This window comes from Homo sapiens, chromosome 16 (assembly GCF_000001405.40).
Source record: "Homo sapiens chromosome 16, GRCh38.p14 Primary Assembly".
NCBI classification, from domain to species: domain Eukaryota; kingdom Metazoa; phylum Chordata; class Mammalia; order Primates; family Hominidae; genus Homo; species Homo sapiens.
This window is the reverse complement of record NC_000016.10, coordinates 89,158,607-89,684,496: the sequence shown is the minus strand read 5'-3', so window position 1 is coordinate 89,684,496 and position 525,890 is coordinate 89,158,607. Positions and strand designations below refer to the sequence as shown.

Sequence of the window (525,890 nt, the reverse complement as noted above, 5' to 3'; positions counted from 1 at the left end):
GACCAGGCACAGTGGCTCATGCCTATAATCCCAACACTTTGGGAGGCCGAGGTAGGCAGATCACTTGAGGTCAGGAGTTCGAGACCAGCCTGGCCAACATGGTGAAACCCCGTCTCTACTAAAACTAACAAAATTAGCTGGGTGTGGTGGTGGTTGCCTGTAGTCCCAGGTACTCGGGAGGCTGAGGCAGGAGAATCGCTTGAACCCGGAAGGCGGAGGTTGCAGTGAGCCAAAATCGTGCCACTGCACTCCAGCCTGGGTAACAGAGTGAGACTTTGTGAAAGGAAGGAAGGAAGGGAGGGAGGGAGGAAAATAGAGGGAAGAAGAAAGAAAGAAAACAAAGAGCACGTGGAGAGAACAATCCTAGAAAACTGACGTAGGCTGTGTTCCTCTGAAGTCCATACACAGCAGGCAGGCGTGAAAGTGGTTTATGTATATAAATAGGTACCATTATTCTCTTCTGAGGTTTAAGTTGTCTAGCTTTCGTTCGCAGAGCTTTAAGAAAAGCACGGCTTTGGCCCGGCGCAGTGGCTCATGCCTATAATCCCAGCACTTTGGGAGGCCGAGGCCGGTGGATCATGAGGTCAGGAGTTCGAGACTAGCCTGGCCAACATGGTGAAACGCATCTCTACTAAAAATACAAAAAAATGAGCTGGCCATAGTGGTGCACACCAATAATCCCAGCTACTCGGGAGGCTGAGGCACGAGAATCACTTGAACCCAGGAGGCAGAGGTTGCAGTGAACTGATACCACACCACTGCCCGGGTGACAGAGTGAGACCCTGTCTGAAAAAACAAATAAACAAACAAAAAAAGAGAAAATAATAAAAGTTGAAAAACCTTAGGCAAGGCTAGAATCTAATAACAGGTATACTATAGTTTATTTTGAAACATAATTTTTCTCTCTCTAGTCTCCTATTTTTACCAAAGTGAAATCAGGTAGTACTGATTTGTTTTCAAAATAAGTTTTAGTCTTATTGTACTTGGCCTGGTTATTTGTATAAACTGTAGCAAGAATAAATATTTACCATGTAGGCTTTTTTTTTTTTTTTTTTTTTTGAGACGGAGTCTTGCTCTGTCGCCCAGGCTGGAGTGCAGTGGTGCGACCTCGGCTCACTGCAAGCTCCGCCTCCCAGGTTCACGCCATTCTCCTGCCTTAACCTCCCAAGTAGCTGGGACTACAGACGCCCGCCACCACGCCCGGCTAATTTTTTGTGTATTTTTAGTAGAGACGGGGTTTCACTGTGTTGACAAGGATGGTTGCAATCTCCTGACTTCGTGATCTGCCCGCCTTGGCCTCCCAAAGTGCTGGGATTACAGGCGTGAGCCACCGAGCCCGGCCACAAAAATTGTATCATTGAGAAAATTATGCCAATTGGGGAAGATCTGATGTAGCCAAACCCCCTTTGACCTTTAGCCTTCAAGCTGCCTTCAGTTATTCTTGGGCTAGCTTTGGGAGATGTTTATAGTTTACATGATAATAGCCCCTCCCCAAAACTCAACTGTATTTGTAAAACTAATGAGGGGCCACCAGGCTAGGGAGAGGAGAGGAGCCTGAATTTGGCTAAGATGTAGACATAAACAATTATCAGCCATTATTCCAGAGGTCCTGCAGATAACAATGCTATTGTAACCTAAGATTGGCCTTTTGCAGTACCTCGCAAGGGTTTTTTGCATGTCTGATACCTACGGCTCCAACAGGACCCACTGACTGATGATGGCTCCACCTGGACCTGCCAACTACTCCTGCAGCCCCACCCAGAAGCGGTTCAGCACACGGGAGGATCCTGTCTCACACCCTACGATGGCCCCCCGCCCCCACAACCCATCAGCAGCAAGCACCCACTGCCAAGCTACCCCACCCCTTCCCCCAAACTACCTTTGGAACACCCTAGTCCCCAAATTCTTGGGGAGACTGATTTCAGTAATCATCAAATTCTGGTCTCCCATTCACTTGTCTCTGTGTGAATTAAACCCTTTCTCTATTGCAGTTTCCCTACCTTGATACATGGGCTCCATCTGGGCAAGAAGAATCCACTGGGTGGATACAGTATGAAGCCAGTTTTCCCAAGGGCTTTGATGGGCACTATAGGTCAACTCTGATTCCTTAAAGCCGTCTGTTTATATTTGAAAGCATGCCATTCCAGTCAAAGCCTTGGTAAAATATGCAGTGTCTCTATGTCCTATTACAAGAGAAAACAGATTGTTACTGCACGTGCACACATCATTATATTGACATTAGAATACAAATAGGGGAAGGGAGAGGGAAAAGTTTTTTTTTTTTTTTTAAATAGTGCTCACAGATAGTTCCCAATTTTTGGAGAAATCAGAAAGAAATATGCTACCCAAGCAAAATATAAAAAACAAAAAAGAAAACAGAAATATGTTCCAAATCTTCCTCACAGGAGTGTACTTTACTCAATTGCTAAAAGCTGCAAATAGCTCAAAGTTAAAAAAGTTACCAGCCGGGCACCGTGGCTCACGCCTGTAATCCCAGCACTCTGGGAGGCCGAGGTGGGCGGATCACAAGGTCAGGAGATTGAGACCATCCTGGCTAACACGGTGAAACCCTGTCTCTACTAAAAATACAAAAAATTAGCCGGGCGCGGTGGTGGGCGCCTGTAGTCCCAGCTACTTGGGAGGCTGAAGCAGGAGAATGGTGTGAACCTGGGAGGCGGAGCTTGCAGTGAGCCGAGATGGCGCCACTGCACTCCAGCCTGGGCGACAGAGTGAGATTCTGTCTCAAAAAAAAAAAAAAAAAAGTTTTCTTGGTTCTGAAAGAACAGAAAGAATCAGTAATGTTTTAAGCAAAAACATAAAAAGATTATTTCAGTCTTATATTAGTTTAGTCCATAAAATTAACTCTCATTTTGCCCAATATTGGATGAACAATCCTCATGAATATAGCAGCTCTCAATGAGAGTCTTGGAAGTTTTTTGCTCTATTCCAATGGCACAATCTCAAAAGTGATCAGAAACTTAGATTGAAGAGTACCTCAGAGTTCTATAGCTGATTATAAACTGCTCTGTGAAAGGATAAAAGTAAAACAACAATTGTGGATGACAAAAGTCTTAGAACAGCCACAGTTAAAGACATAATTGAGGCCAGGCACAGTGGCTCATGTGTGCAATCCCAGCACTTTGGGAGACCAAGCAGGGCGGATAACTTGAGGTCAGGAGTTTGAGACCTCCCTGGCTAACATGGCAAAACCCTGTCTTGACCGGGTGCAGTGGCGCACATTTATAATCCCAAAACTTTGGGAGACTGAGGCGGGTGGATCACTTGAGGTCAGGAGTTTGAGACGACCCTGATCAACATGGTGAAACCATGTCTCTACTAAAAAAATGCAAAATTAGCCAGGCATGGTGGTGTACACCTGTAATCCCAGCTACTTGGGAGGCTGAGGCAGAAGAATTGCTTGAACCCAGGAAGTGGAGGTTGCAGTGAGCCAAGATCGCGCCATTGCACTCCAAGCCTGGGCAACAAAAGCAAAACTCTGTCAGGGAAAAAAAAAAAAAAGAAACCCCGTCTCTATTAAAAATACAAAAATTATCTGGCCGTGGTAGCATGCGCCTGCAGTCCAGCTACTCTGGAGGCTGAGGTATGAGAATCGCTTGAACCTGGGAGGCAGAGGTTGCAGTGAGCCAAGACTGTACCACTGCACTCCAGCCTGGGCCACAGAGCAAGACTCTGTCTCAGAAAAAAGAAAAAAAAAAGACATAATTGACAAGCAAATTTGGTTACTTATGTGGCATACAACAATTTTACATAATAATCATAATTACTACTAATACCATATACTAAGATGTATCAGAATCACAGGCATCTCATACAATTTTGGAACACACACTAACAACACATTTATATAAATATAATCCCAAGAAAAACACCATTTCACCTTTAACAATGCTTCCTGTATGATTTCATTATACCAAATAAGCCATATATCTCTTTTTGGACTTCAGGGGACCTAATATCAAAAAATTGCCAGGTGCAGCAGCTCACACCTGTAATCCTAGCACTGTGGGAGGCCCGGAGCGGTGGCTCACGCCTGTAATCCCAACACCTTGGGAGGCCTGGCGCAGTGGCTCACACCTGTAATCCCAGCACTGTGGGAGGCTGAGGCAGGTGACTCACGCCTGTAATCCCAGCACTTTGGGAAGCTGAGGCAGGTGGATCATGAGGTCAGGAGATGGAGACTATCCTGGCTAACACAGTGAAACCCTGTCTCAACTAAAAAATACAAAAAAAAAAAATTAGCTGGGCGTGGTGGCAGGCGCCTGTAGTCCCAGCTACTCAAGAGACTGAGACAGGAGAATGGTATGAACCCGGGAGGCGGAGCTTGCAGTGAGCTGAGATCGTGCCACTGCACTCCAGCCTTGGTGACAGAGCAAGACTCTATCTCAAAAAGAAAAAAATATATAAAAATTAGCCAGGTGTGGTGGCGGGCACCTGTAGTTCCAGCTACTTGGGAGGCTGAAGCAGGAGAATCGCTTGAACCTGGGAGGTGGAGGTTGAAGTGAGCCGAGATTGTGCCACTGCACTCCAGCTGGGGCAACAGAGTGAGACTCCATCAGACACACACACACAAAAATTAATGAGGACTGAAGAAAGAATTTGATTTTGGAAAGTTTGTCAAATATAAAAAGTGTTTTGTTTTGTTTTTGTTTTTATTTGAGACAGAGTCTCGCTCTGTTACCCAGGCTGGAGTGCAGTGCTGCAATCTTGGCTCACTGCAAGCTCTGCCTCCCGGGTTCACGCCATTCTCCTGCCTCAGTCTCCCAAGCAGCTGAGACTACAGGCGCCTGCAACCACGCCCAGCTAATTTTTTGTATTTTCAGTAGAGACAGGGTTTCACCATGTTAGTTAGGATGGTCTTGATTTCCTGACCTCTTGATTTGCCCATCTCAGCCTCCCAAAGTGCTGGGATTACAGGTGTGAGCCACCGTGCCTGGCCTAGAAAAAGTTTTAAAACAGTTGCTATCACTAAATAGGATCACAGGTCATTGTAAAATAAGTCATTCACTTAGCCACAGTGATAACTCACAGATTTCTTTTTTTATTTTCTTTTTTTTTTTCTGTTTTTACCTTTCCTATGGTGCTGAGATAACTCAAAGATTTCAAAAAAAAATGTAGAAACCTTTATTCTTTGAGGGAATTTCTTCTCAAAAGATAAAGACAGCATAAGGCCAATTAAATCTCTCTAAAATTTTATAAACAAATCTATTAAATTGTAATCATCTTGAGCACAAGATATAATTTTCAGGCTGGGTGTGGTGGCTCACGCCTGTAATCCTAGTACTTTGGGAGGCCAAGGCAGGCGGATCACTTGAGGTCAGGAGTTCAAGACCAGCCTGACCAACATGGCAAACCTCATCTTTCCTAAAAATACAAAAAGTAGCCAGGCATGGTAGTGTGCGTCTGTGATCCCAGCTACTTGGGAGGCTGAGCCAGGAGAACTGCTTGAACCTGGGAGGTGGAGGTTGCAGTGAGCCGAGATCACACCACTGCACTTCAGCCTGGGTGACAGAACAAGACTCCATCTAAAAAAAAACAAAAAAAATAAGGCCATAAGGCTGGGTGCGGTGGCTCACACCTGTAATCTCAGCACTTTGGGAGGCCGAGGCAGGTCGATCACCTGAGGTCAGGAGTTCGAGACCAGCCTGGCCAACATGGAGAAACCACGTATCTACCAAAAATACAAAAATTAGCCAGGCATGGTTGTGGGCGCCTGTAATCTCAGCTACTTGGGAGCCTGAGCCAGAAGAATTGCTTGAACCTAGGAGGCAGAGGTTGCAGTGAGCTGAGATCACACCACTGTACTCCAACTTAGGCAACAAGAGCGAAACTCTGCCTCAAAAACAAAAAAGATAATTTCCATAAACATTTTTATAACTTTTTTTTTTTAATTAAAGAGTGGGTTAATGCTCCAAGAAAGCCTTGTTAATCTGACATAGGCCAAAATTGCACCACTGTACTCCAGCCCAGACAACAAAGCGAGACTCCATCTTAAAAAAAAAAAAAAAAAGCTTTTTACAAACTTTATCAAAACTTACACAAACCATTTATGATATACTTGGACTTCCTGTTTTATTCTGAACATCCCTCTTTCCAAAATAACTAGCCATTTTAGAACAAAAATTTACCACACAAGATTCTTTCTCATATGAAATTATTTTCCTTTTAACTTTTCATACTAAAAATATCTCCTTATAACTATCTTTACATCTGTAATTATTTATTTGTTTATTTAAAATAAATTTTTTTTTGAGATGGTGTCTCACTCTGTTGCCCAGGCTGGAGTGCAGTGGCATAGTCTCGGCTCACTGCAAGCTCCGCCTCCCAGATTCATGCCATTCTCACGCCTCAGCCTACTATAAAAATATTTTTTTTAAATTAGCCAGACTGGGCGGATCACAAGGTCAGGAGATCAAGACCATCCTGGCTAACACGGTGAAACCCCATCTCTATTAAAAATACAAAAAATTAGCCAGGCGTGGTGGCAGGTGCCTGTAGTCCCAGCTACTCAGGAGGCTGAGGCAGGAGAATGGCATGAACCCGGGAGGCGGAGCTTGCAGTGAGCCGAGATAGCACCACTGCACTCCAGCCTGGGAGACAGAGCGAGACTCTGTCTCAAAAAAAAAAAAAAAAAAAATTAGCCAGGCGTGGTTGTGGGCACCTATAATCCCAGCTACTTGGGAGGCTGAGGTGGGAGAATAGCTTGAACCTGGGAGGCGGAGACTGCGGTGAGCCAAGATCACGCCATTGCGTTCGAGCTTGGGTGACAGAGTGAACTCTTCTCAAAAAAAAAAAAGAAAAAGGAAAGAAAACTGTGATAGTCTTCATTTAAAGTTATTTCTCTGTTAACCATTTTCTTTTTTTTTTTTTTTCTGAGATGGAGTTTTCTTTTGATCTTTTTGCCCAGGTTGGAGTACAATGGTGTGATCTTGGCTCACTGCAACCTCCGCCTCCTGGGTTCAAGTGATTCTGCTGCCTCAGCCTCCCAAGTAGCTGGGATTACAGGCACCTGCCACCATGCCCAGCTAATTTTTGTATTTTTAGTAGAGACGGGGTTTTACCATGTTGGCCAGGCTGGTCTTGAATTCCTGATCTGAGGTGATCTGCCCACCTCAGACTCCCAAATTGCTGGGATTACAGACGTGAGCCACCATACCTGGCCTAACCATTTTTATAGCCTGTGAATTTTAGGTGTTTACCTAAGTAAGAACCTTATGGTTAAATAAATGTTCCTCTTTTTTTTTTTGCCAGCAACTCAGGATTTATCTCTTTCCATTAAACAATATTAAATGCCTTATTTATCAAGAAATTAGTCAAACATAATTCCCTTTTGTGTTGCAAGCCTTATAACCCTCATGCCAAATTTTGACAACTTACAGTATCTCGTAATGATAAATATTGAACTCCTTTACCAATAAATCTAAACAATAATGTATGTTGACAATTCTGAAGGCATTTCTATTTTATTTTACCAATAATTTTAAAACTAGCTTATTTTTTAAGGATTTACTTAAGTCACATGAACCTGAAAAAGCATTTGGGCTTAAAGTTTCTATTTTTCTGGCCAGGCATGGTGGCTCACACCTGTAATCCCAGCACTTTGGGAGGCTGAGGCGGGGGGATCACAAGGTCAGGAGATCGAGACCATCCTGGCTAACACGGTGAAACGCCGTCTCTACTAAAAATACAAAAAATTAGCCGGGCGTGGTGGCGGGCTCCTGTAGTCCCAGCTACTCGGGAGGCTGAGGCAGGAGAATGGCGTGAGAACACTGGAGGCGGAGCTTGCAGTGAGCCGAGATCGTGCCCCTGCACTCCAGCCTGGGTGATAGAGCAACATTCTGTCTCCAAAAAAAAAAAAAAAAAAAAAAGTTTATATTTTTCTGATACAGTATTTAAGTGCTTTTTTTTCCTTTAACCCAATTAATTAAAACTCTTTTATATATTTTTGGTAGTGAAACATTGTATACATGACTCATAGATACATAGATGCATTCGACACACAGAAGATGCATAAGACCCCTTCTTTTTTTTCTACTATTTTAAACTTACAATTTCTTTCTTTCGATCTTTTTCTTTTTTTTTTTGAGTTGGAGTCTCACTTTGTCACCCAGGCTGGAGTACAGTGGCACAGTCTCAACTCACTGCAACCTCCACCTCTTGGGTTCAAGAGATTCTCCTGCCTCAGCCTCCTGGGTAGCTGGGATTACAGGCACCTGCCACCACGCCCGGCTAATTTTTGTATTTTTTTTTTTTTAAGATGGAGTTTTGCTCTTGTTGCCCAGGCTGGAGTACAATGGCGCAATCTCAGCTCACTGCAACCTCCGCCTCCCAGGTTCAAGCGATTCTCCTGCCTCAGCCTCCCAAGTAGCTGGGATTACAGGTACGTGCCACCACACCCAGCTAATTTTTGTATTTTTAGTAAAGATGGGGTTTCACCATCTTGGCCAGGCTGGTCTCGAACTCCTGACCTCAAGTGATCTGCCCGCCTTGGCCTCCCAATTTGTTGGGATTACAGGCGTGAACCATTGCGCCCGGCCTAAACTTCCAATTTCTTGATAACCTGTTTCATTGTCTTAGGCAATTTTCAGCTTGATAGCCCTAAATTGACATACCAAAGGAAGAACTCTTAGGTGAAAAATCAGATAGCAAAATTTACATCTCAAAATACAGAGGGAGAGTCTGGGTGTGTTAGAGGGACATTAAAAATGAATGTTACCTGTAATCCCAGAACTTTGGGAGGCCGAGGCAGGCAGATCATGAGGTCAGGAGTTCAAGACCAGCCTGACCAACATAGTGAAACCCTGTCTCTATTAAAAATACAAAAATTAGGCTGGGCGCAGTGGCTCACGCCTGTAATCCCAGCACTTTGGGAGGCCGAGGTGGGCGGATCATGTGGTCAGGAGATTGAGACCATCCTGGCTAACACGGTGAAACCCCATCTCTAATAAAAATACAAAAAATTAGCTGGGCGTGGTGGTGGGCGCCTGTAGTCCCATCTACTGGGGAGGCTGAGGCCGGAGAATGGCGTGAACCCGGGAGGTGGAGCTTGCAGTGAGCAGAGATTGCGCTGCTGCACTCCAGCCTGGGCAACAGAGCAAGACTCTGTCTCAAAAAACAAACAAACAAACAAACAAAAAATTAGCCAGGTGTAGTGGCGGGCACCTGTAATCCCAGCTACTCAGGAGGCTGAGGCAGGAGAACACTTGATCCCTGGAGGCGGAGGTTGCAGCGAGCCGAGATCGCACCACTGCACTCCGGCCTGGGCAACAGAGCAAGACTCTGTCTCAAAAAAAAAAAAAAGAATGCCAAGTCAAAGATAAAATTATAGGCTGTGCATGGTGGGGGACTTCAGTGGGGGCGTACCCAACTTTGAGTAGGGGCTGCCCACTTTGGCTCCCCTCTTCACTGAGAACTGTTCTGTTGCTCAACAAAACGTTGTCCTGCTCACCCTCCGGTTGTCTGCATACCTTCATTTTTCTTGGACATGGGAGAAGCATTTGGGACTTGCTGAATCACAGATTCAAAAAGGGGGTGACGGCCAGGCCTGGTGGCTCACACCTGTAATCCCAGCACTTTGGGAGGCTGACGTGAGCGGATCACAAGGTCAAGAGATCAAGACCATCCTGGCCAACATGGTAAAACCCCATCTCTACTGAAAACACAAAAACTGGCTGGGTGTGGTGGCTCATGCCTGTAATCCTAGCACTTTGGGAGGCTGAGGCGGGTGGATCACCTAAGGTCGGGAGTTCAAGATTAGCCTGACCAACATGGAGAAACCCTGTCTCTACTAAAAATACAAAAAATTAGCCGGGCATGGTGGTGCATGCCTGTAATTCCAGCTACTCAGGAGGCTAAGGCAGGAGAATCGCTTGAACCTGGGAGGTGGAGGTTGCAGTGAGCTGCGATCGTGCCATTGTACTCCAGCCTGGGCAACAAGAGAGAAACTCTGTCTCAAAAAAAAAAAAAAAAAAAAAAAAAAAAATTAGCCAGGTGTGGTGGCAGGCACCTGTACTCCCAGCTACTTGGGAGGCTGAGGTAGGAGAATCGCTTGAACCCAGGAGGCGGAGGTTGCAGTGAGCCGAGACTGTGCCACTGCACTCTGGCCTAGTGACAGAGTGAGACTCTGTCTCAAAAAAAAAAAAAGGGGGGGTGACACTGTAACACACCCCCACTCACCAGACCGCAGGCGGGGGGAACAATCGAGCTGTGACACCCTTGGGGCTCTGCCGTTCCTGGCATCTTTGGGCGTTTTGTGCGCCACCACACTCCTCTTGTCCAGACTCCAGTGCTCAAGGCTGAAGCGGGTTGCGGCGTGCGCATGCGCAGTCCAGCCATGGGCTGAGGGCGGATCCCACGGCCGGGCTAGGTGGGCGGGGTACTCCAGGGCCAACCCTGGAGCCCAGGAGACCCGGGTAGGGGCACCACCGGCCACAGAGGCCTCCAGCTAGAGAAGCAGCACCCCAAAAAGTCCTGTGTCAACTATTTTAGTAAAAAAAAATCAGGTAACACAATACAATAGCAAGCAATTTAAGATCTGAGAGGAACGTGTCTGTTTCCACTCTTGGAGTTCCATAAGAAAAACAGAAGTTTCTCCCCAAAAAGGAGTCTGGTGCCTTCTTTTCTACACAGGGGTCTGTATATGTGTATGTGGCATACGGACTTAATTAAGCTACTATGTTGGAATATATCCGATATTAGCTTTTAGTTAAGTTTACTTTTGACCATTAAGCCCTTTTAAAAATCCTCTTGGCTGGGCGTAGTGGCTCACGCCTGTAATCCCAGCAGTTTGGGAGGCCAAGGAGGGTGGATCACAAGATCAGGAGTTCATGACCAGCCTGGTCAAGGTGGTGAAACCCCGTCTCTACTAAAAATGCAAAAATTAGCCAGGTGCGGTGGCAAGTGCCTGTAATCCCAGCTACTTGGGAGGCTGAGGCAGGAGAATGGCTGAACCTGGGCGGCAGAGGTTGCAGTGAGCTGGGATCGCGCCACTGCACTCCAGCCTGGGCGACAGAGCGAGACTCCGTCTCAAAAAAAAAGAAAATCCTTTTAAATCTTTAAATCTCACTACCTTATTTCAGCCGGGACAAACTGCTGATATTTCAAAAGTAACACAAATTTCAAACCAGAAAGGATGTAGGAACCAAACCCGGGCTGTCCTGGTGGAAAAATGGCGGACTCTACCTACCGAACTGCAGCGTGAGGTGACGGCACTTACTCTTCGAGTGTGGCTTGGCTGGAAAAACGTGGCCTCGTTATGCAAATAAAGCCCATCACGTGGTCAAAATCTTTTTTCCCTTTTTCTGGCTTTTTTTCCTTTTTCCCAGCTGTGGGAATTCAGCTAATTCAGAGGCTTGTTTCCCACAACTTGGAAGTTTGCTTCAGATTTGACCAAGTCTAACAGAATTCGTCAAATCCAACGGGAAAAAGACTGAAACAGCAAAAATAGCAAACACAGAAACAAACAAAAAGCAGTTAAGCAAAACAAACAATCCCACAATTTATACACTTACTGAGCATGCTAATAGTAAGAAGTTAAGACCAGCCAGTCGTTAATGTTAGCTTTAGTCATTAAGGAGAACTTCCAAGACAGAACCCCAATTCAGCCACTTACCTAGGAATGGGGCCCAGGCTTTAGACTGCTCTCCCCCATCGTGGAATCAGGAAAAACTCGAGTTGTTTCCGAGCTGAAACTCCAGGGAAGTCTCCTGCTCCCCATCATCACGGAAGCAGGAAAACTCGCCTTCTTTGTTGGAAGCAAGTAAAACACCGGAAAAGGAAAAGGCATTGTGCGCAAAATAAACTTTCGACCTCAACCAAGTTTCGGGAGATCAGAGATTCTCTGGAGGGTGGTAGGGCTCCCGGATCTCAGCAAATTGTCCTACTGTCCTGAGCAATAAAGAAGGCCCAAACTGGTCCTAAGCACCAGGAGGAAACCTGCCAAAGGGCAGGGCCACCTCCACTCTGAGTCCCTGCATGGTGGTCAATTTGTAAGCCAACAAGTATCTGAGACAGGTCTCAGCCACCTTAGAGGTTTATTAGGCCAAGGTTAAGGATGTGCGCGTGAGAGCCAACTCTGTACCTTCCTCCAAAGATGATGTTGAGGGCTTCAGTATTTCAAGGGGAGGAGCTGGAGGGGAAGGAGGGCGGGCGTGGACACATCCTTGAATCCACAAGACAAAAGAAGTCAATGATGTATTTGTCTCGTGCTCAGTAAATTGGCACTTCACCCACTTTTTGATGGAGTGGGTGAAGGATATGAACAGACACTTCTCAAAGGAAGACATTTATGCAGCCTACAGACACATGAAAAAATGCTCATCATCACTGGCCATCAGAGAAATGCAAATCAAAACCACAATGAGATACCATCTCACACCAGTTAGAATGGCGATCATTAAAAAGTCAGGAAACAGGTGCTGGAGAGGATGGGGAGAAATAGGAACACTTTTACACTGTTGGTGGGACTGTAAACTAGTTCAACCACTGTGGAAGACAGTGTGGCGATTCCTCAGGGATCTAGAACTAGAAATACCATTTGACTCAGCCATCCCATTACTGGGTATATACCCAAAGGATTATAAATCATGCTGCTATAAAGACACATGCACACCTATGTTTAATGCGGCACTATTCACAATAGCAAAGACTTAGAACCAACCCAAATGCCCATCAGTGATAGACTGGATTAAGCAAATGTGGCACATATACACCATGGAATACTATGCAGCCATAAAAAAGGATGAGTTCATGTCCTTTGCAGGGACATGGGTGAAGCTGGAAACCATCATTCTCAGCAAACTATCGCAAGTAAAATAAACCAAACACCGCATGTTCTCACTCATAGGTGGGAACTGAACAATGAGAACACTTGGACACAGGAAGGGGAAAATCACACACTGGGGCCTGTCGTGGGGTAGGGGGGAGGGGGGAGGGAAAGCATTAGGAGAAATACCTAATGTAAATGACGAGTTAATGGGTGCAGCACACCAACATGGCGTATGTATGCATATGTAACAAACCTGCACGTTGTGCACATGTACCCTAAAACTTAAAGTATAATAATAAAAAAAAAATTTGGCACTTCACAGAAGGTGAACAGAGTAGCTACCTATGGAGAAACTTTAACTTTTTATTGGTAGCTCTCTGCTTAGGAACAAAAAGGAAGCAGTTTCTTGGGTGACTCATCTTTCAGCTTTTTTTTTTTTTCTTTTGGCAGAGTGAAATTAGGGCCCCAAGTTTTGATTGGCCTTTCACAATTCCTAAGGCTCTGCGTATGTGTGTATATACTACATAGGCCTGTATGGATTAGAAATTGTACGTGTGTGGCAGGGAGCAGGCTCCCTCCCGCTGCCACCTCAGAAGTCTGTGTCCAAGACTCTGGTGGACACCCCTGGCTCCACTGGCCACTGAAGCAAGCCAATGGCAGATCACATGGAAAGCCTGCTGGCCAGACTAGAAACTAACAAAGCTAACACACTGTCACTAAATGCATCAGGCTTCCACACAGGGCAGGGCATTCTCAACACAGGGGGAAAGTCTAGCCTGAGCTGAGGGTTGCTGGAGAGGAGCAGTCACAGGAGATAACTTGTCTCGTGCCATCGTGTTCAGGTCCCTTCCGTGGCCTTCCACAATCAGGAGCCCTCATCTGTGGGCCAGAAAGACAGGACAGCGCTGGCAAGGCCACTTCCAAAGTCTCAGTGCCATGGCTGTCCCATGTGCCCAGCACACATTCCACTTTCTTCTTTGGGGCCTTTTCATAAGCTGACTCAGATTACACTCAAGCTAGGAGCCCTGGGGCCCCGTTCAGTGACTCTGGGCCTCTTTGTTCTGGAACATTACATCTTAACGTTTAGCTCTTAGAATCTGACCTTTTCCTCAAGTTTGGGAGGCATCTTATTCACTATAATTTCCAAGTATTCACATTGTCTCCTTCTGAAACGAAGGGAAGTGTTTTAACTGTGCACCACAAATCACAATGTAAGATGCCACCTGCTGTCCATCACTCTGCAGAGCCAGCCACTTCCAACATGAACATACTAATTTATTCATTTATCAATACCACAAAGCTCGCTCTCTGAGCCAGTCACTCTTGCCTCGACCGAGCTGCTAGCAGCTCTGGGGAAGGCAGGACCAAATGGCAATGGAGAACGGGCTGCGGCTTCTCACAGGGTGGGGCGGGCCTGGTGCACCCTCCCCGAGAGCACTGGAGAAGGGGGTGCAGTTTCTCACAGGGTGGGCAGGCCTGGTGCACCCTCCCCCAGAGCACTGGAGAAGGGGGCTGCAGTTTCTCAAGGCGGGGGCAGGCCTGGTGCACCCTCCCTGAGAGCACGGGAGAAGGGGGCCACGGCTTCTCACAGGGTGGGGCGGGCCTGGTGTACCCTCCCCGAAAGCACTGGAGAAGGGGGCCACGGCTTCTCACAGGGTGGGGTGGCCCTGGTGCACCCTCCCCAAAAGCACTGGAGAAGGGGCCATGGCTTCTCACAGGGTGGGGCGGGCTGGAGAGCACTGGAGAAGGGGGCGGCGGCTTCTTACAGCGTGGGGCAGCCCTGGTGCACCCTCCCCGAGAGCACTGGAGAAGGGGGCGGTGGCTTCTCACAGGGTGGGGCAACCCTGGTGTACCCTCCCCGAGAGCATTGGAGAAGGGGGCTGCAGGTTCTCACAGGGTGGGGTGGGCCTGGTGCACCCTCCCCGAGAGCACTGGAGAAGGGGACTGCAGTTTCTCACGGCGGGGGCAGGCCTGGTGCACCCTCCCTGAGAGCACTGGAGAAGGGGGCCACGGCTTCTCACAAGGTGGGGCGGGCCTGGTGCACCCTCCCCGAAAGCACTGGAGAAGGGGGCTGCAGTTTCTCACAGGGTGGGGTGGGCCTGGTGCAACCTCCCCGAGAGCACTGGAGAAGGGGCCTCGGCTTCTCACAGGGTGAGGCGGCTGTTCCCGAGACGCCTATCGCAGGGAGTAGCGAGTGCCATGCAAAGGTGCTTGTTTATTCTTTGAGATGTGAATTATAGGCGTCTGCTGTACTGGGGTTCCTGTGCCGCCGGTAGGGGCCCCAGTCCTCCGGCTCCCGAATGGTTCTCTGCTGGTCACTCCCGCTGGAACTGCAACTGACTAGCGTCTCATTCGACGCTCGCGTGATGATGATCTGTGGAACGACCACTTTCTTCCTGCTGGACTTTTGCTTTACATCAGGTTTCTCTAGAGGAAAAAACATCCAGGCATTTAGTAGATGTGTGGAAAGCTCCTTCCACGATGCACACACCTCCTGCCATTGGTCAGAGTAAAGGAATTAAGATGTATGGTTAGCAGAAAAAATGGGTGAGTCCAAAAGTGATCAAAACTGTCCATGAACATTACAGGGCTTAAGGGATGTGCAACTCAGCCATGAAGGTTGCTGATGCTGGACACCCTTTTTCAGGGAAGAAAACAGGAGAAACACTTCCACTATCCGTGGCAGGATGGTGTCAGGGCGACCAGCAAAGGAAGGAGGGAGGGCACACGTCCAGGCAGGAACCGCCTCAGAGCTCAAGGTTCAGAGACATCATTTCCACTCCAAAGGTCTCTAATTCTGCTAAAGCCCTCTGTACAGAACTTCATCCATTAGAATGTTCTAGAAATGGACATGTCTGATGTTGCTCACATTTTCTTAAACCTGTTAAGGTTACAAGGAACGCCTGAGACCTGTGAAACTGCTGAGCCTGCCGAGCGTTGCCACGTACAAAGCAAAAGTGCTCCTTCACCGGCTGCTCTCCTGGCTGGCCGGCCGCCCCTTCCTGGAGTGCCACTGCTACAAGCTCGGGCACAGCCGCCCACCCCCTTCGTGGAGTGCCACTGCTACGAGCTCAGACACAGCCGCCCGCCCCCTTCCTGGAGTGCCACTGCTACGAGCTCGGGCACAGCCGCCCGCCCCCTTCCTGGAGTGCCACTGCTACGAGCTAGGGCACAGCTGTTCAGGCTTCTGGGAGAGCAGGATGGAGCTGGCTCTCTCTGCACACATATGTGTGGTCAGGGTTAGAAGACTCAGTCACCTTTTTACAGAAACGTAACTACAGTGGTCATGTTGTTTTACAGCTTTGTGGGGACACTTGGTAGCTCACGAACCTGGATGCGAGGTAGGATGGACTGCTGGCAATGGCAGTGCTGGTTTATTATTAATCTTCTTCTTAGTTTTTGAGACGGAGTCTCGCTCTGTCACCCAGGCTGGAGTGCAGTGGTGTGATCTCGGCTCACTGCAACCTCCACCTCCTGAGTTCAAGTGATTCTCCTGCCTCAGCCTCCTGAGCAACTGGGACTACAGGCTCCTGCCACCACACCTGGGGAATTTTTGTATTATTAGTAGAGACAGGGTTTCTCCATGTTGGCCAGGCTGGTCTTGAACTCCCGACCTCAGGTGATCTACCTGCCTTGGCCTCCCAAAGTGCTGGGATTACAGGCGTGAGCCAATGCGCCCGGCCAACGGTGCTGGCTTTTATCGCGTGCCTGTTCTGAGCCCTAGAACAGTGAATAATGACACACAGCAGCTTCTGCTATAGGTCTCTGACAACCCATATTTCAGACAAAACTGAGGTACAGACAAGCCAAGCCATCTGCCCAAGGCTAGTCAAACAGGGGAGACACAGAGGCCAACTCGACTGCCCAAGGCTAACCAGATGGGGGAGGCAGAGAGGCCAAGTCGCCTGCCTAAGGCTAGTCAGACGGGGTATTCAGGCCTTGGCCTCCCCCTCTGCCTGCAGTGCTGCGTTACATAGCCTCATCTGTGTCAGCTGCCGAATGACCCACAGCTGCACTAAGCACTGAGCGATATCCCTTTTTCTTTTTGAGACAGGATCTTGAAGGTCTGTGGCCCAGGCTGAAATGCTGTGGCATGATCATGGCTCACTGAAGCCTCAACTTCCTGGGCTCAAATGATCCTCCCACTTCAGCCTTCCAAGTAGCTGGGACCACCAGCACGCACCACTGTGGGCGGCAAGTCACCCAGGTGCCGAGGCAAGAGACCGAGGGCACGAGCTGTTCCAGTGTAATAAAATATATAAAATAAGAATAGTTATACTAGATCTAGATCACAGACATGATTATATATGAATATCATTAATTAATTTGTAGCAATTACTCTTTATTCCAATATTATAATAATCCTCGCTCTACAATCATAACCTAGGAAAAACCAGGTCATACAGAGACAGGAGCTGGGGGGACATGGTGAGAAGTGACCAGAAGACAAGAGTGTGAGCCTTTTGTTATGCCCAGACAGGGCCACCAGAGGGCTCCTTGGTCTAGTGGTAACGCCAGCGTCTGGTAGGACGCCCGTTGCCAAGCAGACCATGGTCTAGCAGTAGCGTCAGTGTCAAGGAAAAACACCCACTACTTAGCAGACCAGGAAAGGGAGTCTCCCTTTCCCCAGGGGAGTTTAGAGAAAACTCTGCTCCTCCACCTCTTGTGGAGGGCCTGACATCAGTCAGGCTTGCCCGCAGTTATCCAGAGGCCTAATCGTCTCCCTGTGATGCTGTGCTTCAGTGGTCACGCTCCTAGTCCACCTTCATGTTCCATCCTGTACACCTGGCTCTGCCTTTTAGATAGCAGTAGCAAATTAGTGAAAGTACTAAAAGTCTCTGATATGCTGAAATAACGGCGTAAGCTGTCTCTCTGTCTCCTCTCTCTCTGCCTTGGCTGCCAGGCAGGGAAGGGCCCCCTGTCCAGTGGACACATGACCCACATGACCTCACCTATCATTGGAGATGGCTCACACTCCTAACCCTGCCCCTTTGTCTTGTATCCAATAAATATCAGTGCAGCCTGGCATTTGGGGCCACTACCGGTCTCCACGGCTTGGTGGTAGTGGTCCCCCGGGCCCAGCTGTCTTTTATCTCTTTGCCTTGTGTCTTTATTTCTACGCTCTCTCATCTCCGCACATGGGGAGAAAACCCACCGACCCTGTGGGGCTGGACCCTACACACCACCACACCCACCTAATTTTGAAATTTTTTGTAGAGACACGGTTTTGCCATGTTGCCCAGGCTGGTCTCGAACTCTCAGGCTCAAGTTATTCTCCCACTTCACCCTCCCAAAGCGCTGGGATTACAGCAGCCATGAACCACTGTGCCGGCCATTTTCTTCCATTTTTAGAGAAGGGTCTCACTCTGTAGCCCAGGAAGGAGCGCAGTGGCTATTCGTGGATGTGATCATAGCAAACTACAGTCCTAACCTCCCAGGCCCAAGTGATCCTCGGACCTCACTGAGTAGCTGGAACCACAGATCCCACCTATGGGACCATATATTCCCACATCACCATATCTGGCTTTTTTTTACTCTAACCTACTTGAGTATCAGAGGGCCCGACCCCCTCATGCCTCTGGTTTTCCAGATGTTTCCTACTGCTTTCATTTTTATTCATTTATTTATTTTGAGATGGATTCTCACTCTTGTCGCCCAGGCTGGAGTGCAGTGGCACAATTTTGGCTCACTACAACCTCTACCTCCCAGGTTCAAGTGATTCTCCTGCCCCAGCCTCCCCAAGTAGCTGGCACTACAGGCACCCATCACCACGCCTAGCTAATTTTTGTATTTTTAGTAGAGATGGGCTTTCATCATGTTGGCCAGGCTGGTCTTGAACTCCTGACCTCAAGTGATCCACCTGCCTCGGCCTCCAAAGTGCCGGGATTACAGGCGTGAATCACTACACTTGGCCTCATTTTTATTCTTTAGATGAACCTTTGAATAATCTGCTCATATTCCCAAAAGATCTTTTGTGTTTTGACTTGGTGTTGACTGATTTTACAGAAGTTAACGTATTTACACTATTGAAATTTTCTAGTCTAAAACAAGACTTATTTCATCTTCCTCAAAGTATAGTTTCTTCATTTAGAAATATTAGGCCAGACGCAGTGGCTCACGCCTGTAATCCCAGCACCTTGGGAGGCCGATGCGGGCGGATCACGAGGTCAGGAAATTAAGACCATTCTGGTTAACATAGTGAAACCCCATCTCTACTTAAAAAAAAAAAAAATACAAAAAATTAGCCAGGCGTGGTGGCAGGCACCTGTAGTCCCAGCTATGCGGGAGGCTGAGACAGGAGAATGGCATGAACCCGGGAGGCGGAGCTTGCAGTGAGCAGAGATGCACCATTGCAGTCCAGCCTGGGTGGCGACAGAGCAAGACTCCATCTCAAAAAAAAAAAGAAATATTAATCTTGGGCCAGGTGCGGTGGCTCACGCCTGTAATCCCAGCACCTTGGGAGGCTGAAGCAGGCAGATTGCTTGGCCTCTGGAGTTCGAGACCAGCCTGGGCAACATGACAAAACCGCATCTCTACAAAAACTACAAAAAATAGCTGGGGGTGGTGGCGTGCACTGTGGCCCCAGCTACTCAGGGAGCTGAGGTGGGAGAATCGTTTGAGCCCAGAACGTCAAGAGTGCAATGAGCCAAGATGGTGCCACTGCACTCCAGCCTGGGTGAGACCATCTCAGAAACAAAACAGAAAGAATAAATGTGACTCTTCTCAAGGTTCTTGGTACATATTGTGTGTACTTCTATTGCTGCACAACAAATCACCACCAACTTCAGGGCTGAAACCAGCACATCCACTTATCATCTTACTGCATTCGTCGTCAGGGGTGCAGGTGCAGCGTGGCTGGGACGCAGGCTGAATTCCAGGGGCCGGCTGCACTGCATTCTCATGAGGAGCTGGAGGACCCTCTTCTAAGCCCATTCTGGTTGGAGGCAGAATTTATTCCCGGTTCAAGGAATGAAGTTCCCGTTTTCTCGCTGCCCTAAAAAGCCTCTGACACTTTTACTGTCTGGCTTCCCTGATCAGGTCGGGCCCTAAAGAGCCTCTGACACTTTTACTGTCTGGCTTCCCTGATCAGGTCGGGCCCTAAAGAGCCTCTGACACTTTTACTGTCTGGCTTCCCTGATCAGGTCGGGCCCTAAAGAGCCTCTGACACTTTTACTGTCTGGCTTCCCTGATCAGGTCGGGCCCATCCAGGATCATCTCGCATTTTGATGACGTCAAACTCAATGGATGAGTGAGCTAATCGCAGGAGAGACACACCTCCCTCTTCCTCATTCCACCCACACTCGAGGGGAGGGTTACACATGGCTGTTTCCCAGGGGCAGGGATCGTGTGGGCTGTCTTGAGTCCTGCCACCTTGTTACCAAACCGCCTTCCAGGAAGATGTGTGCCTCCACAGCAACGTGTCCGAGCCCCTGATCCAGAGTCAACTGATATTCTTTGGCCTCTCATAGATGTAAATATTTTTTTGAGCTTATCATTTGTTCTACAATTGTTTATAAGAGTTTGGGGAGAGGTTTAACATTTTAACGCAGTCAAATTCTTCAATATGTGTACTGTCTTTCCTTGCTAGGAAGCATAAATAGGGTCTTACTCTGTCGCCGGGGCTGGAGGGCAGTGGCACGATCTTGGCTCACTGCAGCCCCAACCTCATGGGGTCAAGGGATCCTCCTATCTCAGGCCCCTGATTAGTTGGGGCTACAGGCACACTCCACTACACCCAGCTAATTCTTGTCTTTTTTGTAAAAATCAGGTTTCACCATGTTGCCCAGGCTGGTCTTGAACTTCTGGGCTCAAGTGATCTGCCTGCCTAGGCTTCCCAAAGTTCTGAAATTACAGGCGTGAGCCACTGTGCTTGGCTCCCAAAGCGAACGTTTTATATAACTATAGTACCATTATCGACACGAGGAAATGGACTCCGGTACTATGAGTGTATGTACAGCTACGCCATTTAATCAATCACCACCAAAACCAACAATCCCATCTTCCTCCTGCTGCCCTTCAGACACACCCACTCCCTACCCCAACCCCAAAGCCCTGCCCTTCACAGACCCCCTCACTCCCTACCCCAACGCCAAGGCCCTAGCAATCAACAATCTGTCCTCCCTGTCTATAATTTTGTCATTCAGAGAATGTTACAGAAATGGAATCACGGCCGGGTATGGTGGCTCACGCCTGTAATCCTAGCATTTCAGGAGGCCGAGGCAAGCGGATCACCTGAGATCGGGAGTTTGAGGCAAGCGGATCACCTGAGGTCGGGAGTTTGAGACCAGCCTGACCAACATGGAGAAACCCCATCGCTACTAAAAATACAAAGATTAGCTGGGCATGGTGGCGCATGCCTGTAGTCCCAGCTACTCCGGAGGCCGAGGTAGAATTGCTTGAACCCGGGAGACCAAGGTTGCAGTGAGCCAAGATCGTGCCATTTGCACTCCAGCCTAAAAAAAAAAAAAAAAGAAATGGAATCATACAGCATGTGACCTTCTGGGATTGGCTTTTTTCACTCAGCATGGTATTTTTTAATAGCCAATAGAAGTGTTCCATTTCTCTTCTTTTTCAAAATTTTCTTGCAATTAAGTATACTCTACCTTCATGAAAATGTTACAGGCCGGGCGTGGTGGCTCACACCTGTAACACTGGCACTTTGGGAGGCTGAGGCGGGTGGTTCACAAAGTCAGGAGTTTGAGACCAGCCTGACCAACATGGTGAAACCCCGTCTCTACTAAAAATACAAAAATTACCCAGGCATGGTGGCGCACACCTGTAGTCTCAGCTACTCGGGAGGCTGAGGCAGAAGAATTGCTTGAACCCGGGAGGCGGAAGTCACAATGAGCCAAGATTGTGCCACTGCACTCCAGCCTGGGCAACAGAGCAAGACTCCATCTCAAAACAAACAAACAACAAAACGTCACAAAAGTGTTCAAACAGGCTGGGCGTGGTGGCTCACGCCTGTGATCCCAGCGCTCTGGGAGGCCAGGTGCGGTGGCTCACGCCTGTGATCTCAGCACTTTGGGAGGCCGAGGCGGGTGGATCAGCTGAAGCCAGGAGTTTGAGGCCAGCCTAGCCAACGTGGCGAAACCTCATCTCTACTAAAAATACAAAAAAAATTAGCTGGGCGTCATGGCGGGCGCCTGTAATCCCAGCTACTTGGGAGGCTGAGGCAGGAGAATCACTTGAACTTGGGAGGCGGAGGCTACAGTGAGTTGAGACCCGAGATCATGCCATTGCACTCCAGCCTGGGCAACAAGAAGGAAACTCCATTTCAAAAAAAAAAAAAAGTGTTCAAACACACAAGAAAATAGAATAGTGAATGAGCACCTGCACCTATAGAGCACTCAGCTTCAATCAGTATTTTGTTATCTTGTTCTTTCTTCGTTTTTTTCCTGAGTATCTTTTTTTTTTTTGAGATGGAGTCTCACTCCATTGCCCAGGCTGGAGTGCAGTGGGATGATCGTGGCTCACTGCAACCTCTGCTTCCTGGGTTCCAGCTATTCTCTTGCTTCAGCCTCCAAAGTAGTTGGAATTACAGGTGTGCACCACCACACCCAGCTAATTTTTTTGTATTTTTTGTAGAGACAGGGTTTCACCATGTTGGCCATGCTGGTCTCGAACTCCTGACCTCAAGTGATCCACCCGTCTCGGCCTCCCAAAGTGCTGGGATGACAGCATGAGCCACCATGCCTGGCATTCTGAGTATCTTTAAGGAATTTCAGACATATGATTTTACCCATAAATGTTGCAGTGTATTTATTAGATAGGGATTGTGTTTTAGCGTAACTATAATAGCATTCCCACATCTAAGAAAATTAACACGGACTCATCCTCAAATACCCAATCTGACTGTCTCAGGAGTGACGGAGCCCAGGTCTGAGAAAATTAACACTGACTCATCCTCAGATACCCCATCTGACTGTCTCAGGCGTGACTGAGCCCAGGTCTAGGTCGCTCAGATTTCCTTCTAACATCCCCTCCTTTTTTTTCAAGTTCTTTATTTGTGGTAGAATTTCCAACATTGTGGAATAAGGTGACTGTAAATCTGTGATGTTAGTTCTCTATAATGTTTGTATGTTTGTGAATTTTGTAATGCAAAAATTTAAGCATATACAGAAGTAGTAGGGGTAACAGTATAATACATCTATCTGTATTAGTCCGTTTTCATGCTGCTAATAAAGACATACCAGAGACTGAATAATTTACACAGGAAGAAGGTTTAATGGACTTACAGTTCCACATGGCTGGGGACGCCTCACAATCACGGCGGAAGGTAGGGAGGAGCGAGTCACATCTTACATGGATGGCAGCAGGCAGAGAGAGAGCTTATGCAGGAAACTCCCGTTTTTAAAACCATCGGATCTCGTGACACTCATTCACTATCACGAAAACAGCACAGGAAAGACCTGCCCCCATAATTCAATCACCTCCCACCCAGTTCCTCCCACATGTGGGAATTCAAAATGAGATTTGGGTGAGGACACAGCCAAGCCACATCAATATCCTAACAGCTGCCACAGTGATTAACTTATGGCCAAACTTTCTCCCCATCATGGCCCTTCTGTTCTTCTCACTACTGCTTCATAGTAACTTACCCCAAACCTCAGCAGTTTAAAACGATTTTCTTTTCTCTGGATTTTATGGGTTCAGGACACGTTTGGCAGGACAGGTATCACGTGTGGTTGTCCAGGCAGTTGGAGGCATGTGAAGACTCACTGAGACGTACAGGGAAGCTCTTGGGGCTGGACACTGATGCTGGCTCCCCCTGAGGTGCATGCCCCAAGCTGAGAAGACTCAAGGTTCCAGCCAGAGCCTGGAATCACTAAAGGCTTGTTTGCTCACAGGTCTGGCTCCTGGGCTGGAAGGGCTTAGGGACCAGGACTACTAAACTGCAGTGCTTCCCATGTTCAGATTCAGGTCGAAAACCATTTCCATCACCCTCCAAAGTCCTCTTGTGCTCAGCTGTGGCCGGCTCCCATTTCTGCCCAGCAACCACTCATCTGCTTCTCTCTGTAAATGTGCCTTTTCTGGACATTCCATGGAAAGGGAACTGCAACATGAGTGGTCTTTCCTCTGGCTTGTCTCACTCAGTGTCCCACCTTTGGGACTCCTTCACGGTGTGGCAAGGGAGTCAGCAGCCTGCTCCTCACTGTCGCTCAGCCCGTCACTGCATGGAGAGCGTGCACACTTCATTTTATCTGCTGAAACTCTGTTCTCACTCTTGCTCTGCTGTTTTCCCTTCATGTCCACCTTCCTCCCCCACCCTCTGGTGTGACAGACACTGCTGGGGCCCTTCCAACAGGCGGTCCTCCTTCCCCCACTTCCGTTACTGGCAGAGGTCCTGCCCACTCCCATGCTTCACAGCTCCCTCCAGCCCCTGGTGAATTTGCACCATTGAATGAGTCCTGCAGAGGCTGGGCAGGCGAAGCCTTCCTGGGAAAGGTTTCCTTGCTAATATGAAGCAAGGAGCAATGCCTTTGCAGTAGATGCAGTCCTGCCTGCGTGTGGGGGGCTGTACACTCATCGGGGGCTGTGGACACTGAGAGTGGTCAAGAAGAGACACGCAAAGTCTTTGATGTCACTGTTGTGCTAACAAGCCAACCTGGAAGCTCCACCTCTGACCCTTCATTCGTGAGACATTAAATCCCTGTGTTAAAGCTGCGTTTAGTGAGCTTTTCTGTAACTTTCAGCTAAAAGCACCGTGACAGACAGGTAGCATTTTCCAAACTGCCACCCAAGGGTGATGCTATTCCTGCAGGGTTCCATCCTCCGGTGGGGGGTTGCGCCCTCCTGTGAGGGGTTCCACCCTCCAGTGGGAGGTTCCAAAGTTGGGAATTCAAATCCAAGTCTTTCTTCCAAGTCCAAGGCCCAGAGCCTCCTACTTTCAGCCCTTGATCCTACAAGCGTGTCAGTGTGAAGCAGTCCAGGCCCAGCTCCTCTGCCTAGCAGGCCAGTCATCCCCCTGACATTCTTTCTTGTCTGACCCGAGTGGTTCTCTCCTTATTATTTTTTTTTTTTTCTGAGACAGAGTCTCACTCTGTAGCCCAGGCTGGAGTGCAGTGGTGCGATCTCGCTCACCACTACTTCTGCCTCCCGGGTCCCGGTTCAAGGTTCGAGCAATTCTCCTGCCTCAGCCTCCTGAGTAGCTGGGATTACAGGCACATGCCACCACGCCCAGCTAATTTTTGTATTTTTAGTAGAGACAGGGTTTCACCACGTTGGCCAGGCTGGTCTTGAACTCCTGACCTTAAGTGATCCACACGCCTCGGCCTCCCAAAGTGCTGGGATTACAGGCGTGAGCCACTGCGCCCAGCCGAGTGGTTCATTCTTGTGATGAAACTTAAAACACCTCCTCCTGGCACAGGCCCCCAATCTCCTCGGACGGCAGGCTCTGCGGGTTCTCCCTGCCTGACCCTTCTGCAATTCCTACTGCAAGGCCTTGCTGGCTCCCACTGGGCCACAGCAATGGGTCTCTGACCGGGCCACCTCCCCTGCGAACTGGCTTCCCCTGTTGGTAGGCACAGACCTCATCATGCCGCCCTTGTTTTTTATTTTTAAATATTTATTTTTTGTAGAGACAGGGTCTCACTATGTTGCCCAAGCTGGTCTTGAACTCCTGGGCTCAAAAGATCCTCCTGCCTCGGCCAAATAACTGGGAGGACAGGTGTGAACTACCGCCCCAGGCAGCACCTCCGTTGTTTAAAATATTTAACGCTTCCAGCTCCACGTGGTAAAACTGATGGAAAACTTTGTATTCTAGCTTCTTCCTACTTTTGGGGCCTCATCTTCCCCACACACACCCAAAGGTCTGGCCACACTAGGCTGTTATAAAAGACACCTTTGTCGCACCCAGGTTCTACTCCTCGGTCACCCTCCGCAATGTACTTATCCCCACAGCCCTCGGAGAGCTACAGTCCAGCCTGGGACGGCCTCCCAATGCTCTGTTCCAGTGTGCGGAGGCTCAGGGATTCTCAGTGGCACCAAGATACCCAGCCCTCGAGGAGAACCTCAGGTGAGACACACGCACACTGCCCCAGCCCCTCGACCACCTGGTACGCACTTATCACTCGGGAACTGACCTACATTTTCATTAAACTTATGTTTTCAACTAAGATTTCTGGATATTTACCTCCTACATAAAGTTCCCAAAACAAACCAGTTTCATCTTTACGGCGCGTGCCTGCTACTAGTGTCCATCCGGTAGGGTCTTACAGTAGGCTCCTCACCCCAGCCCCAGATCCTCCAAGCCACTGACCTCGCTTCGCTCCCTCCCGCCGTCTCCTACCTTCCAGCGAAGCTGCCGGCGGCGGGTGCTTGGCTGTCCCGGCCCCCGGGTGGAGGCTGTCCACAGGCTTCTCCGACTCCCTGTCTGCCTGCCTGGCTTCCTGGGAATGCTTCTCCATCAACTTCTCCTTAGATTTTGGAACTGAATAGGTGGATCCCTTCTTTTGCTCCTCACCTGAAATATATGGATCATCCGTTAGACCCGGGACTTACCGAATGCAGGGCAGTGGGTCCCATCGTCTTCAGTCGCCTGCGTGGGTCCAGAATAAGCTGGCTTCAAGTCTCGAGTCTCCGCGTTTCCGTAACCGCCTCAGGCGGGAAACGCGCCGTCCGTGGCGGACTCGGCGGCAGGAACGGTTCGCACCGGGCCGAGCCTGGCGCCTGCGCTCACACCGCCCCGCCCAGCCCAGCCCCGCCCTGGGCCCGCGCCCAGGGGCGGAGACGCGGGGAGCCCAGCGCCTGCGCCTCCTTTACCTTTCCTGGGTTTCTCTTTGCTTTTGGAAAGGCCCATGGGTGAGCCCACCGCCCCCTCCGACGCAAGCCCGGGTCCCCACACCTCCGCGGCCGCGGAGCCGGGAGCGACTCACAAAAGGTCCTCGCGCCAGCGGCGTGCGTCACCATGGCGACCGCGCGCCGCGCAGCCGCGCCCCGCCCCTCTGGCGGGACCGGCCACCATCCTCTCGCGAGAGCATCCCGTGCGACCGGAAGTGGGGCGGCGACCCCGGAAGTCCCCGCCGGGTGCAGCTTGGTCGGTTCGATCGCCGCCGGGACCTGACACCGCCCGGAGTTGGCGTCCCTTCTCCCTCTCCGAGTGCTGCTCCTGTCATTGTGGCCATGGACGGTAAGAGGTCGCGGCCGTCCTCCGGGGACTCGCGCGCGGGGCGGGGCCGCTTCTCCCACTGGCGTGGGCTCCGCCCACCTGGGGCCGCGGGCAGGACTCAGGAGAGCTCGGGCCTCGACCGTCGATCCCCCGGGACCCCATCCCCAGGGCCTCGACCACCGACCTGGGACCCCTTTTCCCGGTCGTCGTCCCCCGATCCCCGACCCGGACCCCATCCCCAGGGCCTCGACCACCGACCTGGGACCCCTTTTCCCGAGCCTCGTCCCCCGATACCCGACCCGGAACCCCTTCCCCAGGGCCTAGACCACCAACCCGGGACCCCTTTTCCCGGGCCTCGACCCTCGATCCCCGACCCGGAACCCCTTCCCCAGGGCCTCTACCACCGACCCGGGACCCCTTCTCCCGGGCCTCGACCCCCGACCACCGACCGGGACCCTTCCCAGGCCCCCGACCCCCAACCCGAGATCCTTTACCCCGGGCCTCGACCCTCGACCCGGGACCCCTCCCCCCAGGCCTCGATCCCCGACCCCCGATTCGGGACCCCTTCCCCGGGGCCTCCATCCCCAAATCTCAACCCGGTATGCCTTCCCCGGGGCCTCGACCTCTGACCCCCAACCATGGACCCGGGACCTAGACTCCCGACCCAGGACCCCTTGCCCAGGGCCTGGACCCCCGACCACCGACCCAGGACCCTTTCCCCCGCCCCTGGCACTCCTCAGCGTCAGGCGCCCTTTCCCGCCAGCTCGGTAGGGGGGACTGTGCGATGCCTGTTCGGCCTTTCGGGACTTGGAATGTCGGGTCAGAGGGCACCAGAAAAAGTGACAGTTGCACCCCCTGCCCCAAACAGCATCACTGCAAATCAGAAGGACTCAGACAGAAAGCGCTCCCTGAGTGCCAGGCCCTGGTCACAGCAGCTCTTTGCGTCCATTCTCCATGTGGGGAAGCAGAGGTTTGAGCAGGAGCCAGCACAAGCGTTTCTGTGCTCAATGGGTCGCCCTAATTCTTACCTTCTACATCTGGGGCTAGCCGGCTGTGTGCTCAGGGATACCAAAGAACAGGAAGAATCTGGCAAAATGAAGTCCTATGTTTGCTGAAACATCGTTGGGCTGGTGTGATGGGCAGGCTTTTAAAAATACTTTTTGAAGGGCTGGGCGCGGTGGCTCACGCCTGTAATCCCAGCACTTTGGGAGGCCGAGGCCGGCGGATCGCAAGGTCAGGAGATCGAGACCATCCTGGCTAACACAGTGAAACCCCATCTCTACTAGAAATACAAAAATATTAGCCAGGCGTGGTGGCGGGTGCCTGTAGTCCCAGCTACTCGGGAGGCTGAGGCAGGAGAATGGCGTGAACCCGGGAGGCGGAGCTTGCAGTGAGCCGAGATCGCGCCACTTCACTCCAGCCTGGGCGACAGAGCGAGACTCCGTCTCAAAAAAAATTCTTTTAGTTAGAAGTGTGAAAAGCTATAGTACCACCGTGTCATCATCATGAAGGAAATGTGTAGAGATTTTCTGCCCTGAGAGAAGATGAAAGATAACATCTACCTCCCGCCACAAAAAATATGCTGGCCAGGCCGGGTGTGGTGGCTCAGGCCTGTAACCCCAGCACTCTGGGAGGCCGGGCGCGGTGGCTCACGGCTGTAATTCCAGCACTTTGGGAGGCCGGATGTGGTGGCTCACGCCTGTAACCCCAACACTTTGGGAGGCCGAGGTTGGTTGATCACCTGAGGTCAGGAGTTTGAGACCAGCCTGGCCAACATGGTGAAACCCCGTCTCTTCTAAAAATACAAAAATTAGCTGGGCCTGGTGGCGTGCACGTGTAATTCTAACTACTTGGGAGGCTGAGACAGGAGAATCGCTTAAACCTGGGAGGCAGAGGTTGCAGTGAGCCAAGATGGTGCCGTTGCACTCTAGCCTGGGTGATAGAGTGAGACTCCGTCTCAAAAAAAAAAAAGAAAAATTGTGGCTTTTCACTCCACAGCTCACTCAACTCTTTTGAGGGGACTTCTCTCAAGCCCATGTCAGATTTCCTCAGAGTCAGATTTTGCCTTAGCTGGGTTTTTGTGCTGCCACACACGGCTGGAAGAGAAAGCTGAGGTGAGGAAAGCTGAGGTGAGGGAAAGCTGAGGTGAGGAAAGCTGAGGTGAGGAGAGCTGAGGTGAGGGAAAGCTGAGGTGAGGGAAAGCTGAGGTGAGGGAAAGCTGAGGTGAGGGAAAGCTGAGATGAGGAGGGCGGTTTGGCCAGCATCCCACAGTGAGTTGGGTGGGACGGCCCGCCTGGCCTGCACTGTGCCATCTGGGTCAGGCTGGCTGTTTTCCAGTCACAGATAACCTTGGCCGTGACCACACCTGAACTGATAGATGACAGGTTGAACTTGGCCTTGACCACGCCTGCACTGACAGGCGATAGATTGAACGATGCCCAGAGCTTTCTGGAACCCCGGGAGATCTCATCTTGGAGCCTTGGTGTGCATTTGTGAACACTCAGTAACCTCATTCTTTTACAGGCTCCATTTCCTCGTTGTGGCTAGTGTGGTAAAGCCCTTTCAGGAATCTGGGGTCAGGGTCGCTCTCCAAATTTAGCAGTTGAATGAATTGAGATCAATCCTACTTTTTAAAAAAAATATTTTTTCTTTTTTTTTTTGAGACGGAGTCTTGCACTGTTGCCCAGGCTGGAGTGCAGTGGCGCAATCTCGGCTCACTGCAAGCTCTGCCTCCCGGGTTCACGCCATTCTCCTGCCTCAGCCTCCTGAGTAGCTGGGACTACAGGCGCCCGCCACCACGCCTGGCTAATTTTTTGTATTTTTTGGTAGAGACGGGCTTTTACCGTGTTAGCCAGGATGGTCTCGATCTCCTGACCTCATGTTCCGCCGGCCTCGGCCTCCCAAAGTGCTGGGATTACAGGCGTGAGCCACCGCACCCGGCAAAAAAATATATATTTTTCTAATAGAGATGAGGTCTGACTATATTCCCTAGGCTGGTCTGGAACTCCTGACCTCAAGTGATCTGCCCGCCTCAGCCTCCCAGAGTGCTGTGATTACAGGCGTGAGCGACTGTACCGCTGGAAATCAGCTCTTTGATGTCTAAGAGTTACCACCTTGCTATTTTTATCCATTTACCTTTGAGGAGAAAGAGTCTGTAAAAAGTAAACTGTCAAGTACTGAACTTTTAAATTGGCCCAGGCTGGCCTCAAACCCTGGCTTTAAGTGATCCACTGGCCTCGGCACCCCCAGAGTGCTGGGATTACAGGTGAACTTTTAAATTGGGAAAGAATCCCAAGGGACATTTGCAAAGTTGCATTAATTATAAACCACCATCTTTTGGATTCTAACCATGGCCAAAAGATGCTGCGTCCATGACCTCTTCTGTCCTCACACTAACCCTTTGAGATTGGCTGGTACCACCCTCATGTTCCCAACAAGGAAACAGGGAGGGAGGGTCTGCATTTGCTGGGCCCTGTGGCTAGCAAGGAGCCAGGGCTGGCACACGAATCTGTCTCGTGCCTCCCCTGTTGGGGGGGGCTCCCCGAAGGCCCCAGGCAGGTGTGGTCTGTGTGTGTGTTCTAGCTCCTGGTGTCTAGAAGGAACCTAGTGAGTCCTGCCTGCCAGAAGTGTAACGTCCCATTCCCAATCCTCAAACCATTAATTCCCTCTTTCTTTGCAGATACCCTGTTCCAGTTGAAGGTATGTACCGAATGGCCGTTCACCCCAGCCCTGTTCTGGTGAGGACAGATAGTATAAGCCACGCTCACTCAGAGCCACAGAAACAGTCGGGCAGATTATATAACAGTTGAGTGACCGCCACACAGGGCTCAGACTGCTGACCAAGGAGGGGATTATTGAGCCACCTTGGTGACATATTAGCTCTTTTCTTATCTGAGGCTAAGTGGAGGCAGATCCTTAGGGTCATCCATGAAAGCCATGAAAGAAATAGTGTTATCTTTTTTTTTTTTTTTTTTTTTTTTGAGACGGCGTCTCACTCCGTCGCCCAGGCTGGAGTGCATTGGCGTGATCTCGGCTCACTGCAACCTCTGCCTCCCGGGTTCAAGCGATTCTCCTGCCTTAGCCTCCTGAGTAGCTGGGACTACAGGCGCCCACCACCATGCCCAGCTAATTTTTTTTTACATTTTTAATAGAGACGGGGTTTCACCACGTTGGCCAGGATGGTCTCGATCTCTTCACCTCGTGATCCGCCTACCTCGGCCTCCTAAAGTGCTGGGATTACAGGCGTGAGCCACTGTGCCTGGCCCGGAGTGTTATCTTAAGAAAGACAACTTGGGGCCAGGCGCGGTGGCTCACGCCTGTAATCCCAGCACTTTGGGAGACCGAGGTGGGGTGGATCACAAGGTCAGGAGATGGAGACCACAGTGAAACCCCATCTCTACTAAAAACACACAAAAAAATTAGCCGGGCGCGGTGGCAGGCACCTGTAGTCCCAGCTACTCAGGAGGCTGAGGCCGGAGAATGGCGTGAACCTGGGAGGCAGAGCTTGCAGTAAGCCAAGATTGTGCCACTGCACTCCAGCCTGGGTGACAGAGACTCCGTCTCAAAAAAAAAAAAAAAAAAAGAAAAGAAAAAAAAAAAAGACAACTTGGGCATTAGGCCTTGGTGTTCCGCTGTGTGGACTCATTCTTTGAGATCATTTGAAGGAGAGCTTTCTGAGTATTCCTCCCACGTGGGGTGGAGGTTGCAGCTTCCGGTAATCCAGGGCAGGTTTCCGTGCATTTCCCTGGGATGTGCTCCTGGCTGCTCATCTGTGGCCAGCTTTATCTTGCCTTGTCGCTGGCTCTGAGCTACTGGGCAGGAGTGATGTGCCGGAGCTACCGTATGCAGCTTTGGGATGTTTTCCCATCACGGTGGGCCTGTCAGTTGCTGTTGGGCACAGAGGGGACCGGCTGAGGCCTGCTTGTGTCCTGCACCCTGTGGTGCTGTGGTGGCCAGGGCTACCTGGTACCAGGGCGTCTGTGGTTCCAGATGGGTTGCCAGAGGCCCTGTTTCCTCGAGGTGCTGGTGGCCAGGGCCACCTGGTACCAGGGCGTCTGTGGTTCCAGATGGGTTGCCAGAGGCCCTGTTTCCTCGAGGTGCTGGTGGCCAGGGCCACCTGGTACCAGGGCGTCTGTGGTTCCAGATGGGTTGCCAGAGGCCCTGTTTCCTCGAGGTGCTGGTGGCCAGGGCTACCTGGTACCAGGGCGTCTGTGGTTCCAGATGGGTTGCCAGAGGCCCTGTTTCCTTGAGGTGCTGGTGGCCAGGGCTACCTGATACCAGGGTGTCTGTGATTCCAGATGGGTTGCCAGAGGCCCTGTTTCCTTGAGGTGCTGGTGGCCAGGGCTACCTGGTACCAGGGCGTCTGTGGTTCCGGGTGGGTTGCCAGAGGTCCTGTGTCCTTGTGGTGTTGCCAGAGGCCCTGTTTCCGTGTGGTGCTGGCAGAGCAGTTAGATCCCCGGAAGCTGCTTGTGCTGCCCAGCAACCTCCTGCATCCACAGCATTCTCTCGAGATAACACTTTCAGGTGTGTTTTTACCTGGAGTTCTGTGTTATGACTTGGGGGTAGCCTGAAATGAGTTTCCTTCAGTCTTTCTTTGACGTTGAAAAGCCATCCATAAGCAGGAGCCGAGATCAGAGTGAGAGGTTTTTGACCCTTCCGCTCTGGAGGAGGCCTTGGGTGAGGCTGTTCACAGAGAAGACAGACACTGGAGAAAACCCAGACAGAGCCTGAGGCAGAGCAGGCAGCTTCCTCCTCCAGCTGGTGCCATCTCTCGCCGCCCAGGATGCACGCCCACAGGCTTCACGCCTTCCCTGCGGTGTGCTGGGCCCAGGCTGGCTGATGGGGGCTTAGGAACCTGTGTGGGCACAGGTGTGGGCACAGGTGTGGGGGTGTGGAGAGCCGGGCCTGGGGGATGGGCTCCGCATGTCTGACCCAGGACATTCCGGCTTCCGCTCAGTTCACGGCGAAGCAGCTGGAGAAGCTGGCCAAGAAGGCGGAGAAGGACTCCAAGGCGGAGCAGGCCAAAGTGAAGAAGGTGAGACCCTGGGGGCTGTGGGGTCATGACTCTCCTGGTTTGTCTTCTGTCCTTTTCTGCCCTTATTTTTGTGTCCTGTTTTGTTTTGATGCCTTTTGGGGAGGGGCAGGGCACTTTCTACATCATGATTTAATCGTCACCTTGAGGTACATATATATATATATTTTGTTTGTTTGTTTGTTTGTTTGTTTGTTTTTTGAGACGGAGTCTTGCTCTGTCGCCCAGGCTGGAGTGCACAGGTGCGATCTCGTCTCACTGCAACCTCCGCCTCCCGGGTTCAAGTGATTCTAGGGCCTTCGCCTCACACGTAGCTGCGATTACAGGCTTGCACCCAGCTAATTTTTTAATTTTTTTGTAGAGATGGGGTTTCGCCATGTTGGCCAGGCCGGTCTCGAACTCTTATCCTCAAGTGACCCACCTGCCTTGGCCTCCAAAAGTGCTGGTATTGCAGGCATGAGCCACTGTGCCCAGCCTAATCCTCACTATGATTTCTGAGCCTCAAAGTATTTGCTTCCCACATAAGACAAACAGGCACTCAGGAAGGGAGGTGCTGTGTGTGGTGCAGCCCAGAATGGTTTCTGTCCCTGCCCTACAGCCCCTGCCAGACCTTCCCAGCCCACTGAGGGCGTCCAGAGCACAGAGATGAGTGCATTGCCTTCATTGTTTTCCTTCTTTGCATTTCCAACATTCTGAACTTGATTTTGCCATCTGCAGGAGGAGGGCTGCTAGCTAGCTGTCTGCCACGATCCTATCTTTTTTTTTTTTGAGATGGAGTCTCGCTGTTGCCCAGGCTGGAGTGCAGAGGTGCGGTCTCGGCTCACTGCAACCTCTGCCTCCTGGGTTCGAGTGATTCTCCTGCCTCAACCTCCTGGGTAGCTGGGATTACAAGCATGCGCCACCACACCTGGCTAATTTTTGTATTTTTAGTAGAGATGGGGTTTCGCCGTGTTGGCCAGGCTGGTGTCAAACTCCTGACCTCAGGTGATCCACCTGCCTCAGCCTCCCAGAGTGCTGGGATTACAGGCATGAGCCACTGGGCCCAGCGGATCCTATCATTTTTAGCTCTCTCCTCCCTACAGAGCTGGTGTCTAGGGCATCAGGGTCTGGGCAGAGTCATGATGCCCCTGCCCCATGGGGTGGGATGGGGCTGGAGGCTTACAGGGGTGCCTCTCCAGGAGGGGTCCCCTCCCCATGATGGACAGGGCAGAAGGAGAGGAGGGATCTAGGCCGGGCGCAGTGATTCACACCTATAATCCCAGCTACTCGGAAGGCTGAGGCGGGAGAATTGCTTGAGCCCAGGAGGTGGAGGTTGCAGTGAGCCGAGATCACACTGCTGCACTCCATCCTGGGCCACAGAGCGAGATTCCATCTCCAAAAAAAGAAAAAAAAGAAAAGAAGGTAGGATCTTGTGCAGCTCTTAAAACTGCGTAATCGGTGAAGTAGGTCCCAGCGTATTGGACTTTGGTAACTCTTCACCCACAGCCAGGCTCCCAGGGAGAATGGAGCTCGGAGAACTGCCTGCCACAGGCTCTGAGTGTCACCCGCTGTGTCCCGTGCCCAGTGGAGTGCTGGAGGGGTGCGGGGGGAAGCAGAAGCCTGCTTGGGGGGCTGGGCTGGGGCCTGGGTGTTTGCATTTTTAGCTCAAACATTTCTGGGGAGAGGCCCGCCCACCGCCTCAACACTGGGCTCCTAGGGCCGGGCGCGGTGGCTCACGCCTGTGATCCCAGCTCTTTGGGAGGCCGAGGCGGGCAGATCACGAGGTCAGGAGATCGAGGCCATCCTGGCTAACACGGTGAAACCCCATCTCTACTAAAAATACAAAAAAATTAGCCAGGCATGGTGGCGGGCGCCTGTAGTCCCAACTACTCGGGAGGCTGAGGCAGGAGAATGGCATGAACCTGGGGGGCGGAGCTTGCGTTGAGTCGAGATCGTGCCACTGCACTCCAGCCTGGGCAACAGAGCAAGACTCCGTCTCAAACAAAACAAAACAAAACAAAACAAAAACTGGGCTCCTAGCAGGGGGCACACACACCACCAAGCTCTTCCAGCTGCTTTCCCCCGCGGGTTTCAGGCCCTTCTGCAGAAAAATGTAGAGTGTGCCCGTGTGTATGCCGAGAACGCCATCCGCAAGAAGAACGAAGGTGTGAACTGGCTTCGGATGGCGTCCCGCGTAGACGCAGTGGCCTCCAAGGTGCAGACAGCTGTGACTATGAAGGGGGTGAGTGCTGGGCCCTGGTGCTGGATGGGTGGCGTTCGCTGGCTGAAGCAGGAATGGGCTCTGCGGTCTGGATCTGGGGCAGCTCAGAGTTGACGGAAGGTGGATCAGCGCGGGGTGGGGAGGTTGAGGGAAGCTGGATCAGCGTGGGGTGGGGAGGTTGAGGGCTGGATCAGCGTGGGGTGGGGAGGTTGAGTTAAGCTGGATCAGCGTGGGGTGGGAAATGCTGGCAGGGACACAGGTGAGGCTGCACCCTGAGCTTGCACTGATGCCCCAGGAAGGACCTCTTGATAAGACTTGGGCTTTTTTTTTTTTAAATATATATTTTTTAGAGACTGTCTTGCTCTGTCACCCAGGCTGGAGTGCAGTGGTGCAGTCACAGCTCACTGCAGCCTCAACCTCCTGGGCTCAAGCAATCCTCCTGCCTCAGCCTCGCAAGTAGCTGAGACCACAGGCATCCACCACCATGCCCGGCTGATCTTTTCATTTTTAAGTAGAGACAGGGTGTCTATGTTGGCCACTCTGGTCTCAACCTCCTGGGCTCAAGCGATCCTCCTGCCTCAGCCTCCCAAGTAGCTGAGACCACAGGCATCCACCACCATGCCCAGCTGATTTTTTTCATTTTTATGTAGAGACAGGGTGTCTATGTTGGCCGCTCTGGTCTCAAACTCCTGGCCTCAAGCAATCTTCCCACCTCGGCCTCCCAAAGTGCTGGAATTATAGGCGTGAACCACTCACTGTCACTGTACCTGGCCAGGCCTCGGTCTTGGCAACTCCCACAAGAGGCAGAGCCTGCATGGCCAGGCTCATCTGCTGGGTCAGGGACGTCACAGCAGAGCCTTGGCTGTTGCAGGCATTTCCTTCACACAGTGCAGGTGGGCCAGGAGGGCACAGCAGTCCTGGAGACCCCACGTCGGCGGCCTTTTCTCCACCGACCCCGCGCTGGGTCCCCACGTCGGCGGCCTTTTCTCCACCGACCCCGCGCTGGGTCTCCACGTCGGCGGCCTTTTCTCCACCGACCCCGCGCTGGGTCTCCACGTCGGCGGCCTTTTCTCCACCGACCCCGCGCTGGGTCTCCACGTCGGCGGCCTTTTCTCCACCGACCCCGCGCTGGGTCTCCACGTCGGCGGCCTTTTCTCCACCGACCCCGCGCTGGGTCTCCACGTCGGCGGCCTTTTCTCCACCGACCCCGCGCTGGGTCTCCACGTCGGCGGCCTTTTCTCCACCGACCCCGCGCTGGGTCCCCACGTCGGCGGCCTTTTCTCCACCGACCCCGCGCTGGGTCCCCACGTCGGCGGCCTTTTCTCCACCGACCCCGCGCTGGGTCCCCACGTCGGCGGCCTTTTCTCCACCGACCCCGCGCTGGGTCCCCACGTCGGCGGCCTTTTCTCCACCGACCCCGCGCTGGGTCCCCACGTCGGCGGCCTTTTCTCCACCGACCCCGCGCTGGGTGTCCACGTCGGCGGCCTTTTCTCCACGGACCCCGCGCTGGGTCTCCACGTCGGCGGCCTTTTCTCCACCGACCCCGCGCTGGGTCCCCACGTCGGCGGCCTTTTCTCCACCGACCCCGCGCTGGGTCTCCACGTCGGCGGCCTTTTCTCCACCGACCCCGCGCTGGGTCCCCACGTCGGCGGCCTTTTCTCCACCGACCCCGCGCTGGGTCCCCACGTCGGCGGCCTTTTCTCCACCGACCCCGCGCTGGGTCCCCACGTCGGCGGCCTTTTCTCCACCGACCCCGCACTGGGTCTCCACGTCGGCGGCCTTTTCTCCACTGACCCCGCACTGGGTCTCCACGTCGGCGGCCTTTTCTCCACTGACCCCGCACTGGGTCTCCATGGCCTTTTCCGTCGAGTTGGTGGTCTTTCCATAGGACCCAGATGATGGCTCAGCCCAGAGTTGGGGTTTTGTGGGTCAGGGTTGGGGTGCCCCAGCTCTCCTGTCAGAGTCCAGGGGACCCGTCCCTGGTGCGTGAGCTCCACTTGCCTTTCATCCTGTTCCCTCCTGCGCTCTCTCCTGTCTCAGGTGACCAAGAATATGGCCCAGGTGACCAAAGCCCTGGACAAGGCCCTGAGCACCATGGACCTGCAGAAGGTCTCCTCAGTGATGGACAGGTTCGAGCAGCAGGTGCAGAACCTGGACGTCCATACATCGGTATGTGGCCCCTACCCTTGGGGCTGTGGCCTGGGGACAAGGAGCGTGTGTGGGCAGCTCATCGGGAGGGGTGGCTCACAGGCTGACGTGCTGTCTCTGCATACCTGTGGTTGCTCCCTGACGTCACCAAGCATCCTCTGTGCTGGGTCCCTGCCAGGACCCTGACAGGTAGGGTGGGCAGGGCGGCGGGGGCCTCCTGCAGGCACCTGGCTCCTTGTGGGGAGGCTCGGATGGCAGACAAGCATGCAGAGGTGTGGAAAGATGTCCACCCGCGGCAGCAGGCATGGCACAGTCAGAGGGTGGGGCTGGGTGGGGGGGCAGGAAAGGCTCCTGGTGGAAGGTGAGACAGAGAGAGTCACTGAGAGAACAGGGCAAGAAGGTGGCTGGCTGTGTGAGGGAACGAAAAGTGCAGTCGTACCCTTGTGAAGCTGAGTGGGGCCCCATGGGCCTGGCCCCACCTGTTGTCCAGAGCATGCCCCTGCCCCCAGGTGATGGAGGACTCCATGAGCTCGGCCACCACCCTGACCACGCCGCAGGAGCAGGTGGACAGCCTCATCATGCAGATCGCCGAGGAGAATGGCCTGGAGGTGCTGGACCAGCTCAGCCAGCTGCCCGAGGGCGCCTCTGCCGTGGGCGAGAGCTCTGTGCGCAGCCAGGAGGACCAGCTGTCACGGAGGTAGGGTCGGTCCCCGAAACGCTGTGTCACCAACCCCACGCTCTGGTGCTGTGGGAAGGGAGAGAGGGTTGTGGGTTAGAGGCTGGAGGAGAGCTTGGGCTGAGGCTCCGACCAGGGAGCCCTGATCTCGACTCAGAGGCCCCAGCTGCAGCCGCCCCCAAGCGAGCCGCCCTGCTGCTGCCCCGTCCTGCTCCGGCTGGCGTGGGGGCTTGAGTGTGTGTCAGGCATGGCGTTTACACACGTCTGCAGTACACTTTAGAATACTGCACCCTTCCTAACAGATCAGGTAAGAGTGGGACAGGGCATGTCTGTTTCCAAGGCCTGTCACTCATGTTATCTCAGGACACTGAGGAGGAAAAGGGTCACCTGTGCTGGGAGCACGTGGTGGTCAGAGGCCCCCTTCCCCTGCCCTGACCCGAGTCCTGTTGTTGGTTTCCAGGTTGGCCGCCTTGAGGAACTAGCCGTGCCCCGCCGGTGTGCACCGCCTCTGCCCCGTGATGTGCTGGAAGGCTCCTGTCCTCTCCCCACCGCGTCTTGCCTTTGTGCTGACCCCGCGGGGCTGCGGCCGGCAGCCACTCTGCGTCTCTCACCTGCCAGGCCTGCGTGGCCTTAGGGTTGTTCCTGTTCTTTTAGGTTGGGCGGTGGGTCTGTGTCCTGGTGTTGAGTTTCTGCAAATTTCTGGGGGTGATTTCTGTGACTCTGGGCCCACAGCGGGGAGGCCAAGAGGGGCCCTGTGGACTTTCACCCAGCACTGTGGGGGCCTTCAGACTCTGGGGCAGCAGACATGCTGCTTCCCATCAGCCAGAGGGGGTCAGGGCTGCCCTGTTGCCAAACAACTCCCTGAGGCCTCTCCGCACCACCTCAGCGGGCAGGAGGTCCCACCATGTGGACAGACATAGCCCAAGGAGGCACCACAGGTCTATGTGTGCTGGGGGATGTCAGGTGCCACCCAACGCTGTCCTGGTGGTATTTACAATGACATCCTCCTCCTCCATCACTCCAGGGGTGGTGTCTCGGCCGCCCCTACCAGCTGGCTGAGCCCCCTGGCCTCCTGCGCTCCCTCACTTCCCTCAGTTCCCAAAGCTGCCCAGTCCATGGGGACAGAACCGTCACTCAGATCCACATTCAAGTGTGCCCACCCTGCAGTCTTCATCCTCACTCAGCTGCTGCCTCTGGAGGTGCCTTTGGCCACATGTGCTGTGCTGTTTGTCTCCTCGACAGGGAGCCTGTCCACCAGCAGGCTGCGGTCCCAGCGGGTGCGTCTGCAGCTCCTCCCCTTGGGCAGCCTGGTTCTCCCGGAGGACCTTTCCTTGGGGCCCTGCTTCATGACGATGCTGCCTGTGTCACCCTCTACCATCTGTAAACAACTGGGTGCCTTCCCCGACCACACCCCAATGCCTTCCCAGCTTGGAAGCCAAGGCAGCTGATGAAGGGAGCTCAGGAGAGCCGTCTTCAGCTGGGCTGGGGTTGGGGCTGCTGTGAGGAAAACCTGCCATTGTGGCCCTGGAGAGTCACCAGCAGCTCTTGGGAAGGACTTGCTGGGAGGCTGAGAGAGGCTTTGGGCACAGCCTGCTGTCTTTTCCATTTCCTAAAGTTTACTTCATTGTCTTGAGGCTTCCAGGTTTTGTTTTTGTTTTTGCCAAAGTAGAAAAGGCAGGTGGTGGGCGGCTGGCAGGGAGTGCGGGTCCCCGCCCCTCTTCAGTCCTGCCCTCCCCTCCTCAGTCCTGCCCACCCCGTGCAGCCCATGCTGAGGCTGCAGTGGTGTCGTGGGTGTTACGTGCAGGAACGTGGAGACCCTGACGTGGGCTCACTGCGTTTGGTTTTCTTTTCAGAACTTGGGAGCCCCCAGGGAGGGGCTAGTGTTGGTAGGTCCTAGACGTGGTTCCCTCCAGCCTCCCCAAAATCAACCCTGGTGTTGAGAGAACGTCCTTCTGTCCATCGTGGGTAACAGCCTTGGGGAGGGTGCAGAGCTCTGCAGAGCCATGGGCCAGGTGGGGCTGCCTCAGTCCTGTCCCCTTGGGCACTGAGGAGAGGGGCCCATTCACCTTTCTCCTAGAATGCTGTTGTAAATAAACAAATGGATCCCTGGAAACTTTCTCAAGCTTTGCTTTGGAGCCTTGGGTGAGCCCCTGGATGTGGCCATCTCCCCCAAGCTGAGGAGGGGTTCCTGGAGTGTTCACTGCTAGGGGCTGGGCAGATGGCTATGCTCATTCTCGGGCCCCATCCAAACCGACAATCTCCCATGTTCAGTTCTCTGCTTACTTTGAAATAATTTAAAACTTGCCTAACAGTTGCACAGTACATGGTCTCTGTGCACCTCGGCCAAACCAGGATGCTTGCTGGGCACCGTGGTCCCCCTGAGCCTCTGGTCTGATGGGCACTGTGGTGCTCCTGACGGTCTCTGGTCTGACGTCCCTGCTGCACGTCCTTGTGCTGCCGCCTCCAATCTGGGAGGGTTCCCCGGTTTTCTTCATGACCTGAATGGTTTGAAACCTGCTGGCTGCTATTTTGCAGAATGCTCCTCAGCTTGGGGGGGTGCGGTTTTCCCACGATGCACTGGGGTCTTCATGACTGCTCGGTGGCAGGGGCGTGGTGTCCCTGTGTCTCGGTGCTGGTGACTTTGTGACCTTCACCACTGGGTGCAGTGGCATCTCCAGGCTTCTCCACTGTGAAGTTAGCATTTTCCCTTTTTATTATTTTTGAGACAGAGTCTTGCTCTGTTGCCCACGCTAGAGTGCAGTGGCACCATCTTGGCTCACTGCAACCTCTGCCTCCCGGTTTCAAGCGATTCTCCTGCCTCAGCCTCCTGAGTAGCTGGGACTACGGGCGCCCACCACCACACCTGGCTATTTTTTCTATTTTTAGTAGAGATGGGGTTTTGCCATGTTGGCCAGGCTGGTCTTGATCTCCTGCCCTCTGGTGATCCCTCTGCCTCAGCCTCCCAAAGTGCTGGGATTACAGGCGTGAGCACCTGTGCCTGGCCGTATTTTCCCTTTTTAATTCATGTGCCTCGTGGGAAGATTGTTGAAGACTGTGCAAACCTCGACCCACTTTGCCCTGAGTGTCAGTGTCCATCGACACAAATGAAATCACTGGTTCTATTGGGATTCTAGGGAGGACCCCTCCCCACTCCATTATTTCTATCAGTCTGGACCTGTTTGTTTATTGCGTGGGCTACAATGGTTGCTGTTGCTGACTTTGTGGCTCAGGTGGTGTCGTCTTGAGGGCATTTAGGTCAGCTTTCCATCCACCCTGGCAGTCTTTGAGCACGGCCTGACTCCCAGCACTGCAGGAGGCTCTGGCTTATCTTGGTCTCTCCCTGCCCCAGCCCTGGAAGCAGCCCTTTCTCCAGGAAGCTCCAATTCCTTCGAGTGGGGAATGGTATTTAGAAAACCAGGATCTGGAGGCTGGGCGTGGTGGCTCACGCCTGTAATCCCAGCACTCCAGGAGGTAAGGCAGGAGGGTCCCTTGAGCTCAGGAGTTGGAGACCAGCTTAGGCAACATAGTGAGACCCCCATCTCTACAAAAAATAAAATCAGCCAGGCATGATGGCATGCCCCTGTGGTCCCAGTCACTTGGGAGGCTGGGAGGTTGAGGCTACAGTGAGTTAGGATGACACCACCGCACGCCAGCCTGGGTGAGAAAGTGAGACCCTGTCTCAAAAAAACCAACCAGAAAACCAAGACCTGGGTACAAACCGTGGGCCTCAGTGCTGTGTGCCGCTGGCCAAGAGGCGTCTGCAGCCGCCATGGTGCACAGTGGTACACCCCTCTGCGTGCCCTGGAGCCACAGGTGCACACCGTTCCGTACGATTCGGTCCAGCCTCCCCTCGTTTGTAGCTTCTCTGAAAATTTGGCTTTGGCACACTGCCTTTCTGCTCATTTGTGCACAAATGAATTTCAGAATTGCCACCCACACTCCTGTGAGGGCCCCTAGCTAAAGAACAGCTCCGGGCCAGTGCAGTGGCTCACGCCTGTAATCCCAGCACTTTGGGAGGCCGAGGCGGGTGGATCACCTGAGGTCGGGAGTTCGAGACCAGCCTGACCAACACGGAGAAACCCCGTCTCTACTAAAAATATAAAATTAGCCAGGCGTGGTGGTGCATGCCTGTAATACCAACTACTCAGGAGGCTGAGGCAGGAGAATCGTTTGAACCCAAGAGTCGGAGGTTGCGGTGAGCTGAGATAGCACCACTCCAGCCTGGGCAACAAGAGTGAAACTGTCTCAAAACAAAAAACAAAAAATGCTCTAAGCACTGCCCCCACCCTTTCACAGTGGCTATTACATGGTAGAGCCACTGTTTTTAATTCCAGTAGTAATTAAGGTGCCGCCATCCTGATAGGTCTTCATTATTTTTTGGGGGTGAAGCGTCACTGTGGATGTGGATGTAGAGTGGGAGGGGTTGCGTCCCTCCCCTCAGCTCCAGCCACAGAGCCAGCCCCGTCGCTCCCTGGCACGCCTCCCACATCCTCACGGTCCACAAAGCTCGGGGGGCTTCCCAGAGAGAGAGGGCCCAGAGGGGTGGAGCTTGGGGTCTGCCTGCACCCCAGGATGGGGGTCTGCACCATGGGGAGGCCCCAGCCCCCTCACCCACCTCCATGTCACCTCTTGCCGGAATTCCCAGCTCTCTAGGGTTGGGTGCGCTCCTTCCCAACCTCCTCTGGAAAGGTCTGTTTCCAGCCTGAGGCTGGAACTCAGGATGCGTGAACAATGACCGGCTCGTGGGAAGGACTCTGGGAAGCAGGTGCATTCCTGGGATGCCAGTTAAGGTGCCGTCTTTCTGGACACTTTGGTGTGAATTTAATGCAGTTAGGATTATTTTCAGACTAGGATTAAAGCTCTTCTCATGAGAAAATACTTGTGGGCGGCAAGCCACCCAGGTGCCAAGGCAAGAGACCGAGGGCGTGAGATGCTCCAGTATAATAAAAAAAAATATAAGAATAGTTATACTAGAAATAGATTATAGATAATATATGTTACTAATCATCAGTTTGTGGCATTACTCTTTATTCCAATATTATAATAATCCTTGCTCTACAATTATAACCTAGGACAAACCAGGCCATACAGAGACAGGAGCTGAAGGGGCACCGTGAGAAGCGACCACAAGATGAGCGTGAGCCCCCGTTACGCCCGGACAGGGCCACTAGAGGGCTCCTTGGTCTAGCGGTCACGTCAGTGCCTGGGGAAGGCACCCGTTACTTAGCAGAGCCGGAAAGGGAATCTCCCTTTCCCCGGGGGCGCGTTAGAAAAGACTCTGCTCCACCATCTCTTGTGGAAGATCTGACATCAGTCAACCCCCCCCCGCAGCCCTCCGGAGGCCTAACCGTCTCCCTGTGATGCTGTGTTTCAGCGGTCACGCTCCCAGTCCGCCTTCATGTTCCACCCAGTACGCCTGGCTCTGCCTTCTAGACAGCAGTAGCAGAATTAGTGAAAGTACTAAAGTCTTTGAAATGCATAGAAGAAATAATGGCGTAAGCTGTCCTCTCTCTCTCTCCGCCTCGGCTGCCAAACAGGGAAGGGCCCCCTGTCCAGTGGACACGTGACTCGCGTGACCTTATCAATCACTGGAGATGGCTCACACTCCTGACCCTGCCCCTTTTGCCTCGTATCCAATAAATAACAGTGCAGCCAGGCATTCGGGGCCACTACCGGTCTCCGCGTCCAGGTGGTAGTGGTCCCCTGGGCCCAGCTGTCTTTTCTTCTCTTTGTCTTGTGTCTTTATTTCTATGATCGCTCGTCTCCGTACACGAGGAGAAAAACCTACAGACCCTGTAGGACCCTACAAATACTGTTAATAAAATTAGGCCTAATACCCTTGCAGCCCACCAGGGACCCCCCGAGTCTCCAATCCCAGACGGAAAACGCCAGGCTGGGAGGGGAACAGACAGGATGATTATTGATAAGTGGATCCTGGATGATCAGCAGCCAGGCTGGGAGGGGAACAGACAGAACGATTATTGATAAGTGCATCCTGGAAGATCAGGACGCGTCCCTTCTGGAGGCTTCAGAGCCGCCTGCAGGGGCTGCTGCTCCATGGAAGGGCATGGACCCCGGAGCCCCCTGCTCCTCGACTCAGGGCCTCCAGCCAAGGCTTGGCTAGTGGGTAGTGAAGCCTCCCAGCAGCTCCCAGGGACCCTGCCTGCACCTCCGATGCTGTGGCCACCTCCACCCAGCCTTCTCCCTGCCAAGTCAGATCTGGAAGTGACCTGGGCCCAGTGGCTTCCCACTTCCTAACGGAAGCTGAGGGAGAACTACAGAGCCTGTGGGGGCTGTGAGGGCAGTCCCCTCACCCCCAGGGCCCTCCAGGGTGGGGCAGCAGCAGCGTGGGGGGTCCTGTCCTGCCCTGTGTGCATCTCAAGACGAACCCTTGGAGGCCCATATGGGAAGGCACTGAGCCCCAAGCTCCACCTAGGAGGACCTGGTGCTGGGCAGCTCACGCCTGGACCACGTCTGTCCCTGTGGTCGGCCTGGTTCTGCTGCCCACAGTGGGAGGGAGCCTGGGGGCCACGCCGATGCAGACCCTGCCTCCCCATTTACCAAAAGAGGCTGGGCTGGGCGCAGCAGCTCACGCCTGTAATCCCAGCACTTTGGGAGGCTGAGTGGGCGGATCACCTGAGGTCGGGGTTGGAAACCAGCCTGGCCAACATGGTGAAACCTCGTCTCTACTAAAATTAGCTGGGTGTGGTGGCGCACATCTGTAATCCCAGCTACTCAGGAGGCCGAGACAGGAGAATTACTTGAACCTGGGAGACGGAGGTTGCAGTGAGCTGAAATCATGCCACTGCACTCCAGCCTGGGTGACGGAGCGAGATTCCATCTCAAAAAAATGCTGGATGAAGAGAGTGGTTCTGCCAGTGCAGGTTCCTGGGCCCTTAGCCATGTTTACAGAATCAGAATGAGCAGGTGCAGGGGGTGTGCGTGCAGGGGTGGGGTTGCTCGTGCAGGGTTGTGGGGTGTGTGCAGGGTGTGGGGTGTGTGTGTGTGCAGAGGTGGGGGTGTGTGTGCAAGGATGAGGGTGTGTGCAGGGGTGGGATGTGAATGTGCAGGGGTGTGCGTGTGCAGGGGTGGGGTGTGCACAGGGTTGTGTGTGTGCAGGGGTGGTGTGTAGGGGTGGGGGTGTGTGCAGGGGTGGGGGTGTGTGCAGGGGTGGGGTGTGTGCAGGGGTGAGGTGTGTGCAGGGGTGGGGTATGTGAGCAGGGATGGGTTGTGTGTGCAGGGGTGGGGTGTGCAGGGGTGGGGTGTGTGCGTGCAGGGGTGGGGGTGTGTGTGCAGGGGTGCGGTGTGTGCGTGCAGGGGTGCGGTGTGTGCGTGCAGGGGTGGGGGTGTGTGCAGGGGTGGGGTGTGTGTGCGTGCAGGGATGGGGTGTGTGTGTGCAAGGATGAGGGTGTGTGCAGGGGTGGGATGTGAATGTGCAGGGGTGGGGGTGTGTGTGTGCAGGAATGGGGTGTGTGTGTGCAGGGGTGCGGTGGGTGTGTGCGTGCAGGGGTGGGGGGTGTGTGCGTGCAGGGGTGCGGTGTGTGTGTGTGTGCAGGGGTGGGGTGTGTGTGTGCAGGGGTGCGGTGTGTGTGTGTGCAGGGGTGGGGTATGTGTGTGTGTGCAGGGGTGCGGTGTGTGTGTGTGTGCAGGGGTGGGGTGTGTGTGTGTGCAGGGGTGGGGTGTGTGTGTGTGTGCAGGGGTGGGGTATGTGTGTGTGTGCAGGGGTGGGGTGTGTGTGTGCAGGGGTGGGGGGTGTGCGTGCAGGGGTGGGGTGTGTGCGTGCAGGGATGGGGTGTGTGTGTGTGCAGGGGTGCGGTGTGTGTGTGTGCAGGGGTGCGGTGTGTGTGTGTGTGTGCAGGGGTGGGGTGTGTGTGTGTGTGCAGGGGTGGGGTGTGTGCACCGGTGCATGGCTGGAGGTGACTACTGGAGCCTAGACTGTCCCTAAAGACGCTCAAGCAGTGTCTCTACAAAGCCCTTTTCACACCTCCTGAGCCCTTCTGGCCTGGACCGAAGACTCGATCCAGGATCACAGGAGTGCCCCACGTCCAACCAGGAGCCATTTTCACAAAACACCCCACCTCCTGAGCCGGATGCCGATGACACGTACCCCAGGATGTGAAGGGGTGTTGCTTTTATTGCGGGCCTACTGTGTGTGTGTCCTGAACTGTCCCCAGGCATCCTGCCCCCCAGGTAAGCCCAGGCGTCCTCTCAGGAGATGCTGGTCCTTGCATGTGGGCAGCAGGGCTCCTGGCATCTGGAGTCCTGGGATGGGCGGGTCTTCCCGGAGCTCCGGGAACCCTAAAGGGGACTCTGGTCTCCCAGGTTTCACAGGAGAGACAGACAGAGGACCAGGGGAGCGAGGGAGGCCAGCAGGAGCCCCCAGTGGCGATGGAGGCTGGAAGCCCCAGAGGAGTAGCCGTAATGGGTCCTGCAGGAGCCACCCAGCTGGTCCAGCGGGATGGGCTCCTCCTCGGGAGCCTGTGTGAGGTTGCTGGCCTGGGGACAGACAGACACGGGTGGGGCAGCCTGCCTGCTGGTGGTGGTGGGGGAGACTCAGGTGGCCACCCCATCCTCACCTGTTCCACAGCCTCGAAGACCCTCAGCAGGTTGTCAGCCAGTGCGCCCTTGACCTCCGCCTCCGTCCAGTTCCTCCTGAGCAGCTCAGCGATCAGGTCTGGATACTTGGAGACGTCCTCCAGCCCCTCAGGGACCCTGTGTTGAGGCCAGGAGAACCTGGGCCCCCACACTAGGACACAGGTCCCTCCTCCAGCCACCTCATCCCTCTGACGAGGCCATGAACCTCCCGGCTCATCCACAGGACAGAGCTCTCAGCCCCTTACCTTGGAACACCATCAAAGTCCCCACCAAAACCCACGGCTCTGGCTCCTGCCACCTCCTTGATGTGATCCAGATGGTCTGTCCAGGGAGCAGCAGGTATGGGTCCCGAGTGAGGCCCTCCCCCTTCGGCCCCCTTGGCCGCTCACACCCCACCTACCGGCCACTTGGGACAGGTTGGCCTTGTTGGTGCAGGAAATGTAATTGTTGTAGAAGTTCACCATCACCAGGCTGTCTGTCTGTTTCTGCACAAGAAGGAAGACAGGGTGAAGCTGAGAGCTGGGAGGGCCTGCCCAGGGAGGCGGGGTGGAGGTCGCCCCCTCGGCCCTCACCACCAGCCTCAGGACGTCGTCAGGCACGTTGCGCCGGCTTGCGCACACGCTGTAGGCCGAGGAGTGGCTGAAGATGACCGGGGCTCTGGACAGCTGCAGGGTGGCCTTCATGGTGGCCACAGACACGTGAGCCAAGTCGATGAGGACCCCCAGACGGTTCAGCTCCTTCACCACACGCTGGGAAGACAGGGCTCCGTCCACCCTCACAGCCCCCAGGGTCGGGGCTGCGGAGGTGGACGGGCTGGACCAGATGTGAGTCATCATCCTTCGTGGCTGGAAGTCCGGGGCCACTCAGGGCTCAGCACCCACCCTGGGGGGATGGCTGCCAGCTCCATTTTACAGACAAGGACACTGAGGTCCCACGTGAGGAGATGCATTGTTCTGGTCACCCTCCAGGGCCTCTGCCTTCTCCTCGGGGGTGACTGGCCGCTCCCACCCCACTCACCTGCCCAAAGGGTGACAAGCCTTGGCTCTGGGGCTCGCTGTCTCCCGTGTCCACCAGCCAGTTGTCAGCCCTGGAGAAGCAAAAGGCAGGTGCCCAAGAGGTGAGCGGTGGTCTCGGCCTCCCATCAGCCCAGCAGGCGAGGCCCGGCCTGGGACTCACAGGCAGAGGGGATGGGCTCTGGAGGGTGGCAGGGAGTGTCTGCCCCCTCCCTCCTGACCACAGCCCGGGGGCCTCCCATGGGGAGTCACGCACCAGGGCGTGTTGCAGCTGTGGGTGAGGGTCAGGTACCGCATGCCCAGCTGATAGAGTGCCCGCAGGACGCCCAAACTGCTGTCAATGGAGTGGCCGCCCTCCACGCCGATCAGGCTGGCCACCTTCCCTTCCCGGAAGGCCTGCCGAATGCCTGCGGGGAGAGTCAGGGTGCAGGGGAGTGGGCACCTGGTATCTGGAGGGTGAGGTGTCCTGACCGGCACCTGCTGCTCAGGATGAGGGCTGGGTGAGAAGACGCAGGACCTGGAGGACCCAGGTCAGGACCCCACCTGCACTGCTGGTGACATACAGGAAGGTCTCCGGGTACATCCGGCACATGCGGTGGACCACGTCCATCTGCTCCAGCGTCCTCCGCACGGCGTCTTTGTTCTGGGTGTCGCAGGGCGTGTACACGGACCAGAACTGTGGGCCGCAGGGGGTGCCAGGAGCTGATGCAGCCAGGTCTCAGCCCACCCCCCGCATGCCTGTGGGAGTCTGGTTTCCCACCCGCTGGGAAGCCCTCCCTCGGCCTGGGCACCGAGGGACCCTGGAGGAACACCACAGGGATGGTCCCACTGTAGCCAGGCCTGAGGTAGGAGACGGGATGACCCCACACAGGGCAAGCACAAGGCAGGGCAGGCGGTACCTGGCCTCCCACAAAGCCGGCCCTCAGCTTGGGGATGTTGGTGTGTGTGCCGGCCAAGGTGGTCAGGTTGGCCCTCTCGTCCTGCAGCCGGTTGTTGAACATATCCAGCAGCTGCCAGGGGAGGTCATTGTGCCTGGAGTTTGCCGGGGAGAGGCCAGGCAGTCAGGGCGGCCACTGGGACCTGGGGGCTTCCGAGCTCCTGGCCTCTGGGCTGCTCTCCCCACTTCCTACTCCTCACGACAGACGCAGGACTGAAGTCTAGGCCGCGGGGGTGACATATCACCGGCCACCTGAACACACCTGTGCAGGCTGCATTTCCCAACTGTGCCCACCCCCAGGGCAGGGAACCCCGAGCCAGGAGCTCAGGGAGCTGGGTAGCCCATCCCTTCCAGGGCCTTTTTCTGTGGAGGAGGCTGGGGGGCAGACACATTGTCTGAGGGTGGGACACAAGGAGCCAAATGACCTCAGTGGACAGGATTGGAGACGTGAGGGGCAAGGGCCTGGGGGTGATACTGTTTCTGAGAGTTTTCAGTTTAAAGATCAAATTGCCTCTTGGGGAATATGGTGGGTGGCTGGGTAATTGGAACGGCCTGACCTTGGGGGGCCTGGGACCCCCATCCTCCTGGGGAGCAGGGTGTCGAGTACAGGCTTTGGGGGCTACCCAGGCCTCTCTGCTGCCTCTGTCCCCAGGGAAGAGCCCTGCACCCAAACTCCAATCAGATCCTTCTAAACTTCCAAAGGACTGAAGTTCTCCAAGGTTTTCCCAGGAGCTGGTGGTGGTGAGGGTAGGAGCTCTCGTGAGGAAAAATGAGAAGGAAGGGGAAAGGAGAAGGAAGGGGAAAGGAGAAGGAAGGGGAAAGGAGAAGGAAGGGAAAGGGAAGGAAGGGGAAAGGAGAAGGAAGGGAAAGGAGAAGGAAGGGAAAGGAGAAGGAAGGGAAAGGAGAAGGAAGGGAAAGGAGAAGGAAGGGAAAGGAGAAGGAAGGGAAAGGAGAAGGAAGGGAAAGGGAAGGAAGGGGAAAGGAGAAGGAAGGGAAAGGAGAAGGAAGGGAAAGGAGAAGGAAGGGAAAGGAGAAGGAAGGGAAAGGAGAAGGAAGGGAAAGGAGAAGGAAGGGAAAGGGAAGGAAGGGGAAAGGGAAGGAAGGGAAAGGAGAAGGAAGGGAAAGGGAAGGAAGGGAAAGGAGAAGGAAGGGAAAGGAGAAGGAAGGGAAAGGAGAAGGAAGGGGAAAGGGAAGGAAGGGGAAAGGAGAAGGAAGGGAAAGGAGAAGGAAGGGAAAGGAGAAGGAAGGGAAAGGAGAAGGAAGGGGAAAGGAGAAGGAAGGGAAAGGGAAGGAAGGGAAAGGGAAGGAAGGGAAAGGAGAAGGAAGGGGAAAGGGAAGGAAGGGGAAAGGGAAGGAAGGGAAAGGGAAGGAAGGGAAAGGAGAAGGAAGGGGAAAGGAGAAGGAAGGGAAAGGAGAAGGAAGGGGAAAGGAGAAGGAAGGGAAAGGAGAAGGAAGGGGAAAGGAGAAGGAAGGGGAACGCAGAGGAAGGGGGAGCTGGGGCTGTCAGAGCTGGTGGCTGAGTGAGGATCCCAGAGGGTCCGAATCCAGCTGCCCAACAGGGCCTGGCAGAGACCAGGAGCAAAGGGAATCCACTGTCGTTAGGAATGCAATTCTCAGGCCAGGCAGGGTGGCTCATGCCTGTAATCCCAGCACTTTGGGAGGCCGAGGTGGGCAGATCACAAGGTCAGGAGATCGAGATCATCCTGGCTAACATGGTGAAACCCCGTCTCTACTAAAAATACAAAAATTAGCCGGGAGTGGTGGCGGGTGCCTGTAGTCCCAGCTACTCAAGAGGCTGAGGCAGGACAATGGCAGGAACCCAGGAGGCAGAGCTTGCAGTGAGCCGAGATCGCACCACTGCACTCCAGCCTGGGCGACAGAGCGAGACTCCCTCCAAAAAAAAAAAAAAAAGAAGAAGAGAAGAGAAAAGAAAAATAGAAATGCAGCTCTAAGGGGCCCAGGGCAGGCTCTAGGCTACGATCTCATCTGTGTTTCAACCAGGCTGTGAGGAGGATGGGAAGGGGCTGAGGCCTGACCCCCGACCCTGGGGAATGCCCAGGGTTCCCCTTCCCCGTCACTGGGTCTGGGGCCTCAGTCTCCTTCCTGTAATGTGGGCTGTGCCCCTGTCTCGGGGGGACTGCCTTGTGAGGGTGTGCGCTGGGATGAGGCCACAGGGGCCCCTCCACTTGCAGTTTCCAGACCCATCCCTGTGCCTCAGTTTCCCCATCTGTAACATGAGGGTGTCTTGGTGCCTTCCTTGGAGGACAGCTCCCTCTGTGTCTCAGTTTCCCCATCTGTAACATGAGGGTGTTTTGGTGCTCTCCTTGAGGACAGCTCCCTCTGTGTCTCAGTTTCCCCATCTGTAACATGAGGGTGTCTTGGTGCTTTCCTTGGAGGGCAGCTGGGAGAGGCAGATGAGTAACTGTTAATCATTTCCAGCTGCGGGCTCTGCTTTCTGTGACCCAGCTCAAATCTATGTGCCCGCAATGAGCTTTTCCAAGGCGAATGCACCCATGGAGCTCCTCAGGGGAAAGAAGGGGAGGGCTCTGCCCTTCCTGGGTCCCAGTCGTTCCTGACCTCCCCTGGGCTAGTGCCCCCAAGCCCAGCCTGGCACGCTTTCCGGCCCCACCCCTGGGCAGATGGGCGGGCGCACGCCTGATGCTGGTGTGAGTCTCTCCCAAAGCTCCTGCGTCAGCGAGGTTGTCCCTGGCCACAGCGAGTCCACATGACAGCCTGGGCTGGCACGGGCCTCTCCCCAGCCCTCGGAGCAGAGTGGGTGGTCAGGACGCACTTGCTGAGGGAACCATGAGCTCCAGCCAGGGACCCTGCCCGGGCAGCAGCCTCATCGCTAGGTGCAACCCTACACTGGGCACTGTCCTGGGTGGGGCTGGGCAGGGCTCCCAGGAGACTTTACTCCTTGGCCTGAGGACGCAGGCGGCCCATCTCAGACATTAGCCTGGGATGGGTAGGGATTCCTAGGACCCCAGGAGCCGCCCTTGGAGGGACAGGCTGCAATGGGGCAGCTCTCTGCTCTCCCCTCCCTCCTCCTCCTGCAGCCCCTCCTTTCTTTTTTCTTTTTGAGACAGGGTCTCACTCTGTTGCCCAGGCTGGAGGGCAGGGGTGCAATCACAGCTCACTGCAGCCCCCAACCTTCTGGGTTCAAGCAGTCCTCCCACCTCGGTCTCCCAAAGTGCTGGGACCACACCTGTGAGCCACTGTGCCCCGCCAGCCCTCTCCACTCTTGCTGGAGAAAACGATGGGAAGGTGGGGCCTCTGGTTTCTCAGTGGGAGGGAGGCCCTGCCTGCCTCATGGCCAGGGCAAATGGCAGTTCTGCTAATCAGACCCACCCTCCTTATCTGTGCAGCTGGGGCAATGCCCTTAGCTGGGATATGGAAGCCGGCGTCCTGCTCCAAGGAGTGCTGGAAAGTGCTGGAAAAGCGGCAAGCACACACTCAGGCAGCTGTTCGTGGGGAGACTGCTGGCTGCCCCCGGGATCCATTCTCCTCCTTTTCCTTTGTGACTTTAAAACCCCCCGTTTTTAGCGGGCACACAGCCATTTGGGTTGAAGATACTTCCTGCCCCTGTGTCGCTGGCGGTGGCCAAGGGATGAAGGTGGGTCCCGTAACAGCTTCTAACAACTGTGACCCCCGGCCGGGCGCGGTGGCTCACGCCTGGAATCCCAGCACTGTGGGAGGCCGAGGCGGGCGGATCACCTGAGGTCAGGAGTTCGAGACCAGCCTGGCCAACATGGTGAAACCCTGTCTCTACTAAAAATACCAAAAAAATTAGCCGGGCTTGGTGGCGGGCGCCTGTAATCCCAGCTACTCAGGAGGCTGAGGCAGGAGAATTGCTTAAATCCAGGAGGCAGAGGTTGCAGCGAGCTGAGATCACGCCACTGCACTCCAGCCTGGGTGACAGGTGACAGAGTGAGACTCTGTCTCAAAACAAAACAAAACAAAAACCTGACCCTGACAGTCACCTGCTGCTTGTCCTTTTTCCCTTCTTTATGTCTCCCTCCTCCCTGCTGGCCAGCATACAGATGTGAGGGCTGAAGCTGGCATGGCCATTTTAAACCATGAGGATGCAGGGACCACCCTCTGCTCCCTTTCTGCAGCTGCCTCTGCTCTCTTAAGTTTTTTTAATTTGAGATGGAGTCTCACTCTGTTGCCCAGGCTGAAGTACAGTGGCCCGATATTGGGTCACTCTAGCCTCCGCCTCCCGAGTTCAAGTGATTCTCCTGCCTCAGCCTCCTGAGTATCTGGGACTACAGGCATGCGCCACCATGCCTGGCTAATTTTTTGTATTTTTAGTAGAGACAGGGTTTCGCCATGTTGGCCAGGCTGGTCTTGAGCTCCTGACCTCAGGTGATCCGCCCGCCTCGGCCTCCCAAAGTGCTGGGATTACAGGCGTGAACTGCCCAGCCTGGACTGTTCCCTGAAGTTCTTATGCGACAAGACATCGGGTTTCCCTGCTTTTTTCACAGTTTTTCCCCAACAAAGCCCAGAGGCATTTTCCAGGTGGAGACACCATGCCAGACACAGGGCGGACTCTCAGTGACCCTCCCACCCCAACGCGGAGCCAGTGTGGACCCTGATCTGAGTCTGGTGCCTGGAAGCAGGAGGCCTCCATGGTGACCCAGTGTCGGGGCACTGGGCCAGGAAGGGGCGGGGAAGAGGGTCGGATTCCCGGGCAGTGGGGATCTCCGCCCTGAGGAGGTCAGGACAGAAGCAGGTGACCCAGGTGCCCCAGCGAGGTCGGGGGTGGGGGCCGGGTGGGCACACAGCGCAGCACAGGCAAGGGCCCAAGTGGCATGGGCCTCCCCCCGGGAGAAGGCAGGCCGGGGGGAGTGGGAAGAGAGCCAAAAAGATGCCGGCTGAGAGGGCCTGTAGGGTGCCACCCGCACCTGCTGCTTTTGGGAGAAGCTGAGGCACAGGGTGAGATTGGGGCGCAGGGCCTCCACGTCCGCAGGCTCAGACCTCACTCTGAGCTTCGGGACCAGGGAGTGTGGCCTTGCCTCCTTCCTGCCCAGTCCCTGCAGACCTTCATCCGCTGAAGTCTTTGGGGGCCCTGAGAGACCCCACAAAGCAGCAGGGGCCAGGAAAGGGCAAGGGCCCGGCACCGTCGCAGAAGCTGAAACTGAGCCCCAACCCAAGGGCACACGAGTCTCACCCCCAGAGAAACTGAGCCCCAAGCCAAGCACACACGAGTCTCACCCCCAGCTCCCCCAGCCCCAACTCCCCAGGCCAAACTCCCCCAGCCCCGGCACCCCCAGCCCCGGCACCCCCAGCCCCGGCTCCCCCAGCCCCGGCACCCCCAGCCCCGGCACCCCCAACCCCGGCTCCCCCAGCCCCGGCACCCCCAGCCCCGGCACCCCCAGCCCTGGCTCCCCCAGCCCCGCTCCCCCAGCCCCGGCTCCCCCAGCCCCGCTCTCCCAGCCCCAGTTCCCAGTCCTGGTTCCCTAAGCACCTGGCTCAGGTGAGCACTCACCCATCAATGACAGGGGAGTCCCTCATGATCCTCTCTGCCTCGTCCCGAAAGAAGTCTGCAGTGCAGACGGCCACAAGGGGCCACAGCCACCATCCGCTCCACATGGTGGGGTCCCCGGGGACCTGTGTGCACTGCTGCCCTGGTGCCTCTGTGCTGGCCTGGCTGGCCCGTGCAGAAGGATGAGCTTCAGGCTGTGAGGAGCCACTCTGCCTGCCAGGAGAGGCACCAGAGGTGTGGGTGGAAGTGATGACAGGTGGCTGCTCTCCTGTTTATAGCTTCCCATGTTCAATAAGTAACCAGCACATTCCCCACCAGGGTGGGTAGGATGGAAGGCCGGACACTCAATGACTGGGCGTTGCTGTCTGGGCTAGGCGGAGGCATAGTAAGAAGCTGGGATCCCAGACCCAGGGGTGGAGCTAGAGCCCAGATGAAAGGACAGCAGGCTGAGAGCAGGCCCAGATGAGTGGTGAGTGGCTGTTGGCTCTAGCTGTGCTACTGTTATTACTACCACCTCCCTCAGGACCCGGGGGCCTAGATCTGCAAGCAAGACAACAGTCATTCAAATAGTGCATTCTCATAAAGCACCCCTTTCCACGTAAAAATCATCTTACGTGACTTGCCATGGGGGATAAACATTAGGGCGTTCCAGGAAGCTGCTGCACAGCCAGGTGTGCCCCTGGCGCCTGCCCTGTTGCTGAGGGGTCCGCACCCCCGGCCTGCAGCCCTCCAGCGTCACAGGGACCCACACTCCAGCTACAGAGCTTCAGGCCAAGCAGCTAGACACGTCCTTAGAACCGGGGCCTCTCTAGGACTCAGCAGAGCACATTCAAGTCGCCCGAGGGCTCCTGGGCACACAGTTCCCAGGTGGTGCCCTGACGGAAGAATCTTAATCCCAGGGCTGGGTGGTGTCTGGGGTTCTGGGGGACAGTGGGCTGAGCACTGGGGCTAAACCAGGCCTGCTGGGAGGAGCAGGAGGGAAAACTGGTCAGAGGCTTCGGGGGGGGGTGGGGGGAGCCCGGCAGGGAAGGAGGATCGCCCCAGCTGGAGGACAGTGGCTCCCTCTCGGCTCACTGCAACCTGCACCTCCTGGGCCCAAGCAACCCTCCTGCCTGAGCCTCCTGAGTAGCTGGGACCACAGGCGTGCACCACCACGTCTGGCTAATTTTTGTATTTTTTGTAGAGATGGGGTCTTCCCCATGTTTCCCAGGCTGGTCTCGAACTCCTGGCCTCAAGCAAACCTGCCTGCTTTGGCCTCTCAAACTGCGGGGATTACAGGCATGAGCCACCATGCCCAGGTCATGATAAATCGTATTTTCATTCAATATTTTAAAAAAATCAGAATTCATGTAAAAAAAATCCATAATGAACAAAGTATAAAACTTTAAAATAGCTGGGCACAGTCATTCACGCCTATAATCCCAGCACTTTGGGAGGCCGAAGCGGATGGATCACTTGAGGTCAGGAGTTCAAGACAAGCCTGGCCAATATGGTGAAACCCTCTCTGTATTAAAAAGACAAAAATTAGCTGGGCATGGTGGTGCGCACCTGTAGTCCCAGCTACTCAGGAGGCTGAGGCAGGAGAATCACTTGAACCCGGGAGGCGGAGGTTGCTGTGAGCCAAGATCATGCCACTGCACTTCAGCCTGGGCAACAGATCAAGACTCCATCTCAGAAAAACAAACAAACAAAACACAAACCGCCCCCCCTCCCCCACAAACCTTTAAAATAAAGACAGGCCCAATATTCTGATTTTTCCTTTTGCCTTCAGCTCCAATACTATCTACACAGCCCTGGACTCTGAGAACATCCATGTTCTGCTTGTCGCTTCAGAGGCAGAAACTGAGTGACAGGAGAGCATTTCCAAGAGCACCACACTCCCTCAGGTGCCACTAAGGAGAGAACTTGAGGCCACTGTATTTGTCCATTTTCACACTGCTATAAAGAAATACCCTTTGGGGGCTGGGCAAGGTGGCTCACACCTGTAATCCCAGCACTGTGGGAGGCTGAGGCGGGCGGATCACCTGAGGTCAGGAGTTCGAGATCAGCCTGGGCAACATGGTGAAACCCCGTCTCTACTAAAAATACAAAAATTAGCCAGGCATGGTGGTGCATGCCTGTAATCCCAGCTACTCGGGAGGCTGAGGCAGGAGAATCGCTTGAATCCGGGAGGTGGAGGATGCCATGAGCTGTGATCGCGCCATTGCACTCCAGCCTGGGCGACAAGAGTAAATCTCTATCTCACAAAAAAAAAAAAAAAAGAAAGAAAAGAAAGAAAGAAAGAAATACCTTTTGTGGCCGGGTGTGGTGGCTCACGCCTGTAATCCCAGCACTGTGGGAGGCCGAGGCGGGTGGATCACCAGGTCAGGAGATCGAGACCATCCTGGCTAACATGGTGAAACCCCGTCTCTACCAAAAATAAAAAAAATTAGCCGGGCATGGTGGCGGGTGCCTGGAGTCCCAGCTACTTGGGAGGCTGAGGCAGGAGAATGGCATGAACCCGGGAGGCAGAGCTTGCAGTGAGCCGAGATTGCACCACTGCACTCCCGCCTGGGCGAAAGAGCGAGACTCCGTCTCAAAAACAAACAAAAATACCCTTTGGGAGGCCAAGGCAGGAGGATCACGAGGTTAGGAGTTTGAGACCAGCCTGACCAACATGGTGAAACCCCTTCTCTACTAAAAATACAAAAATTTACTGGGCATGGTGGCCCTTGCCCGTAATCCCAGCTACTTGGAGGCTTTTGGAGGAGAATCACTTGAACCAGGGAGGCGGAGGTTGCAGTGAGCCGAGATTGCAACACTGTACTCCAGCCTGGGTGGCAGAGCAAGACTCCGTTTCAAAAAAAAAAAAAAAAAAAAAAAAAAAGAAGAAATATCCAAGACTGGGTTCCCCTGCCCTTCCTTTCCCTCTTCTCCCCTCCCCTCCTTCCTCTCTCTCTCTCTGAGACAGAGTCTCAGTAGGTCACCCAGGCTGGAGTGCGGTGGCACAATCTCGGCTCACGGCAACCTCTGCCTCAACTGATTCTCATGCCTCGGCCTCCGGAGTAGCTGGGATTACAGGCGCACACCACACCCAGCTAATTTTTTTTGTATTTTTAGTAGAGACAGGGTTTCATCATGTTGGTCAGGCTGGTCTTGAACTCCTGACCTAAAATAATGTGCCCTCCTCGGCCTCCCACAGTGCTGGGATTACAGGTGTGAGCCACCATGCCTGATCCCACATCTGACTTTTTTTTTTTTTTTTTGAGACGGAGTCTCACTCTATTGCCCAGGCTGGAGTGCAGTGGCGCAACCTCAGCTCACTGCAAGCTCTGCCTCCCGGGTTCATGCCATTCTCCTGCCTCAGTCTCCAGAGAAGCTGGGACTACAGGCGCCCGCCACCACGCCCGGCTAATTTTTTTCTTTTTTTTCTTTTTTTTTAGTAGAGACAAGTTTTCACCGTTTTAGCCAGGATGGTCTCGATCTCCTGACCTCGTGATCCGCCCGCCTCGGCCTCCCAAAGTGTTGGGATTACAGGTGTGAGCCACCATACCTGGCCCCACGTCTGACTAATTTTTTATTTTTACTACAGACAGTTTCACCATGTTGGCCAGGGTGGTCTCAAACTCCTGACCCCAAGTGATCCACCCGCCTCGGCCTCCCAAGCTGTTGGGATTACAGGCATGAGCCACCGCGCCTGGCCAAGACTGGGTAATTTTTAAAGGAAAAAAGCCTTCATTGACTCACAGTTCCACATGGCTGGGGAGGCCTCAGGAAAATTACAATCATGGCCGAAGGCAAAGGGAGGCAAGGCATGTCTTAAATGGCAGCGGGGGAGAGAGTTTGAGGGGGGGACTGCCAAACACTTTTAAAAACCAGATCTTAGGCTGGGTGCGGTGGCGCACGCCACCGCGTGATCCAAGCACTTTGGGAGGCCGAGGCGGGTGGATCACCTGAGGTCCGGAGTTCGAGACCAGCCTGACCAACATGGAGAAACCCCATCTCTACTAATAATACAAAATTAGCCAGGCGCGGTGGCTCATACCTGTAATCCCAGCTACTCGGGAGGCTGAGGCAGGAGAATTGCTTGAACCCGGGAGGTGGAGGTTGCGGGGAGCCAAGATTGTGCCACTGCACTCCAGCCAGCTTGGGCAACAAGAGTGAAACTCCGTCTTAAAAACCACCACCACCAACAAAAACAACAACAAACAGATCTTGTGAGAACTTTCTCGCTACCACGAGAACATGGGGTGAATGGCCCCACGATGCACTCACCTCCAGCGGGTCTCTCCCTTGACAGGTGGGGATTATAATCTGAGATGAGATTTGGGTGGGGACACAGAACCAAACCGCATCACTCAGCTCCACCATTCAGTGCCCAGTGCAACATGAAAATGCGGCACCCTTATTCACACATCGCAAGAATCTCAGGGCCTCTCAGGGCCTCACAGTGGCGGGAGGACGGGGGGCAGGTAGAGGGAGGCACATGTCTTCCGAGCACCAGACCGGGGCCGAAAGCCACGCGTGGACTGCATTTTGCACCGTTTCTGAGGCTCAAAGCCACGGACTTAATTCAACACGAGGGCGTCCTGGGGGTTGGGCAGGGCCCCGTGTCCTGGTAGGCTGTGGGTTCCCCTCTCACGACCACTGTTCAAGGGCAGCGTGGGTGAGCTGGTTCAATTTCTCGGCCTCAGTCTCTTCGTCTGTCAAGTAGAAGTCATGGATGTACCTACTTTACGACAGTCCTGCTGTGAGCACAAAGGTACCAGCCACTCAGATCACCCTCGGATCAAGGTAGTCACCTTACACCTGTCTTTTCCGTGGGGTTTTATAGTTTGTCCCAGAGTTTCCAGTTGCCTTTCTTCTCCTGCCCTACACTGGGTGCCCTTATCTTCCATCTTCCAAGCTCTGGACTCTGCAACCTCCCTCCCTGCCCCCAGAGCCTCCCCTCGTCCAACCTGCTACTCCCAGCCTGGAATGTCAGTGCTCACTTAATGCCTGCACTGAAGGTCTTCCACCTTTGTTTGGTTTATAGTCCTGATAGAGTTTGAATGTTTGTCCAGATCTCACGTGGAAACTGGATCCCAGTTGGGAGGTTTTGTGTCATGGGGACGGGCCCCTCATCAATGGCTTGGTGCAGTTCTGGAGGTAATGAGTTCGTTGGGAAGAGAACTGACGGTTAAAACGAGCCTGGTACCTCCCCCCTCACTCTCTGCCTCCCTCTCTGCACGTGATGCCCTGGGAGCAGGAGAATAGGGTCTGGGGGCAGGGAACTTAGGCCAATTCGTGCTGAATCAAGGAAAAACAGCGAGGCCTGGGGCAGGGAATGGGACGCTAATTTGTGCTGACTTCCTAAAAGAGAAAACACCAAGGTCAGGGGGAGAGAGTCCGAGGCCAAAGCACGCTGAATCCAGGAAAAACTTCAAGGTCTGGGGCAGGGAACCCAGGGCCAATTAACACCAACTTCCAAAAACTACACCCTGAGGAAGAGCCCCACGCCCAGTAGCAAAGGATCAAAGGCTGCTCTCGTACAGCCCCCACCACCATGTCCCAGATGGAAAGGAAAGTGCTGTGGACTGGCTGCGGGCCACCCTTTCATCTGCAGACACCAGTTTACCTCAGCCTTTGATTAGCCACGGACCAAATCTTTCATCCAGATAAGAGGTATAGGAACCATGAAAGGTGCCCTTAAGACCCAGAAAACTGGCCGAGGGGGTGGCTCACACCTGTCATCCCAGCACTTTGGGAGAGTGCGGCGGGTGTATCACCTGAGGCCGGGAGTTCAAGACCAGCCTGGCCAACAAAGAAAAACCCCGTCTCAACTAAAAACACAAAAATTAGCCGGGCGTGGTTGCGGGCGCCTGTCATCCCAGCTACTCCGGAGGCTGAGGCTGGAGAATCGCTTGAACCTGGGAGGCAGAGGTTGCAGTGAGCCGAGATGGCGCCACTGCACTCCAGCCCGGGCGACGGTGTGAGACTCCCTCTCAAAACAAAAAAAAAACAAACCCCAGAAAACTATGTAACAGCGCCCCTCTCACCCCACTCCCGACCTTTCTCGCTTTAATAAATCCCTGCTTTCGCTGCTTTCTTTCCGTGTTTTGTTCGTTACTTTGCACGTTTTGTCCACTTCTTTGTTCAAACGCCGAGGACATGGACTATTACGGTCCAGGCCATCCTTCCAGTGACACCTGCTCCCTCCCCTTCTGCCGTGATGAGAGGTTCCCTGGGGTCCTCACCAAAGGCAGACGCTGGTGCCACGCTTCCCATTCAGCCTCCACAACCATGAGCCAAACCCACCCCTTTTCTCTATAGATGACCCAGCCTCGGGGATTTCTTTGGAGCAATGCAAAGCAGACTAAACCCTATTCCATTAGAGTTGGCCCTGCAACCATTCCCTAGCAGCGGGTCGGCAGGAATTCACTCCCCAGTCCTCCTGTCTGTCTTTATTCTGCCCTCATCAGTAGTTTCTCTGGATGTGCACTTTGGGCGGGAAACCTTTGTCCCTCAGGAGGTGACCGCACCACAGTCCGTCTGTGCATGTGTGGTGGATGGGCCCGGCTGTGTGTGGGCAACCGCTGTTCCCTCCAGGCCTGGAGCTGCCTCTTTCCTCGGAGCGCCACGACTTCTCAGCCACGTGCTTTAGTGTGAGGCTTTTTCACTCCCTGGAGCGTTTCCTCTGCCTCCGGTCCAGGGAATTTCCAGTCGCCCGTATCCCTCTTCTTCCCCTCCTTTCTGAGCTCCGTCTGGCCAGGGTTTCAGGCAGGGGTTGCACTGTCTGAGCTTCCTTTCTGCCTCCTGTCCTGGCTTTCTTCCTGCTTATCCTGTGCACTCCATTTCCTCTGTTTTGTCTCCCAGCACGGTTCTTTCGTGTTTTCTTGGGGGTTGTGCGTCTGGTCTCCGGAGGGCGGTTTCCAAGGTTTGCTGTGTTCTTTTCCGCCCCGCTCCCGTCAGGGAAGCAGATCTGCTTGGACTCAGCTACACTCTGTTCTCTTCTGAGGTTTACCAAACGGAATGCAGACGCGTCTCCCATTGTTCATCTGGACCTTCTGTTGGGTTTGCAGACTTCCCTTGGCAGCGGGCAATCTTTGTCACTACAAATTTCATATTTAAAAATAAAGCAACAGCAAGGTGGGCCGTGCCGTATGTGTGAGCGGGCTCTCGACCCCAGGCTTTGTGTGGGGCGAGCTCCGGAGATGCCCGGTTACCAGGGCCCTTGAAGCCGGAAGGCATGAGCATTTTTTTTTTTTTACGAGATGGGGTTTTGCTATGCTGCCCAGGCTGGACTCCAACTCCCAGGCTCAAGCGATCCTCCCACCTCAGCCTCCCAAGTAGCTGGGTCCACAGCAGCTCCTTTTAAAGCAACTGCCACCACGCCCAGCAGCATTTTTAAAAATAGCTACCTCGATTCTCAAAAACATGTTTAGGGAAGGGCCTCCTGACCTTCCTCTGGCTGTGTGGGGGTTAGGGTGGTGTGTCTGTCTGGGTGGTCCTGGGGCCAGTTCTTCCAATTGGGAACAAACCCCGACCTCAGCGTCTTCCTCACTCCCGGCCCATCGTGCCTGCAACGTCTGAGCTGAGCTCCTCTCTGGCTCCCTGGTCTCTCGCTGGAACACCCTGGAACGTTCCCAGTGAGGCCCCCTAGTCCTCCTCACAGACACACTCTTCCATTCACTTCCTCCTTCCCAGAAATGGGTCGGAATCTTTGCCTGCAGCGGAGACTTTCTATTGTCTGACGAGTGTGTTTTTTTTTTTTTTGAGACAGAGTCTCACTGTGTCACCCAGGCTGGAGTGCAATGGCGCGATCTCGGCTCACTGCAACCTCCGCCTCCTGGGTTCAAGCGATTCTCCTGCCTCAGCCTCCCAAGTAGCTGGGACTACAGGTGCCCGCCACCACGCCCGACTAATTTTTGTATTTTTAGTAGAGACAGGGTTTCACCATGTTGGCCAGGATGGTCTTGAACCCCTGACCTCATGATCCACCCGCCTCGGCCTCCCAAAGTGCTGGGATTACAGGCGTGAGCCACTGCGCCCGGCCCGAGTGCGTTATTCTTTTCTAATTCCTTTCCTCTCACCTTCGTGGACAGGAGCAGGAGGAAATGCTTGTGCCTTACCTCACATCTTGACCCAGAGGGTGCAGCCGGCAGAGTTGCGGTGGGAAAGGTTCAGGGTGTGTTTAATTCTGTTTCTTCCACCGGTTCTGGTTGTGCGTCTTTCATGTCCCCGACTGACCAGGGTCCTTTGTCCTGCCCAGGCCCTCCTGCCTCTCCCCTCCCCTGGCCATAGTGAGGCTTAGGGAGAGAGCTGGGGTTAGTAGTCCTGGCCCCGAAAGTTAATGTTTAGAGAAGCGTTGCTAGGAGACCCCTCGGGGTGGGAGCAGTGCTCTGTGAAGAGTGTGGGCTCCTGCATGAGAGTCCTGGGTCCATCTCCAGAGATGGGTGCACCGAGGCCCCACCCCACACGCTCTCCTCACAGGGTGGTGCTGACTCGGCTCTGTCGAGACGCAGGTGACAGCCTCGACAGTGATGTCTGTGTTTCCACCCAGCTCTGTCTCCCAGAACCACACAGAAGCCCCATCCACAGCCAACATGCAGACGCCACCGTGGCCATTTCGGATGATACCACTTCTGCACAGGCAGCCACAGGCAATGCGGACCTACCCACGCCCCCCACACACAGATCATCGCAGACGAGAACACCTGGGCGCATCGCAAGCCCACACGGTCAGATACGTCCGCGTACCTAGAACAGACATGTGCAGACTTTCCCACGGGATGAGTAAACGCACACTCAGATACCTCCACGTGCACACAGACACACGTGCATGCACAGGTGAGCCGCACACGCGCACCTGCTCACCTGAGCCCTTCCTTGCATGTGCGAGGGACGGGAGCCCACACTCAGCGTGGGGCCCATCTGACCACCCATGGGGCCTGGCACAGAGGCCCCCAAATAAGCCTTGAGAAGGGAACATCGGGAGCCTGCAGCTCCACGGGGAGCCCGGCCCTGTCTCTCTCCGTGGGAGGCCCCGGTGGCTCACAGCAGGCTCAGCAGCCCCGGACTCTCTCTTCTGGCTCCTGACCAGGCTGATGTCTGCACTGGGGGAGTCCACAGGCCCCTCAATCTGCAGGCCCAGCCGTAAGGCCGGCACCCCACTTCTGCCCCCAACGCCTCCCTCCCAGCGTCCAGCCCACCCTGAGGCTGGTGGCTTCCCCACATCCCTCCTCACCCTGCCCAGGCCCCCCACGGTTGCCCCCACCACTCTGATCCCCCACAGCCCACATCTGCACCAGGGCGCGAGCTCTTCCTCCCAGTGAATCCCAGTGAAGCACTTCTCAGGGACTTCCCAACAGGCTCCCAGCTCCCATGAGGTCAGGGCCCCTCAGCCTGGCCTCCCCACCCTTGCTACCCCATCCTCCAGACACAGTCACCCCAGAAGCCACCCTCTCACCCCTGCCTGGAGCTGAGGCCCCCGCCGGTTCCATCCTCTGAGAGCCTCACCCTTCACTGCCCGTGATGGCACGAGCTGAGGCCCCCCACCCGGTTCCATCCTCTGAGACTCTCGCCCTTCACTGCCTGTGATGGTGCTCCATGCTATGCTGTAGATGCCTACTCTCTGAGGTTCTCCCTCGCTGACGGTGGATCACAGGCAGTCAGAGAGGAGAGGGGCTTTCCGCCCTCATTACAGCCCTGGGCCTCAACCTGGCTGCACGCTCCCCAAAACCACAACCCCTGGCTCCCGGCTCCCCGCTCCCCGAGACTCACCATGCGCGGGACAGGGTCCCGAGTACCTCGGCTCAGCCACCCAAGTCCCAGGGAGACAGACCCGCCTCCTGCCTCCCAGGTCACAAGGCTTGGGGGTTGTTTCTGGTGTTCAAGTTCAGTCCTGCCACCCACGGAGCTCTCCAGCTACAGAACAGCCACCTCCTTGAGGGCTCGCACAGTACCCCAGGGAGAGCCGGGCTAAAGCCTCACACATGTCAGCTGGTTCTTGTTTCCGAAGATACGCATGCCCTCAGTGAGGCCTTGAGCATCCGGCCAGCCCAGGGGCTTCTGGGACTCTCGGTCCCAGGCCAGGCAGGAGAGCTTGTGCTGGGTGATCACCCTTTGAGGCCCCCCAGGCAGTAGTGTAGGGTATCTGCCTTAGGTGGCAGCAGGTTGAGAAATGGAGAGGAGGGGGCCTGGGAGCTTGGGCCCAGCCCAACGAGCCCAGAGAGTCTCAAGTGGCCTGGGGGTCCCAGGTCGTGTGTCCCCCCCACTGGCAGACCCCAGCCACCTCCCTGACTCCCTCGGAGGACACTGACCCTGGCCCCGGAGTTGGGACAAACTCCGTCCTCAGTTTCTTTATCTGTAAGTGCGATGGGTTGATCTCCCTCCATCCCCAGCCACAATCGAGGATTGGAATGTCCTCTGGCAAAGCCACACGGGCTTTCGAAATCCAAGGAGGGTCTGCGTGTGGACCGCACTGAGCTGGAGACCAGGCTGGCTTTGGAATTCTGAGGTTGCGGCGGGAGGGGGGCATACTCAGTGGGTTCAAGCAGGCGGGGGGAGGCCAGGCCTATCCCGGACCCCACCCAAGGCAGGGTGGAGACCTAGGGCTGCTGCTGGGCTAGTCACAGGGGCCCTTGGAGTCTGACATTTTCAAGCAGCCAATGATGGGCAGCAGTGGGAGGAACAGTGGGGGCTGCAGAGAGGGGAGGGGACGCAGGGGGCTGCAGAGAGGGGAGTGGGGGGCACAGGGCGCTGCAGGGAGGGGGTGCAGGGGGCTGCAGGGAGGGGAGCAGGGGGCACAGCAGGCTGCAGGGAGGGGGTGAAGGGAGTGCAGGGGGCTGCAGGGAGGGGAGCAGGGGGCAAAAGGGGTGCAGGGAGGGGAGCAGGGGGCTGCAGGGAGCTACAGGGAGGGGAGCAGAGGGAGCAGGGGGCTGCAGGGAGGGGAGCGGGGGGAGCAGGGGGACCAGGGGGCTGCAGGGAGGGGAGCGGGGGGAGCAGGGGGAAAGCGGGCTGCAGAGAGGGGAGCAGGGGGGCAGGGAGCTGCAGGGAGGGGAGCAGGGGGGCAGGGGGCTGCAGGGAGGGGAGCAGGGGGGCAGGGGGCTGCAGGGAGGGGAGCAGGGGGGCAGGGGGCTGCAGGGAGGGGAGCAGGGGGGGCAGGGGGCTGCAGGGAGGGGAGCAGGGGGGGCAGGGGGCTGCAGGGAGGGGAGCGGGGGGGCAGGGAGCTGCAGGGAGGGGAGCGGGGGGGCAGGGGGCTGCAGGGAGGGGAGCGGGGGGGCAGGGAGCTGCAGGGAGGGGAGTGGGGGGGCAGGGGGCTGCAGGGAGGGAGCAGGGAGGGCAGGGGGGCTGCAGGGAGGGGAGCGGGGGGGCAGGGAGCTGCAGGGAGGGGAGCGGGGGGGCAGGGGGCTGCAGGGAGGGGAGCAGGGGGGGCAGGGAGCTGCAGGGAGGGGAGCAGGGGGGCAGGGAGCTGCAGGGAGGGGAGCAGGGGGGGCAGGGGGCTGCAGGGAGGGGAGCAGGGGGGCAGGGAGCTGCAGGGAGGGGAGCGGGGGGGGCAGGGGGCTGCAGGGAGGGGAGCGGGGGGGCAGGGGGGCTGCAGGGAGGGGAGCAGGGGGGCAGGGAGCTGCAGGGAGGGAGCAGGGAGGGCAACCCTCCGGAAGCCAAAGGTAGAGGGTGCTGGTGGGATGTGCGTACGTAAAGAGCAAAATAAAACCAGTTTTGTGCAGGGTTCCTACCGTTCTGGTGAAAATAAAATAAATATTAATCTATAAGTTACAAAATGCGAATTGTGCAACTTTGCCCGGGGAACAGTGCAGCAATCACTTAAGCTCAGGAGTCTGAGACCAGCCGGGGCAACACAAGGAGACCTCGTCTCTACAGACATAAAGAAACTAGCCAGGCTGGTGTGTGCCTGCAGTCACAGTTACTTGGGAAGCTGAGGTGGGAAGGTTGTTGAGCCTCGGAGCTTGAGGCTGCACTCCCACCTGGGCAACATAGTGAGACCCTGTCTCAAAACTAAATGCATAAATAAATAATGTAGGCCAGACCTGGTGGTTTATGCCTGTGATCCCAGCACTTTGGGTGGCCAAGGCGGGAGGATCGCTTGAGGCCAGGAGTTTGAGACCAGCCTGGGAAACATAGGGAGACCCCCATCTCTACAAAAAATATAAAAATTAGCCAAGCGTGGTGGCACACACTTGTGGTCTTGGCTACATAGCAGACCGAGGCAGGAAGATGGCTTGAGTCCAGGAGGTTTAAGCTACAGTGAGCCGTGATCCTACCACTGCACTCCAGCCCGGGTGACAGAGCAAGACCTTGTCAAGATGGATAAACAAACTAATAAATTAATTAAAATAAAAATGTGAATTGTACAATTTTGTTGATTCTGTATGAGTTAAATCCTATTCTATTTGCATTTAAGCCAAGTATTACACAATATGAAGATAAATGGTAAATACATGCTAATAATTTAAAATTTTAATTTTTCTTGACTTAGAATGATGATTTTTTATTTTTATTTTTTTATATTTTTTGAGACTGAGTCTCGCTCTGTCGCCCAGGATGGAGTGCAGGGGCACAATCTCAGCTCACTGCAACCTCCGTCTCCCAGGTTCAAGTGATTCTTGTGCCTCAGCCTCCCGAGTAGCTGGGATTACAGGTGCATGCCACCACACACAGCTAATTTTTGTATTTTTAGTAGAGATGGGGTTTCACCATGTTGGCCAGGCTAGTCTCAAACTCCTGACCTCAAATGATCTGCCCGTCTTGGCCTCCCACAGCGCTGGGATTACAGGTGTGAGCCACTGCGCCCGGCCTCCCAAAGTGCTGGGATTACAGGTGTGAGCCACCGTGCCCAACCTCCCAAAGTGCTGGGATTACAGGTGTGAGCCGCCGCGCCCGGCCTCCCAAAGTGCTGGGATTACAGGTGTGAGCCGCCGCGCCCGGCCTCCCAAAGTGCTGGGATTACAGGTGTGAGCCGCCGCGCCCGGCCGCCTTCCAGCATTTCTGGCACAGACCGGCACAGGTGTGGGCTCCTGTCCTTTGCATGTTGTTGGCTTTCTGTTGACCAGATGGCCTGGAGACCTCCTGGCGTGGATGCTTCCACCTCATTCTCTGTAACATGTGCGCAAGCCTCAGAGCTCATGTTAGCTGAGCAATTCTTCCATGCAGGCACCGTGCTGAGGGAGCTCCTGTGGCCTCGTGAGGCAGGAGCGCTTTTCCCCTCACCTCTCAGGGCCCTGGGCCTTGGTGCCTGCCTACCTCTCCCACCTCCACCCAGCTCAGCCGTGAGTCTTCATGCAGTGTCCTCAGGGCATCACATGAGAGCCCCAAGCACCCCATCTCTCTGCCACTCCCTCTCCCTTGTTCTAGCTCCACCCTGTCTTGATTCCTGGCAATTCTAATAAGAGAGAATTGTCCCCAACCCTGGCCAAGCAATTCCCTGACATGTAATGACCTGTGCTACCCTCACCTTGCTCGGGTGGGGCCAGACCTTCACTGCAGTCCCATCACCCCACCCCTCCCTTCCCCTTCTGCTCCAGGGCCTGCCCAGGACCTCCAGCCTCCCGCCCCATTCTCTGCCAGACTCCATCATCCCCTCTGGAGCCGTCACGCCGCTCGGTAAAACCTGCCCGCTTCCTACCCGCTTCCTGGCCGCTCTCTGCCTGCTTCCCGGCCGCTTCCTGCCCACTTCCTGCCTGCTTCCTGGCCACTTCCTGTCCGCTTCCTGGCCACTTCCTGGCCGCTTTCTGCCTGCTTCCTGCCCACTTCCTGCCTGCTTCCTGGCCGCTTCCTGGTCGCTCTCTGCCTGCTTCCCAGCCACTTCCTGCCAGCGTGCGTTTGCACTGCCCTTCGCGGAGTGTGCTGAGGGGAGAAGGCCCAGCCGTCCCAATCTGCGCTACTTTGAATTCCTGATCACAAACTTCAAGGAACCTCTTTAAGCCACCCGGGAATCCTGCTGCAGGTCCCAGTGCCAGAACCAGAAGCATCTGTGCCATCTGGGAACATTCTGGTGGAGCAATCGCCCTGTCCTCGAGGTCGGCCATACACGCTGGGTCTTCACCACCCCGGGGATGCAGATGCCTCCTGGCGACCCCCTCCTCCATCCAAGGACCCCTCCCGGCACAGCCCCGAGCACACCCGCTGTCTCCCCTCCTTTCCGCCCGTCTGTCCGATCCTCTCACAGCTGGCTGGGCCATACTGCTCTGTGAAACTGTGCCCGGTCAGCCCCGGAGTGGGTGACCCAGGACCCGCTGGCTGTGTCCTTCCAGGGCACAGGTCCCAGCCTCTCCTGTTTCGTCGACACTGGCTACCTGTGTGGGCTTGTCTGTTTCTGGGCTCTGAGCCCTATCCCCACAGCACTGACTCCCCCACCCACCTGAACCCCCAGCCCAGCCCCCGAAGCCCCACGGACCCAGCCTCCTGCTGCGCACCCCAGCTGGAGTTCAGGGAGCATTTTAAATTCACTTTTTGTGTTTTTTTTTTGAGATGAAGTCTTGCTCTGTCACCCAGGCTGGAGTGCAGTGGTGTGATCTCAGCTCACTGAAACCTCTGCCTCCCAGGTTCAAGTAATTCTCCTGCCTGGGGACACGACACGTAGGGGACGCCTGAGCCCTGCGCCTTTGGGCCTCAGTATCTGTGAAATGGGCCTGTGAAAGGGGTGGACACTCAGAGGCCAGGGCGGGCCTTGGTGCTTGGTCTCCCTCCACACAGCCCACTCCTCTCCAATTCACACCCCACCAGCCGGCCAGGACCCCGGGGCCCCCGTGTTGACCGCCTGCCTGGCTGCTGCAGCTCCTGCCCTCTGGTGGCCAAATCCCAACGTGCCTCCGTGGGGCCGGTTCCCGGCTCCAGTTCACCGGGGCCTCGCGGGGTCCTGCAAGGCGGGGTCCTGGGGGCTCACTTCACCCAAGAACCAGCTGCTCCTCCCTCAGGGTGGGCTCTGCCTGTGGGCTCTGAAGACCTGGGAAGGCTGAGCAGGTGCTCGGAGCCACCACTGCTTCCATGGGTGTCCTGCCCTTTAACCCACGCCCTCACCCCTGAGAGCAAGGCTGCTGTTACCCCTGTCTCCTACTCTTGGAAACTGAGGTAGAGAAGACAGGTCCAGCCCCCTGGCTCATGGGAGATGGAGCCAGGATGTACGCACAGGACACAGGTCCAGAGACTCCAGAGCTGCGTGTAGACCAGCACCACTGCCCTGCCAGGCCCGCCTGCCCGCTCTGTACCCAGTGGGAGCTGGGAGCCTCAGCCCGACCTGTGAGGCCACCCCTCAGGGGCGGCTCTGAGAGGCCGCTTTGGGGCTCAGTGTCCGTCCACCGCAGCCTACGTCCCCCTGAAGCTGCAAGCAGGGACTGAGGGACCCTCCCCGTCTGCTCCTGGCCTCCGACTGGAGATTTGTCAAAGCTGACCTTTTGTCGACAAGGAGACTGAGGCCCAGCGGGAGGTATTTTAGAGACACTTCCACGTTTGGAGGCCCTAGATGCCCCCTTCCACCCATGACACCCACTGAGCTTCTCCATGGGGTCAGACGCCAATCAGCAAGAATTCGCCAAGAGATGTGGAGGCTACTAGACCCTCACCATGAAAATAGCTTGGCTGTGTAAGAGCCATTGGCCGAAGTAGGTTCTGCCCTTCGCTAGCCCAGCCGCAGCTCCAGACTCCAACTTCCGCCTGTGCCCAAGGCTTTCTCTCTAGCATGTCCTGTGATAACCCTGAAGCTCCCCGCACCCTACCCGGGGAGAAGATTTTTCTTTTATTTTTTTGGATACGGAGTCTCGCTCTGTCACTCAGGCTGGAGTGCAGTGGCACGATCTCAGCTCACCGCAACCTCCGCCTCCCGGGTTCACGCCATTCTCCTGCTTCAGCCTCCCGAGTAGCTGGGACTACAGGCGCCCGCCACCACGCCCGGCTAATTTTTTGTATTTTTTATTAGAGACGGGGTTTCACCGTGTTAGCCAGGATGGTCTCGATCTCCTGACCTCATGATCTGCCCACCTCGGCCTCCCACAGTGTGGGGATTACAGGCGTGAGCCACCGCGCCCGGCCACAGCTTTGATTTTCATTCAGCAAATCCTTTCCACCTGGAAGGAAATTGTGGGGCCGGACAACAGGCCCTGCTCTTAGCTGGGCGGGAAGGCAGATGACTGCGCAGAGAATTCCAGAACAGAGAGTAAGTCCGGGGACTCGGCGCTCCTCACACAGCCTCTGAGAACTCTTCCTGGAGGAAGGGGTACGTGAGCTGAGTCCCAAGGGTGCCTAGGACCGCACTGGGCGCCACAAGGAAGGAACAGCCGGCACAGTGGACAAGCGGGGTTGTGGGGCCTCTGGAGGGCCTGGCGGGTCCAGACCTCATCCTAGGGACCACGGGGAGGGCCAGTGGGAGGACAGCGGCGGGTCTGAGAGCAGCTCTCCCACCTCCTTGAGTCCCAGGAAGCCGCCGCGTCCCCTGCCCCACACACCTGGCCCCAGTTTCCTAGAATCCCAGGAAGCAGCCGCGTCCCCTGCCCCACACACCTGGCCCCAGTTTCCTAGAATCCCAGGAAGCAGCCGCGTCCCCTGCCCCACACACCTGGTGCCAGCCTCCTAGAATCCCAGGAAGCTGCCTCGTCCCCTGCCCCACACACCTGGTCCCAGCCTCCTAGAATCCCAGGAAGCCGCCCCGTCCCCTGCCGCACACACCTGGCCTCAGCCTCCTAGAATCCCAGGAAGCCGCCGCGTCCCCTGCCCCGCACGCCTGGTCCCAGCTTCCACCCACAGTGGTGCCCTGGGGTCCCCGGGCCTGCACCACCCCAGGTGGGCACCCCAGTACCCTGGCGCACCGACTCCCCAGCCCACTCACCCTGGCCTCTGCGATGCAGACTTGCTCCCTGGCAGGGCCCGGCCTAGGCAGCTCCCACGCCAGGCTCACAGCTGGGCTGGCCCTACCCGGCCACCTGCTGCCCCTCCCAGGCCCCTCCTCAGGAAGGTGAAACTGCCCCATTTCCTGCAGGAACCCTGTGTTCTCTGAAAGTAGAAAGAGGAGGGAAATGGAGGAGGGGAGGGGAAGGTTGGAGAGAAAGGGCCAGGGGTCGGAAGGAAGGGCTGCAGGAGGGAGAGAGGAGGAGGGAGAGAGGAGGAGGGAACTTTGCTCCAGGAGATGGCTCTGCGTCCTGACCTCCCCCAAGGCTAGAAACTTCTCCAGCAGCTTCCTCATTTCCTGAGAGTGCCCTGAGATGTCCTGGCAGTGTTTTTCCCTCATGTGTGGATGTGCCACCTCCCAGCCAGGGGGGTGCGTGCACAGCTGTGCTGTCCAGCTCTGTGATGTCAGATCTTAGAGAATGCTACACATCAGTACACATAAGCCATCTGTGTCCTTTTTCTCATGCATTTTCGTTGTGAAAATACAACATGTATACCAACAAGACATATAGGTGTTGGGAGGGAAACTGAGGCAGGGCTTGCATGATGTCCTTTGGAATGTGTCTAGACTTGCTGGCTCCTTCCTTCTAGCCCTCCTAGGCCCCTATTCCCATTATCTCAAGTAGCAGAACATGCTCCATATAAATGCTAAACCGGCACAGCTGTAATCATGTGCTTAATGCAACGTGGTCTTTTGACCTCCATATTCTCACCATCTGTTTCTTTGTTGCATTACCAATAAATACCGTGGGCTCCCAGAGCTCGGGCTTTTGCAGCCTCCACAATAGCGATGGCCCCCTGGTGTGCCACCTTTCTCTCTCTGTGTTTTTCTGAATCCTTTGACTCCGCCGGACTTTGTCACCCCCACGACCTGGGGTTGGGTCTGATCACCCCAACATATAGGTACTGTACCTTTACACAGAAACTACACAGGTGTTCGTAGCAGGACAATTTAGTATAGCCAAAATGTGGGAAGAGTGCAGATGCCCAACACGGGGACAGATAAATGTGTCTCTTCACGCAGTGGAGTATTACTCAGCCATGAAGAAGAGTGACGTGCTGACACGTGCTATAACATGAAGAACCTCAGAAACATTTCGCTAAGTGGCAGAAGCCAGATAGTCGGGTGTGGTGGTGCGCACCTGTGGTCTCTGCTGTGAGGCTGAGGCAGGAGGAGCGCCTGAGCCTGGGAGACTGAGGTTACAGTGAGCTGCGATCACGCCATTGCACTTCAGCCTGGGCCGCAGAGTGGGAGCCTGTCTCAGAAAAGAAAGAAAGAAGCTAGACTCAAAAGACCACATGTCGTGTGATTCCACTTATATGAAATGTCCAGAATAAGTGACTCCATAGACACAGAAGGTGGATTCATGGTTGTTGAGGCTGTGAAGGAAAGTGGGGAGTGGGTGCTAATGGGAATGGGTTTCTATTTGGGGCAATGACTTTTTTTTTTTTTTTTTTGAGACAGAGTCTTGCTCTGTCGCCCAGGCTGGAGTGCAGTGGCGCGATCTCAGCTCGCTGCAACCTCCACCTCCTGGCTTCACGCCATTCTCCTGCCTCAGCCTCCCGAGTAGCTGGGACTACAGGCGCCCGCCACCACGCCCGGCTAATTTTTTGTATTTCTTTTTTAGTAGAGACGGGGTTTCACCGTGTTAGCCAGGATGGTCTCGATCTCCTGACCTCGTGATCCGCCCGCCTCGGCCTCCCAGTGTGATACCCAACCTTGTTTTAACCTAAGTGACCTTCTCGTAGCAGAGAGAGCGCCGGACAGACTCCATTTTAGTTTCTTCACCTGCAGCCCCCTTCACCTCCCTCCCTTAAGGCTTAACTAGTGTGACTGACTCAAAGCACGTCTGGGAATGCACCTACTGATAAGATACTGAGGCAAGCTGCACCAGCAGCTCCTCGGGACGCGCTCGGTGGATGGCACCCGAAGCCCCTGCATTTATCTCTTTGTGATAGTTTAAGCCCCTGCACCTGGAGCTGTTTATTTTTTGTAACTGCATTTGTAACCAATTAATTTTTTAACTTTTTGCCAGTTCTGCTTCTATAAAAATTGCTTCAGTTAAACTCCCCCCCCCCATTTAGACCACGGTATACAAACAAAGCTAGCCCCTTCCTCAGGGCCGAGAGAATTTTGAGCATTAGCGGCCTCTCGGTCGCAGGCTAATAAAGGACTCCTTAATTTGTCTCAAAGTGTGGTGTTTCTCTATAACTCGCTTGGTTACAACACCAAAGTGCTGGGATTACAGGCGTGAGCCCCTGTGCCCTGCGAGGGCAATGAAAATTTTTAAATTAAAAATCTGGAATTAAATAGTAGTGATGGCTGTGCGACTCTGAATATTCTAAAAACATTCAATTGTGCACACTAAAGGGATGGATTTTATGGTGTGTGAATTGTCTCAATAAAGCTTCTATAAAAATATAAGTACAGTTATCCAGGCACGGTGGCTCATGCCTGTGATCCCAGCACTTTGGGAGGCCGAGGTGGGCGGATCACTTGAAGTCGGGAGTTTGAAACCAGCCTGGGCAACGTGGTGAAACCCCATCTCTACTAAAAATGCAAAATTTAGCCAGACGTGGTGACATGCGCCTGCAGTCCCATCTACTTAGGAAGCTGAGGCAGGAGAAGTGTTTGAACCCAGGAGGTGTAGGTTGCAGTGAGCTGAGATCGTGCCACTGCCCTCCAGCCTTGGCAACAGAGTGAGTCTCTGTCTCAAAATAAACAAATACATAAAAATAAAAAAAATTATGGGCCAGGCACGGTGGCTCACGCCTGTAATACCAGCACTTTGGGAGGCCGAGGCGGGTGGATCACCTAAGGTCAGCAGTTCAAGACCAGCCTGGCCAACATGGTGAAACCCTGTCTCTACTAAAAATACAAAAAATAGCCGGGCGTGGTGACGGGCGCCTGTAGTCCCAGCTACTCGGGAGGCTGAGGCAGGAGAATCGCTTGAACCCAGGAGGTGAAGGTTGCAGTGAGCCGAGATCGTGCCTCTGCACTCCAGCCTGGGCGACAGAGCGAGTCTCCATCTCAAAAAAAAAAAAAAAAAAAGAACCTGAAAATAATGAAAGATCTGATGAGAGTTCATTATAAAAACAACACACAATGAATTCTGGTTGTTTTTGTGACACACGACGTATTAAATAACAACTGAAATCATGAACAGTAACAGAGGCGAACAGATCGGATAACAAGGGCATTGACAAATTTTTAGGACATTTATATAATTTCTGAAATAGCAACATTTTAACTATATAAATATAATGTATGGAAAGTTAAGTGTCTTTTGACAATGCTTCCCATGTAATTGAATATATCAAATAAACTGAATTAGTTTAACATCTCCCTTTTAACAAGGTGGTAGAACAAATCCTTTGAAACTGTCAGTTTCAAAGATTTGACAGTTTCAAAGGATTTGAGTTTTGAGATTTTCCAGGGACCTTCTAGAAAACTTCAAAGTCCGTTTGAGGTCAAGAAGATTTAATTTAGAATTTGATTCTGATTTTGGGAAGTTGGCAAAGATGTCAAAAGATCTGAAAACTTAAATAAAATAGGATCATATGTCATCGTGAAACAATATTTCGTTATCTGTTTAACCAAAGTGACAATAAAGATTTCAAAGGTAAATAAAGGTGATAACATAAGACAATAAACCAACACATGTATAAGAGGGAAAGAGTGTGAACCTCCAGGGCCCATCTGGAGGATAATGGTTAAAAAAAACCATGGGTTGGACACAGTGGCTCACGTCTGTAAGCCCAGCACGTTCCCATTTGTGTTTTGTTTTGTTTTGCTTTTTAAACAGAGTCTCGCCCTGTCACCCAGCCTGGAGTGCAGTGGTGTGATGTCGGCTCACTGCAACCTCCACCTCCTGGGTTCAAGCCGTTCTCTGCCTGAGCCTCCCGAGTAGCTGGGATAATAGGCATGAGCCACCAAACCTGGCTAATTTTTGTATTTTTAGTAGACACGGGGTTTCACCATATTGGCCAGGCTGTGGTTTTTTTTGTTTTTTTGTTTTTTTAAGACGGAGTCTCACTCTGTCGCCCAGGCTGGAGTGCAGTGGCGCCATCTCAGCTCACTGCAAGCTCCGCCTGCCGGGTTCACACCATTCTCTCGCCTCAGCCTCCCGAGTAGCTGGGACTACAGGAGTGAGCCACTGCGCCCGGCCAGCCAGGCCGGTCTTAAACTCTTGACCTCAAGTGATCCGCCCGCCTCGGCCTCCCAAAGTGCTGGGATTACAGGCATGAGTCACTGCGCCCGGCTGCATCTCTGTTTTAAATAAATTTATAAACTAATAAAATAAACATGGCTGGGCAGGTGGCTCACGCCTGTAATCCAGCACTTTGGGAGGCCGAGGCGGATTACATGGGTTGATTACATGAGTTTAGGAGTTCGAGACCAGCCTGGCCAATGTGGAGAAACCCCTTCTCTACTAAAAATATAAAAAGTAGCTGGGCATGGTGGTGGGCGCCTGTAGTCCCAGCTACTCGGGAGGTTGAGGCAGGAGAACGGCTTGAACCTGGGAGGTGGAGGTTGCAGTGAGCTGAGATCGCGTCATTGCACTCCAGCCTCAGTGACAGAGCGAGACTCTGTCCCCGCCACACAAAAAAAACAACAACGAGGCAGCTCCCTATACACTGACGAGCAAGTCTTCAGGATGTTGGCTGCAGGCAGCACTGTAGGGAATGAGGCATTTTGTGTCCGCGGTGTCGCCTAACAAGGTGTGGCTGGGAACACACACAAGGCAGCACCCGGGTGTTAGTGAGGGACGAATAGAGAAGACCCTGTGTGCCCCATGCTACAACCTTCACATCGCTTTGCTCCACATGAGGCTGTTGCTGGATTCACCACTTGGAACACACACATTTAAAAATTATATAAAAATGATGGTTCTAGGATGGCAGAGGCAAGCCTTCTGCGTCTGTACTGAGGACACAGACGAGGTGGATCCACCTCTGGCGCCCACGCCACCCTGAGCCAGCAGCATTTTCCTAACAGGAAACCAGTGTTATCTTTTAGAAATCAAAGACACTCAAGCGTTGCTAATATAACGCCTGCACTTTGGCCTGGCTCTGGATGTACCGGGCTCTGGATTCCTCTGCTTAATTGTCCTAGGAGGGGCCGCATTGTGTTAATGAGTAAACTGAGGCACAATAACTTTTAAAGTGTTCATTTAGCAAACAGCAATTAACGACTCGGGCAGCTCCAAACCAGCAGGTGGCCGTGGAGGCACCAAGTGACTCCAGAGGGAGCCGGGACAGACGGGGCAGACCTGAGACAACGCTTGGTGGGCAAAGGTGGCAGTGGCTGCATTTGGTCGGTTCCCTTGGAGGCCACGCGGCTCCAACTGACCTTCTGAGTTTGTGGGTTCCCCATGTGCAGAGTAACCAACACAGACTGAAACTTTTGGAAAAAAATTCCAGAAAGTTTCAAAAAGCAAAATTGGAATCCGCTGCACATCCATCCTAAAGTGCAGTGCGGGCGTCCCGCTAGCCACGAGCACCTCCGAGCTGAAGACGACGGGACACACACAGAGACAGTTACGTGCAAAGATGACACCAGTTTCTATCAGGGACTTGAGCATCCATGGATTGTATGATCTACTGGGGTCCCGGAACCCATCCCCGCAAACGTCAAGGGCCACTGTGCTGAGACCAGCTCGGCTGTGGAGACCCTAACCCAGCGGCGCTAGAGGAATTAAGACAAAGACACGGGGACAGAGTATAAAGTGGGGATCGGGGGCTGACAGCCTTCAGAGCCGATGGGGATCGGGGGCTGACAGCCTTCAGAGCTGAGAGCCCTGAACAGAGCTTGACCCACACGTTTATTGACAGAAAGCCAGTGATAAGCATTGCTTGTATAGATTATAGATCAGCTAAAAGCATTCCTTATGGGAAACAAATTCTCAGTGAGGAACAGAGAAACAGGCTCCGGCTGATTATCTGCAGCAAAAACATGTTAAGGCACAGGCCGCTCCTGCTATCGGTTGTGGTTTGAGCAGTTTTCCGCTCCGGGTGGGCCAGGTGTTCCTTGCCCTGCTCCAGTAAACCAACAACTTTTAGCAGTGTGTGTGACAGCCATCACGAGCATGTCACATTGCTGCAGAAATGCTGTTTACGGCCATTTCTTGAAGGCCTGTTTAGGCCAGGCTCAGGGTCTCTGTTCCCAACACCACTGTGTACGTATATTGGCTGCTTCTGATGTGTTGAGCCTAAGTCCTATTCTTCTAGCTCAAGTAAAGTTTCAATTATGTTTACGAATCAAACAACATTGAGGTTACTTATGAGGCCTAATTGGTTCTGTCTGTGCAGGATTCTTCAGGCCTGGTGTCCCTTGAGATTTAATAATTCTCACCTCTGGCTGGGCGCAGTGGCTCACGCCTGTAATCCCAGCACTTTGGGAGGCCGAGGCGGGCGGATCACGAGGTCAGGAGATCGAGACCATCCTGGCTAACACGGCGAAACCCCGTCTCTACTAAAAAATAGAAAAAATTAGCCAGGCATGGTGGCAGGCACCTGTAGTCCCAGTTACTCAGGAGGCTGACGCAGGAGAATGGCGTGAACCCGGGAGGCGGAGGTTGCAGTGAGCCGAGATCGCACCACTGCACTCTAGCCTGGGAGACAGAGCGAGACTCTGTCTCAAAAAAATAATAATTTTCACCTCCGCAGGCGTGGTGGCTTACGCCTGTAATCCCAGCACTTTGGGAGGCCGAGGTGGGTGGATCACCTGAAGTTAGGAGTTCAAGACTAGCCTGGCTAACATGGTGAAACCCCATCTCTACTAAAAATGCAAAAAAATTAGCCGGGTGTGGCGGTGTGTGCCCATAATCCCAGCTACTTTTTTTTTTTTTTTTTGAGACGGAGTCCCACTCTTGTTACCCAGGCTGGAGTGCAGTGGCGCGATCTCGGCTCACTGCAACCTCTGCCTCCTGGATTCAAGGATTCTCTGCCTCAGCCTCCCGAGTAGTTGGGATTACAGGCGCCCGCCACCACGCCCAGCTAATTTTTTGTATTTTTAGTAGAGATGGGGTTTCACCATGTTGGCCAGGATGGTCTCAAACTCCTGACCTCAGCTGATCCACCTGCCTCGGCCTCCCACAGTGCTGGGATTACAGGCATGAGCCACTGTGTCCAGCCAATCCCAGCTACTCTTGCTGAGGCAAGAGAATCACCTCCAGCCTGGGAGGTGGAGGTTGCAGTGAGCCGAGATCACACCACTGCACTCCAGCCTGAGTGACAGAGTGGGACTCTGTCTCAAAATAAATAAATAATAATAATTCTCACCTCATCCTGGCAGATGGGTCTCTTTTCTGCCCCTCCTGGAGCAGAGCTGACACCCAGGGCTGGGGGAACAGCCCTGGAGGCATCCCAGATCCTCTCCCCGCCCCCCGGAGCCTTCTGACCCAGGTTAGTCCAATCCCATCCCTCCCCACTCTGGCCTGCCCCTGCCTTGGCCACCACCTGCTCCTGGGCTTCGTGGCACAGATGTTTCCAGAGAGGAGCTTTCTTGGCACGGCCGGTGGAGGTGACGTGGTGGTGAGTGCGGGGACTCGACCTCAGGCACCTGGGCTGTTCTGCCGTCCTCCCTGGAGGCAGGGGAAGGGGAAGGCAAGACAGCATGAGGACTGATGGCAGGGGCTGCCTGGGAATCCAGACCCACCCCTGCCTGCGGGAGCCCCCCCTCACACCAGCCCAGGCCGGGCAGCTGCTACGTGAAGATTGAATGGAGGTTTTTGCCTGGGAGGTGAGGACTGTGGCAGAATCTACCACGGCCGCCCCACCGTGGCTCTGAGGCTTCTGGGAGGGAGACAGGTACTCCCCAAGGGCCCTTCCCACCGGAGGCCCACGCATCCCAGCCACGCCCGTTTGCCACTGAAGAGCAGACTACAGGGACCGTGGGTGGTGCTGGCAGCGGAATCCCACAGCCCCGGGGCCAGCGGGTACTTGCCCAGAGCACCGTCTCTCTCCTGCTGAGGAAAGGCCTTCCCTGGCCAAGGCGGCAGGCAAGGCTGACGAGGGCTGAGGCTGGTCCTGGGAGGGCACCTGAATGTGGGCCTCTGCTAGTATTTAACGGTGGGGATGGCGGAGCTGGTGTCCACCTGCTAGAACCTGCCTGGGCCTCTGGTAGGGCACGTGTGGATAACAGACCCCCCCACGGAGCCCTCCGGCTGCACTCCCTGCCTGCGCCACCCGGCAGGCACTGACCCACAGCAGAGGACGCAGTAGACAGGGACGTGGTCCAGGCCATCACCTGCACCTGCTTGCCAGGGAACATGCGCGCCCAGGAGCCCTGGCAGGACGCACGTAACTTCCAGTCCCAGGACACCGACGTCCACCTGGTGACATTGCCCAAGTCAGGTAAGGTGCGGTGGCTGGGGCGAGGTCTGGGCAGGATGGCTCACACTACACCATCCACACTGCCCCAGCAGGCCTCAGTCCCCCCAGACACTGGGGACTGAACCCCACCACCCGAACCCCCTTGCAGGCACCTGTGCAGCCCATGGGAGCCCAAGGGCTGCCTCTCCGGCCTTGTAACAGAACGGCCTTCCAGACAAGGGAGTACGTCTGCCGTGGTCAATTTCAGGCACCAGTCAACACCTGGGGCCTCCGCAGAGCCTTCATGGTCTCCTTGGCAATGCATCCCACCAACCTGGCCGCCTAGGCCCGACTCCCCAGCCGCAACGTCCTCACCCAGGGCCACCCGCAGCCGCTGCTCCCCACCCCACCCGCTCTTGTGTGTCTGTTGGCCCACAAGTCTGTCTGGACTTTTGTGTGGACACCGATGTGTAGCTGTGTGTCTGCAGGAAGGACGTTAACTGGGTGTGGGGATCATGTAGGGTGTATGTGCACAGAATGGGGGGTCCCGGTGGGGACGTGGGGTTCCACCTATGGCTGTGAAATGGAAACTTTTTCAGCTGTGGCTGCCTGAGGAAGGCCCTGTGTGCCCAACCTGAGGCCCTGGCTTTCACCCACGGGATGAGGAGAACAGTCCCTTCCAGCCCTGGCCTCCAGCCCTCAATGCTCCCCTCCAGCCCCCAGTGCTCCCCTCCAGCCCCCACTGCTCCCCTGCAGCCCCCAGTGCTCCCCTCCAGCCCTCAGTGCTCCCCTCCAAACCCCAGTGCTTCCCTCCAGCCCCCAGTGCTCCCCTCCAGTCCCCAGTGCTTCGCCTCCAGCCCTCAGTGCTCCCCTCCAGCTCTCAATGCTCCCCCTCCAGCCCCTAGTGCTCCCCTCCAACCCCCAATGCTCCCCCTCCAGGCCTCAGTGCTCCCCTCCAACCCCCAGTGCTCCCCTCCAGCGCCCAGTGCTCCCCTCCAACTCCCAGTGCTCCCCTCCAACTCCCAGTGCTCCCCTCCAGCCCCCAGTGCTCCCCTCCAGCCCCCAGTGACCCCCTCCAGCCCCCAGGGCTTCCCCTCCCACCCCCAGTGCTCCCCTCCAGCCCCCAGGGCTCCCCCTCCAGCCCCCAGTGCTTCCCTCCAGCCCCTCCAGTGCTCCCCTCCAGCCCCCAGTGCTTCCCTCCAGCCCCCAGGGCTCCCCTCCAGCCCCCAGGGCTTCCCCTCCAGCCTCCAGTGCTCCCCTCCAGCCCCCAGTGCTTCCCTCCAGCCCCTCCAGTGCTCCCCTCCAACCCCCAGTGCTCCCCTCCAGCCCCCAATGCTCCCCTCCAACCCCCAGTGCTCCCCTCCAGCCCCCAGTGCTCCCCTCCAGCCCCCAGTGCTTCCTGCCAGCCCCCAGTGCTCCCCTCCAACCCTCAGTGCTCCCCTCCAACCCCCACTGCTTCCCTCCAGCCCCCAATGCTCCTCTGCAGCCCAGGGCTTCCCCTCCAGCCTCCAGTGCTCCCCTCCAGCCCCCAGTGCTTCCTCCAGCCCCCAGTGCTCCCCTCCAGCCTCCAGGGCTCCCCTCCAGCCCCCAGGGCTTCCCCTCCAGCCCCAGGGTCCCCTCCAGCCCCCAGGGCTTCCCCTCCAGCCCCCAGTGCTCCCCTCCAGCCCCCAGGGCTTTCCCTCCAGCCCCCAGGGCTCCCCTCCAGCCCCCAGGGCTTCCTCTCCAGCCTCCAGGGCTCCCCTCCAGCCCCCAGGGCTTCCCCTCCAGCCCCCAGTGCTCCCCTCCAGCCCCCAGGGCTTTCCCTCCAGCCCCCAGGGCTCCCCTCCAGCCCCCAGTGCCCCCCTCCAGCCCCCAGTGCCTCCCTCCAGCCCCCAGTGCTTCTCTGCACAGTGGGATGATAATGTACTGTCCTGGTGGAGTAATGGGGCACCAAGACCTTGCACGTCACTTGCTCCACCTGGGGTCTGGATGCTGACTGCCTGGGATGGGGAGGGCTGGCAGTGTGGCCAAGTCCCAGTGCAACTGGGGCTCCTAAAGATGTTTCAGTAAAGCAGTGAGGACCAACACCCCCACTCCAGCCTCTTCCACATGCACAGGGCAACACATCTACACCTGTGCACACGTATGCACCCATACATCCATGCACACACATGCATGCACACACATGCACACATGCATACATGCCTATGCACACACAGAGCAACACAGATACACCCATGCACACATATGCACCCGTGCATCCATGCACCCACACATGCCTATGCACACATGCACGCACACATGCCTAACAGACACACATGTGCTCAGCCAGGACCTAGGGGCTCCAGGCTGAGTGCTGGGAACCCAGGGGCCAGACCCAGCTCGCCACCCTGCCCTGCCTCCCCAGCAGTGCACCTAGGGTTTTTCTGAGGTCGGCCGTCCCGTCAGTGAGATGCACTCACAACAGTCAGCCAGGCGGGGTTGTTGTGGGAACTTAGCTCAGTGAGTACTGGAATACTCAGTACTCCTGGGCTGTGGTGGGTCTTGATGGGGTGAGGGGAGGGAGGCACCAGCTGGACAGGGGTCCTGGGTGGGCTCTGATGGGGGTGGGGCCCCAGTGCAGGGACAGGTGAGGCGTGAGGTGGCAAGGAAGACAGCTTTCGCCCACGGCCCTGCTGTGCCAGGGGCCGGCGGTACTCCTGTCTGACAGCCCTGCCACAGCCCCCGCACCAATTACAAGCACTTAGTCACAACTTCCTGCCTGTACTCGCCTCGGCAGCAGGAGAAAGAACAGCCTGGACGCTGAGCTGCTGCTCTTCCCACTCCCTCCAGCTGCCCCCCCCACCCACCGAGTCAGAGCCCTCATCCGACTCCGCGCATGGGTGGGCAGGGGTTGACCCCGCGTCCTCAGCCTGTGAGGCCCAGGCAGCCGGTGGCCAGCAAGACAGGGTGGGGGATGCTCAGCAGCTGTGATTGGTGGTTCCTGAGAATAAGGAGAAGCCGGCTCCCCTTGTGAAACTGACACCTATTTATCCAGCAGGGGCTCCTGCATCCCTCGTTCATTCCTCACAAGATCCCTGGGAAAGAGGATGTGTCTGTTACCTCCTGCCCTACGACTCATCACGCCCAAACCGAGTGGCTTCGAACAGCAACCGTGGATTAACCCGGGCCACGACCTGGGTCAGGAATCCACACGAGGATTTGCCGTGTGGCTTTGGCTCAGGCCTCTCGTGAGGATGCAGGCAGGGCATCCTGCCCGGGGCTACAGGAGCTGCTGGAGGTGGTGCACTCGCATGGTGGCCCCTGGCACTGGCTGCCAGCCGGGAGCTCAGCTGGGGTGCGGGCGCTTGAGCTTCCTCGCAGCATCGTCAGTTTCCCGGGAGCCACATCTCCTGAGCACGGGAGCAGCGCCCAGCATTCTTACCGTGGGGTGTCAGAATCCACGTGGGGGCCAGGCACAGTGGCTCACGCCTGTAATCCCAGCACTTTGGGAGGCCGAGGTGGGTGGATCACTTGAGGTCAGGACCAGCCTGGCCAACATGGTGAAACCCTGTCTCTACTAAAAATACAAATAAAAATACAAAAATTGGCCGGGTGCGGTGGCTCACGCCTGTAATCCCAGCATTTTGGGAGGCTGAGGCGGGTGGATCACGAGGTCAGGAGATCGAGACCATCCTGGCTAACACGGTGAAACCCTGTTTCTACTAAAAATACAAAAAATTAGCCGGGCATAGTGGCGGGCGCCTGTAGTCCCAGCTACTCGGGAGGCTGAGGCAGGAGAATGGCATGAACCTGGGAGGCGGAGCTTGCAGTGAGCCAAGATCGCACCACTGCACTCCAGCCTGGTCGACAGAGCCAGACTCCGTCTCAAAAAAAAAAAAAAAAATACAAAAATTAGCCAGGTGTGGTGGCACGCGCCTGTAATCCCAGCTACTTGGGAGGCTGAGGCAGGAGAATCACTTGAACCCGGGAGGCGGAGGTTGCAGTGAGCTGAGATCCCACCGCTGCACTCCAGCCCGGGTGACAGAGCGAGACTCCATCTCAAAAACAAACAAAAATAAGCCACATTGGACCGAAGTCTTCCTAGGTTCAAGAAGAAGGAACATAAACCAACTTCCAATGGAAGGGGCTGAGGAGTCTAGAGCCATGTTTCAAAGCTGCTATATCCGCGTGACAGGCAAGGAACAAGGCTCTGACTCACTGAGACTGTGATGGCTTGTCCAGGGTCACACAGCGGGAGCTGGTGTCCAGCTTGACTGAGGCTGTTTCCAAATCTCAAATCCACCCCCGAGGAGGAGCTCCTCCGCCTGCTGCAGGCAGTCCCTGGACTGGGTCCCATGGTGGCCCTTGCTGTGGGGTCCTGGCAGCTACACACTTTCTGCTTCTTATTTGGGAAATAAGTCCACATCCAGGCAGGTCATACCCAGGCTATTCTCAGCAAGGGTCAGGCTCTAATTCGAGGTCAGGAGGGGCTGAAGACTCAGGGAACCCATTGGTCTCACCTGGGGGTCTCCACACCGGCCGGCAGGACCCCTGACTGCCCTGCCCTAGGGGCCCCTCTGGGTTTCAGAGCCGGATGTCACACCCCGGGGAGGAAGATGCCTGACAGGTGGACCTACAGGAACTGCAGAACTAGCATCTCAATTCCTAGGACTCAGCCTGGAGCCTGCAGGTCCCGGCTAAGCACGTGTCCGTGTGGATGTGTTAGGCATGTATGCACATGTCTGTGCATGGATGCGTGGGTGCACGTGTGCGTGCGTGGATGTGTGGGTGCGTGTGGGTGCATGTGTGTGCATGGATGTGTGGGTGCGCGTGTGTGTGCACAGGTGTATACATGTTGCTCTGTGTGTGTGTGCACACCAGCTACACAAAGCTAGCACCTCTGCTTCTGACTGGCTGTGTGACCTTGGGCAGGGCACCTCACTGTGCTGAACCCTGATTTTCTTGTCTGTGAAAAAGGAGCATCTGTCATCCTTTTGGGGCAGGATCCTTGGGTGGCAAATGACAGAAACCCAGTCCCACCTGAGCTAATCAGAAAGGGAGCTCATGGCTCCTCAATGGGAAGTATCGGCTCAGGAGCAGGCCTGACAGGAGCAGGCCTGAGCATGCACCTGCCACCAGCTCTCTGGGTAGTGTCCTTCCCAGGCAGGCCCTGCCCATGTGACCCCGCTAAGTGGTCACTGTCCACAGCTCCTCAAGCCAGGAAGAAACAAGGGGTCCCAGAACTGAGTCTCACGGGCCAGCTTGGGGCACGTCCATCCCTGGAGCAAGCACTGTGGCCAGGAGGCAGCAGCCCCTGCCTGGCCAGGCCTGGATCCTGTGTTCATCCCAGTGACCCACGGGGTTAGGGGGAGAAGTCAAATTATTATTGCGTGCGTCTCTGAGCAACGTTGGGCTGCTTTCTCAGGCTGGGAATTGCTGGCGAAAGTCACATTCTCAGAGCTGAGCTGGCAGACGCCATCCTGTCCCTGCTGTCCCTCGATGGTCTCAAACACACCCCAGACACCCAGCAGCACAGAGACCAGGGTGGCCCAGCCTGCCCACTGGCCTGACCCCAGGGCTGCTGCCTTCTGCCATGGGAGGACGGCAGGAGAAGAGAGGGTGGGAGGAGGGGGCTGGGGTGCTCACAGCCACTCCCTGCTTGCTCCATAGGGGTCTGGGAGTGGCCACATCCCTGTAAGGCAGCAGTTCTGGGAAGGGACACACTCCCTCCAGGGCGCCAGCTCACCGAGTGACCTGCCCATCCCTGTCTGTCTGAGGTCAGCTCCCTGGCGCCCCACTGTGGCCGCCCCAACCCTGTTCTGAGGTAGACTCCTCGGCACACCTGCTTCCTGCTAAGATCTCAATGGACCAACACCTCTCGACTTTGAGTCAGCCCAGAAACCGTCTGACACTTTCTGGCCCAAAAACCACAGGCAGGTGGCACAGGGCACCAACACTCACCCTCTGTCCCAGCCCCTGAGACCCCCGACCCGCTCAGGGCCCCAGCCCCGATACTCACCCTCTGCCCAGCCCCTGAGACCCCCAATCAGCACAGGGCCCGGATACTCACTCTCTGTCCAGCCCGAGACCCCCTGACCTGCACAGGGCCCTGACACGCAACCTCTGCCCAGCCCCCGAGACCCCCGATCAGCACAGGGCCCTGATACTCACCCTCTGTCCAGCCTGAGACCCCCCCACACCTGCACAGGGCCCTGACACCCTCTGTCCAGCCCGAGACCCCCGATCAGCACAGGGCCCTGACACGCACCCTCTGCCCAGCCCCTGAGACCCCCGATCAGCACAGGGCCCTGATACTCACCCTCTGTCCAGCCTGAGACCCCCCCACACCTGCACAGGGCCCTGACACCCTCTGTCCAGCCCGAGACCCCCGATCAGCACAGGGCCCTGACACGCACCCTCTGCCCAGCCCCTGAGACCTCCGATCTGCACAAGGCCCGGATACTCACCCTCTGTCCAGCCTGAGACCCCCCCACACCTGCACAGGGCCCTGACACGCACCCTCTGCCCAGCCCCTGAGACCTCCGATCTGCACAAGGCCCGGATACTCACCCTCTGTCCAGCCTGAGACCCCCCCACACCTGCACAGGGCCCTGACACGCACCCTCTGCCCAGCCCCTGAGACCTCCGATCTGCACAAGGCCCGGATACTCACCCTCTGTCCAGCCTGAGACCCCCCCACACCTGCACAGGGCCCTGACACGCACCCTCTGCCCAGCCCCTGAGACCTCCGATCTGCACAAGGCCCGGATACTCACCCTCTGTCCAGCCTGAGACCCCCCCACACCTGCACAGGGCCCTGACACGCACCCTCTGCCTGGCCAGCCCCTGAGGCCCCCCGACCGGCTCAGGGCCTGAAGCCTCAGATGTGGATGGAGGGGTGATCTCTGGGCCTGTCCATCCCCAAAGAGACCAACATTGATCCTTCTGAAATTCACAGACTGGCCAGGTTACCATGGCGATACCCATGATCCCTGCTTAACAGAGGACGAAGCAAGAGCTAAAAATAGGCCCCAGAGTGGATGGATGGACAGATGGGTGGGTGGGGGGATGGGTGGACGGATGGGTGGACGGACGGGTGGGCGGATGGGTGGACGGATGGGTGGGCGGGGGGATGGGCGGGGGGATGGGTGGGCGGATGGGTGGATGGATGGACGGGTGGACAGATGGGTGGATGGATGGGTGGGCGGGGGAATGGGTGGACGGATGGGTGAGTGGACGGATGGGTGAGTGGATGGATGGGTGGACGGATGGGTGGGGGGATGGGTGGACGGATGGGTGGACGGATGGGTGGGTGGGGGGATGGGTGGATGGATGGGTGGGTGGGGGGATGGATGGACGGACGGGTGGGTGGGGGGATGGGTGGACGGATGGGTGGACGGATGGGTGGACAGATAGGTGGACAGATGGGTGGACGGATGGGTGGGGGATGGATGGACGGATGGGTGGGTGGACGGATGGGTGGATGGATGGGTGGACAGATGGGTGGGTGGGGGGATGGATGGACGGATGGGTGGACAGATGGGTGGGCGGGGGGATGGGTGGACAGATGGGTGGGCGGGGGGATGGGTGGACGGATGGGTGGGCGGGGGGATGGGTGGACGGATGGGTGGGCAGGGCGATGGGTGGACGGATGGGTGGGTGGATGGACCGATGTGGGGATGGGTGGGCCTGGATTCAGGGTTAGGACAATTTGTTTTTCTCAGGCAAGATCATTCAGGGGAAATCTCAAACTCAGGGCGAGGAGGTCCCAGCAGGTGGGAGATGCCCCGGCTCCACGAACATCACATGGAGGCTTCACCCTCCAGCCCAGCTCCCTGCGGTGCAGGCCATGTGGGAGGCTCCTGGCACCCCTGCATCACGTCCACAGTCCTCACTCACTGGGTTTCAGGCCTGGGAGTCCCAGGAAGCCGAGTGGAGCTCCTTCGCGGGTGGAGGCAGCCATGGTGCGGATCCCCGCTCTCTGCCCCTGGCAGCCTGTGCATCCCGCATCCCATTCAGTCCAGGGAGGATCCTGGTGTGCTGGGCCTGGGAGAGCCCCTGCCTCAGATGTGGGCACTTTGGAAGCCAGGCCCAGCCCTCTGGGGGGTTGGGGAAGGGACTGAAGGCACAAGAGAACTACAAGGATAGGGTGACACTTTATTACTCCTGAAGCCCCACCGGCAGAACCCACAGGCCAGGCAGACCCCGCAGACCCCGCAGACCCCATGGACCCAGGTGCAGAGGCCCGACGGCAAAAAGCACAGGGTAGGTGGGTGTGGGGGCACCAGCAGGGACAGGAGGCTGACTGTGGGGACAGGATGTCTGGGTCCCCAGGCTTTGACTGTGGGGACAGGTGTCTGGGTCCCCCAGGCTTTCTCGGGCGTGGGGGGACTGCCTTGCTGGCCCTCCCCCACAAAGGTTAGACGCAAAGCAGAGCCCCCAGTCCCTGCCCCTTCTCATCGGGGCAGGGTCTCCCGTGGATGAACTCCCAGCTCCCTCCAAGTCCCTCATGATCTCCCTCCCTCCACCCACCTGGCTCAGGCAGGGCCAGGCATGGGGGCCTGTATTTTGTCACCCTTCGGCCTTGGGGGCCCCAGAGCCGGGCCCAAGCCAGCAGGATCCCAGGAGGACTGGGAGTGGGGCCTGGTGGGGACTGGAGGCTTCTGGGAGGTCGGAGGGAGCTTAAGGGACCCCAAGCATGTTGCAGACAGAGGCTGTACGGACCCATTCCTCACTGCCCCCACCCTACGCCCTCCACATCTTCACGGTGTGCAGCCTGGGCTGGCCTCTCCGGCAGGGACACCCAGGCTTCTCGGGGGCAGGCCTCTGTGGCTGTAGTACTCCACCACCTGCTTCGGGACCTCGGCCAGCACGCACTTGGCCAGCGCCGCAGGGGATGCCTGGAGGATGGGACAACGCAGTTACCTCTGGGACCTTCGAGATGGAGATCATCCGTCCCTGCAACTGGATTATGGCCCAGGCCTCATCCTCCAGAGCCGAGTGGTGACTACCCACCCCCACCAGAGGCTCACCTGGGTGCCGGGCAAGACTTGCTGAGGATGTCGGCCACATGAGGCTGCACGTGGGTCTTTCCAGCCCCCCAAGCACGGAGATGAAAAGTGCTGACACGGGAGGCGAGGCCACCTCCATGGTCCAGGCCCCACCCACACTTCCCCGGCAAAGCCTGAGCGTGTCTGTGTGATGTGACTCACTGCAGAGCTTCATGTGTCTGTAATATGCATGTTTCACTGCGTAGAATGTCACGTGTCCGTGTCTTCATGCATGTCTGTGGTGTCTTGCTGTGTAGAACTTCACATCTATGTGGCATGCACGTCTTGCTGTAGGGCCTCATGTGTGACATGTGTGTCTTGCCTGGTAGAACCTCACGTGTGTGCTGTGCGTCTCACCGGGTAGAACCTCACGTGTGTGCTGTGTGTGTCTCGGCGGGTAGAACCTCACGTGTGTGCTGTGCGTGTCTCGCCGGGTCGCAGAGGTTGGCAGCAACGGGGGAAGCCGCGTGGTGGATCCCAGGAGCCCCTTGTGCTGTTCTCTGCTTTTGTGTAGATTCGACAAGTTTCAAAACGGTGGAGGGTGTTTCAGGTGCTCAAAGTCCTGGCTTCAGATACTGCTCTTGACTGGGGGGAACAGCCCAGGATCCCCCAGACACAAGAAGGGACCTGCCACATCCACTGGCGTGAGCCTGGCCTGGGAAGGTCTTGGGCAGTGACATGAACAGGGACCCCCAAGCCGGCCTTGACGGAGCCCCTCCAGGACACTCACGTTCTTGAGCTCCCGGAAGGGCACGAACTGTACGATGTCCCGGAGCGCGGGCTCACCCCGTGGGGAGCGCAGGACGCCGTCGTCGCCGTCCAGGACCTGCATGTCGGTGAAGTCGGCGTTGCCCACGCCCACGATGATGATGGACATGGGCAGGCGTGAGGCACGCACAATGGCCTCCCGTGTGTCGGCCATGTCGGTCACCACGCCGTCCGTCAGGATCAGCAGGATGTAGTATTGCTGGGGGCACAGGAAAGGCATCAGCAACACCACACCTGCCATGGCCCACATGCGCCCTGCAACCCACGGGCCCCCAGACAGCCCAGAGTGCCTCCGTGCGTCAGAGCTTCCTAGAACCGCCTTCAGAGTGTGATGCCTACATCACAAACATCACGAACAACAGTGGGTCAGGAGCCCCCTCCGTGGCGGGCACTCTGGGCCTCCTGTGCCCAGCTCAGGAAATCTCCACGAGTCTCACGGAGGGCTGTGGAGGGGGTGCTACGAAGTCTACATTTTACTGATGAGCTCACAGTGCCTGGATGGGAGGTCTGAGGCCAGAGGAGAAATCTGCGATCCCAGGAGCCAGACCTGCAGCCCACACACCCTGCTCCAGTCTCTCCAGGGTGCCCGCTGTGCTGCCACAAGACTGAGTGTTGGCCGGACGCGGTGGTTCACGCCTGTAATCTCAGCACTTTGGGAGGCCGAGGCGGGCGGATCACCTGAGGTCAGGAGTTCGAGACCAGCCTGGCCAAAATGGTGAAACCCCATCTCTACTAAAAATACAAAAACTAGCTGGGCGTGGTGGTGGGCGCCTGTAATCCCAGCTATTCGGGAGGCTGAGGCATGAGAATCGCTTGAACTTGGGAGGCAGAGGGTGCAGTGAGCTGAGATCGCGCCATTGCACTTCAGCCTGGCGATAGAGTGAGACTGTCTCCAAAAAAAAAAAAAAAAAAAAAAAAAAAAAGGCAGAATGGAACTTCAAATAAAATCAACTTCCATTGTTTAAAAAAAACCCCACTCAATAATCTTGCCCAAACTGTGGACAACGGGAAACATAAAGAGAAGCAGGGCTCGCCTGAGCAGCAGAGCGGGAGCCCACAGCAGCCTCCCCTGGGCTGGCCTTGACTGAGCCCGTCCCACTGAGGGCAGATGTGTCCTGGAAACGAACAGGGGCCCCAGGACCCCACTCAGAGTCGCCTTCTCCAAGAGGCTCTCTTTTTGTGCCCTCCCCATCTCCCCCTCTCTGAGCCCCACACCTGTGGGAAGAATTACCTGTTTGCAAGGCAGTCTCTGGTCCAGGCCTACAAGCACCCACGGCTGTGCCCAGCCTGGCTCTCGGCCTCCAGATAAACAGCCCAGCCTCAGAAAGCCCCCCACCCCCTCCCAACCCCAGATGAGGCCCCCACCCCCCTCTGCCAACTGTGCGAGCACCAGGCACCAAAACCCACCGTGGGGCCCCACTAGGGCGGGAGCTTCGTGTCCAGGAGAGGGACCGAGGGCTCAGCTGATCATGTCTGAGTCCTCGTTTCAACCCAATTCTAACCACAGAAAACCATGTCACGGGTAAGACAACAGGAAACACAAACACCAGACGGATGTGCAATGCCAGGAGTGGTGGTTAGGTGTGATCAGGTGTCGTGGCTGCTTAAAAAGAGGCTTATCTTTATTAGACGCTGATACTGACATTTACAGATGAAACCGTCTGAGACCCGCTTCCCAGCCACACAGGAACATAACAGCTGAACGCAATCCTCGACTCCGGACTGGCTCCTGGGCCAGGAACAATACTGCTTTGAAAGTTATGATTGTGCCAATGAATGAAATTGGAATATAGTCTATGTATTAGATAAAAGGATTGTATCTAAATTCAATTTCCTGAAATCTGTATTTGTGCTATGGTTATACAAGAGAATATCTTTGATCTTAGGAAATATACACTGAAATAGTAAGAGGTAGGCCGGGCGCGGTGGCTCACGCCTGTAATCCCAGCACTTTGGGAGGCCGAGGTGGGCGGATCACGAGGTCAGGAGATCGAGACCATCCTGGCTAACACAGTGAAACCCCGTCTCTACTAAAAATACAAAAAATTAGCCGGGCGTGGTGGCGGGCGCCTGTAGTCCCAGCTATTTGGGAGGCTGAGGCAGGAGAATGGCGTGAACCCGGGAGGCGGAGCTTGCAGTGAACCAAGATCGCGCCACTGCACTCCAGCCTGGGTGAAGAGCGAGACTCCATCTCAAAAAAAAAAAAATATTAAGAGGTAAAACCGTGATGTTGCAACGTGCTCTCGGACGGTTCACAAATGTGTGTGTGCAGTGCCAAGTTTTTTAAAAAGCATCAAAGTCTTTATCACGATACTATCTGTATAAATTAAAAATAGATGCAAACAGATATAGGGTTCCCATTTGGCTTGAAGATGTAAGTAGACGGGTGATGTTTGATCATCATGAATGTACCTCGTGCCTCTGAACTGGATACAATAAAATGGTTACAGGCCAGGTGCGGCGGCTCACACCTGTAATCCCATCCCAGCACTTTGGGAGGCTGAGGCAGGCAGATCACTTGAGGTCAGGAGTTTGAGACCAGCCTGGCCAAGACAGTGAAACCCCATCTCTACAAAAATATAAAAATTAGCCGGGTATGGTGGCGGGCGCCTGTACTCCCAGCTACTCAGGAGGCTGAGTCAGGAGAATGGCGTGAACCCGGGAGGCGGAGCTTGCAGTGAGCCGAGATCACGTCACTGCACTCCAGCCTGGGTGACAAGAGTAAAACTCCATCTCAAAAAAAAAAAAAAAAAAAGAAAAGAAAAAAATGGTTACAATGGTAAATTTTAAACTGTGCATATTTTATCACAATAAAAAAAATTTGGGCTGGGCGCGGTGGCTCACTCCTGTAATCCCAGCACTTTGGGAGGCCGAGGCGGGTGGATCACAAGGTCAGGAGTTTAAGACCAGCCTGGCCAAGACTGTGAAACCCCGTCTCTACTAAAAATACAAAAAATTAGCCGGGCGTGGTGGCGGGAGCCTGTAATCCCAGCTACTCGGGAGGCTGAGGCAGGAGAATTGCTTGAACTCGGAGGGTGGAGCTTGCAGTGAGCCGAGATTGCACCACTACAGCTTGGGTGACAGAGCAGGACTCTATCTCAAAAAAAAAAAAAAAAATTGAAAAAGAAAACATACAAATACAACAACTACACAGACGTGAAGCAGGAGCGCAATGTGTGAGCAGCTGTTGGCCTCACGGGTTGCAGGACCTCAGAGCTCTTGTAACTTTTTGGTGAGTTTAAAATTATTTTGGGCCGGGCGCGGCGGCTCACACCTGTAATCCCAGCACTTTGGGAGGCCGAGGCGGGTGGATCACGAGGTCAGGAGATCGAGACCATCCTCGCTAACACGGTGAAACCCCGTCTCTACTAAAAATACAAAAAAAAAAAATTAGCCGGGCATGATGGTGGGCGCCTGTAGTCCCAGCTACTTAGGAGGCTGAGGCAGGAGAATGGCGCGAACCTGGGAGGGGGAGGTTGCAGTGAGCGGAGATTGCGCCACTACACTTCCAGCCTGGGTGACAGAGCGAGACTCCGTCTCAAAAAAAAAAAACAACAAAAAAAAGAATGCCGGGCACGGTGGCTCACGCCTGTAATCCCAGCACTTTGGGAGGCCGAGGCGGGTGGATCATGAGGTCAGGAGTTTGAGACCAGCTTGGCCAACAGGGTGAAACCCCGTCTCTACTAAAAATACAAAAATTAGCCAGAAGTGGTGGCGGGCGCCTGTAGTCCCAGCTCCTTGGGAGGCTGAGGCAGGAGAATGGCGTGAACCCCGGGAAGCAGAGGTTGCAGTGAGCTGGGATCACATCACTGCACTCCAGCCTGGGTGACAGAGTGAGACTCTGTCTCACAAAAAACAAAAGAAAAGAAAAGAAAGCAGCAGGCTGGCTGTGGCCCCAGAGACACATACAGGGCCACACGGTGGCAGAGTAGAATCCAGTGCAGTTCTCGGCACCGTATCATTTGTGCAAAGGAAAGACACATGTAAACAAAATGACGATACACACACAGCCAAACAGTAGACATGTGCGCGGCCTTGTGGTGCCCAGAGGAAGAGGAGAGGGGCAGCCTCGCTGCAGCCATGGCCGTGACCGTGTGAGGCGATGGACAGCCCTGTGCCCGAGACACCTGCACCTTTGAGGGAGACGTAGTCAACCAGCTGGGCCCCCGCCCTCCTGAGCTCTGTCCTGCCTGGGGGCCTCTGCGCTGGCTGTTCCCTCTGCCAGGTGCCTCCCTGACGTCCACGCGCTGGTGCACACACAGCCGACCCCACACCAAGCATGCACCACACCCCCCGGGCACCTACAGAGGCTTTCCCGGTGCTCTCCTCGGCCGCCGCCACGCGTGCCACCTTGGAGATGATGGGCGCCACGTTGGTGGGGCCGTAGAGCTGGACCCTGGGCAGGCAGTTCTGGTAGGCCTCCACCACGCCCTGGATGCCTGTGGGGGGCAGGGGGTGAGCCCGGCCCCCCTGCACTCCCCTCCCCAGGCCTGCCTCGAGCTCCTACCTTCACACTCATCGTCCTCAGGGTTGAAATTGATGGCAAAGTCATGGGACACCTGGGTGGGAACAAGAGGGCTCAGTCAGCTGCTCGTTGCAACACACCCCACTGGCCCCATGTCCCTCGGTCAGCTGCTCCCCCCGTCCCCAGCCCCCATGTCCCCCAGTCAGCTGCTCCCCCCGTCCCCGCCCTCATGTCCCCCGCCTACTAAAGAGGGCTCGGTCAGCTGCTCCCCCCGTCCCCGGCCCCCATGTCCCCCAGTCAGCTGCTCCCCCCGTCCCCGGCCCCCATGTCCCCCAGTCAGCTGCTCCCCCGACCTGGCCCCCATGTCCCCCACCTACTGAGAGAGGTAGGCTTGGAGTTTCTAGGGGAAGCCAAACCCATGGGTGACCATGTTCTGCAGAGTCATGAAACAGAGAGGGAGGCAGACCTCCCTGGATCCAGCAGTGCCTGAGGCTTACATTAGCCAATAAATCCCCACACACCATTTTTTCTGCTGAAGCCAGTTGAAGTTTTTTGTTGTTTTCTTTTTTCTTTTTTAAAACAGAGTCTTGCTCTACAGGCCAGGCTGGACTGCAGTGGTGCGATCTCAGCTCAGTGCAACCTCTGCCTCCCGGGTTCAAGCAATTCTCTTGCTTCAGCCTCCCGAGTAGCTGGGATTACAAGCATGTGCCACCACGCCCAGCTAATTTTTGTATTTTTGGTAGAGATGGGGTTTCACCATGATGGCCAGGCTGGTCTGGAACTCCTGACCTCAGGTAATCGGCCCGCCTCGGCCTCCCAAAGTGCTGGGATTACAGGCGTGAGCCACCACGCCTGGCCGAAGCTAGCTGAATTGTTATGTGCAATAGAGGATTCCACACTAACGTCCTTCCCTATCTCCTGAAGGAACACGGAGTTGGCCTCCAGACACCCCTCAAGCTAACAAGTCCTAGGAGGCCAAAGGCCAGCCTCTCTGGCTAGAAGGCTGGGGTTCCCGCTTTGCACCCCAATCCCATCCTACAGTCTCCGGTTCCCAGCAGGCAGCCAGGGCTCCCTGGGCCAGGCCGTCCTCTGCCTGGGAGGGCACGAGAAGGGCACAGCTCTGAGGTCTCAGGTTCTGGGCTCTCCTACCTCATACTTGGGAGGGATCCGGGCTCCAAACCCCAAAGCGGAAAACCTCTTGTCACTGGAAGAGAGGCAGGAGGTCACCAGGAGGCCCTGACCTCTTGTGGCTGCAACAGGGGCCACTTCTAGGGAGACATGACTGGCGCCCAAAAGACTGGGGGTGCCCAGGCCTGGTACCACGGCAGTAAGCACCTGCCAGAGGTGGGGAACCGAGGCTCAGGGCAGCAGAGGCACAGGCCTGTGTGCAAGGGGACACGGTCCTGCCGCCCGCGAGCCTGCCTCCCAACTCCACGTTTGTGTACATGCTGTCCCCCTGCAGACGCCTCCCCGGGGGCTCTCAGACCACGGGAGGGGTCCTGTGGGGCCAAGGAACCCACTGTGGCCCTCACCAACCCAGAAAGAGAGGTCTGTAGGGTAGGGAGCTCAGGGCATCCTCTCCCAAGCCCCAGGCCAGGGGTCTGTGTTGTGGTAAGAAGCTCAGAGCACAGGGTTTTGTGCCGGGCCCTCCCTGGTAAAGCATACGCGGGTGAGCCCCAAGCCTCTGTGACTTCGGTTTGCTATTCTGGCAAAGCGGGACACAGACGTCCCCCCAGGACCATGTGCAGAGTCTATGCGGCAGCCTCCAGTAGGGCTACCCAGCCCTTCCTCGCAGAGTCTCTTTTTTTTGAGACGGAGTCTTGCTCTGTCACCCAGGCTTGAGTACAAAGGTGTGATCTTGACTCACTGTAACCTCCGCCTCCCGGGTTCCAGTGATTCTCCTGCCTCAGCCTCCTGAGTAGCTGGGATTACAGGCATCTGCCACCACGCCCAGCTAATTTTTGTATTTTCAGTAGAGATGGGGTTTCACCATGTTGGCCAGGCTGGTCTCAAACTCCTGACCTCAGGTGATCCACCCGCCTCGGCCTCCCAAAATGCTGGGATTACAGGCATGAGCTACCGCGCCCGGCCCCTCACAGTCTGACAAACTCACAGTGCCCACCTCATGGTGCCCCGAGGCCTGACCTGGAGCCCAGGGGGGTGAGGGAAAACCGGCCGGGTGCACCTGTCATAGCTGACCTGGAGACCAGGGGGGTGAGGGGGAAGACGGCCAGGCGCACCTGTCATAGCTGACCTGGAGACCAGGGGGTGAGGGGAAGGTGGTGGGCGCACCTGTCATAGTCCTGGCAGATCTCGCCCACGGACACCAGTGCCTTCAGGTACTCGTTCGGCTGGTAGGGGTTGATGTAGTGCAGGGAGCAGCTGTTCCGCGGGTCTCCATTGGAGGCGGTGAAGTCAATGGCCACCTGCAGTGGGCCGGGAGCCAGGAGCTGTGCTGGGCCGGGGCTCCCCGAACCCGCTCCTGACAGGTAGAGAAACCACGCCCAGAGTGGCCAGGACTCAGGGTCAGGGGTCGCGTAGGTGGGTAGGGCTGGGGGGCTGCTGTTGGGGCTGACCCACCTGCTACACAGGGCCAGGAGAGGTCTCCTCAAAACCTGCCAGCCCCTAGGCTCCCTGGATCTCCGGGAGGACACCCCACCAGGATCACCCTGGCCTTGTGGGGGCCCCGCCCATCCTTCTTAGTGGCCGCCCAACCCCTCTACCACCCTCCCCGGCAGGGCCTAAGTGGACCAAGCCTGGTCTGGGTCCCCCCACGTTTCCCACTTGCTGGCTTCTCCCAAAGCCATTCTGGGGCTCGTTCAACAAAACACGAACCAGCGCATCTGCAAATAACACGCGGGTGACACGGGGGCCGTGTATCTGTGGGTGACACGCGGGTGACACGGGGGCCGTGTATCTGTGGGTGACACGCGGGTGACACGGGGGCCGTGTATCTGTGGGTGACACGCGGGTGACACGGGGGCCGTGTATCTGTGGGTGACACGGGGGCCGTGTATCTGTGGGTAACACGGGGGGCCGTGTATCTGTGGGTGACACGCGGGTGACACGGGGGGCCGTGTATCTGTGGGTAACACGGGGGGCCGTGTATCTGTGGGTGACACGGGGGCCGTGTATCTGTGGGTAACACGGGGGGCCGTGTATCTGTGGGTGACACGCGGGTGACACGGGGGCCGTGTATCTGTGGGTGACACGCGGGTGACACGGGGGGCCGTGTATCTGTGGGTAACACGGGGGCCGTGTATCTGTGGGTGACACGCGGGTGACACGGGGGGCCGTGTATCTGTGGGTGACACGGGGGCCGTGTTTCTGTGGGTGACACGCGGGTGACACGGGGGCCGTGTATCTGTGGGTGACACGGGGGTGCTATGGGGGTGACACGGGGTGTGCGTATCTATGGGTGACGCGGGGTCTGCGGGTGACATGGGGGTGACACGGGGTCTGTGCCGGGCTCCTTGGATGACACGTAGAGACTGTGGCTGGTTCACTCAAACGCTCACTCCAGTTTCTCCTCGTTCACGTTTTGTCTGTTGTTAAATGTGTTTGTGGAAGGTAAGCCCTGGTGATGTCACCTCCCAAGGCGGGCTTGGGGCTGCTTCCTGAACCCCAAGCCCGTTTCCTCGCCTGCGCAAAAGGGAGGACCCCCAGGAGCCGCGCATGGAGACATCGGCTCACGGGGAACCGCCAGTGCCCTTTCACCCGCCAGGCTGGGACCCCTCGGGAGCGGGGCGGGGGCGGGGGCGGGGGCGGGGCCACGGACTGAGGGGGCGGGGATGGGCGGGGCCACAGACTGAGGGGGCGGGGATGGGCGGGGCCACAGACTGAGGGGGCGGGAGGGGCGGGGCCACGGACTGAGGGGGCGGGGATGGGCGGGGCCACAGACTGAGGGGGCGGGGAGGGGCGGGGCCACGGACTGAGGGGGCGGGGCGGGGCGGGGCCACGGACTGAGGGGGCGGCATGGGGCGGGGCCATGGACTCACGGTGAAGTGGATCTGGCAGCCGCCCATGATATAGTCCAGGAAGGAGTACACCCTGTGGAACTTCCGGCCGGCGGAGTCAGCGTCCACCCCCGCCAGGGACACTGAGGCCAGTGCCAGCTGGGATCCAGGCCTGCCTCCCGCAGGCAGCCCAGTCCCTCTGGGGTGCCACCCTCCTCTCCTCTCCCCCATCCTCTCTCCCCAACCTCGCCCTTCCCCGTCTCTCAGCCCCTCCCCAGACGTGCTGGGGCCCACCAGGCCTCTGGTTGAGGGTCCATCCAACAATCAGAGGGAGGCAGCGGAAGCCCCTCTTGTGGGTGGGGAGGCTTCGGGCACAGCCACCTCTCACCTTGAGGTCAGCCAGGACGACCACTCCTGAGTTCTTATAACTGCGTCTCTTCTGCTTGTATTTGGGGTTCACACAGTCCCACTGGGCCTGGGGCAGGAACAAGCAGAGGCCCCCCAGAGTGGTGGCTCTGAACACCTACCAGGGAGACCCTACCCAAGACCATCCCCAATAGCGACGGCAGAGGGCCCCGTGGTGGGGAGGGGAGGGGAGGGCACTGCTGCAGGGCAGCAGGAAGGGGCAGAGTGGGTCATACGGGAATGAAGAGGGATGGGAGTTGCATCCCCCACCCGGCATGGCCCTGTCATTAAGCCCAAGGACACTGAGGCCCAGGGACGGGGGAGGAAGCAGGGCCCAGGGTGGCCTCCCCACTGCACCCTCACCCGGCTGCTGTGGGCTGGGCAGACACAGGGGAGGGCACCCCTTGGCCCCACCTCCCACCACCCCTGTGCCCAGACCCAGATGGTGCCTGAAATGTCCAGCTGAACCTGATGGGGGCCACCCCTGCTATGACCCCTCAGGAGCCAGCACCAGGGTCCACCATCCTCAGCCTTCTCTGGTTATAACAAGTCATTGTCACCACTCCCCACAACCCCATCAGGACAGTGGGACAGGGTTTCACAGCCTCTGTGGCAGGGCCAACACAGGCGTAGCCCAGGTGTGCCCCCGACTCACCTGCCCCTCCCCAGAGGCCCCCCTCACCTGCCCCTCCCTGAATGCCCCCTCCCCCTGCTAACTGCCCCTCCCTGGAGGCCCCCCTCACCTGAACCTCCCCAAAGGCCCCCCCAACCTGCTCCTCCCCAGAGGTGCCCACCCACATGCCCCTCCACGGAGGCCCCTACCCCACCCCCCACCTCCTCACCTGACACTTCCTGGAGGTACCCCCCCAGTCCTGCTCACCTACCCCTCCCCGAAGGCCCCCCTCCACCCCCACCTGACCCTCCCTGGAGGACCCCCTACCCCGTCCTGCTCACCTGCCCCTCCTCAAAGGCCTTCTGCATCTCCTCGAAGGTGGTAGAGAATTCTCCGATGAAGTCGTGCTTTCCTCGAGAGTCGTAATCCCAGACCAGGCACTGGGGAGCCCAGTCCTCCTCAGCACTGCTGTCTGGGGGCCCCAGGACCCTCCCACCCGAGCCCAGGTGTCTCCATCGCAGCCCACATCCAGGCCACCCCCTCACTGCCCCCTTGGTCCATCCCGTCCCCCACCTTTAGAGGCCTTGTCTCCTCGCAGCTGCAGAGGGAACTCAGAGAGACTTTGAAGGCCTCCCACACCGGGTTCAGGTTGTTCTTCACCACCTGTGGGCCGGGAGGGGCTGGCTCAGGGGAGGCCCAGGGCCCTGGGATCCTTGGGGGGGATAGAGACCTGGGTGGAAGAGCAGCTGTGAGGCGGGCACAGCTGGCCCTGCCCCTGCATCACCCCAGACAGCGCCGGGGCCCTGAGCTGGGGCTGGCACCCACTCCCTGCACGAAGCCATGTGAGGACCCGGGAGACACATTTCCGAGCCCTGTGCCTCCACCTTCGTAACTTCTGCCACCTCTGAGCCACCTGCGCTGCTCTCTTCCTTAAATAGATTCATTTTCACTCAAGTTAATTTCTCTCAAAAGAAAGCACTCTCTCCCTGCCGTCGCTGAAATCCCATTTCACCTGCAGGAAGTGGAAGGTAGGTCTAAAAATAATCACAGCCACGACTACACAAGCCTGCTGGATTCTGGCCACAGCCACGGCCCCCAGGGCCCTGCGCCTGCGGCTCCCTGTTGGATTCTGGCCATAGCCACAGCCACCAAAGCCCTGCGCCCACAGCTCCCTGTTGGAGGCTGGGAGCTCCTCCCATGTGGCCAGAGATGCGTGAGGGCTGGGGACAGCCCCTTCCCCTCCCTGTGTTCCCATCCCCGGCCGCTCACCTCCGTCCTGTACACCAGCTGCAAGCCCTGGTCGTCGTTGACCCTGTAGAGCTCCAGGAAGGGGTCGGACTTGCTGAAGAGGTCCTGGGGAGAGGCACAAGGGCTGCTGGGCCAGGCACTGTGAGATCGGGCTTTGGATGGGAGCTGGCTTTGTCGTTTCCCAGGGCTCACTTCATGCCACCAGCCGCTAATTCCTCAGGCACAAAACGAGGCAGCCAGTCCCCGCCGACAGCATCTCGTCCCTCCCTCCCGCCCCCAGGGATCTGACCACGGCGGGCAACTCAGCCCTCCATGGAGTCACCCTGCACACCCTGCGACTCAGCCCTCCACGGACTTGCCCTACACACCCTGCGACTCAGCCCCTCCAGGGAGACGCCCTACATGGCGGGGTTGGACCCTGTTCTGCCCACCCACGTGACGAGCCCGCAGAACCGCGCGCTGTTCCAGTTCCTCCTGTCACGACAGTGGCCTCGGGGGTGCTGGGCCTATTTCCCCATCCCTGAGCAGGGTCATGAGTGGTCCCCACAGGAGGGAGCTGCCCCAGCCCCAGCCCAGCTGCCAGGAGGGGCGGGAGAGCTAATGGCGGTGACAGTGATGATGGCGACCGTGACGGCAGCACGCCCAGCCCCAGGCACACTCCGCACACGTCTCACACGGGACATAGCCACGCGAGGTCAGCGCTGGGCAGGGACCGGGTTTTCGAACCGGTTCCCGGACCTCAGCCTGAGCCAGGCGTGCCCGGCACCTGCACTCACCTTGTCGTCCAGCTTCCTGGCCCGGAAGGAGAGCTCCACGTAGCCGTTGTTCCCCGAGATGTCCTCGGCGATCACCTGGCAGGGGGACGCCCGGGCTCCAGGCTTGGCCAGGTGGGGCCTGACCCCACCGTGGGGGACCAGAGGCCCCAGGCTGGCTGACCCCACCCAGCGGGGCCTGAGAGGAGGTGTCTGTGTACCCCCGGGGCTGTGTAGCTGCCGGCTCCTGCAGACCCTCCCTGGACGGCACGCTGCTGCCCATCTTCCGCCCACAACACCCCTCGGAGCCACAGCAGCAGGGCCTGCAGGCTGCAGGGGTGCGCCCGGGTCTCACCGTGATGGTGGACTTGCCAGCGTTCCTGCCAAACTTGAGCAGCAGCGGGCGGGTCACCTTCTTCTGGGCCACAATCTGTAAGTCAGAGGCGTCAGGCAGGGAGGGGCAGGCGGGGACGGCTCCTGACCCTGGAGACCCCACCGCGCCCTCACCCGGACTCTCAGGCCTGTCCTGTCTCCCCATCCCCCACCATGAGCTTCACTGCCCAGGGCCCGCGCCCCCTTTGTGGCTGCTCTCAAGCACCTGCCATCCCTGCGTGTGGCCACCCCTGCACGTCCACCACCTCACGGCGCCAGCAGTCGCCCAGGGGAGGCAGAGGTCATCATACCTATTTACCAGGTGAGGAAACAGGCTCAGGTGGAAGCCAGGAAGCAGCTCACAGCCCAGCTGGCCTGCACCTGCACAGGTGTGGCGGACGCCCCTCCACAGGTAAGCAGGGCTGCCCTGACCCTCTCCAGGCCCAGGTGAGAACCCGCAGAAGCAGAGGCGAGGCAGCTCAAACGGCCCCGGACCCTCACGCCCAGCATGTCCACGTAGCCACGGGCGGCAGAAAGGGTGTGAGCGAGGTGCCGGCCCAGGACCCCACCGCCCACTCCTCTTCGAAGGTGCCAAGGAGCAGAGTTGATTGTTCGAAGTGGACTGGGGCTTAGACCCTGGGGACCTCCTCATGCAGCCGGGGCCTCCTCCTCCTCACCAGGCCCTGCTGGACTTCCGCCCCATCGGCTATGAGCCCACCTGGGGTGGGTGGCGGATGACAGGCCCAGGCCCCTGCAGCCAGGTCATCTCCTCAGTGAGGAGCAGGACGGGGGCACACGGCCCTCCCAGGCTCCGTGTCCGAAAGGAGATGGTGATGACCCCGGCCAAGCGGGGTGGCCGTCATCTCCTCACACGTAAGTGATCTCAGCAACCATCGAATGGCCCACCAGGTAGCAGGTGTGTGCTTCCCACCTGCCCTCACACCTGCTACTGCCTGGCGGATGCTGGGAGGTCACAATGAGGTAGGTTGAATACAAAGCAGAGAGGGGCAGTCCCTCCACCCCCAACCAGGGCCGGCCTGGCCAGCAGCTTCTGAGCATGCGGCACTTTCCACACAGAAGAGAAAGCAGATCCCAGGTCAGGGCTGGGGAAGTCAAGTCAGGTTAAGGGGTGGGAAGGCTCTCTTAGGGGTGCAAAGGGGTCCTGGGTGCTGGGAGGGGGAGCCTCGGGCCAGGCCCCCCAAGATTCCCTGATTCAAAGGTTTCCTTCTGGGGCTCCTGAGCCAGGGCCTCTGCCTCACACCTGGGACTCGCCTGCCGGCCTGGTTTGCTTCCAGGGAGGGCGCAGGAAAGGAGTGGCCTCCCCTTTCTGGCAGGAGAGCAGGTCCTTAGGAGAGAAACGGGCTCAGGCTAACACAACAGATTCCCCTACCAGGAAATACGAGATCGCTGATTTGTGCCAACAGCGTTTAATAAGCACTTCCTGGATCCCTGGCTCTGGGCTGAGTTACTGTTTACTTGAATCACATGAGGAAACAGTTGAGGCAGAAGTCAGGGGTCAGAGGTCAGGTCAGGCTCAAAGCCACAGCACAGGGACTGGATGCCAGTAGCTTCTCCCTTGACCGTGGTGCCCTGCAGGTCAGCTGGGTGGCCACAGAGCAGGAACCCACGAGGGGCCTCCTCATTGCTGGAAGTTTGCACATATCCACAGCACACGTGCTCACACACACATTCATATCTGCACGCAGGTGTCCACACGGACCCTGTGTGTGTGCTTATGTGAACAGGCATAGGATGTCCTGCACGGATTATGACATACATGTGCACCTGTGTGTACATAGAAAGGTGTCCAGGCCAGACACAGTGGCTCATGCCTATAATCCCAACATTTTGGGAGCCCAGGGTGGGTGGATCGGTGAGCCCGGGAGTTCAAGACCAGTTGGGGCAACATGGTGAGACCCCTGTCTCTTCAAAAAATGCAAAACGTAGCCAGGTCTGGTGGCGTACACCTGTAGTCCCAGCTACTCAGGAGGCTGAGGTGAGAGGATTGCTTGAGCACAGGCCGTTGAGGCTGCAGTGAGCTGTGACTGTCCCACTGCACTCCAGCCTGGGCGGCAGAGTGAGAACCCAACTCAAAAAAACAAAAAAAGCATGTCCATATTTCTGTGTCCGTGCCATCCTCTTCCATCTGTGCCCTCCCTAACTCTCAGTTTCCTTATCTAAAAAATGGGGAGGACAACAGGATCGATGGCACGCCAGCTCCGACCGAGGCTGCAGGGGGATGAGTCACGCAGACATTATGTTGGGTAAAAGAATTCCACAGCAGGGAGAACACGCGCTGTGATTCATGGACGTGGAATTCCAGAAGAGACGAACCAGGCGGGGAGCTGGCCACAAAGGGGCAGGGGCAGCTGCGGGTGACGGGATGTTCCGTGTGATGGGTGACGGGATGTTCCGTGTGACGGGTGATGGGATGTTCCGTGTGATGGGTGACGGGATGTTCTGTGTGACTGGTGACAGGATGTTCCGTGTGACGGGTGATCGGATGTTCCGTGTGAGTGGGTGATGGGATGTTCCATGTGATGGGTGATCAGATATTCCGTGTCAGCGGGAGACGGAATGTTCCGTGTGACGGGTGACGGGATGTTCCATGTGATGGGTGAGATGTTCTGTGTGATTGGTGAGATGTTCCATGTGACGGGTGATGGGATGTTCCGTGTGACAGGTGACGGGATGTTCCATGTGATGGGTTACGGGATGTTCCGTGTGACGGGTGACGGGATGTTCCGTGTGACAGGTGATGGGATGTTCCGTGTGATGGGTGAGATGTTCCATGTCAGCGGGTGACGGGATGTTCCGTGTGATGGGTGAGATGTTCCATGTGACGGGTGATGGGATGTTCCGTGTGACGGGTGATGGCATGTTCCGTGTGACGGGTGATGGGATGTTCCGTGTGATGGGTGACGGGATGTTCCGTGTTACAGGTGACGGGATGTTCCGTGTGACGGGTGAGATGTTCTGTGTCAGCGGGTGATGGGATGTTCCGTGTGATGGGTGAGATGTTCTGTGTCAGCGGGTGACGGGATGTTCCGTGTGACAGGTGAGATGTTCCGTGTGATGGGTGATGGGATGTTCCATGTGACGGGTGATGGGATGTTCCGTGTGACAGGTGAGATGTTCCGTGTCAGCGGGTGACGGGATGTTCCGTGTGATGGGTGAGATGTTCCGTGTGATGGGTGATGGGATGTTCCATGTGACGGGTGATGGGATGTTCCGTGTGACGGGTGAGATGTTCTGTGTCAGCGGGTGACGGGATGTTCCGTGTGATGGGTGAGATGTTCCGTGTGATGGGTGAGATGTTCTGTGTGATGGGTGATGGGATGTTCCGTGTGACGGGTGATGGGATGTTCCATGTGACGGGTGATGGGATGTTCCGTGTGACGGGTGATGGGATGTTCCGTGTGACGGGTGAGATGTTCTGTGTCAGCGGGTGACGGGATGTTCCGTGTGATGGGTGAGATGTTCTGTGTCTGCAGGTGATGGGATGTTCCGTGTGATGGGGGAGATGTTCCGTGTCAGCGGGTGACGGGATGTTCCGTGTGACGGGTGAGATGTTCTGTGTCAGCGGGTGACGGGATGTTCCGTGTGACGGGTGAGATGTTCTGTGTCAGCGGGTGACGGGATGTTCTGTGTGATGGGTGAGATGTTCCGTGTCTGCAGGTGATGGGATGTTCCGTGTGACGGGTGAGATGTTCCGTGTCAGCGGGTGACAGGATGTTCCGTGTGATGGGTGAGATGTTCCGTGTGATGGGATGTTCCGTGTGACGGGTGACGGGATGTTCCATGTGACGGGTGAGATGTTCTGTGTCAGCGGGTGACGGGATGTTCCGTGTGATGGGTGAGATGTTCCGTGTCAGCAGGTGACGGGATGTTCCGTGTGATGGGTGAGATGTTCCGTGTGATGGGTGTGGGATGTTCCGTGTGACGGGTGAGATGTTCCGTGTCAGCGGGTGACGGGATGTTCCGTGTGATGGGTGAGATGTTCTGTGTGATGGGTGATGGGATGTTCCGTGTGATGGGTGATGGGATGTTCCATGTGAGCAGATGACGGGATGTTCCATGTGATGGGTGAAGGGATGTTCCATGTGACGGGTGAGATGTGATGGGTGATGGGATGTTCCGTGTGATGGGTGAAGGGATGTTCTGTGTGACGGGTGAGATGTGATGGCTGACGGGATGTTCCGTGTCATGGGTGAGATGTGACAAGTGATGGGATGTTCTGTGTGATGGGATGTTCCGTGTGACGGGTGATCGGATGTTCCGTGTCAGCAGGTGACAGGATGTTCCGTGTGAGGGGTGAAGGGATGTTCTGTGTGACAGGTGAGATGTTCCGTGTGACGGGATGTTCTGTGTGACGGGTGATGGTCAGCTGTGTACAGTCACCTAAACTTGTCATTCTCAACCCTTAAGATTGATGCATTTTATCGTAAAATTTTTTTTTTTTTTTGAGACAAAGACTCACTGTCACCTGGGCTGGTGTGCAGTGGCGCGATCTCGGCTCGCTGAAACCTCTGCCTCCCAGGTTCAAGTGATTCTCCTGCCTCAGCCTCCCCAGTAGCTGGGACTACAGGCACGCACCACCACGCCTGGCTAATTTCTTTTCTATTTTTAGTAGAGATGGGGTTTCATCATGTTGGCCAGGCTGGTCTCGAACTCCTGACCTCGTGATCCCCCCACCTCGGACTTCCAAAGTGCTGCGATTACAGGCGTGAGCCACCGTGCCCGGCCTGTAAATTTTACCTCAATAAAAAAGAAGGACCCGTCCTGGCAAGGTGTGAGGATTCCGTGCAGCACAGGAAGTGCTTAGCGCAGTGTCCAGCAGGGCCCAGCACATCAACAGACACTCTCATCACGACTTGCAGAAGCCACTTTTGGGCTGGCTGTGGAGGCCGTAACCCAGAGAGCATCACCAAGGAAGCAGTGGCCACCGTAGGACCTGCTGCTCACAAGGAGGCTTCTTTTTTTTTTTTTTTTTTTGAGACAGAGTCTCAATCTGTCACTCAGGCTGGAGTGCAGTGGTGAGATCTCCACTCACTGCAACCTCTGCCTCCCGGGTTCAACCGATTCTCCTGCCTCAGCCTCCAGAGTAGCTGGGATTACAGGCACATGCCACCATGCCCGGCTAATTATTGTACTTTTTGTAGAGATGAGGTTTCAGCATGTTGGCCAGGCTGGTCTCGAACTCCTGACCTCAAGTGATCTGCCCGCCTCGGCCTCCCACAGTGCTGGGATCACAGGTGTGAGCCACCACGGCCGGCCACCAGGAGACTTTTAGGTGCTGATATGGAGGGGCTGCTGCACGTCGTGGAAGTGAAAACGCAGGATGCAGAACAGGGAACGTAATTTGTGTATTTTTGAAAAAAGAGGAAAAGTGGGCTGGGCACCGTGGCTCACGCCTGTAATCCCAGCACTTTGGGAGGACAAGGCAGGCGGATCACGAGGTCAGGATTTCAAGAGCAGCCTGACCAACATGGTGAAACCCCGTCTCTACTGAAAATACAAAAATTAGCCGGGCGTGGTGGCGGGTGCCTGTAATCCCAGCTACTCAGGAGGCTGAGGCAGGAGAATCGCTTGAACCCAGGAGGTGGAGGTTGCAGTGAGCCGAGATCACGCCACTGCACTCCAGCCTGGGTGACAGAGCGAGACTACATCTCAAAAAAAAAAAAAAAGAAAAAGAAAAAAAAGAAAAAAGAGGAAAAGTGATAGGCTGGTTTGCTCCTGTGAAAATCTCTCTCTGGACAATGTCCAGGGACCTGGCAGCAGCTGGATGGGGCAGGATGGAGGCGCTCCACAGCCTTTTATACCTTCAGGCTTTAAAACATACGAATGTATTACCCAGTTCAAAATTACATGTATATTTTAATCTAATAATGACTGTTCAGGAGGAGCTGAGGAGGGGGCAGAGCCAGGTTGGCCACCCCAGCAGGGTCCCTGCGGTGCTGGTACATCAGCCTTGAATCGGCTGTGGCCCCCACGCCAACCGTCCTCCTCCCTCCGAGGGGACGGGGCACCCACCTGCCCCAGGGTGCACTCCATGCCCCCCAGGAAATCGTCCTCCTGACAGCTGAAGCCGCTGGGCCCATGCGTGTCGTACACCTCAAAGCGCAGCCTCTGCACCTCCTCGAAGTAGTAGTCCACCGTGAAGACCTTGGAGAACACGGGATGCAGGCTGCTCCGGACCACCTCGGTTCTGCCCACCTGCAAGTGCACCTGTGAGCCGACCCCACTCCAGAGGCTTCCACCCCGGGCTCCAGACCTCCATCTCCCCTCTGCCGCTCACCCACGCCCAGGTACCTCAGGAGGACTCATACCCTGGGAAGACCTCCTGCCTGCTCTCTGTCCATGGGACCACAATCCCGAGGGCCACCCTGGGGGTCACCCCTGGCCACCACTGTCTGCTCCACCCTCAGATCACAGATGGGGAAAGTGAGGCTCACAGAGGACGAGAATGACACGCTGAGTCGGGGGCGAGATCAGATTCACACCCTGGGCTGGGCAGCCCTAAAGTGCAGGCCGCTCCCCAGCACCAGCTGAGTGGGGAGGGGGCGTAGGGTACAGGGGGGCCCTCCCTCCTGGCTGGGGTACCATGGGCTCACCAGCCTCTCCCATCCCATGCAGTTCCCTGGTCCAACTGCCCCGTAAGGACAAGACCCAGCTGGGCCAGTAGGCTACTCATTTCAGAATCCTGAAAAATCCTGCACCTCAAACCAAGGGCAAACATGGGCCACCCGTACAGCTCACGCTCTGAGGGTGCGGGCACGAGGCCTCCGTGGGGATGGTGGGCTCGGGATGTGAAGGGTGGGCTCAGGCTGTGAGGGGCGGGCACGGGGCCTCCGGGGGCAGCCGGAACCCTGGGGACAGGCGGTGAGGGCGGGGCAGGCCCTTCACCCTCAAGGTGGATGACCGGAGACGCCACCGGGTGACCGCGTCCCTTCCACCGCCCGAGCAGCCGCCCGGGCCCGCGCTGGAGCCTGGAGAGACCCCTGCGCCGGGGAAAAGCGCTGGCGCCCCGCGCGGACTGGGGTTCGAGTTCCGGCTCCTCCGCCCGCTGCGGCTTCGCGCCATGCGTTTCTCGCCCTTTCGAGGTGAAGCCACGCGTTTCACGCGAGATGGTGACCGAGGAAGCGCCCGTCTGGCGCCGGCCCCGTGCCCCTTCGGACCCCAACCGCGATCACAGCGGGTTCGCTTGAGACCCACGTTGGAGCGGGAGCCCCGGACGCCTGGAGGTCCGCACCCCAGCGCGCGCTCCCTCGCCGGCCTGCTCCCGCCCAGCCTCCCGCCCCCCGTCGGCCGGCGCCCCTCACCCCTCAATCTCCTTGCGCCTCTTGGTCGAGCCCCCTGCCCGCGCCTCATGCCTGGGCGCTTCACTCTGGCCCGGGGCCCCCTCCCCGAACCCTGGGCCGCACCCCTCACTGCGGGGCACCCCCCTCTCTCCTCCGAACCCCGCTCGCCGCCACCTCCTCCAGCCCAGCCTCTCCCCACAGCTCTGGACACCCCACCCCCAGACCTGGTAACCCCCAACCCTGACCCCGAGCTGAGCCCCAGCTCCGGGGGGCCCCGCCTTGCGCCCCACTGGCCTCAGCGCGCCCGCTCTGGTCTCCGCATCCCCAGCTCGGCGCCAGCCCCGGCCCGGTGGCCTCTCGGCCTCCCACGCCCCGGCCCTACCTGCACCCACTGGCCCTGCGCCTGCTGCAGCAACGCCACGCTGGGGTCGGACTTGGTGAGCGGGTCGCGGTCCAGCAGGTGCCGGCAGCTGAGCCGCAGCTCCACCTTCGAGGCGCAGGGCGCGGGCAAACCCCCGGGGGTTGCCGCCGCCCCGCGCTCCGAGCCCGCGCTCATGCTCCCGGCGTTCGGGGGCCCGGCTGGGCGCACTGAGGGGCCGCTGCCCGCGAGTCGGCGCCGCCGCGGCGCCCGGGAAATGGTGGCCGGCCCAGGCGTGGCCGCGCTTCCCTGAACGCCTGCCGGGCGCGGGCGCACGTGGCTCGGGCGGCCGCCGCGCGGGGACTGCAGGGGGTGGGGCGCGGCCGGGGGGCGGGGCCGGGGAGGGGCGCGGCGGGAAATGAGGGCAGGGGGCAGAGGCAGGGGTGCCCCTCGGAGATGCCCGGGAGGAGACAGCTTCTAATTCCCCGGGGACCCCCCCCCCAACTGATAGCTTTGGGGTCAGGTCGGGCGCGCCCTCCCCGGCTGTGCGCATCCCCGGCCCAGGGACCGGCTCCGGGCTGGAGGCTCCGAGCTGCGCGGGGCCTGAGCCCGGGTTCGGACCCAGGCAGACACTAGGGGAGGCAAAAGGGGGACCCCAGCTTGGCACCAGATCCCCGCGCCCTTCCCGGATCTCTAGGATCCCATTTCCAGGCTCCGCTGGTTTCGGGTACTCGCCACCTCCATCAACAAGCATTTAGTGGGCGCCTGTTGTGTGCAGGCGCCGCGCTCGTCTGGGGCTGGAAGGACCGTCCCGGGGGGCCGAGGGCTGAATCGCGGTCTGATTCCGAGGGGTCCGCGGGGCACGGTCCACACCAGTCCCCCGAGGCCGGGGCGGGGCGGGGCAGGCCTGGGTTCCGTGGGGGGTGGGCCCGCTCCGCCCTGAACTCACTCCCCCACCTTCCCCATCACCGGTCCCGGGGGAGGGAGCAGCGGAAGAGGAGGCGTCGGCGGGGACAGAAACCACCTCGCAGTCCACTCTTTTTGCCGATTTCTGCCTAAAAATAGGGCACGGACCTCGCCAAAAGCCACGGGGGTGGGGGGCGAGGGTGAGGGAGACATTAAGACTGAAGAGGCGGGAAGACCGGGCGCCTCCGCTCAGCCTCGGCGATCAGGACTCTAGAAGAAGACCCTGCGGTCAGAGGGGACCGCCGCCGACAGGGCGAGGAGGCTCAGGGCCCCGCCGGCGGGAGGCAGCACAGGCAGCCTCGGCCTGGGAGGAGGAACGCGGCCAGCGGCGTCCCCTCGCGGTCGGACGGCGGGATGGCGCCGGGCGCGGCTGCAGGGCGGGGAGGCCCCACGGGGCTGGCAGGGCCGGGAGAGGCCATGGAGACCGGCTCCTGCCTTCCCGGGAGGTTGGCTAAAGAGGCGAGGAACAGGTCAGGGCGCAGCGAGGCCTGCAGGGCCCCATCTGCTGTCTCCCCGGCCTCTGCGCCTCCTCCCTGAAGCCCGCAGTGGGCAGAGGCCAGTCCCGCTCTCTAGGGACCAGTCTGGGCCTTCCCGGCCCTGTGTCCTCCTCAGCCCAGCCTTCCAGGCTGCCGGGAGGCCACATCCTCGGTCCCCAACCACTTCCATGGGAAAAGGATGCGAAATTCAGGCAAAGGGTGCGGGCGCCCAGGCAGCTCCTGCAGGCCGTGCCTCCCGCTCGGTTCCAGCAGCCCTGGGACAGTTTTCCCCAGACCAAGCTCCGCTTCCTGCCTTGACCTCACCCGAAAGCTCCTCACCACCGCCCTGAGGTTTGCTCGTCTGCAGTGTGGCGTGAGGCCTGAGGTCCACCAGGCTGTCTGAGGGGTACCCGGCTTAAACCTGGAACACCCCAGTTCAGCCCTTGGCTGTCACATAGCGGCACCCTGGCAAAATAACAGATGGCTTCCAAGCAAAGGACGCAGGGAGCCAAGAAAGATCACAGAGTTTGGGAATTTGAGTCTCTGAAGCCCAGGGCGATTTGGGATCTCCAGCCACAGCCCTCGGCCGGCTTGCTGTCTCCTGACTGACAGCCCTGACTGCAGCCTGCTCTAATGGAGAGAAACCACAGAAGGAAAAGCCGATTCCCCTGTGGCACTGGTGTCTGGACGCTGCCTGCCCCTGCTCAGGGATCAGCCCGCAGTAGGCCCAGGTACAATGGAAGGACCCCGCAGGCCATGTGGAGCCATCTTTCCAAGGCTCCCCCTCCCAGCTTTCCCTGCAGGGCCAGACACAGGAAATGAGATCCACACACATACACGCAGGAATAATAACCGTGTTCCTTGTTGAAATATTAGACAATGCAGATAGGGAGTAAAAACAAATTTCCAGACCCCAAAGCAGCCCATCACCTCCCCACATCTAACCCTCCAGGTTTTTTTTTTTATGTGCAAATTTCTTTTAATTGTCAAAAAAAAAAAAAAGGTGCCTAACTCTCAGAGCCCTTCCCACACTTGAGAGGACTCTTCAGTATCTGCACGCCAGGCTCATCACGCGGGCCAGGCCCGGGACCCCACGCCAGGCTCATCACGCGGCCCAGGCCCGGGACCCTGCCTGGCACGGTTGGAGCACCATAGGTGTTGGTGCAGATGGTTTCTGTTCTGTAACCTGCTTTTTTCTTTCTTATTGACAATATTGCATTCAATGGTTAGCCTGGATCCCCTCATCACTGGGTTACCTATGAGACCCTCTGATTAGTGCCGACCCCCACGGCTATCCAGAGGCTTACACATGATCAATTTTAGGAGCAGCAATGACATATCTGTGCCCAAGTGCCCTGTGTGGCTTCCTGGCATCCAGGACTCAGATACTTTTCAGGCCCAAGTGCCTCTGCCTCAGCCTCTCCCACCACCCGACCCCTACCTACCCTGCAAAGCCCAGCCCAGTCTGAACCGCCACCCAACATCCCTCCCTGGGCTCCCGGCCCACACGTCCACAACATCAGTTCCACTGTCCAGGGCTGTGCTGCCCATGACCTCATCCACCCTGGACCAGGAGTCCACCGAGGCCTGAGTTAACACCAGTACAGGTCCCAACACAGAGTCTAAGACAACAAACTCCAGGCGGATGAATGAAGTGCGGATCAGCGAATGAAACGCAGCTCTGGTGGCTGCTCTCTGGTCCTGGATCTGCCTCGAGGGTGTCATCTCCATCAGTCACAGAGTCCCCATCTCCCATTTCAGTAACACTGGCCACGAGGCCAACCGGGAGCAGGGAAACCTGTCCAGGGCCTCCAGAGGTTCCCGGCAGACCCCAGGCCCACTGCTACTGCCTTGAGGCACATCCCCTGGAGCCAGTGCTCTCCCCCACACTCTGACAGCCCTTTGTCCCTGAGCCAGGTCCAGAGTCCATGGCCTCCTCCCTGGCCGTCCTGAGCACACAGCTGGTGTGCTCCAGTGGACCGGTCCGGGGCTCGGTCCCCACCCCTGAATGCAGGGTCCTCGAACCTGCCCTTCATGTGGAGAGATTGTCCCAGAAGTTGCCTCAAAACAAGAAATTGCAGAGGGTGGGGGTTACTAACAGGATTGTTTAACAGGAAACAGCTCTCCACGTGTCCGGATGGGTGCTGCTTTTTTTAATCTGGTTGCAAACCTACCCTCTTCTTTTCTTTCCTCCTAAAGAAAGGTTATTTTATCTTAGAACATCTGCAACCTGTCTGGATCAGATTGTCTTCCTGCAGGATCTGATGCTGATCTTATTTGAGAAATCAACCATGCCCAGAGGCGGCCACGCCGGCTGTTGGCTGAGACAACACACCTGGCCAGTCTCAGTTCCTCGCTGACCTTGTTACAGCCTCAGAGACCTGGGGACTGATTAGGGGGACTTTCTCCTCCACCACACTCAGCACATGCAGGCACGCACGAGCACACGCCACACACGTGTGCCAAATACCGCAGACACGTGCACGTACTCATGGAGAGACAGCCCACACGCAGACACGCCAGGCACCCAAGACACACAAGCGCAGACACAGGCCACCCCAGGGCAACATATGTTCCAACCAGGGGGTCCCCTTCCTCCACTTCCTTCCCCCAACACCGTCTTCTGGGTGTGGATGAGACCCCCTTCTTCGAGACTCCCTTCTCCTCCAGGCGCGTTCTCGCGTGCAGCCCCGGGCCGCCATCCCTCCTGCCCCTTGTCTGCATGCAGCCAGGAGCAGACCATCCCAGCCCCCAGCATCTCTGCCCAGCAGGAGACACCACTGCTGGCGGGAGACATGGCTCAGAGAGGGCGTTGTGGTGGCTGAGACCACACAGCAGGGGTGGAGCTGGAACCCAGAACCCAGCTCAGAAGCCAGCGCTCACACCTTCCTCGGCCCGTCCAGGCCCTGGGGTGGAACTGGAACCCCGCTCAGAACCCAGCCCTCACGCCTTCCTTCGCCCGTCCAGCCCCCGGCGTGGCTTGATGGCTTTGCTGCCCTTGCCCAGAATGTTCCCAGCAGACCCTCAGGAGCACTTACTGTGGAGGGGCCCAGACTTCACAGCCCCTGTGCAGTGAGACCCAGGGGTCAGGGTCCCTGCCCAGGACTGCACGCTGGGGACACCGTCCGGGACTGGCTCTTCCTCACCCCCTTTGGCCCTCCTGAGCCAGGACCCCTCTGTGCTCAGACTCAGGCACCAGCCATCCCAGAGTCCCCAGGACTTGGGCTCCTGGTCCCACTGTCCCCACTCCTGGGTCCTCTCTTCTTTCTGACTGCCAAGCCTGCTGACCAGCAGTGGCCCTGGGCCCCTGGACCACCTCCCCGGCCCCCGGACCGCCTGTACCCACTCACCTCCTCCCGTCCCCGCTCACCTCCTCCCGTCCCCGCTCACCTCCTCCCGTGCCCCGCTCACCTCCTCCCGTGCCCCGCTCACCTCCTCCCGTGCCCGCTCACCTGCTCCCGTGCCCCGCTCACCTCCTCCCGTGCCCCGCTCACCTCCTCCCGTGCCCCTCACCTCCTCCCGTGCCCGCTCACCTCCTCCCGTCCCCGCTCACCTCCTCCCGTCCCCGCTCACCTCCTCCCGTGCCCCGCTCACCTCCTCCCGTGCCCCGCTCACCTCCTCCCGTCCCCGCTCACCTCCTCCCGTGCCCCGCTCACCTCCTCCCGTGCCCCGCTCACCTCCTCCCGTCCCCGCTCACCTCCTCCCGTCCCCGCTCACCTCCTCCCGTCCCCGCTCACCTCCTCCCGTGCCCCGCTCACCTCCTCCCGTGCCTGCTCACCTCCTCCCGTCCCCGCTCACCTGCTCCCGTGCCCCGCTCACCTCTTCCCGTGCCCCGCTCACCTCCTCCCGTGCCCGCTCACCTCCTCCCGTGCCTGCTCACCTGCTCCCGTCCCCGCTCACCTCCTCCCGTGCCCGCTCACCTCCTCCAATCCCCGCTCACCTCCTCCTGTGCCCAGGGACCACCTCCCCAGCCCGCAGACCACCTGTGCCCACTTGCCTCCTCCCAGGCTGCCCTTTTGCAGACTTGCCCGACCTCCCCACCACGCTAACCCTCTGGACCTCACTTCCTTCCAGTGTCCTGTCGACTACCCAGAACCAACTCCTATAATCCTGAGGTGCTGCTGGGAGGCCTGACACTGGGTGGCTGCTGTCCACGAGGTCCGTGCACTCGGATGAGCAGCTGAAGCCCAAGCTGAGCAGGGCCTCGGAAACCCACGGGCCTGTGAGTGCCACCTGCTCATGACAAGCAGGCTGTGCCCTGGGCGAAGGCCCCCGGCTAATGGTGCCACTGCTGCTGGGGGCTCTGTACCCGACTGGGGGGCCAACCCCTCAGACAGCAGCTGTGGGGTCACTGGCTTCTAAGCCTGTGTCGCCACCGCCCTGCTCCACTGAGGCTCTTCTGAGACCAGCTCTCTCTACCCCAGTGCCACCCCTCTGCTTGGCGCTGGCGCCTCTGTGGCCACACGCCTTCCTGGTGCCCACCTGTCCCCTCAGCCAGTGTGCTCCAAGGTCAAAGGAGGCTTCTGGGAGAGCACAGTGTTGCGTCCAGCCCGTGCTTGAGGGAGGGGCTCGCACAAGGGTGAGCGTCAGGAGATGGGCACCAGATGGGTGGCTACTGACCACAGGGCCAGGGCAGGAGCAGAGAGGCCCGGAGGAGACTCTGGTCCTGTGGGAGGTGATGGCCGGCAGGAGCTGTGTCCCCGGGGCCGGTGTCCTCAGGCCATCCCAACTGATGGACGTCCTGGTTTTAGTCTTGCTTGAGTCATCGGAGGCTTTTGATGCTATTCTTGGTAAAAAGCCGGCCTGGAAGGCTGCTCGGACACTTCCCTCCGCTCTCTGGTCCCTTTCATCAATAGCCTAGTTCTTCTCCCTCCTCCCCGGGAGGCACCACCCTTTCTGGGGAGTTACTCAGAAGGGCAGGTGCTGCCAGGGACCGTGCCACATCAGACTGTCCCCCAGCACCATGCCTTGGTGGTACCGCTGCAGATGGGGAGCCTGAGGGTAATACAATGGGGAGGCTGGACAATGGCCGGGCCAAGTCTGACACACCCTCTACTGCCCTGCCCCTCTCACCAGTGCAGGAGGCCCCTGAGACTGGCTGTGACATCCAGCCGCCCAGGAAGGGGGTCTGGAGAAGGCCATGGGATGCCAACCCCCTCTCTCCCTGGGCCACCTCCAGAGAAGGCACCCAGACCCTCCACCACCACAGCCCTCCCCCTGCCCACTCTGATGCTGTGGGAAAGGGAGGAGCTCCCGGGGTCCCTTCTGGCACCAGGCTCTGCCAGTGTCTCGTCTTCTCCACAGGTCCCCTAGCCGCAGCCCATGAGGCACCTGCCCAGGTACAGGTAAGAGGCCAGACCGTGTCAGGAATGGAAACGTGGGGAAGGTCAAGGGAAGAGATGCTTGATTATTTTTAGACAGTCTCGCTGTGTCGCCCAGCCTGGTGTGCAGCGGCGTGATCTCAGCTCACTGCAACCTCTGCCTTAGTTCAAGCGATTCTCCTGCCTTAGCCTCCTGAGTAGCTGGGACTACAGGCGCCCGCCACCACACCTAATTTTTTTTTTTTTTTTGAGAGTCTCCCTCTGTTGCCCAGCCTGGAGTGCAATGGTACAATCTCTGCTCACTGCAACCTCCGCCTCCCGGGTTCAAGCGAATCTCCTGCCTCAGCCTCCTGATTAGCTAGGACTACACGCGTGTGCCACCACACCCAGCTAATTTTCGTATTTTTAGTAGAGACAGGTTTCATTGTATTGGCCAGGCTGGTCTCCATCTCTTGACCTTGTGATCGGCCCGCCTTGGCCTCCCAAAGTGCTGGGATTACAGGCATGAGCCACCGCACCCAGCCAACTTTTAAAATTTTTGTAGAGACAGGATTTCACTATGTTGCCCAGGCTGGTCTTGAATTCCTGGGCTCAAGTGATCCACCCACCATGGCCTCCCAAAGGCTGGGATTACAGGCATGAGCTACTGCACCCGGCCGGCCAAGATGAAGCTGAACATTTGCAGAGACACGCTGAAGGGCAGGGGAGTAGTTTGGTTCAGTTGTGGTCCCAGCTTGGGGCCGTGCCTGGGAGACAGCAGGTGCCCTTAACTTGTAAATTGCTCTTATCTTGTGAACTGCCCCTAACTCGTGAACAAATACCTTCCTCCCTTCATCTCCCTGCCTTTAGGTGACCCTTCCGCCTCCCCTGCGGCCGCCTGTCTGCCCAGCACCTGCTCCCCATCAGCCCCCGCCTCGTTCCTTGTGGCCCACTGCTCTCACGGCGCCTGGTGTGTTGGGCAGCACACCTGCTGAGTGAGCCACACAGAGGGCCCAGGGCCGGGGCTGGTCAGTGCCCTCAGCATCGGCAGTGGGCTTCTAAGCAACTGAAAACTCTTCCGGCCGACTGAGGAAGAGAAAAGGTTAACAGGAAATTCCTCAAACTGCAGGGCAGTGCCCCGAAGCCCACAGTGAGGACAGCGAGGGCACCTGCCTCGCCTGGACTCAGCGCTCACCCGGGACACATGATGTGACTTTTCTGCCCACAGACCTATGGTTCGGCCTCACAGCCATCAACAAAGTGTGGGGCCGGCAGGGCCTGGGCTCAGCTCACCGCAAGGAGCCTGGGCAGTGCGGCAGCTTCTGCAGAGGGAGGGGTTCTGCGTCCCATTCCCCAAGTGGGTTCTGATGTTGGAAAGTCAAAAAGAATGACCAACATCCACTATCAATGCTGAGTTTGCGGTCCATCCCACCACACCATCGCCTGAAAGAACATCTCATTTGCTCTCCGAGTCAAAAGGAAAAGAGCAAGCAGGGAAAGAAATGTTGTCAACAGGTGATAGAAGGCAAAAGTTCCTTAACATATAAAGACCAGCTGCAGTTCAAGAAAATGATGAACATCACAATGAAACACGAGAGGAAGGAGGTAACGGGGCCCCGCGGAGAGACAAGAAGGTCCCAGTAACTGGAGATGCTCAACCCTGTGAGCAAATGAAGACAGCAGCACTCCAGTTCTCCCGCCTGCAGGACTGCGCAGACACAACGCCGTCCGCCCTTCAGAGGCACAGGGAGAAGCCAGGTCCGTCCAGGTGCCTGGCACAGTACGGCACAGGGCACACAGTGTGGCATCAGCTGCTTTCATAAGAAACAGAAGTCCAGATTCTTGTGCTGGAATACGCTTGCACACACCATCTCCGGACAGACCCGGGCGCAGCTGCTGCCAGGGTGTGGGACGTGAAGCGGCTATTTGCTTCGCACTCCTCGCTTCTGTGTAGCTGGACTTTTTTTTTCTTTTTTTTTGCTGATAGCATGTATTTCTTCTATAACTTAAAAAAAAATTTTAAGATACAGAAACCATAAAAATAAATGCAACTAATTATAAACAAAAAACGAATATACGGAGACACACAAAAATAGAGCAAAGAATGCAGGTACCCACTTCTCTGGTTCAAATGAAAAAAACACCAAATAACCTAAAATGACTGTAATTTCTAAATTACAACAGTTCTAATCAGTATTATTTCTTTTCTTTTTTTTTTTTTTTGATACGGGGTCTCTCACTCTGTCACCCAAGATGGAGGGCAGTGGCACAGTCTCGGCTCACTGCAGCCTCGACCTCCCGGGCTCAGGCCATCCTCCCGCCTCAGCCTCCTGAGTAGCTGGGATGATAGGCGCACGCCACCATGACGGCTAATATCTTTTTTTTTTTGGTGGCCATGGGTCTTTGCCATGTTGCCCAGGCTAGTCTCAAACTCCTAGGTTCAAACGATCTGCCGTCCCCGACCTCCTGAAGTGCCGGGATTACAGGCAGGAGCCACTGTACCTGGCCTATTTTTTTCCTTTTTAAATGATTTGCAATTACATATATTTTTAACAAAGCAACTACAGGATAACCAGATTCCAAATGAAACTACGCCTGGATGGGCGAGGTACACGTGTTACAACTCAAAGATGCACACTCGTCTTCCAGGGTCGAAACTACTGCATAATAGTTTTGTTTTTTTTTTTCCTGAGATAGGGTCTCGCTCTGTCATGCAGGCTGGAGGACAGTGGAGCGATCTCGGCTCACTGCAGCCTTAAACTCCTGGGCTCATGCCATCCTCCCCCCTCAGCCTCCCAAAGTTTTGAGACTATAGGCGTGAGCGACCTCACCCAGCCCTGCATGATAATTTTAAAATAGAAAAGGAAAAATACAACTTGGGAAAACTGAAATTCCTAATGTCTAGCCAAAAGAAAAAGCAAAATAAACAATACATGGAGGAAAATTGTGTGCAGCTCCTATCCGCACACGTCTTCCCCTTTAGCTCGGGCCAGAGCAGCCGGTGTGAGAAACGGTGCATCACCGAGGCAGGCGACTCGTGCCTCCTGAGACTATCCCCGATCACCGGGGCAGGAGACTAGCGCCTTCTGAGACTATCCCCGATCACCGGGGCACGTGACTAGCGCCTCCTGAGACTATCCCCGATCAGTTCTGCAGGCGCCGGAGCGCGCCTGGCCCCATGACCCCCGTGGGCACTGCTGGCAAAGCCCCACCCACTGTGGGAGGCTGCCCCAGAGATGAACCTGCCGTAAAACCAACGCTTCTACAAAAGGCCACGGGCACCACAGAGCCAGCCCGTGCTCCCCGGGGGCGACAGGCTGAATAGGAAATGCTCACACCCCGAAGGAATCCTGCAAAACGGAATGAGGAGCCTGGGCGCACCTGCACTTCCTCCACCGGGCAGCAGACCACAAGCTCGTGGCACACAGGTCAGTTTCTCAGGCTTCACAGCTTGGCTGCCCTCCCTGGGACGGCTCACATGGACGAAATCAAGGTGTTCCCAGAGCCGCTTTGCCTGAGGTGCGGTGGGGGCCCTTCCTCTCAGCTCCCAGTGACCCACGCCATGGCAGCTGCCCCTCAGGGCCGGCGGAACCTGTCTGCGGCCTGGCACAGAGGGCTGGTTCCAGCCCGGGTTCCACAGCGCCCCCTAGGTCAGGCCCACACATCACAACTGAAAAGCCACTTCCTAGTCAGGACGGCCCCACTCAGGGATGGCCACACTCGGGCACGGCCCACACTCAGGCACTTGTCCCCACCAGCGGGGTATCCTGGGCCGACAGGTGCTGAATCAGGCGGTCCCCAGGGACTAAGTTAAAACAAAGGGCCCCTTTGCATCTGGTGGCAGAGTCTTTCTTGGAGCAGACAGGCCCGTACCTGGATCAGGAGATCTTGCTCCAGCTACAAGGACTGAGTGTCAGCAGGGAGGCTGCCTCACCCACCTGCCCAGCCCCCCAGCTATCCTGCAGAAGCCTTCCTCAGCCCCAGGAAGGGCAGAGCCGCACTAGCTGCATTTCAGGTAGGGGAGCAGCAGGCAGCAGGCAGCCCGGCCCAGCCCAGCCCAGCCCAGCCCACATCCATGACCCTCACCAAACTCACAATGTCCCAGCGCAACCTAGAAAAATGACCTCTTGCTAAGAGCACCGGCCAACAGCAGGGCCCCAGACAACAGAGAAAGCCCATCCTCTCCTGTTAGGGCTCTTAATAGATTAAGCAAACGGAGAGAACGTAAGGTTAGCAACACAGCCCTGGAGACTGTGACTTTCAGTGAAATGAGGAGGGGACTCTGGCAGGTTCAGTGCAGACTACCCCGCCCCAGGTGCACAGATGATACCTGAACCCTGACTTCCCGTCAAGTCGGCTGGTAGGAGGGCCCCCGGAACACGCAGATCAGAGTGCTTTTGTCCCACAGTAAAAACAGCAAGGCGGTGTGATGGGGCACAGACCTCTGCTCCATTCACGTCACCACATGGCATTACCTACTCCAGGTGCGGCCCCGCAGGCAGCAGGAAAGGCCCTTCCCCTAGTGCGGTGTGGGCAGGGAGGAAGCAGGCTGGAGGGCAGAGCGCTGGAGACCCCTGCACCCCCCACGGCCAGTCTTCAGCCAGGTTGGAATCCACCAGAAATCTTCAGGCCCTCTCACGTGAGAGGGATTCGAGCCTAGGCTCAAGCTTCCAACCATCCACCTTGTACAACTTTTTTTGAGACTGAGTCTCGCTGTCACCCAGGCTGGAGCACAGTGGTGCAGCTCGGCTCACTGCAATCTCTGCCTCCTGGGTTCAAGCCTACCAAGTAGCTGGGATTACAGGCGTGTGTCACCACTCAGCTAATTTTTGTATTTTCAGTAGAGATGAGGTTTCACCATCAGGTGATCCACCCGCCTCGGCCTCCCAGTGTTAGGATTACAGGCGTGAGCCACTGCACCCGGCCCACCTTAACTTTACATAGGACAAGAGTCCCAAACATACAAACTGATCACGAAGTTAACATATACACCTCAGACAGGAAACTGGTAGCCAACAGCCTGCAAGTCATCTACTAGATGTTTAGATGTTTCCAAACAAGCAAGGTGTCATCGTGTATCAAGTGTGGCTGTGAGTGCAGCAGCAGAGGTAGCAGCATCACCTATTTCCACGCCAGTAACAGCTCCCTGGGTGCCTCAATACCGGCACCCGGCAGAGGCATGTAGACAAAACAGAATCTGACTCGGTCCCTGAAGCTGCTTCTCTGGGGTTGTCATGGCCATAGCTGCCAAGGAGAGCAGGTGCTGCTGTGAGCTGGTAGGACTAGGGCAGGCTGTGTCTGAGCACTGCACGAGAAACCATGCTGCCCTCGGACACAGAAGACATGGGGATGCCAGCTCAGACCAGGGCACCCTGGCACTCTCTCTGGCTGCCTCTTGTCCATGAAGCAAGAACAATGGCTTTAGAATGTTTTTGTTTAACAGGAGAGGCCGACACTTGGCAGGGCCATCTCATACCTTGGTGTCTGGGTGAAGAAGCCCATTGAAGGAAGGGTTAATCAGAGCAAGAGGACCATGGTTACCGGGCACAACAAGCTTAAGAATGACGCCCCAAAGTCCAAGATGCTACATTAACTAGAAACTGCTTTGCTTAAAAAAGGCAACTCTAGGTTGGGTGCAGGGTCTCGTGCCTATAAACCCCTCTACTTGGGAGGCTGAGGGAGGACTGCTTGAGGCCATGAGTTCAAGACTGCAGTGAGCCATGATTGTGGCACTGTACTCCAGCCTGGGTGCCGAAGACCCTGTCTCTTTTTTTTTTTTTGAGACAGTCTCACTGTTGCCCAGGCTAGAGTGCAGTGGCGTGATCCTGGCTCAGTGCAGCCTCTGCCTCCTGGGTTAAGTGATCCCTCACCTCTGCCTCCCAGGAGCTGCAACTACAAGTGTGCAGCACCAAGCATGGCTGATTTCTTTATTTTTAGTAGTTCTGACATGTTGGCCAGGCTGGTCTTGAACTCCCAGCCAACCTCAAAGTGCTGGGATTACAGCTGTGAGCACCAGCCCAACCTTGCCTCTTTAAAAAGAAAAAACACAAGTCCACTCTGAAGTCAGCCTCTGTAACCTCCCCACAAGAAAACCGTTTTACATCAGTCACTAACCAAACAACCAACAGTGCTTCAACACAGAAAGTAAAGCATTATCCAGGGCTTGGACTGTCTTTCAAGAAAGCCCCAAATCCCCTGGCAGGAGGAAGTCACAGCAGTGAAGCCCCATCCCAGGCCCAGTTGTTCCCACGAAACACACCACGTGGAGACCCAGCATGACTGCCGACTGATTCCAAGTCCCCAGGAGGGCTTTATTTTTTCTTTTCAACATCCTGTTCTGCGGCTTCCTTGGCTCTTTTTGCCCGTATGCCGAAGAGCCGGGCGTTGGCACGGGCCATACGGAGACTAGCGAAGGCTTTGAAATTCTTCTCTTCCTCAGTGATGACTCGAGCTTTCTCCTTCTTATAGACCTAGAAGAGAAAGACAGGTTGTTAAACCCACATGCACCAAAGGGCAAGGGAACAACCAAGCGTCAGGAGAACCTGGAGGACCTCCCGGGGATTGGGGGTCAGGTTCGCTGCCATAAGTACTGCTGAAAAGCAACCCTGAGTCAATCACCTTCCCTGGGATTTAAAAAAAAAAAGAAAAACCCTCCCTGAGCTGGACATGGCGGCTCAAGCCTGTAAACCCAGCAATTCAAAACCAATGTAAGCAGCATAGAGAAACTCTCTTTCCAACAACAACAAAAAAACACAAAACAAACAAAAATACTTCCCAATGTATGGCTTCATGGTTGCAAGAAGTAAAAACTAAGAAGAAATGTTCCTTTCCGCAAACCTCCACACCCACAACTGCCACTATTAACGTTCTTAAGCCTGACCCCCATCACCCGCATCTCAGATACCCACGTGTTCACCCACTGATCTCGTCTGAAGCCTGGATTTGAGTAAGTGTTCACTTACGTTCCGGACGGGCATGACCGGTCCGGTCAGCTGGGTGGCCAGTTTCAGTTCTTCAGCCTGTTGGTGAATGAGAAGAGTTAAGTGGGGTTGGCCGCACTGCTGCAAGGACTCCACCCTCACCTGGCCCCAAACTTTCCCCTGGGGATTCCGTGTTCAGGACCAGTGTCTGAGCCTTTTCTACAACACACTTTGTGGCCCCAATGTTAAGAACAGTCCTTATTAGTTAGGTGACTATATCTTACTGAGTTGACGCAACACGCACGAGACAGTTATCTACCTGTGAACCACGGGCGGGGCAGAGAAAACTGTTCCCTAATTTAACTACCCGGAAACGTATACAATGGACTCTTTATCAACCTTATCCTACAAGGTCTTTCTAGAAATATTTTGGAATACGAAGCATTTTAGGGAGAGCAACGTCAATGGAAAAAGCTGCCTCCAAGTCACACAGCCTTGCCATGTCCATTAAGGTTATCTCTGCGGAAACGCACAGGTGAACCTTAGCAGTCCCGCTTAGCTCATCACCCACAATGTTTTGGTTCTTCTCACCCCAGCAAGACCCAGGGACCGGTGTCACTGATAAAGGAGCCAAGCCTCACTGTCCCCGCGCACCAGGACGGCCAGAGAGCCGTGTACTCACAGAACTGTCTCCCTTCTTGGGGGCCGAGGGCTTCCTGGGGAAGAGGATGAGTTTGGAGCGGTACTCCTTCAGCCGCTGCACGTTGGCCTGCAGGGACTCCGTGGACTTGTTCCGCCTCCTCGGATCCACAGAAATGCCGATGGTCCGGGCCACCTTCTTGTGAATGCCGGCCACCTGCCCCAGAACCAGAGAGAGATGGAGACAGGCCCGGGCTTTCTCCAGCCCCGAGGCCTGGATGAAAAGCCTCAGCAATCAGATGGAAAAGGGTTCAAATGTGCTTTCATCAAGGCCGTACAGCGATTCCGGAGAATGTCATCACGCGACTGAGGCCAACAGAGGGGACTTCGGGGCCTTCCTGACACCGCAGCGCTGCCAGTACTCACCCTGAGCTCCTCCAGGCTGAAGCCGCGGCCGGCGCGCACCTTCGTGTGGTACCGAACCGTGGGGCAGCGCACGATGGGCCGGATGGGACCCGACGCGGGGCGCGGGGCGATGCGGCGCGCCTTGGCTTGCCGGGCCTTACGTCTGGTGGAGAGAAGCGCAGCGGCGGTCACCCTTGCCTAAGGCCGCCAGGCCAGCGCTCCGCGACGGTTGCAGACAGCGCCCCCCGCCCTGGCATCGGCCACCCGCAAGCCAAGGCGCAGCCGCGGGCACGAGCCCCAGGGGCAGCCCCGAGCGCAGGGCTCACCTGCGGATCTTACGGGCCGGCTGGTTGAACCACGTGGCCACGCGCCGCTGCCAGTCCTTGTGGAAGTGGGGCTTCAAGACCATGCCATTCCGGCTGGGCGCCATGGCTGCCTACGGCCCTGCGGCTGCGGACGAGAGGGGAGCGAGTGAGAGGCCGGACCCCGGGCGCGCGCACCCCCCCGGGCCTCCGCCCCGAACCCTCCAGACTGGGCCGTCCGGCCGCGCCTAGAGCCCGGGCAGCGGCCGAACGCTGTCTGCGAAGAAGAAGGGGCCCATCCACTCCCGCGTTGGCTGAAGCGCCAGGCCGATGGCGCTGGATGATGCCCAAAGGCCAGGACCCAGTCTCCCTCACCTCCTGCGCAGGAAAACAGCCGAGCGGAAAGGAAGCGGCCCCGCAATGCACTCTGGGATGATAGCAGGGCCGGCCAACCAGAAGCGCCGGGCGCTCTGACCAATCAGAGCCCCGAAAGGAGGAACTGACGTCGCCGCGGCTCTCCCGGCAGCCCTAGGGCCGCCGTCGCAGACATGTTGCCGCTGAGAATGCGGCGGGGCGGCCGTGATTCCTGGGCCCTGAGTAACCGACGGCCGGACTTGCTTGACGTCCGCCGTTACTGCCCCGGCGCTTCAGCCGCTGCGCGGGCCGCGGCCGAGTCCTGTCTTGCGGGCTAACGCGCGCGAGTCCGGTATCTGGGCCGACGGCGAACGGGCGACGCCCGAGGAATTCTGTTTGTTCACATTTGTGAGACACGTTTGCAGCGCAAAGGCAGAAAAACTTCAGTGACATCCGAGTTTGCGCAACCTAAGGCCTTCGTCCTTGTCGTTCCAGCGTTTATTCTCCTCCCATCCATTTAGAACATTTGTGGTTTTTTTTTTTGTTTTTTTTTTTTGGAGACGGAGTCTCGCTCCGTCGCCCAGGCTGGAGTGCAATGGCGCGATCTCGGCTCACTGCAGCCTCCGCGTCCCAGGTTCAAGCAATTCTGCCTCAGCCTCCCGAGTAGCTGGGATTACAGGCGCCCGCCGCCACACCCTGCTAATTTTTGGTATTTTAGTAGACGGAGTTACTGTTGGCCTCTGTCGCTTTCCCTTGGCCCAGGATTAGGTGACTTCTCTAAGGTCAGGGGTACCCGACTGAAAATGTCACACTCTGACCTGCTGTGCCTACTGCCTTCCTTCACAAAGAAAAGCATCAACAAAAAGCCATCTCTTCTCTAGTATAAGTCTGTGAAGGCACCATCCATCTTACTGCTACCTGGAAACCTTTAAATCCCAATAACCCTCTTTCTTCCCTACCCTCACCCAATCACCACGCTTCCTCCTGGTAAAACTTATTATTATTTTTTTTTTTTGAGACGGAGTCTCCCTCTGTTGCCCAGGCTGGAGTTCAGTGGTGCGATCTCTGTTCACTGCAAGTTCTGCCTCCCGGGTTCACGCCATTCTCCTGCCTCTGCCTCCCAAGTAGCTGGGACTACAGGCGCCCACCATCACGCCCAGCTGATTTTTTGTATTTTTAGTACAGACGGGGTTTCACTGTGTTAGCCAGGATGGTCTCGATCTCCTGACCTCGCGATCCGCCCGCCTGGGCCTCCCAAAGTGCTGGGATTACAGGCGTGAGCCACCGTGCCTGGCCAACGTAATCCACATTTTAAGAATTTCACAGTTCCAGCACTTTGGGAGGCTGAGGTGGGCGGATCAGCCGAGGTCAAGAGTTTGAGATCACCCTGGCTAAGATGGTGAAACCCTGTCTCTACTAAAAATACAAAAAAGCTGGGCGTGGTGGCGCATGCCTGTAATCCTAGCTACTTAGGAGGCTGAGTCACCAGAATTGCTTGAACTGGGGAGGCAGAGGTTGCAGTGAGCCAAGATCACATTACTGCACTCTAGCCTGGGCAACAGAGCAAGACTCAGTCTCAAAAAGAAAAAAAAGTATTTCACAGGCCAGGCACGGTGGCTCATGCCTGTAAATCCCAGCACTTTGGGAGGCCGAGGCGGGTGGATCACCTGAGGTCAGGAGTTGGAGACCGGCCTAGCCAACATGGCAAAATCCCGCCTCTACTAAAAATACAAAAATTAGCCATGTGTGGTTGTGTACACCTGTAATCCTAGCTACTCCAGAGAGTAGGACAGGGGAATCACTTGAACCCAGGAGGCAGAGGTTACAGTGAGTCGAGACTGCACCACTGCACTCCAGCCTGGGTGACAGAGTTAAGCCTCCGTCTCAAAAATGAAAAATTTAAGAGCTGGGCGTGCTGGCTCACACCTGTAATCCCAGCATTTTGGGAGCCCAAGGCAGGCAGATCACGAGGTCAGGAGATCGAGACCATCCTGGCTAACATGGTGAAACCCCGACTCTACTAAAAATACAAAAAATTAGCCGGGCGTGGTGGCAGGCGCCTGTGGTCCCACCTACTTGGGAGGCTGAGGCAGGAGAATGGCGTGAACCCGGGAGGCGGAGGTTGCACTGACCCAAGATCGTGCCACTGCACTCCAGCCTGGACTACAGAGCAAGATTCCATCTCCAAAAACAAATAATAATTAAAAAATAATAAATTAATTTCACAAAAGGCTTGGCACAGTGGCTCACACCTGTAATCCCAACACATTGGGAGGCCAAGGCAGGAGGATCACTTGAACTCAGAAATTCGAGTCTAGCCCTGTCTCTACAAAAAGTACAAAAATTAGTCGGGCATAATGGTGCGTGCCTGCGGTCCCAGCTACTTGGGAGGCTGAGTCAGGAGGATTGCTTGAGCCCAGAAGATCGAGGCTGCAGTGAGCCGAGATGGCGCCACTGCACTCTAGCCTGGGCGACAGAGCAAGACTCTGCCAAAAACCAACACAACAGCAAAAAAAAAACAATTACCGAGGACACTACCCTTGGCTACACCAGCTAAAACCCTCCCATCGATGTGCTGGTCTTTGGATTTGGAGAACTGGGGCAAAGGTCAAGGCATCTCTCAGAGATGCCACCCTCGGGTGTGTGACTGCACCTGTGGCTGCCTCCTTACTGCTCCGCCAGCGTTTCAGTGTTGCAGCAACAAGAGGACAATCCACTCACGTCACTGCACCACAGGGAGGGCAGAAGCAAGGGGGCCGGAGTGGGAGCCGCATGCCCCGGAACTCAGGGCCAGGGTGTCCTGGGTCGTCTTCTATCCCTACGGGGTCCAGGCCCCAGATTCCTACAGAAGGAGTTTTTCACTTAGTCCCTGCATTACTCAAATTATAAACTGAAACCACAAGACCCTGTGATCCAGGGCAAGCCCACCAGCTCCTCTGCATTAGAGCTGGCCAGACAATGCAAATGTAGATTTTCCAACTACACAGTTTATTAGTAAAGTATCTCAACAATTCTCAGAGCAGTAAAAACCAAGGCATCCCCAACACTGCATGCGTGACTAGACCAGCAAGAAGTCCTCAACTTGCACCAGTCCACATGGCAGCAGGGGGCAGTGGTGAGTCCTCCGGAGCCCAGTGCCTGGGCCTGACTGGCCCCATTGATGAGTGAGCTGGATGACAGGGCCGCTGGAGATAGGACAATCGGCTCACAGGGTCCTTTCATGTCCGATCCCCTTAGCATTCCGAGGGAGCCACAGGAACTGGGGCGGTCGTGCAAGCGTCGGCATGAACAGGGGTCTGTTTGGAGTCTGAATGCTCTGCTGCCTCTGGGTGGCCTCAGCCACACTGGGAACGACTGTCTATAACCCTGGGAACTCGAAGTGTTCCATGCTCACTCGGGAAGCACTGATAACCTTCCCCATAGGGGAAACGACTCACAAACACAGGACTCCGTCAGTAGTTTCTGCAGAGAAACTTAAAATCATGAAAAGGGTCATCAATCAACAGATCTCAGAAGTCACTGTGCAGGGACTACTGAGGGCCGCGAGAGGAAGTGCAAACCTCAGCTGAAAAGCAACTCAGGGTGGCTGAGTGAGCCCTCACTTCCCGGACCACCCGCACGTGCAGCCAACACCTCCCAACTACTTGGGCCAAGTCGGCTCTTCGCCTCCAAGTGGAGGCTGCTGGGTCTCTTCGGTCTCCTCCTCGCCCAAGTCCTGTTTCTCCCTCTGGGCGTCGATCCACCTCTGCGGTGCGATCATTTTCTTCGGCCCATGGGGCGGCGGGCCAATGAGAGCCTCAATGTCCTCATAGTTTATCACTTCCTTTTCCAGAAGGGCGTTTGCCAGCTAGAAAGAACAGGCATAGCAGTGTGTGAGTCCCCAGGGCAGACAGAGCATCTCTATGTCCTGGGGAGGTGGCAAGAGGCGTGAGGGCCTGTCTGTGTGCAGGACACCCAGGACAGGCCACTTTCCCAGGGAAGCGGAGGCACGGAGGCAGCTCCGAAAGAAGAATCACCCCCATCTCAACCTCATAAATGATTTTCCGGCGGCCAGCCTCATTAATTTTTCTACTTCTATTCAAAATCTTGGCTTATTTTTGGCAACTGCAATTTCTTTCACCAAACAAGACGTGTGTGTCTACAGGGAAGGAGATGGGTAAAATGCTGAACCCTCCTGATTGAGGAGAGCAGCACTGGGAGAAGGAATCTGAGGCGAAGTTGTGTGAGCTGGGACCTCTCAAGTTGGGGAAGTGAATTTCTGCCATTCTAGGTGGGATCCTGGAAAACACTTGAGACACCGACTGTCCTGTGCCGGTGGACCTGCCCCTGGGGTGGCCTGGCCAGACCACAGAAAACACTGCCACAGCCACATTTCACTGGTTTCTGTGAAGGCAGAACTCTTCCAGATTTTTTGTTGTTGTTGTTGTTAATTACCTGCTCCTTTCCTCACTCTTCCAGATTTTCTAAAGAAAATGGTAACCCCTGAAGCTAGGGTGATTTACCTGTGGCTGTATTGCAAGAGACAAACACTTCCTCTCTAGGGCTGGTGTGGGATTTTACTAAGTTCTGCAACCCACTGAGTGTGTGAGTAGCTGACAGTTCATACACGGGGCAGACACACCACTCCTCAGCCAGTGAGAAGCCTTGCCTGCAGCTTTGCTCCCGTTGTGGCTCCCACTGTGATGTGCCCGAGCTCTGCAGAGCTGCTTTGTCAACCGTGATGAGCATGGGTCCACAGGCAGGCCTGCTTCAGCCGGGGACGGCACCGCCCACACCTGCCCAGAGGCGGCTGCTGCTGGCTGGGGACGACAGTCTAAGGGCCCCAAACACGATCCCCACGTGACACACAGTGCTCGCTTGAAAGACACAAGGGGAGGCTGAAGAAACAACTACCTATCCACTGCCTACCCATCTGTTCACAACATGGGACAAAGAGCCGTGCACCTCTCCTGAGTTCTAAGCAGCAGTTACCAAACCCAGGGACAAAAACGTTCACTCCAGCTCTGCCCACTGTGAGAAACACATCAGACAATCGCAACTGAGGAACGTCCTACAAAACATGAGACCAATCCTCAAAACTGCCAGAGCCCTCAAAACAAGGGAGGTCTGAGGAACTGTCACCCCAGAGGAGCCTAAGAAGATGGGCGATCAAACGCCATGTGGACTCCCAAGACCGGAAAGGACACTGGGGAGACTCAGCACATCTGAATCACGTGTGGACCCAACACCGCGGGTCGGCGGGGGCTCCTCAGGTGGGAGGACTGCCCCATGGGGGCCTCCACGGGAGCGAGGCAGGGTGGCAGGGAGCTCTCTGCACCGCGCCTGCAACTTTTCTACATCTAACACTATAATCAGCGTGGGGCTGTGGCTCACGCCTGTAATCCCAACACTTGGGGAGGCCGAGGCAGGCGGATCACCTGAGGTCAGGAGTTCAAGACCAGCCTGGCCAATGTGGTAAAACCCCACCTCTACTAAAAATACAAAAATTAGCTGGGCATGGTGACGCGTGCCTGTAATCCCAGACACTTGGGAGGCTGAGACAGGAGAATGCTTGAACTGGGGAGGTGGAGGTGGCAGTAAGCTGAGATTGCACCACTGCACTCCAGCCTCGTGACAGAGAGAGACTCCATCTCAAAAAAAAAAAAAAAAGAAAAGCCGAGTGTGTTGGTGCATGCCTGCAGTCGCAGCTACTCGGGAGGCTGAGGCAGGAGAATCACTGGAACCCGGGAGGCAGAGGTTGCAGTGAGCCAAGATGTCGCCATCGCACTCCAGCCTGGGTGACAGAGCAAGACTTTGTCTCAAAAAAAAAAAGAAAAAAAAATTCCTACTCTAAAATTAAAGCTTTGTTTTAAAAAAATGTTCAAGAAAAAAGTGTAAGACTTGGGAAAAGATTAAACAAAACTGACAAAACATTGGTAATTGCTAATGGCAGGAAGAGGCACAGGAGACTGTGGCAGCCTTCTTTCTACCTCGGGGGAACACACTTGACGAGTTCAGGATAAAAAGTATGGAACACGTAAGTTTCAGTTGAGCTGGGTAGAATTCACATCGGTCAGAGTGTTCTCTGTACTCTGTGTGCCTTGGAAATACTTCACGAGAGGGGTGGGGACCGTGGGTGCTGTGTGGACACTGTGTGACGCCGTAGCCCCCACGCCTGGCCAGGGCCTCACCGCCTGCAACTTGTCCAGGTTGTCCTGCAGCACCTTCTCGGTGTGTCTGTAGGCCTTGGCCACCAGCAGTCTTGCTTCCTGTGAGTGGAGGGAACTGTGTCAGGGGCAAGGCTGGCCGCCTGGCTCCAGCACCAAAGCACAGAAAAGAAATGGCAGACTGGGAACACGGCCTTTCCCCTCCCAGGAGGAACAGGACTCCTCAGCCGACAGGTGGTCTCCTGCCCCTGTGACCAGTGCCAGGAAAGCAGGGCTCCGCATGCCAGCCCACCCACCCACACCCACCCACAGCTGCCTCACAGGCACACATCGGCCCTTCCTGGCCCAGTCTGAAGGACATGTGGGCCCTGGGTCTATTGCTCGGTGTATTTATTTGATATTCTTCCCAGATTCACATCTATAATTTCATTAGGAGCATCTATGTCCTCATTTGAGAAGAAAATACTCCACAGGTGGGAACTACAGCAGAGCCCAGAAGGAAGAAACCCAGGTGGGGCCTGCAGCTGAGCTCCGCTGGGGCGGCCGTGGGCGACCCTTGTGTGGTAGACCCAGGGACTCCCTCCCCGGGGAGCACAGAGGGCAGCGGTGTGGCCAGAGCCGACTCACATGGTCCATCATCTGCTGCAGGCCTTGGCTGAAGGGGCGCCGCCCGATGCCCATGAGGCCCTCCTGCGCCTCAGGGAAGGAGATGGGCCCGATGCCAGGTGCCATCCCAAACTGCTTCACCATGGAGTAGGCGATGCGGGTGACCTTCCTCAGGTCGTCCTGTGCCCCTGGAGGGCGGGGTCGAGACAGAGGCATCCTCAGCACTGCAGGCGCAGAGCAGTGCTGGGCCCCAGGTGTCCCGGTCAGAGCACTGAGGCAGCACCACCTCCATCCCCTTCCTCCCGAGGACCCACCGTGAAGCTGGACAGTGAGGACGTTGGCACCTCACCACTGTTCCTTAAGAGAGTCTTAAAACTTTCCGAAATGCTCTTTTATTTGGAAATCTAGAACCCGGGGGCATACTGGAGCTCACTGCATGGCAGTTCTCAAGCACAAGCCCAGGCCTATGCGAGGCAAACCCATGGACCTGGAGCCCAGGGGCCCCCGGGACCCTCCTTCAGCTCTCTGGATATCCCAGTGCAGTAATGGCTTCAGAACAATGAAGCCGCTTCAATTTTATTCCGTTTCCTGTAGCCATTACCAACAATTAACCAATTAAATGTGTCTAGAGTTGGCATATAGGTTAAGTTTTTGTCCAATTAAATTATCTAAGAAGTCTTGCTTAGCTCCAACTCTCTTATGACCACAACTTATCTTTTACAAAATACTTAATAAATTCAAAGCTACGTCTACACCAGATTCACCCCATGGCATGCACTGGAACAGAAGGAGTCATGCAGGGAAAAGCGCTCTGAAACCTCCAGGGCCCGCGCCGCTGCTCCTCACCAGAAGTGACCTCGTTGAAGGACAGTGCTTCCGAGGCCCGTCCTCCCAGGGCCATGCACATCCGCTCAAACAGCTGCTCCTTGGTGAAGAGGTGCTGGTCTCTGGGGAGCATCTGAGCAAAGCCCAGGGCGGCGTTTGTCCGAGGGGTTATGGAGACCTGGCACAAGGTCAAGATGACCCAGGTCAGTAGGCAGGATGCGTGGGCTTTGAGGAGGAAGGTGTGGGACTAAGAGGTCTCCGTCATTAAAGCGTCTCAAAGCAGGAAGGCAAATGTGCAGCATCCTCTACAACAACAGGGGATCCTAACACTCTAGATGGCCAGCCCAGAGACAGCAGCGTTCCCACCACAGGTGCCTGTTCACACACTGCCGGGAAGTGTCTTCTCATACATGACTAGACAGGCAGGGAGTCAAGAAGACAAGGCCCGTAGAAGACAGCTGAGAGGCGAAGGACAAGTTTCACCCCCGATGGCCGCTGCGCTGACCCCTCACACCAGCGACAGCTACTGAGGGTTCAGAGCAATGAGAACCCCACGATGCTGAGGCAGCAGAGGCTGTCCTCACCTCTGCTGCTCCCCCACAGCCCCACATCAGGTGTGCAAGGAGGTGGCGCGGGGCAACGAGCTAACTCGACAACACGGAACCGCTGAGTGGGAGACGGACGGAGACGGGGCAGGGGCTGGCCCAGCTGCTGCTTCTGAGAATTGTGGCGGCGAGATGGCCACATCCAAGTGCTCTGAGAATCCCGAGGACGCTTAATTTAAAATCTAAAACTAGGCTGGGCGGGGTCGCTCACATCTGTGATCTCGGTACTTTGGGAGTTAGAGGTGGGCAGATTGCATGAGCCCAGGAGTTCGAGACTAGCCTGGGCAACATAACGAGACCCCTTCGCTACAAAAAATATAAAAATCACTCGAGCCACCAGTGGGGCATGCCTGTAGTCCCAGCTATGCAGGAGGCTGAGGTAGGAGGATCGTGTGAGCCCGGAAGGTCGAGGCTGCAGTGAGCTGTGATCGCACCACTGGACTCCGGTCTGGGCAACAGAGAGAGAGACCCTGTCTCAAAACAAAAAGAAGCTCTAAATAACGGCTGCAGTGATGATTGCATTAATGACCAAAACCATAACAGCCAATTCACAACCTTTTCCTGGCAGGACACTGAGCCTTGGGAAAGAGACTCACTTTTTCATTGTGACTATCTGACTTTTGCCCATCAAATACAGTAAAAATTCTTTTTTTTTCCCTTTGAGAGACAGTCTTGCTCTGTCACCCAGGCTGGAGTACAGTGGCACAGTCTTGGCTCACTGCAGACTCTGCCTCCCGGGTTTAAGCGATTCTTGTGCCTCTACCTCTCAAGTGGCTAGGGTTACAGGTACGCACCACCACGCCCAGCTAATTCTTTTGTATTTTTGGTAGAGATGGGGTTTCACCAGGTTGGCCAGGCTGGTCTCGAACTCCTGACCTCAAGTGATCTGCCCGCCTTGGCCTCCCAAAGTCCCTGCATTAATTTTGATTTCTTGACATACCGTGTTAAAACGTCGTGTTCACTGCTGAGTTTTTTAGTGTCCCATAAATGGGACCCCCAGCTGAGTGTCCACTCGCCCCACAGTGGGCCTAGCTCTGGTCCCATGACTGTGGTGCACATCGCCAAGGAGCAGCACGGATCTGGTCCCCAAACGCTGCCTCAGCCCTGCTGAGACCCTGGGATGGGCAGGACGCTCTCTGATTAACACGCAACTTTGCTACAACTCACACCTGAGAACCAATCACGGAGACCAGCACTGACAAACCAAGCTGGCAACTGCTACAGCGTATGCATTGTTTGCAGTGAACCCTGAGGTAGGAACACAGCACTGCCGCCTTCTCAGGTGAGCCTCAAACCTGCACGGCTTCCTGGGGCTCCACTGTAAAGACGGCACCTGCGTTCCGAGTAGAGACCTCCTCTTGGCAGCACTCGGACTCCCGGTGGTGGAGCCACGTCTTAGAGAAGCTGTAACATCACCATTTGGTAAGAATAAATGTCCATCGAGTTCACAGCTGCCTACAAGAGTAGTTTTTTGTTTGTTTGTTTGAAGTAGAGACAGTTTTGCCCTGTTGGCCAGGCTGGTCTTGAACTCCTGACCTCAGGTGATCCACCATGCCCAGCCTAGAATAGTATTTTTTAAATGTACACTCAACTCACTTCTTTCCAATGTTAGGAGTCATTTGGGGTGGACAGGCAAAGGCAGCGAAACCCCATTGCATGGTGTAACCTTCCACGAGTCACCCCAGTAGCAGCACCATGCTCCGATGTGACACAGCCCACTCCTGCCTCCCACGTCCGAGTTCCCGCCCATCAGTCGCCACCCACCCTGCTCCATGGATCATGACAGTGGCAGGCTTTCCTCTCACATGACCTACAGACACAGGCGGGACTCCCCAGTCAGCTACAGACACAGGCGGGACTCCCCAGTCAGCTACAGACACAGGCGGGACTCCCCACCCACCTTTGGCCAAGGCCCGTGGAGCCGGCACCTGCCAAGACCCACCTTCATCACGGCCTCCGTGTGCTCCAGCATCCAGCCCACCAAGGCGTGGCCCGACTCATGAAACGCAACCACTTTCTGTTCTTCCTTGGACAGGATCTTGCTCTTTTTGGCAGTCCCTGAAAGAATGCCGGGGTATGAGTTGGGCGCGGTGGCTCACGCCTGTAATCCCAGCGCTGTGGGAGGCCAAGGCGGGCGGATGACCTGAGGACAGGAGTTCGAGACCAGCCCGACCAATATGGTGAAACCCCGTCCCTACTAAAAATAGAAAAATTAGCTAGGTGTGATGGCGGGCGCCTGCAGTCCCAGCTACTTGGGAGGCTGAGGCAAGAGAATCACTTGAACCTGAGAGACGGAGGTTACAGTAGGGCAAGATCATGCCACTGCACTCCAGGCTGGGCGACAGAGCAAGACTCCGTCTCAAAAAACAAACAAAAAAGAATGACGGGGGGGTGAGCTGAGACCCCGGCCTCTCCCTGGCTGGGCCCTGCTCCTGCCCCGTGTGGTCAAAGCAAGCCTCTCTCTGCACATCTGCCTCTTGGAGCTGCAGCTGCGGCTCTGGACACCCCAACTCAAAACGACACTCTTCAGGTCAAAGGGCTGTTGAAGGAGGTCGTGATTTCTTCTTTTATAAATGTTGCAATCATCGAAATAGCTCCTGCTGCTTTTAGGAACAAGTGCAACCCTCTGAGGAGTGTCTCCTCCTGCCCCATGGTTGGGGGGGTGCCACAGGGTCGGGGCAAGGGTCACAGAACAGCAGCTTTTGACTTTCTCCCTGGCAGGATGGGCAGAGGCCTCCTCTGAGTTACGGGCCTCCTGCTTACTTTCCCTCTCCCCTCAGACCTGGAGGCGCAGCTCCCATCCCCATCACTTTCTGGATCCTTATGGCTTCTACTCACCCCTTCAGAAGCTTTTTGCCTCAGGGACAAGGCTTTTTTTCTGTCAGTGACAGGGTCTCACTCTGTTGCCCAGGCTGGAGGGCAGTGGTGCGATCACGGCTCACTGTTGCTTCAACCTCCCAGGTTCAAGCAATCCTCCTGCTGCAGCCTCCTGAGTAGCTGAGACCAGAGGTGTGCTCCACCACCATGCCTGGCTAATACTCTTTATTCTTTTCTTTTAAGAGATGGGGTCTTGCTGTATTGCCCAGGCTGGTCTCAAACTCCTGGCCTCAAGCAACCCTCCTGCCTCAGCCCCCAAAGTGCTGGGATTACAGGCATGAGCCACAGTGCCCAGCCAGGGACAAATGTTTGCATTAAATCTCCCCTGTTCAGCTTACTGGTGAGGCTTCATTTCCTGTCTCAGATTTTCCACACATCTGTAAGTGTCCATTCTGTACAACTTGAATCAGCTCGTGGTCCTGAGCACTCAAGTACGTCATGTATTTTCTTTCAACTGGCTTGTGGTTCCCACTCAGTCCTTCCTGCTTTGCTACTATTATCAAAAGCTTTTCGATTTCCACATAAAAGTAAATGGTTACACGAAAATAAATTTCAGTAAGACACAGGCAGCGCCAGTCCTCTCGACCCGCAGGGCTGTCGGAGAGAAGCCAGGTGTGTTTTGCAGTGTCTGGCACAGCAGCTGCCCCACTCCTCTGCAGGAACCCACTGCTTTCCCAAGCTGAAGCCCTGGGGACCTGCAAGAGGCGTGTTCGTGCTAGGAATTCACTCGAATTGAGGGTGAGGAACTCGGTTCTCGCAGGGATAGCTCGCAAAGGAGGCTCGTGCTCCTCAAACACCTGGGGCAAGAACCACTTCCCTTTTCAAACGTTCAACCTGTCTCACACTGACAGTGCGGGTCTGAACTCCATTCCATGAGATGACTGATCACGTCTGGGTGTTGCCATCATAGCTATGGAAACCTCCAGCAGCTCCGATTCCCAGTTTGGTCCTCTCTCCTCACAGACGTCGCAGACCCCACACTGAGCAGCCACGGAACGGCAGTCAGAGGCGGTCAGCCCACCGGTCACCCGTCACCAAAACTCATCTCCCGTTCCTACTGACGGTCGGGACCATGAGTTTCACCAGAGGTGGTGCTGCAGATCCACACCTCTCCGCAGAGCCCCTGCTGCGCTGAAAGCACGGCTGTCCCTCCACAGCCACGGGCGGCAGCAGCCCTCCGGCCCACAGTCAGCGGCTGGAGCTCAGCCCCCATGAGGCTGGGGCTAGGCTGAGCCCACCACACCCAGGCTGGCAAGACATTTTTAGTTTTTATTATTTTTATTTTTGGGGGGCATTTTTTATTTTTATTTTTTCACTTTCTTTGGCAAGGCATTTTTTATTTCTGTTGGACGAGCGTCTACTCTTAGGTAAATCTGTGATATTTTAAACTAAGGAAAAGTACAAGGTATCATAAAGACATGAGTTACGCAGAACTGAAACGCAACGTGTGTTCCTTCCTGTGTGATGGTTCCATCCACCTCACCTCTCAATACCTGCCTGGGTATTTCTGGGGTTCAAGCCCTGCTAAGGAGGGCCTTCACCCAGGGCGCGCCCCCTGTACCTGCGAGGACGCGCTCCACGGCGTACTCGAAGTTGAGAGTGTGCACGGAAGTGTGTCCCTCCCGCGCCGCGTGCAGCGCAGCCTCATTGCAGATGTTGGCGATGTCAGCCCCTGTCAACACAAACAGCCACGGTGTGGGTGGGTGGGTTTCTGCTATCAGGGCTTAAGAGGAGGAAGGGGCCCTCAAGGGAGAACAAAGATGGCCGGGCATGGTGGCTCACCCCTGTAATCCCAGCACTTTGGGAGGCTGAGGTGGGCAGATCACCTGAGGTCAGGAGTTTGAGACCAGCCTGGCCAACAGGGTGAAACCCTATTGCTACTAAAAATACAAAAATTAGCCGGGCGTGGTGGTGAGCGCCTGTAATCCCAGCTACTCAGGAGGCTGAGGCAGGAAAATCGGTTGAACCCAGGAGGCGGAGGCTGCGGGGAGCCAAGATCACGCCACTGCACTCCAGTCTGGGCGACAGAGTAGGACTCTGTCTCAAAATAAATAAGTAAATAAATAAAAGGAAGAACAAAGAGGGAAAAGAGACCAAGAACCAAGAGTGCTGGTGAGAGCGTCTGGGAGAGAGGCACGGGGAGCTGGCGCCAGGAGCAGAGCTGGGGAGAGCGGCAGGCGCCGGCGCCAGGAGCAGGGGTGGGGAGAGCGGCAGGCACTTGCACCGTGTTCCACTGAGGCCATTCCACAGACGAGACACAGAACCGCCAGGCTCCATCCGCCCTGACGCCCGTCTCTCCTCCCAAGGGCAGTTAGTTCCACACCCCATCTTGTGGCTGATTCCACCTAACAGCTCATGAGCATTGATGGCAAAGAAATTAAAGGCTCTCTAGTAACCACAAAATTCTAGTGAAAGACCCTAACGAATAATCAAAGGGCAAATTCATCTCATAATAAAAGGGAGGTTTGTTGACATTAACTTTTAAAATGTGAACCACACAGCAGGAAAAGCATCTTGAGGTATGATTTCTATTTCTACAACTTGACAGAGACCGTGAGGGTCAGAGGGAGGCGGCTTTGCCGGGACTGCGTGGTCTGACTCTGGGTCTGACGGGAAACGCCGGCATGACTGGTCACTGTGTGGAAGCAACATAACTCCACTATCTCTGGAAACAACACAGACCGGGAACCACCGTCTGCTTTTCCACCCCGGGGCGGAGGACGGAGTGCGGGTGCCGTCTGGACCTCCTGCTGCCCCACATACACATCAGCTCCCTCCCAGGCTTGTACTGAGCAGAGGCCCCCAGAGAAGGAGCAGCGCCCACCCCACAGAGGAGGCCTCGATGCTGTTTGCGCAGGTGACACCACCTGCCCTCAGGACGTGACGCTGCCCAGGCTGCGGGTTGAGAACGTACCACTGAATCCTGGTGTCAGCTCTGCCAGACGCTGGGAGTAAAAGGTGCTGGACTGGGTCAGCTTCAGGCTCTTCAGGTGCTGCTCAAAAATCTCCCGCCTCTCCTGCCAGAACCAGGGGAGGAAAGACAGTCGGGCTCAAGCCTAGTTACTGCCACAGGTGCGGCATGTTTGTCTGTGGGGGGGGGGGGTCCCCAAGTAGCTGGGATTACAAGTGTGTGCCATCATGCCTGAGTTTTGTATTTTTAGTAGAGACGGGGTTTCGCAAAGTTGGCTAGGCTGGTCTCGAACTCCTGGCTTCAAGTGATCCACCTGCCTCGGCCTCCCAAAGTGCTGGGGTTACAGGCGTGAGCCACCATGCCTGGCCACAAGCAGCATTTTAAACACGAACAGAACACTGTTGGATGGCCGGGCCCGGTGGCTCACACCTGTAATCCTAGCACTTTGGGAGGCTGAAGTGGGCAGTCTGGCCAACACGGTGAAACCCCATCCCTACTAAAATACAAAAATTAGCCAGGCAAGACGGCGGGTGCCTGTAATCCCAGCTACTCGGGAGGCTGAGGCGGGACAATCACTTGAACCTGGGAGATGGTGGTTGCAGTGAGCCGAGATCGCGCCGCTGCACTCCAGCCTGGGGGATAGAGTGAGACTGTCTCAAAAAAAAAAAAAAGAGAACGCTCTTGGAAGGAGAGGTGGGTGGGGATCACTTGAGGCCAGGGGTTTGACACCAGCCTTGGCAACACAGCGAGACTCTGTTAAAAATTAACCAGCACGGCGGCGCACGCCCATAGTAGTCCTAGCTCCTCAGCTTGAGCCCTGAAGGTTGAGGCCGCAGTGAGTGGTGATCGCAGCACTGCACTCCAGCCTGGGTGACAGCGCAACACCCTTTCTCTAAAAATTGAAAGAAAAATTAAAAAGAAAAAAGAAAAAATTATAGCAGAATAGCTAATGAAGCACGTCACACACAGCAAATGCTTATTCTGCAAAACTTCCAATTCCCACACATGTTCCATGCGTCTAAATCCTGATGTAAAATGTTTCTTACACAGTCAAAAAGCCAGGAGCCGCCCTCCCCTGGAGAAGCTGCCCTCCCCTGGAGAAGCCGTGTCCCCTGGAGAAGCTGCCATCCCCTGGAGAAACAGTGTCCCCTGGAGAAACAGTGTCCCCTGGAGAAGCCATGTCCCCTGGAGAAGCCGTGTCCCCTGGAGAAGCCATGTCCCCTGGAGAAGCAGTGTCCCCTGGAGAAGCCGTGTCCCAGCGGGAAGGGCTTCTGCTCCGCCCTTCACTCTCCATCCCAACAGAGACTGAGCACCGGCTGAGAGCCGCTGAGCCCAGCCCTGCTCCCCAGGCTGCACTGATGGAACATTAACCCACCAGCAGACCCGGAGGCCCTCTCTCCAAACCCTCCGCTCCATGAGCTGAACTCCTGCTCCCTCAGGGCAGCAACAAAGGCCCTTTGGCCAGGAAGTGTAACGTCCAACCAGAGCCCTGTGACAGAGGAGGGATCAGGCGAGAGGCCTCAGGACTTCTACTCCCACCCCAATTTCAGGGCAGCTGCACAGTCCACGTCCCCAGAGCCCACGCTACGGATGGAAGGAAGTGATGCCACACAAGAATAAAGTTTCCCACAATTTTTCCTCCTGGATTTTGTTTCAAAGGATTTGCTATAAAAACCAGACTGATACCCAGGATAAAAGGAAAACCAATAGCAGGTGAACAGAACTGCAAAACCCCGAGCAGTGAGTGCAGCCATTGGGCAGGTCTGCCAGGGGGCGTGCAGCCAATGTGGGGGCCACAGCAGTGAGTGCAGCCGGTGGGCAGGTCTGCTGGGGGCGTGCAGCCGATGCGGGGGCCACGCTGGACACTGCCAGCACCTGTGGGGCTGTGACAGGCTTCACACCAAGAAGTGTCTTAGAGGAGAGGCCAGACCACTCAGAGCGAGTGGGGGCGGCCCAGGTGGAGTGGGAGAGGCTGGGATCCTGGCTCTGACCTGCAGCGTGGGGAGATCAATGAAGACGTGCCGGTCCAGTCGGCCTGGCCTCATCAGAGCACCGTCCAAAATGTCAGCTCGGTTCGTGGACGCCAGGACGATGACATGGTCTGTGGTACCCATTCCTGAGGGGACAGAGCAGACAGTGGCTCTGAGGGTAGGGGTCCTGACACAACAGATTTCCCCTGCAGGTTCCCCTTCAGGACACAGGAGGGAGAGAGACCCCCCTAAGGCCCAGAGAGAAAGGAACAGCCCGGTCCTTCTGAACTAGGAGCCGCGATCCCCCATCGCTCCCAGCCAGCATCACCAGGAGGAACAGGAATTTGCCTATTTTGACAAGTGCAAACAGCAGAACTGTCCAAGGCCCTCCGGGAGCTCCTACAGCATCCTGGAGCCTCTCCCTGCCTCACGGTGCCATCTGGGAGCCGGTCCTAACAGCCACCCCCCACCCCCCACCGCCCTGTCATCATTATTGTGACTTTGTAACATTTTAGCTAACACCCAGCTTTAGGCTGTGACTTGGAAACATTTTATCTTCAACGTCTGGCCCTAGGCCCTGGGTTTCAGGCTTGACGTTTGTCATCGGAGAATTTAAAAGTGAGTCCAGAAACGATCACTGATCCCTGGTGTATGTGAACCTTGACTGGCCCTTGATGTGAATAAATCAACTGCGAAAAGAGATTTATGAAGCTGCTGGGAACACCTGACTGGATGCTCGTAAGAACGTTCAGGTGTTATGATGCTGTGGTGTTTCTCTGAATTTAAAGAAACGTACTCAGAGCATATAAGATTCAAAACTATGGGTTTGCTTTAAAAGAATCCAGTCCACCAGGTGCAGTGGCTCACGCCTGTAGTCCCAGAACTTTGGGAGGCCGAGGCAGGCAGATCACGAGGCCAGGAGTCCAAGAGAAGACTGGCCAAAATGGTGAAACCCCACAAAAGATACAAAAAATTAGCCGGGTGTGGTGGCGTGCACCTGTAATCCCAGTTACTCAGGAGGTTAAAGCAGAAGAATCGCTTGAACCTGGGAGGCGGAGGTTGCAGTGAGCCAAGATGACACCACTGCACTCCAGCCTGGGCTACAGGGCAAGACTCCGTCAGGAAAAAAAAAAAAAAAAAAAAAGAATCCACTGGTGGCCAGATGCGGTGGCTCACGCCTGTAATCCCAGCACTTTGGGAGGCTGAGGCAGGTGGATCACCTGAGGTCAGAAGTTCTAGACCATCCTGGCCAAAAGGGTGAAACCTCATTTCTACTAAAATACAAAAATTAGCTGGGTGTGGCGCATGCCTGTAATCCTGGCTACTCGGGAGACTGAGGCAGGAGAATCGCTTGAACCAGGAAGCAGAGGTTACAGTGAACCGAGATTGTGTCACTGTACTCCAGCCTGGGCGACAGAGCAAGACTCTCAAAAAAAAAAAAAAAAAGGAAAAGGTCCACAATAAACAGTGTTAAAAGTAAAGATACGACAAGACCTACCTTGACTAATGTAAGAACAGGACCCGTGACTAATGTAAGAACAGGATATAGCCAGGCGCGGTGGCTCACGCCTGTAATCCCAGCACTTTGGGAGGCCGAGGAGGGCGGATCACAAGGTCAGCAGATGGAGAGCATCCTGGCTAACACAGTGAAACCCCATCTCTACTAAAAATACAGAAAATTAGCTGGGCGTGGTGGCGGGCGCCTGTAGTCCCAGCTACTCCGGAGGCTGAAGCAGGAGAATGGCGTGAACCTGAAGGGTGGAGCTTGCAGGGAGCCGAGATCACGCCACTGCACTCCAGCCTGGGCGACAGAGCAAGACTCCGTCTCAAAAAAAAAAAAAAAAAAAAAAAAGAACAGGATCTACCATGACTAATGTAAGAGCAGGATCTACCGTGACTAATGTAAGAAACCCTTAATAATCCCAGCACGTTGGGAGGCCAAGGTGGGAGGACCATGTGAGCCTAGGAGGTGAAGGCTGCAGTGAGCTATGATCATGCCCCTATACTCCAGCCTGGGCAATGGAGTGAGACCCTGGCTCCAGCAACCCCATGTTCTTAGGACAGGACCTTGAACGCTCTGAGGAGGCTGAGGGGCCTGACCAGCTTCTCCAGGGCCACTGTCCTGAGCCTCACTAAGCCGTAGCCGCCAGGTCTGGACAGCAGCTCAGTCCAAGACACACCCCACTCCCAAGCAAATCGCTCCCGAATTTCAAAGAAACTTTGAAAGACACAACCATTCTCCCTGGTTCCACACGTCAGAATGTGATAAGCTGGGATGCTAAGTCCCAGTCACATTTCTACAAGGGAGATCACAGAAGAGAATCACCTCGCCAAGGCAAAGACAGTGTCTTAAAATCACGGTGACTTTTAAAATAAACTCAGAAACAAAAACAGGCAGCAGAAGCACAAGTGCCTTGTCTCACTATGACACGAGGAACAAGAGGCTGGGGAGGGTGGGGACTGGGACCCAAGCTGGCCCCTCCAGAGCTGTCTGGAAGGCCTGCCAAGGCTTACTGCTCAGTGTCGTGGAGCGCCTTCCTTGCAGAGGCCAGGGCTGTGGATACAGAATTCTGAAAGATTGTATAAACAGTGAAAAAAATGGGAAAAGTAATAGGAACACCGGTCTCAAAGAAAAACAGCAGCCAGGCCAAAGAGGTGCAGTGCGAGCTCCTAGAGGGGGCGGCGCCGGGTTCAAGCACAGCTCGGCCTTCAGCAGAGCCCAGCCACCCTGCGGGGCACGTGCTCCCCACCGGGCTATGTGTCAGGATGGCCACCCTGCGGGGCACGTGCTCCCCCCGGGCCGCTATGTGTTAGGATGGCCACCCTGCGGGGCACGTGCTCCCCACCGGGCCGCTATGTATCAGGGTGGCCACCCTGCAGGGCACGTGCTCCCTACCGGGCCGCTATGTGTCAGGGACATGTGGTTTCAGGATACAGACTTCCTGGGACTGGACACATGCTCCCCCTGGGCAGCTATGTGTCAGGGACATGCGGTTTCAGGATACGGACTTTCTGGGACCGGATCCCTGGTGTGACTTTTTAAGTTTTGTATTCTGATGGTAACAGACACACAACAAATTGCAAAAACAGCACAGAGCAGTCCCTTTGGCCCTGGTCCCCCAGCAGCTGTGCGTTCAGTAGCTGCAAAACAAAGGCAAAGCCAGGAGACTGACATGGAAACGCCAGGCCCCTGCTCAGATGCCCCCACTCCTATGTGCTCTCACCTGTGTGTGTGCTCCACAGATGGACACCTGTGTCACACGCACGTTCACATAACGAGCATCTCCCCTCAAGACACAGAACCGCCCTCCCCAGAGGCATCCCTCCTCCCTGGAGACCTCCCCTAACTGCTGACAACCAGTAACCCGTTCTCCATCCCCAGAATTTTGTTATTTTGACAATTTCGTACAAGTGGAGTCATACGATACTAAGCCTGGCTCTTCTCACTTTGCGTCATTTCCTTGTTGCTGCAGGAAGAAAGTTTCCTTCTACTGCTGCATAGAACACCATGATAAGGATACACCAGTTTCAGCTCTTCTATTGCTGCGTAGAACACCGTGATAAGGATACACCAGTTTCAGCTCTTCTATTTCTGCGTAGAACACCGTGATAAGGATACACCAGTTTCAGCTCTTCTATTTCTGCGTAGAACACCGTGATAAGGATACACCAGTTTCAGCTCTTCTATTTCTGCGTACAACACCGTGATAAGGATACACCAGTTTCAGCTCTTCTATTTCTGCGTACAACACCGTGATAAGGATACACCAGTTTCAGCTCTTCTAGTCGCTGTGTAGAACGCCGTGATAAGGATACACCAGTTTCAGCTCTTCTATTTCTGCGTAGAACACTGTGATAAGGATACACCAGTTTCAGCTCTCAGCCACTGAATGGCACCTGGGTCACTTCCAGTTTTTAGCTATTACAGGTAAATGAGCGTCGGCGCCCAGGCATTTCGTGTGAGCCTAAGTCTTTGCTTTCCTGGGATGAGCACCCAGGAGGGTGGATGCGGGGTCATGTGGTGAGCGCATGTGGACACGGGGTCACATGGTGAGCACACGTTTAGTTTTTTAAGAAGCTGCCAAACTGTTTCCCAGTGAGGCTGCACCACGTCACACCCCCATCAGCAGCGTACAAGGGATCTGGTTTCTTTGCATCCTCAGCAGCGTGTGGTGTTGTCACTGTTTTTTGAGTTTTGTTTTGTTTTTGAGATGGGGTCTCGCCCTGTTGCCCAGGCTGGAGTGCAGTGGGGTGACCACGGCTCCCTGTAGCCTCGAACTGCCAGGCTCAAGTGATCCTCCCACCTCAATCTTCTGAGCAGCTAAGACTACAGGTGCGCACCACCACTGCCAGCTAATTTTTGTATTTTTTTAGAGACAGAATCTCACTATGTTGCTCAGGCTGGTTTCAAACTCCCGGGCTAAAGTAATGCTTCCAACTCAGACGCGCAAAATGCTGGGATCACACGTATGGCCCAGATCTGGGCCGGTCACTGCTCTTTACTCTAGCTCTCCTAAGAGGTGTGTGTTCCTATCAAAATCTCAGCAAGATACTTTGGTAGATAGGAACAAGCGTATTCTAAAAATTACAGGAAAAGGCAAAGGAATAGCTGAAACAATTCTGGTAAAGAACAAAGTGGGAGGAATCACTCCACCTGCTCTCGTCTCACAGAAGCGAGAGACCAGTTGTGTGCGGAAGGACAGACTCACAGAGCCAGCACAGACCCCCACATGCACCTGAGCTCCGGCAAAGGTGCAAGCACAACTTGGTGGAAAGAAGACAGCATTTCAGACCAGTGGGGCTGGAGCACTTTTCCACAGGCAGAAAATGAACCTGACCAAACCTCCCACTTCATGTAGACGTTAACTTAAAATAAGATCATGGATTAAATATAAAACTTCTATAAGATACCCATGAGAGGCCAGGCATGGGGGCTCACACCTGTATTCCCCACACTTTGAGGAGCTGAGGTGAAAAGATCATTTGAGCCCAGGAGTTCAAGAGCAGGCTGGGCAACAAGGTGAGACCCCCAACTACACAAAAAAAATTCTTTTTTAATTAGCCAGGCATGTTGGTGCACACACCTGTGGTCCCAGCTACTCAGGAGGCTGAGACGGGAGGACGGCTTGAGTCCCAGAGGCTGAGGCTGCAGTGACCCATGATCGCACCACTGCACTCCAGCCTGGGTGACAGAGCAAGACTCTGTCTCAAAGAAAAGAAAAAAGAAACCCACAGGAGAAAATCTTTAGGATCTAGGAATAGGCAAACAGTTCTTTTATTTATTTGTTTTTTTGAGAAGGAGTTTCGCTCTTTTTTGCCCAGGCTGGAGTGCAATGGTGCGATCTTGGCTCACTGCAACCTCCGCCTCCCGGGTTCAAGCGATTCTCCTGCCTCAGCCTCCCAAGTAGCTGGGATTACAGGTACACGCCACCACACCCGGCTAATTTTGTATTTTTAGTACAGATGGGGTTTCTCCATATTGGCCAGGCTGGTCTTGAACTCCTGACCTCAGGTGATCCACCATGCCCGGCGGGCAAACAGTTCTTAGACTTCACAGTAAAAACGAGATCTATAAAAGCAAAAATTGATAAACTGAACTTTATCAAAATGAGCAGCTTTTGCTGTTCCCCGTTAGAGGGTGAAAGGACAAGGGACACATAGAGTGCGTAAACCACATGTCCAAAAAAGGGCTGTGTTCAGAGCCCTGGAAAACACTCAGAACTCAGTCAAGACACCCACTGGGAAAATGGCCCCTTGGGCCTCGAGATCTGCACCCCCAAGCCCTGAGCTCCCACCCCTTAGCTCCTGCCTGGGTTTCCCACAGTATCCTCAGTGTTCAGGGCTGCCTGCTGGTCCACCATCACTGGGACCTAAGACATTGTCCAAAAAACAAGCAACCAAACTCAGGATAAAGGACCGGCTGCCACAGCCTCACTTCCCACAGGGCCGCAGACAGGACCCCTGAGAGGCCCTCAACTTGCCGCAGGACCCGACAGTTTGGGGGATGTTTTTGGGTCAGAGGCTCCTTCCATTCCCTGTTGGAGACGCATGTGGAAGACGGCAGGGCAGGCAGAGGCAGCACCACAGGGAGCAAGCCACGGACAGAAGCTAGACCTGACCCCGCTCTCCCGCTCAGAGCCTGAGATCCTTGAACCAGCACCCACTTCCTCTGAGAGGACAGAGGGCAGAAACAGCAGCATCACCTCTGGGCCACGAGCAAGTGCTCAAGAGCTGACTCAAGTGGGAATAAGCCATACTGCCGGCCCCTCCCCGCCTGCGGAGCCCAGAAGCCCAGGGCTCCTCGTCCACCCGGGGAATAAGCCACACTGCCGGCCCCTCCCTGCCTGCGGAGCCCAGAAGCCCAGGCCTCCTCCTGTCCATCCGTCCCCCAGGCTCACTGTCCATTCTGCTTGGACCTGGGAGAATTTCCCCCCGTGCTCTCTAAATGGCTCTTGTCAAGATTTTACCAACAGGACTTCCACATGGAGTGGTGACAGTGGATGCCCTGGCTATGTGGGTGTGGAGGGTACTCGTGCTTTCTTTGAGGGATGTCTCAACGCACCAGGACAGCACGAGACGCCCAACCCGAAGTGGCTGCTGCCACCTGAGTGCGCCCTTCCAACCTGAGGTCTAAAATGGGGAAGAAAGCTGCATCCCCATCCCGCTCCCGGCAGAGCCAATGCTTCTGAGTGGGAGAACACACTCTGAACCCCAAGTGTGGTTCTCTGCGCTCCAGCCTGGCCACACCAGCGTCACCCAGGGCTCGGCAGTGCTCGCAACCCCCAGGGAAGTACAGGGGCAGTCGGCGGGCGTGAGTTGTGAGTCAGACGGCCGGCTCCTGCTGGGCCTCAGCTTCTCCCTCTGCCAGCGCCCATCTACCCACCTGGCAGGCAGTCCACGGCTCCCAGGGCAGAGCGTGCTTGATACATTTACTGCCACATTAAGGACAAAGGTAGGGGTGTCCCGGGTCACACTGGGACCAGGACCAGGACCCCAGCTTCCCAGGACCTCATTCACTGCCCAGACACTGGGAGCCTGGACCTGAAAGAGCTCACGGCAAGCACTGCCAAGCTCACATGCTGATGACTTTATTTTTCACAGACTGAAAAAACAGAGCCTGGCATGGTGACTCAAGCCTTGAGTCCCAACTACTTAGGAAGCTTGAGCCTAGGAGGTGGAGGCTGCAGTGAGCTATGATGGTGGCACTGCACTCCAGCCTGGGCGACAGAACGACACCCTGTCTCTGAAGAAAAAAAAAGTCGAAGCATAAAATGTTCACAGCAGCCTTTTCTGTGTGTGGCTGCACGTCAGGGGCCGTCGTCTTGCTTCCACCACCAGGGGATGACTACGTTGAAGGGAGGCCTGTGTGAACCGCTGGGCTTCCGCAGCTCCCGCGTGTGGTCAGCGCCGACGCTCCCCATCAACGCTTTCCAGCACAGGAGCCGGGACCTGGACGTCCATCGCCGGCGGTGCCTCCAGTGCTCTTTGACTTGCGCCCTTCCCGGGGGCTCTGGGGTCCGCAGGACACCGCCATGGACCGGCTGACGTAACCAACAAGGCTTGGGCTTTTCTCTTCCCCAGTGAGATTTCCCCACGACCGGCACAGCGTCGGCCCTATCCTGTGCGCTTCCATGAACGGAAGCAACAAAGCCTGGCCTGGGACCTCGGCAGGGCTGAGCATGCACAGCTGTGGCTCTGCATAAAGGGACTTGTTTAGAGCTGGCACTCAACAAGAGGCCTTCAGTCAGCGGATTCCCAGGCCTGAGCAAATCCGGGGGCGGAAGCAGCTATTCTTATGATGGCACAGAGAGGTTATGTGGAGAAGATCGTTTGATATACGCTTGCCTTTGGGCTCAAGTCACTCAAAAAGGTGGTCTCTATCTTCAGTGCAAAAGGCAACCCCAGCAGAGCGAATGACCCTCCATTGCCCTCCGTGACCCTGTGGGCTCCGTGAGACAGGAGCAGGCGGGGGTCTTTCCTCTGAGCTTCCTCATGGTCCCCTGGGAGGGTAGCTGGTCAAGAGAGGCACCTGGTTGGAGAAGAAGGCCGCAGACTCACAGGACGAAGACCTTGGTGTCCACGCCACACAGCCAGAGCAGCGCAGCCGCCCGCCTCGCCCGATCTCACCCGCCTCGCCTGCCTCGCCCACCTCGCCCGCCTCACCCGCCCTCACCCGCCTCACCCACCTCACCTCACCTGCCTCACCTCACCCGCCTCACCTGACCTCACCCGCCTCACCTCACCTGCCTCACCTGACCTCACCCGCCTCACCTGACCTCACCCGCCTCACCTCACCTGCCTCACCTGACCTCACCCGCCTCACCCGCCTCACCCGCCTCACCGAGAGTCCTCAGACTCTGCGGCCAGAACCCAAGGTGCTCTGCAGATTTCCTCAAAACCCAAACCACCCACCCATCCTTGAGCAGCCTCCAGAAGCAATGGTCAGAGCCACACTGAAGGCCACACAGCACCAGAGCGGCCACACTGAAGGCCACACAGCACCAGAGAGGCCACACTGAAGGCCACACAGCACCAGAGGCCACACTGAAGGCCACACAGCACCAGAGAGGCCACACTGAAGGCCACACAGCACCAGAGAGGCCACACTGAAGGCCACACAGCACCAGAGCGGCCACACTGAAGGCCACACAGCACCAGAGAGGCCACACTGAAGGCCACACAGCACCAGAGCGGCCACACTGAAGGCCACACAGCACCAGAGCGGCCACACTGAAGGCCACACAGCACCAGAGAGGCCACAGTGAAGGCCACACAGCACCAGAGAGGCCACAGTGAAGGCCACACAGCACCAGAGAGGCCACAGTGAAGGCCACACAGCACCAGAGAGGCCACACTGAAGGCCATACAGCACCAGAGAGGCCACAGTGAAGGCCACACAGCACCAGAGAGGCCACAGTGAAGGCCACACAGCACCAGAGAGGCCACACTGAAGGCCACACAGCACCAGAGAGGCCACATAAAGATGCTCTGCAGAGAAGCAGTACAGCGAGCCTGTAGGCTCCAGAGGCCTCTAAAACGCATGGTGATCTCCGCTTGAGGTACAGGGCAGCTCTCCCAGCAGAGGCGGTGGGGTCCCTGAACCCCAAGGACCCACCTCTGAGGACGGGTCTCTCCTCAGTGACACCTCAGACATCACAGAATCTGAACTGCTCACCCCACATCTCTGAAGACATTGTGTTCTCTGAAAACTCGACTCCCATGACCACTTGCTGTGTGTGCAGAAGGCAGCCATTCAGGTCTCGGTTGCTCACGCGTTAGTTCCTGAATAAGCGTGTTGAGAGACGACTGGAGACACGGGGGACAAGCAGCAGGAGAGGTGTGAAGCATTCTCCGCAAACGTCGTTGCGTCCTGCACACTGTCGGGAATCTCACTTTCATCTTCTAACCTCAGAGCTTTCAGAGCCTAGAGAACACTTCTGTGGGCATCAGTCTACCTGACTTCACAGCAGCCCAGAGGCAGACGGGAACGCGGGGCACCCAGAAGAGACGGGCGCCAGCACAGGGAACATGGAGCACCCAGAAGAGATGCATGCCAGCCCAGGGCCAAAGTCCTCAGCAGAGTCCACCGCCAGCGACAGGTGCAGCGACACTGTAAACCTCAAGGCACACCACAGCACTGCTGCACCAATCCTGCCAAATGCACTGCTCGACCTGATCCTGAGGACATGTCACAGTTCCAGAGATGACATTCCTGAATGTCACTGGCCTGTACAGTGTCACAGTCACCAAAGACAAACACTGAGGAACAGTGAAGCCCACCTGTAATCCCAGCTACTCGGGAGGCTGAGGCAGGAGGATTGCATGAGCCAAGGAGTTCAAGACCAACCTGGACAACACAGCAAGACCCTGTCTCAAAAAACAAGACCAACAAATGACACAGGAGGGGAAGAGACCAAGGAGACCAAACATCCACATCGGGGGGGCGGAAGCACCTGTGGATGGGTCTGGGGGGCAGTCACGGACAGCGTGGCCTGGTCCGAACCTGCAGACCATGTATGTCACAGTCAGCCTTCAGGGAGCTTGCAGGAAGGCATCAAAGAACACTCTGACTACCGTGGCAACGCTTCTGTAAGTCTAAAGTGATTTTGCAATGAGAGGTGGAGCAAGCTCCCCCTTAGCTGAGTAGTCAAAACTGGGCTGTGCATGTGTGCTAACACACACGACTCCAGACAGCCACAGGCAACAAAGAAAACAGGAAGTCAACGGCTCTCTCGGAGCCAGAACACTTGGGGAAAAAAAGTCTCCCTCATCTACAATACCTAAAATGTAACTAGAATTCTGATTAAAAATAAATCTTACAAAGCAGAGACTTCAGAAGATGCTTGTACTTATGTTAACACAGCCTGATTCACCACAGTCCACATGTCCACCGACGGGCAAATAACAAGACGCAGCCCCTACACACAAGGCAGCATCGTTCAGCCTCAAAGAGGAAGGAAATCCTGACACGTGCCCAGTACAGGTGGCCCCTAGAGATGTTATGTGCTTGAAAGAAGGCGGATAGCAAAGGACAGACACTGTAGGACTCCAATTCTATGAGGTCCCTACAACAGTCAAACTCAGAGACAGACAGCGGGACACAGGCTGCAAGGGGCTGGGGATGGAGAATGGGGAGGGTTGAATGGGGACAGGTTTTCGGTTTGAAGAGAAAGTTCTGGAGACACGTGGTGGTGGCGGTTGCTCAACAGTGCGAATATACTGAATGTCAATGAACTTCAGAATGATTAAAATGGTAAATCTATGTGAACGTATTCATTGTCTTTTAGAGACAGGGTCTCGCTGTGTTGTCCAGGCTGCAATGCAGAGGCTGTTCACAGGCGAGACCATCGCACAGCACACTCCCTAGCTCAGGTTCCAGCACTCCTTCTGCCTCGGCCTCCCCAACAGCTGGGAACACAGGCCTGCACCACCAAGCCTGGCTATCTATTTTACCACAACAATATCCACATAAAAAAAATAATAATAATCTTGCAAAACTAGCTCAGAAGAAAAATAATTCCATGTCACCTTTATTGGGTCAGCTCCATTAAAAAAAAAAATTGTCAAAGCCAGACCAGAAGTCATTTTCAAGGGGTCACAACAAATGGGGTGTCTCCCTCGCTGCAGTGCAGCACCCTGATGCTCTGCTCCGCCCTCTAACCAGCGTCACACCCTCTCCAGGGGGCACAGGGAGAGACGTGGCAGCACAACCAGACAGACTCATTACACCTAAAATTATGAGTGGCACAGCTCTTCCAGAATCTGTCTAGCAGTCCCTCTGGGTTTTGCTGCAAAGCCCCTAAAAAACAGTAATAATGAAAAAAAAAGCCTGGGTGCTAAGGCTCACGTCTGTAATCTCAGCACTTTGGGAGGCCGAGGCAGGCGGATCACGAGGTCAGGAGATCGAGACCATCCTGGCTAACACGGTGAAACCCCGTCTCTACTAAAAATACAAAAAATTAGCCAGGCGTGGTGACAGGCGCCTGTAGTCTCAGCTACTCGAGAGGCTGAGGCAGGAGAATGGCGAGAACCCGGGAGACAGAGCCTGCAGTGAGCCAAGATTGTGCCACTGCGCTCCAGCCTGGGAGAGAGAGCAAGACTATCTAAAAAAGAAAAGGAAAGATTACATCTGACGTACCACTTATATTCCTACTTGTCTTTTTTACTATTGTCTTGACCTTTTTTTAATTAAAAGCTGTGTTTTTTTTTTTTTTTTTTTTGAGATGGAGTCTCCCTCTGTCACCCAGGCAGGCTGGAGTGCAATGGTGAGATCTTGGCTCACTGCAACCTCCACCTCCCGAGTTCAAGCGATTCTCCAGAGTACTAGCGATTATAAGCACCTGCCACCACACCCGGCTGACTTTTGTATTTTTGTAGAGATGGGGTTTCAGCATGTTGGCCAGGCTGCTCATGAAATCCTGACCTCTGGTGATCCGCCTGTCTTGGCCTCCCAAAGTGCTGGGATTACAGGCGTGAGCCACTGCGCCGGGTCTGAAAGCTACATTTCTATTTTTTTTTTTTCTTGAGACAGAGTCTCACTCTGTCACCCAGGCCGGAGTGCAGTGACACGATCTTGGCTCACCACAACCTGTTCTGAAAGACATCGGAAAACCTCCTCTGATGGTGCAATGGGGGTGCGGGGCGCACGAGCACTGACCATCCATTTCTACCAGAAGCTGGTTGAGCGTCTGCTCCTCCTCCGTGTTGGAGAAGCCGGACATGGTGGTGGAGCGCTTCTTGCCCACCGCGTCGATCTCATCGATGTAGACGATGCAGGGGGCCCGGGCTCGGGCTTCCTTAAAGAGGCTCCGCACACGGGCAGCGCCGAGGCCTGAGGGGACACAGAGAGAATCAGGAAATGGGCAGTTAATAAAAAACAAAGCCTCTTCCTGTACCCGGGCCAGACAAAGTTCTACACCAAGGACAACTAAAGCTACCAGCTCCATTCCCTACAAACAGACACACGGCAGCTGCTCGCGGGGGCCCCTGGCCACCCCTCAGGGTTCACACGCACCGTGCTGGCCCCCCAGGCCACAAGTGACGGTGGCTTTGAAGCAAACATCATGTGCTTCGCAGACAAAACCCCTCCGCCAACCCAGACCTCGCTTTCCTTCTCTACTCCCCCACCCACCCGTGTCCCTTTCAGTCCAGACACCAGAGGAAGGATGTGTGAAAGGAGCCAGGTAGTCAGCCAAGCCCACCCACAGCCCCCAACCACAGCACCTACCTCCAATGACCTCCACGAACTCTGGGCCGGCCATCGCCAGGAAGGGCACCTGAGCCTCCGTGGCCACCGCCTTGGCCAGCAGCGTCTTCCCACAGCCGGGGGGGCCGAGCAGCAGTGCGCCCTTTGGGACCTTGGCGCCAAGCTGGAGGAAGCGTTCTGGGCTCTGGACGGCAGCAGACAATGCAACACTAACTACTTGGGGATTCCGTTTTTTTGTTTTTTAGAGGTAAGGTCTCTCTGGGTCACGCAGGCTGGAGTGCAGTGGGTGCCATGATAGCTCACTGCAGCCTCAAACTCCTGGGTTCAAGCCACCCTCTCACCTCAGCCTCTCGAGTAGCTGGGAATATACAGGCATGTGGCACCACGCCCAGCTACTTTTAAAAACTTCTTGCAGGCCAGGTGCGGTGGCTCACACCTGGAATTCCAACATTTTGGGAGGCTGAGGCAGGCGCGTAGCTTGAGATCAGGAGTTTGAGACCAGCCTGGCCAACATGGAAAAACCCCGTCTCTACTAAAAATACAAAAATTAGCCGTGCATGGTGGTGGGCGCCTGTGATCCCTGCTACTCGGGAGGCTGAGGCAGGAGAATCACTTGAACTGGGGAGGTGGAGGTTGTAGTGAGCCGAGATTGTGCCACTGCACTCCAGCCTGAGTGACAAAGTGAGACTCTGTCTCGAAAAAAAAAATTAATTAAATAAAAAAATGTTTTGCAGAGACAGGGTCTCACTGTTGCCCAGGCTGATCTCCTACTCCTGGGCTCAGTCACTCCCCTGCCTCAGCGCCCCGAGGTGCCAGGACTACAGGCGTGACCCACTGTACCAGGCCTGCAGAGGGAACACATGTCAGCCCCTCGAGGTGCCAGGACTACAGGTGCGACCCACCGTACCAGGCCCGCGGAGGAAACGTGTAAGTGACGCACGTGATAGGCAGCTCATGCACTGCCACCAACTGGCTAAGGTGTTTATGTGGTTCTGGAAAAAGCACAGAGCTTTGCAAGGGATGAAGGGCCCAGGACGGCTAACGGCACAGTAGGCATGGGTCTTGGCAGCCTCTGCTTGGCTGAACCATGTGCACGAGGCTTGTGCTGCTGGTTGAACAGGCACCAGCACCTGCTTGGTGTCCCCATGGGACATGGTAGAGGTCACCGCCAACCCACGACACGTCATCGATGGAATTCCAGGTCCCGCAGGAGCCCTTCTGGGAGAGGAGGACGGCCGGCCTCTGCTCACACCTCCCTCCCGGCCCACGCTGCTTTCACCTTCAGATAATCCACAAACTCGCGGACTTCCAGTTTGGCTTCGTGCATTCCTGCCACGTCTTTGAAGCTGACTCCTTTCCCCATCTTCCCATCCACAATGGTGAAACGAGCCATTTTAAGCTGATTCTGTGCAGAAAGAACAAAGTGCAAGGAGCTGGGCGAAGTCAGGAAATCAGCAGCACGATGCCAGCGCTCAGCCCACGCACCTGAGCCGCCCCAACCCCACGTCTCCATCCTAGGATCCCAAGGCTTCACTCATGTCAGGCTGACGAGGCTCACAGTCAGTCTTCAAGCACAGAAGGGAAATGTTTCGTCATTAATTAGTAAGAAACTTATCTAGCAATTTGCTTTAAAAAAAATTACTCAGCCAGGCATGGTGGCTCACGCCTGTAATCCTAGCACTTTGGGAGGCCGAGATGGGCGGATCACGAGGTCAAGAGATCGAGACCACCCTGGCTAACACGGTGAAACCTGTCTCTACCAAAAATACAAAAAAATTAGCTGGGTGTGGTGGCAGGCACCTGTAGTCACAGCTACTTGGAAGGCTGAAGCAGGAGAATCGCTTGAACCCAGGAGGCAGAGGTTGCAGTGAGCTGAGATCGCACCACTGCACTCCAGCCTGGGCAACAGAGCCAGACTCTGTCACACACACACACACACAAAAAAGAAAGGCCAGGTGCAGTGGCTCATGCCTATAATCCCAGCACTTTGGGAGGCTGAGGCGGGAGGATCACCTGAGGTCGGGAGTTCGAGACCAGCCTGAACAACATGGAGAAACCCCGTCTCTACCAAAAATACAAAATTAGCTGGACGTGGTGGCGCGTGCCTGTAATCCCAGCTACTCGGGAAGCTGAGGCAGGAGAATTGCTTGAATGCGGGAGGTGCAAGTTGCGGTGAGCTGAGATCGCACGGCTGCACTCCAGCCTGGGCAAGAAGGGCGAAACTCCGTCTCAAAAAAAAAGAAAAGAAAAACGCAGATTCAACTGCCCTGTAATCTCACAAGGCTCAGGCACCCCAGAGTTAGGGGTGAGAGGCCCTCAGGCAACATTGGTTACTACACGCCTTACAGCCGGACCATGGGAAAGGAAGGTGAGCTGCTGTCTAATTGTGGCTTCAGGCTACTCTCTGCAACAGGTTTTCCCTGTGTATTCATCGTATAGCTTATGGGAAAAGTATTCAGCAAACACAAACCAGAAAGAGTTCAGAGAGCTCTGATTTACAGAACTTACAAAAGCACTGAATCCACCTTCCCTTCCAGTCATCCCGGCCAGACGGAAAACATACCACAGGATGGCCAGGCCCACTGCCGTCATCCCCACAGAGTACAGGGCACTGCCGGAAGAAAGAGAGGCAGGCACAGGCTCAGACGGTGTCACGTGACAGACGCAGGCTTCCAAATCAGAACCACTGCTGGCAATGTTTCCAAGATGAGACGAGGAATCCCTACGTCTGGGACCGATGCGCAGATTAAAATGGTTGTGGAAATGGGTTCTCTCGTCTCATTCTCGCTGACTGTGCTTTTTCATGAAAGCTTCCCAAATGGTCAGACTGAGTGTGCAGATGCCGGAGATCTAGCCAGCCTTGTGACAATAACAACGTTCAGGTTTTTCTATTTTCAGTATATTTTGTTTTCAAATGTAAGCGATCAGCTTCAATCAGGCAGGCAAGATCAGCCTAAGAGTAAAAAGCAAATCTCAGGCCGGGCGCGGTGGCTCACGCCTGTAATCCTAGCACTTTGGGAGGCCGTGGCGGGTGAATCACAAGGTCAGGAGTTTGAGACCAGCCTGGCCAACATGGTAAAACCCCATATCTACTAAAAAAATACAAAAATTAGCTGGACATGGTGGCATGCGTCTGCAATCCCAGCTACTTGGGAGGCTGAGGCAGGAGAAATGCTTGAACCTAGGAGGTGAAGGCTGCAGTGAGTCAAGATCGTGCCACTGAACTCCAGCCTGAGCTACAGAGCAAGACTCCATCTCAAAAAGAAAAGAAAAATGTAAGAATAAACCCTGTGTCTACTAAAAATACAAAAAAACTTAGCTGGATGTGGTGGTGTGCATCTGTAGTCCCAGCTACTCAGGAGGCTGAGGTGGGAGAATCACTGATCCTGGGAGGTCGAGGCTGCAGTAAGCTGAGATTGCACCACTGCACTCCAGCCTGGGCGACAGAGTGAGACCCTGACTCCAAAAAAAAAAAAAAAAAAAAGCAAATCCCAGGACTTTTGCCCTCATCCTGAGGAGGGGCTGCCCTGGGCCTGCCCCAACCCTCCATCTTCTGTACATCATCAGCCTACAAAGACACGAGAATGGGCCTGCCCCAACCCTCCATCTTCTGTTCTGTACATCATCGGCCTACGAAGACATGAGAATGGGCCTGCCCCAAACCTCCATCTTCTTCTTTTTTTTTTTTTTTTGTTTGAGATGGAGTCTGGCTCTGTCACCCAGGCCAGACTGCAGTGGTGCTATCTTGGCTCACTGTAAGCTCCGCCTCCCGGGTTCACGCCATCCTCCTGCCTCAGCCTCCCGAGTAGCTGGGACTACAGGCACCCGCCACCGCACCCGGCTAATTTTTTTTGTATTTTTAGTAGAGACGGGGTTTCGTCGTGTTAGCCAGGATGGTCTCGACCTCCTGACCTCGTGATCTGCCCGCCTCGGCCTCCCAAAGTGCTGGAATTACAGGCGTGAGCCACCGCGCCCGGCCCAAACCTCCACCTTCTGTCCATCATCGGCCTACGAAGACACGAGAATGGGCCTGCCCCAACCCTCCATCTTCTGTACATCACTGGCCTACAAAGACATGAGACACACAGCCTCAGAGCAGTGATCTTCCAGGTGTTGCTGGGTTATAGAATTAAAGGTGCATCTTTTTTTTTTTTCTGTAGAGATGGGGTTCTCCATGCTGCCCAGACTGGTCTCGAACTTGTGGGCTCAAGAGATCCTCCCTGCCTCAGCCTTCCAAAGTGCTGGGATTACAGGCATAGCCACTGCACCCGGCTAGAGGTACATTTTGATCAAGGGAGTACTTGCCAGTCACTGGCATTCTACATCTTCAGAGATTACAAGTCAACAATAAACCTCTGTTTCAGTACCCGCTGGCCCCTCATTTGTCCTACTAAGGAACCTGTCAGGGTCCATGGTCCATACGTGCTGACAGCTCCCACCTGGTCTGTTTCCCTCTCAACACTGAAATGAGAATTTCACCTTCCTGTGTCTACCCTTTTCCCGTTCCATTTTCCTGTCTGTAGAAGAGAGCAAGCCCAGGACATTATCACGGTCCTCCTTGACTTTCTTTCTTACTGCTAGGCTGATCTTGCCTTGCTAACTGAAAGTGATCGCTTACTTTTGAAAACAAAATATACTGAAAATAGAAAAAGCTGAACGTTGTTATTGTCACAAGGCTGGCCAGATCACTAGGTATCTCCGGCATCTGCACACTCACTCTGACCATTTGGGAAGCTTTCATCAAAGAGCACAGTCAGTGAAAATTATACAAGAATGTGAATTCAGAAGCGCCACACAACTAAAGAAAGTGACTAAACAAACTCCAACGGACTTGCACACGGTTGGCCTCCACAGCCACAGGTTTCATCTCTGCAGGTTTAACCAAGCACAGAATGAATGTATCTGGGGAAAAACGTGCATCTATACTCAACATGCACAGACACATTTTTGTCATTATTCCCTAAAGTATAACAACGATTGAAATAGTATTTACAGGGTATTGGGTATTATTATCAACCTACAGATGATTTAAAGCATATCAGAGAATGTTCTTAGGTTACACACAAAGATTTCGGCATTTTACACCAGGGGCTGAGACTTCGCCATCCTACGTCGGGGGCTGAGACTTCGCCATCCTACGTCGGGGGCTGAGACTTCGCCATCCTACGTCGGGGGCTGAGACTTCGGCATCCTACGTCGGGGGCTGAGACTTCGGCATCCTACGTCGGGGGCTGAGACTTCGGCATCCTACGTCGGGGGCTGAGACTTCGCCATCCTACGTCGGGGGCTGAGACTTCGGCATCTTACGTCGGGGGCTGAGACTTCGGCATCTACATCAGGGGCTTAGACTTCAGCATCCTACACCAGGGGCTTAGGCATCCTCAGGTGCTGGTATCCTTGGGAAGTCCGAGAACCAGCCCCCATGGATACCCAGGGATAACTATATTTCCAAATCTCCTGGCATTGTATCATTCACTTCTATATTTATTTAACCCTCCCACTAAAAAGTCTAGTTAACTATAGGCAAAGACAGTTTGAGATTTTTGATTGCAATCTGTTTCTCAGATTACAAAGCCAAGTTAGGTTTAGTTCAAGCATCAACAAATACATCCAACATACTTTCCAAAGAATCCTGTTCGCTTGTAGGAAACTGGGATCCTGTCCTTGGCCTCGATATTCAGCTCATCTTCAGCTGCTCGAAGCTTCTCTTCAAACTTGTCAATATTTGCAACCTGCATTCGGTACATCAAGGCTAGCCGCTGGGGGGCAGAAAGGAGAGGGGACCATGAGAAACGCAGGGACAGACGAGCAACCCTACAGTCAACAGAGAGCCCGCCTGGAACTCATGGTAATGACAACCTCAGCATTGTGAAGAGGACACCATTCAGAAACTAGAGGTGATTCCTAACGTACGACGGTTCCACTTACGGTCTTTCCATTTTACAATGGTGTAAAAGCAATATGCACACTAAGCTCCTTGACCTACGATGGGGCTACCTCCCAGTGAGCCCCTGGGAAGCTGAAAATATCCTAATTCAAGGAACATCTGTACTTCCAAGTCTAAAAAATTTGTTTCCTCAACCACAATTTGAGAAATAAAATTTCAACAGATAGACTTTCTATTTTCCACTCATAGGAAAACTAAGAAATGGAGGGATGTCTGCAAGTTAGCTCACAGCCCCACGTCTGATGTGTGCCTCAGACTCAGCTACACCTGCAGACACAGCAGGAGCCCCCCAGAGGCCGGCGAGGCTGCAGCACGGGACTGAGGATGGCAAAATCAAGACTACGGCCAAAAACAGATGTTTTAGGAAACTGCGGCCACAGAGGGTTCATGTTTAACCACAAAACCTGAGACTGTTCATCCCTCACACCAGGACACCAACAGGTCCGTCTCCCTGGCACACGATTCTCCAAACGCAGCGTTTTCCTAAGTAAACTCCGCATGTTTAGCTCAGATTTCAGCATGACTGGACGGCAACACCCCAAAGGGAGGACACAGACGGACTTGCGGGACTCTCTTTGAGGTTAACTGGAAACTCCAGCAGAGGACAGGGATGAGGGGTGGGGATGGCACCTGCTGCTCCCTCACTCACACCCCAAACTGCTAAGACAGAATTCTGAGCATTTTCTCTTTAAGGCAGCTGTTTTATCAGGTGACTCGTCTAGAGCTGAGCATAGTGTTGTAGGTTAAAATAACCTTCCAGACTGAAATAATCAGGCATCCACCAGAGGATTTACGTGAATGAGCACCGTCTTCTGCACTTAGCCATGGTGTATTTTAAGAACAAGGTTTCCTGTTTTTAAAAATAGCAAGACAGCGCCAGGCGTGGTGGCTGACGCCTGTGATCTGGCACTTTGGAAGGCCAAGGTGTAAGGATCACTTGAGGCCAGGAGTTCAAGACCAGCCTGGGCAATATAGTGAGACCTCATCTCTCCAAAAAAACAAAAAATTTAAAAATTAGCCAAGTGTGGTGGTGCGCGCCTGCCATCCCAGCTACAGGGGAGGCTGAGGTGGGTAGATCACCTGAGCCCAGGAGATCAAGGCTGCAGTGAGCCGACATCACACACACCCCTGCATCTCAGCCTGGATGAGACAGAGGGAGACTCTGTCTCCAAAAAAAAAAAAAAAAAGCAAAAGAAAAGGAAAAAGCATTCTGAATCCTGAGTAACCCAGCAAAGGGGCAGAAGCTCTGGTGGAGGCCACGGTCATTTCCAGACCCGGGGGTGGGCCACACCAACCCCAGACCACTTTCCTAATCACTGGTCCACACATTACCCTGGGTTAAATTGCTCCAAGCACATGTTCTGACGCACTCTTGGAATCTAAAGTTACCAGATCTGGCTGGGCACGATGGCTCACGCCTGTAATCCCAGCACTTTGGGAGGTCAAGGTGGGCAGATCACCTGAGGTCAGGAGTTCGAGACCAGCCTTGCCCAACATGGAGAAACCCCATCTCTACTAGAACTACAAAAATTAGCCAGGCGTTGTGGTGCACGCCTGTAATCCCAGCTACCCGGGAGGCTGAGCCAGGAGAATCCCTTGAACTCGGGAGGCAGATGTTGCAGTGAGCCAAGATCACATCACTGCGCTTCAGCCTGGCCAACAGAGCGAGACTGTCTCAAAAACAAAAACAAAAACAAAGGCAACCAAATAAATGCAAATCAATGGGCTGAGGTCCCTGCATGAGAAAGAAGCATGCCCTCAATCACAGGTATCCAAAAGGATGGCAACAGCCAGCGCCCACACCCTCATTCACAGGAGCCCACAGCCTCACTCTCACAGGCTGCCAGCCTGTGCCCACACCCTCACTCACAGGCCTCCCGCACCCTCACTCACAGGCCGCCCAAACACCACGGCTCCAGGGTGCAGGTAGACTTCCACCACGTCGCTCTCAGGCACCACCTGGACGCGCTGCACCTCGCCCTTGGCCAGCATCTCGTGGACAAAGTCGTTCCAGGAAATGCTGCCTCCGCTGGTGCTGAGAGCATTCAGGAGGCTCATGACAACCGCGATGACCAGCAAGGTGCGCAGCCGCTCTCGGTACATCTGGTCGTCCCGCTCACGGCGTCTCCTCTCCTCTGAGCCGGCAGAGAAGCAAAAGGGAGAAACAAACACATGAGCAACAGACACGGGCGACATCCAGAGCTTCCTCAGGAAAGCTCAGCTGGACGGGGAGGGGCAGCGTCCTGCACAGAAGATCCTGCACTTCCTCCAATTCTTCCCTGACGTTATCAGAGACAAAGACTAACGCTGTGCTGTTCGAGGTCACCCACACTTCATTCGCTGAGGTCACTTCAGTGAGGAGCAGGAGTGGTTCCCACCTAAGAGGAAACCATTTCTAAATCGAAACACTTAGACCTGGGCACAACGGTGCACGCCTGTGGTCCCAGCTACTTGGGAGGCTGAGGCGGGAGGTTGAAGCTGCAGTGAGCCGTGATCGCGCCACTGTGCTCCAGCCTGGGTGACAGAGAACGACCCTGTCTCAGAAAAGAAACGACCGTCCCAGGCCGTCCGAGCCGTCACAGATGCAGTCAGCTCTCCTGCTGCAAAGTGCAAGCTCACAATGGCCATGAATCCAGTTGCTTGGAGTTTGATCAAATACTAAATATCAAAACATACACAAAAGTTATTAAAAACGATTAAAACAAATACCTTTTACCACAACCTGCCTCAAGAAATAATACCTTCCCAATCCCACTGAAGACCCTTGTGCCTTCTCTCTCCCTACCCAACAACCATTCTGAACTTTTTACTCATCAGAATGACTAACATTTAACAGAAAGTTGTAGGTTATCACAACATCTGAAAATAGAACTTAAAAATATCATGAGATACACTGTTGAGTCTAAAGGCATATACTCCAGACCACTTGACTCTAGAATTTTCCCAGAGACCAACTCTTTATGAGAAGCACCAGGTGAATTCTTCTAAATTACCTTCCTCAGTTATTAACACCCTACTGAAGACACGGTGGCATTATGCTTAGCTCTCAGAGGATGGAAAAGACATTCGGCCCCTGTTCTCCAGACATTGGGATACCTCGAGGGGAGGTGGACAGGTGCACCCTGCAGACAGCAAGAGACCGACTCAAGGCCGGCCTGGGGCCAGCACAGAGGGGATCTGGAGCAGCGGGCGCTCACTCACTCTTCATGGAGGCCTGCAAGGAGGCGTGGCAAGCAGCGCCAGGCAGCGAAGCCAGGGAGACGCCTCTGAGGAGGGCATGGTGGGGAAAAGGACAGCCAGGATGGCCACTGGGCAAAATGCCCGCAGGGGTCACTTCCCACAGTCCAGGGCCCAGGTGGGGAGTAGTCCTGCAGCCAGACAGGCTCCCAACAGTGACCACCACAGGCCAAGCCACAGTCTTCCCTCAAACCCCCTAGGCAGGTCAGTCTCTCCTCCAGTTCTGGGAAGGGCGTCATCTGCAGAACACCTGCGCCTGCGGACAAACCACCACGGACACAGCAGCGGGAACGACATCATCTCCAGAACACCTGCGCCCCTGCGCCTGCGGACACAGCGCCACGGACCCAGCGGCGGGAACGACGTCATTTCCAGAACACCAGCGCCTGCGGACAAACCGCCACAGACCCAGCGGTGGTAACGACGTCATTTCCAGAACACCTGCGCCTGCGGACAAACCGCCACGGACCCAGCAGCCGGGACGAGAGGCTCACGTCTTCTTGAGATTCACAGCTCTTCTCCTCCTGCATTGTCTTGCGGGGGCTTCATGCTGGGATCAAAGCCTGGCCTGGGCACGTCCCATGTACCACCTTCCTTTCCAACAATCATTTTAGACGAATTCAAACAATTTTTAAATCGGCTTAAAAACACAAAATGAAACCCACTAAAAAGGTGGCAAAATAATTACTTTGAAAACATGAAGGTATATTTTAGATATCACTGTTTTGTTACAATCGATCCTAATCGTGCATCTAATACTTAAATTTCATATTCACAAAGGCAATTATTTAAAGCCCACCGCTTATTTCAGAGAGCAAATTTATGTTCTCAGGTGAGTATCCAATTGTTAGAAACTACTTCCAATATTTAATTACCAATTGTGTTTTCTACTAGAAACATGGGGTGCACTGGGAAACTGAGAAATACTTCCCAGCAGCTACTCTAGCTGCCCTGGAGGGCCAATCCAGAATCACGACCCACACTGCTCCCGGGAAACTGAGAGAAATACTTCCCAGCAGCTACTCTAGCTGCCCTGGAGGGACGATCCAGAATCACGACCCATGCTGCTCCTTCAGCTCTGTGACTGTATCAACAGTGTCCCATTTTCTTTTCTTTTTTATTTTTGTTGAGATGGGGTCTCTCTCCGTCACCCAGGCTGGAGTGCGGTGGTGCACTGCAGGAGAAACCCACAGTGCTTCATGAGCATATCTGGGCTCACTGCAGCCTCCACCTCCTGGGCTCAAGTGATCCTCCCAACTGAGCCTCCTGAGTAGCTGGGAGTACAGGTGCACGCCACTGCGCCCGGCTAATTTTTTAAATTTGAGTAGAAGATGAGGTCTCACTATGTTGCCAAGGCAGTCTCAAACGACTGAGCTCAGGTGATTCTCCCACCTCAGCCTCCCAAAGTGCTGGGATTATAGGCATGAGCCAAATCCCAAATAATTTCTAATAAAAGTAAAATGACAGCTTGGATTTGGTCTACAATAAACACCTCTTCTGCTTTCGTCACAAACGTGTAGCCCTTCTCCAGTGAGGGTCAGCCAGGCATGTTAATTCACAGGTGTGTGACACAGGCTGGCTCTTAGCCCCGCTGTGTCAGGGAGCAGGATCTGCCCAACAAGACGCTGAGGCCACACAGCCCTCGGGAGAGCCTAGCCCCATCATGACACCTTCTGCTGAAGCTCCTTAGGTTCCAATCATTTCACTGTTCAGTGAGCCCTCTCTAGCCTCCGTGTCTTCCTCGGTGGCAAGAAGGAGGCCAACAGAGCACCCAGGACACAGGATCACAGAGAAGGCTCTTCCAGCCACAAGTGAAGGCACCGCAGGGAAAAATCCATATGCTCTGTGAGCACACGCAGGTGGATGACCTAGAGAGCCAGGCCAAGGAGGGTCCACAAACAGGCCTTGCACACGTTCTGGGGTGGCGCAAACCAGTACAACCCTGTCTGATAACTGCCTGGCAAGATGTATCAAGCGCCATAGACAGTATTTAGTTTCTTTAATTCAAAAATCCTACTTCTGAAACTTTAACCTAAGGAAACGAACCATAAGAAATTCCAGCCGGACGCAATGGCTCACACCTGTCATCCCAGCACTTTGGGAGTCGAGACAGGTGGATCACTTGAGTCCAGGAGTTAGAAACCAGCCTGGGCAACATAGCGAAAACCCATCTCTACAGGGGGAAAAAAAAAACACAACGTAGCTGGGGCTGGGCGCAGTGGCTTACGACTGTCATCCAGGCACTTTGGGAGGCTGAGGTGAGTGGATCACCTGAGGTCAGGAGTTCAACACCAGCCTGGCCAACATGGTGAAACCCTGTCTCTACTAAAAATACAAAAATTAGCTGGGCGTGGTACCACGCGCCTGTAAGCCCAGCTACTAGGGAGGCTAACGCAGGAGAATCGCTTAAACATGGCGGGCGGAGGTTGCAGTGGGCTGAGATCGCGCCACTTCACTCCTGCCTGGGCAACGAAGAGTGAAACTCCATCTCAAAACAAACAAACAAACAAACAAACAAACAAAAGCACTCTAGGTATAAAAGGAACTTCCTCTGCCTGCAAGACCCCCCATCTCCTTCCCATGAAGTCCTTAACTTCTGTTCAACCCAAACGCCCAGCGCGTCCCTTCCACTGCGCTGCCCGATGCACCTCTTCCCGCCACGCCTTCAGTGTTGTGGTCATTTGTGCCTGCGCACCCAGGGCTGCAGGTACCTTCCTCCTGTGTGCTTCCAGGACGGTTATTCAGGATGCTGAGACGAGCCGCCAGCTCACACAGAACTGGGGTGTGACCTCAGCACCTGCTGCCTGTGTTCCTGAGGCTGTCCGCCAAGGCGCTCAGGAAACGCACATGCCTCCTGAGCCTCATATGCACACCTCGTGGACGGCAGCCTGCAGGACCACTGGCAAGTTTTGTTGCCAAAATCCCTCTTCGAGGAAAAAAAGTCAATTGTTGACAATTAGATATTATGATCACATAACTCACTTCAATCAGTCATCTAAAAACAAACGGCTGATACCACTGAGTCTCAAGGAAGCAGCCACAGGGGCCACATCAGGCTCATCCCACTTGGAAACCGCCCCTGAAGACAGCAGCCCCGAGCGCCACAGCTGACCCTGACAGAGGAGAGGCCTCCGGGGCAGGGGCTCCACCTTGACGCATTCACACTTCACAGTGGAAAGGGGCCTTCTCCACAAGAAGCTGTGTGAAAATGTTAGCAACTGCTGCCGGGCGCGGTGGCTCACGCCTGTCATCCCAGCACTTCGGGAGGCTGAGGCGGGTGCATCACCTGAGGTCGGGAGTCTGAGACAAGCCTGACCAACATGCAGAAACCCCATCTTTACTAAAAATACAAAAAATCAGCCAGGTGTGGTGACGCATGCCTGTAATCCCAGCTACTCGGGAAGCTAAGGCAACAGAATGGCTTGAACCCGGGAGGCGGAGGTTGCGGTGAGCTGAGATCGCGCCACTGCACTCCAGGCTGGGCAACAAGAGCGAAATTCCGTCTCAAAAAAAGAAAAAAAAAATGTTAGCAACTGCTTTTTTTCTAGTTTTCTAGTTCTAGTTAGCAACCGTGAAGTAACTGTACCTTCACATGTAGTTGTAAGAAATGGCACAGAGCAGGCTGGGCGCAGTGGCTCACACCTGTAATCCCAGCACTTTGTGGGGACCGAGGCAGGCAGATGATGAGGTCAGGAGTTCGAGACCAGCCTGACCAACATACTGAAACCCCATCTCTACTAAAAACAAACAAAATTAGCTGGGTGTGGTGGCACGCGCCTGTAATCCCAGCTACTCAGGAGGCTGAGGCAGGAGAATCGCTTGAACCCGGGAGGTGGAGGTTGCAGTGAGCAGAGATCGAGCCACTGCACTCCATCCTGGGTGACAGAGCCAGACCCCATCTCAAAAAAAAATAAATAAATAAAAATAAATGACGCAGAGCAATACCTTGTCCCCCTGCTTCCAGGGGTTCCATCTCACAAAACTATGAACAGTATCACAGCCAGGCTCTCCCACCACGACGGTCCACCAAGCTCCCCGGGGTCATCCCATGACACACGCGCAGTGTGTGCCCACCGCAGCTGAGGCAATCCAACCACAGGCTCCCTCCGGCTGTCTCCTTCCCCCATCCTTAACCCCTAGCAACCACGAATCTGTGTTCCATCTCTTTAATTTTTGTCTTTAGAGAATGCTGTATAAAAAAAAAATCATACGGCATGTGATCTTTCAGCTCGGCCTTTTTTCACTCCGTATAATTCCTTCTGGGTTCACCCGCGTTATCAGTGAGCGGGGCCTTTTTTCCACTCCGTGTAATTCCTTCTGGGTTCACCCGCGTTATCAGTGAGCGGAGTCTTTTTTCCACTCTGTGTAATTCCTTCTGGGTTCACCCGCCTTACCAGTGAGCAGGGTCTTTTTTCACTCCGTGTAATTCCTTCCAGGTTCACCCGCGTTATCAGTGAGCGGAGCCTTTTTTCACTCCGTATAATTCCTTCCAGGTTCATTCGTGTTATCAGTGAGTGGTGCCTTTTTTCACTCCGTATAATTCCTTCCAGGTTCACCAGTGTTATCAGTGAGTGGTATTCCAAGCAAATACTTTTCGGGCAACCACTACTTACAATCATTCTGCACGGCTGGCAAAGCTGTTTCTAAGCCACATTCAGTATCGTTCTTTCATTTAAGGAGGTGGCAAAAGAATCTTCATCTGAACAGACGCCATGCAGTTCAGCATCAGACCAGGGAGAAGGCCTGCCTGAGGGCCGGGACTGTGTTGTGCCTGTCTGATCAAGTCAGCAGTCCTGAAAATCCACACAAACCAACTCCCGCCGAAACCACAGCAGAGGGCCCAGGGGAAACCCAGAATAGGTTCTCACAAGAAAGATTATTTGGCTCAGTAAACAATTATCCTCTAACGCAAATTTAACAGACATTATTTTCTCCAAGCAAACTATAGTTCAACCCAAAACAGAATAAACATAAAACAATCACTTGGCCGGGCGTGGTGGCTCACGCCTATAATCCCAGCACTTTGGGAGGCCGAGGTGGGCAGACCACAACGTCAGGAGATCGAGATCATCCTAGCTCACATGGTGAAACTCCGTCTCTACTAAAAACACAAAAAATTAGCCGGGCATGGTTGCGGGCACCTTTAGTCCCAGTTACTCGGGAGGCTGAGGCAGGAGAACTGCTTGAACCCACGAGGTGGAGTTTGCAATGAGCCGAGATCGTGGCATTGCACTCCAACTTCGGCAACAAGAGCGAAGCTCCATCTCAAAAAAAAAAAAAAAAAAAAGACGACGACAATTACTCAGATGCAGGAGAGACACGCATGTCAGCTACACGCAGCCTCATCCATAAGCAGATGCAGGGCCCAGGAGAGCAAAGGGCATGGTGACTGCCTGCCCTTCCTCACGCCAGGGCACCTGCCAATGCAGCAACGACTAGGATTTCACTGGACAAGCACCTACCACATGCCAGGAGTGATAACCAGGAAGCTGCCATGGCTTTGCCTTGCCATGGCAACGGAGGCTGCCATGCCATTCCTTCCAGGAACCATGACAACGGAGGCTGCCATGCCATTCCTTCCAGGAACCATGACAACGGAGGCTGCCATGCCATTCCCTCCAGGAACCATGACAACGGAGGCTGCCATGCCATTCCTTCCAGGAATCAGAGTTATTAGTGGGGCACACGTCCCTGGTTAACCGTAACACAACACACAAGGCTGAATGCAGAATCCGCACAGGCCACACAATTCTTCCCTCTTCTATGACAGGTGACCCTTCAGCAACACAGGAGTGAGCTATGTATGATCACGGACACGTGGATTTTCTTCCACCCCTGCTACCCAAGACAACAAGACCAGCCCCTCGTCCTCCTCCTCAGCCCACTCAAGGTGAAGGCCATGAGGATGAAGCTCTTTATGGTGATCCGCTTCCACTGCATAAATAGGAAATATATTTTCTCTTACGACTTTTTTCTTTTTTCTTTTTTTTTGAGACAAGAGTCTCGCCGTCGCTTTTTTCTTTCTTAATTTTTTTTTTTGAGACAGAGTCTTGCTGTGTCGCCCAGGCTGGAGTGCAGTGGCGCGATCTCGGCTCACTGCAAGCTTCGCCTCTTGGGTTCACGCCATTCTCCTGCCTCAGCCTCCCGACTAGCTGGGGTTACAGGTGCCCACCACCACGCCTAATTTTTTTTTTTTTTTGTATTTTTAGTAGAGACAGGGTTTCACCGTGTTAGCTAAAATGGTCTCGATCTCCTGACCTTGTGATCTGCTCGCCTTGGCCTCCCAAAGTGCTGGGATGACAGGCATGAGCCACCACGCCCGGCCTTTTCTTTCTTAATTTTTTATGTTTGAGACAGAAAGGTCTCACTCTATTATCCAGGCTGAAGTGCAATGGCACAATCTCAGCTCCCTGCAACCTCTGCCTACCAGGTTCAAACGATGCTCACGCCTCAGACTCCGGAGTAGCTGGGATTACAAGCACGTACACCACACCTGGCTAATTTTTTTTTTTTTTGGTATTTTTAGTAGACAAGGGGTTTCACCATGTTAGCCAGGCTGGTCTCGAACTCCTGGCCCCAAGTGATCTAACTTTCTTCTTTTATTAAAAAAACGAACGGCCGGGCGTGGTGGCTCACACCTGTAATCCCAGCACTTTCGGAGACCAAGGCGAGTGGATCACCTGAGGTGAGAAGTTTGAGACTAGCCTGACCAACGTGGCCAAACCAGGTCTCTACCAAAACTACAAAAATTAGCTGGGCTTGGTGTTGCATGCCTGTGATCCCAGCTATTCGTGAGGTTGAGGCAGGAGAATCACTGGAACCCAGGAGGCAGAGGTTCCAGTGATCTGAAATTACGCCATTGCACTCTAGCCTGGGAAACAAGAGTGAAACTCCAGGCTGGGCACGGTGGCTCACACCTGTAATCCCAGCACTTTGGAAGGCCAAGATGGGCAGATCGCCTGACATCGGGAGTTTGAGACCATCCTTGCCAACATGGTGAAACCCTGTCTCTGCTAAAAATACAAAAAATTAGCTGGGCGTGGTGGCGCACGCCTGTAGTCCCAGCTACTCGAGAGGCTGAGGCAGGAGAATCGCCTGAACCCAGGAAGCAGAGGTTGCAGTGAGCCGAGATCGTGCCATTGCACTCTAGCCTGGCGACAGAGCGAGACCCCATCTCAAAAAAAAAAATAATAATAATAATAGTAATAATAATAATAGAAATGAGGGTCTTAAACTCCTGGGCTCAAGTGATCATCCCACCTTGGCCTCCCAAAGTGCTCAGATTACAGGTGTGAGCCACCGCACCTACCCAGCAAATTTTTTTTTATAAAAAGGTCAGCCGGGCGTGGTGGCTCACACCTGTAATCCCAGCACTTTGGGAGGCCGAAGTGGGGAGATCACGAGGTCAGGAGTTCAAGACCAGTCTGGCCAACATGGCAAAACCCTGTATCTACTGAAAATACAAAAATTAGCTGGGCATGGTGGTGCATGCCTGTAATCCCAGCTACTCAGGAGGCTGAGGCAGGAGAATCGCTTGAACTCAGGAGGCAGGGGTTGCACTGAGCCGACATCGCACCACTGGACTCCAGTCTGGGCAACAGAGCGAGACTCCGTTTCAAAAATAAATAAATAAATACAAAATAAAAGTTAAAAAAAAAAAAGGTCCAGGGCTGGGTGCGGTGGCCCACTCCTGTAATCCCAGCACTTTGGGAGGCTGAGGCACGCAGATCACGAGGTCAGGAGATTGAGACCATCCTGGCTAACACGGTGAAACCGAGTCTCTACTAAAAATACAAAAAATGAGCCGGGTATGGTGGCGGGCACCTGTAGTCCCAGCTACTCGGGAGGCTAAGGCAGGAGAATGGCGTGAACCTGGGAGACGGAGCTTGCAGTGAGCTGAGATCACACCACTGCACTCCAGCCCAGGCGACAGAGCGAGACTCCGTCTCAAAAAAAAAAAAAAAAAAAGGTCAAGGCCAGGCACGGTGGTTCACACCTGTAATCTCAGCACTTTGGGAGGCCAAGGTGGGTGAATCACCTGAGGTCAGGAGTTTGAGACCAGCCTGGCCAACAAGACAAAACCTCATCTCTACTATACAAAAAGAGGGCCTGACGCGGTGGCTCACGCCTGTAATCCTAGAACTTTGGGAGGCCAAGGTGAGCAGATCACAAGGTCAGGAGATCGAGACCATCCTGGCTAACATGGTGAAACCCAGTCTCTAATAAAACAAAAAAATTAGCCGGGTGCGGTGGCGGGTGCCTGTAGTCCCAGCTACTAGGGAGGCTGAGGCAGGAGAATGGCATGAACCCAGGAAGTGGAGCTTGCAGTGAGCCGAGATTGTGCCACTGCACTCCAGCCTGGGCGACAGAGCGAGACTCCGTCTCAAAAACAAACAAACGAACAAAAAACAAAAAATTAGCAGGGTGTGGTGGTGAGCACCTGTAATCCCAGCTACTTCGGAGGCTGAGGCAGGAGAATTGCTTGAACCCGGGAGGGGGAGGTTGCATTGAGCTGAGATCGCACCACTGCACTCCAGCCGGGGCAACAGAGTGAGATTCTGGCAAAAAAAAAAAAAAAAAAAAAAAAAAAAAAAAGTCAAAGGACACACTTTATTGAAATGTTGAAGTATACAGGGAAAGAGCCCTGAAATCAATTCAGAACAATTTTGTATGAAGATTCAGAAGTCTTTTAGAAGATAGTTCTGAGTGGCTGTAAGCATTGACACTTACCGTAAAACCAACAGTAAGCTGAAGATGAGCCTAAAGCCAGAAACGCCTAAACTGAATCCACCTGCGAAACACTGGTGTCCCTTCCCGCAGTTATGACCTCCCCTCGAGAGCTCAGTAGGGAGAGTCAGAGCTCCTCTCTCACAGAGTAAAGCTGTCCCTGGCCTTGGCAAATGCAGCGTCTCACACAAAATCAATCAAGAAGGACGTCACTCCTGAAACAAACTCCTGCTAAACTCGAATTCACAATAATAATCCCCTCATCCAATAGCTGAACCATCATTTCCACATCCTGAAAGCTTTCCTGAAAAGCAACATGGGAAGAAAAAGTCCTTATGACAGTTCCTCACTCGCCTTCCAAGGCCAGGTGCCTTTCTAGAAAGATGAGCTCTGCTGAGCAGGGCGTCCATCTTAACAACGCTGATTTCCAGCGAGAGGCCTCAAGGATCCAAAAGCAAAGCATTCCTGAAGCTGAGTTCAACCCTTCTGCCCCCTGGGGCTGTGAGTCTGAAGCTGAGCCTCCAACTCCTGGGCTCAAGCTCCTCCAACTCCTGAGCTATGACTACAGGTGCACACCACCACGCCTGGCCAATTATTTTCTTCTTTTCTTTCTGTATAGATAGGGTCTTTTTAAATTTAAATTTAAATTTTTTTTTTTTTGAGATGGAGTTTTGCTCTTGTTGCTCAGGCTGGAGTGCAATGGCATGATCTCCACTCACAGCAACCTCCACCTCCCAGGTTCAAGCAATTCTCCTGCCTCAGCCTCCCGAGTAGCTGGGATTACAGGCGTGTGCCATCACGCCCGGCTAATTTTCTATTTTTAGTAAAGACGGGGTTTCACCATGTTGGCCAGGGTGCAGGTGATCCGCCTGCCTCAGCCTCCCAAAGTGCTGGGATTACAGGTGTGAGCCACCACGCCCAGCCTTTTAATTTGCAGTGAGACAGGGTCTCGCTATGTGGTATAGGCCTCAAGTGATCCTTCCACCTGGGCCTCCCAAAGCGTTTCGATTACAAGTGTGAGCCACTGCACCCGGCCCATCTCCCCATTTTCCAGACTGGTTTCACCTTGCTAAAAGGAAAACAGAAATGTAAAGACATCCAGAGGCAGCTACTGACTGAAGAACATCAGATGAATATACCTTCGTCCTCTTCAGGCGCCTTCCCCTTCGACTTATCCTTCTCCTTATTCTTCTGCTTCAACCTTGAGGTGTTAAAATAGAAAGTACCACCTATGAGAAATAGAGAAAGGATTTAACAATTAAGTTTTGCAACCACAGGGGAGGCATACAGGACAACAGTGTACTCCTAAATAACCAAAGCAAAACAAAAACCATCTGAAAAACCTACTTATATCCATAAGATTTATAAATATGAAATAAAGCATATCCTATATCACTTAGTCCAGTATTTCCTAATTACAAAATAATAAACTATTTTAACTTACGTTAAATATCTTTGCTACTTAAATTGCTAATGTGAGGGAATAAAAAATAGTTATGAACACAAATTTGGGAAAATATCACGAATCCCTTTAATATATGAAGTTGCTTTAAAAGAACTTAAACACGCCAGGCGTGGTGGCTCATGCCTGTAATCCCAGCACTTTGGGAGACCGAGGCAGGTGGTTCACGAGGTCAGGAGTTCAAGACCAGACTGGCTGAGATGGTGAAACACTGTCTCCACTAAAAATACAAAAATTAGCCGGACGTGTTGGCAGGCGCTTGTAATCCCAGCTACTTGGGAGGCTGAGGCAGAATTGCTTGAACCCGGGAGGCGGAGGTTGCAGTGAGCTGAGATCACACCACTGCACTCCAGCCTGGTTTACAGAGCAAGACTCCGACTCACAAATGGTTTCCAGACAAGTGGCAACAGCAGCAGCCCAGCCACCACCAAGAGGGGCCGGCACGACACTCCTCACACAGAGCTGTCTCAAAATCTGAACAAATCAGCGTTTACAAATGGGGGAGGCCAGGTGCAGTGGCGCACGCCTGTAATCCCAGCACTTTGGGAGGCCGAGTCGGGTGGATCACGAGGTCAGGAGATCGAGACCATCCTGGCTAACATGGTGAAACCCCGTCTCTACTAAAAATACAAAAAATTAGCCGGGCATAGTGGCGGGCACCTGTAATCCCAGCTACTTGGGAGGCTGAGGCAGGAGAATGGCGGGAATCCTGGAGGCAGAGCTTGCAGTGAGCGGAGATCGCGCCACTGCACTCCAGCCTGGGAGACAGAGCAAGACTCCGTCTCAAAAAAATAATAATAAACAACAACAACAACAACAACACAAAAATGTAGCTGTACGTGGTGACACATGCCTGACTTCCCAGCTACTCAGGACGCTGAGTGGGAGGAGAACCTGGGCCCAGGAGGTTGAAGCTGCAGTGAGTAGAGATTGCACCTGGGCAACAGGGCAAGACCCTATCTCAAATAATAATAAAAAATAATAAAAATAGGGAAAGAGTTTCACAACCATGACCTGAAATGTAACTTTCTTCACAAAGACATGAACGGGTTCACCAGTGAAACGGCCCCGGTTGCCACTTGCATGTCACCTCAGGCTTAAGGAGGCTGAAGCATGTGCTTCCTGTTTCACAGCCACAGGCACCCGTGAGCTGACGTTAAACACTGACAGCAGATGAGCCAGTTGCTGATGCACGGCCAGTGGGCACGGCACTCTCCCTACCCATGTGTTGGCACAAAGCTGTTTAATGTTAGTTAGGAGTAGAAATATTTTACTTTTTCCCTGTTCCAACTCCATAAAGGGGAGCGTGAAATAAAAGTGAGAGGTGTCAATCCTTCAGGTTCTTTAACCTAAAGCCAAGAGAGACCAAAGAATGTCACAAGGTTTCATTAAATGATTTATTGAAGAGCAAATTATTTGCAGGGTATTTTTAGTGATTGTGTGGATATAAAACATCTGTAGCCACTTTGTAAATCCTTACTAAACATTCTTGCAGCTGACTAGATAACACGAAAAACCTTTTTCAAGCAGCCCAATTACTGGAATACAGCAGAATTTTTTTTAAAAAAGGACAACTTGGCCAGATGCGGTGGCTCATGCCTGTGATCTCAACACTTTGGGAGGCCAAGGCAGGCTGATCGCTTGAGTCCAGGAGTTTAAGACCAGCCTGGGAAACGTGGCAAAACCCCATCTCCACAAAAAATACCCCCCAAAAATTAGCTAGGCGCTTTGGTGTGTGCCTGGAGTCCTGGCTCTATGGAAGGCTGAGGTGGGAGGATCACTCCAGCCTAAGAGGTCAAGGCTCTGCAACTGGGGGATAAGGGAGTAAAGAGGCCCCTTTGGGCCTGGACAACAAAGTGAGACCTTGTCTCTACAAAAAACAATTAGCCGAGTGTGACGGTACACGCCTGTAGTCCTAGCTACTCCGGAAGCAAAGTGGGGAGGATCCCTTGAGCCCAGGAGTTCTAGGCTGTAGTGAGCTCTGATCACACCATTGTACTGCACTCCAGCCCGTGCAACAGGGCGAGATCCCGTCTCTAAAATAAAAAAAGATCAGCCTCCCAAGTAGCTGAGGCGGTAAGTGTGCAGTCATGCTCAGCTGCTTCTTTAAACAGATACATACCTAAAAGTTGCCAGAGTCTGACTGGATTCTGAACTAAATGTTGTTTCAACAACAATCCGTTGATCCCTTCAAAGGTAGGGGTTAGCAGTCTCAATTGTAAGCTCTGAAAAAAAAAAAAAAACAATACTGGAGGTCACACCAACATTAGAGAGTACCAAAGCAATGCAGACTAAAAATCGTTTTTAAAAGTTCAAATATATAATTATTTGTAATATCTACATTGCCCTGAAATATAAAGTAATAGTCTGAGCAATAGGTCAAAGCTTTAGGTAACATCAAAATGTCAAAAGCAAGTAAACAGGTTAAAACACAGTAATTGGCCAGGCGTGGTGGCTCACGGCTGTAATCCCAACACTTTGGGAGGCTGAGGCGGGTGGATCACATGAAGTCAGGAGTTTGAGACCAGCCTGGCCAACATGGTGAAACCTCATCTCTACTAAAAATACAAAAATTAGCCGGGCGTGGTGGTGCACACCTGTAATCTCAGCTACTCAGGAAGCTGAGGCAGGAGAATCGCTTGAACCCGGGAGGCAGAGGTTGCAGTAAGCCGAGATAGCACCACTGCACTCCAGGCTGGGCAACAAAGGGAAACTCCATCTCAAAAAACAAACAAATAAACAAACAAAAAATCACGATAGTGGCCAGGCACGGTGGCTCATGTCTGTAATCCCAGCACTTTGGGAGGCTGAGGTGGGAGGATTGCTTGGGCCCAGGAGGCAGAGGCTTCAGGGAGCCATGATCAGGCCACTGCACTCCAGCCTGGGCGACACAGCGAGATTGTCACAAAAAAAAAAAAAAAAAAAAAAGAAGAAAACAAAACACAGAAGTACATTGGCTGCTATCCCATGGCCTGAAGCTTCTGCAGGAGAAAGGGAGCAGCCCAGCTCTCCAAAGGCCACAGTGGCTGCCCAGACACGGGGCTCCTGCTGTCACCAGAGAGTGGCTCCTTGTAGAACATTTCCAGGTACCAAACCAGTTAACAAGTATATACTTTCAGAGTTCTCCTTTCAAGATAAACATTTTCCCATTTAAATATGTTTTATGGCCGGGCGCGGTGGCTCACGCCCTGTAATCCCAGCACTTTGGGAGGCCGAGGCAGGCGGATCACAAGGTCAAGAGATGGAGACCATCCTGGCCAACATGGTGAAACCCCGTCTCTACTAAAAATACAAAAATTAGCTGGGTGTGGTGGCGCGCACCCGTAATCCCAGCTACTCAGGAGGCTGAGGCAGGAGAATCGCTTGAACCCGGGAGGCGGAGGTTGCAGTGAGCCAAGACCATTGCACTCCAGCCTGGGCGACAGAGCGAGATCTCTGTCTCAAAAATAACCGAAAAAACAACAACCTAAAAGGTGTGGGCTAAGCTCCTAGGCGAGGGCTAGGAGAAAAAAACATCAGCCCAAAAGCTGAAGGACACAAGGTCTGGTTTTCGGGAGGAGATGCTATCCTATCCTTAGCAGAACCTGAAACAAGGCCGCACTACAGGGGGTGCTCAATGACTGTATCAATAACGTGCCGAGCTACATGACAACAGCAAAATGCAGCTACAGGGTATTTTGCGGACACAGAAACGTTCTGGGCCCCCTACTCGGCAATAACCACCCTAACTGGAAGGCGCTGGAATTCCTGGTGACGGAATCGATCCACAGGCGTGGACTGTAAATTAGTGCTACGCCGGAAACCGTTACTGGATTCCACTTTAAAAGGCGAGGAAGACGGGCGGAGAACATCCACACACAACAGACGGGTTGGGAAAGTCCACGCCGAGGACTGCGCGGATCCCAGCCCTGCCTCTTCCCGGCCCGCCCAGCGCCCACGATCCAGGGCCCCAACAGTCGCTCCGCGCCGAGGTCCACAGCTGGGGGATCCGCGGGCCCACAGGCGCAGGCTCCCCCGCCGCAGGGGCCAGGCGGCCTCCGACCCGCCCCGCCGGGCTGGGCCTTACAGAGCAGAGCCGGGCGGGAGGTGGGGCCCGGACTCCGCGGGGATTTACCTGCAGAGCTCGGCCTCCAGCCTCGGCGAGGTCCCCCGGAGGCCTGCTGGCCATGTACGGCCGCCCCCTCCCGGGCCTGGCGGGGAACCCTGGACTCCAGGCCGGGCCTGGGCCCCACAGCGGCCGAGGACCCGGGCCTGGACCCCGGCGGAGGGCACGGAGCAGCAGCAGCAGCACGGCCATGTTGGCCTGAAAGCCGCGCCTGCGTGATCCGCGGGGCGCTACACGGCGCCTGCGCGGCGGGGTGGGCGGGGTCTGACGTGGCGCCTGCGCGGTCCCCACAGCTGCGCCCCGCCGCGCCCGGGTGCCGCTTGCCGCACCCCCGAGCCTGAGCCCGTCTACCTCGTGGCTGCCTGAGGCCCGGGTATGGGGGCGCGCGTCTGCGAGGAGGTCGCGGGTGCCCTGGTTTTTTTGAAGCCGGCCTTGTATTCCCAGGGCCTGGCGGGTGAATAACCGGCCGGGTCGTGGCTGCGTGGTCGTGCTCCGCCCGCGCCGAGGGGCCTCACGCCCGGGCAGCCTGCGTCACCCGCAGGGTTCGGTCACAGGCGAGGGCGGATGGTGCGGGCCGGAATCCCGCCTGCGAGTAGAGGCCCGCGCTCAGGAGGGCGGCGCCGGAGGCCTCGGGTCGGGAGGGCCCCTTCGGGTGTGAGGAGCGCAGGAAGGGGGCGGTTTTCCTGCGTCTTGAGCCGCCCGAGGACGAGGACTGAAGTTGCAGCCGCCGCAGGGAGGGCAGCCCCGGAGGAGGAGGGTCGTGAGGGAGGGAGCGCGCAGTGCGGCGCGGCCTGGCAGGCGTCTGCAGAGCTCGTCCCGCACACCTCTGACTTCGGAGCGCTCCGTCCTGTGCCTTCGGACTGGCTCACCTCGGAGGCGCTTCGAGCCTCGGTCCTGCCCCGGCCGCTGCGCGAGCCCATCGTAGGAAGCGGGGAGGCGCCGTCTGGAAGCTTAGGAAGAGGCTCTGTTCTCTTCAGGGTCCGCCCTCCGGGCCCGGGCAGGGTCCCTCGTGGGCTCCCAGGCGCGCGGGGTCCTCCGCCACCCCGACCCCTTCCTCCGTCCGCCTTAGGTCTAGAGCTGACGCCAAGAGCTGGAAAGCTTGTTGAGTAGGAAAAGCAAAGACTAGATGGTCTGTCACAGAGGTAGGATGAGGGTGACCTATTTATTTTTATGCTTTTCTGTACTCCGCAAATTCGTAACAGTGAATGCCAGTGACGACAGCCAACATCACCGAGTGCCTAGCTCCGTGTCGAACACCCATGTAATATTCACAACCCTGTGCAGCGAATACAATACCTCTATTTTACATGTAAAGAAAGATTCAGAAGTATTAAAAGTAACCTGCCTAGGATTACAGCTCTGAAGTTAGGGCAGAATTTCAAGGCCGGTCTGGTTTGTTTCTGGACCTGCACTCACTCCACCACTACAGACGAGGTTGCAAAGCCAGTGGGCTGCGTGTAATCCTCCCTCTTCCTCAGCCCCGAGACGCTCAGGAAAGTGTTTTCAGTTATCGTGGTTATCCGCCCTCAGCCCTCCAGTGGGCCGGGTGCCTCGGCAGAGGTGCTCGGGGCTGGGGAGGTGTTCTGTTGGTTTGTGGAGAGGACCTTCCCCTACACCCAGGGCTGACACTGATTTTCACAACTGAACCGCTTTTCCTTTTGCTTCTTATTGTACAGTCAGCCTTCGCAGTGAATCCAACCTTGCCGTTTCCTCCTCCACTATTTTTTCTTTCCCTGATTGAAAGACACCAGGTGGGCCGGGCGCGGTGCCCTCCCCCTCCCTCTCCCTGCCCTTCATCCCAGCACTTTGGGAGGCCAAGGCGGGCGGACCACGAGGTCAGGAGATCGAGACCATCCTGGCTAACACGGCGAAACCCCGTCTCTACTAAAAATACGAAAAATTAGCCGGGCGCTGTGGCGGGCGCCTGTAGTCCCAGCTACTCGGGAGGCTGAGGCAGGAGAATGGCGTGAACCCGGGAGGCGGAGCTTGCAGTGAGCCGAGATCCCGCCACTGCACTCCAGCCTGGGCGACAGAGCGAGACTCCATCTCAAAAAAAAAAAAAAAGGTCACAAATCCTCTGAACGCACAGGCATAAAGGGTTGTGGGGCTCGGTCACTTCCTAGAACACAAAAAACCCTTTCGGAAGTTTGGTTGGGTTGGTCACGGGACAAGGCTGGAGAGAGGGTGAGGGCACACATTTGGATGTGTTTGGGAGGAGTTTAAGTGTAGTCCTATTAATATTGTTTGAGATAAGTTAAAATTGTTTCCTGGCAATTCATCAGAAGCAGTGTGGGGTGTTGGCAAGAGGCCTCCTCTGGGGAAAGAACACTGGGTTCTGTCTCCTCTGGCCTATGACCTTAAGCAAGTTATTAGCTTCCTCAAGCCTCAATCTTCTCAGCGGTAAAATGGGGATGATAATTATCTGCAAAGCAAGGCTAATATCAGCCTTGGGTTTCCCACAGGGTGGTTATGAAGATAAAATGCAATAAATGTGTGTGAGGGCAACTGACGAGCCAGGAAGCCTTGGCATCCAGAGTTATTACTGGGACGTCATGGGAAATGAGGATATGGGAACAGAGTATTTATGCATTTATTCAAACTCATCTCTAACAACCGTGCTTTGAAGGCTGGCTGCATCCCAGGCCCTACAGGTGAACCGTGACTCTCAGCTCTCAGCTTCAGCCCCTGCTGTAGTGGCGGCAGCAGCAGAGGCTCACGTAGCCTCAAGCAGTAGGGGTTTTGTTTAAGGATTCGGGTGCCCCATGGTTTGGGGGTTTTGTTTTTATTTTGCTGCATGATTTGGATTCAAGAAGAAGGATCTGTAGGACAGTGGGCTCCCGGGTCTGCCTTTGCCCTCATAGCCTGCAGCAGAGCAGGACGTTCGCTTTCCCTTCTCCGCCTGTGTGTTCTTCCTGCACTGCCTAACTGCTGCTTGCTCATTTGTGCTTCCGTGTCACCCCTCCTCAGCCCTCTGAACTCTGCACGTCAGGACTTGGCACACTTCCTAACTGCTGCTTACTCATTTGTACTTCCGCGTCACCCCTCCTCAGCCCTCTGAACTCTGCGCTTGGACTTGGTGTGACTTCCCTTCCCCGCCTATTCTCTAGAGGCAGTCTCTTGGTGACTCCTGGTTTGGGTCAGGGCACGCCTTAGGTCTCTGGATGGCTACCAACCCCAGGTTCCCTCAGCTCTAGCCCCATAAGAGAGGAGGCCTCAGGAGCGCCTAGGGCAGCCCTTTCAGCCTGGGCTGTGGGAAGGGAAGGTGGACAGAGAGGAGACCCCATGCCTTTGTTCCCTGTTGATGCAGAAGCATTCTAGGCTCTGTCCCTTATTCCTGCTGTGGGCTGAAGCTTCAGGCAAGGTGCTCTACAAACTTCAGTTGCCTCATCTATCAAACAGTAACGTTTAACATTCCAGAGACAGAAGTTGATCTTTGGGACTTTTTTTGATTTTAAGATCTAGGCTGGCTGGGGCGGTGGCTCATGCCTGTAATCCCAGCACTTTGAGAGGCCGAGACCGGTGGATCACGAGATCATCAGGAGATGAGACCATCCTGGCTAACATGGTAAAACCCAGTCTCTACTAAAAATAGAAAAAATTAGCCGGGCACGGTGGCAGGTGCCTGTAATCCCAGCTACTTGGGAGGCTGAGGCAGGAGAATCGATTGAATCTGGGAGGCAGAGACTCCATCTGAAAAAAAAAAAAAAAGATCTAGGCTTCTGGCTGGGTGCTATGTCCCACGCCTGTAATCCCAGCACTTTGGGAGGGCAAGGCAGGTGGATCACTTGAGGTCAGGAGTTCAAGACCAGCCTAGCCAACACGGCGAAACTCTCTTTCTACTAAAAATACAAAAAAATTAGCCAGGCACGGTGGCAACATGCCTGTAGTTCCAGCTACTCGAGAGGCTGAGGCATGAGAATCGCTTGAACCTGGGAGGTGGAGGCTGCAGTGAGTTAAGATCTTGCCACTGCACTCCAGCCTCAGTGATGAGTGAGACCCTGTCTTTTTTTTTATGAGACAAGGTCTCACTCTGTTGCCCAGGCTGAAGTACAGTGGTGCGATCTCAGCTCACTGCAGCCTCTGCCTCCCAGCTTCAAGCGATTCTCCTGCCTTAGCCTCTCGAGTAGCTGGGATGACAGGCATGAGCCATCGCGCCAGGCCAAGACTGTCTCAAAAAAAAAAAAAAAAAAATCTAGGCTTCCTTATTAATATCTGAACAAATAATTACATATTTGCTTCTTTCCAAATTTGGCAGCAACTAAACTTAAAAATTTTTTTAAGTACATTTGCTTTTGCAGTTAGCCTGGCCTCCAGAGCTCTTGGACTGCAGCACCCATAATGATGGCCAAAGCCGCCCCCACGGCGACTCCTCCTGCTGAAGCAAAGTCAGGCAGAACAATAAGGTATGTGTTGAATATGAGGATGTCTTACATAAAACATGTTACCTTGTGGAATGCTTGAAAATAAACGAGTTCATCTCTGTAAATTTTAGTACATTTTCTTCCTGAAGCTCTTTCTTAGGAAACAGTTTCTTCTTATATCACTTGTTAACTGGGCTTTACTCATCCATGTAGAACCAGATTTTATTCTTCTTTAAAAGATGGGGCTGGGCGTGGTGGCTCACGCCTGTAATCCCAGCACTTTCGGAGGCCGAGGTGGTTGGATCTGGATTACCTGAGGTCAGGAGTTGGAGACCGGCCTGGCCAACATGGTGAAACCTCATCTCTACTAAAAATACGAAAATTAGCTGGGTGTGGTGGCAGGCGCCTGTAATCCCAGCTACTCAGGAGGGAGACTGAGGCAGGAGAATCGCTTGAACCCGGGAGGTGGCGGTTGTGGTGAGCCGAGGTCGCGCCACTGCACTCCAGCCTGGGCAACAGAGTGAGACTCCGTCTCAAAAAAAAAAAAAAAAAAAAAAAAAAAAATGCTGGGCACCGTGGCTCACGCCTGTAATCCCAGCACTCTGGGAGGCCGAGGGTGGGTGGATCATCTGAGGTCAGGAGTTGGGAGACTATCCTGGCCAACATGGTGAAACCTCCTCTCTACTAAAAATACGAAAATTAGCTGGGTGTGGTGGCAGGCGCCTGTAACCCCAGCTACTTGGGAGGCTGAGGCAGGAGAATCGCTTGAACCCAGGAGGTGTTGGTTGAAGTGGGCCGAGATCGCATCGCGTCACTGCACTCCAGCCTGCGCGACAGAGTGAGACTCCACCTCAAAAAAAAAAAAAAGGGTGGGCGGATCACCTGAGGTCTGGAGATTGAGACCAGCCTGACCAACATGGAGAAACCCCGTCTCTATAAAAATACAAAATTAGCCAGGCGTGGTGGCACATGCCTGTAATCCCAGCTACTCTGGAGGCCGACCGAGGCAGGAGAATGGCTTGAACCCGGGAGGTGGAGTTTGCTGTGAGCTGAGATCGCGCCATCGTACTCCAGCCTGGGCAACAAGAGCAAAACTCCGTCTCAAAAAAAAAAAAAAGAAAAGAAGATGGAAAGTTCATTCCTTTTTTTTTTTTCTTTTCTTGAGACAGAGTTTTGCTTGTTGCCCAGGCTGGACTGCAATGGCTCGATCTCGGCTCACCACAACCTTCACCTCCCGGGGTTCAAGCGATTCTCCTGCCTCAGCCTCCCAAGTAGCTGGGATTATAGGCATGTGCCACCACGCCCGGCTAATTTTGTATTTTTAGTAGAGACGGGGTTTCTCCATGTTGGTCAGGGTGGTTTCAAACTCCCGACCTGAGGTGATCCACCTGTCTCGGCCTCTCAGGGTGCTGGGATTACAGGCGTGAGCCAACACGCCTGGCGGAAAGTCCGTTTCTACTAGCAAGAAACCTGTACAGGAATTTGAGCATGACTAAATAATCATGTATTCCTCAGCGTTTCTTTAGATTGTTGGGTGTGGGACTTTGGGCAGGTGTTTAAGGACCTGGAAGGGACAGCCTATGTCCTCTCCACGTGACGGGAATCCCCACGGCCCTGGGCAGTGCATTCCGAGTTCGCCAACGTGGCAACTTAAAACAACAAATGCTTATCTCACTCTGTTTCTGAGGGTCAGGAATCTGGGAGTGGCTCGACTGGACCGTTTAGTCTCTTGGACTGGACAAGCTTGCAGTCCGACTAACTGATGGCCAGGGTGTGGCCAGTTGGGAGGGGGCAGGTAGCAGGGGAGTGGGGAGCGGCCAGGGAATGCTGGAGAGTCCGAGGGGGAGTGCTGCTGAGGACTAATAAAGTCTGTGGTAAAAGCATGACTGGCTGCTGAGAGAATGGACTCTAGAGAGGCCAGAGGTGGGAATGTGAGGCCAGGGAGGAGGGAGGCTTTTGCAGCAGTGCCAGAAGGTAAGGATCCTGGCAGGACCGAGGCATGGGGCTGGTTCTCCCAGAGGATCCAGTAAAGCCTGGGGTGTCTTGGTGCCCACTCTGGGCTGCGTTCTCTGATCTGCAGCGCCAGGAAGAGAGAAGCCAGCAGAGGCCAGCATGTGGCTGCTGGTGGCCCAGCTGCTGAGGGCGATGAGGGTGAGTCTCCAGACCGGCCTCTGAAACGCCAGGACAGGGCCGCAGACACCAGGCTCAGTGTGGACATGGAGCAGGAGGAGGGCTTTCTTTTTGTTGTAACTTAAAGGGCTGGTTTGACAAGGAACAGGTGGTCATTTCATTTTTTTTTTTTTTTGAGATGGAGTCTTGCTCTATTGCCCAGGCTGGAGTGCAGTGGCTCAATCTCGGCTCACTGCAAGCTCCGTCTCCCGGGTCACGCCATTCTCATCTCAGCCTCCCGAGTAGCTGGGGCTACAGGCGCCTGCCAGCACGCCCGGCTAATTTTTTTCTATTTTTAGTAGAGATGGGGTTTCACCGTGTTAGCCAGGATGGTCTCGATCTCCTGACCTCCTGATCCACCCGCCTCTGCCTCCCAAAGTCCTGGGATTACAGGCGTGAGCCACCGTACCCAGCTACAGGTAGTCATTTCTACATAAAATCCGAACCCCGGCTGGCCCACTTCAGACCTCCTCACCTCGCGGACCCATGGACAAACAGAACCACATGAGTGGACTTGGGCTGGTGCTGGGATTTTCCTGGGGTGCTTTCAGCAGCCTTCCAGAGACCAGCATGCCTTTCTGGTTTCTGGAACGCTCAGTGAGCTTTGGCTGGGGAGCACAAGGGCTGATCAGGTTAAGTTCAAGATTATCTGGAGATGGACAGGTACTTTTGCTTTATACACACCTTGAAACCTTGAACGAAAGCATGCAGTTTGGGTTTACCATCCCCGTCCCTGCTGTGTATTTTTTTTTTTTTTTTTTGAGACGGAATTTTGCTCTGTCATGCAGGCTGGAGTGCAGTGGCGCGATCTCGGCTCACTGCAACCTCCGCCTCGCGAGTTGAAGCAATTCTCCAACCTCAGCCTCCCAAGTAGCTGGGACTACAGGCACGCGCCACCATGTCTGGCTAATGTTCTGTATTTTTAGTAGAGATGGGTTTTCACCATGTTAGCGAGGATGGTCTTGATCTCCTGACCTCATGATCCGCCCACCTTGGCATCCCAGAGTGCTGGGAGCCACCACACCCGGCCTGTCCCTGTTGTTTTATGTTTTTTTTTTTTTTTTTTTTTGAGACGGAGTCTCGCTCTGTCGCCCAGGCTGGAGTGCAGTGGCGGGATCTCGGCTCACTGCAAGCTCTGCCTCCCGGGTTCACGCCATTCTCCTGCCTCAGCCTCCCAAGTAGCTGGGACTACAGGCGCCCGCCACTACGCCCGGCTAATTTTTTGTACTTTTAGTAGAGACGGGGTTTCACCGTTTTAGCCGGGATGGTCTCGATCTCCTGACCTCGTGATCCGCCCGCCTCGGCCTCCCAAAGTGCTGGGATTACAGGCGTGAGCCACCGCGCCCGGCCTGTTTTATGTTTTATTTAGGTTGACAGTTTATTTACTTCAGCCCTAAGGCAGTCCTATATGAAGTTACAGTTTCGTAAACAGAACAGATGAAATAGAACAAACTCGATAGACTACGTTTGCAACACTTTACCGGTAAAGGGAAGAACCAAAGCACTTGTCCAGGAGGATATGGGCTAAGCAACACCGTTACTCCACGAGGCCCAGAGGAGCTGGCCTCCCTGCAGCATGGGGACTGTGCATGGGACCACTGAGGAATGATTGACAGTAATTTAAAACTAAAACTCAGGAACAGCCAGTAGCATTTCTATATTTAACTCATACAAAATATATTCTTTAATGTTTCTGAAAAAAATTTAAAGTTGCAAAGTAAAACTGGGTTTCAGTAACAAAATGTATTAATTCATATGACACTGAGCACCTATGCTCTCCCTGTGTTGTTTTGTTTTTCCAAGATGGGGTCTTGCTCTGTTTCCAGGCTGGAGGACAGTGGCATGATCACGGCTCACTGCAGCGTTGGCCTCCTGGGCTCAGGCAAGCCTCACACCCAGCTAAGTTTTTACTTTTGGTAGCGTTGAGGTCTTGCTATGTTGCCTGGGCTAGTCTCAACTTCTGGCCTCAAACAATCCTCCCACCTCAGCCTCCCACAATAACTCCTGCTCATTAACATATGAAACATTATCTGTTAAATTTCCTGGAAATGTTATTAATATCTTCTGGCTGGGTGCAGTGGCTCATGCCTGTTAACCCAGCAATTTGGGAGGCAAAGGCAGAAGGATTGCTTGAGCCCAGGAGTTTGAGACCAGCCTGGGCAACATGGTGAGACCCTGTCTGCACAAAAAAAGAAAAAAAAAAATAGCTGGGGGTGGTGGCGTGTACCTCTAGTCCCAGCTACTCCGGAGGCTGAGGTGGGAGGATTGCTTTAGCCTGGGAGGTCAAGGCTGTAGTGAGCCTTGATTTTGCCACTGTACCCCAGACTAGGTGATAGAGACCTTATTTCAAAAAAAACCCAAAAAACAAAAAAAACCTATTTTTCCAGACAAAGGTATCTGTGATTTTATGCATTTTAAAAGGGAACTTGTCATATGAGACTCATGGCTCACACCTATAATCCCAGCACTTTGGGAGGCTGAGGCAGGTGGATCACCCGAGGTCAGGAGTTTGAGACCAACCTGGCCAACATGGTGAAACCCCCGTCTCTACTAAAAATAGGAAAATTAGCCAGGCATGGTGGCGGGTGCCTGTAATCCCAGCTACTGAGGAGGCTGAGGCAGGAGAATCGCTTGAACATGGGAGGTGGAGGTTGCAGTGAGCTGAGATGGCGCCACTGCACTCCAGCCTGGGCGACAGAGCGAGACTCTGTCTCAAAAAAAATAAAAAATAAATAAGAATCCCTTGCAAGCCCTCTCTAGCTGAGACGTCCTAAAGTACTGTTAAGGATTTGAGAAATGTGTTATTAAACCTTTATTGAATTCAGCACTAGTAAGAAGTTCTGAATTGGCCATCCTGTAGTATAAGCATTATAGTTATTCCCAGAACTGGCCCAGCCAGGGGATGGCTGTCATGACGGCTTTAACCACATAACTCAGCTTAATTCCCAAGGGCCGATTTCCAGGGATAGAAGGAGCCTCCATGGCCCGTAAATCTTCGGCTGCTTCCCAAATCCAAGGAGCAGCTGGAGAGAGTACTGTGTCACGCACCGGATACAACCACACACAGGAGTTTCTGGTACATCATGTGCCAGTTACACATCCACAAGGCAGAGACTGGAGTCCTTGCTGGGACAGCGTTTGAGGTCCGTTCTGTTTCCTCCCTGCTACTGCAGCAGTGCTTGGAACCGTGTCTCCACACAGCAGGCCCTGAAACCTTTGCTGAATGAGTGCACGATTAATTTTCTCAGCTAAGTCCCTGCTTTCTGCAGTCTGCAATTCATTACATAAAATACATCAGGCAGTATTATGACAGCCTTATTACGAAAAAGTCCTGAGAAGTTTTCTTTTTTTTTTTGAGATGGAGTCTCGCTCAGCAGTGCGGTGATCTAGGCTCACGGCAACCACCGTCTCCCGGGTTTCACCATGTTGACCAGGCTGGTCTTGAACTTCTGACCTCAGGTGATCCGCCCACCTTGGCCTCCCAAAGTGCTAAGATTACAGGCATGAGCCACCGCGCCCGGCGACTTTTTTTTTTTTTTTTTTTTTTTTTTTTTTTTTTTTTTACTCCCAAGCTTCCCAGTTGGATTGTAAATATGTAATTTGTGATATATTGACAAAAAAACACATCATATATTTAGACTTTAAAATGACACCAAAACGGATAGGGCTATAATTAGGCAATAAAAAGAAATAAAAGGTACAGGCTGGGCGTGGTAGCTTATGCCTGTGATCTTAATACTTTGGGAGGCTGAGGCAGGAGGGTTGAGTGAGCCCAGGAGTTTGAGGCTGCAGTGAACTCCAGCCTGGGTGACGGAGCAAGACCCCATCTCTAAAAATAATAAAAAAATAAAAAAAAATTAAAATAAAGGAAATAAAAAGTGCATGTTGTGGAGGTGCTCGCCTATAGTCTCAGCTACTTGGGAGGCTGAGGTAGAAGGCTCCTTCGAGCCTAGGAGTTTAAGACCAGCCTGGGCAACACAGTGACAACTAATCTCTGAAAAACAAAAAGAGAAGAAAAGCAATAAAAGACACGTAAATTGCAAAGGAAGAATTAAAAGTATCTCTGTAGGTAATATGACTTTTTAAAATTCTAGCTGTTTACTTTTTTTTTTTTTTTTGAGACAGTGTCTTGCTCTGTCGCCCAGGCTGGAGTGCAATGGCGCGATCTACGCTCACTGCAACCTCCGCCTCCAGGGCTCAAGGGATTCTCCCGCCTCAGCCTCCGGAGTAGCTGGGATTACAGGCGCCTGCCACCACGCCCAGCTAATTTTTTGTATTTAGTAGAGATGGGGTTTCACCATGTTGGTCAGGCTGGTCTAACTCCTGACCTCAGGTGATCCGCCCGCCTCAGCCTCCCAAAGTGCTGGGATTACAGGTATGAGCCACTGTGCCCGGCTAAAAGCTGGACTTTAATTTAATTAATTAATTAATTAATTTATTTTTTGAGACAGTTTTGTTCTTGTTGCCCAGGCTGGAGTGCAATGGCGCGATCTCGGCTCACAGCAACCTCCGCCTGCCGGGTTCAAGCCATTCTCCTGCCTCAGCCTCCGGAGTAGCTGGGATTACAGGCATTCACCACGACGCCCAGCTAATTTTGTATTTGTAGTAGAGACGGGGTTTCTCCATGTTGGTCAGGCTGGTCTCAAACTCTGGACCTCAGGTGATCCACCCGCCTTGGCCTCCCAAAGTGCTGGGATTACAGAAGTCAGCCACCACGCCCGGCCACAATTTAATTTTATTTATTTAGAGACAAGGTCTCGTGCTCATCTCCTAGGCTGGAGCACGACGGCGCGATCTCAGCTCACTGCAACCTCCGCCTCCCCGGTTCAAACAACTCTCTCACCTCAGCCTCCCAAGTAGCTGGGATTACAGGCATGTGCCACCGTGCCTGGCTAATTTTTCTATTTTGAGTACAGACAGGGTTTCACCACGTTGGCCAGGCTGGTCTCGAACTCCCGAACTCAGGTGATCTGCCCGCCTAGCCCTCCCAAAGTGCTGGGATTACAGGCATGAGCCACTGCACTCGGCCCTAATATGACTTTTTAAAAGTTGGCTGGCCGCGGTGGCTCATGCCTGTAATCCCAGCACTTTGGGAGGCCAAGGTGGGCAGATCACCTGAGGTCGGGAGTTTGAGACCAGCCAGACTAACCTGGAGAAACCCAGTCTCTACTCAAAATAAAAAAATTAGCGGGGCAAGGTGGTGGGTGCCTGTAATCCCAGTTACTCGGGCAGCTGAGGCAGGAGAATGACTTGACCCCGGGAGTCGGAGGTTGTGGTGAGCTGAGATCAAGCCACTGCACTCCAGCCTGGGTGACAGAGCGAGACTCTGTCTCAAATTAAAAAAAAAAGCCAGGCCCTGTGGCTCACACCTGTAATCTCAGCACTTTGGGAGTCCGAGGCAGGTGGATCACGAGGTCAGGAGATGGAGACCATCCTGGCCAACATGGTGAAACCCCGTCTCTACTAAAAAACAAAAAAATTAGCCGGGTGTGGTGGTGTATGCCTATAGTGCCAGCTACTCGGGAGGCCGAGGCAGGGGAATTGCTTGAACCCGGGAGGCAGAGATTGCAGTGAGCCAAGATCATGCCACTGCACTGCAGCCTGGACGACAGAGGGAGACTCTGTCTCAAAAAAAAAAAAAAAAAAAAAAAAAAAACTAGCTTTTTACCTTTTTTCAATACATTTTATATATATTTGAGGTTTACAACATGATGTTATGAGGCTGGGCACGGTGACTCACGCCTGTGAGCCCAGCACTTTGGGAGGCCGAGGTTGGGGGACTGCTTGAGGCCAGGAGTTCGAGACCAGCCTCACAACACAGTGAGCCCCCAGTCTCTAAAAATAAAAAATTTTAAATTAGCTAGGTGTGGTGAGTCACACCTGTGGTCCCAGCTACTCAGGAGGCTGAGCTGGGAGGATCCCTTGAGCCCAGGAATTTAAGGTTACAGTGAGTCTTGGTCATACTATTGCAGTCCAGCCTGGGGGACAGAATGAGACCCCGTCTCTAAAAAAAAAGGAAAAACAAAAACAACAACAACAAAAAAGAAAGACGGTACATTTCATGTTATGTGTATTTTACCACAATAAAAATTGGGGATAAAATAGAACAGAAAATAGTATTTGACAATAGACACTGCAATTGATAGGGCTACCGACAAAGTACGGAGTTTAGAGTTTTAAAAATTGGCCGGGCGTGGTGGCTCACACCTGTAATCCCAGCACTTTCGGAAGCTGAGGTGGGTGGATCACCTGAGGTCAGGAGTTCGAGACCAGCCTGACCCATATGGTGAAACCTCGTCAATACTAAAAATACAAAAATTAGCCAGGCGTGGTGGCGGGCGCCTGTAATCCCAGCTACTCGGGCAGCTGAGGCAGGTTGATTGCTTGAACCCAGGAGGTGGAAGCTGCAGTGAGCCAAGATCACGCCACTGCACTCCAGCCCGGGCAACAGAGCTAGACTCTGTCTCAAAAAAAAAAAAAAAAAAATTTGGGGTGTAGCTTAATGGACCCGAGGTCAGGGGCTCCAAGAATATCTGAATATCGTTTCATCCCACAGCACCTCCTGCCTTTGAGATCTGGAAGGTGATACCCCACAGTTATGGTAACTGGGAAGCAAGACACATCACAATTTATTGTGAAATGAGCTTGGGTTCCAAATCCTAAAGCTAGGAATGCTGGTAAGCTGGGGCTGACCACAGAGCTGAGGCCAGGCCTGCTGGACTCAGACTGAGCTGTCAGTTCTCACCACAGGGCCAGGGGGAGGGGGCAGAAGGGAAAGGCCAGAGGTGGGCCTGCTCCGCCCGTTTCTGCCACTTCTGGAGAAGAGGAAGCAGAAAGAATGCAGGGGGCTGGGCTGCCTCCCTTTACCATGACCTCTGGCTCATCTGTAAGGAAGGGGCAGAGGGTCCCACTGTGCACGCAGTTGCTGGTGGGTCCACAGCAGAGAGTGGGGTGTCATGCGGGAGCAGGACTGTGGAGTAGCTTTGCAAGCCTTTACTTAGGGGCAAAATGATGTCTGCACATCCCTTCCCAGAAGGGTGGCTGTCCAACACTGCCTGGCGCTGGGCTCTTCCCCATGAGCGTACCAGATCTGGGAGAGCATCGTCAGAGGCAGTGCCTGAGTGTTTGGCTACACAAAACAGCACCGGGTCTTTCCTGGAGCCACATGTGGCTGATGTTCAATGAACAATTAGCTTGTTTCAGGGAAGAGAGACACCTGAGAATTTAAGAGCTTTTTGTTGGGGACTTAGTCGGGTTCACAGCTCAATCTACAGCTCCTGGGTCAGTAAGTGCTAAGTGATAGGCCCCGAATCAATGTTTGCTGAATGAATTCAAGAGCTCAGGGTGGGGTGGGGTGAGTTATAGTAAACACAGTTGCAAGCAGCAATGGAGGCATCCCGGGATGGGCACTGTAAGGACCAGGCCTTACTGAGGAGGCTGGGATGCTCTGGAGATACAAGATGACTCCAGGAGTGTTTTTCATAGATGGCACCTGGACCACCTTGGGTGCACACTTTTTTTTTGAGATGGAATTTTGCTTTTGTAGCCCAGGCCTCTGCCTCCAGGGTTCAAACGATTCTCCTGCCTCAGCCTCCCGAGTAGCTGGTATTACAGGTGCCTGCCATCACACCCAGCTAATTTTTGTATTTTTAGTAGAGACAGTGTTTCAACATGTCAGCTAGGCTGGCCTCGAACTGCTGACCTCAGGTGATCCACCCGCCTCAGCCTTCCAAAGTGCTGGGATGACAGGCATGAGCCACCGCGCCCGGCCGGGTGCACACTTCTGAATCTCACTCCAGATCTACTCAATCAGAATCTCTAGAGTGGGGCCCAGGGAACAGCGTTAAAGGACACAAGCATCCTGGCCAACTATTTGAGCATGCCCCCCACAGGGGCTCCAGATCAGGGTTTTGTAGATCTGAGAGGTTTTCTTTGGCCCACAGAATGTTTTACAAATTAATTGCCCTTAATGAAATGTCCCATAAAAATTTAATTTCCAGGTTGGAGAATGTGGCAATGCTGGTTCTCCAGCAGCTGTCACCATGGCCCCTTGGGGCTGTGCTGGCCACCTGGCCCTCCCCGGCCTCTCTGCATCCTCCTGTTGCTCTGTTTCTACTCAAACTACTGCCACAGTTTCCCACTTGGCCTCACTTCCTTCATGCTGTTTCCAGGCTGATGTTGTAAAATAGGAATCTGATCTTCAGGCCTCGCGTTGGAAACCTTCACTGGTGCCCTGCTGCTATTAGGCCAAGGAGCACTGCTGCACCCCGATGGCCTCCCTGCTCCTGCTTCCGTCTGGCTGTGTCTCCGGTTTCTGTTGCTGCGCCCCTCATGTCCTGTACCCATCACCCACGCAGGAGGTGCAAAGAACATCTCAGACTTTAAGTGCACAAAACTAAACTCTTTTTTCACCCAAACCGGCATCTTCCTTAAAGCTCTCTTCCAGACAATGCTAACCTCACCCTGGACCCTTCTTTTACAGCCCACAAAACCTTGCCGACTGTCTTCAGTCCAACCGTGGCTCTCTACTCCATCTGCACTGCTGTCTCTGTGCGTTCATCATCTCACAGCCATCCTTTCATGCAAGTTGGACCATCGCCCACCTTCCCACAACCCTCTGACGGCTTACCTTTTTCCTCAGGATAAAATCCCAACTCCTTTTTTTTTTTGAGATGGAGTCTCGCTCTGTTGCCCAGGCTGGAGTGCAATGGCGTGATCTCGGCTCACTGCAGCCTCTGCCTCCCGGATTCAAGTGATTCTCCTGCCTCAGCCTCCGGAGTAGCTGGGATTACAGGCGCACGCCACCACGCCCGGCTAATTTTTGTATTTTTAGTAGAGACGGGGTTTCACCATGTTGGCCAGGCTGGTCTCAAACTCCTGACCTCAAGTGATCTGCCTGCCTTGGCCTCCCAAAGTGCTGGGATTACAGGCGTGAGCCACTGCACCTCACCTCAAAGATTTTCTCTTTTTCTTGAGACGAAGTCTCATTCTGTCGCCCAGGCTGGAGCGCAGTGGCGCGATCTCGGCTCACTGCAACCTCCGCCTCCCGAGTTCAAGAGATTCTCCTGCCTCAGCCTCCTGAGCAGCTGGGACTACAGGCACCCGCCACCACCACACCCAGCTAATTTTTGCATATTTTTAGTAGAGATGGGGTTTCACCATATTGGCCAGACTGGTCTCGAACTCCTGATCTCATGATTCACCCGCCTCGGCCTCCCAAAGTGCTGGGATTACAGGCATAAGACACCGCGCCTGGCCAAGATTTTCTAATTAGTGCATTTCCTGGCTCCTTTCCCTTTACTCTGCATTTCTTTTCTCTACCATACACGTTCTACTTCTGTCGAAATTCAGTTTGCTTTTACCTTAGTGTATTTTCAGATTCTGTTTCGAAGGCCAACTGCCTGCTTACTCATATTAATATTTTGCACTTTAAATTCCCCTGATAGATGAGCATGGTGGTGCAGGCCTGTAATCTCAGCTCCTCAGGCGGGAGGATCACTTGATCCCCGGAAGTTTGAAGCTGGACTGCGCTGACCGCACCTGTGAATACCACTGCCCGTCAATCAGCCTAGGGGAAACATTCTCGAGTGCGAGCATGACGGCTTAGGTTGATGTTTTTCAAATTTTCCCAATGATGAGTATTGTAAGGGACCAAAATAAAAAAATGCCAATGCCTAGTCCCCTCTCATCTAGAATAATTCCATAGGTGATGATGGGGTCCAGGACTCTGAATTTCGTCAATTTTACCAAATACTTCGTCCAGTGAGGCAAATATGGAAACACTTGGATCACCTCTTCGTGAACGCACATCAGCGCATACGCCGGCTGTTTTTATCAGGCGCTCACCCCTCATCCAATGGCGTGACTAGTTGTGGGTGGAGCCCGAAATCTGGCTGCCTAGAGAAGGCTGAAGGTCCAGTTATAGCATAACTAATGTTTCCCCAGAGCTCACATACGTGCCAAGCACCGTGCTACAGCCTCCACAGCCCCTTCATTTAATCTTCCCGATGGGCCTATGAAATAGGTGCTCCTGGCCCGCACCGTGGCTCATGCCTCTAATCCCAGCACTTTGGGAAGCTGAGGAGGGAGGGTCGCTTGAGTCCAGGATTTCAAGACCAGCCTGGGAAACACACAGAGAGCCTATCTCTACGAAAATTTAAAAAATTAGCCGGGTGTGGTGATGCCTGACTGTGGTCCCACCTACTTAGTAGGCTAAGGTGGGAGGATCCTCTGAGCCCGGGAAGCTGAGGCTGCAGTTAGCACTGCACTCCAGCATGGGCGACAGAGTGAGACCCTGACTCAAAAAAAAAAAAAAAAAAGAATAGGTGCTACTTGTAGTTCCCATTTTACCCACCAAGAAACTGAAGATCTGAGAGACAAAGCCTACAGGGTGACCGCTAGTCACTGGTAGGGCTGGGATTTGAACAGGGGCGGTTTAACAACTGATCTCTCGACCATAATGCGTGTTGCCCAAGAAAAAAGACCGTCCTCACGGTCCTATCCACTCCGGACTTTGCAATTCCGTTATTTCGTAAATTGAGGCCTATAAATAGTTTGCTTACCCGTTGTCTTAGTCCCCAGTAACATGCAGAACTAAAGAAGAAACTGAAGGAGCACCGATTTTGTTCACCTTGCTTTTTGGTTTAGTTCTGGAGGAGAACACAGGTGCACTTAGAACAGGATCCACACTTACCAGAGGCTTGATTCATTTTAGCTGCAAAGAAAACCAGTCCTCGTCTACCTTTTTCGCGTGTTGGAGAACTAACTAGCAAGGCAGGGAATGCGGTTCGTGGGCGCTTGGCCTCCTCAAGCGGCTCAGGCTCTCAGAGCGCGAGGCCCAGGGGCTCTGGAGCCGCGGCCGCGACGCGCCCGAGGGCCGTTCTCTTCGACGGCAGAGCAAGAGTCACCGCGCGGGAGCCCCGAGCGACCGCCCCGCTGCCCCGGTACCCTCCCCTCGCAGCCGCCCAGAGCTCTTCATGCCCCGTGACGCCCGTTAGGGCAGCGCGGCCGGAGGCCGGGCCGGACGTGGCCCGAGATGTCCGGGGGCAGGCAGAAGACCACGGGCACGCGACAGGCAACCGCCGCCTCGGCTCTAGAGGTGGACGTTTTGTCTCCCTGCGCTTCAATACCAGATTTTGTTTCCAGACGACATCCCTGTTGCTTCCGGCACTTGGAAAGACCAATCGTCAGGCCCGAGAATGCAAGACCCACCCTCCTTTGCGACGGAGGCAGCCAATCCAGTTGCTCGCTACTTCCAGTGTCGCATGCGCCCTTACGCAGGACCCTGCCCAATCGTTACCGGGACGTCCTCCTAGTCCCGCCTCCGGACCGCCAGAGAGGCTGTCAATCCCGCCTCTCTCCTTCACTCCATTAGCGCACTAACTCACGGCGCTGTGACGTGCACAGCCCCTGCGGCCGGCCGGGGCGGGCCAATGGCGGTGGCGGATACGGCGGGCCAATGGGCGGGAGCGTCTCATGCGGCCGGCTCCCGCCGCAGCCGCCGCTGGGTCCTGGAGCCAGAGGCCGCCCTGAGACGGTGCGCGATGGACCGAGGGCCCCAGCCGGGGAGGCGCCGCCGCCGAGCCCGCGGCCAGACGCCCCATCAGTAGCGTCCGCACCGGGAGCCGCGGCTCTCGCCCGAGCCGTGGGCGCGCCCGAGGGGCGGGCTCGCCTCCCGCCGTCCCTCGCAGCTCTGCCGGGCCCGAGCCCGCGCCGCCGCCGCCGCCGCCTTGCCGCTCGGGCCGCGCGGCCCGGGAAACGCGGCCGCGGGCTGCATGGGCAGCGCCCGCGCCCCGCCGCTGAGCCGTCGCGGAGCCGCGCAGCCCTCGGAGCACGGTGAGAGGCGCCGCTGGTCTGGGGGCGGTGGTCGGGGCGGGCACGGGGCATTCGCGCGGCCTTGCGGCCTGCAGGCCTTCCCCGGCGACGGAGCTGCGCCGCGGGCCTCCGGGCGGGCCTGGGGGGTCGGGGCCGGGTGGGCGGGGGTCTTTGGGGGCCCGGGGCGATCGTGAGGGACCAATAATGGGTCCCGGAGCGGGCCTACGGGTCCGGGTTCGGGGCAGCCGGGGGTCTTTGGGGGCCCGGGGTGGCCGTGAGGGGCCCATAGGGGGCTCCGGGGGGGGCCTGGGAGGTCGGCGGAGCTTGGGTCGGCCGTAAGGGGCGGACGGGGGCTCCGGGCGGGCCTGGGTGGCCGGGGGCCCGCGGCGGCTCTGAGGGGCCGATTGGGGGCTCCGGGGCGGGCCTGGGGGCCGTGGGGGCCCGGGGCGGCCGTGAGAGGCGGACAGGGGGCTCCGGGGCGGGCCTCGGGGGCTCGGAGCGGCCGTGAGGGGCGGACGGGGGGCTTCGGGGCGGGCCTGCAGGTCTTGGGGACCTGAGGCTGCCGGGAGGGGCTGCCAGGGGGCGCTGGCCGGGCGCCGGGTTCTGCGGAGCTGGGGCGCCGACCTCTGACCCGCGAGAGGGGCGCCTTCGCCGTGCTGGTCGTAGTTGTTATTCTCAGCGTCCCTATTATTATCGCTGTTTTGAAATGAGAGCAGGCGGCTCTCGGGCTCCGAGCCGGAGGGGGAGGGCGAACTGGGGACCTGGGGGCGTCGGGGTTGCAGGAGGCGCGCGTAGGCCGAGGAGGGGCAGGAATGCGGGCAGCCGTGTGGGGGGTGTTAGGGGGAGGGTAGGCGGGCGGGTGTGGGGGGTGGCTGGGAGGAAAGCGGTGGCGGTGGCGGCTGCAACAGCAGCCCTTGGCCTCAAGGAACAATGTGAGACGTTGCCTGAAATGTTAATTTCCGTTCCTCATTTCATCATCCCCTGGCAGGGCGGTAGCTGTGTGTGTGGTGTATGTGTGTGCGCGCGCGCGCGCGCGCGCGTGTGTGTGTGTGTGTAGGGTTGGCCCTGCCACATTGATTCAGTCCCCTCTCAAAGAGGGATTGTACTGTTAACTCTTGTGTTTGTGTTATTTGGGAAGGTTGGTCGGGGGGAGTCTTGATTTTTCTCGAGGCTTGCTCTTTTCCTGGTGCCCCATTAAGATTTTCTGCTTCTGTTGTGTTTTTGGAAGGTTAGTGTTATATATCAGCTTCCAAGAAGTTTTGGAAGAGGCTTGGGAAGATGAAGCTGGTCTAACAGCTCCCTATGCTTTGAAACTGTTTTCCTTCTATGTAACATGCTTAGGATTCATCGTTTTTGTAGATTATGAGTAGTTTTGTATCCTTTTGCAAGAACAGGGTTTTATGGTAGAGAAATTAGATTTCAGGCTTTCTTACATGAGGAGAGAGTTTTATGCAGTCATTAGAGCAATATCCTTAACACTTGAAATGAGAAATAAAAGTGTGCACAGTTGTTGAACTGCAAAACTTAGAGAATCTTTTGATCCTTTTTGGGATGTTGAGACTTAGCCAAACATATAAGATGATATTACCTGTGGAAAAAGTGCCATCGAAACAGTTACTGTTTTTGTTGTGTGCAGACCTAGTCTATGGCATAACGTTCAAAATCGGAGACCCTGAGGCTGTTTCTTTGGTTTCTCTGAGACCTTGATTTCTCTTAGTAAGTATTGGCTGCCCTGGAAGACTTCGAGTTCTGTTAGAGAATGATTACAGAAGTCCTCTGATTTTACTCTGCAACTGTAGTTAAACTAGAAAAAAAGGGGGGGGGGCGGATGTCTTGCTCAGCCTTCATTGTGACCCTTGCATTGGATCTCGTATAGTTGGTGTGGCCTCCCCTACCCTCCATTCAGCTGTTGTTCTCCTCTTTCTGTAGTTTCTCCCCGAAGAGCAGGATCTCCTTCGATAGGCTGGCCATCTGAATGGAACTGGATGGGAGGGAACAAAGACCAAGTTGCTGTGACGTTTTCTCTGTTCTTCGTGATGCCTCTTAAGTTTGTTGAAAAGTTCCCCACAAGATAGTGCTAAATTTGACCTAAACTTGAAACTTTCAGCAGTTTTTTTCTTCTGTTCTATTTTTGCTGTAGTAAAATATACATAACACAATTTACCAGAATTTTGTTTTTAAAGGTGTCACCTTTAAAACCTGAGTTCCTCTTTTGCAGCTCTCATTTGCGTCAGCCTTCTGACTTGCATTGCCACCGCCAGATGCTTTTCTCCGGACTGGCCATGCTGGGCACCCCATACCAGCAGTGCCATCACACCCTCCCAGATGGGCTGTTGATGACGAGCGGCTGCCATGTTAGCGGTAATTACAGTGTTGATACGGTGGCAAGTAGAACTCCCTACAAATAGAGTGAAGGAAACTATGCTGTTTGTGTTGGACAGTATTTTTCCAAGAAGTTTTTGTGCCCCTTTTTATTTTATTTTATTTTTATTTTTTTGGAGTCTCGCTCTGTCGCCCAGGCTGGAGTGCAGTGGCGCAATCTTGGCTCATTGCAACCTCCGTCTCCTGGGGTTCAAGCAGTTCTCTGCCTCAGCCTCCCGAGTAGCTGGGATTACAGGCGCCCACCGCCACGCCTGGCTAATTTTTGTATTTTTAGTAGAGATGGGGTTTCACCATGTTGGCCACGCTGGTCTTGAACTCCTAACCTTGTGATCCACCTGCCTTGGCCTCCCAAAGTGCTGGGATTACAGGCGTGAGCCACCGCGCCCGGCCTCTTTTTGTGCCTTTTTAAGTAGATTTGACATAGAAAGGTTATGCTTCATCAAATATAAGAGGAGTCTTATTTTGCATATGGGCAGAGAGCCCATCATCAATTAAATAACATAATTAGAGAGTATCAGTAAATGCTGGCTCAGAAAATAATCTGCATTTTGTTGCCAAAATAAGTGTTTTGATCTGTCCATTACTCTGTGTAACTCCCTTCATCCTCAAATCGTAAGTGTAATGGGTGAGTGTCTCTTAATAGCAAGGTATTTGTAGTTAATCGGTGAAAATGATGGTGCATCCCTTGTCTGGTGGCTGCGTCAGTTTGTGACTCTTGTGTAGTCAGTGCTCTGTGGGAATTCAGTGTGGCCCGTTTGATAAACTTTATAGAAAAATGGAATGAATTCAAATAAAAGTTATTGTCTTGAAATTTTGAAATGTTTTCAGTGTGTGTTCTCTTAATTTGAAATTGTTTTTTTCTTTTTTTTTTTTTTGAGACGGAGTCTCGCTTTGTTGCCCAGGCTGGAGTGCAGTGGCATGATCTCGACTCACTGCAACCTCCACCTCCTGGGTTTAAGCAATTCTCCTGCCTCAGCCTCCCAAGTAGCTGGGATTACAGACACCTCCTACCAAACACGGCTAATTTTTTTTTATTGTTAGTAGAGACTGGAGTTTCACCATGTTGGCCAGGCTGGTTTCAAACTCCTGACCTCAAGTGATCCACCTGCCTCGGCCTCCCAAAGTGCTGGGATTATAGACGTGAGCCACCATGCCTGGCCTCAAATGTTATTTTTATGATAACGTCCCAAATGGTGACTGTGGCCTAACTCTGATACCATGCCCCATTCTTGACCCTGCCCCAAGCTTCCAGTCATTCTGGCTGCGTTGGCCTTGCCTTTCCTCAGTTGGGCCATGTGCCATAGTTTGTGGCATGGCCTCGACATACCTCGCTGCCATCTCATGCAGATCCCCCCAAACTCCAAGATAACTCCTACTCAGCCTTTGCGTCTTAGTGTAATATCACTTCCTTTAGTAAGTCTTTTTTTTTTTTTTTTGAGGCAGGGTCTCGGTGTGTTGCTCAGGCTGGAGGGCAGCGGCCAGTTGCGTGAACGTGGCTCTCTTCAGTCTCGACTCCCTGAGCTGAAGCGATCCTCCCACCTCAGACTCCTGAGTAGCTGGGACCACAGGCATGTGCCGCCGTGCCCAGCTAATTTATTTTACTTTTTGTAGAAACAGGGTCTTCCTGTGTTGTGTAGGCCTCAGCCTTCTGGGGTTGGCTTACCTCAGTCTCCTAAAGTGTTGGGATTATAGGCATGAGCCACTGTGCTCAGCCCCCTTTTGTTTTCATTACAAGTTTGCTTTTATAACTTAGATAAAGGTGGGAAGACAGTTTTCACAATTAAGGCAGAACAAGAGATAAAGAAACATAAAGGGAGAGTTGTCTTTGTGGGAAGAAAGTGCTTTCTGTGAAAGCACTTTTAGCAGGACTGCTGTTTTCAGGCCAGAGTAGAAGGGCCAGAAGCAGTTTTTATTCAGATTTCCTCATCGTTTCCATCAAGGTCTCAGTGACTGTAAAGGATGGGTTGAAATCAGTCTGGACTAAGTGTGGTTTGCTGCTGCTGCTTATGAGGATTAAGTGTCTCGTTTGTCCGGAGGCCCCTCTGGTCACATGTAGCTGAGCAGGTGGAGTGATATGAAAGTTTTAGCATTTTAATGAAGAAAAAATGATCTCTTTGGAGGGAAAGACAACGAAATGGAGGTGTGCCCTATTGATTTTTTTCTGTATGTTTAGGTTTTCAAAGTTTCTTTGTAAATGAAACTGTTATGTAATTGGCAAAAGTTTGCTTTTTAAAGACTAATTGTGGGTATATTTGGGAGATTGCGACTTGTTTTAGATTTTTGGGTTTACAGTAAGGGGCTAGGGTATTTGGTGGAGGGGAACTGGTTGATTGTGGTTGAAAACATTCAGATACTATTCTAGCTCTAAGAAACCTCACAGTTTTGTTTTGTTTTGAGACAGAGTCTCTGTCACCTAGGCTGGAGTGCAGTGGCACGATCTTGGGTCATAGCAACCTCTGCCTCCCGGATTCAAGTGATTCTTCTGCCTCAGCCTCCCGAGTAGCTGGGACTACAGGCCCATACCACCACTCCCAGTTAGTGTTTTTTTTTTTTTTTTTTTAAAGTAGAGATGGGGTTTCCCCATGTTGGTCAGGCTGGTCTGGAACCCCTGACCTCAGGTGATCCAGCCGTCTTGGCCTCCCAAAGTGCTGGGATTACAGGTGTGAACTACCGCGCCTAGCCAGAAACCCCACAGTGCTAAAGCTGGCTCTGTGAATAAAGGGTTAAGAGGGTTTTCAGTGTGAAAATAAAAGTAAGCCGTCCTGTCTGTATGGCTGAGATTTTTCAGGGGCCTAGAGGACCGAATCCTGTTGAGTGAAAATCCAGTCTTCTGGGCTTCCCCACACCCGCTTTCTCTCTTCCTCTTGGAGGTCAAGGTTGAGACAGCTGTCAGGGTGCTGCTGTCTCAGTTACAGCGTCCTTGTGGCTGGTGGAGGGTGAGACCTGTTTCCAGGCCTGTCCTTCGCATCTGTGCAGTGAATTATTTATTATCCTGGAAATCTGTAGGGCTCTTTTTTCCACGTGTAAAGCAACCAATGTGTACCTGTTCATTATTTGAAAATGTTGGCTTTTTCTCAACAAACCATTTTTATACCATATGAAAATTTCTTTTGTCATGGTAAAATTCAGAAGACTTTCCCCTTCATTACTTAACTCTAAAAAATGTGACTTTTAAGAATGGCTGAAATTGAAATGTTATTTGTAAATGCCTAATAACTTTATGATATCAGAGGTTATTTTTTATGTAAAATTAGCAAATAAACCTCTTTTCTTGGTGCATTGATAGTAAGTTGCCCTTCCTCGACTCCCTATGGCTCTTTTCAGACTTAGGATGCTAATGGCTTAGAATAAATTTTGGAATGCAGTATTTCCAAGTAAAGGGAAGATTGCGTAGGCTGCTTGGTTCCTGAGGTTTTACTAGAGTTAGGATTAGCTTACTGCTGCATTCATATCTGACACAATCAAAGAAGACTTTGGTTTAATTCTGGATGATGATGTAAACTTGAAATCATTATGGCTGTACTGTTTAAACTTATCTAAAATAGAGAAGGTAAGACGCAGTGAAGGACCTTATTTTTCTCTTAAGAAATCAAGCTTTGTTAGTATCCACCATGTTTCTAGATGTGGTTTTACATCTTGCAAAACAGGAAATAAAAGTAAAAAACCAAAAAAACCCCAGAGCACCACTCTTGAAAGGATTAAGTTTTTAAAAATGATTTTGACTAAGATGTCTGGCTGATTAAAGGATGTGCAGAGCACTGAATAACCTTTGCCTTTTCTGATGGTGACAAAGAAGAAATCCAGCTTTCAGGCAGCCGAAGAGCGTCTCGAGAGCTTGTAGTGTTAGTATTCCACAGCCCCACAGTTGATTCGGATTTCAAGGAATTTTTAGACTTTGTGGATTTTTTCTTCACTATAATTGTATGTTTGGCTCCTAATTTATTTAAATTACATACATAGATATTTTTGTTACTTTGAGAATAGTCTATCTGAAATTTGAAGTTCTTTAGAGCTTAATATATTAAATATGCTAACACTCAAAACATTTTCTTTCTTTTTTTTTTTTTTTGAGATGGAGTTTCCCTCTTGTTGCCCAGGCATGATCTTGGCTCACCGCAACCTCCGCCTCCCGGGTTCAGGCGATTCTCCTACCTCATCTTCCCGAGTAGCTGGGATTACAGGCACGCGCCACCACTCCTGGCTAATTTTGTATTTTTCGTAGAGACGGGGTTTCTCCGTGTTGGTCAGGCTGGTCTCAAACTCCCGACCTCAGGTGATCTGCCTGCCTTGGCCTCCCAAAGGGCTGGGATTACAGGCGTGAGCCACCATGCCCGGCCTAAACATTTTCTCACAGGCATTTTTCCCCTGACACATGCGAGAGGTATCTTTGAATTGTATCCTTTATCTTTTAGTGTGAAACTCAGAAAAGTGATGCACGCTTGCACTTACAGTTCAGGTAAAATGTTAAGCATATTCAATGAGATTTACATTCATGCTTGATTTTTCTTTGGCAAAGTCTTTAGATCTGATTCTGCTAAACTTGGGTTCTCACCAGATGACTGGCTTTTAAAAGAAGATGATGTTGAAACTGACTCTTGTAAAAAAGGACATTTAGTAGAAGCTAATGGTACGGTGAAGTTTTAGAGAGTTGAGGAGAAAATCTGTCTTAGAACTTAATCTGTGCCTTTTCCTTAATAGCTTTCTTCTAAGCCCATAAATATATTGGTTCAGGGGGATGAGTGAAGGCAAATGGAGGGTGTGGAAGGGAGACAGAGAACAGCTCTTGGGCGTTGGAGAAGTGCTGGGACTTGTGTCAGTGCTGCCCGTGTTGGTTTTCCAGCGCTGCTGTAACTAACCACCATAACCTTAGATTTATTGTTTTATAGTTCTGTTGATTAGAAGCCTAACATGATCTGCCTGGGCTAAAATCTGGGTAGGTAGGGCTGGTTCCTTCTGGAGGCTCCAGGGGAGAATCTGTGTTCTTGTCTTTTCCGTGTTCCAGAGGCTGCCTGCATTCGGCCTGTAGTGCTTTCCTCAGTCTTCAAAGCCAGCCTCATGGCATCTCTCTGACTCCTGCTGCCCACCCGCTTTTTTGGAGAGTCTCGGCTCTGTTGCCCAGGCTGGAGTGCAGTGGCACAATCAAGGCTCACTGCAGCGTCGACCTCCTGGGCTCAATCAATCCTCCCGCCTCAGCCCCCCAGCAGTGCTGGAATTACAGGCATGGAGCCACTGTGCCTGGCCCTTGTTTCACTTTTGGATCCTTGTGGTTACAAATTGGGCCCACCCGAGCACTGCGAGGTCATCTCCCTCTCTGCTGATTAGTAACCTCAGTTCCCTTTTCCACGTAACCTAAGGCATTCACAGGTTCCAGGGGTGAGCAAGCTGGAGGTTTTTCCAGTAATGTTCCCTTGCTGTCCTCAGATGCCATCCGGGATCCCACATTGCATTTAGTTGTCATGTCTCCTTAATCTCGTCTGCAACCATTTCTCAGCGTTTCCCTGTTTTTCATGACCTTGGCAGTTTTGATGAGGGCAGTCATCTTTTTTTATGTCTTTGTGACTGACCGTTCACACATTGGCATGTTTGTAAAGCACGGTGTGGCTGACGTGTGGCTCACCTGACTGCTTTTCCAAATGGGGTGCAGTGTGCTCTACAGTGGGAGAACAGCTTTGTGTCTTCTTTTAGCTGGAAGGAGCTACATGTTTTATAGAAGGGACTTCTGAAACTAGACAAACTCTGCTTTTTCTGATGTTTCACTGATTTCCTTCACAGATGTTCATTGGCTGCTCACTGGGTGCAGTGCTGTGGCCTCCTGTTCTGAGATCTGGGAGAAAGATGCATTTAGTTGACTAAAGCTTGCATTAAATATTGGTTCTTATGAAAAGAGAGATCATAGATCAGAGGAGGGAAAGGCTCTGTGACCTGGGAGATTTAAGGGAAGAAGTGCTATTTTTTTTTTTTTTAACTGTAAGCTATGTTTCTGTTTTAAAAAAAGAATCAGTAGAATGTCACTGCAGAAATCAGAGTAAGGGCATCTTCGACTTCGGGAAGGCTGGGGACAAAGGCTGGGAAGGCCGCATGTAACGTGAGAATGTCAGCCAGACGTGTCTGAACACGAAAGCCCATCCAAGAAGATGGAAGATGACAGCAGATTAACCTGGAAGCATGACTGGAGTTGGGTTGTGTAGGGTTTGCAATGATAGACCTGAATTTCATTTGCTTACTTGTTTTGAGGCAGAAGATGATGTGTCAGAGTTTGCAGGCGGTGGATGCCTAGATGAAAGCACTGGCTTTGCAACACCATGGTGCCTAAATGGTTCTTTTTTTGAGACAAGGTCTTGCTCTGTCACTCAGGGTGGAGTGCAGTGGCGTGACCATATCTCACTGCATCCTTGAGCTTCTGGGCTCAAGTGAGCCTCCTGCGTCAACGTCATGAGTGGCTAGAACTACAGACGTGCGCTAATTTTTAAAAATTCTTTGTAGAAATGGGGTTTCGCTATGTTTCTTAGGCTGATGTTGAACTCCTGGCCTCAAGTAGTCCTCCTGCCTCAGCCTCCCAAAGTGCTGGGATGACAGGCACAAGACATCACATGCAGCCTTAAGAAGATCCCTACAAGAGAACCTGGAGAAACTTGAAATAGGGAAGGGGACTCGAAAGCACACTGTGTAGGTGAATTGTGAAGACTTCATGGTGTTAACTGGTATTCATTAAAAAGACTTGGAAAAAGAGAAGATGAATTGATTCCCAGTGGAGGGAATGGGGCAAACATTAGTTAGGAGAGTGGCTTTGTGAAACGATAGAGCAAAGGAGACAGAAAAGAAAGCAGGAATGGGGAACGGGGTGGTGGGGCAGAAGCTGGGTGCTGTTTATTTTGTGCCTACTGTGTGTCACTCTCCATTCTCTGCCCTGGGGACATTTGACAGATGTGGACGTCACTGGTGTGATTTGCCCACATTCTGGAGGGAGAAGTGGGCATCTCAGTTGAGGAAAGGAAATGGCTATCTGGGGAATTCTTGAGGGGCACAGCCCAGGACGGAGCCTTGTGTTAGATGGGTACCTGCTGGCTCTGCTCAGCTCGGCAGATGTGTTGCCTAAATGACTTTAATGGCCAAGGCAGACTGGTATTTGCCCTCAGATATTTTGTCAGGACAGTGTAAAATGTGGGCCAAGATAGTGGTTTTGGGTCCAAACAGAAGGGGGTTAGAGATTTTGGAGGTTGAAGCCTGCTGCTAGAAGGAGTATAGAAAGAAGAACGGGGATTCTGTTTGCCCAAATACATGGTTAGGCTCATCTTGGACTTGTTTTTGTTTTATATCTTCTGTTACTTCTATGCACATATTAATAGATACCTAATTAATATTTGGTTGGAAATCTTAAAAGTTAGGATTTTTTTTTTCTTTTTTTTTGAGATGGAGTCTCACTCTGTCGCCCAGGCTGGAGTGCAGTGGTGTGATCTCGGCTCACTGCAACCTCCGCCTCCTGGGTTCACGCGATTCTCCTGCCTCAGCCTCCCGAGTAGCTGGGACTACAGGCACCCACCACCAGGCTCGGCTAATTTTTTTGTATTTTTAATAGAGTCAGGGTTTCGCCATGTTAGCCAGAATGGTCTCAATCTCCTGACCTTGTGATCCACCCGCCTTGGCCTCTCAAAGTGCTGGGATTACAGGCGTCAGCCATCACGCCTGGCCTAAAAGTTAGGATTTTTAAAAAGGCTTGTGGTCTGAGAAGGAAGGCAATAATACTTGGCAGGAAAGACTTAATTTTTTTTTTTTGAGACTGAGTCTTGCTCTGTTGCCCAGGCTGGAGTGCAATGACACGATCTCAGCTCACTGCAACCTCTGCCTCTCGGGTTCAAGCATTTCTCCTGCCTCAGCCTCCCGAGTAGCTGGGATTAGAGGTGTGTGCCATCACGCCCGGCTAGTTTTTTTTTTTTTTTTTTTGAGATGGAGTCTCGCTCTGTCACCCAGGCTGGAGTGCAGTGGCACAATCTCGGCTCACTGCAAGCTCCGACTCCCAGGTTCATGCCATTCTCCTGCCTCAGCCTCCCGAGTGGTTGGGACTACAGGCACCTGCCACCACCCCCGGCTAATTTTTTGTATTTTTAGTGGAGATGGGGTCTCACCGTGTTAGCCAGGATGGTCTCAATCTCCTGAACTCGTGATCCGCCCCCTCGGCCTCCCAAAGTGCTGGGATTACAGGTGTGAGCCACTGCGTCTGGCCTTTTTAAAATTTAATTTAATTTTTTTTGGGGGCGGAGTTTCGCTCTGTTGCCCAGGCTGGAGTGCAGTGGTGTGATCTCAGCTCACTGCAACCTCCGCCTCCTGGGTTCAAATGATTCTCTTGCCTCAGCCTCCAGAATAGCTGGGATTACAGGCATGTGCTACCAAGCCCAGCTAATTTTTTTGTATTTTTAGTAGACATGGGGTTTCTCCGTGTTGGTCAGGCTGGTCTCAAACTCCCGACCTCAGATGATCCGCCTGCCTCGGCCTCCTTAAGTGCTGGGATTGCAGGTGTGAGCCACTGCGCCAGGCCTAGATATTTTTTATATCAGGTCACATGTGTTTTATCTAGGAGGCAAACTTTCCTTGTAATTAGTGTTTTTTTTTTCCTTTTTTTGTTTTTGTTTGAGTGGAGTCTCGCCACTGCGTCTGGCCGTCATTAATGTTTTTCTAGTGATGTTGCACTCTCTTGACGTCAGTTAACTGTCACCTGAATCTTCAGGGACTGGGTTGGGTTGTGGGGTAGGTGGTGGCGTGACTTGCTGTTGATGGGACTGCTGTCCACAGGAACAGGAGGACCCACTAGTTACACAGCTGCCAAAGGTGTGGGTCTTGAGGCCCGAAGGTTGAGGTTGCAGTGAGCTGAGATCATGCCACTGGTCTCTAGCCCCGGTGACAGAGTGAGAACATCTCAAAAAAGAAAAGAAAAAGTGTTGGGTCATTATTTACACACCCAACAAGTGAAAGGTCTGGAGGGCCCAAGTGAGGACAGCTCAGTTCAGGCATGTTTAACCTCCAGATTACCTCATCCTTGAGAAATTTAGGAATAATCCCAGTGTCAGTCTTTGGAGGTGTGGTTCTTTGATGTTAGTCATGGGAATAAGGAATTTGCATTAAGCCTCAAGAATTGTGGAAAGTCCTAATGAGAAATGTCACGGGCAGAAACTGCCACCCGCTTTAGTGGTGCAGGTGATGGCTGTGCCGGAGAGCTGCGCGTAGCCGGCTGCTGGAGGAGAGGACGTGGCCTGTACAGGCAGCTTCGCTCTGGGGGGTGACTGTTGGAGGGCAGCGGGGACGAAAGGGACACATTTGTATGATGCTCAGTTGTCAGCAGGATGTCCAGGTTGCTTTTTTGGAGGGCAGTGGGTCCTTGAGACCTTGAGACCCATTCTCTTTGGAAAGTAATGAGTTACCGGGTGGGGGCTGTAGGAGGATGTTCAGTTGTGGTGTGGAGGCGTCGGGTTGCTTAACCTCAGAGGGATCTTTTTTCCTATGAGTTGTGTAGAAGAGGATGTCTTCCATAGATTTGAAGGACGTTAAAAAAAAAACCAACCCCAATGTGGCTTTCCTTCTTTCTCACTAGGGTGATAGTCCGACGTGCATGTCTGTTTCCTGGACCCTGGATGTGAAAATGGGGTTCTTGAAGGCACTGGGAGTGTTTCTCTGCTGGCCCCAGAGGCCTGTGTGTGCTGCTGGCGAGGCAGCTGGGCCACTGTCACTGTGCCCTGACAACAACGTTGGGAACTGTTCCTGAAAGTGTTAAACAAAATTTCAGTTTATTAAGCGCTCCTCTCATTAAGCCATTGTTTTATTTTTCTTTTTTGATTTTTTGGGCTTCTTTTGAAGCCATAATAAATTGGAATAGAAAGAATACATACCAAGAAACAAATATTAGGTCTGATTTTTTAATTTTTTGTTATTATTTTTGAGATGGAGTCTTGCTCTGTCCCCAGACTGGAGTGCAGTGGCGTGATCTTGGCTCACTGAAACCTTCGCCTCCTGCGTTCAAGCAGTTCTCCTGCATTCAAGCAGTTCTCCTGCCTGCCACCACACCTGGCTGATTTTTGAATTTTTAGTAGAGTTGGGGTTTCACCATGTTGGCCAGGCTGGTCTTGAACTCCTGACCTCAGGTGATGTACCTGCTCAGCCTCCCAAAGTGCTGGGATTACAGGCATGAGCCACCGCGCCCGGCCTCTCCAATATTTTTATTATTAAAATGCTAAATACTGCCGGGCCCAGTGGCTCACACCTGTAATCCCAGCACTTTGGGAGGCTGAAGCGGGTGGATCACCTGAGGTCAGGAGTTCGCGACCAGCCTGGGCCACATGGTGAAACCCTGTCTCTTCTAAAAATACAAAAAATTAGCTGGGCGTGGTGGCAGGCGCCTGTAATCTCAGCTACTCGGGAGGGTGAGGCAGGAGAATCGGTTGAACCCAGGAGGTGGAGGTTGCAGTGAGCCAGAATCGCACCACTGCACTCCAGCCTGGGTGACAGAGTGAGACGCCATCTCAGAGAGAAAAAAAAGAAATTACGCGTGGTGGCCCATGCCTGTCATCCCAGCTACTGAGGAGGCTGAGGCAGGAGAATCGCTTGAACATGGGAGGTGGAGGTTGCAGTGAGCCGAGATGGCGCCACTGCACTCCAGCTTGGGCACCAGAGTGAGACTCTGTCTCCAAAAAAAAAAAAAAAGGGGAAATGACTTAAAGGTGATGGCTTTTATACTTCTATTGTGCCTGTTTTCTGAGATATAAATTTAACTAGCTAATTCTCTCGTGTTTTAAATAGTAGACAAAGAAAGACAAGACCAAAGGAGAACCTTTTTCTCTGTTTCTTACTCCGTCTGCTTTTATTAATAGATGCTCACGGTGTGGTCTTCCACTCACTTCCCCTTTCATCTCTGAGCTTAACGAGCTCCTCGTATTATAGATTGTTACCATATCATGTGTTCCAGTCTGTGCCCGTGTATAAACGTGTGTTGTGTGTTACGCGATACTGTGAGATGAGTCTGCCCAGAGGGACTCTGAAGTCAGGACTGTGTCTTTTCCACACCTCTCCACCCCAGCTCTCATCATGCCTCTGAGAGAACCAGATTCAGAGTGTGGTGAGGGGAGGATGAAGTGGTTTGGGGTGGGCCTTGGGCCCCCATCTCTTTGCTGGAAGTGTAGTATACCTCTAGGATATGTGTCCAAACTGTTGGCTGTGAGACCAAGGAGGAGAAGTCTTTTTTGGCAGGCTAGTGCCTGCGGCTTGAGGTCTCAGTGTCTGTAACTGCCAGGCTGCAGAGCCCCACCTGGCTGAGTCAGGAGTGTGTTGTAACCTGCCCACCTGCCCAGGCTGGTTAGAAGCAAGCGTAGGCGTTGGGTCTGCCTGTCCTGGTCCAGGCACCTCTCCTGGTTTGGCCAGGTTTTGGTTTGTATTTATTCCTGATGTTGATGTGTAAATGATATCGTTACAAAGCAGGTAGTTTGCTTTGCTATTCTACGAATAACCCAAGAACCTGAGGATAATAGGACACGTTAACAGTCTGCTAGTTGAGAGTTCTGTTTCTGTGACTTCAGGGGACATATGACCATCCCGATTGTGGTGGGTTATTAAGGCTGTGACAAGTCACAGGTGGCTTTAGGGATGTCAAAGATAGGCAAAGATAGGTTCATTTGAATTTGATTTCATCTTTTGAGAATGGGTTGGTATACCTGAAATTGGCTTTGTAGTTTTGGTATTTTGATGTGAGAAGGCATTGGCTGAATTTTTTTTGTTCTCATAATTTGCATATTTTCTGTGTTTTCTCCATTGTTTGGCTCAGTTGTTTTCTTTTTCTTTTTTTTTTTTTTTGAGACACAGTCTCGCTCTATCACTCAGGCTGGAGTGCAGTGGCGTGATCTTGGCTCCCTGCAACCTCCACCTCCCGGTTTCAAGCACTTCATCTGCCTCAGCCTCCCAAGTAGCTGGGACTACAGGTGCCCACCACCACGCCTGGTTAATTTTTAAATTTTTTTAGTAGAGACAGGGTTTCACCATGTTGGCCAGGCTGGTCTTGAACTCCTCACCTCAATTGATCCACCCACCTTGGCTTCCCAAAATGCTGGGATTCCAGGTGTGAGCCCCCGCACCTGGCCGGGGTCAGTTGTTTTCGTGTTCCTTATCCCTCTTTAAACTTGGGAGAGCATTTTGTGTTTCGTGGAGATATCACAGCATAGAACAGAATTTTGATTGTAATTGTTTGTTGTTGACTTGCTGTAGTACTGTTTTCAGACTTCCAGTGTGAACGATAAAAGATTATCTTAAAATTTTAGGAAAAATTATCTTTTGTGTGGGTAGTGAATAAATAATTAGCATTAATGTTACCGATGTCTTCTACCTAGTTCTTTATCAAAATTCTTTTCCTGACTGCAATATTTCATTTTAATAGAGAATAATTTTCATGTGAAACTGCTTGCTTTATATTTTCTTTCTGGTTGCTATAGAAACAGTGCAGCGTGGTGGGTTACGGGGCTTTCATGAGGGAGCTCTCTGGGAGGCAGCAGTCACCTGGTGATGAGGGAGGGGAATGGAATTGTCTTCTTTCACATCCCAGCTTGGCCACGGAGCCTCAGGAGCTGCATCATCAGAATGATTGGATTTTCTTGTCCCTCCAGCTTAAATGCTGTGGGCTTTGTTCTCCAGTGGAGTGGTCATTGCCTTTTTTCCTACCTGTGAGTTAGTCCATCTCTCCAACCCACTGACGACCCAAGAGCTCCCCAGCCTTTCTCTGCCCGTCACAGTCAAGAGGGTCTGTTGGAAAATTACTGACTGAACAACAGATGCCAGAGATTGCCCTGAATTGTGGAAGTCCCGGCTGCCACCCCCTTACTTGAGGTCCTCATCTCACTGCACCAGCAGGGGTGAGGAGAGGGCAGGGGTGGCCCTGCACAAAGCTGGGGAAGAAAGGAGGCAGCTCCCGGCCAGGCAGGGCCCAGCTTTCCTTCTAGATCATCAGCACAAATTTGCGTTTGAAGATTTAACTTACATTTTATTTTTTTATTTGGATGATACATGTGTAAGTTTTGGGATGTTATGCAGTGTTCTGAGGATTGACGTTGGTGGCATATGTAACCTTGAAGGCAGCATTTTGTTAATTATAAAAAACTTGGAATATAGTGATTGAGTATGAAATAATTGAAGCTGTGAGTTCAGTTATGAAGAACTTGGTCTCGGAGTCTCTCTGAGCTTGGGAGGCTGCCTTGGTCTCAGTGGGGTTGGCATCATGTGTGTTGGTGGTAGGTTGGAAAGAGCATTTGGAGTTCTGAAGAGTGACCTGTGCTGCCTTTCTGGCAACCAGTCATTATTTGTGCATGGAAGGAAGTAGCATGGATGAAAGCTTTTCTTTCAAATGGGATGATGTGTGGGGGTATATTTCTGGTCTTAAATTTTTTTTTTTTTTTTTACATAAGGTAGAGACAGGGTCTCACCATGTTGCCCAGGCTGGTCTCAAGGTCCTGGGCTCAGTCATTCCTTCCACCTTGGCCTCCCATAGTGCTGGGATTACAGGCATGAGTCACCATGCCAGGCCAGTGTATTTATTTTCTACTGCTGTGTAACAAATTGACACACAACACATTTATTATCTCACAGTTTCTGTGGGTTGGAAGTCTGGGCACAGCTTAGTGGGATCCTCTGCTCAGGGTTTCATCCGGTTGCAATCTAGGTGTTGGGTGGGACTGTGATCTTATCAGAGGCTCGAGTGGGGGATGGTGTGCTTTTGAGCTCTTTCAGGTTGTGGCAGAAGTTATCTCTTGCTGATTGTGGGACGCAAGTCTTTGTTTTCTTGTTGACTGTCCCTTGAGGTCTCCTCTTGACTCTTAGAGGCCCCCTGTACTTGCTTGGCGCATGGCCCCTTGCAGCTTGGCAGCTCACTTCAAAACAGCAAAGAGTCTTCTGCTTCAGTAGACTAAGTCTTACGTAACATAATGTAGTCATGGGAGTGACAGCGCAGCAACTTTGCCACCTAATGCAACCCAGTCAAGGGAAAGCCATTCCATTGTTTTCACCACATTCTGTGGGTTAGAAGCACGTCACAGGTCCCACCCGCCTTGCACTCCGGGCAAGGTGGCTACAAGGAGGCATGGACACTGGGTGGGGAGATTGCCAGGCTCACCTAGGGTCTGTCTGCTGGCCTGGGGTGTTCTTCAGAACCCTCATTCCCTGGATACTGACATGTCAGTCTCTGGGAATTGGTTGCATCTCTCTCTCCTCCATGACGTATCAGTCTGTGGGAGAGCGGTGCGTCTCTTCTCTCTCCTCCATTTGCATGCATTCCCGGACCCACTTGTAGAACGGAAGTAGAATCAAGACTCGTGGCCACAGTTTGGGTGGATGGGACACTTGGGCTTGCCCTGGTACTATCAGGCTGTTTGCCCTATGCCTTGCATTTCCCACTGTCCTGCCTGCCTCTCAGGCTTATGGTGAGGATGAGGTGAGATGAGATGATGGATGTGGTCAGTGAAGCAGCTGGTCAGGGCCTGGTGGAATTCTACTCTAGTCCAGTCTGCCTCTTTCTCCACCTCTATTCTCTAGGCAGAGATTGGTTATTTTCAGTAGTAAGTATGGACTCATCAGAGTTCTTGAGGTCTTTGCTTCCTGCCTCAAATTCCCTTCTCTCCTTTCCCTGACTGATGCCTACTCATCCTTCAGGCCTCCATGTTCCCAATGATCCTTTTTTTTTTTTGAGGCAGGGTCTTGCTTTCTTGCCTCGGCTGGAGGGCAGTGGTGTGATCCTGACTTATTGCAGCCTTGACCTCCTGGGCTCAAGCCAAGCTGTCCTGGGTAGCTGGGACCACAGGTGTGTACCACCACACCTGGCTAATGTTTGTACTTTTTGTAGAGTCGGGGTCTCACTGTGTTGCCCAGGCTGGTCTCCCAACTTCTGGGCTCAAGTGATCCTCCTGCCTCAGCCTCCCACAGTGCTGGGATCACAGACATGAGCCACTATGTCTGGCCCCCAGTGAGCCTCTTGATCTCATGGTTGAGCTCTTTTTTCACTTGTGACTTCTGCCATTGGTTAGATTCTCACCTTTGGTCTTGCGGTGCTCTCTGCTCCCCTCTGTGGTAATAATTTATTGTTGTGTTGTAATTATCTTTTACTTCCTTTCCACTAAGTGATATTCATTGGATCCTCAAATAAAAGGCTTGGCACACTTAGGGCAGATACCTAATAAAACAGTAACACCTCTGTGGTCAGTATTTAAACGGTGTGCACAGCCATTAGAATGGAATAAGCTGGGCGCAGTGGAATGGGAGGTTGATGTTGCAGTGACACATGAATGTGCCACTGCCCTCCAGCCTGGGGGACAGAGCAAGAGCTCATCTCAAATAAATCAATAAATGGGTCAGAGGAGTGTGATGTGCTGGTGACTCGGGTCCTGCTCTGCCGCCGGAGCTTTTCCAGCCTTGCTGCTCCTTTGCTTTGGATCTTTTCATTCCTAGGTTTATTGTTGAGTCTGAGACGGTTTTTTTTCTCCCTTCCCCTTCCCCTTAGTAAATGTGCAGATCTCCTGATATTGCACCTGACTTAGAGATCTTGGTACCGTCCCTACAGATCCACACAAACACAAAAGCACAGGTGATACTCAGGTTGGAACATGAAGATGCAAAGTCAGCATCCCCATTTGCCTCTCACTTTTCTGTCTTCCTTAGCTGTGTCCTGCGAGTGTTTATTGGGCAGTGTTGACAGCAGCTTCAGTCTCAGAAAAAGGATGGGAAGTTGCTCTCAGACTCGGAACCCTAAAGCTTGGTCGGAATTAGGTTTCTGCCCTGATCCTGATGCTCTTTCTGCCCGGTGGAGAGCACCTTTAAAAGTAGTCACCTGAGGGTCAAGGATGGGTACAACAGCTTCCCATTTTATTCTAGGAGATGTGTCTGGAGATAAAATGAGCATGTGATGTTTGGCAGGGCTGCATGCCTCGAGGGTCATAGCCATTGTCCCTGATGTTCAGGACCTGGTAACTGGGGGAGTAAGGACTTAAGGTACATGTTTTCCTGTTTCCTCTTTGCTGTGAGTTGTATGTGAGTTGATTTGGGTGGTAAATGAAATCATATCTTTTTTTTTTTTTTTTTTTTTTTTTTGAGACAGAGTCTCACTGTCGCCCAGGCTGGAGTGCAGTGGCATCATCTCAGCTCACTGCAACCTCTGCCTCCTGAGTTCAAGCAACTCTCCTTCCTCATCCTCCCAAGTAGCTGGGATTACAGGTGTCCGCCACCACGCCCGGATAATTTTTGTATTTTTAGTAGAGAGGAGGTTTCATCATGTGGGCCAAGCTGGTCCTGACCTCAGGTGATCTGCCCACCTCTACCTCCCAGAGTGCTGGGATTATAGGCGTGAGGCACCACACCTGGTCATGAAATCATATCTTAAGTGTCTCCATGGTGGCCTAATTTGTTACCTGAAGCTTTTTCTCAGAGCAGCCTCTAGCAAAGAGAATCACTTCCTGTGGACTCCTTCAGGGCTGCAGGGTAACTTGATGAGTTCTTGCCGTCTCGTGAATTCCTGAGTGGTGAGAGCACCACTCCACACAGGACTTCGGGGCAGCAGGCTTTTAGGTTTTGCACACAGTTCCTCGAAAGCTGTGATTTGGAAATCGCTAGAATTTCCAGATAGTAACTAGTTTGGAGGGTCAATAGTGCTTTAGTTTTATTTATTTATTTTTTTTTACTTTTAAAACAGAGGTGGGGTCTCACTCTGCTGTCAGGCTGATCTCCAGCTTCTGAGCTCAAATGATCCTCCTGCCTTGGCCTCCCAGAGTGCTGGGATTACAGGAGTGAGCCACTGCGCCCAGCCTCAGTCATGCTTTTAAATTGAGGATGTAGGAAGGAAGGCTTTGGCTCCCATGCTTTCATGAGATTTCCTTTTTTTTCTGAGACAGAGTCTCGCTCTGTCGCCCAGGCTGGAGTGCAGTGGCATGATCTCAGCTCACTGCAAGCTCCGCCTCCCAGGTTCACACCACTCTCCTGCCTCAGCCTCCCGAGTAACTGGGACTACAAATGTCCGCCACCGTGCCCAGCTAATTTTTTTTTGTATTTTTTAGTAGAGACGGGGTTTCACCGTGTTAGCCAGGATAGTCTTGATCTCCTGACCTTGTGATCCACCCGCCTGGTACTACCAAAGTGCTGGGATTACAGGCATGAGCCACCGCGCCCGGCCACGCCCGGCTAATTTTTTGTATTTTTAGTAGAGACTGGGTTTCGCCATGTTAGCCAGGATGGTCTCGATCTCCTGACCTTGTGATCTACCTGCCTTTGCCTCCCAAAGTGCTGGGATTAGAGGCGTGAGCCATCGCACCTGGCTGCTTTCATGAGATTTCTTAGAGACTAATACTTTAGTATTTACCCTCCTTTCTCAGTCTATGGTGTTAACCAGTATTCCCTACCTACGTTTAGTCTGTACACAAAACACCCATGGCTGCCTCTCCTCAGACTGACCTGCGTTGACCTGGACCTGGATAAGCTCCTCACTGTCATCTGAGGGGTGTGTTTCCCCTTGTGTGCCTGTCCTAATAGTGCATCCCATTTCAGCGCTTTTTCTACAGGGCAGGATTTGTAGAAAGGGTTTGAATCTTAGTGATAAGCTATGACCATGAGTAAGTTACTTCATTTTTCCTCGCTTTTGGTTTTCTTGTAAGAATTGGGATTATAGGCCGGTGACATTATAGGCATGGTGACTCACGCCTGTAATCCCAGCGCTTTGGGAGGCCGGGGCAGGCAGATCACAAGTTCAGGACACGGAGACCATCCTGGCTAACACGGTGAAACCCCGTCTCTACTAAAAATACAAAAAAATTAGCCGGGCGTGGTGGCGGGCGCCTGTAGTCCCAGCTACTCGAGAGGCTGAGGTAGGAGAGTGGCGTGAACCCGGGAAGTGGAGGTTGCAATGAGCCGAGATCGCACCACTGCGCTCCAGCCTGAGCGACAGAGTGAGCTCCGTCAAAAACAAAAGAAAAGGAAAAAGTACAACTGACTTTGTTTTTCTGAAACGGAGCCTCACTCTGTCTCCGGGCGCGATCTTGGCTCCCTGCAACTGCCGCTCCCGGGTTCACGCCATTCTCCTGCCTCAGCCTCCCGAGTAGCTGGGACTACAGGCGCCCGCCACCACGCCCAGCTATTTTTTTTGCATTTTTAGTAGAGACGGGGTTTCACCGTGTTAGCCAGGATGGTCTCCATCTCCTGACCTCGTGATCCGCCCGCCTCAGCCTCCCAAAGTGCTGGAATTACAGGTGTGAGCCACCGCGCCTGGCCTACTTTTTCCTTTCTTATTTGCGTACGTTTTATCTCCTTTCTCTTGGACTAGAATCTCCAGTACGGTGTTCAAAAGAAGTGATGAGTGGAGATCAACCAGGTGCGGTGGCTCACGCCTGTAATTCTAGCACTTCGGGAGGCCAAGGTGGGTGGATCACCTGAGGTTAGGAGTTTGACACCATCCTGGGCAACACAGTGAAACCCTATCTTTACTGAAATGCAAAAAAATTAGCTGGACGTGGCAGTGTTTGCCTCTATTCCCAGCTGCTCAGGAGGCAGAGGCTGGAGAATCTCTTGAACCTGGGAGGCAGAGGTTGCAGTGAGCCAAGATTGCGCTACAGCACTCTAGCCTGGGCGACAGAGTGAGACTCCATCTCAAAAGAAAAAAAAGAGTGGATATCACAGGCTTATTTCTTTTTTTTCCTCTTTTTTTTTTTGAAACAGAGCCTCGCCCTGTGGCCCAAGCTGAAGTGCAGTGCAGTGGTGGCTCACTGCAGGCTCTGACACAGGCTTATTTCTGATGGTAATTGAAAAGTGTCCACTTTTTCACCATTAACCATGATGTTTGCTGTGGGATTTCATAAAGGCACTTTATGAGGTTGAGGAAGTTCCCTTCTATTACAAGTTTGCTAAGTATCAGGAATGGACATTGAATTTTATAGTTTTCTTTTACATTTATTTATCATTTGGTTTTGTTTTTTGAACGTTTAACCAATCATGTATTCCTGGGTTAAACCCACTTGGTGACAGTGTATCATTCTTCCTGTAGGATACATTGGCTGGCAGGGTGTCAGCTGAGCCCTGTACGTTTCAACATCCAGCAGGCTGGCCATTGGGGCTGCCAAGAACAGTAGGGCAGCAGAAGCAGGGGCCACATGGCTTCACTTTTGCTTCGTCCTTCTTTTTTTTTGAGATAGCGTCTTACTCTGTTGCCCAGGCTGGAGTGCAGTGGCGCGATCTCGGCTCACTGCAACCTCTGCCTCCCAGGTTCCCAAGCAATTCTCCAGCCTCAGCCTCCTGAGTAGCTAACATTACAGGCCTGTGCCACCGCGCTCGGCTAATTTTTGTATTTTTAGTAGAGACAGGATTTCGACATGTTGGCCAGGCCAGTCTTAAACTTCTGGCCTCAAGTGATCCACCTGTCTCAGCCTCCCAAAGTCCTGGGATTACAAGTGTGAGCCATTGCACCTGGCCAACTTTTGCTTCATTCTGTTGGTAACAGCAAATCGGTGAGTGAGACTGGGTTCAAGGGGTGCAAAATAGACTTTCCCCCCGACCTCATGATTGGAGGAGCTGCACTCACGTTGCAGGTGTGGGTGAGAAGGTGATAGAGTCTGTGCCATGTGGCATAGCTACTACAACAACTTAAACCCAAATCCTCTTAGTTTTGCTGTAGTCATCCAAATAATTGTTTAGATTTCTGCTTTGGTTTTCCTTTTCAAGTTAACACTAAGTTAATAGACCCTTCTTTCCAAGTTCATGATTACAGTGTCATAAAGTGATAAAGACTGCAGTCTGGGCGTGGTGGCTCACACCTGTAATCCCAGCACTTTGGGAGGCCGAGGTGGGCAGATCACTTGAGGCCAGGAGTTCAAGACCAGCCTGGCCAACATAACCAAACCCCGTCTCTACTAAAAATACAAAAAAACTTACCTGGGTATGGTGGTGCGCATCTGTAGTCCCAGCTACTCGGGAGGCTGAGGCAAGAGAAACACTTGAACCCGGGAGGCAGAGGTTGCAGTGAGCTGAGATCACGCCACTCCACTTGAGCCCGGGCAACAGAGCGAGACATTGTCTCAACAAACAAACAAAACAAAACACTGTGGGTAGCAAGTCACCCAGTCGTCTTATCTGATTTTTAAAAACATATGCAGTATGTCTTACGGTATCTTGATTAGATTCACAACAGCATTTGGGATCAGCTGTGCAGTGCATCCTGCGTGTTGAAGAGTGATACAGGGTCAGATGCAACGCCTGTAGTCTCAGCACTTTGAGAGGCCAAGGCGGGGGATCACTTGAGACCAGGAGCTCAAGACCAGCCTGGGCAGCATAGCAAGACCCCGTCTCTACAAAAATAAAAATAAAACTTAGCTGGGTGTGATAGCGTGTGCCTGTAGTCCCAGCTACTTGGGAGGCTGAGGCTGGATGGCCACTTGAGCCCAGGGTTTCTTTTTAGAGACAAGGTCTTACTCTGTGGTCCAGGCTGGAGTGCAGTGTTGCCATCACAGCTCACTGCAGCCTCAACTTCCTGGGCTCAGGCAGTTTTCCCACCTCAGCCTCTCAAATAGCTGAGACTACAGGTGCGTGCCACCATACCCAGCCAGCTAATCTTTCTGTTTTTTTTTTTTGTAGAGATGGGGTTTAGCCATGTTGCCCTGGCCCATCTCAAACTCCTGGGCTCAAGCGATCCACCTGCTGTGGCCTCCCCAGGTTCTGGGATTATAGACATGAGCCGCCGCTCCTGGCCTGATTGCAGCTTGTGGGTTTGGCAACTTTGGTCAATAAAAGATTATGTGGTCTTTTTCTCCCTGCGCCTTCTCACTCCTGGCACAGAGTTCCTGCAACCATTGGAATTTCTTATATGATAGGATGTCATTTGTTATTCATAACTAGCTCCTTTCAGATCACACCAGAGTTTAAGCTAATGAACTGACAGGGTAGGGGTGGTCACCAGGAAGACCAGATGATTATTAGAGGGCTAGGGCTTTCATCTCCGGCCACTGACCTCCAGGGAAGGGAGCAGGAGCTGAAGATGGAGCTCTAAAAACTCTCGAACATGCCCGAGTTGCGGGAGGGCCCCTGCCGCCCACACTTGGCTCTTTGCATCTTTTGTTTGCTGCTACCGAGTTGTCTTTTTTATATTTTCCATGTCGAACATGTGGAATACAGTTCAACAGCTTTTAATGTCTTTGTCTACTAATTTTAACACCTGTTTCAATTCTATGTTGGTTTATTTCTTTTAACCTCATTATGGTTTGTATTTGTGTTTTTTTGAGCACTAATCGTCGTTTTCTGAGGCTTGTATTTTTTCCTTCTTTGCCTAGTGATTTTGTTGGATGCCAGGCATTAGGAATTTTACCCCGTTGGGTGATGACTTTCTTTTGAAAAATGAACGAGATCTGGTTCACAGAATACAAAATTTACCATTTACAGCTCACAGTTTAGTGATTTTTAGTATATTCATTATATTGTGCACCCATCACCACTGTCACATTCCAGCAAGTTTCCATCCTCATGCGGTCCCCTGTGTCATCAGTCCTTGTCCCCCTTCCCCCTTTCCCTGACAACTGGTACTCTCTTTTCTATCTCTCTGGATTTGCCTATTGTGAATGTTTCCCATAAATGAGAATTAAGTCTTTTGGGTTTTAGATAAATAAGATCATCATTTCTTCTTCAGAGAATTGAACTGTCAGCAGGTGGGGGCTCGTTGCTTGTAGGGGGTGGGCTGCATGCGCTCTGGTGTTTACCTGGTGTGCCTGAGCCCACGGCCAGTGCAGCAGGTTCTGCCAGCATCTTTTTCTGGGCAGCTTGTTGAGTTTATGACACAATCTCCTTTTACTGGTCCCTGTTGTGATTGGCACCCTGACCTTTTAGAAAGTGTGATGGTGGCCAGGCGCGGTGGCTCACGCCTGTAATTCCAGCACTTTGGGAGGCCGAGGCGGGCAGATCATGAGGTCAGGAGATCAAGACCATCCTGGCTAACACGGTGAAACCCCATCTCTACTAAAAATACAAAAAATTAGCCGGGCATGGTGGCGGGCGCCTGCAGTCCCAGCTACTCGGGAGGCTGAGGCAGGAGAATGGCGTGAACTCAGGAGGTGGAGCTTGCAGTTAGCTGAGATCGTGTCACTGCACTCCAGCCTGGGCGACAGAGCGAGACTCCGACTCCGTCTCAAAAAATAACAAAAACAAGAAAGTGTGATGGTGGCTGTGGAGCAGAGGAGTCTTCTTTAGCTCGTCCACGTGACGTGCAGGAGTACATGGGAGTCGTGTGCTGGTGGACACACAGAAGCGACTTTTTCCTTTGTCTCATGGTGGAATGCTGGAGGAGCAAGTGTTCCCACCTGCTGAGCAGCTGAAAGCAGGCTTTCCGCGGATGTGTGCGGGCGGGCGGTGTGGCACAGAAAGGCCTCGATGGACTGTCTGCTCTTCACGGCAAGAGTGTGCTGCCCCTGTTCTCTGTCGTGGCCTCTGCTGTAAAGATGAGAGAAGTCCAACGCCAGTCTAATTCATGATTCTTTTTTAGTTAAGCTTTTTAGGATTTTGTGGAAACTTGTAGGATTTTCTGTTGATATGTGGGAGTCTGACATTTTGCTATTTTTAGGGTTTAGATTGTGACTTTTTTATATTGGTTAGCATCTTGAAGCTCTTTTAATATGCAGACTTGTCTTTTTAACTCCATCTCAGTTTTTCTGTCAAGGGCCAGTTAGACCTTGTGGCCGCATGTTCTCTGACAGCTCTTCAGCTCTGCTGTTGTATCATGGAAGGAACCGGGGCCACACTTAAAACGAGCCTGGCTGTTTTCCAGTTACAACTATTACTAACACTGAAATTAGAATTTCATATAATTTTCACTTACCACAAAATGTTATTTTCTTTTTCAACCAGGTATAAATATAAACCTCATTCTTAGCCTGTGGACTGTCTAAAAAAGACATTGGGCCAGATTCGGCCCCTGACCCCCAGGTGGTTTCCCCATCATAGTAATCATAGTAGATGAACTTGGAACTGTGTAGCTTTATTGGTTTTTCATCCTTGAAGCTTGCTTTTCCTCTGCAGTGGTCCTGACTTTCTGTAGAGTTTGATCTCTGCGGCTTCTTCCTTCTGTAGAGTTTGGTCTCTGTTTTCTCTAAACTTAAGTTATTTGTCTGATTTCATTTACTTTCTGTTAATTTAGGTGCTTAATTCTGGTCAACTATTGACATGTCATTCTTCTGTTTTCCAGTGCTGTTACAGATTTATTCTTTTCTTTTTTTCTTTTTCTTTTCTTTTCTTTTTTTTTTTTTTTTAAGATGGAGTCTCACTCTGTCGCCCAGGCTGGAGTGCAGTGTTGCGATCTTGGCTCACTACAGCCTCCACCTCCCAGGTTCAAGCGATTCTCGTGCCTCAGCCTCCTGAGTAGCTGGGATTACAGGTGTCTGACCCCACGCCCAGCTAATTTTTTGTATTTTTAGTAGAGATGAGGTTTCACCATGTTGGCCTGGCTGGTCTTGAACTCCTGACCTCGTGATCTGCCTGCCTCGGCCTCCCAAAGTGCTGGGATTACAGGCGTGAGCCACCACGCTCTGCCAGATTTATTCTTTTCAAAATGTTTGTTACTTTAAGAAATTTTAGATAAGAGGGTTAGATTCCACCATTGTGATCTTTTTTTTTCTTTTGAGATGGAGTCTCGTTCTGTCACCCAGGCTGGAGTGCAGTGGTGCGATCTTCGCTCGCTACAGCCTCCACCTCCCAGGTTCAAGTGATTCTCGTGTCTCAGCCTCCCGAGTAGCTGGGACTACAGGCGCCCGCCACCATGCCTGATTAATTTTTGTATTTTTAGTAGAGACGGGGTTTCACCATGTTGGCCAGGCTGGTCTTTAACTCCTGACCTCAAGTGATCCGCCCACCTCACCCTCCCAAAATGTTGGGATTACAGGTGTGAACCACTGTGCCTGGCGTTAGCGTTGTGGTCTAATAGTACTACAGTACTATTGTTTTTTGTAAATAGAATTGCAGTCTGAACAGGAAGAACTTCCACCATAGGTGTTTTGAAGAAGTTAATTTTTTGCATAAGTAGAAAGCCATGGGAGCATTAAACTTAACAGTCTATTGCTTGTGTGGTAACGTAGGGAATTAATTTTGAATTAAATGTGAACTAGACAATTTGCTGTGGAATACTACGTTGAAATTATTGAAAAACACTTATCCAGTGTGAGGCTTTTTTTTTTTTTAATTTATTTATTTTTTATTGATAATTCTTGGGTGTTTCTCATAGAGGGGGATTTGGCAGGGTCATAGGACAATAGTGGAGGGAAGGTCAGCAAATAAACAAGTGAACAAAGGTCTCTGGTTTTCCTAGGCAGAGGACCCTGCGGCCTTCCGCAGTGTTTGTGTCCCTGGGTACTTGAGATTAGGGAGTGGTGATGACTCTTAACGAGTATGCTGCCTTCAACCGTCTGTTTAACAAAGCACATCTTGCACCGCCCTTAATCCATTTAACCCTGAGTGGACACAGCACATGTTTCAGAGAGCACAGGGTTGGGGGCAAGGTCACAGATCAACAGGATCCCAAGGCAGAAGTTTTCTTAGTACAGAACAAAATGAAAAGTCTCCCATGTCTACTTCTTTCTACACAGACACGGCAACCATCCGATTTCTCAATCTTTTCCCCACCTTTCCCCGCTTTCTATTCCACAAAACCGCCACTGTCATCATGGCCCGTTCTCAATGAGCTGTTGGGCACACCTCCCAGACGGGGTGGTGGCCGGGCAGAGGGGCTCCTCACTTCCCAGTAGGGGCGGCCGGGCAGAGGCGCCCCTCACCTCCCGGGCGGGGCGGCTGGCCGGGCGGGGGGGCTGACCCCCCCACCTCCCTCCCGGATGGGGCGGCTGGCCTGGCGGGGGGCTGACCCCCCCACCTCCCTCCCGGACGGGGCGGCTGGCCTGGCGGGGGGGCTGACCCCCCCCACCTCCACCTCCCTCCCGGACGGGGCAGCTGGGCGGGGGGCTGACCCCCTCACCTCCCTCCCGGATGGGGCGGCTGCTGGGCGGAGACGCTCCTCACTTCCCAGACGGGGTGGCTGCCGGGCGGAGGGGCTCCTCACTTCTCAGACGGGGTGGTTGCCGGGCAGAGGGTCTTCTCACTTGTCAGACGGGGTGGCCGGGCAGAGGTGCTCCTCACATCCCAGACGGGGCGGCGGGGCAGAGGCGCTCCCCACATCTCAGACGATGGGCGGCCGGGCAGAGACGCTCCTCACTTCCTAGATGTGATGGCGGCCGGGAAGAGGTGCTCCTCACTTCCTAAGTGGGATGGCGGCTGGGCGGAGACGCTCCTCACTTTCCAGACTGGGCAGCCAGGCAGAGGGGCTCCTCACATCCCAGATGATGGGCGGCCAGGCAGAGACGCTCCTCACTTCCCAGACGGGGTGGCGGCCGGGCAGAGGTTGCAGTCTCGGCACTTTGGGAGGCCAAGGCAGGCGGCTGGGAGGTGGAGGTTGTAGCGAGCCGAGATCATGCCACTGCACTCCAGCCTGGGCACCATTGAGCACTGAGTGAACGAGACTCCGTCTGCAATCCCGGCACCTCGGGAGGCCGAGGCTGGCGGATCACTTGCGGTTAGGGGCTGGAGACCGGCCTGGCCAACACAGCGAAACCCCGTCTCCACCAAAACCAGTCAGGCGTGGCGGCGTGAGCCTGCAATCGCAGGCACTCGGCAGGCTGAGTCAGGAGAATCAGGCAGGGGGGTTGCAGTGAGCCGAGATGGCAGCAGTACAGTCCAGCTTCGACTCAGCATGAGAGGGAGACCGTGGAAAGAGAGGGAGAGGGAGACCATGGGGAGAGGGAGAGGGAGAGAGGGAGAGGGAGAGGGGGAGAGGGAGAGGGGGAGGGAGAGGGAGCGTGACGCTTTTTTTAAATGAAGCTCGTGACAGACGGAAGTATACCAGTGATTAAGAAGATGCTGGGATGGGCTTTTTCAATAGATGCTCTGCAGGTTTCCAAAATGAGTGCCAGAGGAGGGGAGAGGGCAGTGTCAGAGTCTTCTGAACATTCTGAGAGCTGAGCTGCTGTGAGACAGGCTTAAATGAGAACCCTAGTTTTCAAAACTTAATGTTTTAATGGGAATGACCATAGTTATTAGTGTTAAAAGATACATTTCTTCTTATTTATTTAGAAGATGAAGTTCAGAGAATTTAGGTAGCCTAAATAAGATGGCATAGTTAGTAATTCTATGAGCTTTTCCTTGTTTAGTAAATCGGTATTAAAATGGAATTATTAAGTGGGGTGTGGTGGCTCACGCCTGTAGTCTCAGCACTTTCGGAGGCCGAGGGAAGCAGATAACGTGAGCACAGGCGTTTGAGACCAGCCTGGGCAAATGAAGATACCCTGTTTCTACAAAAAATACAAAAGTTAGCCAGGCGTGGTGGCAGGTGCCTGTGGTCCCAGCTCCTCAGGAGGCTGAGGGGAAGGATTCCCTGAGCCCAGCAGTATAAAATTGACCATTTGTACCATTTTTGAGTGTGCAGTTCTCTGGTATTAGATTCACACGGTGCAAAGCCATCACCACCATCCCTCTCCAGAACTTGGTCTTCCCAGACGACACCGGCTACCCATTAACACTAACTCTTCATCCCTCTCCCCATAACCTCGACTCTCCCCATAACCCCTGACCACCAATCTGCTTTCTCTTATGAATGTCACCACTCAAGGCACCTCTCCTATAAGGGGGGGGGGGGGGTCATACGATATTTGTCCTTTCTTCTCTTATGAATGTCACCACTCAAGGTGCGTCTCCTATGGGAGGGGGTCATACGATATTTGTCCTTTCTTCTCTTATGAATGTCACCACTCAAGGTGCGTCTCCTGCGGGGGGGTGGTCATACGATATTTGTCCTTTCTTCTGTTATGAATGTCACCACTCAAGGTGCGTCTCCTGTTGGGGGGGGGGGTCATACGATATTTGTCCTTTCTTCTCTTATGAATGTCACTGTCCAAGGCACCTCTCCTGTAAGGGGTGGGGGGTCATACAATATTTGTCCTTTCGTGACTGGCATATTTCCCTTTTGGATCAGTTTGTTCCTGTGGGTCAGAATCTTCATTTGAACAGTTTGCCCCACAGCTCAGATTCCTCAATTGTGACTACCCCCTGCAGGTCAAATTCAATTTTTGTTTACTTATTTTTGAGACAGAGTCTTGCTGTCTTGCTCGGGCTGGAGTGCAGTGGTGTGATCGTGGATCACTATAGCCTCGACCTCCTGGGCTCAAACAACCCGCCTGCTTCAACCTTCCATAGTGCTGAGATTACATGCGTGAGCTGCTGTGCCCAGTGTCAAATTTAATTTTTGTTTTGTTTTGTTTTTGAGACAGAATCTCGCTCTGTCACCAAGGCTGGAGTGCAATGGCACTATCTTGGCTCACTGCATCCCCCACCTCCCAAGTTCAAGCAATTTTCCTGCTTCAGCCTCCTGAGTAGCTGGGATTACAGGCACCTGGCACCACGCCCGGCTAATTTTTTGTATTTTTAGTGGAGACGGGGTTTTGCCATATTGGCCAGGCTGGTCTTGAACTCCTGACCTCAGGACATTTATAGGATACACTTATTATTTTTATGACCAAAGCATGTGATTTTTATTTTTTAATTTTAATTTTATTTTTTAATGTTTTTTGTTCTTGTTGTTTTTGAGACGGTGTCTTAGTCTGTTGCCCAGGCTGGAGTGCAGTGGCGCAATCTCAGCTCACTGCAATCTCGGCCTCCCAGGTTCAAATGATTCTCCTGCCTCAGCCTCCCGAGTAGCTGGGATTACAGGCGCACACCACCACGCCCAGCTAATTCTTTTGTATTTTTAGTAGAGACGGAGTTTCACCATGTTGGGTAGGCTGGTCTCAAACTCCGGACCTCAAATGATCCACCTACCTCAGCCTCTCAAAGTGCTGGGATTACAGGTGTGAGCCACCGCACCTGGCCTTTTTTTTTTCTTTTTTTTTGGATACAGGGTCTTGCTTGGTCACCCAGGATGGAGTGCAGTGACACGAAATTGGCTCACTGCAATCTCGACTTCCTGGGCTCAAGCGATCCTCCAGGCTCAGCCTCCTGAATAGCTGGGACTGCAGGCACGACCACCATGCCCAGCTACTTTTTTATTGTTTGTAGACATGGGGCTGGTCTCAGACGCCTCAAGAAATCCTCTTGCCTAGGCTTCCCAGTGTGCTGGGATTACAAGCATGGGCCACTGTTCCTGAATTTTATTTTTTTAAACCTTTTTATAGAACACGATCAGTTGTTTGATAAATACTGAAACAGTACTAGGAATCAGTTTTTTAGTTGTTTACCAAACATATTATGCAGGAACTGAATTCACAAAAAGTTGTTTTGAAATTTGGTCCACAAATTCACTTAAGGTTGGAAATAAAAAACTTGTAAGAGGCCGGGTGTCGTGGCTCAAAAAGAAAGGAAAGGATACTTTCAGGCTTAGAGTTAGTCTTTTTTGTTGGAAATTTTCACAACTTCAGAAAAACTTCATCAACAGGTTTAGAAGCATCCGTTTTATTGACTTTCCCGATTTCTTCGTATGAGTCAGTAATTGTTTTTGTTAACTTGAAGATGGGTCTGAATTCTCTTTTCCAAGCTCTCTCTGCTGGCTTCACTCTTACCACTGTTCCCTCCTCTCAAGACATCCTTTCATGTAGATCTCATTATTATGGTCAGAAAACAGAACCAGATGCACATCTGCCTTTCCCATCCATGCTCTTGGCCCAACCTTGAAGGTTGTCTTGATTTCTTAGAAACTCATCAAGAATTTATTCTTAGCATTGGCAGCCATTGTCTGATCCATTTCCCATGTGAATAAATGCATGTATGGTTATTTCATCTAGCACAGTCTTCCCTTGTTTAGTATAGTTTTTGAAGAGTTCACCACTGTGAATCTGGGTTCTTTCATCACAGAGAAGTTTTCCTGAAGACAGGTGTATGTGACCAGGGTCACGACGGTGTGGGTTTGCTGCGTCCCCTTGCCAGTGCCAGGACCCCTGAGGAACCACAGGACCAGTGGGCAGCTTCATGAGGCCGGGGCCGCAGAGGAGATGCAGGCAGCCAGTCAGCAGCAGGAAGCTGAGGCCTAGGGCACGCAGTGGCCAGCAGCAGGCTGGCTCCCTCTTTGGGAGGTTAAATCAAGTTTTGGTTACCAAAGGCAAAGCAGGCTTGGATTTTGTTTAAGGAGATGCTGTTGAATGAAACAGCTTCTTTGTAGCAAGCAGCCTTGGAGATGATTAATGGAACATGTCTGAACTTGCCAGAGTGATGTTCAGCCTTCCAGTGGAACTGCAAAATCATGAGTGAAAGCGTGGCAAAGTATTTTCTTTAATGTAAAATGTTATTCCTAAGAAATGAAATTACGTGGCCGGGCACGGTGGCTCACGCCTGTAATCCCAGCACTTTGGGAGGCCGAGATGGGCGGATCACGAGGTCAGGAGATCGAGACCATCCTGGCTAACATGGTGAAACCCCGTCTCTACTAAAAATACAAAAAATTAGCCGGGCGTGGTGGCGGGCGCCTGTAGTCCCAGCTACTCAGGAGGCTGAGGCAGGAGAATGGCCTGAACCCGGGAGGCGGAGCTTGCAGTGAGCGGAGATCGCGCCACTGCACTCCAACCTGGGTGACACAGTGAGATTCCGTCTCAAAAAAAAAAAAGAAATGAAATTACGTAAAGCAAGTGCTAAAGTACAACAAGAACAGGAGTTTATGTTTTGAAGAAAATTGGTTGAGTTTTATTTTGGTTAAACCTCTAAAGCACCGTTTCAGAAAGCTTTTTTTTTTCTTTTTGTGTCACTGCTTTCCTGGGGCCACCGCACAGCAGAGGTGTCTGAGAACAGAGTTGCAGGTGGATGGCTGCGGTCTCCAGTCCCCAGGTGTGGGGTCTCCAGGGCTCTGGCCAGAACATCTTTCTTTGGGAGCAAGTCATTGCGAGGTGCCGTCTCAGCTGGGGTCTGGGTCTGAATCTGACGATTGTGTATTGGTTCGCGTGGCTCCATTCAGCTCCACACTTGTGTGTTTCACATGTACCTGGATTTCTTCAGTGATGTTTATACCTGTATACTTTATATAATAAAAGCAGCCATTTTAGAAGGTACAGTAGGATGAGTTTGACAGTTTTGATACCCCAGGTATTAAGCACCAGCTTGACACAGACATTTCCATCACCGCAGAATGCCCATTTGTAACCAGAACCCTCCACTGCCCCAAGCACTGCCAGCCCACTTTCTGTTATTGTGGATTAGTTTTGCTTATTTTAGAATTTCATATGAATGGAATTTGTAGTCTTTTTTTTTTTTTTTCTTGAGACGGAGCCTTGCTGGAGTGCAGTGGCGCGATCTCAGCTCACTGCAGCCTCCGCCTCCCGGGTTCAAGTGATTCTTCTGCCCTAGCCTCCCGAGTAGCTGGGATTACGGGTGCCCACCACCACGCCTGGCTAATTTTTGTATTTTCAAGTAGAGACAGGGTTTTACCATATTGACTGGGCTGGTCTTGAACTCCTGACCGCATGATCTGCCCACCTCATCCTCCCAAAGTGCTGAGATTACAGGCGTGAGCCACTGCGCCTGGCCTGGAATTTGTAGTCTTTTGAGTCTGACATACTACTTTAATTTTATTGAGGTAAGACTCGGCCGGGCGCGGTGGCTCACGCCTGTAATCCCAGCACTTTGGGAGGCCGAGGCGGGCGGATCACGAGGTCAGGAGATCGAGACCATCCCGGCTAAAACGGTGAAACCCCGTCTCTACTAAAAATACAAAAAATTAGCCGGGCGTAGTGGCGGGCGCCTGTAGTCCCAGCTACTTGGGAGGCTGAGGCAGGAGAATGGCGTGAACCCGGGAGGCGGAGCTTGCAGTGAGCCGAGATTGCGCCACTGCACTCCAGCCTGGGCGACAGAGCGAGACTCCGTCTCAAAAAAAAAAAAAAAAAAAAGACTCACATAACGAACACCCCACCACTCTGACCATTTGAATGTGTACAATTCCATGGCCTGTAGCACATTTACAACTTTGTGCAACTAGCACCATTATGTCTATTCCAGGATATTTCTGTTCCCCCCGAAGGAAGCGCTCCACTTCTCCGCAGCTCTTCAGCCACTGTTGACTCTGTGCCACTGTGGATCTGTCTATTTTGGAGACTTCCTAGGAATGAGTTCATATAATATATGGCCTTTAGTGTCCGGCTTCTTTCACATAACGTGTTTTTGGAGTCCATCTATGTTGTATGTCTTGGAACTGTATTCCTGTTTACTTGTGAATAATGCTGCATTGTCTGGGTGTAGGCAGGGTGTTTACCCATCCTGTCTTGATTGACACTTGGCTTGTTTCCATCTTTTTTTTTTTTTTTTGAAACGGAGTCTTGCTCTGTCACCCAGCCTGGAGTGGCGTGATCTCGGCTTGCTGCAACCTCCGCCTCCCGGGTTCAAGTGATTCTCCTGCCTCAGCCTCCCGAGTAGCTGGCATTACTGGCACATGCCACCACGCTCGGCTAATTTTCTATTTTTAGTAGAGACAGGGTTTTTCCATGTTGGTTAGGCTGGTCTCGAACTCCTGACCTCAAGTGGTCTGCCTGTCTTGCCCTCCCGAAGTGCTGGGATTACAGGCATGAGCCAGCTTGCCTGGCCCCCGTTTCCACCCCCCCTTTTTTTTTTGGGACCGAATCTTGTTCTGTTGCCCAGGCTGGAGTATAGTGGCACAATCTCGGTTCACTGCAACATCCGCCTCCTGGGTTCAAATGATTCTCCTGCCTTAGCCTCCCGGGTAGCTGGGACTACAGGTGCACGCCACCACACCAGACTACTTTTTGTATTTTTCAGTAGAGACAGGATTTCAGCATGTTGGCCAGGCTGGTCTCAAACTCCTGACCTCAGGTGATTGGCCAGCTTCAGCCTCTCAAAAGTGCTGGGATTAGAGGTGTGAGCCACCACGCCCTACCTGTTTCCACCTTTCTGTTTTCAATAGTGCTGTGAGCATGTGTGCACAGGTTTCCATTTGAACACTTTTTGGGCATATACCAAGGAGTGGAATTGCTGTGTTATATCATAGTTCTGTGTTTACCTTTTGAGGAATTGCCAAAGTATTTCAACAACAGCTGCACCATTTTACATTCCTACCAGATAGGTCAAAATGTACAGCCCCAATTCTTTGAGAATTGAGTCTGCGGCACTCTTTTGTACCAGCAATGGGGGCTGCTGTCTCCAAGGATGAGGTGTGTGAGCAGGTAAGTTCCTCTCCACAGCTCTCTCCTGCCCAAATCGAGCAGCTTTTTCATTAGGCGTTCTCTGCTTGTTAGAAGTTTTTTATTAGACTCCACAGTTCTGAAGAGTTGATTCTGACAGTTTTTGCAGCTTACTCATGCAGTGTTGGAAGGAGTGAGTTTTGGGGCTGTTTTCAGTGACATCCCCACCTGGTGTGTTTTGAGGTTTGTCCATGATGTGGTGCGTGTAGCTCCTGTGTGGTTTTTCTTACTGAGTAGCTTATATAGCTATGTGGGCTCTGCACTGCTGCCACAGCACTTAAGGGGAGATAGCATGAGGAACCCTAACAGCACCCATGGGAGCAGCTTGAGGAACCCTAGAAGCACCCAGGGAAGCAGCTTGAGGAACGCTAGAAGCACCCAGGGGAGCAGCTTGAGGAAGCCTAACAGCACCCAGGGGAGCAGCTTGAGGAACCCTAGAAGCACCCAGGGAAGCAGCTTGAGGAATGCTAGAAGCACCCAGGGGAGCAGCTTGAGGAACCCTAACAGCACCCAGGGGAGCAGCTTGAGGAACCCTAGAAGCACCCAGGGGAGCAGCTTGAGGAACCCTAGAAGCACCCAGGGGAGCAGCTTGAGGAACGCTAGAAGCACCCAGGGGAGCAGCTTGAGGAACCCTAACAGCACCCAGGGGAGCAGCTTGAGGAACCCTAGAAGCACCCAGGGGAGCAGCTTGAGGAACCCTAGAAACACTCAGGGGAGCAGCTTGAGGAACCCTAACAGCACCCAGGGGAGCAGCTTGAGGAACCCTAGAAGCACCCAGGGGAGCAGCTTGAGGAACCCTAGAAACACCCAGGGGAGCAGCTTGAGGAACCCTGGAAGCACCCAGGGGAGCAGCTTGAGGAACCCTAGAAGCACCCAGGGGAGCAGCTTGAGGAACCCTAGAAGCACCCAGGGGAGCAGCTTGAGGAACCCTGGAAGCACCCAGGGGAGCAGCTTGAGGAACCCTGGAAGCACCCAGGGGAGCAGCTTGAGGAACCCTGGAAGCACCCAGGGGAGCAGCTTGAGGAACCCTGGAAGCACCCAGGGGAGCAGCTTGAGGAACCGTAGCAGTGGTAGCTGCTGAGAGTCTGGCCTAGAGCCGCTTTCATAGTGGCTTGGTTTAAGACAGAGTTATAATTTGTGAAGGAGAAAATTGGCATTAATATATGAGCAGTGCTTATTAAAAATTAATTGCTTATATGAGTGTAGTATGATTGTTTTAGAAAGTTGCCTTTTCTTAGGGTTTTTTTACCCACTAGGTCAAGGATGTAAGATTTGCAACCTGCAGTAGAAGTCTTCTGTGCCCATGTGGGTCGGATCCTTGCTGTGGGACTCAGCGTAGGCCTCAGGTGCTCTCCTTATCTGCCCCTGTGTCCCAGGCAAGCCTGCAGAAGTTGTGGTCTGTGGCCTTGGTCTGTAAGCTACAGCTGCCCACACTTGCTGGGCAGTGACTGAGAGCAGCTCTTCAGGCTCTCTTGGTTGTGGCGCGGCTGTCGTTGTGTTGGCTGTGGTTGTGTTGGCTGTGGTGTGCCAGGGGGTGTTGTGAAGCACTCCCCCATGATGAGTTTAGAGTGTATGTCATTTGCATTGTGGAAGGATTATTGTGAAACATGTACTACCTGCCGGGTGCTCTTCTGTGTGCTCCATGTAGGTCCACTCAGACAGTCTTGGGAACTCCCGAGGTGCGGGTGCTCCTCTGCCCCTTGTGGCAGAGATAAGTCAGTTGAGGCACAAGGAAGTTGGGCCACTTGCCCAGGGAAGTTAGAAGTTGGGAGTGGACGCCAGCACTGGACCCTGGGCAGGCTGGCTCCAGAGTCCTGCCTCGAATTCACAAGTTCTGTCTCCAGTCATGTTTTACTTCCTGTTCTCCTTCATGTAATACTTCCTGTTCTTCTTCTTGGACAGGTCAGTGGCATCCGGTCTCTTTTGTTTGCCGCTGTGTCTTCAGCACATCACATTGTCCTGAGTGTCCTGTGCTTGTATTTTCCCATATGTTTTTTCGTGCTTGAACAGATGCTTTGTGCTTTTATTTAAATAACATCTGTCTTGCCTCCTTTCTGTTAGCCACACTTTTTAAAGTATGCAATACAAGTGATGGTCAGCTGGCAAGCAGCTTTGTCCTAGGGGACACCTTAGCAGGCAGGACGTGTTCCTGTGAAACGTGGTTTGGCTTGTAATAGTGTCTGGGAAGGAAGAGAATTCTGTCTTGTCCTACTTAAATTAGTACTTTAACTTAGTTGAAATTCCTATTAGAAATTTTGAGGAAACTTCCATAAGGAAATGTGTGTTCTCCAAGGGATTCCTCTTCCATTTTAAGTTGGAAGTTGTTATAAACATGGTTATTGACCTCGAACAATAATTTTCTTATTTCTGGGTTTTGAAACGTTGATGTAAGCAACTGAAACAAAATTTAATGTCAGAGAAGTAGTGAGTATCTAAGAAATGCACTTAATCCCTGAAGGGCAGGGCAATAAAAACAAAAAGGAGCCAAGATATTTATCTTGTTAAATACTATTATGAAAACGGCAACAACAACAACAAAAAAGAAATGTGCTTCAGATGTTCTGTGCAGCCGGGCGTGGTGGCTTACATCTGTCATCCCAGCACTTTGGGAGGCCGAGTCAGGAGGATTGTTTGAGCCCAGGAGTTTGACACCAGCCTGGGCAACATAAGGAGGCCCTGTCTCTATTTAGAAAATAAAATAAAAGATGGTATGTGTTTATCCACGCATGTGTGATTGTATGAAAAAGCGGGCGTGTGCAGTTTCTTTCAAGAAGACCATGTGAAAACAAGAATCTAAAAGTAGTGAGGGGAATAGGACCTCTTAACTTTCAAAGATACCATCAAAGTATTCTTTTTTTTTTTTTTTTTTTTTTGAGATAGAGTCTCTCTCTGTTGCCTAGGCTGGAGTGCAATGGCATGATCTCTGCTCACTGCAACCTCTGCCTCCCAGGTCTGGAGATTTTCCTGCCTCCTGCCTCAGCCTCCTGAGCTGAGATTACAGGCTCCCGCCACCACACTCGGCTAATTTTTGTATTTTTAGTAGAGATGAGGTTTCACCATGTTGGCCAGGCTGGTCTCAATCTCTTGACCTCAGGTGATCCACCCGCCTCAGCCTCCCAGAGTGCTGAGAGCAGCATTCTTGATTAAAAAAAAAGTAAACAGCTGTGTCCTCACCCGCTGTGGTTTCTAACAGAAAGGTGTTACTAGTTTTAATCACGCCCAGGGTGTGGGAGAGAACTTGGGGTTCCTGGAGCCATTGGTGGCAGGACACCAGGCATGGTTGGTCCTCCCTACCTTGCCCTCTTGGCTTGTGGCTCCAGGGGAGTGGGGTAAGGGGTGCACTTGGCTGTAATTCCTGTCTCTAAATTGCAAATGAGTTTTTTTTGTTTTATTTTGAGACAGAGTCTCACTCTGTTGCCCAGGCTGGAGTGCAGTGGTGTGATCTCGGCTTACTGCAACCTCCACCTCCCAGGTTCAAGCGATTCTCCTGCTGCAGCCTCCCGAGTAGCTGGGATTATAGGCGTGTGCCACCATGCCTGGTTAATTTTTGTATTTTAGTAGAGATGGGGTTTCACCGTGTTGTCCAGGCTGGTCTTGAACTCCTGAGGTCAGGTGATCCACCTGCCTCGGCCTCCCAAAGTTCTGGGATTATAGACGTGAGACACTGCACCCGGCGCAAATGAGCTATTTGATACCAGAGGTTAAATTTTGAACGTCTAGACACATGTTTTAAAGATTTTTTAGGATTTTATTTCAGCTTGTACCCTAAACTTTAGGTCTTAGATTACCAAAGTACAATTATACAGATAGTTGACTTTTCTTTTTCAGTTTTTAAGATTCACTGAAATACTTTTTCCGTCATAAATTGATGCATTGTAAGTATGCCGTTCAGTGATTTTTAGTTAAGTTTGCTTACTAAAAGTAATTTGTGAAATGGGCCAGGTGCGGTGGCTCTAGCCTGTAATCCCAGCACTTTGGGAGGCCGAGGCTTGCAGATCACCTGAGGTCAGGAGTTTGAGACCAGCCTGGCCAACACTGCGAAATTCTGTCTCTACTAAAAATACAAAAATTAACCAGTCTTGATGGCATGTGCCTTTAGTAATCTTAGCTACTTGGGAGGCTGAGGTGTGAGGATTGCTTGAAAACTCGGGAGGCGGAGTCTGCAGTGAGCTGAGATCACACAACTGCACTCCTGCCTGGGCCTCAGAGTGAGGCTTCGTCTCAAAAAAAAAAAAAAAAAAGTAATTTGTGAAATCATCACCATAATCCAATTTTAGAAAATTTTTGGCACTTCAGTAAGATCCCTCCTGTCAATTCACAGTTAATCTGTTCACACCCCAGGCAGCCACTAATCTACTATCTGTCTCCATTGATTTGTCTTTACAGATAATTAACTTTTAAAACAAAAACCCGAAACACCCTTAAAACTATTAGCACTTGACCCACTTGTTAGGCTAGTCTGTAGAGATGTAGTTAGAATTCTGACATAGGCCAGGCATTGGCAAACTTTTTCTACAGAGGACCAAGTGGTAAAGAACTTTGCCAGCCATAGGTTTCTCTGTTGAAACTACTTAACTTTGCCATTGAAGCAAAAGCATGGCTGTGTATGGCTGTGTTCCAATAAAACTAAAACTTTACAGAAACAGTGCTTTGCTCACCTCTGATCACCCCGATCACCTCTGATTTAGGCCATAACTCTTAGCTGGGTGGTGAGCCAGCTGGTCTTCCCATGGAAACCAGGATTGGGCCACGTGGTCATTTACATTTTCATTAGTCATTTTCATGGCTGATGGAAGGCATATTTAGTTTCTGTGTGATATTAAATTGAACAAAATAGAATTTAGAATGTCTTGACAGGCCAGGCATGGTGGCTCACGCCTGTAATCCCGCCAGTTTTGGAGGCTGGGGTAGGAGGATTGCTTGAGGCGAGGAGTTAGAGACCAGCCTGGACACCATAGTGAGACCCTGTCTCTCTCTGTAAAATAGAATGTTTTGAGAATTTGGAGAAAGTAGGAGTTTAGGAATGTATGCATAGCGAAAGAGAATTTGGGAATGATAATCACAAGAAAGGCTTAGAGCTTGGGATTGTCAGCCCTCTTCTGCAATCAGTACTAAAACAAAGCGGGTCTAGAAGTTAAAACGAACTTTATACTTGCAAGTATTTGTTGAGGGTCACAGGAAAGTCCTAACTCCTTGTACACCGTCGGAGGGAGGCACAAGTTTGTCTTGAGGGCCCATTAGGGTGTTGCTGTCACTGTAAAAGCTGTTCTTCCAGCCAGGTATACTTCGTTGTATTCTTACATTCTGTCTCTGAGTCTTATGTTTTTGTTTGCTTTTTTACAAAATGGGGGGTGAATGTCTTAGGTACTTGAATTTTAAGTGAGTAGAAAGAATTGATGGCATATTTTCAGACAGCATCTGGCTCCCCGGTCTGAGCCAGCTCCATGCACAGGTCTTGATTTGGGTATGGAGGTTAAGAGGAAGTCAGGGTCAGAGTCAGAATCATGTACTCTCATCACTCAGGTTCTTCCCTGCAGCTGGAGCAGAGTGTGACACATTCAGTAACACAATTGTTTGCAAATCCTGAAGTCACTGGGTCTCTGAGAAACTGAGGGGAAAGAATGCCTTTTCCTGTTGTGAGATAAAGTGCTCCCCAGTGCTTAGGCAGGGCTCCCCTTGCTTAGGAAGGGCTCCCTCAGGGTGCTCAGTGAAGCAGGAGCTGGGACCTGTAGCCAGGACTGCATTCTTCAGTGTGGCTCTGCCTGTCTATGACTTTGATCATGTCACCTGCTTTCTGTTGCCAGTATGTGAGCACCTTACCTAGCTCACCAGGTTGGTATGCACACTTTTCTTTTTTTTGAGATGGAGTTTCGCTTTTGTTGCCCAGGCTGGAGTGCAGTGACACAATCTCGGCTCACTGCAACCTCCACCTCCCAGGTTCAAGTGATTCTCCTGCCTCAGCCTCCCGAGTAGCTGGGATTACAGGCATGTACCACCACGCCCTGGTAATTTTGTATTTTTAGTAGAGACGGGGTTTCTCCATGTTGGTCAGGCTGGTCTCGAACTCTCGACCTCAGGTGATCTGCCTGCCTCGGCCTCCCAAAGTGCTCGGATTACAGGCATGAGCCACCACGCCCGGCCTGCACACCCCCTTTCTAAGTATAGAAGAATGTGGAAGGGGTGTGTGGGTATAATTTAAAAAAAAAATAACGCATTTCCAGAGATCCTGGTTTAAATTTGCCCCATGATAGCTGCCTTCTCTCTCCATGTCTGTGTTTCTTTTTTTCTGAGACAGGGTCTCATTCTGTCACCCAGGATGGAATGCAGTGGTGGGATCACGGCTCACTGTAGCCTCGACCACCCCACCTCGAGTGATCCTCCCACCTCAGCCTCCAAGTAGTTGGGACTACAGGCATGCACCAACATTCCTCATGCCTGCAAATTTTTCTTTTTTTTTTTTTTTTTGTAGAGACTGGGTTTCACTGTGTTGGTTAGGCAGGTCTTAAATTCCTGGGCTCAAGCAATCCTCCGGCCTCAGCCTCCCAACATGCTGGGATTACAGGTGTGAGCCACCACACCTGGCCCATTTCCATTTCTGTGTTTCTATTCTTGCATTTTCTTTTTCATGTGTGATTTGAAGTAGCAAAGAATAAAAGAAGCTGCTTTATGATGGTTGATGGCTGCTACCAAGAACTAAATACAATGGTGATATGGGCAAGTAAAACATGAACAGATGCCAGGTCCGGGGCACTGCTTTGCTTGTGCTCATGGAGTGAGCCAGAGGTGGGTGGGGATAGAAAGAGCTCTCCTGCCCTGCCCGCATGCCGGGACTCACGTGCGCTCCGGTGGACGGGGCGGTGCTGGTGAGGGTTTTTCTAGGACTGCTAGTCCAGCACCGTCTCGTCTTGGACTTTGAAAATGATTTTAGGGTACTGTAAGGCCTCAGAAGCAGTTTAACTTTACTTTTAAATGTTAAATTCATTAAATTTGTGCAATTAAATGCCTGCTTTTAATTAGGCGTATTTGAAGATTATTTGGAAGGTATTTTTGTGCTTATGTCCTTTATAAAATACTTCAATTTTTAGTTTCAACTTTTGGTTTGAGAGTTTTAATAATATAGTAGTAAGGCTAATTTAAGAAAAAAGAAAATGGAGATTTGTGTTTAGGTGCTGTAGTAGGTTTGCTTTGGCCAAGACTTTGAGTACTTTCGTGTGATTTGGAACTCATGGTGTGAATTCTGACAGATCAGGGAGAAGTTTTTCTTGAGCACTAATATAACTTGTCCTTTCAATTCAGATTTTTGAGAAAAGGTTTCACCATTGGACTGTTTATGCTCATTTTACAGTTGAGACTTTTTCTTTTTATATTACATGGAAATAATTTGCACATATATTCTCCCTAACTAAAAACATCACCTATCAGTCTTACTGAATTCCTGTGCCCAGTGTCTGCAAGGTGCCCACTGTCTGCAGGGTGCCCACTGTCTGCAAGGTGCCCAGTGTCTGCAAGGGTGCATGTGACAAAGTCATCCCTGCTTCAGTGAGAGAATAGATGGCCCAACTCTCCATGCCTGTAATCCCAGCACTTTGGGAGGCCAAGGTGGGCGGATCACCTGAGGTCAGGAGTTGGAGACCAGCCTGACCAATATGGTGAAACCCTGTCTCTACTAAAAATACAAAAATGAGCCAGGCGTGGTGGTGGGCGCCTGTAGTCCCAGCTACCTGGGAGGCTGAGACAGGACAATTGCTTGAACCTGGGAAGTGGAGGTTGCAGTGAGCTGAGATTGTGCCAGTGCACTCCAGCTTGGGTGACAGAGTGAGACTTTGTCTCCAAAAAAAAAAAAAAAAAGAAAAAGTTATTGTATTTTAGGAAAATATTAGATAAATGCTGGTACATGTAATAAATACATGATGTTGGGCCAGGCGCGGTGGCTCACGCCTGTAATCCCAGCACTTTGGGAGGCCGAGGGCCTGCGTGTCCGGATGCAGTGTTCTTAGGGCCAAAGGTGGCTGTGTAGGAGGAGTGAGAACAGGTGGAATGTGGACACTTAGGGTACGAGGCCAAGAGTGGAGCATTGTTGTAGGATTGTGGACCACAGCAGGGAGTGTGAGTGCACGGATGGGGATCACGAGGACCCTCTGATTCGTAGGATTGTGGACGACAGCCGGGATGTGGGTGCATGGATGGGATCATGAGGACCCTCTGATTTGGGTGTTAGCTGTGTGGTTGCTACACTCTAGATCGTGCTATGTGATGTTTCTTTGGCACCTCAGGCCCCCTTGTTGAGGTTCAGTGATATCTGATGGAGAGGAAAGGGTGTTGGGGTGTTTGTGATAAGTCGCTGGATAGGGAAGAGAGGGAGGCATCTAGGGACCACTGTCTTTAGGAGTTTAATGAGGGCAAGGAATGGGGTAGTAGGAGACAGGGCAGCAATAGTGATTAAACTTTTGGTACTAATGGGTTGCAAATATGCATTGGGGGTGAGGAGGCCACTGGTGTTGGACGTGGAGCTTTGTAGTTGGAACGATGGACGTGCCCTTTGTGTGGGGGTCATGCAGTCACGTGCTCGGTGGCTTTCATGCAGTGTCTTCGTAGGGTGGGGAGGGATGGCAGGCATTCAGTTGGTGGCAGGTTGTGTTGGGTCCTTTCCAAGCTTTGCTTCATTCAGGCTTTAAGCAGGACCTGGCCCGTGAGGCACTTGGTGCAGAGTGAGAACACCTCGGCTGTCCCTGGAACTGCAGGGACAGAGGGTGTGTGGCAGGGTGACAAGCGGAGAAGCAGCTGTGGGGGCTGGCGAGAGCCTCTGTGCCCCAGAGTGGAGGAGGAGAGAAGCGGATGCTCGAGGTTTGAGTGGGAGGCTGTGTGTGAGAAGGGCCCCTTGGTGCTCACTGGACAGGAAGCTGCTTGCTGGGCATGGCTGTGGCTGGTGGCACTGTCATTGTGTGTCCAGGGTCCTGCCACAAGGATCTCAGGGCTTCACTTCACAGCCCTTGATGGCCTGGCAGCCAGAATTGAGTCTGTGGGTTTTTTTTGGTTTTTGTTTTTGTTTGAGACGGGGGCTCGCTCTGTCACCCAGGCTGGAGTGCAGTGGCATGATCACAGCTCACTGCCACCTCTGCCTGTTGAGCTTAAGTGACCTTTCCTTCTTAGCCTCCCTGTCAGCTGGGAGTACAGATGCTTGCCACCACACCCGGATAAGTTTTGTGTTTTTTGTAGAGATGGGGTTTTGCTATGTTGACCAGGCTGGTCTCGAACTCCAGGGCTCAAGCGATCTGCCTGTCTGGGCCTCCCAAAGTGCTGGGATTAGGGGCGTGAGCCACTGCGCCCGTCCACCTCAGTGTTAAACTGTTTAGATGCAGCTGTCACAGAAGCTTTAGGAGAACCTCATCTGTTTTCATATTAGAAGCTGTTTTCTTGTTCTCGACACTCTGTATCCCAATAGCTCATTCATGGAAAACACACCCAATTAGGGACTGATCAAGGATTTTCTACCCACTGCCTTCATGAAATGCAATTGGAAGTCCTTTTTAAACAGTTTTTTTTTTTTAAAGATGGTGGTTCTAAGTGTGGATCCATCTGAAGAACAAAACAAAGCTTCATATTCTCTTAGGCAGGAACATATACTAGGCTGGTTTTTTTTTTTTTTTTTTTAACAAAAAATTTTTTTTTTTGTTTTTGTTTTTGAGACGGAGTTTCGCTCTTGTTGCCCAGGCCAGAGTGCAATGGCACGATCTCCGCTCACCACAATGTCTGCCTCTTGGGTTCAAGTGATTCTCCTGCCTCAGCCTCCTGAGTAGCTGGGATTACAGGCATGCACCACCTGGCTAATTTTGTATTTTTAGTAGAGACGGGGTTTCTCCATGTGGGTCAGGCTGGTCTCGAACTCCTGACCTCAGGTGATCTGCCTGCCTCAGCCTCCCAAAGTGCTGGGACTATAGGCGTGAGCCACAGTGCCCGGGCTCAAAATCGTTTTTTTAAAAAAATACAGTTATTTCCTGATTTTATTGAAGAGGATGTTGAGATATCAGAGTAAGAATTCAGGTGTCAGGCAGGACATTGTCCCTGTGCTTGTGGTTATTGCTGTCTTTGTTTCCTGCTTCAGAGTAGCCTGAGCATTTGGAGGACGGATCATCCTCAGCCTCTGTGGCTCCTTGGGGCTGGGGCACTGGTCCTAGGTATGTTTGCAGGTTGGGGTGGAGGATGATAGTGACGTCCATGAGAGGTGTGATGTTGCTTCAGGGGTAGCATCTTACGCCCCAAGGAGATGACCTCTTAGTTTACCTGAACCTCAGAGAGGCTGAATTTGCTCAGCCAGTGGTTCGAAACGGCTGAGCAGTGGTTGAACTAGGGTTGGACCTATATATATTAGTTAAAGAAAACAGCTTGCTCCCCTTCCCTTACTAATACATTGGTTAATGCCATGTCCAAACAGCCTGTTTTACTTTTGTAAACAAGCCACATGGATAAGGGCTTAGCTTTATGGGAAGAAATCAGCCGTTAACATTTGCCTCCTCTGAGGTGGGCCTGCCGTGGAGAGATGGGGACTTCAGTTGGTGAGTGCCTGGGCACCCTCACCCAAGGGGCCAGCACACCTGGATGCTGAGCCTCCAGGTGGGTGGTGCAAGGGCAGGTGCTGAACGGGTCTGTGTGGTAGGTTTGCAAGGGTGGCAGTGTGCCACTGTCTGGGTGGGAGCCTGCCTGCTCCTGTGGTGATGTCCTCTGAGGTCTCTGCCTCTCTCTTTAGGTGGTGGTTCCCTGAGCTTAAGCCCCTCATGCATTTCTCACACTGTAGGGTTACTTGGTTGTTACATCATAGTTGATCTTTATTTGGTAGAATTTCTCTTTTTTTTACATTTTATTTATTTATTTATAACAGAGACGGGATCTGGCTGTGTTATCCAGCCTGGTCTTGAGCTCATGGGCTCATGCCATCCTCCTTCCTGTTTTCCAAAGTGCTGGGATTACAAGCGTGAGCCACTATGCCTGGAGTAGAATTTCTAAAAGCAGTCTTGTATGCTGCTAGACCCTGAAGGGGCTCATGATAGCTTTTCTTTTCCTTGCTTTTGGAGAAGAAACAGTGGGCAAAGTTTGATGATTGGATTTCAGGTGATATCGAAGTCCAGGGCTGGACTAGCTCCAGGGTAACGCTGATGGCAAACCCTACACAACCCCCCTCCCTCCACTCCACCCCCCCGACCGCCCCGTTGCAAAAGTAGGCCGTTAGTGCTTTCTGGAGCCCAAAGAAAATGTTTAGTACGCACCTGCTCTTCCCAGCAAGTCTGTCATGTGCAAGGAGTTGCAGTGAGTGGCAGCCTGTTCAGAGTTGTGGTTCAGGGAGGAAGCATTGCTAGAGTGGGCTTTGGGCAGGAGCATTTATCTCATGGAGACAGTTTTCTGCTGACTGCATTTCCACCTGGAAGGGCATACAGAGTGTTGTTTCTTCTGCTTGTGATTTTAAAACTTGCATATCAGTATCTACCTGTTTTGAGTCTTACTAGTATTTTATGCAGGAACACAAAAAAAATACTTAACTACCTTTTTTGTAAAATACCGAAGTGAGTTGTTATTTATTTCAGATTTGAACTTTTCATTAACCTTTGTCCCAGCCTTGGTGAGTTACAGGGTACTATGGAAACTGTATTCTTGGTCTGCGGAGTTTCTGCCTCCCTGTTCAGCCTGACAGGCCGCTTTGTCTCTGCACACCTCTCCTTCGGTGTTGACGCCGGCCCGGCACGGCAGCTGTAGTTGGCACAGGCTTTGTTGGCACTTTCCTCCAAGACAAGCCCCTGCCCTCCCAGCAGGCTTGCTCTGCACTCACGGGCCTTGTTCCACCTTCCTGTGCAGATCTGTTTCTTAATGCATCTTGGTCATGGGTCATCACTGTTCACCCCTATTCAATTCATCCAGCTTGTGTATCTTTACATGTAATAAAGGGGTGTTCCCGCTCTTAAGAATTGCATTTCTCTTGCTTGCAAAAACTGGTTGAAAAGGCTTAACAGGTCTGGTAGCCTTCTGGGTGCGGAGGGTATTGCCTAAAGAATTTTCCATGCGTGGCAGGCAGCTAGTAGGTATGTGTCTGGCACCCTTCCATGTGGGTGGTGCTAATACTAGTGGTGCAGGGTGGTGCTTGCTGTGGGAATGGGAGCACCCTGTGTATCTCTTGTCTCTTACTGACTGGAAGGCATCTGATGCCTTGCAGAGCAGGTCCCAATCTGTGTGTGTTTTTTTTAAAGTATGGAATGCTTCACAAATTTGCATGTCATCATTGCACAGGGGCTATGGTAATCGTCTCTGTTGTTCGAATTTTTAGTACATGTGCTGGCCAAAGCAAGCATGCCATGCTTGCCTTGACTGTGAACAAGTTCGATTTGAAATACTTCACATTTGAGGCCGGGTGAGGTGGCTCACACCTGTAATCCCAGCACTTTGGAGGCCAGGGCGGGCAGATCACTTGAGGTCAGGGTGAAACCCTGTCTCTACTGAAAATATAAAAATTAGCTGGGCGTGGTGATGCATGCCTGTAATCCGAGCTACACGGGGGCTGAGGCAGGAGAATTGCTTGGGCCTGGGAGGCAGAGGTCGCAGTGAGCCAAGATTGCACCATTGCACTCCAGTCTGGATGACAGAGCGAGATTCTGTTTCAAAAAAATAAGAAGAAAAAAATGAAATACTTCACATTTGAAAAACTTCCTGGCTAGAGGAAAAATCCTTGCTTATGTCTAATGAAAGAGGCAGAGGCTGGGTGCTGTGGTGAGGTGTTGAGTGACAGTGTCAGGGCCCGTGGGAGGTGGTGGCCGGCTTGTGCTGTAAGGGGCAGGAGCGCCGGAGGCTCACCAGGCCGTGATGGGGTTGGAGTGAGAATAGGGCACACACCTTCCTGCCACCGGGGAGCAGGGTAAACAGCAGAACCTTGCTGTGCGTGTCTGGGTTCCAGCAACATTCCTGGTGGGTGGTGGGGAGGAAAGGACTAACCGTGTCAGCACCTGGCCTTTGTGGGACACAGGCCTCCTCCCTGGAGCTTCAGCTTTATCTGGAAATGAGTCTTTGATGCGTAAAACCGTTCCTGAATGATACTGTCCAGCTGGTGGAAACAGGTTTGTTTTGACCTAAAATCTAGGGGTATTGAGAGAGAGAGAAACAGAGACAAACAGCGTGTGGGGGAAGCTGTGCATAAAGGGGCGTTTGTGGGATTGTCTTTTACTCAGGATCCAGCTTGAGCCAAAATGGAGGAAGAGTCTTGGTCTCTACAAAACAGGTGGTTTTCTGAGACAGATTCAAAAGCATTTTCTAGAGAAGCTCTACTGCATCCCTCCATCACATTCAAAACATTGTTTCTAATTATGTTTTGAGAGTGTAGAGTTAGATTGTAGAATACTGAAATTAAATCCTTAGTGAGGAAAGCGTAGACATGACCTGGCATGTTCTCCAAAGCACTGGCACCAGTGGGCGTGCGTTGTCAGCTGGGGTGTCCTCCCTCTGCTGAGCCTCCTCCCCCTGCGGCCTTCGCCTTGGCCCTCGGTGCACTGCATCGGTGTGCCAACTGCTCACTGTGCACAGACCTTTTTCATACTGATGAATTCATGTTTATTACTTTTTAAAAAGTTTATTTCTTGGATCTTAGTCACAGCTAACCCTGATTTTGCTTTCAGTACAAGGATTTTTAATTTCTAGACCGGATTTGAGTTGTTTGAACGGAGGTCTGGTGGCTTTGGGAAAGGTCTTTGCATGGATGATGGGGGAAGGTGCCTTTTTGGTGAGTGCCATAGTCGGCTGCCACCTTGCCATCCAGAGAGATTCCTGCTTGTGGACACTGTTCAGTTATGCAGGGTATGTTTAATTTTTTAAGAGTCAGGTTTGCGTTTTTTTTTTTTTTTTTTTTTTTTTTGTAGGCGGAGTCTCGCTCTGTTGCCCAGGCTGGAGTGCAGTGGCACGATCTTGGCTCACTGCATAGTCCGCCTCCTGGGTTCATGCCATTCTCCTGCCTCAGCCTCCCGAGTAGCTGGGACTGCAGGTGCCCACCACCACACCCAGCTAATTTTTTGTATTTTTAGTAGAGGTGGGGTTTTACCATGTTAGCCAGGATGGTCTCCATCTGCTGACCTCGTGATCCGCCCGCCTTGGCCTCCCAAAGTGCTGGGATTACAGGCGTGAGCCACCGCGCCCGGCCAGGTTTGCGTATTTTTTAATAATTCTTTTTCTGAAGTTTTTTTCCTGACTGCTTTTGTTGCTGGGTGATGGAATATATTCTGACATTGGATGTGCAAGATCTTAAAAAAGTCTGTGTAATAGAGTCTGTGTAAGAGAGCCTGTGTTGAGAAGTTCTGTAGTCTCTTCAGAATGAAAATTCATTTAAATATTTTAGGACTTCACTCCAGAGGGTTTTAGCGCATGCATAGCGAGGAAACTTTTTTTTTTTTGAGACGGAGTCTCACTTTGTGGCCCAGGCTGGAGTGCAGTGGCTCGATCCTGGCTCACTGCGATCTCTGCCTCTCAGGTTCACGCCATTTTCCTGCCTCAGCCTCCCGAGTAGCTGGGACTACAGGCGCCCACCACCACGCCCGGCTAATTTTTGTATTTTTAGTAGAGACAGGGTTTCACGGTGTTAGCCAGGATGGTCTCGATCTCCTGACCTCATGATCTGCCCGCCTCGGCCTCCCAAAGTGCTGGGATTACAGGCGTGAGCCACTGTGTCTGGCCGCAAGGAAACTTATTTTTTATAAACCACGATGCGCTCTCTCTTTCCGTTTTGACTGTGACACACACCAGCCACACCAGGATTCATGCGCACTCACACGCATTGCCACACAGCCACAGATGTTCCTGTTGATGCCACATGGATTTATTTTCAGTCCCGGCAGGCTTGGAGGCAGGTGGCCCCCTTTCTGTAGCCCCTTGCTGGGTGGTGCCTGGATGTCCTCTGGCTTCTCCAGGGCTCTGCCCACGTTGCTGTGAGTTGGATTTTTTGGGGCCCTTAGTTTGTGCTTGATATTTTCTTATGCTTTCTTCCTTTCCCTCTTACCTCCTCCTCCCCCTCCTTTTGAGACAGAGTTTTGTCGTGTCATCCAGGTTGGAGTGCATTGGTACTCACAGCTCACTGTAGTGTTGACCTCCTGGTCTCAAGCAATTCTCCCACCTCAGCCTCCTGAGTGCCTGGGACTACAGGTGCACACCTCCATGCCCAGCTAAGTTTTTATTCTGTTTTTATTGTTACAAAGTTGAGGTTTCAGTGTGTTGCTCAGGCTGGTCTGAACTTCTGGCCTCATGTGATCCTCCCCCCTCAGCCTTCCAGAGTTCTGGGATTACAGGCCTGAGCCACCACGCTGGACCGAGACATTTTCTGGTGGTCTGCTTTTCCTAGTTCCACTGTTATTTATCCCTCCCCCCAGGGGAACATGTACATTTTACGTGAACATATTGATAAAATGTTCATTTCTAATTACAGCACACTGAATTCTTCCGGAGGAAGAATCCTGTGAACCCTGCCATTGTCCCCTTGAGGACTGGAGAAGTAGGAAGAGGCAGGGAAATGGTTGCGGGTGAGCACTGGGCTAGAGGTTCTGTGTTTTAGACCTCAGTCCTGAAAGGCTGTGATCTCCTCTGAGTCTCTGATTCTTTGTCAGCTTCCTCATAAGAGCCAAGTCACAGATTATGGAGTTAAGGTAGTGGGCTGCGGCTCAGACCCCACACCTGTGAGAGACACAGGCCTCTCCTGCTGTGGGTGTGTGCAGTAGAGCTGGAGTCTTTGACTTCTCCGGAGGCCGCCCATCAGTCTAGGTCAGCTGCACTGTGGGTAGTGTTAGAGTTGAGCTTACAGCTGGCTCTGTTGGTGATCATTGGGAATGAAAACGTTCCACAGAGTTCTGAGGGGGACGGAGTTGTGTTGAGAACACCTTTGGTGTTGTGTGTCAGTGGTGTAGATGAAGAATAGATCTGAGGTGGATGGAGGTGTGCTGAGAACACCTTTGGTGTTGTGTGTGAGTGGTGTAGATGAAGAATAGAACAAGCTTTTCTTTGCTGATTGTGTGGTTGTATTCACAGCCTCAATTGCTGAGGCGCTGTGGTGTGTTTCAGCTTTATCCTAAATATCACATTGCATTTTAGATGGGTTTTCTCACCCATATCCCTGGATCACTGTTTTACATGGAGAACTTTGACACTTGTTTTTTCTTTGGTGTAGTTTTTAGCACTGAAAGTGTATACAGATAGTCCCTGACTTAATGATGGTTCGACTTAGGATTTTTGACTTTACACTGGGTTTATTGGGAGGTAACCCCATTGCAAGTCAAGGAACATTTTATCTCCTTAAAAGTAAAATCATTAATTTAGTGTTGTCTGCTTTTAAATTTTTACATATTCAGAGGTCCTATATATTTGTGCTTAGGATTCAGTTGTCTATACTGGAAAACAGCATTTTCCAAAAAAGTTTTCAGTTTACTGAAAACAGTGGGACTTCCTTGAACCTTCAGTGCTGCGGGTAGGAAAGAAGACTCTGGGACTGTGCATGCATGTGGATTTGAACAACGTGCCACACAGAGGGAGTTTCCCATTGTGATGTTTATCTTCTATATGAATGGAAGAATACAGTTCTTTTTTTTTTTTGGTTTTGTTTTTTTTAAGAGAAAGGTTAAAATTTTTGTTTGTTTTTGTTTCTGTTTTTGTTTGAGGCAGGGTCTTGCTCTGTCGTTCAGGCTGGAGTGCAGTGGTATGATCACGAACTCATTGGCTCAAGCAGTCTCCCATCTCAGCCTCTCCAGCAGCTGGGATCACAGGCATGCAACCCCACACCTGGCTAGTTTATTTTAAAATTTTTTATAGAGATGCGGTCTCACATGTTGCTCTGGTTGGCCTTGAACTTCTGGGATCAAGCAGTCCTCCCACCTCGGCCTCCTAAATGCAGTAACATTTGATGACTTGAGATTTGAATACTTTAGCTTCGAAGGGACTGTGCTTGGTTCTTGGGGGCAATGCCTTCCAAACTGTCCATCATGACCCAGTATGTCTTTTTTTAGAAAATTTTCTTGGATGGGCACGGTGGCTCATACCTGTAATCCCAGCACTTTGGGAGGCCCAGGTGGGTGGATCACCTGAAGTCATAAGTTCAAGACCAGCCTGGCCCAACCTAGTGAAACCCTGTATCTACTAAAAATACGCACACACACACACAAATTAGCTGGATGTGGTAGCACACGCCAGTAGTCCCAGCTACTCGGGTGGGTGAGACAGGAGAATTGCTTGAACCCAGGAGGCGGAGGCTGCAGTGAGCTGAGATCGCACCACTGCACTCCAGCCTGGGCAACAGAGTGAGACTCTGTGTTGAAAAAAAAAAAATGTTCCCTATCCCAAGGCCATAAAGATAGCTTCCTACGCCTTCTGCACATTTTGTACTTTTGCCCTTTGCATTTATACCTTTAATGTATCCTAAATTGATGTTTGTGTATGGTGTGAGATAAGAAGCCAGCTGTTCCTAGTCTTCATGCAGACACCAGTTGTGCCAGCCTCCTGGGCTGCGCACGCGGTTCGTGGACCCATCTCCAGTGCCCCTGCTGTGTCCAAGCTTGCGGTGCCCTCCTGGCCAGCGGGCTCTCCTTGGGACACTGCCACTTGCCTTCATGGTGGACTCTGCCTGGTGTTGGTGTCTAGAAATACAATGGACTTGTGTATATTCATCTTATATTTTGTATCCAGGAATTTTTCTTTCTACAGATGAGGAAACTAAGAATGATTTTAACCATGGCTGCCCAACTCCACAGCCCCCGGGCCTAGTTTGCATTATGCATTGCCCTGCACTGACCCATAGGAGATTGAACTGGGCATAGCGTCGAGGTGCCCTGGAGGGTGGGTTGCTGGAGCTGGGAGTGGCATTAGGAGTAGTGGAGAGGCATGGCGGAGGAGCGGATGCATGGGAGGTGCAGAGGCCAGTGAGAAATGAGAGTGGCCAGGGCACCACAGCCTCCCTACCAGACAGGAAGAGCCGGAGAGAGCTGGTCTGAGGGACAGCGTCTCTAGCCTTGAATCCATGGCTTTCATAAACCCCTTGGACATCTGGTGAGTGGGCTCTTGGGAGAGATGTCAGGTTGGAGAGAGCTCTGGAGGACTGTCTCTGGAGGACTGTTTGCTCAGGGGAGATGGTGGCATGCTGGGAAGTGAGGGGCTGCTCAGTGAGAGAGTGGGAGGCACAGAAGAGCAGAAAGAAGAAGAGGTGAATGAGGAGAGAGGAAGTAGGGGTGTGGAGGAGTCAGTGGGAGGCGGGAAGAGCCAGCCTGTTTGCTGCACTGGTTTGGGAACATTAGAGTGAAGAAAACAGATGTTGGGGCAAACAATACAGTCTTTCACTTTTTGGTATTTTTTTGGTGGCTTTTTAAAAAATTCTCTGTCATATTAGCATATTAGCATCATGCTTGGTTCATGGAATGAGAGGCCACTGTTGTTGGCCCTCTTCATAAGTGGACGTTCCTTCTCCATTTCCAGGTTAGAAGGTGTGTGCTGCGCTTTCAGTGATGGATCTGTTCGCTTCGTTCCCTTCCCTGTTGTGAAAATGGTCACACACAGGCTGATGCCGTTTGGGTGTGTGTTGTCGTTTTCTTCTGTGACATCTCCTTCCTCGTATGTCACTTTTTAGGATATTGGGGACAAATGTTCTAAATTCATCAACTTTGACCATCTTTTGTTTAAAGGAAACTACTTTGAGTTTCCTACTTTTCTCTCTTTTTAAAAGATGTGGTTGATAAATGTATATTAAATTTTATTCAGTTAGCTTAAGAAAGTAGATAAGTTTATTGAAGAGCAAAACACAAAGCTTCGGCAATACCATTGTCCAACCTTCAGGGGTCTCTAACAGTTCTCTAGTTATTAATTCCCTCACAGTTACCTCAGGGGATTAGAATAACTTTATTAAAACAAAAATATAGTAAAAGTTTTTTGGTTTTTCGCGTGTCCTCCGTTGACTTGTCAGTGTTGAGAGTTACTTTTTATTTTGTATCTGAAGGAGCAGCTTAGAGGAATAGTTATTCCAGGAAGAAGAGCTCTGATGGCTGATGCCCCTGCGTCTTCATTTCCGCCTGCTTCAGTCCTGCTCTTGCGGAACAGCCGTCCTGTTTGCTATGTCCCAACACCCAAGGCAGACGTCGCTTGAGGCTCTTGTATAATACTTGCTGTTAGAGACAGTGGTCTTTTCTGCTTGAATCTCTTGTTGATGAATGTCATCTGTCAGGAGAAACTTGGATTATCTTTTTTTTTTTGAGACCGAGTCTCACTCTGTTGCCCAGGCTGGAGTGCAGTGGCATGATCTTGGCTCACTGTAACCTCCATCTCCTGGGTTTAAGCAATTCTCGTGCCTCAGCCTCCCACGTAGCTGGGACTACAGGTTCTGAGCCATCACGCCCAGCTCATTTTTGTATTGTTAGTACAGATAGGTTTCACCGAGTTGGCCAGGCTGGTCTCGAACTCCTGACCTCAGGTGATCCACCCATCTCCGTCTCCTAAAGTGCTGGGATTACAGGCATGAGCCACTGTGCCCGGCCGAATTATCATGTTTTAATAGAAGAAAATTTTAGTCTACTTTCCCAAATGGGGAATCTTTCCTTTTGCTGGGGGGTCTGCAGTCATATTGTTGGAAGAATGTGTGACCCTGCAAAACCCTCTGCTCTCAGCAGCACCTGCTGGGCTGGTGGGCGTGCTCAGCACAGCTCCAGGACACAACTGGCTGTTCTTGAAACTTGCGGTGATTTAGAGGTGATGGGCGGCACCAGCACATTGAACTGAATGCAGAAGTTGAAGTGAAAAAGGCTTCCTGTTCCTTGAGCGAACAGACCGAAAGCGTGTGTGTGTGTGTGTGTGTGTGTGTGTGTGTGTGTGTGAAGAGCTGGTGGCTGTGGGTGCGTCAGTTGGTCTGTTCCTTGAGTGGACAGTCAGTTGGTCTTGGACTCCCAGCAGGACAGAACGAAAGTACGTCTGCGTGTGAATGTGTCTGGAATTGGTTCCTTCCGGTGGGTTCTCGGTCTCGCTGACTTCAAGAATGAAGCTGTGGACCCTCGCGGTGAGTGTCACAGTTCTTAAAGATGGTGTGTCCGGAGTTTGTTCCTTCAGATTTTCAGATGTGTCTGGAGTGTTTTCCTTCTGGTGGGTTCGTGGTCTCGCTGACTTCAGGAGTGAAGCTGCAGACCTTCGCGCTGAGGGTTACAGCTCATAAAGGTAGTACAGACCCAAAGAGTGAGCAGCAGCAAGATTTATTGTGAAGAGTGAAAGAACACAGCTCCCACAGCATGGAAGGGGACCCCAGTGGGTTGCTGCTGCTGGCTCATGTGGCCAGCTTTTATTCCCTTATTCGGCCCTGCCCACGTACTGCTGATTGGTCCATTTACAGAGCGCTGATTGGGCCATTTTACAGAGTGCTGATTGGTCCATTTTTACAGAATGCTGATTGGTTAGTTTATAAACCTTTAGCTAGACACAGAGTGCTGATTGGTGCGTTTTTACAGAGTGCTGATTGGTGAGTTTAGAAACCTTTAGCTAGACAGCGCTGATTGATGCATTTGTACAGAGTGCTGATTGGTGCATTTACAGACCTTTAGCTAGACAGAAGAGTTTTCCAAGTCCCCACCCGACCCAGAAGCCCAGCTGGCTTCACCTCTCATGAAGAGCTGGTGGCTGTGGGTGTATCAGTTGGTCTTGGGCTCCCAGCAGTTGAGTGTTCACACCTGGGCCTGCGCCCTGCTTCACCTAGCCATCCGCATGGACACTTCAGTTTGTCGTGGGTTTTCTTGTGCCTTGGTGCAGTCTCACCAGTTAGAGCATAACTTCCTCAGGGCAAGGCTGCCCCAGACAGCCAGTGTCCTCGCCGCGTCTCCATCCAGTGCTTTCCTGTCTTTGTTATTAGATGCTCATCAAACATGAGGCCACTACAAACTAGAAGACCTTGGCTAGAGTCCTGAGACCTTGTGTGTGTGGTGTGGCTGTGTGAGTCTCTGCCCATCCCACACGCCACTCTTTAATAAGAGCAGATTTTGGACCTCAGGAGACATCTGTTGTGGAATTTATAGGCATGGATTGTCGGGCCAGCTTTCCTTCTGCTGATTAGCTGCTGACCAGCCGCATGCTTCTGCAGCCTTACTGTGACAGGTGGGGCTCAGGTGGCCTGGGCAGGGGTGAGGCACAGGACTGCGCGGTGCTGCTCCTCCTGGCTGCAGCGACTTCGCTGGATTCTCTCATTTTTATGGCTTTCTTTCTCAGACTAGGTCTTTCCGACTTGCGTGGAGAAGAAGAGTATGAGAATTCTCAAGTTAGAGAAGAATTGCTTTATGGTCATTATTTCGACAACTGTATGACTGGGAGTTTGGGTGAGGAAGGGCTAGATCAGTGATTTTTTTTTAAATTAGATTTACTTGGAAAACATTAAAAAAATTGCAGTTCACCCCCAGACACACAGAATCCATAGTGTCTTGAGGAGGTGAGTGTGTGTAGGGTGCACCATGGGTGAGTGGCATCTTGGAGGCACTGGGGTGCTGCTGCCGTATGGCCCTTCTCTTGGTCCTGTTTGCATTTGGGGCCTGTTGTTTATTTCTAGTGGGTGGTGCAGGCCAGGCAGGGTAGGTGGGCATCCTCCCTTCTCTGTAGGTGACACACTAGGGGCATCTTCTCAGAGTAACCAGCTGGGAGCTGGAAACTTCTGTATTTAGAAGCCAGTGTCCATGTCCCCTTCTCCCTTATAGTGTGGTTAAACAATCAAATGTTAATACCAGATGTCGATGTAGCTGTTTTCTCAGGAGTTCTTGGATTCTGAGGCAGAGAGCAGCCCCTTTTCTCTCCACAGTGGGGCTCTGGGGCTGGAGAAGGTGGCGTGCCCAGTCCCCGCGTCCAAGCCCGTTGCTTCTCTCTTACTCTCGTGAAGGTGGCGTGCCCAGCCCTGCTGCGTCCAAGCCCGTTCCTTCTCTCTTACTCTCGTGAAGGTGGCGTGCCCAGCCCTGCTGCGTCCAAGCCCGTTCCTTCTCTCTTACTCTCGTGAAGGTGGCGTGCCCAGCCCTGCTGCGTCCAAGCCCGTTCCTTCTCTCTTACTCTGGTGAAGGTGGTGTGCCCAGCCCCCACGTCCAACCCTGTTCTTCTCTGTTGCGCTCCTGCTGCTCCTTTAGGGAGGCCTTTTAGTGTTGCTGGAGCTGGGACTGGTGGCCAACGCCGTGTCTCTGTTCTGAATAGTATGTTTGAAAGCCTGTCGGTGGTAGTGAGGTGCAAAGAAAAAGGAGTCTGAACTTGGCATGCTGTTAGGTTCCTGTGCTGTCAGGAAGTGGAAAGTCTGCAGAGGAGACAACGGACACTTTCTTCCTAGAAATGGACTAATTAACTTGTAGGTTAGCAGACTGAAAGAGCCTGGAGGGATCCATATGTTAGGGCCAAAGGATCCGGCCAGTCATGGCCACTCAACTGGGCCTTGTCATGAAACCCTCTTGAAGGGGAGGCCTCCTTACTGTCTTCCTTTTTCATTTCCAAATTACTCTTGTCCATAAACTACATCTTATGGTGAATATCCATCTGTTCTAAAGAAGCTGAATGGATCAAAAGGGTAAAATGCTCAGAGGCCAAGGGAGAGCTGTTTTTATTATGGCAATGCTTGTATATAATGTGGCCTGTGTCCATATATTTCGTGTGTGTGTGTGTGTGTGTGAGAGAGAGGAGAGAGAGAGAGAGAGAGAGAGAGAGAGAGAGAGAGAGAGAGAGATAGGGTCTCTGTCACCCATGGCTGGAGTGTGGGGCTGTGATAAAGCCCCCTGCAGCCTCGACCTCACAGGCTCAAGTGATTCTCCTGAGTAGAGACTCAAGTGATTCTACTGAGTAGCTGGGACCACAGGCGTGTACCACCATGCCAAATTTTTTAATTTTTTATAGGGATGGGGTCCCATTGTGTTGCCCAGGCTGGTCTTGAACTCCTGGGCTCAAGATTATACCGTGATAGAATATGAATGGGGGTGAGTGTGTGACTGGTAAGGTCTCGGGTATGGTGGTGACATAGTATAAAAATATAAAAGCAATACATATCTCCGTAGAGAATTTGAAGAATATTGAGAAGTATAAGGAAGAAAGTCAAGACCTGAGCTTGACTTTGAAGAATGAATAGGAGTTTGCCAGCTGGACACAGTAGAAAAGGGCATTCTAGGAAGATGGAGAGGGACCCTCCTAAACTGGAAGGTGTTTGCGGTTGCTCAGAGGCTGGGGAGGCAGCCAGACAGCACCCCTCAACACAGTGCATGCCACGGGCTCTGGGAGGCGGCTGCCACGGCGATGGGTCCTGAGGTCACAAACAGCGGCTGCCAGCCTGGGGAAACACTGGAGTGTGTCCCATGTAGGAGTGGAAGCTTTCGTCCTGTGAAGCTTTTATTTTCCAGGGGTGTGTGTGTGTGTGTGTGTGTGTGTGTGTGTGTGTGTGTGTACTGCATCACGATGTACAACATGAATATATTCCTTGTTAGCCCAGTGACTTCTGCACACCAGACTGAGGTGTAAATAAGTGACCAGATGTGGCAAATTCTCCCCTTAGCACTGTGGGGAATAAGTTGATGGTGTGTGTGGCTGGAGGTGGAGATAATTAAGTTGTTATGATGATGTAGGTAAAGAAATACTGAGACACTCTTGAACTAGAAGTCAGAGCGGTTGCAGTAGGGAGGAGTGACAGTGATGGGGGGGAGCTGGAAATGGACAGGATTTATAAGTGGGCTTTTGATAGGGAGGAGGAGGCAGCTGGTTTCTGCCTTGGAGGGTTAGACAGTGGTGCCCTGCAGCAAGGCAGGGGATACAGGAAGGAGTGGGGTGAGGGCTCTGTATGTGCACAGCCTGTGTGAGGAGAGCCGAGTAAGGTGGGAACATTGTCTCTGATTGACAGTGTCTCTAGTTGGACATTGTTGCAGTGGGTTCAGTGGGTTCAACTCTGATTGGCAGAGCTGGGATTCAGCAGCACGTCGTTAAAGCCAGAGGCAGGTGAGAGTGCCCCTGCAGTGGCTGAAGACAACATTGAGGGAGGAGGTGGAGGAAGGAGATGTAGCAAGTGAAACAAAATGGAAACAAAGTTCACAAGAGAAACCGGGAATGGTGGGGTGGAAGCCTGGGAAGAGAGTGGTTTGTAGGTTCAGTGCTACTGCGAGACCATGCTAGATGAGTGCCAGTTATGTTCCATGTTTCTCACAAGAAACACAGAGGTGGCATCTGTTAAGGGCTGTCGTGGGGGTTGAATGAGGCGATGCGTGGAGAGCACAGAGTGGGTGTGCCTGGGTGTGTGATCATCATGGTGTGGCCAGTGGTGGTGATGGGAGGGGCAGCCACTCACCAGCTCGCTCTCTCTCCAGCCCGTGCAGCCTGCCAGGACTCTTCCAGACACGGGATTTGTCGGTGAACAACGCAGAGCTGATGCAGACATGTGGGTAAAGATGTTGTCCATCCAGTCGCACGCACCGGCCAGCTTGCTCTTATTTATCTTCTGTACTTTGCCTTTGCTGCTTGAGAGTTCTGTAAACAATTCTTAATAAACAAAGAGGCAGGTTTTATGTGGAAACTCCTGGGAGAGGAGAGGATTTCACTGAATGCAAACAGGAGGAAGGAGCAGATGTTAACCCTAGGCTTCTGGAAGCAGGGTTGAGTCAGCAGCGCCTTGGTCTTAGGAAGAGGCCGGGATGGATAGGTTGAGCCTGGAGTGGCCGTTTCTGTTTCTCCGCCTGCGCACCCACTTCCCAGGCTCACAGGGGTTTCCTTTGTGATGCAGGAGGAAGCACAGTGGGAAGAGGAGAGCACAGGCAGGGCTGACGAACATGATGATTCTCAGACAGAAACTGCGTAAGGTCATATGTGAGGAGCAAACTCCCTTTTGTCTTAAGAAAGAAACAATTCATTTTGGTGATGTTTCTTTTGTTACAGTGGCCGGCCATCAGGTTGCATTAATGAAATGGAAAAGTAGTGTTTCAAGATAGGGGACAAGTCTGCTGGGCGGGGACAGAGCCTGCAGTGTGGAATGCCTGCCAATCAGCCATTCATCCAAGGGGCGTTTGTTGACCTTTGTCCTTGTTAAAGGACAGCGCACCTGCTGTGTACTAGAACGTCTGAGCGTGAGAGTTGAGAATCCCTGCTGTGTACTAGAACGTCTGAGCGTGAGAGTTGAGAGTCCCTGCTGTGTACTAGAACGACTGAGCGTGAGAGTTGAGAGTCCCTGCTGTGTACTAGAACGACTGAGCGTGAGAGTTGAGAATCCCTGCTGTGTACTAGAACGACTGAGCGTGAGAGTTGAGAGTCCCTGCTGTGTACTAGAACGACTGAGCGTGAGAGTTGAGAGTCCCTGCTGTGTACTAGAACGTCTGAGCGCGAGAGTTGAGAGTCCCTGCTGTGTACTAGAACGACTGAGCCTGAGAGTTGAGAGTCCCTGCTGTGTACTAGAACGACTGAGCGCGAGAGTTGAGAGTCCCTGCTGTGTACTAGAACGTCTGAGCCTGAGAGTTGAGAGTCCCTGCTATGTACTAGAACGACTGAGCGCGAGAGTTGAGAGTCCCTGCTGTGTACTAGAACGTCTGAGCGTGAGAGTTGAGAGTCCCTGCTGTGTACTAGAACGTCTGAGCGTGAGAGTTGAGAGTCCCTGCTGTGTACTAGAACGACTGAGCGTGAGAGTTGAGAATCCCTGCTGTGTACTAGAACGACTGAGCGTGAGAGTTGAGAATCCCTGCTGTGTACTAGAACGTCTGAGCGCGAGAGTTGAGAGTCCCTGCTGTGTACTAGAACGTCTGAGCGCGAGAGTTGAGAGTACCTGCTGTGTACTAGAACGTCTGAGCGTGAGAGTTGAGAGTCCCTGCTGTGTACTAGAACGTCTGAGCGCGAGAGTTGAGAGTACCTGCTGTGTACTAGAACGACTGAGCGTGAGAGTTGAGAGTCCCTGCTGTGTACTAGAACGACTGAGCGTGAGAGTTGAGAGTCCCTGCTGTGTACTAGAACGACTGAGCGTGAGAGTTGAGAGTCCCTGCTGTGTACTAGAACGACTGAGCGCGAGAGTTGAGAGTCCCTGCTGTGTACTAGAACGACTGAGCCTGAGAGTTGAGAGTCCCTGCTGTGTACTAGAACGACTGAGCGCGAGAGTTGAGAGTCCCTGCTGTGTACTAGAACGTCTGAGCCTGAGAGTTGAGAGTCCCTGCTGTGTACTAGAACGACTGAGCGCGAGAGTTGAGAGTCCCTGCTGTGTACTAGAACGTCTGAGCGCGAGAGTTGAGAGTCCCTGCTGTGTACTAGAACGTCTGAGCGCGAGAGTTGAGAGTCCCTGCTGTGTACTAGAACGTCTGAGCGCGAGAGTTGAGAGTCCCTGCTGTGTACTAGAACGTCTGAGCGCGAGAGTTGAGAGTACCTGCTGTGTACTAGAACGTCTGAGCGTGAGAGTTGAGAGTCCCTGCTGTGTACTAGAACGTCTGAGCGTGAGAGTTGAGAGTCCCTGCTGTGTACTAGAACGTCTGAGCGTGAGAGTTGAGAATCCCTGCTGTGTACTAGAACGTCTGAGCGCGAGAGTTGAGAGTCCCTGCTGTGTACTAGAACGTCTGAGCGTGAGAGTTGAGAATCCCACGCTGCAGGGACGTTGCTGTTCTCTCAGAAGCTGTGTAGTCCCTTCCCTCCCCCCAACCCCCATTTACATTCTGTTCATTGCATCTTAGATGTTGGGCTGTACAAATCATTGTGGGCTCACATTCTAAATTAAAAGAACAGTGCACATTCAGGGACAGTGGTGTATTCTTATTTTTTTATTTTTATTTTTTGAGGTGGAGTCTTGCTCTGTTGCCCAGGCTATAATGCATTGGCACGATCTTGGCTTACTGCAAGCTCCGCCTCCTGGGTTCAAGTGATTCTCCTGCCTTAGCCTCCTGAGTAGCTGGGACTACAGGCGCCTGCCACCATGCCTGGCTAATTTTTGTATTTTTAGTGGAGACGGGGTTTCACTATGTTGGCCAGGCTGGTCTCGAACTCCTGACTTCGTGATCCATCCACTTCGGCCTCCCAAAGTGCTGGGATTACAGGCATGGGCCACCATGCCTGGCCTATGACAGTGGTGTATTTTTAAAGGAAATAATGTTATGTTGGTTATTGCAGAATTTTATTCATTCATTCATCATTCATTCTTTCATTTTGAGATGTAGTCTCGCTCTGTCACCCAGGCTGGAGTGTAGGGCGCAGTCTCGGCTCACTGCAAGCTCCGCCTCCCAGGTTCACAACATTTTCCTGCCTCAGCTTCCCCAGCAGCTGGGACTATAGGCGCCCGCCACCACGCTTGGCTAATTTTTTTGTATTTTTAGTAGAGACGGGGTTTCACCGTGTTGGCCAGGATGGTCTCGATCTCCTGACCTTCTGATCTGCCCGCCTTGGCCTCCCAAAGTGCTGGGATTATAGGCGTGAACCACCGTGCCCGGCCAAAGAATTTTATTTTAATTAATTAATCTATTTTTTTGAGATGGAGTCTTGCTCTGCTGCCTAGGCTGTAGTGCAGTGGCACGATCTTGGCTCACTGCAACCTCTGCCTCCTGGGTTCAAGTGATTCTCCCACCTCAGCCTCCCGAGTAGCTGGGATTACAGGCGCGCGCCACCATGTCTGGCTAATTTTTGTATTTTTATTAGAGATGGCGTTTCACCATGTTGGCCAGGCTGGTCTCAAACTGCTGACCTCAAGTGATCCATCTGCCTTGGCCTCCCAAAGTGCTGGGATTAGAGGCACTAGATTATTGAAGAATTTTAAACCTTTCAAACTAAAGAGTTTAAAAAAACTGTCAAATCAGTGCCCTTGTTTTATTTTGCCCCCTTAATAATTAAAAATAATCATTTTAGAAAAACCTGGCATCATACGATTACTAGACTTTTTTTTTTTTGAGGCATACTCTGTCTCCCAGGCTGGAATGTAGTGGCACGATCTCAGCTCACTGCAACCTCTGCCTCCTGGGTTCAAGCAGTTCTCCTGCCTCAGCCTCCCAAGTAGCTGGGATTACAGGCATGTGCCACCACACCCAGCTAATTTTTTTGTATTTATTGTAGAGATGGGGTTTCGCCATGTTGGCCAGGCTGGTCTCAAACTCCTGACATCAAGTGATCCTCCCGCCTCGGCCTCCTAAAGTGCTGTGATTACAGGCGTGAGCCACCACCCCGGCCCCTAGACATTTTAATTATGTCTTTTCTACTCTGAAAAAAGTTTTAAGAAAAAGTTGTATAGTTCTGTAAGTTGTAGTATGTAAGAGGTTTACAATTCCATCTAGATTTTTGGATCACTTTTGAAAAAAGGCCGTTGGAATTCTGATAGTTACTGCACTGAATCATCAGGTCACCCTGGGGGGTGTTGCTGTCGTAAAGACACTGTGTCTTTTGATCCATGAATATGGGATTTTTTCCCTCCACTTATTTAGGTCTTCGGTTTCTTTCAACAGTGTTTTGTGGTTACAGGGTGCAAGTTTTACACTTCTTTGGTTAAATTTGTTGCTAAATATTCTTTTTGATGCTGTTTTAAATGGAAATGTTTCCTTAATCTTTTTCAGATTGTTCATTGCTTGTGTATGATGATGATACAGCTGACTTTTGTATATTGATCTTGTATCATGCAGCTCTGCTGAATTGATTGACTGACTGACTGAAGACCTTGTTGCATACCAAGAGATGGTTCTTCATGGAGTTGTATCTCATTCTGAGGTTCCTACTTGGCAAAAGACAGGCTGGTAACAGGTGTCCTGATGTCTACTGCCACTTGGATTATTCATTTTGTAGAAACAGAACAGATGAGTGTTGTGAGAGGTCACAAATAACTAAGCGATTGTTGAGTAGGAGCTTCACACTGAAGTGAAACAGCCGCTTCCCGGATTTCTCCGTCTTTTCTGTTTCCCAGTGTCCATGACGCCGATCATAAAATGGTGAGGCCAACAGTGAGCTCAAGACAAGTAGATCACAGTATATTCATGTTTCCTTTTGAGTTTTGCCATTAGACTGTGATGCTGATTTGGAATTCTGTGGGTTTACTAAGAGCTAGAAATAAATTGGTCATCTATATGCGCCTGATTTAGGCTTTCTGAAAGGTTGGTCTTATGTCTTCATTGGTCAGGATTTCAGATTTGTGTGTGTGTGTGTGTGTGTGTGTGTGTGTGTGTGTGATGTTTAAGTGACCATCAGAGCCTCTTGTTCCCTTTCAAGGCTTGTTTTAGTGAAGCCACGCAGGGAGTTGGTGTTTGTTGCTCAGGGAGCTTGTGAACTCGGCCGGCGCTGGTTGGGGTCTTGTGGAGCCGGGCCTCCTGCGGGAGGGAGGCAGGTATTGCACAGTCCAGCACTGTCCTTCCTCCACCTTCTCCTGTGTGTTATTGGGGCTGTTTTCACTGTTGGCTTTTGTGTCACTTTCTCTAGTTTGATTTCATGCCTTTGTCCTCCTCTAATTTTCAGGTATTTCCCAGTTTCTGATCTACAGCTTCCTTTGTTTTTTTTGTTATAGCTGTGTATCTGTTTACTTTCAAACACGAATTGTTTTTGCCATTCCCCTGGATCCGGTGAGGAAGGGAAGGTTTTGGCAGGAGTCGGATGCCTCCTCTGAGGACTGAAGGTTCTCCTGCCTTCCATAGTTGGCTTTTGTTCTTTAGCAGAGGAGTTTGATTCCTATCAGGGCAGGCATTATGGAAAGGGAAGAACGGTTGTGTGAAATCGTTCCCCCTTGTTCTCGTTCTGCATTCATCCACTTTGCACCTTTTTCTGCTAAATGGTATAAAGAGAATTGTTTGGGAACATTCATTTTGTTTCCTGTTTCGTTTTTTCCTGTAGTAAAAAGAAACATTTGCACTGAAGAAGGAAGCCTGGTTTTCCTTCTAGTTCCTCCTCAGGCTCACCTCAGTTCTGAAGTTTGCGTAGTTGCCTTTATTCCCTGGAGCCTTCTCTTTCACTTTAAATCAGAGAAAACGAAATGAATAGCACCCCACCCTTAAAAAAGAAACACCAGAAACAGGAAACAAATAACTGCACCTTCTCTGCCCCCAGCCCGAAAAAATCGAAATAACCGGCCCACCTTGTCCGCCCCCAACCTGAAAAAACGAAGGAGACCGACCGAGGTCAGGAGAATGGTTTGATCAGAGTGGATAGGTGACCTGTCTGCACCAGCTGGCCTTGGGATTGTGGGGCTCCTGGCACCATTGTGGGAGTGGAATCCAATTGGCTGTGTCTTTTTTTGATTGAGAACTAAAATGAGATGAGGCTGGATGGTAGGTCTTTAGTGTTCCCTTTAAGTCCTCTAAAGTTACATTGTAAGATTTTTAAGCCATAATAATAGCAGATTCATGTCCATGTTTTCCATTTCCAGTTTCAAGACTGATCGTGGTGAAGAGTGTGGGCACTGGAGCCAGCCAGCCTGGTTTCAGGTCTTGGCCCCACCATTTAAAATGTGACCTTGACTAAATTTCTCACACTTCTAGGGCCTCAGTTTTCTCATGTGCAAAGGGGAGATAATAATGATACCTACTCTGTGGGATTATTGTGAGGATAAAGTGAGTTGGTGCTAGATAAAACCATATGAAATTGTCAATATTGGACTCTTTCTTTTTTGGACTTTTTTTTTTTTTTTAAATAGTTTGAGCTTGTGTTTTGTTGTAAGAAATCCTTGAGAGCCCTTTGTACACTTCGGCCAGTCTCCTCCTCTCTTCGAATGGTAACACATTGGAGAACTGTGGCCTTAATAGAACGTCACAGCCAGGATGTGGACACGGTATCGCTGACCGGTCTTACTCAGGTTGCCTGAAGTTTACTTGTACGTGTGTGTTAGAGAGAGAGATTGATTGATTTGAGTTCTGTGCGTGTTCACCACTGGGGGCCCCCGTCCCTGCCGTGTTGCGGTGCTGAATAGTTCCATAATCGCAAGGATCGGCCCTTTGCCCTTTTCTAGCCACATTTGCCCCTTCCAGCCCATCTCCCCACCCTGGTCCCTAACCCCTGAGAACCACTGATTTGTCCTCCATTTGAAAAATTTGTCATAAGAGTGTCATATAAATGGAGTCGTAGAAATGTAACCTTTTCGATTGGCCTTTTTGCTCAGCGTAATGTTCGCTCTGTTTTGTTGCTGAGTGGTCTCCGTGGTGTGGGTGGACTCAGCTTATTTATCCATGGTGAGAAACACACATTCACCCGTCCACACCCAAAGACTGGGCTTGGAGACACACAGAACAGCAGAAATGAGACTTTTTTCTTTCTCTCTCTTTTTTTTTTTTGAGACAGAGTTTTGCTCTTGTCACCCAGCCTGGAGTGCAGAGGTGTGATCTTGGCTTGCTGCAACCTCCGTCTCCTGGGTTCAAGTGATTCTCCTGCTTCAGTCTCCCGAGTAGCTGGGATTACAGGCATGCGCCACCACGCCTGGCTAATTTTGTATTTTTAGTACAGACGGGGTTTCTCCATGTTGGCCACGCTGGTCTCGAACTCCCAACCTCAGGTGATCTGCCTGACTCAAAGTGCTGGGATTATAGGTGTGAGCCACTGCGCCCAGCCAGGAAGCAAGATTTTTAATGGCAGTCTTGCAAGATCAGGTGCCTGGTAGGCAGGTACACCCGGGGCAGTCACAGCAGGTAGTTTATCTCCTCTAATGCAAGTCCCTCCCCCAGTTCCTCACTGGTCGAGTACTATGGGGTTACAATCTTCCCGGAGGTCGCCTGAGTTTCATTATCCCGTTGTACGCCGTCCCCTTACCCGCTTACAAGGTTGTACCCTGTCCTCTTACCCGCTTAAGTTTTGATTTCCCAATACTGAAACTTTCTTCCCATTTATGGGCTGACCCCTCTTCTACATTTTGTTCGCTTATTGTGACCTTCTAGGTGCACGAGCCGTGCGGTTTGTTACATCCGCAGGCTGGCTGCCATTGCGTAGATTTATCATGCCTGGAAAACGGACCATTTAAAACGTTTTCTTACACCATCGAAGCACATCTGGGCTGATTCCAGTTTCTGGTGCTTATGAATAAAACAGCTGTGAACAACTGAGTGGAGTTTATTGGACCATTTTTGACCTCTAGTAATGGTGGGCTCACATGTTTGAGTTGAGTTGGGTCAGGTGCTGAGTGCCTGCTGCTGCAGGCACCACCTTGTGCTTTCAGGTTAACTCTAACCACACATCTCATGCCTTCTCTGTGCATGTATTTGAAGTTACTGAAAAAGTATTTGTCAAGAAAGCCACAGCTCCGCACTAGTCTCTTAAAACCCATCCGTATGCTCCTGTACTCATGAAAGGAATGCACTGCGGGCCGTTCTGTGGGAAGCAGGGAAAAGACAGACCTGGCCCTGAGACAGGCTGGTGTGACTGCCGTTCGGAGCCCAGGGTTAATGGTGCTGGTTAGTCAGCCAGTGTCGGGGGCAGATGCCCATCGTCAGTGGCTCCCCTGTGGACCCTCCCACCCAGCCTAACGCGAATGAAAATCATTGTTTGCATAAGGTCATAGCTCTGGCTAGCAGCGTTTTGAGACCAAGGCCAGTGTAGGGACCTGTCTTTGCTAACATGGACTCCTGGGCTCTGAGGGTGTTGGGAAGGTGGCTCACGGGAGGGAGCTGAGGGGCCTGAGCTCACAGCTGTGAAACCACCGTGGCCCTTGGTTGTCTGAAGGAGCAGCGGTGTGGGGCAGCCACAGGCCTCGTGGTTTTTCTCTGCTGTCAGTTGGGGTTAGTCAGTGTGGACAGAAAGAATTGCTCATCTTAGCGGATTGAAGACTATGGTTAGCAAGCAGTTGTAGATCTCCTGATTGAAAAAAGTGATTATTGATGTGCTTTGATATAAAGAAAGAAAAAAAGAAAAAAGTGATTAAAGTGGGAGTGAATTAAACATTAATACAGTTGTGTCAGTCAGAGTCTCCTGAAACTTGTGATTCTCTTAGGGGAGAAAAGGGAGACTGTAATAAAAACATGAGCAATCTTGAACTTCCGTTCCTTTCCAAAAATAAGCATCAGGTCTGCCCAGCTTCCTTCCCAGGGAGGCTGTGATTCTGTTTCGGACGGTGCTCGTGGCTGTGACTGTTCGTCGAGAGCAGTGAGTAAAGCAGCTCTCATGCAACAAAGCGAGGGGAGAGCCCAGGGCGTTGAAAGAGGTGGGGTGCGATTGGGTCAGCGCGAATATCGTGTTATTACTTGACATATTGAAAAGTGTGTTTATTACTGACCCATAGTCGCACCTGTTAGTGGAGTCCGGTAGGATGCCTCAGTCCGTGGATGCCTTGTTTACCGATGAGACCAGGGTGGTTACTGTGTCCATCCCCTCAAATACCACTTCTTTTTGGTGATAACATCCAAGATCCTTTTTTTTAAAATTGCTTTTTTTAAAAGAAAAATTCTGTAAAAAAATTCTTTTAATGGTTTGGATATTCTTAGGGTCTCAGTCGCTCGCCCAGGTGGAGTGCAGTGGTGCCACCCTAACTGACTGCAGCCTTGAGCTTCTGTGCGGAAGTGATCCTCCCACCTCGGCCTCTTAAAGTTCTGGGATTATAGGTTTGGCCTAGAGCTCTTTCTTCTTAGGTAACTTTAACTTTTTACCCGTTGATTGTATTAAATAATTTTCTTTCCCTATCCCTAACGTGGCAAATAACCCACTTAAAGGGGTTGATGAGAGTAAGGAGTCCAGAGTGGTAAGAGCATTTAAAACCTCACATTGCTCCACCATTCAGAGAGAGCCGCCATTAGTACCTCCTGGGTTTCCTAACACAGAATGCGTGTAGCCGACTCCTTAGCACCTGGGTTATCATCTTGTCCTGTTGCCATTTCCATAGGTAGAAGCAACTCCCTGTTGTTTTAACTGGATTCTGGTTTTGGTTACCCCCACCCCTGCCCCAAGACATGGATGGGCAGTGGTCCTGTCATCACACACTGACCCTTCGTGTCTCACCCCCACCCCCAGACATGGACGGGTGATGGTCCCATCCCTGACTCCGTCATCACACACCGACCCTTCGTGTCTCACCCCCACCCCCAGACGTGGACGGGTGATGGTCCCATCCCTGACTCCGTCATCACACACCGACCCTTCGTGTCTCACCCCCGCCCCCAGACATGGACGGGTGATGGTCCCATCCCTGACTCCGTCATCACACACCGACCCTTCGTGTCTCACCCCCGCCCCCAGACATGGACGGGTGATGGTCCCATCCCTGACTCCGTCACCACACACCGACCCTTCGTGTCTCAGCCCCACCCCCAGACATGGACGGGTGATGGTCCCATCCCTGACTCCGTCATCACACACCGACCCTTCGTGTCTCACCCCCGCCCCCAGACATGGACGGGTGATGGTCCCATCCCTGACTCCGTCATCACACACCGACCCTTCGTGTCTCACCCCCACCCCCAGACATGGACGGGTGATGGTCCCATCCCTGACTCCGTCATCACACACCGACCCTTCGTGTCTCACCCCCACCCCCAGACATGGACGGGTGATGGTCCCATCCCTGACTCCGTCATCACACACCGACCCTTCGTGTCTCACCCCCACCCCCAGACATGGACGGGTGATGGTCCCATCCCTGACTCCGTCATCACACACTGACCCTTCGTGTCTCAGCCCCACCCCCAGACATGGATGGGTGATGGTCCCATCCCTGACTCCCTGACTCCGTCATCACACACTGACCCTTCATGTCTCCATGGTCTCTGTCTGCACTCAGCCTCCACAGGCCTGTTGATTCCTGAGTTGCTGTAGGCAGGAGCTGACAGTAAGAAGTGTAGCCTGGTGCTTTTCTGTTTGACAACATAGCTTGTTTATAGTCGTGGTGGTGGTTTTGATGTGAACATGTATTCTAAATGAAGCTTTTTTTCACACCTTAGAAAATGTCTTTACTTGGGAGGCTGAGGTGGGAGGACCCCTTGGGCCCAGGAGGTTGAGGCCGCAGTGAGCTGTGTTTGCACCACTCCATTCCCAGCCTTGGCAACACAGTGAGACCCTGTCTCTTAAGAAAAATCTGTAATGTTTATTCCAAATATTTTAGAGGCTCTGGATTGGTACTGTCTTCCAGAGATAATGGGATCAGTTACTGAGATTGTCTGTCAGTCAGAAAGAAAAGACCTTCAGACCAGAATTTTCTCTTCCCAACTTGCTTTCCATACCCTGTGGGACCCTAAGACAACAGAAAACTGAGTTTTGTTTCACTTTTAACTGATGTTTTTCACTTTCACCTGATTTGGGCCCAGTTTCTTCATACATGGGAAACAGCAGCTGCATTAAAGCAGCAGTTCTCACCGGCGTGTTTTGCCCTTTAGCGGACATCGTCTGGAGACATTTTTGGTTGCCAGGATTTGCTGGGTGGCCTTACTGGCATCTAGAAGACCGACGCTGCTCAACCCTGTTGGCGCGCTGAACCCAAATGCCAGTGGCAGTGAGCTTGCAAATCGTTGGACTCATGATGCTTTGAGTGCTCTCAGGACTCTGGAGGTCGATGCTGGGGTTCCTCGCTGGCTTCCTGCTGCTGATGCTCTTCCCCTCTCTGAGCTCTTTTACGGAAAGCTTCGTGGCACACTTGCTGCTTTTCACTGAAACCAGGCTGTGTGGTGACTAGAAGCTGCGTATTCACATTTATTTTTATTGATTGATGGATTGAGGCTGCTGTGCAGTGGTGTGAGTAGCTCCGGCTACAGGCGCACGCCACCATGCCCAGCTAATTTTTTGAATTTTTTGTAGAGATGGGGACTCGCCGTGTTGCCCAGGCTGGTCTCCAACTTCTGGGCTCAAGCAATCCGCCTGCCTCAGCCTCCTGAAGTGCTGGGATTACAGGCGTGAGCCAGCGCACCCATCACACACTTATTTTTAATGGTCCTTGAGGTTAATGGCAGCTTTGAACAATCCTGTCCAGGAGTGTAAGGAGGAAAAACCTCACTCCATCTTCCAGGAGTGTAAGGAGGAAAAACCTCACTCCATCTTTGCAAAACGCATGTGCCAGGAGTGTTGCTCAGGAAACACGCGATTCTCTCGGATGCTAAGTGCAGAGCCGGGGAACCCTGCACCAGCAAGCCCTGTCCTGGGAGCTGCCTTCAATCCTGTCTGTGCTTCCTTCCCTGGTTCTGCACACGGAAGTGTTTGGAGTTGGAGGAGAGCCTGATGTTTGGATGGGACTGAAGTAACATGGGTATAGATTTTTTTTCCCCCATTTAGACTGGTTTGTTTTATTCTTGGAGTCCCCAGAGCTCTTCAGGGAAATTATATAGTTTTATTCAGCTGCCTTTTTTTTTTTTTTTTAAGACGAGTTTCGCTCTGTCACCCAGGCTGGAGTGCAGTGGTGCAGTCTCAGCTCACTGCAACCTTTGCCTCGCAGATTCAAGTGATTCACCTGCCCCAGCCTCCCAAGTAGTTGGGGTTACAGGTACAAGCCACCACACCTGGTTAATTTTTTGTATTTTCAGTAGAGACGGGGTTTTGCCCTGTTGGCCAGGCTGGTCTTGAACTCATGACCTCAAGTGATCCGCCCACCTCGGCCTCCCAAAGTGCTGGGATTACAGGCGTGAGCCACCATGCATGGCTTTATTCAGCTTTTTAAAAAAATGGTACTGCAGTATAATCTTTTCCTCTTAAAATACTCAGTGGAAATGAAAACCACCTTATCTTTTTTTGCACCTTTTATGTAGTTTAAAACTTAATATGCTTCTTAAAGTTAAAATTAGCCTTTTAAGGCTGGGCATGGTGGCTGACGCCTGTAATCCTAACACTTTGGAAGGCCGAGGTGATTGGAACACCTGAGGTCAGGAGGTCCAGATCAGCCGGGGGTGGGTGGCGAGCGCCTGTAATCCCATCTACTCGGGAGGCTGAGGTAGGAGAATCGCTTGAACCCAGGAGGGGAGGTGGAGGTTGCAGTGAGCTGAGATCACGCCACTGCACTCCAGCCTGGGGGACAAGAGTGAAACTCTGTCTCCAAAAAAAAAAAAAAGGCCTTTTAAAAACTTAGCTTACTGGTAATGTTTTGTTTCTGTGGCGAGATTGCCCACTTGGGTTATTTGGTTTCTTACGTATAAAAAGCCCCAGAGCCTCTAAAATCTGGTTTTATGGTGATTTCACAAGATTGTATCAGTGTCATCTACTCTTTTTTGTGCTGGACTTTGGATTTACCTTTAAGTTGTTGCAATTGCTGCATTGTGACGTAAAGGTATTTGATGAATGAAGTTAAGTTTTGGCCTTGGCACAGTGACCAGGAGCTGAGCAGTGGGTCATGGGAGAGGAAGGGCGATGGAATAAACCGTGTGGACCAAATGGAGGGAGACGAGAGCGATGAAAGAACTGAGGCTGAAATTATTATTGACATGAGCTAATCTCACTCTCTTGTTTCAGAATATATACAGCCCTGCTCTGGGACACACCTCCATTGGATTTAAAAGACAGTCCTCGTCAGCACTGACTTTCAGCTATGGAATCGGTAAATACTCACTGCATTCTCTATCAATTTATGTTTTTGTCATTGATTTGTAAAAATAAGTATCAAAATAATGCGTGAGTGTCCAGGTTGGTTTTCTTGGACTTGATAGAGTTTTGTCGAAATGTTGTGAATTTTGTTCTGGATTTCACTTAGAGTGTATTCAGAGTGGTAACAGGTAAGCATTTTTGGATTAATGAATGGGATCCTTGGTGTCACAGTGAGAAGAAATCTGCTGAAAAATTAAATAGGTTGTTAATAGCCTATAAAAGAAGTTTATTTCCTCTTGTCCTCCTTTAATTTTCTTCATCCTCAGATGGTCTGGTGATGACTGAGACCCCCACCCTGTGCTGTGTGTTGTGTGCTCTGAGCATGTTGTGTTAACAGTTTGCGTGAGGATTCTGTATCCTGGGAGCTGTTCTGCTCGTTAGGATCCTGGTGGTCTTGCCTGGTTGTCCTTGGATGAGGATTCTGTATCCTGGGAGCTGTTCTGCTCGTTAGGATCCTGGTGGTCTTGCTGGGTTGTCCTTGGATGAGGATTCTGTATCCTGGGAGCTGTTGTGCTCTTGTTAGGTTCCTGGTGGTCTCGCCGGGCTGTCCTGTGCTTCTGGGCATAGTGCTGTTGCTGAACCCTCTAGATGGCTATTCTGGCTTTTCCTAGGAGCTGGAGACCAGTGTGTATGGTTGGCAGGTAAGGAGTGGGAGCCTGGTTCGCCAGCCCTGACTCCTTGCCTCCTCCTGGGAGTCACTGGCATGTTTTTTGAGAGGAGCGGCAGCAGTCTCCAAAAAGACTTTGGCCTTGGCTCTGAGCAAGCACGTGTCGCTGTAGGGCAGAGTCCTCCCTCCTTCCAGAGACGCATGGTGAACTGGCAGGTTATTTTCTCTGATATGTGGATTGACAGCAGTTGAAGAGAAAACTTGGCTAAATTAAATTTTCATATTTTGGCCAGGTGTGAGTCATGGTTTTAAAGTGAACATTCCAAAAATACATAATCTGTTTTGTGTTGTTACTCCCAGCAAACGTGAAAGAACCTTTCCTGCAGCTTCTTTCGGGAGCTTCATAGTTTGGTGTATCTGTTCCTTATCTCAGTCGCCTGGAGTCAGGCCACTTTAAAATACACCTGACTGCTTTCTTTCATATGACTGAATTCTTTCCTTGGAAATAGAGGTGAGGTTTGAAGGAAAGGGAATCTGAGATATCCTTGAAAATAGGTCTAGAATTGTCTTCTCTTAATCTGTGGGATGGTTTGTAGTTAGAATGAAGCCAGCCTGGGTAGTGGGCATGTTTGTGATCAGGTGAGACATTTTTCAAGATCTGGAGGTGGACTGAGCCTGGTTGTGATAAAAGGGGTGCCATGGAGGGGCCAGGTACATGGGAAAAGGGGGGCAGCGATGAGGGAGCACCCCACACCCCAGGGTCTGAGCTGTGCCTCTTTGTGAAAAGGATACTGCTGACCTTAATGTATGACAAGGAAAAGCAAAATGCTGCATTTTCTTTTTTTAATTTTTTTTTTTTTTTTGTAGAAACAGAGTCTTGTTACGTTGTCCAGGCCTGTCTTGAACCCCTGCTCTCAAGCAATCCTCCTGCCTCAGCCTCCCAAAGTGCTGGGATTACAGGTGTGAGCCACCACACCTGGCCAAAATGCTGCTTACTAGTGTGAAAAATAAAATTATTAATCAGCAATTAGTGGCCAGGCACAGTGGCTCACGCCTGTAATCCCAGCACTTTGAGATGTCAAGGTGGGTGGATCACTTGAGGCCAGGAGTTCCAGACCAGCCTGCCAACATGGTGAAACCCCATCTCTATTAAAAATGTAAATATTAACCGGACGTGGTGGCGAATGCCTGTGATCCCAGCTAGTTGGGAGGCTGAGGCAGGAGCGTTGCTTGAACTGGGAGGCGGAGGTTTCAGTGAGCCAAGATCACAACACCGCACTTGAGCCTGGGCGACAGAGCAAGACTCTGTCTCTGGGGAAAAAAAAAAATCGATGGATTCAAAATACAGGCTTCTCTGATTAAAGGGGAGCAAGCTATCAGCAACTCTGCTGACAGGACCTGGAATTGGCCTAAATGTCTAGCACTCTAGTGGATTGAGAACAATAGATGTACTGATACTTAGGTTTGATGACATAGGAAATGTTGGCATTTTTGACCATGCCACAGTAATAATCTAAGGTGTTTAATGCCATTTGTCACTTTTGTGAACTATAGATCCTCAGTATTGATTTTGTCTTTTGTTTGCCTGTGGTGGTTAGATTGAATACGAGGAAGGCCCTTAGCATGAGGTCTGTTGTGGCCTCCCATCAGGGAGACTGCAGTGTTGCTACAGAGAGGCCCTGCTGAGCAGAGGTTGGGCGCAGTGTGACCAGAGGCGCCGTGACCCACATGGGCATGTGAGGGCCTCCTGAGGACCTCACTGAGGCTGGTTCTCCATTGTTTTTTTTTTTTTTTTTTTTTGAGACAGAGTCTAGCTTTGTTGTGCAGGGCCTGGAGTGTAGTGGTGCAATCTCGGCTCACTGCAACCTCCACCTCCCAGATTCAAGAGTTTCTCCTGCCTCAGCCTCCCAACTAGCTGGGATTACAGGTACCCACCACCACACCCAGCTGATTTTTGTGTTTTTAGTAGAGATAGGGTTTCACTGTGTTGGCCAGGCTGGTCTTGAATGCCTGTTCTCCATTGTTTTATCTGGCATTAAAATGCAGGGTTTAAAAAAAGAATAGCTTGCCGGGCGCAGTGGCTCACACCTGTAATCCCAGCACTTTGGGAGGCCGAGGCGGGTGGATCATGAGGTCAGGAGATCAAGACCATCCTGGCTAACACGGTGAAACCCCGTCTCTACTAAAAATACAAAAAATTAGCCGGGCATGGTGGCAGGCGCCTGTAGTCCCAGCTACTCGGGAGGCTGAGGCAGGAGAATGGCGTGAACCTGGGAGGCGGAGCTTGCAGTAAACCGAGATCGCACCACTGCGCTCCAGCCTGGGCGACAGAGGGAGACTCCATCTCAAAAAAAAAAAAAAAAAAAAAGAATAGCTGGCCAGGTGCAGTGGCTCCCACCTGTAATCCCAGCACTTTGGGAGGAAGGGGTGGGTAGATCACTTGAGCTCAGGAGTGCGAGACCAGCCTGAGTAACATGACGAGACCGCATCTCTACAAAAAATAAAAAAATGAGCCAGGCATGGTGGCATGCATGCGCCTGTGGTCTCAGCTACTTGGGGAGGCTGAGCGGGGAGGAAGGATCACTTGAGCCCAGGAGGTTGAGGCTGCAGTGAGCTATGATCACACCACTGCACTCCAGCCTGGGCCGCAGGGTGAGACCCTGTCCCAAATAAAGAAGAATAAGAATGTTACAGGTGCTCTGATATTTTTCATGTTGGTATTTGTGTCATTCCCGTGTTTCACTTTGATTCCTTGGGGTGGAATGTGAGCCGTTGAGATGAGATCCACAGTCGCTTCTTCAGTACACGGTGCTGTGCTCTTCTCTCCCATCTGGGCGTGACTTAGGTGCCCAGCTTGGATGGATTCTAGGCTGGTCCTGCCCTGAGGTTGGGCCAGGTGTGGCCGCAGTGACATAGGGTCCCCGACAGCCTTGTGTGATGGGCTGACTGGTGCTAGCTCTGTGGCCCTGGCCCCTCCCTTCCACTCTCCGAGCCTCAGTCTCCTACCCAGGACAGTGGTCACGGTCGTATCTACTGTAAAGACTTCCTTGGAGATTAAATAACACTTTACAGAAACAAAACTGCATGAAAATAGAGGCTTTAAAACAATTTTAGTTTGTAAATTGTTTCTCCAGTATAAAAGTAGTTGAAGCTGACATCTTTCTTGGCAAAACAGAAGGGTTAGTCCTCTCAGGCGGTGCGGCTGCGTGACCCCCGATGACCCCAGCACGCGGTTCCCAGTGAGTGTGGCCGTGAGTGACAGCGGACTGCTGACCCTTGCAACATGTGGGTGTTCCATTTGTGCTTGCTGTGAAATGGGACTTTCAAATTACCTTTCCCAAAAATTGGGGGTTTTGAAAGTGGTTTGTTAATGATAACAAAGGCAGTGTTGTTCATATGAAAAGAGGCTTGGACTTAATGTTTTACATTTTTAATTGACATCTCCATTTAAGATGGAAAAGTAATCAGGTTCTGTCTTGCTGAAATGTTGAACTTGTAAGGCAGGTGCGATCGTGCGCCTCAGTGTCCCCGAGTGCGCAGTCCGAGCAGCTGTGCCTGTGGCATCCTGGAGGGTGTGCAGGCCCGTGGCGGAGGGTGTGCAGGCCCGTGGTGGTGGCTGGGCTGGAAGTCAGCTCAGCCAGAGCCGAGCCCCCTCCGCTTGCTGTTGCTGTGCTGGGGTCCCTGTCTGGGTGGCCAGGTTGGAGGTGGGGAGGGGAAGGGCTGCTGTTTTTGGTACCACCCTCCTGCCTCCCCCCAGTCTGGCCTTGAAAGCAGAGAGAGGCTCTTTCTGGGCAGGCCCCTCTGCATCCTAGGGCGTTGTGGGAGTGCAGAGTCTCCCTGGCACCCTCACCCCTGGGGAGCTTGTCGGCTGTTTCTGTGTCCTGCCGTAGAATGCTCCAGGGGTTCCTGGCGGCTGCTGACAGCCACAGGACTAGGTTTGCAGGTCTGTAAGGGATTTGTAGGTGCCACTGTGAGTTCACTTCCATTTCCTTTATTTTTTTCTTTTTTTGAGACAGTCTGGCTGTCGCCCAGGCTGGAGTGCAGTGGTGCGACCTCGGCTCACTGCAAGCTCCGCCTCCCGGGTTCACGCCATTCTCCTGCCTCAGCCTCCCAAGTAGCTGGGACTATAGGTGCCCGCCACCACGCCCGGCTAATTTTTTGTATCTTTAGTAGAGACGGGGTTTCCTCGTGTTAGCTAGGATGGTGTCGGTCTCCTGACCTCGTGATCTGCCCACCTCAGCCTCCCAAAGTGCTGGGATTACAGGCGTGAGCCACTGCGCCCAGTCCACTTCCATTTTCAACATAAGTTTTTGTTAAGATTTAGAAACAGGTAACACCATACTTCCATTATTATCAAAAAAATATGCGTAGTAATTATGCCAAGATAAATAACTCCATTGTTTAGTAGAATCAGTTTTTATTTTAGAGTTCTGAGGAATTATCTGTGGCTAGGCATCTTTAAACTGCAGTAACTTATAGAAGATGCTGTGTCATTTAAGTTAGACCTGTTCATGTGAAAATGGGCACTTGTGGCTGAGCGGCGCCCCCTCCTACTCCCTCCCCCTCCAGGCTCTGGTTGATGGGCAGAGAGTCCCAGGGCCTGGGGGAGGGTTTGGAACATTGGAGCTCCCCATTGGGAGCTCTGGCTGTCAGCTGTTTTCCCTCATGTGTGCTTTTAGCTGGAATCCGGCTCTGAGTGCTGGGACCTCTGCTGACCTGTGACCTCTGCTGTCCTCTGTCCTCTGCTGACCTGGGAGGCATGGAGAGGTCCTGCTGGGGGACTGAGAATGGCTTTTTGTTTGTAGGTTATAATATTGCGGTTACTGTATTTCTTTTGTTAACTACAGTGATTCTCATGGGGCCAGTGTTTTATTTTTTTAATACCATCATTTTTTACAGCTGGCTTAAGGGAATTTTTTCCTCTATGTTTTTGTATCTGAGGGTGAAAAACATTTTGCCTGGATCTAGCAAAAGAGTACTCAGTAAGTTCTATTTAAATTGAAGTGAACTTTATGGATGCAAAAACACCAATGTACCTTTTTCCTGTCCTGCTTGTTTCTTCCCAGATGTAATTGGGTTCCTGTAGCAAATGGGGTAAGGGCTCTGCGTGTCTTAATACATCATTGCCACCAGAAGGCCCATTTACAACTTGCTTAGATTTTGTTGAGAAGAAGAGGAAGGTAGGAGGAAGGAGATGGAGGGTCCGGTGTGGCCTGAGCACCCCAGTACCTGGCTGAGGGGAGGGATGGGGCACGGCCAGGAGACTCTGGGAGGCATCTCAGCCCAGTACCTGGCTGAGGGGAGGGATGGGGCACGGCCAGGAGACTCTGGGAGGCATCTCAGCCCAGTACCTGGCTGAGGGGAGGGATGGGGCACGGCCAGGAGACTCTGGGAGGCATCTCAGCCCAGTACCTGGCTGAGGGGAGGGATGGGGCACGGCCAGGAGACTCTGGGAGGCATCTCAGCCCAGTACCTGGCTGAGGGGAGGGATGGGGCACGGCCAGGAGACTCTGGGAGGCATCTCAGCCCAGTAGCTGGCTGAGGGGAGGGATGGGGCACGGCCAGGAGACTCTGGGAGACATCTCAGCCCAGTACCTGGCTGAGGGGAGGGATGGGGCACGGCCAGGAGACTCTGGGAGGCATCTCAGCCCAGTACCTGGCTGAGGGGAGGGATGGGGCACGGCCAGGAGACTCTGGGAGGCATCTCACCCCAGTACCTGGCTGAGGGGAGGGATGGAACATGGCCAGGAGACTCTGGGAGGCATCTTCGTTACTGGCCATTGGATTCCTCAAGTTCTGCTGAGAATTCTAGTCTCTTTTTTTCCCCACTCTAGAATAAGGATCTTAATTATTTATTTGTGTTGTCCATTGGGAAAAATGATTTGGGATGTGCTTACTGTCAACAAGGGGATAGTGGTGGGTTCCGAATGTAAACTGGCCGTAATCCCAGCACTCTGGGAGGCTGAGGTGGGAGGATTGCCTGAGGTCAGGAGTTCGAGACCAGCCTGGGCAACGTGGCAAGACCCCATCTCTCCAAAAAATACAAAAATTAGCCAGGCGTGGTTGTGTGTGCCTGTCGTCATGGTTACTCAGGAGGTTGAGGTAGGAGGATCTCTTGAGCTCGGGAGGCAGAGGTTGTAGTGAGCTATGATCACACCACTGCACTCCAGCTCTAGGTGACAGAAGGATTACAAGAAAAAGAAAAAAGGAAGAAATGTAGACCATCTCGACAGCAAGATGTGTAGCGTCTGGCCCAGCCAGGGCAGCCTGCTCCTCTTCCGGTGCAGTCAAGGTTTCCCACCGCTGTGTGCAGGGATTCTGAAGGCAGTGCTGGCTGCTGGCACAGGGCTGCAAGTTTGAAAGAGAAGTAGAGCAAAAAGGTCCCTGGGCCCCCGTGGTGGCACCAGCACACACGAGAGGGGATGTGGTGGAGGGCACCGTCATGGAGGCGTGGCCCTGGGTGTGGACAGCCAGCGTGGGCCCGAGCCCCTGTGCTGCTGCCTTCTGCCCTGGCCACCCTTCTCTCTGCAGGCAGCTTCAGGAACCTGCCTCCTGCACTGGCCGCCCCTCCCTCTGCAGGCAGCTTCAGGATCCTGCCTCCTGCCCTGGCCACCCTTCTCTCTGCAGGCAGCTTTCAGGAAAGCGCCTGTGGAGGCCGGGCAGCCTGAACATGTTGACTTTGGCAGCAGGAGCTGCCCAGCTCTGCTTATTCTGTGGCCCAGTACATAAGGCTCTGTGTAGAACACGTGTTCACGCACATGTGGTTTCTGTCTTGCCCTGGCCACAGTTGGCCACTCCCCACCCCCTTCTGTTAAGCTTCCCATGGGCTTAGAGGGCTCTCTGCCTGGGCATGGGAAAATAAGGGAAATGAGAAGCGAGGGTTCTTTGTAAATCCAAGGATGCTTTCATAGCTTTTGGTATCGTTGACGTTTTGCTAAATGGATGATTTATTTATTAGGAAAAATAAAACTGGGATTCTTGTTCATATCTGATGGTGTCAGCACGTCAGCAGGATAGCAACTGCTTTAGGGACCTGCTTGTGTCTGGAGGGCAGAACCAGAGCAGTAAGCAGAGGGCAGAGGGTGGCCTTTGTAGCCCGGGGGCAGGTGTTTCCCTTCCGTGGCTCTGCGTGGTTCCTGACAGCCTCAGCTCTGCAGGGTGTCTTAGTCTGGTCTGAGGGCTAAGACCATCACTCCCAACACCAGTGTCCATGAGTCTTTTTCTGTTTATTATCTCCATTTCCTTGGTACAGTCAGCCTTTGTTTAAAATTTATTCTTGCTTGTTTTTTGTTAGTGGGAAAAGTTTCTAAATATCAAATCCTGGTGGCTTACTAACTACAGCTTTTGGGGATGGGCTTGGTGATGATGTTATGAGGCTTTAGGTGACACTCAAAGGGCCGTACCCACCGGGTTGGCATCTGTGAGGTGCCTGCTCCGTGTGAAATTCTGCCCTGTAGCTGAACAGCAAACTGTGTTTTAAATTTAGATTGAGGCTGGACGCGGTGGCTCACGCCTGTAATCCCAGCACTTTGGGAGGCCGAGGCGGGCGGATCACGAGGTCAGGAGATCGAGACCATCCTGGCTCACACCGTGAAAACCCGTCTCTACTAAAAATACAAAAAATTAGCCGGGCGTGGTGGCGGGCGCCTGTAGTCCCAGCTACTCAGGAGGCTGAGGCAGGAGAATGGCGTGAACCCGGGAGGCGGAGCTTGCAGTGAGTTGAGATTGTGCCACTACACTCCAGCCTGGGCGACAGAGCGAGACTCCCATCTCAAAAAATAAATAAATAAATAAATAAATTTAGATTGAAATTGAGAAGTGAGCAGAAAGATGCCAGTTTAGATGTGATCAGATTTTGTTAAAGAAATCCTATAAAATGCCAGGATATTTTGGCCTAGTAATACTGTATTCTAAACTTCAGTGTTGTAATGGAAACTTTTAGTAACACGACAACCAGTTTTCGTGTGTGTGTGTGTTTTGGTACAACAGGATCTTGCTATGTTGCTCAGACTGGCCTGGAACTCCTGGCCTTAAGCAGTCCTTCCTCCTCTGCCTCCCAACGCTGTGTGATTACAGGCGTGAGTCGCAGCACCCAGCCTTTCCTGCTCTTGTGAAAAGCTAGCTGTCTTGCTCATCTCCCTCACACCTGTATGTTTTTATGCTGTGGGCAGGGCCGTGACGTGCACAAGACGACCCACAGGAAACCCTGGCTGCAACCCACGGAGGAAGAATGGCCTGAGGATGGGGACCGCCTTCCCACCCCACCCCTGTTGATAGGTGGATCTTGAACAGAGTTGTGTTGGTGGCTAGGAGTGCTAGAACCTGTGGGGGTTTGAGCTTTCTTGTAGCCTAGTGATTTATTCTAACACCAGGACTTGGTCTGAGTCCTGTGGAGGCGGGTGGAATTGCTGAGGGAAGCTGTCATCAGGTGTGTGAGCTCATCTCATTTCCTCAGACCGTCGGCTTCACCTAAAAAATCTGTTTTCTGCTCTTTGAGGGGCCTGATACCTGGCCCCAGGGCTCACTGGCCTGGGCCCCCAGCTTCCCTTGGCTGCTCTGGCCTTTTGTGCAGGTGGCTTTTCTGAATTCTCTGCTGTGGCTGTGGCTCTTTTTGGTTTTGCTCCCAGAGGCAGGGTTGGGGCCGCCTTTTCTGTATTCCTCCTACTTTTAGAAACCGCACTCCACAGCGGCCTGTTCACTTGTATTTCCCAGTAACTCCTAAGGTCTGTGAGAGGCACATGCTCTGCTAGATATCTTCACTTATGTTCTCTTTTTTTCCTACAAAATCCCAGAAAATTGCATTTTCCTTATTTTTATTACAAGAGGAATGTAGGCCTCAAAAGATGTTTAGGAAGTAGGGTTTGAATTCAGGATTCCACGGCTGATCAGTGAAGTGAGTGAGTGAGTCCCGGGGACTCTGAGGCCAGAGGTGGTTGTATTAGCGCTGGACTCTAGGGAGGGTGGCAGGGGGTGCGAGGAGGGGCTGCTGTAGCTGTGGGCACGGCTGGGACGTCTTTCATGCTCTTCCTGAGGGTCTGAGTGTGTGTGGGGCAGTGCTCACGCTCGTCAGCCTGGGCACTGGCTGTTACACTCCTGCCAGATGCAGCTGGCCTGCGGTGTGCCAGAGCAGGGTGAGGGAATCTGGGTCGGCCACTTGCCACCACGCTCAGGGTCAGGGTGAGGCCGTTTCTAACGGCCTGTGTACCTGCCATCCTCTTCCTCCTCTGCCCAGGCAACTGGGTGCTGATGCTGGCCTTTCTGTGCATCAAACCTGGTGGTTTTGCCAGCTTCACGCCTCTTTGTCCTGGTCACCATGTCTGTGGTAGCCCAAGGCTAAAGTGAATGTGGAAGGGCTGCCACTTCTCTAGGGTGGAGAACTGGGCTTCTGAGGGAACAGCGCTGGTGTGAGCTCTCTCAGGGAGTTTCTTGGCCGAGTATCTGTATGCATCCAGTGCTTGCCACATAGTGCAGCCTTCTGGGGCCATGCGCAAGTCCTTCGAGCTGTCTTGGCCTCTCTTTGCCTGGCCAGTGGTCACACATGTGCAGTGGCTTCCTGTTTGAGTCTGGGACCAGCTTGAGGGCAGGGGCACTACCACTGCATGGCAGCTGTAGCTGGGGAGTGACCACAGTGATTTTCCACACTTCGCTATAGATGTGTTTGTTCTTTACTTAAAAACTTATCAGTTTGGCTTTTTGAAGTTAATGGAAGACTGAGTTTTACTATGTGGACAAAGGAGTTAATATTTCTTCTTCTTCTTTTTTTTTTTTTTTTTTTTTGGAGGGAGACAGGATCTGACTCTCACTCAGGTGGGAGTGCAGTGGCCGGATCACGGCTCATTGCAGCCTCTGCCTCCTGGGCTCAAGCGATCCTCCTGCTTCAGCCTCTCAAGTAGCTGGGACTGCAGGGGCACACCACAATGCCTGGCTAATTCTGTGTGTGTCTATGTGTGTGTGTGTGTGTATGTGTGTTTGATAGAGACGGCGTCTCGCCGTGTTACTCAGGCTGGTCTTGAACTCCTGAACTCAAGCAATCCACCTGCCTCGGCCTCCCAAAGTGCTTGGATTGCAGGTGTGAGCCATGTTGCGCGGCCCAGAAGGAGTTTGTTTCTTAGGTGTGTGCGGCTGTCGTGCAACAGCCCTGACGAGGCGAACGTGGTTCCTTTTTGGCTTGGGGCAGGGGCCCTGCTGGCAGGAAATGCTGGGAAGGGCCTGGGGAGGCAGCCCAGTGTTGCTGGGGCTTCCTGCTTTTATCTCGTTGTCTCTTTCTTTAAACCTCTGGCCATATCATCTATTCATCTTTTCCTTTTAATTTTTTTTTCTTTTTCCCCCCGTGTTCCTTATATAAAAATATGAGTCTTTTTCTGTCAGTCCTTTGCTGATGTTCCTCGTGTGCCTTCTTAGGTCATTCTTTTCTGTCTGCGTGTTCTTTTTTTTTTATCTTTTTGAGACGGGGTTTCGCTCTTGTTGCCCAGGCTGGAGTGCAGTGGCACGTCTCAACTCACCGCCTCCTCCGCCTCCCGAGTACCTGGGCTTCACCAGCCTCAGCCTCCCGAGTACCTGGGGTTACAGATGCCTGCCACCATGTCCGGCTAATTTTTTGTGTTTTTAGTAGAGACAGGGTTTCACCATATTGTCCAGGCTGGTCTCAAACTCCTGACCTCAAGTGATCTGCTCCCCCTTCCCCTGGCCTCCCAAAGTGCTGGGATTATGGGCGTGAGCCACCACGTCCGGCCTGATGTTCTTAATGTTGCTGATTTGTCTCCTGTTCCCTTTTCCTTTTCCCCTTCCATATTCCACAGCTGTCCTTTCTGCTGCCTCCCGGAGGGCACCCTGTCCTGGACACAAGGCTTTGTCCTGTGCTGTGGGTCATGCTTGGTGGGATCGCTTATCAGCGTGAAGGAGGCACTGAGGTCCATCTTCTTCAGAAGTCTGTCCTTCCTTCCTCCAGGCAGATGCCGGCATCACAGTCCTGGTTAACTAAAACCCTGTGTCTGATGTCCTGCCCTGGGCCTTCCTTGTCTCTTTTCTGTCCCCACCCAGACCATAAGCACTGGGGAAGCACATCTGTCTTCCTCGCTGCAGCCTCTGGTGCCTGTGTGTCTGCGTGCTGACACCGGGCATGGCCAACGAACATGTTGTCTTGTCACGGTGCACGGTGGCTCCTTTGCCCGTGCGGCCTTCTCAGCAGCTGCTGCTTCTCCTCTAGGACTGACCGCAAGTCTCAGAGCGCGCCGGCTGGTGTTTTGTCGCCCTCAGGAGTGTGGCCGAGGCCCAGGTGTGGGTTTCCCGTGCCCGCCGTGACCTGGCAGTGAGGGTCTGTGCTTCTGTCAGTGCCGTTGGCCTGAGACATGTCTGTCCTGGAGACCAGCACGTGTGGGTGCCGACTCTCAGAGAGCCCCTTGCTCACAGCACCAAACCCCTTGCTGTGTTTTTATTATTAAGAAATAGAAAACAAAGGGCATAACCAGACTTAGGACTTTGGTGATTTTCTGGCTGAAGGTTTTTTTTTTTTTTTTTTTTGAGATGGAATCTCCCTTTGTCACCCAGGCTGGAGTGCAGTTATGCGATCTTGGTTCACTGCAGCCTCTGCCTTCGGGGTTCAGGTGATTCTCCCACCTCAGCCTCCTGAGTAGCCGAGATTGCAGGTGTGTGCCACCACGCCCGGTAAGTTTTTGTCTTTTTAGTAGAGACGGGGCTTTACCATGTTGGCCAGACTGCTCTCGAACTCCTGTCCTCAGGTGATCTGCCGGCGTTGGCTCCCAAAGTGCTGGGATTATTCTTGCTGGAGCTAAGTTGGGATTGACTGCAGTGCATCCTTTGTGAGGAGCGCTGGGGGAAGGTGTGAGGAATTTGACCCCTAAGCCCCAGGGTCTGGCTGGAAGGAGGAGCTTCGTGGACAGGCCTTGAGGACGCTTTGGTGCATTTCCTGAATTGTCCCTGTGAGAACATGCCTTATCTGCAGCAGTCAGGAAGGCTGATAGGAAAGTTACCTAGAAAGCCGGGCATGGCGGCTCAGGCCTGTAATCCCAGCACTTTGGGAGGCTGAGGCGGGAGGATTGCTGCAACCCAGGAGTTCGAGACCAGCCCGGACAACATAGTGAGAACCCTGTCTCTACCAAAAAAAAAAAAAAAAAAAAATGAGCCAGGTGTGGTGGCACGTGCCTGTAGTCACAGCTAGTTGGGGAAGCCGAGGTGGGAGGATCGCCTGAGCCCAGGAGGTCGAGGCTACGGTGAGCTCATATCACACCACTGCACTCTAGCCTGCGTGACAGAGCCAGAACTTGTCTCAAAAACAGTTACCTATGTGACTAGAGGAGCTGTTTTGCAAATGTGCCCTACAGAATACAGTCATGCCCCACGTAACGGCATTTTGTTCCACAACAGACCGCATATGTGGTACCTCCTTCCACAAGATTTTTTATTTATTTATTTTTTTGAGATGGAGTCTTGCTCTGTCGCCCAGGCTGGAGTGCAATGGCGTGATCTCCACTCACCGCAACCTCGCCTCCACCGTGACACCAGGTTAACTGGTGTGGGCAGTTGTCCTGTGAGAGCGTGTGACGGGGCGTCGGGCTGTGTTGTGGGCCATGGCTCTGGTGGGATGGGAGAGGAGAAGTTTTTAGATGTTTCTTTTTGGAAGTCTGATTTCAGTTTTATTTAAAACAACAAACTACATTTATGGTGGTCTGTGGACACGATGTTTGTCCACGAGTTCACTTTACTGTAAAGGAAAGAACATCAACCAAGCAAGAGTCAATAGTGTGATTTACAGTGGTTCTTTTATTGTGTAGTACATTCAGCGTCAAGGTGGCATTTGGATCCATGATGCCTTCATCCTCAGAATGACCTTGCGAGGTAGGCGTGGCTGAGCACATGGCCAGCTGGGCCTGTCCCTGCCTGTTCTCCAGGCTTCACCTCTGTGTGCTTGTAGGAAGGTTGAACATGCCACTTTGTGGCATCCAGAGTTTCTCGCCCTCAGGATCCATAGTAGTGACTGCGTCTGTCTTCTCCTGACCTAGGCATTAGCCTGATAGAGTGCTGGTAACTTTGCGAGTCAACAGTGTTTTCAAAAGCAGCTTTTCCTTCTCTTCTCTTTACCCCATACCCTTCAAACTGTTGGCTCATTTTCTGGAGGACACCAGAATAACAAAATAATATTTTGTGGCTATTAATCCTTTAAAAGCAGAGGAAAATTTTTCCTAGCAGGAGACATAATAGGGTTGTACCTTTTCAGTGTTTTCAGTGAAGGCAATTTTTTTCATGCCCTTTGATTACAAAAATGTATTCCTTCCTGCACTTCCATTTTCCTTAGTTACACAGATGTTGATGTTCTCAGAGTCTTTGCTGGTGATTTAGTGCCTTGGTGAGGGTGGATAGGAGACTAGAACAGGGTTCTACAGTCGGCCAAACTGGGCTTCCCCTCTCAACCCCATGCTGCCTGAGGCTGGTGGGTCGAGCCACCTGTGGGCTGTGTCCATGACTGTCTGTTGGTGCTGAGAGGACTCCTGATTCTTCACAATCATGTGCCGGGCTAGCAGCTTATGTGATGCAGCGTTTGCTCTGAGAGTTTCCTGTAGTTTGGAATTTTAGTTATAAGTTTGCCATAGTTCTGAGTCTCTTGCATTCTTTCACCCTATTTTAGTTTTATAATCTTGCTCCTTTCTGTGCCCTATAATATAAAGATGTGTTGTTGTTTTGCTTTTTTAAGAGACAAGTCTTGCTTTGTTGACCAGGCTGGAGTGCAGTCATGGCTTACTGCAGCCTCAACTCTTGGACTGAAATGATGCCCCTTCCTCAGCCTTCCGAGTAGCTGGGACTCCAGACGCATGTCACCACACCCGCCTAATTTTTTTATTTTTACTTTTTTAGAGGTGGGCTTGCTCTGTTGCCCAGATTGGCCTCAAACTTATGGCCTCAAGTCATCTTCCTGCCTCAGCCTCTTGAGTAGCTGTGATTAAAGGCACGTGCTGTCGTGCTCACCTAAAGAAGTGTTTTGAAATCCCTTCCCGGGGAGGCAGCAGGGCTTTTATGTAAGTGGTCTCTGGTCTTTGTCTGTTTGGTGGTGTACTTTTTTTTTTTAAGCTACTGTCATTGCCCAGTCGTAGTTGAGCGTGTGTCCAGTTGCTTTATGTGTGGGCTTCCTGGGGGTGCCCTCCCAGAGCGCGGGGCCTCGCTTACTGAGAAACTTCCTCGGGACTTGGGTTCCCCGCTCTGCCCTCACCTGCGTGTGCTCTGCTGCTTCCTATCCTCAGACAGATGAGCTCCTCCATGTTCTTCCACGCGGTGCTGGGGCCAGTCAGGAGGGGCCGGTCAGGAGGGGGGAGCAGGCCACACAGGATTGCTCACAACATGTGCGTGGCTGGTGTGAGTGAGTGCGCATCAGATACTTCCTGTCAGTGCCCGTAAAGCAGAAGAGAGGGAGCGGATCAGGCCCTAGGGAGTGCGGGGTCCACCTGCCAACAGGAAGTTTCTCTGTAGTGTTTTACCTGAAAGCACGAGGGCACGTCACGCTGAGAGGTTGATGATGTGTCCACGTGCAGTGATGACAGCAGCGTTCCAGGCCACCCGCCACCACGCAGTTGAGCGAGGCAGTGCCCATGTGGAGCCTGGTGTTTGATGGTGGGGCTGAGGTGACTGGCCTTGCTCTAGAGCTGGAGCCCAGGCGGAAAAGAGGTCTCCACTGGCAGGCTAGGTTGCCTGCTTTGTTGGGAGTGGCGCAGTGCTGGCCCTGATGGGGCTCCTTCCCCCGGGAGAGCCTGGAGGGTCTGCAGGCCCCACCCCGCCCACCTCCTCCCGCAGTGCCGCCCCCCCAACCTCATTCCGCAGAACCCCCACCTCACCTCATCCCACAGAGCTGTCCCCTCACCTCACCCTGCAGATACCCCCTATCTCACCCCACAGAGCCCCTGCCCCCTCTCCTAACCTCGCAGAGCCACCTCACCTCCTCCCGCAGAACCACCCCCTTCACCTCACCCTGCAGTGCTGCCCCCCCCACCCACAGCTCACTCAAGGCTTGAACTCCCAGGCTCAACCAATCCTCCCACCTCAGCCTCCCGAGTAGCTGGGACTCTGCTGGTGTGCGGCACCATACGCAGCAATTTTTAAATGTTTTTCTAGAGGCGGGGTCTCCCTGTCATTCCCAGGATGCTCTTGAACTCTTGGAGTCAACCGATCTTCCCGCCTCGGCTTCCTCATGTGTTAGGTACAGGCTGAGCTACTACCTAAATTTAAATTGATGTGCCTACCGATTTAAATAAGCGCTCAATCCCAGATACCTTATTGTGGCTGGCTAAGGTTAGGAGTTCATGTGAACTGTACATTAGTATCGCTGAGACAAGCCTCGTTCTTTCTACAAAGAACTGGCGTACGTCACGTGTAGGCACCCAGATATAATTGGTTCCACATTTCGCCTGCCTTTGTTGGAAGGGCTGTGCTTTCATGCAGTGAACTGTAGGTCGTCCTCCTTACTCTAAAAGTTACACAGATTCAGTGCCTTATGGAAAAGTCAGGATTTCCATTAAAGAGGTCCATGGACAGAGAGTGAAACTTGGTGTGGGGGTCTTTCGGGGCTGCCGTGATAAATCACCACAGACCAGGAGCTTTCACAGCAAGGATCTGTTCTCCCACGGCTCTGAGACCAAGCTGTCTGCAGGGCCGGTTCCTTCTGCGGTGCTGGAGGGGTGGGGGCGGGCATCTGCTCCAGGCCTCTCTCCAGGTTCTGGGGGATGGGGGAGTCTCTGGTGTGCCCGGCGGGTTCTGGGGGATGGGGGAGTCTCTGGTGCGCCCGGGCTTGTAGACGCATCACCACGATCTCCGCCTCCCTCTTCACCCAGCGTTCTCCCTGCGTGCACAGCTCAGTGTCCACGTCTGCCCTTTGTAGAAGGAAGCTAGTTCTGTGGGGTGAGGGCCCACCCTAGCGATCTCACCTGGATCATCTGCAAAGACCATGTTTCCCAGGAAGGCCATCGTCTGTGGTGTTGGGGGGCTAGGACTTCAACATACCATTCTTGGGGGACACATTTCAACTCATAACACCAGTAAATAAAGCATAGAGAAGAAAGTAAAAATCGCCTGTAATCCTTCCACCCAAGATAAAACATGTAAATCTAAAATGTTGAATATATCATGTACTTTTTACAAAATAAGGATTACTCTGGATATAAGGCTTCACATTCTGCATTTTAAAGCTTAGCATTAATTTCCCATTATCCCAGCGTGATATTTAGTGGCTGCATAATCAAGAGAGAAATTTAATGCCAGACGCAGTGGCTCGTGCTGTAATCCCAGCACTTTGGGAGGCCAAGGTGGGTGGATCACGAGGTCAGGAGTTCGAGACCAGCCTGGCTAACATGGCGAAACCCGGTCTCTACTAAAAATCCAAATGTTAGCCGGGCGTGGTGGCGGCCGTCTTGGAAGGCTGAGGCAGGAGAATTGCTTGAACTTGGGAGGCAGAGGTTGCAATGAGTCGAGATCACACCATTGCACTCCAGCCTGAGCAGCAGAACAAGACTCCCTCTGGGGAGGGGGAGGGCGGGTGGGGGGGAGAGAGAAATATATAACATTACTGAGACAACTTGAGGGCCAGCGTGTTGTGGATTTGTCCACCCACACGCGGGGCCTCCCTTTCCATCTTGGTCTTGGGTGCCATGCCAGGCAGCCCCGGGGCAGACGGGGGATGTGTCTGTGAACCCGAGCAGGGTGGAGCCTGTGAGAGGGTGTCTGCAGAGGGTGGAGGGCGACAGGCGTCCAAGGTGTGTGCAGCTGGTCCAGGTGGCTGCAGGGGTTCCCGTCAGATGACCAGCCTCCAGCGCAGGGAAGCCTGGGGCAGCAGATGACCGGCCCCCAGCGCAGGGAAGCCTGGGGCAGCAGATGACCATCCCCCAGCGCAGGGAAGCCTGGGGCAGCAGATGACCGGCCCCCAGCGCAGGGAAGCCTGGGGCAGCAGATGACCGGCCCCCAGCGCAGGGAAGCCTGGGGCAGCAGATGACCATCCCCCAGCGCAGGGAAGCCTGGGGCAGCAGATGACCGGCCCCCAGCGCAGGGAAGCCTGGGGCAGCAGATGACCGGCCCCCAGCGCAGGGAAGCCTGGGGCAGCAGATGACCATCCCCCAGCGCAGGGAAGCCTGGGGCAGCAGATGACCGGCCCCCAGCGCAGGGAAGCCTGGGGCAGCAGATGACCGTCCCCCAGCGCAGGGAAGCCTGGGGCAGCAGATGACCGTCCCCCAGCGCAGGGAAGCCTGGGGCAGCAGATGACCGTCCCCCAGCGCAGGGAAGCCTGGGGCAGCAGATGACCGTCCCCCAGCGCAGGGAAGCCTGGGGCAGCAGATGACCGTCCCCCAGCGCAGGGAAGCCTGGGGCAGCAGATGACCGTCCCCCAGCGCAGGGAAGCCTGGGGCAGCAGATGACCGTCCCCCAGCGCAGGGAAGCCTGGGGCAGCAGATGACCGTCCCCCAGCGCAGGGAAGCCTGGGGCAGCAGATGACCGTCCCCCAGCGCAGGGAAGCCTGGGGCAGCAGATGACCGTCCCCCAGCGCAGGGAAGCCTGGGGCAGCAGATGACCGGCCCCCAGCGCAGGGAAGCCTGGGGCAGCAGATGACCGGCCTCCAGCGCAGGGAAGCCTGGGGCAGCAGATGACCGGCCCCCAGCGCAGGAAGCCTGGGGCAGAGGCTGCCCTCTCTTGTGTCACTCGGCTTACTCTGCTTCTTGGTCCTGGTGCACTGGACCTTCCTGTGCTCTGGGAGCCGATTCTGTGCTGTGTGAATCCAAGCCCTGTGCTCTGGGACCATTTTGTCTTTCTGACAGGATGGTCACTTTAAAAAAAGTAGACTTTATTTTTTATATTAGCTTTAGGTTCACAGCAAAATAGAACATAAATTACAGAGGGTTCCCCCGCACCCCTGGGCTCAGCATCCCCACAAGAGCGGCCATTTGTTATAGTCGCGACCGCCCTGGAGACAGTGTCATCATCACCCACAGGCCGCACGACCTCAGGGTCCACCGGGTGCTGTGCAGTCTATGGTTGGATGAACGTATCCTGATGTGGACCCACCGTTGTGGTATCATACAGAGTAGTTTCACTGCCCCAGGTCCCCCGTGTTCCTGCTGCACATCCCTCCGTCCCTCCCTCTCCCCAGCCCCTGGCATTCGCTGATCTTTGTGCTGTCTGCACGGTTTTGCCCTTTCCTGGATGTCAGAGTCGGAACCGTACAGCGTGTAGTCCTTGGAGACGGGCTGCTTTCACTCAGCAGCATGCGTCTATGGTCCTTTTTTGTCTTTTCAGGGCCTGGTAATATTCTGTTGTCTGGATGGACGCCGGGTGTTTAATCCACTCACCTATGAGTGTCTTGGGTCACTTGTAGTTGTCTCTCTGGGCTTCTCTTACGGATAAATGAAGAATAAACAAAGCCAGCCACTGGCCCCTGAACTCGGTTCTGCCTCTGACTTGTCTTGATGAGGAGGTGTCCTTGCGTGGACTCGTGCTGTGTCATCATGCTCCTGCTCCGTGTTCGGAGCCACCTGGGCTGTGACAGGAGGTCAGTGTTCAGGGATGATGCAGTTTCTGTTGAGGCAACACTGAAAATGCCTTGCTTGGAAACTGCGTCTCACAGAGCATGGAGCTTGTTAACAATTTTAAAAAACTGATGATGCTGATGGGAGAGAGGGATGATGGGAGTCTGTCTGGGGTCTTTGAGGCCTTGTCCAGAGACTGCCCCAGGATCCTGGGTGGCTGTGCACAGCCAGCTGAGCCATGTGCCTGCCACTGCATCTGTACTCCTGGGCCAGAAAGCACCTTTGCTTAGCCCACCTGATTTTTCTGTCAGAGACTAGACGAGTAATTTCTAACCTGGGCTTGAGACACTAACAGTGTATTGGGATTTTTTTTTTTGGACACACAATCTCTCTCTGTCACTGAGGCTGGAGTGCAGTGGCACAGTCATATAGCTCACTGCAGCCTCAACCTCCCGGGCTCAAACCTTCCTCCTGCCTCAGCCCCCTGAGTATCTGAAACCACAGGCAGGTGCCAACACACCCAGCTATTTTTGTTTTTTTATTGTTTTGTTAAAAAAAAATTTTTTTTAAGAGATGGGGTCTCCCTGTGTTGCCCAGGCTGGTCTCACACTCCTGGGCTCAAGCAGTCCTCATGTCAGCCTTCCAGAGTGCTGAGGTTACAGGTAATCTTCAGCTGTTTCACAGTGTCCCTCTTGTCAGCCTCCCAGAGTGCTGAGATCACAGGTAATCTTCATCTGTTTCACAGCGTCCCTCATGTCAGCCTCCTAGAGTGCTGAGGTCACAGGTAGTCTTCAGCTGTTTCACAGTGTCCCTCATGTCAGCCTCCCAGAGTGCTGAGGTCACAGGTAATCTTCACCTGTTTCACAGTGTCCCTCATGTCAGCCTCCCAGAGTGCTGAGGTCACAGGTAATCTTCAGCTGTTTCACAGTGTCCCTCATGTCAGCCTCCCAGAGTGCTGAGGTCACAGGTAGTCTTCAGCTGTTTCACAGTGTCCCTCTTGTCAGCCTCCCAGAGCGCTGAGGTTACAGGTAATCTTCAGCTGTTTCACAGCGTCACCAGATTCTCCAAACACAATTTAATTTTATTCACATAGACAGTGCTACATTGTCACTGGTGACAGGCGCTTTGTGGTTGTTTTTGGTGGGTGAATATTGCACCGATTCAACAACAGGAGATCAGTGTCTGAGGGTCCTGTGTTGCCACCCGAGGCACCTGCTTTGACCAGGGATGGAGAGTCCCATGCCCAGGACGAAGGTTTGTGTGCTGGTGGTGAGCTAGCTGGGAGACGTGGCACGGGCCGCTTGTCCCTGGCCACCGCCTGCTGCCAAGGGCTCCACTCCAGTCCCTTGCCTGTCAATCAGAAGATGCTCAGAGGAGAGGCTTCTGCATCATCTTCATCTTGACATTCCAAGAGCAGTACCGGGTCAGCATCCACAAAAGCACACTGTAAAACTGGGAACTGTGTCTTACCCTTCCTGAGTGAAAAGGGAAAGTTTATGCCTCAGCCTGAGGCAGGTGGGCCCCTTGCCATGCACACCTTTGTCCTGCAGCCAGGGATCCACTTGGCTGGGCTCAACCCTTCCCCGTCAGGGACGACTGCACAGAAAGGAGCGCGGATAGCAGCAAGGCCCGCCACGGGGAAGGCCTGCTTCCTGTGGGTCCCCCTGTGTGGCTGGCAGGGAGTGGTACGGCGCTGGGAGTCCAGAATCACTGAGGACACGGAAAGCTTCAGCTTCTTTGAGAAAACTCAGATTTTGTAAATGCGCATCCAGTTGACAGCACTTACGGTGGAATCCGTGGAGTTGGACTTGTGAGAGGCCTTGCCCTGAGGGGGTTCTTGGCTGGTGTCTGTCCTGGAGGTGGATGCCTTGATGGCTGTGTCTCCCGTGCTCCCCTCACCCAGGTCCTCATCCTCAGGACTGTGAGACGCCGTTGGACGTGGAGGAGCCTGAGGAGCTCTGGCTCTGTGGGTATGTCTGCTGGCATTTGCCAGTTGAAACCTGAAGGATTGGAAAATGTCTGTATACCAATTCCAATTAACAACAGGAATAATAAGCCCATTGCATATAAGCAGCACATTCTTTAAAAAAAAAAAAATCCTGTATTTTCCAGTATAAAAAATTAGTGATCTGGTCAAGTCCCCTGGCTCATGCCTATAATCCCACCAGTGCTCTGGGAAACCGAGGCAGCTGGATCACCTGAGGTCAGGAGTTTGAGACCAGCCTGACCAACATGGTGAAACCCCGTCTTTACTAAAAATATAAAAATTAGCCGGGTGTGGTGGTGGACACCTGTAGTCCCAGCTACTCGGGAGGCTGAGGCAGGAGAACGGCGTGAACCTGGGAGGCGGAGGTTGCAGTGAGCCAAGATGGCGCCATTGCACTCCAGCCTGGGCGACAGAGTAAAACTCCGTCCCAAAAACAACAGCAACAACAACAAATAGCAATTAGAGGAGCATTTCCTTAAAATTGTACAAACCCCATTAATGTGTGGCTTCATAGAAGACAGCAGGGTTCTCCTCGCTGTTCCTGCATCAGTCTGTGGTAAATATGTTGTTCTAGTTGAAGTATACAAAAAAAAAATCTAGTGGGAAAATGGAAGCATATTTTTAATAAATAGCTTTTTGATATAATTATGGAGATTTTCATTGATACGACACCAAAACCCAGCAGGTGTTTGTGCTGTGAGCGTTTCCAGCAGCAGGGGAGTCTCAGGGCTTCCCTTTGGTCTCTCTTGCGGCGAGTGCGGCTCCGTCGCGTGTGTGTGGGAGTGTGCCTGTGTGTCCACATCTGGAGGTGACCCAGGTCAGCACACAGTGTGCACCCAAGGGCCGATTGGGTGCCCGGGACTCGTGTGCATCTCCCGACGTGGATCCACTTGATTTTACTACATCAGAAAGCAGCACCTGTCTCTTCCAGGGAGACTTTTAGTTCTTCAGAAGCTGTCTGCTCTTGGAGTTTTCCAAAATTCTTATCTTTGAAAGCTTGAATTTTCACATTGACAACAAGTTGTTGAGGTGTTCTGGCTGAACTTGCAGCTGTCTTTCCTTCATTTTTTAGAAATGATCTGCCAGTACTCATGTCCGAACAACCAGAGTTTGCATGTCGGTCGGTCATTCTTTGACTGAAGATTGGTGCTTCCTGTCCAGAGGCCGCTGTGTCTGGTGTGCGGCAGCAGTGCTTTGTGCATACTTGTTTTGTCATGAAGGATATGCACAAGATGAATGCTGCGTGCTCGGGACGTAGTGCGTTGAAACAGTCTTGCCGCACCACCCCAGCAGTCCTCCAGTGAACTGGCTCATCAGTGCGGTGTCACCCAGCTGAGAAGGCATTGTTATTAAGCAGGTAGTTTTACACCTGGGAAGCAAGTGTACCAAGCTATTCAGTCTGTGTGCTGGGTGAGAAAATGTTGTTGAATGAATCAGGTCAGTCTGTGTGCTTATTGACAACTTTTCAAACATTTCACACCCTTAGAAGAGTCTGTATCACTTACCTCCCCTGATACCTATGCTTGCAAATGTGTGTGCAGTTTCAGAGGGTTCCAATGTGATGGCCCATTGGTCCCCTCCTGGGATTCTCATGGACAAGTAAGATTCGGTTCCCCGTTCGGGTGGGTCTGTGCGTCTGTTCCTGGGCGCATGCTCACAGAAGCAGCACGTGTCCCAGCCGTGGGCTGGCATCCCAGCGCTGTCTCCTCTCTTTGATCTTTGCATGCCAGTAGCAAGCGGACCATGTCCCCGCAGTGCAGGACTGGGCTCTTATGTAACAGCTTGCCGTCAGGGTTCCTTCCACACCGACGCTGCTCCCAGGATTACGGAGCTGGAAAGAGTCCAGCCCATTCCTCTGGCAGTACGCAGCCCTTCCCTGGGGCTCAGCCAGTTTACTTGGCTTGCATAATTCTTTCTGTTAAGACGCTGCCTTAAAATTGACCAAGCCTCTAACTTTTTAGACCAGGAGTCTCTTGGATCGTTTGAGTGGTGGTGTTGCCTGTTCTTGGCCCTCTTTCATCTTGTCCTGTGCTTCAGCCTGGTCACTTGGTTTAATAATTTGTCTTTGTTTTTCCAAATCCTGCAGAACTTTTAAGATGATCTGGATTGCAGTGACTTAAAATCATACCGTGATGTATTTGCTGGTTTGGAGATCTTTTTAACAGGGGGTTCTCTCATCAGCTCTAAGTAGCCTTGGAAAAACTGTCGCCTCTGAATTGGCTGCAAACAAAGCTTTAGGCTTTCCAACAGTGCTACAGCCAACCTGCCTTAATTGGAAATGAGGAGTCTGGACGTTTGAAAAATAACTCAATAACCTCATGTGTGTAACTCTCGGGGCCATATATTATGGAGATGGCTGTGTGTAATTTTACAGCATCCTTGATGGAGCCTTTGTCATAAAACACGACTCCTGTATATGAAAGCAGTCTTCGCAGGTTTTATTGAGACGAGGAGTGGAAAATACACTCGTTTTTCCACAAAAGGTTGTTTGTTTTTTTTTTTTTGGAGACAGAGTTTTGCTTTTGTCGCCCAGGCTGGAGTGCAGTGGTGCGATACTGGCTCACTGCAACCTCCGCCTCCTGGGTTCAAGCGATTCTCCTGCCTCAGCCTCCCGAGTAGCTGGGATTACAGGTGCCTGCCACCACGCACAGCTAATTTTTGTATTTTAATAGAGACAGGGTTTCACCATGTTGGCCAGTCTGGTCTTGAACTCCCGACCTCAGGTGATCTGCCCGCCTTGGCCTCCCAAAGTGCTGGGATTACGGGCGGGAGCCACTGTGCCTGGCCCACGAGCTGTTTTTCTGATGAGAAGTTTCCTGATGAGTGAGAGCAGTGTGGCAGGTGTGGAGGAGAGGCGGACGGCTGCTTTCCAGGGACATGGGAGACCACTGTGGAACTGCAGTCCCAGAACGTGCCCATGTCGTGGAGGGAAGCAGGTCAGAGGCTCCTGCCACCTGCCCGTTGACCTCAGGAGGACATTGTGCTTGCAGCAGCTGAGTGGCCTGGGAAGCCTGCCTGGAACCTGGGACTGTGATGGGTGGAGTCTCCAGGAGGGCTAGGGAGGCGGGGAGGAGCACCCTGTGAGCTGCAGGCACCGCTGTGTTGCAGTCAGCAAACACTGGGGTCTGGGAACCCACTTTCATGTTTGGCACCTAGTGGTTTGAGCTTCACTTATTCGTAGCCCTCACAAGTAAACTAGTCTCTATTACAAGCACTTTCTTCGTGACTTTTTGGCTTTTGTTTTTTGACACATTTTCCTCATGCAGATCAGCATGATTATTCCCACTGTCTGACATGTCTCCTCCTATTCATTAAATACTTAGAGCCTGTTTCATGCGAGATGCCATGCAGAGCTCTGCCAGATTCCAGAATGAAGGGCAATAGGCCCAGCTGGGATAGTTCCTGCATGTTTCCATCGGCCCGGCTGCTTCCCCTTCTAACCCTTACAAATCCTCTGAGGTGGACGTGATTACTCCACCTAAGAGGAAACTAGGCCGGGCGCAGTGGCTTCCTCCTGTAATCCCACCACTTTGGGAGGCTGAGGCGGGCAAATCACTCTGAGGTCGGGAGTTCGAGACCAGCCTGGGCAACATGGTGAAACCCCGTCTCTATTTATTAAAAATACAAAAAAAAAAAAAAAAAAGCAGCTGGATATGGTGGCACACGCCTGTAATCCCAGCTACATGGGGGACTGAGGTGGGAGAATTGCTTGAACTCAGGAGGCAGAGGTTGCAGTGAGCCAATATTGCGCCACTGTACTCCACCTGCCTGAGTGGTCTCGCACTACAGAGCAAGCCTCCGTCTCAAAAAAAAAAAAAATAAAAATAAAAAAAGTAAAAAAAAGAGGAAACTAAAGTTTAATGTGTACAGTGGACTCTCTTGGTCCCAGGGTGGGAGCCATGTCACCTGTGGGAACAGGTGAATGAGGCTGGCGTCGTGCTCTCAAGGTATTTATGATGTAGCAAGAAGGTGCCAGGTCCTGAGGGAGACTTCCAGAGGCTCCTGTGAGAGAAGGTATGCAGGTGAAGAAGAGGGAGGGAGACCGTGTTTCCTGGGGACTGGGCTTGCCGGAGGCTCCACTGAGGGTTAGCATTTGCATAGGCCTTGAATAAGAAGTAGAATGTGAAGAAATAGGCTGGAGTTTAGAAAAGGAATTTTTGGGGAAACAGAAAGGGCCTTGGTGACTGTAGATCACTCACTCATTTCAGATGCAGGCAGGTCCCAAGGTGGTGATTAGACACAAGTTCACTCTCAAAGGTGCTTTCTTATGTAGTTGATGGAGTCGGTTAAATGTATTCCCAGTTTTCTTTTTTCCTAACCTAGTGTTTAGAGAAAAGCAGCCTTGGGGGACTTCCTATCCACGAGTTTGCTTAAGTGCAGGTTCTGGGTGTGCCGGACATCCTAGATACCGTTGTCTGTGAACTCAACCATGTTGATTGGGTCTGCTCTTGTAGGCTGACATCCGAAGTGCATTACAGATGCTGAGTTGATCGTTAACTTCTGTAGCTGGGATCTGAGGGACAACCAAGACAGGTCTGCTTCAACACATCACGACCATGTTCTTGAACTGCATGGACCCTGGAGCATCTCAGCGTGGCATCACAGTGCTGCTCATGGAAAACATGAACTGGCAGACCCATTGAGACATTTTCAAAACATAAACATTGTTTTTCTTATTTCCATCGTTTACCCATTGTAGAAAATGTAAGAAAACATGAAAAGGGTGAAAATCTAACTTAAACTCCCTTATACAGGTAATGAATTTTAGCTTCTTGTGATCCTTCAGGAATGGGCCATCAGTGTGTTTGAAATGCTTGCTCCCTGGTGCCGTAAAGAAATAGCACTTGAACGTAAATTTAATTTCCTCAGCAAGGCCATTTTTTATACCTTCTGCAGAAAGGGTACACTCGCCTGCAGTTTTGCCACGAGAGTACACCGAATGAAGGAGACCAGGGTCATTTATAACCTGACGCTGTGTCCGGTTTTTTTATACCAACTGCTGTGTCCGGTTTCCATTGGCTGGAACGGGACCTCACATTCTGTATTTGTCCCGATTGGCTAGCAACTTAGAACTTTTTAAAAGAGGCAAAGGCAGAGGAGAACAAAGGAAGGAGGAAGTAATTTGTGGAATGCTGAGAAAGGTAAAAACACCTTCAACTAAGGAAGAGGAACAGGCCGTGACCTAATGCTTGCTTCGACCAGTATAAGCATGCCAGGGCAGATATTTAGGCTAAATTGTGGGAGCTAAGAACATAAAGTACATTGATTTCTTTATTAAGGCTAGCAGATATTTAAGAATGTCAGTACAGGTCTTTGAATAAATGTTGCTTTTAAGAGAAGTTACTATTTATTTTTAGTTAGATGGGGAGGAAAGTCTTTGAAGAGGAACCTCTGCTTTACTTCTTACAAGTGTGCTTACTGATTCTCTGTCAGCTTGTCCTCTCAGTGATTGAGAACAGGGTATTAAAATCATTACTGAGTTTGTGGTTTTGTGTATCTGTCTGTGTAGCTTGACTTCATGTATTTCTAAGCTCAGTTAGTAGGGGTTCTGAGGGGGAAAACTCAGATTTTTCCTTTGCTCTCATGCCACAGCGACAGTCAACACAGAAAACGCAAAAGACGTCTGTGACCAGTTGTGTGGGCTTTCTGCCCAGCAGCAGGGAGGCAGTCAGTTCTGTGGCGGACACCAGCTGGGTGTCCCACAATCCCGTGCAGCCTGGACACTGTCTACCTGGAGACGGCACGGGGTCCACCAGGGAGAGGACTGAGTCCCGCAAGACTGCCAGCACTCCAGCACCCACCGCAAGCCCTGGGTTCCTGTGGCTGTGCTTCTCAGCGACCTGCCCTGAATCTGGGGTTCCGTGACCCCTCCTTGGGTTCAATCATTTTTTTTTTTTTTTTTTTTTGAGACAGAGTCTCGCTCTGTCGCCCAGGCTGGAGTTCAGTGGCGCGATCTCGGCTCACTGCAAGCTCCGCCTTCCGGGTTCACACCATTCTCCTGCTTCAGCCTCCCGAGTAGCTGGGACTACAGGCGCCCACCACCGCGCCCGGCTAATTTTTTGTATTTTTAGTAGAGATGGGGTTTCACCGTGTTAGCCAGGATGGTCTCGATCTCCTGACCTCGTGATCCACCCACCTCGGCCTCCCAAAATGCTGTGATTACAGGCGTGAGCCATGGCGCCCAGCCTGGTGCAATAATTTTATGAGAGTGGCTCACACAAATCAGGGTGACACTTACATGTTCACCAGTGTCGTGGAAAGGATTTTGCAAAGGATATGCACAGTCAGATGCGGAGGGCAGGGCATGTGGGGAGCAGCGCAGAGCTCCAGGAACCTCCTCCCCAGAGTTAGACAACCATTACCAGCAGCATTGTTTTTGAAAGATTTTCACAGGTGTTTTTCTGCAGGACTTACGGGTGCTGGCCCCTGGCTGTGTGCTCACTGTTTCCCCGAGAACCTGTCGTCCCTTTTGCCTGTTCTTCTTTACCTAGTTTCTCACCTTTGACTGCCTTTAAGATTTTCTTTTCACCTCTGTGATGTGCCTTGGTCAGGTTCTCCATGTTTTGTGATTGGGATTTGTTGAGCTTCTTGGATCACTAGAGTTTACAGTTTTCATCAAAATGTGGAAATGTTCAGGCTTTATTCCTTCACGTATTTTTTTCTGCCCTCCACCTCCTTTGGGAGCACCCCTTACCGTTGGTTAGGCTCCTGCACCTCACCCACGCCACACTCGGGGTTTGATCCAGTGATCTTCTCTCTCTCAGTGCTCCCCGCCACACTCGGTGTTCGCCCCAGTGATCTTCTCTGTCTGTGCTCCACGCCACACTCGGTGTTCGCCCCAGTGATCTTCTCTCTCGGTGCTCCCCGCCACACTCGGTGTTCGCCCCAGTGATCTTCTCTCTCGGTGCTCCCCGCCACACTCGGTGTTCGCCCCAGTGATCTTCTCTCTCGGTGCTCCCCGCCACACTCGGTGTTCGCCCCAGTGATCTTCTCTGTCTGTGCTCCACGCCACACTCGGTGTTCGCCCCAGTGATCTTCTCTGTCTGTGCTCCCCGCCACACTCGGTGTTCGCCCCAGTGATCTTCTTTCTCTCGGTGCTCCCCGTCACACTCGGTGTTCGCCCCAGTGATCTTCTCTCTCGGTGCTCCCCGCCACACTCGGTGTTCGCCCCAGTGATCTTCTCTCTCGGTGCTCCCCGCCACACTCGGTGTTCGCCCCAGTGATCTCTCTCGGTGCTCCCCGCCACACTCGGTGTTCGCCCCAGTGATCTTCTTTCTCTCGGTGCTCCCCGCCACACTCGGTGTTTGCCCTAGTGATCTTCTCTCTCGGTGCTCCCCGCCACACTCGGTGTTTGCCCCAGTGATCTTCTCTCTCGGTGCTCCCCGCCACACTCGGTGTTTGCCCCAGTGATCTTCTCTCTCGGTGCTCCCTGCCACACTCAGTGTTTTTGCTCATGTTTGAGTTGTTGACATGCCGTTTCTCTGAGTTCACAGATCTTCTGAATGCCTGTTCTTCTGTGAATCCCACCCAGTGTGATTTTCGTCTCACACAGCGTCATCTTCATCTCTAGAGGTTCATTCCAGTGTCTTTTCCTAGCTTCCGTGTTTTTAGTTTTTGACCGTGGGGAGGAACTGAGTTACACGATTTCATGTCTCCATCTACTAATTTTGCCTTCTGTGTCAATTCTGGGTAGCTTTTGATTGACTTTTTTTTCTCCTATGTAATCATATTTTCTTATTTACATGCCCAGGAATTTTTTTCAATATACTTTTTATTTTTGAAAAATTTTAGGTTTACAGCAAAGTTGTAGGTCGGGTGTGGTGGCTCACGCCTGTAATCCCAGCACTGTAGGAAGCCAAGGTGGGAAGATTGCTTGAGCCCAGGAGTTTGAGACCAGACTGGGCAACGTAAGGAGACCTCATCTCTACTAAAAGTAAAAAAAAAAAAATTAGCCAGACGTAGTGGCGTGTATCTGTCATCCCAGCCACTCAGAAGGCTGAGGTGGGAGGATTGCCTGAGCCCTGGAGGCTGTCGTACCACTGCACTCCAGCACTGTAATCCATTGCTGTCCTATTTATTTTTTGCTCAAATTGTTCCACCTTCCATGCCTGAGAATATTTGATGGGATGCTGGACATTGTGAATTTTACCTCATTATGTGCTGGATAATTGTATATTCCTGTAAGTCATCTTGGGCTTTGTTCTGGGATCCACATAGTTCCTTGGAACCTTTTTGTCCCTTTCAGCTGTTGCTTTTAGGATTTGTGAGACAGGCTGGAGCTTGGTTCAGTTTTGGGTTCATCATTCCCCGGGCTGTGGCAGTGCCTTCCAGAACCTTCTTCCCAGGGCTGCGGACAGGGATCTGGCTGGGCAGTGGCACCATTCCAGACCTGTGTGAGCCCGGGACCTGCCGGCTCTTCTTTGTGTGGATGACGTCCTGTCCGCTAAACCTCCAAGGGGGTCCCCGGCTCATCGCAGGGCTCCTGCTCTATGCAGCCTCCTTCAGCCCCATCTTCTCAGGTGCAAATATTTTCCAGTGATCCTTATTCCCAGTCAGAGACACACATGCAGCATTCAGGCTTTTTTGTCATCTCGTGGGCTTTTTTGTGACGTGTGTGCGTTCGACAGCACCACAGGGAAACGCAAATCTTGCTTATTTTCTATTCCGTGTCGATTTTCAAGACATTAAAAATCAACCTCATGGAGGCTGGGCGTGGTGGCTCACGCTTATAATCCCAGTACTTTGGGAGGCCAAGGCGGGCAGATCACGAGGTCAGGAGTTCAAGACCAGCCTGACCAACAGAGCAAGACTCCGTCTCAAAAAAAAAAAAAAAAAAAAAATCAGCCTCATGGAGAGAAGAGAGCACCCGGCACCACCCGCGTGGGCCCTGGAGCAGGGTGATTGCGTCGGAGTCAGGTCTTTGTGGTGGTGAATAGTCTGGTGTTAGTGCTGATTTTGGAATTAGATAATTTCACTGTGGTTATGTTTATGTATGATGTTAGCATTAGGGAAGCTGGGTAAGGCTGTACAGGGACTCTGAACTATTTTTGCAACTTTTTTGTAAGTCTGAAGTTTAAAAAAGGAACCTAACAGATGAGCACAGTCCTTTTTTTTTTTTTTTGAGATGGAGTCTTGCTCTGTTGCCCAGGCTGGAGTGCGGTGGCACCATCTCGGCTCACTGCAGCCTCTGCCTCCTGGGTTCAAGAAGCGATTCTCCTGCCTCAGTCTCCCCAGTAGTTGGGGAGACCCGACCACCACCCACCACCACGCCTGGCTAATTTTTTTGAATTTTTAGTAGAGACGGGGTTTCACCATGTTGGCCAGGCTGGTCTTGAACCCCTGACCTCAAATGATTCACCTGCCTCAGCCTCCCAAAGTGTTGGGATTACAGGCGCAAGCTACCGTGCCCGGCCAAGCACAGTCTTTTTTTTTTTTTTTTTTCTTTTTCTTTTTTTATTTTTGAGATGGAGTCTCGCTCTGTCGCCCAGGCTAGAGTGCAGTGGTGCAGTCTCGGCTCACTGCAAGCTCTGCCTCCCGGGTTCCCGCCATTCTCCTGCCTCAGTCTCCCGAGTAGCTGGGAGTACAGGCGCCCGCCACCACGCCTGGTTAATTTTTTTGTATTTTTAGTAGAGATGGGGTTTCACTGTGTTAGCCGGGATGGTCTCGGTCTCCTGACCTCGTGATCTGCCCGCCTCAGCCTCCCAAAGTGCTGGGATTACAGGAGTGAGCCACCGCGCCCGGCCCAAGCACAGTCTTAATAGAAACTTCACAGACCTGTGGTGCAGAGTGGGAGGCCTGACTATCCCTCTGCTGTCCCCTCACCACAGACGCAGCCCCTTCCTTCTGTTCGAGGGGCACTCCCACCATTCAGGCCTCTCCCTTGAGAGATGCTTTTTTTTTTTTTAACTTGGCACTCCAGATCTTCCTGTGTGTTTCCTTGCTGAGCAGTGTCCTTAGTGGGCCTTCTTCACCATTGTTTGGTGGTGGCTGTGTGACCTACCTCTCCCACCCTCGCTGCTCTTGGCAGGGCAGACACCTCCTCCATGTCACTGGGGCCTTCTGTGGCTCCTGCACCTTCCAGGAGGTCTGAAAGCAGCCCTGGCCTGTCACCACGGGCGGCCTCCAGAGCACCCAGTCGATACAGGGCTCCCAGGGTGGGGCCACCCTCCTGCCCTCACTGCCAAGCCCTTCATGCCCTTGACTCGGTGGTCGAGGCGTGGGGAGCTGGGGCAGGGTCTCTTGCTGGCACACTTCTCAGGGCTTGTCTGTTCGCACACAGCTCTGGCTGTGATAGGACTGAGTCTTCAGGCTTCTGCTTTATGGAGATGCTGTTTACAAGTCATTGTGCCATCTGGAAGGATTCTACAGTGCTATTTTGGATTGATGAAATCCAACAGTCAATGGTTTTAATAAAAAACTTGAGTAGCTTATAAGCGTGTCTGCTTTTCCACCTAGCAGAAGGTAAGGGAGTCAAGTTTCCTGGACGAGAAGAGATTTGTGATTCTGTCTTGACTCGTGTCCTGTAGGGTGCTTTTGGATACACTCCTCCCCGCGGGCATCTTGCAGGATGCAAGGTCGTTGCGGGCCACTGCCATCCTTCCAGAGAAGAGCCCCCTTTCCCCCACACCCTCATGCTGTGTGCCGGGTTCTATCCTCCACTGTCCCTGGTGAGAAAAGAGGGCCTCTTGCTAGGGACCAGTGGCTGGGTTTCTGGCGTCTCCTTGGGTAAAGGGTGGGGCAGCAGGGCAGTGTGGACGGTCCCTGGACACACGAGTAACGTTGGGAATTGGTCGTGCTGCCCTCAGAAGGGAGAATTAGTGCATTGTCTGTCTTAATAATCAAGCTTTAAAAAAAAAAAGTGACTGATTTTTAACATGGAGTCATTTTTTATTTGGTCATTATGTTAATGGAAAACTTGTAGTGTGGATTTCCATTTTGTTTTAAACTTACATTAAAAGATGAATTGTTCATTGGAAGCCGGTATTGTATTTTCTTAATCTGTAATGACTTTACTTAAAAACGAAAATCTGAGGAATAGGAGAAGCCCTGGCATCCCCTTTGCTTCTCTTGCAGACAAATTGGACCCAGTTTGCGGGCATGGCGGCGCACACCCGTGGTCCCAGCTACCTGGGAGGCTGAGCGGGAGGCCGGCTTGAGCCAGGGAGTTCTGGACTGCTGTCCGCTGTGTGCTAAGTTTGGCATCCGTGTGGTGACCTCCTGGGAGTGGGGACCACCGGGTTGCCTACGGAGGGAACGGTCACAAATGGAGCTCTTGGCGAGCCGCTGGTGTCTGGCCTAATCCCCGGCCTCTGGCTGCGCAGCGGCGGGGGTGAGGCAGGCAGGCTCTGGCACGGTCTCACTGCCACTCACGTTAGCCTTCTGTCGTCAGACGTGAAAGTGGTGCTGAGTGGGGTTTTCTTTGCAGACTGTACGTGATGGACTGTACCTAAAGTGAATTCGTAGTTTTGAAATCTTTAAAGCATTTGAGTGAAATGTGGAAATGCATCATCGTGAGTGTGTTGTGTTGGGAATATGGTGACTGTCTTCTTGCTCACTCAGTAGAGTTGGAGAATTGGTAGGGAGCAGCTTGAGGCTCTGACACAGGGATACCCACAGGGTCTCGGTGTCTCTGGCGCCCTTCCCTCTGCCCGGTGCTGGCTTGTGGACGGGCTCAGTCTGCTCTGCCATAGAAAACCATTTCTGTCTGCTGGGTCCGGTGGCTCACGCCTGTAATCCCAGCACTTTGGGAGGCTGAAGCGGGTGGATCACCTGAGGTCAGGAGTTCGAGACCAGCCCGGCCAACATGGCAAAACAGCGTCTCTACTAAAAATACACAAATTAGTTGGGCATGGTGGCAGACACCTGTGCAGTGAGCTGAGACGGGCCATTGCACTCCAGCCTGGGTGACAGAGGGAGACTCCATCTCAAACAAACAAACAAAAAAACACCATTTCTCAAGGCCGGGTACAGTGGCTCACGCCTGTAATCCCAGCACTTTGGGAGGTGGAGGACCTGAGGTCAAGAGTTCAAGACCAGCCTGGCCAACATGGTGAAATATCGTCTCTACTAAAAATACAAAAATTAGCCTGGCATGGTGGTGTGTGCCTGTAGTTCCAGCTACTTGGGAGGCTGAGTCAGGAGAATCACTTGAACCCAGGAGTCAGAGGTTGCAGTGAGCTGAGATTGTGCCACTGCACTCCAGCCTGGGCGACAGAAACGTAGTCTCAAAAAAAAAAAAAAAAAAAAAAAAAAAAGAAAACTATTTCTCATTGTGTGCTCCCACACACATGTTCTTACACACGTATGTTCTCACCTGCAGCGGTTCTGTTGTTGGGCTGTCTAGTGGGCCTGCTTTTTCTGTAGGTGCTAAATACAGGTTGCCAAAAATACAGTAAGACCAAAAGGCCACCTGATTGAGGTAAAAGGAGGGAAGAATTGAGTTCTATTCTTTCTGTAGTTTGTGTCTTCGCAGCTCCTTTGAAGCCGTCAGTGCCACTGCCAGTGCAGAGGCTCCTTCCTGCAGAAGCTGCCCTGCTCTGTCCTGCCCCATCCCGTCCCGTCCCATCCTGTCCCATTCCCATCCCATCCCATCCCAGTCCCATCCCATCCTGTTCCATGTCGTCCCATCCTGTCCCATTTCCATCTCGTCCCATTCCCATCTTGTCCTGTCCCATTTCATCCCATCCCGTTCTGCTCTGCCTCAGCCCCCCACATAGCTGGGATTACAGCCATGCACCACTACGCCTAGCTAATTTTTGTATTTTTCATAGAGATGGGGTTTCGCTATGTTGGACGGGCTGGTCTCGAACTCCTGACCTCAGGTGATCCACCCAACTCGGTCTCCCAAAGTGCTGGGATTACAGGCGTGAGCCACCGTGCCCAGCCTTGAGAAATGTTTGTTTTTGTTTGTTTTTGAGATGGAGTCTCGCTCTGTCACCCAGGCTGGAGTGCAGGAGCACATCTCAGCTCACTGCAACCTCCACCTTCTGGGTTCAAGCAACTCTCCCTGCCTCGGCCTCCTGAGTAGCTGGGATTACAAGCGCCTGCCACCACGCCCGGCTAATTTTTGTGTTTTTAATAGAGACAGGGTTTTGCCATGTTGGCCAGGCTGGTCTTGAACTGCTGAGCTCAGGTGACCTGCCTGCCTCAGCCTCCCAGTTTCAGATTCTTTATCTTGCTAGATGCTTTTGTGAAGCGCCTTCGTCAGTGGGAGGTGAGTTTGACAAGGCCCTAGCGGGTGTTTGTGAGACAGAGGTATGACTGGAGCTTGGAGGTGGTGTTTGGGAAAGGTGGGAGTGAGGGAGGAGTCTGCACCTTTGCCCTCTGGGTGCTATCATGATTGGGCTCTTGGCATTGGGCCTTCTTGGCTTTCCGTCTGCTGCTTTGCTGGTCCGAGTGCAGGGGCTGGACGTCTGCTGCGTTGCTGGTCCGAGGGCAGGGGCTGGACGTCTGCTGCGTTGCTGGTCCGAGGGTAGGGGCTCGACGTCTGCTGCGTTGCTGGTCCGAGGGCAGGGGCTCGACGTGACACCATGGGAGGCTCTTCGGCTTTGGCCATTCCTGGCCGTGCTTTGTTCCATGGGAACTTCATGGCTCTTCCTTCTTGCAGACACAGGAGGCAGCAGCGTCCACTGGACATGGCCCCGAGGTTTTGAATGAGACAGAAATGAGCCCATCAGGGAGGGTAGATACAGCGCCTTTCTGAACTCACATTCTCCCAGAGTGTGGGGACAGCCATGGCACAGATCTCCTCGTCTTGTTCTCTCAGGAGGTCAGCGTTGGTATGGGGCTGCTGCTGCCCCTCCAGAGCAGCCAGGCAGGCATGGCTAGGAGGGGTTCCCTGGAAATCCTAATGGCAGTGCTTCTGGCAGAGCCGGTTATCTTGAGCTTTCAGCCAGCTGAACACTTTGCTCTTGTGGCTCCTCCCTCTTCCTCCCTGAGGTGACCTCGCACCGCTCCCTTTACTCAGCAGCACAGGCGGCTGTTTGGCCTTAGGCTGTGGGTCCGCATGAGCCAGCACACCCAGCTTTTAAAACCTATATTACAGTGGTGTGAAAGTTGAATCCAGACGAGAGAGGTATATGACATGGCATAATTGAATAACTACCTTTATTAAAAGTTACGCTTTACAAGCCTGGCACGGTGGCTCACGCCTGTAATCCCAGCTCCTCGGGAGGCTGAGGCTGGAGAATTGCTTGAACCTGGGAGGCAGAGGTTGCAGTGAGCCGAGATCATGCTGCTGCACTCCAGCCTGGGCAACAAGAGTGAAACTCTGTCTCAAAAAATGGGCAAACAAAGGAAACTCTACTTTTGTTTCTTGGATATGATGTCAAGGTGGTGGTTAAACGTTTATTTCAGCTGAACACAGTTGACTCACACCTATAATCTCAGCACTTTGGGAGGCCGAGGCAGGAGGATTACTTGAGCCCAGGAGTTTGAGACCAACCTGGGCAACATAGTGAGACCCCATCTACTGGAGGGGGGGAATTGTTTATTTGTCGGCCAAGTGTGGTGGCTCAGGCCTGTAATCTCAGCACTTTGGGAGGCCGAAGTGGATGGATCAAGGTGGATCACTTGAGGTCAGGAGTTCGAGACCAGCCTGGCCAACATGGTGAAATCCCGTCTCTATTAAAAATACAAAAAATTAGCCAGGCTTGGTGGCACGCACCTGTGATCCCAGCTATTCAGGAGGCCGAGGCAGGAGAATTGCTTGAACCTGGGAGGCGGAGGTGGCAGTGAGCCGAGATTGCACCATTGCCCTCCAGCCTGGGTGACAGAACGAGACTCTGTCTTTAAAAAAATATATATATATATATTTCTAGACTTCGGGTGCCTGGCTGTCTAGTTTAAGATGCAGTTAGAGGCTCAAGGAATTTCTAGACACCTTTTAACTTTGCTTGGGTCACTCCTGCCCTGGTCAGTGGCCTTAAATCCATTTGATGGGTTCAAGGGCTCCAGGGGAAAGAGGAGATGGGTGGGAGCAGACTCTCTGTCCCCTGGGTGTGCCCAGCTGCTGGGAGGCCGCGTCCCCCTCGCCCGTTCTGGTGGCGCCTGCCTGGGCCCCATTCACTGGCTCCTTCCCATCACCTTCCCTGGGCCTGGACAGTCGTGCTGGCTGCTTGCACGGTTTGTAAAGCACTTTTAGTTAAACGATCTCAGACACACTACATTGAAGATAGAACTAGATACAGTCTGAGCCCCGTGGAGAGGTCACAGCCTGAGAGTGCAGTCGGCTGGACTGTGGTCACCACGTGAGTGGCCTGTGGCAGAGGCTGTAAGTTATGCCCTCCTGGGTCTCATCTGACCTCTACCTCTTCCCCCCATTCGCGTGGGGTCAATGTGCTCGGGGAACACTTGTTCACAAAGTGTATAAATTCGGTAAGGAGGGGTGTATATGCTGACAGGTATTCTCCAGTCTGAATGTGAGTAGCAGAGGGCATCTGTTTCCTGATGAGAGTTCTGAAGGTGGGTTTCTGTGATGCGCATTTGTGACAGGCATGTTGGGGGATGTTGACAGCTTTCATCGTTCTCCTCTTGTTGGAAAGCGTATCATCGCATGTAAGTTACTTGTTTGGATAATTAGAAAATCATAGTGCATGTTTTATAAACTAGAATGCTTACCCTCATTTTGCTTTTTATTGATGATTTAATGTTGGGGCTGTTACAATGTGAAAAGCTCTTGCTCCTTATACAATAACCCTAAACTGGTAGGTGTTGGTGTCTGGGAGTTTCTTGGTGTCTTGCTTCTAATAGTCTGAACTCTTGCTTGCCCTTCTCACCCCTTTTTTTTTTTTTTTTTTTTTTTGCAGCAGAGTCTCGCTCTGTAGCCCAGGCTGGAGTGCAGTGGCGCATTGTCGCCTCACTGCAACCTCCGCCTCCCGGGTTCAAGCAATTCTCCTGCCTCAGCCTCCCCAGTGGCTGGGATTACCGGTGCACACCACCATGCCCAGCTTATTATTTTTATTTTTTAATTTTCAGTAGAAATAGGGTTTCGCCATGTTGGCCGGGCTGGTCTCAAACTCCTGATCTCAAATGATCCACCTGCCTCGGCCTCCCAAAGTGCTGGGATGACAGGCCTGAGCCACCTCGCCCAGCCGCCCTTCTCATCCCTTTTTGGATCGATTGTTTACCGTGTGCTCAGGGGCTTCACTCGGAGCCCCTTAGAACCTTGCCCAGCAGAGTGGGCCCACACTGGGAAGCAGGGATGCGTGCTCCGTCTGCCTGCCTCAGCTGTCCTCTGCCCACGACCTCTGAGCTGCATTGCCCCGTGTAGGCCTGGTCACCTTTGGGGCCGGAACTGCACACACTCCTTCCTCCCATAAGCCCCAGTGCTCGTGGTGGTTACGCAGCCCTGCTGCCCGTGCAGGAGATGCCCCACGAGGCCTCCAGCTTCTTCTCTGCCTTTGCTCACTTCTCTTCCCTGGAAAGCAGGCAGGTACTCGTCAGGCTTTCCTTCATTTATTTCTAGAGTTTCTGCAGATCTAGAAGCCTGTCTCCTATTGGTTATTGTCTTTTAACAAAGACCTGTTTGGCATTACACAAAAAATGCTTTCACAAGTCCCAAGGCAGCGGGCAGGTCCTGGGGCTGCTCTTCGTGCCCTGTGTCCCGTTTCTTATGCAGGTGGAGACTGCTGGTCGTTCTCTGGAGTAGCCCCAAGGAAGCTATCTGAAGGCTCAGGGAGCTCTAATCCACTTAGGAGAAAAGGAGTTAAAATGGCATCATTGGGCTGGGCACAGTGGCTCACACCTGTAATCCCAGCACTTTGGGAGGCCGAGGTGGGTGGATCACCTGAGGTCAGGAGTTTGAGACCAGCTTGGCCAACATGGAGAAACCCCATCTCTACTAAAAATACAGAATTAGCCAGGCGTCGTGGCACATGCCTGTAATACCAACTACTCGGGGGGCAGAGACAGGAGAATTGCTTGAACCTGTGAAGTGGGTGTTGAAGTGAGCCGAGATCACGCCATCGCTCTCCAGCCTGGGTGACAGAATGAGACTCTGTCTCAAAAAGAAAAAAACAGGCATCATTGTTTTGCAACTGGGGTACCAGAAATAACATCTTTCCATAGTGAATTTCTGGTGGCAGAGGAGCTTCATATATACCCATTGATACTTGGACCTGGACTGAAGCTTGAGGGGTTTGGAGATGCAGAAAATAGTGTTTGGTAAATAGAGATGAAAGTGTGTGTTTTGAGAAATGATGATTGGAAAACTGAAAAGGTCAGTGTCTGCAGCCATGTATTTCTTTCTAAATTTTTTATTTTTCTGCATTTTCAAAAATTATATTTTTTGGGAAATTATTATGTATACTCTTCTTGCTGAACAGAATGTTAAAAATACAGCTGACATCTTCTTTGCCCGTTGTACTCAGTCCAAGTTCTTTGTGAATCACAAGAACCAACACGTTCTTCGCAAATCCGTGCACTGCACGGAGCTCTTCCGTGCTGCTTGGGGCGCTCGCGTCCCAGTCACCTGGAGGTGGGAGGCAGAGAGCAGTGGTGGAGCAGAAAACTGTAAGCTCAAGTTGGAGCCAGGAGGCTGAGGCAGAAGTGTCACTTGAGCCCAGGAGGTTGAGGCTGCAGTGAGCCGTGACTGAGCTCTGTCTGGGCGACAGAGCAAGACTTTGTCTCTTTAAAAAAATGTTCAAGTTGGACTCCTGGAAAGCAGAGTTACATGAGCTGGTTTTGGATGCCCTGACAGGGTGTGGAGCAGGAGGCCCCTGTGGGCCTGTTCCCCATGGTCAGCTTTCGACATATAATGAAAGCCCCGTTCACTGGTAACACTTGATTTGAGCCATTTAAAATTATTTTATAAAATTGTTGTTCCACTTAGGAACTGGCACAAGGTCTTTGTGAGAAAGCCCTAAGTTTTCAAGATAGGATTAAAAAAGCATGAGCCTGTGACGCACATACAGACGGTGTGCACCCCTTCTAGCCCGCCGGCTGCCAGCAGCTCCCAGAATGGCCGTGTGCCGGGGCAGGCATGGGGGCCGGCCCCACCTTCTAGAAGCCAGTGAGAAAGGCCTTCCTGGGGCTGGTCCGCACTGCCGACGTTCTGGGCATGGACGACCCTAAGTTTTCAGTTCTAAGCGACAGTGAATGCCTCAGCCCGGCTTGTCTACGACTGCAGGAGGCGTCTTGACGCTCCCCAGTGTGCCGTCAGAACCTTGACCCAAAAAGGTCTTCAGCCTTGGAAAGCCCTTCCCACCTCGCCCCACCCACCAACCCCTGAAGAGGTTTTCAGCCTTGGAAAGCCCTTCCCCACCTCGCCCCACCCATCAACCCCTTAAAACATGGATAAAAGAGTTTTAAACCACAGCGCCTGAAGTTTGAGACCAGCCTGGCCAACATGATGAAACCCCGTCTCTACTAAAATACACAGACAAAAAATTAGCCAGGCATGGTGGCACACACCTGTAATCCCAGCTACTCGGGAGGCTGAGACAGGAGAATTGCTTGAACCCAGGAGGCAGAAATCTTTGTGTACACCAGTGTCTTCAAACAAGAGAAGCTACTTGAGCACTTGCTAGTCATGCTGGCCAGTTGTGTGTTCTCAGCCAGACTATTTCCAGCCTGCTGTATCTGTAGCCTTATAGCACGTACATTTAGCTTAATATCTTTAAAGCTCTACGTTTTTGCTATTTTCTGAGGAGGTTTTTGTGGTTAGGCTTCAATGCCATGATTTGAAATTATTATCAAGAATTACAAATCAATATTGACCTAATCAATATGGTTGACATACACGTTGATGAAATCATTATATATGTTTGGTCCTTGAACAACTTGGGGATTAGTGGCACTGACCCCTGGTACAGTCAAGTCCACATATAACCTTTTATACCCCGAGTATTTAATTTTGTTGACCAGTGCCTTCCTGATCACATAAACAGTCAACACATTTTAATCCAACACTGACATATACAAAGCACTTTTTTTCCCGCTTCTTAAAGAGACAGAGTCTCGCTTGCCATGTTGCCCAGGCTGGTCTCAAACTGCTGGGCTCAAGTGATCCTTCCGCCTCGGCCTCCCAGTGCACTGGGATTATAAGTGTGAGCCACCATGCCCCTCATATTTTATATGTCGTATGTATTGTATACTGTATTCTTACAGTAAAGTAAGCTAGAGAAAAGAAGGTGTTGTTAAGAAAATCATAAGGAAGAGAAAATATGTTTACTTCTCATTAAGTGGAAGTGGGTCATCATGAAGGTCTTCATCCTCATCATTTCATTGAGTAGAAGGAGGAGGGGTGGTCATGCTGTTCTCATGGGGCGGGGGTGGAAGAGGTAGAAGGGGAGGCAGGAGAGGCAGGCGCATTTGGTGTAACTTACGAAGTGCTTTGTCATTTCTCTAGAAATGTTCCTGTATGGTCACAGTCCTCCCTCACTGTTGGCTTTAGTTTCAGTGCCCATGTCACAGACAGGTGTGTGTTGTACAAGAAGTTAAAAGCGGGTGGGAGTCGTGGGAACCCCTCCCCTCTGCAGGAGTGTCTGATGTCACTTTGTTTTCTGTCACTGCTGCTACCTCCTCCTCGTCACCTGGTGTGGGTCAGAAGCACTCATCACCACCAGGTTGTCTTCTAATTTCTCTGGTGTGGTATCTCTTAGCTCTTGAGTTTTGAAATGAAACCCTTCATCCCTCCCCGCCCCCCAGCCCTCCTGCCCCGGCCCACATGTCCGCAGTCTCTTCATGATCTCCTTGATTGGCTGTTGTAAACCCTGTGGAATCACACACAACCTCCAGACATAGTTTTCTCCAGCAGGAGTTCATTGTTTTGGGTTTGACAGCTTTCATGGCTTTCTCTATAACAATGATGGCATCTTTCATGGTGTCATCTTCCAGACACTCATGATGCTCTCTCTCTCTCTCTCCCATGTTGACAGTCCTTTCCATAGCATGCTGTGTGTAATGAGCCTTACAGGTCCTATGACCCCGATCTAGAGGCTGAATTAGATACGCTGTGTTTGGGGACAGGAAGACCACGTTGACGCCTCTGCTGTTGAACTCACGGGGTTCTGGGGGACCAAGGGCATTGTTCATTGTCAAAAGAACATTTAAGGCAGTTCCTTACTGGCAAGGCAAGGTACTTCCTGACTTCACGGACAAAGCATCAATGGAAGCAGTCCGGAAAAAGGGGTTCTTTCCAGCCTTGTTGCAAAACCAAATACCTGGCAGCTGGTGTTTATCTTTTCCCTTCAAGGTTCTGAGGTAGGCAGCTTTATAGATAAAGGCAGTCCTTATCATAAACCCTACTGCATTTGCACAAAACAGTAGCATTAGCTTATCCCTTCTTGCCTTCTATCCCAGTGCTCGCTTCTCTTTCTTACTAACAAATGTTCTTACAGGATTTTTTTCGCCAGAATAGGGGAGTTTCACCTGCATTCAAAACCTGTTCAGGCAGGGCCAGGCGTGGTGGCGCACGCCTGTAATCCCAGCACTTAGGGAGGCCAAGGTGGGTGGATCGCTTGAGGTCAGAAGTTTGAGACCAGCCTGGCCAACATGGTGAAACCCTCGTCTCTGCTAAAAATACAAAAATTAGCCGGGCATGGTGGTGGGCGCCTGTGGTCCCAGCTACTTGGGAGGCTGAGGCAGGAGAATAGCTTGAACCCAGCAGGTGGAAGTTGCAGTGAGCTGAGATCATGCCACTGCACTCCAGCCTGGGTGACGGAACAAGAGTCTGACTCAAAAAAACAAAAACAAAACCCTGTTCAGGCACATGTCCTTTTTCCTCGATGATATTCCTCATGGTGTCTGGGACCTCATCTGCTACCTCTTGGTTGGCAGAAGCTGCTTCTCCTGTTATCTTGACATTGTTAAAGCCAAACGTTCTAAAACTGTCAAACCATCCTTTGCTGGCATCCACTTCTCCAGCTGCTTCCCCTTCCTTTTACTTTCAGTTGTTGTATAATGGCTTCACTTTTCTGGAATCAGACTAGAGTCTATTGGTATTTGCCTTTCTTATAGCAATCCTGCACCCACACATTTTCATATATCCGTGCTGTTTGGGAATTAATTTTAAAGCTGCGTTTTCAGTGAGATAAAAAGGTATTTCACAAAAAAATTTTCAAGCCTGTTGCTGTAGCTGCGGTGATGGCTTCACGGATGTCCTGTTCTTTTTTTGTGATGGCCCTTCTGCTGGATTTATCGATTTTGAAAAGCATCCACAGCAGAGCACAGGCTGCGGCGTGTCACGCAAGTTTAGCTTTTCCTAAAGTCACAACTCCTGGGAGCTCTGCTTCTTGGGAGCACTGCCAGCATCGCTAGTGGCACTTTGTGTGGGTCTGTGGTGTCATTTAGGGTTTATGGTATTGAGTAAACACAATGAAAAAGACTTGAGAACTGCAAGAGGCTTTTTTTTTTTTTTTTTTTTTAAGAGACGGAGTCGGCTGGGTGCAGTGGCTCATGCTTGTAATCTCAGCACTTTGGGAGGCTGAGGCTGGGCGGATCACTTGAGGTCAGGAGCTTGAGACCAGCCTGGCCAACATGGTGAAACCCCTGTCTCTACTAAAAATTTAAAAATTAACTGGGCGTGGTGGCGGGCGCCTGTAATCACTCGGGAGGCTGAGACAGGAGAATCGCTTGGGCCTGGGAGGCAGAGGTTGCAGCGAGCCAAGATCGTGCCACTGCACTCCAGCCCGGGCGACAAGAGTGAAACTCCATCTCCAAAAAAAAAAAGAGATAGAGTCTTGCTGTGTTGCCTGGGCGGGAGCGCAGCGGCTTGTCACAGGCATGACCATAGTGCCCTGCAGTCTTGGACTCCCGGGCTCAAACGATCCATTTATCTCAGCCTTCTGAGTAGCTGGGACTCCAGGCCCATGCTACCGCAACTAGCTTAAGGCTTGAGATAATTTGTTTACTGTGATACACAATTTCTGGAGAGACCAGCTGCTCACGCGGAGACGATTAGTGTCACACGGTGTTTTAAGCGGATACCGACACACTTGAGCTCACCGCGGTAGCACAGGCTGTGGCTGTGAGATCATTACAGCGTGCAGTGTGGTATGTCCCGCACTGAGTTGTATACACTTCTGCTTGAGCCTGCGACGTTACGTTTGTTTACGTTTCCCTCTGCTGAACGATGCCATGTACAGTCTGTAAGTATTTATAAGCGTTTAATTTTTTATAATCTGTGTATAGTTTATGGTAGGAAATGATAGACTAATATCTACATATATTTTGTACATTCATGACATACTTTTTCTGACTTTTTTCGGTATTCCTGGGCTGTATGGTTTGTAATTCTTTCCAAATGGTCACAAATCTCTAATAAGTTTTTCAGTGTATTTGTTGAAAACAAATCGATGGGTGACTTGCCGTGTGCAGCCAAGCCGTGGTGTTCGGGGTCAGCTCTGTGCACACGTGTGTGTCCACGTTCATCATGGAGTTCTTCAGCTGGCATGTTTTAGTTCCTGTTTTTTTCTGGTCCTTACCTGAGCAGAGTTGAAGTGCTTTTCCCGATGCTCTCTGGAGGAGCTTTTCTCCTCTGATCGTAGCACGCGGGAGATGGCCCGAGCAGCTGTTCCCACAGCTCTCCTGAGGTTGCTCTGTAGATGGCGCATCCTGGAAGCATAGGACAGAGTGTAGCTCACACACACAGCGGCCGGCAGAGGCCATCGGCTCTGAATTCTCTCACAGAGCAGGGCTTGACAGGCTTTTTCTGTACTGGGCCGATTAGTGGTATTTTAGGCTTTTCTGGATGTACAGTTCCTGTTGTATCGTTCAGCTCTGCCCATGTAGAACAGAAGTAGTCATAGATTTTATGTAAACAGGTGAGTGTGATTATTATTATTATTATTTTTTTTACAAAAACACATGGTGAGCCATAACTCGCTGACCTCGGCTCTCTAGTAATATTTTTTAAGTGAAGAGAATTACTAGGTTCAATAAGCATAAAATCTCATTGATTTCTATGAAAATACTGTAAATCTTTGAAGTCTGATATTAATGTTTTTAAAAAGAATTGCCGTGAATAAAGGATCTCTTTAAGGGATGTCATGGGGAGAGGGGAGGGTGAAGAAAATCACCAGTAAAACTATTGATCATTTTTGTCTCGGGTTAACACCCCTCTCTGCGGGCCTCACACTTGCGTGTTGTCTCCACTCTGGCTTTGCAGAAGTGCGGAGCTCCTGTCCTGCAGGTATTGTGGTCGTCAGACCCTTCTGGAGATGTCGAGTGGGCCAGGGCCCCAGCCCGCTTGGTGGTCACTCCTGATGACCCTGTCCCGTGTGGACCGCCTGCCAAGACTCAGGCCCCACCTCTGTGTCAAGTGCAATTAATAGCAGCTCTAACTAAAAGTAAGAATAAGGTTCTACCAATCTTGTAACCCTACACAGGCGTCTGTCAGGTGTCCCTGGGTGCTGGGTTCTTGGGGGATCCCAGGTAGGTGTGGGAGGGGTGTCGTGTGCATGCCTCCCGCGTGGGGTTGTGTCTGCAGCGTTTCTGCAGGTCTTCCTTATGCATCAGCGAGAGTTACATGATGTTTTCATTTCGTGAAGTAAAGCAGCTCGTGGGAATGTGAACTTCCGACGTCAGCCTCAGTCACATGCCGATGTTTTCTCTCGAATCGCTGGTGTCTGGTACTGCTATGAGCCATATTTAGCCTCCCCTTGCAGCCGTCCACTCAGCAGAACTGGGCTTTTCCTGTGACTCAGGCCGTGCACGGCTCGAAGGAGCAGCTGGGTGGACGGCGGTGCTGGCGTGGCTGGAGAGGGTGGCCTGGCTCCCTGTTGGGGTTGCCCCCGGTGGAAGGCGTGTGTTTTGGAATTGAGCTTCCTGCGCATCTGTATCACTGTGTGGGTTATTCTAGCCAGGGGTCCGGTGTTGCTGTGTTGGATGCTGCCGCTTACCACAGCCTTACCACTTATCTGGGGATAATTTTGGAAATAGGTGTTTTTGTTCAAGTTCAGCTATTAAATTGCTTCACAATCTTGGGTAAACGTCTTAGTTTTCCAGTTGCATTGGATGATCTGTGAAGGCCTTTTCCATTGCTTCTGTCATTCCCACAGGGCATCCCTCAGAAGGGCTTTATTTGAACCCCGGTGATATGCAGCGGGAGAAGAGTTCTTTATGACAGCGACAATGGGGACAGAGGAACGGTGACTGGAAGATTCTTTCCTTGCAGTGAACGCACGTACTGTGGGTGCTGTGCCTTCCTCGGGGTGTATGTAGGTAGGCAGGCACACACCAGTCAGCTTGCATTCTGTGGGTGATACTCTCTGAGGTGGACTGGGTCACCCGGGAGCTTCCGGGGTCCGTAAACGGGGACCACTGATGAACGGGTGGTGCAGGAGCTGTAGGAAGTAACTTTCAGTGAGTCCCTGCCACAGGGTGGCTTTCTGACTCTCAACATTTGTTTAACTTTGCGTGGGGAATATCTTCAGTCACAAAATCTGAGAGAACAGTGTCCTGGGTCCCCGGGCTCAGCGTTTACTAGCATTTGACCAGCTCGGGTTGATCCATCTCCTCCTTGCACTTGTTCATGTTTTCAAAAAAATTTTTTTCTTTCTTTAAACATTTTTTAATTTCAGTATTTTAATTTTTAGTATTAATATCTTAATGTTAGTATTTTAGTAAATCTCCAACATCATCTTGTTTTATCAGCTCATGTTTCAGTGGCGTCTCTGTCAGCTGGAAACCTTCCCAAGCCTTGGCCTTCGCTCTTCTCACAGTGACTCAGTGGGCAGCTGGTGCCCTGAGCCGCCTCTCACTCCGCCTGCCACTGCCTTGTCGACCCCGTCCGTGCTGTGAGGGGCAGCATGGGGCTCCGTGACTCGGGCTCTCCACACCGGCGGCAGGCCCTGCAGTGGTGGCCGCATCCGTCGCTGGGCGCTGCCGCCGCCTCCGCCTGCCCCAGAGCCCCTCTTAATCTCAGTGAGAGGCTCGGGCTGCAGGAGGACGTGTGGCTCTTTCCCCAGCTCTGAGTGTCAGGATCCATCTTGCCGTGCGCTGCCGCTGCTTTTCCTCCTGGGAGTGGGCGCCGGTCCTTCTTCCCAGGCCAGGTTGTAAAGTTGCCCGTGTGTGCATGCGAGGGCCGGGTGCCCGCCGTGGTGGTCCTTGTGGTTCCTCAGTCCACCTGGGGACCCACTGGTTTCAGTGTGAGTGCTCAGTCCTGGCTTCACCATGTTCTTGGCCCGTGACAAACCGGTCCCATCTTTAGAGCCTCTGTGGGTTCTTTCTTCCAGCTGATTTCTATGGAGCAGCCTCCTGTTCTGTAACAGGCCAGTCAGTAGAGTTCCTCTTGATGCCAGTGGAGTCACACGGTCACCAGGTCTACCTCCCTTTCCTCCTGTGGAAGAGCTCGGTTTGCTCAGGAACATGATGGACATTGCTGGCCTGGGCAGAGGGCGTGGCCTTGATGGAGACCACCTCTCCTCTCCGTCATCCTGAGGGGGTGCAGGAGGGAGTCCGCATCGCCCTCCACACCCGAGACCACCTCTCATATCCATCTAGTCATCCTGAGGGGGTGCAGGGGGGAGTCTGCATCGCCCTCCACACCCCTCCTTGGGTGTCGTCATGTGGGCAGGGAGTGCACAGCACCCTTGAATGTGGGGAGCGGCGCCTGCCTGGACCTTCCTGCAGCATGGCGGAATCTGAGCTGGTCCTTGAGAGAACTCATCTGTGGGTGGTGCACAGACTACAGACCACATAGCCTGGGCACCAGAGAGAAGCTGCTGGCGTCAGCGGCCCCTTCTGTGGCTCTGGCCTCCATGCACCGAGCAGCTGGACACCTGTCTGTGCAGGGAATGACTTGATTTAAATGACATAAAACGACACCAAATGGTAGAATGGACACTGGCGGTGCTTGTCTGTCATCTCTTTCTTATTCTTTATTTGTTTCTGTTCTGTGAGAATTGCCTAGTGGTGTCATGCTGAACCTGCCTCTCTGTGTAGGTGGCCTTTCTTCAGTGAGTATTTGCGAAAGTGTTGGGAGGTAGTGAGAGTCGTTGCATCTTTTTCTGGCACTTCCTTGGTGGGACCAGCCACTTACGTGCACCCTGAAAGTCAAGACGCTCGTCCCGTCTTCCCCCTCGGCGGTTTTCAGTAAGCGAGCGCGCAGTTGAACGTTTCTCACCTGAACAAGTCCCCTTCGTCATGAGACGGGGCAGCTATAACATTGCCAAACACATTTTTCTCAACTAGGAGAGCTCAAGCAAGGGACGGAGCCCTAGGGTTGTCTCGTGGTGTCCGCAGGGCTTGGTTCTTGGGCGTCTCGTGGCGCCTGCAGGGTTCTGTTCTTGGGTGTGTTGAGTGCCGTGGGGTGAATGGAGGCTTGGCCTTTTGAGAGGCTGCTGTACTGAGCACTCAGGAGCCGGCCTGGGGGTCGTCTGGGGCTGACATCAGCAGGGAGGTTGCTGCCATCTTCGGCTGCCTCTGACCAGCATCATGGAAACCTTTCCCAGCACAGCAGTCACCGTGATGAAAGCTCCCTTCTGCTCTCGGGTCCTGCCGTGGAGGAACAAGGCCAGGTGGGTGCAGGTCAGGGGAGGATGCTGAGCTCACCTGGGCGTCCTAGGCTTCAGTCGGTCATTTGTCAAATGTGTGCGGTGACGCTGAGCTGCCTGGAAGGCCCTGTGGTCGCTGCTGGGCTGTTTCCATCAGCAGGAGGTGTGCTCCAGCCTCTGGTCTTCTCTTTGCTTGGTTGGGGGAATTTGCCTCAAGGCCCTGGGTGTCATCTTGCAGGAGCCATTTGCCATCTTTGCCCTGGATAACGGCAGGAGGGCTCAGGATCCTGTAGGATCCTAACTGGGCCCAGGGTGTGGCTGGGGCAGGTACCGGGCACGCCTGTCTCCCCTTCTGGACTGCACTGTGGCTCACAGCTCCTTCCAGAAACATCTTCTCATCCTCAGAGCTGCCACATAGTTGGGCACAGGCCCACACTAAAGTGCAGGCTGGCCACCCCTGGACATGGGCTCCCCTCGCCTGAGTCCTGAGAAGAAGCAGCTCCACCCCAGCTCCAGGGCAGGGAGGGGCGTGGGGAAGAATGCAAAGAGCATTTTACTGAGTCTGATCCTTTTCCAGTTGAACAGCAGTGTGTCTTCTTCCTGCCATGCCTGAGATTCTTCCTCAGTGAGAGCTCTGAAGCCAGAAGGTTTGCGTTCTCGTTACTGGATGGTCTTGGCCTGGCTCTTCCTGAAGGGGCCAGGCCCCCAGCCTCTCTGAGCTTCCATCCTGCAGCTGGGGTTTGAGGTGGGCTGGGCCCCCCGTGTTTGGTTTTTGTTTGTTTTCTTCTGAGATAACCATAGATGACATGAGATGTAAGAAAGAACAGGGAGCAGTCCCTTGTACACATTGCCAAGCTTCCCCAGTGGTGGCATTTTGCACACTGAACAGTATCACCCCTAGGGTGTATATCGGCATTGATGAAACCCTCTGGTCTTAGACAGCTGTTTCACCCTTACTTGGAAAGGGTATTGAGTTCTGTACAGTTGATCACAGATGCAGATGCCTGTGTCCCACAGTCGGGACCTTAAAACCCTTGCGTCACCACAAGGACCCCCCTGGTTGTCCTTCTGTGACCGCACCCCCTCCCTTTCCAGGATCCTCTTTCCACCCTGGCAACCACTAGTCTTGTTTTCTGTCTGTGGATTTATCTGCCTATTCCAGACGTTCATGTGAAGGACAATCTGTGGGCCTTTGTGTCTGATACGGCAGAGCTTTGTGCTGTTGCGGCGCACCCATGCTGCGGCAGAGCTTGGTGCCGTGGAGGCGCACCCTTGCTGCAGCAGGCATCAGAGCACAGCCCTCCCTGTGGCAGGGTCATGCGGGTCATGCACCCATCAGCTGATGGACACCTGAATGGTCTCTGTTTGGCCCTTTGCAGCGCTGCTGTGAACACAGACCTGCGAGTGTCGTGGAGACGTGTGGGCATTTCTCGGGCGTACCTAGGTGTAGGTCGCTGCACTGCCTTTTGTTTGGAGACCAGCCCTTTGAAGATTATTGTTTCATATTCTCTCTTGGGAAAACTTCTTGGGTTTGGGGTGCTTATGCTGTGATCTGGTGTGGTTGGTCCTTTCTAGGGTAGATTGTCAGGCCAGAGCTTGGTAGTGATGTGATCATTGTAGGGCAGCTGTGGGCTTGCTGTGGAGGAATGGGTGCCAGTGGGGGGTCTCTCAGTCTGCTGCTTACATCTTGGTTGACTCCCAAGTCTCTATGCAACCCTTGTTCCCTCCAGGCGAGCACGAAGACCTTCTCTTAGAGTCCCACTGCCTCTTTGTTCTGTGTGCCCATTTTTTAAATTTTTGGAAACAGAGTCTTTCTCCTCCCCTAGATTTGAGTGCAGTGGCTTGGTCAGGACTCACTGTGGCGTCAACCTCCTGGCTCAAGCGATCCCGCCTGCCTCTGGAGTAGCTGAAACCACAGGCGTGCACCACCACACCTGACTAATTTTTGTATTTTTTTAGAAACTGGTCTCACTGTGTTGCCTAGGCTGGTCTTGAGCTCCTGGGCTGAAGCAATTATAGCACTTCAGCCTCCCAAAATGTTGGGATTACAGATGTGAGCCATGGCACCCAGCCCTTTTTTTTTTTTTTTTAAGAGCTGCGTGTTTTTATTGCTGTCTTTTCCCTTAGAGCAAGAAATTAAATTGAGAGCAAGAGAAAATGCTGCACAAAAGAAGCTCTGGGCTGGGCGCGGTGGCTCATGCCTGTAATCCCAGCACTTCGGAGGCCGAGGCAGGTGGATCACGAGGTCAGGAGTTCGAGACCAGCCTGGCCAAGATGGTGAAACCCCATCTCTACTAAAAAAAAAAAAAAAAAAAAAAAAAAAAAAACACAAAAATTAGCCAGGCACGGCAGCAGGCACCTGTAATCCCAGCTATTCAGGAGGCTATGGCAGGAGAATCGCTTGTAACCTGGGAGGCGGAGGTTGCAGTGAGCCGAGATTGTGCCACTGCAGTCTGGCCTGGGCAACAGAGCAAGAATCTGTATCAAAAAAAAAAAGCTCGAAAACATGTTAAGAGTGGACAGAGTATGTTGGAATTGTTGGAATCTGGTTTGATGTAGGACTTATTTTTTAAACCAATGAGTAGCGTAGTGAGCACTGTGAACAGGACTAGAAATCAGATAAACAGGGTTTTCAGATAAACGGAGCACAGCAGTTGGTTGCAAGGACAATTTCTTTTTTTGTTTTTTGTTTTGAGAGAGTGAGTCTTGTTCTGTCACCCACACTGGAGTGCAGTGGTGCAGTCATGGCTCACTGCAGACTTGACCTCCTGGGCTCAAGTGATCCTCCCACCTCAGCCTCTGGAGTAGCCGGTACCACAAGCACACCACCGTGCCTGACTGATTTTTGTTTTTTGTAGAGACAGGGTTTCGCCATGTTGCCCAGGCTCCCCACCTGCTTTTGAACAAGTCATAGTTTGCAAGAGGCAGCAGCAGGTGGACATGCAGCCGCTGGGGGTAGTCAGGATGGGATGCGTGGAGCTGTACTCACCAATCTGCAAAAAACCTGCAGCTGTTGCTGCTTGGAGCCTTTGGGAGCTTTCCTGGTCAAGGGAGGTTTTGTGCCATGGAGGATTTATAGAGGCCCCCAAGCAATGTGGACTTGTCAGGCTGAGGAGGGACGGGTCAGGAACAGGGTAGAGGGGAGCAGGCGGCAGGGACTGGTGTGTGCCGTGGCCTAAGAGGGAGCGTGGGTGACCATGGCAGCTGTACACTCCGGGTTGTTTGAGAGCGTCGCTCCCCTGAGACTCCCGGTCGTTTGAGAGCGTCTCTCCCCTGAGTTGCCGGCTAAGGTTGCGTTGAGCATCCCCGGCCTTTCCCCAGTGGAAGCAGTGGTGGGAGGTCTGCCGCTCTGGGCGCCGCCACTGTGCTCAGGAGGAGGGGCTCCCGGTACTGCTGGGCCAGCACTGGCCCCTGCGGCAGGAGTCTGGAGCGGCGCTCTACCCACCCCTGAGAGAACGCTGAACTCCCACGTGGAGTGGACTGTTGTGTTTCGATGGGAAACACGAAGGGGGATGTATGGACTGTCCCCCTGAGGTGCCTGCTCTTCCTCACCGATGGGTGCGGGGTGGAGAGTTGAGGTAGTGAGTATCCGGTGAGTCTCGGGGTGGCATCTTGGAGTCTGTCATAGAGGAGAGGTCGTCCTAGCAGAAGGAGCCGTGGCTGGGCATCCAGCCTGCACACTGGCAAAGCTCCAGGCCAGGGGCTGGCAAACCACAATCAGCGGACCTAATCCAGCCTGTGGGTCTGTCTTTGTACAACCAGATTGCGAAGGATGGTCTTCACATTCTTAAAGGGTCGTTCACAGCAGCAACAGGATGATGTGACAGAGGCCGTGAGTGGCTTGCAAAGCCCAAAGTGTGTGTCATCTGGACCCTTCCAGAAAGCCTTTGCTGACCCCTGCCCTGGGTGCCCCCGGAAGTGGGACTTGGTGTACCCATAGCACACATTCAAGAGAGCTGCTTTGTTAGGGCCAAGTCATGGATGGTGTCCAGTTGACTGTGCCGCACCTCTGTCTAGACATGTCTCAGCACCCTCATGACAGATACAGGAAACAGCTCGGGTTAGCCAAGGCAAGATGGCAGCCTTTTCAACAAGAGTCTGCTGATTTCAGCGAGTGGAAACCAGCTGATCGTGAAAACTGGGTTTCTCACAGCGAGACACCATCTCACACCAGTCAGCATGGCTGTTACGAAAAGGTTAAAAAATAACAGATGCTGGCGAGTCTGTGGATTAAAGGGAGCACTTATACACTGTTGGCAGGAGTGTAAATTAGTTCAACCCTGTGGAAAGCAGTATGGCGATTCCTCTAAGAGCTAAAACCAGAACTACCATTTGACCCAGCAGTCTCATTACTGGGTATATACCCAGAGGAATAGAAACCATTCTACCATAAAGACACATGCGGGCGAATGTCCATTGCAGCACCATTCACAGAAGAAGACATGGAATCCACATGAGCATCTATCAGTGACGGATTGGATAAAGAAAATGTGGTGCATATACACCGTGGAATACTGTGCAGCCATGAAAAAGAATGAGATCATGTCTTTTTTTTTTTTTTTTTTTTTTGAGATGGAGTCTCACTTTGTCACCCAGGCTAGAGTGCAGTGGCGCCATTTTAGCTCACTGCAACCTCCACCTTCCAGGTTCAAGTGATCAGATCATGTCTTTTGTGGAACATGGATAGAGCCTGGAGGCCCTTATCCTTAACAAACCAATGCAGGGACAGAAAACCAAATACTGCGTGTTGTCACTTATGAATGGGAACGAAATGATGAGAACACGTGGACACAGAGAGGGACCAGCAGACACTGGGGTCTGCTTGAGGGTTGGGGGTGGAGGAGGGAGAGGAACAGAAAAAATAACTGTTGGGTACTGGGCTTAACACCTGGGTGATGAAATAGTCTGTTCAACAAACCCTGATGACACAAGTTTACCTACGTAACAAACCTGCAACCCGAACCTAAAACAAAGTTAAAAAAAACGTTGGGTTTCTGCGGAGAGACCACCTTCCACAGACACTGCCCAGGAAGAATTGCGGTAAAAGGCCCCCTACTTGGCTTACTGCTCTTCCCTTTCTTGAGTGAACATACCTCTTTTTCAATTATTAAGGCATACACAAGACATAAGAGCTTGGAAATATTTTGAAAGCGAGTTTCAGAAAATCCTGGAGCCATTTCTTGGGCAGAGTGTCTCAGCAGCACGGTAAGGCTGCACCCTGTGGGACCAAGCACAGGCCTCTCATCTGGGAGGCTCCCCTGCACCCTGGTTGGGCTCAGTGGCTCTCACTCTTGTGTGGCCAAGGATGTCTGTGTTCTGTGCTTTGCAGCCAGTGATTTGGCCTCATGCTCTTTAAGGTGAGAGCTCTGCCTCTGCTGATGGAAACGTCAGGAGGTGATGACACAAGGGTTTAGACTACGTGATAAGATGGCCTGGGATTGAAAGAATCTGAGGTTTTCTACAAAAACCAGCTCTGGAACTTCCCCTTCTGACCAGCCAACAAGATAGTCATCACTGGACAGGATTGTTGAAAGAATTGAGTTAATCATCTAGTAAAAAGGAAAGCAAACATGGTCTGTCATAAGGGAAGGAGAGTCTTGTCACTTTTGAGGCCATTTTATTAAATCTTGATTATTTTGGCTTCCAGACTTGTTACCTATAAAACAGAATTCATAGCATCCTCCAGAAAGCTTGGGAAGCGTCTTAGAATGTGATTTCCATGCCAAAATTTGAAAATTAACATAGTGTTGTTCATTTGGCTTTGTAAGAAATGATCTCACAGGTATTCAGCATTCGATGAGGCTTTTCCCTGGGCCATCTGCGTGCCAGGCTGTTGGAACATCTGCAGTGGGATCAGGTTGGCCGTGGTGCTGAGCAAGCTTCCACTTGGAGCCGAGATGAGATTGTGTGATTCTGAGTAGTGTTTACAGTCTGACAGGGAACAGTGTGAGATAGGGCAAGCTTGTCCAGCCCGCGGCCCATGGCAGCTTTGAATGTGGCCCAACACAAATTTGTAAACGTTATGAGATTTTTTTCTAAGCTTATCAGCTGTTGTTAGCATTGGTGTATTTTATGTGTGGCCCAAGCCAGTTCTTCTTCCAGTGTGGCCCAGGGAGGTCAAAAGATTGGACACCTCTGCTTTAGGGTCTGACTGCTGTGCTCAGCGCTGTTTTGAGGGCGAATAGGTTAAGAAAAATACATGGAAAGGCTCTGCTCTGGAGTTAAATCTGTGTTTAAGTAGCATCTCAAACAACTTTCCATATTTCAGCTTGTTCTTACCGTGAGTAGGATGTGTTTCAGTTACCTATTGCGGTGTAAGACAATACATGGTGTCTTAAGAAAATAATGATTTATGAGTTCTCTTAATTCTTGTGTTGCCTGGTGGTTTTCTGCTGGTCATACCTGGGATCACTCATGAAGCTGCATTAGGCTGATGGGGGCTGAATCCATTTCATACTTCAGTCTGTGTGGGCCCCCACATGTTGCCTGAGGGCACAGGTGGAAGTGGCAGGGTCCTCGTGGGCCCAGCAAGTCTGGGGTACACCCAGGCTCCAGGGCTGGAAAGAAAGGCTCCATGTCTTTTTTTTCTTCCTTTTCTTTTGCCTTCCATTGAGTGTGTGTGTGTGTGTGTTTTAAATCAGCGTGTCACTTGGTCGGCTGGGCAGGAATGCAGTGGCATGGCACAATGATAGCTCACCACACCCTCCAACTCCCGGGCTCAAGCTGTCCTCCTGCTCAGGCTCCTGAGTTGCTGGGACTGCAGGCATGTATGCCATCATACCTGGGTAATTTTTTTTTTCTTTTTTGTAGAGACAGGGTTTTGCCACGATGGCCAGGCTGGTCTCGAACTTTTTGCCTCAGTCAGTCCTCCTTGCCGCAGCCTCCTGAAGTGCTGTGCTCCAGGCATGAGTCACCGCATAGGGCTAGCACTCCACTTCCTGACTGGAACCTGCAGGCCCGTGTTCTTCCAGTCTACCACAGAGAGTGTGTTTGTTTCACAGGGGCCTGGGCCACATACACGGGAAGCAGCGTGTGGTGCTTGGTGGACATAAAGTGAGTGAGGCTTGGCACACAGAGTGCGTTTGAATTTGACAGAATGCAAAGAAAGTTTTGGTGGTTTCTCCTAGATTCTGGACTCAGAATTGTGAACTATGTAAGGTTTTTTTTCCCCCTTGAGAGATTTCAAAACTTTGCAAGACTGAATCTTTTTTTTTTTTAATTTTATTATTATTATACTTTTAGGGTACATGTGCACAACGTGCAGGTTTGTTACATATGTATACATGTGCCATGTTGGTGTGCTGCACCCATTAACTCGTCATTTAGCATTAGGTATATCTCCTAATGCAGACTGAATCTTACTCCTTGGCTGGCATTTAAGCATAAATAACAAATTCGCATGCACCGTCAAATACAGGGTGAATTTAGAGACTGCTTCAGAAGGCAGAGTATAGGAAAAAATTTTAAATGAAAACTTACCTATTTCTGATCAGAATTCTTTTATCTGGAAACATCGTATATTTTTTTTAACAGGGATAGGCGTGTTCCCAGCTGTTTGAAATGCTTGTGCCCTGGTGCCGTAAAGAAATAGCACTTGAACGTAAATTTAATTTCCTCAGCAAGGCCATTTTTTATACCTTCTGCAGAAAGGGTACACTCGCCAGCAGTTTTGCCACGAGAGTACACCGGATAAAGGAGACCAGGGTCATTTATAACCTGACGCTGTGTCCGGTTTTTTTATACCAACTGCTGTGTCCGGTTTCCATTGGCTGGAACGGGACCTCACATTCTGTATTTGTCCCGATTGGCTAGCAACTTAGAACTTTTTAAAAGAGGCAAAGGCAGAGGAGAACAAAGGAAGGAGGAAGTAATTTGTGGAATGCTGAGAAAGGTAAAAACACCTTCAACTAAGGAAGAGGAACAGGCCGTGACCTAATGCTTGCTTCGACCAGTATAAGCATGCCAGGGCAGATACTTAGGCTAAATTGTGGGAGCTAAGAACATAAAGTACATTGATTTCTTTATTAAGGCTAGCAGATATTTAGGAATGTCAGCACAGGTCTTTGAATAAATGTTGCTTTTAAGAGAAGTTACTATTTATTTTTAATTAGATGGGGAGGAAAGTCTTTGAAGAGGAACTTCTACTTTTTACACAGCTGAGATGTGTGCTCCGCCCAGTATCTCTGGTGCTGGACACATGGGTTCAGTCACGTGGGATTGAGTCTTGTCCCTTCCGGCTTCAGTGCTGTTCACTTCATTCTGTAGCTGTGCAATTTAGGTTTGGGTCTAGATGGAACTTTCGTGCACTCTCTCCAGCTCAGGTTTTGGTTCTGCTTCCAGTCAGCAAGGACTGCGGGCTGTGCAAGGTGTCGTGAGGTTTCACTCAGGCAGACAGAGGAGCACTCTTCATCCCTAGCAGTGGGAGCTGCTTACGCTGAGATCCCGAAAAGCATATGTGCCGTTCAGTTTGTCCAGTGGTTGTTTCAGAAGGGGAAGAAGAAGGCAGTTGGTATTTCAGAAGAATAAAACAAAAATCCCCTAATCCACTCACATTTGTTAAGCCACATGTCAGATTGGGTAAATAATTGTATCTCATGTTGAAACTTGCATCTTTTACAAAACTTTCAGTGCATTTAATGAAACGTATCTGAGGAGCACTTGAGGGTTAGTCTTGCCCCCTCCCATAAATTCAGGGTCCTCCTGCCTGGAGCCACTCTCACAAGCCCCTGGCCGCCCATCCAGGGTGTTGCAAGGCTGTGCCAGCTCATACCCCATTGCTGCCCCGTCTGACCTTTACTGTCCCTCTGACAGGCATGCTGTTTTGAAGGTCTTATCTAGAGTGCGGATTTTTTTTGTTTGTTTTGTTTTTAAATGTTTAGGGTTAATTTTCCCAAGCTTAAATCTTTTTACTTTGTACTTCTCCCTTAGTCCTTAGAGACATTTATCTTTGTAACTTGTGATCCTTAAGCTTGAAAGTGATATTTCTGGGTGGTGATCTTCTACTGATTGGTGTTTCAGCAGGAGTGGAAGGTCTCCCTGAGCCTGTGTCCTTTGCTGGCAGTCCCACTGCCCTCAGAGCGGCATTCTCCCAGCAGGATGGGCCTCAGTGCTGCCTGCAGAGCCTTCTGGTGATGCGGATGTTCCTCTGCTGATTCTGTAGCATCATAACCAAAGAAGAAAACACTTGTTAATGGCTTGGGATATGTAAGTATGGAACATAAACAGGTGGACTGGCACAAACCCTAAGTTTCAAAGTTGAATGATGATGAAGACAGTCACCTGGCCTGAATGAGGCAGCTCATGCTCAGTGGTCTGTGCTGGCCCCCAGAGAAGTGCACAGCTGGAATGTGTCCCTGCAGCACCCCCCGCCCCCGGCGCTGTGATGGTTCTGTGTGTGCTGAGGCCAAGGAAGGCCTGTGTCACCCCGTTTCCTGCTGCTTGGGGCAGGCCCTCTGCGGGAGGAAGAAGGGGGATGTGCTGCTGGGGTTTCCTAAGGGGTGCGCAGAGGTGGTGGTTTAGGGTAGCTGAGCAGGGTTTCAGGCTTACAGGAAGAAGTACGGGCCTAGCCAGGGTGTCTGTAATTGGGTTGACAGGTTTCCACAATGAGAGTAGGAGGTGCCATTGCAGCAGGGGCTGGGGTGGGCTGATCCTGGAGCCCAGGGCTGCCCAGGTTTGGAGTCGTTCACTGTGTGAGTTGGATCGGATCCATCTGGATGTGAGAGACAAGGAGCCTCTCACCTGATGCAGAGCAGTGGCCAAGTCCCGACACAGGCTCAGTGCAGGGGCAAGAGACCGTGGATTCTGTTGAGGTTTGCAGGTCTTAACCACATGCAGAGAGGCTTCATGCAGAGAGGCTGTGACTGACCAGGTATCTGATTACTTGGATCTTTCTTGGAGGCTTAACAGGAGTTTTTAGTGAATCGAAATCTTTTCTTCTCCTCTTCCTCTCCATAGCCACATGACAGACACACACACCTGGAGTTTTGAAAGGGAGTCCACGTATGACAGATGAAGCTGCCTAGTGTTGACCATCGACGTTCTAGGTTCCGAACATACCATGAATTTCATCTCAGGTGCACTGGCTTCTAGAATGCTGTCATTCCCGACTTCATGCTTTCGTGCCATTTTAGTGGTGAAAGTAAATATTGGAACCACTGACATTGGCTAATGCACATAACAATAATCCATGGTTTTTTAATCTTTTAAATTTTGTAGGATTTGTGGTATATAGTTTCTCAGAATTTTGCTATGTGTAATTTAATGTCATTCATTATAAATGTTTATCAAGTGATGAAGATGGAAAAGTGGGCATGGTGATGTTCACCTGTAGTCCCAGCTACTTGGGAGACCAATTCGAGAGGATTGCCTGAACCCAGGAGTTTCAGGCCAGCTTGGGCAACATAGTGAAGCCCCATCCCTAATACAAAATAAGATAAGATAACATAGCCATAAAAATGAACGAGATCATGTCTTTTATGGGAACATGGATGGAGCTGGAGGCTATTAGCCTCAGCAAACTAACTCAGGAACAGAAAACCAAATACTACATGTTCTGACTTTACAAGTGGGATCTAAATGATAAGAACTTAAAAACACAGGGAAGGAAACACCAGACACGGGGGTCTACTTGAGGGGAGAGGGCGGGAGGAGGGAGAGGAGCAGAAAAGATAACTGTTGGGTACTGGGCTTAGTACTGGGTGATAGAATAACACGTACAACCTCCCCCCCCGCCCACTGCCGACATGTGTTTACTTATGTAGTACACCCTCACATGTGCCCCCGAACCTAAAAGTTAAAAAACATATAAACTATGTGATGCTGATTTTGGCATCCATGGCACTCTCTGTTCTTAGGGTTTTGTAGCTTTTACACAAGAATTGAATAAAAACTATCTTATCTTTCTGCATCACATAGAATGTAGTGTAGACTAAAATGCAAACATCTTCTGCTGGCTGTTGAGACTCAGATATGAAGACCGTTGAAAATGCCTCTTGTACAGTTACCCAGTTCCTGCTTCAGTGTGGAGAGGCAGAGAGGTGAACAGCCGGCTACCTTCGTGGTAAAAGAAGCTGAAATGAGCAGCTCTGTGCCATTAATAACAGTTTCGGCCAGCAGCCAAGGCTCAGAGTGTGGGATTAGCCTGAAGAATCAAGACTGCAGGGCCGGAACAAGGAGGTAGGCACAGTGAGGTCACAGTGCTGCCATCTGCATCCCGAAGCAGTGGGGGCCGAGGGGCTGCAGCAGACGTGTGCGCTGCTCCTTGGCGCAGGCTGGAAGGTCTTCCTGCTCCTCTGCTGGGGCTGGCTCCAGGAGCTGGCTGCAGTTCCCTGGGAGTCTGCTTTTTAAAGGGCTGTACGTGCGATTGAGTTGTATGGGAAATGGCTGCTCTGGGATTTTCTGGAGTCTTTACTAAAAATAAAGAAGCATACTCAAGCAGTTTGCATCTAGCATTTGTTCTTTGGAGGCACCATTCATGTTAAAGATGGTGTGTGTGGGACAGATCGCATTTCCGTGATCTTGTTTCAGATTGATTTTTTTTTTCTTCCAGAATCAGTCTTTTAGATGAGGACAGTGACAATGATGTTTTATATATTTTGGAATATTAAAATTTGAAGCAGAGAAAGGCTTTGCTCTGTCAGTGTTTAATACTGACGATTTAGACATATATAAGAAATGTATAGCCTTGTCTTTACAAAAAATAGAAAATTAGCCAGGTGTGGTGGTGCATGCCTGTGGTCCCAGCTGCTCTGGAGGCTGAAGTGGGAGGATCACTTGAGCCCAGGAGGTCGAGGCTGTGGTGAGCCATGATCGCACCACTGCGCTCCAGCCTGGGCAGCAGAGGGAGACCCTATTCTCAAAAAAAAAACCTACAGGCAAAAAACAAACTATAACTGAAATGTGAGATGTGGGTTTTAGCGGCACAGGGGAAGTGGTTTGCACGTGGGGTTATCTAGGGCTGGGTGCAGATGTCCCGTCCTCAGCACACAGGGCCAGCGAGGGCAGCTTGTGGGTTGTCACTGAAATGAGCTGCAGGCAGCATCCTGGGTAAACAGTTGAAATCTTAGTCATTCTGTTTATTTATTAATTATTATTTTTAAAGTTTTTGTGAGTACATAGATGAATGTATTTATGGGGTCCATGAGATGTTTTGATATAGGCATGCAATGCGTAGTGATGATATCATGGAAAACGGGGTATCCATCTTCTCAACTAGTTATCCTTTGTGTTGTAAACAATCCAGTTACCAACCCAACCTGGAAATTGAGTACCAGTAATATAGGCAGTTATCCACGTGGCTCTTTGAAACGTGGTCGCTAAGCTGTGCATGTTTGCAAACGTGGAAGCTGTTGTGTAGATGATGTTCACTCCCGTGAATATGCAGCTGTGATGTGGCCAACAGAAGGGAAGGAACACGCCTGTGTGCTCTACGTCTTCTGCAAGCCGGCACAGCTCCATGCGGGACCAGTGCTGATGCCAGAGTGAGGTGTGGGGGCTGTGGCCTGTGTCTGCCCGCACGTGGTGGCATTCTAGCAAAGCCACGTGGGTGGGTGCAGCATCTCCAGCCACCCTGGTTGTTAACTGTCACAGCTTGACCTGTGTCCTTGGGTCAAAAGTTGCATCTGGTGCCTCACTCACTTCCTCCATTGTTCAAAGCAGTAAGAGGGTTCAGTCTTTGGAAAGGAAGCATTTACTGGCTATTTGAAGAGATTGATTTCAGAAATTGAGCATCATAACTAAATCTGATTGTTTTGAAAGGATTTACTACTTTTCATTACTTTCATCCCAGTGTTCAATAAAAATAGGAAAAGAAAGGAAAGGTGTCCCCAGAAAGGGGCAGCCAGCACCCTGGCTTCCAGTACCTTCAGCAGCGTTGTCCTGTGGCCATGGATTGGCTTGCCGATGAGCAGTGGTTCCTCCCAGACTCCTCCCTCAGGGCCCTTCCTCTTGTGCAGCTGCTGTTTGTCCCTGGACCCTGTGAGTGGAGTCCGCAGCATTGGCTGTGACAGGCATTCCTCGTTAGGGCTGAGTCGCGTTATGCTGTGTGCAGACGCATTCTGCTTCTCTGTCATCCGCCAGGGGACACTCGGGTTTGCTGTTGGGAACCATGCTGTGTGAACTGTGAACGTCGAAGTACAACTGTCTTTTGGGGGCCCTGCTTTCAGTTCTTTTGTATATCTACCCAGAAGGGGAACTGCTGGATCATATGCTTAGTCCTTTTGTAATTTGTTGAGGAATCGTCACACTGTTTTTTTTTGGCAGTTGCACCATTATATGTTCCCACCAGCAATGCACGAGGATTCCTGTTTCTCCACAAGCTCACCTGCCCCCTGGTTCCCTGTGAGGTGCTGGAGACTGGCAGCAAGTGTCCTGTCCCCGGGACACGTGGTGAGCACAGTCCCTGACTGCCCTTCCTTCATGGTGTGACTTTTATCAGCAGATTTGACAGATGAGAGGTGAATCCTGGGTGTGTTGAAGCTGACTCACCCCGCCCCCAACCCCACTCATCTTCGAAGGTGTGTTGTAGCTCTGGCCGAGCCTACCTCTGAGCAGTGCCCCTAGATGGCTCCACCTTCCTTACACTGTCCCTCCTACAGACTCATCCTCATCCCCACCACTGCCCTTTGGCTATTCTGTGGTAGATTTTTAGAATAAAAGATGTCAAGCCTGGCTGTTGAACCATTAGCATTGGGACATGCCCTGCTGACAAGGCAGCCACCAACCCCTCCAAGATGGTCACAGGTCACTTGGGAGCTGGCCCTTCCCAGCAGCAGGATGCCTGGGACTCCGGGAGATTACAGCCACAGGGCCTGGGAGAAGCCTCAGGCTTTTGTTGTTTATTATGTGCATTATCCTTTTGGGGTCCCCAAAATTGTACCATTACGTTCTTTTTTTTTCTTTTTTCTTTTTTTTTTTTTTTGAGACGGAGTCTTGCTGTGTCGCCCAGGCTAGAGTGCAGTGGTGCGATCTTGGCTCACTGCAAGCTCGGCCTCCCGGGTTCATACCATTCTCCTGCCTCAGCCTCCCAAGTAGCTGGGACTACAGGCACCCACCACCACGCCTGGCTAATTTTTTTTTTTTTTTTGTATTTTTAGTAGAGATGGGGTTTTACTGTGTTAGCCAGGATGGTCTCGATCTCCTGACCTCGTGATCCGCCCGCCTCGGCCTCCCAAAGAGCTGGGATTATAGGCGTGAGCCACCGCGCCTGGCCCTGTTACATTCTTTATAGAGCTGACATTGGAACAAGCAGTGTCTGCTTGAAAGCACTGTTCTGAATGTGTCCAGCTGCTCCATCTGGCTTCCGGAGCTGGTGTCATCATCTAGGCAGGGTTGGCTGATGGATCACATCCTTCTCACCTCAGCGGATGGCTTGCCACCGAGAACTGTGCGTGTCTCTGGAATTCTCCACTTTACTCCCTTGACAAAGATGTCTCCTTTGGACGTCCTGAAAGTCTGTAATCAGTTTTTAAAAACCCACAATAGTTCATTGTTTGTAACCTATAAATGTTATAAACAAAGATGATCAGAAACGTGAGAATTAAAAAATACTTGTGTTTTGTTAGTGAAAAGCACTAGTTCATAGTAACTAAGGTTTTCCAGATTCTTTCTTGTATTTGTTTTGAGACAAGTCTCACTCCAGTGCCCAGGCTGGAGTGCAGGGGCGCTATCTGGGCTCACTGTCGCCTCAGCCCCCAGGGCGGGGCTCATGTGATCCTCCCACCTCAGCCTCCCAACTCATTTCTGGTGGTCTTGGGCGAGTCACTTAGCGTTCCTGAGCCCTGGTCTCCCGAGCTGTGCTGGGGGGAGCACCCTGTTCCTGTGGTGTTTATCTCATCGGTCACTCTGCCTTTCCATTGGGCTGCGCACAGGAGAGCCACAGACCCTTGCCGTGAACCGCCGTGGCAGGGCCTCGGTGCAGATGCGATTGTCAGGCTGCGCTCAGTAACACAAGACCTGCCCTCGACGGGTGGATGCTCATAACAAGATGAAGTTCAAGTGAGCATCTTTGGGTTTTTTCTTGTTTTACTTATTAATGGAAGAAACCCTTTATTTTTAAGAGACCTTCTTTTGATCCTGGCGATACTGTGACATTTCAGTCTATTTTTGAGTTGGTTGTGATACTCGATGTCTGGGGCCGTCCCTGCTGGAAGAGAGAGCGTTCAGAGCAGAGCATGTGCCGGACATGGGGCCACGTTCACCCCTGAGGAGCACTTTGAAATGGCTTTGAATTCTTGTCAGCCTTGATTAGGTCTTTCAGGCAAACAGTCTGGCTGATGAAAAGTTTATGGTACAAGCAGCAGAAACTTAATCAGCTCTTCTGTTCTGCCATCGTCCTCCGTTTGTGTTGGAGTCCTGCACGTTCCTCTTTGGTCCTTGTGGGTCTGTGTGAGCCGTCCGCCCGCCTTCCGAGCCTCAGGGTGTGAGCCCTCTGCCCGCCTTCCGAGCCTCAGGGTGTGAGCCCTCCGCCCTCCCTCCGTGAGCCCTCTGCCCGCCTCCCGAGCATCACCAGCATAGGTTCGCCTGGGATGGGAGTATGTTGGGAGCAACTGGGTTGAGGCTCCTTGGCCAGACGGGAGACCACAGGGCAGCTGCCCAGGAAATGTCAGCAACATTTAGACTTTTTCTGATGTTTTTAGATGAAAGCAAACATGTTGTTCTGGCGTTTCCTTCCTGCATCTGGTGGGTCTTCAGCATGTGAATCTGTGCATTTCCTGGGACTTGGAAAGTCTGTTGCCCTCACTCCTTTGGGGGCATTTTCTTTGCCAAAGGAGCTAGAAGAACGAGCTTCCAGGCCACTCACAGCCTTTGTTTGTTTGAGAGTGTCTCACTCTGTCTCCCAGGCTGGAGTGCAGAGGTGTGATCTCGGCTCACTGCAACCTCCGCCTCCTGGGTTCAAGCGATTTCTCCTGCCTCAGCCTCCCTTATGAGTAGCTGGGATTACAGGTGCTCGCCACCATGCCCGGCTAATTTCTGTATTTTTAGTAGAGACGTGGTTTCACCGTGTTAGCCAGGCTGGTCTTGAACTCCTGACTTCAGGTGATTCACCTGCCTCGGCCTCCCAAAGTGCTGGGATTACAAGAGTGAGCCACCGTGCCCTGCCAGCTTTTGTATTTAAAGCATGCTTTGATGACACACAATCAAATCTCTTGAGTATTCCAGCCTAGAAGTGCCCTCCCTATCAAGAGCAGGTGCTGGGCACGCTGCCCTCTGCCCTCTGTGACATTTCCACTGGTGCAGGGAGGTGGGCTGGCTCTGCACTGCGCTGGCATAGTGGACCTCACTGCTGCAGTGTTGACTGTGTCAAGCACTTTTTATATTTGGGTATTTGTCTAATGTTAGTAAAATCATTTTTGAGACTTCAAAAAAGATTGACAGTGAGAAGGAAAAGGAGGCTTTTCAAATTCTAGGGTGAGATACAGTGTTTCAACATGAAGTTTTCTTTTTTTTTTTTTTTTTGGCTGAATGCAAAATTTAGTTATATATATGTAAAATTTGTGAAAATGCGTGCCTTGGAAGATTTGAATGGGTAAAGGTATACTTTCCTCCATCTGTGCAGTGCATTATTTAGAAGCAGTGGAGTGACCTTGCAGGCGGCACCTGAGGGAGTGCCAGGCATGGGACTGTTGGGCGGGCAGCTCCCGAGAGCCCTGCAGGGCTGGGTGCTCTGGCTCCCATCAATTATTTACAGACTTGGGGCATTCAGCTGGGCTGGTTCACAAGGCTGGAAGCCAGCTCCGCCTTTATGTCTCCATCTCTGCCCGCCGCCCCTCACCCTGTGGCAGACATGCCCCACGCTCCCTGCATGAGAGGCTGCAGAGGCTGCTCTGTCTTGTTTCGGGTGTCTCAGGGCTGATGTGTGTTGTGTTCCCATAGTGGCTGTTGATCATGAAAAACATTATGTTCCATAAGATATGTGACCAGTTCGGGCGTAGTGGCTCACGCCTGTAATCCCAGCACTTTGGGAGGCCCAGGCAGGCGGATCAGCTGAGGTCAGGAGTTCGAAACCAGCCTGGCCAACATGATGAAACCCTGTCTCTACTAAAAATACAAAGAAATTAGGCAAGCGTGGTTGTGCATGCCTGTAATCCCAGCTACTAGGGAGGCTGAGGCAGGAGAATTGCTTGAACCCGGAAGGCGGAGGTTGCAGTGAGCCGAGATTGCACCACTGTACTCCAGCCTGGGTGACACAGTAAGACTCTGTCTCAAAAAAATGAAAAAGTGACCAGTTCCTTGTAGTTGCCTTGGACTGGTGTTCCTCTTACTGCTGGTATTTCCAGCTCTACTTTTGAGATCCTCTGGAGAAATAAATAGAAACTTTGTTTACTTTCTCTCTCTCTCTCTCTCTCTCTTTTTTTTTGGAGTTGGAGTCTCACTCTGTCACCCAGGCTGGAGTGCAGTGGCGCCATCTTGGCTCACTGCAACCTCCGCCTCCTGAGTTGAAGCAATTCTCCTGCCTCAGCCTCCTGAGTAGCTGGGATTATAGGCGTCTGCCACCATGCACGGCTAATTTTTGTATTTTTAGTAGAGACGGGGTTTCACCATATTGGCCAGGCTGGTCTTGAACTCCTGACCTCATGATCCACCTGCCTTGGCCTCCCAAAGTGCTGGGATTAATTACAGGCGTGAGCCACCGCGCCCAGCCCTACTTTCTCTTGTTATAATTTTAACTCAGTGTTAGGGTGAAGTAAATGGATCCTGTAAAGTTAATATATTCAAGGTTTAATGTTTTCCATAAACTTTTCTGAAGTATGTTTGTTTTAAAATAATTTTGTTGTAGTGACCCCCTTTGCTTAAACATGCCGTGAAGTAGAACAAGCCGTGAGAGAAAAGAGGGAAAGGACAAGATGCTGACAAAGCAGGTAGGGGCCCTGCTTGGGGGCCCATGTGGTCATCTTGAAGGAGGGCAGCAGCACATAGGAAACGCACTCAAGAATCTGCCTGGCTGAGCACACACATTTTCAGAGGCAAGCGGGACTCACCCAGCTGAGGCTTCAATAAACTGGTGAATTGGGTGGAGAAGGGCCAGGCACAGAACACTTTGGTGCTGATGAGTGGAGCGGACAGAGCTTTTACCCTTCAAAGATCTACCACAGTGTGTGTGAGATCTGGATGGGCCAGGGCGAGAGGAAGTGGCCCTGACAGGGGCCTCACTCTTGGGGGCAGGGCTCGCTCACTGTGTTGAGCTTGCCAGAAGCTCTGAAGGGTGTGAGCCTTGAAGATCTGCCCTGACATTCCTCTGTGCCCAGCATCAGCAAGTGCCCTCCTGCCACTGACCTGAGAGCAGGAGGGCGTCACTGTGGCCTTCTGCTTGGTTTTCTTGGGGGGCTGCCTTGAGACATTGCGGTGCCTAGACCCCTGGCTTCTTGACTTGCCTTCCCCCAGGGCTCTGCACCGCGTGGCGTGATGCATACCTGGCCACTGTGAGATCCAGTCCTTAGGACAAGTCTTGTCTCGTGTCCAGCATTCCATCCCTAGGGAAACGTGTCTCATGCTTTTCAAAGAAGATAATCGGCCAGGTGCAATGGCTCACGCCTGTGATCCCAGCATTTGGGAGGCTGAGGCAGGCGGATCACTTGAGGTCAGGAGTTTGAGACCAATCTGACCAACATGTTGAAACCCCCGCCTCTACACAAATTACCTGGGCCTGGTGGCTTGTGCCTGTCATTTCAGCGGAGGCGTGAGAATTGCTTGAACCTGGGAGGCAGAGATTGCAGTGAGCCACGATCGCACCACTGCACTCCATCCTGGGCGACAGAGTGAGACTGTCTCCAAAAAAGAGATAATACCAGCTTGATTGAGAGGATTGACAGACCGTAGGCTTACCCAGATAAAGCGCACAGTTCAAAGGTTGTTAGTGTATTCACGGGTCTGTTCAACCACCAGGACTGTCAGTTCTAGAACATTGCTGTCACCTCAGAAAGAAACTTGGACCTTTAATCGTCACTCCTTGTTCCCCCTGCAGCCTCTGCGTCCTCTCTGAGTCTGCTGTTCTGGTCATTTTGTGTCCATGGAATTGCATGCTGTGTGGCATGACACGAACCTGCGCCCAGGTCACAGGGCCTATGTCTGCAGTGCCCACAGCAGCATTGCCTCAATGCCAAACACAGAGAGAAGCTTCGTCTCCATGCCTTAACTTACAGACCTGCCCGAGAGTCTGTATCCAGTGTTTTCTTGAAAAAGTTCGCTAGGATCCTCTTTGAATACGTATATTTATGAAATGAGAATCAGTTATTTGGTGTAGTGGGTAATGAATGCCTGGAGTGATTTGCGGAGGTAGTGGAGGGTGTGTGGTGAAGTCAGCCACCTGCTCAGTATCAAGGACAGCCTCATCCTGCTCCTGTTGGGATCTGGTCTTCCTTCCCTAGGGCCATGGATGCCATCCCCTTCAGGAATGTATTCTGCTTTTCCAGATGTGTTTGGCGGCCTGTGGGCGTGGGGTGATGGGCATTCAATTTCATTCTTTGCCGTGGAACCCCTCGCCCATGCCCACCACCAGCTGCCGCCGCCGCCTCTCTGCTTTTCTTCACAACAGTGCTCTTGACGAGCTCTTGTGCCCGCCATCGTCCACTCCCGTGCATTCTCTCTGAGAGCTTCTTTGAGGTACAGTTTAAATACTTTGGAATGCATCAATTTTAATAGCGGTCGGGGGATGCATCCTGAGAAATGCGTTGTTAGGTGATCTTGTCCTCTGAGCATCACAGAGTGTGCGTACCCAGATCCAGAAGGCAGAGCCTCCCACACACCTAAGCTACATGGTAGAGCCTGTTGCTGAGTCACCCTGCTGAATCGTGGAAAGAAATCGTAACACAGTGGTAGGTGTTTATGCCATGGGACCCGTTCCACTCCATTAGCATCTTATGGTAGCACATACCACCATCATGAATGTGGCCTGTTGACCACACTCAACATGAGCATCATGTTGCTCATGACTACAGATGTGAGAGTTTTAAGGAATCAGTTGGAACTGTCTTGTTCCCACCATCACAGTCATGATACAGAGTAGTATTTCCATCACCCCAAGAAAGTTCCCCCTTTCCTCTTTGCAGCAGCATGTCATCCTATTTCCTGGACCCAGGATGCTGATGTGCTTTCGGTCACTGTAGCTTTTGCTTTACTAGAATTTAATATGAATGGAATCATTGAGTGTGGACTCTTGTGTCTGGTGTGTTTCATCTTCCTTTTGAGATTGATCTGGGTTCTGTGGTGTATGTCAGTAGTTTACTGAGTAGCTTTTTAGGGGGTAGATATGTCGCATGTTCATCCAATAAGCAGTTATAGACATGTCCGTTGTTTCCTAGTTTTAGCTGTTGGGAGTCAAGCTGATATGAGTAGTTGCATGCAAAGCATCAGATGGCTGGATGTGGTACCTTTTCTGGGTCTGGGTTTCTCGGTCACATGTTACATGAATGTTTAACTTGTTAAGAACCTGCCAGACTCTTTTCCAAAGTGACCACTCAGTTTTGTGTTCCCACCAGCGTTGAATGGGAATTCCATCTGCTCTGTCCTTGCCGTTACATGGTGTAGTCCATCTTTTCCATTTTAGCCATTCTAGTGAATTGCGGTTTTAATTTCCAGTGCCCTAGTGACAAATGATGTTGCTTGTCTTTTCATGTGGCTTTTTTGGTGGGGGGAAGGGACTATCCATGTATTTGCTTTGGTGAAGCATGTGTCTTCACTTTCATATCTGCCATTTGCTCATTTCTAAAAATCGGGTTGTCTGCTGATTTTTGAGAGTTCTTTATGGATTCTAGACACAGGTCCTTTACCAGCTATTTGTTGTTTGAATATGTGTGTGTGTGTGTGTGTGTGTGTGTGTGTGTGTGTGTGTGTGTGTGTGTTTTAACAAGTATTTGGCCTGTATTTTTATTTCTTAATAGTGTCTTTAGAGCAGCTAAAGTTTTTAGTTTGATGAAGTCCAACTTCATAGTTTTGTCTTGGGTACTTTGTGCTTTTTGTGTCTTTAAGAAATCTCTCTAAGCCAGCATCGTAGAGCAAGTTTTCTTCTACAAGATACATAGTTTTCAGTCATATTTACTTCAATTATGAAATAATTTTTGTGTATGGCATAAGGTAAGGTTAGAGGTTTTTGTTTTTTGCATGAGGATATTCAATTATTTCCAGCATCATTTGTGGAAAAGATTATTTTGCCATTCAATTTCTTTACATTTGTTAAGAAATTAGTTGACTATATATTTATGTGGGTCTATTTTTGGTCTTTTTTGAGATGAGTCTCGCTCTGTCGCCCAGGCTGGAGTGCAGTGGCGCGATCTCAGCTCACTGTAAGCTCCGCCTCCCGGGTTCACGCCATTCTCCTGCCTCAGCCTTCCAAGTAGCTGGGACTACAGGCGCCCGCCACCACGCCCGGCTAATTTTTGGTATTTTGAGTAGAGATGGGGTTTCACCGTGTTCTCCCAAAGTGCTGGGATTACAGGCGTGAGCCACTGCGCCTGGCCTGTTTTTGGTCTTTTCTGTTCCATCATTCTATTTATCGATTCTTTTGCTAACACCACACTGTCTTGATTACTATAATTATTATTCTTTTTTTTTTTTTTTTTTTTTTTTTTTACTTTTTGAGACAGTGTTTTACTCTGTCCCCCAGGCTAGAGTGCAGTGGTGCCATCTAGACTCACTGTAACCTCCGCCTCCCAGGTTCAAGCGATTATCCTGCCTCAGCCTCCTGAGTAGCTGGGATTACAAGTGCGCTCTACTACTCCTGGCTAGTTTTTGTATTTTTAGTAGAAATGAGGCTTCACCATGTTGACGAGGCTGGTCTTGAACTCGTGATTTCAGGTGATATGCCCGGCTGGGTGTTTTTTTTTTTTTTTTAAAGACAATAAAACTGGTAGCCCCTTAGCCAAATGGATCAGGAGAAAAAGAAGCAACAAATTTTTAGTATGGACATGAGAAAAGGGACATTGCTGTGATCTTATAGCCATTCAAAGTACAATAAGGGAATTTGTTAACTTTATGCCAATAAATTAGACAGCTGAGATGAAATAGACAAATTCTTCAAAAGACTTAAACTAGTTCAGCTTACTGAAGAAGAAATAGATAGCTTAAATAGTCCTGTATCTATTAAAGAAATTGAAATTTTAGTTAACACCCTTCCCACAAAGAAACCTTCAGTCCCGGATGACTGACTTGGTCATTTGTACTATACATTTAAAGAATAAGGAAAGTCAGTTATATAGAAGCCCTTCCACAACAGAGGAGGGTACACATCCAGTCTTTCTATGAGTCAGGGACACCTTGATACCAAAATTAGAGAAACACCCACATTAATACTGATGTAAATTTAAGTTATAGGAGATAGAAAGGATAGCGATACCTCATGAGCAAGCGGGGTTTATCTCAGAAGTTCAAATTTGGTTTAGCATTTAAAAATCAATGTAGTGTACCATATTGACATAAGGAAAATGAAATGCCGTAAGATCATCTAAGAAGATTTTTTTAAAAAATGGTATTTGAGGCCAGATATGGTGGCTCATGCCTGTAATCCCAACATTTTGGGAGGCTGAGATGGGAGGACTGTTTGAGTCCAGGAGTTGCAGAGCAGCTTGGGCAACATGGTGAAACCCTATCTGTACAAAAAATACAAAAATGAGCTGGGCAGGGTGGCGCGCCTGTAGTCCCAGTTACCCTGGAGGCTGAGGTGGGAAGATCCATTGAGCCCAGGAGGTAGAGGCTGCAGTGAGCCGAGATCATGCCATTTCACTCCAGCCTGGGTGATGGAATGAGATGCTGTCAAAAAAAAAAAGACAAAATCCCATACCTATTCATGAGGAAAGTGCTCTGCAAAGTAAGAACAGAAGGGAGTTTCCTCAGTCTGATGGAGGACGTTCTGAGAAACACCCACTGACTGACACCATTCTTACTGGTGAAAAACTGAATATGTTTTTCCTAATGTTGGAGATGCCTAATGTTGGAGATGTTTGTGGTCATCTCTTTGTATTCTTTTTTAAAAAGTAACCTTTATTACTGAAGCAATACTCAACATTTTAGAAAATTAGGAAAAACCGATAAGGAGAAATAGAATGTAAAATAGTCACATTTTCACAACCTGGAGAACAGAACCTTTTTTTTTTTTTTTTTACGGAGTCTCGCTCTGTCGCCCAGGCTGGAATGCAGTGGCGTGATCTTGGCTCGCTGCAACCTCCATCTCCCAGGTTCACGCCATTCTCCTGCCTCAGCCTCCCTAGTAGCTGGGACTACCGGCGCCTGCCACCACGCCCGGCTAATTTTTTTGTATTTTTTAGTAGAGACGGGGTTTCACCGTGCTAGCCAGGATGGTCTTGATCTCCTGACCTCGTGATCCGCCTATCTTGGCCTCTCAAAGTGCTGGGATTACAGGCATGAGCCAGTGTGCCCGGCCGAACGGAACTCTTTTTATGTGTACATGTTCACGTACACACATACAGGTACACACATGTGCGACAGTCAGGCTTATGTGTCAGCTTGTCAAGGCTACACTGCCAGAGATTGAAAGAAGCCCTCACCCAGGTGCTGCTGTGGCAGTGTTTTCATTCACATTTCCATTTCAGCAAGCTGCTTGCTGCTTCCTCTGATGCCCGGACCAACGAGAGACACCTCCACGGGCCTAGGAGCCCAGCCCATGTGCTCAGTCACCCCCTTTAGCTGGCCTTTCGCCCAGCAGAGCCTTCTCTTCCTGCTACTGACCAACCTTGGGGATTGGGCCATTTGCTTCGCAGACAGTTCGCGCCTTCCTATTTTGTCTAGTTGCTTTCCTATTGTGTCGTGTAGCTTGTTCTCTATTTTATAGGTCATTTAAAATAAAACTCACCTTTGACTTTGTTTAGTCTCTGTTACATGTTTGCTTTTTGTTTCGTTTATGTTTGTACATTTCTCATGTTTTTCTTCTATTCTTTTGGTTGTATTCTAACTTTTAGAGTCTCTTTATTGGGATGTCTTCTAGCGATAAATATAAATACATTTCCCTCTAACAACCACTTTACCTGGATCTCCCACCTTGCTGTATAGCATCTCTGTCATTTCCAATTTTGAATATTCGAAATTCCTACTCTGGTTTCCCTCCTCCCTCATCCTTAGAAATGCATTTCTTAATTCCCAGATTGAAGGCTGTGTTTTCTGGTCACCATCCTCCCATCTGAACTGCACTGTCACTTCAGAAGGTGACTCTCACAGTTTTTAGGCGTGTGGTGTAGTTGTCTGTGTGATCAAGTTTGGATGACTGTTGTTCCCTGGGAGCTTGAAAAATGGATTGCGTGATTATTGTGTTATTTTCTATGTGATTATTGGATGATTTTATATGTTTAGCTCCAGCTTGGTCTTGCTTTCAGATCTTCTGTCTTGTAGTCTGGGTTAGGGTTGTCTCCTTGTCTGTTCTTTACTGAAAGGCACTTTAATATCTGCTCCGTGGCTGAGGCGCATTTTCTCTGTTGTGTTGATTCTTTTTTTTTTTTTTTTTTTTCCTGAGACGGGGTCTCCCTCTGTCGCCCAGGCTGGAGTGCCGTGGCGTGATCTTGGCTCATTACAACCTCACCTCCTGGGTTCAAGGGATTCTCCTGCCTCAGCCTCCCGAGTAGCTGGGATTACAAGCGCCCGGCACCACGCCCGGCTAATTTTTTTTTTTTGTGTTGTTAGTGGAGACAGGGTCATTCCATGTTGGCCAGCCTGGTCTCAAACTCTTGACCTCAAGTGATCCGCCTGCTTTGGCCTCCCAAAGTGCTGGGATTACAGGCATGAGCCTGTGTCTGGCCTGTTCTGTTGATTCTTGTTCTTTACTCAGAGGCTTTTATTTGCATAAATGTCGGACCGTCTTAGCTCTCTTGTGAAAGGAACTTTTTGCCATATTATAGTGGCTCACCTTACCTCCTGGAATGCATTCTGGCCTCAAGTCTGTACCTAGCATTGATAGAGGAAGCCCAGCCTGGTGTGCACAGCATGTACCTGGTGTGCACAGCATGCACCTGGTGTGTATTTTCTGAAATGTTTGTTCATGGATTAAACATCACTCAGCTCGTGCTGAGCCAGCTGGATTACTTTTTCCATTCCAATCTGACAAACTTGGTCTTGTATTTCTTAGTCCATTTACTTTTTTCCCTTAGCCTGTTTATGCCGCTGTAACAAAATGCCTGAGACTGGTTCATTTATAAAGAACAGAAATTTATTTCTCACAGTTCTGGAAGCTGGAAGTTGGAGAGCCTGGGGCCACTGGAGGGCCTGGTCTCTGCCTCCGTGCTTGGGGCTTCGTCCTTCCGTGGCTGCAGGGACAGAGGAATGGACGGGACTGCCTCCCAGTGCTAGCCCTTAATAGCAGCCAGCGTTCGTCCACCCACGAGGGCAGAGCCTCCCCAGATGGGGCACCAGGTGCCGGGGGGTGTCGGCACTGAGCTCTGTGGGGTCGAGTGCTTTCCATCCGTTTGTCGTGATGGGTCTTCTCTCTCTCCTTTTGCCGGGGGGTGGGGAGGGGGGGCTTGTAATATGTTTTTTTGCCGCTCCATTTTTTTTTTCCATCTTTACAGTTTGGAGATTGTACAGTGTCTTTTTGTGGTTATGTTGGGAGTTTGCCTTTTCCATTTCCTGGTGGATGCTCCCAGATTTTAGTGCCCTTTCAGGCCGTGAAGCAGTTTTTAAGCAGGGAGTGGTTGAGAAACCATCCGAGCTGGGCTTCCCTGGAGCACCGCTTGGCCTTGCCGTTCCTCCTGCCTCATCTGCGCCTGCTTCTGCTGTGTGCTGTGTTTGTGCTTTTTCCTGAGATTTTCAGTTCTGCCAACCATTCTTTTTCACTGGTATTTTCTACAAGGAGCCTGGTAATGAAACTAAGGAAAATACAGTTTGAGGTTCTCTTGAAGATGAAGAGAAAACTTGGAAGGTGGTTGAGAGTCTCACGCCTCGTCTGCTATTGGGTGGGAGCTGCTGCTCCAGCCGCCTCTGGCCTCACGTCTGGCCCTCCGCTGTGCTCCCGTGCCCTCCGCTGTGCTCCCGTGCCCTCGTGCTTGGGAGCTCTTTGTTCTTCCCAGTCTGAAGGTGTCGGCAGCTCCCAGCATGCATGAGGGTGCCCTCATTTCTGGCCCTCTTTCTTCCTGGGCCCCTCAGCCTGGAGTGTCCTCCCGGACGCTTGCATTGTGGGCTTATCCCTCAGACGCTGAGGCAGCGTTCAGACAAGGAGGAGCCTTTATTTGTGGGTCATTTTGGCAGATGGGATTATTTTATCCTCAAGAGGGTAAAATCTGTGTCACTCGCTTCAGACAGATGGATATTTTCTAGGAGTGTGTGGACAGCAGTGGCCCGTGTTGGCCCTGACGGGGTCTGGAGTTGCTGGTCCTGCCTGGAGGCCTGGCCAGGCATTCATAGCAAGGAGGTGTCTTTGGATGGTTGCAGCTCCTGTCTCTTTGTTTGCCATGTGGAAATAATACCATCTGTTAGCTGAGGCTCGTTAGAGGCTCCAAATAAAATAACGTATGAAAGTAAAGCACCGTGCAGATGTAATTTGAAATGGATCGTTAAGCCCTAGTGATGACTTAGGGGCTGGGAATCTGTCCTGAGCCAGGGTTGCCCGTGTGTGCTCCTCCCAGAGCACAGACTCCAGGGTTTGTTCCCAGCCTATAGATGAGGAGATTGAGGCCCGGGAAGTCCTGCACCAAAAGCTTCCGCTGGGAGCAGGAGGGGCGGGGCCGGGCTTGAGGAGTGGCTGGCCGCCTGCACCGATATTTATGTCTGTGATGTGCCCCTGGGTTCAGTCGGTCAGAGCTGGCCGTGAGTGTGGGTGGGTGGATTTCCCACACCCAAAACAGCCCGTGATCCGTAGTTTCCAACGTGCCTTCGTTTTCCCTACTCTGTTGGTCCATGGGAGTGAGGAGCGGAGCCTTACCGCCTGCGAAGCATAAACTGTGTCAGACATGGGCGACGCGGGGACCGCTGGAGGGAGGCGCGCCCTGACGCAGGCTGCACTGGTGACTGCTCAGTTGGAGACCCTTCCTTGAAAACATGAGCTGTGACTCATCTGTAATAAACCTGTTAGTCGTGGTCTGTGAAGGTAATTGGTGGTTTATGGATGTGACTGACCAAGTTCCGGCCAGTTGCTGCCTTGTGTTTTCTGACTGGGGTGAGGTTCTGAACGAGGTGAATTCTGGCAACTCCAAGAGGAGGCACTGTGTTTCGCGTGCACCCTCACATGCCTCCAGCCCACCTCGAGCTCTGTCTCATTTGCTCGCTCACTCACTCACACATACATTATGTGTTAGGAATACCTGTGTACCCTGGCTTTTAAGAGATTACACATAAAAACACAAATCTGAGCTGATTTTTACTTTGAAATAATTTGCCACAAATTCAGTTTAAGCAATTAAAGTGTTGGAGCTTATAACTAAATGTCAATTTTTCTGTTTTTGGGAACACAGGTATTGCTTTTTAAAAAATGCGCTCAGGCCCAGTGCGGTGGCTCACACCTGTAATCCCAGCACTTCGGGAGGCCGAGCTGGGTGGATCACTCTTGAGGTCAGGAGTTCGAGACCAGCCTGGCCAACATGGTGAAACCCCGTCTCCACTAAAAATACAAAAACATGAGCCAGGCGTGGTGGCACACACCTGTAATCCCAGCTACTCGGGAGGCTGAGGCTGCAGTGAGCCGAGATCGCACCACTGCACTCCAGCCTGGGTGACAACAGCAAGACTGCGTCTCAAATAAAAATTTAAAAAGCGCTTATATTTGCAAACAGACATGAGTACATAGTCTTTATTGGTTTGTGCATCCCAAATTCGGAATTATGAAGCATGTAAATGATGCCTGTTTTGGGCTCTGGGATATGAGCCTTCTTTTCATTCACCTCCGTCCCTTTCCCACTCCTTTGCCAGTTGGGCATAAACGATCACAGAAAGGCACTCTGAGGGAACAAAAGTTTGGTTATTCTGTAATAATGTTTTTCATGTTTTAACATGCAATTGTGTGTTTCCTTAGAGTATTTAGTATTTAATTTTAATGAGGACTATAGTGAGAAGTAATTCTGTAGGGCCCATAAATAGATTTTTACACCATGAAGTATCAAGTTTGTTTTTTCTCTTAAGAATGTCAGCTCATACTTGGGGATTTATTCACCCAGTTTTCCATATAATGCCTCAGAAAGATGATAGAGGGGAAATAAGGAAAAGGCATATCCTGCTCAGGCACGTGGTGTGCTAGGAGAGAGCCACGCAGGCCGCAGCGAGTTCACGCTGGCCTCTCCCTGCCCGTTCCTCCTCACGCTTTGCCTTGTTCCTGTTGGGCGAGTTCTTTGCAAACCTGGTCCAGAGTATTGCTGGTTTATCCTGGACCGAATGCTGTCTTCCCAAGGCCTCAACATCTCTGGGGAGTTCAACGTTTTCCGACTCTCAGGTGAAATGGGCTGCATCCTTCAAAGATAGAAGCTGGTTCTGAGGTCTGAGCCTGGGCTGCCGCTCTCATTCACCAGCAGCTCTTGATGTTCCACCTGGAACCTTTGCCCAGGCAGTTGACCTCATCTTTTTCTCTCTCATGGTGGAGACCTACCTGTCAGTACCTGTGTTGTGCTTTGAGGCCCAGACGCCAAGATCTAGAAGGGCCCTGAGAGAAGGGACCAAGTGCCCATGGTGGTGTGAGGTGGAGGGTGGGAAGCAGAGCTGTGGGCGGTGGAGGTGCAGCACTCCCGCCGTGGGCCGTGGCCGCTGTGGGCAGTGGAGGTGCAGCACTCCCGCCGTGGGCTGTGGCCGCTGTGGGTGGAGGTGCAGCACTCCTGCCATGGGCCGTGGCTGCTGTTCGTGGAGGAGGTGCAGCACTCCCGCCGTGGGCCGTGGCCGCTGTGGGTGGAGGTGCAGCACTCCTGCCGTGGGCCGTGGCCGCTGTGGGTGGAGGTGCAGCACTCCCGCCGTGGGCCGTGGCTGCTGTGGGCTGGTCCATCCGTGCCAGACTCTGCCATCTCTTGGCCACTTTTTGTTTGTGCACGTTTGTGCAGAGAGAGTTAACCCAAGGACCTTATTTTGCTTTTGTAGGTATATCATTATGCAGATGAATAGGTGTGTGAGGGGATTAAAGCCACGTTTGCATACGTGGCATTGCTCCCAGTGTTAACGGTGGGATTTATGGGCTGGATGGGGTGGGAGAGGAGGCAGTGGGTGGTCCTTTAATCTGGAATTTTTTTTATGCCATTATCCTCTATTTACAGCTTTCAGAAATCAGCTGGTGTCACTGCACATATGTTTAGAGCCGTTGCTAAGGTGACGAGCCCAGCAGCCCACACAGGCCTTCTGGAACCTTCTGGAAGGCTGGGAAGCTGCTTGGTGGGGTCTGTTCACGTTGGGGCCTTATCCCTCCAACCTGTGAGAATCTGCAGATTGCCCTGTTACAACTTAAATTGTCTGCTTCCTTTTGGTTTGATTGCCTGATTAATAATTTAAAACGAAAAATCCTGTGGTGTATTTAATGCAGAGAGAAATGGACCCACAGCATTGTTTCCAAACCGGGTCTGCTTGCCATGATGGCAGCAGAAGTCCAGTCTTCTCCGCGGATCTCACCCATCTCATTCACCTTAGAAACAGAGCTGTGGGTTTCAGGCTTTTCGCAGTGGAAACCTTGATTTCTTTTCTAATATTGCATATAAACAGTCCACATGACTTGGGTTATGACTTATTAATTTTTTCCTGGGCATATGTTAAAGGATTCTGAAGCCATTTATATTTTAAAAATGTTCTTTCTGGGTGTGTTGGTGAGTCTGGTCTGCTTTGGAAGGTAGAATGTCCGTCCAGGACTCTATTGGCTGATGTTCACTCCCACATCACTGCCCACATTTGGACATTGAAAAGGTGCCTTCCTAAACGTTTTTCAGGTCTGGACTCTCTGAGAATTGGGCAAAAGCTGTGCATCCTCTCCCCAGGACTGTCCACATACCTGTACATTTTCTGTGTGATTTCTGGGGTTTCAGAGCTCTCTGGGCCCTTGTGCCTCTTCCAAGATTTTGTTTTGCCAATGAACAGCCTCCTGTTAGCACTTGAGTTTATAGTTTTTATTTAAATGAAATTTGTTAATTATATTGTCTCTTTTTGTAGAATGTAATCATGTTAGAAAAAAAGATGATGTGCAAAGTACTGTTTCCCCTTGTCTAACCAAGATCTCTTGATAAAAGATTTACAACAGGACTGGGCGCTGTGGCTCATGCCTGTAATCCCAGCACTTTGGGAGGCCGAGGCAGGTGGATCGCCTGAAGTCAGGAGTTCAAGATCAGCCTGGACAACATTGTGAAACCCCATCTCTACTAAAAATACAAAAACTAGCCAGGCATGGTGGCGCATGCCTGTAATCTCAGCTACTCAGGGGGCTGCAGGAGAACCGCTTGAACCCGGGAGGTGGAGGTTGCAGTGAGCCGAGATGGTGCCACTGCACTTCAGCCTGGGCGACAGAGCGAGACTCCGTCTCAAAAACAACAACAACAAAAATTACAACAGAAGACATCTGCCCTAATCAAAAGTGAAAGATGACATGTTTGTGAATGACTATACAGTGTGACATTTCATCAGATATTTTACAAAGCATTTTACAGTTTCTTGCTAGAAATTCCATTTCTAGTTATAAACTTTAGATATGTAAAGAAACAGACAAATACTCATTTTAGTGTTGTTTGTATTCGCAAAAAGTTGGAAAAAACAAATGTTAGTCAACAGGAGAATGGATTTTTCAGACAACGAGGAGCGCACACTGCAGTTGTCATAAGAATAGTAGAACTGCCTGTATCCACACAGATAGACCCCAGAGCACAACTTGAAGGGAAAAGGTACGGCAGGAACCGTCCAATGCGTTACCTGCAAAGACAGCGGCCGGCTTTGGTGTAGGCTTGTGTGTAGCGTGAGTATCAAAGCGCCGAGAGGAATGCTTAGCCCCAAAATCAGATCGACGCTGAGGAGCAGCCACAGCAGGGTGGGGCTTATATAAGGGGCTTCAACCATTATGTAATTTGTAATTTTTAAATGTTAGAATTCTAAAGCAAATATGGCAAAATGAACAGATGGTGGATGTGTGTTTGTATTCTCCTTCATCCTTTTCTGTGTGCTTGAAAAATTTTAAAGGAAACATTAGCTATTGCTAATTTGTTATAAAATGATATGGTTAGAAAATATTTTCTGTGTAGAAATTATAAAATATAATAACCCATTCTAAATAAATTGAGGGTTCGTCTAAATTTCCGAAATGGTTTGTGAAAGAGCCACCTTTATATCTGACTCTTCACATGCGCTGCGTGCACTCAGGGCAGGATGGGCTCCTCGGACCATGGGGCTTTCAGATCTGACCTGTGTGATGCTACCGACCAGCTTTCCCAGTTCTTGGTTTCTCTTTGTTTGTTTGTTTGTTTGTTTGTTTGCTAGTGTAAGCCTTCAAGCAAACCTGGGCCTCTCTTACTCCTTTGGTTGTACTGAGGGGGAATTCAGACATCTCTAGGTCGTTCTATTGCCTAATGCATGATTTTGACCTAAACAGCAAAACTTCACCTTCATTGTGATAATGGACTGAAAAATGGACCTTTTGGCAGGCATCACAGGAAGAAGTTTCTAGATGGGATATGGATTCTGGTGTTGGTGTCCTTGAGAACCTATAATTACAGGGATCCTGGGGGTGCAACGCTCACCCATCAGCGGTTACCCAGGACGTCTGTCCTCCTGGTTTAGAGACTCAGGTCACGAGCAGATGGACTCATCATTCCTTCCTGGGTCCTAAGTCCAGTGAGGCCCTCGGTGGTGACTTTGAGGGAAAGGAGTTCCTCATGTGCTTTCATTATGGGTTTAAATTACGCATTTATATCTGGGTGATTTTTTTGTTACTAATTAGGCTTATTTTGCTCCAAGTATTCATTTGGCAAACCTTTTAGCTAAGAAAGGGAAATGATTGTTTTGCCTGGCTGATTTTCTAAATGCTGAAAAGAGCAGAGATTATTTTTTCTTTTAAACCTGTTTCTACAAAAGCTCGCTCTTTTTTTTTTTTTTTTTTTTTTTTGAGACTGAGTGTTGCTCTTTGCTGCCCAGGCTGGAGGGCAGTGGCGTGATCTTGGCTCACTGCAACCTCAGCTTCCCAGGTTCAAGCAATTCTCCTGTCTCAGCCTCCCAAGTAGCTGGGATTACAGTTGCATGCCACCACGCCCAGCTAATTTTTGTATTTTTAGTAGAGACAGTCATCATGTTGGCCAGGCTGGTCTTGAACTCCTGACCTCAGGTGATTGCCCGCCTCGGCCTCCCAAAGTGCTGGGATTACACAGGTGTGAGCCACAGCGCCTGGTCCTTTTTTTTTTTTTTTTTTTTAACAGAGTGTATGTTAAGTACAGGATTTCCACTCAGGCCCTTTTCAAACCCATGTTTCAATTTTGCAGGTAGTCAGTATTTGTCAGCACCCCTGTAAGCAGGTGGCTGTCCTGGCTTGGTAGGGGAGGGACTAACAGAGACCCACATCCTGGAGGACACAGTGTGGCGCTCATGGCAGCACATGGACACTGAGTGGACGTGCTGGGCTGCAGAGGTCCCACCCCCCGGCACAGTGAGAGTGCGTCTCGGGGCAGCACACCCACTGAAGCTGGGTGCTTGGGGCAGTGTCCTGGGAGCCTGACGGGCGGCGTCCTGGGATGGCCATAGTGGGGGCCCCTGGGGCTCCTGAGTGGCAGAGCGCGACACAGTGGTCCTGGTGTGTAGGGAGTCACCATGATACTGGCACCAGCTGATGTGGGAGGCAGGTCACTGTGTTGCTTGTCACCCGTGGGACAGTGAGCTTGGAAGCTGGACCCTCATGCTCAGCAGGTGCTTGCAGCCCAGGAGCTGTGGTCCCAATAGAGGGGGATTCCACACACAGTAGACTGAAGACCACACCATTAGAGAACAGAGGGAGAGGAACAGGCATTGCTGACTCCAGCCTTGCTCGTGCGACTTGGGCAAACTTGCTTTCCACCTAGGAAAGACCTGCACATTGTCTGCATGGTTAGAATTGCTTAGACCAGGCCGGGCACAGTGGCTTACGCCTGTAATCCCAGCACTTTGGGAGGCCGAGGCGGGTGGATCCCGAGGTCAGGAGATTGAGACCATCCTGGCTAACACGGTGAAACCCCATCTCTACTATAAAAAATACAAAAAAATTATCTGGGCATGGTGGCAGGCGCCTGTAGTCCCAGCTACTCGGGAGGTTGAGGCAGGAGAATGGCGTGAACCCGGGAGGCGGAGCTTGTAGTGAGCTGAGATCGCACCACTGCACTCCAGCCTGGGCGACAGAGGGAGACTGTCTCAAAAAAAAAAAAAAAAAAAAAAAAAAAGAATTGCTTAGACCATGTTCATGTATTGTGCAGTAGGGTTAACAGTGACAAAAACTGTGAGTGTCTGATGGCAAATCCAATGAGACCCAGTGCTCAGCTGGGCTTGGTCACGTGGCGGAGGATTCCGAGCCACCTGAAGTCCTCTCCTTTCTGACGTTTCCTTGGGAGCATTTGGGCATGGGGCTTCCTCCATTAATCTGTGCGTTTGGCGTTTTAATTTGCAGTTTTTTGTTTTTTGTTTTTTGAGACAGGGTCTCACTCTGTTGCCCAGGGTGGAGTAGAGTGGTGTGATCTCAACTCACTGCAGCCTGTGCCTGCCAGGTTCAAGCAATCCTCCCATCTCAGCCTCCCAAATAGCTGGGACTGCAGGTGTGCACCACCACACCTGGCTAATTTTTTTTTTTTTTTTTTTTTTTTTTTTTGGTAGAGCCAGGGTTTCACCATGTTGCCCAGGCTAGTCTCCACCTCCTGAGCTCAAGCAATCCACCTGTCTCGGCCTCCTAAAGTGCTAGGATTACAGGCATGAGCCACCGCACCCAGCCTCCCAGAGTGCTGGGATTACAGGCGTGAGCCACCGCGCCCGGCCTGCAGTTGTTTTCTAATGGAAAGACATTCCTTTATATTTAAAATGTTACACTTGTATTGAAACCCTTTTATCATCTCTCATGTAGTCAGAACATTAGAAGCAGATAGGTAGAGAGTGGGGACTCCTTGTAGGGCGTGCTTTTAGGACAGGCCGGGTCTCCTAGTGCCTGTGCTCCCTGTCGTGGCCCACCCGGGGGGTGTGGTGCCCACAGGTGGCTTTCCGTCCTTACAAAGCGTCACTTTAACCTTGTGTCTCATTGAAGTGCTGGGTTCCCACCAGTGCAGAAGGAACAGTGGTTGTGCTCTTAATTGTAGAGGACATTGTGAGAAATCTGGGCAATGTCCTGCTACAGGAGTCCTCCTGGACTCCGTCTGGCCCCTCCTTCAGTGTTCACCTGGTCCCTAGCACCACAGAAGCCCACAGCAAACAGACTCCTTCCTTCCTGGGTCTTTGAATCCAGTGTGCTGTCTGTGGACGCACACCCGCCTCTAGGTCTGACGACAATCTTGGAGGTGCGGGCAGTTGCGTGCCCTGGCGTGTGTGCATTTGGTGGCTGCTCCCCGGCACCTGCTCCCAGCCAGGCACCAGGTCCAGCTCTGTTGATGTGGCTCTTGCCTGAACCCCTCAAGTCTTGAGTAGCCCACAAGGACAGTGGCTCTGAGCTCCAGAGGTATCCTGGACAAGTGGCCAGAGGCCTGGGTTCTGTGGATTACATGGCAGAAAACCGTGTGGCTGAAAACGATCAGCAAATTAACAGTTAAAGCTTTTTCAAACCAACTGGCAGGAATAGTATCTAAGGTTTCCTGTGATGTTGGCCATCACTTCTTTATTTAGAAACTCTAATAAAAGACCCATCTGAGAGAGTCACAGGGCATCTTGAAGCATGTTGCACGGTCATGTTTGCGGCGGATGCCTCAGCACAGGCAGGGGTCTGGCCAGTCAGCTGCTGGCGTGTGGGGATCCTGCCCTGCGTTTCTCCTAGCCCTTTAGAAGCACCAGCTGTAGGGGAAACTCACAGGTACTCTCTGGGTCAAACCGTAAAACAAGCTTGTGAGAACCCACACTGGGGCCTCTCACTGTCACACACTGGGGCCTGTCACGGTCAGTGATGCCTTGGTCCTTGCTGTTTGCAGGCCCCTGGGCGCTCATGTGCTGTGTCCTGAGGGCTCAGCTGAGGTGCAGAGACACAGACTTGTCATCTTACCTCAGCTTGTGTGTGTGACGGGGCTTTGCAAACCAAAGGTTCCCTGCCAAAGCGACGTCACTCGCTGTTCTGCTACAGGGTCCTGAGGCAGCACGCACAGGCTTTCATGGGAGTGGTATAGCGTTCATAGGGAGAGGAGGGAGAGCACCTGCCCTAACCCACTGCGTACTGCGTGCTAGGTGGGAACCCACTCATCCTGAAGCTCAGGACGGCAGAGACCCCTGAATGCAGAGGCCTCAAGCTGCTCCCATGCTTCTGGGACCTGTGGGACTCACGGATGCCTCGGTGTGGATTTGTTCCTGTGCTGGAAGGAACTGGAGCCCTCTGTGCAGCCCTGTTGCAGCCCCTGCTTGGGGGTGCACTGGCCTCTTCTGGGAACAGGGGTGGTGTGAGGCTGTCACCCGCGTCTCCCAGCCTGCATGGAACGCCAGGACAATGGGGAAGGCACGCACTGAGCTCACTTCCTGTGCTTTCCACAGTGCCCCCACAGGCCGGACATGGGGCATCAGGGTGTGTCCTGATTAGTTATTTGGGGAGGTGGTCAGCAATCAGTGTTAGTCGTTTTTTATTGTTCTTTGCGGTATAACATCCGTGGAGGAAATGGCACACATCTTAGGTGCACATACGATAGAGCTCATGTCACATGTACCTGTGGGATCTCCTCCTGGACCTCCCCTCCACTCTGCTGCTTGACTGTCTGCCTGGCCCCCAGCACCATGGGGCCCTCATGCATGCAGAAGGCCACAGCAGACACACTCGTGTCTGGCTCTTCGAATCCAGTGTGCTGTCTATGGACACGTGCGCCCCGTGTGTTGTGGGCCACCTGGACTCATTTGCTCTTCTGCTGGTGGACACGTGGGTGGGCTTTTTGCAGTTTGAGGGTGTTTTGCACAAGTGAGTGTGGTATGACGTGGTTGGCGGCCTGTGCTGCTCATCCCTGGGGTGTGCCTGGGATGTTGCTCCTGGGCCCTCGTGGATGTGGCCCCTCATGGAGCGTGGCTGAGACTGCGCTGGGCTCTGCTTGCTCTGGGTCAGGGTCTGGCCTACCCACCTGGCTGCTTCTCATGGCCCCATAGCATGCCGCATGCCCACTGCCCACATGGGTGGGGTGTTTTCTCGTCACTTTGCCAGCCTGGAGTTGGACGTGGTGGGACACTCCCCCTTTGTGAGAGGAAGCAGAGCAGTGGAGGAAGAGAGGACTCCTCAGAGAATGGCAGGCTTGGAGGGGTAAGAAGAGCTGGACCCACTCAGAACCTGAGAGGAGGTTGTTTCTGTTCAGTCTTGGGGTACCCTCACATGTCACCAACTTCAGAAACTTGGCCGTATTGGCAGTACACTCACTGGGGGTTGACTCCCAGTCAGCAGGGATTGTGAAGGCCATTGATGAGGGCTAGGCCAGGCATCAGACATTGTCCTGAGCCCGCAGCTTGGGAACAGTGTTTTTTCTTTCTTTCTCTCTCTCTCTGTTTTTTTTTTTTTTTTTTTTTTTTTTTTTAAAACACAGGGTTTCATCATGTTACCCAGGCTGGTCTTGAACTGGGCTTAAGTGATCCACCCACCTCAGCCTTCCAAAGTGCTTGTTTTACAGGCTTGAGCCACTGCACCTGGCCTTATTTCTGTATTTTATAGATTGAGAAACTTAGATATATCTGACCACAGATTGAGGGCTCTTAACCAGTTAGGCCAGCATTTGAATTGTCCTGACTGCTTCCAGTGGTGAGAAAGTAGTTTATCTCTCTGTTCACAACACACGCCCACATACTGGGAACATACTCACAGAATAATACCGTCCCTTTCTGTGATGGTGTGCAGTGCCCCCTAATGTTTCCTGTTCTGTATTATTTCACTTTCACAAAATGGCTTTATTCATAATTGCCAAAACTTGGAAGCAGCCAAGATGTCCTGCAGAGGGTGAATGGATCAGTCAACCAAGGTCCATCCAGACGACAGACTATTACAAGGCCCTAAAAACAGACGAGCTGCCAGGCCTGAGTGAAAGCAGCCCGTCTCCAAGGACTACACACTGTAGGGTTCCGACTCTGACATCCAGGAAAGGGCAAAACTGTGCAGACAGCACAAAGATCAGTGACGCCAGGGGCTGGGGAGAGGGAGGGACGGAGGGTTGTGCAGCAGGAACACGGGGGACCTGGGGCAGTGAAACTACTCTGTATGATACCACAACGGTGGGTCCACATCAGGATACGTTCGTCCAACCATAGACTGCACAGCACCCGGTGGACCCTGAGGTCGTGCGGCCTGTGGGTGATGATGCTGTGTCCAGGGGGGTCTCAGCTGTAACAAACGGCCACTCTCGTGGGGATGCTGAGCCCGGGGGTGCAGGGGAACCCTCTGTACTTCATGCTCAATTTTGCTGTGAACCTAAAGCTGCTTTAAAAAATAAAATATGTTTTATTTTCAGTGTCTGTTTAACATGCTAAAATGATTCTGGAATTGACCTTAGGCATGACCCAAAAGTTGTGATGCATCTTTGACTGGAGTTCCCAGAGCATTGTTGAGCTTGGCCACTGAGTCTGTGACCTCACACCAGGGGGCAGGCGTTTTTCTGCATGCCCCACAGGGGCCCTTCTTCCCTGGGGGTTCCCTGTCACTCTGGGGGACCACGTGTGAAATTCCCCGGGTGCACAGGATGGGAAAATGGCTGAGAAGCGTGGAGCAGCCCCGCTGTTCTGTTGCAGCTCGTTTCTTGAGTTTGTAACTACGTTCTCAACTGTGGACCCTTGCGTTAAAAAACAAAGCAGCCCTAAGGAGTAATAAAACATTTGAGCATAAAGGAAAGAAATGGACGTTTCTAAGGGAATTGCTTGCTTTCTCAGTTGTACCAGGATAACCTCCTTGGAGGTGTGGAGGTGTGAAACTAGGGAGGTCAGGGCAGCGGGGCACTTTCCTCAGAGAGGGCAGTGCAGACCAGGCCCTGCCGGAGGAGAGCCCTGCCTGGTCTCAGCGCCTCTCTCGTTGTGTTTGTCGTTTGCTTTTTTCTAAAGCCATTACAGTGATGATAACTTGGATTTAGATAGTGCTTTTTCATTTAATCCCCACAAAATCCTTTAGGAGAATGGGTTCTTGTCCTCATTTTATAGAGGAAGTTGGTGAGAATCAGTGAGCAGACGAGGCTGTTTTCTTGCATTTGTCTTGGCCTGCAGGTGTCATTTCTCCCCAGAGCTGCGGGTACAGGTGCTGCCGTTGTGGAGGGACGTGTGGAGCTGTAAGGCATCTCTGTCCTCGGGGACTTGGGGGGCTCAGTGTTTCTTTCTGAAAAGGTACAGCCCACCAGAGGTGCTTGGGCCATCCCAGGACTTCACGGAGCTGAAGAGCGTTCACCAGGTGTTTCTCATGAGTTGGGTTTTTAGTTTTTTGTCTGTTTCAGTGTTTATAGTCTGCTTGTAAAATGATCCTTTATTGTGAGGATTCTTTAATACGTAAGGAAGTCATTTCTGTGACACATTCTGCAGCTTCTGGAATTGTGTCTTTTAAGATTATTATCTTTTTTTTTTAATATGGAGATGGAATCTTGCCATGTTGCCCAGTCTGGTCTCAAACTCCTGGGATCGAATGATCCCTTCCACCTCAGCCTCCCAAAGTTCTGGGATTAGAGGCATCAGCCACTGCATGCTACTGAGTTTTTAAATTTTTTTTGAATGTTTTGTGTGCCCTTCTTAAGAGAGAGTGTGGTGAACACAGTGGTGATGACGGTTCCCAGCATGTGGGGCCCACGTGCAGGAGCCACCCCAGCCCGTTAACCCGGAACCAAACCCGAGTCCACACCATTGCATCCGCCGAAAACATTCAAAACCATCACCGTATCTTAGACTAAATGAAAATAAAAATAGCACACAGGCTAGGTGTGGTGGTTCATGCCTGTAGCCCCAATATTTTGGGAGGCTGAGGCAGGAGGATCCCTTGAACCCAGGAGTTCGAGGCTGTAGGGAGCTGTGATTATTTAATTACACTGCAGCCTGGGCGACAGAGGAGACCCTGTACCTAAATACATATCTATAAATCTCTATCTCCTGAATCGCTGGGTGCCTTGAACTTTCTCAGTGTCACCACACACCCAGCGGTATCAAAAGGCTCTTTCCTAAATGTGCCATTTTCTTCAGCAGTTCTTTGTTTGAACTGGTTTCCAAACAGGGTCTACACACTAAGATTCTTTGATGTCTTTTAAGTCTTTAATCTGTAAATTCTCCCTTTGTTCTTTTCTCTGGGATTTTTGCCTGTTTGTCAGAGATCGGGGTCTTCTGTCCCATAGAGTTGTTCTGTCCATGAGATATATGATGTGAACTGTGCATCTAATTTTAAATTTTCTATTAGCCTCATTATAGAGTAAAAAGAAACACATGAAGTTAATATTAAGAATGTATTTCATCAGGCCGGGCGCAGTGGCTCATGCCTGTAATCCTAGCACTTTGGGAATCCAAAGCAGGCAGATCACCTGAGGTCAGGAGTTCGAGACCAGCCTGGCCAACATGGCGAAACCCCATCTCTCCTCAAAATAGAAAAATTAGCCGGGCATGGTGGCAGGCACCTGTAGTCCCAGCTACTCAGGAGGCTGAGGCAGGAGAATTGCTTGAACCTGGGAGGCAGAGGTTGCAGTGAGCCGAGATGGCACCATTGCACTCCAGCCTGGGCGACAAAGTGAGACTCCGTCTCAAGAAAAAGGAAGGTGTTTTGCTTATAATATTTTTCAAAATTTTAATTTTTGTCCTCAGGGCATATGGCACTAACTAGAACTGTACAGTCAAATTACCAGGTTTTAATCAAAAGCCACTGGGGGAAGTTTAAAGAGTGTCCACAGAATCTTTGATCTGCCTCCCTTCAGAAGTGGAGCACCGTTCTCTGCAGAGTGTGGGCTAGAGGTTGGAACTCGCCGAGGAGGAACAGGATGAGGTGGAAGTGAAGCCGTGGGACTTCCGATACAAGAGATGCTGCAGCTTCCTCCGCCCCCGCCCCCCCCCCCCCCCCCCAGTCACTGTACTGGGGAAACCTACTGCCGTGTCACGAGGACCCTCACGCAGCCCCTTGCTTCCGATACTAGGTCACAGAGGTGCCGTGGCTCCCCCCCACACCACCCCATCAATGACTGCACTGTGGAAACCCGCTGCCACGTCACGGGGACCCTCACGTAGCCCCACGGACATGTCCACACATCCGCAGCCGTGTCTGTGCACCAAGGAATTTGGGCCTTCTGCCAGAGCCAGCAGCAGCCCTCCCGGTGTGCGAGCGGCCACCTGGGAAGCAGCCCCTCCCTCTCCACTGGCTCCCCTAGCACCTGACTCACATCCTGAGCCAGGTCTCCCGAGCCTTCCCACCCACCCAGAAGCTGCGTGCTGTCAGGAATGCTCCTGGTGTGGTGGTGGCTGCATGGTCATTGTTGACAAATGCTTTGTGTCCTGCCCCTGACCGGACACACAGCTAAGTGTATTGCTTCCTCTTCCTTTTTGAAGTTGTAGAGATTGCTTTTTGTATTTTTATATTGAATGCTTTAAATCCTTTAAATGTTTAATGTCATTCAAGTATATTTAAATCATTTTAAACATTATTAAAATGTTTATATTTAATGTGAATACATAAACAAAATTTTATGTTTTTACATTTTATTTTATTTTATTTTATTTTATTTTATTTTTGAGACAAGGTCTCACTCTTGTCTGTCGCCCAGGCTGGAGTGCAGTGGTGTGATCTCTGCTCACGGCAGCCTCTGCCTCCCAGTGCCTCAGCCTCCCAAGTAGCTGGGATTACAGGCACGCACCACCATGCCCGGCTAATTTTTTGTATTTTCAGTAGAGAGTTTCACCATGTTGGCCAGGCTGGTTTCGAACTCCTGACCTCAAGTGATCTGCCTGCCTGGGCCTCCCAGACTGCTGGGATTCACTGCACCCAGTCTCATTTTATATTTAATGTTTTAAATGATGTAAAATGCATGATTCCAAAGCCAAATACACAAAACAAGGTTTATGAAAGGAAGCTTACCTCCTACCTCATACTGTTTTTTTACTTTATTCCTTCTTTCTATGGGAATTAAAATTTTTTTCTGTTTCTAGTTAATTTTTTAACAGCTTTATTGAATTACAATTGACATAAAATTCACTCATTTTAAATTTACAGCTCAGTGGGTTTTGGGAAACGTATACCGTTGGGGAAACACCATCACCTAAAAGTATAGACTATTCATCACCCATGGGAGTCTCCTTACACCCCTTGTGTTTTTTCTCCCTTTTTTTTCCTTTTTTCTGTGAAATCATTATAGACTCACAGGAAGTTGCAAAAATAGCAGCATCCCTTGTGCCCTTCCCCACCTTCGCCCAGTGGCCGGGAACATGACATTGGAAGACAGGGTGACCGCCCTGCAGACTTGATTCAGATCCCCCGTCTTATCCTGGATACCTGGTCCTAGAGCCTCCTCGACAGCCACCGACAGACATGAGCCCTCCTCACGGAGTCCCCGCCTGTTTCCCCGAGGTTGGTGGTTTTGTCCTGGAGGAAGCCGTGGGAGTAGAGTCCACAGGGAGTGACCTAAGAGGTGGGCTTTGTGCACTCACTCAGCAGGGGCCTCCGCTGATTCGCCCGTGCTCCTGGGTGCGTCCACTCACTCACCAGGGGCCTCTGCAGATTCGCCCGTGCGCCTGGGTATGTCCACTCACTCAGCAGGGGCCTCCACTGATTTCGCCCGTGCTCCTGGGTATGTCCACTCACTCAGCAGGGGCCTCCACTGATTTCGCCCGTGCTCCTGGGTATGTCCACTCACTCAGCAGGGGCCTCCACTGATTTCGCCCGTGCTCCTGGGTATGTCCACTCACTCAGCAGGGGCCTCCGCTGATTCGCCCGTGCGCCTGGGTGTGTCCACTCACTCAGCAGGGGCCTCCGCTGATTTCGCCCGTGCTCCTGGGTATGTCCACTCACTCAGCAGGGGCCTCCACTGATTTCGCCCGTGCTCCTGGGTGTGTCCACTCACTCAGCAGGGGCCTCCGCTGATTTCGCCCGTGCTCCTGGGTGTGTCCACTCACTCAGCAGGGGCCTCTGCAGATTCACCCGTACGCCTGGGTGTGTCCACTCACTCAGCAGGGGCCTCTGCAGATTCACCCATACGCTTGGGTGTATCCATAGCCATCCCTTTTACTGCTGAGGGGATGCCGTGATGTGAATGAAACCCAGTTTCGAGGACACCGCTGGGACACCTGTTGAAGGGTTTTCCCCATTGTCTATTATCAGTGAAAGTTCTGTGAACATTCGCAAACAGGTCTTTGTGTTCACATGAGGTTCCATTTTCTCAGATAAATGTCCTGGGGTGCAGTTGTTGAGTGGGGCAGCAAGCGCACACTTAGGTTCGTAAGGCTGCCTTGCTGTTCTCCAGAGCAGCAACACCACTTTGCGTTCCCACAGCAAGCGAGAGAGTTCCAGCTTTTCTACATCCTCTCCAGCATCCTTGAGTATTTTGTATTTTAGCTGTTCCGATTGGTGTGCAGTAATATCTCATTGCGGCTTTAAGTTGTGTTTCCCTAACGGCTTAGGATGTCGAGTGCCTTCATGGCTTGTTCACCACGTGCACCTCTTCTGAATGTCTGTGTGTTTTCTCTTATTTTCTAATTAATGTTTGTTGTTTGATACTTCTTTCTTCTACATACAAGCCTGCTATCTGACTTGTGATTTGCAGATATTTTTCCCTGTCTGCAGTTTGTCTTTTCACTCTTTAAACTAGGTCTTTCAAAGAGCAAAAGTTTTTAATTTTGTCGAGGTCGTTTATCAGTTTTTTCTTTTATGGATTGTGCTTTTGTTGCCATGTCTGACAACTCTTGGCCCTAGGTCCTAAAGATTTTCTCCTGTTTTTTCCTAAAATGTGTATAGGTTTTTCTAGTTTTGTTCCATATGAACCTAAGCATTTATTTTTATTTGGAGCACCTATAAATGGTACTGTCTTTATTTCATGTTTTTATTTGATTATTGCTAGCATGTAGAAATAGAATGGTACTGTGTATTTCTTGTTTTCATAGGATTATTGGTAGCATGCAGAAATAGGATGGTACTGTCTTTATTTCTTGTTTTCATAGGATTATTGCAGAAATAGGATAGGTGTTTGTGTGTTGATCTTGGATTCTGTGTCCTTGCTGAACTCTATTAAATAAAGTTTCTTGGAATTTTTGATAGATTCCTTGTGATTTTCGACATGGACACTTACACCATCTTCAGAGAGAGACAGTTTTATTCCATTTCTTCCTTTCTGCCCTGTATGCCATTCCATCTGCAGCCCTCAGCACGTCACTCTTGATCATGTCAGCCTTGAGTTCTTGGTAGTTGGCCTTTATCGTGTTGAGGATGTTTCTCCACACTCCTGTTTTCCTAGGAATTTTTATCGTGAGTTTTGAATTTTATCAAATGATTTTCTGTACCAGTTGTGATTATGTGGTGTTTCTTCTTTAGCTTGTTGGCATGCTGGGTGACGTTGACTGATTGATGGTTGAGCCAGCCTTACATATTTCGCTGTCATCAGAAGTGTAGGTGCCCTCTGCATTTCCAACCTCTGCATTCCCCACCTCTGCATTTCCAACCTCTGCATTCCCCACCTCTGCATTTCCCACCTCTGCATTCCCCACCTCTGCATTCCCCACCTCTGCATTCCCCCTCTGCATTCCCCACCTCTGCATTGCCCAGTGGACTTCTTGCTGTACCTGCTTTTCTCTGCGTCTCCGCCTGGTCGTGTGTCTGTGGAACCTCCTTAGTCCTGTCAGCCCCACGTGCAGATGTGCCCGGATGCCACCAGCAGCCCCTGGCGGGCAGGCTTTGTGTTAAGCCCCTTTCTTAGGAGATGCTTTGGGGCACTGCTCTGGGCCAAGCACTTTTTCATGCCCCGGTTGTGTTTTTTTGGTTTGGGGTTTGGGTTTTTTTCACACAGGGTCTTGCTCTGTCACCAAGGTTGGAGTGCAGTGGTGCAATCTTAGCTCACTGCAGCCTCGACCTCCTGGGCCCAAGGGGTCTTCCTGCCTCAGGCTCCCAAGGAGCTGGGATTACAGGTGCGTGCCACCTCGACTGATTAATTTTTTGATATTTTTGTAAAGATGAGGTTTCCCTACATTGCCCGGGTCTCAAACTCTTGGGCCCAAATGACCCCCCTGCCTTGGCCTCCTGAGTAGCTGGGACCACAGGGGTGAGCCACCGTGCCTGGCCCTATTTGTGTAATTTGGGGGTAGATTGAGCAGTGGGTGGGTGGTTGCTGAGTGGTGTGCACCTTCTGCAGCGGGGTGGGGGGGGCGGTGGCTGCGTCCCCTTCTGCAGACCGTCCTCCTCTGCATTCCCAGCAACGGTGCGTGACACCCCAGACCTTTCTAACCTTCCTCTTCCCTGCGTGTTTCTCTCTGCTGGTCACTTCCGTGTGTTTATTTCCACCCTCGCAAGCCTTGGAGGAAATCTGCTGAGTCACCCTCCATCTGCCGTCCCTGCCTTACGGCCATGATTATTTTTAGCTGTGCAATTGTACCTTTAACACACACGCCTGCTTTTCTTTGTCTTCATCACATTTAGTTTGTATCTTGGCGCCTTCTGTGTAAAAGAAGCATTTTCCTTGCTCCTCCTCCCCTTCGTCTTCACAGAGCTGTGTGTCTCCTTGTCAGGCTCCAAGCTCCCTGTTGCACTCTGCAGTGGGTGCCCTGCAGTGTGTATTGGGCATGGCTAGGCCTGCCCGACATGCTGGGAAGCCTGAAGCTGCTCCGTCGTCATGCTCATGCCCTTGAGGGTCCCAGTAGGGCCTAGCAGGGCGATGGGGCCCTCCTTCCTCTAGGAGGCCAAGACCCCTGAGAAGAACAGGTCCTGCAGCAAAAGGTCAGTGACACCTCTGAGGCCTTGCAAGGACATAGTGTGGCCTTTATCTCTGTCACCTTCTGAAAGACTGCTTCAGCTGAGAACCCAAACGTCCACCCAGTAAAAATGTACAACTTAGCAGACCACAAAGCAAACGCCTCCGCAGCCTTCACTTAGAACCCGTTTCACCGTCCCTTCCAATTCCATCCGCCAGGCAGCCATTTTCCACGCTTCGCGGATGTCTTGTCAACTAAGTATGCATCCCTAAGTACTGTAGTTGCTATTTTCAGAAATTTATGTAAATGTATCATGTATTTTGTCCCCAACATTATTACTCTGTGTGTGTGTGTGTGTGTGTGTGTGAGAGAGAGAGAGAGAGAGAGGAGAGGGGAGAGGGGAGAGGGTCTGGCTCTGACGCCCGGGCTGGAGTACAGTGGCATGATCTTGGCTTACCGCAGCCTCGACCTCCTGGGCTCAAGTGATCCTCCTGCCTTAGCCTCCCTGGTAGCTGAGACCGCCAGCATGCACCACAGTGCCCGGCTAATTTTTAAACTTTTCGTAGAGACAGGGTTCCTCAACATTATTTGTGAGATTGACTTACGTTGTGATGTGTTTGCCTCCTCTGCTGTGTAGTGTTCCACCCTCACATCCTAGTGGCACGCCGCAAACCCCACTGCTATGAAGCACTTCACGCGTGTCTCTTGTGTCTGTGCACCTGCTTTTCTTTTGGACGTGTATGTCCAGAATGGCATTGCTGGGCTATAGGGCATACTTGTGTTCAGTATGAGTAGAGATTGCCAGGTGCGTGAGTTGGCCCTGATGAGAGTGGACTAGTTTCCTTTGCTCCACCCCTTCACCAGTACTTGTGTGTACGAGTCAGGGTTCTCTAGAGGGACAGCACTAATAGGATAAATGTATATATGGAGGGGAGTTTATTGGGAGTATTGACTCACACAGTCATGAGGTGAAGTCCCACAATAGGCTGTTGGCAAGCTGAGGAGCCAGGAAGCCAGTCCGAGTCCCCAAACCTCAAAAGTCGGGAAGCCAACAGCGCAGCTTTCAGTCTGTGGCCGAAGGCCCAAGAACCCCTGGCAAACCACTGGTGTAGGTCCAAGAACCCAAAAGCTGAAGCACTTGGAGTCTGATGTTCGAGGGCAGGAAGTATCCAGCATGGAAGAAAGATGGAGGCTGGAAGACTCAGCCAGTCCAGTGCTTCCGCAGATCTGCCGTGCTGGCAGCTGATGAGATCATGCCCCCCCAGATGGAGGGTTCGTCGGCCTCTCCCCGTCCACTGACTCAATGTGAATCTCCTTTGGCAGCTTCCTCAAGATGCTCCCAGGAACAGTTACACATCCTTTAGTCCAGTCAAGTTGAAACTCAGTAGTAACCCTCACACTTACCTTGGTTTTAGTTTGCATTTTCTTGATGACTAACGAAGCTGAGAACTTTGCGCCCACGTGCCGCCCTCCTGGCTTTTTCCCTCTTCTGTGAGGCACCCACGTCGCCCCGACTGCTGTGTCCGTGCTCCTGTCGGGTGGTCCGTGTTCCGGAGCACGGGGCTCCTGTATGTTCCACAGCCCAGTGACCAAGCATGTGTCTGAGGGGCAAAGCAGAGGCCAGTAATGCTGAACGCGCTCTCGGTGCTGCCACCCCCCGCCGTGATAACAGAAAATGTGAGTGGAAACAGGGCTGCAGTAGAGAGCGTTGTGCCGTGGGGCACTTTGGGAGGCCGAGGCCGGCAGATCATGAGGTCAAGAGATGGAGACCACCCTGGCCAACATGGTGAAACCCTGTCTCTACCAAAAATACAAAAAGTAGCTGGGCACACTGGGGGTTTGGTTTGAACCTGTGAATTTTGGGGTGCAGGGGAGGGGCCGACACAAACATTCAAACCGTAGCAAAGAGATTCTACCTCGCGATGTGTGGTGCCTGCCTGGCCTTGGCCAGTGTGGCTTATGGGGTGAGACGGAGGACACCCATGTTAGGAGTCCTTTGCACAGAGTGATAGCTGGAACCCCACAGTTGGTGTGGCCCTGAGGAGGGGAAGGAGAGAGAGCTGGTGCGGCCCTGAGGAGGAAGGAGAGAGAGTTGGACTCTTGGGGAGGGCTCTTCAGAACGTGCAGGGGTGTGTGGAGGCTGGACAGAGACGCTGACGTGGACTGTCAGGCGGTGTGCGGGAGGGCCTGGTTCCTGTGAGGGCCTCTGTCCCTCGGCTCTTCCCCTGCCCCGGGCTCAGCCCCCCTGCCCTGGGCTTAGCCCCCGTGCCCTTAGCTCAGACCCCCTGCCCTCGGCTCAGCCCCCCTGCCCTCGGCTCAGCCCCCCTGCCCTGGGCTCTGCCCCCCTGCCCTGGGCTCTGCCCCCCTGCCCTCGGCTCTGCCCCCCTGCCCTCGGCTCAGCCCCCCTGCCCTCGGCTCAGCCCCCCTGCCCTGGGCTGCTTGCTCTCCCCTTGCCCACTGAGATGGTGAGAGGTGAGAGGCCAGTGGTGCTTCTCTTCCATACCTGGGATTGCCACAGTGCTGTGGGTCATAGGGTGTGTCACTCAAGGGCTTTGCACACAGTAGGCCTGCCAGGTATGCAGCTCTTTTTCCTTTTCTCCTTTTTTCTTTTTTCCTCCGCTCAGTCCGTTGGAGACTTCTCTCCCTGTGAGGTGTGCACAAGGCACCACTCCTGACGCAGCCGCTGGAGACCGTGCTTCTCCCTTTCCACGGAGCGCACAACAGCCGGCAGGGCTCAGCTGGAAAAGGCAGGGGTTGCCGTAAAGCATCCTTCAGACACCAGCCTCGGAAGCATGGCGAAACCCGACTCCACAGAAAGTACAGAAATTAGCCGGGCATGGTGCCACGGGCCTGTACTCCCAGCTACTTGGGAGGCTCAAGTGAGCGGATAGCTTGAGCCCAGGAGGCGGAGGCTACAGTGAGCTGTGATCACACCGCTGCACTCCAGCCTGGGCAACACAGCTGTCTCAAACAAACAAACAAACAAACAAAAGAACTCTTCAGATAAAGCTAAGGTATCTGGAGCATGGCCGTGTGCTGCAGGCAGGCCACACCTCATCACCATGCGGGGCTGTGCCCAGGGCCGACGTGGGAGCAAGCCCCTGGTGCCACACAGGACTGCTGCTTCCAGCTCCTCCTCACTCCCCCTTCCCCACCCTCCCCAGTGTCCCCCTCAAGGCAAACAGGCCTTTGGTGTTTGATCCTGTCAGTCATGAGTGTGTTCCTGTCTTTGGAATTGGAGCTGGGATTGAAGGTTCTGGGAGAGCTTCCCTTGAAGGGCTTCCCTCCCCTTTTCCACCCTGCTGCTGACTTCCTGTCTTCCTCCTCCTGGGCCTCTGAGGCCACGTGCCTGCGTGAGGGGAGGGGCTGAATCACATCCCTTCTCAGGGGCCTTGGGCACCATTCGATATTTAAATGGTCATTACACAAACTAGTGGTTGGTGGAGTTATTAACTTACATAAGGAGAGGAGCATTTGCCCAGGACGTACGTAAAGGCCTGTTCTATCAACATACTGTGGAAGACAAATCTGAATTTGAAGTGTTCTCTTTCTCTCTGGGAGTCTTCGGAGGGTAATGTTGTCACATCTGTTCAGGGAGAGAGACTCACCCAGGTGTAAGGGGGCTTGGTGTTTTAATACAAATTACAGCAAACCCTTGAACAATACAGGGGTTGGGGGCGCCAGCCTCCTGTGCAGTTGAAAATTTGTGTAGAACTTTTAACTTTCCCCAAACTTAACTAACAGCCTTCTGTTGACCAGAGCCTTCCTGACCACATAAAGCCAGTCACACACATTTTGTATGTTATGTGTGTTCTGCTCTTACTGTTAGGGTAGAGCAAACTAGAGACGTGAAAATACTGAGATCATGAGGAGAAAATAGACTTAAGCCTCGCGCAGCAGCAGCGGGTCTCCACGAATGGCTTTCGTCCTCCGGGTTTTCACGTTGAGGAGGCTGAAGAGGAAGAGGAGAGATGGGTCTTGCTGTCTCAGGAGAGGCAGAGGTGGAAGAAAATCTGCGTGTAAGTGAACCCACGCAGTGCAAACCCAGACCCAGGTTGTTCATGGTCAGCTCTGCTTACATTCCATCCCTTTATTGAAGGTGAATTTCAACCCCAAAGAAGTCTTTTTTTTTTTCTGTGAGTTTTAAGATTAGTTGTGTCATTACAAGTTTTTTCTTATACGGTCCTTCTCAGGTGTTAGTGTGCAGAACAGAACATGCTTAAAATGCAGGTTTGGGTTCAGAAGGCCCGAGGGGACCCGTGAGTCTCCATGGTCCACGGACTCCCTGGTGATGCCAAGGCCTCTGGCAAGGAGTGCTCCTGGGCAGCCCCTGCCCCGCAGCTGCGGCTCCCCACCCGGCCCCACAGTCCCCGCCCCGCAGCTCCCGCCCCACACCCTGCCCTGCAGGCCCCGCCCCACAGTCCCCTCCCCACAGTCCCGCCCTGCAGCCCCAGTCCTGCCCCGCCCGACAGGTGTCTCAGGGTTGTCCTGGCCCAGCTCAGATCCTAGAAGCCGGGGAGAGGCAGCGCCGGATTCCCCACCAGTGCCTGCTCTTGTCAGCTGAAGAGACCAGATAGGCTGAAATTCCTGGGGGTTTTGCCAAACTGACCTTGCCGTAGTCAGTGTAACCACTTCTGCATCAGGCTTAATCCTGGAGGAAGGCTCTTTGGTGCTCGCTGCATCTCCTGTGGAGCAGAGGGAATCGCAGCTGGGCTCCTGTGTGTGCGGAGGGGGAGGGCGCGGTGCCTGGATGGTTCAGGCGAAGGCTCTGTGCTCGCTGGCGCGTGGTGGGTGCTGGGAAACCTGCCCTGTGCCTTCCCTGGGCCGGTCTTGACAGCATCTGTCACCTCCTGAGTGCTCTTGAAGCCACCTTCCGGGAGGAGCAGGCCATCGTTGTTCCTGTCACGTCTGTCCTGCCAGCCCCGTAGAAGGATTGTCTTTTGAGCCCCATTGCAGGGGAGGTGGAGCCCCTCTGGGCTGCAGGGGCTCTCGCAGTGTGGAGAGGCACAGGGCAAGGACGGCTGTTCCCAGCATCAGCTGGCCCTGGATCCCAGAGCTGGCCGCAGACACTGTCCACTCCGCTGGGCTGAGTTGTGTCTTATTTTGGCACAGATGCGGGGCTGCCAGGTAATGGGCAAGTTCCCTGAGCCCACAGCTTTGGCGCCGTGGCTTCTGCTTCAGGGAGTGTGCCAGTGGCTCGTGTGGGGGACTCCCACCACCCTGGACTCTCGGTGACCCTGACAGTCCACGAAGCTGGGACGGTTGCCATCCGCCAGGAGGTGAAGTAACAAGGAATGCGTGGCCTGGGGGCGGTCAGGGCCAGGTGCTGGCCGGCCCCTCGGCTCTGCGTTTACCTTCCCGCGGCTGTGCCTTGCCGCTCAGCACAGGGCGTGAGTCAGCCCCAGTGGCCTGAGGCGTGTTTCAGTTTCCTGCTGATTCAAGGGTCGTGAGTTTAAAATAGACTTTGCCTGATAACTTGGAAATGAGGGAGATTTAGGCTGCACTTAAAATGAGTCTAGGCAGGGACAGCCAAGTCACCTTCCAGGGAAGAGTCTCCCCCGGGAGTGAGACCCGGTGCCTTCTGTTGTGTGGTCGGCTGTGCAGCATCGTGATGAGAAGGCACAGGGGCTGCGGAACTGTCTAAAGAGGGGACTCCCAGCTTCAAGGACTGTTTTATGTGACAGCCCTGCCAGGGAGGCCTGGGGACATCATCACAGCCCCCACCCTCAGACAACACCCATGAGTCAGCAGAGCCTGTTGGCCTGACTCCTGAGTGCCGTGCAGCCCCTGGTAGAAGTCACTGACACGGCTGAGTAACGGTTCCTCGGCCCTCGGCTGGCTCTGCCATTTCACGGCAAGGGGTGAGGCTGACCAGCCCTGAGCCTGGTGGAGGGAACACAGGGCAGTGTGGGGGCCAAAGGTGCCAGAGGCATCACCAGGGCAGCTTCTGGGAGGACTGGGATGGCAAGTCTTGGAACAGAACAAAAGCAACTGGAGCCTCTGTCCTCATCTGGTCTCTCATTGAAAAAGACTCTAGAGTGGGCCGCGTGCTGCACGCCTGGTGCCTGCAGGCGGGTCCTGGGAGGTGTAGCCTGGGCTAGATGGCAGCTACATCCAAACCAGCTTCATCCACATCCAGCAGATGCTTCAGCAGGACATCTCAGCTGTCACCATCTCCATGACTGTGATGAGGGTGGTGGTTCATGGAGAGGCGGGGGCTGGGGTTGCAGGGCCTCGAGCACATCGCTGCCATCGGTAACATGTTGTAGCCAAGGCCAGGCGGACACGAGGGTCCTGGAAGGGCCACGGCCTGGATGGTCTTAGCTGTCATCGTGCAGGTGGCTGGAGAAACGTCTCCAGAAAACACAGCGTACACCTGGGACAACACTCCCGAGTCCCCGGAGTGTTCGCTGTGATGCAGGCCGTGAAAAGTATTTTGCCTGGTGGGTGCGACCCACTTCCTCCACCTCCTGAGTGGACTCCCAGATCCCTGGTCCATTGGGGAAGGTGCCTGGGCAAAGCACCAAGCTAGGGACATGAAGAGAATCAGGTGTCTCAGGAGTGAAGTGATAAGCCCCGCACTGTCGGGGCCCAGACACCGTCCGGAGGCCGTGGGGTCTGCGCCCTGACCACGCCAGAGCTGTTGAGTGTGTCCGTGGGCCACAGACTCACATCTGGGATCAGGACGGTGGACTCTACATGGTGAAGGCCCCGTTTTTCCGTCCTGAGAGCAGACAGTCTGGATTTTTTAAAATGTTAATTCCAGATAATCCTTAAACTTGTAAACATTACCACTGAGTTTCTAGACAGCCATGAGCTTGAACAGCCTTCCGAGTCAGGTGCTGAGATGCCCTTTCTCCAGGCTGAGACATTCCGGTTTTGTGGTGGAAAATTGGAAGAGAATGTAAAATTCATTGGTTCAGGTAGAGAGAGAAAATATGTCTGGCCTCAGGCATCAGGGATGGTGGATGGAAACACCTGCTCACCTGCACCGCGGGTGGAGGTGTCAGGCAGTGAATACGTTGACCCGACCTGTCCCTCTCTCCAGAATAACTTCACCTGTGTTCTTGTACCAGTTAAATACCAAGACAGCAGTTGGTGGGATTTTATCATTTATTTTAGAAAGACAAAGCAGGTCATGAGATGGTGTTGGAGGAGAAGCATCTTGTGGTCTCAGCCAAGCCTGCGTCCAGGGGCAGGTGGCATGCAACGTATCCTTTAGCTGACGGGGTGGAGGTGGGAGAGGCTCACAGTGGAGCTGCCACTCACAGATGGGTCTGCACATCGTGTTTCAAAAGCCATACTTCGTGCATGAGCGAGATGGGTAAATGCAGGGGAGCGAGTTGCAGAAGCTGCTTCTCCCGGCATGGTCGCGCACAGAGGTGCTGCTGTGGCGGAAAGGGCAGAGACGTGCACACAGTTCCATTTGTATGAAATGTTTTCTAACTGACGGTGCGGCGAGGACATGATGGGGGGACAGTGGCTTTGGGTGTGGGTGTGTAGGTGTGTCCCCCATTCCTCTCGTGAGTGCACCCGGGAGGCCTGGCTGTGATGGTGAACAAACCTAGAAGGCCCACAGGCAGGGAGGAGGCCCATGCTCCGAGAGTGTCCATGCCAGGCGTGGCGTGGGGAAGTTGGCATCGCCACAGAAGAGACCAGGACGAGGCTGGGAAGGAAGAAGTGCGCTCGCACCGTGTGTCGCAGAGGGGCAGCCTCACACCACGGGGGTGGGAGTCGGAAGCAGGGGCTCGGGGAAGGCCTCCCCCAACTGCCTGTTGGGTTTCCTGCAGAAAGAGAGGGACGGGGCAGAGCAAATAGTTCGGGAGTGGCTGCTTCGGAAAGTTCTTGCAGGCTTTGTGCTGTAGGGACACTTTCTAGTTTCCTTTACCTGGCTCTGCGCTGGTTTCAGGCAGGGCTTGGCCTGGGCGTGAACTTGGGTAAGAAGGTGATTGGGTTGCATGGGAGCCCTTGGCTATCTAGGAATTTGCCAGCCCTGAGAGAGGGGCAGTCTCTCCCTGGCCAGAAACTTGTTAAGATGGCAAAATTTCCTAAAATAAAACATGATTAATAAATAAAAATAATATACAATTAATACAGTATGTGTCCTCGGATTTCCTGGGAAACCCAGGAGCTGGAGCCTGAGGCCCGAGGGGGCGTCTGCTTCCATGGGCGTGGAGTTGGGACCTCGGAGCTGCTGGGACTCGCTCAGAGACACCCCTTGCCTACCAAGTTAGGGAACTGGGTGTGCAAAAAGCACAGGCCTGGTGGGGACAGGAGCTCCTTCCCAGGTGGTGAGTGGGGCGTGAGGCTGGGGCTGTGGACATGACCTGCCAGACCTGAGGGCTGGGGTACTGCGCTGCGTGTTGTGACCTTGCCTGTAATGCGGGGAAGGGACTGCCTTGTGGTGCCTGACCGTTTTGGGTGTAGCCTGTACCAGGTGGGACCCAGGATCCAGGTGCTGCTGACTGCCACCCAGAACACAGCCACACCCTAGGCCATGCGTCCCTTTCTGCCACTACAAAGTGCTTGACCCTTCTCTGTTCTCCTTCCTGCTCAAAGCTGCCATTCCTGTTGCTGGTGACCCCTTTATGGGAGGCGTATCCTGAGAAGTCCCTTCCTGGGCCTGGCCCGGGCCCCAGCCCTGATCAGAGCAGCTGCCTGCCTTGACTAGTTACTGAGTCTGTTGAGTGCGGTGTGAGAGTGGATGAGTTTTGAGCTGCCTCTGAATTCAGTGAATTGTGTGTCTTCTCTTTTGAAGCAGACGGTTGATGATGAAGCGCCGGCCGTGTAAATGAAGATCGGGTGAGGAGCAGGACGATGCCCAAGGGTGGGTGCCCTAAAGCACCACAGCAGGAAGAGCTTCCCCTCAGCAGCGACATGGTGGAGAAGCAGACTGGGAAAAAGGTAATGCTGCCCCCTCCCAGCCCTGCATGCTCACCGCACCCAGATGGGGATGAGGTGGGAATGGGGTGCTGCCCGCCTGTGGCCTGTTCTCCGCCCTCCGGCCCTTTCCTCGTGCCTCTGTCTGCAGCCAGGAGTGGAGAGGGTGGTGAGGAGTGATCTTTCCCAAAGTGGCCTTGCTTTTTTTGTATTTGTTATTTGGGGACCGAAGTCAAGCGTTAAATAATAGCTTTATGTACAGAAGTTGGCCTGAGCCTCAATGTGGCTGCACGTTTCTACCCCCAGAAGTCCAGGATTTCTGTCCTGGCTCCTGTTAGGCCTGTCAGGCATTCAGATATCCTGACTGCAAGCAATGCTGGGCCACGTTACTTCCAACTGTGGTTTATTCTAAATGTGAATAGGAAAATGGGATGCCAATCAAAACCACTGCATTTTATTAATGTGCGGTTAACGCTGATTCCTGGTGTGCAGACTTCCTGCCTTGCAGTGTGGGGGGTGATGCAGTTTCCTGGGGTGCAGACTTCCTGTCCTGCAGTATTGGCGGGTGCTGCTGGGTTCTGGGGTGTTAGGAAGTACAGACTTCCTGTCCTGCACTGTGAGGGGAGACGCCGAGTTCTGGGGTGTGCCCAGCGAATGTGAACTTGGACAGATCCAGGTTCAAGTTCAGGCTTTGCCATGTGTTATCTTTGTGACCGTCAACAAGTCAGGTGTCTCCTGAGTCAGCTTCCTGTCTCTGCAGCAGGCACAGTATCGTGTCTGGTGGAGTGAATGGTGAGGCAGGGCCTTGCTGTGCAGGATGTGTGTCAGCTCCTGCCATCCTGTCGCTGTCGTCCTTTGATCCTCGTGCCTCCTTGCTCCTCCTAACTTCTTGGCCAGTGTGGCAGGCCGTTCATCTGTGACCTGTCTGACCCTCGGTGGTCCCTGGTGGGCAGGGTCCCCTCAGTGTGTTCCTGGTTGCCGGTTGCTCTGGGCCGCCTTCTGGTCCCCAGGTCACTACCTGTGAGGCCTCTTGCTGCTTCCTGTGCTGCTGTGCTGCAGCCTCTCTGCTCATGTTGTGGGTTTGGTGTGGTGTGAGCTCAGCAGGGGTTCCACACGCGAACATAACCAGCAAGACGGCCTTCCCCTCAGCAGCAACATGATGGCGACTCAGTCCACTTCTTTTTGGTGAATCGTGAAGCATTTTGTGAATACGGACACGTGCAGGTGCTAAACGACAGCAGCTCTGAGACCCTTGATGTCTGGGCAGCATCCAAGTGTCTGCTCCCACTTGCTCTGTCCCAAGCTCCTCGTGCCGTGTGCAGGGCTGGGTGGGTTCCATGGCTTGCAGCCACCAGCGAAGGATGAGCTGAAGCCAGTGCTTGGTCAGCACCACACCGCCGAGCTCACAGGCGGGGACACACGTGTGTGTGAAGCCTACGGAGAGTCAGGGTTTGGTGGTCGTGATGGGCGTGTCCTGCTGAGCTCCTGAGGAGGTGGGTGGTCAGGGTGCTGATGTGCGGCCTTCAGCAGTGAGGCAGAAAGGCGCAAGGGCAGGTCACGCTTCCCGGTGGTCCCTGCTCTTCTGTGGCTAAGCAGTCAGAGTGTTGGGATAGCTTCACGTCGCCGCCCTGGCCTCATCTTCCTCATCTCGTGGGGTTGGGTCCTGGGACTCAGCATTCACGGGGAGCAGCCAGCTCTGCAAGGGTGCAGAATACTTTGCATACAGCTCAGGCCTCGCCCCCATCCTCTTGAGCTCCTGCCACTGCCACCAAGCTTCGGCTTCAGCATGCTCCATGCCTCCACTGAGCATTGGCTCCCAAAGAGGTCGTGTATGGTGTGGTTTCACCCCGAGAGTGTGGAGGCGTGAGCTGTGTGTTTGGATCAAAAACCTGTCATGTTCACACGGGTGATGTGGGTGGGGGTCCCAGGACCTCAGAACGTCTGTGAAAGGGCTGCTTGGCTTCTGCACCTGGGGTGTGCTCTAGGAACAAAGAGATTTGGGTTGTGCCCTTGAGGGTCTGATGCTGGAGTTCTGGAGCAGCTGTGTGAACAGACTGCTGAGTGAACCTGGCCTGCGCTTCACAGAGGATCCCAGCCTCTGTGCCCGCAGGTTTTAGGGTAAGGGTGGTAGTGGTGGCCTGGGTAGGATGCAGAAGGAATGTGGGGAAAGGAGATCCTGGCCCTGGCATTGATGGCGAGGTGGCACCTGTCACTCCTGTTCTCTGTGCCTGGTCTGATGAAGATCAGTAAGCAGTGGAGGAAAGAGGGAGCTCTCCTGGCTCAGGTCTCAGATATGCTTATTGAGGAGGTGGTTCTCTGAGCCGCTTGACACACCAGCAGGCTGGGCGTGGTGGAGCCCTGTGTCAGTGGACTTGCAGGGAAGGCAGTCTCGGCAGGGTAGCACGAGACGAGAAAGGCCGGAAGAGCCACAGAGAGCAGGTCGTGTTGGCGCAGGAGGCAGGGTGTCCTGATTTGCCGGCAGCCCCAGCGCTGATGTGTGCGCTCAGCTGCTTTGAGTTGTTCTCTTGTTTAAGGAGAAGAGAGACTTGATGAACTGGCCTGATAATGTCGATGCGAGCTCTGTTCACACGTGTGCTGTGAGGGATGTGTGGATTTCACTCTGGGCTTTTCCAGTAAGGTAGCTGTGTTATGGGTTCAGTTGTATGTGTGGTTTTTTGTTGTTGTTGTTTGTTTGTTTGTTTTGAGACAGGGTCTGACTCTGTCACCCAGGGTGGAGTGCAGTGGTAGAGTCTCAGCTCACTGCAACTTCTGCACCCTCCATAACCCCCCACCCTGCCCCACTGCCCCAGGCTCAAGCAGTCCTCCTACTTCAGCCTCCCTTGCAGCTGGGACCACAGGAGCAGACCGCTACACCCGGCTCATTTTTGTATCTTTTGTAGAGACGAGATCTTACCATGTTGCCAAGGCTGGTCTCAAGCTTCTGAGCTCAAGTGATCCTTCAGCTTCCGCATCACAGGCGTGAACTACCACACCCAGCCTGTCCTGTTTTGTTTGTTTGTTTGTTTTTCCAACTACTCACAGTAAAGCCAGGCATTTTCCTCATGGAGGCAGACAAATTTTAAACGCATTACAGGGAGTAGGGAGCTCTCAGGCCTGGTGGAGCTTTCTTAGCTTGAACAGTAGCTTGAAATAGAATGCCTGGGAAGACGCACTCCTGGTTGCAGCTGCTGTTAGAAGAGGCTGTATTCCTTAGGGAGGAAGTGAGCCCCAAGTGCCAGAACTCAGGTGCACACATCTGACCTGCCTTCTCCTGGTACAGGCTGAAATGGTTTCTGCTCAGTCTTCTACCATAAACTCCCTTTTCTCCAGATATAGCTTTATGTTATCAAAAACAATATATTTTTAGATTTTTCCAAAAGAATCGTGATCTCAGTGACATATACGTGGAAGATGGAAATGGAGCCCACAACTCTGCAGTGCATCCTGATGCCGCGCTGACCTGACGGCTTGTGCGTGTCCCTTTGGCTGCACCAGTGAGCACAGTGGCAGGCGTGTCAGAGAAAGGGCCCCTTCTGCAGACGGTCTCTCACCATTGCCGACCACGGAATCCCAGAACCGCTGAGCTGCCTCGGGAAGAACCAGCAGGTGTCTGCATCGTTGAGTGTGTTCTGATCCAAAGGTGTGCAGGGCTACAGAGAACAGTGTCGTCCCCACCCCATGGGTCCCCTGTCGTCCCCACCCCATGGCACAGTCACCCTGTCTCATTGTGCTCCATGCACGCCACTCAGAGCACAGGCAGCCTCACAGCCCCCTGAGCTTCACTTGGTGGTTCTCAAAGTGTGTCCTCCGACGAGCAGTCACCTGAGCTGCTGGAGCTTGTTAGGAACCCACATTCACAGCCCCACTGAGACCTGGCGAGCTGTGTGGAGGCCGAGAGGCTGGAGATGGCGTCCATGGGCATGGAGGCTGCAGTTGAGAACTGAGCATGTGAGCCCTCCAGCGAGTCTCAGCAGAAACCCCCCCAGTCTGTGCCAGTTACAGACTCACATCTGGTCTGAGGCCCCTCCCCGAAGATAGCTTTGTCAGTGCTGCAGGTGGGGAGCTGGGAGCTACGTCCCTCAAGATAAGTATTCCAGAGTGACCTTAGCTGAGAAGCTGGGAGGCGCATGGCTGGGCCTCGGCGTGTCCCACCTCAGGCTGTGGTTTCACGAGCCAGTCTGGCATGGGGTCTGTACTCAGAACAGAGCCCAGAACTCCCCCGCATGCTTCGGGAGGAGCAGGAGGCCGTGTCTGATGGCGAGAGCACAGGAGGGCGAAGCTGGGCTCACACACCCCTGAGACCGCTGTGGGCCCACATGGGCTCGTGGAGAGGGTGATTTCTGTCCATCTTTTCACTAAGGCAGAAAAGGACATAGAGCAGCATCACAGAGGAAGCCAGACTTGCTGGGCTTGCTGGACTTGGATCCGCTTCTCTTCCCAGTCTTAGGGCTCAGAGCACACGGCCTGTGGCCCGCCAGCTCCTACCATTTCTGCTTACCTGACAGTTGGGCTTCCCCCACCACCCAGTTCACATGCCTGCATGCTGCCTCCGCCCTGCCCCGCCCCTCCCCTGCGTGATTCCTCTCTGTAGAACACACTGTCCTCATCTCCTCCCACTGGAGGTTTAGCTCTGAAGCAGCGAATTTGCATTCTGTGCATTCTCAGCTCTGCCACATGCCGTCTGCACTGAGGCTTACCTGATGCTGTGAACGCCGAGCTCCTCAGGTTCTCACATCACGTTTAAGAAGTGGAAGTTCCTGGCCAGGTGCGGTGGCTCACACCTGTCATCCCAGCACTTTGGGAGGCCGAGGCATGAGGATCACCCGAGGTCGGGAGTTCGAGACCAGCCTGGCCAACATGGCAAAACCCCATCTCTACTAAAAATACAAAAATTATCTGGGCATGGTGTTGCATGCCTGTAATCCCAGCTACTCAGGAGTCTGAGGCAGGAGAATTGCTTGAACCCGGGAGGCATGGGCTGCAGTGAGCTGAGATCGCATCACCGCACTCCAGCCTGGGTGACAGAGTGAGAATCTGTGTCGGGGAAGAAAAAAGAAGTGGAAGTCCTTCCCTGTGTTCCTGATTTTCATTATTAGAATAAAGCAAAAACTTCCCACTTTAAGAAAGAAAAAGCCAAGAAAATCCCCTTGGCTCTGGGTCCTTAGACAGTGTTGTATAGGGTGCTCTGAGCAGCCTCCATGTCTTCACTCTTGCCCAACTCCCAAGATAGAGGTCCATTCTATTTAATATTTTCTTCTAGAACTCGTGCTCTCTTTTAAAATCCTATCTTTGGCAAACGAAGGTCACAGAAGTTTTTCCTGTGTTCTGTAAGTTTGATAGTTTTAGTTCTTAGATGTAGGTCTATGATCCATTTCTAGTTAATTTTTGTATGTGGTGTGAGGTAAGCATAGATTTTCATGTTTTGTATGTGGTGTGAGGTAAGCATAGAGGTTCATGTTTTGTATATGGTGTGAGGTAAGCGTAGAGGTTCATGTTTTGTATGTGGTGTGAGGTAAACATAGAGGTTCTTGTTTTCTATCTAGATAGACAGTTGTTGTGTTAGTACTATACTGATACCAAAGCCAGACAAAGGTACTACAGGATAAGAAAACTACAGACCAATGGCCCTCATGAACACAAACATACAAATTTTAAAAAGAATTTTAGCAAATTGAATTCATCAGCTTATAAAATAAAATGAATAATGTACCATGACCAACCAAGTAGGGTTGATTCCAAGAATTCAAGGTTGAACCTCCAATATCAATCAGTTCAAGTTGTTATAAGACTGAAAACACCATGTGATCATACCAACTAATGCAGCAAAAACATTTGACAAAAGTTAACACACATTCATTATTTTAAAAAAAATTCTGCAAACTAGGAATAGAGAGGAATTTCCTCAACCTGACAGAGAGCATCTGTGAAAACCTGCAACTGACATCATATTTAATGTCAAAGACTGAATTCTTTCCACCTAAAATTGAGAACAGACAAAGAAACACTGGCCATCTCCACTGCAGTCAGCATCGTCCTGCAGACTCCAGGCAGCACGAAAGTCAGACTGAAGAGGAAAGAGGAACACTGTCTTTATTCACAGACATTGATGGAGGAAAGCCCAAGACATCTGCACAAAAGCTACAAGAATCAGTGAGCGTAGCATGGTGTTCCAGTGCAAACCCATTATGCAGAAGTGTATTTCTAAATACTCGTAAATAATAGAGGGCTGAAATTGTAAAAATGTTTGCAGTAGTATAAAAAATACGGATTATTTTGGGGTAAATTTGACCGAAGATGTGCTGCAAAACCTGTACCCTGAAAGCTGCAAAATATTCCTGAGAACTGAGAGAAATTCAGAAACACCTAAATGCAGAGTTATACAATATTCATAGATCAGGAAACCCTCAAAACTGGATGCCATCTCTCTCCACATTGATGTACAGATTCAGTGTAATGCCAGCCAAAATCCCTGTGGGCTTTTTTGGGTAGAAATTCATAAGACGATTCCAAAGTTAATAGGGAAATTGAAAAGACCTAGAATAACCAAAGCCACCTTGAGAAAGAACAGAATTGGAGGATGCAGACAGTGTAGTTTCATTGCTTCCTCTAAAGCTACAGGCATGAGGTAGTGTGCTTCCTCTTGGTAGCAGGACAGACCCATGGGTGAGTGGAACAGAAGAGAGCTCACAGGCAGACCCTGCATGCCACATACAGGCGGACCCCGCACCCCACACACAGGCGGACCCCGCACATAGACAGTTTGGATACCAAGGCAGCTGAGCTGGTGATGGAACTGGAAGGACCGGATGGCACCTCTGTGCTGCAGTCAGTGGACAACACGACTCTCATTCTTACCAGAAAGATTGAGCTCCAGGGGGAGGGTGTCAACTGGACGTGGCCATTTTTCAGTTACTACAACTTTCTCTTTCCTCTGTGTGTGCTTCCCATGAGTGGAAGTCGTGATGTGATAGGGAATCTGCATATGACATGTGCAGAGCCTACCTCGTGTCATAAGGAGGAGAAGCCAGGTGGCCGGCAGGCTGGTGGGGCCCGGCAGGGTCATTGTGCCATGGCTGTCACTATCTGGTGGTCCTTGGGGCATAGTGGGGCCTTACAGGAGGTGCCTGGTAAGGATTGGATTTAATGTTGGAGATATTTGCATTTAGGAAATGAGAACATTCTGTAGCATGTGCACGTGGTTCCTGCTGACAGTCCTCTTGTGCTGGTGAGGAAAGGTTAGAGGGGCCGAAACAGGGCCTGTCCCACCCCAGCTGCCCAGCAGGCTCTGAGCCCAGGTGGATGGGAGCCGCCTTCCTGGTGGCTGTGCCACGCTCCCTGTTGTAGGCAGCTCGGGGCAAGCCTCGTGTCACACAGGCGCCTTGCCCATGTGTGCTTTTCCTTGCGCAGCTCGTTGAGGTGTAAGGAGCTGGGAAGCGAAAAAGAAATTTGTGAACTTTTAAAGTGAACTATAGATAGACATTATAGCTGGCATTTCATCTGTAAAACCAGGGATAATCACCACCCAGATGAGAATACACAACATTCCGGAGTGCTAGGGGCCTTCAGTAATGTTCCCCATTCGAAAAGTCACCTCTGCCCTGACTTCTGTCTCCACTGGTAGGTTTTGGCTGTTGAGATTTCCGTGGGAGACATCAGTTGCTCCACAGTGTCTGACTTGCAGGATTTTGCTCCTGTTGGCATTCTCTCCCTTCGTGGCTGTGGCCATGCCCAGCATTTGTGGGCTCTTCTGTCGATGAGCCAGTGTGCCCCAAGAACCACCAGGGAATCCACATCCCTGCCAGGGCTCAGTGTGTGGGCCTGACGTCTGTGTGGTTGGGCGTGTGGTGGCGTCACATGGTGGTGTGGTGTGTGTTCTCTTGTCTTCTGGTGGTGAACATGTCCTCCTGTGCTGTCTTCTAGAAGCTTCCATGTGTGAAGAAAGGGATTGAGCCCAGTCTTATTCCAGAGGAGGGCTGATCTTTGGGGTACAGATGTTCCCACCTTGGTTGCCCGCTGCATCTGCCACTGCATGCACGGGGCTCCTCCACGAGGCTGCGCGCACCTCCTGTGTTTACTGCGCGCACCCCATTTTCATGGCGCTCACCCTCAGTGTTGATGCTGCACGTCCCCGTTCTCATGGTGTGCACCCGTTTCTCACGGCGCGCACCCCCTGCGGTATTCCATTTGTATTCTAGAATTGTTCATTTGCCTTTGGACGGGCAGTTTAGTTGTGTCATTTTTTTTGTATTACGAACAAAACTGCCTTGAACATCCTTGTGCTTGTTTGTGAACACGTCATGGGAAACGCACCTGCAGCTCTCCCTCAAAGCCTCCCGGGCGTTTGCTGGGGTCTGCAGGGCCTGTCTTCTCCCAACTGTCCTGGTGGGGGTGCTGGTGTGCATCTCCTCGTGGCTGTCATTTGCATTTTCCTGATGAGAATCACCTTTTCAGGTGTTCGTTGTCTTATTTGGATATTTTCTTTTGTGAAGTGCCTGTTGGGTGGTGCCTGTAGGCAGTCTTGCCTTGACCGTGGACCTGGGGACAGTGTTCCTTCTGTCCAGGCTCCCTGGAGGCCTTGATCAGTGTGGGGCTTTCCTCCCACATCACAAACAGTGTGGAATTTTATCCCAGGCCTTTTCTGTAGCTGTTGACATGAGCACGTGGTTTTCTTTTCTTTATTTTCTTAATGTGGTGAATTACATTGCTTTTTAAATGTCTTGCATTCTCGAATCTATTCTTATTCCTATCATTTGTGTTGTCTTTTTTTATATATCCTGTCTATGTTCATAAGGTATGTTGGTTTATCATTTTCTTTTCATAGAATGCCCTCATCAGGTTCTGAGATGAGGGTGATGGTGGCCTCTTCACATGTTTGGTAGAACCTTCCCCTCATCAGGTTCTGAGATGAAGGTGATGGTGGCCTCTTCACATGTTGGGTAGAACCTTCACATGTTTGGTAGAACCTTCCCCTCATCAGGTTCTGAGATGAAGGTGATGGTGGCCTCTTCACATGTTTGGTAGAACCTTCACATGTTTGGTAGAAACTTTCCCTCATCAGGTTCTGAGATTAGGGTGATGGTGGCCTCTCTTCAGATGTCTGGTGGAACCCACCCCCTGGGCCAGGAGTGTTCTTGGAGGAAGGAGTTTAAGATTGGAGCTTCTTGCTGGTGTGTGCCATTCTTTCCTGGCGTTCCCCGACCCCAAGGAAGATGCCTATCTCATTCCAGGTGGGGACTGCACTCCGAGGGGGCCATAGAAAAGCTCAGTGGAGCTGCAGCCAGGCGGCGGGGGAGCTGCATCTGGGCACCCAGGCCGAGGGCCGGGAGGACCTGCACTGCTGGGGTGGGTGTTAACCCTCCGGAGGCCCGGGAGGGACCTGCACTGCTGGGGTGGGTGTTACGTTCCTGAGGCCCCGTCTCCCCAGAGACCCGTCTGGCACCCTCCTCCTGTCCCCGTGTCTCACTGGAGAGGTGGGCTCCGGTCTGCTTGGCAGCTTCTCTTTGACTCCAGTTGCACTCTGAGCTTGCAGCATGTTCTGGAAAGCTCTTTCATGGTCACTCAGGGATGTCTCAGATTAACTGTCAGGTTTGGTGGATGCAGGTTGGGTGGATGCACGTTTGGTGGATGCAGAGTGACTGAGCTGGAAGATGTATCAGGGTCCCAGGAGGCAGGACCGTGGCTGGGGATGCTTGGGCTTCTCCCAGGAACAGTTGGGCATCTCAGCCCTGGAGCAGCTGAGGCCTCCGGTGCTCTGAAGGCTTCGCTGACCACTGCACGGTATTTGCCGGCAGCTTACCTAGGGAAAGTTACAGAAAGAAGGCTTACTGATGGGGAAAGGCAGTGTGTGTGTCGCACCGTCCCCCTCCCCACGTCCCGAGTGCTGTGTGTGTCGCACTGTCCCCCTCCCCACGTCCCGAGCGCTGTGTGTGTCACACTGCCCCCTCCCCACGTCCCGAGCGCTGTGTGTGTCGCACCGTCCCCCTCCCCACGTCCCAAGCGCTGTGTGTGTCGCACCGTCTCCCTCCTGGGAGGTAGCGCACGTGTCTGCGGAGTGGGAGGTAGGTGGCGCGTGTCTGTGGAGTGGGAGGTGGCGCGTGTCTGCGGAGTGGGAGGTAAGTGGCGCGTGTCTGTGGAATGGGAGGTGGCGCGTGTCTGCGGAGTGGGAGGTAGGTGGCGCGTGTCTGCGGAGTGGGAGGTAAGTGGCGCGTGTCTGCGGAGTGGGAGGTGGGTGGCGCGTGTCTGCGGAGTGGGAGGTGGCACGTGTCTGCGGAGTGGGAGGTGGCACGTGTCTGCACAGTGGGAGGTGGTGCGTGTCTGCGGAGTGGGAGGTAGGTGGCGCGTGTCTGCGGAGTGGGAGGTGGCGCGTGTCTGCGGAGTGGGAGGTGGCGCGTGTCTGCGGAGTGGGAGGTAAGTGGCGCGTGTCTGCGGAGTGGGAGGTGGGTGGCGCGTGTCTGCGGAGTGGGAGGTGGCGCGTGTCTGCGGAGTGGGAGGTGGGTGGCGCGTGTCTGCGGAGTGGGAGGTGGCGCGTGTCTGCAGAGTGGGAGGTAGGTGGCGCGTGTCTGCGGAGTGGGAGGTAAGTGGCGCGTGTCTGCGGAGTGGGAGGTAGGTGGCGCGTGTCTGCGGAGTGGGAGGTGGCACGTGTCTGCGGAGGGGGAGGTAGGTGGCGTGTGTCTGCGGAGGGGGAGGTAAGTGGCGCGTGTCTGCGGAGTGGGAGGTGGCGCGTGTCTGCGGAGTGGGAGGTAGGTGGCGCGTGTCTGCGGAGTGGGAGGTAGGTGGCGCGTGTCTGCGGAGTGGGAGGTGGTGCGTGTCTGCGGAGTGGGAGGTAAGTGGCGTGTCTGCGGAGTGGGAGGTGGCGCGTGTCTGCGGAGTGGGAGGTAGATGGCGCGTGTCTGCGGAGTGGGAGGTGGGTGGCGCGTGTCTGCGGAGTGGGAGGTGGGTGGCGCGTGTCTGCGGAGTGGGAGGTGGGTGGCGCGTGTCTGCGGAGTGGGAGGTGGGTGGCGCGTGTCTGCGGAGTGGGAGGTGGGTGGCGCGTGTCTGCGGAGTGGGAGGTGGGTGGCACGTGTCTGCGGAGTGGGAGGTGGGTGGTGCGTGTCTGCGGAGTGGGAGGTGGTGCGTGTCTGCGGAGTGGGAGGTAAGTGGCGCATGTCTGCGGAGTGGGAGGTGGCGCGTGTCTGCGGAGTGGGAGGTGGCGCGTGTCTGCGGAGTGGGAGGTAGGTGGCGCGTGTCTGCGGAGTGGGAGGTGGCGCGTGTCTGCGGAGTGGGAGGTGGCGCGTGTCTGCGGAGTGGGAGGTAGCGCGTGTCTGCGGAGTGAGAGGTAGCGCGTGTGTGTCTCCTCTGCTTTCTCCACACACACCAGCGATTTCCTGAGCGTCCCTCCGGTGCGCAGGATGAGAAATGGGCCAGAGTCAGGGCTGAGCCACAGCCCGACCCCGGGCTTCTGGGTGAAGGTTCTGCGGTCGGTGACCAGCCTCACACAGCCACGCCCTGGGGTGCAGGGAGGGTGTTCATTGCCCAAATAAGAGATGCGCTTCTCCTGGCATATGAAACAAAATCTTGAGAGCTTGAGAATGTAATTTGGACATCACGACTGAAAGCATCCCTTTCTTTTCTAGGATAAAGATAAAGTTTCTCTAACCAAGACCCCAAAACTGGAGCGTGGCGATGGCGGGAAGGAGGTGAGGGAGCGAGCCAGCAAGCGGAAGCTGCCCTTCACCGCGGGCGCCAATGGGGAGCAGAAGGACTCGGACACAGGTACCAGCCCGCGGCCCCTCCTGCAGTCAGCCCTCCACAGGCAGCCCGGAGCAGCCCAGGCAGGGCGTCCCTGGCCCCCGCACCTCCGGCTTTGCACTGGGACGCACTCTAGCACCCTGCACGCCGTCCAGGCAAGAGGCAGCAGGGGCGGAGCACAGGCCCCCACATGCCACCTCCTTTGCACCCGAGGCTCAGGCCCATGGGGCCGATTGGAGAGCTTCACTCTTGGGTCCCACACACGTGGAGATGCACCCGGTGCATGTCCAGCCCTGGGCGAGGTATGGGGCTGCTCACCTGTGGGTCTTCTGACAGCTGGACACGGGAGGGAGACAGTGGTTCCCCTCAGGGCCACAAAGGCACAGGAAGAAACTCCATTGCTTGTAGTAAAAACCAAAGGGAGCCCTAAAAGTGAGCAGGAGGCAGGGAGGTCTTCCCAAGCACAGGCGGGGTCTGAGGCTGCAGAGCAGGAATGTGTGTGCTGTGTGCCTGTGCCAGAGTGTGTGCCCAAGTGTGTATGCCTGTGTGTATGTGTGCCCATGTGCACATGCCCGTGTATCTGTGTGCATGCCCTCATGTGTGTGCCTGTATGTATGCCCGTGTGTGTGCCCGTGTGTGTATGTACTTGTATGTACCCATGTATGTGTGTGCCCGTGTATGTGCTTGTGTGTACCCATGTGTGTGCCTGTATGTGTGCCTGTGTATGCGTGCCCGTCTATGCCCGTGTATGTGTGCCCATGTGTGCCTGAGTATGTGTATGCTTTTGTGTGCCTGTGTGTGCCTGTATATATGTGCGCTCATGTGTGTATGCCCATGTGTGCGTTTGCATGTGTGTGCATGTGCATGCCTGTGTATGCGCCCGTGTGTGTGTGCATGCCTGTGTGTGCCCATGTGTACGTGTGTGCCTGTGTGCCCATGTGTGCATGCCTGTGTGCCCGTGTGCAAGCCCATGTGTGTTCATGTGCACACGCTCCTGGTGGGGTCAGCGCCTTCTGCAGTGACACCTTCCCAGTGGATTCTGTCTTGAGCTGCTTGCAGGGAGCCCAGAGGCCTCTGCGCTGGCCGTGCTTGCTCTTTGGTGATTCTTGTGTCCAGAGGCCTCCTTGTCCTCCTGGTCATCCAGCTTCTCTACAGCCCTGCTGGGGAAGGTTGGAGGCAGTAGAGCACTAAGCTGGCCACAAAGCCTGGAGTGAACCGGGAGAGTGCTGAGTCAGGCCCTCGGCTCTGTCCCTGGCTTCCTGAGACTTCTTGAATGCAGCCATAGCACAAGGCGTAGAGGCTGTGCCAGGATGCGGGCTTGAGAGCAGATGGGGGAAGTGGTCCAGGTGAGAAGAGCTCGTGATACGAAGGAGATTGTTGAAGAGGAACGGCAGCAGGCACAGCCAGTAAAGAGGATCCACACCCCAGCTTTTGTCAGCACAGCTCAGCAAGCTTCAGCCTTTATGATTGTGTGGCTGCCGCAGGCCTGTGGCCCCTCCTGTCCTATGTGGGGTGCTCCAGGGATGTGCTCACAGTAGCCAGGTGGAGACTCTGCTGAGTGAAAGGCCAGCAGAGAGGGCTGGTTTTCCCAGATGGGAAGTGAGGGGCAGGTGCAGTGCCAGGCACATGGCTCCTGTCTCTGGGCCAGCACATCTGGGGACAGGAAGGCTGCAGGGACACCAGCACAGGCCCAGGAGGACTCCTCTTCCCAGCAGCGGACAGCTCCGAGGAAGAACACTGGGAGACACGGGGAAGTGAGTGGACAGAATGTGTGGATGGGTTGTGTAAGGGACCTCAGCCCCCAGAAGGGAGGGCCTGGGTGACTCCCTGGAGCTCCCAGCGGTGCTGTGTACTCTCGGGCTTTAGGCCTAGAGAAAGTCAGTCCAGGCCTGAAACCCTGTGTTTGCCGTCTTTGGTCCCCATGCTGGTTTTGGTTGTAGAAGGCCGTCATGTTGATACGTAGCTGTTAGCTCTTTGCACAGTGGCCATGCGGGAGTTGGCCTCAGACCTTTGAGGTGTTTCTGTGATGTCTCTGGAGGTGTTGCTGAAAGGGTTAATGAGACAAGCATCTGCTTCTGCTTCCTGGGAGAATGATCCCACTTGGTAAGGTGGCGTTCCCAGGGCTACCTGGTGCCCACCCCATCTGGCTGCTCAGGTCTCTTTGTGGTGGCCGTTTCATCATGGTGCAGAGAAGCTCTCACCCAGGGCCCTGTTGTGTTGTCAGAAGCTTCCGGGGTCTGTCTGTTGATGGTTAGCGCCTGCGTGGTGCCAGCCGTGCTGGCCCACTGAGGCCATTCTCGCTCTCTGTGGGTCTCTGGGATATTTTCTGCCACAGCCCTGGGTGCTCCTGGAACTGCGTGTTGAACACCATGTCCTTACTCTGTGAGGGGCAGGCCTAGGTGAGGACAGGGTAGGTGAGAATCCCTGTGAGGTGGGAAAACAGTAAAGAACATTTTGAAAATAGAATTTTCCAGGCAAGGATTGTAACAAAAAGACCTAAGAAACGTAGTATTTGTCCTCCTGTGTTTATCACCCTTTCGGGGCCAATTTTAATAACTTCTTGTTTAATGTTGCAAAACTAGATTTCCTAGGAAGATTGTTCTGATGTATGAGTGTGGAGCGTTGCTTATCCTAGAAGCTTGCATTTTAACCAGGACCCTCTTAAAGTAGCAAGTCCACAGCCAGGCGCGGTGGCTCACGGCTGTAATCCCAGTACTTTGGGAGGCCGAGGCGGGCAGATCACAAGGTCAGGAGTTCGAGACCAGCCTGACCAACATGAAGAAACCCTGTCGCTACTAAAAATACAAAAATTAGCCAGGTGTGGCGGCGGGTGCCTGTAATCCCAGCTACTCGGGAGGCTGAGGCAGGAGAATTGCGTGAACCCAATAGGTGGAGGTTGCAGTGAGCCAAGATTGCGCCATTGCACTCCAGCCTGGCAACAGAGCAAGACTCCGTCTCTAAATAAATAAATAGTAGCGAGTCCAACTCCAGTGCGTTCAGCCCCACCCTGGGCCGGGAGGCTGCTGGGCGCTGTGGCTCTCACACACGCCGCGTCCCCTCCTTCCCCCAGAGGAGCCGTTCTTGCTCAGAAATGAGTGGGGTGGAGGGAGAGGCGCACACCAGCAGGGATGAGAAGAGAAACATTGGTGCAGGGTTAACTGACACGTGACAGACAAGAGACTCTTCTCTGGTCCCCAGCAGTCAGGCCTCTCTGGAGGGGTGTGGGTGCCCCTTGCTATGGTGGGAGGGATGCAGGGTCACCACCGTGCCGGATGCCTTGGCTGTGTCCAAGTGGCAGAGGCTGGCACGTCTCCCTCAGAGACCTCCATGTTGCTGTGGGGATGGCTTCCCGCCTCCCAGATGCAGGGTTGAGTCGGCCCTGCCCGCGGTCCAGTGCCATGGAGATGTGGCCTCTGCGGTGCTTAGTCAGGGCTGGGGGCCGCCTGCCAAGAACAATGTGATTCTGTCTGTTGTGAATCAGCCCAGTTTAAAGCAGTCCCCGAGGCTGTGCATCCGCGTGGTCCCTGCACAGCAGCCTGGAGGCTGTCCAGGCAGACGTGAGCATGTGACAGCATCACCTCTGTGTCTTCCAGAGCGCTGGGCAAGAGCCCGTCCTAGGACCAGGCCTCTGTAAGGGCTGTGGGTGCAGCAAGGAGTGGGAAGGCACCTGCCATGTCCCGGCCCCAAGACAGCTCTGCCCACCGAGCCCTCTCAGACCAGCTTGCCCTGGGACTTCTAGCCCATCTTGCCTGCCCTGCTCTGCCTGCCCTGTCTGCCCGGGGCCTCTTGTATCTGCTTTTGAAGTCTGTCCTCTACCACCTCAAGGGTGGTCTCAGTTTAAAAAGCCTTATCACTGAAAGCATTCATATTAAATTATATGATATCTGGGATTTGCTTCAAATGATACTACTTTGTCTACTTTTTTATATGTGTAAGGTTTCCCAAAACTTAAAAAATCTAAAAGTAGCCAGGCACAGTGGCTCACACCCTTCACCCTTCCAGCACTTTGGCGGGAGGATCCCTTGAGGCTAGGAGGTCAAGGCTGCAGTGAGCCGTGATTGCGCCACTGCCCTCCAGCCTGGGCGACAGAGTGAGACCCTGTCCATAAAAAATAAAATAGATAAATAAATAATCAGTCAACCAGCGAATGTTTTTGAGGTTGCTGTGCATCATTGCCTGGCCTCCCTGGGGTTCTGGGGAGCCTCCTGCCCCGCTGTTTCTCCTGCGCCTTCGTCTGTGACCCTGAGTCTCGCTTCTCCCTGCCTAGGACCGCCGGGGTCCTGCTTGTCCTGGGGCAGCCACGAGGGAGCCCTCGTCAGGAGCGCCATGGGCCGAAGCTGCCTGCCCTCTGCACGTGGATGTTTCTTTGGAACAAGGGGAAAAATTATGATTTTCTTATTTTGCTTTGACCTGTGAATGACACCCTGGTCTCTGGTGCCTGGGGTGTGCTCTCTGCAGTGCTGCCAGGCACATGCTGGTTCCTTCAGCGTTAGGTGCTTGGCACCTTCAGTCTTTTCCTGACGTCATGTTTGTTCCTGGTGCCTCAGATAGGAGACGGCTGTTCTGACGGCTCCTGCTTCCCCATTCCTGGAGGGAAGACAGACTTAGCCACTGGTATCTGTGGGACTTCTTGGAACTCTGAATGCCAGACCTTGCCCAGTGCTAGAGGCGACAAGTGTGTGAAGTTGAAGAGGCTTCTCCCACCCGCTCAGCTGCAGTGGACCCGAGCGGGCAGAGAGAGCAGAGTGCAGCAGGGGCCAGGCTGTGCTCGCAGGCGGGGCAGGTGCCTGGAGAGCATGGCGCCCCTGGGAGCCTCTGGCCAGGAAGGGCATGTGCACTGCAGTGTGCCGTGGACCAGTGGCCTCAGCTCAGTGTGTTGACGAGGGTCCCAAGGCACTCACGTGTGTGGGGATGTTAGCAACACACGGCGGGAAGCCCTGATGCAGTTTCTCACCAAGCGTGTAGCAGACCCCACGCACCCCACACAGGTCAGGCACCCCACACAGGGCACAGACCCCACACACCCCACACAGGGCAGGCACCCCACACAGGGCACAGACCCCACGCACCCCACACAGGGCAGGCACCCCACACAGGGCACAGACCGCACGCACCCCACACAGGGCAGGCACCCCACACAGGGCACAGACCCCACGCACCCCACACAGGGCAGGCACCTCACACAGGGCACAGACCCCACGCATCCCACACAGGGCAGGCACCCCACACAGGGCACAGACCCCACACACCCCACACAGGGCAGGCACCTCACACAGGGCACAGACCCCATGCACCACACACAGGGCAGGCACCCCACACAGGGCACAGACCCCACGCACCCCACACAGGGTACAGACCCCACACACCCCACACAGGGCAGGCACCCCACACAGGGCACAGACCCCACGCAGCCCACACAGGGCAGGTACCCCACACAGGGCACAGACCCCACGCACCCCACACAGGGCAGGCACCCCACACAAGGCACAGACCCCACGCATCCCACACAGGGCAGGCACCCCACACAGGGCAGGCATCCCACACAGGGCACAGACCCCACGCACCCCACACAGGGCAGGCACCTCACACAGGGCACAGACCCCATGCATCCCACACAGGGCAGGCACCCCACACAGGGCACAGACCCCACGCACCCCACACGGGGCAGGCAGCTCACACAGGGCACAGACCCCAAGCACCCCACACAGGGCACAGACCCCACGCACCCCACACAGGGCACAGACCCCACACACCCCACACAGGGCAGGCACCTCACACAGGGCACAGACCCCATGCATCCCACACAGGGCAGGCACCCCACACAGGGCACAGACCCCACACACCCCACACAGGGCAGGCACCCCACACAGGGCACAGACCCCACGCACCCCACACAGGGCAGGGATCCCACGCAGGGCACAGATCCCACGCAGGGCAGGGCCAGCCCAAGGCCAGGCCCCTCCCCTGTAGATCTCCTCCCAGGCAGGACCAGAGCCACAGTCACTTCCACACTATCTCCTTCCCTAGAAACCTCTGCAGACTCTTCCTCCTCTCCTCGATACACAGGGGCCCCTGCCACAGCCTGACTCTCTGCCACCTCGTGAGTCTCTGGAAAGCAGGGTCGGCCTCTGAATACAGAGGACTTGGGTCCTGCCGGAGGATGCTTGGCCAGTGGGTGCTGGCACGTGAGCAGCCCCCGGGGAGTCAGAGTGGGGCTGCAGCGAAGGCCGTGGTGGTCGAGGTGAGGGTGGTGGCCAGGTCTTGTTGCCGCAGTGAGGATTCTGGGGTTACCCTAAGAGCCACCACATTCAGGCACTCAAGAAAAAGCACGTCAAAATAAAATATTTTCACATGATTAAGAACTCCGCGTGATTGGTCTCTGGTCCTCCTATTTCTCAACCATTTTTCCTCTCTAGACGTAAGCAGTTTCTCATACAAAGGGAAGCTTGGACTAGCAAAGGGAAGGTTCTTGCTGTTTAAAATTCTGTAATCCCCAAGCCGCAGCAAAGGCTTCCCTGACACCCCTCAGAAGTGCACTTAGGCCGGTAGCCAGGCCCATGTTGTCAACACAACACAGACAAGCTGGGGTCCACAAGACCACCCGAGGCTCAGCGATTTGATGGAGGACCCCGGGACTCAGGATAAAGGTGGTGGCTGCCGTGGGAGCAGTCAGCCAAGTGAGGGGGGCGGGCAGGGGCCGTCTGCTACCTCCTGGCTCCATGCTGTGGGACTTTGGGCCCATTTCTCAGCCTGTCTGTGCCTCTCAGCCCTTTCATCCATAAAGCTCTGCTGTGTGAGGAGCTGTGGCCCCTCGACAGAGGGGTCCCCCCAGCCCTGTGCTCTCACCGCCCATGCATTCGGCCAGGCAGGCCTGTGCCCTGCAGGAGTGACGGACACAGCTCAGGCCTCAGCGCAGGTTTGGACGTTGATCTTGTTTATTTTAAAATACCCACGATGCTGTGTGTGTGGAAAGGAGGCCCAGGGTGGGAAACCGTTCTGTTTGGTTGTCATCTGAGCCCTTTTGCCGACATTGCTTCCTTCCTTCCTGGCTTCTTGTTCACCATGGTGACCGCTGGATGCTGGTGAAACCACCATGGGGCTCAGGCCCTGCTCCTTCCCACCCTTGCCACATAACCCTGTTTGCCTCCACAGGCTTCCTGTGGAACTGGTCCTTCCGCCCCACCCCACCCTACCCCTACCCCACCCCGGCCTGGAGATGGGGAAGGCATGGAGGTTGTGCAGGCAAGGGCTGGACGCACAGCCTTACCTCTGTGTGACCCCTTCACATACACTGCGGAAGAAGCCAAAGCTGAAAGGCGTAAGAGATGACCCAGCTCCCATCGGCAGGCGGGAGGGCTGAGGTCACGCAGCAGACAGGGGTAGGCCCTGTCTTTCTTTAAGTGATCAATGACGGTAACTGACAGAAAGAAGGCAGAAAGAGAGAGAAACCTGGAGATTGGAAGGAGAAGCCAGTCTCACCACAAGATGGCTCACAGTGCTCAGCGGGCGCCCGCCAGCTTCTCTTGTTGGCCCAGGACAGGCTGTTCGGAGCTTGTCTTGCTGCCCCAAGGAGGATGTCAGTGGGAATATGGTTGCGCCCTCGTTTGGAGTTGTGCGAGCGTTGAGCTCAGTGCCCGGGTAGGAACTTGGCGTTGTGGACCATCCGCCTCGTGTAGATCGGCTGTGATTTAGACTTCTTGGCCAGAAGTGCTGTATTTCATGGCTTTGAACATCCGGATGAGGCCAGATGTTTGGTGTGGACAGCATGGTTTTTAGTCAAATGGAAGAGAATCTGTGAGCAGCAGCCGTGCTACAAAGCTGCACCCGGCCCTGCCCATCAGTTCCATGAGCTGTAACCGCCATCGGCCGTGAACTTTCTGTTGTTTGAAAATATCGCCATGGAAACATCCCTTTGTGGAGCAGAATCAAGAATGTATTTTGACGTCTTCGAGTTTTACGGTGGGACGCAGGAGTTGCACATTTTCCTATGTTGACAGTATCGTGGCCTGTGTCTCCTAAAAGACTCTTGCTAGAAAAGCCTAGAAATTAGAGGTGCTAAATGATTGATACAAAAGGCATTTGTTCAGATGAGCAGCTGAGGCCACACACCTCCACGTCCCTGGGGCCCAACCTCAGGGTCTCTGCCTTGGAGCCCAGCTTCAGACCTCCCAGGGAGGTAGAGGAAGGGGCTTTGGGCCCAGACCCCACGGAAAGCTTGTCCCCTCGAGAGGGCCACACTTCCTGGACACTGGGCTATCAGGGTAGACACTGTCCCCCCAGCTAAGAGGGACAGGTGCTGAGGAGGGATGAGGGGCTTTGAGAGGTCACCAATGAGACTTCTGACCCATTCCTGCCCTCTGGTGGGGCTGGCATTTGGATTTGTGCTGTTTTATGCTGCTGGAAGTGCCCCACACTCCCTGGGGCCCCCACCACAGCAAAAGCAAACCCTCCCTGGAGAGACACACCTTCCTCATCCCGGCCTTCCGGCTCCCAGAGTGTAGACAGACGAAGAGCCTGGTTGGAATTACAAGACGTTGAGGAAGAAAGCTGTTCTGAGAGGGTCAGCAGGGGTCAGCCCCAGGGACCTCACGTGCTGGGATGGTTAAATGCACAGTATTCATCAGGGGAGTTAAAACCATGGAGTATCATGCAGATGTTTTTAAGGCATATGGAATATCTGGAAATGAAAACTATAATCACTGAAATAAAAAACCCAGTGAGCAGATGATGTAGCTTATTAGACACAACATAAGAAAGTATTGGTGAATTGGAAGTTCTAACAAAAGAGATTGCCTAGACTCTGGAGCACAGAAAGAAAGTGAGACAGGAAGCCTGCAGGAAGCGGGGAGCTGTGGAGGAGAGAATGCAGCTTAACAGGCACCTCGGCAGAGGAGAGAGCAGGGCAGGGAGACGGTGGCTCCAGAGGCCGGCAGCAGAGGGCTTTTCAAGGTTCATAAAAACACAAGCCTCAAATTCAAAAAGTATAATGAATTATAAGCAGGAGAAAGAGCAGTAATTACACATTTAAATATGACTCTGACGTGAAGTTTTCAGAACAGCAAAGGGAGGATGTTAAAAGCAGCCAGAGGCACACCCACCTGTGGTCCCAGCTACTCCTGAGGCTGAAGTGGGAGGGTCGCTTGAGCCTGGGAGGTGGAGGCTGCGGTGAGCTGAGATTGCGCCACTGTGCTCCATCCTTGGCTACAGAGCAAGACCTTGTCTCAAAAAAAAAAAAAAAAAAAAAGGCAGCCAGATAGAGAAGACACTCCCTGCAGAGCACCCCCAGGCGGTTCACAGCCCCCCCCAATCCCACCTGCACAGAGCACCCCCAGGAAGGTTGCAGGCCCCCCACATCACATCCCACCTGCACAGAGCACCCCAAGGAAGGTCGCATCCCCCCTCCGATCCCACCTGCACAGAGCACCCCTCGGGAAGGTCACAGCCCCCGCTCCGATCCCACCAGCACAGGGCACCCCCAGGCGCGTCACATCCCCCCCATCCCACCTGCACAGAGCCAGGTGCCACCGCCGTTTGCCTCGGGACGCTCGCCTCCAGTCTCTGCTGCCTCAGAAAGGCCATGGCTGGATGCAGGGGCAGGAAGTGGGCTCCAGCTCCCAAAAGCATTGTCCACTGTGGCCCCTGCTGCCCCAGGCCAAGGCCGTGCTCCAGCAGCACCAGCACCAGGAAGGGGCATGGGGCTCATGGAGGGGTCTCAGCTCTGTGCTGAGGAGGAGAGGGTTCCGTGGAATCTTCCACTGGCCAGCTGGGTAGTGAGGTGTGCTGCCAGCCTCAGAGGGCTGGCGAGGTGGATGTGGTTTGAAGAAAGGCCCTACGGGCCTTGTTTCTTAAAGATGAGGTGGGTGGCCGCCCAGGCTCAGGTCAGCGGACACAGGTGCCACCGCCAACATGCTTGACTTGGGAAGACACAGCCTCTCCTGGCACCCTCCACCGCTCTCCCTGGACCTCTGCCCTCAGCCCCAGGCTGCCTGAGCCCACAAAGCCCTCAGAGCCTGCAGGCCGTGTTCCGACTGCAGGGCAGGGGTGGAAGGGGGCTTCTGAGTGCTGTGGAGTGGCTCCCACCCCCACCCCGGGGTCAGAGGCACCCAGGGCCACATCTGTCTGTGGTGCTGTAGCCGCACTTAGTCCCTAGACTTGCCAGTTTTCCACTTTGCAACTTGGTGAATACCATTTGGAATTCATAGAAATTGTATTTGGCTTCCATTTGGACGGTAGAAACAGGAAATTTGCAGAATGCTACAGGAACTTGCTGGCTGTCCTAGGGGTAGCTCCAGATGCTCTCACCCTTTTCTTACCTGCAGACAACACCCCGCGCCTCCTGCGCTCTGCACTGTGTGGAGGGCAGGGAGCAGGTTTTGCAGCCTCTCCTCTCAGAGGAGCGTTTCTCAGGGGCACACGGCTCCAGGTCATCCCAGGCCTGGGGTAGGAGGGGCAGGCAGGCAGGCAGTGCGGGACCCACTTGTGTGGTGCCTGACAGTGCAGGTACAGGTACGGGCTGTGTGTGTGCACGTCAAGGACCCGCTCAGCTGCTCTCAGACCATGGTGTCGCTGGGTTGGAATGGAGAGCAGGCATTGTTGAGCCATGGGCTGTGGCACATGGGGGTCTCGCTCCGTGGGTGGGGCTTTCCCTCTACCCCAGAAGCCACTGGAGTGGCCAGTGTCTCAGAGCTGACAGACGTGCAAGTTTGCTGGGCTCCGGAGCTTGGGTGGTGTCTGGCGCGTGTTGTGGGCGTTGTAGATGCTCGTAGCTGCAGGTGCTTGTTTCACAGTGGAGAGATTGGCATCCTGGGAGATCTGGTTTCATATTGGACTTTTTTGGTGTCAGGACAAGTAAAAAGTCCTGTTTCAGGACAGGGAGAGCTGGGTGAAAAGTTGCTGCTTCCTGGGAGCAAGCTTTTCCTGAGTGTGGGGCAGAGCAAGGTCCCTGTGGTGGCTCCAGGCACCAGAATTCACCAGGAGGTTGGCAGCACCTTCCATGCGAATTGCTGGGAGCCAGCCCTGTAAAGCTGTCCTGGCCGCGTAAGGGAAGCCAACTCAGGCTTTCTTCACCAAAGCTCAGAGCAGAAGCAGAGGGAGGGCCTGGTGGGGAGCGGGAGGGATGTGGCCCTGACCCTGAGGCTCAGGCCCTGGAGCCCACCCAGGAAGTCTCTGGGGGCACCGAGTCCTGCCCATTCTGCACATGTTGGGTGTGAGCTGCACCTGAGATGGCCGCCCTGCAGGAGTGGGACATGTTCTGTTTGCCACAAAGCAGCTCTTTGCTGCCCCTCAGAGCGGGGACGCAGCGTGGGCTCCTGGCCTGCCAGCCTAAAGACTGACTTCTAAGGAACGCCTTTGCCTCTGCCTGTTCCTCTGACACACGCCTCCTAGGGTCCTTTGATAACTTAAGAGCATGGCAACGCCTGCACTTCGGGATGTAAACATACTGCAGCCCCAACACCGCCCCAGCTCCTCCCAACACCGCCCCAGCTCCTCCCTCCGCAGCCCCACCTCTGCCCCAGCTCCTCCCTCCGCAGCCCCAACTCTGCCCCAGCTCCTCCCTCTGCAGCCCCAATACCACCCCGCCTCCTCCCCTCCGCAGCCCCAACACCGCCCCAGCTCCTCCCTCCGCAGCCCCAACTCTGCCCCAGCTCCTCCCTCCGCAGCCCCAATACCGCCCCAGCTCCTCCCTCCGCAGCCCCAACACCACCCCGCCTCCTCGCTCTGCAGCCCCAACTCTGCCCCAGCTCCTCCCTCCGCAGCCACAACTCTGCCCCAGCTCCTCCCTCCGCAACCCCAACTCTGCCCCAGCTCCTCCCTCCGCAACCCCAACTCTGCCCCAGCTCCTCCCTGTGTCCACCCCTAGTGGCCACATGCAGCACAGAAGTGGGGCCCACTCGCTTTTCACTTCTGATGGTCAATGGAATAAGGAGATGCCGTCTGCTCCCAGGAGTCTCCTGTGCTGTGTGCAGCTTTGCAAAGTCTGTGTATCTCGGGGATTCTGCTTTCCTCGTGTTCTCAGGGGGCTTCGTGTCTCCAAAACATTAACCCCCCTGCTCTGGGTGACGGAGGGAGCAGGCCTCTGAATGTGCGTGGCTAGGTCTTGGGGATCAGGGCCCTGCAGAGGTTCTCAGCTGCTTCTCCAGGCGACTGTGGGCAGACCAGCTGCTCGGTGAGTGTGGGCCCCTCCTGGAGAGAGGAGGACTTGAGGGCTATCGGTGGGGGAGCTGGGGTTTCTCCAGCAGCTTCGTCGCCTCTTTCCTAGAGGGAGGCAGCCGCAGGCCTGCTTCTGTTGTTTAGAGGTGGCTATGAGAAGCAAGCCTGGGGAGGGCCGGCCCCCGGGCAGCATGGAGGGTGCAGGGAAAGCATGGGGCGCACGCAGAGACCCACAGCCAAGCGCCTGTGACCCAAGCTCACTGCTAAGGTGTGGCTACGCCAATGATGGCTGTAGGCTGGGGCTCATTGGCCGGTGGCGAGGCTGCCTCCCCAACCACCGTGTTTGCCAGGTTCTATGAGGGGCTGGGGCCAAAGCTCAAGTGCTTTCTCAGATCTGTGCGTTGAGGACTGTTTACAGACTAGCTGGTGGTGGCGATGGCAGCCTGCAGTACTTGGGGTTTTGCCCATGAGTGTGACGCAGGTCGATGTGGCCAGGTGTGTGCCTTCCTGCAGGCTTGTCCCATAGGACATACGAATCCACATTCTCAGCATGCCCCAGACCGAATTCCTAAGAAATCAGCCTCAGATACCTTGGAAAGAACTAGAGTGGGTGGGCAGCGTCCTCTTAGGAAATCGACGGGCACATTCACGGGGACCATGGTGGTGAACAGCAAGAGAGTCGGGCCCTGGGAGCTGAGCTGAGAGACTAGTTAAGACCGTTCTGTGTTCCAGTGACCGGGCAGGTGTGGGATCCAGTTAGTCCGTTGTTAGAGATGTCTCCCACCTCTGTAGGATCAAACACCAGCCGAGGGAGAAGTCCTGAAGAGAGGCTTCTTGGGAGTGCTGAATGGAAGGGAAGGGAGGTGCCTCAGAGGAGAGCTTCAGAGGCCCACGTCTTCCTGGTGGCCCTTCTTCCCCGAGTCAGGCCTTGGCAGAGCCTTGCCTCTGCGCTGCACCTCTGCAGTTTCACCCCATGACCTAGAAAACCCCAGAACCCGCAGGGCAGCTGGAGGAGGATTCAGAGGTGTCTGGCCCCTGATTTCCATCCACAGGAGGGCACTGGTCAGGCAGAGGAGGAGGCATCTTCTGTGCCCCCGACTCTTGGTGCTTGGGGTCTTCTCTTCCCCGCCCCTGCCTCCTGCCTCTTTTAAAAGACACAGCACGTGAGTTGCGTTAGACGCCAGCCGAGTGTTCTGTAACGGGTCAGATGAGTGCAGGGTGTGCTTGTTACGAGGAGGCTGAGGTGGAAACAGCCGAGCTCTCACACCGTGTCTTGTTAGTGCTCTGTGTTGATGCCTTCAGATGCCTCCAGCCCAGTCCCTGTTGTGGTGCTGCAAGGCTGGTACGCTCCTCGAAGCACCATGGCATGAGATGGAGGTTCCTAGAAGCAAGAAGAAAGGTACAGTACTGACCAGTTGGCCTTGATTTACTGATGTGTTTTAAACTGTGTCTGCCATTTTATATCTGCACTGTTTGGAGGAGGGACGGGGAAGGTGGAATTGAATTACAGACACGTGTATTGAACAGAGACCTGTCCTGTGTGAGCCAGGTCACCGGTGCTAAGCTGTCCCACCGCATTCATGTGTGGTACGAGGTCTGGGGAGGCCCAGGAGAGGTGCCTGGAGTGAGTGGATGCTCGGTGGAGGCCCAGGCTTAGCAGACTTGAGGGGCTGGTAACGAGGTGTTTAAATGGTCTCACAGTCACTGCTGAGAGGTGAGGTGGGCGGCACCAATGCTCCCAGCACCGCTGTGCTTTCCCCATACACAGACCTTCCTTTCTGCTCTGTCAGCTGTCAGGTGGACGCAGGGGGCTCCGTAACATTAGGTAAGGACCTAGCTTTGGAGGACACCATGGCATGAAATCTCTCCTCCCTCTCTCCCTCGCCCGCCTCACAGAGAAGCAGGGCCCTGAGCGGAAGAGGATTAAGAAGGAGCCTGTCACCCGGAAGGCCGGGCTGCTGTTTGGCATGGGGCTGTCTGGAATCCGAGCCGGCTACCCCCTCTCCGAGCGCCAGCAGGTGGCCCTTCTCATGCAGATGACGGCCGAGGAGTCTGCCAACAGCCCAGGTGAGCCCGGCCTGTGGGTGGTCCCTGGCGCAGGGAAGGGGCTCTGCCTGGTCGCAGCCTCATGGCTGTGCTGAGGACAAGCCCTGTGCAAAGGGACCTCGTGATGGTGGCCTGGGCTCTTGAAGATTGGACAAAGCAGGACCACCCCACAGTAATGCCCATCTGTCCCCTCCTTGGCCTGCAGTGGACACAACACCAAAGCACCCCTCCCAGTCTACAGTGTGTCAGAAGGGAACGCCCAACTCTGCCTCAAAAACCAAAGATAAAGTGAACAAGAGAAACGAGCGTGGAGAGACCCGCCTGCACCGAGCCGCCATCCGCGGGGACGCCCGGCGCATCAAAGAGCTCATCAGCGAGGGGGCAGACGTCAACGTCAAGGACTTCGCAGGTGGGCACCCTGTGCCTGGCAAGGGCCAGAGAGCCCCACTGGAGCCCTGAGCCTCCCCCAGTGGAGTCCTGAGCCTCCCCCCATTGGAGCCCTGAGCCTCCCCCCATTGGAGCCCTGAGCCTCCCCCCATTGGAGCCCTGAGCCTCCCCCGCTGGAGCCCTGAGCCTCACCCCATTGGAGCCCTGAGCCTCCCCCCATTGGAGCCCTGAGCCTCCCCCAATTGGAGCCCTGAGCCTCCCCCGCTGGAGCCCTGAGCCTCCCCCCATTGGAGCCCTGAGCCTCCCCCGCTGGAGCCCTGAGCCTCCCCCCATTGGAGCCCTGAGCCTCCCCCGGCTGGAGCCCTGAGCCTACCCCCATTGGAGCCCTGAGCCTACCCCCCGCTGGAGCCCTGAGCCTCCCCCATTGGAGCCGTGAGCCTCCCATCGGGTTGGATGGGCTGTGGCCTCGTGGGGTGCGCGTCTGCTCTGCAGGGCTCGGGGTGTTCACAGCCACACTCACTCCAGTGGGGTTCCCTGTTGCTGAGAAGAAATCAGTGTTTCTTGGAAAGTATTTCAAAGTAAACTTGTTTGCTGGGTTTTATTGTTATTTTTATTTTTAGATAGGGTCTCGCTCTGTTGCTCAGGCTGGAGTGCAGTGGCGTGATCACGACTCACTGAAGCTTTGAACTCCTGGGCTCAAGCGATGTTCCCAACTCAGCCTTCCGGGTGCAGGCGCACGCCACCATGCCTGGCTAATTTTTTTATTTTTTGTAGAGACGGGGTCTTACTAAGTTGCCCAGGCTGGTTTGAACTCATGGCCTCAAGCAGTCCTCACGCCTTGGCTTCCCAAAGTGCTGGGATTATAGCTGTGAGCCCCCATGCCTGGCCTATCTGTAAGAGAACTGAGGAATTTTAAATTTTACTCTGCTGTGTTCCATAAACCTCACTCCAGGCCCCTGGAGGGACCTGTCCCTGGTGTGTCTAGCACATGGCTGCATTCTCCAGCAGAGGGCACCTCTGAGCCGGGAGGCCGGCTGGGTCGACACCCTGGACTGGACTCCCTCACTTCACAGGGCTGGGTCCTGGGGCTTGCCTGGGACCCGGAGAGAACTGAGCGAGCCTCCCCAGACCTGATACGGCCCAGGGGCTTAAGAGCTCCATGATTAGAGTTTAATATTCCCTTTCTTTACATAAAATACCCCCATCAAACCATGAGTGGTCCACATATCCCAGGACTGTCTGTCCACAGTGTAAGGGGAACAGATGAGCAAAATCGTGTGTGTAGAATCCTTCTAGATTTCTCCAACTGCCCTGGTTTATAGCTGTCTGACCCAAACCTAATTTAGCACCTTTTTTTTTTAAAGCATTTTTCTAAAAGAAACTTCTCTAGAGCAGTGCCGTGTGCTTCCGTGGGGCCGAGCTCTGTTTCCACGGATGCGTGCGGCCACACCGTCCGATGGTGGACTCCAAGCTCCCCAGCCAGGAGCTGCCTGCCCGGGGTGGCCTTCGTCGTGCAGCCCGAGCCTGGGCGCCCCTGGAGCTCCTGCTGTAGCAGCTCTTCAGCCTTCAGGAGGCTCTCAGCCTTGGTTTCCGTTTCCGACACGGGAGGTTTCCCCTCCGTGTTTTGCAAAGGCACATACGCCTCCAGATCGGTGAGGATGAGGCTGCTGTTTACTACACTGTGTGTTCACTGATTTCCTACCCTTTTAGGGTGATTGCCGCAGATTAGCCCTGCAGGTTGTCAGTCCGTAGGGTTAATAAGCTAGATATGGATCGTGCTAACGAGGTGCCACAGTAAAGAGAATTTAGGGGTTCTCTGGGCCAGCACCTGCTTCCCTAAACTGCAGCCCTCACTACAGGGCAGCTCCCCACCTGGCTTGTCCCCGCACTGTAGCACATCCTCAGGGCGCTGCCTCCAGAGACAGGAGGGAAGTTCTGAGGATTAAATAACGTACGTCCTGAGTGTCTGTTTCCAGGCTGGACGGCGCTGCACGAGGCCTGTAACCGGGGCTACTACGACGTCGCGAAGCAGCTGCTGGCTGCAGGTGCGGAGGTGAACACCAAGGGCCTAGATGACGACACGCCTTTGCACGACGCTGCCAACAACGGGCACTACAAGGTTGGCATCCCCCCGTTCTTCACACATCCGGCCTGTCCTGGCATCTGGGTGGTTCTGTAGCTTTGTTTCCCCGTAGCTAGCCGGTTCCATGATGTGGGGCACAGGAAAGCGAGTTTTCGCCTTGCCCACCCTCAAGGCCGAGCTGTGCCCTCTGTCTGCCCCCAGCTTTCCCCTTCTGGGTCAGCCTGGACGGCCTCTCACAGGTTTCCCAGCAAGTGCCATCTATGAAAGGCTCGTATCCGCTAGCCGTGTAGGTCTGGTTGGATTTGAGCAGGTGAAGGATTACACCAAGTGGAAGGAGGCCTGCAGGAGTTGCTGCCGGTCCCCGTCACCACTGTGGGACTGTTAGACCTGCAAGGCAGACCCACCCTCGTCTGGAATGAGGTAACACCAAGAGGTGTGGCCAGTGCACAGAACCATAGACTCAAGCTTTAGAAAGTGGCCATTGTGGCCGGCCCAGGAGCAGTGGGCACTGAGAGGTCTCAGCCTCTGTGGGGGTCGAGAGAGGTCGTGGTGTGCCTGACAGCCCCGTCCTGCCGGAAAGCAGGGGTGCTGCCTGGAGATGCGGCGGGTCTCACTGATGTCTTCATCAGAGCTCCGTGGAGAGCCCCTGGTTGCAGGCAGGACAGCAAGGCTGAGGGGTCACACGGGGCCACATCTGCTGGTGCCCGTCGTGCTCCTCTGCAGCAAGCCCAGCCTGGCCATTGCTGGAGGTCCTGGAGCCCACAGTGCCTTGGCCTTAAAGAGCTCACTTGAGAAACGGCTTGTTCCGGTGGGGTGGGGGGTGGATTGAAGACTCTGAGACGAGCAGGGAACTCAGAACACTGAGTCCCTATTTGATGTTAAAATATGACCGTTAAACTTCTGGGTAAGATAATGAATGGCACTATGGTTTATACTGTTTCTGTTTTATGGGCTCTTCCAGAGACGTGAACTGGAAAAGGCTCTGCAGTGTCTGGGATTCGCTCAGTGCTGCAGGGGAGGGCAGGTGTGAGGGGAATGGCCCTGGAGGGTGATGGGGCTGGGGCATCCGATGCAGCTTTATAGTTCTGTAATTACCACTTTTAAACTTTTTATTACGAAAAATGTCAAGGACCCTGGAATTACGGTGAGGTAGGCAGGATAATGGCCCCCAAGATGCCCGTGTTGTGACCCCCAGACCTTGTGAGTGCCTCACATGGGGAGATTGTCCTAGGTCATCTTGCAGGCCCAGGGCAGCCCCATGGGCCCTTAAAGCTTGAGAGCCTTTCCTGCTGAGTCTGAGAGATGCCAGAAGCAGGAGAGGTTAGAACCCGAGGAGGGCCGCACCTGCGCTGCTGGCCTTAGAGGAGGGCCGAGGAGTGTGGTGGCCCCTAAGCAGCTGGGACTGGGGACCTCCGTCCCAGCCCTGCAAGAAACTGAATTCTGCCAGCAGCCCCCATGATGGAGGAAAGGAAGGATCCTGCCCTGCCAGCACCTTGACCTCTGACCTCCACAATTGTAAGCCTGAGGTTTTGTGTAGTCACCATAGAAAACTCACACACATAAGAACTCTGTACTGATTCAACAATAGAACATGTCACACACGAACTGGAAACTGATTCTGTGGGCGACAAGAGTCTATAGTAAACGTTATGACAGATTCTTTGAATGCGCTAATCTCAGACTGGACTAAAGTTGGGATTAAATTTAATTTGTACTTGAGTTCAGTGCATTGCTGTTCTGGGCATAGGAAATCCAGGTTGCTGGTGATGAACAGCTGAAAAGAGCTGTGTCACCATGGTTGTCTCTGTCAGTCATGTGACCACCCTTACCCTTGTAAAATCAAGCAAGGGAGAGATTATTTTCTAATGTAAATGAAAATAAAAAATAAAGCAGCTTGCAGAAACTTGGTCTTTGTTTCCTCTATTCTGTCCCCCCAACCCTTTCCATAACACTCTTCTCCCTAACCTCTTGCCTGAGCCCTCCACGACCACTCCGGCACCACTCTGCTGAGGAGCTCACTGTTGGCGGGAGGGGAGAGCCTTCGTGAGAAGATTCCTGGGAAGTCGTCTACTTGCGGCAACGGAGAAATGGTGGAAAAAAATCCAAAGGAGGCAGAGCCCTTCTGAAGGAGAGCACAGGAGGGGTGCGGGAGCCCCCGCGGCTGCAGCCCTTCCCACAGAGGAGCCACAGCCTCGCCCACCACACCCAGAGCCTCGCCAGGCAGTCCCTGGGCGCTCGGCTCCCACACCCTCAGACCGTGAGGGGCTGCTCTCGGGTCGAACCCCAGGGTTCTCGGAAGGGGCTGCCGTGTTATGCGGAACGGTAGAGGAGTTGTGCTTCTCCAGCAGTCCCTGACGCGGGTGTTACTGTCTTGTAGGTGGTGAAGCTGCTGCTGCGGTACGGAGGGAACCCGCAGCAGAGCAACAGGAAAGGCGAGACGCCGCTGAAAGTGGCCAACTCCCCCACGATGGTGAACCTCCTGTTAGGCAAAGGCACTTACACTTCCAGCGAGGAGAGCTCGACGGGTAAGTCACGGCCACCTGAGCTGCCTGTTCTTTTATGCAGGGATGGTAGGAGCTGCCCTGTGGTGTTTGCACAGTGTTGCCCCTCTGATCAGCTCCTCCTCGGATGCTGGGGGCTTACAGGAGCTTCTGGACTGCGGGAGACCCCGCCCAGGTGTGTCACTGCCGAGAAGCCTGCAGTCTTCATTCTAAGATGCCAGCCCTGTCTGTCAGCTGAGCTCTGTCTGGTTTCCTCCTGCCTGTGGCTGGTTTCCATGAGTCGAGCAAAGTGTCTCTGCAGAGGCAGGGTGGGAACCTTCCCGCAGACACATCTGCAGAGCCTCCCTCCTCTGCCATTCTGGGGAGAGCTGTTTTGAGCCTGCCTGTGACCTCTCGCTTCCTACCTCCAACAGAGAGCTCAGAAGAGGAAGACGCACCATCCTTCGCACCTTCCAGTTCAGTCGACGGCAACAACACGGACTCCGAGTTCGAAAAAGGCCTCAAGCACAAGGCCAAGAACCCAGAGCCACAGAAGGCCACGGCCCCCGTCAAGGACGAGTATGAGTTTGATGAGGACGACGAGCAGGACAGGGTTCCTCCGGTGGACGACAAGCACCTATTGAAAAAGGACTACAGAAAAGAAACGAAATCCAATAGTTTTATCTCTATACCCAAAATGGAGGTTAAAAGTTACACTAAAAATAACACGATTGCACCAAAGAAAGCGTCCCATCGTATCCTGTCAGACACGTCGGACGAGGAGGACGCGAGTGTCACCGTGGGGACAGGAGAGAAGCTGAGACTCTCGGCACATACGATATTGCCTGGTAGTAAGACACGAGAGCCTTCTAATGCCAAGCAGCAGAAGGAAAAAAATAAAGTGAAAAAGAAGCGAAAGAAAGAAACAAAAGGCAGAGAGGTTCGCTTCGGAAAGCGGAGCGACAAGTTCTGCTCCTCGGAGTCGGAGAGCGAGTCCTCAGAGAGTGGGGAGGATGACAGGGACTCTCTGGGGAGCTCTGGCTGCCTCAAGGGGTCCCCGCTGGTGCTGAAGGACCCCTCCCTGTTCAGCTCCCTCTCTGCCTCCTCCACCTCGTCTCACGGGAGCTCTGCCGCCCAGAAGCAGAACCCCAGCCACACAGACCAGCACACCAAGCACTGGCGGACAGACAATTGGAAAACCATTTCTTCCCCGGCTTGGTCAGAGGTCAGTTCTTTATCAGACTCCACAAGGACGAGACTGACAAGCGAGTCTGACTACTCCTCTGAGGGCTCCAGTGTGGAATCGCTGAAGCCAGTGAGGAAGAGGCAGGAGCACAGGAAGCGAGCCTCCCTGTCGGAGAAGAAGAGCCCCTTCCTGTCCAGCGCGGAGGGCGCTGTCCCCAAACTGGACAAGGAGGGGAAAGTTGTCAAAAAACATAAAACAAAACACAAACACAAAAACAAGGAGAAGGGACAGTGTTCCATCAGCCAAGAGCTGAAGTTGAAAAGTTTTACTTACGAATATGAGGACTCCAAGCAGAAGTCAGATAAGGCTATACTGTTAGAGAATGATCTTTCCACTGAAAACAAGCTAAAAGTGTTAAAGCACGATCGCGACCACTTTAAAAAAGAAGAGAAACTTAGCAAAATGAAATTAGAAGAAAAAGAATGGCTCTTTAAAGATGAAAAATCACTGAAGAGAATCAAAGACACAAACAAAGACATCAGCAGGTCTTTCCGAGAAGAGAAAGACCGTTCGAATAAAGCAGAAAAGGAGAGATCGCTGAAGGAAAAGTCTCCGAAAGAAGAAAAACTGAGACTGTACAAAGAGGAGAGAAAGAAGAAATCAAAAGACCGGCCCTCAAAATTAGAGAAGAAGAATGATTTAAAAGAGGACAAAATTTCAAAAGAGAAGGAGAAGATTTTTAAAGAAGATAAAGAAAAACTCAAAAAAGAAAAGGTTTATAGGGAAGATTCTGCTTTTGACGAATATTGTAACAAAAATCAGTTTCTGGAGAATGAAGACACCAAATTTAGCCTTTCTGACGATCAGCGAGATCGGTGGTTTTCTGACTTGTCCGATTCATCCTTTGATTTCAAAGGGGAGGACAGCTGGGACTCGCCAGTGACAGACTACAGGGACATGAAGAGCGACTCTGTGGCCAAGCTCATCTTGGAGACGGTGAAGGAGGACAGCAAGGAGAGGAGGCGGGACAGCCGGGCCCGGGAGAAGCGAGACTACAGAGAGCCCTTCTTCCGAAAGAAGGACAGGGACTATTTGGATAAAAACTCTGAGAAGAGGAAAGAGCAGACCGAAAAGCATAAAAGTGTCCCTGGCTACCTTTCGGAAAAGGACAAGAAGAGGAGAGAGTCCGCAGAGGCCGGGCGGGACAGAAAGGACGCCCTGGAGAGCTGCAAGGAGCGCAGGGACGGCAGGGCCAAGCCCGAGGAGGCGCACCGGGAGGAGCTGAAGGAGTGTGGCTGCGAGAGTGGCTTCAAGGACAAGTCCGACGGCGACTTTGGGAAGGGCCTGGAGCCGTGGGAACGGCACCACCCAGCACGAGAGAAGGAGAAGAAGGATGGCCCCGATAAGGAAAGGAAGGAGAAGACAAAACCAGAAAGATACAAAGAGAAATCCAGTGACAAGGACAAAAGTGAGAAATCAATCCTGGAAAAATGTCAGAAGGACAAAGAATTTGATAAATGTTTTAAAGAGAAAAAAGATACCAAGGAAAAACATAAAGACACACATGGCAAAGACAAAGAAAGGAAAGCGTCTCTCGACCAAGGGAAAGAGAAGAAGGAGAAGGCTTTCCCTGGGATCATCTCAGAAGACTTCTCTGAAAAAAAAGATGACAAGAAAGGCAAAGAGAAAAGCTGGTACATCGCAGACATCTTCACAGATGAGAGTGAGGACGACAGAGACAGCTGCATGGGGAGCGGGTTCAAGATGGGAGAGGCCAGCGACTTGCCGAGGACGGACGGCCTCCAGGAGAAGGAGGAAGGACGGGAGGCCTATGCCTCCGACAGACACAGGAAGTCTTCTGACAAGCAGCACCCTGAGAGGCAGAAGGACAAGGAGCCCAGAGACAGGAGAAAGGACCGAGGGGCTGCCGACGCGGGGAGAGACAAAAAAGAGAAAGTCTTTGAAAAGCACAAGGAGAAGAAGGATAAAGAGTCCACAGAAAAGTACAAGGACAGGAAGGACAGAGCCTCAGTGGACTCCACGCAAGATAAGAAAAATAAACAGAAGCTCCCCGAGAAGGCTGAAAAGAAGCACGCTGCCGAAGACAAGGCTAAAAGCAAACACAAAGAGAAGTCGGACAAAGAACATTCCAAGGAGAGGAAGTCCTCGAGAAGTGCCGACGCGGAAAAAAGCCTGCTTGAAAAGTTGGAAGAAGAGGCTCTCCATGAGTACAGAGAAGACTCCAACGATAAAATCAGCGAGGTCTCCTCTGACAGCTTCACGGACCGAGGGCAGGAGCCGGGGCTGACTGCCTTCCTGGAGGTCTCTTTCACGGAGCCACCTGGAGACGACAAGCCGAGGGAGAGCGCCTGCCTCCCTGAGAAGCTGAAAGAGAAGGAGAGGCACAGACACTCCTCATCTTCATCCAAGAAGAGCCACGACCGAGAGCGAGCCAAGAAAGAGAAGGCCGAGAAGAAAGAGAAGGGCGAAGATTACAAGGAGGGCGGTAGCAGGAAGGACTCCGGCCAGTACGAAAAGGACTTCCTGGAGGCGGATGCTTACGGAGTTTCTTACAACATGAAAGCTGACATAGAAGATGAGCTAGATAAAACCATTGAATTGTTTTCTACCGAAAAGAAAGATAAAAATGATTCCGAGAGAGAACCTTCCAAGAAAATAGAAAAGGAACTAAAGCCTTATGGATCTAGTGCCATCAACATCCTAAAAGAGAAGAAGAAGAGAGAGAAACACAGGGAGAAATGGAGAGACGAGAAGGAGAGGCACCGGGACAGGCATGCGGATGGGCTGCTGCGGCATCACAGGGACGAGCTCCTGCGGCATCACAGGGACGAGCAGAAGCCCGCCACCAGGGACAAGGACAGCCCGCCCCGCGTGCTCAAAGACAAGTCCAGGGACGAGGGCCCGAGGCTCGGCGATGCCAAACTGAAGGAGAAATTCAAGGACGGTGCAGAGAAAGAAAAGGGCGACCCAGTGAAGATGAGCAACGGGAATGATAAGGTAGCGCCATCCAAAGACCCAGGCAAGAAAGACGCCAGGCCCAGGGAGAAGCTCCTGGGGGACGGCGACCTGATGATGACCAGCTTCGAGAGGATGCTGTCCCAGAAGGACCTGGAGATCGAGGAGCGCCACAAGCGGCACAAGGAGAGGATGAAGCAAATGGAGAAGCTGAGGCACCGGTCCGGAGACCCCAAGCTCAAGGAGAAGGCGAAGCCGGCAGACGACGGGCGGAAGAAGGGTCTGGACATTCCTGCTAAGAAACCGCCGGGGCTGGACCCTCCATTTAAAGACAAAAAGCTCAAAGAGTCGACTCCTATTCCACCTGCCGCGGAAAATAAGCTACACCCAGCATCAGGTGCAGACTCCAAAGACTGGCTGGCAGGCCCTCACATGAAAGAGGTCCTGCCTGCGTCCCCCAGGCCTGACCAGAGCCGGCCCACTGGCGTGCCCACCCCTACGTCGGTGCTATCCTGCCCCAGCTACGAGGAGGTGATGCACACGCCCAGGACCCCGTCCTGCAGCGCCGATGACTACGCGGACCTCGTGTTCGACTGCGCCGACTCGCAGCACTCCACGCCCGTGCCCACCGCTCCCACCAGCGCCTGCTCCCCCTCCTTTTTCGACAGGTTCTCCGTGGCTTCAAGTGGGCTTTCGGAAAACGCCAGCCAGGCTCCTGCCAGGCCTCTCTCCACAAACCTTTACCGCTCGGTCTCTGTCGACATTAGGAGGACCCCCGAGGAAGAATTCAGCGTCGGAGACAAGCTCTTCAGGCAGCAGAGCGTTCCTGCTGCCTCCAGCTACGACTCTCCCATGCCACCCTCGATGGAAGACAGGGCGCCCCTGCCCCCGGTTCCCGCGGAGAAGTTTGCCTGCTTGTCGCCAGGGTACTACTCCCCAGACTATGGCCTCCCGTCGCCCAAAGTCGACGCTTTGCACTGCCCACCGGCTGCCGTTGTCACTGTCACCCCGTCTCCAGAGGGCGTCTTCTCAAGTTTACAAGCAAAACCTTCCCCTTCCCCCAGAGCCGAGCTGCTGGTTCCTTCCCTCGAAGGGGCCCTTCCCCCGGACCTGGACACCTCCGAGGACCAGCAGGCGACGGCCGCCATCATCCCCCCGGAGCCCAGCTACCTGGAGCCGCTGGACGAGGGTCCCTTCAGCGCCGTCATCACCGAGGAGCCCGTTGAGTGGGCCCACCCCTCCGAGCAGGCGCTTGCCTCTAGCCTGATCGGGGGCACCTCTGAAAACCCTGTGAGCTGGCCTGTGGGCTCGGACCTCCTGCTGAAGTCTCCACAGAGATTCCCCGAGTCCCCAAAGCGTTTCTGCCCCGCGGACCCCCTCCACTCTGCCGCCCCAGGGCCCTTCAGCGCCTCGGAGGCGCCGTACCCCGCCCCTCCCGCCTCTCCTGCCCCGTACGCTCTGCCCGTCGCTGAGCCGGGGCTGGAGGACGTCAAGGACGGAGTGGACGCCGTCCCCGCCGCCATCTCCACCTCAGAGGCGGCTCCCTACGCCCCTCCCTCCGGGCTGGAGTCCTTCTTCAGCAACTGCAAGTCACTTCCGGAAGCCCCGCTGGACGTGGCCCCCGAGCCCGCCTGTGTAGCCGCTGTGGCTCAGGTGGAGGCTCTGGGGCCCCTGGAAAATAGCTTCCTGGACGGCAGCCGCGGCCTGTCTCACCTCGGCCAGGTGGAGCCGGTGCCCTGGGCGGACGCCTTCGCCGGCCCCGAGGACGACCTGGACCTGGGGCCCTTCTCCCTGCCGGAGCTTCCCCTGCAGACTAAAGATGCCGCAGATGGTGAAGCGGAACCCGTGGAAGAAAGTCTTGCTCCTCCAGAAGAGATGCCTCCAGGGGCCCCCGGGGTCATAAACGGTGGGGATGTTTCCACCGTAGTGGCTGAGGAGCCGCCGGCACTGCCTCCTGACCAGGCCTCCACCCGGCTCCCTGCAGAGCTCGAGCCTGAGCCCTCAGGGGAGCCAAAGCTGGACGTGGCTCTAGAAGCTGCGGTGGAGGCGGAGACGGTGCCGGAAGAGAGGGCCCGTGGGGATCCGGACTCCAGCGTGGAGCCCGCGCCCGTTCCCCCAGAACAGCGCCCACTGGGGAGCGGAGACCAGGGGGCTGAGGCTGAAGGCCCCCCCGCCGCGTCCCTCTGTGCCCCTGACGGCCCCGCCCCGAACACTGTGGCACAAGCTCAGGCCGCAGACGGTGCCGGCCCCGAGGACGACACTGAGGCCTCCCGTGCCGCCGCCCCAGCCGAAGGCCCTCCTGGCGGCATCCAGCCGGAAGCCGCAGAACCAAAACCCACGGCCGAAGCCCCGAAGGCCCCCCGAGTGGAGGAGATCCCTCAGCGCATGACCAGGAACCGGGCGCAGATGCTCGCGAACCAGAGCAAGCAGGGCCCGCCCCCCTCCGAGAAGGAGTGCGCCCCCACCCCTGCCCCGGTCACCAGGGCCAAGGCCCGCGGCTCCGAGGACGACGACGCCCAGGCCCAGCATCCGCGCAAACGCCGCTTTCAGCGCTCCACCCAGCAGCTGCAGCAGCAGCTGAACACGTCCACGCAGCAGACGCGGGAGGTGATCCAGCAGACGCTGGCCGCCATCGTGGACGCCATCAAGCTGGATGCCATCGAGCCCTACCACAGCGACAGGGCCAACCCCTACTTCGAATACCTGCAGATCAGGAAGAAGATCGAGGAGAAGCGCAAGATCCTGTGCTGTATCACGCCGCAGGCGCCCCAGTGCTACGCCGAGTACGTCACCTACACGGGCTCCTACCTCCTGGACGGCAAGCCGCTCAGCAAGCTCCACATCCCCGTGGTGAGTGCGGGGCCCGGGAGAGCCACTGCCTTCTCTCTCTGGGATGCGTCTGGGGCCCCTAGTCACGGCTTCCTCCAGCCCGTCTTGTCCCACTCATGGCCCTTGACCTCTCTCGACCTTCTGCCACCTGAGGAGACACAGCCCCACTTCTGCTGTGGAGGCAAAAGCCGGAAGCTGCCCAGCTGTTCTGCAGACCCGAGGTCCTTCCTCCAGCTGGTCCGTGCCAGGCCTCGGTCTCCTGACCTCCCCCTCACCCTGGGTGCACCCCGGTCCCACTCGTGTGGGGCTCCCCCTTCACGCCGCTCACTCTCCCCTCTCCACTCCCCGTCCACCAGGACGGCCTCACGAGAGCCACCCCCTGTGTCTCCTGCCCCTGCCCCGCCCCCTTCTCCCTTGGACCCGCGTGGGTTCCCTGAGCCTCCATACCTGCACGATGAGTCCCTTCCCCCACCTCCTCCCTTGGGCTTCTGGGACAGCAGAGCTGCAGCTCCCTTGGGGCAGCTTGGTCCTCGGCCCCCAGCCTCACCTTGTTCCACCTGACCCTGTCAGCCCAGTTCCCCAGGCATCATCCCTACCTCTGCAGGCTCAGGTGAAACATCTCGGAATCACCCCCACTCCCCCAGCTCCTTGCGCTACGTCTGGGCCCAAAATAGATCCCTCCAAATGGGGCCCTGCTCTGAGCACATTCCCATGAGGGCTGCCTGCCCTGTGCACTCTCTGCCCTGGGCCGCGGGGCCTGACTGGGTTCCCACCTCCTCCTACCCACTGGGGTCTTTCCCAGCAGGCACAGGGATTCCTCATGGGGGAGGCAGAGCCCACCCGTCTGTCCTCGGTGACGGCCTGAGCTGTGCACGGCCTCCCCTGCCCTCCTGTTCTCAGGCCCCCCAGGGTCCATCCAGCCCCAGCGTGTGGCGTTCTGGCTCTTCCCTGGAGTCTCCTCCCAGACCACGCGACTCCACTCACACTGTGCCTAGCGGACTGTGTGGTTGATGCAGCCGTCTCGCTTGAGTGTGTTGTGTTATGCCCAGAACAGGCTTGCCGTCACCAATGGCCATTTCCTTCTGGGGATTCCTGGGCACTGAAACTCGCAGGTGGCGTGAGGTACAGCCAGGGGCCCTCCACACGCGTTGGCTCTGTGGGCCCAGGCCGCCTGAGGCCCCTCGCCGTGCTGGCCCTGACCTGGCTCAGCTACCCAGCACCCCCCTGGTGAGGATGACGGGGTCTGCTGAGCTTGCCCTGAGGGTGAGGCTGGGTCTGTGCTGCTGGCCGACATGTCAGGGACGTTGTGCAGGATCCAGGAGCGGGCGCCCTCGGGCCCCACCCTGCCAAGCTCTGAGCTCTGCTCCCAGGGAGCACGAGGGGCACTGCACCCACGGTGACCTCTGCGGTCTTTCCCTTCCCCGCGAGCCTGACCCCAGCCGTCCCCGGGGAGGCTCATCCACAGAAGACAGAGACGGCAGTTGGGTCATGACATTCAGAAAAACCTGCCCCAGGATCTCTCCTCAGTAAGACCTTCTGATCTTCTGACCTTCTGTGCTTTTTGTTGTTTTGTTTTCTCGTTTAATGGATCATAACACTAGTCTGACTGCTGTAGAAAATTTGGAAAATACAGGGGAAAAAAGTCACTAGAATCCTGCCAATCTGAGTAGTCCTGGGAATGTTCTGTGCACCTCCCGCCTGGTCTTTTGAGTACCCCCCAGACCTAGACCCAGGCAGGCCCAGGTGCCAGGTGCTGCCTGAGGCCCAAGGCACAGCTCCTGCTGTAGCTGCCGGCCCTGGGGCTGAGCCAGAGGAAGGGGTGGTGCCGGGTCCTGGGCTGTGCATTCGCTTGAGCTCGCATCAGTCCCACCTTGGAGGTGGCCCACAGAATCCCTGCCACCGACGGGCCCCATCTCAGCAGAACCCTCACTGGGGGGCTGGGCTCGTCGAGGCAGGGTGGATGTGGTGCTGAACAGAGTGAGGTCTGTGGACTAGAGGGACTTTGCTACATTTTTTAATCCATTTTTTTTTTTTTTTAAGACAGAGTCTCACTCTGTCACCCAGGCTGGAGTGCAGTGGCGTGATGTCGGCTCACTGCAAGCTCCACCTCCCCGGTTCAAGCAATTCTCCTGCCTCAGCCTCCTGAGTAGCTGGGATTACAGGCGCCCACCACCACGTCCGGCTAATTTTTGCATTTTCTGTAGAGACAGGGTTTCACCATGTTGGTCAGGCTGGTCTCAAACTCCTGACCTTGTGATCCGCCTGCCTCAGCCTCCCAAAGTGCTGGGATTACAGGTGTGAGCCACTGCGCTCGGCCTAAATCATTAATTTTGAACTGATTTTAGATGGGCAGAAAAGTTCAGAAACAGCAGAGATAGGTTTATGCACCTGCTGCACGCCCAGCCTCCCCTGAATGTGCCTTAGGAGCCGTGGAGGTGACGAGACCCTGCCGTGCGTCCACGCTGTGGCAGGCCCTCCCGTGCCCTGTCTCCTGGCTGGGAGCTTCTGGGCAGTGTCGGTCAGCAGTGTGGTCAGAGGCCCCAGGCCTGGCCTGCGATGATGCTTCTTAGGCAGGAGCCTATAGGCGTGAGGCGGGGCCTTCTGCTCCTGGTGTCATAGGTGACGTGACCTGGAGGCCTGGTCAGGCCCGTCCACCATGAGTTGAAGTCTCTCCCTCTGTGGTGTGTGTGTGTGTCTTGGAAGAGACGTGGAGACTGCGTGAGGCTGTTTCTCTCAGCCCATTGTCCATGCGCATCGCTGTCCACGGCTCTCGTCTGCAGCAGTCACTCCTGTGCGCTGGGCCTGTCTCCCTCTCCTGTGTCCGCTAACTGGAGCTGTGCTGTCAGGAGCCACCCCTTCCGCCTGCAGGTGCCCGGCATCGCCAGCGTTGGTCTCATGCCATGAGTCGCCCCAGCCTTGGCTGTCAGGAGCTCTTCCTGGTCTCCCTCTTGTGCGTCCACCTGCCCATCTGCCCCGTGCGCTCCTGTTGCTGACTGGCCCCTCGATGTTCCAGCTGGTCTTGGCCACCCGGCTCCGCCTTGCCATTACCGTGTGGGTCCACCTGTGGGGAGTGGTGGCCCTGGTACGACTGCTGTGGCCCCGAGCACACGGCCATGCTTTCTGGGTCTGCTTTGGAAACCTGACTCCCTGTGGGCCTGAGGTCTCTGCTGCACTGCGGGGCTCAGCCTGGCTCCCCGCTCCTGTGTGGGCCTTGTTTCTCCAAGAGTGTGAGGCCTCATCCTGATGGTCTCGGCTGTCTTTACTTCCTCATTCACTTCCAGCATGCATGTAGTTTCAGAATGGCCGACCCACCTCTGTGAGAACCCTTCTGCTGGTGGGAGTGCAGTGCCTGCGCTTCCGGCCCACAGTCCCCCAGCCCCCACGGGGACCTGGGCCAGTGCGTGCTTCCCTCCCCCGAGCCACTGCAAGACCACCGGCTCGGTTGTCAGCTTTCATATTCCACTGTGCACGTTACAGCCTGGTTGAAAGGCTGATTTGGGGTGCATGGGCCCTCCCTGTGAACACAGGAAGCTCAGCCTACCCCCAGCCCCCTCCTGCTGTCTCGCTGTATCTCCTCTGCACAGTTGGGTGCTCATGCCGGTGTTTCAGGCCCTCCTTGGCACACGATGGCCCACAGATACTGTCCCGCGCCTCTCCCTGCACTATCTCCTCACTGCGTGGTGCTGTACGGGGCACCGTGGAGGTGTCCGCTCTCCCGCGTCCAGCACATAGTGGTTTCTAGAAGCTTCCTGGTGTGTCTGTTGCTGGGACTGGAGGAGGCCTCCAGGGCAGGCTCCTAGGAGTGGGGAGGCTGAGTCGGGACCCCCGTGAACTCCAGACTATATCCTTCGTGCAGTTCCACAGCCCCAGCTGACCCCCCACACTCACCTTTTGCCTGTAGATCGCACCCCCTCCCTCCCTGGCGGAGCCCCTGAAGGAGCTGTTCAGGCAGCAGGAGGCCGTCCGGGGAAAGCTGCGTCTACAGCACAGCATCGAGCGGGTAAGTGGGCTGGCACAGGCAGGGGGGCGCCACGGCCAGGGCTTTTCACGGCGCAGGCCCCAGGGGCTGTCGTGTTGACAGTGGGGCCTGGAGCGTGGCTGTGTCCCAGCTCACTCTACTCCTCTCCTCCTTCAGGAGAAGCTGATCGTATCCTGTGAGCAGGAGATTCTGCGGGTTCACTGCCGGGCGGCCAGGACCATCGCCAACCAGGCAGTGCCATTCAGCGCCTGCACGATGCTGCTGGACTCCGAGGTCTACAACATGCCCCTGGAGAGCCAGGTAGGGCCCGTCTGCATGCCAGGCCCATGAGTCCAAGTGCCTGCACCCTGCCCGCCTCCCCTCCCCTTGATAGATTCTGCACTTTGACCAGGAGCTTCCCGGGTGCTCAGCACCTTGCAGGGGCTACAGAGTCCTTTGCATGCCTCTAGCCTTGGGCGAGCCTCAGAAAGGAGCCAAGAAGGCTGCAGCAGACAGCAGACAGCTCCCCGCACGGGCAAGGCCCTCAGGCCACTGGGCTGGGCCTCAGCAGCTCAGTCCCTCCGTAACACTTGTCCATGCAGTTGGAGCACCTGCCCCTACCTACCTCTCACGGGTGTCAGCGCTGGCATTATTTTCTGTTTAAACTGCTGGGCTCCACCTGCTGCTCTCAGGCACCCCAGGGCTGCCACATCGAGGGCTTTCACAGCACAGGCCCCAGGGGCTGTCATACGGGGACAGCAGGGACACTGGGTGGCTAAGGGAACACGGGCACCCAGGTGTGCCGCTCATCTGGGCCAGGGCGGGCCGGACTCAGGGTTCCAGAACTACAGTCACTGTCCTGCCCATCTGCTGTGGGGCTCCCGCCCACCCCTGCAGCTCCCGTGCCTTTGACCTGCTCTGTCCACTGGGACATAGGATGTGGGCGGCCAGGGCCCCGTGGCTCTCCCTGGGGCAGCTCTTCCTGTCTGCCTTCAAGCAGCCCATGTGCCAGGGACTCCTGCCTCAGAAATCATCCTCCAGCCACCACTGACCTGTCCATGTGGGACCCCTGGCTCTCCCGTTGCCTCGCCTGCATCAGCCCCTCCCTCCTCCTCGGAGCCCACTGCGCTCAGGTTGTGGGCTCCCTGGACCCCAGGCCCCACATCCTGTGCAGTGGGACGTGCCTGGAACACATTCCTGCCTTGGTGTCCAGATCTCGCACCGAGAGCCCTCGTAATATGTGCCCCCCTTGACGCCACCCCAGCCCTGGGCACTCTGAGCAGTGCACTAGGCTTTGCTGTGTGGTGACAGCCAGGGGCTCCCAGATGTTTAGTTGAAAACATCTCTTTGTGCATTAAAGATCTTCCTTTCTTTGGGGATGTATTTTATCAATGTCTCTCATATACACAATGACAAATTTTATTTTCCTTTTTTTTTTTGTGACGGAGTCTCGCTCTGTTGCCAGGCTGGAGTGTGGTGGTGTGATCTTGGCTCACTGCAACCTCTGGCTTCCGGGTTCAAGCGATTCTCCTGCCTCAGCCTCCCGAGTAGCTGGGATCACAGGCATGCGCTACCATGCCCGGCTGATTTTTGTATTTTTAGTGGAGACGGGGTGTCACCATGTCCAGGATGGTCTCGATCTCTTGACCTTATGATCCACCCGCCTCAGCCTCCCAAAGTGCGGGAGTTACAGGCGTGAGCCACCGCACCCAGCCGACAGATTTTCTTTAAAGAAAACATGAGTTGGACCAAATGGTGCTTTGGGGGCTGGATGCTGATAAGTTTGCATTCTTGTACCGCAGGTGAGAGGCTGTGATGGACAGGCAGTCAGGACAGCTCTGTACAGAGCAAAAATGAGGAGGACCAGCTCGTGCCTCTAACACCTTCCAAGGAAGCATTACTTCCCTCTTTATTTCTCCAATGGGTGTCCATCCCCTCAAGCATTTAGCCCTTGAGTTACAAACAATCCAGTTAACGCTCTTATATGTTATTTTAAAATACACAATGCAGTTACTATTGACTACAGTTACCCTATTGTGCTGTCAGATAGATAGTAGGTCTTATCCATTCTTTTTTTTTTTTTTTTTTTTGGTACCCATTAACCACTTCTACCTCCCTGCCAGCCCCCCACAACCCTTCCCAGCCTCTGGTAACCGTCGTTCTACTCTGTGTCCATGAGCTCAATTGTTCTGATTTTTAGATCCCACAAGTGAGAGAGAACATGTGATGTTTGTCTTTGTATGCTTATTTCACTTAACATCATGACCCCAGTTCCATCCACGTGTTTGCAAATGACAGGATCTCATTCTTTTTTGTGGCTGAATAGTACTCCGTTGTGTATGTAGCACATATTCTTTATCCATTCATCTGTTGATGGACACAAGCCTTAGCTATAGTAAATGGGGTTGCGTTAAATATGGGAGTGTGGACACCGTTTCAATATACTGATTCCTTTTCCTTTTTGTGATTCTGAGTCTTCCTCTGTCACCCAGGCTGGAGAGCAGTGGCACGATCTCAGCTCACTGCAGCCACTGCCTCCCGGGTAGCTGGGATCACAGGCGCGCACCACCACACCTGGCTAATTTTTGTATTTTTAGTAGAGATGGGGTTTCACCATGTTGGCAAGGCTAGTCTGAAACTCTTGACCTCAGGTGATCTGCCCGCCTCAGCCTCCCAAAGTGCTGGGATTACAGGCGTGAGCCACCGTGCCTGGCCCCCAGTTTCTTTCTTTTGGGTCTATACCCGGCAGTGGGATTGCTGGATCCTATGGTAGCTCAATTTTTAGTTTTTTGAGGAAACGCCAAACTGTTCTCCACGGCGGCTGTTTTAATTTACATTCCCACCAACGGGGTACGAGGGTTCCCTTTTCCCCACATCCTCGCGAGCAATTGTGATTGTCTGTCTTTTGGATAAAGGCTATTTTAACCGGGGTGAAGTGATGTCTCACGGTAGTTTTGAATTGCATTTCTCTGACGATCAATGATGTTGAGCTCCTCTTCAGATGCCTGTTGGCCATTTGTGTGTCTCCTTTGAGAAACGTCTATTCAGATCTTTTGCCCGTTTTTTTGATGGGATTATTAGATTTTTTCATATCGAGTTAATTGCATGCCTTCTATGTTCTGCTTGAGAATCTGTGTGACAGGAGCGGTTTGCAGGCGTTTCCTCCCATTCTGTGCGTGTCTTTTCACCCTGTTGACTGTGTCCTTTGCTGGACAGAAGCTTTTGAACTTGATGTGATCCCATTTGTCCATTTTTGCTTTGGTTGCCTGTGCTTCGGGGTATTGCTTGAGAAATGTTTGCCCAGGCCAATGTCCTGGAGATTTTCCCCAGTGTTTTCTTGTAGTGGTTTCATCGTTTAAGGTCTTGGATTCCAGACTTTGATCCATTTTGGTTTGATGTTTGTATGTGGCGAGAGCTAGGGTCTCGTTTCACTCTTCTGCGATGCGTAGCCAGTTTTCCCAGCACCGTTTACGGAAGAGACTGTCCTTTCCCTGTGATCGTTATTCTGTTCTTGGCACCTTTGTGGAAAGTGAGTTCCCTGCAGGTGTGTGGGTTTCTGTCGGTGCTCCACATGTTCTGAGAAACAGACGGCATTGTCAGCTTCACCATGAACCCGTGAAAAAGGGGAGGAGCCTGGACATCTTATCCGTGTCCACCCTTCAGGACACAGGACGGTGACATATCTAGAAAGTCTCGCCCAGGAGAAACCCCGTCTCTACTAAAAATACAAAATTAGCTGGGCGTGGTGGCTGCCTGTAATCCCAGCTACTCAGGAAGGCTGAAGCAGGAGAATCGCTTGAACCCTGGAGGTGGAGGCTGCGGTGAGCCAGGATCGCGCCATTGCACTCCAGCCTGGGCAACAAGCGAAACTCTGTCTCTTAAAAAAAAAAAAAAAAGTCTCTCCCAGGAGTTGGCAGTGGGCTGAGCTCTGACTGTCCCCTGGGGGCAGGGCTGGGGACCGGCTCACAGGTGGGGCCTGCGGGCACCCGGTGCCCAGGAGACAAAGGCCCAGCTGCCTCCACGCGCATTTTAGGGAGGCTGTTTAGGGAGATGGGCAGGGTGCGCCTGCCATGCCTTGAACATGATTCAGTGTGTGCGCGGTGGAATGAGGCTCCCCCTGTGGTTGTCCCTTGAGAACGGTCACTGCAGCATCGCCCAGGCTGGCATGCCTTCCCGTAGCGGTCTCTGGGGCTCCTGATGAAACTCCCGTGTTTGGTTTCCACAGGGTGACGAGAACAAGTCAGTGCGCGACCGTTTCAACGCCCGCCAGTTCATCTCCTGGCTCCAGGACGTGGATGACAAGTATGACCGCATGAAGGTCGGTGTTGCGCGTCCCCTCAGTTCTGCCTGGGGGAGGCTGCTGCCCAGTTCTGTGATGGGTGGTGACAACCCCCTTTGCGCTGCCTGGGGGGAGGCCGCTGCCCAGTTCTGTGATGGGCGGTGACAATTTCAGATTCTCTTAATCTGGCCGATGCTTTCGGGGAGGTGAGGTCCTGTCCCTGCGTGTGGCCTCCTCAGTCTTCCCTTCTGTCCCGGTGTGCAGGGAGCGGCTCCTGTCGCCAGCTCAACAGGACCCTAGGCTTGATGGTCAGAACTCCTGGGACTGCCCTGTGAGCCCCCTCTAAGGTCCCAGCATTCACCCTCCACTGCTCTGGAAGTGCTGGCCAGGGCGGTGGGCAGGGGCGGGGGAGGTGCCGGGAAGGGCAGCACACCCTTATCCCGGTCGCGAGGGCTGCTCACCGGGACACCCTGGAGGATCCACCAGGAGGCAACGGAAGGCGGAAACTTGCCAAAAGTTACAGAACTTTACAGTCAGCGTCACCCTGTACAGTCACCAGCCAGGCCTGGGAGCAGGCGGCCCCGGCTACCTGCAGTATCAGGCTCAGCACCACCCAGGTCCCTGAACCAAGCACCCGTGTGTCATACTGCAGCTCTCAGAAAGGTGCTGATGTGGGCACAGATGAGAACCACCAGCCCTACCCGGTGGGAGCTGTGGGTATTTGGGGAGCGTGGCCCCTGGGGGCTTGTGCTGAGGAACTCAGGTCTGAGGCGTAGCTGAGTGTGCATTTCTGGCCAGCCCTAAGATGATGGTGCAGGAAGTCACTCACACCACACCCTCCCCAGGCCACTAGGCCCTTCCTAACCAGAGCCGTGAGAAAAAACTGAAAGCTTCATAAAGACACATGGAAGACTTTCCTGTAAGAAGATAAATGTTTGACTACATTAAAATGGGACTTTGGGCGGGGTGCGGTTGCTCACACCTGTAATCCCAGCACTTCGGGAGGCTGAGGTGGGTGGTTCACCTGAGGTCAGGAGTTCGAGACCAGCCTGGCCAACATGGTGAAACCTCGTCTCTAGTAAAAATACAAAAATTAGCTGGGCATGGTGGTGCGTGCCTGTAATTCCGGGAGACTGAGGCATGAGAATCATTTGAACCCGGGAGACAGAGGTTGCAGTAAGCCAAGATTGCACCACTGCACTCCAGCCTGGGGACAAAATTTAAAAAAAAACCTTAGGGATATGTATAAAAATATTCACTGGAACAAAACTGGAAACTCACTCAGAGGCCCATCAGTAATTCAGTGACTCACCGGAGTTTGGAACATCCAAAGGGTATTATATGATTCCATGTAACAATTTACACTGGTGATGTCTGAGCTGCCGAGTAAAAGCTATGAGGCCCATTGAGGAGGATTGTGAATCCATCCTGAGCTTCGAAAACGATTTCATACATATATATATGTTGAGAAAAATTTAGAGACAGACATGATCACACTGCAGCTCGCCAACATCGCAAAACCCCATCTCTACAAAAATCAGCTAGGCGTGGTAGCACTTGTAGTCCCAGCTACTCGGGAGGTTGAGGAGGGAGGATCCCTTGAGCCCCAGAGGTCAAGGCTGCAGTGAGTCATGATTGCACCACTGCACTCCAGCCTTGAGACGGTATCTAAAAAAGATTCTCTACACGGTTGCTTGTGACATACCAGTACTCCCTGGCCACGCTTCCATTTCTCCATTAGTTTCCAAAATATGTGCTACCCCAGTCCAGTCCCCTTATGTGCACTTTTAAATGGCATAGTTTCTACTAGAAATACAAGTGAAACTATCACTGGCCGTAAGTAATTGTAAAATGACAAAAGCAAAGCTGTTCGATTCTAATAAGCTGCAGTGGCTGCTGGAGGTGAGTCCCAGGCCCACCCAGAGCAGGGCAGGGCCCCCGGGCCAGGGTGAGCCCCAGGCCAGGGTAGAGGTGGCATAGACAGCGGTTATGGGGACAGACATGTAGCACAGCTGGCGCTACCGCCACGTGTAGTAACTAGATGCCAGGAGCGGGTACAGCTGGGCCTGGCCCATACCAGGGTAGGTTCACGGCCGTATCACGCCCTTGGCCCTGCTGGCAGCTGAGGTCGGCAGAGTCTGGGGCTCTCCCTTCACTCCTCCTCCCTCCTCTCCCCGCTGTGTGTCCCGCAGACTTGCCTCCTCATGCGGCAGCAGCACGAGGCCGCGGCCCTGAACGCCGTGCAGAGGATGGAGTGGCAGCTGAAGGTGCAGGAACTGGACCCCGCCGGGCACAAGTCCCTGTGCGTGAACGAGGTGCCCTCCTTCTACGTGCCCATGGTCGACGTCAACGACGACTTTGTATTGTTGCCGGCATGACACCGCGGGACGGCCGCAGGACGCAGGCGAGGGCCGCACGGCTGCCCAGGACTGCTGCTGAGCCCCAGGGGCGGAGGAGGGAGCGCCCTGTCCACCCGGGCGGGGAGAGACCCCGAGAGAGACTGCACTTGGCCACAGCGCCTCCATCCCTTCCAGACTGGTCCAGACGTCGGGGAGGTGAAACACGTCTCTTCTCTACCAGCTGCCGCGGCGGGGGCAAAGCCCCCAGAGCCTCACTGGCCCCGGCGGGATGAGGAGACCATGCCGGGCGCGCACACACGGCAGCTTCTGTTTGAAAACGGCGACCTTCGGGCCCTTTTCTCCAGCAACTGCAGAGGCATTTCAGGAGTTGGAGAACGGAGTACATTTTTAAAATTTTTTGTTCCATTCTGATCAACTAAAGAAAATTAAGGTGTCCACCTCTCACAAACAGTGACCTGCAGGTCGGAGGGGCAGGAGCCCCATCCCAGCCGTGGTTCTGTTGCCGCCGAGCTGCGACGGCCTCAGACTGGGCTTCAGACCTGGTGCGGAGCCAGGCGGAGGGACACAGAGCCAGGACTCCCAGCCGTATTGAAATGGAGTCAAATCCGCGTGGTTTGTATCTTCTTTCCTTTAATCTTGGGCATTTTGTTTCTCTTTCTGAGAACGTAACTTGAAACACTACAGAGCCAATAATCATATAAAAAGTGTATCCGTAAACGCTGTACAGTTTTATATACCTTCACAATGTACTTTTGCTGCCTTCTAGATAATTTATTTTGCAACACATTACTGCACAGTTGTAAATAACTTATGTACTGTAACATCACTTTCAGTTATGTGTAAAGAAATAAATAAATTAATTAAAATGCTCTTTGTACAGTGCGTCCCTCCAGGAGAGGGGCTGTGTGTGGGACTGACACAGTGTCGCCCCTCTCGACGACCTTCTTACTCCCAGGACAGACGTGGTGGCTCACGCCTGTAATCCCAGCACTGTGGGAGGCCGAGGCGGGAGTCTGAGACCAGCCTGCCCAACATGGCAAAATCCCCTCTCTACTAAAAATACCAAAAATTAGCTGGGTGTGGTGGCGCGCGCCTGTAGTCCCAGCTACTCCGGAGGCTGAGGCAGGAGAATCGTTTGAACCCAGGAGGTGGAGGCTGCTGTGAGCTGAGATCACGCCACCCTACTCCACAGCAGACTCTGTCTGAAAAAAAAGAAAACCTTTTTCCTACCAAGTTGTTAGCTTTTAATTTTGAAACAAATTATCTGTTCCCCTCGTCCTCTGCCTTTGCACAGACCGGGAATGCTGTGGAATTACTGCCTCTTGTAGGAGCTGGAGAGAAACAGGAGCATCACTCCCCACGGATCTGAGCACTGCAGCCGTGGCCAGACCCCGTGGCCAGCTGTGCACGCCCCTGAGCTTCAGCTTGTGGCTGGCTGGCTTGTGCCCCTGCCCACAGTTCCCTGGCAGCTGCAGCTGGTGAGGGTCCGCGCTTTGAGAGCCCTGTCCTGGCTGGAAGGCAGCTCAGGCAAGCATGGAGATGCGAGGCCTCTGCTCAGAGGATCTTGGCACAGAGGATGCCTGCCAGGACCCTCCAGCCAGTGTGGCTCCAGGAGACTGTTGGCCCCCGGCGTGACAGGAGGGTGAGCTGATGGAGGCGCCTCACCCTTTTCCTTCTGAGCTGTCTGTCCCCTGTACCTGGGTGCTGGGGAGGGAGTGGCAGCTACAGAAACAACCCCCACAGAAGAGCAGACACTGCCCGTGCATCAGAATCAACAGGGTCCTGGTCACTGGGTCCCCTGCGGAGGAGCCCGACCTGGGAGGGTCCCTGAGCCCTGCCAGGCTGAGCCAGTGGCGGGGGCAGTGGCTTCATTCCCCCAAAGGCTGCTGTGAGCTCCCTCGCCAGCTGGGCCCCTGCGTGGGGTTGGGGGTAGGCGTGGGGCCATGCCCCCTCTCCTGTCTTCGATCTGTGAACAGAACTTTTGTGGATTCCCTCCTGTTCCCTTCAGGGCTGAGCCTGAGCAAAGGCAGGGTTGTCCACCTCATTTACGGGCTTGGGGTGGGGGTGTGGAGAAGCCAGAAGGTTCCAGTCTATTTTTCTGGGTTCGGATTAGCTGTGGTTTGTTTTGGGGGCTTCGTGGGTTTTTGGGGGTTTTTTGCTTGCTTTTGAGATGGAGTCTTGCTCTGACCCCCAGGCTGGATGGAGCACAGTGGCGCAATCTCAGCTCACTGCAGCCTCCACCTCCTGGGTTCAATTCTCCTGCCTCAGCCTCCCGAGTAGCTGGGACTACAGGCGCCTGCCACCACACCCGGCTAGTTTTTGTATTTTTAGTAGAGACGGGGTTTCACCATCTTGGCCAGGCTTTTTGTTTTCTCCACACCCCCTCAATCACAGAACTTTGGTCACAGTAAAACTTCCTTTAAGCCCTGCCTTAAAAGAAAAACCTGAGTCAGCCTGTGTCACACAGAGCACGCTGCAGTTCCAGCCCACAGTGGTGACGACGTCCCGGCCACCATGCTGTGCCTCCCTGTCTCGGGTGCCCACGAGGGGTGTCAGGCGAGAGCAGCTCCCTTCCGGCCCCCACCCTGGTCTGCTGGAGTCTCGGCTCCCGTGCACCTGCCAGAGATGCCGCACATGCGACTCCCAAACAGCCTCCTGCCATAGGGGACGAGAGACAGCCTGCCGCCCCTCAGAGAGACTTGTGAATAAACACTGAGAAACGTCAGAGTACCCAGAACCGCAGGAGCCTGCGTGCCAGCCTGGAGACCCTGCTGCCCGGGGCCACCCATGTGGGCTTCAGACCGCTCTCGGGAGTCTCTGGCTGGAGCTGGAGGAAGATGGCGTAACCCCACTCGCTCAACTACATCCATGGACCCCAGCGCTACCCAGCTCCTGCCTGGGAGCCCGGGCTCTGGAGCAGGCTGGCTCTGAGGGTCCACCACCTGTAACTCAAGCCTTCCTGATGCCTTCCCTTCCGGAGGCTCTGAGGACTGCCATTAGCAAAAAAAAAAACAAAAAACAAACAAACCCAAAGCACAGAGCAGGTGAGTGCTCGGACCCTAGGCACTTCAGGGAAGCCAGCACCCCTCCCTGGCACAGGGTCCCCCTCTCAGGGAAGCTGGCGCCCCTCCCCGACACAGGGTTCCCCCTCAGGGAAGCCGGTGCCCCTCCCCAGCCGAGGGTCCCCCTCTTAGGGAAGCTGGCACCCCTTTCTGGCACAGGGTCCCCCTCTCAGGGAAGCTGACACCTTGCCAAGGCGTAAGGCCCCAGGCTTCAACAGAAAAAGGAAAGAAATATGGCGGCTTTTGCTGCTGTAGAAGAGAAGCTGGTGGCTTTTGTAAAACCTGGAAGGAGGTGAGAGGTTTTTGTGGAAAGCCCGTGAGCCGTCAGCTCCCCGCACAGAGAGCGCCTGCTCTGCCCAGGAGACCGTGCAGCATCTGGCAAGACAGGTCTCCATTCAGGGGTCGCCATTTCCAAGCGGCAGCTGGGCCTGGGCCTGAGCCTGGCAGGAGGGGAAGGGCCCCAGCACGTGGAGCCGCACACAACCTCCACCCACCTCCCCCCACACCAGGGAGCTGCTTTCCTCCTTCCCGCTGGGGGACAGCGAAGACAGTCTCACAGGAGAGTAGAAGGAACTGGGCCCAGCTTGGCTCTGTTGGAAAGCAGAATGAAATACTGAAGCTAGAGAGAGGGACCCACAGGCAGTGAGAAGGCAGCCGTGGCATCAGCAAGAGCTCAGCTGTGGCATCAGCAAGAGCTCAGGGACGAGGTGCAAGTTGTACACCACAGCTGGGGGAGTGCAGTGGTATAAACCCCAAAAGCCCCATTACTGGGCACAGAACGTCACTCACATCTGAAATTACCTGTGATAAACTGGAAACATGGCTCACACCTGTGGTCCCAGCTGCTTGGGAGGCTGCAGCAGGAGGATCACTTGAGTCCAGGAGCTCACGGCGGTAGTGCACCGTGAGTGAGCCTGCGAACAGCCATTGCCTTCCCACCTGGGCAGCTCAGCAAGATCCTGTCTCTAAAACCAAAAATCAGGCTGGGTGTAGTATTTCACACCTATAATCACAACAGGAAGCCAAGGCAGGAGGATGCTTGAGCCCAGGAGTTCATGTCCAGCCTGGACAACATAATGAGACCCTGTCTCAACAACAACAACAAAGAACAGGCATGGTGGAGCGCGTCTGCGGTCCCAGGTACTCGGGAGGCTGAGGCGGGAGGATCGCCTGAGCCCAGGAGGCTGAGGCTGCGGTGAGCTGTGATGGTTGCTCCAGCCTGGGGGACAGAGCAAGACTCTGTCTTCAAAAAAAAAAAAAAAAAAAAGATACCAGCCGGGTGTGGTGGCTCACGCCTGTAATCCCAGCACTTTGGGAGGCTGAGGCAGGTGGATCACGAGGTCAGGAGTTCAAGACCAGCCTGGCCAACATGGAGAAACCCTGTCTGTACTAAAAATATAAAATTAGCTGGGTGTGGTGGCACAAGTCTGTAATGCCAGCTACTCAGGAGGCTGAGGCAGGAGAATCGCTTGAACCCGGGAGGCGGGGAGGGAGGTTGCAGTGAGCCGAGTTCGTGCCACTGGACTCCAGGCTGGGCCAGAAGAGCGAAACTCCGTCTCCAAAAAGAAAGAAAAAGGAAAGATACCAAGTTAAAATCGCAGCAGCCAGAGCCATTTACCCTGCAGTCAAGACCCCCACAATTAAGAAAAGGGGAAATAAATGACAATTCAAAGCAGCTACATAGAGACTGATTATGTCCCAGGTCAGAACCTCTGAGGGGGTGAGCTGATATGACAGAAAGGACGCAGGACTTCCAGGGTAGCAAGTCCCTCTGAAAATCCCTCCTCGAGAAAAGCAATGACACCACTAGGGAAAAAATTGTCAAAATTAACTTTTTCAGAACTCTGGAAATTATTAACTAAGGCTTGTAATAATTTAATGAATGTTTATTAAAGAAAAACAGCCGAGGCTTGGCATGGTGGCTCATGCCTGTAATCCCAGCACTTTGGGAGGCCGAGGTGGGTGGATCACCTGAGGTCAGGAGTTCAAGACCAGCCTGGCCAACATGGTAAAACCTCGTCTCTACTACAAATACAAACAGTAGCTGGGCATGATGGCACATGCCTGTAATCCCAACTACTTGGGAGGTTGAGGCAGGAGAATTGCTTGAACCTGGGAGGCGGAGGTTGCAGTGAGCCAAGATTGCACCAGTACACTCCAGCCTGGCTGACAGAGCAAGACTCCGTCTCCAAAAAGAAAAAGTAAAAAGAAAAACAGCTGAATATTGGTACAGAGAGCTTTGTCATTTTAACTTGCCGTGTTTCATTCTCCTTACTCCAACTCTCTGGTGCTTTGAAAACTAGCAGCCCAGAGAGGCAGGCTCAGTATGAGCCCCCAAAAGTCCCACCCCAGAGAGAGCTGTTGCCATCTTGATGGGGACAGGAGGTAGAGAAATTCTAGGCAGACAGGGGCAGGTTCCTGGTGAAGCCCCACCCTCAAGCTGAAATGCCTGAGACCATGGCCCACCTTGAGAACTGCCATCCCTGCTTTCCTGCCCTCATGTTGCCTGTTCCTAAACCACCATGGTCCCACCCTGCCCCCCGCCATCCTGTGTCTATAAAGGCCCCAGACTCAGCCAGCAGAGAGGAGAAGCAGCTGGATGTTAAGGGACAGCTTGACGGTGTCACTTCAGAGAAGAATCCATCTGCAGACACAGATGTGGCCAGACTTCAGGGGAAGATTACCTTCCCGCCCCATCCCCTTTCCAGCTCCCCTTCCTGCTGACAGCCACTTTCATCAGCAATAAAATCCCCCACATTTACCATCCTTCAATTCGTTTGCGTAACCTCATTTTTCCTGGATGCCAGACGAGCTCTAGAGCCACAGGTGGATACAAAAGGCGGTCACACCGGCCCTTTGCCTCTCACCGGCAGCCTCACGCGAAAAGGCAGAGGGTCCACTGAGCTGTTAACACTTCAGCTGTCTGTGGACGGCAGAGCTAAAGGAGCCCCGTAACACGCCCTCTGGGGCTTTGGGGGGCACAGGTACCCCGGCCCTGGATGCTGCACGGGGCCTGCACAGAGTTCACTGCTGCCGGCACCCAAAAGCACCTGCTCCAGCTCCTGCACCTGCTCACCCTCCTGCAAGGGGTGGAGCACAGAGGGTCCAAGTGAGTGGAGTTTGAACCCACCGGTGCCTAAACAGCCGGCCAGTTCCAGCGATCCTGCACTCCAGTCCTGCCTCATTGGCCCACACACTCCCTCCGCGAGGGGTTGAGGGCGGCAGGCTGAGTAAACCAGGCACCCCATTACGACTCCGGTGAAACAGCCTGCTTCAATCTCACCTCTGGCAGCTCCCTGGAAAGCATTCATAGGCCTGTGATATCTGGCCTGCCCTGCAGTTCGCTCAGTGAGAAAAGCCCCCTTTCCACAGCATTGGTCAGAAACAATCAGTGGCACCGTTTAACCACACAGCTGTCCAAGGCACTACCCACTGGGGCAGCCGGCACCTGCCCAGAAAGGACGAGGTGAGGAACGAGGCGCCTGTGGGGACCCGGGCAGCACTGACATTTTCCTGGGGACACGGAAAGCCCTGGGCACGTGTGGGTCTGTACGCACGGCCAGGAAGGGACAGAACATTCTCTGATCTCCCCTTGGCTGATTGAGGCCTTGTGCAAACAGAAAGCGAAAGCTACAGCAGAGCTGGAAACTGCTGGAAAAGCCTCCCAGCCAGGGAAAAAAGACTCACTGAATCGAGGCATTTAAGGAAACTGTACAGTACAGAGCGTTCACTGGTCACACAGCAAAGGGAGTAGAGAATTAGTCCAGAAAAGTCACTAAACACACAGAAGCAGCAACCAAACCACAAAGTAACAAAACCTGGGGGATAAGAACAACTGGTCTCATCATGTTGCTTTAAATGTCTACTTTTCAGCAAAAAAAAGCAGAGAAACAAAATATCACCCATAAATGGGGGGAAAAGCCATCAATAGATACCATCCTTGGGGAAGCCCAGATGCTGAACTTACTAAAGACTTTTTTTCTTTTTTTGAGATGGAGTCTCACTCTGTTACCCAGGCTGGAGTGCAATGGTGCAGTCTCAGCTCACTGCAACCTCCACTCCCCAGGTTCAAGCGATTCTCCTGCCTCAGCCGCCTGAGTAGCTGGACTACAGGCGCGTGCCACCACGCCCGGCTAATTTTGTATTTTTAGTAGAGACAGGGTTTCACTACATTGGCCAGGATGGTCTAGAATTCCTGACCTCGTAATCCGCCCGCCTCAGCCTCCCAAAGTGCTGGAATTACAGGCATGAGCCACCGCACCCGGCCGACTTTTCTTTTTTTTGAGAGAGAGTGTCGCTCTGTTGCCCAGGCTGGAGTGCAATGGCACAATCTCGGCTCACTGCAACCTCCACCTCCCAGATTCAGGCGATTCTCCTGCCTCAGCCTACAGACACACACCACCACCATGCCCAGCTAATTTTTGTATTTTTAGTAGAGACAGGGTTTCACTATGTTGGCCAGACTGGTCTTGAACTCCTGACCTCGTGATCCACCCACCTCAGCCTCCCAAAGTGCTGGGATTACAGGTGTGAACCACTGTGCCTGGCCTTTTTTGCTTTTTTTTTTTTTTTTTTGAGACGGAGTCTCACTCTGCCGCCCAGGCTGGAGTGCAGTGGCGCTATCTCAGCTCACTGCAACCTCTGCCTCCCAGGTTCGAGCAATTGTTCTGCCTCAGCCTCCCGAGTAGCTGGGATTACAAGTGCCCACCATCAGGCCTGACTAATTTTGTTTGTGTTTTTAGTAGAGATGGGGTTTCACCATGTTGGCCAGGCTGGTCTCAAACTCTTGACCTCAGGTGATCCACCGGCCTCAGCCTCCCAGAGTGCTGGGATTACAGGCATGAGCCACCGTGCCTGGCCCTTTTTTTCCTTTTAATAAGGTCTTGCTCTGTCACCCAGGCTGGAGTGCAGTGGCATGAACACAGCTCATTGTGGCCACGACCTCCTGGTCTCAAGCAGTCCTCCCAACCTCAATCTCCTGAGTAGCTGGGATGACAGGCACGCATCACCACACCTGGCTTTTTTTTTTTTTTTGAGACGGAATCTCTCTCTGTGGCCCAGGCTGGAGTGCAGTGGCGCAATCTCGGCTCACTGCAAGCTCCGCCTCCCGGGTTCACGCCATTCTCCTGCCTCAGCCTCCCAAGGAGCTGGGACTATAGGTGCCCGCCACCATGCCCAGCTAATTTCTTTTTTTAGTAGAGACAGGGTTTCACCGTGTTAGCCCAGATGGTCTCGATCTCCTGACCTCCGTGATCCGCCCGCCTCGGCCTGCCACTGTTGGGATTACAGGCGTGAGCCACCGTGCCCAGCCAACTTTTTTATTTTTTGTAGAGATGAGGCCTCACTATGTTGCCCAGGCTGGTCTTGAACTCCTGGGCTCAAGTGATCCGCCCACCTGCGCCTCCCAAAGAGCTGGGATTACAGGCGTGATCCACCACTCAGCTTAAATAAAGACAAAGTCAGCTGTTACGAATAATGTTCAAAGCACTAAAAGAAATTATGTTTAAAGAACTAAAATGGTAGTATGAAAATTGTCATTGTCTCACCAAATAGAAAATACAATACAGAGATAAATTATTCAAAAAGAATTAAATGGAAATTCTGTAGTTGTAAAGTAATTGAATTTGAGTTGGTAGAAGCAAGTATCAGCAAACTTGAAGATAGGTCAATTGACATAATGAAATGTGGCCAGGCGCCGTGGCTCATGCCTGTAACCCCAACGTTGTGCTAGGCTGAGGCGGGCAGATCGCTTGAGCCCAGGGATTTGAGACCAGCCTGGGCAACAGGGCAAAACCCCATCTCTACAAAAACAATTAGCCAGGTGTGGTGGCATGCACCTATAGTCTCAGCCATTTGCAAGGCTAAAGCGGGAGGTTCATTTGAGACCAGGAGTTCGAGGCTGCAGTGAGCTGTGACTGCACCACTGCTCCAGTCTGGGCGACAGAGTGAGACCACCCTGTCTCAATTAAAAAAAAAAAACTATTGATGGGTTTTTAATGTATGAGGGTATAATTTACATATACTTTGCAGCACACAGGAGGAGAAGACAGTGTTGGAGCTCATGGTTTGTATCCTGTTGAAATTTACCTACTATCTGGCCGGGTGCGGTGGCTCACACCTGTAATCCCAGCACTTTGGGAGGCTGAGGCAGGTGGATCACAAGGTCAGGAGTTCAAGACCAGCCTGGCCAACATGGTAAAACCCCATCTCTACTGAAAATACAAAAATTAGCTGGTTGCGGTAGCGGGCGCCTGTAGTCCCAGCTACTTGGGAAGCTGCGGCAGGAGAATCACTTGAACCCGGGAGACGGAGGTTGCAGGGAGCCGAGAATGCGCCACTGCACTCCGGCCTGGGCAACACAGCCAGACTCCGTCTCAAAAAAAAAAAAAAAAAAATTCACCTACTATCAATTGAAACTAGATTTTAGTTCATTATAATCCCAACAGCAATCCTTTTTTTTTTTTTTTTAACTCAGAAATGTCGTAAAAGAAACAAGGGAATGTAAATGGAATACTAGAAAATATTTGTTTAACACGAGAAGGCAGTAAGTAAGAAGAGGCGAGAAAGAAGTGATACAACAGCCGGGCGCGGTGGCTCACGCCTGTAATCCCGGCACTTTGGGAGGCCGAGGTGGGCGGATCACAAGGTCAGGAGATCAAGACCATCCTGGCTAACACGGCGAAACCCCGTCTCTACTAAAAATACAAAAAATTAGCCGGGCGTGGTGGCGGGCGCCTGTAGTCCCAGCTACTCGGGAGGCTGAGGCAGGAGAATGGCGTGAACCCGGGAGGCGGAGCTTGCAGTGAGCCGAGATCCCGCCACTGCACTCCAGCCTGGGCGACAGAGCGAGACTCCATCTCAAAAAAAAAAAAAAAAAAAATAGACAGCAAAATAGCAGAACTCCTTAACAGCAATTAACCGCAAATGGATTACACCTTCCAATTAAAAGGCAGAGATCGGCAGAATGGATTATAAAAGGATAACCATTCCGGAAAACCCAGACTCAATAAAAAAATAAAAATAAAGAGGATAACTGGACAGTTCAACAATAATGGCTGGAGACTTCAGTGCCTTCACTTTCCATCGTGGATCTAACAACAGGAAGAAAACACACCGGGAAACAGAAGACCTGAATAGCACTAACTGCTCCTGAGATGCCTCCAGACCACTCCACCTGGTGACAGAAAAACAGACTTTCCTCCCAGTGCACAGGATTCTTCTCCAAAAAGACTCTATGTTAGGCCACAGATCACACGTTGGAGAATTAAAACGGACGGCAATAATACAAAGCGTGCTCTCCAACCACAGCAGAATGAAGTTAGGAATCAGTAACAGGAGAGAATTTGGAAAAATCAAAAACATGAAAATTAAGTACCACACTCTTAAATAACCAATCAGTCAAGAAAGAGATCACGAGGGAGGCGGGCACGTTGGCTCACGCCTGTGATCCCAGCAGTCTGGGGGGCCGAGGCAGGAGGATCACTTGAGTCCAGGAGTTCGAGACCAGCCTGGGCAACACAGCAAGACCCAGTCTCTACAGAAAATACAAAAAATAGCCGGGGCGTGGTGGTGATACGAGAGGGGGGCAGGGAAGTGCTGGGTAGAGAAAGGAGGGTCCCCGGCCTCGGTGAGGACAGGCTCTCCTGCTCTCCTGCCCAAATGTTGCATTTTCCAAGACCACCCTGGCCCGCCATGCCCCCATCCTGGTACTATAAAAACCCAAGACCCTAGCAGGCCGACAAGGCAGCCGGACGTGGAGAGGAGCAGATCAGTGGAAGAAGACGCCAGCGGCTGCTCGGCAGGAAGACGGCGAGGGAGCAGCAGCCACCGGCGGCGGGACCAGGCGGGGTTTGGCCGGTTGGAGGAGAGCCGGGGCCGCCGAGCAGCCCGCGTCCAGGGCAGAACCGTCTCCCTTCCGGCTCCCCCAGCGGCTGAGAGCTCCTTCCAGGCAATACGACCCTGGGCGCATTCTCCAGGCCACGCGTGATCAGATTCTGCCGGTACACCGAAGCAGGAACCCGGGATACGGAAAGCGTCGGTCCTTGCGGCGAGGCGGGGGTCCCAGCACAAACCACCCCCAGACGGCAAACCAGCCGTGCAGCCTGGAACCCACGCCCACCGGGGCCTCAGGCGCCGCGAGACGCTGCCGCGGGGTCGGAGCCCCGCAGCCCGCCCGTCCCCGGAGGCGGCCACCCCCCACCACACCCCCGCGAGGCGCGCGAGGGGCTCTGCGGCTTCTGCGCTCACGCCCGTCGTCCCAGCTGCTCCGTGAGCCCGAGCGCGGGCGAGGCCTGAGTCACACTGAGTCACTGCGCCCCAGCGCGGGCGACGAGAGCCCGTCCCAACAGCAACGACGAGAGGGCGAGGAAGGGGAGGGCGGTGAGGGCACCCGGGACCTCGTGGTGTATTTTGACGACGGAATGCGCTTTCGGAGGCGACAGTGGTGACGACGCAGATGAGGTGACGTGCGCTGGAAGCGCCCCGAGCGCCACCCTGGGCCCGCACACGACTCGGTTTTGCACAGAGCGCGCCTGCCCTGCTGTCTGGCTTGGCGGACAACGAACCATTTGGTCAGGGCCCAGGCGACCTGTGTGGTCCCGGGGAGGGGCATGGAGATGGTGACAGGGTATCTTCTCCACGCCTCCCTCCCTTCCCCCACTGCCACCTCCGGTTTCCTGGGCATGGGGCGAAGGGCGACATCCGAGTCACTGAAGCAGGAAGCAGAGTTGGAAGAGGAGCCGGGATGGAGAGGCTGGCGTGAGCACAGTGACCAGGACTGATGCCAGGTTTTCTTTTGTTGTTTTGTTTAATTAGTTCGTTTTGTTTTGTTTTGAGACGGAGTCTCGCTCTGTCGCCCGGGCTGGAGTGGCGCCATCTCGGCTCACTGCAAGCCCCGTCTCCCGGGTTCACACCATGCTCCTGCCTCAGCCTCCCGAGTGTCTGGGACTACAGGTGCCCACCACCACGCCTGGCTCATTTTTGTATTTTTAGTAGAGACGGGGTTTCACCATGTTAGCCAGGATGGTCTCGATCTCCTGACCTTGTGATCCGCCTGCCTCAGCCTCCCAAAGTGCTGGGATTACAGGCGAGAGCCATGGCGCCCGGCCCTAGTTAGTTTGTTTTTTGAGATGGAGTCTTGCTCTGTCGCCCAGGCTGGAGTGCAGTGGTGCAATCTCGGCTCACTACAAGCTCCACCTCCCGGGTTCACGTGACTCTCCAGCCTCAGCCTCCCGAGTGTCTGGGATTACAGGCGCCCACCACCATGCCTGGCTCATTTTTGTATTTTTAGTAGAGACACGGTTTCACCACGTTGCCAGGATGGTCTTGAACTCCTGACCTCAGGTGATCCGCCCGCCTCAGCCTCCCAAAGTGCTGGGATAATAGGCGTGAGCCACCCCGCCTGGACTTGTTTTATTTTTTAAATTTTATTTCTCTTGTCCCGCCAGTTTCATATTTTCAAATAAAGTGTTATTATGTCAGAAAAAAAAAAAAAAAGACTAGACCCTCAGGTAGCTGCAGAACAACAAAAGGCCTGACATTCCCGTCTTTGGAATTTCAGGAGAGGAGAAAGATGATGGTGTTAAGGAAACGTGTGGACCCCAGGTCTCCAGCAGGTAGGAAGTTTGGAACTGGCCATATTCTATCCCAACAAGTAAAAGGCTAAACAGGCTGGAAAATATCGACGGTCCTTCTTAGGTCTGTGAGAGAGGAAAGGCCACAGGGCAAACCGCTGCCCCAGATCAGGAGACAGACTCAGCAGACTGGGGCTGACACCTCCACAGGATCCAGGGCTGGAAAACCTGAACCAGATGACGAAGTGCTGGGGCTGGGTGTGTGTGACCTGGTGCGATGCCTGCGTTGCTGAACTTCTACCCTTTGCCAACTGTGTTTAAGAAACAGGACACCCGGCTGGGCGCGGTGGCTCATGCCCATAATCCCAGCACTTTGGGAGGCCGAAGCGGGCGGATCACGAGGTCAGGAGATCGAGACCATCCTGGCTAACACGTTGAAACCCCGTCTCTACTAAAAATGCAAAAAAATTAGCCGGGCGTGGTGGCGGGCGCCTGTAGTCCCAGCTACTCGGGAGGCTGAGGCAGGAGAATGGCGTGAACCCAGGAGACGGAGCCTGCAGTGAGCCGAGATGGCGCCACTTTGCTCCAGCCTGGGCGACAGAGCGAGACTCCGTCTCAAAAAAAAAAAAAAAAAAGAAAAAAAGAAACAGGACGGCTGTGATAAAAAGTTCCTCTTTTTACCCGAACAGTTGAGACTGGTTAGAGCCACGACAACTGACAAAAGCAGCCAAGGAAAGGAAGACAGCGGGAAGTTCACCGCCCATTTCCAGAAGACATGAATATTCTTCCCCTCGCTGTTCACCTCCAGCCCCTTCAGTACAGAAACCCTACATTTAGCCCCTGCCCGCTCACCTGTTGAGAAGTTGAACTGTGGGCCAAGCTCCTGCTTCTCAGTCCGTGGTCACTGAATAAAGTCGGCTTCGGTTTCATGTATCGGCTTCGTGACACCAAACAGGGAAGGACCCCATCTTTTGGGCAACCGGCTTTCTCAGTAGCATGTGGACAAGTCTGAGAGCTAAGGACTCCCGGGAAGACCCACTCACAGGAGGTCTCCATGCTCTTGTGAATTTTACTTCCTGGAATGCTGCCAGGTTCTCACAGCGAAAATCAGAGAAAACCCCCTCAGGGCTCTAGCAGAGACAGGGGAGAAGGGACCATTTTGAAATACGCCAGAGTGCTCTGCCCTCTTTAGGAAAAGAATGGGTTCATGTCCTTCGCAGGGACAGGGATGAAGCTGGAAACCATCATTCTCAGCAAACCAACACAGGAACAGGAAACCAAACACCCCATTTTCTCACTCATAAGTGGGAGTTGAACAATGAAAGCACATGGACACAGGGAGGGGAACATCACACACCGGGGCCTGTCGGTGGGTGGGGGCAAGGGGAGGGCGAGCATGAGAACAAACACCTAATGCGTCCGGGGCTTAAAACCTAGATGACAGGTTGAGAGGGGCAGCAAACCAGCATGGCACGTGTACACCTAGGTAACAAACCTGCACGTTCTGCACATGTGTCCCAGAACTTAAAAAAAGAAAAAAGAAATCCGCCCTCAGGAGAACCAGTTTAACCAGAGTCTAAGCTATTGGGGTCTTGAGGGCCTAACTAACCTAGGGGAGGGAAATACAGCAAAGTCCACTGTAGCCATTCTCCGCCTCTAAGGGTGGTGGCGGGGGACAGCTGAGAGCTTGTGAAGGGCAAAGGCTCATCAAAGATGGAGGCCTGATCACAGGGCTACAGAACACCTCTCCTCCCCAGACCTCACCACTTCCTCATTATGGGAGACAGGGACTCGCTCTGTTGCCCAGGCTGGAGTACAGTGCTTCCATCATGGCTCATCGTAACCACCAACTCCTAGGCGTAAGCAATCCTCCTGCCTCAGCCTCCTGAGTAGCTAGGACTAGAGGTGCACACCACCATGCCTGGCTAATTTTGTTATTTTTTGTAGAGATGGGGTCTCACTATTTAAGACGGGCTAGTCATGAACCCCTGGGCTCAAGCAATCGGCCCCCCAGAATGCTAGGAATTTACAGGTGTGAGCCATCACACCCGGTCCAGCTGATTTTTTTCTAGAGACAGGGTCTTGCTATGTTGCCCAGTCTGGTCTCAAACTCAAAATCCTGGGCTCTAATGATCCTCCCACTTCGGCCTCCCAAAGTGCTGAGATTACAGGCATGAGCCACTGCACCCAGCCTCGCCACCTCCTTATTAAAGACCTGTTTACAACAGCTTTTTTTTTTTTTTTTTTTGAGAGATGGAGTCTCACTCTGTTGCCCAGGCTGGAGTGCAGTGGTGCAATCTCAGCTCACTGCAAGCTCCGCCTCCTGGGTTCACGCCATTCTCCTGCCTCAGCCTCCCGAGTAGCTGGGAATACAGGCGCCCCCCACCACGCCCAGCTAATTTTTTGTATTTTTAGTAGAGACGGGGTTTCACCTCAATCTCCTGACCTCGTGACCCACCCGCCTCAGCCTCCCAAAGTGCTGGGATCACAGGCGTGAGCCACCTCGCCTGGCCGAAATGAGGGAAATATTTAAAGTGCTTGGACAAGATAACCACCAGCCCAGGAATCTATACCCTGAAAAATTATCTGTCAAAACTAAAGGACAAATAAAGACTTTCTCAGACATAAATTTAAGAAATTTGTTACCAGTAGGCCTGTGTTGCATGACGTGTTAGAAGAACTTGTTTAGAGAGAGAGCTATGGGGAGAAACAGATGAATTCACTGTTATAGTTGGCGTCTGTGCCCCTCTATCAAAAATGGGTGGATCCAACAGGCAGAAATTCAGTAAGAACATGTTGAACTCAACAGGACCATCCATCAACTGGATATAATGGACACCTACAGACCGCTTCATCCAATGACAGAATACCTGTTCTTCTTAAGCCCACCTGGAACAGTCACCCACATAGGCCACATTCTGGGCTGTAAAAACGCACCTTAACAAATTTAAAACAATAGAAATCATGCAATGTCCATTCTCAGACCACAACGGAATTACACTAGCAATCAATAAGAGAAAGATAGCTGGAGAATGCCAGAATACTTAGAGATTGAATAACACACCTCTAAATAACACATGGGTCAAATAAGAAATCTCAAGAGAACTTTAAAAATATTTTAAATGAGGCCGGGTGCAGTGGCTCACGCCTGTAATCCCAGCACTGGGAGGTAGAGGCCGGCGGATCACCTGAGGTTGGGAGTTCGCGACAAGCCTGACCAACATGGTGAAACCCCGTCTCTACTAAAAATACAAAAAATTAGCTGGGCGTGGTGGCGCATGCCTGTAATCCCAGCTACTTGGGAGGCTGAGGAAGGCGAATCACTTGAACCCAGGAGGTGGAGGTTGCAGTGAGCCAAGATCATGCCCTTGCATTCCAGCCTGGGCAACAAGAGCAAAACTGTGTCTCAAAAAAAAAAAAAAAATGTGTGTGTGTGTGTGTATGTATGTATGTATATAAATATATATATATATTTCTGGCTGGGCGCGGTGGCTCACGCCTGTAATCCCAGCCCTTTGGGAGGCCGAGGTGGGTGGATCACGAGGTCAGGAGATCGAGACCATCCTGGCTAACACGGTGAAACCCCATCTGTACTAAAAATACAAAAAATATTAGCCAGGCGTGGTGGTGGGCGCCTGCAGTCCCAGCTATTCGGGAGGCTGAGGCAGAAGAATGGCATGAACCCAGGAGGCAGAGCTTGCAGTGAGCTGAGAACACACCACTGCACTCCAGCCTGGGTGACAGAGCGAGACTCCATCTCAAAATAATAAATATATATATATATATATATATATTTTAAATGAAAATAAAACACAACTTATCAAAACTCGTGGGATGCAGCAAAAGCAATGCATAGTGGCCAACTGATAGCACGGAATGTATGTATTAGAGAAGAGGCGAGATCTACAATCAGTCATCCAAACTTTCACCTTGGGAAGCAAGAAGAAGAGCAAATTAACCCAATGAAAGCAGGAAGAAGAAAAGATAAATAACTAAATGAAAATTAGAAGAGAAATCAATGAAATTGAAAACAGGAAATCAATAGAAAAAAAATCGGGCGGTGGCCAGGCGCGGTGGCTCACGCCTGTAATCCCAACACTTTGGGTGGCTGAGGCAGGCAGATCACGAGGTCAAGAGATTGAGAGCATCCTGGCCGACATGGTGAAACCCCGTCTCTACTAAAAATACAAAAATTAGCTGCGTGTGGTGGTGGGAGCCTGTAATCCCAGCTACTCAGGAGGCTGACGCAGGAGAGTCACTTGAACCCAGGAGGCAGAGGTTGCAGTGAGCTGAGATTGTGCCACTGCACTCCAACTTGGGAGTCAGAGCGAGACTCCATCTCAAAAAGAAAAAAGAAAAACAGACATTTAGAGACATATAGACCAGTGGAATAGCATGGAGAGCGCAGAGAGTAACAACCTTTGTGAGGATGTACAGATGCTGCGGGTGGGATGTAAAATGGTGCAGCTGCTGTCCAAAACCCCGTGGTGATTCCAAATTAAAAATGGAACTACTACATGATCCAGCAATTTCATATACAAACTGAAAAGAACTCAAAGCAGGGTCTAAGAGATGTTTCTATACTCATGTTCATAATAGGATCACTTGAGGTCAAGAGTTCAAGACCAGCCTGGCCAACATGGTGAAACCCCATCTCTACTAAAAATACAAAAATTAGCCAGGCGTGGTGGCATGTGCCTGTAATCCCAGCTACTAGGGAGGCTGAGGCAGGAGAATCGCTTGAATCCGGGAAATGGAGGTTGCAGTGAGCTGAGATCGTGCCCTTGCACTCCAGCCTGGGCGATACAGTGAGACTCCATCTCAAAAAACAAAAAAGGAAAAAAGGAGACGGGGTTGATAGTTGCACAAGATGACATATTATGTATTTAATACCACTGAACTGCACACTTAAAATCGCTTACATAATAAGTTTTATGTTACATGTATTTTACTACAATAAAATGTAAGAAAACATTTTAAATGGTCCTTTTTTTTTTTTTTTTTTTTTTGAGACGGAGTCTCGCTCTGTTGCTCAGGCTGGAGTGCAGAGGTGGGATCTTGACTCACTGCAAGCTCCGCCTCCCGGGTTCACGCCATTCTCCTGCCTCAGCCTCCTGGAGTGCAGAGGTGCGATCTCGGCTCACTGCGAGCTCCGCCTGTTCCTCAAGTCTCCGAGTCTATTCCTTGGGTTTGGACGGGTGAATGTATGTTTCTCAAATAAAATCACTGAAAATGAGAGGTAAGCGACGGCAAGGCTGTGGGGAAACCGCGCCCCCTGTACTGCTCATGGGAATGTAAAGAGCAGCCACCTCGGAAACCCATTTGGAGGTTCCTCTGACTGTTACTCAGAGTCACCCCATGACCTCAACCACCTAAAATTAGGGGTTTTTAGCAGGGAAGAAATGCATCTGTGTGTGAGAAAATGGGAATTAGGGAGGGTAAGGAAGAGCTGGTCAATGGGAGCAGGTGGCCAGCTGGGCAATCATGAAGGGTGAGGTGTCTCTCATCTCATTGTCCAGATGCTGTGATCTGGTGGATTTCAGCTTCTTGGTGCGATCTGGAGGCCCAGTGGTTGGTTTCCTGAGAAAGGAACTCAGATAGGACAAATGTAACTTTCTCAAGTTCTAAGATTCAGAGGGCCAATTTCTAGGTTTATTTAAAAGAAACCATAAACATCACTTCTATGGGACAATTGGGCCAGTTTCAATATTCATAAAATGGAACCAATTATGGAAAGAGGCTGCAACACAGATGAATGAACCTTGAGAACATGAGGCTAGGCGAAGGACAAATATTGCAATATTCCACTTACACAAGGTCTTCACAGGAGGCAAGTTCAGAGACAGAGAGAAGAGAGGTTAACCAGGAGTGGGTGCATGGGGGGAATGGGGAGTTACTGCTTAAATGCATGCTTTTTTTTTTTTTTTTTTTTTTTTTGAGACAGAGTCTTGCTCTGTTTCCCAGACTGGAGCGCAGTGACGTGATCTTGGCTCACTGCAAGCTCCGCCTCCCTGGTTCACACCATTCTCCTGCCTCAGCCTACCGAGTAGCTGGGACTACAGGCGCCCACCACCACACGCGGCTAATTTTTTGTATTTTTAGTAGAGATGGGGTTTCACCATGTTAGCCAGGATGGTCTCGATCTCCTGACCTCGTGATCCGCCCACCTCGGCCTTCCAAAGTGCTGGGATTACAGGAGTGAGCCACCGCGCCCGGCCTCGTGCTTTCTTTTTGGGAAGAAAAAATTTGGAAATAGACCACCATGATGGTTACGTAAGTTCAATGCCACTGAATTGTTCAGCTAAAAATGGTTTAAATGGTAGGTTTTATGTTATGTATATTTTTCCATCATTTAAAATATTAAAATTTAAAAGTACTTTAAAAGAAAAAGTAAAGGGTACAAAGATTTAAACACAGAATTACCATAGGACCTCCTGATTTGAACCGTAGGTTTATACCCTAAAGAACTGAAAATAGGAACTCAATGTTCCTCGTGGCACCCTCAGAGAAGGCAGAGTGGAAACCACCCACGCGTCCATCCAGAGAGAAAGGGACAAGCGAAATCAGTCTCCATGCTGTTACTGCTGCAGGTTCTTACCTTGCCAAGCAACAGAAACCGACAAGAGGCCCGACAAACTTCTCCCAGATAACGTCTATTAAGGCCGGCGTGGTGCTCATGCCTGTAATCCCAGCACTTTGGGAGGCCAACGCGGGCGGATCACCTGAGGTCAGGAGTTCGAGACCAGCTTGGGCAACATGGTGAAACCCCATCTCTACCAAAAAAAAAAAAAAAAAAAATTTGCAGGATGTGGTGGCGGGCACCTGTAGTCCCGGCTACTAGGGAGGCTGAGGCGGGAGAATTGCCTGAACCCGAGAGGCGGAGTTTGCAGTGAGCCTGGGCAAAAGAGCGAGGCTCCATCACACACATACAAAGTTTATTAAGACTGGCGCCCGGGAAGGAGGCTCTCGGGCTCCCGAAGACGGGTCCTGCGTGGCTTCCCAGGAGGGTACTGCTGTCAGCGAGCGTCAGCGCAGGTGCAGGCGGTGCTGGCTGCGCAGGCGCACTAGAAAGGATGCCGACACGTGCAGTGCGCGCGCGGAAGACACCGGCGAGTTCCGCCCTGGGTGCAGATTTCCGCATTAGGAGACGGCGCAGGCTGCGGCCGGCACCTCCCGGCCCCGCGCATGCGTCCAGACTCTGCTCATCTCCACTTTCTCACGGCACCTGCGAGGTCTCCGTGGGGCTGGCGCCAGTGAAGGGGTGGGCGGGAAATAATCAGAGGGGGTGGCCCAGGTCCTATCTCAGCGCAGTCTCCATACCAGGGAATATTATTCACTCCTGAAAAGGAACACGGGCCTGATCCCCGCTCCACCGCGGACGAACCTTTAAGACGCGATTCTAAGCGAAAGGCGCCGGAACACAGAAGCCACAGCACGTAGGGCTCCATGGAACGGAGGTCAGAACAGGCTGCTCCGCGGAGCAGGGCGGGGGCTGCAGGGCCCGGGAGGGGCGCGGAGAGCGGCCGCCGACGGGCCGGGCTCTGCGCGGGTAGAAGCTGTTCCGGAGCTCGAGAAGGTGCTGGTCCCGCAACACTGTGGGGGGGCCCCGCTGAGCTGAGCCTTGCGACCCGGTTTATGTGACGTGAGTTCCACCTCAATCTAAGTGTGAGGAAGCGAACAGCGTTCTTAAACTCAGAAACGTGCCCATTCGAATTGTTAACGCGAGCGCAGAGCCCACTGACAAAGCAAAATAAGACAAACCGGGAGTCAGAAAACTCAGCGACCCACAGGATCCACCGTGATGTTTCTCACAAATGTTACCGCGAAAACAGTCGGACTTGAAAATAAACGCGACCTACCTGGTTCTCGGAAGGGGAGAAGGATCCGAGCGAAAGGCGTCAGTTCTCCCTCGCTCGCCCCGTAGACGCCGCGCAGGCCCCGAGCTCCCGAGCGGCGGTTTCAGAACCCGCGGGTCACCCGGGAGCTCCTCCCGCAGTACCAGCCGAAAGCTCCCAGTGCCGAGGAGGGCGGGCAGCTGCCCTCCCCGACCTCGCCCCGCCCGCGCGGACGCCCCCGGCCCCACGCGGGGACCACCCCGGGACTCCCGCCGGACCCCGCGCGCCCGCGGCCAACCTGCGTGCACCTGCGCCCCGCGCCACGCCCCCGGCGCCCCACGTTTAGCCCTCACTGGGTCCCGCTTCTTAGTGGCTCTAAGCCCCGCCCCCTCGCTGGTCACCGCAAGCTCCGCCCCTCGAGGCCCCGCCCCTGCAAGGCCCGCCCCTTCACGACTCAGGCCCCGCCCACCACGGCCAGCCCGGGTCTAGGCCCCGCCCCGACACGACTCAGGCCCCGCCCCCGGCCAGCTTCGCTCCTCGCGCGCCCCGCCCAGCAATCCTCGCTGAACCCGGCGCGGTTTCCCCAGCGCTGCTCCACGCCGCAGTCCAGCGCCTGGAGTCCGCGCGCCCCGAGCCCCTGCCCGCTCATGCGCAGCTGGGTCACCCAGGTGCACCCACTTCCTTGCTGTCCCGCCGCCCTCCCTGCCCCCACCCCGCCTAGGCCCTGGGTGTCCCTTCTCCATCCTCCCTGGCGCCTCTGCCTCAGGCCACCTGGCCGTCCTCCTGGGCTCCCCGCTCGGGGGCGGCCCCTGGTCCGACGGTGCCGCAGACGCGCGCGCACAGGCCAGTCCCGCGGAGAGGCTGCTCTCAGGGGCTAGGCGGGGGGCTGAGTCAGAGGCTGGGGCCTGCCAGGAGCGGGGCGGCCTGGGGCGCAGCAGCATTGGAGCTGAAGGCGAGGGCGGCCCGCGCCGGTTGGGGAGCAGGGCCTAGAATTTACTTCACGACTACCAGCGTGGAAACTGCAGAGGGGCTGCCACATCGCTGCCAGGGCCTGCCCTGGGGCCTTGGATCCCGCCGGCTTCTCTCTCCACCCGCCTCTGTCCCACGTCTCCACCTGCCGTCCTGTTTGGTGCTTGGATCCACTAATGCCCAGTCAGCTTTCACGAAACGTCGGATGTATTTATTTTTTTTAATATCTGGGGTACACGTGCAGGATGTGCAGGCTTGTTGCATAGGTAAACGTGTGCCATGGTGGTTTGCTGCACCTATCAACCCGTCACGTAGGTATGAAGCCGGACATGCATTAGCTATTTTTCTTAATGCCCTCCTGCCCCCGCCCTCCCCCAACAGGCCCGAGTGTGCTTTGTTCCCCTCCCTGTGTCCATGTGCTCATGTTGTTCAGCTCCCACTTATAAGTGAGAACATGCCGTGTTTACTTTCCTGTTCCTGCGTTAGTTTGCTGAGGATAATGGCTTGCAGCTCCACCCATGTGCCTGCAAAGGACATGATCTCGCTTCTTTTTTATGGCTGCATAGTATTCCATGGTGTATATGTACATGTAACACATTTTCTTTATCCAGTCTATCATGATGGACCCTGGGGTCAATTCCATGTCTTTGCTATTGTGAATAGTGCTGCAATGATCAAATCACAAAAAGCAATTGCAACAAAAGCAAAAAATGACCAATAGGATCTCATTAAACTAAAGATCTAATTAAACTTTTGCACAGCAAAAGAAACTATCATCAGAGCTAACCAGAGACCTACAGAATGGGAGAAAATTTGTGCAGTCTATACATCTGAAAAAGGTCTAATATCCAGAATCTACAAGGAACTTACAAATTTACAAAAAAAAATTTTTTAAGTGGGCAAAGGACGTGAACAGACACTCCTCAAAAGAAGACATACATGCAGCCAATAAACCTATGAAAAAAAGTTCAACATCACTGATCATTAGAGAAATGCAAATCAAATCCACAGTGAGATACCATCTCACGCCAGTCAGAATGGCAATTTTTCAAATGCCAAGAAACAGGCCAGGCATGGTGGCTCATGCCTGTAATCCTAGCACTTTGGGAAGCCAAGGCGGGTGGATCACCTGAGGTCAGGAGTTTGAGACCAGCCTGGCCAACATGGCGAAACCCCATCTCTACTAAAAATACAAAAGTTAGCCGGGCGTGGTGGCAGGTGCCTGAAATTCCAGCTACTCGGGACCCCACTGAAGCAGTAGAATTGCTTGAACCTGGGAGGCTGAGGCTGCAGTGATCCAAGATGGCATCATGCACTCCAGCCTGGGCGACAGAGCCAAGACTCCGTCTCAAAAAAAAAAAAAAAAAAGTCAAGAAACAACAGATGGGCTGGGCGCAGTGGCTCACGCCTGTAATCCCAGCACTTTGGGAGGCAGAAGAGGGCAGATCACTTGAGGTCAGGGGCTCAAGACCAACCTGGCCAACATGGTGAAACCCCGTCTCTATCAAAAACACAAAAAAATTAGCCGGGCATGGTGGCGCATGCCAGTAATCCCAGCTCCTTGGGAGGCTGAGGCGGGAGAATCGCTTGAACCCGGGAAGCAGAGGTTGCAGTGAGCCGAGATCGCATCACTGCACTCCAGCCTGGCGACAGAGTGAGACTGTCTCAAAACAAAAGAAAAAAAAAAAAGAAGCAAAGTAACAACATAGGCTGGCAAGGTTGTGGAGAAAAAGGAACACTTTTACACTGTTGGTGGGAGTGTAAATTAGTTCAACCATAGTGGCAGACAGTGTGGCGATTACTTAAAGATTTAGAATCAGAAGTGCCATCTGACCCAGCAATCCCATTACTGGGTATATACCCAAAGGAATGTAAATCATCCTATTATAAAGATACATACACACATATGTTCAAAACGTTAGATTTTAAAGTAAAAACTCAGGGATAGCACGGCCCCCAGCAGTAGATTAAGCTGGATAAAAAGAGCCAGGAACTGGAAAGGGCATGGGGAGGCGCAGAGCTGAGGCCAAGGGTCAAGCACCTCGCCGGGAAATGCCACTGAGCACAGTTCTCCAGCCGCTGCCCAAGTCCCTCTTGAAATGGGCAGGACAGGGAGGGTGCGGCCGCAGGTGCTGGGGTTCATTTCTTAGGCCTGCGTCATGGCTATGGCCCTTAGCTGGGTGGTGTGTGGGCTGTGTCTATGACACCACCGAGGACGTGGGTATCCCTGGGGTCCCTTAGAATAGGAGGTGGATCCTGTGGCACTTTGGTGAAGCCAGCGGTGGTCCCATCTGGCCCTTTGCTCCGACCCTCACGGGTGCCCATACATGTCTGCCAGCCGGGCGAAGCTACCTAAATCTTTTTTTTTTGAGACTGAGTCTCGCCCAGGCTGGAGTGCAATGGCGGGGTCACTGCAACCTCTGTCTCCCAGGTTCAAGTAATTCTCCCGCCTCAGCTTCCCGAGTAGCTGGATTACAGGCATGCACCACCACGCCCGGTTAATTTTTGCATTTTTAGTAGAGACAGGATTTCACCATGTTGGCCAGGCTGGTCTCCAACTCCTGACCTCGTGATCCGCCTGCCTTGGCCTCCCGAAGTGCTGAGGAGTGAGCTGCGGTGCCCGGCCTTGTTTGTTTAAAGAAGTCCTCCTCTGTCGCCCAGGCTGGAGTGCAATGGCCTGATCTCAGCTCACTGCAACCTTCGCCTCCCAGGTTCAAGATTCTCATGCCTCAGCCTCCCAAGTAGCTGGGATTACAGGCACGTGCCATCAGGCCTATCTAATTTTTTTTCTGTGTTTTTAGTAGAGATGGAGTTTCACCACGTTGCCCAGGCTAGTCTTGAACTCCTGTCCCTCAGGTGATCTGCTCACCTCGACCTCTCAAAGCGCTGAAATTACAGGCATGAGCCACCGTGCCCAGACAAACATTCTTCTAAATCTAATAACCTGATTTGTCTCCTCTTGCCTTCAGGTCATCAATCTCCAGGTGGTCCTCAGTGAGAGATAGGTCCTCTCAATATTCAAGAGCCACCCTTCTACAGGGGACCCCTGGACTGCCCATCAGGGGGACAGGACAGAGGCACAATCCTGCCCGTCTCCCTGGATACCGCTCCCTGGCTGGCCACCACTTTCACTAACCCATGGAGCCAACCGTGCCCTGACAGCAAGAGGCCAATACTCACAGAACCACCACCGCTGCCCCTCTGTCAGCAGACAGCAGTTACAGAAGACTGACCTTTGTCCATTTCCCTCAAGAACTGGGGTCTTGGCCTCCTGCGGGGGGAAATGTTAGTGTGGGTAGCTAGGGGGTATGAGCAGGGCAGGAGAGGGCTCCCCACCACCACACACACACAACAGGTGTGCTGGCCACCATGAGGTGATGGTCAGGTAGTTGTTAACTGTCTCTAAAGTAATAATTGGTCACAGCCAGCGCCAGGGAAAGACAGCCTCCTAACAGATAGACAACAGCTGAAGCTGGTGATCAGCAGCTTCCCGTTAAGATCTCAGGAGCTGGGTGGGTGGGGAGAAGTAACACAAGACCCCGCATTATGTCACTGTATCAAACCCCAAGTCAGAAGGTCAAACCACACACTGGTCTTTCAAGGTGCCCTCCTAGCCTTCTTCCAGGCGTACTTTCCTTCCTCCTTTAAAGCTTTTTAATAAACTTCACTTCTGCTCTGAAGCGTGCCTCGGTCTCTCCCTCTGCCTTATGCCCCTCGGTTGAATTCTTTCTTCTAAGGAGGCAAGAACTGAGGTTGCTGCAGACCCGAACAGATTCATCACCAGTGACACTCCAGCATCCCCTTGTTCCCCGAGGCCCCCTGTCTGGAGCACCTTCCTTTCCACTGCTGCCTACAGGACTCCTCATCCCTCAACGCCCCAGGTCAACACTGTCTTCTCCTCCTGGAGCCTCCTTGCCACCTCGGCCAGAAGCCCTCCCTCCTGTTGACTATAGCACCTGCTCTCCCCTTCGAGACCCCGCCCCCTGGAAGGGCGTGGGTGTGGCTCAACACCTGCACAGGCCCAGCGCATGGTCAGGAAGGTCCTGGAGGGAGGGTGGAGGGGGCTGGAGGCACGAGGACCCTTTCTTTTGAGCAGGCAGGGTGGGGAGTGGGGGTTGCTGACCAGCCCAGAGCTGGGCTGGGGAGCCCGTTTCTCTCTGTGGTGGGAGCAGGCCTGGTGCCTCTGCTCTCCTGTCGACGGTGGGTGGCTGCGCAGGTGCAGGCAGCATCTGTGCCCTTGGCCCGCTTGGAACTTTTGTTAAAGATTAGACGTTTGAGGCCGGGCACAGCGGCTCACGCCTGTAATCCCAGCACTTTGGGAGGCCAAGGTGGGCAGATCACAAGGTCAGGAGATCGAGACCATCCTGGCTAACACGGTGAAACCCCGTCTCTTCTAAAAATACAAAAAAAATTAGCCGGGCGTGGTGGCGGGTGCCTGTAGTCCCAGCTACTCGGGAGGCTGAGGCAGGAGAATGGCGTGAACCCGGGAGGCAGAGCTTGCAGGGAGCCGAGATCGCGCCACTGCACTCCAGCCTGGGCGACAGAGCGAGACTCCGTCTCAAAAAAAAAAAAATTAGACGTTTGAATCTAATAATATAACTCTGAAAGTCAGACTCTCCCCATTCCCCAGGGTTTGCTGGGTTTTGGTTTTGTTGACTGTTGTGTTTTTTGTTGTTGTGGGCTGCCTCTGTGCTGATGCTCAGCCTGAGGTGTCAACTGAAGACATTCTCACGTCTTTCCTGATCATCTATCTATATTTATATATATAACATATATAAATATATAGTAAATATATATGTATATATACACACACACACATACGTGTGTGTGTGTGTATATATATATATATATATTTTTTTTTTTTTTTTTTTTGAGACAGAGTCTAGCTCTGTCACCCAGGCTGGAGTGCAGTGGGGCGATCTCAGCTCACTGCAAGCTCCGCCTCCCGGGTTCACGCCATTCTCCTGCCTCAGCCTCCAGAATACCTGGAAGCACAGGCGTGAGCCACCACATCCGGCTAATTTTTTAAACTTTTTTTCGTAGAGACACGGTCTCCCTGTTTCCCAGGCTGGTCTCAAACTCCTGGACTCTAGCGATCCCCCCAGCTTGAGCTCCCAAATTGCTGGGATTCCCGTCGTGAGCCACCATGTCCAGTCTAACTGTCTTTTAAAGAAGTTTAAAAATTACTCTCTAGCTGCGCAAGGTGGTTGGTGCCTGTAATCCCAGCAGTGTGGGAGGCTCTGGTGGGAGGACCACTCGAGCCCAGGAGGCTGAGGCTGCAGTGAGCCACGATAGCGGCACTGCACTGCAGCCTGGGCGACAGAGCGAGATCCTGACTCAAAAAAAAAAAAAAAAAGAAAAGAAAAGAAAAAGAAAAGAAAAAAGAAGAAAACACTTAAAGGATGACATCATTTTCGGGCGTTTCGTCCTTTGGGATTTGCCGTTTTCAGGATTTCACACCGTAGGGATGTTGATCTCTTGTGACTTCAACACTCCGGGTTCTGCTCTTCAAGACTCTGGCTGAGGTCTGTTTCAAACAGAGCCCAAACACGCAGATCTGTCGTCATCTAGGTCCCGTCTGCCCTGTGTGCCCTGTGAAATGGTGCCAAACATCCGCTAGCCACAGAAAAACCGACACCTGAGAGCTGTCGGTCCCCCAGCCCCGGCTGCCCTTCAGACGGTACCGACCGCGGCTCCCGCCGGGCTGCTGAGTGTGTCACTGTCGCCCAGCACACGAGCCCCTCTCCGATCCCCCGAGTTCCTCACCGAGTCCCTTACCCCCGGAAGTCCCTCGCTCTCCTCCCTTCCCCCCGGAAGTCCCTCGCTCTCCTCCCTTCCCCCCGGAAGTCCCTCGCTCTCCTCCCTTCCCCCCGGAAGTCCCTCGCTCTCCTCCCTTCCCCCCGGAAGTCCCTCGCTCTCCTCCCTTCCCCCCGGAAGTCCCTCGCTCTCCTCCCTTCCCCCCGGAAGTCCCTCGCTCTCCTCCCTTCCCCCCGGAAGTCCCTCGCTCTCCTCCCCTTCTGAGCGGTGACCCCCACCCCGAAGCCGGCGAGGCACCGCGGAACCCGGTCTGCCTGCGCTACCGCCCCCTGCTGGCCAGGCCCTCTTCCCAATCGCCCCGAAACCATTCACATCACCCACGTGTGCACGTTTTGTCCACATTTAGATCCCTGATCCATTTGCAGCTTATTCCTGTGAACGGTGTAATTTTTTGGGGGGCGGGGGGAAGGCGGGGTCTCGCTCTGTCACCCAGGCTGGAGTGCAGTGGCGCCATCTCGGCTCACTGCAAGCTCCACCTCCCGGGCTCAACCAATTCTCCTGCCTCAGCCCCCTGAGTAGCTGGGATTACAGGCCCGCACCACCATGCCTGGCTAACTTTCGTATTTTTAGTACAGATGGGGTTTTTCTTTTCTTTTCTTTTCTTTTGAGATGGAGTCTCACTGCTGCCCAGGCTGGAGTGCAGTGGCGCGATCTCGGCTCGCTGCAAGCTCCGCCTCCCGGGTTCACGCCATTCTCCTGGCTCAGCCTCCCGAGTAGCTGGGACTACAGGCGCCCGCCACCACGCCCGGCTAATTTTTTTGTATTTTTAGTAGAGACGGGGTTTCACTGTGTTAACAAGGATGGTCTCGATCTCCTGACCTCGTGATCCGCCTGCCTCGGCCTCCCAAAGTGCTGGGATCACAGGCGCGAGCCACTGCGCCTGCCCGAGATGGGGTTTCACCATGTTGGCCAGGCTGGTCTCGAACTCCTGATCTCAACTGATCTGCCCCCCCTTGGCCTCCCAAAGTGCTAGGATTACAGGCGTGAGCCGCCACACTCGACCTGAACGGTGTAATTTATACATGTAAAACCATCTTGTTCAGACAGCTCACCAGTTGTCCTAGCACCTTTCATTACAAACTGCATTTTTGCCCCACTGATCTGAAATACCCACTTTATTAACTAAATTTCCATGTTGCTAGGTCTATTTCCAGATATTCCATTTTTGTCCATCTGTCTGCTTCCTGGTCATGTGTCACATACCTTAATTACAGCGGCTTTAGAGGATGCTGCAGTGTCCACAGGGAAGCATCAGTTTTGTCTCCTGGGTTTCTTGGGCACCATCAGACGTCTGTGCCCCCACATGAACTTCAGCGTCAATCTGCATTAACTCCACAAAAAGCTTTTGGTGCTGTTGTAACTGGGATTATGTTTCATTTCTGAATTAAGAATGGGATTTTTATGATGTTGTCATCCCATCAAAGAACAAGGAATTTGCCCGTTTGTTCAAGTCTATGTGGTTTTTTTTTTTTTTTTTTTTTTTTTTTTTTTTTTTTGAGACAGTCTTGCTCTGCCACCCAGGCTGGAGTGCAGTGGTGTGATCTTGGCTCACTGCAAGCTCCACCTCCTGAGTTCACACCATTCTCCTGTCTCAGCCTCCTAAGCAGCTGGGACTACAGGCGCCCGCCACCACACCTGGCTAACTTTTTGTATTTTTCATAGAGATGGGGTTTCACCATGTTAGCCAGGATGGTCTCGATCTCCTGACCTCGTGATCCACCCGCCTCAGCCTCCCAAAGTGCTGGGATTGCAGGCGTGAGCCATCGCGCCTGGCCTAGAAGTTTTTAATTAGCCTGGTGTGGTGGTGTGCACCTGTAGTCTCAGCTACTTGAGAGGATGAGGAGGAAGGATCGCTTGAGCCCTGGAGGTCGAGGCTGCAGTGAGCTGTGATCACACCACTGCACTGCAGCCTGTGGGACAGAGCAAATCCCCATCTAAAAAAAAAAAGTGTTTTAAAGTTTCCTCATGGCCGGGCACGGCCCGGTGGCTCACGCCTGTAACCCCAGCATTTTGGGAGGCCGAGACGGACAGATCATGAGGTCAGGAGTTTGAGACCAGCCAGGCCAACATGGTGAAATCCCGTCTCTACTAAAAATACAAAAATTAGCCGGGCGTGGTGGCAGGTACCTGTAATACCAGCTACTTGGGAGGCTGAGGCAGGAGAATCACTTGAACCCAGGAGGTGGAGGTTGCAGTGAGCCGAGATCATGCCACTGCACTCCAGCCTGGATGACAGAGCGAGACTCTGTCTCAAACAAACAAACAAACAAAAAGTTTCCTCATTTAGGTTTTATACATTTCTTGATAAATTTATTTCTAAGCATTGTTTTATTGCTATTATAAATAAGTTTTCTCTACTATCATATCACCTCACTGGTTATTGGTTGTGTAGATGAAGACCATCTATGTTTTGACGGCAACTTCACCTCCTCTAACTTACTAAATGTTTTTACTGATTCTACAGGGCTTTCCATGTATATCATATAATGCACACAAGAGATAGTTCACTTTTTTGCAAATCTGTTTTGCCCAATTGCATTAGGTAACACTTCCAGTACACACACACACACATATAGCTACAGACACAGGCGTCCTAAGAAAGTATTCACCAATTCCTATTTTGAGTGCGTCTATCAATAGTAGGTACCACATTTTCCCAAAGGCTTCATCAACACCTATGGATACAATCACATGCCTTATCTTCTTAGATGGATTCATATGGTGTAGTATTTAATAGGCTTTCTAATTGAACCAGTTGCAGTCTTAAATTCCACTTGGTCATGGTTTATTATTTTCTCAATGTGGTTTTGTATTATTTGCTAATATTTAACATAACTAATTTGAATCAATATAATTAACACTGTAATTTTTCATTTTTGTGGTCTTTTATCACATTTTGCTTTTAACTTTTATTTATGAGATGGAGTTTTGCTCTTGTTGCCCAGGCTGGAGTGCAATGGCGCTATCTCGGCTCATTGCAACCTCCACCTCCCGGGTTCAAGAGATTCTCCTGCCTCAGCCTCCCAAGTAGCTGGGATCACAGGTGCCTGCCACCATGCCCGGCTAATTTTGTATTTTTAGTACAGACAGGGTTTCGCCATGTTGCCCAGGCTGGTCTTGAACTGCTGGCCTTAAGTGAGCCAGCCACCTCAGCCTCCCAAAGTGTTGGGATTACAGGCATCAGCCACTGCACTCAACACCCTGTGGTAATTTTCTTTGTGCTGAAGTCATTTTTTCTGATGTTAAATACAGCCTCTCCACTTTATTATGTTTACATGGTACTATTAACCTATTTACGTCATTGTATTTGAAGTGTCTTGTAGATGACATACTGATGCGTCACACTTTTTATCTGTCCTATCTTTAAATAGCATGTGTAGATCATATTTTTTTTTTGAGATGAAGTCTTGCTCTGTTGCCCAGTCTGGAGTGCAGTGGCACGATCTTGGCTCATTGCAACCTCCACCTCCTGGGTTCAAATGATTCTCCTGCCTCAGGTTCCTGAGTAGCTGCGACCACAGGCATGAGCCACCAAACCTGGCTAATTTTTGTATTTTTAGTAGAGACAAGGTTTTACCGTGTTGGCCAGGCTGGTCTGGAACTCCTGACCTCAAGTGATCCACCCGCCTCGGCCTCCCAAAGTGCTGGGATTACAGGCGTGAGTGCCCAGCTGATCATGTGCACTAATGTGTTTGATTATCTAGGATTCAGCTCTACCAGTTATTTTTTATTTTTTATTTTAGACAGAGTCTTGCTGTCACCCAGGCTGGAGTACAGTGGCGCGATCTCAGCTCACTGCCACCTCCACCTCCCCGGTTCAAGTGATTCTCCTACCTCAGCCTCCCACGTAGCTCGAATTATAGGCTCCCACCATCACCCCTGGCTAACTTTGTATTTTTAGTAGAGACGGGATTTCACTATGTTGGCCAGACTGGTCTGACTCCTGACCTCAAGTGATCCGCCCGCCTCGGTCTCCCACAGTGCTGGGATGACAGGCCTGAGCCACCGCACCTGGCCACCACTTCGTTACCTACTTGTTCTCTTTTGTTCCCAGTACTCAGTTTCCCCTTTATCACAATTCTTTCAGGCTATTTAACACTTTTTTTAGTAGTATGTTTTAATTAACATATTGGACCATTTTAGTATATCTCATTGTCCTTTTTTTTTTTAGACAGAGTCTTGCTCTGTCACCCAGGCTGGAGTGCCGTGGCACAATCTCGACTGACTGCAACCTCCACCTCCTGGGTTCAAGTGATTCTCCTGCCTCAGCCTCCTGAGAAGCTGAGATTACAGGTGCCCCCAACCACACACAGCTAATTTTTGTATTTCTTAGTAGAGATGGGGTTTCACCATGTTGGCCAAGCTGGTCTCAAACTCCTGACCTCAAGTGATCCACCCACCTCACTCTCCCAAAGTGGTGGGATTACAGGCGTGAGCCACCACACCCAGCTGTACACTTCTTTAGTAATTAAAATATACAGACTTAGCTTTTCCAGTCCTTCTGGAATGGTATTTTGCCACTGAAATGGAGCACGGAACCTCCACGCCGTCCAGCCACGTTGCCCCTCACCTTCATGTTGTAGTTGTCTTATGTATTAAATATACATCAGTTGAAACCCCATGTGATAATTTTTGCTTTTGACAATAATATATATTTTAAAGAACTCAAGAGTAGAATGATCTGATCTATTTACTCAGGTATTTACTCTTCTATTGCTTTTCCTTTGTTCCAGGTTTCCTTAAGAGTTTTCTGTAACCATTTATTTAAACCAGGTCTGCAGGCAATTCTTTGTATTGCCTCATCGTTACTTCTGTTTCATTCCTAAAGGATATTTTGTTGGATATAGCAATCTGGGTTGGCATTTCTTTTTATTTCAGAACTTGAAAAATGCTCCTACATTTCCTGTTGGCCTCTATGGCTTCCGACGAGAAACCCGGTCAATTGAATTGTTCTTCTGGAAGCACTGTGTCCACTTTCTCAGCCTCCTTCCAAGACTTTCACTCTGTAGCTTTCGGCAGCTTCGTGGTGGCAGGGGCTTGGTTTTCTTTTCTTTCTTCTTTTTTGAGACAGAGTCTCGCTCTGTTGCCCAGGCTGGAGTGCAGTGGTGCAATCTCAGCTCACTGCATGCTCTGCCTCCCGGGTTCACGCCATTCTCCTGCCTCAGCCTCCCCAGTAGCTGGGACTGCAGTCGCCCGCCACCACGCCCAACTAAATTTTTGTATTTTTCTTTTTTTTTTTTTTTTTTACTAGAGACGAGGTTTCACTGTGTTGGCCAGGATGGTCATGATCTCCTGACCTTGTGATCCGCCCACCTCGGCCTCCCAAAGTGCTGGGATTACAGGTGTGAGCCACCGCCCCCGGCCTGGGCTTGGTTTTCTTTAGGTTTATCCTGTCTGGGGCTCATGGAACCTCTTCAAACTTAAGTTTTTATCTTACACCAAATATGAGAAATGTTTCATCATTATTTTTTCAAGTGGTTTTACTACATCACACTTTCTCCTTTTCTTCCAGGATACTGAGGTCATGAATGTTAGCCATTTGGTATCATAACACTGCTCCCCAAGGCTGTTGCACATATGCTGAATAATTTAAGATTATAGTCTACACTTCTGAATTTTAGGTTATGACACTCTGGGTCTGTCAGTCCCACGGGTGATGGAGATACTGGTTCATCAGGCGAGTAACCTAGTCAGGTTCAGGAGGCAAGTTCTATTGAAACCATGTGGGTCGTGCTTTCCATGTTGATTCTGTCTTAAAGCCTACGCAGAACTGCTCATGTCTCTTCTCGGGCGAGGCTCGTCCACCTACAGAGTGGTCAACCTCACAGGCCAGCTCCTAAGGCTGATGATGTGTTTGCTGCTGCAGGACTGCCTGGAGGCCAGGGCAAGCGAATGGGAAAAACTAAACTTTCGGATTTTTTCTCTCACAGTGTTAGGACACCTGTTTCCCACTCGTTGTGTGAAAACGGAAGTCAGCATGAGGCCCCGATCTGGAGCCTAGTGGGTGCTGGTGCCAAGCTTCTGGGACCCTCCAGGCCTTCAGAATTGTGAACAAAATAAACCTCTTTTCTTCATTAAAAAAAAGAGGCCTTGCAAAAATTTTTATGTCCATAGTGGGAAAAATGACATTACACTCTACAGATACGGTCAACAAAAATCAACTCCAAATGGATTAAGCAACTTGGGATAAAACATAGAAACTGTGGAAGCCAAAATAGTACAGCATATTTAAGGCCTTAGGAGAAAAGAAATTTCTGATGAAGATAAAGGAAAGGTTGTATAAATTTGAGTATGCCAAAATTAAGAAATATTTTTCCTTTTTTTTTGAGACAGAGTCTCACTCTGTTGCCAGGCTGGAGTGCAGTGGCGCGATCTCGGTTCACTGCAATCTGTGCTTCCCATCTTCAAGCAATTCTCCTGCCTCAGCCTCCCAAGGAGCTGGGATTACAGGCGTGCACCACCACATCTAGCCAATTTTTCTATTTTTAGTAGAGATGGCGTTTCACCATGTTGGCCAGGATGGTCTTGATCTCCTGACCTTGTGATCCACCCACCTCGGCCTCCCAAAGTGTTGGGATTACAGGCCTGAGCCACCACACCTGGCACAATCTTTTTCCTTAAGGCATCATCACAAAAGTGGAAACAGGTGAAGTGGAAACCACTGCAATCTTCTAAGTCACAAGTGGTGACTCACCTCACAACAGCCTCACTATTTCTAAAAAAGAACAAAGATCAAACAAACCAGGAAAAAACAAGACCAGGTACTTCATCCAAAAAGGAAAATAGCCAGCGTAAGCAAAACCATGTTCATACTATCAGTAATGAAGAGAAGTGCAAACCAACACCCCAAGGAGATGCTGTTTCACAACCACTTTGGAAAAAACGTCACTCCCTAAGAAGGTTGAACGAGTAGAGAGAAAGAATAAAACTGCCCAGGAGTCAACATGGCAGTTCCTACAGATAGTTCAAGAATCCCTGGGCTGGGTAAGACCTTGTCACAGACATGTGCTTAGGTAGAGAGACTATGAGGAAAACCACACCACTGGTGGGGCCTAGACGCGGACTCGTCAAGGTGAGTGAGTGACACACACAGGTTCCTGACATGGAAAGTTTATCACTCACAGTGTCAAGAGAAGGCGGCACATCACTCCAGGCAGGGCCCAAGGGGAGCTGCAGAGCTGGGCAGGAGGCAGAAGTCAGAGCCAGGGGAGGCAGAGGCCACAGGGTTTTCACAGGAAAGGCAGGACAGGGCAGGATGAAGTCTGGGGCTGGCTAGTCTGCATACTTCCAGCAGGCCCAAGGGCATACAGCATGTCCTGCTGTCTAGTGCCTCATCCTGGGCTGACTTCAGGGAGGAGAAATACTGGCTTGGTGTGGTAGTTAGAAAAAGGAAGTGGCCGGAAATAAGTACTTGCAACAGTTGAGTTGCATACGCAGTGCGAGCTGAGTTGCATACGCAGTGCGAGTTGAGTTGCATACGCAGTGCGAGTTGAGTTGCATATGCAGTGCGAGTTGAGTTGCATACGCAGTGAGTTGAGTTGCATATGCAGTAAGTTGATTTGCATACGCAGTGCGAGTTGAATTGCATATGCAGAGCGAGCTGAGTTGCATACAGTGTGAGTTGAGTTGCATATGCAGTATGAGTTGAGTTGCGTTGCATATGCAGTGCGAGCTGAGTTGCATATGCAGTGAGTTGATTTGCATACGCAGTGCGAGTTGAGTTGCATACACAGAGCAAGCTGAGTTGCATACGCAGTGTGAGTTGAGTTGCACACGCAGTGCGAGTTGAGTTGCACACGCAGTGCGAGTTGAGTTGCATACGCAGTGCGAGTTGAGTTGCATACGCAGTGCGAGTTGAGTTGCATACGCAGTGCGAGTTGCATACGCAGTGCGAGCTGAGTTGCATACGCAGAGCGAGCTGAGTTGCATACGCAGAGCGAGCTGAGTTGCATACGCAGTGCGAGCTGAGTTGCATACGCAGAGCGAGCTGAGTTGCATACGCAGAGCGAGCTGAGTTGCATACGCAGAGCGAGCTGAGTTGCATACGCAGTGCGAGCTGAGTTGCATACGCAGTGCGAGCTGAGTTGCATACGCAGAGCGAGCTGAGTTGCATACGCAGAGCGAGCTGACTTGCATACGCAGTGCGAGCTGAGTTGCATACGCAGTGCGAGCTGAGTTGCATACGCAGAGCGAGCTGAGTTGCATACGCAGTGCGACTTGAGTTGCATACGCAGAGCGAGCTGGGTTGCATACGCAGAGCGAGCTCAGTTGCATACGCAGAGCGAGCTGAGTTGCATAGGCAGTGAGTGGATTCGCATACGCAGTGCGAGTTGAGTTGCATACGCAGTGCGAGTTGAGTTGCATACGCAGTGCGAGTTGATTTGCATACACGGTGTGAGTTGAGTTGCATATACGGTGTGAGTTGAGTTGCATATGCAGTGAGTTGATGTGCATATGCAGTGAGTTGATTTGTATATGCAGTGCATGTTTCCAGCAAGTTGTTTACCATCTTTAGGAATGATCTAGCCTGAGAGGGACGGTCTAGCCCCCACAGCAAGACCCCAGGATGAAAATGTACCCTAACAAAAAAAAAAAAAACATAATTAATACAATTGGTCCTTTAATATTTTATCTTACTCTGAGGAACCCTCAGACATTGGGAGTGGAGATTTTCACACAGGAGGGCATAAGTTGCCCTAAGTGACACAGAACACGTTCTGAGAGTTAGGAAGAGAAATACAGGTATCTGCCTAACCAGTACTTGCAGTCCTGCCCATAACCCAGTTTTCCATCATGCTTGGTGTCTTAGTCTGTCTGTGTTGCTACATATCTGAGGCTGTGGGTAACTTAGAAAGAGGCTTATTTGGCTCATGGTTCAGCAGGCTGTGCAAGCATAGCACTGGCATCTGACCTGCTTCTGGTGAGGACTATTTGCTGTGTCAAACAGGGCAGAGAAGGTCAAGGGCAGTGAGCCAAACCCGAGGGACGGCTTGGCTTTATCACAACCATGCTCCCAGTAACTAGTGCATTCCCCTACAAACCAATCCAGGCTTGACACAGCAAGAATGAATGGTATCCAACCATTCAGGAGGGTGCCCCCATGACCCAAACCCCCACCAGGCCCCCTCCCAGCACTGCCACACTGAGGGTCAAAGCTCAACATGAGACTTGATGAGGGCAAACCAATCACATCCACATCACAGCATATGGTATTACTCAAGAAAATCACTTTGAAATGTTGGGGGTCCAATGATAATATCCTTGAGGAGTTATAAAGGTGATAAAGGGATGAGTTTGACAATTATCAGGATGGCAGGTCTGTAGTTCTGCTGCAGGAGGGTATGAAGCAAACAGTTAGTATGTGTAAAGAAGAGGCTCTGTGTGAAGCCAAGTCAAGGGAGTAAGGAGATGAGATGGAAAGCTGCAGCGGAGGAGAAGGCACTGGGGAGACAGTGGCCTTCCCAGAGGCTGATAGGAGGCGGGCACCTCCTGGTGAAACAAAACATTTTGGTATCAATTATTGAGACTTCACAGACACTACTAACTCCTACCAGATTTTCCTACAGGCAAGGGGTGCAGGGCTGTGGGTTTTGGTTGAGATTACACCAGGATCACGGGTTAGCGGACAGCAAGCTCAGCTCATCACAGAATCTCAAATATCAAATTTGTGCCTTAGGAACCCCAGTCCATGGGCATCGCTGCTGAGGAGGTTCTGAAGAAGTGCGTGAAGTCACCTCCAGTGAAGGGAGGGGGAGTCGTCGGAGGGGTAGTCGTCTTAATTGAGGTCTGTGCTGGGGTGATGTCTCCACCAACAGTGGGCATATCAGGCAGGGTGGTGTCTGGGCTACCGCCTGCTCAGGATGCTGTCACTAGGAGTCCGAGCACCAGGATGATGCAGTCCTGGCGTCACCTGTGACCCACAAGTTCTGGACTCAGGCAACTGTGAGTCAGTTCTAGCAGAGACCTGCAGGACTTATTTCAGCCAATCAGGATGTCACCTGAGACCAGTCCAGGAGCCGCTACAACCCCACAAGCTGGTTCCCGCTAATCTGATGACCTTTAGTGTCAATGCCAACAATTAAAGGTGGCAACAGATGAGCTAAATAGCCACACTCAATCCCACAAGAGAAACATGGCACAACCCACTCCTCTCCACAACAAACACGTAACATGAAGGTGCATGGCTCTGTCCATCCAGAATTTCAAACACGTGACATGAAGGTGCACAGGTCTGTCCATCCAGGATTTCAAACATGTGACAGGAAGGTGCACGGGTCTGTCCATCCAGAATTTTAAACACGTAACATGAAGGTGCATGGGTCTGTCCATCCAGAATTTCAAACACGTGACATGAAGGTGGACGGGTCTGTCCATCCAGGATTTCAAACACGTAATATGAAGGTGCACGGGTCTGTCCATCCAGGATTTATTGTTCACCTCGTTGTAGATTACCTTTATACCGTGGGGATTCAACACCACAGAAACAGTCACCAAGCAGCTGCTGCCCTGATGGCCACAAAAAACATAACCCAGGATTGCTGCAGCCAGAGGACACACATTCGTGTCACTCACATGAAGTCTTGCTCTGCCACTGTGTGTGTTTAAGGGCCTCATCCAAGAAGCGCCAGTGACAGGGCCAAGCGCCACAGAACATCAGGACCAGCCGTGTCCCTGGTCTGTTTTCATGGTACACAAAGGAGCAGCACACACACAAGCAGCAGCTGCCCCAGGAGTGCCGGGTCGCAGCAGCTGCCCCATGAATGCCGGATCACAGCAGCTGCCTCATCAGTGCCGGATCGCAGCAGCTGCCCCAGGAGTGCCAGATTGCAGCAGCTGCCAGGACCGCTCTGCATGCTGTGAAGAGGATCTGGAGGTCAACAAGGACACTCAGGGCTCTCACCCGTCCGGCACTGCCTAAGGTACAGGAATTCCCTCCTCCCCACGTGGGGGGTGGTGGTTCTCCCTCCACGGCCATGAAACGGGGGCATCTCAGGGTACAGACCTCGCCCCTCTCCACTCTGCCCCTCCTTGCACCCTGGTGTTTTATCTGAAGGGATCAGGTATGGGAGAGGAACAAGGGCATTTTCATAAAATGTAGAGCTGTGTTATGCCCCAACATTGGCCAGTGTGGGACCCTACAGGTGGGTCATGCCTAAGAGCATGACTAACCAACCAGAGCCTACGCTGCTCATACAGGATCCCATCTGGATACTTAAGACTAACCAACCAGAGCCTACACTGCTCACACAGGATCACATCTGGATCCTCAAGACTAACCAACCAGAGCCTACACTGCTCACAGAATCACATCTGGATCCTCAACACTAACCAACCAGAGCCTACGCTGCTCACACAGGATCACATCTGGATCCTCAAGACTAACCAACCAGAGCCTACGCTGCTCACACAGGATCACATCTGGATACCTAAGACTAACCAACCAGAGCCTACACTGCTCACAGAATCACATCTGGATCCTCAAGACTAACCAACCAGAGCCTACGCTGCTCACACAGGATCACATCTGGATCCTCAAGACTAACCAACCAGAGCCTACGCTGCTCACGCAGGATCACATCTGGATCCTCAAGACTAACCAAGCAGAGCCTACGCTGCTCACAGAATCACATCTGGATCCTCAAGACTAACCAACCAGAGCCTACGCTGCTCACAGAATCACATCTGGATCCTCAAGACTAACCAACCAGAGCCTATGCTGCTCACAGAATCACATCTGGATCCTCAAGACTAACCAACCAGAGCCTACGCTGCTCACACAGAATCACATCTGCATCCTCAAGACTAACCAACCAGAGCCTACACTGCTCACAGAATCACATCTGGATCCTCAAGACTAACCAACCAGAGCCTACAGTGCTCACACAAGATCACATCTGGATCCTGAAGACTAACCAACCAGAGCTTACACTGCTCACAGAATCACATCTGGATCCTCAAGACTAACCAACCAGAGCCTACGCTGCTCAAAGAATCACATCTGGATCCTCAAGACTAACCAACCAGAGCCTACACTGCTCACACAGGATCACATCTGAGTCCTCAAGGCCTACTGTTAGCCAGGCTGCGACGTGGACACTGTAGCAACCAGACTGGAGGATTTCTACAGGGAACAGAGTCCTCACTCCAAGAATGATCAGTGCAGCATCATAAAGATTCAAAATACGTCTACAGAACCCCCAGAAAGACATGTCTCAAGTTAGCCCACAAGGTTTTAGAACACAGGGAAGCGACTGCTATCTTCCATACATTCACAACACTTCAAGTGTCAATCACCACGTTTACTAAAGGGTGAGGAAAGATGTAATGTAAAAAATGACTTCCCAACAATTCTCACCCTCCTAAGGTTTTTCTTCATTGTGAGATCACAAGGGATCATCAAAGTACTGAGCAGAACAGCAACAATGCTGCTGCATATCACACATCAATAGAGTTCTCTCTACTGGATACCATCCATATTCAGCAAGACCTTAGAGAACACTGAGGGCTTTCTCTGTGTCTGCTGCATAGGGCTCCAGGGTGAGTTCCTGCCTGCCGGGTTGTGATGAGATGCTGATTGCCTAGCCACATTCCTCAAGTCATGGACATCTGGAGAACGAGAGGTCTTTCATGTCTTCAACGTGAATGAGTGTAGCTGACAGCTTCCCCACATTCTTTACATTAGAAAGGTTTCTCATCAGTGTGAATTTGAGTGTGATGGTTAAGGCATGAGGAATTCTTAAAAGATTTTCCACAGTCCTTACATACAAAAACCTGCTCTTCAGTGTAAGTTTTTAAATGTTCTTTTAGTAGATAAAACCTATTGTATGCTTTCCCACATTCCTTACATTTATAGGGTTTCTGCCCAGTGTGAATTCTTCCATGTTTATGCAGGTGAGAGGAGGCACGGAAGGCTTTCCCACACTCGTTACATATGTAAGGTTTCTCTCCTGTGTGAGTCCTTCTGTGTTCGATAAGGTGTGAGGAGGAAGCAAAGGCTTTCCCACACTCCTTACATATGTAGGGTTTCTCACCGGTGTGGGTTCTTATGTGCACGATAAGGTGTGAGGATGTGGTGAAGGCCTTTCCGCATACTTTACATTCATAAGGTTTCTCTCCAGTGTGAGTTCGTATGTGCTCGGTTAGGCTCGAAGAAACAGTGAATGTTTTCCCACAGTCCTTACATTCATAAGGTTTTATTCCAGTGTGAATCTGAATGTGCTTATTCAGGCACGAGGAATTTCTGAAGGATTTCCTGCATACCGTACATATAAAGGGCTTCTCCTCTGTGTGAGTTTTCACATGCTCATTCAGTAGATAAACCCTATTGTAGGCTTTCCCACAGTCCTTACATTCATAGGGCTTCTCCCCGGTGTGTGTCCGCATGTGTTTAGTGAGGCCTGAGCGCCCTGTGAAGGCTTTGCCACACTGCTTACATTCGTAGGGTTTCTCTCCGGTATGGATTCTCGCGTGCTCAGTCAGGCTTGAAGAAACAGTGAAGGATTTCCCACAATCTTTACATTCATATGGTTTCTCTCCAGTGTGAGTCCTTACATGCTCAGTAAGGCCCGAGGATGTACAGAAGGCTTTCCCGCAGTCCTTACACGTGTATGGCTTCTCGCCCGTGTGTGTTCGTACGTGTCTAGTAAGGCCACAGCGCACAGTGAAGGCCTTCCCACAGTAGCTGCATGTATAGGGTTTTATTCCAGTGTGAATTCGAACATGATTATTAAGGCATGAGGAATTTCTAAAATATTTTCCGCAAACCACACATGCAAAGGGCTTCTCCCTCGTGTGAGTTTTTCCATGCTCATTCAGTAGATAAAACCCACCGCAGGCTTTCCCACAGTCCTTACATTCATAGGGCTTCTGTCCAGGGTCTGTTTGGACGTGTTTAGAAAGACCTGAGAGTCCAGTGAAGGCTTTTCCGCATTCTTTACATTCACAGGGTTTCTCTGCAGCATGAATTCTTACATGTTGAGTTAGGCTGGAAGAAACAGGGGAGGCTTTTCCACATTCTTCCAATTCACAGGGCTTTTCCCCAGGGTGGACTTGCACGCGACCAGTAAGGTAGGCAGTGTACCTAAAGGCCTTCCCACATTCCCTACATACGTGGGGATTCCTGACGGCATGCATTTCAACAGGTGTGGCGCAGCCCATGGAGTGAGTTAGAGCTTTCCCACACGGCTTCCATTTCCATGTTTCTTCTCCGTTGTGACTTCCCGCACGTGCCTGAAGGTATGACTGATTAAGGAACACTTCCCCACAGCTGCTGTAGTCAAGAGATCTGTCCCGAGTGCATGCTTGCTGGGAAACAACATTTGGAGTAGAGCTGAAGGCTTTTCCACACTGACCCAACACGGAAAACTGCTCTCCAATTTTGAACAAGGTTTTCTGGCATGGAATAAAAAAGTCCCTTTCATAATGATTAGACACACAACTGTCTCCTGTATTTTGAGTTCTCACGTGTGTGCTGAGGCCTGAGTGTTCACTGAAAGCTTCTCCACACTGCGTGCGGTCACAGAGCTGCCCTCCATTGTGGCTTCTTGCCTGTTGGTGAAGAATGAGTGGTGGTCAGGGGGTTACTGAGGCTGATTCATAGATCTCACCCAGCTGAAGACAGAGCATGACGATGATGATTACGATTTTTGCCATTTTCATAACATGCAAGCAGCTCCTGCCCTGTAGATGTCTTTCAAGTCAAATGAGGAGCCCCACTGCAAGAATCCTGTGCCATCAGGACGGGCGCAGCAGCTCATGCCTGTAATCCCAGAACTTTGGGAGGCCGAGGCGGGCAGATCACCTGAGGTCGGGAGTTCAAGACCAGCCTGACCAACATGGAGAAACCCCGTCTCTATTAAAAATACAAAATTAACTGGGCATGGTGGCGCATGCCTGTAATCCCAGCTACTCAGGAGGCTGAGGCAGAAGAATGGCTTGAACCAGGGAGGCAGAGGTTGCGGCGAGCTAAGATTGCGCCGTTGCATTCCAGCCTGGGCAACAAGAGCAAAACTCCATGTCAAAAAAAAGAATCGGCCAGGCACAGTGGCTCACGCCTGTAATCCCAGTACTTTGGGAGGCTGAGGTGGGAGGATCACAAAGTCAAGAGATCGAGACCATCCTGGCCAACATGGTGAAACCCCGTCTCTACTAAAAATACACAAATTAGCTGGGCATGGTGGCACATGCCTCTAGTTCCAGCTACTTGGGAGGCTGAGGCAGGACAATCACTTGAATCCAGGAGGCGGAGGTTGCAGTGAGCCAAGATCGTGCCACTGCGCTCCAGCCTGGTGATGGAGTGAGACTTCATCTCAAAAAAAAAAAAAAGAATCCTGCACCATCTGCTCTAACTTCGAAAAGTCTGTGCGCACAAAACAGCTCTGCGATCTCAAGACCTCGTCATGTGTGCGCTGATGTGTGTCTGAAGCACCAAGTTTCAAGACAGGATGAGGTCCTCCCAAATTCCGCACATTCAGAGTGTTCTCTACAGACAACCCCTGCCTGAGTGAATCCTGCTTCTCTAAATTCTCTCAATTTTGCTCATTTTCTATAGTGGAATTCCCAATCTTTTATGAGTGTGATAAATAAAAAAATCTCTCTTGTTAATCTTACCGTCTGTGTCTCATTTGATGCTCTGAACCAAGATCTATCCTGCCGAAGTGCTGGCCCTTTGGTTTTAAGTCGCCATTCTGAAAAGAAAGAAGAATGACCTAAAAACGATCAAACTCATTGGTATTTGTTTTCATATAAGACATGGCAGAAAAAAAAACAAAGCAAAGATAGATTTAAGGAGTTTGGCTATGTGTAAAATTTGGAATCATAGGAACTGGGAGTCATAATTTAGAAGATTTTAAAATACATTTGGTCCATAAAGAAGAAATGTGAGGTGAACAGAAACAATATTATCAATGAAAGAAAGCAGGAAAGAGCTGGACAAAGGGCATACATTCAAAACACAAACTTGGCCAGGCGTGGCAGCACGCACCTGTAATCCCAGCTACTCAGGAGGCTGAGGCAGAAGAACTGAGTGAACCCAGGAGGCAGAGTTTGCAGTGAGCCAAGATTGTGCCACTGCACTCCAGCCTGGGCAACAGAGCAAGACTCCGTCTCAAAAAAAAAAAAAAAAAAAAAACCCACAAACTGAAAGAACAAAACAGCAGGTTTTTTATGAGATCACAAGAAAGGGAAAATCCAGATCAGATGGAAAATAAGGAATTACGGGAAGCTCAGGATACCCAGAGCCAACAGCCTCATGTTCTGTGCCAGAATGCATCTTAAAACGTGCACTCAGGATTCTTCCACAGCCGCTAAACTCGACACTCAGGATCCTCCCACAGCCGCTTAACTTGACACAATCCTTCCATAGCCGCTAAACTTGACACTCAGGATCCTCCCACAGCTGCTAAACTTGACATCGACCAGGCGTGCTCTTCACACTTACCTTGGAGAACTGCTCTCCGCCCTGCCCTCAACTCCTCTTCCTGCTCCAGCCAATAGATCACACTGGGTTGGAACAGGTGATGTCCTGTACACAGGGAAAGAGACATCGATGGAAGAGGCTCAGGCAGGGGATGACAAACCTACCCGTGAACAGGAACTACATTTCCTTTTTTTTATTATTTTTTGAGACAGCGTCTCGCGCTGTTGCCCAGGCTGGAGTGCAGTGGTGCAATCTCGGCTCACTGCAACGTCTGCCTCCTGGGTTCAAGTGATTCTCTTGCCTCAGCCTCCTAAGTAGCTGGGACTATAGGTGCCCGCCACCACGCCTGGCTAGTTTTTTGTATTTTTAGTAGAGATGGGGTTTCACCGTGTTGGTCAGAATGGTCTCAATCTCCTGACCTTGTGATCCGCCCACCCCGGCCTCTCAAAAGTGCTAGGATTACAGGCATGAGCCACTGCGTCTGGCGTCCCAGAGTGCTCGGATTACAGGCGTGAGCCACTGCGCCCAGCCTCCCAAAGTGCTGGGATTACAGGCATGAGCCACTGCGTCCAGCATCCCAGAGTGCTGGGATTACAGGCGTGGCCACCACACCCTGCCTCCCAGAGTGCTGGGATTACAGCCCTGAGCCACTGCGCCTGGCCTCCTAGAGTGCTGGGATTACAGCCCTGAGCCACTGCACCCAGCCTCCCAGAGTGCTCGGATTACAGCCCTGAGCCACTGCACCCAGCCTCCCAGAGTGCTCGGATTACAGCCCTAAGCCACTGCGCCTGGCCTCCCAGAGTGCTGGGATTACAGCCCTGAGCCACCGCGCCCGGCCTCCCAGAGTGCTGGGATTACAGCCCTGAGCCACTGCACCCAGCCTCCCAGAGTGCTCGGATTACAGGCATGAGCCACCGCGCCCGGCCAGGAACTACGTTTGTTTTTTTTTTGAGATGGAGTCTCGCTCTGTCACCCAGGCTGGAGTGCAGTGGCATGCCAGGAACTACATTTCTAAAGAATGCAGTGAAATTGTTTCAAAAGGGCTCAAAGTGCAAATACTCCATCCTTCTGCGCCCCAAAGAAACTGGTTATCTCTGATTCCTGAAGCCCACATTCAGGCTTAAATATACACGTAAAAACCACAAAGACTCTTACTCAAATAGGAAATAACAGAAGTGCAATAAGAGATCTTCATTCACTTGGGAAACTACTACCCAGTGGTTCTCAGTGTTAGAGTGAATTGGCATCGTCGGGAGGGCTTGTTACAGGAGAGATGACAGGCCCACCCCCAGGAGACATTCTGATCCAATGTGTCCCAGCTGAAGCCTCAGAATGCATGTTTCTAGAGGAGTGACGGTGATGCTCATGACCCCAGGACCACATTCTGGAAACGACCACACTAGCACCAAGCCTACTAGCACAGTTGTTATATCTCTTACTTCCCGTGGTACTCGGCTTTGCCGTCACCAACCCTGGAACACAGTAAGGACACATCAAGTATTGGTTCCACAGAAGTTGCAAAGGACGGTGGCAGCCTCACCTACTGAGGCCAGGTTCTCGTAGTTTTCCAGCATCACATCTCTGTAGAGGTCTCTCTGAGATGGGTCCAGTAAAGTCCATTCCTCCTGGGTGAAGTCCACAGCCACGTCGTCAAAGGTCACCGCGTCCTAAATCATCACACATGACGGTTGGAGCCTTCCAACGTGTCCATCGGTATTCACTGAAGAATGAGGAGGCGGGGCCCTACGCCTATGGGACTGTGAGGCCTCCTACTGTCTACCCCATGGCCCAGTGGTCCCAGGAACCCTTCTCTGCCCGCACACACGCCCTGTCGCTCTCCTCCAGTCACGCGCACCCTGTCGCTCTCCTCCAGTCACGCGTGCCCTGTCGCGCTCCTCCAGTCACGCGCACCCTGTCGCTCTCCTCCAGTCACACGGCCGCAACGACACCTCTAACATGTGAGCTTCTCTCACCACGCTCACTGGGCACTCCCCTCGCCTTATGTCCCTCTCCTGAGCACACTACAAACAAGTGGTAACTCGTGATGTGGAAATAAGTTCCCAGAGAGGATACCTTCCCCTTCCTTACCATGTGTCAGAGCACTAAGCAAAGTACGAAACACGCATTTGGCACAAGGGTGAAAATAATGAGTAATGTTGTGGCTGGGCGCAGTGGTGCAAGCCTGTAATCCCAGCCCTTTGGGAGGCCAAAGCGGGTGGATCACTTGAGATCAGCAGTTCAAGACCAGCCTGGCCAACATGGCAAAACCCCGTCTCTACTAAAAATACAAAAATTAGCCAGGCATGCTGGTGGGCACTTGTAATCCCAGCTACTTGGGAGGCTGAGGCAGGAGAATTGCTTGAACCTGGGAGGCGGAGATTGCAGTGAGCCGAGATTGGGCCATTGCTCTCCAGCCTGGGCGACAAAGCGAGACTCCGTCTCAAAAAAAAAAAGTAACACTGAAATACGGGGAGGATTTTCACAGTAACACCTGACCAGCCAGGCTCTTCTCCCTGGAGGCGTTCAACTAGGGACTCGGTCCTTGAGTGAGGCTGTGCAGACAAGTCTGCTCAGACAGAAACTTGTCTATCTGCTGAATACCAGTATGTTATTTTAAGAAAAAATACAGTTTTGGCATACCTGGTAACAATTTATCAGCCAGCCAGCCACCATCCCTGCTGCCTGTGTCTGTTCTTCATGAAGGCAGACTGAGTCCCTAGAAACATGACCTCCTAAAAAACAAAGAAGGCAAGAAGGCATGAGAACCCAGAGCTGACCCTAATTCCACACTCATGGACCCGGAAGTCATTCCATCCTAGCAGGAAATTATCACGTACTCCTGCACACTCAGGAAAACGCACACACACAGATATACAGTGTCAGGGAATTCCCACATACACCTGCACACTCAGGAAAACACACACACAAAGCCATACAGTACCTCAGGAAAACACACACACACACACAGCCATACACTTCCTCAAGAAAACACACACACACACAGCCATACACTGCCTGAGGAACACACACACACACACACAGTCATACAGAGCGAGGGAATTCCCATGTACTCTTGCACACTCAGGAAAAGACACACACAGCCATACAGTGCCTCAGGAAAACACACACATACAGCCATAAACTGCCTCAGGAAAATACACACACACACAGCCATACAATGCCTCAGGAAAATATAGTCCCTCAGGAAAATACACACACACACACACACACACACACACAGCCATACAGTGCCTCAGGAAAACACACACACAGAGCCATACAGTGCCTCAGGAAAACACACACAGACACACACACAGCCATACAGTGCCAGGGTAGTCTGTTTCGCCTGGTGACACAAAATGTTTGTGAGCTATGCCGCCCATCAGGAAATGGTAACAGGCTCCTATTGCAGATATGGAACGGTACGCCTTGAGGAACGTGACTCTTCATTTGCCCGTGGTGAGAAAACTCATGAAGGAGTTTACACATCATCCCTCCCCAAAGCACACACCCTGGGGCTGACTTACAGGTCAGCATTCTCTGGCTCACTCCAGCAGCTGCAATAGGAACCCGGAGCGTGACTACTCAGGCCCCGTCCATGGGCCTGATACACACACTGTGTATCAGGACCTAGAGCAGAGGCTCTGAGAAGGAGCCCCACCAGGACTTACCGTGGGCCAGGTCAGGGGCTGCCATCCTGGGAGGCTGACGGAAGCGTCTGAATGCTCCTTTCCTGAAGCCAAGGCCACTGCAGGGCAGCTTGTGAATCTATGTGGAAGGTACAGTCTCCATTCCTCCTGACCCACGGATGGCTGGATCCCTATTTCCTAGCAATCATGATGAAGAAGCATTACTTCCCAGTTATCAAACCTCACGCATTAGCTTGTTTCTGCAGATGATATATGTGAAAGCCACTATATCCACTTTACTCTCTTGAGGACTAGTAATATCCACGTCACCTACTGAAGAGCAGTATATGGGTCAAAAGACACAACAGAAGCCTTTAATTATCAGAACAGCCATTCACAGATTTCACCCGTGTTCATACCTAAAACAGCCTGGATTCAGATAACATGAACTGGTCCACATCATCCACTTAGGAAGTGGTGAACCAGGACGGTTAGCTGGTACATGTTCGACCATCTCGTCACAGGTTTTGTTTGCTTTTGAGATGGAGTCTTGCTGTCACCCAGGCTGGAGTGTAGTGGCGCAATCTCGGCTCACTGCAACCTCTGCCTCCCAGGTTCAAGCAATTCTTCCACCTCAGCCTACCAAGTAGCTGAGACTACAGGCGAGTGCCACCACACCCAGCTAATTTTTTTGTATTTTTAGTAGAGGTGGGGTTTCACCATGTTAGCCAGGATGGTCTTGATCTCCTGACCTCGTGATCCGCCCACCTCGGCCTCCCAAAGTGTTGAGATTACAGGCGTGAGCCACCGTGCCCCGCCCCGGTCTCGTCAGTTTGTACTCCTGAGTCTGCGGTCACTCCCCAGCAGGACAAAGGTAGGTCTAGAGCTGTACTTTCTTATTCTACCGATGAGGTGACTAAAACAGTAAAGTTTCACATGTCAGAAAAACATGTCCATTCTCCTTGTATAAACTGTACTTACTACTAGGTGTCGGCGGGGGCGAGGTCTTTGGGCTAAAAGACCCACAAATGTGTTGACTTTGTTGTCACCTGCACAGGCTCTTTTCCCTCCTTCAAAAAGGGATGTAATATTCAGTTCTCCACCTTAACATCATCCCCAGAGGACCTGACCCTCAGACTGCACTCATACACTATGTTGACATGAGGCTGGTTGGATACAGTGAACAGAAAATGAACACATTTTAGATAACTTCATATGAAATATACACAACAGAGAGCTTGTGATTCAGGGGCCATAGTTTCTACGAGTTCAGCAGTCTGGATTACATAAAGACATCCCCTCCGATATGCACCTCCAAGTTACTGCACCTCATGACACCTATAACCAAAAAAGAGGCACAACACTCTGCAGATCTTTTAATTTTAGGGGCAACGTATATAACAGCGTTAACGCTCTACACAGTTGCCTGTAAGGCTGCCAGTGCCAAGTGTGGATCAGTGCACATTCAGGGTGCAGGACAAGCTTCTTAGGCACTTGGTGGAAAGGACCCAGCAGACCCACTGACACAGCGTCCATGGTAAACAGGATGCCGCTGGATGCCTCTGGCAAGCACTGATAAGACTCAGAGCACAACCCTCTGGGATTTCAGAGTAAATCTACACCCTCTAAACGGTCATCTATGCAGCTGACCACTTACCTTTTCAGAAATAGGCTGGGGCTTGGAACCAGGACAGAGTAGAGAAGGAACAGCTAACATGGGACATGAGGTGACTAAGGCTGAACTCAGCCATCTGAGACCTCGTGGACCCAAAGGCATAAGGTGCTTACTATCCGCCCTTTGCCAACCTCTCCTCTGAATTCAATTACAAGTTCATAGGAAGCAGCAAGAAATGGAGGAATATTTAAACGTATCACGAGAAAACAACACCAAAGTCAATATGATAGAGAAACCACAGGGGTTGTTCTAGGTGAAAAGACATAAACGATGGGAACAGATAAACCTTGAAGGGCTCTTAGTCCCCAAAATACCCAACAGCGCAATGTTGGAAAAATGTTGAGAATCCTAGATATTACACAAAGTAGACAGTGGATGACCTCCTTCTTATTTTTTTATTTTTTTATTTTTTTGAGACGGAGTCTTGCTCTGTCGCCCAGGCTGGAGTGCAATGGCACGATCTTGGCTCACCGCAACCTGTGCCACCCAGGTTCAAGCGATTCTCCTGCCTCAGCCTCCCGACTAGCTGGGATTACAGGCATGCGCCACCATGCAAGGCTAATTTTGTACTTTTAGTAGAGACGGGATTTCTCCATGTTAGTCAGGCTGGTCTTGAACTCCCGACCTCAGATGATCCACCCGCCTCGGCCTCCCAAAGTGCTAGGATTACAGGCGTGAGCCACTGTGCCCAGCGGACCTTATTATTTTTAATTATTATTATTATTTTTTGAGACGGAGTCTCGCTCTGTCGCCCAGGCTGGAGTGCAGTGGCGCCATCTCGGCTCACTGCAAGCTCCGCCTCCCGGGTTCACGCCATTCTCCTGCCTCAGCCTCCAGAGTAGCTGGGACTACAGGAGCCCGCCACCACGCCCGGCTAATTTTTTGTATTTTTAGTAGAGATGGGGTTTCACCGTGTTAGCCAGGATGGTGTCGGTCTCCTGACCTCGTGATCCACCCGCCTCGGCCTCCCAAAGTGCTGGGATTACAGGCGTGAGCCACCGCGCCCGGCCTAATTTTAATTTTCTTAGATGAAATACTAATATTGTGGTTTCAGTAGGATAATGTCCTTACCCTTAACAGACGCTTTACCAAGTATTTAAAGGTTAAGTATCATGTGTGCAGTTTAATTTCAACTTACTTACACTCAAATAATAATTCACCGTAAGGTTTATTTATTGGGGGAGAGAGAAAACATGGCCCAAAGCTAAAAAGGAGTAAAACGATTGCAGTGGATATTCCTTGTAGCAGATGTTCACATTTTTATTAGATTCAGATTTTCTAAAGCAAAACGTGAGAAAAAATACAGTTAGTCGAAACACACTGTTCACCGTGGATTCGATTACTCCAAGACCAGCGGGACAACGGCCGCATCCCTCCCGCCCCGAGGGCCGGGCCTGGAAGTCCCGGCGGCGAGGGACGCGCGCTCCCGCTGGCCCCCACGGGCTAACTTTCACAGGGAGCTGCACGCCCGGGGCGCTCAGGGGTCTACCTTACGCTTCGGTCCCAACACAATGTGCCAGAAACAAATAAAAAACGTCAAAGCCGAAGCCAGATTCTCACAGAAACACGCCCTGTTCAAAGTGAAGGAAGCAAAGGGCCCCTCTCTCACCAGCTCCGCGGAATGGAAGCGCTGCCCGGGTCTACCGCGAGCGGCGGCGACTTTCCCTTCTGGAAGCGGTGCCGGGGGCGCAAGGCGCGAGGCAGGCGGGCGGGCGCCCACTCCCGGACCAGCTTCCCCGCGGACAGCCCGAGGACACGCGCGGAACTCTCCGGCGCCAGCACGCACCGCCGCAAGAACCGGATCAGCTGTAAGACAGGCGGAGGCGGGGCCGGCGCCGGAAGAGGGGCCGGCGCGTCTTTGGCGTCACTTCCGCCTCCAGCCTCCGGGCCGAAGCTTTGGCCTATGGTGCGGGGAGGTAGTAGTTTCTTCCGCGAGGGTGCGGGAGGGCCCCGGGGCGCCCTTGGGAACCGGGCTGGAGGCAGAGACAGGCCCGGAGGACCAGGCGGACGTAAGGATCAGGCCTCTGGACGCAACTGCGGAGCCGGAACAGACCAGGAGGGCGCGGTTGGGCGGGTACAGCCAGGAAGTGCTCGTCGCGAGCGCGGCCCGCGGTTCGGTCACAGCGAGAAGCCCGCGGGTGCTGGGAGTGCTCGGTCTTCTCTCGATCTCTGCAGGGAGTCACTGGCCCCGTTCCTTTTTATCTGTCTGAACATCACGCCGAACTTTTAACAGTTGATTCCACTGCATTTTCAATGTGGTATTTTTTTTTTCTGTAAATGTTCATCTATTTTTCGCTTCAAATATGCGTTTCTGTTACTTTTCTAATGTACCGTAGGAGCCAAGACCACCTATACTACGTTGCAAAATAGCACTGATACCAGGGGTTCTCCCAAGGTTCATTCAGAAATGTCACATGATTCCAGTAACAATACGAAAAGGTTTTTTTTTTGGAACCAGGCATATTGATCCTGGAGTTCACATGGAGGAACAAATGTCTCATAACGCAGACGACGCGGACAAACAAAAGCGCAATGCCCGACAGATGCGAAAACAGCCTCTGTCATTAAAACTGTGTGCTAGTGACACATGAACAGGAAACAAATGGAATATCCAGACATCAACCCAGTAACATGGAAATTTGGTTCATAAACATAATTTCAGAGCGGTGGAACAAACATGCAGTTTATAATGAAAGGTGCTAAGACAAATGGTTAGCCGTCTGAGAAATGATGAAATTAATTCTGGATCTCACAGGGATAAACTCCAAACGGATCAGGAGTCTAAATGTGAAAAACAAAACAAAACCACATGTGAAGTGTTCACGTGATTTCGTGGCTGATTAAGAAACAAGATGTGCCCAGGAGGTGGCGGTGGCGCACAAGCTTTGACAGGTTGGAGGGTGAGGGAGTCTCACGCACCATGAGATTACCCACAGGCTTCGAATTGGGGGTCACTACTCAGAAAAGAGAAAAAAATGAGCGTGGGCGGGGGGCGCGCAGAGAACTCCCAGAGAAGAAGGAGATCAGACAGGGGGAGGGCTGACGTGACTAGATCACGTTTCTCAGCAGCCTGACAGGTGTCTGAGTCACAAAGCTCTGAAGGGCAGCAACGGCTTGCAGTCTTTAGAGCCCCAGGATTTATCTTATCTATGGCTAGCAGAGATTGGACACAATTTCACGAAGTATACAAAGCAACCACATGCTAAATGGTTCAACACTATGAGTGTTTGGGATGTGTTTTATTTATTATTTATTAATTTTGATACGGAGTCTCCCTCTGTCGTCCAGGCTGGAGTGCAGTGGCACGATCTTGGCTCACTGCAACCTCCGCCTCCCAGGTTCCAGCTATTCTCCTGCCTCAGCCTCCCAAGTAGCTGGGATTACAGGTGCCCACCTTGTAATTTTTAGTAGAGACGGAGTTTCACCATGTTGGCCAGGCTGGTCTCAAACTTCTCACTTCAGGTGATCCACCCGCCTCGGCCTCCCAAAGTGGTGGGATTACAGACGTGAGCCACTGCAGCCACCGTGCCTGCCCTTGGGATATGTTTTTTTTTCTTTTAATTTTGTTTTGTTTTGTTTTTTTGAGACGAAGTCTTGCTCTGTCGACCAGGCTGGAGTGCAGGGGCACAATCTTGGCTCACCGCAACCTCCGCCTCCCAGGTTCAAGCGATTCTCCTGCCTCAGCCTCCAGAGTAGCTGGGATTACAGGCACGTGCCACCAAGCCCAGCTAATTTTTGTATTTTTAGTAGAGATGGGGTTTCACCATGTTAGCCAGGATGGTATCTATCTCTTGACCTCGTGATCCTCCTGCCTCAGCCTCCCAGACTGCTGAGATTACAGGCGTGAGCCACCGCACGGATATGTTTTAAGTAACTGAATGTATTAAAATTTGACTTTGGCACCAGCAGGCTATTGTGAATAATGTTGCTTTGAGCATCGTGTGCAAAAATATCCTGGACCCTTGTTCTCAGCACTTTTGGATATATATGCAAAAGTGGAATGGCTGGGTCACATGATAATTCTGTCTGATGTTTTGAGAAACCACTGTCCTGTTTTCCAGAGCTGCTGCACCATTTTGTATTCCCATGAGCAGGTGCACAAGGTTCCAACTTTACCACATCCAGCCAACAGTTACCTCCTATTTAATGGCTAAGAGCCATCACCACCGGGGTAATGTGATCTCACTGTGGCTTTTGTTTTCATTTCCCTAATGTTTAGTTATGTTGATCATCTTTTCATGTTCTTATTGGCCATCTGTTATCTTCTTTATTATAAGTCCTTTTCTGAATTAAATTGGTTTTGTTGTTATTCTTGAGTTATAGGAGTTCTTAATAAACTGAATATTAATCCTTAAGCAAACACAAGATTTGCAAATATTTCCTCCCATTCTGTGGGTTTCCTTTTCACTCTCATGATTGTCCTTGGATGCACAAAATTTGTAATATTGATGTAGTCCAATTCATCTAGTTTTCTTCAGTTGCCTGTGTGGGTGATTTCATAACCAAGAAATCATTTCCAATTCCAGTGCCATGAAGTTTTTTCTCTATGTTTTCTTCTAAGAGTTTTATACATTAGCGCTTACATTTAGGTTTTTGATTCATTTTGAATTAATTTTTATATGTGGTATAAAGTAAGGGTCCAGCTCCACTGTTCTGCATGTAGATATCCAGTTTTCTCCAGCACCATTTCTCCCCCAGGCTCTATTGAGGTACAACTGACAGATTTAAAAAAATCATATATACTTAAGATGTGCAATGTGATGATTTGATGTATGCACACACTGTGAAATGACCATGATCAAACAGATCTACACATCCATCCCCTCAGCTAGGCACCTTCTTTTGAGTGTGTGGTGAAAATAGTTAAGATCTACTATCTTAGCAAATTCCAATCATCATACAATATAGTAGTATTAACTAAAATCTCCATGCTATACATTACATCCCAGATCTTACTCATCCTTTAACTTAAAGTTTGTACCATTTGACCAACATCTCCCCATTCCTTCCACCAACCCCATCCTCTGGCACGCAACATTGTACTCTCTGCTTCTAGGAGTTCAGCTTGTTTGGATTCCATGTGAGGTTACATAGGATTTCCTTTCTTTTTTTTTAAAAAAAGGCTAAATAATCGTGTGTGTGTGTATGTGTGTGTTTGTGTCATAGTTTTGTTTTGTTTTTAGAGATAAGATCTCACTCTGTTGCTCAGGCTGGAGAGAGTGCAATGGCACAGTCATGGCTCACTGCAGCCTTGAACTCCTGGGCTCAATCATCCTCCTGCCTCAGGATCCTGAGTAGCTGGGACTACAGGCATGCACCACCACACCTGGCCTTCTTTTTCAAGATTGGTTTAGCTAATTGAACTCCACTGAGATTCCATATGTGCACTTTATTTCTTTTTTGTTATTGTTGTTGTTTGAGACAGAATCTCGCTCTGTCACCCAGGCTGGAGTGCAGTGGTGCAATCTCGGCTCACTGCAAGCTCCGCCTCCCAGGTTCACGCCATTCTCCTGCCTCAGCCTCCGGAGTAGCTGGGACTACAGGCGCCCACCACCATGCCCGGCTAATTTTTTTGTATTTTTAGTAGATACGGGGTTTCACTGTGTTAGCCAGGATGGTCTCGATCTCCTGACCTTGTGATCTGCCCATCTCGGCCTCCCAAAGTACTGGGATTATAGGCGTGAGCCACTGCGCCCGGCCCTCATTTTTTAATTTATGTTTTTTGAGATGGAGTCTCACTCGGTTGCCCAGGCTGGAGTGCAGTGGCGCCACCTTGGCTCACTACAATGTCCACCTCCCAGGTTCAAGCAATTGTCCTGCCTCAGCCATGCCAGTAGCTCAGATTACAAGCGCGTGATACCATGCCTCGCTAACTTTTGTATTATTAGTAGACACAGGGTTTCGCCATGTTGGCGAGGCTGTACTCCTGACCTCAAGTGATCCTCCTACCTTGGCCTCCCGAAGGGCTGGGGTGTAGGAGTGAGCCGCCGCACCCTGCCTGTGCGTGGTATTTTAAAGCTAATTTTGGAAGTACTTTAACCTCACTTCTGTCATATTCTGCTGGTCACAGAGACCAACCCTACTATGATATAAGAGGACTACACAGAGGTATAAATCTCAGGAAGCAGGAATCACTGGGGCACATCATCCTCCTGGAACAGAGAAGAATTTGGCAACATCCAACAAAACTACAGGTGCAATCCAGCAATCCTACTTCTCAACATTTTCCCTGAAGGCAAATCTCTTAACAATTCAAAAATGCCTTAGACGACCAATTGCAGTCAAGCAGTCGGGTAGCTGAGTGTAGCATGGTGCCTCCAGCAGTGGAGTGCTACGCAGCTATGGAGATGAAGGTCTCTATGAGCTCCTATGGAGTGATTTCCAAGATACATTATTAAGTGAAAATGTAAACTACAGGCCGGGCGCGGTGGCTCACGCCTGTAATCCCAGCACTTTGGGAGGCCGAGGCGGGCGGATCACGAGGTCAGGAGATCGAGACCATCCTGGCTAACACGGTGAAACCCCGTCTCTACTAAAAATACAAAAAATTAGCCGGGCGTGGTAGCGGGCGCCTGTAGTCCCAGCTACTCGGGAGGCTGAGGCAGGAGAATGGCGTGAACCTGGGAGGCGGAGCTTGCAGTGAGCCGAGATCGCGCCACTGCACTCCAGCCTGGGCGACAGAGCGAGACTCCGTCTCAAAAAAAAAAAAAAAAAAAAAAAAAGAAAATGTAAACTACAAAACAGTAGCTACAGTAGGAAACCTTTTCTTTGGAAAAATAGACTGGGCGCAGTGGCTCATGCCTGTAATCTCAGCACTTTGGGAGGCTGAGGTAGGCGCGGATCATTTGAGGTCAGGAGTTCGAGACCAGCTTGGCCAACACGGCAAAACCCCGTCTCTACCAAAAAATGCAAAAATGAGCTAGCCATGGTGGTGGGCACCTGTAGTCCCAGCTACTCAGGAGGCTGAGGCAGGAGAATCGCTTGAACCTGGGAGGTGGGGGTTGCAGTGAGCCGAGATCACGCCACTGCACTCCAGACTGGGCGACAGAAGGAGACTACATCTCAAAAAAATAATAAAAGGAAAATAGACAATAAAATATACATGTATATTTATCTCTTCATGTTGAATACAAGGAAATACAGATAAGATTATTCAGAAAATAATAACCCACAGGTTGAGAAGGATGGTAGGATGAGAACAAGGTGGAAAGGAAGGGGACAGGGAAGGCCCTCTAAAGATGACATTCTGTTCAGTTCTGATGTCCAAACTGAGTTATTTCTTTACATTCTTAATGTTAAAAAATCAACATAGGGCTGAGCGTGGTGGCTCATGCCTGGATTCCCAGCACTTTGGGAGGCCAAGGCGGGAGGATCACTTGGGGCCAGCAATTCAAGACCAGCCTGACCAACGTAGTATAACCCTGTCTCTACTAACAGTACAAAAAAGCCGGCCGCAGTGGCTCAGGCCTGTAATCCCAGCACTTTGGGAGACCGAGGCAGGCGGATCACGAGGTCAGGAGATCGAGACCATCCTGGCTAACACGGTGAAACCCCGTCTCTACTAAAAATACAAAAAATTAGCCGGGCGTGGTGGCGGGCGCCTGTAGTCCCAGCTACTCGGGAGGCTGAGGCAGGAGAATGGCATGAACCTGGGAGGCGGAGCTTGCAGTGAGCCGAGATCGCGCCATTGCACTCCAGCCTGGGCGACAGAGTGAGACTCCGTCTCCAAAAAAAAAAAAACCAAAAAAAAAATACAAAAAAAATGAGCTGGGCATGGTGGCGGGCCTCTGTGATATCAGCTACTCAGGAGGCTGAGACAGGAGAATTCCCTGAACCTGAGAGGTTGTGGCTCACACTCCCTCACCCTGCTCCCCTCCCCTGCAGCTCTCTCTGCCCCACTCTTCCCTCATGGGACCTAGGGACAGAGGACTAACCTTTCCACTCCTGGACTCCACCCTGCCCACGGTCTGTAGGTAATAAATCTTTAAACGTGTTTCCTATTGTAGCAGTTGAATTTGCGCCTTCCACAGGAAGGGCCAGGGGGTGCCCAGTCTGCGTTTTCCCGGAGACCTGGGGCAGCAGGGGGGATACAAGGGCGGGCTCCCAGTGCCAGAGCCATGGTCAGGCAGGCACAAGCTGGACACAGGTCAGACAAGAGCCACGGGGCATCTGTCAGCATGAGCAGATTCCCCATGGGATGGACCCCAGATCGCAGGTTGGACAATGAGGCATTGGGCCTTCCACCGTGTAAAAGCTGCATCCCGTCACAGGTGCATGGCAAACGCCATGTCCAGCCCCTTTGTTTCCCATGAGCGCAGGGCTGCCAGCTGCCTGTCACTGGAACGCAGTTTAGCTGAGGGCTCTCAAGACAGGGTGGAGGGAGTCCTTGGAGGCTCTGCTGATACTCAGCATAACAGAGTGACAGATGGCAGCCTGGCCCCAAACTGCAGCTTGTGTGTGAGTCACAACCACAGTGAAGGGCCTCAGTAATGCGTTCCAGGTGAGGGCAAGCGAGTATACTTCGCTCATCTCTCCCGCTGAATACAACACCAAACCTGGACAGAATGTATGGAAAAGGTCACTGAAGACTGAGAAGTAAACAGCAGCAAGGAGAACTGGGAAAATACCAAATTTTGAAGCTCTGCCAAGATGATGCAGGGCAGGTGAGCCCCAAATTCGGGCTTGGCCCAGGAGAGTTCTTGGCTTCACCCAGGAAAGAATGTAAGGGTGAGCCTGGGGCAGGAGAAGGCAGGGTTACAGAGGCAGCCATGTATGGAAAGTGGCTGCTCCTTGCAAAGCACGGCTACCCCACAGGCAATGCACGCAGAGTAACTGTAGATGGGCTATTGACAGCTGTATTTATTTATTTTTTTGAGACAGTCTTGCTCTGTCACCCAGGCTGGAATGCAGTGGTATGATCTTGGCTCACTGTAACCTCCGCCTCCTGGGTTGAAGTGATTCCCCTGTGTCAGCCTCCTGAGCAGCTGGGATTACAGGTGCCCACCACCACGCCTGGCTAATTTTTGTATTTATAGTAGAAATGGGGTTTTGCCATGTTGCTTGAGCTGGTCTCGAGCTCCTGACCTCAAGTGACCCACACGCCTCAGCCTCCCAAAGTGCTAGGATTACAGGTGTGAGCCACCGCACCTGGCCAGCAGCTGTATTTACACCCACTTTTAATTATATGCAAATTAAGGGACTTTTTAGAACTTTCTAGAGTTTCTGGAGTTTCCAGAACCATGTAAGGTCACTTTCGGTCATCGCCATGGCATGTGGCCATGGTACTTGATCTTCTTTGGGTGTGTGGTCTTATTTCTTTCGTTCATTTGTTTAGTTTATGGGTGCCCTTTTATTTATCAGCCAATCTGATAGCATGCTAGACATAACACACATCACATAAGCAAAGCAACCTAAATAAGAGAGCTGGATCCAAGTTATTTACAAAATTGGGACCTCTCTACCTGGCTAAACTTTGTTTGCTCTAATGGGTGTGGAATACAGGGTGAGGCAGGGAAGGGGATCTCAGAGCAGCAAATAAGGAAGGGCGGGGGTGATCCTGGCTCACCCAATATTGGCAGAACACACAGCAGGGACACTTACCTGTCCACAGGAGCCAAAATGGCACTGCCCGGTCTCCCCCAGGTCTCCCTGGTTTGGAGGGGTTCAGCCATTAGGAGGGGAGCAGCGTGTGGTTCTGCAACCAGCCGATCGGAGCAGTGGGTCTCACACGAGGTGGTGCTGTGGCTACTTGCCTGTCCACTCGGCTCCGCCACCTGTCAGGAAAGACGATGGCCCCTGAAAGAGCCTGTGGCTAGTGTCACAGGTCTGCAGTGTCACAGCGTTCCACTGTCCCAGCCGTGATATTTGCAGCTTTGATGGCCATGGCACTGGTCACTGTCTCTCACTGACCCGCCACCTTGCGTCATTTGCTGCCCTGCCAATCACCGCCTCTCTGCCTCTCACTGTCTTCTCTTCATCCCTTTGTGGCCGCCAAGGTGATGTAGGGCAGCTGAGCCCCAAAATTGCAGCTTGGCCCAGGAGGGTCCTTGACTTCACCCCAGAAAGTATGCGAGGGCGAGGCAGCGGTGGAAGAGGCGGCTTTACTGAGCAGCCATGCACAGAGAGTGGCTGCTCCATGTACAGAGAGTGGCTGCTCCATGCACAGAGAGTGGCTGCTCCATGTACAGAGAGTGGCTGCTCCATGTACAGAGAGTGGCTGCTCCATGCACAGAGAGTGGCTGCTCCATGTACAGAGAGTGGCTGCTCCATGCACAGAGAGTGGCTGCTCCATGTACAGAGAGTGGCTGCTCCTTGCAGAGCAAGTCCAATCAACAGGCAGGGCACCCAGAGCAGCCACTTGGAGGCTGCTGGCAGCTGTATTTACCCATATTTAATGACACACAAATTAAAGAGGTTATTGGCCGGGCGCGGTGGCTCACGCCTGTAATCCCAGCACTTTGGGAGGCCAAGGAGGGCGGATCACGAGGTCAGGAGATCGAGACCATCCTGGCTAACACAGTGAGACCCCTGTCTCTAGTACAAAATACAAAAAATTAGCCCGGCGTGGTGGCAGGCGCCTGTAGTCCCAGCTACTCGGGAGGCTGAGGCAGGAGAATGGCACGAACCCGGCAGGCGGAGCTTGCAGTGAGCTGAGATAGTGCCACCGCACTCCAGCCTGGCGACAGAGCGAGACTCCATCTCAAAAATAAATAAATAAATAAATAAATAAATAAATAAATAAATAAATAAATAAATAATAAGTAACCTCTTTATTTTATTTTTTGAGACCAAGTCTCGCACTGTTGCCCAGTTTGGAGTGTACTGGCGTGATCTTGGCTCACTGCAGCCTCCGCCTCCCAGGTTCAAGAGATTTGCTTGCCTGGGTGTTCGGTGGCTCACGCCTGTAATCCCAGCACTTCAGGAGGCCGAGGTGGGCAGATCACAAGGTCAGGAGTTCAAGACCAGCCTGGCCAAGATGGTAAAACCCCATCTCTACTAAAAATACGAAAATTAGCTGGGCGTGGTGGAGCACGCCTGTAATCCCAGCTACTTGGGAGGCTGAGGCAAGAGAATCACTTGAACCCAGGAGGCAGAGGTTACAGTGAGCCGAGATCACGCCACTGCACTCCAGCCTGGGTGACAGAGCGAGACTCCATCTCAAGACAAAACAAAAAAAAACAAAAACAGAAATATCTCAAATCAACTTAAACAACCAGAAAGGAACAACCTAAACCCAAAGCTAGTAGAAATAAGAAAATAATAAAAGATTAGAACAAAAATAACAGAAATGAAAAATAGAGGATGAAACCAAAAGTTGATTTTTTGCAAAGATCAACAAAATTGACAAACTTTTTGCTAAATGGACTAAGAAAAAAGAGAACACTCAAGTTACCAATAGTAGAAATCCAAGTGGGGACATTACCACTGATTCTACAGAAATAAAAAGACCGCAAGAGAGTGTTATGAAAAAAGTCGTACACAAATTGTATAACCCAGATGAAATGAACACATTCCCAGACACGCTAAACATACCAAGACTAAATCAGGAAGAAGTTAGAAATCTGAGTGGACCTGTAAGTAGTATGGAAGTAGAATCACTAGTCAAAATTCTGATAAAGAAAAGCCCTGGTGGGCACCGTGCCCACACCTGTGATCCCAGCACTGGGGGAGGCCGAGACGGGCGGATCATGCGAGGTCAGGAGTTCAAAGCCAGCCTGGCCAACATGGTGAAACCCCATTTCTACTAAAAATACAAGAAAATTAGTTAGGCATGGTGGCACACGTCTATAGTCCCAGCTACTCGGGAAGCTGAGGCAGGAGAACTGCTTGAACCTGGGAGGCAGAGGTTGAAGTGAGCTGAGATCATGCCACTGCACTCCAGCCTGGGCGACAGAGTGAAGCTGCGTCTCAAAAAAAAAAAGAAAAGCTCTAGACCTGATGCCTTCACTAGTGACTTCTACCGCATGTTTAAAGATGATTTAATGTTAAAAATTCTCAAACACTTCCAAAACACTTAAGAGGACGAAATACTTCTTAAGTCTTTCCATGAAGCTTGCATTACTCTGACACCAAAGCCTGTCAGAGATATAAGAAAACTAGAGACTAATATCCCTTACGAACATTAACATAAAAACCAACAAAATAGGCCGGACGTGGTGGCTCATGCCTGTAATCCTAGCACTTTGGGAGGCCGAGGTGGGCTGATCATGAGGTCAGGAGATTGAGACCATCCTGGCTAACACGGTGAAACCCCATCTCTACTAAAAATACAAAAGATTAGCTGAGCATGGTGGTAGGCACTTGTAGTCCCAGCTACTCGGGAGGCTGAAGCAGGAGAATCGTTTGAACCTGGCAGGCTGAGATTGCAGTGAGCCAAGATCGCGCCATGGCACTCCAGCCTGGGCGACAGAGCGAGACTCTGTCTCGAAAAGAAAAAAAAAAAAAAAAAAAAGTCATATATGAAAAACCCAAAGCAACCGTCTTACAGAATGGTGAAAGAATAAACTTTTCCTTTAGGATAAGAAACGAGGCAAGGTTGCTGGCTTTCACCACTTGGACTCAGCATAGTACTGGAAGTTCTGACCAGAGCAATTCGGGAAGAAAATACAATAAAAGCCACCCAAATTGGAAAGCAAGAAGTAAAATCATCTGTTCGCAGAGGATATGATCTTATATACGGGAAATCCTTGAAGATTACACACACAGACAGAATGTGTTCGAACTAATAAATGAATTCAGCAAAGTAGCAGGATACAATGTCAAAATGCAAAACCAGTGCATTTCTATATACTATCAATTAACAATCTAAAAAAGCATTTACGGAAATAATTCTACTCACAATAGCATCTTGGCCAAGTGTGATGGCTCACGCCTGTAATCCCAACACTTTGGAAGGCCAAGGCAGGCGGGTCACTTGAGGTCAGGAGTTCAAAACCAGCCTGGCCAACATGTTGAAACCCCATCTCTACTACGAATACAAAAAAATTAGCCAGGTATGGTGGCAGGCGCCTGTAATCTCAGCTAGTTGGGAGGTTGAGGCAGGAGAATTGCTTGAACCCGGGAGGCAGAGGTTGCAGTGAGCCAAGATGGTGCCACTGTACTCCAGCCTGGGTGACGGAGCAAGACTCTATCTGAAAAAATAAAAGTAAAAGAATAAAATACTGCCGAGGTGGATGGATCATGAGGTCAGGAGATCAAGACCATCCTGGCTAACACAGGGAAACTCCGTCTCTACTAAAAATACAAAAAATTAGCCGGGTTTGGTGGCAGGTGCCTGTAGTCCCAGCTACTCGGGAGGCTGAGGCAGGAGAATCACTTGAACCTGGAAGGCGGAGGTTGCTGTGAGCCGAGATGGCGGCCACTGCACTCCAGCCTGGGTGACAGAGCGAGACTCCATCTCAAAGAAAAATAATAAAATAATAAAATAATAAAATACTTAATAACTAACTTAACCAAGGAGGTAAAAGAATTGTGCAATAAAAATCTACAAAAAATTAAAGAAAGCATAAACAAATGAAAACACATCCCATGTTCATGGATTAGAAGAATTAATATTGTTAAAAATGTCAACACTGCCCATATAAATCTGCAGATTCAGTGCAATCAATTTTGATTAATTCAAAACAGTATTAATTCTTCTATCAAAACATTTTGATAGGGAATTCGTATCAAAGTCCCACTGACATTGTTGTTACAGAAAAATTCATTTAAAAACTCACATAGGCCGCGCGCGGTGGCTCACGCCTGTAATCCCAGCACTGTGGGGGCCAGGCGCGGTGGCTCCCGCCTGTAATCCCAGCACTGTGGGAGGCCGAGGCGGGCGGATCACGAGGTCAGGAGATCAAGACCATCCTGGCTAACACGGTCAAACCCCGTCTCTACTAAAACTACAAGAAAATTAGCTGGGCGTAGTGGCGGGCTCCTATAGTCCCAGCTACTCGGGAGGCTGAGGCAGGAGAATGGCGTGAACCCAGGAGGCGGAGCTTGCAGTGAGCCGAGATCGCGCCATTGCATTCCAGTCTGGGCAACTGAGCGAGGCTCCGTCTCAAAAAAAAAAAAAAAAAAAAAAAAATTCATATGGAACCTTGTGGAACCCCAAATAGTCAAAATAATTTTTAAAAAGAACAAAGCTGGGCTGGGCGCGGTGGCTCACTCCTGTAATCCCAGCACTTTGGGAGGCCAAGCTGGGCGGATCACAAGGTCAGGAGATCGAGACCATCCTGGCTAACACGGTGAAACCCCGTCTCTACTGAAAATACAAAAAAATTAGCTGGGCGTGGTGGTGGGCACCTGTAGTCCCAGCTACGTGGGACAAAGCTGGAGGACTCACAGTTCCCGATTTCAAAACTTACTTCAGGCCGGGCACAGTGGTTCATGCCTGTAATCCTAGCACTTTGGGAGGCTGAGGCGGGTGGATTGTCTGAGCTCAGGAGTTTGAGACCAGCTTGGGCAACACAGTGAAACCTCGTCTCTACCAACATACAAAAAATTAACTGTGCTTGGTGGCACGTGCCTGTAGTCCCAGATACTCGGCAGGCTGAGGCAGGAGAATCGTTTGAACCCGGGAGGCAGAGGTTGCAGTGAGCCAGGATCACACTGCTGTACTCCAGCCTGGGTGACAGAGCGAGAATCTGTCTCCAAGAGAAAAAGAAAAAAGAAAAGAAAAAACTCACCTAAAATCTTCAGTAATTGGGTTGGGTGCAGTGGCTCACGCCTGTAATCCCAGCACTTTGGGAGGCCGAGGCGGGTGGATCACCTGAAGTTGGGAGTTTGAGACCAGCCTGGCCAATATGGAGAAACCCGGTCTCTACTAAAAACACAAAATTTAGCCAGGCGTGGTGGCGCATGCCTGTAATCCTAGCTACTTGGGAGGCTGAGGCAGGAGAATTGGTTGAGCCTGGGAGGCAGAGGTTGCGGTGAGCCAAGATCACGCCATTGCACTCCAGCCTGGGCAACAAGAGTGAAACTCTTTCTAAAAAAAAAAAAAAAAAAATCTTCAGTAATCAAAACAGTGTAGTACTGGCATGAAGACAGCCATCTAGACCAATGGAATAGAATAGAGAGCCCAGCAATGAACACTCCTCAATATGGTCGAACGATTTTTGACAAGGGTGCCGAGACCAGTCGATGAAGAAAGGACAGTGGTTTTTCAACAAATGGTGCTGGGGAAACGAAATATCTTCATGCAAAAGAATGCAGGTGTACTCTTACGTAACACCAGATACAAAAATTACCTAAAAACGGATCAAATACCTTAATGTAAGACCTTAACTTATAACACTCTTAGAAGCAAACATAGGGCAAAAGCTTCATGACACGAGACCTGGCAATGATTTCCCAGATATGACACCCAAGGCACATGCCAGAAAAGGAAAAACAGACTGACCTTCATGAAAATGAAAAAATTTTGTGCATCAAAAGACAATATCAACACAGTAAAAGAGCTACTCGCAGAATGGGAGAAAATATTTGGAAATCATATATATAATAATGGATTAATATCTAGAACAAAGAGAGAACTGCTAATGCTCAATAACAACAACAACAAAAAGGAACAGCCCAATTCAAAAATGGGCAAAGGACTTGGACAGATATTTCTCCAAAGAAGATATACAAATGACCAATAAGCACATGAAAACATGTTCAATATCACTAATCATTAGGAAAAAGCAAATGAAAACTACAATGAAATACCATCCCATACCCATTATTAGGATGACTACCATCAAAAAAACCCAGAAAATAACAATGTAGGTGAGGATGGGAGAAATCGGTACCTTGCTGCTGGAAATGTACAATGGTGCAGTCACTGTAGAAACAGTATGGTGATTCCTGAAAAAGTTAAAAATAGAACTACCCTCTGATTCAGCAATTCCATTTCTAGGTATATACATTGAAAATAATTCAAAGCAGGGTGTCAAGGAGATATTTATATTTCATGTTCATAACAGCATTATTCACAATTGCCAAAAGGTGGAAGCAACCTAGTTTACAGAAACAGATGAATGGGTAAACCAAATGTGACATATCCATACAATGGAGTATTATTCTGCCTTTAAAAAGAAGGAAATTCTAACATATGGAAAGATATGAATGAATCTTGAGGACATTATGCCAAATGAAATAAACCGTTCACAAAAAGAAAAATGCCGTGTGATTCCACTTCTAAGAGATACTTAGCTTAGTCAAAATCACACACAGAATACAGAATGCTAGTTCCCTGGGGCGAGGAGGAGGGGCTATGGGGAGTTACTATGTAACGGGCATCGAGTTTCTGTTTTACAAGGTGAACAGAGTTAAGGAGCTGGATGGGGGTGACGGCTGCACCATAGTGTGAATGTATTTGATACCACTGAACTGCACACTTAAAATGGTTAAGATGATACATTTTGTTGTGCTTTATCACAATAAAATAACTGAAACAAACCGGAACATGGGTGTTGGCAAGGATGTCGGGGAACGAGCACCCTTCTGTATTGCTGGTGGTGAAATCGAACCGCCGCTGCGGAAAACCGTTCTGCGGTTTCACAAACAGTTCACACCCTAAGGCCCAGCTATTCATGCCTAGGTATACACCAAAGATAAATGGAAACAGGCACCCAAATACTTGTACGAAAATGTTCATCGTGTCACTGGACGCAAAAGGCAAAAAGTGGAAACAACCCACTGTCCATCAACAGAGGAAGAGAGAAACGTGTGGGCTCCATCCACGGAATATTATTCACTCCTGAAAAGGAACGCGGGTCTGATCCCCGCTCCACCGGGGACGAACCTTGAAGACGCGATTCTAAGCGAAAGACGCCGGAACACAAAAGGCCACAGCACGTAGGGCTCCATTGAACGGAGGTCAGAACAGGCTGGTCCGCGGAGCAGGGCGGGGGCTGCAGGGCCCTGGAGGGGCGCGGAGAGCGGCCGCCGACGGGCGGGCTCTGCTCGGGTAGAAGCTGTTCCGGAGCCCGAGAAGGTGCTGGTCCCGCAACACTGTTGGGGGGGCCCCGCTGAGCTGAGCCTTGCGACCCGGTTTATGTGACGTGAGTTCCACCTCAATCTAAGTGTGAGGAAGCGAACAGCGTTCTGAAACGCAGAAACGTGCCCATTCGAATTGTTAACGCGAGCGCAGAGCCCACTGACAAAGCAAAATAAGACAAACCGGGAGTCAGAAAACTCAGCGACCCACAGGATCCACCGTGATGTTTCCCACAAATGTTACCGCGAAAACAGTCGGACTTGAAAATAAACGCGACCTACCTGGTTCTCGGAAGGGGAGAAGGATCCGGGCGAAAGGCGTCAGTTCTCCCTCGCTCGCCCCGTAGACGCAGCGCAGGCCCCGAGCTCCCGAGCGGCGGTTTCAGAACCCGCGGGTCACCCGGGAGCTCCTCCCGCAGTACCAGCCGAAAGCTCCCAGCGCCGAGGAGGGCGGGCGGCTGCCCTCCCCGACCTCGCCCCGCCCGCGCGGACGCCCCCGGCCCCACGCGGGGACCACCCCGGGACGCCGGCCGGAGCCCGCGCGCCCCCGGGCAACCTGAGTGCACCTGCGCCGCGAGGGCACCTGAGCGCTCCCGGCCACGCCCCTGCCACGCCCCCGGCCCCCACGTGCCGCCCTCACGGGGCCCCGCCCCCTCGCGGTTCGGCCGCAAGCCCCGCCTCTCAACCTTCCCGCCCCTCAACCTCCCCGCCCTATGCCCCAGATCGGGCCCCGCCCCTTTACGCCTTAGGCCCCGCCCTCACACCGCCCGCCCCCACACCCCGCCTCCACTGGACTCAGGCTCCGCCCCTTAATGCCTCGCCCCAAAGCCCCGCCCCAGGAGCCCGCCCTGGTCCAGGCCCCGCCCCGTCCCGAGCGCAGCCTGCGACCGATGGAGCAGGAGGCGCGGGTGCTGAGAGCTGCGGGCGGCTTTGGCCGGGCCCGGCGCCTGCTGGCCTCCGCCTCGTGGGTACCCTGCATAGTGCTGGGGCTGGTGCTGAGCTCCGAGGAGCTGCTTACCGCGCAGCCCGCGCCCCACTGCCGACCGGACCCCACGCTGTTGCCCCCAGCGCTGCGCGCCCTGCGCGGACCCGCGCTGCTGGACGCCGCCATCCCGCGCCTGGGGCCCACGCGAGCCGCGAGCCCCTGCCTGCTCCTGCGCTACCCCGATCCCGCGCCCTGCACCCGCCCCGGGCCCGCGCCCCGCGCCCGCACGCAACGGCACCCGGCCCTGCACACGCGGCTGGCTCTACGCGCTGCCCGGCGCCGGCCTCCTGCAAAGCCCGGTCACCCAGGTGCGCCCCCGTCCCTGCTGCCCCGCAGCCCTCCCCGCCCCCAGCCCGCCGAGGCCCTGGGTGTCCTTTCTCCATCCTACCTGGCGCCTCTGACCCGGGCCCCCCGGCCGTCCTCCTGGGCTTCCTGCTCCGGGGCGGCCGCCGGCCCGACGGTGCCGCAGACGGGCGCGCACGGGCCGGACCCGCGGAGAGGGGCCGGGCGGGGGCTGAATCTGGGCCTGGGAGCTGCCAGGCGCGGGGCGGCCTGGGGCGCTGGAGGATTGGAGCCGAAGGCGCCGGTGGGGGAGCAGGGCCTGGAATTTGCTTCAGGACCACCAGCGTCTTCAGCAGACCGTGGCTTTGGGCTGGCTTTCCAAGGCAGAGTCTCTGCTTGGAGGGACTGACGTGGTCAGCACAGACTGGGGAAGGTGGGCTTCCCATCAGTGAGGTGCGCAGAGGCTGGGCTAGAGACTGCATTGCCTGAAGGGAAACCTTGACGATCTGCGTGAGAAGAGATGGGGAGGCGGGCGGCAGGGACCTCCAGGCCCCTTTCATGCCTTTCCGCGCTGGGGCTGAGACCTGCACACCCCTGAGGCAGCCTTTACCCCGAGGCCCCCATCCCCCATCCTGGGAGGACTGGCCCCAGTGTGGAAACTGGAACGGGGTTGCCACATCTTCACAAGGGCTGCCTGGGGCCCTGGAACCCGCCGGGCTTCTCTCTCCACCCTGCTCCCTCCCACCTCCCACCTGCCCTCCTCCTGTTTGGTGCCTGGATCCAGGAATGCCCCATCAGCTTTCCCAAAACGTCAGGTTTGAAAGTAAAATCTCGGGCATAGCACGGCCCCCAGCAGTAGATTAAGCTTGCCAAGAAGACCCAGGAACCGGAAGGGGTGGGGGGAGGCGCAGAGCTGAGGTCAAGGGTCAAGGGCCTCACCGGGAAATGCCGCTGAGCACAGCTCTCCAGCCGCTGCCCGAGTCCCTCTTGAAATGGGCAGGGCAGGGAGGGCGTGGGTACCAGCGCAGGTGCTGGGGTTCATTTCTTAGGCCTGTGTCATGGCTATGACCCTTGGCCGGCTGGGGTGGGGGCTGTGTCTATGACGCCACCAAGGCCCTGGGTGTCCCCGGGGTCCCTCGGAATAGGAGGTGGAAACGGGTCGGACAAGAGCTGGCCGTGGGGGAAGAGCAATGGTGTGCGGAGGTGGGGGAGGCCCTATCTAGGGACAAGCAGAAAACTTAGGGTGGGCAGATCCCCCCGACCCCTGTGCAGGGGCTGCCGGAGACCAGAGAGGCTGCTGTGTGACCTGGACCAAGCCCCTTGCCCTCTCATGCCTCAGTTTCCCCTTCTCTCCACGGAGGGATTGAGCAGGACATGGAGGGCCCCTTCCAGTAGCCATTCTGGGACTCCCTGCACCTGTCCCCAGGGGAGGGTCCTGAGCTGGCCTCCACGTGGCTGCTGTTCCCCATAGTGGAACCTTGTGTGTGGAGACGGCTGGAAGGTCCCGCTGGAGCAGGTGAGCCACCTCCTGGGCTGGCTGCTGGGCTGTGTCATCCTGGGAGCAGGCTGTGACCGGTGAGGCCCCTTCCCTTTTCCTGCTGCCCAGCAGCCCTCCCCTCCGCCCACTCTCAGGGTTCAGCTAGACCTGGTGCTGCCAGGATGAAGGTTGGACCCTGGGTTATCCTGACCCTGTCCAAGCATGTCCCCCGCTGCCCACCAGGTTTGGACGCCGGGCAGTTTTTGTGGCCTCCCTGGTGCTGACCACAGGCCTGGGGGCCAGTGAGGCCCTGGCTGCCAGCTTCCCTACCCTGCTGGTCCTGCGCCTACTCCACGGGGGCACATTGGCAGGGGCCCTCCTCGCCCTGTATCTGGCTCGTGAGTACCCTGGGGGCTGCTGTCACTGGGGGAGGGGCAGTGGGTGGCCCGCAGGCCTCTGAGGCTCCCTTGCCGAGGGCCCCGAGCTGCAGGGACAGTGAGCAGTGAGTCCCTTGGGCATCCCGCTCCTGGGCAGGTCACCAATAGGTCCCCGCAGTTCCCAATGGAACTGTTCCAGTCCTCCCCGAGGCCTCCACTTCAACCTGTCTGTGTCTGCCCAGGCCTGGAGTTGTGTGACCCTCCCCACCGCCTGGCCTTCTCCATGGGGGCTGGCCTTTTCTCGGTGGTGGGCACCCTGCTGCTGCCCGGCCTGGCTGCGCTTGTGCAGGACTGGCGTCTTCTGCAGGGGCTGGGTGCCCTGATGAGTGGACTCTTGCTGCTCTTTTGGGGGTAAGTGTGGTGGGAGCTGGGCCAGCAGCCCTCATCGGGGCTGACTATGTAGCTTCCCTCTGCACCGACGTATCCCATGCCAGGTAAACGCATGGGTTACAGGGTCACAGAGAACTACAGTGATGTCCTGCCCCTGAGCCTGGGGGTGGGGTGGGGGCCCTGGCCTTTGCCTCTCCTTCCAGGAGGAGGTGGAGGGAGCCGTGGGCATCCTCACCAACGCTGCAGGTTCCCGGCCCTGTTCCCCGAGTCTCCCTGCTGGCTGCTGGCCACAGGTCAGGTAGCTCGAGCCAGGAAGATCCTGTGGCGCTTTGCAGAAGCCAGTGGCGTGGGCCCCGGGGACAGTTCCTTGGAGGAGAACTCCCTGGCTACAGGTCAGGCGCCTACCAGGGAGGAGGGAGATTCAGGTACTGGAGGAGGGCTTCGGAGAGGCACAGCTCCTCACCCCCCTCCCCTCACATCTCTGCGGCTACAGAGCTGACCATGCTGTCTGCACGGAGCCCCCAGCCCCGGTACCACTCCCCACTGGGGCTTCTGCGTACCCGAGTCACCTGGAGAAACGGGCTTATCTTGGGCTTCAGCTCGTGAGTCGAGGAAGGGCTGGGGTCCTGCACCATCCCCCGGGGTGGGCATATGGTCCCCAGAGTCCCCGGCTCTGGCTGGGCCCATAGATTTGCTCTCTCTCCCAGGCTGGTTGGTGGAGGCATCAGAGCTAGCTTCCGCCGCAGCCTGGCACCTCAGGTGCCGACCTTCTACCTGCCCTACTTCCTGGAGGCCGGCCTGGAGGCGGCAGCCTTGGTCTTCCTGCTCCTGACGGCAGATTGCTGTGGACGCCGCCCCGTGCTGCTGCTGGGCACCATGGTCACAGGCCTGGCATCCCTGCTGCTCCTCGCTGGGGCCCAGTGTGAGCTTGGGGCCCCGCAGGCCATACAGGAGCCATTGTGTTTGGGCCGACGGTCTGCCACACCAGGGGGCCATAGTGCCGACAGGGGAGCAGCCTGGGGTGGCAGCCCAAGGCCAGCTGCTGTTTGTTTTCCTCTGATCCTTGTGGAAGGCCCAAAAGGATCTTTTGTGACTGGCCTAAAGTAAGGAAACTGTCTGAGCCTAAAACACCTGCCCCAGCCACAGAGTGCAGCACAGGCATGAGAGGTCAAGAGGCCGGGCTGGGTAAAAGCTCTGCCCAGAGTTCCAGGTGGCCGAGGCCGGCCATGGACTGGTGTGGGAGGGCCCATATACTCAGGGCCAGCCACATGGTGTGTGGAGCTAGGTGCAAAATGAAATGCAGGCCTTGCTTCCAACGTATTCGAGATTTTAGGACGGTTCTCGAAATTGCAAAGACAGTGGACAGCACAGCAGTAGCTGAGCGTGGGCCCGAGTGGAGGTGGTCGGTGTGGCTGCGGCTCGGGGTCAGGATTCTAACATCCTTAGAATCCAAGCCAGGCTGGAATCAGGCTGCAGAGGACAGGTTCCCCCTCCAGGTTTCTCAGGGGGGCTGGAAAAGGAGGCTTGGAAAGTGGGTCCCCAGACAGTGGTGTGGTTCTCTGGGGAAGGGCCCTGAGTGGCCAGGGTGGAAGGCCTGGGGAGAGAGCCTGGGAACCCCTGTTCTTTGTCCCCAGATCTGCCAGGCTGGACTGTGCTGTTCCTCTCTGTCCTGGGGCTCCTGGCCTCCCGGGCTGTGTCCGCACTCAGCAGCCTCTTCGCGGCCGAGGTCTTCCCCACGGTGATCAGGTGAGCTTCAGGGTTGCCCGGCCACACAGCAGGGTCCAGGGCCTCTCATGGGGAGGAGGGGCCAGGTGGACAGGAGGCCCTGTCCCCATACCCCACCCAGGTTCCTGCCTGTGATTCCTCCATCCAGTAAGGACTCGGGGTAAAGCACTGCCCTGCTCCTGGATGGTGGGGGCCACTGCTCACAGAAGGCTCTGGGCAGACGGCTCAGGAACTGGGAAGGGGAGGGAAGGCCACGCAGGCCTGAAGCCAGGAGTGCGGGGTGGGGGCAGAGATGAGGAGGCCTCCAGAAATGGCAGAATTCTCGGGGAAAGCATCACTTTTCGATCTTCTTCTTCTTCTTTTTTTTTTTTTTTGAGATGGAGTCTCGCTCTGTCACCAGGCTGGAGTGCAGTGGTGTGATCTCAGCTCACTGCAGCCTCCAACTCTCTGGTTCAAGCGATTCTCCTGCCTCAGCCTCCTGAGTAGCTGGGATTACAGGCACCCACCACCACGCACAACTAATTTTTGTATTTTTAGTAAAGACAGGGTTTCACCATGATAGCCAGGATGGTCTCGATCTCCTGACCTCATGATCCGCCTGCCTTGGCCTCCCAAAGTGCTGGGATTACAGGCATGAGCCACTGTGCCCGGCCACTTTCCAGTCTTGAACAGAGCAAAAAGTGCTCCAGGAGAGGAAGGAGGTTTTTCCAAAACAATTTTTCAAATTATCCTCAGCCAGCAAACCTTAGGCTGTGCGGAGGCCGGGCCTTCCCCCTGCTCACTCTGGAGTCACATGTGTGTCCCCCAATCTGTTGCCCCACCAGCTGCCCCCAACGCACTCTCTCCCACAGAGGGGCCGGCCTGGGCCTGGTGCTGGGGGCCGGGTTCCTGGGCCAGGAGGCTGGCTGCCCCCAACACACTCTGTCCCACAGGGGGGCCGGGCTGGGCCTGGTGCTGGGGGCCGGGTTCCTGGGCCAGGAGGCTGGCTGCCCCCAACACACTCTGTCCCACAGGGGGGCCGGGCTGGGCCTGGTGCTGGGGGCCGGGTTCCTGGGCCAGGCAGCCGGCCCCCTGGACACCCTGCACGGCCGGCAGGGCTTCTTCCTGCAACAAGTCGTCTTCGCCTCCCTTGCTGTCCTTGCCCTGCTGTGTGTCCTGCTGCTGCCTGAGAGCCGAAGCCGGGGGCTGCCCCAGTCACTGCAGGACGCCGACCGCCTGCGCCGCTCCCCACTCCTGCGGGGCCGCCCCCGCCAGGACCACCTGCCTCTGCTGCCGCCCTCCAACTCCTACTGGGCCGGCCACACCCCCGAGCAGCACTAGTCCTGCCTGGTGGCCCTGGGAGCCAGGATGGGACCAAAGTCAAGGCCTGGGGCATGGCTGAGTACCCCAGACGTCTGGTCCAGGGCAGACACATTCCTCTCAGAAGCCCGTGTCTCAGTGCAGGTGGAGCCGTGGGGACAGCGTGAAGGTGTCTCCAGCCAGGCCCCAGGCACTGGGAGGCCCTGGGTCTCCCCCCAGCCACACCCAGTAGGTGTGGAGGATAAAGGCTTCTGTGGAACTTGGCGTCCTCCCTGGTTCTTCCCTCAGGCCACACCTGGGGCCTGGAAGGGTCTCACCTGTGCCTGCTCCCCACCTCTGGGCTCACCAGCAAGGAGCCAGGGTGTCAGCGGCTGCTCCATAGCCCCTGTCCAGGTAGTGGCAGCCCCCGGCCGCCTCCTGCCCCAGCCAAGCAGGGTGGTATGGGGGCCTGGCCCTCAGGTCCCTGCCAGGCCAGGCCTCACTGGCCCCATCCCCCTCATGGTCAGTGTGGCAGTGGGCGCCCGTCCTGCATGAAAGAGACTAGCACGTTTTTCATTCAGATTTACCCAGGAGGTTGCTGTCTTTCATACAAAGATGAGGTTCACTGGTAGGAGGCAAAGGTGGGACTAGGGAGGTGACCCGCATGGGGCCGATGGAGAGAAACTCTTCCCACCCCGGCAGGAAGGGGCCTCTTCCTGGCCGCCCCATCCACACTCAGGTTCTGCCCCCAGACTTGGGCCCTCGCCTACAGGAAGGAGGCTGCCCCAGGCCCAGGGGGGTCGGGCCCGGTGACCTCAGGCTGCCTCTGCAGGGGCCATCACTGCCACGAGGCCGGGGAGTGGCATGTCCAGTTGCGCCCCAGGGTCAGGCTGTCCGGCCTCTGTGTCTGGGTAGCAGTGCCCCAGGAGAAAGACCCTCCCTGGCCTGGTGGTCCCATCTGGCCCCGTACTCCAACCCGCACGGGTGCCCATACATGTCTGCCAGCCGGGCGAAGCGGGGCCCCCAGTCTCTGAGGTAGTCGTAGTCCTGGTCCTCATCGCCCTGGCTGGACAGGATGGAGCTCAGCGTCCCCGCCACCGAGCCGTCACCCTCGTAGTCATAGATGAGGGCTGTGTCGTAAGGCGGCACACTGGGGTCACTATCTGCAGCCTCCAAGCCCTATAAAGAGGCCCGGAGAGCTCAAGACACATGGAGGGGCCAGCGGGTGCCCCACCGCCGTGGCCACAGCCCAGGGCAAAGTCAGCTCAAGGCACGGGCTCAGGAAGGGGAAGCTGCCCACGTCCGGGGGCGAGGTCTGAGGGGAGGCAAAGCGTCCTGAGGGCACAGCAGCAGGGTTGTGAAGAGGGTGCCACGGACTACCCCCTTCCTCAGTATTAGGCCAGCGGCCAGCCCGTCCCCCGGGGCTCTGCCCTGCCCCAGCAAGGTGGGAAGGGGTTGCTCCCCCTCACCCTGGTCTCTTCCTCCCCGTGGCCCTTGTCCACTCAAGGCAGAACCCGAGCCTCCTGGACACCCCCATCCGCAGAACGGCCCGTCTGCCTTTCGGAGGCTCTGTCTGCATGTCTGTCCTCTCAGCTCGTGGGGACACACGCTCCTAACCGGGGGTGTACACCTTGGCTGGGGGCTTTCTCTGAGCCAGGTGCTACAGGTGCAGACAGGCACAGAGGAGGGTTCCCTGTGCGCCCCACACCCCAGATTCCCCGTGTGCACATTCATCCTGTGGATGGCAGGGAATCATTAACGCTGTGTCCAGAGGGTCTTCTATGGAGGCCCTGATTCCGCTGACAGCCACCGAAGCCCAGGGGATGCTCCCGGGGCTCCCCCACCCCCTCCATGGTGGACACGGGGCAGTGGATGGGTCTGTGGCCATCGCCACTCCATCTGTGCAAAGACCCGCGTCGCGGGTGGAGGCTGAGGGCCCAGTTTGGACGGTGGCAGCGGGGCTTCCACACTCCCGCCCGCACACCATCTTCCTCTGCGGTGCTCTGGGACGGCCCATAAGTGCATGCAGGCGCCGGTTCTTGCATGCATGTGCAGGTGTGTACATGTGCATGTGTGTGTGCACCTGTGCGTGCCTGTGTGTACTGGGGTGTCCCCAGGAGCACCTACATCATTGATGAAGTCGGCGATGTCCAGGGGGCTGGTGGGCAGCACTCGGGGTGGCTGGGGGTGCAGGCGGCCCTGCGGGGCATCTCTGCGAAGTGGCGGCGGTCCCAGAGGCAGGCTCAGCGCTGTCGGGTGACGCAGCTGGCTGATGTCGTAGGCGTCCTGTGGGCGAGGAGGTGGAACAGAGCCAGGCATCCCTCGGGTGGCCCTGGTGGAGGTCTCAGGTACAGGCTCCTGGCCAGCTTGTTGTAAGAAGGCCCGCGACCTGGGTTCCTTGGGGACCCCTCCCCACCCACACCTGCCCCCTCACCTGGTCCTCCTCCCCGCCTCCTTGCTCATCGTAGTTGAGGACATTGTCTCGAAGGTCGTCCTGGGGGCCGTGCAGCAGCCCCTTGCCCCGAGACTGCTTCCAGAACCGCGCCCGGAGTGCCACGAGCAGGACCAGCACTGGGGAATGAGGGGACGCAGGCTGGGGCCAGGCACAGGGCGCGACTTCAGGGGGCCGGGCTGCGAAGGAGGTGGGAGGAGGGGGCGGGGCGGGGCAAGGCTGGTAAGCAGGGGTGGGGTTGAGGGGGCGGCAGTTGGGGAAAGGGCGTGTCTGGCATGGAGGAGCCGGGGTTGGGGAGGAAGCCGCGAGGTTAGGGAGGAGGGGGCCGGGTTGTGGAGGAGGGAGCTTGGCTGGTAAGGAGAGGCCGGCTTGGGGAAGAGGCGTGGCTGGCAACGAGGGGGCGGGGTTTGCGAGCAGGGGGCGGGTTGGGTGGAAGCGGCGTGGCTGGTAATGAGTGGGTGGTGTTGGGGAGGAGGCGGCAGTGGAGAAGGGGCGTGGCTGGTAATGAGGGGGCGGGGTTAGGGAGGAGGCGGAGCTGGGGAGGAAGGGGCGTGGCTAGTAATGAGGGGGCGGGGTTGGCGAGCAGGGGGCGGGTTGGGTGGAAGCGGCGTGGCTGGTAATGAGTGGGTGGTGTTGCGGAGGAGGTGGAACTGGGGAGGAAGGGGCGTGGCTGGTACTGAGGGGGCGGGGTTACGGAGGAGGAGGAGCTGGGGAGGAAGCGGCGTGGCTGGTACTGAGGGGCGGGGTTAGGGAGGAGGAGGAGCTGGGGAGGAAGCGGCGAGGCTGGTAATGAGGGGGCGGGGTTAGGGAGGAGGCGGAGCTGGGGAGGAAGCGGCGAGGCTGGTAATGAGGGGGCGGGGTTAGGGAGGAGGCGGAGCTGGGGAGGAAGCGGCGTGGCTGGTAATGAGGGGGCGGGGTTAGGGAGGAGGCGGAGCTGGGGAGGAAGCGGCGTGGCTGGTAATGACGGGGCGGGGTTAGGGAGGAGGCGGAGCTGGGGAGGAAGCGGCGTGGCTGGTAATGAGGGGGCGGGGTTAGGGAGGAGGCGGAGCTGGGGAGGAAGCGGCGTGGCTGGTTAGCAGGGGACGGCCTGGGGAGGAGGGTCCGAGGGTCCGAGGGTCCAGGTGGAGGCGGGGCGCTCACTCACCCAGCAGCAGGAGGGCGCTGGCCAGCACGATGACCAGTGCGCCCAGGCTGAGGCCTGTGCCCCCCGCCAGCAGCGCTGCGGCCCCCGGCAGGCAGACGCCGTCCTTGCCGCAGCGGCACACGGTCACGTTCAGAGGCTGCTCGCGCTGCTGGGGCGGCTGCCCCGAGTCCCGGAGCAGCAGGCTGAGGCGGTGCAGGCCTTCGGGGACCTGGTGTCGCGGCCGCAGGCGCGCGTGGCTCACTGCGGAGGGCGCCTGTGGTGAGCGAGGGCCTCCCGAGGCCGCCCCCACTTCGCCTGCCCTCCTCGCGCCGAGACAGGGTGGGGATCCCGAGATCCTGGGCCTGGGTCCCCCCCACCCCCACCGTCCTCTGGGCACAATGAGTAACCCTGCCCCACGGGAGGATGCAGTGGTGGGGGGGGTGGCGGGAGGGGACCTGTTGCAGGACCACGGGTTTGCATGCCCCTCACCCTCCTGCCCCCGTCCGAGGCCGGAATGTGGGGGTGGGGGGAGCGTGGGGATGGGGGGAGCGCGGCGGTGAGGGGAGCGCACCGTTGACCTGGCTGAGGCTCCAGTTCCGGCCGAGCTCTGGGAGCCTGGGGCTCAGCTGGAAGTGGAAGGGGGCCCCGTGGGGGGGCAGGTCCTCATCCGTGGCGCCCAGGAGGAGGCCTGGGCCTTGGTGTGGCTCGCTGCACAGGCTGCCCGGCGGCGGCGGGGCCAGCACAGGTGCATGGTCGTTCACCTCCAGGATCTCGATGGACAGGGTGCCGGTGGCGGTGCGGGGCTGGGAGGCTGCAGGCGAGGAGGCCGCGGCTTAGTGACCCCAACACCCCAGCCTGCCCCACCAGTCGGCTCAGAGCGGGTGCGCAGCTCTGAGCCCCCGGGCGACATGGGCAGAGCCCTCCGACACTGGCAGGGGTGCTCAGCCGGGACAAGGCCAGGTCAGGGAGCCCCAAGCCGGCGGCGCCGCTCACCGTCATCCTGGGCCAGGACGATGGCTCTGTACCAGCCGCCCTTGAGGAAGGGGGACGCCGGGCTGAGCACGTGCTGGGTCTGGATCCGGCCAGTGGCTGCGTCCACTTGCAGCCAGTCTTCCGGGTCGTAGTCCTTGGAGTAGCTGATGCAGGGGAGGGGAAGAGTGGGATCTGAGTTTACCCCAGGGCCCCACAGGTGTGGTCAGGTATGGGTGCGTGACATGCACTGCACACACACAGGCACACACATACATACCACATGCATGCACACATGCACACAACATATACACACGCACACACAGCCTTACATGCCACATGCATGCACACACCACATACACATACATGGGCATGCACAGCACACACACATGCACATATATACACATAGACACTCCCCCCCACCTTGCACATACCACCCCCCACACACCTATACACCACACGCATGTACCACACATGTGCACACACATATGCACATACACATGTACACACAACCCATGTGAATATGATGGGAGCTGCAGTCACCAGCACCTTCTGTGAGGTGAGGAAACTGAGGCTCAGGGAGGGCAGGCGAGCTGTCCAGGGCGCTGAGACAATTGTGTGGCAACCTAGTTAAGCCTCAGTTGGTGCTGGCCCTTCCCGGGCCCCGTGGACACAGACAGGGATACACAGGGCCAGGCTTGGAGTGAAATGAGATGCGAACGGCCAGTCCCTTGGGAGCAAGGGCCTCCTGGGATGGACACGGCTGGCAGGGACAGACTGGCGTGCACAGGCTGGAGTTGGGCCTGCCCTAGGGGGTGAGGTCACCCCAACATGCACACACGGGCATGCTCGGGACTCGAGACCCTCCAGACCTTCAGGAACCCACACAGCAAATGGCCCCTACACCCTCTGACCCTCAGAGCCCAGGGATCAGGGGCACCCGAAGCAGGAATGGGGCCGTTAGCCTCCTCTACCTCTCCCAGGGCCTCAGGAGCCCCACCTGAGCCTCTGCAGCTGCTCTGTGTCAGGGTCCCGGGCAGAGAAGGTGGCCACCAGAGTGCCTGGGGGTGCCCCCTCTGCTAGGCTGGTCCGAAGTGGGTTCTCCTGGAACACGGGGGGCTCGTTGGTGTCCTGCACATGCACGCGGACCTTGGCCTGGCCCCGCTCAGCCCTAAGGGCAGCCGCCTGCAGCGGGGCCTCATTCTGCACCGACACTTTGAGTTCGTAGTGTTCACAGCTCTCATAGTCCAGGGCCTGAGGGAAGGAAGCACAGCCCGTCATCCGCCCAACGCAAGTGTGGGCACCCGAGGGCAGGTGCCATGGGGGAGCCACTCCTTGGGTCTGTCCAGAGCACCTGTACTTTCCTTCTGCCCCTTTTTAACCTTGAAAAAACAAATTATGCAGGACAAGAAGGCACAAAGAATATTATTAAAATGCTGGTTGTGTGTGGTGGTGGTTGGGGAGCAGCCCAGGGTTCAAGCACATACTCCGCGGGTATTTCAGCGAGGGCCGTTGGGGGATGGCGCCAGCCCCTGCAGTCACTTGATTTTAAATAAAGGAGATCGTCCTGGGTGATGTGGGTTGGCTTTATCCACTCAGGTGAAGGCTTTGAGAGCAAAACTGCATTTTCTCTGCCTCTAAACTGCTGCGTCGGCTCCAGCCTGTGGTCTGCACGTTAGACCTGCCCAGCCAGACCCCAGCACCGCATGAGCCAATTTCTTGCAGTAAACCTCTTACTGTGTCAGTATCTAAATACACCCACATCTACACGTGTGGACATATCTGTGCATGTGTCTCCTATGGCCTCTTTCTCTGGTAGAACCAGGACTGACACAGGTGTGCAGCTGTGATTTTGTACATGGATTCCATATGAAAGGAGGAAGGCTGGACAGAGCAAAGTGGTGGAGGGTGTCCCCTGCCTCTGGCCCTCAAGCCCCATGGGTAGCGTGGCCTGGGACCCAGTCCTCAGGCTGGGGGGCTCCATGCCCTCCCCCACTCTCTCTCACCCAAGGACGAACACAAGGTCCCAGCTGGTCAGAGGATGTGAACCTGCCAGGAAGGGGCTCAAACCCCAGCATGGGCATCTGTGTGTGGGCATCTGTGTGTGGGCATCTGTGTGCGCCAGCATCTGTGTGTGCCGGCATCTGTGTGTGGGCATCTGTGTGTGCCGGCATGTGTGTGTGCCGGCATCTGTGTGTGGGCATCTGTGTGTGCCGGCATCTGTGTGTGGGCATGTGTGTGGGCATCTGTGTGTGCCAGCATCTGTGTGTGGGCACCTGTGCGTGGGCATCTGTGTATGGGCATCTGTGTGTGCCGGCATCTGTGTGTGGGCATCTGTGTGTGGGCATCTGTGTGTGCCGGCATCTTTGTGTGGGCACCTGTGCGTGGGCATCTGTGTGTGGGCATCTGTGTGTGGGCATCTGTGTGTGCCGGCATCTGTGTGTGGGCACCTGTGTGTGCCAACATCTGTGTGTGGGCACCTGTGTGTGGGCATCTGTGTGTGGGTGTCTGTGTGTGGGCATCTATGTGTGCCAGCATCGGTGTGTGGACAGTGTGGGCATCTGTGTGTGGGCACCTGTGTGTGGGCATGTGTGTGTGGGCATCTGTGTGTGCTGGCATCTGTGTGTGGGCACCTGTGCGTGGGCATCTGTGTGTGGGCACCTGTGCGTGGGCATCTGTGTGCCAGCATGTGTGTGGGCACCTGTGCGTGGGCATCTGTGTGTGGGCATCTGTGTGTGGGCATCTGTGTGTGCCGGCATCTGTGTGTGCCGGCATCTGTGTGTGCCGCCATCTGTGCGTGGGCATCTGTGTGTGCCGGCATCTGTGTGTGGGCATCTGTGTGTGCCGGCATCTGTGCATGGGCATCTGTGTGTGCCGGCATCTGTGCGTGGGCATCTGTGTGTGGGCATCTGTGTGTGCCGGCATGTGTGTGTGCCGGCATCTGTGTGTGGGCATCTGTGTGTGCCGGCATCTGTGTGTGGGCATCTGTGTGTGCCGGCATCTGTGTGTGCCGGCATCTGTGTGTGGGCATCTGTGTGTGCCGGCATGTGTGTGTGCCGGCATCTGTGTGTGGGCATCTGTGTGTGCCGGCATGTGTGTGTGCCGGCATCTGTGTGTGGGCATCTGTGTGTGCCGGCATCTGTGTGTGGGCATCTGTGTGTGTCGGCATCTGCGTCTGCCGGCATCTGTGTGCCAGCCGGGGGCCGCTCACCTTCACAATGGACAGAACACCCTCGTTGGTCTTGGGGTCCGTGCGGATGGTGAACTGCCCATCGGGGTCGCCTTCCAGGATGGTGAACCTGGCCACCCAGTTTGGGGAGCCTGGCAGGTCCCTGTCCTCCACTTCCAGGCGTCCCACATCCACTCCGCTGACGGCCTCTATGGCCTCCATGAAGAACTGGGTGGGGGATCCCAGCCCCAGTTACCAGCAGGGCTGGGGGGACAGCATGGGTGGGGCCCTCAGGGCCCTCAGCCCACCCTCCCCTCCCACCCTCCCTCCTGCCTCCCAGCAGGAACACCCTCCCTTGCTCCTGTCGAAGCTGCTCCCCACCCACTGGGTGTCCTCAGGTTTGTCTGTTTTGTGAGTCACTGTCCCCCACGTGCCCCCATGGTCCTCCTCTGTGGGCTCAGCTTCGTGCTCCCTTCCCATACAGCAAAGGCCGGAGGGAGACTTGCTCTGCAATGCGAGAGGGCCTCAGAGGGTCCCATGGGCTGCTTCTCCCCAAGGGCCTCTCTCCCAACTCTGACTCCATTCACACACTGCCACGCAGCACCCCGGGGCCCCTCCAGCTTGGGCTTCCACCCGCCCACGCGGAGTTCCTTCTCCAAAGCACACCATCCTCCTGCCCCATCATGAAGCCCGCTGCCTTCTGCAGGAGCCCAAGAAGGGAAGGCAGCTCTAAGCAGGGGCTACTTTCGAGGGAGGGACAGCAGCAGCACCTCATCCCTGGTGAACTCGGGGGCATTGTCATTGATGTCATCAAGGGTGATGATGGCTGAGGCAGTGGCTGTGAGGCCGTCTCCAGACATGTCCGCCACCTGCAGGGTCAGATTGTACACCGCGACCACCTGGGGATGTGGGGCACAGGGTCAGAAGATGAGGGCCCAGGTGGGGCACATGGGGACTGGTCAGGGGTGGGAGCCAGGCCACCTGGCCAGCTCAGTTCCTACGGGAGCACCCAGTGGGTGTTGAAGACCCCAAGTGGCCCTGAGAATCCTGCCCTGATCCTAAGTGCATGAGGCTGTGATGCTGCCCTAGCCTATGGCACTGGATAAGCATTTACAGAACACCTACTGTGCACTGGGTAAGCGTTTACAGAGCACCTACTGTGCGCTGGGTAAGCGTTTACAGAGCACCTACTCTGCACTGGGTAAGCGTTTGCAGAGCACCTATTCTGTGCTGGGTAAGTGTTTACAGAGCACCTTGTGTGCCCGGGGTAAGCGTTTACAGAGCACCTACTGTGCACTGGGTAAGCGTTTACAGAGCACCTACTGTGCGCTGGGTAAGCGTTTACAGAGCACCTACTGTGTGCTGGGTAAGCGTTTACAGAGCACCTACTGTGTGCTGGGTAAGCGTTTACAGAGCACCTACTGTGTGCTGGGTGTTTGCAGAGCACCTACTGTGCGCTGGGTAAGCGTTTACAGAGCACCTTCTGTGCGCTGGGTAAGCGTTTACAGAGCACCTTCTGTGCGCTGGGTAAGCGTTTACAGAGCACCTACTGTGCTCTGGGTAAGCGTTTACAGAGCACCTTCTGTGCGCTGGGTGAGCTTTTACAGAGCACCTACTGTGCGCTGGGTGTTCACAGAGCACCTACTGTGCGCTGGGTGAGCGTTTACAGAGCACCTACTGTGCGCTGGGTGAGCGTTTACAGAGCACCTACTGTGCGCTGGGTGAGCGTTTACAGAGCACCTACTGTGCGCTGGGTGTTCACAGAGCACCTACTGTGCGCTGGGTAAGCGTTTACAGAGCACCTACTGTGCGCTGGGTAAGCGTTTACAGAGCACCTACTGTGCGCTGGGTGGGCCTTTACAGAGCACCTTCTGTGCGCTGGGTGAGCCTTTACAGAGCACCTACTGTGCGCTGGGTGAGCGTTTACAGAGCACCTACTGTGCGCTGGGTGAGCCTTTACAGAGCACCTTCTGTGCGCTGGGTGAGCCTTTACAGAGCACCTACTGTGCGCTGGGTGAGCGTTTACAGAGCACCTACTGTGCGCTGGGTGAGCGTTTACAGAGCACCTACTGTGCACTGGGTGAGCGTTTACAGAGCACCTACTGTGCGCTGGGTGTTCACAGAGCACCTACTGTGCGCTGGGTAAGCGTTTACAGAGCACCTACTGTGTGCTGGGTAAGCGTTTACAGAGCACCTACTGTGCGCTGGGTAAGCCTTTACAGAGCACCTACTGTGCGCTGGGTAAGCGTTTACAGAGCACCACTGTGCGCTGGGTGTTTACAGAGCACCTACTGTGCGCTGGGTAAGCATTTACAGAGCACCTACTCTGCGCTGGGTAAGCCTTTACAGAGCACCTACTCTGCGCTGGGTAAGCGTTTACAGAGCACCTACTGTGTGCTGGATAAGCGTTTACAGAGCACCACTGTGCGCTGGGTGTTTACAGAGCACCTACTGTGCGCTGGGTAAGCATTTACAGAGCACCTACTCTGTGCTGGGCACCTAGCACACCAGTGAGCTTGGGTCCCTGCCCTGGGGAACCGTGGTTAGTGGCAGGAACAGAAATGGACAAAGACCACGTAACAGTGTAACCAGGAGGGCTTCCTAGAGGAGCTGACTCAAGGGGGGTCTTCCGGGAGCACCGAAGTCCGACAGCAAGGGGCAACAGGGGCCCTGACAGAAGGAGTTAGTTACTTACCAGCGGGGAGCCGTTGCCATGAGGCTGAGAGGGGCGGGGCTGCTTGGGGAGCCCTGCCCTGTGCCGGGCCCCTCACGCCCTACTTGCACCAGACCCCTCCCACCCGGGCCAGCGCGGCTCCTGTCTGCGCATCAGTGGGTTCACCCCATGCCATCTCCTCAGGAGCCAGGGCCACTGCAAGCTCTGCAGTGACGGCAGGGACAGGAGCGTCTGGGGTGGGCAGGCTGGGGGCAGAGGGACCCGCAGGAGATGGGCTGCCCTGGCCGTGCGGGTGTGGAGCTGCCGGGGCGCCACCTCACCTCGCGGTCCAGCCCCACTTGCACTGTGCGGATCTCTCCTGTGAGCTCGTCGATGCTGAAGAGCTCGGGGCTGCCCTGCTGCAGGATGGAGAACCGCAGCGCTGCGTTGTCCGTCTCGGGGTCGTCGGCATCTGTGGCCTCTGCCCTGGTCACATAGGTGCCTGGGAAGCACAGGGAGGCGTGAGGGCCAACGTCCACAGGGCCGATGGGCTGGGGGCATTGTGAGGGGCGTGGGGGCACCTCGTGTGCACAGGCTCCCCGGTTCCAGCACGGCTGACCCCAGATGGGGCAGTCAGTCCATGCTGCTGTTTGCGTCACCGAGGCGGCCAGCATGCGGCAACCCCCAGGTCGAGATGCTTCCCGCTGCCCCTGAAGCCCACCGTGCTGTGTCCAGGCCACCTATGTGGTCGAAGCCTTTTGCCCGGCTTGTGCTGTTTATGGGGTCGGAGCACAGGAGCATTGGATGCGACCTGGGTCAGGTGCTGGCTCCTGGGCCTGCCCAGTGCAGGGGCTAAGGGCGCTGGGTCAGATTGGGCTAGCTAGCGGGGGCCTCCAGGAGCTGCTGGCATCCAGGGTGACAGAGGATGCATGGGCAGGCTGAACAGAGGACACACGGGCAGGATAAGACAGAGGACGCACGGGCAGGCTGGGCAGAGGACGCAGGGGAAGGATAAAACAGAGGACGCACGGACAGGATAAGACAGAGGATGCAAGGGCAGGATAAAACAGAGGATGCGCGGGCAGGCTGGGTGCAGGACACACGACAGCCGAGCAGAGGACGCGCACTGTGACTGTGTAGGCCAGAGCCCCCGCCCCACCTGCTGTGGGAAGCGGTACTCACGAAGGTGCCGCTAGAGGGACCACATATGGCAGGACCAGGTTTCACCTCCCCCCATTTCCCTCTCCTGAGATTTAGGCCTGACCCCTCTGGCAGCTCAGGTGGACTTAGCCACCGAGGTGGGGTGGGAAGGACGGGCTTTGGGCCACCCTGGGGAGCAGCTCCTGGCTGGCTGTGACTTCCCCCCGGGACAGCTGGAGCTAGGACGTGCTGTCTGTCACCTGGGGCAGAACGAGGCGCGGAGGCCACTGCCACAGACACGGGAAGGAAACTGAGGCGGGATATGAGCCTCCAAGCCTGAGCCTGGGCCAGGCCTGGCCACAGTCCTTGGTAGCCTCAGACACGAGGGGGCCTGTGCCTTTCCACCAGGTCTTTACCACCGGCCCCCAGGGAGGTGGGAGCGAGTCCCCGTGGCTGGAGCTTACAGGTCAGCCTGGGTTTAGGGTGAATCACAACCTAGAGATGCCTGTGGGTGCTCTGGACCCCATGTGAGTACAGGGTGAGGATGGAGTGTGCCTGGCTCCAGATGGCCCCCTCAGCAGGAGGGAGAAGTCATTTGCTTTTGGGGGAGAACAAGACCCCTGAAAAACCTCCACTCCCAGGCTCAGATTTTTGGGTTTGAAATTTATGTTGGAATGGGAAGTGGCAGGAGTTGACCTGTGGAAACGGACCTGCCTCGGAGACTTGTTTACTTATTTTTAGACTCTGAGGGGCCTCTGGAATTCTTGCTTAAGGGAAGTCCTGGACTTCACAGAGCCCTTCCTTGCAGCCCCTCCCGGCCCGGGGCTGTGGTCCTGTCTCACCTGGGACTGCACCCTCCAGCACGCGGCCAGTGAACGCCTCCTGCAGGAAGGCTGGCCGGTTGTCATTCTGATCCACAACTACAATCTCCAGGTCCGTGGGGTCCTCCAGGGTGGATCCTCCCAGGTCCAGGGCAAACGCTCTTAGCTGTTCAAACATAGAGCAAGGGCTGGCTCTGTGGCCCCCAAATTTCTGTGGCTCCCGTTAGGGCCATGCGAAAGAGACAGCACGTTCAGACTTTGTCTCCAGCTGGAAACACCAGCTTAAACAGGCGAGAAACAGCACAGGGTGGGGCATCTGTCACAGTGACTGAGGACGTCCCTGAACGGGAGCCACCTTCCCTTAGCAGACAGGGCAGGTGCCACTTTCCCTGCTTGCCTTGGCAGCCAGGAAGCTCACAGCTTCACGTGTGACTAAAGTAAGGCTCTCAGAGGGTTCCTAATCTCTCTCCCTGTCTCTCTGTGGTCTTTGTTCCTCCTGAAGTTATGTTTTTGTTTTTTGTTTTTTTTTTTGAGATAGAGTTTCACTCTTGTTGCCCAGGCTGGAGTCCAATGGCGACATCTCAGCTCACTGCAACCTCTGCCTCCTGGGTTCAAGCGATTCTCCTGCCTCAGCCTCCCAAGTAGCTGGGATTACAGGTGCACGTCACCACGCCCAGCGAATTTTTTGTATTTTTAGTAGAAATGAGGTTTCATCATGTTAGCCAGGCTGGTCTCAAACTCCTGACCTCAGGTGATACGCCTCGGCCTCCCAAAGTGCTGGGATTACAGGGGTGAGCCACTGCGCCTGGCCTCCTCCTGAAGTTTAATTCCCCTGTGCACATGACATTTTAAACTGCCTCCCATCCTTTCGGAGAATGGGCACAATTACAGTTTCCAAGTGAGAAATACTCTCTAATAACTTTTGATGTAAGGGATACAAGGACTGGTTCTCAAAGTCTAAAGGAGGATTTGGGGCAAATAAAAGGAAATTTTGCTTCCTGCAGAGGCAAAGGCAGGAAGCGTCCTTTCCCCACATCAAGTACAAAGTTACTTTTCTTTTTTTTTACCTTTTGAGATGGCATCTCGCTCTGTTGCCCAGGCTGGAGTGCAGTGGTGTGATCTTGGCTCACTGCAACCTCCACTTCCTGGGTTCAAGTGATTCTCCTGCCTCAGCCTCCCAACTAGCTGGGATTACAGGCGCGTGCCACCACACCCGGCTAATTTTTTGTATTTTTAGTAGAGATGGGGTTTTGCCATGTTGGCCAGACTGTTCTCAAACTCCTGACCTCAGGTGATCCACTCGCCTCGGCCTCCCAAAGTGCTCGGATTACAAGCATGAGCCGTTGTGCCCAGCCCAAAATGACATTTTGGAGAGGGCAGGCTGGGGGAGGACAGGCTGGGAGAGGGCAGGCTGGGAGAGGGCAGGCTGGGGGAGGGGAGGCTTGGGGAGGGCAGGCTGGGGGAGGGCAGGCTGGGGGAGGGCAGGCTGGGGGAGGGGAGGCTGGGGGAGGGCAGGCTGGGGGAGGGCAGGCTGGGGGAGGGGAGGCTGGGGGAGGGCAGGCTGGGGGAGGGGAGGCTGGGGGAGGGCAGGCTGGGGGAGGGCAGGCTGGGGGAGGGGAGGCTGGGGGAGGGCAGGCGCCTGAAGGGAGTGCAGACGGGGTTCTGGTTTTCTGGGCTCTAGGGCTTGCTCCCACTGCCCTTTTTTTTCTTCTTCTTCTTTCTTCTTCTCCTCCTCTTCCTCCTCCTCTTCTTCTTTCTTCTTCTGTTTTTTTTTTTGAGACAGAGTCTCACTCTGTCACCAGGCTGGAGTGCAGTGGCGAGGACTCAGCTCACTTCAACCTTCGCCTCCCGGGTTCCAGCGATTCTCCTGCCTCAGCCTCCTGAGTAGCTGGGACTACAGGCGCACGCTAGAATGCCCAGCTAACTTTTGTATTTTTTAGTAGAGACGGGGTTTCACCATGTTAGCCAGGATGGTCTCGATCTCTTGACCTCATGATCTGCCTGCCTTGGCCTCCCAAACTGCTGGGATTACAGGCGTGAGCCACCGCACCCGGTCCTCTTTTCTTCTTTTTTTTTTGAGAGAGGGTCTTCCTCTGTCACCTAGGCTGGAGCGCAGCGGCGCAATCACGGCGCACGGCAGTGTCGACCTCTCGGGGGATCCTCCCACCTCAGCCTTCCAAGCAGCTGGGACCACAGGCACGCAGCAACACCGCTGGCTAATTTATTTTACCATTTTATCTTTTTTGTTTTACCATTTTATCTTTTGTTGAGACAAGGCCTCACTTTGATGCCCAGCCTGGTCTCGAACTATTGGCTTCAAGCGATCCTCCTGCCTCAGCCTCCCGAAGTGCTGGGATTGTGTGAGCCACCGCGCCCGGCGCTCACTGCCCCTTCTCTGAGAATCCCAGCCCCCAAGGGGCATCAGTGGTTTCTTCCCTGACTAACCCCACTGCCCAGAACAGTGGCGGCCACTGGGATCAACATTATTTTGGGGCCAGGTGTGGTGGCTCACGCCTGTAATCCTAGCACTTTGGGAGGCCAACATGGTGAAACCCCATCTCTACTAAAAATACAAAAATTAACTGGGCACGGTGGTGGAGCCTGTAATCCCAGATACTCAGGAGGCTGAAGCAGGAGAATTGCTTGAACTGGGGAGGTAGAGATTGCAGTCAGCTGAGATTGTGCCACTGCACTCCAGCCTGGGCGGTAGAGTGAAGCTCCATCTCAAAAAAAAAAAAAGGTCGGGCGCGGTGGCTCACTCAGGAGATCGAGACCATCCTGGCTAACACAGTGAAACCCCGTCTCTACTAAAAATACAAACAATTAGCCGGGCATGGTGGCAGGGGCCTGTAGTCCCAGCTACTCGGGAGGCTGAGGCAGGAGAATGGCGTGAACCCGGGAGGCGGAGCTTGCAGTGAGCCGAGATCCCGCCACTGCACTCCAGCCTGGGCGACAGAGCGAGACTCCATCTCAAAAACAAAAAACAAAAACAACACTATTTAGAGATTCTTCACGACACTCCTGAGCTCCCAGGACCAGTGGGTTGCTGGCTGTGGTTGAGCCACAGAAGCTACAGCGGCTGCAGCATGCTCCTCCCTGGCAGAACCAAGCCGCTCCTCCACGGGACCTCTGTCTGCCCTCCAGTTAAATGGGCACATAACCCTCAACAGTTGCCTCCTCCGGCTGCAGGGCCTCGGTCCCAAACCCCTGTACCTGCCCCCTCACTTAAGGGTGCCTGGATCTTGCAGTCTGGCCTGAAGCCCACCGAGCGGGGAGGAGAAGCCTGGTGGGGAGGAGGGGCACTGGCTTTCCACCAGGCCTGCTTGAGGGGCACAGGTCCGACCACGCAGCTCCGCACCCTGAAGCGATCAGTCTTCTCGCGGTCCAGCATGGCATTGAGGAAGACCTTCCCTGTGAACTTGTCGATAGAGAAGACGCCCCGGGGCTCCTCATCCACGCCGGGTCCCTGGATGCTGTAGATGACGCTGCCCAGCTGCTGCTTGTCCGACTTGATCTGTGGGGCAGGAAATGGGTTTGGGGAGAGCTGCTCCGGGCGGGGGCCTCTGCCCTCTCTGCAGCCCCTCAGGCCCCTCCCCAGCTGACAGCAGGGCAGGTCTAAGTCTCCTAGGACTGGAGGACGGATCCTGGTACCCAATGAGGAGCTGTGCTGGGCTGGGGACAGCTCAGCCTGTGGCCCCAAGGGTGCCCCGTCTTGCAGCCTCATTTCAGGCTCAGCTCCTGGTGTCCTCAGGGCCCTGGTCTCTGGGGCGATTTTGGGTATGTGAAGCTGAGGCCCACGCAAGGCAGTTCACCTTCACCTCCATCTACTCAGCGTCGGCGAACACGCACACAAAAATCACGCCCGAGCGTGCAGCCTAACGTGGAGTATGTCCACCCGAGGCGCATGTGGGGTGGGAGCAGCTCTGGACTCCCCTGTGGCCTGGGGCAATGGGGAGGGTTTGAGCCCTGCTCTAGACCCAGGTTGGAAGCCCAGAGCCCTGGCAAGGTGGGCGAGTCCTGCCTCAGCTCTGTCCTGAAATGGGGCCCCGCTGGCTCCCAGGAGACCTTTAGAGAATGAGGGAGGCCCACTGGGGACCAGCCTACCCCTTTCTCCCCTCCTGCCCCCTCCACCTGCTCACCTGAACCAGGGGGTAGGGGAGACGCTTGTGGTTCTCGGATACGCTGATCGGGGGGATGACCCAGGCCCTCCGCACGCGGCTCAGGGCAGGCGCCCGGCGCCAGGGGTACAGGGTGGTGGGCCTCCTCCATCCAGGAACCCCCAAAGACAGGCAGAGGCTCTGCAACAAAGACAGATGCGTCCCACAGTACCGTCTCCTGGAGCCCTGGGCGGCAGCGTGCAGCTGGGAGCTGTGGGTGGTGAGGAGGCCACGGGGCGCAGTGTTTCCCTCAGCCCACGGGTCGGTGCCCATTGGCGCAAGGCGGCTTCCACACACGGGGCTGCGTAGCACAAGGGCAAAGGCACGTGAGCCCCGCCCCCGTCGGACTGAGCCAGGGCCTTGGTGGCCACACCCCAAGTACTGGCCCTCAAAGCCCCCATCCAGCTGCCCCCGAGTCTCCTACTGGGCCCACTCAGCAGCCAGGCTGTCTGCAGCCCCTGGCGAGTGCATGGGCCACTGGGAGGTAGCGCTAGGGTTCCAGGCCTCTGGCTGGGAGGGACACCTGAGATTCACCCGGCGGGGACACAGCCTCGCCCCAGGTGCCAGGGTAGCGGTGCACACGGAAAGCCCCTGGGCCAGCCAGGGCTGGGGAGAGCGTGGGGTCCTGACACGGAATGACCCCAAGAAGCCAGTGGCGGTGCCTGTGGGCACAGTGGGCTGGCTGTGGAGGGTCCGGGGGAGCGGCAGGGGAGGTGCCTGCAGGAAAGTGCCCGTCCCCCTCCACCTCTCCAGGCTGCTTTGTGGGAACTGAACCCCGGGATGCGAGAGTTCAGCTCCAGTCCATCAAGAGCAGCTGGAGATGTATCCGTAATTCATACAGCGGCCCCCAACTGGACTGTGCTGTGTGGCTGAACCGGCCTGCAGCTGCTGCTGGTCTGTCAGGTCCCAACACGTCAGGGCTGGGCAGCCAACGCTGGTGGTGCGGGTTCCTGAGACTGACTGGGCAGGGGCCAGGGCTGCCTCGGTGGGGCTGGGTGGGGTGGGGCTTGTTGTGGCTGCACAGCCAAGAGGGACATGGCTGGGGACAGAGGGGCAGCCCCACCCCCAGCCTCACTCTTCTTCTCCCAGAACAGGGTACCTCGGTAAAATCTTCATCTCTTCACCCCAATACTTCAGCTGCTGGGACCCTGGTGTGCCCATCTCCTCCTCTCCCACATCAGGGGCTGGGACGCACTGTTTGTAATGCACACGGGAAGCCCTGGTGCTCGGGGATGGGGCCTGGGCAGAGTGTGGGGTGCAGAGGGAGATGCTGTGCACCCCACCCTACTCCAGGGCCGGGACGACCCTCAGGCCGGTAAAGACCCCAAAGTGGAGGTGGCTGCCCCCAAATTCTCCCGAGGTCCTGACGGTCAGCAACTTTTGTGACCACAGATAGCCCCACACCCACCCCTCAGATGGGGAAACTGAGGCCTAGAGAAGGGACCCAAGTCCAAGAGCCAGGTGGAGAGGGGCACTCGTAGTGACCCCAAAAGCACATCCTGAATTTTCTGGTTTTAAAAATGCGGTCACCGTACCCAGCTCCTAGCCTGGGCCTTGGGCCTCCCTCCTGGGGTGCCCGGCCCCACCTTGGTCAAAGGGAAGCTTAGAGACGGCGGGTCCTGCCTGTCCTGGGATCCCCAGGACACCTGTGCTTGGGACCCCCGAGCCTGGGGAGTCAGTGTTTCTGGGTGGGCTGCATGGCTCTTCCTGAAAGACCCCTGACCCTAAAGCACAGCCTGGTGGAAGCTGCCGCAGCTGACAGGACATGGCTCTGGGCTGACCCCACTCGGCTCGGCACGGACATGGGGGTCACCCTCGAGCTCCCCGGTCAGGCTGATGCCTGGTGCAGCTCGTTGGGGCACAGAGTCTGCCTGAACTTGGTGAGGGCAGCAGGGGCCAGGGCTGGGGGAGAGGCAGGGGAGAGGGAGATGAGGGAGGAGGAAACAGGGCTGCCCTCTCCCATCCCCTGTGCCCTCTCCCCGTCCCCTGTGCCCCGGGCCTGGCTAGGAGCTGTCTGTGCCTCCCTAGTCCTGGGGGTCGCCAGGCTCCCGGCCTTTCTCTCGGGTGACCCTCCTCCCTGGAGGCCCCCTCCCACCCAACAGCGCTCTCCTAGCTGCCAGAATGTTCTAGATATTCACCATCCAAGACCCACAGGCCACATGGGGCTGCTGAGCCCTTGAAATGTGCCTGGCAAAAGTGAGGAGCTGTGTTCCCCTTTCACCTCATTGTGGTTAAGGCCCCATGTGTGGCCAGCACCCAGCCCCACATGCCCAGCGCTCACAGCCCCAATCAGCCTTGGCGAGGGTACCCCGACCTTCCCAGCCCCCCACTGCAGGGCTGTGGGGGTGAGAGACCCGAGGCCCTTCCCGCCCCCCACCGGTACCACGTGTAGTGAGGGTGTGGCGTCTGCATCGTCCCAGTGACAGGGGCTACAGAGGAAGATGCTGAGTTGGGGTGGGCAGGGTGGGAGGCTTCCAGGACCCTGTGGCCAGGGTTGTGGTGGGGGTGGCAGCAGCTCCCCAAGGAACAGACCCTAACGCAGAGACGGGGCAGCCTCCTGCACCACCCGGCTGGGAGGGGACAGAGACCCCCTACCCCGGGCCATGCTCTCTGGGGCACCCCCACCCAGGACAAGCCCTCAGGCTGCTGGGCTGCCATGTCGGGCAGGGGGACGGGTGGGAGGTGCTGGGGGTCCCAGGCAGGCGATGGGGAGTCTGGGAGCAGAGCAGGCCCCAAACATCACCCACCACACACAAACTCCTCAGCTCCCCTTTCAGACAGGGCCCCCATCTTAATATCACCATCTTCGCGGCCTGCTCCTGAGCTCCTTCCCCATCTCCACATCACCGTCTTCGCGGCCTGCTCCTGAGCTCCTTCATCTGGACAGCAGGTGGGCTGGGGTCTAGGGAGGCTCACGGGACTCCCCAGCCGGCACCAAGTCCTGTGCCTACTACAGAGGTGTGCCGGCCACGCCACACCAACACCTAGAACAGCTCCCCACATTGTGCGAGCGGAGGGAGCACCGAGTCGGCCCTGGTGAGCGGGACCCTGCGTGGGAGGCCTCACCCAGCTCCCCGCTGGAAGGGGGCACCCGCTCCAGGCAGGGTGGGGCCCCATGAAATGGAGCACCGAGAACCGGGGGGTCAGAGCTGGGCCAGCTGGGCCGCCCCTCCCCCTGCAAAACCACAGGTGTCGACAGCTACTCTGACCACCACGCCCCTGCTGGCTCCGAGGCTGCCCGCTCTCCTCAGCCCCGTGCCAATGCCTCACCCTCCAGTGCCGCCTGCTCCTGCTGGCTTTGCCGAGACTTCAGTCTAGGCAGGGGCCGGGACGTGGGGGCATGTGGCCTTGAGAGGAGGCAGCGGTTGGGGGCTGGTAAGTCTGAGTGGGCGGGGGCCGGGAAGGAGATGTTGGCATGGCCAGGAAGCCTGTCAGGCCGAACCCCCATTAGGCTTGGCCTCTGTCCTCCACCACCGGCCGCTTACCCTGTGTGGACGAGCAAGGCCCAGGCTGCCCATCTGCCCACCCTGAGATGGGGCACTGGGGCCTCTCGCTCTGACTGTGTCCTGTGCCCAGGGCTGGCCCAGCACACAGAGGTCCCCACAGGCAGCGGCAGCAGCCTCCAAACCATGGCCACCTTCCCTGGGGTTCTTGGTCCTCGGCCAGCAGGACCTGAGTCCCCTCCTCCATGGCCTCCTGGGAGTCCAGAGAGTAGCAAACGCTTTGGCAGGAAGCAGGGAGAGGATGGGGTGGGGGTTCCTCAGGCTCCCAGGCAGGGGACCCTGCCGGGGAAGCTCTCTGCCAGCTGACAGATGGCGGCCCTGGCCTCGGAGCCTGCCAGCACCCACAGAGCACAAGCCACTTCCAGGGCAGGGCAGCTCCTGCCAAGTGGAAACCTGCCTGCCCAGCATGGGGCCTTCATCAGCCTCGGTGGGCACAGGGTCTGTTTCCGGCCGTGGCTGGGCAGCTTTGCACCTCCCTCTCCCCCTCCCCTTTGGTCCTCCCAACCCCCCGGGAGCCTGTGGTGGTCCCTTCACCTCCCAGCTCTGGGCAGTGAGGTTCAGAGAGCCTGAGGCATTTGCTCAAAGCCACACAGACAGAGCCAGGAGTCACGTGGGGTCTGAGACCCAGATTAGGCTCTGAACCGCATGCTCTGAAGGAAATCCAGCCACAGAGCCACACCGGCCTTGGGCTAGGCATGGGCATGGGGCAGGGAGACCCCAGGCTCTAGGAACCCCACACGGCTGAGGTGGAGGGGCCACCCCCACCCGGGCAGACGTTTCCATCCCCTCCCTGCCCAGCTGCCACCAAACCTGGGCCAGCCCTGTTCACCCAACCTCCAGCTGCCTCCACCGGAGACCCTCCAGTCACGCTGGGCCGGGTGTGGTCAAGCCAGAGGCTGGGAGTCCTGGGCCCAGGCCTGTCCACAGCCTGAGTTCACCAGGTCACAGCAGCCACAGAGCCTTGGCAGGGCTCACTTGCCCAGATCACGGCCAATGTGGGTGTGGGTGAGCAGGCTGGCCACGGCCCACTTCCGGCTCTCGGGGGCGTTCTCAAAGCTGGCTCTTTGTCCTCCCACCCCATCCCCGTCCCAGAAGACGTGGCCAGTGGAGGGAGGGCCTGGGAGCCGTCCTGGGGAGATCGGGACATCCGGTGCCCAGGACAAAGCCACATCAACGCAGCCAGCCCACAGCCCTGCACCTGGGGTAGGGGACGCAAGCACCCTGGGAGGTGGATTTTGTGGACACTCGTCCACTCCTCTCTGTCCCCCACCCAAGCCAGGCAAGACCCATGGACATTAGTGACCTGCTTCCCCACAGGGGGTCCCCAATGACACCCCCAAGCTCATCCTCGACTGGACCCTTAGCCAAGAGCCTGGAGGGAACCACCTCGAAGCCCTTGAGACGTCTGGGGCCACCGCCCTGCAGCCAAGCTCCTGGGACTTAACGCCTCTCTTGAGGTCTGCTCCTAGCCTGACACTCAACCCCAAGGGGCTGCTGTGTAAGAAAGCTCTGCACACACTGGGCGCTTGCTGCAGTCTACAAACACCACTGCGAGGTGGGAATGGGGTTTACGAACACCACTGCGAGACGGGAACGAGGAGCGGTTCTGGGGCCGACCTTGCACTCCTGCTCCCCCGGTTTTCCAAGGAAGGGTGCTACGAGATTCTAGGAACACGCTTGGTGGCGTGTGGGTGGGTTTGCCTGGGAAGAGAGTGCGAAGGCCCCTCAAGCTTCTCAGGCTTCAACCCCTCCCCCAGGCTGGAATCTGGGGCCACCCCGTTCCTGGATGGCCAGGCATGCCAGGAATGGCCCCAGCTGTTGGCCTGGCCCAGAGCGGCTGGAGCATCTTCCCTGGGCCCCACCCTCTCTAGCTGCTGCGGGCTTCAGAGAAGGGATGTGGAAGAAGAGGCATGGAGGCAGCTGTCCCCTCCAAAGCACGGTGTCTGGGGCTGTCCTTCCACTGTGGGAAGAACAGTGGCCTGGGAGCCACTTCCCTTCTTGGCCTTGGTCACAGTCACCCGAGCTAAGAGCCCCTGCCTGGCCCCCAGGGTGCTGCTGACTGTCTCCCAGAGACCAAGGGGCTCCCAAAACCCAGATGCAGAAGTGGGGACCTTCCCAGCAGGCTGGGGTTCTCTGTGAGTCAAGTGTGCTGCCCCAGACCTCAGCCGCCTCCCAGCTGGGGTGGGGTCCCAGGTGTAGAACCAGCAACTAGGGATGGTGTAGGTGCAGCAGGGCTGAGAGGGGCCAGTTCTGAAGACACCCTCCGGGTGGGGCTGAGTGAGCTCAGCAATCAGAGGTGGCCCGAGCAGGGGAGCAACCCCTCACTTGTAGAAGGCCCTGATGGGCCCACGCTGCCTGCCTGGGGGCTCACCAGGAGGCGGCCCAGGACCCCAAGGCTGCCCAGGAGAGCTCACAGTCCTGAAAGCTGAGCTGCTGGGGGAGGGGCAGGCAGGGTCCTGACACTGACATATTTTGCCTCACAGTGGAGTGAATTTGAGCCTTGGCGATAGTCCCCTTGCCATCTGGCCCCCACCTCCACCACCTCCCCCAGCCTCCAGCTGTCGGGGGAGGGGGTTATTGTCCCCCAGCCCTGGGCGAGAAAAGAAGGGACAGTGAGAGGGAAGGCTTCTGAGGAGGGAGAGGTCCTGCCTGCCTCCCCACCTGCCACAGAGCCCCCTGGGGCCTTTTGAAAGGCAGACACTCCCAAATCCAAAGGAAGAGGTCTGGAGGAATGTTTTCACAGGCGCCAGCCTCCCCACCACCATGCCCTGGGTTGGGGTGCCAGGGAAGAAACCCTGTCCCCAGAGCAGGTGGGGAAGGGCCCTGGAGGCATGGAGCCCCCCAGCCTGCGCTCCCCGGCAGAGGGCTGAGGGGTGGAGGGCCGGGGGGTGAGCACGCATGCTGAGCCACTGTCTCCCCCCACCACTGTCTCCAGATGGGGGAGTCGGGGGTGGCAGGAGCCGTGGTGCCCTCAGGGGCAGCTGCTGGAGGGTCTGGCTGGCCAGGCGCCTGGTCAGCTGCCAGGGGCTGAAATTGGAGCCAGCTGGAGCTGGGAGGCCTGTGGGAATGAGGGGACTCAGGAAGCCCCTTCAGTGGGGGCTGGGAAAGGAGTGGCTTCCCTTACTCACTGTGTCCAGCACTCCCTGACCACCCCAGGACCACAAGAGCAATGAATACTGTGAGCACCGCTAAGCCCTTTATGTGCATTCTCTCTCGAATTGGCCAGAGAGAGGCTGCCCTCTTGTACCCAGTGACGTCCCAACCACAGCCGGCCATGCCCCAGCCCAGCCCAGTCCCTGGGGGCTGAAGCCACTGAGGCCACATCCTCCATGTCTAGGTCCCCCTAGGGTGTGAGGAGACGTGGCTCCAGCTAGGCAGTACCCATGTCGGGTGTGGGGGGCTGAGGCCTGGGCTTCCTTCCACTCTGGCTTGCTCCCACGTTGGAGAGACCACGGTGCCAGCAGTCCAGACAAGATTTTTAGGGGCAGAGTCCAGCAGCCTCTGGGGGCTGGGCCCCCAGGCCTGATCACCCCAGGCAGCTGCGGCAGGGTCCCAGGTGAAGCCCAGGAACAGAGCCCCCAGGGCTGCCACACGCCACTCTGCAAGGCCGTGTGTTGCGACCTGGCTCGGGCTGGGCCCTCCCAATCGAGAAGTAGCCGTGAGGGTGAGTTCCTGGGGGCAGGGCCTGCAGCCACCCCTGCTGGCCAGGAACTTGGGGTGGGGGGTTTGGACAAAACCCAAGACTAGCCAGGGGTCCTGTGCCCACCGCAGGGAGTCCCTATAGAAACCTGGCCCCCAGCCCCCCAGAGAGGGGCACTCCTGCCGCTCCCCCCTCTCTCTGCTCCACTCAAGACTGGCAACCCCCAGACCCCGGCAGCGGTTCCTCCAAAGAGAGGGCACGGCTACCTGGGTGGCCCCTGCCTGGGGTCCCTGACCCCAGCAGCACTCTGCAGTCCTGGGGGTGATTCCACCAGATGGAGTGTTTGGTTACACTCACTCCCCACAACCCCTGGGGTGCTGCCCCCAGCCCAGGGACCCACCCGGAGCCACTCCGCTCACAGGCCCCCAAAGGCGACCAGGGCCAGTGGTTCTGGGGGAGACCTGTGCGGCTGCAGTTGAAGACACTGTCCCGCAGCGTCGAGGGAGGCAGCGGGGACCCCCGCAGGTGCCGATGCCTTACCTGGGCCAACAGCCCGAGGACGAGGAGGAACGCGGCGTCCATCGGGGCCGAGGCGGGAGCCGGGCCGGAGTGCACCCGCGACCCGAAGAAGCGCGTCCAGGCTGAGTGACAGCGCAAGTGCGCGGGGCGGGCCAGGGCCAGAGACAGAGACAGCACGTGTGAGGGGGGCGGGGAGGGGGCGGGGCAAGGGCTGAGTGACAGCACGAAGGAGGCCTCTGACGGGCCGAGGGCCGGCCTGGGCAGGGCTAAGGCTGAGTGACAGCGTGTTGGCAGGCGGGTGGGGCGGAGCCTCTGGCGAGCTAGGGCGGGGCGCAGGCTGAGTGATAGCCCGTGTGCGAGTGGGGCAGGCGGGGCGGGGCCGGGGCCGAGGGCTGAGTGACAGCGCAGGTGCGCCGGCGGGGCGGTGACCGCACGAGGCTGGTGGGGCGGAGCCAGAGGAGGATGGGGCGGGCGGGGCGGGGCCGAGGGCTGAGTGACACCTTGTGAGAGTGCGGGGTGGGGCCGGGGTGGGGCCGGGGCGGGGCCGAGGGCTGAGTGATAGCTTTTGCGGGGTTCCGGCGGGCAGGGCCAGGGCTAGGTCGGAGATACCCCGGCTTGCTGCGTTGGGAGCAGAGCCAGAGGCCAGGCTGTGGGGAAGGCAGGGTGGGTGCGTCCGGGTCAGGGACCAGCTGGGATTCCTGGCTTCTTCATTTCCTGCTCCTTGGGCCCGGCTCGCCCCTGCTCCAGGGAATCTGCATTGTAGTCCCTGCCGGGGGACACCTCTTGAGCACTTCCTTGGGCCCCTCGCCTCTCTGGCTGCGTCTCCTGCGCCTCCCCGCATCCCACTGAACGCTAGGCCCGCCTTCCACGCACCTCCTCGCGACCTCATTTTGCCCAGCTCTTATTCAGTATGGAACTGCTCTGGTTCACACGCCTCTGATACCAGCGTGGCTCGTAGGACACCCCCAATTCCCCCAGTCCACGCACCTCCTCCAGCATCCCCTTGTTCCCCGAGGCCCCCTGCCTGGAGCACCTTCCTTCCTACAGAACTCCTTCTCATCATCCCTCAACACCCAAGGTCAACGCTGCCGCCTCCTGGAGCCTCCTTGCCACCTCGGCCAGAAGCCCTCCCTCCTGTTGACTGTGGCACCTGTTCTCCCCTTCGAGACCCCGCCCCCTGGGATGGTGTGGGTGTGGCTCAACACCTGCACAGGCCCAGCGCACGGTCAGGAAGGTCCTGGAGAGGGGGTGGAGGGGGCTGGAGGCAGGAGGATCCTTTCTTTTGAGCAGGCAGGGTGGGGAGTGGGGGTTGCCGACCAGCCCAGGGCCGGGCCGGGGAGCCCGTTCCTCTCTGTGATGGGAGCAGACCCGGTACCTCTGCTCTCCTGTCGACGGCGGGTGGCTGTGCAGGTGCAGGCAGCATCTGTGCACTTGGCCTGCTTGAAAGGAGGCCAGGCTGCCCGGGAGGCTCAGGCCAGGACTGTCCCTAGCGCTCACTGCTCCAAGATGAGAGAGGGCAGGGAGTCCATCTCCAGACTGGGAGGCCTCTGGGGCTGGGGTGTAGCCTGTTGGGGACCACCATCCTGCCTCTGTGGTCAGTGACCTCAAAATAGGGGTGGAGAAGCCCTCTGAGTGCTTTTGGTTTTCATCCTCACGGGACTAGTGCAGGGGTGAGGTAGAAGTGCTCGCCCTCCCCCCAGAAAGAGGTCTGGGGAGGCTGCGGTCTGCCAACCCCAGCTCCTCTCCGCTTCCACCCTGCACCCACCTCGCTTCAGCCACCTGCCTCCCACCCACCTCGGGGAGAAACGGAGGCCAAATCCCTCCTCCATGGGATGTGGGGGTCTCTAAGGGAAAGGCTAAGCTGGGCCAGGTCCTGGGTGAGCCCCAAATGCAGGGCGGGGCCAGGGAAGCAGCCGGCTTAACCACTGCGGGAGGGTGTGCTCCCTGGCTGGCGGGCTATCCCCCAGGGGCAGGTGCCCCCGCGAGGGACCCCGCTCCACATGCTCCCAGGGCAGCAGGAAGGTCAGGAGGCAGGAGCCTGGGTCCAGTCCCAGCTCGGAGCCTTGGGCTGGAGGTTCTCCCCCGTGCCTCAGTTTCTCCTTGTGTCAGAGGTAGGTGGCAGGGAAGGGCTGGGTACCCTGAGTCTGGAGGTCCTGTGCAGTGGGGGCAGGGGTACATTTTCGGCTGCAGGACCATCAGCCCTAGAAGAGCCCTTCCCTTTCCTGGTGGACCTGGAGACGCCGGACCCTCCCTCAGCACCCCAAGCCTCCAGCTAGGACCCCACTCTGGGCCTTCTCCTCCTTTTTCCAGAGTCTGCAGTCCTGAGCCTTTGGGACTCACCCCCATCACTCCTGCCCTCTGCCTTGCCCACCTCAACTCTCCACCTCGGGGGACGCACCTCATGGGCATGAGGTGGGGGTGGGCCGGCCAAGATGTAGAGGGGGCTCCCTGGTCCACAGCCTCAGTTCCCATCCTATTTCCTCTCCCCAGTATGAGGAACGGGGGGACAACAAACAGGGTCCCGGACCCCCCAGGAGCCTTGCAGTCTTGGATGTCCCAGAGGTCCCCCCACCCCCAGCCCTTGGCCACTCCTCCCAACACCGCAGGCAGTGGTCGAGGCTGGGCTAAGGAATTTCCAACTTTCTCACGATAGATGCAGGCGGGTGCCGGTTTTCAGCTGAGATGCCATGGTGTCTGCTCTGGAGTGATTCTGTAATTGCACAGTGCAGTAACGGCACTTGACCCTTGATTATTAAATTGTATTTATGTAATTACAGTGTATAAATATACATGCACACCCCAACCACTAAGGGGCAGGCGTGATGCGGAACGCTGCGGTTGAGCAAGGTGGGCTGGACAGGGGCCCTGTGGAGGCCCAGGGCTTAGGCCAGTCACAGCCCCGTTACCGAAGAGGCAGTGGGGGCTGGAGGGCAGGGGTTAGCAGCTGTGAAGGCGGCTCCTACCCAGGGTGTGGGGCGTGGAGGGCAGAAGGGTGACGTCCAGGGAGTTTGGGTGACACCCGACACCAAGGGAGGGGACCCCGGGGTGAGGAGGCCCTGGTCTTGGTCTGGGGGCTGTGTCCATTCCAGACCTGACCTGAGGCTGGGGTGCCTGTGGCAGGGGCTCTGGGGGCTTGCTCTGCAGGTACCAACTGCTCCCTGAGGAGCCCCTGGGCAAGTGCCCCTGTCTGACAGGCAGGGCCTGAGGCTGGAGGAGGCCGGGGTGAGGAGACAAACACAGGTGGGCCCTGGCCGGGAGCCTGGCGTCGGCCATGGGCCATGCCCTTCCAACATTCTACTCTGGCCGGGAGGCCGCCAGGGCGCTGGGGTGAGGCCGACACCCAGTCCTGGGGCCGTCAGAGCACAGACCAGCCCATCTAGGCAGATGAAGGTCCCCACGGAGTGAGTGAGGGGTGGGGAGTGGATCCAGAAGGGCTGGGGCCACCAGCCCCCACGGCCCCTGAGCCCTGGCCTGAGTGCATGTGGCTGGCTCTGGGTAGTGGGCCCTGCAGAGGGACTTCCGCCCATAAGTTTCCCGTAAGTTTCCCCGGGACAGAGGAGACGCAGCTGGATCTCGGGGTGTGGAGGAAGCCAGGCAGTGTCTGTAGCTGGGGCCATCCTGGACCCTGCTGTGCTCCGGCTCTCTGGGCTCAGGGGTGACACTGCCCCCACATTCAGGCAGGCCACCAGCTGCCCCTGGCGGCCACAGGGGGTCAGTCCAGGTGGGCTCAGAGGAGCCCCATCAGGTATGGGGGTGCCGTTTTTGTTCAGAAGCCCCTGACCCCCCCTGCAACACACATGAAAAGAATATTCGAGAAGTCTGTTTAAAACATCTTGGGCATTCAAAACACACGGACAGACAGACAGACAGACAGACGGACATGTTAGACAGGAGGGGCTGCTGGTGGGGGCGGGGTGGTGCTGGCCCTCCTGAGGACCTGGGGACAGCAGGTCCCTGGAGCCTGACGGTCAGTCCTGGCTCTACGGGGAGTTGGGCACAGAGGGGTCAGGGGGTGGCGGGCCTGTCTGGGGCTCCCTCAGGCCTGTCCCTGACCTGGGGAAGTGGGGTCCTGTCCTGCCCAGCCAGCCTGACACTGGTTTTGCGTCCCATCTCCCCACAGTGACAGAGGAGCCAACCAGGCACTGGCTCAAGGTGCAGCCGTAAGAGCTCGGGTGGGCTCAGGACTGGCGGGCTCAGGGCTGGCGGGGTCAGGGCTGGTGGCCTGGTGGCCCATCACACCCGCCAGCCCCGGCAGGGGGCAGTGTGGCTCCAGGGATGCCAGTGGAGGCGGGTGGGGGAAGGGCAGCGGGCTCCTCCGATTGCTGGAGGGTGTTCAGGGCAGAGCTGGGAGGGGACGATGGGCTCTTCCCTGCTTCCGTCTCCATGCTGGACATGCCTGCCCCCTCCAGGCCGGCCCAGCACTGTCACCAAGCGTGGACGCCTTGACTTCCTGCCCTTGGAGCCCCAACCCGGGCAGGGATCAGGGAGGCCAGCGGCCAGGCATGCCCCAGGGGGGGGCTGCAAGTGTGGTCCATGCCCACCACCCTTTCCCTGGCCCTGAGCACTGGGAAGGTGGGGGGCAGCTCACCTGAGGTCTCACCTGGCGTTGGCCCTGAGACCACCCGAGCCTCCCCGATGGCTGAGGCGAAGGCACAAGGGTGGCCAGGCCAGCAGGGACTCCTGAGGTCGGGCCAGGCCCCAGCAAGGCTGAGGCTGAGTGGGCGGAGCTGGCCACAGGGGTGGGGACGTGGGACAGCACTGTTGGGGGAACCAGAGAGCAGAGGTCACCAGGCTGCTCCCGATGTTCAGGCTTTCACAGGGATCCATAAGCTGCAATGGCCCCCAGTCAGCACCCTCCAAAGACAGGCTGTGGCTGGGGATGGGGCTGGGGCTGACGGTGGAGTGGCCCACACCCCCCAAGGCCCCTAGAGTCCTGACCATCCCCACGGGTAGTGCCGGAGCTCCCAGCTGCCTTGTGAGTCATGGGGGTGGGAGCCTCATTTGGCTGAACCTCAGAAGGGCAAGTGGGGCATGAGTGGCCTTGTCCTGCCCCAGCCCAGAAAGCTGTGGTCCCGGAGAGAGTGGCTGTCCAGCCCCCCACACCATGCGAACGCTCCCCTCCCCAGCAGATCCCACCCATGGCAGGCCCATCTCTACCCAGTTCCAGACATCTGTCCTCTCCCCCGCTGCGTGGGTCTGTGTCCCCAGCAAATCCCACCCATGGCCCATCTCTACCCAGTTCCGGACGTCTGTCCTCTTCCCTGCTGCGTGGGTCTGTGTCCCCAGCAGATCCCACCCACGGCAGGCCCGTCTCTACCCAGTTCCGGACGTCTGTCCTCTCCCCTGCTGCGTGGGTCTGTGTCCCCAGCAGATCCCACCCACGGCCCATCTCTACCCAGTTCCGGACGTCTGTCCTCTCCCCTGCTGCGTGGGTCTGTGTCCCCAGCAGATCGCACCCACGGCAGGCCCATCTCTACCCAGTTCCGGACGTCTGTCCTCTCCTCCACTGCATAGGTCTCTGTCCCCAGCAAATCCCACCCACGGCCCATCTCTACCCAGTTCCGGACGTCTGTCCTCTCCCCTGCTGCGTGGGTCTGTGTCCCCAGCAGATCCCACCCACGGCAGGCCCGTCTCTACCCAGTTCCGGACGTCTGTCCTCTCCCCTGCTGCGTGGGTCTGTGTCCCCAGCAGATCCCACCCACGGCAGGCCCGTCTCTACCCAGTTCCGGACGTCTGTCCTCTCCCCTGCTGCGTGGGTCTGTGTCCCCAGCAGATCCCACCCACGGCCCATCTCTACCCAGTTCCGGACGTCTGTCCTCTCCCCTGCTGCGTGGGTCTGTGTCCCCAGCAGATCCCACCCACGGCAGGCCCGTCTCTACCCAGTTCCGGACGTCTGTCCTCTCCCCTGCTGCGTGGGTCTGTGTCCCCAGCAGATCCCACCCACGGCCCATCTCTACCCAGTTCCGGACGTCTGTCCTCTCCTCCACTGCATAGGTCTCTGTCCCCAGCAAATCCCACCCACGGCCCATCTCTACCCAGTTCCGGACGTCTGTCCTCTCCCCCGCTGCGTGGGTGTCTCTGTCCCTCCCTCAGTGCCCCAGGCCTCTGTCCTTTATCCCCATAACCCAACACTGTGACAGGAGGGAGGGAGGAGGGTGGAAGAGGGAGCAGGAAGGGGCCGCAGAGGGGAGGAGGGGCTCCGCATGCTCTGGGGCCCTGGAAGGAAGGTCGTGTGACGGGGTCCTCCTGAGCATGCTGGGCCCATGGTAGGGTGGGCATGGGGAGCACAGGGCAGTGCCCCCAAAACCTGTCCTCCCCGTCAGCCACAGGCACTGAGCACCCCGGAGAGGGCAGTGAGAACTGCTGGCTGCCCAGGGAGGGCGGGCGGGGGTGCTGTCCTTTGCAAGGACAGGAGCTTCTGGGTAGGGAGAAGGGCACGGGGTAGGGATGGGAGTTAAAGGGACCCCGGCTGCATCTATAGTCCAGGGGCTGCCTCATCCCCAGTGTCCCTGAAGGTAGCCTGTGCCATGGGACAGTGGCAGTGCCCTGGCCACCCAGCCTGGCTCTTGGAGCTGGGTGGTGCCCAGACTGGAGGAGGCCAGGGTGGCTGCCTCCTGACCACCATCTTACTGTTCCTACCATCCCGTCTCCTGGGTGGTGGTTGGCACCTGTGGAGGGCAGGGCTGCCTCAGGAGCTGGCAGCTCTCAGTTCTGATCCCTGGACATGAAGAAACTTGGGGTAAGGCCCCCAGTCCTCAGAGAGACCCTTTGAGCTTCCGGCTTCGTCATCGGAGGAGCCCAGCATTGCCCTGGGTCATTCCACACCCTGCCCTTTGGGGGGGCCGGCCAGGGCCACGGCTGGGAGATGACGGTCCCATCTGCTAGAAGCTTCTGGAAGGATGGGCCGCCTGGTGGCAGGCGCTTCTGGGCCAGAGCTGGGTGGGAGGGAGGGCAGAGGCCAGGGGGCGTGTGCTGGACACGGAGGGCACCAGGTCCTCTCCGCTGCCTCCTGCTCTTCCCAGCACAGCTGTGCTTGGCACCCCTGCAATCGGGGCAGAGAGGAAGGGGTTAGGGGTCCCTGAGTCAGCTCAGGCAGCCCCGCCCCTCCCCACCTCCTCCATCGTCTTTCAATCAATATCAAGTGGACGGGAGACAAATTTGGGAGCAAAGAATCCCAAGCAGCCGTATAAATCACAGTAACGACCATTCAGATTAAATCAGTCGCTGTAATAGAATCAATTTAGCTGACGCTGCCAGTCTCCCCGCGTTTAATCTCCGTCTCCAGCTGCTGGTGGGAGAGAGGCTGTTCAGCGACCCCTCCGATGACCCCTCCAGGCCTGGCCCACAGGCAGGGCTCTGCGGCCGTCAGGGCTGGGAAGAAAGGCTGGGCCGTCCTGGGGGATCAGGGCTCCAGGGCCCAGCCATTCCTGTTATCCTCTTTCTCCTTCTCCAGACAGAGTGGACTTGGACCAGGGGAGGCCCAGAAAGAGGCCTGCACCCAGGATGGTTCAAAAACCATGGGACAGATCCGGAGCCTTCCCCAGGGCCAGGATTCCAGGCTGAGCAGCCACACCCCGGGATTGTGCCACTGCTCTCCAGGCTGGGCAACAAGAACAAAACTACGTCTCAAAAAAAAAAAAAAAAAGGAAGAAAGAAAAGAGAAAAGATATTGTTTATTAAAATGAAGTCCCTTGAGACAAGAAGTTGAAAAATCTTAGTAAATTTAACTAGTGACTGTAAAACAAAGCCTAGTAAACAAACAAAACTGAAACTGGACAAGCCCTCCCAAGATGGGGGGGAGGACTCTGCGGGTGCCCCAAGGAGGTCACTGCCTGTCATGGCCTCGGGGATCCGTGGGGTGAAAAGCTATAAACTTGGTTGGAAAAAAACCTGCAGATCTTACAGCATTTAAAAATATTAAAGGCTAGCTGGGCGCAGCAGTGGCACATGTCTGTGGTCCCAGCTACTTGGCAGGCTGAGGTGGGAAGATGGCTTGAGCCCAGGCTCCATTGCTACAACATTTTAAAAAGAAAATTAGCCGGACATGATGGCACATGCCTGTGGTCCCAGCTTCTCAGGAAGCTGAGGCAGGAGGATTGCTTGAAGTGGGGAGGCAGAGGTTGCAGTGAGCCAAGATCGTGTCACTGTATTCCAGCCTGGGAGACAGAGCGAGACTCTGTCTCAAAAAAACAAAAAACAAAAAATAAAACAACAAAAATAAGAAATGAGATTAATGCATTTGAATACATTAAAATTTAACAATTCTGCACATGCTTCGATAGAACAAACGAAGTCAAAGGCAAGCCAAAGGCCAGCCACGTATCCAACGTGTAATCACAAAAAATATTGACCAACCCAACAGGAAATGGGCAAAGAACTGGAACAGGTGACTTGCAGGAAAATCAAATGGCCCAGAAACATATTCGAGATGTTCCACCTGACTTGTAATCAGGGAAATGCAAGCTAAAATAAGAAGATTCCACGTCACACTCAGCAGCGTGGTGAAAACTCAACATCTCCCATCGGGATGTTGGCCGGTTGGTGAGATGGGGCATCTCACACCTGCTGTGCACAGCCTCCTTGGAAGGCATCAGGCAAAATCAAGTAAGTGGAAGACATCTGGGCCTACGATCCAGTGATTCCACCTGCAGGAATATCTTCTGGAGAAATTCTTCCACTGTGCAAAAGTCACTGCACCTGCAGCCGACTGTAGCTTTGCTCTTGGACGGGGAACATCCACTGGCTGGGGTCAGTGCACACCGCACAGAGTGACCTGAGGACAACCAAGTGAGGCAGAGTCAGCATGGGGGACAGCAAAGCCCACAGGAGCCGAAACGTCCCTCACAGAGGAGCTGAGCTCTGCGGGCCACATGTGCCAGCACTGAAACCTAAATCCATGACATCACTCAGGCATCGGGGCCCCCGTGAGCAGCGAGCCTCACGGGCTGGGGAAGGCGCCCACCTGGTGACAGAGCCCAGAGGCTCAGGAGGCCAGAGGGCTCAGACTCCATGAACCTGGGCGGGGAAGTGCACGGGGTTGGTTGGCCGTAATCTTCTCTCTTCCGTCCTCAATGTGTAAAATGTTTTTTTATTTAAAAAATGTTCTTAATCCACATTAGTAAATTTCACTGTCCTGGGGACAGCAGAAGCAGGAGGTGGACACGTGGGCTTCCGTGTAGACTGGGAGGGGCTGCATGGACTCTGCCCGCCAATTAGGAAGCGTCGGTCCCAGGCCTGGGCTCACCTCCCCAAGCTCAGCCTGGGGCCAGCTCTGCCGGCTCCTGAAGGGCCTTGAGGCTGCTCTGATCCTGCTGTGGCTGTCACCACAGCACGGTGCAGCCGCACCTGGGGCCCGGGGCAGCCGCACCTGGAGGGTGGCTCTGAGGCCAGATCTGTGTTGTTTATGGACACTTATGTGTCTGTGTGTGCTGTGCGTGCGTATTTGTGTGTGCACGTGCGCATATGTGCACACCTGTCAGCATGTGTGTGTATGTGCGCGTGTGGAGGTGTGTGTGCACGCAGCCTATTCAGCTGGTGTGGGGTGTCATCTTTTTCTAGCTAAGATGAAGCTCTTCCCCATGGGGTGGGAATATGGGCAAGCGGCTGATGCATGAAAGGCACCACGTGCTGCTCGCATTGCTGCTGTCTTAATGGGCTTTGCTGTGCGGCAGAGGAGGGTGGGCAGGTGGTAATGAAGGAGACTGATGACTCCGTGGCTAGAGTAACTGAATGGTTGTGAGTGTCTGGTCAGACTGGCAATGGGGGGCGTGCCCTGTGAGCCTATGATGAGGGGCTGCCTGGGTGGGCACCGGCTGGTGCTTTAGAGAGGACTGAGGGTGTGGCTAGGGCCACCACGTGTGAGTCCGTCTCCCTCCTCTGTGACACATGGGTGTGCAGGTGCGCCCACGTGTATGTATATGTGACACGCTGCACGCATGCTCGCTGATGCGAACTCACACACGCGCCCACGTGTCCCAGGCAGACTGAAGCAGGGCCCACAGGGGAATGAAGCTGGGATGGGCGCCACCAGAGAGGTCGCATCGCACAGGGGCGGATGCAGAACGGGGGCAGCGGCTGGCCCAGGACGGTCAGGGCCTGGCTGGCAGAGCCTGGGGTCCTGTGCCCACCCTGTGCTCCTAAGGCCCTGGGCCAGCCTGGGAGCACCATGGATTCTGAAGATGTGCTGACTGGCCTGCAGGCACCAAGCTCCACCCATTCCAGCTCCGACAGGGCCCTGGGGAGCCCACTGGTCAGGGACTGTGGGCAAGAAGAAGACCCCTCTGCTGAGCCTGCAGCCTGTGTTTGGAGCTGGGCTAGGAACCTTCTGGAACGTGCCTTCCACCGGACAGAACCTTCCAGAACGTGCCTTCCACGGGACGGAAACTTCCGGAACATGCCTTCCACAGCATGGAAACTTCTGGAACGTGGCTTCCATGGGATGGAACCTTCCGGAACGTGCCTTCCATGGGACAGAACCTTCTGGAATGTGCCTTCCACGGGACCCTCTCATGCCCTTGCACAACTGCACCATTTTCCTGTGTCACCGAGGAGGACGTGGGCTCCGAGCCGCTGAGTGACCTGTTGGGGGCAGGGCTGGCGCTGGCCGTCCCAGCTTAAGGACTTGCCACAGCTTAAGACCCATGGAAGGAAGGTACGGGGAGGTGCTGAAGGGATGAAGGGCAGAGCTGGGCCTTGGGGCAAGGCCAGTGGCAGCGCCGGGCTCCTGGACACAGCAGATGGCCCCAGGCAACTGGCCCTGCCCTGCCCTGGAGACCCCTCCGCCTCCGAGTCCTCCACGTCCTTCCACCTGGATGCCGCCACAGCCCACCTGGGCCTGGCTTCACGCCCCCAGCTCTTGCCGGGTATGACGGGTGGGCATGGAGGGTGACTCAGCCCAGCCCAGGAAGGACCAGCCGCGTGGCAGGAAGACGGAGGGAGTGCCCGGAGCCAGCAGGGCGGCCACCGAAACCCCGCACTGACGCAGGGACCGAGGCACCCGGGGCCAGTTTCCGGGAGAGCCCCACGATGGCCCCTCCATTCCTCTTAGGCTTCCCGCCCAGGGCGGGCTGGTGCGGGGACCGGGAACTGGTGTGACCCAAGACACATCACCCGCGTGTCCTCTCACATCCCATTCCACCAACACCAAGGTTCCTTCTGGAGGCTCCTGGGAGAATCCATTTTCCGCCTCTTCCGGCTTCGGGAGGCCTCTCCTTGGCTGGGGGCCCCTCACGAAGCCAGTAGTGGCAGGCCAGTCCCCCTCACGCCCGCCTCCGCCATGGCCTCCCTCTTCCACTCAGCAGGACGGAGGTACCCTGTGCCCTCGCGGGTCACCCAGGGCAGCCTCCCTGTTGAGGGAGCTGATGTGCCGTCCACAGTCGCAGGTCCCCGCTGCTGTGTGAACTCACAGGTCCCAGGGTGAGGAAGCGGGGTCTTCGGGGCAAGGAAGCGGGGGGTCTTTGGGTGAGGAAGCGGGGGGTCTTCGGGTGAGGAAGCGGGGGGTCTTCGGGTGAGGAAGCGGGGGGTCTTCGGGTGAGGAAGCGGGGGGTCTTCGGGGCCGTCATTCTGCCACCCACAGATGGGAGCCTCCTCATGAGGCGTCCGGCCTCAGTGGCAGCTGGAGAGCCACAGGGGCTGTGGGGTGCCCAGCAGGGCGGGCTCAGTACTGCCCGCAGGACCACCCTGCAGTTAGGGCGACTCAGCGGCTCACAGCCTTCTCAGTTCAGTTCCTATCAGCTGACCGAGGCGGCCCCACCCCACCTGCCCTTGCCCTAGGAGCTGGGGATCTCCATCCAGCAAGACTGCGAACCAGGCCACCTCTGAGACCGGCTGCCACAGACCACATGCTGGCCCTGGCTGCCCGCTAAGGCCAGGGGACACCCTCCTTGAGACTCCCAGGGTGATGCTCAGCTCCTGAGGACCGAGCGGCCTCTGCATGGCGCTCCGTCCCCATCCCTCCGCCTCTCCAGATCTGCCTGGCTCAACGCACAATCATCCTGGGCCCTCCCAGCCTTACCTGGCCAAACCGTGGCCTTGCCCACCTGCCTGGACCATTCCCTCCTGATTGGGTGCGATCTGCAGACAGCAGTGTAAGTACTGCATGGAGGAGCCGCGGCCCGACGCCCACAGCACGCGCCACGTCCGTAAGCTGCACCCAGTCCAGCCTGGTGGCTCCCCGTGTGAGCCTGAGCTTGCCGGCCAGAGGGGACGACCTTGGGCTTTGGCCCCAAGCTCGTGATTCACACCCTCGCCCTCAACTCGCCTGCCTCAGCGGCTCATGTGCAAAGCAGGCTGAGCGCGCTGCCTTCAGTGGGTGTGAGAACCCTGGGAAGGCACCTCGAGGGGTGTCAGAACCCGGCAGGTGCCTCCAGTGTGGGGTGAGCGTGCGCTGGGTATGTGGGGACCTGCGGCAGCGCCCTCCGCCCACCCTCAGACGGGCTGGTGCTCAGGGGGTGCCTGTTGGGCCCAGGACCCACCCCTTCCGTGCACCCGCCTGTGGGGACCTACGGGCTTCCTGCTCAGAGAGAGGCAGATGAGCCCCACGTTGCTACCGCGGTCGTCCATCCCGTGCTCTTGTCTGTGCCGGCAGCTGGCAGGAGATGCTGCGGCCGTCGTGCGTGATGGATCATGAGGTGCAGTCACGGATGTTTATCCTCCAGTGACCTCGTCTCTCTTGTGGCTGCTGAGGAGATGCACATGGGGCGTGATCATTCGTATTGATCAATTTGCTGCTCATTTGCCACGTCGTCAATGTTTTCACACAGGGTCCACTTTACTCTTCCAGGCAGGAAAGCGGCTGCACCGACCTGCGGCCAGGAAGAAGGGGACAGAATCGACTCCCAGGGGGTCTGGGGGGAGCAGGAGTCTGCTCTGGCTCAGGAAGGCTCTAGAAGGGCCACCAAGAGCAGCCGCAACAGTGCACAAGGACCTTGTGATGAGAGCTACCTGAGCGAGTCCCAACCTGATCAGACGCACCATGTAGGGGGAGCCGGGGCCCCATTGCAGCTGCCTCGGGGAAGCAGTGACCACAGGCCCGGCTGAACCTGATGGTGACGGGGAAGGGAGGGACTGGTGTGCACACAGGTGTCCATGTGCCTGTATGTATGCAGGTGTGTGTGTGACACACACATACATGTGATATACGCAGGCGTGTGAGATACACATACATGTGACATATGCAGGCGTGTGAGATACACATACATGTGATATATGCAGGCGTGTGTGAGACACATACCTGTGGTGTATGCAGCTGTGAGACACATACATGTGATATATGCAGGTGTGTGAGACA

General features: G+C 53.5%; 13 protein-coding genes, 10 long non-coding RNA genes, 1 other non-coding gene and 2 pseudogenes across 95 annotated transcripts in view, besides 133 other annotated features; 7 read left to right on the top strand and 19 right to left on the bottom strand.

Moving 5' to 3' along the window:
- LINC02166 (long intergenic non-protein coding RNA 2166) overlaps positions 1 to 1,990 on the top strand; it is a 4,406-nt gene extending 2,416 nt beyond the window's left edge. Inside the window, exon 2 of one of the 4 annotated variants that reach the window (NR_184150.1) lies at positions 1,702 to 1,990. This is a non-coding gene — a long non-coding RNA (long intergenic non-protein coding RNA 2166). Of the gene's footprint in view, positions 1 to 1,306 lie in introns of all 4 variants that reach the window. The other 3 variants (NR_184149.1, NR_184151.1, NR_184152.1) reach the window with 3 other exon arrangements.
- Positions 5,889 to 6,089: a silencer, noted in NCBI's record as "peak2666 fragment used in MPRA reporter construct". NCBI's record gives its function as "represses an SCP1 promoter by STARR-seq MPRAs in K562 erythroleukemia cells {active_cell/tissue: K562}" and the evidence as "EXISTENCE:reporter gene assay evidence [ECO:0000049][PMID:32103011]".
- On the bottom strand, positions 14,039 to 26,721 carry SPATA33 (spermatogenesis associated 33). Of its 9 annotated transcripts, none has more exons than NM_153025.3 (3): positions 26,662 to 26,721; positions 26,076 to 26,249; positions 14,039 to 15,211 (listed from the first exon to the last, which is right to left on the bottom strand). In NM_153025.3, the coding sequence occupies exons 1-3, from the start codon at positions 26,693 to 26,695 to the stop codon at positions 15,000 to 15,002; spliced, it is 420 nt and encodes a 139-aa protein (NP_694570.1). In that variant the 5' UTR covers positions 26,696 to 26,721; the 3' UTR covers positions 14,039 to 14,999. The 9 variants fall into 9 exon arrangements, 7 of the variants coding, with proteins under 7 accessions (NP_694570.1, NP_001374155.1, NP_001258836.1 ...); NM_001387226.1 differs by lacking the exon at positions 26,662 to 26,721 and adding an exon at positions 26,549 to 26,661 and having other exon boundaries at positions 26,046 to 26,249; NM_001271907.2 differs by lacking the exon at positions 26,662 to 26,721 and adding an exon at positions 26,549 to 26,661.
- Positions 26,393 to 26,782: a silencer, noted in NCBI's record as "silent region_7918". NCBI's record gives its function as "represses an Ori minimal core promoter by ATAC-STARR-seq in GM12878 lymphoblastoid cells {active_cell/tissue: GM12878}" and the evidence as "EXISTENCE:reporter gene assay evidence [ECO:0000049][PMID:35858748]".
- Positions 26,508 to 26,677: an enhancer, noted in NCBI's record as "experimental_46656 CRE fragment used in MPRA reporter constructs". NCBI's record gives its function as "activates a minimal promoter by MPRAs in K562 erythroleukemia cells, with activity observed for both the introgressed and non-introgressed 16:89724313 variant alleles {active_cell/tissue: K562}" and the evidence as "EXISTENCE:reporter gene assay evidence [ECO:0000049][PMID:34662402]".
- CHMP1A (charged multivesicular body protein 1A) lies at positions 26,789 to 40,062 on the top strand. 5 transcript variants are annotated; one of them, NR_046418.3, is made up of 7 exons: positions 26,789 to 26,915; positions 30,574 to 30,593; positions 32,851 to 32,928; positions 35,000 to 35,146; positions 37,166 to 37,462; positions 37,783 to 37,970; positions 38,410 to 40,062. NR_046418.3 is itself a non-coding variant. In NM_002768.5 (7 exons), the coding sequence occupies exons 1-7, from the start codon at positions 26,909 to 26,911 to the stop codon at positions 38,429 to 38,431; spliced, it is 591 nt and encodes a 196-aa protein (NP_002759.2). In that variant the 5' UTR covers positions 26,789 to 26,908; the 3' UTR covers positions 38,432 to 40,062. The 5 variants fall into 5 exon arrangements, 4 of the variants coding, with proteins under 4 accessions (NP_002759.2, NP_001076783.1, XP_011521400.1 ...); NM_002768.5 differs by having other exon boundaries at positions 37,166 to 37,294; XM_047434195.1 differs by lacking the exon at positions 26,789 to 26,915 and adding an exon at positions 29,893 to 29,955 and having other exon boundaries at positions 30,477 to 30,593; positions 37,166 to 37,294.
- Positions 27,003 to 27,062: a silencer, noted in NCBI's record as "silent region_7917". NCBI's record gives its function as "represses an Ori minimal core promoter by ATAC-STARR-seq in GM12878 lymphoblastoid cells {active_cell/tissue: GM12878}" and the evidence as "EXISTENCE:reporter gene assay evidence [ECO:0000049][PMID:35858748]".
- Positions 31,523 to 31,692: an enhancer, noted in NCBI's record as "experimental_46635 CRE fragment used in MPRA reporter constructs". NCBI's record gives its function as "activates a minimal promoter by MPRAs in K562 erythroleukemia cells, with activity observed for both the introgressed and non-introgressed 16:89719298 or rs77884786 variant alleles {active_cell/tissue: K562}" and the evidence as "EXISTENCE:reporter gene assay evidence [ECO:0000049][PMID:34662402]".
- Positions 31,523 to 31,714: a biological region, named in NCBI's record as "Neanderthal introgressed variant-containing enhancers experimental_46628 and experimental_46635".
- Positions 31,545 to 31,714: an enhancer, noted in NCBI's record as "experimental_46628 CRE fragment used in MPRA reporter constructs". NCBI's record gives its function as "activates a minimal promoter by MPRAs in K562 erythroleukemia cells, with activity observed for both the introgressed and non-introgressed 16:89719276 or rs76311593 variant alleles {active_cell/tissue: K562}" and the evidence as "EXISTENCE:reporter gene assay evidence [ECO:0000049][PMID:34662402]".
- Position 31,607: a transcriptional cis regulatory region, noted in NCBI's record as "Neanderthal adaptively introgressed variant 16:89719298 (GRCh37/hg19 assembly coordinates) or rs77884786 in the experimental_46635 CRE". NCBI's record gives its function as "modulates activity of the experimental_46635 enhancer by MPRAs in K562 erythroleukemia cells {active_cell/tissue: K562}" and the evidence as "EXISTENCE:reporter gene assay evidence [ECO:0000049][PMID:34662402]".
- Position 31,629: a transcriptional cis regulatory region, noted in NCBI's record as "Neanderthal adaptively introgressed variant 16:89719276 (GRCh37/hg19 assembly coordinates) or rs76311593 in the experimental_46628 CRE". NCBI's record gives its function as "modulates activity of the experimental_46628 enhancer by MPRAs in K562 erythroleukemia cells {active_cell/tissue: K562}" and the evidence as "EXISTENCE:reporter gene assay evidence [ECO:0000049][PMID:34662402]".
- Positions 40,017 to 42,719, bottom strand: LOC124903758 (uncharacterized). The gene is made up of 2 exons (XR_007065185.1): positions 42,565 to 42,719; positions 40,017 to 40,636 (listed from the first exon to the last, which is right to left on the bottom strand). It is a non-coding gene; the product is annotated as an uncharacterized LOC124903758 (long non-coding RNA).
- A 237-nt stretch (positions 42,720 to 42,956) lies between these two features.
- Positions 42,957 to 71,189, bottom strand: DPEP1 (dipeptidase 1). Of its 12 annotated transcripts, none has more exons than NM_001389470.1 (11): positions 70,778 to 70,855; positions 53,983 to 54,192; positions 48,457 to 48,589; positions 48,101 to 48,233; positions 47,814 to 47,964; positions 47,562 to 47,631; positions 47,117 to 47,293; positions 46,945 to 47,029; positions 46,790 to 46,865; positions 46,526 to 46,661; positions 42,957 to 43,903 (listed from the first exon to the last, which is right to left on the bottom strand). In NM_001389470.1, exons 2-11 carry the CDS (start codon positions 54,084 to 54,086, stop codon positions 43,892 to 43,894), a joined length of 1,077 nt encoding a protein of 358 aa, NP_001376399.1. In that variant the 5' UTR covers positions 54,087 to 54,192; positions 70,778 to 70,855; the 3' UTR covers positions 42,957 to 43,891. The 12 variants fall into 12 exon arrangements, with proteins under 12 accessions (NP_001376399.1, XP_047289647.1, NP_001376400.1 ...); XM_047433691.1 differs by lacking the exon at positions 70,778 to 70,855 and adding an exon at positions 64,260 to 64,453; NM_001389471.1 differs by lacking the exon at positions 70,778 to 70,855 and adding an exon at positions 62,070 to 62,242.
- Positions 51,581 to 52,435: an enhancer, noted in NCBI's record as "H3K4me1 hESC enhancer chr16:89698470-89699324 (GRCh37/hg19 assembly coordinates)". NCBI's record gives its function as "activates a minimal SCP1, AML or CMV promoter by ChIP-STARR-seq in primed H9 embryonic stem cells {active_cell/tissue: H9 hESC(primed)}" and the evidence as "EXISTENCE:reporter gene assay evidence [ECO:0000049][PMID:30033119]".
- Positions 55,914 to 56,083: an enhancer, noted in NCBI's record as "experimental_46531 CRE fragment used in MPRA reporter constructs". NCBI's record gives its function as "activates a minimal promoter by MPRAs in K562 erythroleukemia cells, with activity observed for both the introgressed and non-introgressed 16:89694907 variant alleles {active_cell/tissue: K562}" and the evidence as "EXISTENCE:reporter gene assay evidence [ECO:0000049][PMID:34662402]".
- Positions 60,133 to 61,005: an enhancer, noted in NCBI's record as "H3K4me1 hESC enhancer chr16:89689900-89690772 (GRCh37/hg19 assembly coordinates)". NCBI's record gives its function as "activates a minimal SCP1, AML or CMV promoter by ChIP-STARR-seq in primed H9 embryonic stem cells {active_cell/tissue: H9 hESC(primed)}" and the evidence as "EXISTENCE:reporter gene assay evidence [ECO:0000049][PMID:30033119]".
- Positions 68,284 to 68,986: an enhancer, noted in NCBI's record as "H3K4me1 hESC enhancer chr16:89681919-89682621 (GRCh37/hg19 assembly coordinates)". NCBI's record gives its function as "activates a minimal SCP1, AML or CMV promoter by ChIP-STARR-seq in primed H9 embryonic stem cells {active_cell/tissue: H9 hESC(primed)}" and the evidence as "EXISTENCE:reporter gene assay evidence [ECO:0000049][PMID:30033119]".
- Positions 68,987 to 69,691: an enhancer, noted in NCBI's record as "H3K4me1 hESC enhancer chr16:89681214-89681918 (GRCh37/hg19 assembly coordinates)". NCBI's record gives its function as "activates a minimal SCP1, AML or CMV promoter by ChIP-STARR-seq in naive and primed H9 embryonic stem cells {active_cell/tissue: H9 hESC(naive and primed)}" and the evidence as "EXISTENCE:reporter gene assay evidence [ECO:0000049][PMID:30033119]".
- Positions 71,097 to 71,255: a silencer, noted in NCBI's record as "fragment chr16:89679650-89679808 (GRCh37/hg19 assembly coordinates)". NCBI's record gives its function as "represses an EF-1alpha promoter that drives an FKBP-Casp9 reporter gene in an ReSE screen in HepG2 liver carcinoma cells {active_cell/tissue: HepG2}" and the evidence as "EXISTENCE:reporter gene assay evidence [ECO:0000049][PMID:32094911]".
- Positions 84,050 to 84,963: an enhancer, noted in NCBI's record as "H3K27ac-H3K4me1 hESC enhancer chr16:89665942-89666855 (GRCh37/hg19 assembly coordinates)". NCBI's record gives its function as "activates a minimal SCP1, AML or CMV promoter by ChIP-STARR-seq in naive H9 embryonic stem cells {active_cell/tissue: H9 hESC(naive)}" and the evidence as "EXISTENCE:reporter gene assay evidence [ECO:0000049][PMID:30033119]".
- On the bottom strand, positions 87,251 to 108,739 carry CPNE7 (copine 7). Of its 13 annotated transcripts, XM_017023138.3 has the most exons (18): positions 108,426 to 108,739; positions 106,776 to 106,958; positions 105,501 to 105,640; positions 100,969 to 101,053; positions 100,726 to 100,800; positions 100,395 to 100,469; positions 99,640 to 99,723; positions 98,944 to 99,033; positions 98,712 to 98,810; positions 97,741 to 97,827; positions 97,395 to 97,454; positions 95,689 to 95,822; positions 94,546 to 94,600; positions 93,439 to 93,490; positions 93,237 to 93,370; positions 88,894 to 89,130; positions 88,573 to 88,666; positions 87,251 to 88,013 (listed from the first exon to the last, which is right to left on the bottom strand). In XM_017023138.3, exons 1-18 carry the CDS (start codon positions 108,597 to 108,599, stop codon positions 87,859 to 87,861), a joined length of 2,013 nt encoding a protein of 670 aa, XP_016878627.1. In that variant the 5' UTR covers positions 108,600 to 108,739; the 3' UTR covers positions 87,251 to 87,858. The 13 variants fall into 13 exon arrangements, with proteins under 13 accessions (XP_016878627.1, XP_016878628.1, NP_055242.1 ...); XM_017023139.3 differs by lacking the exon at positions 88,573 to 88,666 and having other exon boundaries at positions 106,776 to 106,970; NM_014427.5 differs by lacking the exon at positions 88,573 to 88,666.
- Positions 109,276 to 109,345: a silencer, noted in NCBI's record as "silent region_7916". NCBI's record gives its function as "represses an Ori minimal core promoter by ATAC-STARR-seq in GM12878 lymphoblastoid cells {active_cell/tissue: GM12878}" and the evidence as "EXISTENCE:reporter gene assay evidence [ECO:0000049][PMID:35858748]".
- Positions 109,586 to 109,815: a silencer, noted in NCBI's record as "silent region_7915". NCBI's record gives its function as "represses an Ori minimal core promoter by ATAC-STARR-seq in GM12878 lymphoblastoid cells {active_cell/tissue: GM12878}" and the evidence as "EXISTENCE:reporter gene assay evidence [ECO:0000049][PMID:35858748]".
- Positions 110,276 to 110,533: a silencer, noted in NCBI's record as "fragment chr16:89640372-89640629 (GRCh37/hg19 assembly coordinates)". NCBI's record gives its function as "represses an EF-1alpha promoter that drives an FKBP-Casp9 reporter gene in an ReSE screen in HepG2 liver carcinoma cells {active_cell/tissue: HepG2}" and the evidence as "EXISTENCE:reporter gene assay evidence [ECO:0000049][PMID:32094911]".
- Positions 117,668 to 123,840, bottom strand: RPL13 (ribosomal protein L13). Of its 3 annotated transcripts, NM_001243131.1 has the most exons (7): positions 123,785 to 123,840; positions 123,434 to 123,557; positions 123,129 to 123,270; positions 122,899 to 122,919; positions 122,746 to 122,757; positions 122,106 to 122,162; positions 117,668 to 121,613 (listed from the first exon to the last, which is right to left on the bottom strand). In NM_001243131.1, exons 2-7 carry the CDS (start codon positions 123,535 to 123,537, stop codon positions 121,455 to 121,457), a joined length of 495 nt encoding a protein of 164 aa, NP_001230060.1. In that variant the 5' UTR covers positions 123,538 to 123,557; positions 123,785 to 123,840; the 3' UTR covers positions 117,668 to 121,454. The 3 variants fall into 3 exon arrangements, with proteins under 3 accessions (NP_001230060.1, NP_150254.1, NP_000968.2); NM_000977.4 differs by having other exon boundaries at positions 119,955 to 121,613; positions 122,746 to 122,919; positions 123,785 to 123,815; NM_033251.2 differs by having other exon boundaries at positions 122,746 to 122,919; positions 123,434 to 123,786.
- Positions 118,643 to 119,386: an enhancer, noted in NCBI's record as "H3K4me1 hESC enhancer chr16:89631519-89632262 (GRCh37/hg19 assembly coordinates)". NCBI's record gives its function as "activates a minimal SCP1, AML or CMV promoter by ChIP-STARR-seq in primed H9 embryonic stem cells {active_cell/tissue: H9 hESC(primed)}" and the evidence as "EXISTENCE:reporter gene assay evidence [ECO:0000049][PMID:30033119]".
- Positions 119,387 to 120,129: an enhancer, noted in NCBI's record as "H3K4me1 hESC enhancer chr16:89630776-89631518 (GRCh37/hg19 assembly coordinates)". NCBI's record gives its function as "activates a minimal SCP1, AML or CMV promoter by ChIP-STARR-seq in primed H9 embryonic stem cells {active_cell/tissue: H9 hESC(primed)}" and the evidence as "EXISTENCE:reporter gene assay evidence [ECO:0000049][PMID:30033119]".
- SNORD68 (small nucleolar RNA, C/D box 68) lies at positions 122,996 to 123,067 on the bottom strand. The gene has a single exon (NR_002450.1). It is a non-coding gene; the product is annotated as a small nucleolar RNA, C/D box 68 (small nucleolar RNA).
- Positions 123,233 to 123,282: a silencer, noted in NCBI's record as "silent region_7914". NCBI's record gives its function as "represses an Ori minimal core promoter by ATAC-STARR-seq in GM12878 lymphoblastoid cells {active_cell/tissue: GM12878}" and the evidence as "EXISTENCE:reporter gene assay evidence [ECO:0000049][PMID:35858748]".
- Positions 123,343 to 123,612: a silencer, noted in NCBI's record as "silent region_7913". NCBI's record gives its function as "represses an Ori minimal core promoter by ATAC-STARR-seq in GM12878 lymphoblastoid cells {active_cell/tissue: GM12878}" and the evidence as "EXISTENCE:reporter gene assay evidence [ECO:0000049][PMID:35858748]".
- Positions 123,723 to 123,832: an enhancer, noted in NCBI's record as "active region_11417". NCBI's record gives its function as "activates an Ori minimal core promoter by ATAC-STARR-seq in GM12878 lymphoblastoid cells {active_cell/tissue: GM12878}" and the evidence as "EXISTENCE:reporter gene assay evidence [ECO:0000049][PMID:35858748]".
- Positions 125,154 to 125,373: a silencer, noted in NCBI's record as "fragment chr16:89625532-89625751 (GRCh37/hg19 assembly coordinates)". NCBI's record gives its function as "represses an EF-1alpha promoter that drives an FKBP-Casp9 reporter gene in an ReSE screen in K562 erythroleukemia cells {active_cell/tissue: K562}" and the evidence as "EXISTENCE:reporter gene assay evidence [ECO:0000049][PMID:32094911]".
- SPG7 (SPG7 matrix AAA peptidase subunit, paraplegin) lies at positions 126,729 to 176,109 on the bottom strand. 9 transcript variants are annotated; one of them, NM_001363850.1, is made up of 18 exons: positions 175,897 to 176,109; positions 173,905 to 174,007; positions 171,460 to 171,549; positions 160,250 to 160,491; positions 158,029 to 158,168; positions 154,918 to 155,020; positions 153,689 to 153,814; positions 152,431 to 152,593; positions 151,861 to 152,034; positions 139,725 to 139,849; positions 137,737 to 137,839; positions 136,384 to 136,494; positions 133,888 to 134,003; positions 131,362 to 131,518; positions 130,537 to 130,703; positions 129,934 to 130,011; positions 128,412 to 128,619; positions 126,729 to 127,610 (listed from the first exon to the last, which is right to left on the bottom strand). In NM_001363850.1, exons 1-18 carry the CDS (start codon positions 176,077 to 176,079, stop codon positions 127,570 to 127,572), a joined length of 2,430 nt encoding a protein of 809 aa, NP_001350779.1. In that variant the 5' UTR covers positions 176,080 to 176,109; the 3' UTR covers positions 126,729 to 127,569. The 9 variants fall into 9 exon arrangements, with proteins under 9 accessions (NP_001350779.1, XP_047290493.1, XP_047290496.1 ...); NM_003119.4 differs by lacking the exon at positions 128,412 to 128,619 and having other exon boundaries at positions 126,731 to 127,610; positions 175,897 to 176,094; XM_047434537.1 differs by lacking the exons at positions 154,918 to 155,020; positions 160,250 to 160,491; positions 171,460 to 171,549; positions 173,905 to 174,007; positions 175,897 to 176,109 and having other exon boundaries at positions 158,029 to 158,104.
- Positions 148,259 to 148,949: an enhancer, noted in NCBI's record as "H3K27ac-H3K4me1 hESC enhancer chr16:89601956-89602646 (GRCh37/hg19 assembly coordinates)". NCBI's record gives its function as "activates a minimal SCP1, AML or CMV promoter by ChIP-STARR-seq in primed H9 embryonic stem cells {active_cell/tissue: H9 hESC(primed)}" and the evidence as "EXISTENCE:reporter gene assay evidence [ECO:0000049][PMID:30033119]".
- Positions 158,707 to 158,816: an enhancer, noted in NCBI's record as "active region_11416". NCBI's record gives its function as "activates an Ori minimal core promoter by ATAC-STARR-seq in GM12878 lymphoblastoid cells {active_cell/tissue: GM12878}" and the evidence as "EXISTENCE:reporter gene assay evidence [ECO:0000049][PMID:35858748]".
- Positions 158,867 to 158,976: an enhancer, noted in NCBI's record as "active region_11415". NCBI's record gives its function as "activates an Ori minimal core promoter by ATAC-STARR-seq in GM12878 lymphoblastoid cells {active_cell/tissue: GM12878}" and the evidence as "EXISTENCE:reporter gene assay evidence [ECO:0000049][PMID:35858748]".
- Positions 161,297 to 161,853: an enhancer, noted in NCBI's record as "H3K4me1 hESC enhancer chr16:89589052-89589608 (GRCh37/hg19 assembly coordinates)". NCBI's record gives its function as "activates a minimal SCP1, AML or CMV promoter by ChIP-STARR-seq in naive H9 embryonic stem cells {active_cell/tissue: H9 hESC(naive)}" and the evidence as "EXISTENCE:reporter gene assay evidence [ECO:0000049][PMID:30033119]".
- Positions 161,854 to 162,411: an enhancer, noted in NCBI's record as "NANOG-H3K4me1 hESC enhancer chr16:89588494-89589051 (GRCh37/hg19 assembly coordinates)". NCBI's record gives its function as "activates a minimal SCP1, AML or CMV promoter by ChIP-STARR-seq in naive and primed H9 embryonic stem cells {active_cell/tissue: H9 hESC(naive and primed)}" and the evidence as "EXISTENCE:reporter gene assay evidence [ECO:0000049][PMID:30033119]".
- Positions 164,328 to 164,828: an enhancer, noted in NCBI's record as "H3K4me1 hESC enhancer chr16:89586077-89586577 (GRCh37/hg19 assembly coordinates)". NCBI's record gives its function as "activates a minimal SCP1, AML or CMV promoter by ChIP-STARR-seq in primed H9 embryonic stem cells {active_cell/tissue: H9 hESC(primed)}" and the evidence as "EXISTENCE:reporter gene assay evidence [ECO:0000049][PMID:30033119]".
- Positions 164,829 to 165,329: an enhancer, noted in NCBI's record as "H3K4me1 hESC enhancer chr16:89585576-89586076 (GRCh37/hg19 assembly coordinates)". NCBI's record gives its function as "activates a minimal SCP1, AML or CMV promoter by ChIP-STARR-seq in primed H9 embryonic stem cells {active_cell/tissue: H9 hESC(primed)}" and the evidence as "EXISTENCE:reporter gene assay evidence [ECO:0000049][PMID:30033119]".
- Positions 175,601 to 175,720: a silencer, noted in NCBI's record as "silent region_7912". NCBI's record gives its function as "represses an Ori minimal core promoter by ATAC-STARR-seq in GM12878 lymphoblastoid cells {active_cell/tissue: GM12878}" and the evidence as "EXISTENCE:reporter gene assay evidence [ECO:0000049][PMID:35858748]".
- Positions 175,751 to 176,310: a silencer, noted in NCBI's record as "silent region_7911". NCBI's record gives its function as "represses an Ori minimal core promoter by ATAC-STARR-seq in GM12878 lymphoblastoid cells {active_cell/tissue: GM12878}" and the evidence as "EXISTENCE:reporter gene assay evidence [ECO:0000049][PMID:35858748]".
- On the top strand, positions 176,177 to 192,094 carry LOC101927863 (uncharacterized). Of its 2 annotated transcripts, NR_188547.1 has the most exons (5): positions 176,177 to 176,260; positions 178,350 to 178,538; positions 179,344 to 179,452; positions 180,186 to 180,290; positions 191,864 to 192,094. It is a non-coding gene; the product is annotated as an uncharacterized LOC101927863 (long non-coding RNA). The 2 variants fall into 2 exon arrangements; NR_188548.1 differs by lacking the exons at positions 176,177 to 176,260; positions 178,350 to 178,538 and adding an exon at positions 179,027 to 179,248.
- Positions 176,381 to 176,590: a silencer, noted in NCBI's record as "silent region_7910". NCBI's record gives its function as "represses an Ori minimal core promoter by ATAC-STARR-seq in GM12878 lymphoblastoid cells {active_cell/tissue: GM12878}" and the evidence as "EXISTENCE:reporter gene assay evidence [ECO:0000049][PMID:35858748]".
- Positions 176,711 to 176,780: a silencer, noted in NCBI's record as "silent region_7909". NCBI's record gives its function as "represses an Ori minimal core promoter by ATAC-STARR-seq in GM12878 lymphoblastoid cells {active_cell/tissue: GM12878}" and the evidence as "EXISTENCE:reporter gene assay evidence [ECO:0000049][PMID:35858748]".
- Positions 178,600 to 178,649: an enhancer, noted in NCBI's record as "active region_11414". NCBI's record gives its function as "activates an Ori minimal core promoter by ATAC-STARR-seq in GM12878 lymphoblastoid cells {active_cell/tissue: GM12878}" and the evidence as "EXISTENCE:reporter gene assay evidence [ECO:0000049][PMID:35858748]".
- On the bottom strand, positions 185,215 to 193,527 carry LOC101930112 (uncharacterized). The gene is made up of 2 exons (XR_933895.4): positions 193,111 to 193,527; positions 185,215 to 186,411 (listed from the first exon to the last, which is right to left on the bottom strand). It is a non-coding gene; the product is annotated as an uncharacterized LOC101930112 (long non-coding RNA).
- Positions 193,217 to 193,266: a silencer, noted in NCBI's record as "silent region_7908". NCBI's record gives its function as "represses an Ori minimal core promoter by ATAC-STARR-seq in GM12878 lymphoblastoid cells {active_cell/tissue: GM12878}" and the evidence as "EXISTENCE:reporter gene assay evidence [ECO:0000049][PMID:35858748]".
- Positions 193,387 to 193,476: a silencer, noted in NCBI's record as "silent region_7907". NCBI's record gives its function as "represses an Ori minimal core promoter by ATAC-STARR-seq in GM12878 lymphoblastoid cells {active_cell/tissue: GM12878}" and the evidence as "EXISTENCE:reporter gene assay evidence [ECO:0000049][PMID:35858748]".
- Positions 193,677 to 194,156: a silencer, noted in NCBI's record as "silent region_7906". NCBI's record gives its function as "represses an Ori minimal core promoter by ATAC-STARR-seq in GM12878 lymphoblastoid cells {active_cell/tissue: GM12878}" and the evidence as "EXISTENCE:reporter gene assay evidence [ECO:0000049][PMID:35858748]".
- ANKRD11 (ankyrin repeat domain containing 11) lies at positions 193,936 to 416,867 on the top strand. Of its 4 annotated transcripts, NM_001256182.2 has the most exons (14): positions 193,936 to 194,252; positions 253,171 to 253,241; positions 266,129 to 266,213; positions 367,419 to 367,564; positions 379,153 to 379,291; positions 393,314 to 393,484; positions 393,669 to 393,872; positions 395,827 to 395,969; positions 398,311 to 398,458; positions 398,848 to 405,425; positions 409,306 to 409,404; positions 409,540 to 409,683; positions 413,588 to 413,680; positions 415,834 to 416,867. In NM_001256182.2, the coding sequence occupies exons 4-14, from the start codon at positions 367,478 to 367,480 to the stop codon at positions 416,017 to 416,019; spliced, it is 7,992 nt and encodes a 2,663-aa protein (NP_001243111.1). In that variant the 5' UTR covers positions 193,936 to 194,252; positions 253,171 to 253,241; positions 266,129 to 266,213; positions 367,419 to 367,477; the 3' UTR covers positions 416,020 to 416,867. The 4 variants fall into 4 exon arrangements, 3 of the variants coding, with proteins under 3 accessions (NP_001243111.1, NP_001243112.1, NP_037407.4); NM_001256183.2 differs by lacking the exon at positions 253,171 to 253,241 and having other exon boundaries at positions 367,422 to 367,564; NM_013275.6 differs by lacking the exon at positions 253,171 to 253,241.
- Positions 194,362 to 194,876: an enhancer, noted in NCBI's record as "H3K27ac hESC enhancer chr16:89556029-89556543 (GRCh37/hg19 assembly coordinates)". NCBI's record gives its function as "activates a minimal SCP1, AML or CMV promoter by ChIP-STARR-seq in naive H9 embryonic stem cells {active_cell/tissue: H9 hESC(naive)}" and the evidence as "EXISTENCE:reporter gene assay evidence [ECO:0000049][PMID:30033119]".
- Positions 194,731 to 194,780: a silencer, noted in NCBI's record as "silent region_7905". NCBI's record gives its function as "represses an Ori minimal core promoter by ATAC-STARR-seq in GM12878 lymphoblastoid cells {active_cell/tissue: GM12878}" and the evidence as "EXISTENCE:reporter gene assay evidence [ECO:0000049][PMID:35858748]".
- Positions 194,861 to 194,970: a silencer, noted in NCBI's record as "silent region_7904". NCBI's record gives its function as "represses an Ori minimal core promoter by ATAC-STARR-seq in GM12878 lymphoblastoid cells {active_cell/tissue: GM12878}" and the evidence as "EXISTENCE:reporter gene assay evidence [ECO:0000049][PMID:35858748]".
- Positions 194,861 to 195,390: a biological region, named in NCBI's record as "H3K27ac hESC enhancer GRCh37_chr16:89555515-89556028".
- Positions 194,877 to 195,390: an enhancer, noted in NCBI's record as "H3K27ac hESC enhancer chr16:89555515-89556028 (GRCh37/hg19 assembly coordinates)". NCBI's record gives its function as "activates a minimal SCP1, AML or CMV promoter by ChIP-STARR-seq in naive H9 embryonic stem cells {active_cell/tissue: H9 hESC(naive)}" and the evidence as "EXISTENCE:reporter gene assay evidence [ECO:0000049][PMID:30033119]".
- Positions 195,011 to 195,080: a silencer, noted in NCBI's record as "silent region_7903". NCBI's record gives its function as "represses an Ori minimal core promoter by ATAC-STARR-seq in GM12878 lymphoblastoid cells {active_cell/tissue: GM12878}" and the evidence as "EXISTENCE:reporter gene assay evidence [ECO:0000049][PMID:35858748]".
- Positions 195,980 to 196,049: an enhancer, noted in NCBI's record as "active region_11413". NCBI's record gives its function as "activates an Ori minimal core promoter by ATAC-STARR-seq in GM12878 lymphoblastoid cells {active_cell/tissue: GM12878}" and the evidence as "EXISTENCE:reporter gene assay evidence [ECO:0000049][PMID:35858748]".
- Positions 196,200 to 196,469: an enhancer, noted in NCBI's record as "active region_11412". NCBI's record gives its function as "activates an Ori minimal core promoter by ATAC-STARR-seq in GM12878 lymphoblastoid cells {active_cell/tissue: GM12878}" and the evidence as "EXISTENCE:reporter gene assay evidence [ECO:0000049][PMID:35858748]".
- Positions 196,200 to 196,748: a biological region, named in NCBI's record as "H3K4me1 hESC enhancer GRCh37_chr16:89554157-89554657".
- Positions 196,248 to 196,748: an enhancer, noted in NCBI's record as "H3K4me1 hESC enhancer chr16:89554157-89554657 (GRCh37/hg19 assembly coordinates)". NCBI's record gives its function as "activates a minimal SCP1, AML or CMV promoter by ChIP-STARR-seq in primed H9 embryonic stem cells {active_cell/tissue: H9 hESC(primed)}" and the evidence as "EXISTENCE:reporter gene assay evidence [ECO:0000049][PMID:30033119]".
- Positions 196,749 to 197,249: an enhancer, noted in NCBI's record as "H3K4me1 hESC enhancer chr16:89553656-89554156 (GRCh37/hg19 assembly coordinates)". NCBI's record gives its function as "activates a minimal SCP1, AML or CMV promoter by ChIP-STARR-seq in primed H9 embryonic stem cells {active_cell/tissue: H9 hESC(primed)}" and the evidence as "EXISTENCE:reporter gene assay evidence [ECO:0000049][PMID:30033119]".
- Positions 220,734 to 221,722: an enhancer, noted in NCBI's record as "NANOG-H3K27ac-H3K4me1 hESC enhancer chr16:89529183-89530171 (GRCh37/hg19 assembly coordinates)". NCBI's record gives its function as "activates a minimal SCP1, AML or CMV promoter by ChIP-STARR-seq in naive H9 embryonic stem cells {active_cell/tissue: H9 hESC(naive)}" and the evidence as "EXISTENCE:reporter gene assay evidence [ECO:0000049][PMID:30033119]".
- On the bottom strand, positions 225,060 to 225,706 carry CMPK1P2 (CMPK1 pseudogene 2; annotated as a pseudogene).
- Positions 225,151 to 225,650: an enhancer, noted in NCBI's record as "H3K4me1 hESC enhancer chr16:89525255-89525754 (GRCh37/hg19 assembly coordinates)". NCBI's record gives its function as "activates a minimal SCP1, AML or CMV promoter by ChIP-STARR-seq in primed H9 embryonic stem cells {active_cell/tissue: H9 hESC(primed)}" and the evidence as "EXISTENCE:reporter gene assay evidence [ECO:0000049][PMID:30033119]".
- Positions 225,651 to 226,152: an enhancer, noted in NCBI's record as "H3K4me1 hESC enhancer chr16:89524753-89525254 (GRCh37/hg19 assembly coordinates)". NCBI's record gives its function as "activates a minimal SCP1, AML or CMV promoter by ChIP-STARR-seq in primed H9 embryonic stem cells {active_cell/tissue: H9 hESC(primed)}" and the evidence as "EXISTENCE:reporter gene assay evidence [ECO:0000049][PMID:30033119]".
- On the bottom strand, positions 230,003 to 253,579 carry LOC101927817 (uncharacterized). Of its 2 annotated transcripts, none has more exons than NR_110931.1 (3): positions 253,152 to 253,579; positions 240,106 to 240,257; positions 230,003 to 231,239 (listed from the first exon to the last, which is right to left on the bottom strand). It is a non-coding gene; the product is annotated as an uncharacterized LOC101927817 (long non-coding RNA). The 2 variants fall into 2 exon arrangements; NR_110932.1 differs by lacking the exon at positions 240,106 to 240,257 and adding an exon at positions 233,503 to 233,653.
- Positions 230,050 to 230,870: an enhancer, noted in NCBI's record as "H3K27ac-H3K4me1 hESC enhancer chr16:89520035-89520855 (GRCh37/hg19 assembly coordinates)". NCBI's record gives its function as "activates a minimal SCP1, AML or CMV promoter by ChIP-STARR-seq in naive H9 embryonic stem cells {active_cell/tissue: H9 hESC(naive)}" and the evidence as "EXISTENCE:reporter gene assay evidence [ECO:0000049][PMID:30033119]".
- Positions 234,357 to 234,436: a silencer, noted in NCBI's record as "silent region_7902". NCBI's record gives its function as "represses an Ori minimal core promoter by ATAC-STARR-seq in GM12878 lymphoblastoid cells {active_cell/tissue: GM12878}" and the evidence as "EXISTENCE:reporter gene assay evidence [ECO:0000049][PMID:35858748]".
- Positions 241,073 to 241,179, bottom strand: RNU6-430P (RNA, U6 small nuclear 430, pseudogene; annotated as a pseudogene).
- Positions 250,810 to 251,582: an enhancer, noted in NCBI's record as "H3K4me1 hESC enhancer chr16:89499323-89500095 (GRCh37/hg19 assembly coordinates)". NCBI's record gives its function as "activates a minimal SCP1, AML or CMV promoter by ChIP-STARR-seq in naive H9 embryonic stem cells {active_cell/tissue: H9 hESC(naive)}" and the evidence as "EXISTENCE:reporter gene assay evidence [ECO:0000049][PMID:30033119]".
- Positions 259,539 to 259,648: a silencer, noted in NCBI's record as "silent region_7901". NCBI's record gives its function as "represses an Ori minimal core promoter by ATAC-STARR-seq in GM12878 lymphoblastoid cells {active_cell/tissue: GM12878}" and the evidence as "EXISTENCE:reporter gene assay evidence [ECO:0000049][PMID:35858748]".
- Positions 260,766 to 261,266: an enhancer, noted in NCBI's record as "H3K4me1 hESC enhancer chr16:89489639-89490139 (GRCh37/hg19 assembly coordinates)". NCBI's record gives its function as "activates a minimal SCP1, AML or CMV promoter by ChIP-STARR-seq in naive and primed H9 embryonic stem cells {active_cell/tissue: H9 hESC(naive and primed)}" and the evidence as "EXISTENCE:reporter gene assay evidence [ECO:0000049][PMID:30033119]".
- Positions 261,080 to 261,179: an enhancer, noted in NCBI's record as "active region_11411". NCBI's record gives its function as "activates an Ori minimal core promoter by ATAC-STARR-seq in GM12878 lymphoblastoid cells {active_cell/tissue: GM12878}" and the evidence as "EXISTENCE:reporter gene assay evidence [ECO:0000049][PMID:35858748]".
- Positions 263,923 to 264,422: an enhancer, noted in NCBI's record as "H3K4me1 hESC enhancer chr16:89486483-89486982 (GRCh37/hg19 assembly coordinates)". NCBI's record gives its function as "activates a minimal SCP1, AML or CMV promoter by ChIP-STARR-seq in naive H9 embryonic stem cells {active_cell/tissue: H9 hESC(naive)}" and the evidence as "EXISTENCE:reporter gene assay evidence [ECO:0000049][PMID:30033119]".
- Positions 264,423 to 264,924: an enhancer, noted in NCBI's record as "H3K4me1 hESC enhancer chr16:89485981-89486482 (GRCh37/hg19 assembly coordinates)". NCBI's record gives its function as "activates a minimal SCP1, AML or CMV promoter by ChIP-STARR-seq in primed H9 embryonic stem cells {active_cell/tissue: H9 hESC(primed)}" and the evidence as "EXISTENCE:reporter gene assay evidence [ECO:0000049][PMID:30033119]".
- Positions 266,205 to 367,451, top strand: LOC128462377 (uncharacterized). 2 transcript variants are annotated; one of them, NM_001416403.1, is made up of 2 exons: positions 266,205 to 266,213; positions 367,422 to 367,451. In NM_001416403.1, the coding sequence occupies exons 1-2, from the start codon at positions 266,205 to 266,207 to the stop codon at positions 367,449 to 367,451; spliced, it is 39 nt and encodes a 12-aa protein (NP_001403332.1). The 2 variants fall into 2 exon arrangements, with proteins under 2 accessions (NP_001403332.1, NP_001404532.1); NM_001417603.1 differs by having other exon boundaries at positions 367,419 to 367,451.
- Positions 273,138 to 273,407: an enhancer, noted in NCBI's record as "active region_11410". NCBI's record gives its function as "activates an Ori minimal core promoter by ATAC-STARR-seq in GM12878 lymphoblastoid cells {active_cell/tissue: GM12878}" and the evidence as "EXISTENCE:reporter gene assay evidence [ECO:0000049][PMID:35858748]".
- Positions 279,409 to 279,458: an enhancer, noted in NCBI's record as "active region_11409". NCBI's record gives its function as "activates an Ori minimal core promoter by ATAC-STARR-seq in GM12878 lymphoblastoid cells {active_cell/tissue: GM12878}" and the evidence as "EXISTENCE:reporter gene assay evidence [ECO:0000049][PMID:35858748]".
- Positions 282,108 to 282,608: an enhancer, noted in NCBI's record as "H3K4me1 hESC enhancer chr16:89468297-89468797 (GRCh37/hg19 assembly coordinates)". NCBI's record gives its function as "activates a minimal SCP1, AML or CMV promoter by ChIP-STARR-seq in primed H9 embryonic stem cells {active_cell/tissue: H9 hESC(primed)}" and the evidence as "EXISTENCE:reporter gene assay evidence [ECO:0000049][PMID:30033119]".
- Positions 282,609 to 283,109: an enhancer, noted in NCBI's record as "H3K4me1 hESC enhancer chr16:89467796-89468296 (GRCh37/hg19 assembly coordinates)". NCBI's record gives its function as "activates a minimal SCP1, AML or CMV promoter by ChIP-STARR-seq in primed H9 embryonic stem cells {active_cell/tissue: H9 hESC(primed)}" and the evidence as "EXISTENCE:reporter gene assay evidence [ECO:0000049][PMID:30033119]".
- Positions 288,625 to 289,563: an enhancer, noted in NCBI's record as "H3K4me1 hESC enhancer chr16:89461342-89462280 (GRCh37/hg19 assembly coordinates)". NCBI's record gives its function as "activates a minimal SCP1, AML or CMV promoter by ChIP-STARR-seq in primed H9 embryonic stem cells {active_cell/tissue: H9 hESC(primed)}" and the evidence as "EXISTENCE:reporter gene assay evidence [ECO:0000049][PMID:30033119]".
- Positions 300,222 to 300,895: an enhancer, noted in NCBI's record as "H3K27ac-H3K4me1 hESC enhancer chr16:89450010-89450683 (GRCh37/hg19 assembly coordinates)". NCBI's record gives its function as "activates a minimal SCP1, AML or CMV promoter by ChIP-STARR-seq in naive H9 embryonic stem cells {active_cell/tissue: H9 hESC(naive)}" and the evidence as "EXISTENCE:reporter gene assay evidence [ECO:0000049][PMID:30033119]".
- Positions 300,896 to 301,570: an enhancer, noted in NCBI's record as "H3K27ac-H3K4me1 hESC enhancer chr16:89449335-89450009 (GRCh37/hg19 assembly coordinates)". NCBI's record gives its function as "activates a minimal SCP1, AML or CMV promoter by ChIP-STARR-seq in naive H9 embryonic stem cells {active_cell/tissue: H9 hESC(naive)}" and the evidence as "EXISTENCE:reporter gene assay evidence [ECO:0000049][PMID:30033119]".
- Positions 301,935 to 302,442: an enhancer, noted in NCBI's record as "H3K4me1 hESC enhancer chr16:89448463-89448970 (GRCh37/hg19 assembly coordinates)". NCBI's record gives its function as "activates a minimal SCP1, AML or CMV promoter by ChIP-STARR-seq in naive H9 embryonic stem cells {active_cell/tissue: H9 hESC(naive)}" and the evidence as "EXISTENCE:reporter gene assay evidence [ECO:0000049][PMID:30033119]".
- Positions 302,443 to 302,951: an enhancer, noted in NCBI's record as "H3K4me1 hESC enhancer chr16:89447954-89448462 (GRCh37/hg19 assembly coordinates)". NCBI's record gives its function as "activates a minimal SCP1, AML or CMV promoter by ChIP-STARR-seq in naive H9 embryonic stem cells {active_cell/tissue: H9 hESC(naive)}" and the evidence as "EXISTENCE:reporter gene assay evidence [ECO:0000049][PMID:30033119]".
- Positions 308,576 to 309,076: an enhancer, noted in NCBI's record as "H3K4me1 hESC enhancer chr16:89441829-89442329 (GRCh37/hg19 assembly coordinates)". NCBI's record gives its function as "activates a minimal SCP1, AML or CMV promoter by ChIP-STARR-seq in naive H9 embryonic stem cells {active_cell/tissue: H9 hESC(naive)}" and the evidence as "EXISTENCE:reporter gene assay evidence [ECO:0000049][PMID:30033119]".
- Positions 309,177 to 309,266: a silencer, noted in NCBI's record as "silent region_7900". NCBI's record gives its function as "represses an Ori minimal core promoter by ATAC-STARR-seq in GM12878 lymphoblastoid cells {active_cell/tissue: GM12878}" and the evidence as "EXISTENCE:reporter gene assay evidence [ECO:0000049][PMID:35858748]".
- Positions 313,617 to 314,604: an enhancer, noted in NCBI's record as "H3K27ac-H3K4me1 hESC enhancer chr16:89436301-89437288 (GRCh37/hg19 assembly coordinates)". NCBI's record gives its function as "activates a minimal SCP1, AML or CMV promoter by ChIP-STARR-seq in naive and primed H9 embryonic stem cells {active_cell/tissue: H9 hESC(naive and primed)}" and the evidence as "EXISTENCE:reporter gene assay evidence [ECO:0000049][PMID:30033119]".
- Positions 314,605 to 315,592: an enhancer, noted in NCBI's record as "H3K27ac-H3K4me1 hESC enhancer chr16:89435313-89436300 (GRCh37/hg19 assembly coordinates)". NCBI's record gives its function as "activates a minimal SCP1, AML or CMV promoter by ChIP-STARR-seq in naive H9 embryonic stem cells {active_cell/tissue: H9 hESC(naive)}" and the evidence as "EXISTENCE:reporter gene assay evidence [ECO:0000049][PMID:30033119]".
- Positions 318,982 to 319,031: an enhancer, noted in NCBI's record as "active region_11408". NCBI's record gives its function as "activates an Ori minimal core promoter by ATAC-STARR-seq in GM12878 lymphoblastoid cells {active_cell/tissue: GM12878}" and the evidence as "EXISTENCE:reporter gene assay evidence [ECO:0000049][PMID:35858748]".
- Positions 320,514 to 320,653: an enhancer, noted in NCBI's record as "active region_11407". NCBI's record gives its function as "activates an Ori minimal core promoter by ATAC-STARR-seq in GM12878 lymphoblastoid cells {active_cell/tissue: GM12878}" and the evidence as "EXISTENCE:reporter gene assay evidence [ECO:0000049][PMID:35858748]".
- Positions 322,195 to 322,264: an enhancer, noted in NCBI's record as "active region_11406". NCBI's record gives its function as "activates an Ori minimal core promoter by ATAC-STARR-seq in GM12878 lymphoblastoid cells {active_cell/tissue: GM12878}" and the evidence as "EXISTENCE:reporter gene assay evidence [ECO:0000049][PMID:35858748]".
- Positions 322,248 to 323,447: an enhancer, noted in NCBI's record as "BRD4-independent group 4 enhancer chr16:89427458-89428657 (GRCh37/hg19 assembly coordinates)". NCBI's record gives its function as "activates an origin of replication core promoter dependent on BRD2, P300/CBP, MED14 and CDK7 cofactors, and independent of BRD4, by STARR-seq in HCT116 cells {active_cell/tissue: HCT116}" and the evidence as "EXISTENCE:reporter gene assay evidence [ECO:0000049][PMID:35650434]".
- Positions 322,775 to 323,338: an enhancer, noted in NCBI's record as "H3K27ac-H3K4me1 hESC enhancer chr16:89427567-89428130 (GRCh37/hg19 assembly coordinates)". NCBI's record gives its function as "activates a minimal SCP1, AML or CMV promoter by ChIP-STARR-seq in primed H9 embryonic stem cells {active_cell/tissue: H9 hESC(primed)}" and the evidence as "EXISTENCE:reporter gene assay evidence [ECO:0000049][PMID:30033119]".
- Positions 323,345 to 323,424: an enhancer, noted in NCBI's record as "active region_11405". NCBI's record gives its function as "activates an Ori minimal core promoter by ATAC-STARR-seq in GM12878 lymphoblastoid cells {active_cell/tissue: GM12878}" and the evidence as "EXISTENCE:reporter gene assay evidence [ECO:0000049][PMID:35858748]".
- Positions 323,495 to 323,584: an enhancer, noted in NCBI's record as "active region_11404". NCBI's record gives its function as "activates an Ori minimal core promoter by ATAC-STARR-seq in GM12878 lymphoblastoid cells {active_cell/tissue: GM12878}" and the evidence as "EXISTENCE:reporter gene assay evidence [ECO:0000049][PMID:35858748]".
- Positions 325,509 to 325,578: an enhancer, noted in NCBI's record as "active region_11403". NCBI's record gives its function as "activates an Ori minimal core promoter by ATAC-STARR-seq in GM12878 lymphoblastoid cells {active_cell/tissue: GM12878}" and the evidence as "EXISTENCE:reporter gene assay evidence [ECO:0000049][PMID:35858748]".
- Positions 325,786 to 326,672: an enhancer, noted in NCBI's record as "H3K27ac-H3K4me1 hESC enhancer chr16:89424233-89425119 (GRCh37/hg19 assembly coordinates)". NCBI's record gives its function as "activates a minimal SCP1, AML or CMV promoter by ChIP-STARR-seq in naive H9 embryonic stem cells {active_cell/tissue: H9 hESC(naive)}" and the evidence as "EXISTENCE:reporter gene assay evidence [ECO:0000049][PMID:30033119]".
- Positions 326,673 to 327,559: an enhancer, noted in NCBI's record as "H3K27ac-H3K4me1 hESC enhancer chr16:89423346-89424232 (GRCh37/hg19 assembly coordinates)". NCBI's record gives its function as "activates a minimal SCP1, AML or CMV promoter by ChIP-STARR-seq in naive H9 embryonic stem cells {active_cell/tissue: H9 hESC(naive)}" and the evidence as "EXISTENCE:reporter gene assay evidence [ECO:0000049][PMID:30033119]".
- Positions 347,435 to 347,638: a silencer, noted in NCBI's record as "fragment chr16:89403267-89403470 (GRCh37/hg19 assembly coordinates)". NCBI's record gives its function as "represses an EF-1alpha promoter that drives an FKBP-Casp9 reporter gene in an ReSE screen in K562 erythroleukemia cells {active_cell/tissue: K562}" and the evidence as "EXISTENCE:reporter gene assay evidence [ECO:0000049][PMID:32094911]".
- Positions 348,686 to 348,815: a silencer, noted in NCBI's record as "silent region_7899". NCBI's record gives its function as "represses an Ori minimal core promoter by ATAC-STARR-seq in GM12878 lymphoblastoid cells {active_cell/tissue: GM12878}" and the evidence as "EXISTENCE:reporter gene assay evidence [ECO:0000049][PMID:35858748]".
- Positions 353,565 to 354,088: an enhancer, noted in NCBI's record as "H3K4me1 hESC enhancer chr16:89396817-89397340 (GRCh37/hg19 assembly coordinates)". NCBI's record gives its function as "activates a minimal SCP1, AML or CMV promoter by ChIP-STARR-seq in primed H9 embryonic stem cells {active_cell/tissue: H9 hESC(primed)}" and the evidence as "EXISTENCE:reporter gene assay evidence [ECO:0000049][PMID:30033119]".
- Positions 357,584 to 358,783: an enhancer, noted in NCBI's record as "BRD4-independent group 4 enhancer chr16:89392122-89393321 (GRCh37/hg19 assembly coordinates)". NCBI's record gives its function as "activates an origin of replication core promoter dependent on BRD2, P300/CBP, MED14 and CDK7 cofactors, and independent of BRD4, by STARR-seq in HCT116 cells {active_cell/tissue: HCT116}" and the evidence as "EXISTENCE:reporter gene assay evidence [ECO:0000049][PMID:35650434]".
- Positions 358,283 to 358,402: an enhancer, noted in NCBI's record as "active region_11402". NCBI's record gives its function as "activates an Ori minimal core promoter by ATAC-STARR-seq in GM12878 lymphoblastoid cells {active_cell/tissue: GM12878}" and the evidence as "EXISTENCE:reporter gene assay evidence [ECO:0000049][PMID:35858748]".
- Positions 358,443 to 358,562: an enhancer, noted in NCBI's record as "active region_11401". NCBI's record gives its function as "activates an Ori minimal core promoter by ATAC-STARR-seq in GM12878 lymphoblastoid cells {active_cell/tissue: GM12878}" and the evidence as "EXISTENCE:reporter gene assay evidence [ECO:0000049][PMID:35858748]".
- LOC100287036 (uncharacterized) lies at positions 359,580 to 364,045 on the bottom strand. Its single transcript, NR_168302.1, has 4 exons — positions 363,270 to 364,045; positions 361,164 to 361,398; positions 360,577 to 360,731; positions 359,580 to 360,261 (listed from the first exon to the last, which is right to left on the bottom strand). It is a non-coding gene; the product is annotated as an uncharacterized LOC100287036 (long non-coding RNA).
- Positions 360,496 to 361,695: an enhancer, noted in NCBI's record as "CDK7 strongly-dependent group 2 enhancer chr16:89389210-89390409 (GRCh37/hg19 assembly coordinates)". NCBI's record gives its function as "activates an origin of replication core promoter dependent on BRD2, BRD4, P300/CBP, MED14 and CDK7 cofactors, with strong dependence on CDK7, by STARR-seq in HCT116 cells {active_cell/tissue: HCT116}" and the evidence as "EXISTENCE:reporter gene assay evidence [ECO:0000049][PMID:35650434]".
- Positions 360,923 to 361,436: an enhancer, noted in NCBI's record as "H3K27ac-H3K4me1 hESC enhancer chr16:89389469-89389982 (GRCh37/hg19 assembly coordinates)". NCBI's record gives its function as "activates a minimal SCP1, AML or CMV promoter by ChIP-STARR-seq in naive H9 embryonic stem cells {active_cell/tissue: H9 hESC(naive)}" and the evidence as "EXISTENCE:reporter gene assay evidence [ECO:0000049][PMID:30033119]".
- Positions 363,593 to 363,672: a silencer, noted in NCBI's record as "silent region_7898". NCBI's record gives its function as "represses an Ori minimal core promoter by ATAC-STARR-seq in GM12878 lymphoblastoid cells {active_cell/tissue: GM12878}" and the evidence as "EXISTENCE:reporter gene assay evidence [ECO:0000049][PMID:35858748]".
- Positions 364,003 to 364,516: an enhancer, noted in NCBI's record as "H3K27ac-H3K4me1 hESC enhancer chr16:89386389-89386902 (GRCh37/hg19 assembly coordinates)". NCBI's record gives its function as "activates a minimal SCP1, AML or CMV promoter by ChIP-STARR-seq in primed H9 embryonic stem cells {active_cell/tissue: H9 hESC(primed)}" and the evidence as "EXISTENCE:reporter gene assay evidence [ECO:0000049][PMID:30033119]".
- Positions 364,003 to 364,572: a biological region, named in NCBI's record as "H3K27ac-H3K4me1 hESC enhancer GRCh37_chr16:89386389-89386902".
- Positions 364,193 to 364,572: an enhancer, noted in NCBI's record as "active region_11400". NCBI's record gives its function as "activates an Ori minimal core promoter by ATAC-STARR-seq in GM12878 lymphoblastoid cells {active_cell/tissue: GM12878}" and the evidence as "EXISTENCE:reporter gene assay evidence [ECO:0000049][PMID:35858748]".
- Positions 364,517 to 365,029: an enhancer, noted in NCBI's record as "H3K27ac-H3K4me1 hESC enhancer chr16:89385876-89386388 (GRCh37/hg19 assembly coordinates)". NCBI's record gives its function as "activates a minimal SCP1, AML or CMV promoter by ChIP-STARR-seq in primed H9 embryonic stem cells {active_cell/tissue: H9 hESC(primed)}" and the evidence as "EXISTENCE:reporter gene assay evidence [ECO:0000049][PMID:30033119]".
- Positions 366,291 to 366,882: an enhancer, noted in NCBI's record as "H3K27ac-H3K4me1 hESC enhancer chr16:89384023-89384614 (GRCh37/hg19 assembly coordinates)". NCBI's record gives its function as "activates a minimal SCP1, AML or CMV promoter by ChIP-STARR-seq in primed H9 embryonic stem cells {active_cell/tissue: H9 hESC(primed)}" and the evidence as "EXISTENCE:reporter gene assay evidence [ECO:0000049][PMID:30033119]".
- Positions 366,883 to 367,474: an enhancer, noted in NCBI's record as "H3K27ac-H3K4me1 hESC enhancer chr16:89383431-89384022 (GRCh37/hg19 assembly coordinates)". NCBI's record gives its function as "activates a minimal SCP1, AML or CMV promoter by ChIP-STARR-seq in primed H9 embryonic stem cells {active_cell/tissue: H9 hESC(primed)}" and the evidence as "EXISTENCE:reporter gene assay evidence [ECO:0000049][PMID:30033119]".
- Positions 368,033 to 368,183: a silencer, noted in NCBI's record as "fragment chr16:89382722-89382872 (GRCh37/hg19 assembly coordinates)". NCBI's record gives its function as "represses an EF-1alpha promoter that drives an FKBP-Casp9 reporter gene in an ReSE screen in K562 erythroleukemia cells {active_cell/tissue: K562}" and the evidence as "EXISTENCE:reporter gene assay evidence [ECO:0000049][PMID:32094911]".
- Positions 368,033 to 368,658: a biological region, named in NCBI's record as "H3K27ac-H3K4me1 hESC enhancer GRCh37_chr16:89382247-89382838".
- Positions 368,067 to 368,658: an enhancer, noted in NCBI's record as "H3K27ac-H3K4me1 hESC enhancer chr16:89382247-89382838 (GRCh37/hg19 assembly coordinates)". NCBI's record gives its function as "activates a minimal SCP1, AML or CMV promoter by ChIP-STARR-seq in naive H9 embryonic stem cells {active_cell/tissue: H9 hESC(naive)}" and the evidence as "EXISTENCE:reporter gene assay evidence [ECO:0000049][PMID:30033119]".
- Positions 368,168 to 368,267: an enhancer, noted in NCBI's record as "active region_11399". NCBI's record gives its function as "activates an Ori minimal core promoter by ATAC-STARR-seq in GM12878 lymphoblastoid cells {active_cell/tissue: GM12878}" and the evidence as "EXISTENCE:reporter gene assay evidence [ECO:0000049][PMID:35858748]".
- Positions 368,298 to 368,477: an enhancer, noted in NCBI's record as "active region_11398". NCBI's record gives its function as "activates an Ori minimal core promoter by ATAC-STARR-seq in GM12878 lymphoblastoid cells {active_cell/tissue: GM12878}" and the evidence as "EXISTENCE:reporter gene assay evidence [ECO:0000049][PMID:35858748]".
- Positions 368,659 to 369,250: an enhancer, noted in NCBI's record as "H3K27ac-H3K4me1 hESC enhancer chr16:89381655-89382246 (GRCh37/hg19 assembly coordinates)". NCBI's record gives its function as "activates a minimal SCP1, AML or CMV promoter by ChIP-STARR-seq in naive H9 embryonic stem cells {active_cell/tissue: H9 hESC(naive)}" and the evidence as "EXISTENCE:reporter gene assay evidence [ECO:0000049][PMID:30033119]".
- Positions 370,848 to 371,642: an enhancer, noted in NCBI's record as "H3K4me1 hESC enhancer chr16:89379263-89380057 (GRCh37/hg19 assembly coordinates)". NCBI's record gives its function as "activates a minimal SCP1, AML or CMV promoter by ChIP-STARR-seq in primed H9 embryonic stem cells {active_cell/tissue: H9 hESC(primed)}" and the evidence as "EXISTENCE:reporter gene assay evidence [ECO:0000049][PMID:30033119]".
- Positions 377,300 to 377,966: an enhancer, noted in NCBI's record as "H3K27ac-H3K4me1 hESC enhancer chr16:89372939-89373605 (GRCh37/hg19 assembly coordinates)". NCBI's record gives its function as "activates a minimal SCP1, AML or CMV promoter by ChIP-STARR-seq in primed H9 embryonic stem cells {active_cell/tissue: H9 hESC(primed)}" and the evidence as "EXISTENCE:reporter gene assay evidence [ECO:0000049][PMID:30033119]".
- On the bottom strand, positions 383,510 to 388,369 carry LOC124903757 (keratin-associated protein 5-2-like). The gene is made up of 2 exons (XM_047435030.1): positions 387,733 to 388,369; positions 383,510 to 387,306 (listed from the first exon to the last, which is right to left on the bottom strand). The coding sequence occupies exon 2, from the start codon at positions 385,063 to 385,065 to the stop codon at positions 384,136 to 384,138; it is 930 nt and encodes a 309-aa protein (XP_047290986.1). The 5' UTR covers positions 385,066 to 387,306; positions 387,733 to 388,369; the 3' UTR covers positions 383,510 to 384,135.
- Positions 386,180 to 388,369, bottom strand: LOC105371414 (uncharacterized). Its single transcript, NR_136339.1, has 3 exons — positions 387,733 to 388,369; positions 386,535 to 387,306; positions 386,180 to 386,346 (listed from the first exon to the last, which is right to left on the bottom strand). It is a non-coding gene; the product is annotated as an uncharacterized LOC105371414 (long non-coding RNA).
- Positions 388,256 to 389,101: an enhancer, noted in NCBI's record as "H3K27ac-H3K4me1 hESC enhancer chr16:89361804-89362649 (GRCh37/hg19 assembly coordinates)". NCBI's record gives its function as "activates a minimal SCP1, AML or CMV promoter by ChIP-STARR-seq in primed H9 embryonic stem cells {active_cell/tissue: H9 hESC(primed)}" and the evidence as "EXISTENCE:reporter gene assay evidence [ECO:0000049][PMID:30033119]".
- Positions 389,102 to 389,948: an enhancer, noted in NCBI's record as "H3K27ac-H3K4me1 hESC enhancer chr16:89360957-89361803 (GRCh37/hg19 assembly coordinates)". NCBI's record gives its function as "activates a minimal SCP1, AML or CMV promoter by ChIP-STARR-seq in primed H9 embryonic stem cells {active_cell/tissue: H9 hESC(primed)}" and the evidence as "EXISTENCE:reporter gene assay evidence [ECO:0000049][PMID:30033119]".
- Positions 389,949 to 390,794: an enhancer, noted in NCBI's record as "H3K27ac-H3K4me1 hESC enhancer chr16:89360111-89360956 (GRCh37/hg19 assembly coordinates)". NCBI's record gives its function as "activates a minimal SCP1, AML or CMV promoter by ChIP-STARR-seq in primed H9 embryonic stem cells {active_cell/tissue: H9 hESC(primed)}" and the evidence as "EXISTENCE:reporter gene assay evidence [ECO:0000049][PMID:30033119]".
- Positions 392,488 to 393,334: an enhancer, noted in NCBI's record as "OCT4-NANOG-H3K27ac-H3K4me1 hESC enhancer chr16:89357571-89358417 (GRCh37/hg19 assembly coordinates)". NCBI's record gives its function as "activates a minimal SCP1, AML or CMV promoter by ChIP-STARR-seq in naive H9 embryonic stem cells {active_cell/tissue: H9 hESC(naive)}" and the evidence as "EXISTENCE:reporter gene assay evidence [ECO:0000049][PMID:30033119]".
- LOC124903766 (uncharacterized) lies at positions 435,554 to 437,119 on the bottom strand. The gene is made up of 3 exons (XM_047435040.1): positions 437,035 to 437,119; positions 436,495 to 436,900; positions 435,554 to 436,372 (listed from the first exon to the last, which is right to left on the bottom strand). The coding sequence occupies exons 1-3, from the start codon at positions 437,117 to 437,119 to the stop codon at positions 435,838 to 435,840; spliced, it is 1,026 nt and encodes a 341-aa protein (XP_047290996.1). The 3' UTR covers positions 435,554 to 435,837.
- Positions 436,592 to 437,341: a silencer, noted in NCBI's record as "silent region_7897". NCBI's record gives its function as "represses an Ori minimal core promoter by ATAC-STARR-seq in GM12878 lymphoblastoid cells {active_cell/tissue: GM12878}" and the evidence as "EXISTENCE:reporter gene assay evidence [ECO:0000049][PMID:35858748]".
- Positions 442,356 to 442,872: an enhancer, noted in NCBI's record as "H3K27ac hESC enhancer chr16:89308033-89308549 (GRCh37/hg19 assembly coordinates)". NCBI's record gives its function as "activates a minimal SCP1, AML or CMV promoter by ChIP-STARR-seq in naive H9 embryonic stem cells {active_cell/tissue: H9 hESC(naive)}" and the evidence as "EXISTENCE:reporter gene assay evidence [ECO:0000049][PMID:30033119]".
- Positions 443,380 to 443,469: a silencer, noted in NCBI's record as "silent region_7896". NCBI's record gives its function as "represses an Ori minimal core promoter by ATAC-STARR-seq in GM12878 lymphoblastoid cells {active_cell/tissue: GM12878}" and the evidence as "EXISTENCE:reporter gene assay evidence [ECO:0000049][PMID:35858748]".
- Positions 447,356 to 466,794, bottom strand: ZNF778 (zinc finger protein 778). 4 transcript variants are annotated; one of them, NM_001201407.2, is made up of 7 exons: positions 466,587 to 466,794; positions 463,345 to 463,500; positions 462,314 to 462,405; positions 461,214 to 461,340; positions 459,695 to 459,778; positions 458,866 to 458,942; positions 447,356 to 457,803 (listed from the first exon to the last, which is right to left on the bottom strand). In NM_001201407.2, the coding sequence occupies exons 2-7, from the start codon at positions 463,367 to 463,369 to the stop codon at positions 455,935 to 455,937; spliced, it is 2,274 nt and encodes a 757-aa protein (NP_001188336.1). In that variant the 5' UTR covers positions 463,370 to 463,500; positions 466,587 to 466,794; the 3' UTR covers positions 447,356 to 455,934. The 4 variants fall into 4 exon arrangements, 3 of the variants coding, with proteins under 3 accessions (NP_001188336.1, NP_001365810.1, NP_872337.2); NM_001378881.1 differs by having other exon boundaries at positions 463,345 to 463,493; NR_037705.3 differs by lacking the exon at positions 461,214 to 461,340.
- Positions 451,982 to 452,276: a silencer, noted in NCBI's record as "tiled region #2584; HepG2 Repressive DNase matched - State 5:Enh". NCBI's record gives its function as "represses a minimal TATA promoter and a strong SV40 promoter by Sharpr-MPRA in HepG2 cells {active_cell/tissue: HepG2}" and the evidence as "EXISTENCE:reporter gene assay evidence [ECO:0000049][PMID:27701403]".
- Positions 465,378 to 465,907: an enhancer, noted in NCBI's record as "H3K4me1 hESC enhancer chr16:89284998-89285527 (GRCh37/hg19 assembly coordinates)". NCBI's record gives its function as "activates a minimal SCP1, AML or CMV promoter by ChIP-STARR-seq in naive and primed H9 embryonic stem cells {active_cell/tissue: H9 hESC(naive and primed)}" and the evidence as "EXISTENCE:reporter gene assay evidence [ECO:0000049][PMID:30033119]".
- Positions 465,908 to 466,438: an enhancer, noted in NCBI's record as "H3K27ac-H3K4me1 hESC enhancer chr16:89284467-89284997 (GRCh37/hg19 assembly coordinates)". NCBI's record gives its function as "activates a minimal SCP1, AML or CMV promoter by ChIP-STARR-seq in primed H9 embryonic stem cells {active_cell/tissue: H9 hESC(primed)}" and the evidence as "EXISTENCE:reporter gene assay evidence [ECO:0000049][PMID:30033119]".
- On the top strand, positions 466,844 to 469,337 carry ZNF778-DT (ZNF778 divergent transcript). The gene has a single exon (NR_186410.1). It is a non-coding gene; the product is annotated as a ZNF778 divergent transcript (long non-coding RNA).
- Positions 466,963 to 467,012: an enhancer, noted in NCBI's record as "active region_11397". NCBI's record gives its function as "activates an Ori minimal core promoter by ATAC-STARR-seq in GM12878 lymphoblastoid cells {active_cell/tissue: GM12878}" and the evidence as "EXISTENCE:reporter gene assay evidence [ECO:0000049][PMID:35858748]".
- Positions 467,962 to 468,256: an enhancer, noted in NCBI's record as "tiled region #4154; K562 Activating DNase matched - State 4:PromP". NCBI's record gives its function as "activates a minimal TATA promoter and a strong SV40 promoter by Sharpr-MPRA in K562 cells {active_cell/tissue: K562}" and the evidence as "EXISTENCE:reporter gene assay evidence [ECO:0000049][PMID:27701403]".
- Positions 482,804 to 482,893: a silencer, noted in NCBI's record as "silent region_7895". NCBI's record gives its function as "represses an Ori minimal core promoter by ATAC-STARR-seq in GM12878 lymphoblastoid cells {active_cell/tissue: GM12878}" and the evidence as "EXISTENCE:reporter gene assay evidence [ECO:0000049][PMID:35858748]".
- On the top strand, positions 482,819 to 488,736 carry SLC22A31 (solute carrier family 22 member 31). 15 transcript variants are annotated; one of them, NM_001384767.1, is made up of 9 exons: positions 482,819 to 483,235; positions 484,681 to 484,725; positions 484,930 to 485,084; positions 485,306 to 485,474; positions 485,700 to 485,845; positions 485,947 to 486,055; positions 486,161 to 486,375; positions 487,088 to 487,199; positions 488,192 to 488,736. In NM_001384767.1, the coding sequence occupies exons 4-9, from the start codon at positions 485,347 to 485,349 to the stop codon at positions 488,496 to 488,498; spliced, it is 1,017 nt and encodes a 338-aa protein (NP_001371696.1). In that variant the 5' UTR covers positions 482,819 to 483,235; positions 484,681 to 484,725; positions 484,930 to 485,084; positions 485,306 to 485,346; the 3' UTR covers positions 488,499 to 488,736. The 15 variants fall into 15 exon arrangements, with proteins under 15 accessions (NP_001371696.1, NP_001371702.1, NP_001371700.1 ...); NM_001384773.1 differs by having other exon boundaries at positions 484,681 to 484,784; positions 485,722 to 485,845; NM_001384771.1 differs by having other exon boundaries at positions 484,681 to 484,784; positions 488,349 to 488,736.
- Positions 483,186 to 483,808: an enhancer, noted in NCBI's record as "H3K4me1 hESC enhancer chr16:89267097-89267719 (GRCh37/hg19 assembly coordinates)". NCBI's record gives its function as "activates a minimal SCP1, AML or CMV promoter by ChIP-STARR-seq in naive H9 embryonic stem cells {active_cell/tissue: H9 hESC(naive)}" and the evidence as "EXISTENCE:reporter gene assay evidence [ECO:0000049][PMID:30033119]".
- Positions 485,057 to 485,680: an enhancer, noted in NCBI's record as "H3K27ac-H3K4me1 hESC enhancer chr16:89265225-89265848 (GRCh37/hg19 assembly coordinates)". NCBI's record gives its function as "activates a minimal SCP1, AML or CMV promoter by ChIP-STARR-seq in naive H9 embryonic stem cells {active_cell/tissue: H9 hESC(naive)}" and the evidence as "EXISTENCE:reporter gene assay evidence [ECO:0000049][PMID:30033119]".
- CDH15 (cadherin 15) lies at positions 489,005 to 512,749 on the bottom strand. The gene is made up of 14 exons (NM_004933.3): positions 512,624 to 512,749; positions 504,923 to 505,081; positions 504,142 to 504,297; positions 500,805 to 500,949; positions 499,164 to 499,324; positions 496,940 to 497,068; positions 496,212 to 496,397; positions 494,001 to 494,254; positions 493,025 to 493,167; positions 492,603 to 492,842; positions 492,053 to 492,292; positions 490,891 to 491,027; positions 490,584 to 490,742; positions 489,005 to 489,635 (listed from the first exon to the last, which is right to left on the bottom strand). The coding sequence occupies exons 1-14, from the start codon at positions 512,663 to 512,665 to the stop codon at positions 489,342 to 489,344; spliced, it is 2,445 nt and encodes an 814-aa protein (NP_004924.1). The 5' UTR covers positions 512,666 to 512,749; the 3' UTR covers positions 489,005 to 489,341.
- Positions 490,059 to 490,724: an enhancer, noted in NCBI's record as "H3K4me1 hESC enhancer chr16:89260181-89260846 (GRCh37/hg19 assembly coordinates)". NCBI's record gives its function as "activates a minimal SCP1, AML or CMV promoter by ChIP-STARR-seq in naive and primed H9 embryonic stem cells {active_cell/tissue: H9 hESC(naive and primed)}" and the evidence as "EXISTENCE:reporter gene assay evidence [ECO:0000049][PMID:30033119]".
- Positions 491,877 to 492,206: a silencer, noted in NCBI's record as "silent region_7894". NCBI's record gives its function as "represses an Ori minimal core promoter by ATAC-STARR-seq in GM12878 lymphoblastoid cells {active_cell/tissue: GM12878}" and the evidence as "EXISTENCE:reporter gene assay evidence [ECO:0000049][PMID:35858748]".
- Positions 496,798 to 496,937: an enhancer, noted in NCBI's record as "active region_11396". NCBI's record gives its function as "activates an Ori minimal core promoter by ATAC-STARR-seq in GM12878 lymphoblastoid cells {active_cell/tissue: GM12878}" and the evidence as "EXISTENCE:reporter gene assay evidence [ECO:0000049][PMID:35858748]".
- Positions 498,822 to 499,116: a silencer, noted in NCBI's record as "tiled region #11767; K562 Repressive non-DNase unmatched - State 7:EnhWF". NCBI's record gives its function as "represses a minimal TATA promoter and a strong SV40 promoter by Sharpr-MPRA in K562 cells {active_cell/tissue: K562}" and the evidence as "EXISTENCE:reporter gene assay evidence [ECO:0000049][PMID:27701403]".
- Positions 509,033 to 509,532: an enhancer, noted in NCBI's record as "H3K4me1 hESC enhancer chr16:89241373-89241872 (GRCh37/hg19 assembly coordinates)". NCBI's record gives its function as "activates a minimal SCP1, AML or CMV promoter by ChIP-STARR-seq in naive H9 embryonic stem cells {active_cell/tissue: H9 hESC(naive)}" and the evidence as "EXISTENCE:reporter gene assay evidence [ECO:0000049][PMID:30033119]".
- Positions 512,674 to 513,313: a silencer, noted in NCBI's record as "silent region_7893". NCBI's record gives its function as "represses an Ori minimal core promoter by ATAC-STARR-seq in GM12878 lymphoblastoid cells {active_cell/tissue: GM12878}" and the evidence as "EXISTENCE:reporter gene assay evidence [ECO:0000049][PMID:35858748]".
- On the bottom strand, positions 515,350 to 518,114 carry LINC02138 (long intergenic non-protein coding RNA 2138). The gene is made up of 3 exons (NR_046200.1): positions 517,998 to 518,114; positions 517,191 to 517,360; positions 515,350 to 516,388 (listed from the first exon to the last, which is right to left on the bottom strand). It is a non-coding gene; the product is annotated as a long intergenic non-protein coding RNA 2138 (long non-coding RNA).
- Positions 516,030 to 516,877: an enhancer, noted in NCBI's record as "H3K27ac-H3K4me1 hESC enhancer chr16:89234028-89234875 (GRCh37/hg19 assembly coordinates)". NCBI's record gives its function as "activates a minimal SCP1, AML or CMV promoter by ChIP-STARR-seq in naive H9 embryonic stem cells {active_cell/tissue: H9 hESC(naive)}" and the evidence as "EXISTENCE:reporter gene assay evidence [ECO:0000049][PMID:30033119]".
- Positions 516,878 to 517,726: an enhancer, noted in NCBI's record as "H3K27ac-H3K4me1 hESC enhancer chr16:89233179-89234027 (GRCh37/hg19 assembly coordinates)". NCBI's record gives its function as "activates a minimal SCP1, AML or CMV promoter by ChIP-STARR-seq in primed H9 embryonic stem cells {active_cell/tissue: H9 hESC(primed)}" and the evidence as "EXISTENCE:reporter gene assay evidence [ECO:0000049][PMID:30033119]".
- A 2,707-nt stretch (positions 518,115 to 520,821) lies between the features above and the next one.
- On the bottom strand, positions 520,822 to 525,277 carry LINC00304 (long intergenic non-protein coding RNA 304). The gene is made up of 4 exons (NR_024347.2): positions 525,107 to 525,277; positions 524,616 to 524,789; positions 522,938 to 524,281; positions 520,822 to 521,375 (listed from the first exon to the last, which is right to left on the bottom strand). It is a non-coding gene; the product is annotated as a long intergenic non-protein coding RNA 304 (long non-coding RNA).
- Positions 524,329 to 524,828: an enhancer, noted in NCBI's record as "H3K27ac-H3K4me1 hESC enhancer chr16:89226077-89226576 (GRCh37/hg19 assembly coordinates)". NCBI's record gives its function as "activates a minimal SCP1, AML or CMV promoter by ChIP-STARR-seq in primed H9 embryonic stem cells {active_cell/tissue: H9 hESC(primed)}" and the evidence as "EXISTENCE:reporter gene assay evidence [ECO:0000049][PMID:30033119]".
- Positions 525,212 to 525,381: an enhancer, noted in NCBI's record as "experimental_46429 CRE fragment used in MPRA reporter constructs". NCBI's record gives its function as "activates a minimal promoter by MPRAs in K562 erythroleukemia cells, with activity observed for both the introgressed and non-introgressed 16:89225609 variant alleles {active_cell/tissue: K562}" and the evidence as "EXISTENCE:reporter gene assay evidence [ECO:0000049][PMID:34662402]".

Excerpts from the sequence above, each read along its gene's own strand:
- ZNF778 (NM_001201407.2), bottom strand. The coding sequence starts at position 463,369 with ATGGCAGCCCCTGACCTGGCCCACG. Across the intron at positions 459,779-461,213 it reads CGAGAACCTGGCCTCAGTAG|GACATCACCTGTTCCAACCC; the intron begins GTGAGGCTGCCA and ends CCCTGTGTACAG. Across the intron at positions 458,943-459,694 it reads GCGGAGAGCAGTTCTCCAAG|AATGGCGACTTAAAACCAAA; the intron begins GTAAGTGTGAAG and ends CTTTCTTTTCAG.
- SLC22A31 (NM_001384763.1), top strand. The coding sequence starts at position 483,996 with ATGCCCCATCAGCTTTCCCAAAAC. Across the intron at positions 485,085-485,305 it reads CCTCGCCCTGTATCTGGCTC|GCCTGGAGTTGTGTGACCCT; the intron begins GTGAGTACCCTG and ends GTGTCTGCCCAG. Across the intron at positions 485,846-485,946 it reads GGAGAACTCCCTGGCTACAG|AGCTGACCATGCTGTCTGCA; the intron begins GTCAGGCGCCTA and ends CTGCGGCTACAG.
- SPATA33 (NM_001387226.1), bottom strand. The coding sequence starts at position 26,585 with ATGGGCCTTTCCAAAAGCAAAGAGAAACCCAGGAAAG. Across the intron at positions 26,250-26,548 it reads CAAAGAGAAACCCAGGAAAG|GTGAGGAGCAAAAGAAGGGA; the intron begins GTAAAGGAGGCG and ends CATATATTTCAG. Across the intron at positions 15,212-26,045 it reads GCGGGAGGGAGCGAAGCGAG|AGAAACCTGATGTAAAGCAA; the intron begins GTCAGTGGCTTG and ends TTTTTCCTCTAG.
- CDH15 (NM_004933.3), bottom strand. The coding sequence starts at position 512,665 with ATGGACGCCGCGTTCCTCCTCGTCCTCGGGCTGTTGGCCCAG. Across the intron at positions 505,082-512,623 it reads TCCTCGGGCTGTTGGCCCAG|AGCCTCTGCCTGTCTTTGGG; the intron begins GTAAGGCATCGG and ends TCTTTGTTGCAG. Across the intron at positions 489,636-490,583 it reads TCGCCGACTTCATCAATGAT|GGCTTGGAGGCTGCAGATAG; the intron begins GTAGGTGCTCCT and ends GCCTCTTTATAG.
- LOC124903757 (XM_047435030.1), bottom strand. The coding sequence starts at position 385,065 with ATGCATGGGGTCTGTGCCCTGTGTGAGGTGCCTGCCCTGTGTGGGGTG.
- ANKRD11 (NM_001256183.2), top strand. The coding sequence starts at position 367,478 with ATGCCCAAGGGTGGGTGCCCTAAAGCACCACAGCAGGAAGAGCTTCCC. Across the intron at positions 393,485-393,668 it reads GGAGTCTGCCAACAGCCCAG|TGGACACAACACCAAAGCAC; the intron begins GTGAGCCCGGCC and ends CTTGGCCTGCAG. Across the intron at positions 409,405-409,539 it reads TACAGCACAGCATCGAGCGG|GAGAAGCTGATCGTATCCTG; the intron begins GTAAGTGGGCTG and ends CTCCTCCTTCAG.
- RPL13 (NM_000977.4), bottom strand. The coding sequence starts at position 123,537 with ATGGCGCCCAGCCGGAATGGCATGGTCTTGAAGCCCCACTTCCACAAG. Across the intron at positions 122,920-123,128 it reads TCAGCCTGGAGGAGCTCAGG|GTGGCCGGCATTCACAAGAA; the intron begins GTGAGTACTGGC and ends GTTCTGGGGCAG. Across the intron at positions 121,614-122,105 it reads CGGTCATGCCCGTCCGGAAC|GTCTATAAGAAGGAGAAAGC; the intron begins GTAAGTGAACAC and ends TTTCTCTTCTAG.
- CPNE7 (XM_017023138.3), bottom strand. The coding sequence starts at position 108,599 with ATGAGCGCGGGCTCGGAGCGCGGGGCGGCGGCAACCCCCGGGGGTTTG. Across the intron at positions 100,470-100,725 it reads CTGGCAAGTCCACCATCACG|GTGATCGCCGAGGACATCTC; the intron begins GTGAGACCCGGG and ends TCCCCCTGCCAG. Across the intron at positions 97,455-97,740 it reads TCGTCCTGGCTGACCTCAAG|TTCCACAGGGTGTACTCCTT; the intron begins GTGAGAGGTGGC and ends GCCGGCCGGAAG.
- DPEP1 (NM_001128141.3), bottom strand. The coding sequence starts at position 54,086 with ATGTGGAGCGGATGGTGGCTGTGGCCCCTTGTGGCCGTCTGCACTGCA. Across the intron at positions 47,030-47,116 it reads ACGACGTCCTGAGGCTGGTG|AAACAGACAGACAGCCTGGT; the intron begins GTGAGGGCCGAG and ends CTTCTTGTGCAG. Across the intron at positions 46,866-46,944 it reads CAACCTGTCCCAAGTGGCCG|ACCATCTGGATCACATCAAG; the intron begins GTAGGTGGGGTG and ends CTCCCTGGACAG.
- LOC124903766 (XM_047435040.1), bottom strand. The coding sequence starts at position 437,119 with ATGAGCGGGCAGGGGCTCGGGGCGCGCGGACTCCAGGCGCTGGACTGC. Across the intron at positions 436,901-437,034 it reads GGGAAACCGCGCCGGGTTCA|GGGCGGGGCCTCGAGGGGCG; the intron begins GCGAGGATTGCT and ends CGGGCCTTGCAG. Across the intron at positions 436,373-436,494 it reads TCTCCCCTTCCGAGAACCAG|TGGGCTCTGCGCTCGCGTTA; the intron begins GTAGGTCGCGTT and ends TTGCTTTGTCAG.
- CHMP1A (XM_011523098.2), top strand. Across the intron at positions 32,929-34,999 it reads AGCAGGCCAAAGTGAAGAAG|GCCCTTCTGCAGAAAAATGT; the intron begins GTGAGACCCTGG and ends CGCGGGTTTCAG. Across the intron at positions 35,147-36,018 it reads CAGCTGTGACTATGAAGGGG|GTGGGCCAGGAGGGCACAGC; the intron begins GTGAGTGCTGGG and ends CACACAGTGCAG.
- SPG7 (NM_001363850.1), bottom strand. The coding sequence starts at position 176,079 with ATGGCCGTGCTGCTGCTGCTGCTCCGTGCCCTCCGCCGGGGTCCAGGC. Across the intron at positions 155,021-158,028 it reads CGAACAGGATTCTTTGGAAA|TGCCCTGTACTCTGTGGGGA; the intron begins GTATGTTGGATG and ends TTCTTCCGGCAG. Across the intron at positions 152,594-153,688 it reads AGTTTGTGGATTATCTGAAG|AGCCCAGAACGCTTCCTCCA; the intron begins GTGAAAGCAGCG and ends GCTGCCGTCCAG.